General features: G+C 40.2%; 1 protein-coding gene across 1 annotated transcript; it reads right to left on the minus strand.

The window, feature by feature from the left end:
* Positions 1-224,824: 224,824 nt before the first annotated feature.
* LOC122808715 (retinol-binding protein 1-like) lies at positions 224,825-486,146 on the minus strand. Its single transcript, XM_044079704.1, has 4 exons — positions 485,996-486,146; positions 413,632-413,810; positions 297,370-297,471; positions 224,825-225,211 (listed from the first exon to the last, which is right to left on the minus strand). The coding sequence occupies exons 1-4, from the start codon at positions 486,069-486,071 to the stop codon at positions 225,158-225,160; spliced, it is 411 nt and encodes a 136-aa protein (XP_043935639.1). The 5' UTR covers positions 486,072-486,146; the 3' UTR covers positions 224,825-225,157.
* Positions 486,147-496,026: the final 9,880 nt, after the last annotated feature.

Genomic DNA, 496,026 nt, shown 5'->3' on the forward strand with positions numbered 1-496,026 from the left:
CTCCAGGTTCAGGACTTACATTGTAAAAGCAGCAGTTGTCAGTTACCAGGGCCAACTGTGGGGAACTCAGCCCAGTGGAGACAAAGGTATGTGTAGCACTTAGAATCTTAGCTACAGATAACTTTCAGAGACCAACAGGGGACATGCTGGAGGTATCACAGGCATCAGCATCTAGGATCCTCCATTAATTCCTGAATGTTATGCTCCAACATGCCAATGACCACATACATTTCCCCATACACCTGAGGAGAGGCCAGAAATATGTAGGAGTTCTAACCTGCATCATACTATCCTGAAGTATTGGGTGAAATAGATTGCACACATATAGAAATTAAGGCACCAGGAAACAGGGTAGGCTCTACATAAACAGAAAGGGCTTCTACTCTATTAACTGCCAATTTGTGTGTAATTCCAAGGAAACATCTTGAATGTGTGTGTTGGCAACCCTGGCAGCTACCACAATGCACATATTTGACACACCTCTCAACTGTATCAGATGTACACTGGGGGGGATATACCACAGAGTAATTTACTAGGGGATACAGGTTATGCACTAGAACCATGGCTGATGGCCCCTAGATAAATCTGGGGGAGCCTAGCAGTGCAATCCATGGACATGTACAGAAATTGTCATTGTCTGTGCCATGCTATATAACATCATTCTGAAAAAACAGCTTCAGCAGGATCAGCAAGGGGAAGGATCACACATCCTACCACCAAGGTCAAGGTCACCATAGCCACATGCAGGTGAGGAGTCAGAGGGGGAAACACCAGTTGCTGTGGGTGTAGCAGATGTGGGCATGTTTTGTATGCCCTTGCCATACCTCTTAACTGTCCAGATTTTTACAGAATGTCCATATGTTTGGCTTATATTTTTGGTCTGTTCCTCATAAAATTTGTGATTTTCCGTCAAATCACTGGGATGATCTGAGGACTGAACTCACTAAATAATGACATACATTTGAGTTTCAGACTTCAAATCCTTCAGAAAATGTATGTTAAAAAAACCATGTGCTCTGACAACTTTCTAAATTTATAAGATCCATATGTTTGGGTCTTTGTCCCCCCATTTGGTTGGGCTTTGTCCAGAGTTCTTGCACTAAGAGGTTGAGAGTTATGTCCCTCACATTGGCGAAGAGACAACACATTGCACACTCACTCACTACCTAAGGGCCTAAATCCTTCCTCCTACACACACACACACACACACACACACAAATATATATAGTAAAATTAATGCCAGGCAACTCTGATAAGCTTTACCTCTCCATGCATTAGCTGTGTATTGCTTACATCAGACAGACTCAGTCCTGAACTGAAGTTATTGCAACTTCTGGATTTTCAAGGTAAGTATTGAACCTGGAGTGTATTGTGTAATAATATGAATGACTGGCATATTCTTGTATTTTGTTACTCGGTAGTATAAGCAACTAAAAGGAGGGAAATTTGTACAGAAATGACCTTAACATGTGATAGCAGACAATTATTTGACTTATGTGTCCATTATTATGTAGTAGGCCTCAGGCATCAAACATTCACATAGTCATACATCTCAAAAGTAGTGACGGTCACTGCATGGCCTCAGTTTAGTACCATATGTTTGTACTGGAAAATCATCAGGGGTGGCTCATGCTATAGGACTGCAGGACTGCAGCCCCCCCCCCCAACCTGTAGAAAAATAAAAGGAAAAGAATAAAAATTAAAAACAGTCCCCCCACCATAGAAAGAAAACAAACAAAAATAAGTCATGAGTCCCAGAACTCCACGTATGCGTGCTTGGAGTTCCTGCTACTCAGAACTCCAAGCACACATGCATGCCTGGTGCTCAGAACACACAGACTGCTCAGTTAGGCAGTCTGGACAGGGATCTCTGCCCTGCCAGCCCAGAAGTCTGTGTGGTAATGACTGCACAGACCGGAAGGTCACCTGCAGCCTGGAGGTTCCAGCCTACTTCTGTGACTTCAAGCAGGCTGCTACAGAGGATGACCAGAGTTGCTGGGGCAGGGAAACAGTTACCAGGCTGCTATGGAGGACAAGCAGAGTTGCTGGGGCTGCTACGGATGGAGTTTGATCTGATCTATGGAGGGAGAACAAACGGATTTGCTGCTATGGAGGTAGGGTGCTAAGAACAAATGGATGTGTGTGTGTGTGTAATGCCCCAGTTGCTACATACTGGTGGTTAGCGAGAACACATGGTGGTGAGTAGAGAATACTCAGGCTTGAACCCTGTTCCATGGGTGCAGGTAGTAAGGGCCTGAATTCCCTACCCACCACCATCTGTAAAAAATGTGCAGATTTTGCACCATATTTGTTCTGTTCCTCATAAAAATCTGTGGTTTCTGTATGTTTGTTGTTACTATCAAAGTCAGTAGGCAGTGGTGCACTGGCAGCATTAGCATTGTTGCCTGACAGCTACAGGTTCTCTGGTTTGATTCTCGGCTGGGGTGCTTTCTGTGTGGAGTCTGCATGTCTTCCCATCTTACAAAGACATCTGTCTGGAGTGTTTCTCCCTGCTCTGCTGAAAATTGGCTTTTGTTCCAAGTCAGACTTTCCTGGTTAACAAATGTTAAATAAAAATAACAGGCATTTGAATTTCAGACTTCATATTCTTCAGAAAGTACATAAGTTTATAACATGGATAGTTGAAATTTGTCCTTATTTTTGGGACTGTATTCCCCCATTATTGGCTTCGTCCAGGTTTTTTGTGCTAAGGTTGAGAGCTATGGTGAGAACTGAATTCACTAAATATGTTTGGGGATGTATTCCCCCATTATTGGCTTTGTTCAGGTGTTTTGTGCTAAGAGGTTGACAGCTATGGTGAGAACTGAATTCACTAAATGGTCGTCATTTAAGTTTCAGTCTTCCTCTCTTTCACAAAACAGCTGGTTTGGCATAGTGGTTAGTTGCTCTGACTGTTTTGCACAGGGTTCCCCTGGGTTTAAGACTTGGCAGTGAAATGTATGGTGGTAACGCAACATTTTATTGTAGCAACTTTCCATTATACAAGCAATGTTTAAAATGTGTCCCCGGTTTTTGGGCTTTTGCCCCCCCCCCCAATAAATGTTGGCTTTTTCCAGATTTCTTGTGCTGCAAAGTTCAAAGATACAGTGGAATGTCGAGTAGATTTTACAAGGATCTGAGAGCTGCAGGGAAACAAAAGTTTAGTACTGCTTATGGTAATTCTACTTGCATTGTTAATAGCACAACAGGTAGTATACTTGTTCTTGATACAGAAGGCCGTGGGTTCTACTCCCAGAGTAGGTAGATGCATTGCTAATACTGTACTGTGTTGTAAATGGGGTGGATGCTGCAGTCCTTTTTGGCAAAGATACCTAGCAACTATGAACCTGTCAGTTAGCCATCCATTCCCTACTGCGATATTACTAGCTTATTTTTTTTAACGCAAAAAAAAAAAAATGAAAAGCTAGTAATATCGCAGTAGGGAATGGATGGCTAACTTCTATCTACTGTGATATTACTAGCTTATCATTTTTTTTTTTTTTGCATTAGTGAGAGTAGGGACCAGGTTGACGAGACCCCGGAGAGGTGGAGATATGCTTTAGAGAAGAGAGGAATGAAGGTCAGCAGGGCTAAAACAGAATATATGTGTGCAAATGAGAGGGAGGGTAGAGGAATGGTGAGGATGCAGGGAGTAGAGTTGGTAAAGGTGGATAAGTTTAAGTACTTAGGATCAACAGTTCAGAGTAATGGTTAGTGTGGAAGAGAGGTGAAGAAGAGAGTACAGGCAGGGTGGAATGGGTGGAGAAGAGTGTCAGGAGTGATTTGTGACAGACGGGTACCAGTAAGAGTGAAAGGGAAGGTCTACAAGAGAGTAGTGAGACTAGCTATGTTATATGGGTTGGAGACGGTAGCATTGACGAAAAGGCAGGAGTCAGAGCTGGATGTGGCAGAGTTATAGATGTTAAGATTTGCACTGGGTGTGACTAGGATGGACAGGATTAGGAATCAGTATATTAGAGGGCCAGCTCAGGTTGGACAGTTTGGAGACAAAGCAAGAGAGGCAAGATTGCGTTGGTTTGGACATGTGCTAAGGAGGGATGCTGGGTATATTGGGAAATTGCTGCTAAGGATGGAGCTGCCAGGTAAGAGGAAAAGAGGAAGGCCTAAGATAAGGTTTATGGATGTGGTGAGAGAGGACATGCAGGTGGTTGGTGTGAAAGAGCATGATGCAGAGGACAGGAAGAAATGGAAACGGATGATCCACTGTGGTGACTCCTAACGGGAACAGCCGAAAGAAGATGATGGTCATCATTTTTTTAATGCAACATGGGCAATTTATTCCTCAAGGGCAACAACCACTTTATTTGTAGATGAAACAATGACATATAAAGTTGTTTGCTAGCAGCAACCTCTTCATTAGTTACAGATTTCTTTAATATGGAATTTAGATGACTTTTATCTTCAGAGATTGTGCATATTTACTGATACTGGTGGACTGTAGAAGTTTGAGTAGACTTTTATGATGGAAATGTTCTGAATTGGGCAGTTTTGTCATTATTGGTGCGTGCATTTTGTTTCATTGTTTACTGGAAAAATGTTCAAAACAATACATTTAAAATGCCCTCTAACAACTGTACTGTATTGTACAAGGAATATAATTTAATAAAATCAGGAAGGTGTATCAAAGAGCATGTGTATGTTTCATGTTCATGAGGTCCATGATTTGAAAACAGCCCAAAGTTAATCTTTATCTGCCACTGGCAAAATGTATTTTCTTTGAATGTGGGTTTCAATGTTGTTTCAATGAATGTGAGTTTCAAGGGCAGACAAGTTTTAATGCTAAGTCTATTTTCATTCTAAGACTTCATTGCTTTGTTTAGCAGATATCTATTAGGGTCTGTGCTGTAAAATGCAAAATAAAATATTCAAATGAAATCCAAATCATTGCAGAAGTAAAGCAGTATGCACATTACAGTGTTTATGGTAAATGGGGCGAAATAACCAAGGAATGGGACATTGGAATGGCTGCAAGGGGGAGGCTCCATTCGACGTTGATTTTGTGAGGGGGGAAGGGCAGCAAACTCAGACAGCCCCAGCTGAACTATACCTCTCAAATGTCCAGATTTTTGCAGAATGAATAGGTTTTTGTTTCTTATGTTTGGTTTGTTCCTCATAAAATTTGTGGTTTTCTGGCATATTATGTAGGAATGAAGTCACTAAATAATGACAGACATTGAGTTTCAGACATTATAACCTTCAGAAAAATGCATGCTAAAGCAAGACCTGTTTATCAACTGTCTTAAGTTTATACAAGAGCAATTTTTAGTACTGTTTGTATGTTCCCCCAATATATTTATTTGGCCTTGTCCAGATTTCCTACATTAAGAGGTTGAGAGGTACGTGCAGATACATTGCTTTATAGAATTAGGAATATCCAAACCTCTCAACTGTCCCCAATTTTGGCATAAAATGTTGCTATCCCCCTAATAATTCCTCCGCAAAATGGGAATTTTGGAAGAAAACGTGGAGGGTTTACAATTATAAATAACTGTAATGATCAGAGTTATAGATTACTTTTATTTCAGAAATGCATGTAGATGCTATTATTTTGTCAGCTGCTCAAGTTAACAGTACTAATATTAAAAAGGTGCCCCTTCTTTGACAGGTTCCCAGCTGTATTGTGTGACAATATTATATTTTTGCATCACATTTTTGGTCTGTTTTTCATAAAATTGTGGTTTTCTGCCAAATTAGTGGCAAATCATTAAAGATTAAAGTTAGAAAATAATGGCAGACATTTGAGTTTCAGATTTTATACCCTTCAGAAATTTCATACTAATGCAAGACCTACTACTATTCTATTATCTTTCTAAGTTTATAAGAGCAATATTTAAAAATTGTCCTTATTTTGGGCCTGTGTCTCAGTTCTGTGTATGGCTTTGTCCAGATTTCTTGCTCTGAGGTTGAGAGGTATAAGTGTCAGAGCCATCACCATCAGCCAGAGACATTTCAAATTGTGACATACTTGTTGCACCCCACTACCCCATGTTGTGACTCTGGATATGTCCAAGCAAGGCAAGGAGCAATTATGCAGTGTAAGTGTGCAGAGTATTCCCCCATCCAAGGTAAACACAAGTACGACAGTGGCTTTTCATCTGTCCTTGATTTTGCAGAATGTTCTGGTTTTCTGTCATATTTTTATACTGTTGATTTATGCTTCTTATTATTCAGAAAATGCATGCTGTCGCAGTGCCCTGTTGCTTTGTGTTTAAGTAGCAATGCTTTAATTACCATCGGGTAAGCTTGTCTGAGATTGTAAGATGCAAGTAACCTTTAATAAGCATACTGTTAATAATTACCAACACCGAAAGTCTTTTTGTTGTTGCCATGCAGAGAATATTTACATAACTAGATAATGTACAAGCCTTAGGTATTGAAATGCATATGACAGCATTTGTAATAAAGGACAGGATTACGGTATTTTCAGAAGCTCATTACATTTGTTGGAGATTTGCAGTCATCTTTCCAGGCTTTCCCCATAAACTAAACAAAATGCCAATCTATCATGTGTGGTCCATAACCTGTGCAGTAATCCTTTAAGCAATTTATCTTGAGCTTGTATCTTGTTTGCTGTTCATTTTTTACTTTGATCATGTCTTCCCATGAAACAAGTAGATAGTTGTTGTCAGGCAGCAGGTCTTTTTTGGATAAGAAACATTTTTACAAGTGGGGGTATCACAGAGATTTCTACTTTCAGCATGTTACTTAGTACTTTTATAAAGCTGAATATAAGTTATAATTAGAACTGCAGTGCAAGAAGCTTGTTTTTTTTATACTTGATTTTGACTTGTATTCCAATAATGTATTTAAAAAGTAATTTATTCTTTCATGCCTCACAACCCTTTTCTTTCCATCTAGATATTAAGTAAGCTGTCATGTAGCCAATGCATTGAATATTTTTTTTCTTCTACACTTCATTTTGTCTTGATTGGACTCTTGTAATGATGGTTTGGCACACAGGGAAGCATATTTAATTAAAGTTCCAGTTGTGTTTTTGAGCATAGCTCCTCACCTTTCTAGTTGGACACACCTCTTCCCATTGGCCCCACCAATTCAGCTGTCTCCTGCAGCCCCCCCCCCTTTAATTTGAAGTCACCAGCCACCACTGAAAATCATTAAATAGAGAAGTTAGAAAGTAATACTACACATTGTAGTTTCAGACTTCACAACCCTCACAAGATCATTAACAATTAAGATGGAAACATTTTGATGCTATCAACAGTCTAACTTTCTAAACCAATATAAGTCAAAGGTACAATTACCAATTCAACATCACAAATGCAGAAATACTAAGCACTAAATCAGCTATGCACCCTGAGCATCAGACACAAAGCTTATGTATCCCTGAATCCAAAAGATACAAAACAGGGATATGACACAGTTATTATCATTTTCATAGGGTGTTCTGTGTGTGTGTGTGTGTGTGTGTGTGTGTGTGTGTGGGGGAGGCAGGAAGCCAAGGGTGGTGAGTGTGTGTGAGTAAGAAAGAGAAGCAGGAAGACATTTAGATAAAGCATCAAATGGCCAGTGAAATAAAATGAGTTTTAAGCTTCATGGCTGAGCCATGTAACTGCTGTGTGGGTCCTCAAGGTGAAATTGGTGTGTGAGTGTCTGCATGAACACAGCCAAGTTCTGTGCTACCTTTACATCTTGGTATGTTGGACAGGTGTGAGCCATGCATGGTAGAGGTGGCAGTTTACTGTTGTCATACCTGACCACAAGAACTGGCTTTGCCAGGAGTTGAACTGGCATGCTCTGCTGCTACTTGAACATGACTGATGCCTGCTAGATGAGCTTCCCTCACAAGGATGCCCAGGACAATAACCCCATGGACTGCCATGCCTGGGTCTTGAAAGCTCAACCACTGACAGAACAGTGGAAGTACTGCCACTATGGGAGCATGATCAGGCATGGCCACTTTGGCTAATAGCAGGTGATGGGGCTGACCTATGCCCAAGAGGATGTCATCCCCCTCCCAGTACATGTTCCATCACAAAAACTGCCCGTTCTGACATGTCATTCATCTGGTCCATTGAATCGGCAACACAGTAGAGGCAGTCACACAGGTAAGCCTGTGCCACACTACAATCCTAAGCATTTCTCTGAAACACCTATGGGAACTTGCCTGTTCCTCCATTACAGCCAAAAGCATGTGGTGAGTGGCATGGGAAGAGACACTGGATCAGGTGGAGGATGGACAGCAGGCCTCCTCCAAGCATGCCTAACAACTCTCCTGCATGAGACCTCACCCACACTTTGGCTACAGCCAAAGTCAACAGGCAATGAAACCACAGTAACCACACTTCCCAGATTGACTGTCTCACCCTCCACCTGTCCAATATCTGAGTGCTCACTGGAATGGGTAGGTGTAGGCCTAATGGCTGTATCCAATGCAATTTCAGGGGATGGTTATATGTCAACATCAGTGTCAGATTCAACCTCTGCCCCCACCAGCTGTGCCTCTTTTTTGCCACCATCATCATCAGAGTTGGCTGATACTCTGACATCTTGTGGTAGAAGTCCCACACTTCCACTGTCAGGATCCCCTGTGATAATAAGCAACAAACATAAAAACAATTAATATCTATACTACTGTAATCCAATATATGCTAACAAGATAACAGTGGTGCCACAATTAGACACACGATAGTCTTAACATCAACATCACACAATAAAATATTTCTTTGAATTGCTCATCAGTACTGATATAAAAATGTGTGGCTTACCATTTGCAGATGATGACATGCTCTGTATGACAGGTGGTCCTGGAAGAAGTTAAGCAAAAGGTAAGGATAACATCATCACAATTAACAGTAACACAGGGGGTAATACTTTAGCCCCTTTATATACACATTAACTATAGTTTCAACAAGAACTTGGAGGACAAGTCCAATCTAAGCCCATTTGTAGTCAATCAGAATGTGTTAACTGTAGCAAACTTCAATCCTCACCCCGCCAAAAAAAATTCTTGTGAAACAGAACAAACGTACTGATTTAAATTGTTTTACTATACAACAGTATTTAACAACTGAGATACAAAAGCCTACCTGAAAGCTCCTCCTGGGACATGCTTGCTGTCCCTGAAACAGTAGAACAAGTGTCAAGGACATGCTGTTATGCACTTTCCTGGGAGCTGTCTGGATCCCTGACAGTGGCCAGGAACTCTTCATTTGCTGTAAATGGTGGCTCTGTAGCAGGTCCCCAGTACCCATCCGATTACAAGCCACTGCAGCTTCCCTCCTCCATGCAGATGAGATCATGTCAATGACCCTATGGCGCATCTGATATGTCCTGCTGTGACTTCCCATTGCATTAACATTGGCAACAATCTGCTGCTAAATTTGTATTCTGCCTGACATATCTCCACATCCCCTCTCCAGCAGGAAGCACCATGTCACCTAAAAGTTTCCACAATTACCTGATTCTCAGGGTGAGTGAAGGGTGGTTTCCAAGGATTGAGATGCTTCAGTGCCATAGACCTATGTGTCCTAAAAGACAACAGAAGGATAATACACGTAAGTATCGCTTAACTACAAAATAATTGTTCCCAGATTAAAACAGTAAAGGTAGCCTGTCAGTATTACCCACTAGAAAAACATAAAACATTCTAGAGATTTCAATATGAGCAACAGGCTGGAAGAGAAAAAGGAGAGTAACAATAACAACATATTACACCTTCTCAAGTTCAGTAATCCTCTGTGCAGATATATCCCAAAGTAATAGCCTCTTTTCTGTGCTCTCCACATAAACAAGTCTCCTCACCTTCAGTTTTCCTAGCTACATGGTTGCCTTTTTATTGTGTAGATTCGGCTGTCAGCATAATGAAGATGCAAATGAAGTGTGAACTTATTAGAACTGCTGAATCTCAAATACTTAGCTTCATGTATCAGATATAAATATAGTACACATACTTCCTCATTGTTTCATTTTAATGGATTGGAACTGTGAATGATTACTGGTAGGGATCAGGAAAACACAACAGCAATGCAGACTGCCCTACATTCAGTGGGTATATCAGGTTAGACTTACAAAGTGTTAGATGTAATTTTGTCAAGGTTGGTAATATAAGTAAGCACCACATAATTCACAGGTTCTGTTCTTTAACATCCAACCTCCCCTTCATTTGTTAGCAACTGCATATTATATTATTGTCATTTAATATCCTCACACATTTTAAGGACAATGATATAGAATGGGTTACAGACTGCATGTCTCAGATTATTGGTCAGATATGAGAAGAATGAACAACAAACACAGACAGGTAAGACAAAGCTGCATATTTGCAAGCAATACTCATAACTGGTTGTGTGATCACTTACTACACTACATCCAAAATTAATGTACAAAAAACACTTATATGGTTTCATATTACTGTAGATGATGTTGAAGTTGTTTGCATGCAAAAGGATTTCAGATCCTTGCTGCAAAGGTGTTTGAGTGGAAAAGAGGGATAAGACCCCTGACAGTGTTTTAAAGTTTCACTGGAGTGAGAGTTGAAAACAAGACCTATGTAGAAATATCTCACATGTACTAACATTTGTAGTATGTATGTCATAGATTGCTATTCCACTTTCAACTACTTTTCCCATTTCTTTTCTTTTTCTTCTTTCTTTTTTTTTTGTTTTTTGGTGCCAGTGTTTGCACAATATGTGGCTTAGTGCAAACACAGGAAACAGAGGAAATGAATGTCAGGCTTGGCTGCGCTTATCTCATTTGTGCAAAGCATGGCAGTGCACAAACTGAACTACTGACCCACCCAGGAAGCAGACAGTACACCTGCAGAACACCTGCAAACAGGGTATCTGTAAAAGGGCAAAGGTCATAAACAATACATTGTTAAAATTTTTGTGTTTCATCACACAACTGCATTTAGTGGTGTGCTGAGGTTAGCAAGGTTCCTCAGCAGCTGCAGCCATCAAACATCTGCAGACAGGACACAGACAGCCAATAAGTGAAACCAGATACATTCAATTAATTCTGTTGGGCACTGAATAAACATGCTAATTGGCATTGTGCATCAGTTAGCACAGAGACTTTAAGAATGATTAGGAAATTAGAAAATGTCATGTAACTAGTCCTGTGGCAGCAGGTGTAAGTGTAAGGTTGGAGTACAGATGGTTATGGGTTCTAGTACTGAGTGTGCAACCTATATCTACTGTTGTGACAATGCACTTTATAGCAAAGAGCTGAAAAATAGACAAGTATTATTTCAACATTCCTGTGGCAGCAGCTATAAGTGTAAGACAGCCATACACATGGTCCTGGGTTCTAATACAGGATATTCCATACACTTTTACTGTTGTTCCACTTCCCATTATATTCACTCTCACTTATAACACTTTAGATAGTAGAGCTAATATGAATTATATGTATGAGGGATGAGACACCTTTATTGTGTTTTCAGATGTATGACTGAGGGTATACTGTCTACTATATTTCTGTAAGTATAATTCTGACATCTGGACTTGCATGGGCTTCACAATTACATAAGACACATACACAACTGGATCTATATCCAATAGCCTTGACAGGTCACACACATACTTGTGCAACAGCTCAAACTTTCACTTGTATTTATGTATGAATATAGACTATGTCTGTGCAGCAATTCCTCTGTGTCAAAGATGGAAAATCAATGATGTGGAAAAAATGTTTTGTCCCTTATACCTAAGTTTGAATACCACAGTGTAAAAATCTGTTTTCCTCAGTGTATAAAGGAAAAACAAATGTGTCAGGTTAGTACATTTATGCTCCCAGTGCATGTCTGCAAACGTAACTCATCTAACAGTAACCTTCCAATTTCCAAGATATATATTTCCAGGCTGCATCAATAGACACCCCTCAAACTAAGTTGAAGTATCAGATTAAGCTTCCTATTTCAAATATTATGTCATCCCTGCTTGGCACTGCTGTGCTCTGCTCAACATTGTACAAACACGGTTGGCATCTTTGCTTGGGTTTGCACACTACCAGTAAACATGATAAATGGAATTGTCAGGAAAGCATCAGTTTTCATTGCTTTAGTTCAGCTGGTAGACATGGCTGATATTAGAGAGGAAGGTGCTAAGTTTAGGGCATAGAGGTGGGGTATCCAGAAGTCCAGGATATTTATTAGATGCCATACAGCCAAAGGCTTCTGCAGGGAGACTATTCTGGCTCCCAGTATGTCTGTGGCATGGAATAGTGTGACCCAGGTGTTATAAACCACCACTGGTATCCCACTCACTGGAAAGCAATGTAGGCATCATTTTAATGACCTACACAGGAGAAAAAGGGATACTCTTAACTGTTGGTTGAATGAATTGGAGACTGCAGACATCCCACAGCTGTATAAGTAAGACAATAACAGAGTACTTGTAAGACTTATAAAGTTAAATATAGGAAAGACTGGTATGCATAACACTCTTTGGTTCTTTTCTGTTCTTTCCTCAGCTGCCATCGAACTTGAGTTCAATTGACAGGCTCGTGTTGCTAGATTGGAGAGACTGAGGGAAGCAAGTAGTGTGTATGCAGCAGAAGAAAAGTGTTATTGTAGCTTTAACAGTGAAATATAGCTTTTTTATCTTTTATAGAGTTGTATCAAATTGAGCATGCATATCCTAACTGTAAAAGCAAGTATACATGCATTAGTCTGTAGCACAAACCAATTGTAGTAGTACAATATTAGACTGTAGCCAGATGTTGTGGGTTCAAATAACACGGCTCACAACTATACAGTGCAGTTATTTCTGCAATAATATTTACATTAGATTAAAAACTCTATACCAGTGGCACAAAAGTCCTGCTGTGAACTGTAATCTGTATAACTGGAACATGCATATGTGCAATATATGTACATTTCAAGGATAACTTCCAGCAATCTCTAGTATAGTGTGTATCTGTTAGAATGTATACTAAAATGTGATACTTCAGATAAAATAGTTCTATAATTGTCTTAATGCATTATATGTCACATATGATGGTACTAATTTTATCTCTTTTTTTCCCTCTCAACCCAGCCTTTATCTCTCTTTTTTATTTTCTATTAATCTGTTGTCAAAATGTCTCCATGTCATCCATGTCTACCAGATCAATAAATGCTACACAGCACAGTGAGGTAGGCCAGCCCCAGTGGATCAGCCTCCCCTGTTCCACCGACGCCAGCACCAATGCCCAGCATGTCTGGGATACAACCTGGCAGCATTGCCTCTGCTGCCTTTCACTACCTGTGCTCTCAGGTAGTACATCACCAGCAGCTGGTGTGGTGGTACCCTCCAGGAGCAGTAGCAGAGGTGGGGATTTCATCACCCACTGGGAGATGCCAGAGTTGATGCATAAGGTCATGCACCACACCACTGGTGTATACCTATGCCAGATGGAGAGGCTGATCACCCTCATGGTGCATAGGAGGAGAAGATGTCACTGTCCCCTTACTCTGCTGGCAGCTGGAGAAAATATCAAGCACTCTGGCTGTCAGCAGAGTAAGGGGATAGTGATGACAGTTCAGTGGATGAGAACTCAGCTCTCACTGTCTCCAAGTTTGATGGACATGAGCCTGGGCTGTCCCCTCCCTCACCCCAGTCATGATATTCCCCAACCTTTTGTGTCCCTCACTGCCCCTGTTTTGTTTGTCTTGTTTGTTTGAATTTACTTCCTCACCTACCCAACTTCTCTGACCCACACATACCTACGTCCTTACCTAGCAGTCATCTCTTACTAAATTAAAAAAAAAATGGGCACCTGTCCCAGAAAAAAAAAAATAATAATTACCTCATACAGAGCTCTTCAGTTCGCACTCGTGTCTTCTTGACACACTTTATTCAGTCCAATTGGCTATACAATATGATTACATTGTTGTCAACCCTCTGTCTGGAGGTGACAGTCCAAATTCAGCTAATATTCTACACATATAATCAATTTTTACTGTTGAAGAAATAGATAGCTATGGCTCTTTCCTACCTCCCTCATACACATTCCTGTATTGCTTTCCCTTTGTTCTCCCACCTGCTTGCTTCCCATTTCACCACTTTTGACTCTACCCCATTTTAACACCTATAATCTGGTCAAAAAATAGACACACACACAACACACATAAGTAGCAGAAAAAGCAATGGATCCCTTCACTTTTTGGCCTCTGTGCTTCACGGTGTTTTGCATCATGCAGCAATGCCAAGTGATGGCAAGTGACAGTAAAATGCTGCAGTTAACTCTGTGCAATGTCGCTTAAATCCACTGTGTTACATCAATACACAGCAGCACATGTACAATAAGGAATTAATGTGATTGTGTTATCACTGTTTACTTAAAAGTATTTAAAAGTATTAGATGCACCTGGATTTGAACCCCGTATTATATCGGATCAAAAAGAAATGTGTCAGTGAATTTACACCTGCTGCCCCAGAGTCAGTTAAGCAGCTGCTGTTTTTCATAGACTCAGTACTAACTCTCAGACTTTAGCAGTGTGGCTTGTGTTTGTGCACTGCTTAACTATGAGTAAACAGCGATAGTATTGGAAATGTGTATCTGGCATGTGCAAACACTTTGCCAACCATCATGCAAACCCGCTACTTGCCGCACAATGGAAAAGTAAATATTATTATGTACTACTGCATACTGTTCATTTCCTGTTTCTGACATATAATTACATGTGGAAACATAACAAACTGAAGGCCCTGTCTAACAATATGTCACACATTTAGAATACAGCCATGTGTTGTCCCCCCCCCAAGCATCGCAACCCTGGTTTTTCAGTATTTTTTTCACACATATATCACCTACACTATAGACAATAATATCAAATGTCATGTAATATGCAATGCACATCAATCTGTTAACATGCAGAACTAGAACTATTGAGCCATAAACCTAAAAAGCCTTATCTGCAAGGCTATGAAAGGAATTATCATGGACCTTATCCAGGGGGAGATAGGTGACCTTCAAACACACTTGACCTGACCCATGTTGTTTTTTTCAAGGGGTAGGTCTTGCTTTTTAAACCTAGTGGACTTCTTTGATAATTACCCTCAAAGACCTGGATGATGGGTAACAGGGCATACCGTCTATACTGAGTTATCCAAAGCCTTGGGCACTATCCCCCATTCAGGTATCATAGGGAAATCTCCCATCAGGGATTAACCCATACATTACTAGATGGATAGCCAACTGGCTCACCAACAGAACACATACCATCAAAGTGGGGACTGCACCTCCACCACAAGACCACTTACTAGTGGAATACCATGAAAATCTGTGCTGGGCGCTCAACTGCTTGGAAACTAATTCTGTGAAGTCCACGCAGAGACAAATGTCCTGTGGCTTACCAAGTTTGCAGATTACTGTCAAGTGGATGCAGTCATATAGAGTTCCCCCAATGAAGTTAACATACTGCAGAAGGGGTTGATACAGAAAAAATGATTGGTATCTAACTCACGGACTGAAACTTAAAACAAAAAAAAGCCTCATTGTCCCTTTTGGTAATGAAGTACCCCTGCTAATTGTGATATACATAGGAACCCTCCAAGGTCAAACACAGTGTTGCGAGATTTGAGAACACGTTGATAGCAATCTACACTACACTCTCTATGTGTACACAGTGGTGACACACACATTCTACATTTTGCACCTCATAAATAAGACCATCACATCCAAGACTAGGGAGGTCAAAGCTCTGTTGCACTCTACTTTTATCTGACCACAAAATGAACACAATGTTCCCTTCTGTCTGTATCTAACTAGATACCTGCAGCATCTGGAGAAAAGACAGAGGTTTGTGACCGGGAAAGTCCAGGCATTCCAAAACTTGACATACATGGAAAGACTGAAAGACCTGCCACTGTACTCATTATCATACAAGCTGCTGAGAGGTGACCTATGCCTGGCCTACAGAGCAGTCTCAGACTTGCTTTGAATGCTGATAAAGAACCTAGGTTGAACTCAGCAGTTAGTATTAAATCACTGTTAAAAAAGAAACAAGTGAATTTATAGATGTGTACCTGGTTGCAGCATATATTTGTATTTTTGTATTTTTATTTTGTATTAATAGCTGCACCATAATTTTAATACTGACCTGTCACATCTCCCCCACCACTCCTTATCACAAACTGCAAGGCAAAACACCTAACCACGTTGTCAAAGTCCACTCTAAAGTCAAACACTTCCAACCTTACCTTCAGCTGCACACATATCACATGATAACAATCTCTGTTTACACCTGATATTGCATTCAAACACACAAATACCTCTTTTACTATTTTTAAACCCACTATCACAGTTGACATGCTCCTCCTAACCTGTCTTGCCTCTTTACTCTAAATTTTCAACCTTGCTACAGCTATATCCTTGCCTATCCGCCACGCACCAATACACATCAACAACCTCCTCCAACCCTTTCCCCAATAAACAACACAACTTCTCACATATCCCCTCCCAGCTTTTCCCCTATAACGTCCCATATTATTCAAGCCACAAATTGGCCTTTTTACCTCCTATGAAACCACACTTGACACCAGTACCATCATCTACGAATAAAAACACTTCCCATGGTACCCATTCCTCATTACCTATCTGTTCAAATGTGGAGGTATACACCCTAACCCTGGCCCACCCTCTATTACTAACCACAAGAGTAACCCCAAAGATTTAAACATACTTACACTGAACCTTAGAAGTATATGTAATAAAATAGCTCCACTGCATGCCTGGATTGATCAAAATAAACCTGACATACTAGCCCTTACTGAAACATGACTACACCCCAACATAAAAGGCTCAGAAATAATACCTCCAAACTTTGCAATAACCAGAAGAGATAGCGCTAAAGAAAAAGGGGGAGGGATAGCACTTATATATCACTCTACACTCACCATCACACCCTACACCAGTAATATACCCATCTTTTACAATACTGAGGTACTAATCTCTTTTTTGAACCTCAACATATCAAAAAGATTTACATAATAGTAATATATATCCCACCAGGTAACAATATACCAGTGTTGTAAATATTTTATCCTGGATATCCCAAACAATAAACCTCGAAACAATACTCTTAGGAGACGTAAATATAGATTGGCAAACCATAGCTTCCAACTCTCCCACAAATAGTATAAATCTGTATGTTTTTCCTCAGCTTATCAATACTCCAACAAGATAGGAAAGACAGGAAAGTAAATAATGTGGGAAGAAATAGCCAGGGAATTGTTATGGCTAGGCTTGTATAGGCCATAGGGCTGATAGCCTAGTACCAAGCTATGAACCTATGAAGATACAGCAAAGATCTTACCTGCCAATCCACCCTAGACTGGATCCTAGTATCCCACCCTGCCAATTACCCTTCTTCTGTTACACTATCTAGCTCCCTTAGTGGTCATCTACTAGTGTATTCCCTTAGAACAAACCCCCAACACCTAAGAGTGCACAGTATAAAATCAGTTAAGAACTCAACTAATTTTTGTCAGCATAAATTTAACAATTTCCTACATGAAATAGATAGGACACCCCTTAAACAACTACCCCTTAATGATGCCATACTATACTTTAATAACACCTTCCTTCACATACTTGATACACTAGCTTCCATTCATATGAAAAGAATCAAAAAGAACTCAACACCGTGGCTCTCTAAGGAATGTAAACACCTGATGAAGCAAAGGGACCTGGCTTGGTCAATCTGGACACAAAACAAAAATGAACACAATCATGTTAATTTTAAAATGCTACATAACAAAGAGACAAAACTATTCAACAGAGATAAGAAGTCATATTATTCCCAGCTTCAACTCCAGGATAAAATCAACCCCAGTAAATTTTGCCACTCCATATCTTCCCTACTTAACCCTGGAAGAAATGGAGAACACACCCTATCACCTGATACCCCTCCATCACAAATAGCTGAAAACTTTAACAAGCACTTCATAAAATCAATTTCGGACCTACTAAGACCACTAATGCTGGACCCCCCCCCCCCGACTCTTCAACCTATTCAGACACCAACCCCAGACCATCAACTACTTAAACCCTGCCATTAATAACCCCCTACTCAACAAAACATCATACAAACCCCATTCTCATTTCATCCCACACCCACTGACATTATTAAGAAACTGCTACAAAAACTAAAACCCTGCTCTACCTCAGCTGACAATCTTCCCTCGCACTACCTCAAACTGGCTGCTAACTCAGTCACCTACCCAATCAGTATCCTTATAAATAGGTCTTTGTCTGAATCAGAAGTGCCTACCATATGGAAACAATCTCACATCACCCCCATCCACAAAGAAGGCAACTCTTTTGATCCATCCAATTTCTGTCCTTTATCCATCTTGTCATCCATATCCAAAATTCTCGAGAGAGGTATCTATCAGCAGGTAATGCAATATCTATTGCAAAACAACCTTTTAACCAAAATCCAACATGGCTTCTGACCTAGCCACAGCACAGCTACAGCCCTATTATCTTTTACAGACACCGTGAACAAAGCCAGAGATGCAGGATGCTATACAGCCTCAGTATTCCTTGATCTCTCCAAGCCCTTTGATACAGTGTCTCACCCCCCCCCCCTTACTTTTGAACACATTGTCTAACTTAGGCTTCTCACATAACACAGTAAAATGTTTTCAGAGCTACCTCAAGGATTGTAAACAAGCAGTGAAATGGTCCAATAAATTCTCACCCTTTCTCCACAACCCTACTGGAGTCCCTCAAGGCTCAGTCTTAGGTTCCTACTCTTTTTAAAATTTTAACAAACAGCCTTCACACTGCCTCTCATTCTGGGACCCTCATTCAATATGCTGATGATTCCACCATAATCTGTACTGTTCAATCACTACCAGAACTATTTTCAAAAACTCAACAGTCCTTTACTGCAATCGAATCCTGTTTAAGAAATGCCCAACTCTTTCTTAATCCAAAGAAGATGAAACTAGTGCTCTTTCATCCCCAAAACACCTCCACTGTCACTGATTATTTCAATATCCTTGAATCTTACAACACTGTCATAGAAATGGTGCAGGAAACCAAACTTATAGGCATTATCATTGACAATAAACTTTCATTTGATCCCCATATACAGCAAAATATAAAGAAAACTCATCAAAAACTGGGACTCTTATATAGAAACAAACATTTCTTTACTGCAGCAACCAAAATTACCCTTGTAAAAAAATTTTTACTCTTCTCCCTTCTGTATGGTGCCCCTATCCTAACTAACTTACAAACTTCGACCTTAAGCAGGATGGAACAGTGCTACAACAAAGTTATGAAGTTTGCCACAAACTCTAAATATAACAAACACCAGTGTAAACCACTCCTAGAATTAAACTAGCTTGACCTACCCAACCAATTTGCCTTTATTCAGCTATCTACTTTGCACAGCCTTATTTTCAAGCCTACTGCCTGCCCTGCACTAGCTAATCTAGTCACACCTTACACACCAAATCGATCCCTATGATCAGAAGACAAAAATCTCTTAGCTATCTCAAAACCCACAAGAAAACCAGGTCAATCTCTGTATTCATAGTCTGTCTCTATACTCTGGAATTCATTACATGTAGCTGCCAGATCTATGCCTGGCATAACCCATTTCAAAGCCTCTTGAAAAATCATCTCAAAAATACATGGCTCTGCTCCTGCATAAAGCCTGCCTAATGCTCAGCTCTTCCTCTTCTTCCACACTAGCCTCATCACCCTGTTCTGTCACATTTCAAGTCCCTCACAGACTGCAAGATCATAAGGCTCTTCTAACTCTTGCTGTGTTTCTATACCATATCTTTAAGCTCTACTCAGGCTTTATTGCTTCTGTTCTTCTTAACTCACTCTGTCTGTTTGGATTACTAACTTTCTGGCTGCTGTTTTCCTAACTGAAACTAACATTCTATTTTTCATGTACTATAACAGTCAATGTCACACATTGCAATACCTACATACTATTTTTTGGACACTATCTACATCATGTATGGTGAGAGTGACTATTATTGTCTATAATGTTTTAACTCTACAGAATTGACTAGATGTGTAGTAATGTATTACAACATCTTGTATCAGTTTGTTCTTTCAATTTATTTTTGTATAGTATTTCTAACGTAATTTGTATTGAATTGGATTATACTGTATTTGTATTGTAGTGTATGTGGAGCTTTTCTCCCCGGGCCTCTGCTGAAAACAGGTTCTGTAAACACAGTCAGACCATCCCGGTAAACAAATGTCAAATAAATAAATAAATAGTTAACATTTCAAAGGTTTTTATTAGTGTTTATAAAGAGACAGTATATCTTTAAATAGGATGTCTTTTATCATGTGACCTTGATTAATGTATTTAAGGGTGATGTGATTTAATTGTGATCTATGCATTGAGAAAGGGTATTTTACCTGAAATCTTTGATTTCAGACTTTTAAACAGCTGCAGTGTCAGAGATTTCGTTTTCAGCCATATTTGGAGATGGGAGTAGTTCCACAAGGTTTAAGAATTTTAAGAATGCCAACATATGGAAATACATACCCTATTTTGCTAAAACAATAACAGGAACTTAATTTAAAATTGAGTTCCAGTTATATGACTTTAATTAATTCTTTTTTATGGGCATTGAAACAGAGTTAGCAAATGAGACTGCTATTTTGGAGAATATCTTTCATCTATGCCTTTTTTGAGAAGCATTTTTCATTGTATTGTGAAATGCTGGAATGGCTGGTAACATTTGAAAAGAAACTTGAACAAACAATAAAAAGTAAATTGAATAAGGATATACTTGATTTTAAGAAAGGGCATATTTTCTAATGGCCAAAAGGTAGTGAAGAGAAAGAAAAAAATATCTATAGTTCATGTAGGTGGTTCAATGTATGATTTAGATACAACTGAACCACCACAGTCATTCTTGAATTTATAGGTGTATACCTGGCTGCACCATATATTTGTATTTTTGTATTTTTATTTTTATTTCCTATTAATAGTTAGTATTTCAAATGTTTTATAAGTGTTTATAAAGAGAGACTATATTTTTAAATAGGGATGTCTTTTATCATGTGGCCTTGATTAATGTATTTAAGACTTGATGTGATTTAATTGTGATGTATGCATTGAGAAAGGGTGATTTGCTTTTTAAAGTTAGTATTTGTTTGAATAAATATGTTATGCTGGTGTTCATAAGCTCAAACATTTGATTTTTGTGCTTTATTACTGCTAGTATTATTTTGATATTGTCCATGATAGTGCTTGCTTCTTTTAATGTTGCCCATGAGCCTTTACCTGTGTTGTACTTGCTGGAGACCTCTGCTGAGATTACACTCATATTCAGGCAAATCAGTTTGCACAGCTTCACAATAAGCGCTCTACCCCAATTGTATGTAATATCCCTGATAGATGCCCTCTGCATTATTCATGTAAGGATGCTTATCTCATAAAAACATCATCCCCATTGTTATGTCACCTTGTGTGACAGTCACATAATACAAATTTTCACTGTGCAGTGCCTACCATACCAGACTGATATGTGACTGGTGTTGCTGCTACAACCATCTTCCATTGACATGCCCTCATCAGTTGTACGTTAGGTTGTTTCACCTGTCCCATTTCCCTCTCTTCATTCCTACAATTCATCTGCGTTTTCCTATTCAATACACACTTCCCAAGTGTTTATTTTATATGGCAGTCCATGTACCCTTACAAACCATTTACACAACTTCAGTAAAGAATGCCAGGAATGGGATTTCACAATAGTCCACACTGTAAATATACTGTCCAGTATTGTGTTTGGATCATATACTTAACAACCATACCTCTTAACTGTCCAGATTTTCATAGCATGTCCAGATTTTTGCCATATACATATATATATATATATATATATATATATATATATATATATATATATATATATCTTTTGGTGTGTTCCTTATCAAATTTTTGGTTTTCTGCCATATCACTGGGATGATCTCAAGACTGATATGACGAAATAATTACATCCATTTGAGTTTCATACTTCAAATCCTTCAGAAAATGTATCTTAACACAAATCCCTGGATATTCTAGCATAATTCTAAAGAGCAAATATGTCAAATATGTTCCTATTTCTGAGTCATTGTACTCCCATTATGTTGGCCTTTGTGCAGATGTCTTCCACTATCTGTTAATCCCTGGTGATCATTGTGGCATTCCACACAAAACCGTGGACCTTCAGTGTTCTGACATAAATAGGATTGCTCTCCGTGTTTTCTTACACAGTTTCCTGGCTGACAACACTTACCAGCCAGAAAACCTTGTTTATTTACGTTTAATCTTGGTGTGCGGCATGAATATGCAATGAGCACTGCTGCTCACCATTCATTACACACATGTAAACTCCATGTAGGCTTTGCTCAAAGTATACACAGAGTTTACTGAATCCCAGTGACAATGCTAATAAACTTTTAGAGAGTAGAACTGGTCCTAAACTCTAGAAATGTTCTCACATTATCCCAGTTCATAAAAAACAATAAGAAAAATGAAATGAAAAAAACTACATACCTATAAGTTTAATATCTATAGCATCAAATGTTGTGAAAGATGTTTAATAGTACTCATTGATGAAACTAGTACTAGTTTATCAATTACTGATATAGAACAGCATGTTTTCATTAAAGGGAGAGTCACACTGATTAATAAGATTCGATGAACGGTTTCCAGTAGCCTTAGTTCTAGGATTGTGTACAAGAGGCATATATCTAGACCTCGCTAAAGCTGTTGATTACTTATCATTTTCTATAATTCATAATGTTTAATTAAATATGATACAAACTATTATCAGTTGTATTATGGAATGGCTAATCAATATAAGCAATGCATTAAGATTAAAAATACTCTGGTTCATAGGTAAATATCAGCCTGCAGACTATTAGAAGCCTAGCCAATAACCAGAGTAGAATCAAAACCTGTACCTTGCGTCTGTGAGTTAAAGACTTTAACTATTATGCAAAACCCTCCACCTTAAAGTTTGACTATTACAGAACTCAAACCTGCAATCTTCTGATCCAAAGTCAAATGCATTATCCATTAGTCCACATGGCCAGCTACTATTAGTTTTGGTTTGTCTTAATGATCAGTTTTGGTCCAATACTTTTTAACATAATTGAAATGTGTACATGAAGTCACTGGGTTAAAGGATTAGACCTGATAAGTGTAACATCATGTCCTTCTGTAAACAAATATTTAAACAATTATGTATATTTAACATCAGTACCACTTACAGAAGTTAATCCATATAAATGTCTGGGGATTTTGATGTCATTTGTTTTATCCTTTGGTACTCAAGCCAATGTGATTAGTACTAAATCCATTAAACAAATATGTTACTTGCTGAGAAACCTTTGGACTAGGGATGAAGGATGTTGTACATTAGTATATAAAACTTACATTAGACCCATCCTAGAACATAATAATATGTTTCTGTGTATACCCAGGGACAGTTAAACACTTTAGGAGGTATACAAAGAAAGCTAACTAAAAAGAACTACACCAATAAAGGATCTTGATTATAAAAATAGATGTAAACATTGATACCTTCATTCTGTTTGCTATAAATTTGGAAAACTAATACTTTCCCTAAAACGTTTCAAGATCCTGAACTACAAATTGTATTTAATATAGAAATATATAGCTGTAATAAAATGAATTGACATAAGAACATGAGATTTCATATAAAATCATGTAAAACAAAATTCTGGCATTCATATATAACAAATAAAATGGCAACACTTTGGAATAGCAAACCTATTAAGGTTAGACATTTTTTAAAGAATCTTAAACCACTGGGTAGGTGATCAAGTTTATGACATATATATTATAGAATCAGTGTTCCCACATGGCTATTTGGCCTGAGCACTGTCAAGAACTTCTGACTTAGGGAACACAGTTCCCATTCAAACACAATCAAATGCCAACAAAGACATTCCTAAGTATTTGCTAAGCATCATGATGAATAAAACAGCAACTGCTAAAAGGCCAGGCAGGCTAAAATAACCTGCTGATCACGACACTGATCTACATATGATCATTAAATATGTAAGGGATGGGTGGGCTTATTTCATGGACACCAACGATGCCTTTGATGTACAAATGCTAAATTGTTAGAGCACAATTGTCTGAACACAAATGTTTGCTATAGCACCAAAACAAAATCATTACAACATTCCAAGATGCTTTAAAAAGATTCATGAACAGCATCAGGGGCAGACTAAGTGTCACAAAAGTGCCAAAATGAGAGTATAGTAACCGGTTACTAAAACTGCAAAGCTTGTATCCCATTGCAGAGAAGAGTAGCAGTGCTACTGTCTCCATTACTACAAGAGCCATGGCTGGGAATAGCTTGAAAGAATGCACTGTTTTCAAGTACTGGACTGTTACTCTTGAGATATAGAAATACCACAGGTACCAACAAGGACTAGCCAAAACATATTCCCAGATTCCCAGGTATAAGGCAATACTTGCCAGAATTAACAGGCCAACCTTATTAATCATAGCTGATGCTACAAGGTTTGTATCCACAGAGCTCTACCAGTTTGCTGAGGATTACCTCACCAGACATATTGTGATAAATCGTCATTACTCATAATCTAATGGACATGCTTAAAGAGCAGTCCAAATGGCCAAACAATCTTCTGCAGCCTGACCCTCACAAAGTTCTTATGTGCTATCATGGTACTCCACACACTGTTACTGGAGGAACTCCCTCACAGCTGATGGTTGGTAGACAAATCATGACTACTATACAGATGTTGAAATCCAAGCAAATATCAAAGAATATTCTTTTTAAGACTGTCAAGAAAAGTAACCAAAAAGCAAATGATACTTACAATGACTTTTCTTTGTCAGGTGATATTACACCAAATGTGTGCCTGTCCTTCAACTAGGCCATCCACTGTACCTAATGCTGAAGGAGGAGAAAAGATGAAAAACAGCAGGTATTACAGTAGAAAAGTGAATAAACCATTATTCTGCATTGTACAAATGTATGGTGGTGCCATTGTCAGACATAACTGCAGACATATCCAGGCCATCCCTGAGATGTCACAACCCGAAAGCTTCATATCAGAGTGCTATACCCACATGTTCAAGCACATGACCATGCAGTCTTTAGCTAATTAAAGAATACTAACTTGTCAGAAGTACTGACACAGCCAAGCTACCCAGAGTCCCTTGAAACATGATGCCACTGATCCAAATACTACTCAAAAAAGGTTCATATAGAAACATTAAAAGCTCTAACATTTATCCATCATCATTATAAATGTCATCACCATCACCATCATCATCATTATCATCATCATCATCATCGCCATCATCGTCATCACCATCATCATTATCATCATCACCATCGTCATCATCATCGTCATCATCATCATCATCATTGTCATCGTCATCATCATCATTATCATCATCGTCATCATCATCATCGTCATCAGTAGGTCAAAGCTATAATCCAAAGGGCTACGACCAATTGACAAAGAGTGTCAGGGGTGGTGTGTAACAGAAGAATGACAAAGAAGTTGGAAAGCAAGGTATAGAAAACAGTGGTACAACAACTACTTCTGTATGATACAGAAACCTGGGCAGTTAAGGCAGAGCAGTTGAGGAAGCTAGAGGTGATGGAGATGAAATGCCTGAGATGGGTGGCAGGATGGCAGGATGCACAGTGTAAGATGGCTAATCAAGAAATCAGGACATCAGAACAGAAGCCAAAGTAGCGCCAGTTGCAGGGAAGGTCAAAGAGAGCAGATTATGATGGTTTGGGTACATATGTACAAAATCAGAAGACAATATGTTGATTAAGATTTAGGAGAAACAGGAAGAAAGCAAGAGGAAATAAGGATGTCCAACAATGAGATGGATGGATTATGTTTGAGAGACTTGTGAAAGTCAGGCATGGCAATCAGCGAGAGTGTTATTGAATTCAGAAAGATGGTGACAGTTAATGTGACACCCCAACTCCATGTAGAAAGTAGGAAAAAGGGGTTGTTAATAATGATCAAGAAATAGTACAGTGACCATGGGTGGGTGGGTGTTAGTGATCAGCTAACATTGACTTACCCACCCCCGAGGGTGCAGCCTAGGCTCACTGCAATATATGGCAGCATTAAGAGCTTGACAAGCTTCATGCTGGGAGTGACTACACCATTTACTTGGAGGTTGCTCATGCATTCTAGCACACATGCACCTTCCTATGTGTCAGTAATACAGAGCTTAAAAGAACTGTTGTGGGGATGTAGTGGGGATTAGGCTACACTCCTCTGTAGTTATTTGAAACTGCACTGGCCTCCTTGGCCTCCTCACTGGCCCCAGATGTAGGGTTAAGTTGGGCTCTGGGGATCGGTTAAGGTGGTTCTGGTATACCCGCTGAACAAGGACAGCTATTGGTGGCAGTTGTTGGATAGGTACAGGGGGGAATGGTACAGTGAAATGGTGATTGTTTTTCAATTGAAAATTATATGACTCTCCTTACAAGCTGCCTTTTGAAAAGTACTAGTTAAGTTATGTACAAGGTTTAAAATCTTTTCTAAAGTTTCTGTATAGCATATAAGACTTGTGTTTATATGCATCAAACATTATGCAAATTGTAATACAAGCCAATTAAGGAGACCCTCTCTCTCTCTCTCTCTCTCTCTTTGTCCCTGGGAGAGATGTAATGACAATAATTCTGAGCAAAGCTTTCCAATGTAAATATGTGCATATTTGTAAATGTTCTTAAACCATTAAGAATGCGTAACACTTATAATGCATGCTCAAGAAAAAACTAGCAAAGCTAGGGTTTGCACTGTATGATACCTTAAACCTCCTGTAACAGAGACCCATATGATATATGCAAATGTCCCCTTAAGGACATCAAGTATTTCAGTTATATGGCTACTGGATATACTTTCTCTTTTCAATTTTGCAGATGCATTCAATCCAATAAAACCAAACCCCAATAGCTGCAGACATGCATGTTTCAGCCTTCTTATGACCTTAGCAGCACAGCATAAGTGAACTGCTCACCTCTGCTTCACAAACACAGAATCTTTAAAGCCAGCTGATGTCCATAACAATTAAGATGCCTATAAAATATCTCAATTAAGAGCAACCAACATCCAAACCGAAAAGTAAAAAGGTCACACAGACAAACAAATTAGTAAAAATAAAAGAAAAAAGTAGCAAAGCTGGAGTTTTCACTATGTAATACCTTACCTCTTATACTAGAGGCCCATGGGATATATGCAAATGACCCTTTAAGAACATGAAGTGTTTCAGCTATATGGCTTCTGAATATCCATGACTTTTTACTTTACTTTTTCTTTTTAAGTCTTTGTGGATGCATTCAGGCCATTAAAGCCAAACCACAGCTAGTGGGGTTTGGCTTTATTTGCCTGAATGCACCCACAAAGACTTAAAAAGAAAAGTCAACGGCCAAGGATATTCAGAAGCCATATAGCTGAAACACTTGATATCCTTAAGGGGTCATTTGCATATATCCCATGGGCCTCTAGTACAGGAGGTAAGGTATCACACAGTGAAAACTCTAGCTTTGCTAGTTTTTTCTTGTAGTTTTTGCTAATTGATTTGTTTGTGTGAGTTTTTTTTTTACTTTTTGGTTTGGAATTAAAAATTTGTCATAACCTTGAAATCATGAGCCTAATACCATTACTGGAAAATCACAGCTCCAGGTCTGGTACAATAAGCAGACAGTATGACATATATTTCTCTTTATTATATTGGTTTGGAAACATCATCCTTTGTATTGTTTAATGAGGGAAAATATATAGGAAAACAATCTTGATTATTTAAGCGATATAGTTTTATCTGTGCTGCTTAGCATGCAATTAGTACAGACTAGAGCTGTGTGTTCATAACAGACTGACATTATAGTGTTGACTAGAAAGCTATATTGTGTGTAGTAAACAGGCAGGGGATATAAAACTTATTTTACCCATATAAACGACATGAGTATTACACTTTATTTTACATGCTTGAAAACATCATGTGATGCACTATGTAATGGAAAAACAGCATGATTATTTTAGAAGCATTATTTTGTCTATGGTGTGTGCCGTACAATCAATATGGTTCACATAATTTATATTGTGTGTGTGTTGAATTGTTACAGATGGACAATAGGAAACAGAGGAGCCAAAGCATTTTGCTTCCCAGTATTTGATCACAGGAAGCAACATGGAGCTTTTTAAAATGATCATGGAAAATCCTCATTCAGCAGTATACTGATGAATATAAAAAAGATGGGATGATGGGATAGTGATCCACCGAGGAAGAAAATGGTGCTGGGTTTAAATTCATTGTGTAAGGCAAATCACATATTAGCACCAGTAATGAAATGGCAGTTGTCTCCATGGTGGGCTAGAACCCTTACTATAGCTCAAGTAGTGATGGTTTGATTAGTGGCACCAATTCTGAAAGCATAGACTAGAGAGAGAGAGAGAATGGATTAAAGGGAGAATACCAGATTGTATATATTAGGGAGACTGATGGGAGAATGTGCTTGAAAAACGTGCCATGTTTGATGGTGGAAAAAACAGAGATCATGGATAAAACACACATTCAGTTGGTGTGTGTGAAGCCACAGACAAGTTACTTCATCACCATGGAGGCAGGGAAATCATGTCATAGTGTACCATTAAATGTTCACTCATAGAGCTTATGAGAACAGCATGTTTGGGGAATTATGGGCTATCAAGGAAAAATCTAGACAACAGCAATATAATGGCCTAGTTAACTCTGCTACCCTTCCAAATTGAGAGGATATACCAAGCCTGATTTCTGAGAAATATTCCTATCTGGAGGGAATGGACCCATCTTGTGAATAGATATATCTGGGTTCCCCTCTGACATGAGTAACCCCAAGAAAGGATGGAACTATGGAAGATATCTGGGGTATGAAGTCACTTATAGCTGGCTAAGATACACAAAACAAAAAATAAATAATAGATAGATAGATAGATAGATAGATAGATAGATAGATAGATAGATAGATAGATAGATAGAAATATACATACATACATGCAAATACATATTAATATTGACATTTCTTACCAATAGTCCATCATTTTGAAGATGCATTCAGTTGTATTCTTGCTTTGATTTGATTTTTGCTGACTAACTAAGAAGTATTCTTCTTCATGTGGATAGCTCTGTAGAAGCACCTTTGTGCCTGAAGCAATGTGCTTTAAATCTGCATGCATGCAAACCAACAAAAAAATGTGCTGACGACAACTAAATATAGCATGTCATGGACACTAAATACAATGTGTTGTGGAATTCTGCAGTAATGAAATGTGACTATTCAATCATTAACAAAATCATATGTGTGTGTATTTTTATAAGCATATGTGTGTGTGTGTGTGTGTGTGTGTGTGTGTGTGTGTGTGTGTGTGTGTGTGTGTGTGTGTGTGTGTGTTTATGTATGTGCATATGTGGCTGATTCACTCAGACTAAAAAAAGCAGTATAATCAGAGAGACAGTTTGTTTTCTAATTATTTCTTTTTTTTTTTGCTTGCAACTACTATTCATTTTTATTTATATGTTTTCTTGTATGGGAAGACCATTTTCCAAAGTCACTAATGCAATCCAGTGTAGATATGATGAATTATGTCCTGATAAGGATATGACCAAGTACCTCATGCCTTAGAAGTCAGCTGAATGTATTCTTACCAGAACATATCCCACACCTCAATGCATGTTACGTGCACAATGTTTTAGCTGGATATGGAGAACTAGAATCCCTGCTATTCTTGACTCAAAAATTCTGCATTTGATTCCCAAACATGTTTCAATATTTAAAAAAATGCTACATATGTTCCTTTTTCTCCTACACAATCTTAAATGATGGTTGCATAAGGGTACACATCCCTCTTTAGTGAATGTTTTCATTTTCAGAACTAATAAATAATACTTGTACCTCAGTGTCCGCCACAGAAAAGTTATTGTCCATCAAGTACTGTCATTTTCTTTGAGTATCTGCCGAGAACTCAAGGGAACACAGCATTTGTTGTCCATGTATTCAAAATGTTTCTGTTCCTTAGCAACATTAAAGAGACAATTTATCAGTAGTGGAGTTCGAGGTCGCAATTACCTTCAAACTCAATTGCAAGTGATTTACTGTAAGTCTATCAGGAATGCTATTCAGCTTTTGTTCCTTCTGCTAGCTTCCCAGCAGACCAGAAATTAATGAAAACATTTCATTTTTTCATGGGCTGCTATCAATATTAACACAAGAGAAGCTGTGACATTTTTTTATTATTTTCTATATAAGTTTTTTGAAGAAATGTTTACTTTACTTGCAAAACTGGTTTAAACTGAATTTAGCTTTCATTACAAATTATGTTTTAGACATAAATCTTGCCTGAAGGGCACAAAGAAAGAAAAGATAGACAGGGAATGCATACACCACAGTCATGCCTCTTCTGTCATGAGTCCTGACAGCACAATTAACAACAAGCACGCCCTAATTTGTTACCATCAATATGCGATAGATTACTTATCTAAATTAAACAGCTGTTTTCCATCTTAAATAAGTAAGGCATACTAGATTTACAGACCAGATTTATCTCTGCAAAACTTGGGAGAAGTGTCCCAGGGTATTGTAACTGATACAACAAATATATGTTTTCACCTTCTCATGCATGCTTATTTTAGGTGAAGAAACTGCAAATTATTTTGTATATATATATATATATATATATATATATATATATATATATATATATATATATATATGCAAAGTGTTGGCCAAATTAATAGAAATCTGTGTTTTTATTGTTTTGCCATATAACTCAATATGAATATGAAATGGCAAACAATATCATTCATGTTATATGATAAAATATTCTAATACAATATTCTAATATTTTGTGAATGACCCTTTAGCCATTATCAAGGATTTAACTTGTTGAGGCATAGAACGAACAAGTTCATGGCAAGGTTTAGTCATAGAAGCATTGCGTGCCCCAGCTGAAATGAGTTCTTCAGTCAGTTGCTGATTGTTTGTTATGGTCTTTTTCTTCATGTTTGACTTCAGAATAGCCCACAAGTTCTCTATTGGATTCATATCTGAGCTATTTGGCCATGGTAACACTTCAATACCATGGACCTAAAGGAAACTTGTCAATTCTTGACCTTTGTGACATGGGGCACCATCGTGCATGAAGATGAAGTTCCCTGTCTCAGTAAATCCCTTCTTCTTTGTCCAGTCATACAGCTGAGGGAGCAGACATTGCTGTAGAATGGTTCAGTACTGTTCCTGCTTCATGTTTCCCTGAACAATGTAGAGCCGACATGTTCCGAAGATGCTCATAACACTCCACACCATCACATGAATGAGGTGCATGACACGCTGAATGATACAGTCGTCCCTCATCTGCTCTCCAGATTGTCATCTGACATATTGTACTTGCTGATCCAAACAGTGTAGTATGCTCTTGTTTTGAACATTTTTCCAGTAAACAATGCTCTTGTCACTGAAAACAACCTGACCCTAATCTTCTTCTGACCAGTTTTGAAACTCTTTCACCCAGTGCAGTCTTTTTGCCTTCACTTGGTTGAACAATTTCTGTTTTTTTAGAGGTCTGCAAGCTCGAAGCCCAGCATCCAGAAGTCTCCTTCAAACATTTTTAAAACTCACTGTAACACCCCCTTTGTTCCAGCATCCCTAGCAGATCTCAACTGGATGTCTTGCTATTCTTATGGCATTCTCTGATCAGACACAAATCATCCCGAGGAGTTGTGGACCTTCTGTGACCACATCCGCCAGAATGTCTGGGTGACAACCCTTCACCGGTATTCAATTCCTTCCAAATTTGGGTGGCAGATAGCTGACTAACTTTGACTTTCTTGGCAATTTCTGATCCAGTAACACTTTCTTTGAGCAGAATCTCAACTTTTGCACACTTTTGTGCCATTAACTCAGCCAATTTATCAATTTTTATCATCATTATGACATAATTTCTCTTTAAGTTGGTAAGTAACATGTAGTAATTTCATGTTAAAACAACGTTTTCTTAAAGAATTAGCAAACCAAAATGATTTTGTGAATTTCTGAAAAAGCCAGACTGAAAATCACTAATGAAACTAAGAAATTTCCATTATTTATCAATATTTCGATTAATTTGGCAAAACTGTATATATATATATATATATATATATATATATATATATATATATATATATATATATATATATGGGTCTACTTCAGATAGTCGAATGGCCATAATGTTGACATGCATATGACCAATACAAAAACATCAGTTTTTCACACCATCGAACCCTAAATAAAAATTTTTTTTGCTGCAGCAGAGGACCCCCTTGCACCCCCCACATGGGGGGCTGCACACCTCACACCCCCTTCTACTTAAATCTACCATCTCCAAGATCATACTTACATTGAAATGAATGGGAATTTTTCCCTACGGCGATCTCCATGCAAAGGGTTCGTTGTTGTGACGAAATAATGTTTTCATGTCAGTCGTATGTGGTTCAACATTATGGCTGTTTGACAATCTGAAGGGAACCCATATATATATATATATATATATATATATATATATATATATATATATATATATATATGTATACACACACACACACACACACACACACACACACACACACACACACACATATACACACACATACAAAAATACAGTAATACTTAAATTCAAAATGTTAACATTGCATTTCTTGACACATAATGATCAACATTCACAATGTCAAAATGACACTATGCATGCTCTGAGCATAAACCTGCAGCATGCTAAGCAGTATTTTTTTCCAGGGGGGTCCAGCTGCCCTGCACCAACCAAGTGAGACCCTAGGAACTGCCAGTCTTGCATGCCTGTTGACCATTTGTTTTTGTACACAAATGTGTGTCAAGAAAACAGATGATGACGTTTGGGAAATTTGCTAATTTTAAGTGCTTTTATATATTCATAGGTTCATAGGTAGGTACTAGGCTATTGGCCCTAGGGTCTATACAAGCCTAGCCAGAAATGTACCCTGGCTTTCGCCACCCAAGAAAATATATATATAGCCATCCTCAACCCCTTGACAATCACCTTGTGACAAGGTTTACACTGCTGGGTGGCTAGTCCTGCCATAGTAGTTCATCCATACCACTCACTTGCATAGACACTCACACCTATGGTCAATTTAGAGTGTCCAGTCCACCTACTGCATATCTTTGGAATGTGGGTGGAAATTGGAGCACCCAGAGGAAACCCACATAACTGCAGGGAGGACATGCAGACTCTGCACAGCAGGGAACCCAGATGAGAATCAAACCAGAGAACCTCTTGCTGTGTATATATACACACACTAAGCATGTTTTTCAGTGTTTTCCTATGCACTATGTCTCACCACAGTGCACCTACAAAATTATATAGTAGCAGTCTTCAGGTGGGCACAGTATGACATGAGGCAATAGTTTGCACATAGCTTCAGTCCATAATAAATCATATACACTACAGTAAAAGTGATGCATTCAAACCCCACACCAGGTTGTGTTTACCCATGCACAGACCTGTGCATATCCATGCAGAGGCTGGGCAAACAAGGAAATCAAAATCAAGTTACTGTTTTTACATTGTGGTTTTAGTTCTACACCACACATATATTAATGCTCACAGTAATGTATTTCATCTGCAACACATAATGAGCAACATGCCTTTCCAATACTCAAAAATCCATAGTATGTTAATTGGGGTGGTGAGACTTTACGGATTAAGTTCATCACGATATGATACAAGGTATTTCAATTCCAGGAAAATATCCAGAAGGGCATCCTTTGCAGCAAATTAAAACACAAAATGACATACTTTTTTGCATCACAAAAATGTAACATTTGATACTCAGTTTATTTAACTGCATTTATTTAATGGTCTTTCTTTGTATTTTTCTGTGATCAACTCTCATCTCTCATCCCAGAAAATGCAGTGCCGTGTGTCATATCATAATGAACTTAATGCATAAAATCTCACCACCTCACAAAAGTGATAAATCATGTAATCTGATTAAGATTTACATATTGCATCCTATTCTGCATTTACAGGCTTTAAATAAGCAAACTTCTGGCACAGTCTATATGAAGTTCAATGTGACCAACACATCTTAATAGTCAGTTTGTCAGTTTAAAATGTTTACTCGGTATCTGACATACATTTCAGTTCATTATTCAGTTAAAGTAGAAACTTTATTTTTATGTCATTTTCTGCTCCAAATATTTATTAGTTTTTATTTTTTGGAGTTATTTTGTAGATTAAGTTTTCATCTGACCTGTTTTTCAGCACACCATTGAGTTTTCATTTTCTGTTTGTCTTTCTACTCACATTTAAAAAAATATCAGTGCATGTGATATCTAAATTGAAATCACATAAAAAGCAATGCTAAAATACATGATCACCAGCTTGAAATTATAATGAAAGGGCATTGTCTTGCTGGCAGCACATTATAGTTTCATTTCTTTTCTCATTTTCATAAGCAGTTTCTTCCTGTGTGTATGTAGAAATAAATTTGTATTTCACTCATTCAGCATGAGTCCATTTATTCAGCTAAATAGTTATTTATTTAGTTTTTATATGTAGAAATAAACTTGTTTTGTTTGGAACATTATAACATAAAATGTGACACATACAAATGTATCTTTTTTCACTTGATAGGCTTTGCTGCTCCTTATTAATATATAAATTATAATTCCCAACAGGGATTCAGAATCCTTAAAATTACTGAATAAAAAAATCGCTTAAGTAATGCTAACATTCATTACTTTTTCAGTCTTTTAGTTACTACAGCTGTTTATACCCCTCAACTGTCCAGAATTTCACAGAATGGCCTGATTTTTGCTTTATATTTTTGGTATGTTCCTTATAAAATTTGTGTTTTTCTGGATTTTTGTGACAAATCGATGAGGATTGAATTCACTACAGAGTATCAGGCATTTGAGTTTCAGACGCCATATCCTTCAGAAAATGCATGGTAACACAAAACCTTTTATCTAGCAATTTTCTAAGTTTACAAGAGCAATGTTTAAAAATTGTCCCTGTTATGGAGCTTTGTCCCCCCATTATTTTTGGCTTTGTAGAGATTTTTTGTGCTAAGATGTTGAGAGGTATGCAGCTGTTTTAGTGGAGTATTTTAGAGCCCATTTTACAAATTATAAACAAAGAAATGTCTCTAAAATTCAGAATTAAAAGTAGCACATAACTTCTTTTTAGATACAGGTCGCTCGATTGACAGCAGTTCCATCAAGTGCTGGACAATCAATAGAAAAGAGCCTAAAAAGTTTTGCTGGACCTTGGAGATATATATTTTTTTCAGGGGACTAGCCCCTGCACCCTCCCCATATGAGGAATGCTCTCCACACCACCAGAATTTAAATAAAATAAAATTAATTTTAGGTTGCAAAAAAATAAAACTCCACTGTCATCAAAACTTGTTTCATTCTTTTTCTGTTGATAGAACATCACTTGATGAAAATGCTATTGATTGAACAACAGGAACCCCTTCATATCATTTGGTAATTTATCCACCAATGCATTTTTTCAAATGTCTAAAAATATACAATCCCTTTTTATTTAGTTTATTGTTTGTTAAACAGGCAAGTGAAGTAACCCAAGGAGGACCGCCACTTTGTAAGTTAGCAGGAAGATTTAAAATATAGGCAGCTGTTAGATTATAGCAAATTAGTTGATGCAATGGAGAAGCTCTCACTGAATTGATAATAGAGTTGTGTGTGATACAGGGAATCACAGAAACAATACAAAAAAAACCCAGCAATTAAATACAGTTAAACAAGAATTTTTATTGCAGGCCAACAGGTATAGGGTCTTATATAATAATTAACATTAAAATTTAAACTAGCATCTCACCGTCTTTTTTCTTACAGGAAACAATGGTACTTGTAGACTACAAGAAGGAGGAAGATACAATCACATGCTGGCAGGTGAATATAAAAACTGCTAAGAAAAAGGCTAACAATAAAGAATATCTAATGCAAAAAAGGTAGGTTGCAAGAAGAAAAAAGTGGTCCATTGTATGACTTTAGTGGTACAAGTATGGAGAAAAATAATTAAGAAAAGACCAGGATAAAATGCAGTGTCTTAAGAAAACAAGGCAAATCTGAAGAGTTAGTCTGGACAGAAGGAAAAAATAACAGCTGTTCCTTCACTGTATATAAATATTATTGATACAAAAACAATTTCACCATAAAAAAGTAATCAATTATACAAGAAAAGCATGCAAAAAAAAGGGAAGAGACAGAGCCTTAAGAAAGGCCTTACTGTAGAATCAGGCATTCATAGTATGACAGAGCACATGGAAATGTATGAGAAATAGCTAAGGGTGCACCAAATAATTTTATGCAGACAAAAACAGAAACAAATATAACAAGGTAATGAATAGTGAAATATTTATGAGCATGGCATAGAAGAAGAAAACAGAACAAAGTAATAAGGGTGACGCCATGAGCACTTTTCTTAACAGGTGTGAAACAGAGATAAGTCACCATCTATTGGTCATCCACCACTGAAGCATCTGTCCATAGGAGCAATGACATCTGTGCTCAACTTTTGAAAGAGGAATGTTTAGCAGAGGTAAAGAAGAATTGAAACAGGGAGAGAAATATGCGACAATAGAGTAATGACAAAGAATGTACGGCTTAGGGTCACATTGCATCAAGAAACAAAATAGTTCAAAGCAAGAATGAGGGAAGAAAGAAAGAAATTAAAGGGGCCGATCTTGTAGCTGAAAGAAAGCACAGACAGGCAATGGTGTATACCTGTTGTGAGGATGGATTAAATTATACGGAATTAAACTAATATCTACAGTTCAATCTAAGAGCAAAGTTTTTGTCACAAATAATTCTTTAAAGAATGTTAAGCAGCACATCTAGATATGGATATGAGCAGTGGCGACTGGTGACTTCAAATCAAAGGGAGGAGACAGCTGAATGAGTGGGGCCAATGGGAAGGGGTGCAGCAAACTAGAAAGGGGAGGAGCTATGCTCAAAACCACAAAAACTGGAACTTTAATTAAATATGCTGCCCTGGGTGCCAAACCGTCATTATGAGAGTCCAATCAAGACAAAATTAAGTGTAGAAGAAAAAAAATATTTCAGTGCATTGGCTGCATGACAACTTACTTAATATCTAGATGGAAACAAAAAGGTTGTGAGGCATGAAAAAATAAATTACTTTTTAAATACATTACTGGAATGCCAATCAAAGTCAAGTATAAAAAAAAACAAGCAGCACTAAACCCAAACCACTTTTCCTTGAATTGCAGGTCTAATTATAATTTATATTCAGCTTTATAAAAGTACCAAGTAACATGCTGAAAGTAGCAATATCTGTGATACCCCCACTTGTAAAAATGTCTCTTATCCAAAAAAGACCTGCTGCCTGACAACAACTATCTACTTGTTTTATGGGGAAAACATGATCAAAGCAAAAAATGAACAGCAAGCAAGAAACAAGCTCAAGATAAATTGCTTAAAGGATTACTGCACAGGTTATGAACCACACATGATAGATTGGCATTCTGTTTAGTTTACGGATAAAGCCTGCAAAGATGACTGCAAGTCTCCAACAAAGGTAATGAGCTTCATAAAATACTGTAATCCTGTCCTTTATTACAAATACTGTCATATGCATTTCAACATTATCTAGTTATGTAAGTATTTTCTGCATGGCAACAACAAAAAGGCTTTCAATGTTGGTAATTCTTTAACAGTATGCATATTAAAACTTACTTGTATCGTACAATCTCAGACAAGCTTATCTGATGGTCATGAAAGCATTGCTACTTAAACACAGAGCAACTGGCACTTTCTGAATAATAAGAAGCATACATCAACAGTATAAAAATATGACAGAAAACCAGAACATTCTGCAAAATCAAGCAAGGACAGATGAAAAGCCACTGTAGTACTTGTGTCTACCTTGGATGGGGGGATACTCTGCACACTTACACTGCATAACTGCTCCTTGCCTTGCTTGGACACATCCAGAGTCACTACATGGGGGATTGGGGTGCAACAAGTATGTCACAATTTGAAATGTCTCTGGCTGACTGTGATGGCCCTGACATATTTGTCATAACTCTCAACTCAGAGCAATAAATCTGGACAAAAACATACGTAGAAGTGGGACAAAGGCCCCAAAAGAAGGACAATATTTAAATATTGCTCCTATAAACTTTCTAATAGAGTAGTAGGTCTTGCATTAGTATGAATTTTCTGAAGAGTATTAAATCTGAAACTCAAATGTCTGTCATTATTTTCTAACTTCAATCTTTAATGATTTGCCACTAATTTGCCAGAAAACCACAATTTTATGAAAAATGGACCAAAAATGTGATATAAAAATATAACATAGTCACACAATACAGCTGGGAGCCTATCAAAGAAAGAACACTTTTTTAATATTAGTACTGTTAACTTGAGCAGCTGACAAAATAAACAAATCTATATGCATTTCTGAAATAAAAGTAGTCTATAACTCTGATTATTACAGTTATTTATTAATTGCAAACCCTCCACATTTTCTTCCAAAATTGCCATTTTGTGGAGGGATTATTAGAGGGAGAGCATTTTGAGCCAAAATCGAGGACAGTTGAGAGGTTTGGATATGCCTAATTCTATAAAGCAATTTATTTGCACGTACCTCTCAAACTGTTAATGCAGGAAATCTGGACGAGGCCAAATATATTGAAGGAACATACAAACAGTACTGAAAATTGCTGTTGTATAAACTTAGTTGATAGAATAACAGGTCTTGCTTTAGCGTGCATTTTTCTGAAGGTTATAAAGTCTGAAACTCAATGTCTGTCGTTATTTAGTGACTTATTTCCTAAATGATTGGCCAGAAAACCACAAATTTTATGAGGAACAAACCAAAAATAAGAAGCAAAAATCTATTCAGTCTGTGAAAATCTGGACAGTTGAGAGGTATAGTTCAGCCAGAGCTGTCTTTGAGTTTGCCACCCTTCCCCCTCACAAAATCATGGTCGAATGGAGACTCCCCCCTGCAGCCATTCCAATGTCCCATTAGTTGGCTATTTCACCCCATTTACCATAAACACTGTAATGTGCATACTGCTTTACCTCTACGATGATTTGGATTTCATTTGAAAGTTTTATTTTGCATTTTACAGCACAAACACTAAGACATCTGCTAAACAATGCAATGCAGTCTCACAATGAAAACAGACTTAGCATTAAAAATTCTCTGCCCTTGAAACTCACATTCATTGAAACAGCATTGAAATCCGCATTCAAAGAAAATAGATTTGGCTAGTATAAAGATTAACTTTGGGCTGTTTTCAAATGATAGGCCCCTTGCACACAAGACATACATGTGTTGTGTGATACACCTTCCTGATTGTATTAAATTATATTCCTTGTATAATACAGTACAATTGTTAGAGGGTGTTTTAAATTTATTGTTTTGAACATTTTTCCAGTAAACAATGAAACAAAATACATGCGCCAATAATAACAAAACTGCCCAATTGAGAACATTTCCATCATAAAAGTCTTTTCAAACTTCTACAATCCACCAGTATCAGTAAATATGCACAATCTCTGCAGAAGTAAAAGTCATCTAAATAATTCCACATTAAAGAGATCTCTAACTAATGAAAAGGTTGCTGCTAGCAAAAACTTTATATTTCATTGTTTCATCTACAAATAAAGTGCCTGTATATTCACCAAAGAGAACATTCTTAATACGGCAGCATCCACCCTCTGTGGGAGTAGAACCCACAGCCTTCTGCATCAAAAGCAAGTATATTAACTGTTGTGCTATTAATAATGCGAGCAAACTTCATATAAGCAGCACTAAACTTCTCTTCCCCTGCAGCTCTCAACTCCTTGTAAAATCTACTCGACACTCAACTGTATCTCTCAACTTCGCAGCACAAGAAATCTGGAAAAAGCATTTTAAACACTGCTTGTATAATCTTGGAAATTTGCTAATATAAAATGCTGTGTTATTTGAACCCAGGGCCCTGTGCTAAAGTCAGAGCAACATACCACTATGCCAAATCAGCTGTTTTATGAAAGAGAGGAAGACTGAAACTTAAATGGCTACCATTTAGTGAATTCAGTTCTCACCATAGCTGTCACCCTCTTAGCACAAAACACCTGGACAAAGCAAGAAATGGGGGAATACAGCCCTCAATCATATTCAGTGAATTCAGTTCTCACCATAGCTCTCAACCTTAACACAAAAAACCTGGACGAAGCCAATAATGGGGGAATATAGTCTCAAACATAGGGACAAATTTGAAATATTCATCTTATAAAATTAAAAAAAATTGCTAGAATAAAAGGTTTTGTGTTACTATGTACTTTCTGAAGAATATGAAGTCTGAAATTCAAATTCTTGTCAATTTTATTTATTTAACATTTGTTAACCAGGAAAGTCTGACTTGGAACAAAAGCCAGTTTTCAGCAGAGGCCAAGGGAGAAATACCACAGATACATGTCTTTGTAACATGGGAGGACACCAGAGCAAACCCAGACACAAACACAGAGAGGACATGCAGACGCCACACAGAAGGACCCCAGCCAAGAATCAAAACAGAGATCCTCTACCTATGAAGCAACAATGCTACCACTGCACTATCAACTATTTAAGGACTTACAAATTCAGAAACCACAGATTTTATGAGGAACAGAACAGAACAAAATGTAAGGCAAAAATCTGTAAAAGTTTCACAAATGGTGGTGGGTAGGGAATTCCGACTATTGTTACCTGCACCCAGGGTACAGGGTTCAAGCCTAAGGTATTCTCTAACCACCACCAGCAGGTATTCTGAGTTCTCTCTATAGCCAACAGTACACACACACACCCTGTTCACTTCATTCATCCCATCAATGATGATAATAAATTCACAGCTTCACTCATTTGTGCTCACGCCAGAATGCACACTTCCAGTTTCCCAGTTGTGAACTTCCCAAGATTGCTGACCTTACAGTCTAATCCTCTTCCAGTCGATGTGGTTAGCACTGCATAGACTTCTGGGGCATCAGCAGTCTGCTGCCTTCTTCCTGAATCCAGACTGGTAAGGCAGCAGTCCAGATTCACTTTCTATGTGAGGGAGAAGTTATTGGATTGTACCATTGTGGTTCACAGCTGGGGGGGGGGGCTGCAGTCCTGCAGTCTGATATCATGAGCCACCACTGGATATGAGCCTTTAAGTGCAATATTTTTATGCTCTGAACTGGCCAGAGAGGGAGAGGGTATTTATAAAAAAAAGACTCAAAATGATTTAAAAATAACTGCAGTCAATAGAAAAGGAGAGGGTTAGATATTTGGAGAAATAGGCACAGGAGACAATGTTGGTTTACCATTTTTAAGGAACTTATAGGTCAAGAAATTGAGCAAGGCAAATTATTGATATAAGTTAAAATCATAGATGAGTTTACAGAATATGACACAGAGTAAACTGACTGTCTCACCTTCTTTATATAGTAATTTGAATGAAGAAGTGTGCTGGCAGGTTAAAACAAGATTTATACAAAAAGCAGGAAGATTTGATATGGCCAAGAAAGTTAAATCTCAAAAGATGACAGACATAGTAATACAATCCATGGCAAGAAAAAGAGCAAAAATGGAAAGACAGGGAAAGGTATGATAGCATACTTTCAAAGCAGTATGCAGAGGAGAGCTCTTGAAAAGATGTGGCATGTGGAAGGAGAGATAAGAAGAGAACTTAAATGGGAGTGAAGGCTGTAGAAAGAGTTACTGATAGGGGCACGGTGCAAACTAGGGAAGTTATAGAAAAGTTGAAACTAGACAGTGTAGAGGAAGAGGTTAGTGCTGTTGAGAAAGAATTAATGAAAAGAAAGGATTTTCAGTAGCCCCATGAACAGAGAGATAAAGCCCTGCCTGAATCCCAAATGACCCATGTTCAGTTAGCAACATGGAGTGGCTACAGGTGAAGTATAAGAGTAAGGGACTCATGTTGTCTTGCCCATCCTGGGGGGAGGGAGGCAGCCTAAAAGCTCGCTGCAATATGTAGCATTAGGGCACAGCCAGCTCCATGCTACATGATTGGTGACCTGCTCAGTTTGAAACGTGTGCACCTACCAAAGCAGCTATTTGTAGATAACTGCCAGCTGTAGTAGTGGTAAAGCAAAGTCCATTAAAGGTGTTAATCACTGCAATCTTATATTATGACATACAGCTTTCTTTCCATATTTCCAGGAGGTTTTAAGCAATACCATTATAGGAATTAAGTGCATGCAATTGAAAAGTGTCCTAAGTGTACACATTTTATTTACTTTATTTAATAACTTATTTCCATCAAGTTAAACACTGACATGTCTGTGTGAAGGCCAAGGTGTAAATAACAGAAATGACACACTTGAATCACATTCACAGTGGGTCAGATGAGTCATGCATATCTCCTAAAGGTAGGCTAGGTGATGGTGCAAGTGATTTTGAATTGGGGTTGTCATGTGAGCTGAATGGAGAGTTGGTCCATTGTTGTGACCTACTTGATTTAGGTGATCCTGCAGACACTGATCTGACATGCTGCAGGACCAGGACCTCAAATGAGAGGTTTTGCCAGGTGTAGGTGAATGCTGACATGTCCTGCATGAAATATGTTGTGCTGGTTCTCCCTTACTAATTATAGTAATTTCTTGAGCAGCACTTGTAGTCTCATGTGATCTACCTCCCCCCACATGTGCAGACAGTACCCCGTCCTCTTCCCCTTCCAAGATTGACTGTTACTAGAGTCTGTTAATCCTAATTAGTGTATGAATGCAAAAGGCCACAGGTGCTTGGTCTGCCATCATACAATGGCCACAGGTGCTTGGTCTGCCAATATATGCACATCATTATCCCTGCTGTCTGTCATTTCTGTGTAGTGCTAGAAGTCCTCACATATACTCTGGAGAACTGTATAGCTGACCCTCTGTTGCAGCGCTCTGAGACCTAGCCATGTCATGGTACATTGCTGCTGGCCAGACAATGCTTTACATCTATCCTGGAGTAGCTGTGACAATTTCCTGTATTTTTAACCCCTTTGTAAAGGCATCACTGTGGACACTGTTACCTGGATTTCTGATATCCTAAAGGTGTGTTCATCTTGGTGTTGAGATCCTGGTTTAGAGGTATATTTGTTTCCCCCTGTACAAGCTGGAGTGTAATATCAGCATGTAATTGACTTTGCGATGCACTGTCACTTTCTGGAGAGTTACTAACATACTGTGGGGGTGTGACATCCTGCCTTTAAATTTTTGGACTGCTTGCCACTTTCCTTAGGCTCTGTCATAAATTTAATTGTTGCCATAATTATTATTATGAACCAGTAGAATAGCTAGAGTGGGGCAAGAAGAGTAATTGCCCTGGGTAAAAAGTGTTGGGGGGGTGTGATCAGCCAATCCAGATCTTTCTTTAATGCAATACCAGCTTTTGAAAGCAGGTATTGCATTTGTGGTCAAACCTGAGTGCTGTAGTACTCCGTGTGTGGACTAAACTGTAGCAACTGCTTGCCACATTGTAGCAGGCAGTTTGCTACAATTCAAAGGAAAAAAAAAATATTTATTTATTTATTTTTTTTTTTGTATCTAAAACCTGAGAGCTGTAGCACATCATACAGACAGGCTATAAACTGTAGCACTTGTTTGCCACATTTGCAGTAAGTATTTTACTACAGTTTAAAAAGGAAAAATGCTTTATTTTTCTTTTTTTTTAACTTAAGCATGAGTACTGTAGTGCTCTGTGCAGGCAGGGTATGTTGAAAGAGGGTTGGGGGCAGGGACACAGAAATGGGGCCTGAATGGCTGGAGCAGGAAGGGGGGGGGTCATGCATCTGGTCACCATGCTGGTGTGCCTAGAAAAGGAATGTCCCTTTTTTTTCTGTCTTCAATACAAGAGCAGGGGGGCATAGATCTAACTGTAATAAGCTGAATGCTTATTGTTTGGCTTATTACAGTGAATGAAGTGATTTTGTTTTGTGCTCCGCCTGAAGAAGTATGCCGATGGGGCGCTGGTTTAACCACACTTCTGTCACAAACATATATTCTGCTACTGCTATCTTCCAAATGTATTAGTATAGTGGAACTGTTTACTTCCACTGCTGACCCTAAACAACTAATAAACAAGTAGCATGCACTACTGTATACTGAGCAAGGAGGTGTGGGGGACAATTACCATGAACTGTGCCTTCATTGTCATTATGTGCAGAAGTGCAGGGTTCACCTGTTATTCATAGCTGCCGCATGTTAAAAGTAATCATTTCATGTCAGCATTTAGTTCTCTATATACATATATGTTATAATTTCTTAACCTAACCTTCCTGAGCAGATGTATGTTCCTGCTCCAGACATTGGTAATAACCGGCTCCCACACCACTTTTGATTATTCCAGTCCAATTATCTTTGTCTAACAGTCACCCCCATGAATGCAGGGGAGGTATTCCTCATCTAGTGCACACCTTTTGCAAAAAGACATTTGCCACATGTCCTAAGGGTTACTATGAGGATGTGACTCTTCTCACTGATACAATTATCCTTTGTCTGCCTTGATCCATGGTTTTGCATCATTACTGCATCTAAAACAATATGTCACAGTCATACACAAAAAAAATTGATGTAGTCGTCAGTCAAACAACACAACAAAGTATACCTGCTATCATTACGGAAAAAAAAAAAAAAAGCAGAGGTTAGGTGACACAAAACCCATAATTTTGTACATATGCAGCCTCTCAGTCCAGCCAGTTTTCATAACTATGAACACATGCATAGTAGCAGTTTATTAAAAGATTCACCCTTTCCCTACCATTTTCTTGTATTCATAATACTGTCATTTTTTCATTCAGCAGCGACACTCAAATTTCTATCACAGTAAAGATGTGTGTATGTTGTGCTGACAAAACATCCTTGACTCTTCAATACTTAACAATTAATTCACTGCATTTCTACAACATGTGGAAAATTAAAAATAACAGCAAAACAAACTTATCTTTTTCAGTTATCACTATGCATCTCCACTGCTACTCTAATTAATTTCCATTTAGAAATGACAGTTTTAAAGTATTCACACAAACCATCCAAATCTGGTCATTGTATAAGTAAAGGGGCATTTCCTCATGTAAACAAGTCATCTAACATAATTTTGAAGTGTTTTATATTAATTTGCAAAATTTCCAATATTTGACTTATTTTAAATACTCCAGTGTTTCCTAAGCCGTCTGCCTCCTAACTTGAGTAACCACAAATAAATGTGGTGGTATTAAGCTTATTTGCATACGTTCAATTTCATTTACACACTGTGCATTTAATTTAGGCCCTTTTCCACTTATTTCTATGAATCACGGTAATACAGGAATATGTAAGGCTGCATTATCAGGCCTCATGCACGTGTGAATGTACTGGGGACAGCAGCAGAGTTCAAAGTGGTCACCAGCAGTCTCCAGAAGCCCACAGGAACAGCGGATAACCTCAGTTATTTTCTAAGGTGACAATATTTAGAAGAGGGAAATGCATGTCAGTTTGCACAGCCATAAAGCATAACCTGCTCATCCAGCACTTTGTGGCACATCTTATCATGTCAAGTCAATGAACATTTATTAAAAAAGTTGATACTGGCATGCACAGTAGGATTTATTTCTGCAAAAATAAACAAAAGCAAATATAATAATAATAATAATAATATGCTACACTGCAGAAAGAATGTATAAAGAATTTAGCTCTTCCTGATATTCAGGTTAGGGTTACCACCTGTCCCACTTTGCGAGGAACAGTCCCTCTTTGGGCAGTTGTGTCCTGACAAAAAATTGTAAAAATGGCAAATGTCCTGAGATTTTAGGACAAAATTATTTCCTATATTTTATGTAATAGTTGCATAAAACAGTTATTCTGTATGTAAAATACCTAACTGTTATAAGAAACAGAATAAGCAACTAAAATGCTACAAGAATAAGCTTTTAGTTAGGCAAAAAACTTCTAACCTTTGTACTGACTGTGGGTATGTGTTGGCCTGTAAAATCTGATGTTTGTACCAAAAATGTCCCACTTTGGCCATTTGAAAAGGTGGCAACCCTAATTCAGGTGCAATGTTTCACAGAAGTAGCATGTCAAACCCCAAAAGGAGAGGGTGTAACCTTTGAACCACAGCTCTACTCATACTTTCTTTATTCTGGTACTGGCACCTCTAGTGATGGCAGCACCATTGCAGGCATGAGGTCACACTCCCAGCTGGTCTGACAAGGAGACCACAATTATGGTCTTCCCGGATAAGATCACGTCCTGTATTCATGGTTTGGACTGCAATAAAATTGACAAGTGGCAGGAGTTAGATGAGAACCTGTCAACCCCGACAGAGATTACTTACTTTTGACACCCGTGCCAGCATAGGTACAATTACCTATAGACACATAGGGCTGACATGTTACATACATGAAGGTATATTCTAGAAGAAATTATGTTTAACTGGATATATGTACCTATTGTGAAGTTATTATTTATGCATACAAAAGCCTAAACATATCTGTATACAGGAATGCTTCTGTATACAAATATGGAATGTTTGTATGACAACATAATTTTGTCGATAAATACAACTGTATACATTTATGAGAAAAGAAATGTATGTAAGCACGTATATATATATATATATATATATATATATATATATATATATATATATCAACAAAGAAGTGGGATGCAAGTCCAACCAATGGCTTCAACAGAGATACTATTTATTCGACAAAGATCAGAGAATAAAATGTAAGCGCTTTCGCAGTGTGTCCCACTGCTTCCTCAGACGTGTATGAACTCAGTCAGGCACCACACCCTATCCAGACTGGAGGTTAGGGGAAGAGGGGTTAGAGTATCAAGTGAATGACCAGCAAATAATTCAGTGAGAAATCACCAGTTCTATTGCTTCTGTACACTATTCTACACAATCCCCTTACATGCGCACACTTATTAAGAAGGAAATTATCAAAGCACACATTATTGTAACATAAGGTTGATGTGGAAGGAAGTTAAAATTTATTTTCAATTCCATCCATCCATCCACAACCGCTTTTTCCCATTTTTGCACATGGGATCAGGGTGTCACTTCAACAGTAACATCTTTCAATTGTTATATTTTTATGTGCATGTACAGCTTCTACCTATGTCTAAAGAAAACTCACAGTGTATTACATAAAGCTGCAACTTATTCATGCAAACCTTAACAGTTGAAAGAAGAACCTACACTGAAAGCGTATGATAAAGTTCCAGACAGCACTTATCCCGCAAGCAGACAAGCTGTGCCCACATATAAAAGTGCAACAGTTTTAAGGAAGATGCACTCCTACTATTTCAGCTTGCATTAAATGAAATATTAGCACAGTACGACAATCTGTGTTTTATAGCTCAGACATAAATGAATGTTCAAAGAAATAAGCGTGTCTATATTGCAACATCGAACACTTAAAACAGCAAATGATGTTACATCGACACATTTTCAGTGAAAGCTGAAAATGTCGAATCCAAAGAACAGCGATTTCTTTCCTAGGGAAAGAAATCAAATCGCTGTTCCAACCCCATAAAAAAAAAAAAAAAACATTACACACTTCCAAACACATACACACATACCCAATCCTAATTATACCCCCCACAATAACCAGTAAACAACTAAATACACATATGCACATAACCTAAACATACATTTAACGAAAAAAAAACAGTAAACATTTTAAACCATATGCAGTTACCTTAACCCGCACCCTAACCCTAAGGTCAGTAACTCTCGCACATTTACATAAACAGCTCCAAACACATACACACTTACCTTAACCCTAATTCTAGCCCCCCAAAACAAAAGTAAACAACTGAAAACACATACACACGTAACTCAACCATACATTTAGCACAAAATATAAAACAGTAAACACTTTCATACATATGCACTTACCTTAACCCGCACCCTAACCCTAAGGTCAGTAACTGTTTCACAATCACGCTTGGGAGCTATACTGGACAAGGGACCACACTACACTTTAGAACACGGCAAAACAACGAAGTGGTCAAGCGACTTCTTTCCCAGGGAAAGAATTCGTTGAACAGCCACTTCGCTGTTTTGCTTGTTCGCTCTACATGTGCCTACGAAAACGCATTAGACATAATGTGTTTTCTTTGTACTCATAGGAACCCAAAATAAGCACATAAACTAAGCGAATGTAGCAGTAGTAACTGTGATGCCTGGAATAGTAGTACTAGTCATGTCAGCAGTATTAAGGAACAAAAAAGTCAGAGGTAGTTAACCATGATGTTATGTGCTCTCTATGAGCTGAAGAGGAGATGGTTTATAATTCCAGCCATCAGAACAGGAGAATGGCTCAACTGACAGAGGGTGCTGGTAAGTATAAATAAAAAACTTACCATTTAAAAAAAGAACTGTCAAGTAATAAATGCTGCTTCTGTCTTTAACTGAGTCTGTCTCTATATATAATTGCAAGACTATTTATATACAAAGATAATAGAAGGAATAAAGTGTTTTTAGCACAGTACAGTATTGTTGTCAAATCCATATTAGGCAGAAATGTCAAAAGTTTTACCATTTCTTATGTTAAGCCAGCATAAGCTGTTAGTATCAGTAGACTGCAAATATAAAAACCACCAAGACTTGATAGCAATACACTGATTATTTATTATTTTATTTATTTGCAGTTTGTTTGCCAGGATGGTCCATTGGGCCAAGAAGAACCCGTTTTCAATAGAGTCCTGGGGAGAAAAGCTCCACAATAACAAAAGCTATAAACAAGTAATTGTAAATTACTTCCCATGCCAAAGCTAACTTTCGGCTCCTAAAAACAGAGGTGGCTAACTTCACGGCACCCATGCAAATGGAGAATAGTTGCATGACCACCGAATCATACAGGAATGCACTGTATGAACATGTACACAAATGCATGGATCGCACCATACCCAATAGAACCAAGATGTTCTCCAAAAAAAGAAGCCAATCTGGTGGTCTCCTACCATAAATAGACTCTACAACAGAATGAGGAAACTGATTCAGAATAAAATGAAGTCCCAAGACTGGAAAAACTTCCTTATCAGCCTCAACAAAAAGTTGAGATCCCTCATCAAATCCTCTAAAGCTAGCTATGAAAACAGAATTGCAGCCGATAGTAAAGACAACCACAGGGCCTTCTATAGTTATGTAAAGAATCAACATAGCAGTACCCAGATTTGCTCTGAGTTAATCACAATGGTACCTCCTATACTGAGCCAACAGATATTGCCAATATACTGGCCGACAGATTCAGTGCCAACTTTACATCTCTCTCCCCACCAAAGGACCAATCACAATACCAGTAGATTGCCAGGCACCCTGTATTACTGCTGCACAGGTTAAAACAGCACTGTCCAAGGCCAAGAATACAGCTTCTATGGGACCTGACAATGTCCCTGGCTGTGTTCTACATGAACTACTAAGTGAACTGGCACCTCACCTGTGTGGCCTGTTCAATCTCAGCCTCACCTCAGGCTTTGTCCCTACCAAATGGCACACTGCTACAGTCATCCCTCTCCACAAAGGAGGAGCGACTACAGACCCTGGGAACTATTGCCCCATTAGCCTGATGAGTCTGATATGCAAAGCTATGGAATGTATCATTGTGGACCTAATAAACAAGGATATACGGAATCCCCAAACTCTGGACCCCACATAGTTTAGTTTTGTGAAGGGTAGATCATGCCTACTCAACCTGGTTGACTTCTTTGAATCAGTCAACAGAGCTGTGGATGAAAGCAAGGTGGTTCATACAGCCTACCTTGATATAGCCAAGGCCTTTGATACCATTCCCTACTCAGGAATCATAGAAAAACTCACTAAGCTAGGCATCAACCCCTATATCATTAGGTGGGTTACAAACTGGCTTACAGATGGAACCCACAGTGTGAAAGTAGCTCACTCCAAGTCAGACTGCTGACCTGTCACGAGTAGAGTCCCACAAGGTTTGGTCCTGGGTCCTCTCCTGTTTGGTATCTACTTCTATGAAGTCCAGGCCAACATGAAGGGACTCTGGCTGGCAAAGTTCATAGATGATTGCAAGTTGGGAGCTATTATTAATTCCCCAAGTAATGCTGACATCCTACAGAAAGGCCTCACTGAGACCAATGACTGGTAACAGAACCATGGCCTTAATCTCAGTGCCAAAAAATGTGTCGTCATCCCCTTTGGGAAAAACCTGGTTCCCATGAATTACCACATCGATGGTAGTCCACTGAACACAGAAGGAGTTATAAGAGATCTGGGAACAGAGGTTGACAGCAACCTCCCTTTTGACCAACACATTGCCACTGTGGTCAGAAAGTCCTTCTATGTGGCACATCTCATTACTAAGGGTTTTGCATCCAAGAAGAAAGAGGTCATTGCCTTCCTCTACTCTTCCCTTATTAGATCAATCATCGAGTACAATGCCCCATTTGGCATGTACCTCACTACACACCTGCAACAACCGGAGAGGCTGCAAAAGTACCTCACAAAGAGGATCCTAGGCCTTAAACACTTGTCCTACATGAACAGGCTGAAAAAACTCCAACTATTCTCTGTCTCATATCCCCTACTTTGAGGCAATCTCTGCTTGACTTATAAATCCATGTCTGATCCAGCTCTGTTAGAAATGCTACATCTAAAGAAATGCCAATCCCTATGCACCACACGGTCCAGAGACCTCAACTTCAATACCACAATCAACAGAACAAGCTGGAGGGACAGGTTCATAACCCAGATACTGCCCATGCTATGGAACAGACTTCCCTTACATGAAAAACAGAGCACCTCACTGGTCCTCTTCAAGAGCAATCTTGATGAGTGGATGGGAAATAGAAAATTCACCCTGGGGATCACTCCAGTGGCTCTACTCGACAGTGGCACTGGGAACTAAGCTTGGGTGGCACAATGCAAGGGTAATCCTATAGGCTAGGATTGTGAAGGCTTGAGGGCCATTAGCCTAGTACACACCTATGAACCTATGAGCCTATGTATGCATAAGCATTTCTCAGACATTTTATTTTAGTTAAAATAAAGATTTCATAAAAATAAGATTCACTGCTAATAATGACTGCAATAATGTGTAACGTTTTGTGTGAATTTCTCTGTATTTCTTCTTTGTCTCTCCCCCTTCTCTCTCTCTTTTTAGTTTAATTATGCATTCTTTTCTTCTTTTTTATTTTTTTCTCTGCCAATTCTATTCATGTTTATACAGCTCCTGAATCCTTTGGAGAAGTCCAGCTGTGTGCTTCCCTAGTTGAAGAACGTTCACCCTCTGTCCATCCAGGGGCATCCTCACTGGGTCGGGGAAGTGGCACCAGTCCTGTAGTCACACTGACATGTGACAGCCTTGCAAGCCTTAATGAACATGGTTTCCTGGACATGGCTTCAGATGTGGTGGAGCAGGTAGTGGACAGATGCCTTCAGCCAGTCCAGGTTTCTCTTCAGTGAGTAGAAGACTTGCTGCCCTGATTGGTATCAAAGATAGTTCCACTTTAGGCCCTGTTCCTTCAGCATCAGGGTCATCCACTAAAATACCATCAGGCAGTATAAACATTGATGTCCTGTGGAGCAGGGATTCTTGTTAGGCTGGACTACTTCCCTTATCCTCTTTTCAACACCCTGTTACAACCTTCACACCCAAACTACCCTTTTGTATATAAAAAAGATGAAAAATAGGAGTATCTATCCATGATAAACACAGCACCCCTCCCTTCCCACCACCTCCAGCATTACCCTCTTGATGTTTTCCTTCTCTGTTTTCCTTTTTGTTACATCTTCCCTTTTTTAATCGTTGCTATCTCCCCTTTCCATTCTTTAAAGCAATCATCAGGGTACCTCATAAGGATACCACATATAAAAATATTAACCCTCTTTATTTGTTTCAATATTATTATTATTATTATTATTATTATCTATTATTATTATTATTAATAATAATAATAATAATAATAATAGTAATAATAATAATACAAGTTCTGCCATTTACCTTAAGTCTTTCAAGAGTGACTGCACTATACATCTCAACTGTCCACATGTTTGCAGAATGTCCATATTTTGCCTCATATTTTGGTCTGTTTCACATAAAATTTGTGCTTTCAGGCAAATTACTGAGAACTGAAGTCACTAAATATTGACATACATTTGAGTTTCATACTTGTTTCACACTTCATATCCTTCCGAAAATGCATCATAACGTAAATCTAAGTATTCTAGCAAAGTTCTAAGTTTATAAGAACAATATTTAAAAACTGTCCCTAGTTTTGGACTTTTGCAGTAAGAGGTTGCAAGGTATAGTCAATGCACAGTCTCATTTGTCCTGTGAGTATCTATAAAATCTTATGGAGCCTAAGGTTTTCATGTAGTCCTTCACAAGTACATAAGGACTAACTTCAGGTACTTTGCACATTGGACATACATGGGAGTGATTCTTAAAACGTCTTTGCATTTACCTAGCATGAATATCTTGCACTTACTGTATTTGCATATAGGTATAGCAGTGCTCTTCTCGAATAACCACTACACAGGTGTGAAACTCCAGACTATGAATACCACCCAAGGAAGTACAAGTAGCTATAAAAGATGCAGAACAGGGAATGAATAAAAAGGCAAACAGTGCAAAGTCACAAAGTTATAGGGAAAGAGGTGTCAGGGATTGAAGGGCAGAGGATGAGCTAGAGGTACAGTGGAAAATATAAAATGAAGTTCATAGGTTCATAGGTTGGTACTAGGCTATCGGCCCTAGGGCCTATACAAGCCTAGCCATAACAATTCCCTGGCTATTTCTTCCAACACTATTTACTTCCTTGGACCCCTGTCTAGCAGGGCAACTTACGTGATCCGGAGGGTGAATTTCCTTTCTCTCTTAGTACCAGGACCAAGACAAGGTCATAGAATGTCTAAGAAGAAAGGGAGGTAGTACCAGGGCAAAGACAGGGACAGAGAATGACCAAGGGACAAAGGAGGTAGTACCAGGGCTAAGACAGGGACAGAGAATGACTAAGGGACAAAGGAGGTAGTTCCAGGGCTAAGACAGGGACAGAGAATGACTAAGGGACAAAGGAGGTAGTTCCAGGGCTAAGACAGGGACAGAGAATGACTAAGGGACAAAGGAGGTAGTTCCAGGGCTAAGACAGGAACTGAGAATGACTAAGGGTCAAAGGATGTAGTTCCAGGGCTAAGATAGGGACAGAGAATGACTAAGGGACAAAGGAGGTAGTACCAGGGCTAAGACAGGGACAGAGAATGACTAAGGGTCAAAGGGTGTAGTTCCAGGGCTAAGACAGGAACAGAGAATGACTAAGGGACAAAGGAGGTAGTTCCAGGGCTAAGACAGGGACAGAGAATGACTAAGGGACAAAGGAGGTAGTTCCAGGGCTAAGACATGGACAGAGAATGACTAAGGGACAAAGGAGGTAGTTCCAGGGCTAAGACAGGGACAGAGAATAACTAAGGGTCAAAGGATGTAGTTCCAGGGCTAAGATAGGGACAGAGAATGACTAAGGGACAAAGGAGGTAGTTCCAGGACTAAGACAGGGACAGAAAATGACTAAGGGACAAAGGAGGTAGTTCCAGGGCTAAGACAGGGACAGAGAATGACTAAGGGACAAAGGAGGTAGTTCCAGGGCTAAGACAGGGACAGAGAATAACTAAGGGTCAAAGGATGTAGTTCCAGGGCTAAGATAGGGACAGAGAATGACTAAGGGACAAAGGAGGTAGTTCCAGGGCTAAGACAGGGACAGAAAATGACTAAGGGACAAAGGAGGTAGTTCCAGGGCTAAGACAGGGACAGAGAATGACTAAGGGACAAAGGAGGTAGTTCCAGGGCTAAGACAGGGACAGAGAATGACTAAGGAGCAAGGGAGGTAATCTACTTAGGAAGTCAGCCATTAAGGACTAGAGTTTGCACTGAGGATTACCTGTTGTAAACTGATGCTTATGTTTTTATTTTTTTATTTGTACATTTGCTTGTTTGCTCTTTACTTGGTTGGCATTACTACAATCTCTTATTCTCAGAAGGGGGAGGTAGCATTCATACCAGCTATGGGAAATTTCGGCAGTACCCCATTGAACCAGTCCTTCTCTTTGTTAAGTGGGAAAAGAGAAACTCTTGTGTACCAATAAAGAGGAAGTAAATTCAACTGAGGTACCGAAAAACATGCAGAAAGTTACTGATGAAAATGAAGTCTTCTTAGATAAGTTATCTGAAGGAGGTTTTAATACTGATATGTTGCTTATGCTAATGATTGAAGAGAAGCCAGAAGGTGAACTGGCATTTTTCTTAGAGAAACGGTGGGAACATGTTGACCTCACAAAACAAGAAATGAATGCAGATAAAGTGCACTTTAGCAACATGCAGCTTCAGAATCCACAATCCATATTCTTAAGTGAAAGCTGCAAAAGATTATGGATGTCCTCAAAATAAATAATATTATGTCATAAATGCAGAGGTGAGGGAGAATTCTGGGAAGTCATCAAAAACATATACAGCAGCAGTGGCTACTAAACAAGTGTATAATAAGACTTTGAAACCAAGAAATAAACCCGATTTATGTATATAAATAAAAAGAGAATGTGCTATAGACAGATTTAGTGTGGGGGACAAGTTGATATGGCTGTCAGGCTTTAACTGTGAAAATGTTTTTTCAGTTACTTACCTTGGCAAAGAAAATTGTTGTAACATCACACACGAAAAATTGTGCATGATAAAAAGTTTATCCCTGGGATTCATTAATTGTCATGTAGGCTTTGTAGGATGACCAGCCCGCTCATTGAATAGGCAAGCTGCTAATCGCATGTACACAATTCCAAACACAATTTCATGGCTGTCAGCACAGTTGGTGGCCATGAAATGGTGCTGGGAGCATGATCACACAAAGTAAACAAAGGTACTTGCTTGTAGGTAAACATATTATGTGAGCATGCATGGACAGCTTAAATGAAGGCAAGTGGCTTTTAAGCATGTACATGCAAGGGATGCGAAATCTGGCTAATTTACACAGAAAACAATGTAAACAATGCAGAGATAATTATGACAGCAGGTTAAATAGAAACATTTGCTCAGTTAAAGTATTCAAATGTGATGATGCCAGTAAAAAACATTCTTCAAAAAAAGCTATCCTGTTTCCAACCATTTATCTATGTGCATAACTTAAAAATGGACATGCTAATAAGGTATGTGAAAGGGACACAAAGAAAAATTTTAAGAAAGGTGAGTAAATGTGGTATTAATGTTGATAACATGGCGAGTTCAGATAATTATTAGCAATGACATTGAATACATTATTGGCCATTCACACAGAGTACCGTTACTGAATATGACATGTATATATAGGAAATGTATGTGTGATAACTGACTATAGAGTTTTATCCCCCATTTCACCCTGTATAAACAAGGCATGGTACAGCTTCTGTGGACACATTTTAACATTACAAGCATATTTAGGGGGTATATTATAGTGACACGTCTTAGATACCATGTGTTTTATATGCATTTTGTGTCTTTCGGCTTTTCCTGGTTAGGGGTTGCCACAGCGGAACTCCAGTCCGCTAATGATTGGTAGTGGATTTTTACGTACCGGGTTACCAGCCCTGATGCACAACCTTCAACGAAGGCACGCCCCATTCACGTATGCCTCCACACAGAAGACGCTCTAGCTGAGAATCGAACGGGACAATGTCTTGCTATGAGGCGACAATGCTACCGCAGTAATTAAAATGCACAAGTGACAAATAACAATACAGATCTGATAACATTGCAGTAGTTCGAGGTCTCTGTAAATGGCATGCATCTAATACAGGATTATACTGTGCATGCTCATAAGACATTACAGTGAACACTGCCATAAGAGCATGTAATAAACACAAACACATATATTATCTGCATTAATAATAAAAACTGAGAAAAAATAACTTAATGCGGTGTTGTTTGTGTAATATCAGCACATTCATAGAATGTTACCCTTGGCTGGAATTGACAGCAAGCTATTTAAGTTCACTGACTACAAACATGTGTATGAATCATATGAGCCACAGTCGAAGTCTTAACAAAGCTGTGAGATTCCGCCTATGTGAAGTCATTACATGACATGACTGTGTTGGAATCTGTATGAGATAAATGGGATGGGGGAGGTATCTCCCACTGTAATTGCACACATTATAATGCTTGTGGAAGTCATTCATGCATAACAGCATTAGGATGTTCAATGCTTACATGTGGGTTTTGAACACCTGGCTATGTGATGACAGAAGGTACATGATATTGTGATGAATAAATGCACCAAGGTGAGATTGCCACACATTTTGGTCTCTGAAGCTGTGACATCATATTACTGCTGCATGGGAGATGTGTGCCTGTCATCTTTTTAAAATGGTGTTGCTATATGTGCTTTTCTCACACAACATTGCCTGCTGCTAGGTATACCTGGATACAGGTGATGCGCAATACAGTCATCGCTGTGACAGGGGAATGGCAATCAGGTACAATGTGTGGATAATCTTGGATGTGAGCACTTGCCTTACAAGACACCAGCATACAGAACATAGTATTGTGTTTTCGCACCACAGGAAAAGCCTTAGTAGTTCTCATGGGAAAGCCAAATGTTATCCCTTGGCATCATCATTATCAAATAAAATATTTATTTGTAAAAAATTAGCAGAAATTATTGTAATATGAATCCACGACCATACATGGACACAGCAGATAGCTGGGTGACAACATTGTTACCTATCTGCACATCCAGTCATACTAGCACAAGTGAGCCTAAGGAGTAATGGCTGGATTGGAACAGACGTCATACGATCACTTGATACAAAACACTGCCTGAATCACATGCACCACAGGAGAGGTTCTTCTACAATTGTGGCAGTGCGCATTTGTATGGATGACATCACTATTCTTTCACATGTTGATATTCTTCTAAAAAGGTTTGAAGGTGGCTGAAATACACAGTAACACTCACAACTGCATGCATTAGAAGACTTCTCTAGCTAGCACAACAAACAAACATCCACAGACAGTAGTCAATCATTGCTGGATTCAAACCTCCTTCCTCTGTACTTACAAAGTCTAGAGACCACAGTATCAACAGCCAGTGCTACAGGGTAACTCATATGAGCACTTTGATGTGGTTCATTTTTGATAGGTTGATGCAAGCATTGTGTTTCCAAAACTGTTTATTGCATAACAGTAATACAAATCTACAGGGTAATCTCTGCTAGGGAAAATACATCTCCTAAGTGGAAGTTTACATAAGGAGTGTCATCATAGACACAATTATACATGAGAGTACTCACACTGACATTAGATACCCAATGTTGGATTCAAACCTCCTACCTATTTACACAATCTGTCTAACAAAGAACTAACCTCAAGTGTCATAGAAGAAGTTTGCATTTTGACATGCTAATCTCATCAGTGGAATGGAGAGAAGACGTTTGTGATAAAAGTGAGATTGAGAGTTAAATTAAATTCCCCTACCTATCTAGTTACAGAATCTACACAATATAGAATTAGCCACATGAGGGACAGGAGAAGTCTGAGTTATAAGGACACAGGGCAGGATTCACAATGGCTTGCACGGAGTCTAAGAGCCGTGTAAGACTCCATGCAGCCATCGCAATCCAGGAACAGCCTGAAATCCCATGTAAGAGAAAGCTAAAACTACTCTTACACGGGCAGGGCGTGGATATGCTAATCACCCCACTTGCAGCCGAAAGGCATGCAAATGAGGTAGATTAGCGATCCACGAAGCTGAAACCAGCCCGTGTAAGAGTCGTGTTAGTTGCAGAAATGTACTCAGTTGACAACTGAGTATGTTACTGCAAATAACACAACGGAGCCATGACATCTCCAAATAAAGTGTGCAAATGTTACAGACAGCATGCCAATGGCCAAATATGTGGCCACTGGCATGATAAACCGATGCTAACATGAAAAAAAAAATTTTTTTTCCCCGGAGATCGGCGATGTTTAAACGCAGCGCAGCCCCACGCAAATGGGCTGCGCTATATAAAACTGAAAAATGAAGGATTGAAACCCACAAATGTGGGTTTTATGTAATGCATGGACCAAAAACAACATGGCCACCATCTAGTGGTTGCTAAGGGGGGAAGCTGAGACATGTAACTAAGCATTAGTAGGCAATCCTATGTAAATGAATAGTAGGATAGTGAATCACACTGTCACATAGAAAATGAGCACAGTCCGTGTAGTGTAAGAGTTAGATAAGGGGGAGTAACAGAGTAGGAGGTAGGTGACATCACAGGGGGGAATGTCAGGAAGAAGGCAAGCTCATTGGAGCAAAGTGGTATGTGAAACATATCAATCTCACAGCAGAAAAAGAGGAGTGTCAACAGATAAGCATGGGAAAGTCAAGAAATGGAAGGTGTACACTGTGGCCAACACCAAAGTTTCTTGCTGTATGTGTATGCGTGCGTGTGCGCGCTGGGAGGCGCGAGTAATACAGAGTGCACGCGTGTAAGGCAGAGTAAGCATGTAGGAGCCTGTTTAAAGGTCTGTAAACCTGTTTGCGCTGGTGTGCGCGTGTTTTAACCCGAATAAGCAGATTCTAGTCCGTGTAAGCATGTGTGCGCTCGTGGTAGTCACTGTGAGCGTGTTTTCGCTGGTATGCGCGCTGCTCCCCTCTGAGGAAACAGAGAGGAAAAAGAAGCAGGAGAAATAGTAGGAAACTAGCAGGGAATACCTGTAGAGGTAGCTGGTGAAAACAATTAGAAGCAGGCAATTACACAGGCAGAATACAAGCCCAGCCCAGCACTTAAAACACTGCAAACAGCATTGCAGTATGTTTCTCTCAAGAGATACTGCAAGGCAGGATTAAGCTAGTAGAAGTGAAAACTGAAAAAGCTGCACTCAGGCCAAACATGCTAGGGGCTACCATAGCTGTCATAAGGAGACATAGGAGACTTGCTGTGGGTGGTGACAATGGAAATACTGCCAGACAACCCACAGTGAGGAGACGGAGAAGAGTGTACAGGCCCAGGGTCACCTACCAGGGGTTACATGAGCTGGAGATAGTGGAGCACTATAGAGTGGACAGAGACCTCCTGCAGCAAATTGTCAAGCTGTGCAGGCCACGCCTCACACACAGAACCAACAGAGGGGAACCCATCCCAGTGGAAACCAAGGTATGTGTTGGCCTAAGAATACTAGCAACAGGTACCTTCCAGAGACCAACTGGTGATATGATGGAGATATCACAGGCATCAGCCTCCAGGGTACTGCACCAGTTCCTGGATACCATGTCAGCACATGTCGGTGATCATGTATATTTCCCCAATGCCTGTGAGGTATTGGCCAGCAATATGCGTCTCTTCCAGCAAATAGCGGAATACCCTGAGGTAGTGGGTGCAATAGACTGCACGCACATATGCATCAAAGCACAAGCCAGTGAGCGGGGTAGGGCCTATATCAACCACAAGGGCTTCCCCTCCATCAACTGCCAGGTCATGTGTGATGCCCAGGGCATAATAATGAATGTGTGTGCTGGCTGCCCTGGGAGCTACCATGATTCCAATATCTGGCATTTGACGCAGCTGTACTAGACATTTGCCAATGGGGACATCCCACATGGACACCTAGTGGGGGATGCAGGTTATGCACTGGAGCCGTGGCTGATGACACCCATCAGAAACGTGCACACACCTGAACAGGAACGCCATAATGAGGCACACGCACACACACGTAATGTAATAGAGCGTGTGTTTGGGCTGCTCAAGTCACGGTTCTGGTGTCTGGACACATCTGGTGGAGCCTTGCAGTACTCACCAACTACATGTACCCAAATTGTCATGGTATGTGCTATGCTACATAATATGATCCTGTGAAAACAGCTGCAGCAGGACCAGCATAGGGCCGGGCCAAATAGCCCCCCACCATTGCCAAGGCCATCACAGGCAGAGCGTGACTCGGAGGAGGAACAACCTGATCCTGCCCCAGTAGGCAGAAGGAGGTGTGCCCAGTATGCCCTGGCCTTGGCAAAGAGGCAATACATAGCACATACACTGGCTCAGTAGGAACCCTGGGAATGATACCCCTCTCTGACTCACTCATATAGCAACAGGGATGCCTAAAATGACATAACCTGCTCTCAAACATGTACAGGGAGTGTAGTATGTGCATCCGACAGAGGCAGCCCTGCAGCACCACCTGAGGCATGATTGCCATGTGTTAAGCAATGTAACACCATCTAGTATATGCAAATATGAAGACCCAACCTAATATCTCACCCTCACCAAGCATGATGCCACACTATGAAGACAACAAGATCAAGTACAATAATTGGCTGAGGTATTGCTGTTAGCAAGGGGGAACACATGGCTGACAGCCTGGGCTGACATGCCGAGCAAGACATGATGCCCCACCTGCTAGGGATGGCACGCACCCAGCACACCTGGCTGTGTAGATACTGGCAAAGGCTGCTGCCACCCCCACTGTGCCTGGAATAGGTAAGTCTGGAAACGCAAACCCACCAACATAGGTAGCACAAGGGATAATAACCTGGACATAATGCTACCCAATGCCAGAAGTCTAACCTGCAAGGTGCATGCAGACCAAACCCACCACAGCATGGAGAATGGTAATATGTGTTCTGTAACAGAAACCTGGGCAAGGCCCTGAAGAGCACCCTAATACCACCAGGTTATGCCTCATACCATGCTCTACAGCTCCAAAACATGGAACATGCGACAATAGGAGTGTGGCTACCAGTAATTATCAAGAATAACCACACCCTCAGGTTGGTACCACAGCAAGAAGCAGCATGGACTATCCACAGGCGAGTAACACTGTCTCAAACTGTGTACCTGTTTGAAGCCTGCTACAGACCCCACACACAAACCTAGGTACCCCAGCCAGCCTTCCTGAAGACATGTCAGAGTATGAATGTCCCAACAAATACCAAACAAGGCACACACAAAGTATGACATAGGTGGCAATCCACTATGTATGGAAGAAGTAGTCATGGACCTAGGGACACAAGTGGACGGTAACCTGTCATGTGACACACACATTGCCAAGGTGGCCAGGAAGACCTGCTATATTTCCAACCTTAATATGAAAGGATGCACATGTAGAGCTACAGAGGTCACTGTGCCCCCATACCCTTCCCTTATCAGGCCCATACGTGACAACTATGCTCCAGTCCGCATGTACCTTAACTTACACATGCAGTAGTCAGAAAGACCCCCAAATGTACCCCACCAACAGGATAAAGGGTCCAAACATTGGACATCAGCAGCCTGGCTGAAGAAACCACAGCCCAATTCAGAAGCATACTGCACAGTCAGAGGTGATGTATGCCTGATGTACAAGGCCATGGCCAATCCAGAATGAATGGACATGCTCCACTGCAGAAACCCCAAATCCAGCAGACACACTGCAGTGAGATATCTGAACCTCTACACATAGATTAATAGGATGTGCTGGAGGGACAGATCCATAACCCAGAGGCTCAGGACACTCTGGAACAGAATCCCAGTCCATGATAGGCTGAGCTCCACACACAAACTCAACAAGAGAAATCCGTTGAAGTGCATGGGAGATAGCAGGTGTACACTGGGGGCCATCCCTGTGTCACATCTAGGAAAGTAAACCCTATGTGGGCATGATATGCACATTGCAAGGGGTGTTGAGACCCACACACAGTCTGTCCATGCTCAAACAAGGCCAGGGCAGATAGCCTAGTATGAACCTATGAACCTATGATGATACACATTGTGGAGGACACAAAGGATTATTACACAGCTGTCCTACCTGATGGTAGGAACCATGGTGGTAATCCACAGATATGCTCTGCAGCACTCTAATATCACAAACAATACACCAAACCCACACACATTGCCAACATCCTACCTAACAGATTTTTTGCAAACTCCCCACCAGCACCTAACTGCCAAATATCTATCCCAGGAAAGTGCTGGCCCCCCGACTTTGCAGATGCTGAGGTAACAGCCAGCATCCACAAAGCACAGCACACAGCATCAATGGTACCAGATGGTGTCCTGGATTGTGTCCAACAAGTACTGTAAGAAGAATGGAACAGCAAATAGCATTACTGTGCACTATCAGTCCTATCACAGGATATGTACCCAAAGAGCGGTGTACAGCAACAGTGGTCCCACACCGCAAAGGGGGTGCCTGAGTGGATACTGCAAACTATCACCCCTCAACCCCGAATATCTAGGTTGGCAAAGTAATGTAGAGGATGATCATGGATCCCATGAATAACGAGATTGGGTACCTACAGACATTGGACCCTACCCAGTGTGGCTGTCATAGGGCAGATCCTGACCAGTACACATGTCTGACTCATGTGAAACATGCACCAAGCCCAGTGATGTGGGGAATGTCGATCACACAGCCTATGTGGACCTTGCTAAACCCTTCCATACAATACCCTAGTTGGCGGTACAGATAAGCTCACCAGCCTAACTATAAACCCCTATGCAAGTAGATGGGTTGCAAACCAGCTCAAGGACAGAACTGACCTGGCAGACATGCTGTAGCCATGGCAGACTGCAAACCAGGTACAACTGGCATCCCACAAGGCATGGTCCTGGGAACCCTCTTGTATGCTATATATGTCACATAGGTACAGGCCAACATGGAAGGACTCTGTCTGAACAGGTTTGCAGAGGACGACAAACTGGCCACCATATCGGACCCTCCAGCTGACACAAGCAACCTACAAAAGGCACACATAGAAACACACAAGTGGTGCCACAGCCATGTCAACAAGCTAAATGCAGAATAGGGTATAGTCAACCCCTGTGGAAACACAGTACATGGCCAGAAATTACCACATAGGTGTTAACCCAGTAAGTACATCAGGAGCAATAAGAGACCTGGAGACACAAGGTGACACATATACTGCATGTGACAACCATGTGTCTGTAGTGGTTACAGAAACATACCATATACCCACCTAGTCATGAAGGTAAGCACAGCTTGGTTAGGGTAGGTCAATGTGCCTCTCCAGTCATCCATCAGCAGCCTCACAATTGTGTACAATGGCCCTTCAGGGATGTACCGTAGCAGACACCTGCAGCAACTGGAATGACCACACAAATACCCCACCAGGAGGATTGCAGAGCTGTAACAGATGCCATGTGTCGCCTGAGTAAAGTAACTGCAGCTCCACACAGTGCCATACTGCCTGGCTGGAGGTGAACTGTGCCTGATGTATAGAGCCATGACCAGCCTGGTATCAATGGACATTTGGCACCATGTAAACACTGAATGCCGGTGACCTATGCAGCTGACAGGCCTGAACCCCAGCACAGACATAAACAGGACATGCTGTACTGATTGGTCCACAACCCAGAAGCTCACTCCACTCACGACTAAACTCCCACTACAGGATATCCAGGGAGTCCCTCAGTGACTGTCATCCAGAGGAATCATGATGACTGGATGGGTGATGGCAGGTGTACCCTGGATATCACCTGTATGTCATGGGTAGACAGAGGCACAGCACATTAACCGTGACATATGTCATGGCAAACACCAGTAAATGTGTGTTGAAGGACAAACACTCTCTGACTAGCATTACAAATGGACTAGGGCACATGGCCATTGTTTGTCACTGTCCACACAAGTTGTGGAATACATTAACAATGTCGGACAATCATGTACTAAGCTGTCCATATCTGAACAAAATGCAACATGGTCATATCTGCACAACTCGCCCTCAACCAGTCTGGTGTGCTCACTATAAACATTACAAGCAGTGATAGGACTGAAACCGATTATACTGTCCACCACAGTGAAAGTTTTGCACCAGTACACTATACAACAATACAACTGTTTGGTCAGGAAAATGAGTGAATGACTTGTTCAAAATCTGCCTGGAGAATAAAGCCAACTTGGATTTGAAGGCTTTCACGTTTGTGTACATGTCATGCACAAACTGCTCCTACACCTGCAGTTTCACGTTGAGCTCATTCAAGTGTGAAAATACGTCCGTAGCAAACGCAAAGTCACACATCCAGCTCTTGTTGCTCAGCTCAGGAAATTCATCAGTCTTCCCCTGCCACTCCAAAAACACGCCAATCTCCTCTTTGAGCTCCCACACTCATTGAAACACTTTGCCCAAACTCAACCAGCGGACACGGGAGTGATAAAGCAGGTCCTGGTGATCCGCATCAGTTTCCTCCAGGAACGCAATGAACTGATGGTGCTGAAGTCCCCGTGCACGTATGAAGTTGACGAGTTTCACCACAGGATTCACAACATGATTCAGCTGTAACACCGATTTACATAGAGATTCCTGGTGGATGATGCAGTGGAGGAAAATTACATCCTGGTCAGGGTTTTCATCTTTCACTTTATTCTGGATTCTCCTCAGCAGGCCAATGTTTTTTCACGTTAAATTCGGAGATCCATCTGTGGTGATGTTAACAAGCTTACTCCAGGGAAGCTTCATGTTTTTGATGGCAGCAGACACCCGTTCAAACAAGTCCTCCCCCCGTGTTTGTCCTTTCAGAGACTCCATTGTCAAAAACTCCTCCGTTATTTCAAAAGTTTCGTTGATTCCTCAGATAAAAATGAGGAGCTGAGCAGTGTCTTTGACATCGTTGCTTTCATCCAGTGCTAAAGAATAAAAAGTGAATGACTTTGCCTTTTTGTTTAATCTGCTGGTGATATATTCATCTATTAGTTCCACACGGCGAGTCACTGTCCGCCATGATAAACTGATTTTCTCAAATTTGTCTTTGGTCTCCGGGCACAAAATACCTGCTGTCTCTACCATACATTCTTTTAAAAACTCGCCCTCAGACAGTGGTTTGCTGGCCTTTGCTATTTTGAATGAAAGCATAAAACTGGCCTTGGTACTTGACTCTTGAATGGCAGTTTGATGGTGAAAAAAACTTTGCTGAGCCTTCAAATTAGCTGCCACCTTCTCAGCAGCAGCTTCCCATTCTTTTGTTGAGAGCTTGCTAGCATAATTAGCATGCTTTGTGGCAAAGTGATGGCTAATATTATACTCTTTAAAAACTGCCACAGTTTCTTGGCATATCAGGCAAACAGCAGATGATCAGTGTTCAGTGAAAAAATATTTAGTTGTCCACTCCTTATTGAACACTCGACATTCTCTGTCCACTTTCCTTTTCTTGGGTCCGCTCATCTTCATAGAGGGGTGGTGGGTCAAAGGGTAAAGTGCAAACGTGGAGTAATAGGCCTACGCTTCACCTCAACAAAGCCAATATATCTAGAGTGCACCATCTAGTGAGGAAACATCAGAATTGCAGGGGAAATAAAACTTTAACAAGGTTAATTTATTAAATTTTTTCAAGTTTGGCGGGCTGAATCAAAACGTTTAACGGGCCACATGTGGCCCCCGGGCCGTAGTTTGCCCATGCCTGGTCTGGAGCATATAGTCCACATGTTGGTGATGAACAGGTGCAGCATGTTGTCACCACTTGTGGGAGTGGTAACAAGTTGTTCCATAGCAATGCAGGGAATGAATGATAAGACACCTTCAGATAGGGTCTTGCAGCTAGAATAATGCTCACACTGTATGTTTGGGTAGTTGCAGTACAACCATATAATGGTGTGTGTAGAGACCGTCATATTCCCAGTGTTGTCAGGAAGGCCAAGTGGGTTTCCTGGGTATGGGAATGTGGTGTGTGCCAGGCTATGAACCTGATGGCAGTCTAACCCACTGTGTGTTGCACATGGAGAGGCTCTGATGCTTTGTGCAGTGCCACCAACCTGGGGGTGTGTGTATCTGAGGTGCCTTTGGATACATCCCCCCTGTTCTGTTTTTGTGCATGTGTAGGGGATGACAAGCATGGTATCAGAAATGACCTGGCACTGATGGTGTGCACCTGGGAGCCTTGTACCAGGAGTCTGTTACTGCACGGATATTGCTGTACACCATGCTAAGGACAGTTTCCACTGCATGCATCTTGAGGTTTACACTGCTGCTGTTGAGTAGCATTGCTATTAGTGTCGCATCCCGTGTGCTACCTGTGTAGGTGGCTATGTAATGTCAGCCTTGCATACAAAGGCAGTATGTGTGTAGCAACAGCCTCTGCCAATATACAACGGCCCATGGGTGACAGGTGCAAGCTGTCCCAAGCAAAGCAATGTGGCATGTCAAGCATGTAATCCCACACTAACAGGCATTGGATCCCCTTTGGATGTCACTGAAAGATACGTTAAGTGCAGAAACCGATTATCCTGTCTACATATTGTGGCAGCATTCATGGTGAGGGTGAGATGTTACCCAAAGCCAGGGTCATACCAGCCTGTGCCACACCCTCAGAGAGCCCCTCCGTGTCCCCTAACATGTAGTCCAGGGAGGTGCGTCAGAGGTCATACACACTGGCACAGACAATGACTGAGTCATCTGCTACATGCCTTGGAGTGACTGCTTTGCTTGTGTTATGTGGTGGATCATAGTGCCCGATGGGCAGCTCAGCGTGACCGTCACCTTGTTCAGCCTGGGAGCAGGACCACCATGTACATGTCAGTAGAGGTACCTCATACAACAATAGCAGGTGTGTTTTCTAGCCATATGGCCTGACACTGTTTGGCAGACAGGCTTTGTGAGCTATGTGTCGCATGTGCTCTGCTCTGGCGTAATGTTTGCTTGTGGGTCTGCTTAGCAGGTGTCCACTGCTCAGGCAGGATGCTATTCTGAGAGCCCAATAATGCACCTGTGTGTGTCTGTGTTTGGATTGTGGTCATGGCAGGTCTATGGGAGACTGGTACTATATTCACTGTAGTATCCCACTCCACCTGACAGAGAATGCCAGTGCTGTGTAAACAGAGCTTAGCCCCCAGTTTGGCTATGTGGTTGCATCTCTCATATGTGTTGTACAAGTATGGGAAGGGGAGAGGGTTGTCTGTGTACATGAGGCAGCTGTAACATTGCCACATGACTCACAGATTCACCAACTGGACCTGAGAGTAGATCAACAGGTGACCTGTGCACATGCTACCATAGCATTGTGACTCCCATACTAAGTAACGACACATAGGGCAAATGGGGAACAAGGTACTCAAGGTGACTATGTGAGGGTGTAGTGCTCTTGAATTGTTAGTGCTGGCATATATGAATGCTGTCTTGAGCAAATGTGAGGTACGTCATATGCAATGTGTTACAGGCAAGCTACATGCAAACAGGACAAACAGTGACGTTCTGTCAAGTGACACATGGACATCAGTACAGTAAGCAGCACAGATATCACTAGGGATCCACAGAGGCACTCTATATCTGCACCGCAGGTGGAATCAGTGTTTCAGGAACATAACAGGCAAACATGCATACAAACAAAGCTACAGTGAGCAGGCCTGTATGTAGACTATGCTACAACAAACAAGGTGTACGACTTCCAGTATGTAACAGTGCATATTTGCAGGCACTCTAAGCCAGTACCCAGACATTCCCAGGTCAGACGGGCTGGGTCCAGCCGCAACCCCCACAAGTGTAATGTTGAATAACTGGCCTGATACCCAAGTGCTCATACCTGTAATAATACACATGTCAAATAACAGACACTGAGCCCTCACTCAGCAGTTCCAGACGTAGTATGATGTATGCTACCTGTCCTGGCACCACAGTATCCTTGACATCTATGCACACTCTCCCTCCTGTCATAGTTAGTTCTGTGTTTTGGTGCTGTTATGCATGGTATGAGGTGTGACCTTGTAGTGCTAGTGTGCTCTTGTGAGCCCTGAACCTGCTGTGTAGTACTGCACAGATATCAACATCCTGAAACATCTGCATTGCAGAGTCGTGTGTGGACAGCATGCAACTCGCAGTTGACATAACCATCATTGAGTATCAATATGTACATTGTTGTATCCCCTGTGCTACCTATGTAGGTGGCCATCCCTTCACAGCCTCACCACCAGTATGCAAAGATGTGCAGACAGAACACTGTGGTAATTAGTATGGGTGTACAAAACAATACAATGACATTCATACTGTAACTGCATCAGGCATGCTGGTATATACCCACAATGCTATAATTACACTGTACTGCTGTCAACATCATACTATTACAATATGTCTATGTAGTCACCCTGTGCATCAGCACCATGTTAACCTGCTCCTGCACTGATCTTACAGATTGCAGGAGGTGGCACAGTTTCATCATATTCACAGAGTGTGTACCTGGTATGCCTGAGTCTGCCACTGATACAACCAATTGACATGTCTGTGTGTGTGTGTTGGTGAGGGACAGCAGTAGAAGATGGGGCAATGTTGATGCAGTGTGTGCGTGTATGCGGTAGCCCTAGGTGTTATCACTTTGCATTTGTGTATGAATGCACACAGTCCCACCTCATGGCTGCCATATACAGGTGTTTGTGGATAGCCGCAGACTGTACCTGCCAGGACATACAGATCACTGTCTGTGGCCACAGACATGGTACCTGTGCCTGGCAGGGGTGCTATGGACCATATCAGGTACCAATCCAGACTGGGTACTGTCATCAGAAGCAGGTGTTCATTGACTGGAGACAGGTCCCTGTTGGGACTGTCCAGCACCATGTGCACGTGGTCTCCTGGGGTGGTCCGATGACAGCACAGACCCAGCATTGCTGGGGTTGCTGCTGGCACTATGTGAGCAGCCGCGGCCCTGTTCTCATCCATGACGGCTGCCAGCTGCTGCTGCTGCTGGCATACGGCCACGTCGACGCACCAACCGTCCACCATTGCCCTGGCTCATGGACATATAGTTGTGGAACAGATCTAATGTGTCCCCCCAACGTCTGCCAATGACCTCTGTGAAGTTGCGGATGGCAGCCGCAACATCACGCATACTGTCACTCATGGCTGTGCGACATGCTCTCAGCTCCCTCAGACCCTGTCTGGTGTACCGTTCCATACATGACTGTGCCTGCATTACAGCCCGAAACATAGCTGGGGTTGAAAGACCTCTTGTGGGCACGTCTGACAGGGGCGGTACGCCCACGGATGCTCCCACGAGAACTCATGGACGTCTGCCTGTGCGGTACCATGTCAGGGCCCTGGCCATGGCTGCAGTGTGGGGATGCATGTGCCACCGGTACCACATTACCCTGGTCAATGCCCACTGTATCCTGTCCATCACCTTGGGACATTGGTGACAAAGGATGTATTGGCAGGATGACTGTGCGCATTGATGGGGTTGACAGCTGTGTAGTGTCAATTGGCTGACCAATGACGGACCCTGGCACACCTACCTGTGCCATTACACAGGTATCATCATCACTATCCACAGCTGCATGACACCAGAGCAGCACCAGAACCTGTGGGAGTAGGACAGGAAACACAGTTTACAATGTGTACACAATGCCACCACTGATGCACACATGCACACATGCACACATGGGCAAATGCACACATGCGCACATGCACACATGGGCACATGCACACATGCACACATGGGCACATGCACACATGGGCACATGCACACATGCACACATGGGCACATGCACACATGCACACATGCATCCATGGGCACATGCACACATGCACACATGCACACACCTCAGTATATGAGATATCAACCCACAGACACAAACACACCTGCAATCAAACACATAGCACTACTGCTTCAGCCTATTATTATTACTATTAGTATACAGAGTAGTGAAGGTAATGGTATTACACACTCACCAGCATGGATAGGCTGCCTTGCTGTTACACCAGAGGGACCTACGGAAAAGAGACATTTATCGTCAGTGGGCACAACTGTGCCATTGATACTGTGGCATGTTAAAGTTCAGTAGTGCAACAGTTAGCTTCCACAGGTATACTGCAGATAATGAGGTTATCACTAATGCACAATAATTACCAAGATAACAGCTACAAATCGAGGACACACCCCACACATGCATAACATAGTGTACACAATGGTCATTATACACATGGCATGTTACCTGCATGCTCTGTGTCCTGCTGCTGTGTGGCTCCAGCCTCCATCTTTACACATGTATGCTGTTGTTGTTGCTGCTGTGCTGGAGCCACAACACTCAGGAGTAGTCCCTCCAGTCTGGTGAGGGGGGGATGTCTAGCCACCGCACCACCTGTGGCAAGATGCTGCCTGTGGATATCCGACGCATGTTGATGGACATATGTCCGGTTATGTGTGCATATGTCATTTACCCAATGAACCAGGTCTTGCCACAGTGCAGCCCTCTCCTGCTGGTTCTGGCTGGTGCGGGAAAAGAGTACAGTGAAATCCCGCACCAGGCTCTGGAGTATCTCCTCCTCTTCTGCAGCGCAGTAGACTGGGTTCCACTGGTGAACCATGTCCCTGAAAAGGAGAAGGGAAATATGTCAGCAATATCTGTCAGCAGACTATAGCACACATAATACACATTATACTTGACTGCAGTGATATAACTTAGGCACCATATATAGCATCTGTCTGTCTATTGGGGGATACACATGTACATGACCAGATATCAGTGCTCATCTGACAACTGTGCAACAATACCTGGCACACTCCATACAACAGACTAGTATACTGCAGCAGTCAACGCACTGTTTCAGGTACAATACACAACCTCACACTGGGGGTTTCAATCAAGGTACTGTATGGGGAACATTATCAGCCCATGCACTGCACAAAATGCACGTTACATATTTCACTGGTACTGCACACTACTCTTACTTGCCATAACCCTACCTATACCACAGTGACATACAGGGTAACACAGCACAACATATGGCAATGTAGTATGTGTTGATCGCAATACCCCAAACACCTGTCTCTGGCCTCACATCAAGGACACACACTACCATGACAGACAGACAGTCATGGTGAGCAATCACACCAGTACACAACATGCACCCAGTCACTAGCACACTCATTCCACCTCACATATTCCGTTTGCAATGTGTTAATGGGTGTGCATTGCATCCTAGGTAGGTAGTGTGCTTTTGGCCCTAGGCCTACAGCAGCATACTGTTATGCTACCCTGGCCCTTGTGACACATATGTTATGATCGTACCTGCTCCTTACAAACGGTTACACAGGGTGACTCATATGGCATATTACCTATCAGCATAACATTCAGCAGGGGTATGTCTGACATCTACTCATGGGGAGGCTTGCTTCTTAATTCTGTGTGGTCTACTACAGGGTATGTCATATCTGTGGGTAGGTTCCCGTACCTCCACCATGTGCTCTATACTACAGTGACAAGGACGACAGATGTAGGTAATTTGTGTTGTGGATGTTGGAGGTGTTGCCATGGTTGGGAGACAACTGTCATGGGTGTGACCGAACTATGTATATCCAGCAGTGGTAACCTCTAGGTAGGTAGTCTGTGTGCACTTTGTGGTGTTTGAGTGCATTGACACAGTTACTTGCATATGTCTGTGTCCTTCACCATATCTGTAGCTGTCATGGGAGGTACATACCGTGTAGGACATTGTGGGGTGTGGAGGGGTACAGTGACCTACATGTCCATAGCTGACACACCATGTCCGCTGACACATTCCATGTACAGGTATTACAGGACTAGTGTGCCACTGTGTGTATCGATGTGGAGCCTATTGTACACTTGTTGACCCTGTTCCCCCGTGACACATGCAGTGGTGGGCAGGCATGTACATATGTGGTGGTTACTGGTGTCAGTGTTTTTGAATGGGGTATGGTACTCCAGTATCCACACTGGTGTTTACTCCATGCCTGTGACACCAGGCACCTGTAGCAAAACATCTGCACACTTGTGCCTCACACAGTCTATATATGTATATATATATATATATATATATATATATATATATATATATATATATATATATATATTGATATATTTATATCTGTATATGGATATATATCTGTTTGTATATATGTATATATCATATGTATATATAGATGTAGATATATACATATAGATGTGGGGAGAGAGGGGGAGAGAGTGAGAGAGAGACACAGGGTGAGTGTGAGTGTGAGGGGGTGGGACAGAGAGTGAGAGATAGTCATATACAGACATATCTGTTGTCAGTCAAATCTATCTGTATATGTGTAAGTCTCTACAGATATCTATATATGTATGTGTGTATTACATATATCTGTACATACATATTCCACCAGTCTCAATGTCTGTGCAGTAAGTGAGAACCTGGTTCAAGGCTCCTGAGAGCACACCAGCGGTAACAGGCTATACCCCGTATCATGCATTTTGGCCCCAGGACTCGGGACAAAACAAAAATGGAGGGGGTGTGTCCATATTCATGGAGGACACACACACCTCCAGGTTACTGGCAACACATGAAGCATCACAGACCATCTAGGTGCAGATAATTGTAGGCAAACCTGCTATACAACTGGTAGCATGTTACAGACCACCCTCCAGATCTCAGGGACTACAGTCAGCCTTCCTGTACACATTGGTGGATATGAATGTCCCACCACACACCATCATATTGGGATAGTGCGACTACCCTAACATACACTGGGTGCATTATTCTACCCCAAACACCCTAGCCCAAAGGTTACCGGAATTCACTATGTCAAATACAATGGAACAGCTAGTCACCTCTCCCACAACAGGAGATAATATACTAGACCTGATCATCACAAACATGGGGACAATGTGCTACACACTGGAAGTATACCCCTCACTTGTCACATCTGACCACAGACTAATCACCCTGGATATACATATCCCACCTCCCACACAATACAACAGACTACAGTGGGAAACCTCTCACATGCCGACTTTACACGTCTTATAACTGAGTTGGTATCCTTAATGCCCACTGGGCCAGTGTAATCCACTTCCCACAATGCAGACACCCTCACATATGCTTCTACAGACATCTCCAAGAATGCATGGATCATGCAATCACAAATGGAACCATGACCCTCTCCACCAAGGGCAGGCATCCTGTCTGGTGGATCCCAGCATTGAACAACTTGTATAACAACAGATGGTAGCTACTGCATGGCAGAGCATACTTCCACAGAGCTACGGCATCTCTCATCAGCAGTAGTAGAAAGATAGGTTTTGTCGTACAAACATGCAAGGCCAACAATGAAAGGGACATCTCTATGGTCACTACAGATAACCACAAGGCCTTCGTATGCTATATTACACATCTGGGTGGTTACCCTCAGTTGTGTTCACAATTAGTTCACAGTGACATACGCTACACTGAACACACAGATAATGCCAACAGTCTGGCAGACAGGTTCAGTGCAGGTTTCTACACTCCCTCACCCACACATGTGGAATTACTTATCCCAGATGACTGTAACCTCCCTGTCATCTCAGATGTCCAGCTGGGAACCACCCTCAGTGGAGCTGTAAACACAGCAGCAATGGGACCCAACAGTATTGCAGGTTGCTTGCTACGTGAACTGCAAGAGGAGCTACACATGCACATTACATGCTATTCAGCCGTAGCCTTACTACAGCATATGTACCTGGACACTGGCATACAGCAACAGTAGTCCCACTCCACACAGGTGGCACCTCTACAGACCCTGGTAAATACCACCCCATAAGCTTAACCAGCCTGGTCTGCAACACTATGGAAAGGATCATTATGGTACCCATACACACAGACATTGGGGACTTAGACACTTGATCCCACCCGGTTTGGCTTTGTAGAGGGCAGATCCTGCCTTATGAACCTGGTTGACCTTTTCAAATCAGTCACTATAGCCATTGCTGAGGGCATAGCAGTCCATACAGCCTACCTGGACTTGCCTACAGCATTCGACACAATACCGCACTCTGCCATCATAGACATGATCAACAGCTAACATGTAAATCCATGTCACATGATGGGTTGCAAACCAGCTAACGGATAGAAACCCTATAGTCAATCTCACTGGTGCCATGTCAGACTCAGAGCCAGTCACATGTGGTGTCCCACAGGGCTCTGTCCTGGGACTACTCATGTTCGGCATATCATTCTCAGATGTGGAAGCAGACATGGGAGGGTAGTGGCTGACAATGTTCAAAGATGACTGCATACTAGGTGCCATAGGCAATACACCTGCTGACACATACATCTTACTGACAGGCCTCACGGACACCAACAACTGGTGGCGGAGTCATGGCCTGACACTGCATGCCACGTAATGTATACTCATACCCTTTTGGACGGACAAGGTACCTACATATTATCACATAGACAATAACCCACTGAGTACAGACAAAGTAATCGGAGACCTGGTGACACTGTGCAATGCTGACCTCTCATTTGACACCCACGTTGCCAAAGTGGTTGGATGGACTTCCTACCTTGCCCACCTTATCATGAAGGGATTCACATCCACATCAAAAGGGGTCATTGTACCCCTGTACTCCTCCCTTATCAGGCCCATGACTGTGTACTATGCCCCATTTGGTATGTACCTCACCTGGCACTTGCAACAGCTAGGGGGACCCCATGAGTACATCACCAGGTGGATCAAGGGTCTGCAACAACTGTCATATGCTGCCAGACTAACGTAACTCATGCTCTATGCCATAGCATACTGCCTACGTAGGGGTGATCTGTGCCTGATGTAGTAGGCCATGTCCATTCTGGTAGTGATGGACATGTTCCACCTCATACAATCCAAATCCATCAGAAGCACGACAGCTACGGATTTAAACCTCAGCACACATATGAATAGGACATAATGTAGGGACAGATCCATCACTAAAAGGCTTCCCATACTGTGGAACAGGATCCCAGTTCATGTTAGGCAGAGACCCTCACTGACACTCTTCATGTGCATTCTTGACAAGTGGATGGGAGATCATAGGTTTGCAGCAGGGGTCTTCTCTGTGTCACTACTAGACAGAGGCACAGTACACTAATGCTATTATGCAGGGGGGTCTTCACTGTGTCACTACTATACAGAGGCACAGGTTTCTAAATCTATTCTATACACTGTCTGCAGATAGCCTAGTACTAAACTATGTCACTGTGAAACTATATCTGTCTATGTATTTCTACATCCCTCTCTATCTATGTATACACATATGCATATTATATGTATATATATATATATATATATATATATATATATATATATATATATATTTATATATACATATCTCAATATACATACGTATACACATGTGATATATATATATATATATATATATATATATATATATATATATATATGTATACTCCTTTTTAGGACCACATATGTATACACACAGTAACGTACTGCTGAACACCCATTACTGTACCACCTACTTGTACATTGCACTACAACCTACATTGCTATGTGCACATAGCTACCATCACATACATATGTATGTGGAGCCTTCAGTGACAGTTTCAGTATGTCCCCGTCCCTATGCACATCCTCATATACATAGATACAGACCAATAACACATCTGGAGGGTTCACAGTATGTAGAGTATTATAGTAGTACTTTACATTACCTGTGTTTGTTGCAGCTGTTTGTGTAGGCTTGCAATTGCTTGGCCTGCTGGCTGCCTCTTTGCCTTGATGTTTCAGGTTTGTTATTTCTTTCTCTTTCTTTCTTTCTTTCTGTCTTTCTTTCTTTTTTTTTTTTTGTTTTCTCTCTCTCTCTCTCTCTCTACCTCCAGCGGGTGCAATGACAGTATTGCATGTGTGAACTGGGAGTACAGGATGCTTTTGTAGGTATCTGCACATGTCCATGTGATGGCCTCTGCACCAATTGTTAGCCAGCATTTACTAATTGCATGCAGCCTGTTGTGTAGTGATTGCAGTTCTCACTGTGATTACAGGCCTGTGCTATAAAAAGGTCTGTTAGGTAGGCGTAGACCTTTCAGATTATCAGGGTGGGGACCATGCTGGTTTTCTGTGGACACTGTTCTGTGAGTGTAAGGGTTGGTATGTCTCTCATATTTCATGCTGTGTTGTAGACACTGCAACGCATGTTGTTCTGTAAGCTACTGTTAGTACATTTGGCAGGGTGTCAGTGGGGCACAGTTGACATTTGTTTTCACATCAGGGACATCCATGTAACTCAGTCACAGTTGCTATGTCTGAACTCTTCACTATTCAACTATGGCTGTGTTTATCCTGCTCTGAGTATGTGTGTGGCTTGCCAGATGCTACTGTGACATTATTACCTAGTAGCTACCAACTAGCATGACTGTTTCTCAGCACACAATACTATTTTACAAATCCCCTAGATTTGACAGTAAATATACATGACATGCTTTGTGTACTAGACTTGTATATTCCCATAAAATTAATTCCTACTATTTTATGATATATTTCTTTCAGCACAATGTTCTTGTATAGCACTCATGGCTTAGTGGTAAGTCATGCAGACTAGTGTTTCCTGGGTTCGAGACTGAGGGAGGTATTTTATTTTGCTGCTGAGAAAACTACAGGCCTTGTCATTCAGAGTGACTAAGGCACTTTTAAGCAGTTGTAAGCGGGTTGGTGCTGGTTTGTGTGGAGGTCACGTATGCGCACTGCCACTTAGCTTTGCGCACACCCACTTACTACTGCTTAAAAGTGCTTACTCTCAAGACACCAGCTATTTTCTTTGAAAGAAAAGAAAATGGGGAGATAGGAAAGTGGTGAAAAAGGGGTCACAAAGAGGGTAGGACAGTAGGGAAACAAGCTCGGGTTTTGCAGGAGGGATGTAGGTAAGGCCCATAGCTGCCCATTTCTTCGTCAGCAACAGCTGTGCATATGTTTATAATTTGGTGTGATATTTGAAACCTTCCACCCCTGAGAGAGGTGTAAGGACAACAATAATACTTGTTGTACAGCCAATTGTAATTTCCAGTTTACATGTCCAGCAGACATGTGTGCAAAATGGGCAGCTATGTATGGGGCGTCATTTTTTTGTGGGTACAGAGCGCCCTTTTTTTTTTCAGGTGAGAGTGGTATGTCAGGTACAGGAAGTCGGTATAGCTGGGGAGGTAGGTTGGGGAGGTTAACAGACAAGACAAATAAGACGCATACAGGGGCGGTGTATGACACATGTGGGGGGGTTACACAATTGACGGGGACGGATGTTTGGATATCTCGAGCCCATGAGCCCACAGATGGCAACAGTGGAACTGAGATCCACACCCATGGGCAGTTGCCACTGTGCCTTCACTGCCCAGGATGGGGCTGTGCTGGGGGCTGTGTAGGCTGGGCAGCAGGCACACCCGTGAGTTGTGCCACCCGTGCCTCAGGCTGGCGTAGGGGCCCAAGCACAGCATGCCAGATCTCCCTACGCACCACAGTCCGGACACTACAGAGGGTGAGTGGATGCTCTCCTCCGGCCATGCTTGCAGAGGGGGTCGAGCCCCATCCCCTGCAGCGCTTCCACCCGCAGGTGGCACAGGGCCACCGGAGGAGGGTCCAGCCTGGGCACTACTGCCAGTAAGCACTTTTAAGCAGTAGTAAGTGGGTGTGCGTGAAGCTAAGTGGCAGTGCGCATACGTGACCTCCGCGCAAACCAGCACCAACCCGCTTACAACTGCTTAAAAGTGCCTTAGTCACTCTGAATGACAAGGCCTGTAGTTTTCTCAGCAGCAAAATAAAATACCTCCCTCAGTCTCGAACCCAGGAAACACTAGTCTGCATGACTTACCACTAAGCCATGAGTGCTATACAAGAACATTGTGCTGAAAGAAATATATCATAAAATAGTAGGAATTAATTTTATGGGAATATACAAGTCTAGTAAACAAAGCATGTCATGTATATTTACTGTCAAATCTAGGGGATTTGTAAAATAGTATTGTGTGCTGAGAAACAGTCATGCTAGTTGGTAGCTACTAGGTAATAATGTCACAGTAGCATCTGGCAAGCCACACACATACTCGCCAGCTGAGGTGGGAGAGGTGGGTCCACTGGAACCCGCCTTCCCTGTCGTCCTATGTTTTGCATTATGTTATGACAGTTTGGGTTAGTAACGTACAATACCATTCACAATTAGTTGTAACAGCATGCATTAGTATTCCCATTAACCAAACACCCATAAATTCAAGCCATTGAACAGCAAGCATAACACATGCATAATTTGAATAGCAATGCACAATCCAACAACATGCAGGGTTGATTGGTGGCAACAGGCCATCAGGTTTGGATGTATGAACATGGCAGATGCATCAACGTACATGCAAATATGTATGAACCAACAGGACAAATGTCCAGGGGTGTTAATTGTGATTGCACATACCAATTTCACGTGGAATGGATTATTTGTGGTTATAGGGTAGGGTGAAGAAATATTTCATTAACAACTTCAAATACCAATAAATATGCTGTACATTTCTACTAGCTGCAGATATATACACACTACAGTTCTGCCTACAGTTTCCTATGTGATAACTACTTCAGGTTGGTGATAGGAATGTTACTGCTACATCAATATACATTTCATATTTATTCATACACATTCATATCTGGCTCTGTTCAGCTACATCATCCTGCTACATTTGCTTTATATAGCTATAGACAACTGTGGATGTTTGGTATTTCAGACAACCATACTATCTGCATATTGCAGACTGAGAGCAACATATTGAGATTTTGGGACACACATTCCAACTGCAGTACTGTTTTCAACACATGTTGCTGTTTGGTTCTGCCTGTCACATTCATTTCATTCTGTACTGACTGCAGTATACTTTATTCAGGAGTTATTACTACTTTATTGGTGGATTCATACCTCTTTCTCACACTCTCTCACTTGTTTTATTTTTACAATTCAGGATGGTACTTAATTCTAGCCTTTATTGACATGTTTTACCTTTAGTTATAGCACTCCTTTCCAACAGTCTCACTTATGTTTCTGAATTTCAACAGGGATATATTTCACACATGTGTCTTACTCAGCTTCTGCTGCTGTACTTTTCAGCCTGCTGCAGGTTATGTACTATTATATTACAGGTGGGACATCTTTATTTCAGACTTGTTTCATTTTTATGTTTGGATTACAGGCTGCATCACACTTTTGCAATCAAGCAATACTTGCAAACCCTCTTACACTGTTACTTGCACATTTTATTAATTAGTGACTACATTGCACTCTTTTGCTGACTGTCATACTTATATATTTATTTACAGTTACAGGGAGAGAATTACTGACCTGCCTGGTGGCGCAACCGCACTAGCCTATCGCCATAGGCTCGACGGTTCGCAGAATGGACACCTGCAGCTGTAATATAAATAAAGTAATATTGGAATACACATCTCCATAATATCAGCTAGGTTAATTTCTTACATAAATAATTACATGTAACTTACTCAGTAGTGGGGTGTTGGGCATTTGCCAGACCTCCTGGATCTAACGGTTCAGTTGGTCCTGCTTCCGTCTCTTCAGGTCCGCATGGTGGTGACGGACCTGCTCACCAGTCCTTGGTATTCCTGTGGCACTGGTGAGATCATGTGCCAACCGGTCCCACACCTCAGCCCTATATGCTCCCCACAGGACCTGGCCCTGCATGAGTTGGGCCTCATGATTATGGACGAGGAGCCAAACCATATATTTGGACTCCTCAATGCCCCACCTCTGTGCGCGGAAGCAACTACCCTCTCCTACATCTGACATCCTGGCTGCAAGTCGGTTCTACAATCGGTTATGCTGTGTATTCCCGCCTATGGGGCTTATATATGCCGTTTTTCCCACACTTATCTGTGATTGGCCATTTTGGAATTGTATCAGCTTCACAAAACCTGCTTTGTCATGCTCCTTTTTCTATTCATTCCTATATATATGCTATTACTGCATTTCTAAGTGCAACTGTCATGGCTTAGTGGTTCAGTACTTTGACTATGGTGCATGGTATCCTGGGTTCGAACCTGGCCATTGCTTTTTATATTTTATGACTGTCTACACAGGCTAGGAGGTGTGTCTGTGTAAAGGCAGTTTTGATACAGCTTGCTCAACGTTGCCCATCGGTTAGCTTGTTGGCACGGTGCGCAGCTCCGCGCAAACGGATAACGCTGATTTACGCGTGGTTTGGCTGTCAGCACGCATATTACGCTCAACTCAGCTATGGGCACACAGTTTCAGCGTGTTAAAATGCTGCTCAACCCCGGGCACTCATTTTACACCTATTAAACCACTGCTCACCTACGAGAACTCATTTTACACCTGATGTAACACTGCTCACCTACGGGCACTCATTTTAAACCTGTTAAAACACTGCTCACCTACAGACAGATATACTCAACTTGTTAGACTGTAGCTCAGCTATAGGCACATCTGATATTTTATTTTTTTTTTTTATTATCTCACATTTCTTCAAAATACATGGCCCATTTCATTACATTTTACATAAAATATAATTTTATATGTGTACATATATGTCAGGGACTTGTTTCGTGCTTATTTCACTAAAAATAAAAATTGATGTTGTGGGGGCTCGAACCATGACTGCCTCCTCTTCAGCCGACGTCTCTACCGCTACACTATTGCTTCTTGACTTACTTTGCATATTTAGTTCTTATATGCTTTTCCACTGACTGCTAACTGTGGCTAAGCGACGGGCATGCCCGCGCAAATGAGCGCACTCACGGGCAAACATTTTTACAACTTATAAAAAAAAAATATAAGATGTTCATTTATACATTTTATGTTCATAGTCTGTGGGGGCATGTGTTGTGTTGTGTTTATTCACATTACCACGGACTCTGTCGTGGGCGTTTACTTTTGGGACTTTTACTCTTCTGGGGGCATGTCCGTTTGCAGGGCTCGCCCTATGGACACGCCCCCTACTGTCTTACATGGACCGTGTTAGCCTTACGTGTGATTCAGCATGCCCTCATGCATATGCATGACATGCTGACGTCACACCATTTAACTGCAGCTGCCGTGTAAGCCTTGTAACTCTTACACGGAGGCTTTGTGAATCCTGCCCACAGTGTATAGTTTTGACATGCTGACATCATGAGTAGGATGGGGAGAAGATGTTAGTGGTAAAAGTGAGATGAGGGGATGGACGCATCCTCTCTCATGTTAAAATCTTCTGCTAACTGGAAGTTGATACAGTACATCTGTTCAGGAAGTGATATGTAATTGACATTGAAGCCAGACATACACATTACCCGCTGTGAGATTTGAACCTCCCACATCTGTAATTATACAATCTAGAAAGCACAGTATTATTTACATGCACCACAGGATGAGTCTGACTCAACGGGAGAGAGTTTACTTTCCACAGGATGACCTCATCAGTGTGATGAAGATAAAAAAGTTTGTATTAAAATTGGGTAAACTTCAGGGGGGGGGGATATATCCAAAGTTAATCTTTACTCTGAGTAGAAGTTGATACAGCATATCTGTTGTTAAAGCTTACTTTCTATAGCACTACAACCACACAGACTCCCATGTTCACAACTGTCATATCTGAACCACCTACCTAACTAGTTACGCAATCTAGAGAACAAAATATTAACTACAAGTGCCACAGGAAATGTCTGACTCTTACTGTGGGAGATTGTACTTTTAACATGATGATCTCATCATTGTATTGCAGATAAGATGTTTGTGGTAAAACTGGGATAAGAGGATGGTAGAATACTCACCCAGGTGATTTTTTTCCTATGATTGGAAGTTAATACAGCACACCTGTTCGGGAAGCTATGGGTATCTGATATTGCAGACACAAGCACAAGTTCATCAAGGTTAGAATTGACCCTCCTACCTATCTAGTTACACAGTCTAGAGAACAGAATATTAGTCATTAGTGCAACAAGAGAAATGTGACTCTTAATGAGGGTGAGTGCAATTCTGACAGAATGACCTTATTTCTGTGTTACAGAGAATATGTTTGTGGTAAAACTGGGATAAGGGGAGGGTAAAATACATGTTAATTTTTTCCCCTGAGTGGAAGTTGATACAACATGTCTGTTCAGAACATACACAGAAGTTCCCCAAACTGAGAAGTAAACTGCTTACCCATGTATTTACACAATCTAGAGAGCACAGTATTAGTTACAAGTGCCACAAGCAAAGTCTGACTCTAAAGGGGAGTGAGTGGACTTTTGACAGGATGACCTCATCAGTGTGTTGCAGAGAGGATGTTCCTGTTAAAGGTGGGATAAAGGGAAGAGGGAGATTGTCCAAGTTAAATATATTACCCTCCGTGGAAGTCGACACGGTACATTCAACATTCAGGCATAACTTATCTGTTATTAGACTGCCACTGCCCTCCCACAGCATATTTGACATTGGGGCATAACTTATTTGTCACTAAGCTGCCCCCCCCAAGTTCCCCACTGTGAGAAATGAATCTCCAACCTATCTAGTTAGGCAGTCTAGACAGCACAGTATTAATTGCAAATTCCACAGGAGAAATTTGATTCTTAATGAAAGAGAGTGGACTTTTGACAGGATGACATCATCAGTGTATTGAAGGGATGATGCTTATGTTAAAAGTAGGGTAAACTGCAAAAGGAGTAGTTGTGTCCAAAGTTAAATGTATTCCCCCCAGTGGAAGTGGACACAGCACATTTGAAACTGTGGCATAACTTACTTGTCAGTAGACTCCCTAAAATACATACACAATCTACAGAGGACACTATTAGTTGTAAACACCATAGGAGACATCTTGAGTTTAATGATGTCAAAAAACACATTTGTAATTAATAGAGTCAATGCCCAGGATTCAATAAACTATGTGCAGGCTTCATACAAAGCCTACATGGAGTTTACATGTGTGTGTGTGGCGGTGTGTGGTGAGCAGCAGTGTACAATGCATATTCATGCTGCACACCTTGTTTAGTGATGTTGGCCAGGAAACCATGAAGCAAACACAAATAGCACACCTGTTGAATCTGGAGAACCAACATGTCTGCAGTTTTGCATGGAATGCCACAATGATCACCAGGGCTCAAAGACAGCTCACAATCTCTTAGTGCAAGACATCCCTAATGTAACGTGGTAAAATGACCCAAAAAGGGGGGCATATTTGACATATATACCTTACAGAAATGTGCTAGAATTACCAGGGGCTTGTGTTAAGATACATGTTCTGAAGGATTTGAAGTATGAAACACAAGCATACCTCTCAACCTCTTAGAACAAGAATTTTGGACAAAGCCATACATAATGGGGGGACAAGAGCCCAACAATAGGGACATTTTAGAAATATTGCTATTACAAACTTAGACAGTTGATAGAATAATAGGTTTCACATTAGCAGTCATTTTCTGAAGAATATGAAGTTTGAAAGTCAAATGTCTGTCATTATTTTTTACTTCAATCCACAATGACAAGAGGGCATGCCAATGGAATATAGTTGCAGCAGCAACACCTATCACATATTTATATGGTACAGTAGGGATTGTACAGTGATGACTGTCACACAAGGTGACATTATAATGGGCAGGATGTCTGTGTGAGATAAGCATCCTTACATGAATAATGCAGAGGACATTGATCAGGGAGATAACATACAACTGGGGTAGGTTGTGTGATGTCCAGATAATATCCCACTGAACTACCACTAGATGAAGTGACATCCGGACAATATCCAGCCAGACTACCAACAATAAGTGATGTCTCCTACTATCCTGGGTCAGTAACTAAGGAGCTTCAGTCCTCACTACTGACTCCAATATGGGACTGTCACTTAAACAGGAGTAATATCTCACAATTTTCCCCTAAGAGCACAGCAGGAACATGCTCTATAACCTGGGATGGGACTGTATACTTCTGTCCACCCCGAATGTAACTCCTTATTGCACACTTCAGAGCAATGTGTCCCAGTTTAAGATCTCTGATACACTCATACTTAAATAAATTAAATCTCACACATCCAAATACTTCTGGGAAAGCCTGACACAGATTTCCAGCTGTGTCCCTTCCCCAAAATAATATGGTAATGCCGGCACCAATCAGTGTATCTTCATGTCCTTTTAAAGGGCTATCCAATTATGAAAATTATTTTATTTATTATTTACATTTGTTTACTGGGAAGTTCTGACTGGACACTGGTCTTTTTTCGGCGGAGGCCCAGGAAGGAAAGCTCCACAGAAAGAAATCGAAAAAATACAAATAATAGTGATAGTACAAGCAATTACACACATAAAAAATGCACAAGTTGCAAGCAGAGCTATTGATAACATAAATAGCCAATGATACAATCTATAGCATTTAGTATACAAATAAAAATGACATATAACTGTTGTTGCTAATACTTCAGCTGGGTGCTAGATGCTGTTGAGGCAGATTAGTAACAAATTCATTGAGCTGACAGATTAGCCTGTGATCTGAAACAGTATGTAAAAAAGAATGTTAATCCAGATGGTGGAAAGAGCTGAGAAGAGTTAAGCGTTAGTCTGGATGAAGGTAGGAGTAGAGAGATAGCAATGTTCTGACAGTGGAAGACAGGGGTGGTTAGAGGAGGGAAGAGATGTAACGAGGGGAAACCATAGGTCAGAATGTTTAGTCGGGATGCATGTATTGACATAACCAGTGTCCTTTGAGGTGGGTTTTTTAGAGCAGTTTTGAAGAAAGTGCCTGGCATTAGTGTAGTTATGGAGGGGGGAGGTTGTTCCATAACCAAGCTATTTTTCAGGAGAAAAGAGCTTCTCCAGCAGAGTTCTTGGATTTGGTTACAAAAAGTTGTTTTTTATTGCTGGAGCATAGAGTTCTGACGGTATGGTAGGGCTGGAGAAGATGTTGAAGGGATGGTACACTGAAGAGGATGGTTTACAATATTGTGGGCTAGAGCAAGTTGATTCAGGTGTAGAAGTTGAGGCAGTGTGAGCCAGTCAAGTTCTCTAAGTGATTTACAGTAGTGGTTGCAGTAAAACGCTCCTCTGGCAAATTTAGCAATTTTATTGTAACAACCCTGCAGCTTGTTTAGGTCTGTTTGCCTGAGGTTGGTAAGTATAGGAGAGGCATAAAGATAATAGGAGATGAGGTGAGAATTGGCCACAGGAATTCTGGCAGTTTTTGTGAGGAATTGTTTGTTTCTATAAAGGGCTCCTAGTTTTTTGTGCACTTTTTATGGTTAGTCAAATGTGAATGTCGAATCTGAGATGATTATCAATCTCAACACCAAGTAGTTTGGTGTGTTCTGTTGGGGGGGTGATGGTATTGTCATTGGCTAGGACATTGAAGTGAGGGTTGGGAAGGTTTGATTTTGTGAGTTGAAAGATGAGGGGTTTGGGACTGTTAGGGTTGAGTATTAGCTGGCATCAGATAGCTAAGTTTCTACTGAAGAAAAGGATTATTGGGTGATCTTATGAAGTTCTGGTATTGTAGGGGCAGAACAGATGAGGGTGGAGTTGGCTGTATACTGTATGAGGGAGGCCTGCTCGGTGGCTGAGAAGAGATTATTGGTGAAGAGAAAGAATAGTAGTGGTCCAAGGATGGATCCCTGGGGAACACCGAGTGTGACAGGAAGTCAAAGGGATAGTTCATTAAGCCAGTTACAGATTGTTGGTGGTCAGTCAGGTAGCTGTTAAACCAGTCTGTAGCTGATTGGGAAATGGATAGGTTAGTGAGAAAAGAGATTAGCTGTTTGTGGGTGACCATGTCAAAAGCCTTAGATAGATCCAGGAAAATGGCAGAGGAGTAAAATCCATCATTTATGTGTTGAAGGATAGCGTTAATGAAAGAGTGCAAGGTAGATGTAGTGCTGTGGAATGGTCTGAAGCCATGTTGGGTGCTGGACAGGAGGTTATTAGTTAGGAGGTGGTCCTGGACTTGGGTGTGGATGCATCTCTCAACTATTTTTGATAGAGGGAAGAGGATGGCTATAGGATGGTAGTTGGAGAGTTCAGTGGAGGAGCCACCTTTATGTTGGGAAATTGTGTAGGATATTTTCCACAGTGTAGGGACATAGCATTCTGTTAAGGATCTGTTAATCAAGATGGAGACTGAGTAGGCTAGGGCTTTGGCTGCAGTTTTTAGGTATTTGCAGGGGAGATTGTCAGCATTTTCGTTTGGTAGGCTTAAGTTTAGTAGAAGGTTTTTGATGTAAGAAGTAGGTACTGGAGTAAATTAAAAGATGGTAGACAGAGTATTTGGAGTTGGTGAGGGGATGGTGGGGAGGGGGTAGTGTTGCCTGCCCAGAGCTAGTATGGTTTCAGTGAAGTGTTTGTTGAATGCAGTGGCAATGTTGTTGGAGGATGGGGGAGAGGTAGGTGGGGAGGGTGTCAACTTTATCTGGGTGGAGAATGAAGTTAATGGCAGACCAGAACTGTCTGGGGTTGTGATGGGAAGAGTTTAGGGCAGATTGATAGTATTTTGTTTTATCTTCTTTTATTTGCTTTTTCACCTTATTTCACCATTCTAGGGATGACTGTCTAGAAGAGGGTTTTTTTGTTAGGTGCCAATGCTCCTAGGCTTTGTCCCTGAGTTTCATTTGTGACCTGGTGCTTTTTTGTAACCAGGAGGAGTATTGTGACTTAACCCTAGCATTCTTATGGGGGCATGAGAATTAGATATTAAAGCAAATGATAGCAAATGAATTAAGCAGCCAGGCTTTCAGAGTTGCCCGGGAAGCTATCAAAGCAAGAATAAGCACTCTCAAATTACTAAAAAAAAAAAAATAAAGATTGACCAGCCACAATGCAAGTTAGTAAAAATATTTAATAATAAGCAAAATAATTAAGAATATAAAATAGTAATTTCCAACAAACAATGACATAACCAGTGTCCTTTGAGGAGGGATTTTAGAGCAGTTTTGAAGAGAGTGACTGATGTTAGTGTAGTTATGGAGGGAGGAGGGTGTTCCATAACCTGGCTATTTTGCAGGAGAAAAGAGCTTTTCCAGCAGAGTTTTTGGATTTGGTTACAAGAAGTTGTTTTTCATTGCTGGAGCGTAGAGGTCTGGTGGTATGGTAGGGCTGGAGAAGGTTTTGAAGGGATGGGACTTTGAAGAGAATGATTTACAATCTTGTGGGCTAGAGCAAGTTGATTCAGATGTAGAAGTTGAGGCAGTTCAAGCCAGTTAAGTTCTCTAAGTGATTTACAGTGGTTGCTGCTGTAAGATACTACACTGGCAAATTTAGCAATTGTATTGTAACAACCCTGCAGCTTGTTTAGGTCTGTTTTCCTGAGGTTGGTAAGTATAGGAGAGGCATAAAGAAAAGAGATGAGGTGAGAATTGGCCACAGGAATTCTGACAGTTTTCCTGAGGAATTGTTTGTTTCTATAAAGGGCTCCTAGCTTTTTTGTGCATGTTTTTATGGTTAGTCAAATGTGAATGTTGATTTTGAGATGATTATCAATCTCAACACCAAGCAGTTTGGTGTGTTCTGTTGGGGAAATGATGGTATTGTCATTGGCTAGGATATTGATGTGAGGGTTGGGAAGGTTAGATTTTGTGGGTTGAAAGATGAGGAGTTTGGTACTGTTAGGGTTGAGCATTAGCTGTTATCAGATAGCCAAGTTTGTACTGAAGAAAAGGATTCTTGGGTGACCTTATGAAGTTCTGATATCCTAGGTGCAGAGGAGATGAGGGTGGAGTTCTCTGTATACTGTATGAGGGAGGCCTGCTTGGTGGCTGTGAAGAGATTATTGGTGGAGAGCGAATAGTAGTGGTCCAAGGATGGATCCCTGGGGAACACCGAGTCTGACAGGAGGTCAAAGGGATAGTTCATTAAGCCAAATAAATTGTTGGTGTTCAGTTTGGTAGCTGTTAAACCAGTCTGTAGCTGATTGGGAAAAGGATAGTTTAGTGAGAACGGAGATTAATTGTTTGTGGGCGACCATGTCAAAAGCCATACATAGATCCAGGAAAATGGCAGAGGAATAAAAGCCGTCATTTATGTGTTGAAGGATAGTGTTAGTGAAACAGAGCAAGGTAGATGTAGTGCTGTGGAATGGTCTGAAGCCATGTTGGGTGCTGGACAGGAGGTTAGTTAGGAGGTGGTCCTGGACTTGGGTGTGGATGCATCTCTCCAGTATCTTGGAGAGAGGGAAGAGGATGGCAATAGGATGGTAGTTGGACAGTTCAGTGGTGGAGCCACCTTTACATAGGGGAATTATGTAGGATATTTTCTACAGTGTAGGGACATAGCATTCTGTTAAGGATGTGTTAATCAAGATGGAAACTGAGTAGGCTATGGCTTTTGCTGCAGTTTTAGGTATTCATATGGGAGATTGTCAGCAGGTAGTTTGGTAGGCTTAAGTTTTAGTAGAAGTTTTTTGATGTAGGAAGTAGGTACTGAAGTAAATGAAAAGATGCTGGACAGACTATTTGGAGTTGGTGAGGGGAGGGTGGGGAGGGGGTTGTGTTGCCTGCCCAAAGCAAGTATGGTTTCAGTGAAGTGTTTGTTGAATGCAGTGGCAATATTGTTGGAGGATGGGGGAGAGGTAGGTGGGGGGATGTCAACTTTACCTGGGTGGAGAATGGAGTTAATGGCAGACCAGAACTGTCTGTGATTGTGATGGGAAGAGTTTAGGGCAGATTGATAGTATTTTGTTTTATCCTCTTTTATTTGCTTTTTCACCTTATTTCACCATTCTAGGAATGACTGTCTAGAGGAGGGGGGTTTGGTAGAGTGACAATGCTCCCAGGCTTTGTCCCTGCATTTAATTTGTGACCTGGTGCTTTTTTGTATCCAGGGGGAGTATTGCGCCTTAACCCTGGCATTCTTGGGTCTATATTATAACATCAAAGGCTAACAACTTTGAATATTATAATATCGAATGCAGTAGAGCGAACACTGGAAATAGCGAAGCTGCAGTACACCGAATACTTTCCTAGGGAAAGTATTCACTGGGCCATTTCTGCAGCTTCGCTATTTCCTCAACCGTGGAGCAAAGTTTACGGACCGGGTTAAGGTGAGTGTGCGATTGGGCATGGGTTAGGTGAGTTAAGTTTAGGGCACAGGTCAGGGAAGTGCGTGATTGTGTGGACGTGTGGGTTAGTGTGGGGTAGGTGAGTTAGGGTTAGGGAGTGGGTAAGGTGAGTGTGTGCGATAGTGATGGACCTTAGGGTTAGGGTTGGGTTAAGGTAAGTGGATAGCTAGTGGTGTAGGTATGGTTTAGTGTAGGGTTTTGTGAAGTGTGTGTGTGTGTGTGTGTGTGTGTGTGTGTGTGTGTGTGTGTGTGTGTGTGTGTGTGTGTGTGTGTGTGTATTATTTATTTTGTTTTGCTTGTGTTGTGTGTATGTTTGTCGGAACAGCAAATTATTTCCCTGGGAAAACATTCGCTATTCTGACTGTTTGGTGTTCTGGTGTTTCGCTCTACTGGGGTTGATATTATAACATTCGAAGTTATAAGACCTTGATGTTATGATATAAACCCGGCATTCTTATGTGGGTTCATAGGTTCATAGGTAGGTACTAGGCTATCGGCTCTAGGGCCCATACAAGCCTAGCCAAAAAATGTACCCTGGCTTTCGCCACCCAAGAAAATTATTTTCCTGTGCCCCTGTCGAGCAGAGCCACAGAAGTGATCCCCGGGGTGAATTTCCCATTTCCCATCCAGGGCATGATAATTAGATATTAAAGCAAATTATAGCAAATGACCTAAGCAACCAGGCTTTCAGAGTGGCCCGGGAAACTATCAAAGCAAGAATAAGCACTCTTAAATCACTAAAAACACCGATTGACCAGCCACAATGCAAGTTAGTAAAAAAATATTTAATAATAAGCAAAATGGTTATTTATTTTTTTATTTATTTATTTTATTTTATATTTGTTGACTGGGATAGTCTGATTATTTCCAATAAACAAACAGAACTCAGTCACCAGAAAAATGAAATCAATACTGAAGGATAGAAATCCAACATTTAGAAAAACTCAAACTGATCTGATTAGTTGTAATTTCCTACCTGACTAAAGAACATTGTCCCTGATCTAAACTAAATTACTACAACAGAGCAAACACAGGCTTGCAGCTCTTGGTGAGTCATTTTGGGTATCCACTGCACAGTACATCTGTGAACAACTCAGAACTGGCTGTTGTAACTGGCAAGTGACAACTGACAACTGTAATGTAACTAACTTCAACTTTCTTTAGCAGGCTCTTTTATAGATTAGCCTGACTGTTACAGCTGTTCCAGTTCTAATTTTCATTTCATATTTTGAAAATCAACCAACAGCAGTTTTCTAAAGTTCCTTCCTGTCTTTCAGCTTGTGACAGTATCACATAGCAACTGTCAACATTCTGATGACATTCTCTACACATCAGCTGAATCTGAGACAGTTTATCTTTAGAATCCTTTTTCACAAACATGCACAGCAAGAAATGTAAAAGGACACTGTTCAAGTCTTTAAAACATTATGTACAAACAGATTATAAATCAACTTGTAAGAACTGATATACAATATCATAGCTACCCATGCTGACATATGATACACAGTACACAGGTTAATCTGAAATTATGTACAAAAACTTCAGCCAGGCATGCTAGCACAGATGACAGTGTCTAACATCTTCACAGGGTGCATATTGTGAAGCTGTGCAAACTGATTTGCCTGAAAATGAGTGTAATTTCAGCAGAGGTCCCCTGCAGCAGAGGTCCCCTGCAACTGGGACACAGGCAATTTTTCATAGATAGTATTAAAAGAAGTAACCACAATTATAGACAATATCAGAATAATATTACCAGTAATCCCATCCCTCTGACATAACGTGATATAGAGTGATAAAAGATGATTCTGCACAAACACACTTGTACAACTATTATGATACATCCACACTCTATGAGGGTAATCACACACACAGTCCTGGCACTGTAACATCTATTGGAAGTGATAGGAGGGACACAGCTATACCCGTATATGACATTATGAGCAACACAGGCTAGCCGACTGGTGTTCTACACATATTCATATTCACATTCATATTTATGCCATAAAAATAATACCTAGGTATCACTCATCCCTCTTTAACATAGATGACAAGCAGAAGGGGTAGTTTGTTTATATGCTTTATTACTTAGAAAGACATCAGGATGGATAGCAGTAACATCAAATATAAATGAACTGATTAACAGACAGCATACCTGCTTACATCTCAACAGCTTACTACAAAATGTCAGTCAGGCTCTCATGTGCTCAGTATTTATACACTTGTGCAAGCCCTTAAATAGCTTCTTTAAGGTACATAGATACACATTGATCTACATCCTCCTTCTTAAAAAGATTGCTGTTAGTAGAAAATAACATTGTAGTTAGACATGCATTATTATAGACATTAGAAACAAACAAAATGTTCATGTCCAAGTTGCCTAATCTATAACATGGTCTGGAGATGTGACCAGATCTTGTAACATAACAATCTGGACTGGGCTTAGCAACAGGGACAGTCTTCAGTGATCAGCTTGTATCAGGAATTTCTGGATTCATCACAGGAATGGGAATACATTCTGGAACTTTTCATAAGGATACCATGGTCAGACAAAATCTCATCTCTGTTTGGAAAATAAGGTTGCACTTCTTGAGGTGAACTAGATTGCTTTGACAGCCATCCTTGATTGATAAAGTGGTTGAGCCTCTATAAAACTGGATCTATGGCTGTGTGATCTTTCAGCTCATCAAAATGTGTGGAAGAAATATTTCTCACTTCCATGTCTTCAAAATCAAGGTTCTCATTCTCATGTTGTACTGTTATGTTTCTGAGTGATCTGGATAATGTATCAGCAAGATAAAGAAGTTTGCTTTTTTTCTTGTAAGCAAAAGTGAAATCTTACTTTTGCAATCTAAAATCATATGTTGCAATCTGGCAGGAGCTGAAGCCATAGGCTTTCACAAAATAGTTACTAGAGGTTGGTGGTCTGTTTCGATCTGGATAGGTCTACCATAAACATATTCATGGAACTTTGAACATGAAAACACAATTGCCAAAAGCTCTTTCTCTATCTGAGCATAGTGCATCTCAGTTTGGGTAAGAGTTCTTGATGCATAGGCAACAGGTTGACCTTCTTGTAGAATAACTGGACCTAGACCAAATTTCGGGGCATCACATGAAAGAGAAAATGGTTTGTGAACATCACAGTGTATGAGAGTTGGTGGACTAGCAATTCTCTGTTTCAGGACACCAAATGCTCTTTGGTTCTGTTCTAACCAAGACAAGGATACATCTCTACATGTCAGCTCTCTAAGCAGTGCTGAATGTTAGCTGAAGTCTGGAATGAACTTGCCTAGATAGTTAACCATGCCAAGAAAACGTTGCAGGGCTTGAACGTTGTCTGTAGCTGGCATCTCGAGAATGGCTGTTTTCTTTAAAAGGGTCTGGTTATAGGCCTGAACTGGTAAATTAATGACCAACATAAGTAAAAGAATGTGTGCCTTTTGATTTACAAATCCTCTTGAAATGATTCCACTTATTCCATTTGTGGTATTTACTGACCAAAAGCTAAATACTTTTCCCTTTTAGACTTATGATTTCCACCAAATTATGATAGCTGGCAATGAAACTAGGTTGGGGCACATGCTTTGAGTTTGCTGGGTCACTCTTATGCTTCACTGAGATTGTGCAAACTCTGTAATTTGCTAAAAAGCTCTGGGGTTTACCAGAGGGTGCTGCAGGGGCTATAGTTGCAGTCATGTGCTTGGGCCTGTTTCTTTTAACCACGTGCTGCATACTATCAATATGAACTCTAGAAGTTATTAGAAGCATGCATCTCTCATTTGTAAGCATATTAGTGTGCTTTTCCATAAGCTCATATATATGACAAATCGCAATGGCCTTATTCAAAGTTAAATCATTGTCATGAAGCAAAATCTTTCTCACAGTATCATCTTTAATATTACACACGTCTGTCTTTAATCAACTCATCCCTTAAATCATGAAATCTGCACGTTTTAGCCTTACTTCTCAAATCAGTTATATATGCTGCAAAAGTTTCACCAGGCTTTTGATCCCTTGTATAAAATAAGTGCCTTTCCATTGTAACATTTGTCTGGAGGGTTACACATTTCTCTAAATTTACATTTCAAGCACTCAGGGTCCTCTCTCGACTCGGCTGATACAACAATATGACAGTATACCCCCTGTCCTGCAAAGATAGCAGGTGCATACACAAATGAATGTTCCCTTTCAGTGGCTTCTGACCCAGCTAAATTAAGAATAAATGCCTTGGTATGGTCATCTTTATCAGAAAATCCAGACTGTATGAAAATATTGTACTGTTGCTCAAACTCTGTCCAGTTCTCTGCAATATTATTGTCAAACACAAGTGCATTGGGTTTTTGAAATCCATCTGCCATGCCCACAAAGTATGCATAAACACACACTGAACATATGGCCCTTGTAATTATGCATTAACAAACCACAGCCAACTTGTAATAATATTCAAATGCACAATAAACTCTTTGAAATACTGTACTTTGCAAAATATACTCTGAAATGGCTGTATTTTGTGAAGTAACTTTACTGTAATACTGTACAAACATGCAAACATTTTATACACATGATGACTTGGATATCTTTAATTAATACGAAAATGCAGTTGTTTCCTCTAATTTTATTTGTTTTATCTAAATTGGACTTTATTTCAAACATTTTCTGTAGTAATTCAAATATTTTTATCAATATTGGACATATCAGTTTAATTGAATATCATCTAGAGCATTCTGTACACTTTATTTCATATTTTGTGAATAAGAAATAGTTTGAGCAAGTTTTAACATCTGAAATTAAATTCGGACCTGTTTTACGAATTATACGTGCAGTAGGGATAATCCACTCCTTTATATTCCTCCAATACCTACTGGATGCCTCTCAGACTTAATGTGGAGAAACTGGAACTCTTTCTGGTAACAAGTCATTTTTGCCATGTTTCCTTTGACACCATGCCACTCGTCCCTCTCTAACATAGATGACAAGCAGGTGGGGTAGTTTGTTTAGCTGCTTTATTACCTAGAAACACATCAGGATGAATAGCAGCATCATAACATATAAACAAACTGATTAACAGAGAGATCTTACATACATACATACATACATACATACATACATACATACATACATACGTACATACATCTCAACAGCTTACTACAAAATGGCAGTCAGGCTCACACATGCTCAGTATTTATACACTTGTGCAAGCCTTTGAATAGCTTCTTAAAGTTACATACACACACATTGATCTACACTAGGTATGGCCAGTAATATTGTGTGACAGCTCACTGTGACAAAGGTGTTACACTTCAGTTACACATCAGTGGAAGATGTGTAGGGAGGTACATGAAAAAGGGTGCATTGTACTCAGTTATTGGTGTGATAAAGGCTGGGAACTATGGAGGTAGTATAGCCTCTGATGTGGATGTCCTTCACATACTCAGTACTTGTGTCACATACAAGGGAGTAGTCTGACGTTCCACTTACCATCTACCCCAGGACACAGGTGACATACCTATTGGTCTGATTATAGGGTATGAAGCCCATGTTATACTTGGGTCATGTGTTTGTTTTCCTTGACATAACAAATCCCCCCATGTTTTCTTGTCATTGTAAGTGTTGTCATGGTTGTGGCAGCAATCTTTGGTATATGTTGATGCTGTCTGTATTATACTAATATCACAGTTGAAGTCAATGATTTCCCACAATCTGTAGTCCTTTAGGCAGTTGTTTGGCCACATGAATGTCATCTGTGATGTCCATCACTTAACTAATGGACAGGAAAGGGCCTAGCAGACAATCCTGATGTATGGACCTGATCACTGGACCTGAGATATAGATTACTTCAAACATTTCAACATAGTGAGATGCCACGTATGTGATATACTGGGTTTACCTTTACATGTGCGTATTGCACAAGGGCAAACAGCTATTTTCCGAAAGGCAGTTTGCAAAGTTTGCAAATGCTAAACGGAAAAAGGTTCAAATGTGCAGTGAGCGAATGCACAGTGAGATTCACTCATTGCACATCCGCCATTCCGGGGCCGATTGCACTATAGTGGGGATCGGGAAATGGTTCGTTTCCCCACTGTAGTGCGATCTCGGAGTTAGAATAATGAAGTGGAGAGTGTGGGGTGCAGGGGGGCTCCCCCCCATGCATTATACTTTATCTAATTATTTTTTCGACATTAATGTTCGAAAATCAGCTAATCGGATTTTGATATGCTGATTTTCGAACATGTACAACTGTCGCTGTTTTAAGTTTTGTGGTTACGATTCGCTCATGTGAGCAATCGCACCACTATGTTTCACTGTTATGAAGGTAAACCGATATACCTCCTTGGTGATATAGCTGTTTATGGCCACATCTGACAGTGTAGATTGAATACCTCAGTGTGGATTTGTGTCAGAAGCCTTGACCTGGTCAAGTTCCACAAGATGATAGTGTTGTCCTTATACAGGCCCTCAATGACCTCTTTGAGGACATCTATCAGATATAACAGACATGATGTACCATTAATAACTCATACAGGTCTGTTGCACACAGCCGGGATATTACTAGTGTCCATGAAGAAAAGGTCCATGATGTCATTGTTAGTGTACCTCACAACTGAGGACAGTCAGGATGAGTCTATACATGCATGCATCAGGTGCTGTCCCTCCAGTTCAGATGGATGCATGTTGGTTTACACCCTTCTATGGAAACATAGCCCATGTGGTGGGTGTATTGAAGTGTGTATTCCACCATATCAGGAAGGTGTATGTGCTCAGTCACACCATAGGTGAGCTGTGATGTTCTCAGAGCCCATTGATTCTGTGTGATGAGCCTCGATTAAGGTAAGACAGTGTATATTGCCTATCGTAATCTGGCCTATGGTTTTTACACAATTCCCCATGCAGATATCATTGCAAAACTCTCCCATCCTGGGATTTACCCTTACATCACTAGATGGGTGACCAATTGGCTCACTGACAGAGAAAATGCTCTTTACTGTGAAAGCTGGTGAATCATCCTGTACCAATACAGCTGTCATCATTGGTGTACACCAGTGATCTGTGATTGGCTCTTTACTGTTTAGACTCTATTTCTAGACCATTCAGGCTAAAGTATATGGCCTTTGGCTTACCATGTTTGCTGTTTATTGCATATTGGATGCAATCATTGAGTCCACCAATGATGATAATATATCACAGGAGGAGCTAACACAGACAAATGATTGGTAACAAAGCCACACGATCTACAAATAAATGCAGAAATGTGCATTTATGTTGTCCTTATGAAAAGTGGAATTCCATGCTATTTGCAGCACTGACAACAGTCCTGCTATGCTGAAACCCAGTGATGCAAGCAATGGGAACACATGTAGATTGCAATCTGAACTCCAACCACCAAGTGTCCACACTGGTATTGAAAGCCTATGTTGTACACATCATAAGTCACTCCATCATATTCAGATTGTAGGATTTCATGACAGCACTGTATCTGAACCTCATCAGAACACTAATAGAGTATAATTTACATTTTAAATGTATCTCACCAGCCACATGCATCAGCTGGAGAGATGACAGGCCTTTCTCATCAAGAAAATTAAAACACAGGACCTACAAACCACGCCATGACTAAATGCCATGTCACTGTAATCATATCATATGAAGTGATTTCATTCTGGCCTCTAGGCCAGTCTCTGAGCCTGCCCTGGTAGAAATAGTGCATAGCTACAAATCAGATATAGCTGATGACATCAGCAGCGTCTGTTGAGGAGAATATGTTAATAACAGTGTCCCACATGCTGGTGTAAAAGGCTGTCTATAATATTAAGCGAGAGCACAAACACACACAAACACACACACACGCGCACACACACACACACACACACACACACACAAATGATTGCACAAACACTAAAAATATGTCTCTTGTAATTATGTACAAACAGTTTTGTGAGCTTGTAATACCATTCAAATGCACAATAAAGTTCTTCGAAATACTGTACTTTGTGAAACATGCTCTGAAATGGTGGTATTCTGCAAAATAACTTTACTGTAATACTGCACAAACATGTGAACACTTTATACACATCTAATAACTCAGTTATCTTTGATTAATACAAAAAATATGTGCTTAGCAAAAATGCAGTTGTTTCCTATTATTTTATTTATGTAAAAAATGTAGATCCCACTATCAAGGGTGCAGCAAACAGAAAATAACAGTAGATAAAATCAAGCTACACCTCCACAGCTGAAGTGAAATATAAACATAAAACCAAACTTTAATATGGTACTAAAACCGTTATTTTATTTGTCTTATGCAATTCGGACTTTATTTCAAACATTTTCCGTAGTAATTCAAATATTTTTATTAACATCAGACATACCAGTTTATGTGATTATCATTTAGAGCATTCTGTATGCCTCATTTCATATTTTGAGAATAAAAATAGTGCCGAGCAAATTTTAACATCTGAAATTTGTTTTTGACCTGTTTTGTGAAGTATACATGCAGTAGGTATGATTCACTGCTCTATATTCCTCCAGTTTCATCTGAGTGCCTCTCAGTCTCAAATTGAAGAATTTTGATTCCATCCTTGCCTCAAGTCCTTTTAGGCATGCCACTTCTGACACCATGTCACTCATCTTTCTCTAACATAGATAACAAGCAGGTGGGGTATTTTGTTTAGATGCTTTAATACATAGAAACACATCAGGATAGATAACAGCTTCAAATGAACTGGCTAACAGACAGATCTTACATACATATATGCTTACATCTCAACAGCATACTACAAAATGGCAGTCAGGCTCACACATGCTCAGTATTTATAGACTTGTGCAAGCCCATGGATAGGTTCTTAAAGGTACATACACACACTGACCTCCACTCGTGATCTGCCTACCTTGCCTCTTCTGGGCGTGGCACCGGGTCACAGCAATCTGGATCCCAGCCTGGTGGTGGTCAGTCTGCTGTCTCTGCACTATCTGTGGTGTCAGGTAGTACTGCCCTATGGGACAGAGATGGCCCCCCCTGGTAGAGAGGGAGTTATCAGCTGTGATGAACTGCCAGGTTTGGTACTCCTTCAGGCTTAGGCCGAGACGTCAGAGAGAGAAGTTCGCAATAAATTAGTTTTGGTGGATCCAACTTTGTTGTTTTTCCTTTTGGTGTGCTACTGGTTGTGCCATTGGTGCATGGGATTGTCTACTGTGAGTTTGGACCATGCCTGCATTGGATGGAGAGCATGCTGGCCTGCCTGGTGGGGCAGGGTCACCCCGGAGCCCAGCCTCCACCACTGCTACCCTTGGAGCAGTGACAGAACAGTGCTAACAGTCTTATGGGTGGGGATGTGCTGCTACCTTGTGGAGGCACATTGGACTGAGATTCCACAACCCCCTCCCCATCTAAGGTGTTCATCCCACTCTTGTGTCACACACCACCCTGATTGCTGTGTTGTCTGTCTGCAAAAGCTTCCTCACCTACCCAACTTACCTCCCCCATGCATACCTATGTCCCTTCCTCAACATTCCACACTCACCTTAAAAAAAAATGGGCACCTGTCCCAAAAAAAAAAATGTCCATTTCGTACACGTCCACTGAACACACATAATTTGGTCCAATTGGCTTAACAACACAGTTATGTTGTCCTCACCCCTATCTCTGAGTGTGAGAGTCCAAAATCATCTACAAATTCTGTCAAAGTGGAAAATTGTTGCTGTACAAGAAATGGATAGCTATGGTTCTTTCCTACACCTTTCCTGCACATAGCTACCCATCTTTCACTATGTTTTCCTCCTGTTTGCACCTCATTTCATCACTTTCCTATCTTCACATTTTTTTTCTTTATATATGTTTAGCATGTCACACAGCTTTATTAAGCTCAGCTAAATACAGCTATATTGATATATGTGTTTTAAATAATAAACATGTACAAAATAAACACCTGTCCCATTGCACCTGTAGACCACTACATTAACCTGCCATACTACACAGCTGTTAATTAAAACAGGTGGTTTGAACAAAAATTGTAATTGCAAGTTACATTCATTAAGCATGTTTAAGAAGAGCTGTGCATCACATCACTTCGCACAAACTTGCTTAAGGAGTAATGGAAAAATTGGCCGCCGGATTCTGCAAGCCTTGCATGGCGTGCAGGATTAGTGCAGGAGCTCTAGCAGGCAAGATGTCTTCTGTGTGATCCAGGAGTAGCCTGCAGGGGCATGCACAAGGGCTCCTGCACTAGTCCTACATGAACTAAGCCCCTGTATGCAAATCACCCCATTTGCAGGAGAAATCCATGCAAATGAGGTAAATTTGCGATCCAGGAAGCTTGAAACCGGCCGTGCTGGACTAGTGTAATCTGTAGAAATGCACTCGGTTACTAATTGAGTACATTTTTGCAAAATCCAAATCGGAGCCATGATAGCTCCAAATAAAGGCTGCATATCAGTCAAGAAGCATGCCAATGGCCAAGTATAAGACCATTGGCACTGCAAACAGCTTAAAAAATAAAAAAAATCAACTTCTATTTTTTTTTAGCCGATCTCGGCTGTTTGAGAGTAGGGCAGCAGCATCCAAATGGGATCAGGGGAAAATAAGAAAATAAACCTAAAAGAAGCATTCTAACTAAAATCACTATTCTGCCATTAAAGCCAATGGCAGGCAGAAGACAACATAGCCAGTGAGTAGTGGTTGCTAAGGGGGGAGGCTCAGTGTGAGACATGTAACTATGCATTAGCAGGCAATCCTATGCATATGAGGGGAATGATAATGAATCCCAGTTTTCCCCAGCATGCTAGTCAGGTCCCAACAGTGTAAAAGCAGGAATAGCTTGATGCAAGCCTAGGAGTTAGCTGACATCATGGGGGGGGGGTGTCAGACATACTGTAAGTGGATTGGAGCCCTGTGGCTCAGATTTGCTTCAAGCTAAGCACCGCTAAGCAAGAGGGAGTGTCTGAGTCTGCCTAGCACTCTTTACATTGCCTAAGCAGGTGTACACGCCGCACACTGGGTTTTAAAGGAAAAAAAAGTTAGACCTGGAAATAGCAGCTCTGTGTACATTTGAGCACTCTGTGCGGCACGCCCCCAGGCTTAAACAGGAAAGCAATGGGAAGGTAAAACAGCAGTAGGAAGGTAATCAAGGAGAACTAGCAAAGTTGGCAGGTGAACTGTATCAGAATCAGCCAATTACACAGGCAGCAGACCAGCGCAGCCCAGAACACTACTATAAACTATGAAAACACCTTCCCCTCTGGTTTTTCCCATACTCTACACCACTCGTGTACACAAGCAGGGAACTTTTAACAAACAAAACTACACAATGATAGGGGCTGCAGCAGGCAACATAGAACAACACGTGCAAGAGGCTGAGGGTGGTGAGGATGGGAATGCTGCCGATCAACCCACAGTGAGGAGGCTTAGAAGAGTGTACAGACCCAGGGTACCTACCACAGGCAACATGAGCTGGAGACAGTGGAGCAATATAGGGTGGACATGGACCTCCTACAGCAAATCGTTGAGCTGTGCTGGCCACGCCTGACACACCGAACTGACTGAGGGGAACCCATCCCAGTGAATACCATGGTATGTGTAGGCCTAGGAATACTAGCCACAGGTACATCCCAAAGCTCAACTAGGAATATCATTGAGATCTCACAGGCATCAGCATCCAGAGTATTCCACCAGTTCCTGGATACCATGTCAGCACATGCCAGTGAGCACGTATATTTCCTCAACACCTGTGAGGTGTTAACCAGCAATAGCAGAGTACCCTGAGGTAGTGGGTGCTATAGACTGCCTGCACATATGCATCAAAGCACCACCCGGTAATCAGGGTAGGACCTACTTCAACTGCAGAGGCCTCCCCTCCATCAACTGCCAGGTCATGTGTGATGCCCAGGGCATTATAATGAATGTGTATGATGGCTGCCCTGGAAGCTATCATGATTCCCACATTTGGTATCTGATGCAGCTGTACCAGTGATTTGCCATTGGGGTCATCCCCTATGGTCACCTAGTGGGAGATGCTGGTTACACACTGGAGCCATGGCTGGTGACACTCATCAGAAATGCACACACACCTGAACAAGAATGCCATAATGATCACACACACAGACCATACTTATAATAGAGCATGTGTCTGGGATGCTCAAGTCATGGTTCCAGTGTCTGGACACATCCGGTGAAGCCTTGCAGTACTCACCAGCTACATGTACTTAAATTGTTATGGTATGTGCCATGCTACACAATATGATCCTGTGGAATCAGCTGCAACAGGAACAGCATGGGGCTGGTCCACACAGCCCCCCACCAATGCCAAGGCCTGCACAGGCACAGAGTGACTCCGAGGAGGAACAACCTGAGCCTACCCCAATAGACAGATGGAGACGTGCCCAGTATGCCTTGGCCTTGGCAAAGAGGCAATGCATAGCACATACACTGACACAGTAGGGACCCGGGGAATGACACCTCTCTCTGACTAGCACATACAGTAAAAGGGATGCCAAACATGACACTACCTGTGCTCAACCATGTATAGGGAGTGAACTATGTGCATCCAACATTGGCAACCTTCCAGCACCATCCTCAATCTTGGCACACCCACAAGGTAAGTCAATCAATCTACAAATTGCCAAATGGAGTAGAATGTGTCATTACCTGTATCTATGGTATGGATGTGAGCATGCAAGGGAGTTGGGTGGCTGAATGTTATGGCAGCAGATAGTAGACATCCATAGTGGCACCATGACATCTGTAACACATACTGGACTCACCACAGTAGCCAGTACTACACAGGGTGACAAAACCCACTGCAAGAAATGTGCTGGGTGACATGTGTGTCCATATGACTCACACATGCCAGTCAGGGAGGTTCACATACCCAACAACAGTCTCAAACAGCAGGACAGGTATAGACAAACCCAAACAGAGCCTGTGCTATGGCCTCTGAATGATGCCTATGGGTAACCTCCCCCAGGCCTACACAGACAGACTACAGCAGGTCAGGCAGTGGGATGTTAGTTCTGAAGGGTAGGACGTCAGACACTAATATGTAGGGCAACCAAAGCTAAGACCTGTAGTACACTGATATGCCTCTAGTCAGTATGATAGGTTGGAATACAGAATGAAATGGAGTACCTGACATACCAGTACAGTCATAGCAAATGTGTGCAAGTGCCAGGTGTGCCTCCTCAGTCTATGTAGACATGTAGAAACAGTAAGGTGTGCCTCCCCAATCATGTGTAGAAATGTAGAAACAGTCAGGTGTGCCCCCTCAATCCTGTATTTAAATGTAAAAACAGTAAGTTGTGTCCCCCCACAACCCTATGTAGACATGTAGAAACAGTCAGATGTGCCCCCCAATCCTGTGTAGGAATGTAGTAATAGTCATGTGTGCCCCCCTAATCCTGTGTAGAAATGTAAAAACAGTCAGGTGTGCCCCCCCCACAACCCTATGTAGAAATGTAGTAACAGTCAGGTGTGCCCCCCACTCCCATGTAGACATGTAGAAACAGTCAGGTGTGCCCCTACCCCCAATCCAGCGTAGAAATGTAGTAACAGTCAGGTGTGCCCCCCAATTCAGTGTAGAAATGTAGAAACAGTCAGATATGTCCCCCTACAATCATATGTAAAAATGTAGCAACAGTCAGGTGTGCCCCCCCCCCACACCTAAGTAGACATGTAGAAACAGACAGGTCTGCTCCTTCCCCTAATCCAGTGTAGAAATGTAGTGACACTCAGGTGTGCCCCCCCCCCATCCTGTGTAGAAATGTAGTAACATGTATGAGTAGGTATAATACGAGTGGAGCAATGATGCCCAGAGCTGGTCAAGGTAGCAGGATAGGATGTAGCATTTGCACAATATGCAGGTCTGTGTGTGTTAGGATGGTGTGTGTTTCATAATGTGTGGGAGTGGTCAGTTTGTATGCATGTTGAGGTAAGACATGGTGGCCATTGCCCACTAATGCTGATGACAGGGACAAGCCCTTATGACTGCAGTGCCAAAGGCAATCCCCACCAGTATAACATATGTTAACAGTAAGCCATTGTAAATGTATGGTGGTAATATGTGTCACCATCCAAAAGACTGACATGGCATGCCTGTTGGGATAGATATACAAGCAGTGCACAGGGGAAATTACCCCAGACATACAGTATATATTGTGTCACTGTGAAATGGAGACACCCTTGGATTTGTACATATAGGTATGCATCACAGTAAATGGACCTGTAGCAGGGGATACCAGGGATGTCTGCCTGAACACCTGCAGATCACAAAGGAGGTAGGACTGATTTATTGGGAATCAGCTGATGTACCTGCACATGCCAGCATAACTGTAATGCCCCATGCATATCTGTGTGTCAGATGCAAGTAGTGTCTATAGCACACATGCACCCAACCACACAAACACCACCCGCAGGCACCTCTCTGGCAATATCCCTGCTGTGGGGAATGGGTACAGTAAGACCCCACCTGTATATGGTAATAGCTTAAGACTGCAGCATGCAGTGCAGGTGTCCCATGCAGGTGTGTCCCTAGCTGTAGGTAGTGCCCTGCCAGCATCCACACCACCTGATCAAGACCGATAGAAGGTATTGGCATGAACAACTATCACACCTACCCTGTCACCTCAGAGGAATATACTGTATGGTGGTCTGGGACTGTAGGACTGACAGAATGCAATGGCCTGCCATGTCTGGCCTGCACCAACATCTAATGCCTGTGTCTCACACATACTGCCAATGCATGTTATGCCATGGACACCCAAATAGCAGCAAAATACACTCCACATAACCCATATGCAAGGCCATGTGGACAAACCACAGTAACATGTCCGCCATGTCCCACTGCATGAACTGTGGACCAACACTAACACACACCTGCGATGTGGTGAAACCCTTAGGGAAAGTATCAGAGAATGTATGCATAATATATGGAAGAGGTTAGAATAACAGAGGGGGGTATAGGAGCATGGGCAGCATGGAATGTGCAGGGTCCGATACCAAGCTGTGTGCACACACTATCCCTGGCTGCAAACACATAAATGGGTGGCTACACACCTGCCTGTATACCACAATAGGGTAAATTTCCTGACCCATGGCCCCTGCCTCTGGCTAACCTGTGCAAATCTGTACAGCTTTGAGGCATTGCCACAGCAAGATAAGGCCATACTGTCATGTTGATAGGCAGACAAGTATGGGATCCTCTGCCAGCACTGTACCAAGGTGCTGAAGTGGATACACAAACCCAGCACCAAGTGTCTGCATCTCCCCCTCCATTATGGCTTTACTTACCATGAATTCGTAGGTGTCGGCCCACGATCCCAGACACAGCTGCTGTCACCCTTGTCCCCCAAGTCATCACTGTGAACAAGAATGTCCACCTGACAGTACATGAGGACAGAAACATCACTGTGTATAACAGTACACATGTCTGAATATCTCTGCTAACAGCAATACCATGCAGCTGAAGCAGCACAAACACAATCACCTACAGTACACAGTACCCCTACACAGTTTGTCCCCATATTGCCAAATGATCAATGGATACCCTGCAGAAACAGTATGCTACATGTAGGTGTAGAACACAAAGGTCTGCAATGCAGTACAAACTACCTGGAATGGATCCACACATTCAGTACAGAAGGGCATACTGGGCATGCTTACACACTTAGAGAAATGAAGGCAATGTCAGCCAACAACATACCAAAAGGTCATACTGGGCATGCTCACACACACAAACAAATGAAGGTCATGTCTGCAAACAACAGCAGACCAGACATCTGGCAGTTCCAGATGTTAGTGCAGACACTCCTCAGAATGCAGCACTCATGCTTTGCACACACACTGGATAGGAATACAGGCATATATCCAAGGACTGGAATTCATAAACTCCAATGCCCTGGATCAACTTATCCACACCCCCACCAGGGGCAACAATATCCTAGATCTAGTCATTACCAACATGAGTGACCGGTGTTCCACACCTGAAGTCAACGCATCATTGGTCTGATCCAACCATAAGCTAATTACCCTAGATATCCACATCCTGCCCCCACCCCCCCCATTAAGGAAACCATGGTAAAAATTTTCTCCAAAGCCACCTTCATGCTTCTTAAGACAGAAGTGGTGAACTTCATGACACCCATGCAGATGGACAATACAGTTACGACTACTGAATCCTACACAATTGCACTTTATAAGCACTTACATGAGTGTATGGATCATGCTATCCCAAACAGAACCAAGACGCTATCTTCCAAAAAAAGGAAGCCAATCTGGTGGTCCCCTGCCATAAACAAACTGTACAACAGAAGGAAGAAACCGTTGCAAAAGAGAGTAAAATCCCATGAATGGAGGAGCTCCCTGGTCAGCCTCAGTAAGAAGCTGCGATCCCTGATAAAATCCTCCAAAGCTAGTTATGAAAACAAAATCACCACTGATTCTAAAGACAACTGCAAAGCATTCTATAGCTATGTCAAGAATCTCAATGCCAACAGTCAGACCTGCTCTGAGTTACAGCACAATGGCACTAAATATACAGACCCAACTGATATTGCCAACATCCTGGCAGATAGGTTGAGTGCTAACTTTACCCTCCTCTCACCCCCTAAAGAGCCCATCTCTATACTGGAAGAATGTAAAGTTCCTGTAATCACGGCTGCACAGGTAAAAACCACACTCTCCAAAGCCAAGAACACAGCATCCATAGGACCAGACAACATCCCAGGCTGTGTTCTATATGAACTACAGAATGAACTGGCACCCCACCTAAGTACCATGTTCAATCATAGCCTCACTTCAGGCTTTGTGCCTGCTGCATGGTGCACAGCAATGGTTATCCTACTCCACAAGGGGGGGGCCACCACCGGGCCCCAGGAACTACAGCCCCATTAGCCTGATGAGCCTGGTCTGCAAGGACATGGAATGTATCATCATGGAACTTATAAACAAAGACATTGGTAATCTCCAAACTCTGGACCTCACCCAGTTCAGGTTTGTAAAAGGCAGATCATGTCTCCTAAACCTGATAGACTTATTTGAAGCAATCACCAAAGCCATAGACAAGGGTAAGGTGGTTCACACAGCCTATCTAGATCTTGCCAAGCCTTTCAACACCATCCCCCACTCTGGAATTATAGATAAACTCACTAAACTAGGTACAAATCCCTATGTCACAAGATGGGTTGCCAACTGGCTCACTGACAGAACCTACACTGTGAAAGTAGCAGACTCCAAATCCGACTTCAGACCAGTGACAAGTGGAGTACCACAGGGTTCAGTCCTGGGTCCTCTCCTGTTTGGTATCTACTTCTCTGAAGTACAGGCTAACACAGAAGGTTTTTTGACTAACAAAGGTCGCAGATGACTGCAAACTAGGAGCCATAATCAAAACTCCTAATGATGTGGACATCCTACAAAAGGGCCTCACTGAGACAGATGCCTGGCGTCAAAGCCATGGCCTCAAGCTCAATGCCAAAAAGTGCATTGTCATCCCCTTTGGTAAAAACTCTGTACCCATGAACTACAACATAGGCGGTAGTATACTTAACACTGAAAGTGTGATAAGAGACCTTGGGACACAGGTGGACAGTAATCTCTCCTTTGATAATCACATCACCACAGTAGTCAGGAAATCCTTCTAAGTGGCACACCTCATCACAAAAGGTTTCTCATCCAGAAAAAAAGAGGTCATTGTTTCCCTCTACTCATCACTCATTAGACCCATTATAGAGTACAATTCCCCTTTTGGTATGTACCTCACAAGACATCTACAACAACTGGAAAGGCTGCAGAAATACCTCACAAAGAGGATTACTGGCCTCAAACAGATGCCTTACGTAGACTGTCTCAAAAAACTCCAGCTTTACTCCGTTGCATATCGCCTAATCAGTGGTGATCTCTGCCTAACATACAAAGCTATGTCAAACCTAGAGCTGTTGGACATACTCCACTTAAAGAAATCCCAATCCCTCCGAGCTACACGCTCTAGGGACCTAAACCTTGTCACCACAATAAACAGAACATGCCGGAGGGATAGATTCCTGTCCCAAAGACTTCCCATACTCTGGAATAAACTACCTATCTATATCAAACAAAGCTCCTCATTAGCACTCTTCAAGAAAAATCTTGATGATTGAATGGGAAATAGGAAATTCACCCCGGGAATCACATCTGTGGCTCTGCTCGACAGGGGCACAGTAAAATAAATTTCTTGGGTGGCAAAAGCCAGGGTACCTTTTTGGCTGTGCTTGTATAGGCCCCAGGGCCGATAGCCTAGTACCTACCTATGAACCTATGAACAACACACTATAATAAGCCAAAAGTAGACCTACACAGATGAGTAGAAGAGAGTGGCTGTCACAAGGGGCCATCCATTATGAGGCCTGTCCTACCCAGCACACAGCCAAATGGCTACAACCACATGAGGTACTGATGTTACTCACTGTAGACCTTAGCCACTGGTATATGTCAGCATTATGGACTATGTGGTGCAAGTGTTAGCTGTGCAACATGACTGTACAAGGAAGTAGTCATCTAGCAGCTGTATACATGTACCTGTAGAATATAACCCTGCATGTGCCCACATGTGGTGTGTCAACCTCTAGAAGAATGGGCTATGGCCCATGCACACACACTGCCCTCCCCATAGCCGTACTATGACAAGCCTGCTGAGGTTATCCACCTTGAAATACACCCTTGTGAAAGGTGTAGCCCAGTAATCTCCATGGCACTTCCTATAACTGGGTACTGCTGTAGTGTGATAAACTAGTCAGGTAGGAGTTCTAATCCCAGACATGGAAACTGTGTGTGTGTCTCTGTCTGTGTAGTAAGCAATGCTTTTTAGGCTAGTCACACTCACTACAATCCAAATGCCCTACTTTGTCAAGGCTGCTGATATCATACACTGTGAAATGCACATTTCGAAAAGTTGTAGCCCAGTAATCTCCGTGGCATGTCTTATAACTTCATACTGTTGTAGTGTGATAAGTTAGTTAGGTAGGAGTTCTAATCTCAGACATGGCAACTGTGTGTGTGTGTGTGTGTGTGTGTGTGTGTGTGTGTGTGTGTGTGTGTGTGTGTGTGTGTGTGTGTGTGTGTGTGTGTGAGTGTGTGTGTGTGTGTGTGTGTGTGTGTGTGTGTGTGAGTGTGTGTGTGAGTGTGTGTGTGTGTGTGTGTGAGTGTGTGTGAGTGAGTGTGTGTGTGTGTGAGTATGTGTGAGTGAGTGTGTGTGAGTGTGTGTGTGTGTGTGTGTGTGTGTGTGTGTGTGTGTGTGTGTGTGTGAGTGTGTGTGAGTGTGTGTGAGTGAGTGTGTGTGAGTGTGTGTATGTGAGTGTGTGTGAGTGAGTGTGTGTGTGTGTGTGAGTGTGTGAGTGTGTGTGTTTGTGTCACCATCTGTGTAGAGAGCAATGCTTTTTAGGCTAGTCACACTCAATGCAATTCAATTGCCCTACTTTGTTAAGGCTGCTGATGTCATACACTGTGAAATACACTTTTCAGAAAGCTGTAGCCCAGTAATTTCCATGGCATGTCCTATAACTGCATACTGCTGTAGTGTGATGAACTACTTAGGTAGAAGTTCTAATGCCAGACATGGCAACTGTGTGCGTCTCTGTCTGTGTAGGCAGCAATGCATTTTAGCCTAGCCACACTCACTACAATTCAAATGCCCTACTTTGGCAATCCTGCTGATGCCATTCATTGTGAAAGACACCTTTGGGAAGGAGTACTCCAGTAATCCCTGTGGTATGCCCTATAACAGCTTCATGCTGTAGTGTGATATAGAACTCTGGTAGGGGTTGTATTCCCACACATGGCAGTTGTGGATGTTTTGTGTGTGTGTTTCAATGTCTGTGTAGGGAGCAATGCATTTTAGCCTAGCTACTCTCACTACAATTCAAATGCCCTACTTTGGCAATCCTGCTGATGTCATTCATTGTGAAATACACCTTTGGGGAATTAGTACTCCAGTAATCTCCATGGCACATCCTATAACTGCGTAGTGCTGTAGTGTAATAAACTAGTTGGGTAGGAGTTCTAATCCCAGAGATGACAGGTGTGTGTGTGTGTGTGTGTGTGTGTGTGTGTGTGTGTGTGTGTGTGTGTGTGTGTGTGTGTGTGTGTGTGTGTGTGTGTGTGTGTCTGTGTTTGTAACTCTCATCCTGTGTGGAGGTGGTTGTGAGTGTGTAACAACTGGGCTCAATGTGGAGTGGGTTTTGCAAATTTCTTATATGGTGGCCCTAGGATATATCACAATGTCCACCATACAGGGATAACATATGTGAAATAGCTGAGAGGCTGGGGTGAAAATCCACACCCCTACATGTGATATCATGGCCAGGCAAACAAAGTTAGCAACCCTAGTATTACCCAGAGAACACTCTCAACCCATGTCTCATACACACACACACTTGCCTAGGCAACAGCCGCTATGTTGGTAGTGCCCTGCATATTACTTACTAATAGTAACCATGGTGTGATTGTAGTGGGCTACAGAGGGCATGGCACTCTGTCCATCTGTCCAATGGGCATGTATATGCTTACAGTGCATTTTCTCCATGTTCCCTACTGGACACCTGCAACACCTGTGGTGCCATCAAATGTGACCCACAAAGGACATACCATGCCTGAAAACATGCCCTGTATGGACAGATGCCACTGACACCAAGGAATGCTGGTATCATGCTATCAATGTAGGTGCAGGGTAAACCTGCTGTCCTTTACCAGTTCCCACCACATGAGGCCAGAACTGGCACATCTGATGATAATCTGTGTACACAACATGGGTCAGACGTCTCTGTACATGCATGTGGGAGGTGTGCACATCCCAGACACTGTCCATGTCATGGACTAAGGAACACATACATGGCAAGCAATGCACAGCATTTGCCACACACAATAGTCACCCTGGTGACTGGATGGTGAATACAATACCCTCCTGTGTGGGAAAATCCAGAAACTACACCCCTGAGCCACAATGCAGACCATTGTCATGTGGGTTGATACAGCATTGCCTAACAGTACACACACACACACACACACACACACACACACACACACACACACACACACACACATACATGCACACACACACTCACGAACACAGACACACACACACAGACAGACACACACACACACACACACACACACACACACACACACACACACACACACACACACACGCACACACGCACACACACACACACCTCCGTAATACCTACCTGTCCATGTCTTTACAGACAGTCCCATGTATATGTCCATGTGTTACCCCATCTTGCATCACACTTGTTAACATACACACATTGATACCACTCATTAACATATCAGTCCTCTAAATGCCTACACAATCGGCCACAACACAAGGCCTGCTGCTATTTTACCTGCCTGACCTGTGTGTAATGGTTTGACATAGCCTCACTGCTGTCATTTGGTATGTACCCTCTGTAAGTCCGGACATGGTGTGCATTGCCCCTATATGTGTGGGCTACTATGTTGTATCCATAATATAATGCACTGGTGTGCCATGTGTATGTAATGCTCAGTACATGCCAGATATGCTGCACCTTCAGCCTATCATGTGACAACTGTAATATTTGGATACAATCCCTGGTGTTGACTAGTACTACCCCAATGCATCTGTAGTGCTGCATACATGGGTTGTAGGTGACCTCTCTGATGAATGCGATATTAAGGGAGTACCTGGTATCTACCTTCCCTCTGGATGCCTGTTACATGCTACAGAGCATATTATACTATTTGCTGTCCTGTGATTACACACTTGACAGGTATTCCTGGTGTGTAAAGTGGCAGTCCATGTCCATGTACTGCATGGTCCCAAAGGGAGGTACAGCTGTATGAACCCCCCACAATCTCACATGTGCATACATGGCCACCCACACAAACACACACATGCACACACGCATCCTACATGCATCTATCTCCATCCACTTCACCAGAGTGACCCTGCAGACAAACGAAATAACCACCCAGACACACACACACACACACACACACACACACACACACACACACACACACACACACATACAGGTGAGGTTGCACAATGATAGTACACACAGTCCTCCTATTACCCATCTGTCAACATGCAGAACATATGGTACAGAACAGCATTCAGTTCAGCTATAGTCAATCCATGCTAGCAACAGTATACATGTGTGTGATGCATGTGCTGTGTCACTAGGTGATGCCCCTTCCCATGGATATCACTGCACTCATGTAGACAGTATTGCTTTGCCCCTGTTCTACACCCTGCCATGTACTGTGCACCACAGATCCATACCACAGATGTACAACCCATTGTGTAATGTGTAGTACTGTGTCAGTTATATCAGCTTTACTGCTCACAGTCCCTATGCTTTTTAGCAACACATACCTGGGATGATATGTGGACAGTTGTCATTAATGAATGCCTGATGCGTGATTTACAGCTGTCAACATCAACAGGCCATGTATGACCAATCCAATACTCTTACACTGACAACCATCACAGCATACCATAGCTATGGGGGGTGTACACACCTTTATTGATTTGACGCACCCATCCTTGATCTGCCATGGGACCACATCACCACATATCTTAGCAGTACACGAGCCTGATATGTGAAATATGTCCTGTACTTTCACATGCAGTGTCTACAGATTGTGTTATGTGTGTGGCTGCCAGCCATGATGCATACACACCATGTGGGCATATGTGTGCACACCCTTATCATGATGTTTTTTTGCACCTCTTATTGTGTGTACTATAGCAGTCACTATTCCTGGCAGGGATATACCAGCATGGGCCATCTGCATTTGCCACTGTATGTTCAGTCTGCCATACACATGTCCCCCTATTCTGCATGATTGCAAGGTCTACTCATGTGCACATCCCATGGTGTTCATACACTGCCGTCACTATTGCTGTGGGGATAAGGTTATGGCTGACACAAGTCCTGAACCTGACTATGTGCAGATAGAGCCATTACTAGCATCCTTAGCATCCCTGTTGCAGTGCACTGGTGTGTCATGCTGAACCCCCCCCTTCAGCCTTTATGCAGATGCATGACAAGTAAGCCCTACAGGTGTGTCACTCTGCAGTGCCCCATACACTGAACACCACATATTGCAGCCTAGACCCAGCTGATAATGTGGACTACTGTAATGCCTTATGCCATAGTGTATCTCTGTAACAGTCACCATTGTCCTACAGGTATATACTCTGGTGTTGCACTGTGTATGAGTGTTGTTCCGAACATGTCCCTACTGTAGGCCATGTCTATCACCATTATGTTACTCCCTGTGGACACATTCCACAATAACAGGATGCTAGTTATCATGCAGGTGTCTTACATACCCTTCTAATATCCCATCATGGTCACCCCTGTGACACCGTGCATTTCACAGCAACAATACATGCACATGTACAGTATGTATTCAGGGAAGGTGTGTTAGATGTGTGCATGGAATATACCATCGCCATTACATGCCCAGTGTGTTGGCAAGCATCTACTTAAACCATACTTACCAGCTACAGGCTGCTGCCTTGGTGGTATCCCGGAGGGACCTACATAAGAGGGTGAGAGATGGAATATCAGTGGCTACACCTGTGGCAGTGCTACAGGGTGGGTGCAATATTACAATACATCAATGGTACTTTTCCATGATACTTCCACATCTGGACATTTGTTTATCACTACAATGCAGCAACACAATATATCTATGACATGTCAGATATGCATGATCTACCTGTACCAATGCAGATGTATACACAACAGTGGTCTACTGATGTGCCATATATCCTTACCTGCATGCTCCTCGGCCAATGTGTGGGTGCCACCCACCTCCACAAAGGTGTCCAGTGGTTGGTGGCTGGCCAGATGGGCAGGTGCCACGAGTCTGGCCAGGAGCTCCTCCACACATGTCAGGGGGATGGATGGCATGGACCCCCCTGTGGTGAGGTGATCCCCCTGGACTGCAGCAGCATGCCGACGGGCATTGTGAAGCAGGTCAGTACAATGATGCCAGACCTGCTCATAACTGTGGTTGTGCAGTCTGACATTACTGACCCTGTGGACTAGGTCATTCCACAGGGTGGTCCACTCCTGCTGTTCAGGGGCAGCCCTGCCAAACAGCCCTGGGTAGTGCTGGATCAGGTGTGATATAAGCACATCATTCTCCACTGTTGAATAGGTGGGCGAGCGTGCATGTGACATCTTGGCTGAAAGACATAAAGATGGAAACAGGTCTGAGAAACTCATGCAGCAAGGTTACCACAGTTCATAATACACATCTCTGTCACCTCCCCACCATATCAGCGTCAACAAATTGTACACACAACTCATTAAGTATGGCTACAGCTTACCTACTAGTGGGACAGATATTGTATTGTACCACACTTTCTTCTATGTGATTGTAGCCATGTCCCCTGTGTGAACACTATAATTGCTGGCCTGTTACAGCCTATTCACCTGCATGCAATTGTCAGGGCCACTATGGTTCCATATATGCCAGTGGTATGGCTGCTTTGGGATTGCTGCACATCTGACATTCTGTGTTATTGGGGATAGCTATGCATGCTGTTGGACATGTTCCGGGATTGTGTAGACTATTACTACCAACATATGTTCTACAACAGTGGCACAATAACATGTATATGTTCTATTGGCCAACAGAACCACCTTTTCAAACACATCTGCCCATGATACCTGGCCACATCACATGTGTGTCCTAACCTGGGGCCTCCTCATGTACTGGTCCAGCAATACCATAAGGTGGAAACAACCCAGGGGATGTTATCCCCCCAGGGTTGCACACAGACATGTTCCTGTCCCCTGAGGTCAGATCTAGGGTCTGTTCTATACCGGGCTCCACAGACACATGCAGGATGCGCTACATCAGTCTGGGGCACCCAATACACATTCACAGGGCCGACATGCTCCTCCGGCTCAGCCTCCAGGCCAGGCACCTTCAGGACGTGGACTGCTGTTGTGAGTAGCAGTGGGTAGGAGGCTTGTTCCCATTGTGCCTATATTGGGGCCCATGGGGCGTCCACATCACAGACCACACACACACCATCCAGGGTGTTTACCCACCACATGTGTCACATACCACCCCTGTAGACTGTTCTCTATATCTACCAACCCTGACCACCTCCACAAGTATACCTGCCATACTTCCTCATATTCCCGATGCATACTTCACAGACAGGGGCAATGTGGTCTCAACAAGGGGCTAACATATGACATCTCCATCCATGTTGCACACATTGCCAGCTGTAGATATTTGTGCATATTGCTATGTGTGCTGGTGCCTTGCACATAGCATGCATCACTGGGGTAGTAATATAGGGGACATGTCTTTAAATACATATATGTCTGTGTGTGTGTTTGTATATATGTATATATGTGCATATAGGTATATATCTATATATGTGTAGATATATGTGATGTATGTATGTGCTCATATATATGTCTACACATGGGTATCTGTATATTTGTGGACATACATGCTGATATATATCTTTATATATTATATATGTGACATATGTACACATATGCATACCTGTATGTGGGGTACATTCAGACATCAGGTCCACAATCTCGCACCTTCCTGCACAGTTGCACTGTTCTGCCTTGCTACATCACAGACAGGTGTCACATATGGATACGGCCTGATATTAGGGGGGTATATGTAGGACCCATTTGCAGGTAATCGTATTACACACCTATGGTATTCCTGCATGCTACATTACAGATTAACCTGAGTATCCTGCTGGTGGTGGGTCATGAGTGCCACGTGCCCATCATAATGGCATTACTTCCACCACCAGCTACTGGCCATGTAATATACATACTTCCCATTACACAACACACACTATGATGGCTTTCATCTTGTCAGTCAGTACTGACCTGCACAGTTGACGGTTATGGCCCACTACCCACAGGGACAGACACTATTGTCCATAGCAGTTGTTCAGTTGAACATCATCACAACAATACCTGATGGCACATATAAATCATTCCACATCATCTCTCCCATTATCATGGACCAGGTACTACATTCTATTACATGTATATATGCTTCACATTCCTGTTGTGGGAATGATGTCTTGATGAATGAATGATGAATGATGGTTTGCTCTTCCTTTGGCTTTTAATATGCCTTTGCCTTAGGCGTTTTGTTTTGGAAAAGTTTTTTTTTCTTTCTTTCTCTTTCTCTTTTTCTCTCCCTCTGTCTCTCTCCAGTAAATGGAATGAGCTGCTTTGACCAGATTGCAGTATGGCTTTAGTAGGTGATGCACATGATCAGGTGATGGCCTCTGCACCAATCAGTGTCCTCCACTTGCTAACTGCATACATCTTGCTGTGCAGTACTTACAATTACCACTGTCATGGCAACCACCTACTATAAATCCCTACATCATGTGGGCATGGTCCCATTACCTTTCCTGTGTGGTGGACATCCTTCCTGTGTGTGGGCATCAGTGTTATAGACAGCAGGTAGCAATACCTCTCACAGGAGAACCTGCACACTCAGGCCAGCTACATATTTGTAGGAGGTTCCAGAACTACAGACAGAGTGTGAGTAGAGTTATGCTTTGTATAGTACTGGTGTTACAGGATTTGTGTGTACATACTAGTTTACATAGCTCTCAACTGTGGGCCTAACCTCTTGATGGCCAGAGGTGTGCCTATCATGTTTTGTCTGTCCAACACACAGGTCCTGTGTCAGATATTTTACTGGCAGTGTGTGTGTTGAGTGCTATCAGTACATGGCTACATCCATTTATGTTTCTAACCTCAAATTCCTGACTAAGGGTATGTTGCAGACTATCCTGTAACACCAGTGACTTGCTTAGTGTATGACAACAGTTTTACACATATGGGCCTATGTTCCAGCCTCTGTCCTCCACCTACATACCAAGCTTTGCACATAAGATATGCTGTCAGGTGTTGTTCTGTAGTGGGCTGTGAGTATATCATGCTGCCATTCCTTCCATCAGTCTACTGCTGTTGTATCCTCCACACATATGGTTGGGCTAGGGCCATATAAGTGTGGGCTTCACCTACACAGTACATATGTGCCCTCATGCACTCCAGAGGCCACTGTATGTAACAGTGGTATGTGGCCCTGTATTATTGAGTCTAGGGGGGATGGACCATAAATAACCTAGGCTGTTACAACATGTGGGGGTATCAGGGGTTAGCTGCCTTAAGGTATCTGGATGTACATTACCATACAATTCACCTATATTTAAATTAATTACATAAATTGGGTTAATGCAGGCCTACGGCCTCCTGCCATACAGACTGTTCTGTTTGTCAGTGTGCTTGTGATGGTGTCAGTTATGGCTTGTTATGTAACAGTTACATCCCATTGTGTCAACTGAGGTCTTTACCACCTAGTGATTGTGTAGAGTGTAGATAGAGGCTGCTGAACTATACACCTGTATTACTTACTGTTTATTGTTTGGTATCCTGTGACCCAGTCTGTCTTTACTATTGTACTATTTGAAGGTCTCGGCCTGGAGAGCAACATTTGTAAACCTTTCCAGACGACTGTATTAGTATAACTGTTTCACAGTTGCCTTACTCTGTTTATATTGATGTCAGTGTCTGAACAGCTATATGACATGGCATTTACAACTGTAATAGTACACAAATAAAGATTTTCCATTTATGCAAAACTATGTGTGGTGTTATATCCTATGACCTCTCTGTGGGTATATGTTGCAGGCAACGATTGTCATTTCTATGGGTGGTTCATACACTGTCCAGTTGTTAAGATGTTAACTGTAGGTATAGTGGCTGTTCCATATTGTGTGCACCTTCTACATATGTATCTTACTATACATATCTCTGCGTGTGTATGTGTAGTCACATATATATGTATATATGTATATCTATATCTGCATATATGTGTCTATGTATATATAGCCTACGGATGTTGATAGCTTCCACATTGTACATTACCTGTGGGAGCCAGACTGTACTGCATGATATGTTACCGATACCAGCCTGACATCATACAGGTGGGTTGGAGTACTGTTAACATCTTGTGCCCATGTCATGTCAGGTCCTGGTTATAGGATCAGCAACACTTGGTAGTGTATTGCAGTGCAGACGTTTTTGGCTTTGGGGGGGTATACCTATTCGTACAAGATGCTTATTGTTTGGGGCCTCTCAACCTCATTAATGGTGCATGTGGACACATATATGTTTTTGTTATTTTCCCATTGTTATCTACAGATGTATGTCCATATATACCTATATAGATATATATATACACACACACACACACATATATATATATATATATATATATATATATATATATATATATATATATATATATATATAGATATATATATATATATATATATATATATATAGATATAGATATATATATATAGATATATATATGTATATATATATATATATCTGCTTACATAAATATAACTATGTCCGTATATAACTACATATATATATATATATATATATATATATATATATATATATATATATATATATATATATATATATATATATATATATATATATATATATATATATATATATATATATATATATATATATATATATATATCTACATATATAGATATGTTGTATCTGTTTAGATATTAACATATTTACACACACACATACATCTACATGTTGGAATACATTCTCTGTACTGTTGAATGACTGGGCTGGATGATATGTTTGTGAATACATTAGGATGATATATATCTGATGGTTTAGTGGTAAATTGCTTTGTCTATGCTATGCAGGGTCTTGGGTTTGAGCCTTGCAGAGGTTGTTTATTTTGTTTCTGGGCAGAACAAGGGCCGTTGGATACAGAGTGATTAAGGCACTTTTGAGCAGTTGTAAGCGGGTTTGCGTGAGTTTGCACGAAGGTAAGCACCGCTAACTTTTGGTTACAGTTACTTATACTCAGTTAGCTTCTAATTTGCTTAACCAGTGTAGACATTGCTTACTCCTGCACAAACAGGCTTAAACCCACTTACTGCTGCTTAAAAGTGAATACTCCTGCGCTAATTTCTTTAAAAGAAAAGAAAAAGGGGTTGATAGGAAAGTGGTGAAAAAAGGGGCACAAAGAGGAAAAGACAGTAGGAAAAATAGCCAAGGATGTGCAGGGAGGGTGTAGGCAAGGTCCATAGCTGCCCATTTCTTCTACAGCAACAGCTGTGTATATACACTGAATTTGGAGGTAGATTTGGACACTCAAACCCTTGGGAGGGGCTGAGGACAACAATAATCTGGATTACATGTGTCGGGAAACAGATTGCCCTTTTTTTTTAGGTGAGAGTGGGATGTTGGGGAGGGGTAGTAGGTATATTTGGGGAGGTAGGTTAACAGACAAGACATACAGGGGGCGGTATTTGACACGTGGGGTAAACACCTTGATGGGGAGGGGTGTTGGGAAATCAAAAGCCCATGAGCCCCCTAGTGGAAACAGTTGGGACTGAGGTCCCCACCCATGGGCATTGGGACTGAGGTCCCCACCCATGGGCAGTCATCTGTGCTGGGGGCTGAGTTGCAGAGCCAGACTGACCCTCTAGTTGCGACACATGGCCCTCGAGCTGGTGTAGAAGATCACCAAGCTGCTGGTTGATCTCTCTATGCACCACACCCCCAACCTGGTGACAGGTACCTTTCCACGCCCAGGGGGGCAAGCCCCGTCCCCTGAGGTGGTTCCACCCAAAGGTGGTACAGGACCAACGGACAGGGAGGTTCTGGGATGGGCCCCAGACATGCTGATGCCTGGTGCCACAGCCAGCTGAAGTGGGACAGGTGGGTCCACTGGGACTGGCCTTACCAAACGTGTTATAGTGTTTAGATTTCATCATCATATGTTCATAGGTTAGTAATAAGCTAACTGCCCTTGTGAGCCATTTTAAGCCTAGCCAATCATCCCTTGTGAGACTCAACCCCTACACCTTGCGTTTATAAGGCAAACACCTTAACTATTAGGCCACCCTCTTGGGTTAGTAATAGTCACATTCCAGGATTAGGTATAACAGCATGCATAGATATTCCCATTAACCCAGACACCAGATATGGAACAGTTGCATAGCAAACAGAACACATGCATATATGGGACCATAGTGGTAATAACAACAGCATGCAGGTACATTTATGGCACCATGTCATCAATGTTGGAATACTTCAATATAGCACATGCATGGGAACAATTAAAATATTTATCAAACAATTGGACATTATCAGAGCATAGGTGTCATTACATACCAGTTGGGGTGGGTATGTTGATTATTGCTGGAGATATGGTGGGGGGTGTCAATTAACAACTAGTATATTCCTGTAGTCCACATTACTTTCCAAGTCAGTGCTGTTATCTGTACCTTACAAGTCTTACTACACTACCCTATAGCCTTAGTTTGGACAGTGATATGGCTGTCATCATCGTTACACATGAACTGGTTTTACCTGCAGTATACACCTCTTACCTGGTATACCTGTGGAGGGAATGTTTAACACTAACTAACTGTTTCTACACATACTCCCAGATTCCAGGCTGATGTTGTGCACATATCTATCCAACTTTTTCTGCACATACTCTGGCCATGTGTTGACCACATGCAGGTGTGTCGGGACATATCTAGAATATTCCTCTCTGCAACCTTTGGTGACCTGACACACACATATACATGCTTTCCTACAAAGGTATATTATGTAGCACAGTGTGGGCGACAGTGATCACTGATACTTTATTATTCAGAGAAACTGCAACACTATAATTCCCTATGATACCAGAGTGAACAGTACCAGTACAGGTTATAATGGTCTTTATTTCTCAGCACAGTGTTCTTATCCGACATATCTGTGGGAGCAATGTTTGTTGGCACTACCTGACTGTTGCCACACAAACATCCAGATTACACATTAGTATTATGCACATACATCTCACTCTGTTACTGTACACACTCTGGTCACAGCTTGACAACATGAGGGTGTAGATAAGACATACTAGGCATATTACTCTCCTAACAGTTTTGGGGGTTGCTACAGTGACAGGTTTATTCTCAAAGATGTTTGACAATCACTTGTATTCCCTGTTTGCTGGCTAAACATATGGGATCATCCCATAGACATAGCAGGGGGAGAGGGGTACAGGCAGCAGATATGGCCCCATATACTGGACATTCTGGCCTCATCTGTACAGTTGTGGGGTATGATTATGTATGATTATGTATGCAGCCTACATCCACTCCCAGGATTCAGACCATGGCTGTGTCTGCTACAACTTAAACACTGCCCATCAAAGTTGTGTTTTCTATATAGATATTGCTGTATATCTCCTATCTGCTTTATGTCTTATTAATCCCCTGTGCTTTTGCATTCTGACCTTGTATTACAACACTCTTATACAGATCACCTAGACAGTAATATTTTGTAGGACAGTGTGAGTGACAGTGATGTGTAGTAACTCATTATTCAGAGAAACTGCATCAGTCGCAATGCCATACAATACCAATGTAAACAGTACCAGTACAGGGTATCATTCTTGTATTTCTGGGCACAGTGTTGGTATCTGGCAGACCTGTGGGACAAATGTTTGTTAGCACTACCTGAATGTTCTCACACACAGTACCAAATTCCACATTACTATTATGCACATACATCTCACTCTGTTACGGTACACACTCTGGCCACAGCTTGACAAGTTGGGGTGTAAATGGGACATACTTGGCTTCTTAGTCTCATAAGGTTTGGGGGAGTTGCTAGTGTGCCAGCTTTGTTCTCATAGATGTGTGTCAATCAGTTGTACTTCCTGTTTGCTGCCTATATGTCTGGGATCATCCCACTGATTTCCCGCAACAGATATGGGCCACTTTACCGGACATTCTGGACATATCTGTACAGTTGTGGGGTATGATTCTGTACGCAGACTACTACCACTGGCAGGATTTGAACCATGTCTGTGTGTGCTAAAAAAACAACAGTGCACATCTCAGTTGCATGTGCTATTTGGGTTTTGTTGTTTGCATTTTCCATGTTTTCTATGTGTCTCTCAGTTGTACTAAATGGCCTCTGGGGATTACACCAGTCATATACAGGCATTCCTACACATTCAATTTATGGTGCACGGTGTGGGTAACAGTGCTTAATTCAACAGTACTATTACATGATTGCAAATCTACATTACCATATGATACCAGAGTATACACATGCAATCCAGCAGTTAGACCTTTATTGTCAGGCTGTTACCCTTTTATTTATATACAAACTATATGAGACTTTTCCTGCCATATTCTCAGGTGTATGCAGTACTTGCCTTGAACAATACAGGTTTTATACAGGCAATTGATTTACTACTACTTTTAGTTTTATTTCCTATGACAGTAAATGCATGAGTATTACTGACCTGCTTCATGTCGCGACCTTGCCAGGCGACTGACGTGGGCCTCCTGGTTTGTGGCCCGCTCCATTGCAGCTATGGGGATATAAGAGGAATATTTTGTCATACTTATCCATAATATTATATATTATATCATAATATATATGAGCTGGTGACTGTTACACACATAGTGGGGTGATACTTACACACAACTGGAACATCCCCTGCCGCTCTAGCCTCTTGGATCCACTGCTCCAAGAGGTCCCCTTTATGCCGCTTCAGGTCGGCACAGTAATACCTGACCTGCTCACTAGTTCGTTGTATGGCAGTGACACTGGTGAGGTCACAGGCGAGATGGTCCCAGGCCTCCATTTTTTATTGGAAGCCCTGGTACTGGCCCTGCAGCAGTCTCTGATCATGGTCTTTGACAAGGAGTCTTGCCATGACTCTGGACTCCTGGATGCATCAGCACTGTGCCTGAAAGTGCACACCTTCTCCCCTTCCTGACATGGTGCCTGCAAGGTGAAGCTACAACCGGTTATGAGATATATTCCCGCCTCTTGGGTTTAAGTAGTACAGATTTCCTGCACTTTTCCATTATTGGCTGGATGTGAAAAGGCTAGGCTATGGGCAAACCTGCTTACCTAGGGTTAGCATTGTTTAAAGGGGTATACCTCGGCACACTGAGTTAGCTAGCCTACACATTGCTTACATCTCCTAAGCTGGCCTGTGCAAAGCTTAGCATTCCATACATTAGACTTTGCATTATAATTCCTTTTTGGCATTGATTTATTATTCATTACACTTATATGTATGCCTGATATCCATGATTCATGTGTACTTACACTGTATGGAGTCCTTGTGTTTTATTGGGGACTTCAACACTCTGATACAATTACACCTGACTTCTGGGCTTACAACTGTACTCCAGTTCACATATTTATATTATGTAGTAGGTTAATGCACATATGTCTGTATGCTGATTCCTTTCACAGGTTCAGTTTGATTTTACTATGGTGAAGACTTGTTTGCTGATACCTCATTCTTCTGCACTTCTGTGATGGCTTGGTGGTTAACTACTGTGACTATGGTGTACAGGGTCCTGGGTTCAAGACCTGCATGGCTGTTTATTTTGTTTATGGGCAGAATAAGGGCCATTGTATACAGAGTGATTAAGGCACTTTTGAACAGTTGTAAGCGGGTTTGCATGAGGGTAAGCAATGCTAACCTCCGGTTACATATGCTTACAGAGAGTTAGCTTCATAATTGCTTAACCTGTGGGTGCATTGCTTTCCCCCGTGCAAAAGGGCTCAAACCCACTTACTAGTGCTTAAATATGCTTACTACTGCTTATTGGTGTTTAAACCTGCTTACTAGTGCTTTATTCATTATGATACTGACACCTTACATGTGCATTTACTGCAGTACTCCCGTTCATAAATATATGTTATTTAGTGGGTTATGCAACATAGATATTAGTCATAACATGCTTTGCCATGGAAAATTGAATGTGCTGCAGTGGGACTTGAATCGGGAATGCCTGCTTGTAAGGTGAATGCTCTGCCGACTACACTATTGCTATACTGCTTCACTTGCATATATTTTCCTTGTTATCTTCTTCAGCCATTTAAGCTGCATTAACCATAGCTAAGCGATGGGCACACATGCGCACCTACTGTTAGGTATAATCAGATTTTTAAGAAAAAGAAACGGGTTTGTTAATTTTATTTCTGTATACTTTTGCTGTTGTACATGAGGGGGACTGTTGGTGGGGATATGCGGACACCTATGAGTGGTCTCACTCATTTCTTACCCCTTTCTGCTGTTCTTCATTGCAGGGGAGTGTATATTCTGAGAACTCTGCTCTCAGACACGCCCCCTGGCCTCTTACATGCTCCGTGTAAGATTAGTATCTCAGGCAGTGTGCCTCACTACTATGCATGGCGCACTGCCGTCCTGCTCCTAAATGGCCGTCTTTGTGCAGGGATAAGCTAGTCCTGCATGGAGGAATAGTAAATCTGGGGGTGGGAGTGCACCTTGGAGTCTGGTGCAAAACTACACCACTAGAAAGACAAACACAGAATAATGGATGTAAGTAAGGTTTCTAATAGCAGGTAAATGTCCCGTTTTATCAGCAACATTCACAAATACACCTGCTAAGGCATTACTGCCACAATACATGTTCAACTGGGACCCTGGTGCAGAAATAGATCCATATAAAGCCATGCACATAATGATGGCTGTAAAAACAGTATGTCACAGCCTGTATGTGTGTACTTTTATCTTGTATATACACCTGCTGTGACAGTGATTCAGTAGCTCAGTCTGTTAAATGCCTTTACAAACAGTACATTTTGCCAGACAGAGTCCCGGGTTGAAATCCAGTAGTGCGTAGCATTTAAATTACATTATTGTGAAGCCAGCAATAAATGACGGAGTTATGCACTCTTTATCCACACAATGCATTTCAAATAAAATGTCTGGTTTGCACTGGTGGAAGTCACAACCCTGCAGATAGGGACACACTTCACATATCCCTATAGCAAAACTATAAGTGCATAATGTGTCACATCATCCATTAATGTGCATTCACAGAGGATTTTAACTCAGGTAATGCAAATGAGGCCTACTGACATCAGAGTGCAGTACACAATCCTTTCAAACTCACAATGCAGTAGCTGCACAACTAACATACACATATGAAGCCCCTGCTTGTAACAAGGACTAGGAGCATGCATGTTCCAAATGCGTACTAGACTGTAACAGATGGCCTGACAATTGCCTAGATGGTGGACATAATGTTATATTTATCCCATGTTGCTCAAGGACACACAACAAACAAACAAACATGTTGCCTACTACTCTGTTAATGATACAGTTGCCTAACATACTTGCCTTAAACACATGCCTTAATTGGAGTGGAATGGGTACCCTCACTCTGGCTCTGCTTCTACAACAAGGTTGACACAGCTCCCACAGTTGCTCTTACAGCTTGTTGTCCTCCAAAGTCTTCACACTCTCTGCCTATGCCTTATACCTGTAGCAGTAGCTGCAGCCTGTAACACCCACATCTCTATGTAAACATACCTGCTACAGACCTACCCTCTGTGATGATGTAGTATCCTCACCCCAGTAATGTCTAGCACAACATATCATAAAGGGCTTTAAATCTACATGAAGGCCTTATATCTTGTACAGTGGTTGAATACCATTGGCTGATGATAGTGCAAATCAGCTGTGTTGGCTGCAATTAGCATTTCAGAGCCACATATTTGTTAAAAGTCAATCATTTGCTAAAGAGAAGCATGTTAAAAGGTAAACATGCTGGCTATGGGGAACCATTCTCTATGAGATGTTCTGTACACAGAACATGCATTTGCAAAACTACATATCAACAGAGGAGTTTTGCACTCCAGCAGATATGCAACCTTTTTGTTTACAGCAGGATGCAGATGGGTGAATATACTCACAGGGAATAGGGATTATAGCATTAAGCCTTTCTTAGAACTGTGATAATGTCATTGATCTCTAGATTTGTTACATCTACAGAGAATGTACAATACATCAAGAGTGGAATGTTTTTTGTCAATTTGGCACACTGGTCTCGTGTGACTGTCCCTTTACAGTGGTTGTAATAGCATAGTGCTATTTGTTCGACAATGTTGCTTTGAATTATTATCAGTGGGGCTGCCCATAGGGGACACACTACAGTAGACTCCAGTGTCTGTACTAAGCACAGACGGAGACAGTGGTAAGGGCAGCAAATTGGGGAAATAAAAAAGAGCTGAGAATTGAGATTAAAAGGGAAGATAGTAGAACAAGTAAACAAGTATCTGGGAGGGGTGGTTGAGGAGAAGGGAAGTCTAAATGAAGAGGTCAAAGCTAGAATCAGAGGGGCTGCAGCCAACTGGCATGGGATGTCAGGTGTGGTATATGACAGAAGAATGTCAAAAAAGCTATGCCTTATACCTGTAGCAGTAGCTGCAGCCTGTAACACCCACATCTCTATGTAAACATACCTGCTACAGACCTACCCTCTGTGATGATGTAGTATCCTCACCCCAGTAATGTCTAGCACAACATATCATAAAGGGCTTTAAATCTACTTGCAAGGTGTACAAGACAGTGGTGCAACAGTATTACTGTATGGCACAGAAACGAACAGCTGAAGATACTAGAGGTGATGGAAATGAAGTGCCTGAGAAGGGTGGTAGGGTGCACACTTTGGGACAGATGAAGAAATGATGACATAACAGCAGAAGCCAAAGTAACTCCAATTGCAGAAAAAAAATTAAGAGAATAGATTACAGTGGTTTGGACACATGCAGAAAAACAGAAGAGAATCTGGTAAGGAAGATTTGGGACAGACAGGAAGAAGGTAAGAGGAAGCAAGAACATCTAGCAAAGAGGTGGATGGATTGCATGAAAGAAGATCTGTGACAGTCAGCCATGAATGTTGAAAAAAGCAGTAGTGTGGCATTGAATCAAGAGAGATGGTGACAGTTAACATGATACCCTGACCCCATGTAGAAAATGGGAAAAAAGAGGGCTAATGATGTTGATGATGATAATGATGATGATGTTGGATGTATGATCATATGGCAGTATCTGTCATGGCACATACATGAAATGCTGACTATCGCTAGTATCTTAGTTGTATCCTCACGCTTAGTATGTCTGGGCACTGTGGAATATGTCATGTGTGATCAAGCAGTGGATACTGCCAGCCATTCTGTTCTTGCTGTATCTCTACATAGTGTATTTCCATGTATTTGATCCTGACGTGTTTCCATTCTGTTATCTTTCAGGAAACATGTACCCAAGATGCCGTGCACCTTTCACAGATGCAGAGAATGATATTATACTTGAAGGCCTCCAGCAACACCATGAACTCCTGCTGTGTTGGGGGAGGCAAAATAGGGAACAGTGGGAAGCATTGTGTGCTGACCTTGTCCACGATGTGAATGCCACAGGTCATCAGAACAGGACATATGAGCAGGTTTGACACTGGGCAATGGACATGATCAATGCTCCATGCAGAAGAGCAGCAGATGTAGCCAGGGATCGTGGCATCACTGGTGGAGGGCCTGCAATGGAACAACCATTCTCAGCCACCGAGGAATTCCTGGCAAACCTAGGCACACATGACAGCTCTCAGGAATCCATTATACCATGCATCATGGATGTGGGTGCTACAGTTTCCATGGTAGGAAAGGAGGGGGAGCATGCAGGTAAGCTTAGTTTGATCACCATTCCAATACTGTAGTATTCAGTGCGTTAGAGTGTACATACTTTTATGTGGGTGTCAAGTCTGTGTTCTTTGGGGGGTGTCTTTAACTGTAGTTTGACTCTCATGCTCAGATGTAGCCCGATATAACAATTAACACAGTAGGTACTGTAAATGTGAGATATATGGACATATTACTTTGTTGTTGTGGTGCAACATGCGGTTTTACTGACATTACCTCTCTCTCAACTTTTCACAGGTCCGTCAGGTATGAGACAAGGCCACAGTCCTGCTCCTGGTAAGCATGGCACTGTTTTGTTATAGATGTAGGTTTACAGCAATGAAATCCCTAAAGTGTCATCCCAAGCCTGCTGCCTGGACTGGTGTACTGTCGGCATGATTGCCAACTGCACAGATATTTTCTGACAGTACAAATGTTAGAGTCATACATATGCCTTGTAGGTGTGACCATACTGATAGATGTGACAGTATTGTCAGGATATTGCAGATTGTCCTATGTGTCAACTATGCAGAGTCTTCACAAATGTCAACAGTGTACCTCATTGTTGTTGATGAGATTGCTGTGTAAAGAGCTATTATTTTCAAGTAACTACAACTGTTTGTGGGAAAAGTAATGTCCTCTTGTCCTGCTTTATGAGGTTCTGGTTTCAACACGTCTGTAATAGTGCCAACAGTGTATAGAGCTCTACATATATTGCAACATAGTACTGCAGAGTATAACAGTGTAGGTATTAATGCGCTGTTTTTTTCTTTCTTATCACAGGTGTCCGGGGTGGTTGGTCTCTGTCCCCTACATAACCCAGTGTCAGTGTCTCTTCAGACTCTGATGATTATGGTGGCCACAGTGAGGCACAGGTAGGGGTGTCAGGGGCTGAATTTGTCCCAGAGGTTGACATCACTCTTCTGTTCTCATTGTCACCTCACACAGTCAGTATGCCTATACATATCCAGTCCCAGGATGCCACAGATGTAGGAGAGTCAGAGGGTAGAGACACTGAACAGGAAAGTGTGGCAACTATGGCTCCAATGGGTGTAGACACTGGTCATAACCAGAGAGCTGGCAAGGTTCCATATGGGCAGATTGATAGGGGTGCTCACAGGAAGCCTGCTGTCCTTCCACCACCTGTTGCAGGTGTCACATCACAGTTCACTCGGCGTATGTTTAGGGCCATCATGGAGACACAGGAATTTTCTGAAAGGAACTCCAGATGTATGCTCAGGGTTATGGATGCAGCACACTCTGATATCCGTGACTGCCTTCACCACATTCGTGACACCCTGGATCAGTTCACTGATGCAGTGGAAAGCAGGTGGTCTGATACAGATCGCAGAATATCTATCCTGGAATGATGCACATTGCCTGTGTTGGAATGCCTGGCTGGAGTTGAGCATCAGACTTGTGGAAGTAAGTCTGCAACTTCATCTTCTGAGAGTACATGTGGCCATGCACAATCACACTCCCATAGTGGTATTACATTCAGCATTACAGAGAGGAGTGTGTTATCCTCACCAAGACATCGCAGGCCATGGGCTTATGGTCCTGGGTGTTCCCATGGAGGACACGGTCCCAGCATACAGCAGTCAATGTCAGGTACTAGCACTGCTCCTGACCTTGGGCATGGAGGTGCCAGTACAGCTCTTGGCAGAACCATTTCCCATGTTTGGGGTCAGAAATGGTGAACTGTCAGCTCTACCATACACATTTCAAAGTTGTCCAACATACAAACATGTAGGGCTAGCACTGAGCTTGATTGTGTACACACACACACACACACACACACACACACACACACACACACACACACACACACACACACACACACACACACACACCACTGTCAAATGCAGGCCACCTACAGACACACATGGAATTTCCATGGTCCAGCCTGCCTGCTTCTCTTCCTGATTTACACACATGTTGTCAACCTTTTATGTCAGCCAAGGCCTCTTGCACCTCCATACAACAGCCTATGCAAGTGATGATACCTGTGGCATTTCCCTCATCATCGATGCAGGGAAATTATTCTATGTGTCTGATGCACAGGCTGACTATATAAATCAGTTTGTCCTTGTGTAATGCGTTGTTGTTTCTCCATGCCACTTGTAGTAGTTACTGACTGATACTGTATGCTGACATTTGTCATGGACCTGTTTATGTTTTTGTTTCAGCATTCTTTTGGGGACACCTATGGATACACAGCAGCAATGAAGCCACAGCACAGGAAAGAATGTCAGCACAGAAGAAATATGTATACAGCAAGGTACAGCAGTATAGATGCATGGCTCCATGTGTATAACAGGCTAATAAGAACAATGGCATCATTCAGCCTACTCATGCAGCCCTAATCTGTGAAAAGGTCTGATACCCTTGATAAGTGTCACCAGGGTTTTTTTAACACATGTACAAGCTGAGGTGCTGGAGATGACCCATCTACAAATGTCCTGTGTCCAGTACAGACATTTGCCAACAAAAGCTATGATTGTCTTTTTCTGGATCCCATTGTGTAACCGGAACATGATGTGTGTCACAACAGATCTGTGCTTCACATGCATGGGGGGCCTGTTACATATAGGGTGTACTGTCTCTGTTACATACCTGTCTCTCCAGAATATATTATTTATACCACAGTGACTGTGTAGGTGTGTAGAACAGGTAAGACGTGTTAGTCCTGTCATAGATAGTGGGAGGTACACAGTGGGATCTCACTCCTCCGTGTATGGCAGCCATACACATCCCCTCCAAAGCATTTATGAGACAGACTACACTTGTACAGTCTGTACAAAGACTCCATGGCACGTTATCTGCAATGTGTATTACTGTACCATGGAAATCCGAAAAAAGGTTCCAGGCAACGAGAACTCTTCTTAACCAATTTTATTAAGCGCTTTTCGTCATACAAAGTTGAATGACTTCTTCAGATAAATTATACAACACTAGTGTAAGCTTTATATACAATGTCTTCCCCTTCTAGCTCAATAACTATCAATTAAATTAATTAAATAATTAAGTCATAGCTATGTTTAAAGGGGTACTTCACAATTTGTTATAGCCCTAACTCACAGCTCTTAAAAAGTGTGTATACATACACTTATATGTTACTTTAATTATCTCATAGAGACATTCTATAGCTTTTATATTTTTATTTTTAATTCTCTACTAATTAAAATATGTAGAATATGAAAAAATGTAAAAACATCATTTAGAAAGTAAAAATTATGTCTAAAAGGTTAATAAAACACTATAATATTATATTTTTCAATATTCTCCTTACAAAAATAGTTTGTTAATCTAGAATCATCTCTTTAAGCTTCTAAGCTTCAAGAGACATGAAATATTACAATGGTCATTAAGACCTGGTTCCATAAAGGCATTGGTTCTAAGTTGCCAGGATAATTCTCGTTCTTCAAGCAGTAGGTTAAAGGGGCCTCTTCTGCTATCAATTTGTATCTGATCTAAACCTACAAATTTGAAAGTATGATTAGGGAAGGATAAGATGTGTTTAACTAAAGCATTGTCAGCTTTCATTCTAGTAATCGCATTAATATGTTCATATATTCTATCTCACCATCTCTTCTCTGTCTTCCCTATATAGAAGCATGTGCAGTTAGAGCACAATGCTCCATACACCACTAGCTTGGAGTTACAATTTAGTTTGTGGTCTAATACGTATGTCCTATTATTAATTAAATGTTTACAACCTATCTTAATGTATTTACAATAGTTACAATTTCCACAACCAGAAGAACCTTTTCTATTACCTATCTCTTTTATAGGTTTACTTTCTAATAGGGTCTTTAGGTTCTTGCCTTTCCTATATGTTACCTCAGGAACTATGTCAAAAATTGTAGAGCATTTTCTATCATAAAGGTGTATAGCCCAGTTTTTATATAAGATATCTCTTATTGTGTTACTTTCTATACTGAAAGTCATTATGTAACTAGTACTTCTATTTTTAGGTGTAGTCCCCTTGTTATAGTCCCCCTCGATGTTCACCTCACTGTTTGGTCCCAAACTTATCTCAGTATGTGTAACCTCTTCTACACTATTATTAGCTTCCTTGATACTCAACAAAGGTAGAATAACCCCGTTCTCTCTCTTAATACTAACTTCGTCCAATATGTTTGTTAGGAATGTCTTAGGGTAGCCTCTATGGGTAAACATTTCTTCTAATAGTTTACATTCCTGTATAAAGTCCTCGTCCCGTGTAACCATACGAGCTGCTCTAATTACCTGTCCCTTTACAATTGCTTTTTTCTGTGTATTGGGATGGCTGCTCGTATAGTACAGGAAAGAGTTACAGTATGTCTCTTTTCTGTGTATCTTCTCGTAGAATTGTTTATTCACTTTGTCTTTAGTCATAGTGATATCTAAGTAATTTATGTTGTTCTCATGGAACTCAAATGTAAATTTAAGGAAACTGGTAGTATTATTCAAATGTTTCACCAAGTCTAACCCTATACTCCTATCACCCTGGAGACAAATAAAAATATCATCCAGGTAGCGTGTGTAATACACTATATTGGATACGAGTTGTTCCATATTTAGAAGGAAATTGCCCTCCCAGTAAGCCATGACTATATTTGCAAAACTGGCACCTACTGGGGACCCCATAGCCACTCCACATTTTTGCAAGTATAACTCGTTGTTGAATAGGAAGTAATTGTTAGACAGAATTATGTCTAACAAGGTTGTTACTAGGTAGACCTCATTACTAGTGGCTCCTTTCTTAACTAAGAAAATATTCACCCATTCCAATCCTATGTCATGTGGGATTGAAGTATATAAGTCTACCACATCTATTGTTAAAAAATTATAATCTTCCTTAAATTCTAGTTCGTTCACTTTTCTTAGAAAAGTCCACGAGTCCTTGCAAATTTGAGTTTCGTTCACCAGGTATTTTTTTAAGATATTGTCTACTACTTTTGCACTACCATATGTGATGGAATTCCTTCCATCAATAAGTGGTCTAAAAGGGGGATTAGACAAGTTTTTATGGATTTTAGGTGTAGCGAAGAAGACAGGGATTTTTGGCCATTCTGTCTTTATATAGTTATACATATCTATATCAATGTATCCTTCTATAAAAAGGTCACTGAAGTACCCTTTAATTTGCTTGTACGCTGTATTCACTTCATTAATACTTGATTTTATGTATGCTTCTTTATCTAGAATAGCAGAGACCCTGTTAATATAATCGCAGTGGTCAAATAAAGTAAGCCCCCCTCCCTTATCAGGTTTCATCGCTCTAACATTTAATTTTTTAAAGAGTTTAAGGAAGGCTTTTTCATCCGGGGTAATATTCGATGGTCTATTAGTCCACTAGCTTGGAGTTACAATTTAGTTTGTGGTCTAATACGTATGTCCTATTATTAATTAAATGTTTACAACCTATCTTAATGTATTTACAATAGTTACAGTCCAACAAGCAGCTGTAATACGGAAACGGATATTACACCAGCTCAGCGCCCGCATGGTTCTGCTACAGAAAAGGAAAGCGAATACAACGCTAATCGGGCGAGTAATGGACTAGGCTTTAATCCTAACTTTCTAAATGACTCTAATCATAGGGGAAGCAGAACCATGACCACGATAGAAGGAGAAGGCGTCGGAGAGCTTATGGAAACTCCCGGCTTCGAAACTTGGTTATCTGATACCAGCAAATTAAAATTGGAGCACCGGAACAACACGGGATTTTCGGCAGATGACGCCAATGGAACTCAGGTTAGTTCAGTTAGTTTAACAAACAAATTAAAACTACTGGACAACAAACTGGTGAAAATTAAAAAGTTACAACTGGAGATTAATTACCTGAACGAGTGCATTAATGAGAACTTAGTACCAAAGGGATTGCGCTACTATGTATATCCCACAGGCTTAATAGTTAACTCTCTCTTTCATAAAGAACTGTTGGCTTGGTTTTGCTGTTAAGCTTTTTTACTTACTGTACCATGGAACCTGTGTGGCTGCAGGTTGCAAGATATGCCTGTGTAGTGACATAGCAAGGGTGCTATTGTACACAATGATACAGTGGATATAAAAAGTTTACACACCGCTTTTAAAATGCCAGTTTTTTGTGATATAAAAAATGAGACAACAATAAATCATTTCAAAACTTGTCCCGCCTTTAATGTGACCTGTTAGGGGAAAAATATAAAAAATAAAAAACATACAATATGCTGGTTGCATAAGTGTGCACACCCTTAAACTAATACTTTGTTGAAGCACCTTTTGATTTAATTACAGAATTCAGTCTTCTTGGGTAGAAGTCTATCAGCATGGCACATCTTGACTTGGCAATATTTGCCCACTCTCCCTTGCAACAGTGCTCCAAATCTAGATCACCCCACAAATTTTCTATTGGATTTAGGTCTTGGCTCTGCCTGGGCCATTCCAAAATTATAATTTTCTTCTGGTGAAGGTATTCCTTTGTTGATTTGGATGTATAATTCGGGTCATTGTCATGTTGAAAGGTGAAATTTCTCTTCATCTTCAGCTTTCTAGTAGATGCCTGCAGGTTTTGAGACAAAAGTGACTGGTATTTGAAACTGTTCATAATTCCCTCTACCTTGACTAAAGCCCCAGTTCCAGCTAAAGAAAAGCAACCCAAAAGCATGATACTGCCACCACCATACTTCACCATGGGGATGGTGTTCTTTTGGTGATGTGAAGTGTTGTTTTTGCGACAAACGTATATTTTGGAATTGTGGCCAAAAAGTTCAAACTTGGTCTCATCAGACCATAACACATTTTCCCACATGCTATTGGGAGACTTGATGTATTGTTTTGCAAATTTTAGCTGGACCTGGATGTTTTTCTGTATAAGAAGAGGCTTCCATCTTGCAACCCTACCCCATAGTCCAGACATATGGAGAATACAAAAAATTGTTGTCACATGTAGTACATAAACCAGTTCTTGCCAGAAATTCCTGCAGCTCCTTCAGTGTTGCTGTAGGTCTCTTGGCAGCCTCTCTGACCAGTTTTCCTTGTCTTTTCATCAATTTTGGAGGGACGTCCAGTTATTTGCAATGTCACTGTTGTCCCATATTTTCTCCACTTTTTAATGACTGCCTTCACTGTTTTCCATGGTATATGCAATGCTGTGGAATTTTTTTTGCAACCTTCTCCTGACTGATAACTTTCAACAATGAGATCCCCTTGATGCTTTGTAAGCTCTCTGCGAACCATGGCTTTTGCTGTAACAGGCAATTGAGTAAATGTCAGGAAAATCCTACTAGGACAGCTGAACTTTATTTGGGGTTAATCAGAGTCTTTTTAATTGATGGCAGGTGTGTATCCAAGAAGACCGAATGCTGTAATTAAATCAAAATGTGCTTCAACAAAGTATTAGTTTAAGGGTGTGCACACACAACAAAGTATTAGTTTCTGGGTGTGCACACTTATGCAACCAGCGTATATTATGAAAGGTGGGAAAAGTTTTGAAATTATTTATTCTGGTCTCATTTTTTTATATCACAAAAACCTGGCATTTTAATAGGGGTGCGTAAACTTTTTATATCAACTGTAGGTGTGATGAGTGCCACATTCAGTATAGCAATGACAGTCTGGGAGTTACATCACAGACCTTTCTGCTTAGGTTGTTCCACATTTAATGCATCCGCACATCTTAATGACTAGTGAAAACAAAGGCTACATTACTCTCTATGTCCATAGGTCCATGAGTAATGGCTCAACTGTGTGTGGTGTGCGGACACTACTATATTTCCCAGAGATGGATGACTTTCCAAAGGATAGTATTATGCAGTCATTGACATTTGGTATTTATCAGTGGCTCAGACAACAACTAAATGTCTGTCTCAGGCCATCCTGGATAACTGCTAGTTCTGTGTGGGATTCAGTGACAACTCCTGATATGCAATCTACTGCTAATGTTGTCAGTCAGTGGGCACTCACAGTGGCTGTGACTGCAGAGAGGGAATGGCTAGAAGGGGTACACAATTAATAATGTCTGGGGGAATCCACTGGTGACTGGCATCATTGCAGCATAGGTCTCCCAATGCTATCTTCACAGATTATGACTGTCAGACACTTGCCTGCCCACTACCTGACATAACATTCTGTAGATAACCTACACAGTTTCCAGCAAGGCTTGCTGATTTAATGTTGTCAAACACCTTGTCAGGCCATGGTAGGTATAGTGAGTAATATTCCTGTCATCTATTGCATAGTATAACACTCAATGGGGCCACTAGCTAGAGTCAGTAGGCATGATTTGGCCTTGTGCATAACAAACAGTGTGTGGTCCAGTGTCAGTAGGTGTATGACAATGTTACTGCCCGTATCCATGCTAACTCCTTTCATGGCATTTCATGTCACATGACTCAGAGATCTGGGGGCACTGCTTGGCACTACATGCTAATTGTCCTTTGTGCAACTAAGTATTGCATTTACTTCCAGCACATCTCAACAAGAGAGTCATCCAAGGTGTCTGTACAGAGCTCAGAGAAACACGTTAGGGAAGTGCAATATGTATACCCTGTGAAGGTAAGGTGGGGTTTTTACACAGGTATTCTGTAGTTAGACACAACTCAAGTGGTGTGTACTGGGAGGACACAATTACCTTGTGAAAATTGAATTAAGCATGGGAGTCCAAGGAATTGCCGGTGGCTGGCAACTACTACTGCTGGTCTTACCAACACCACTCTTTCATAGGAAACATGCTCCAATGCATTTTCTATCATCACACACAAAACATTTCTATGAAGCCCATGATGACAAGTAGGACACAGCCTCTTTGTCCACCCACATAGCTGTCCCACATCATGAAAAGCTCTGTAGGTTCCACATACCGCTTTCCAGGTAGATGCCTTGAGTTTCATCCTGGGCACTCAGTTGGCTTTTGCATGTGTTATGCCATCTGTTCCAGGGTTGGTGCTATGTCAATAGGGAACTGACAAGAGGGGGATTAGTAGAACTGCTGTAGTGCCACAATATAATGTACAATGTCCATTGACATACATGTCAAGTCTTGCAGCAACAATCAGCAAACTGGTGATGATCCATCATAGGTGAAAATTTCACAGCTAGTCATGCATCCTGCCCTTCAACAGATTACTGGTGGATATAGGTTCATAGGTAGATACTAGGCTATTGACCCTAGGGCTATTTAAGCCTAGCCAAAAAAGGTACCCTGGCTTTCACCACCCAAGAAAATTATTTTCCTGTGCCCCTGTCAAGCAGAGCCACAGAAGTGATCCCCGGGGTGAATTTTCTATTTCCCATCGAGTCATCAAGATTTTTCTTGAAGACTGCTAATGAGGAGCTTTGTTTGATATAGATAGTTAGTTTGTTCCAGAGTTTGGGAAATCTCTGGGACAGGAATCTATCCCTCTAGCATGTTCTGTTTATTGTGGTGACAAGGTATATGTCCCTAGAGCGTGTAGCTCAGAGGGATTGGGATTTCTTTAAGTGGAGCATGTCCAACAGCTCTGGGTTTGACATAGCTTTGTATGTTAGGCAGAGATTGCCTCTGAGTAGGTGATATGCAATGGAGTAAAGCTGGAGATTTTTGAGAGGGTCTGCGTAGGGCATCTATTTGAGGTCAGTAATCCTCTTTGTGAGGTATTTCTGCAGCCTTTCCAGTTGTTGTAGATGTCTTGTGAGGTACATACTAAAAGGGGCATTGTACTCTATAATGGGTCTAATAAGCGATGAGTAGAGGGGAAGAATGACCTCTTTTTTCCTGGATGAGAAACCTTTTGTGATGAGGTGTGCCACATAGAAGGATTTCCTGACTACTGTGGCGATGTGATTATCAAAGGAGAGACTACTGTCCACCTGTGTCCCAAGGTCTCTTATCATACTTTCAGTGTTAAGTAGACTTCCGCCTACATGGTAGTTCATGGGTACAGAGTTTTTACCAAAGGGGATGACAATACACTTTTTGGCATTGAGCTTGAGGCCTTGGCTTTGACACCAGGCATCCGTTTCAGGGAGGCCCTTTTGTAGGATGTCCACATTGTTAGGAATTTCAATTATGGCTCCTAGTTTGCAGTCGTCTGCAAACCTCATTAGCCAAAGACCTTTTGTGTTAGCCTGTACTTCAGAGAAGTAGATACCAAACAGGAGACGACCCTGGACTGAACCCTGTGGTACTCCATTTGTTATTGCTCTGAAGTTGGATTTGGAGTCTGCTACTTTCACAGCATGAGTTCTGTCAATGAGCCAGTTGACATAGGATTTATACCTAGTTTAGTGAGTTTATCTATAATTCCAGAGTGGGGGATGGTGTTGAAAGCCTTGGCAAGATCTAGATAGGCTGTGTGAACCACCTTGCCCTCGTCTACAGCTTTGGTGACTGCTTCAAAGAAGTCTATCAGGTTTAGGAGACATGATGTGCCTTTTACAAACCCGAACTGGGTGGGGTCCAGAGTTTGGAGATTACCAATGTCTTTGTTTATAAGTTCCATGATGATACGTTCCATGGCCTTGCAGACCAGGCTCATCAGGCTAATGGGGCGGTAGTTCCTGGGGTCCGTGGTGGCTCCCCCCTTTGTAGACTGGGATAACCATCGCTGTGCACCAGTCAGTAGGCACAAAGCCTGAAGTGAGGCTATGATTGAACATGTTACTTAGGTGGGGTGCCAGTCCGTTCTGTAGTTCGTGTAGAATGCAGCCTGGGATGTTGTCATGTCCCATGGATGCTATGTTCTTGAGTTTGGAGACTTTGTTTTTTACCTGTGCAGCCGTGATTACAGGAACTTTGTATTCTTCCAGTATAGAGATGGGCCCTTTAGGGGGTGAGAGGGGGGTGAAGTTAGCACTGAATCTATCTGCCAGGATGTTGGCAAGATCAGTTGGTTCTGTATATTTAGTGCCATTGTGCTGTAACTCAGAGCAGATCTGAGTGTTGCCATTGAGATTCTTGACATAGCTACAGAATGCTTTCTGGTTGTCTTTAGAATCGGTGGAGATTCTGTTTTTGTAACTAGCTTTGGAGGATTGTATGAGGGATATTTATTTTTATTTTTTATTTTATTTTATTTTACATTTGTTGACCGGGCTAGTCTAGCTGGATATATGTCCATTTCAGTGGAGGCCCAGGGAGATAAACTCCAAAGTTCAATTACAGTACATATCTACAGAAGTACATATATGAGATTGACTACATTAATAATAACTAAAGCAGTATTAGCTAAAAAGTGGTTACAGGTATATAGAGTATATAACACAAAATATTGACTAAACATAATACAATTTATCATGAGGCTGCAATTTAACTGTTCAGAAAGATTGATAGTAAAACACATAATATAATTCTAGATATAAGAAGGGGAAAAAAGGAAAGTAAGACTGGAATAGAAGTTGAGTAAGAAAGTTCTAATCGTGAAGACTGGAACTTTTATGAGAGTATACTAATAGGTAAGGCTAGGTAGTACAGGTAGAATGGTAGTTGAATTCTGATGTGTTTGTTACTGAGCTGAGACAGTGAGGTAGAAACAGGTAGCTAGAGCATATAAGGTGGGGTTGAAACAAGTAGTGAGAGCATGTAGGTTAGTCAGGTTTAGTACAGGGGCACATCCAATGTGTTTTAAGGAAGAGCTTAAGTTTATTTTTGAACAAGGAAATAGAGGGAAGTGTTGAAAGTTCAGTGGGGAGTAAGTTCCAGATTTTCCCGACAGTGTTAGTGAAGAGAGAGTCTCCAGCTCTATTGTTTGATTTGATAACATTTATGAGGAATTTTTGTGAGGGATTTCAGGTTATTGTAGAGATGAATAAGGTTAGATAGTATGGGTGTCTTAGCAGGTTGATAAAGAATTTTATGGGCAATGGTCAGTTGATTATATTTTAGCTGTTGCTGTAATTCAAGCCACCCTAGGTATTTTAGATTAATACAGTGGTGTGTTTTAAAAGGGTTACCAGTGGCAAATCTGGCTATGTTGTTGTAGGAGTTTTCTAGTTTTTTTAAGGTTATTTTTTGACAGGTTAGTGAAAATGGGAGAGGCATAGAGTAGGGTAGAGATTAGATGGGTGCGGGCGATAGTTATTCTAGTTGCAGGAGTGAGGAAGGGTTTGATCCTATATAGAGAGCCTATTTTTCTGTTAGTTGTTTTCAAGATATTATACATATGAGTGTCAAAGTTAAGGTTGTTGTCTATGGTGATACCTAGCAGTTTGGTAGTAAGATCCTGGGATATAACAGTGCTATTATTGGAAGCTATAGTGAAGTCAATTGGTGGAGATTTATTGGTAAGTGTAAATAGTAGAAGTTTAGTTTTTTGGGGATTTAGTATGAGACAGCGTTTTGTAAACCATAGTTCTACTGAGCTAAATAAGTTCTGTGTAAGGAAGTGAAGTTCAGATTCAGATGTGGCTGAGCATATAAGTGTCGAATCATCTGCGTATTGTATGCATGTAGCTTGGGGAACTGCTTCATGAAGGTCATTGATGAATAAGGAAAATAGGAGTGGGCCTAGTATGGACCCTTGAGGGACACCATTATTAATAGGTAGTTGGGTAGAAAGAGTGGTATTCCAGAGCACAGCTTGATGTCTGTTATTTAAGTAGGATAGGAACCATTTTATAGCTAGTGCATCAAGTGACATAGATTTCAGAATGTTTATGAGTATATTGTGATTTACCATGTCGAAAGTTTTGGATAGGTCAATGAAAAGTGCAGAGGAGAGCATGTTAAGGCTGCAGTTTTTGTTGATGGTGTTCCTGAAGGAGAGGAGGGCAGTAGTAGTGCTGTGGGAAGGTCTGAAGCCATGTTGGGAGTTGGAGAGCAGGTTATTATGGAGAAGGTGGTCTAATAATTGCCTATGGATGCACTTTTCCATAACCTTAGATAAAGGGGAGAGTAGGGCTATGGGACGATAGTTGGAAAGGTCAGTGGAGTCTCCCCCTTTATGAAGGGGAATAATATGTGAGACTTTCCAAAGATTGGGGACATATCCTTCAGTAATGCTTCTATTGATGAGAATGGAGATGGGGTAGGCAGTAGATTTGGCTGCTAACTGTAAGTATTCTGCAGGTAGTTGGTCAGCAGAGGGAGTGCAAGGTTTAAGTTTTTGTAAAAGGGTGAGAATAAAAGCTGTAGGGACAGGTTAGAAGTGAAATGGAGGAGGTGGGTTGGATTCAGACTTAGATGAGGTTGAATTTTGTGGAGAGAGTTGACTGGCTAGAGTTTGAATAGTTTTGGTGAAAAAGGTATTAAAGGCATTGGCAATTTGTTTGGGGTTGTTGTGGTCAGAGCCTTGTGGGTTTGGTGTAATAGATTGACCGGTGTGTAATAGTTCATTAATGCTTGCCCAGAATTTTTGTGGTTTATTATGGTGGGATTGCTGCGAATGTAGATAGTAGTTTTGTTTATCAGACATTATGGCTTTTTTTGTTTCATTTCTCAATTGTTTAAAGTTTTGGAGGTCAATGGGGTTCTTAGTTAAGCATGATCTGTGCCAGTATTTATTTCTGAGATGGAGTTTTTGTTTAGTTTCCTTAGAAAGCCATGGAGCAGGTTTGGTTTTTATCCTAATAGAGCGGGTAGGAGCATGTTGGTTAAGGATGGCTAGGAAATTAGCATTGAAGTAGTCGACAGCTTCATCAAGGGAAAGTTTTTTAATGGGGACCAATTACAAGCTTTAAGTTCAGTTAAGAATAAATCGAGATTGAAGTTTTTCTTGGTTCTAATTGTTCTAAATATTGGTTTGGAATGTGGGTTGGTTTTAAGCCTAATAGCATAGGTTGGAAAGTGGTCACTTATATTATCTGGGAGGGTTCCAGAATTGCAGGTCTGGGGTTGATTATTGATTAGTATCCAGCCTAAGGTACTTTCTTTCTTATTGGTTTTGTTAATTCTAGTGGGTGAGGTGATTATTTGTGTAAACCCATAGAGATTAATATGGGTAGTGGGGTAGTTATTGTTGCATCTTTGTATGACATGGCTGTGAGGCCTACTGCAGTGGACTGGCCACCTTTGGCCAATGTGTGTCCACCTGCCACATGTCCTAGGCATGGTATACTGCACAGTTATGTACTCAACACATGTCTGTGTTCTCACACAATGTCAAACAATAACCAGAGTGCTGTCTAGCAAAGTTGAACAAGTCCTCTATGCATGCACAGGCATCCACGTCTTCACTGCAAGGTGTGCCTACAAACACTATATATTAGGCTGTCAACCCCAGGGGTGTGGCAGCATGACCCTACCTTTGCAGGACCTGCTACTGAGATGTTGGGAGTGTCCCCACCCCTCTACTCCTAAGTGTGACAGATGTGACTGCATTTCAAACCTTGCTGCCATGTTGTCACCAACAGCTGTCATTACATATGGTAATAAGCATTATGCCAACGTGCGCAGCTCACATCCTGCACCACCTATGCCCACATCACACACACCTCCATGTTTTCAGCTGTGTAGCTCCTTACTAGACACACTGCCAAACAGACAACTCAGAAAATTCCGCCTCTGGAATTCACAGTACACATAATACTGCATGCACCACTCTCTCACCAGTCAAACACACAAGGAAAACACAAAATCATACCTCTTAGTCAGAGGTGATTACATCGTGAGACACATTGATGTCTGTGTCAAGTAGCTACATATGGAAAAGATCACAGATAGCTGTCTGTGGGTAGACACAATAGGCCTTACCACACAATGCCGCAAATCAAGGAATATCATTTAACATAATGTTGACATCATAGTTCCTGCAAGTGGGTATAACTAAGGACATACGTCACCAGCCTGTATGCAGACACATGAATGTGCTTAGCCAGTCTGTGTCTCTTGAGGGTATATGCATAGTTTTCGGCTGCAGTTGGCCCTCACCCAGGATGATGGCTCCATACACACAGAAATTAACGGAAATCAATAATTGACTTAGAGTGCGATGTTATTGTCAGGGGATCTACTACATTTCTGCCTGGAATGACTTGCTCAACAGACATCAATGCTTCACCAGTAATGGTGTTCATCTCTCACCCCTGAGATCTGGAGTACTGACCAAGGCTACTAACATCCCCACAATGCATCTTTGATGCACTGTTCAGGGAAAAGTTGGCAATGAGAACACCATCTTTATACAACATCATGGTTATGCTGCTACACAGTGGGTATGGCAATACTAAACCCTACTCCTCTGTGGAATGTTTTCCCACCCTGGATTATGCAGATGTGTGCAGTCAAGGACATCTGGCTCTAGGCTGTGGACAGCACTACAGCCATATCAGACTACATGTCCATCCACATCTTCACACCTCAAAATGACAGTTTTCAAGTTAATGCAGGTGGTATATACATACTCATTAAGAATAGATACACATTCAGATTTTATGAAACACTGTAATTTCCCGGAGACACTGCAGGTGCCATTCAGTACTGGAAGGGCACATAATCAAGCAATAGCCAGCTACAGGAGCAGCTCCATGAATCCAGACATGCATTGTGTGTATTTGCATGTATGTGTGTCTATCAAGATATATCATTATACCATGGTGTGGGGTGGAATTAAGTGACCATCAACTGTGCTGCTTAGTTATGCTACAGCTCATTTGCCCAAAGGTTAGTCTATGTCCTTAAATACAATGCCCTGGAGCAGTGCCATGACACCCCATCAGGGGAACCAATGTATTGCATCATGTGTTTACCAATATGGGTGACCACTGCAGCCCCCCAATGTGTGGTCCTCCCTGGTGAGATCTGACCACAGATCAGTGTCATTAAAACTATCAACACTAACTCCCCTGACAGACAATGCAGACATATGTTTCAACAAACACATGTATTACCTCCTGTGGGATGGTTTACATAGCTTGACTGCACCTCCTCCCTCTGATGGGAGAGGCACGTATGCAGAGCTCTACACCCATGAATTATGCCAGGAGCATTGCAACTGCATGAACTTGGCTGTACCTGACAGGAAGAACACAGGCTCCCCATGTAACAGCAGACATGTCTGGTGGACAATTGCCATTATCAAGCTGTACAATAAGAGGTAGACATTGCTGTGTGACAGTTGGTGCACACTCCCTAATGGAGGCACAACCTCCTCAGCTAAAGCAAGCACCTAGTGTTGTCGTGATGTTGTGTAGACACAGTAAGTGACAAAATTATCCTCACACGCAAAGCAGAACTACAATGCACAGTGTAGTTACATGCGTAAACTCAAAGGAGAGGCCTAGATTGTCAGTGAACTCATACTTAATGATGCCAAATATAATGGGTCTGTACTCATAGCTAATCTGTAGTCCCACAGGTTAGTCTATGTCCTTAAATACAATGCCCTGGAGCAGTGCCATGACACCCCCCAGGGGAACCATTGTATTGCATCATGTGTTTACCAATATGGGTGACCACTGCAGCACCCCAATGTGTAGTCCTCCCTCGTGAGATCTGACCACAGATCAGTGTCATTAAAACTACCAACACTAACTCCCCTGACAGACAATGCAGACATATGTTTCAACAAACACATGTATTACCTCCTGTGGGATGGTTTACATAGCTTGACTGCACCTCCTCCCTCTGATGGGACAGGCAAGTATGCGGAGCTCTACACCCATGGATTATGCCAGCAGCATTACAACTGCATGAACTTGGCTGTACCTGACAGGAGGAACACAGGCTCCTCATAGAACAGTAAACCTGCCTGGTGGACAATTGCCATTATCAAGCTGTACAATAAGAGGTGAACATTGCTGTGTGACAGTTGGTGCACACTCCCTAAAATGGAGGCACAACCTCCTCAGCTAAAACAAGCACCTAGTGTTGTTGTGATGTTGTGTAGACACAGTAAGTGACAAAATTATCCTTTCACGCAAAGCAGAACTACAATGCACAGTGTAGTTACATGTGTAAACTCAAAGGAGACGCCTAGATTATCAGTGAACTCATACTTAATGATTCCAAATATAATGGGTCTGTACTCATAGCTAATCTGTAGTCCCACAGGTTCTGCATGATCTTCACTCCCCTGCCCCCCACATGTGACAAATGACATTCCTACAACCTGTCCCATAACTTCCATATCTACAGAGCATGCAGTAAATGGCCTCTCTATGGAGGATACACAGCATCTATTGGACATGCTAACATCCCAGGCTGAATCCTACATGGGATCTGTCAAGGATTACTAACACCATTGAGAACACCTTGTAATCATTCTGAAACCACTGGCTGGACCCCAACTGACTGGACAACGCAACTGTTATACCTTTCCGCAGAGATGGTGCATGCACTGACCACCAGAAGTATAGACCTCTTTGCCTGAATATCCATATCTGTATGGTTGTAGCGGCAATTATCATGGAGCTGATCAGTACACATATATGTGATCTACACACAGTTGACTGTACACAGTTTGCATGTCTGCCACGGGGATCATGACTGTTAAATGTGGTGAATATTTATGAGGCAGTCACCAAGGACCTGGGTGAGGGGACATTAGGGCATATGACACCCTGGACTGAGCCAAGCCATCTAACTATATCCCCGACTCAGGCATCATTTACAAAGCACCCACTTAGGCATCCATGGTATTATCATTGTAGGGGTCACTAAGTGGCCCATTAACGGCACACATACTCAACATAGGGACATCCACCTCCAATATCTGATCTGTAAGCAGCAGTGCTCAACAGGGCTCAGTCCTGGATCCTCTACTACTTTGAATCCATTCAACCACAATACAAGTGAATACTGACTGTCTGTGGCTAACAATGTTGGCTGATACCTGCAAACTGTGAGCAGTCATGGAGTCTGTGAGTTATGTCAATATCCTACAAGAGGGTATTGATGAACAAATGCCTGTTGATATAGTAATGGCTATAAACTCCATGAAAATATATATGTAGTATCATTTCCATCACTAACACCTATGTACATGGTAAACAGCACATCAGTCACAATATTTGATGTACATACTCAGGGTGAAAGAACTGGGTACACAGACCTGGCCACACAGGTTTACACCTAATGTGCCTGAGATCACCATGTCTCCCCAGTGGTATGGCGGGAATCAGATGTGGTAGTTGCTGGCACCTGTAATTGACATACTCATAACCTCTGTGTACTCTTCCCTCAGGATGCCAATATCTGTGTGCAATGGCCATTTGGTAATGTACCTTTCCAAGCAGTACTGGCACTTACACACAACAGTATGGTCCCCCACAAGGGAACTTCACATCTTCAGCGTGTGTTCAATGGAGATTGTCTGAAATTAATGTCATTGTAGCCTGTGACATATAGACTACTCAGAAGTGATCTCTGCCTTGCATACAGGACAATGTGTGACCAGGCTTGATTGTAAATGCTGCATATCTGTAGGAGGCATAGTACATGGATTAATCACTGTAAGGACATTAACCGTGTATGTGATGTTAGCAATACATGCTGGTGGGAGTGATTTATCTAGCAGATTTTAGCTCACCTTTGAAACAGAACCCTTGCTAACAGCAAGCAGAGCAGCTCAGTGCACCTCAGCACATGCCATCTGTATAACTGGCTGGGCGACCATCATTTCACCACAGGGCTTCTGCCTGTGTCCCTCTTGGACTGGGACAATATGTGCTGATCTTGTAAATAAGGGTACACAGTTGTCTACAATTGTGATGGCTGTATGGCCATTATGCTAGTGAAGTTCAAACATCCTATGGTTCTATAAGCTGATGTAAACTGCTGTAACAGCCATGCACACAAACATGGCTTCATTGAGAATAGCACCACTTTGAATTACTGCTTTCAGGACATGACACGGCACACACATAGTGCAAGTTGGCTGTATGTAGATTAGAACACTTACCTATGTAATAGTACACACTACAGATCATGGTACATGATGCTCACAACACACCTCATGTCTTCTAGTACTATTGGTTTAGGACATATTATGCTTGATCTCATCAGCAGGCCTAGTTGTGGTCAGGCATTTGAAGGGCCATATTACTTGCTACAAATACAATTCTGCAAAACCCTCTAAGTTACTGAGATGACCATTTTTATGACATATGTACCAAATGGCCTACAGTGAGACTAGAGCCCCTACCTATCTAGTATTACGCACTATAGATCACAACACTTATCGCATGCCCCACGGCTTACATCTAACATTACAATGGTAGCTGGTAATCTTAAGGTAGATAACATCATCAGCCCTTGTAGAAGAGGACAGTTTGGAAGTCAGCAGCAACTTACAGGGCCAAAATATGCAGAACCATTGCAGTTTGATAGCCATTGAAGGATTCTGAGTTGTTTATCAGAGGGATACACACACACACACACACACACACACACACACACACACACACACACACACACACACACACACACACACACACAGTGGCCTGCAGTGAGATTAGAACCCCTACCTATCTGAGCTTATATACTATAGATCATAGTCCTTATCACATGCACCATATCTTAACTCAGATGTTACAATGGCAGCTGGTAGTCTTAAGGTAGATGACATCAGCAGGCCTTTTAGTAAAGGGCACTTTGGAAGCCAGCAGAAACTTACAGCTCCAAAAAGTGCAGAACCATTGCAGTTTGATAGCCAATGAAGGATTCTCAGTTGTTTGGTAGAGGGATACACACACACACACACACACACACACACACACACACACACACACACACACACACACACGCACATATATATATATATATATATATATATATATATATATATATATATATATATATATAGGTATATATCTATTTGAAAATACATAGAGATAGATATATTATGTATGTGAGAGAGATAGTGACAGGTGGATATGTATACACATATGTATGTATGTATAGACATATCTATACATAACAGATCGTTTTGATTAAGAAGCAACAGGACTGCACTCAGTTTAACTAAGTGTATAGGCATGCCCAGTGGAACTGTCAATACTTATAAAGTGACTCTAGGGCACACCTACCTGCACTCTGGACCAAGATTTTGTGTATTATAGACACTGACATCTGTCCTTGTTTCTGCAGTATTGCACTTCACTCAAAATATCCATGGAATTTTCCAGATGTCTGATGTAATTAATATGTGACACAGATTCATAATGTTATGCCACATACAGACTGACAGTCTGTGAAAACACCAACATAATGATACCTCACATGCAAAGGATATGGATACTTCCAGATATGAACCATCAACAGCATCACCTGTGTTAACTTCCCTAGTCCACTGAGCCACACAAGCTGCCAGCCAGGGAGTAGTTATCCATCACATAATCAACATCATACATATGCAAGTTGTTATTCCTGTGTTAAGTATGACATACAGTGTGTGACTGATTTCTATGTTACGGCCCTGAGATTGCCTGTACTGCTGATATACCATTGATGACCTATTGTCATTGCAATTATATGGGAAAACTGCTGTGGTAGGTGTGGGGGGAGAACACCATATGTTCTGCTGGGATACTCAGTAGTTCAAATATCATGTGACCCCACTGTTTAACATCTCCCATGCATATTCCAACCATGTGGTTTAGTGAATCTTAAGGAACACAAACTAGTGAACTAGGTAACTGTAGTCCAACGTGGCTGTTACTTGAGTCCAAATATCTCACTATCTTTCCTTGCATAAATGCAGAAGATCCACACATATAATACCATATTATAGTAATCCTTACAAGTAGTGTGTAGATTAGGGACTTACCTTGTGAATGCAGCAGTTGACAGAACTGAAGTTCAGGGATTGGTAGAGATTGTGTGTGTTGTCTGGCATCAATTTTAATATATGTATGTGAATAGGAGTAAGGTGTCAATCTCTAGGACCTCGGTTGCTAGTGAATGTGCTATGTGTTGTCTCTTAACCAAGGCCAGGGCATAATGAGCATGTCTACATCTGCCTACAGGGACATCATCACGGGGTTCCTCCTCCAAGTCCTCCTGTGACTGTGGCTGTGGTGACATAGGCACTGGTGGTGGGCTATGTATCACTTCCCTTTGCTACTGCAGCTGTTTCTGCAGGATCATACTGTGTAGCATAGCACATACTGTGAACATATGTGCACATATGGCTGGAGAGTACTGCAGGGCTCCACCAAATATATCAAGGCACCGGAACCATGACTTCAGAAGCCCAAACACACACTCTGTGATGTTCCTAGTTTGTGCATGTGCGTCATTATGGCATTGTTCTGTGGGTATGTGTGCATATCTGATGAGTGCCATCATCCACGGTTCCAGGGCATAGCCAGCATCCCCCAGTAAATGGCCGTATGGGATGTCCTGCCAGCAAACATCTGATACAGCTGTGATGCGTGCCAGATATGGGAAGAGTGGTGATAACTGCCAGGGCTGCCAGCACATACATTCATGATAATTCCATGGGCATTGCACATAACTTGGCAGTTGATGGAGTGGTACCCCTTGCGGATGACATATATTCTACCCTAAAAAAAAAAAAAAAAAAAAACAGCAAGGCAAACAGACTGATAAAACAAATCCCTGGGCAACGAAGTAAGGAAGGCACAGACAAAGTGAAATAGTTAAGCGCTTTTCATTTATGTATAACACAAACTTCTTCAGACCACTCACAAATTAAAATAGTCCAGTTAAATACAAATGAATACCTTCAGTTTAACCAATCAAATAAATTTTAGAACAAACAGTGACACCCATTTTTAAAAACACATTACTCAAATCTTTATATAAAAAACAGTAAACAATGTTTAAATTAATACAAACGTCAAACATAAACACATGTGTGTGTATAAAAACTATGGGAAATCTGTATTTATGAACTAAGTGTGTAGACCCTCACTCATTTGGTAATGAACTAATTCAAGATTGTCTATAGATAATACTAAACAAGTTTAGCGAACTAGACTTTTAAGTTTTAGTATACTACTAATAGTACACCCTTCATTTAGCCCTGGCTGAGTATAGGCATTCAATCTAATTTGCCATGTTAACTCTAGTTCTTCCAGTCTAAATTCTACTGGCCCTCCCCGTAATCTGGTATTAGCTTGATCTATCACAATAAACTTAAAGGAGTGGTCAGGAAATTGTTCCGCATGTTTTGCTAATGCATTTTCAAGTTTTTGTTTCTTGATTGCATATAAATGCTCATAAATACGATTACGTAACTTTCTTTCAGTCTTGCCTACATAATAAGCAGGGCAGGACTGACATAAAGCAAGGTACACTATCATAGTGGAATATATTCTACCCTCCTCACCGTGTGATGCCTTGATGTGTACATGAGTGCAATCTATGGCACCCGGTACTTCAGGGTAGTGTGCTACACAGTAGAAGTGTTACATATTGCTGGCCCTCACCTCAGCAGTGAGGGGAAAAGAAATGTGCTCACCAGCATGTGGTAGCATGGCATCCAGGAACTGGTAAAGTACCCTGGATGTTGATGCCTGGGAGACCCCCATCATGTCCCCAGTTGGTCTTTGGAAAGTACCTGTGGCTAGTATCCTAAGGACTACACATACAATGAACAAAGCAAGGTGCCAACGAAAATGCAAACCACAAACGACCAAAGTGGAGGTGTAAATTCAAGTAGAAATCCAAGAAATAGCGTATTAAAATTTTATTTATCCGCTTTCGTCCACAGACTTCATCTGATGAAGTCTGTGGACGAAAGCGGATAAATAAATTTTTAATACGCTATTTCTTGGATTTCTACTTGAATTTACACCTCCACTTTGGTTGTTTGTGGACTACACATACAATTGTTTCCACTGGAATGGGCTCCACTCTGTTGGTTCTGGGTCTGAGTTGAAGTCGGCAGAGCACAGTGAGTTCTTGTAGTATGTCCCTGTCCACCCTGTAGCACTCTACAATCTCCAGCTCATGTAGCTCCTGGAAGGTTACCCTGGGCCTGAACACTCTTCTCCTTTTCTGTCTAGGCCTATTGTCAGCAGCAGCATTGACTAAACCATCTAGCACATACAGATGTAGCAGACCTGCAGCAGCCCCTAGCATTCTCAAAGTTAAAATTCCCAAGTCTGCACACCAATGGTCCAAAGTATTGGGGAAAAAACAGAATGTAGGGCATATGTATACTTTATAGAGCTCTGCCGTAGGTGCAGAATGTGTGATTGGGTAACTATGATGGATTCCACCTGCCTACAATATAATTAACATCATTTAATGACCCTTTTTTAGCCTAAACAAGGGCTAAAAGTGATTAAATATGTTTTTTCAGACACGCTCAGCAACAGTGGTACTCTGCGCAAACAGGGTCACGGAAGGTAAACAAAGCTTAAACGTTAGTGGACACACACCCCTGAAGGGACACGCTCAACCAGGGGGTGCACTGCTCAAACATGCAAACTTAAGCTGAAATGAGCTTAGAAGTCAGTAGACATACCCCCCCCCAAGTGTCAGCTACAGCCTGTGTCAATAGCAACTGGGCTCTAAGCCTACATGAAAGGGATATGCGGCCATGATTACTCCTTTCTGTTATTCAGTAACTTCACCTCATTTGCATAGCTATCCATGCTCACAGCCTAGAAATTACATGCTTCATAGCCCAACCATGTTAGCAACAGCATCAATGCACTATTGTAGGGATTCCATGCATGGTCCTTTAATACATTTCTGTCACATAATATTAATTTTTTTTTTATATTTTTCTATAAAGCATGTTTGCGCACTGCAGCTTGCCATGCAAACATGCCCAGATTATTAAAAAAAATTGAATTTAACTTATTTCCTTTAATTTTTCTGACATACAGGATAATAGCCTCACTCATATATATCTCCATTTTTATAACCTCTTTTGTCTGTCTACACTCCTGTACACAGATTTTTTTCCACATAAAATACAGACACTGACACAGGGTCTAAACAGATGCCTATCTGCTTTCTGGATTGCTTTACCTGCCTCATTTGCAAGAGATTCACCTGCTTATGAGATGATTTGTATGCCACAGAAGTTTTTGTGTAAGGGCATGCATACGCACTGCTCAGCAGTGCTCACTGGATCTAAAAATGTTTGTACCCATGTAAACAGCATGACTGAATGCCTACATGGAAAAAAATGTGTAGACTGTATTAAATTCCCTCCATTGTTAAATCTCATAGTATTTTCTTTAATTTTAACTGGAAAATTAGTCCCTGCAGCTTTTAAGTCTAAATCCTTATCTTAACTTGAGAAAAATCTTATGATGGCTGACATTGGTGAAGGTGTTTTTTTTTAAGATGAGTTAGAAAGTGATCTATGTACCCTTTCCATGCCAAAGGAAAAAGCTTCAGGCAGGTTCAAAATTTAAGTCAGCCAGGTATTAAGGAATTAAATCATACTGTTTCCCTCTTCTTTTTCAGGAATCTCGTAAATCCTGTTGTTATTCAGTCTTCTATTTTTCCCCTGAATAAGTTGTTTTGTTTCAGAAGGAATTCAGTGTTTTTCTCATTTTCAAGTAGTCTCCCATCAAAATCAGACATTGCCTCTTCTATATTTGAGATTTGTGATGATTGCTGTTTATTCACTCAGCACTTCAATTTGTTTTTACATTCCTCTTTAAAATTGCCCATTTTGCTTCCTAATTTATCTGTCTTTACAGATAACTCACTGATGATACTTAGTATAGCCTGTATGTTTTTTTTTTCATTGTACTGTTCTGTACAATGGGCGTAGAGTGGCTCATTGTGAAACAATTAGTTCTTTGTAGTTTTCCTGACAGGAAAAAGCAATTAAAAGAGTTTCAAAATTGTTATTCTTTTGTAGTAAATCTTTCAGCAGATGTTCAACTATAAACCCGTCAAGTTTTGAAATTTCTGTTTGAGTTTTTTAGTAAAAATCCTGTCGATGTTACAATGAAGCAGAGCTAAAAAACAGTGCTGTTAACTGCTCACCATCTTGGCCACACCCCTCCGGTGGCCATATCATTTTGCACTATTTTTCTATGCTATAAAAGTAAAAAATAGACTGGATAACTATATATCCTAGGGGTCAAAAACTCAGTAACAAAATTAATTCAAACTAATTTCAATAAAATATACCAAACTTTCTGAAGAAAAGATGGCTTGCACTTGTCACCCCTGGGCTTCCGGATATTGGCCAAGGCTCTTGCCACCACCATAGTGCCTTTTTTAGGCAAGGCTCAAATGACAAACCTACCTCCCTAGAAAACACAAGTGGAAAAAAACTAAGGGTAATGCTGCTCAATGCCAGAAGTCTAAACCTCAAGATGCACGCCCTCGAAGCTCTCCTCAGTATGGAGAACATCGATGTCTGTGCGGTGACTGAAACCTGGTTCAAGGCTCCTGAGATCACCCCAACACTATCAGGTTTTACCTCATATCATGCTTTCCGGCCCCAAAACTTGGACCGAACCACAAAAGGAGGGGGAGTATCCATTTTCATCAAAGATACCCACACCTCCAGGTTAGTGGCAAGGCACGAAGCATCGGAGACTATCCAGGTGCAACTAACCATAGGCAAAACTGCCTTACAGTTTGTAGCATGCTACAGACCACCCTCTCAAACTCAGGAACCCCACACAGCCTTCCTGAAGACACTGGAGAGTATGAATGTCTCTCCAAATACCATCATTTTGGGAGACTTCAACTACCCAAACATAGACTGGGAACATTACTCAAGCCCCAACACCCTAGCCCTAAGGTTCCTAGAATTCATAAACTCAAATGCAATGGAACAACTAGTCACCATTCCCACAAGAGGAGACAATATACTAGACCTGATCATCACAAACATGGGGACAAAATGCTCCACACCGGAAGTATATCCCTCTTTGGTAAGATCAGACCATAAATTAATCTCACTGGAAATCCACATCCCGCCCCCACCCCCTGCACAAAAGACCACAGTGAAGAACTTCTCAAAAGCAAACTTCACACTTCTTAAGACTGAAGTGGTATCCTTCAAGGCCCTTGGGTCAGTGGAAACCACAACCCACACTGCTGAATCCTTTGCAAATGCCTTCTATGGGCACCTTCAAGAATGCATGGATCATGCAATCCCAAATAAAACCAAGACCCATTCCCCCAAAGGCAGGCGCCCGGTCTGGTGGACCCCATCCATAAACAAACTTTACAACAGGAGGAGGAAGCTACTACATGACAGAGCAAAATCCCTAAAAGGGAAGGCGTCTCTGATCAGTACTAGCAAAAAACTACGATCACTCATAAAATCATCCAAGGCCAACTTTGAGAGAAAAATCGCAAAAGACACAAAAGACAATCACAAGGCCTTCTTTAGCTATGTTAGAAACCTGGGTGGAAACTCCCAGATATGCTCAGAGTTAGTCCAAAATGACACAAAATACACTGAACCCACTGACATTGCCAACATTCTGGCAGACAGGTTCAGTGCAAATTTCTCCCCTTCCCCAAAAGGAGAAATAACTATCCCAGCAGAGTGTAGCGAGCCTAACATCGCAGATGGCCAGGTGAGAGCCGCCCTCTCTAGAGCTGAAAACACAGCAGCAATGGGACCGGATGGTGTCCCGGGCTGTGTGCTACATGAACTCCAAGAGGAAGTAAACCCACACATAAGGCTGCTGTTTAATCTTAGTCTTACTACAGGATACGTACCCAAAGAGTGGCGACGGCAACAGTGGTCCCACTTCACAAAGGCGGTGCTTCTACGGACCCTGAAATTACCGCCCCATAAGCTTGACGAGCCTGGTCTGCAAAGCTATGGAGAGGATCATTATGGAACTCATAAACAAAGACATTGGGGACCTACAGACATTGGATCCTACCCAATTTGGCTTTGTCAAGGGCAGATCCTGCCTTTTGAACTTGGTCGACCTTTTTGAAACAGTCATTAAGGCCATTGATGAGGGTAAGGCAGTTCACACAGCCTACCTTGACCTTGCAAAAGCCTTTGACACAATACCCCACTCGGGCATCATAGACAAACTCACCAGCTTAAATGTAAACCCATATGTCACAAGATGGGTTGCAAACTGGCTCAAGGACAGAACCCACAGGGTCAGAGTTGCTGGAGCTATGTCAGACTCTAAGCCAGTCACAAGCGGTGTCCCACAGGGCTCAGTCCTGGGACCCCTCTTGTTCGGCATTTATTTTTCCGAGGTACAGGCAAACATAGGAGGATTGTGGCTGACAAAGTTCGCAGATGACTGCAAACTGGGCGCCATAATTGATACTCCAGCGGACACAAACATCCTTCAGAGAGGCCTCATAGAAATGGATAATTGGTGCCAGAGCCATGGCCTTAAGCTGAACGCCAAAAGTGTATAGTCATACCCTTTGGGAAAAACAAGGTACCGACAAATTACCACATAGGCGGTAATCCATTAAGCACGGAAGAGGTAATCAGGGACCTAGGGACCCAGGTTGACAGTAACCTCTCATTTGACACTCACATTGCCAAAGTGGTTAGGAAGACCTTCTATATTGCCCACCTTATCATGAAGGGTTTCACATCTAGATCAAGAGAGGTCATTGTGCCCTGTACTCTTCTCTTATCAGGCCAATGATTGAGTACAATGCCCCATTTGGGATGTATCTCACCCGGCACCTGCAGCAGTTGGAAAGACCCCAAAAGTTCCTCACCAAGAGGATAAAGGGTCTTAAACATATGTCATATGCCCGACTGAAAAAACTCCAGCTCTATTCAGTCGCATACCGCCTACTCAGAGGTGATCTGTGCCTGACGTACAAGGCCATGTCCAATCCTGAATTAATGGACATGCTCCACCTCAGAAAATCCAAATCCATCAGAGCCACAAGAACAAGTGACTTAAACCTCAACACAGAAATAAATAGGACGTGCTGGAGGGACAGATTCATAACCCAGAGGCTCCCTACACTCTGGAACAGAATCCCAGTCCATGTTAGGCAGAGCCCCTCACTGACTCTATTCAAGAGAAATCTCGACGAGTGGATGGGAGATCGTAGGTTTACCCCGGGGGTCATCTCTGTGTCACTACTAGACAGAGGCATAGTAAACTAAACCCTAAAAGGGCGTAGTATTCTCATCCTAAGGGGTGGTGTAAGCCACATACACTCTGGTTAGGCTTATAAATGCCTTAGGGCAGATAGCCTAGTACGAACCTATGAACCTATGAACCTAATATATTTAAAACCGTTGCAGTAGTAATGACATAATTTTACTGTCTGTCAATATAGTGGACTTAGGAAAGGGTACATAAATTATAAGTACAAAACAAAAGAGGAAATCATAAAACATAGCTATTATTAAAATTCTAGGAACAATGATAGACAACAATTTAAATGTTAACACTGCATATCTACCAGTAAAAACAACATTGTGCAGCCCATCTAATTCCAATGATTATGTCTTGTAATTTGAGGGAGATCATTGTAAGGCTTTATTTCTTACTGATCCTACTCATTACTGAATATGATGCTGCATTTTGTAGTCTAGGAATAAGCAGACCTCTCAACCTCTAATCACAAAAAAGTCTGGTCAGAGCCAAAAATAATAGGGGACAAAGGCCCAAAATCAGGGACAAATTTTAAATATTGTTATTAATAACTTAGACAGTTGTTAGAATAACAGGTTTTGCATTAACATGCATTTTCTGAATAGTAGGAAGTCTGAAACTCAAATGTTTGTCATTATTTAGTAACTTCAGTCCTCATTGATTTTCAGAAAACCATACAATTTATGACAAGCACAACAAAAACATGAGACAGAAGATCTGGACATTCTGCAAAAATGTGGACCGCTGAGAGGTGTGGGAACAAATCACCTAAAACAACTCAAAAAAGATACAATTCCAAGCCAGAGAACTCATTTGGTTGATAAGCCTAAACAACTCAAAAAAAGGCATAATAATTGTATACTAGAAAAAAATCATAAGGTTGGAAATCTTGAGCTGTTTAGAAAGGTTTCAGAAATGGTTTGGCAGTTTAGCACAGATCATTAAGGATATGAGTTCCTTCTTATGGTCAGGGGTACAAAGCTGAACTCCTTCCTTCTCCATGCGCCTTCTTTATGACCCTGAACAAGTCATTTAAAAAAACAGTGGTTTTGGGTCATCCCCGAAAAGGGACCTATCCACTGGGATTACCTGGTTAATAAATGCATTAAATGCATAAAAAATATTGTCATTATATTCTGGTAATTATAGGTGACTTCTGCTTAGTCTGTAAAGTCTAATATATTTTTGCTTGAAAGTCTGTCTTGAATGTATTACTGGACAAGGTAATACCAGATCAGGAAATCTAATACTGAAATTCAATATCAGCAATAGAAAAATACATGCATATTGGGTCATATTCCAAAAGAGCTGCTCTCAATGTAAGTCTGCACTGATTCTGAAAGACTTGCTGTCAGTGTAAATGACTTACTTCAGTGTAAGGCCTATCTATAAACAACTTTATACCAGTAGCCTGATTCCAAAAGACCTGCTGTCTGGTTAAGTGTTCACTTAAACTGAGAGCAAGTCTTTTGAAATCGGGACCATTAGGCTGAACTTCTTGAAGACCACTGTGTTATAAACTTGATAACTGAGCCTATGCTTTTATGAACATGTTGTTCAAAATATTATCTCTAAAGCCATTAAATCCCCATTTATTTTAACATCATGATCAGAATTCAGAACAATGGAAGCCTGAAAACATTTAGTATATGGAAACAGAACAACATTTTCCGTAGTATTTTACTATAGAAACAATGACATGAAAATATGACCTCTGTATCATGACACGCCTCAGCACTGCAGAAATAATGTTAGTGGTATCAGCTTGACAAACAATGAGGCTTACGTCTCAGCACTGCAGAAATAATGTTAGTGGTATCAGCTTGACAAACAATGAGGCTTACGTCTCAGCACTACAGAAATAATGTTAGTGGTATCAACTTGATAAACAATGAGGCATAAGTTAAAGTGTGGGACTTCTCCTCCCAACCCCCTATGTGGGGGGCTACGCCCCTCACAACCCCCCTACTTAAATATGCCAACTCTGAGATCACACTACAGTGGAGTAAACGGCACAACCTGGCCAGTCGGCCCAGTGATTTCTTTTCCTGGGAAAAAATTCACTGTTCCATCCGTTCGCTATTTTGCTGGTTCGACAATTAGTGTTCGACCTAACAGCGTTCGATCATCTGATCATTTGATGAACTAAAGTAGACCCTTTTGTAACTATTTCAGCTTACTAAAGATGAATATATTTGATGTTATAGCACAGAATAACATGTCTGGAATCATGCTGTGATGGCTTGCCACACAGCAAAACAACCGTGGCCTGTATCTTGGAGAGAAAAGGCACAAAAAAGATCAATGACTGTGTTGGTGACTGTGGTGGCACAAAGAAGCAGTACAGCATGTGCAAACCACTATGCACATGTTGATCAGTGAGGCAGAACAGTGTCATGGTACAACCAAAGATTAAAGAAAATAGCAGAGCCCTGTATGGAATAACAGCAAAAAGGATATCAGGGGCATTATAACATAAAGTAATAAGTAAGCATTTAATTACTGCATCATGTTGAGTTATAGAGTGCTTAGTACAATCCGTACATGACTTTAGTCACAAGCCATAGTAATGGGCAAAGAGACACATGAAAATCAGTGTGTATAATATATTCTCCTCTGTACTCTGGCATATGTGTTATGTGATGCACCTTTGTAACTGTTATTCTCCTGTGAAATGCCTGTTGTCTCATGTCACCATGACTTGTGCAGTGTACAGTTGTTAGAGATTAATTTTATTTATTTATTTATTTACATTTGTTTAGTGGGAAATTCCAACTAGACACAGGTAATTTTTCAGTGGAGGCCCGGGGAGAAAAGCTCCTCAGAACAATAAATGAGCAGCAGAGTACATGAAAAACAATTGAATATACATACAATAGCAAATAATACATACTGCAGCAAACATTAGCTATGCATACAATATGAAATATAGTAATGAACAGATATACCAATATCTAGCTGAAAGCTAGGAATGAAGTTAGAATGTATATACAGTTAGTACTAAGCTCAAACAGAAACTGTTCTAAACTGATGGCAAAGCTGTCCTCTCAAGCAGTAAATGTATTTTGGGGGATGTGCTTCATTCACTATCTCTGCTCCCTTAGTGTTATAGTACTATATTTCCCCGGTCAACCACTGTCATGGCCCTCAATATTCTTTGTTTAGTGCTGTGACATAATCCACTGCGATGTAACAAAAATCACAACAAGGCTGTTAGCTGTTTCTAAACTTCATCGTCTACTCCAGGGTTTGATTTTGAAGTTTCCACATATATACTGCAAGAATCTGAATAAGTCATATATCAAGATCATTGTCTGTGTCATTTGTGAAGAGTAACACTTATCAATTGTCACATATCAAGATCATTTTCTGCGTCATTTATGAAGAGTAACACATTTGTCACATATCATGATCATTGTCTTTGTTATTTGCGAAGAGTAACACATCATTTGTCACATATGATCATTGTCTGTGTCATTTATGAAGAGTAACACATCATTTGTCACATATCATGATCATTGCCTGTGTCATTTATGAAGAGTAACACATTTGTCAAATATCATGATCATTGTCTGTGTCATTTGTGGAGTAACACTTATTTGTTACATATCATGATCATTGTCTTTGTCATTTGCGAAGAGTAACACATCATTTGTCACATATGATCATTGTCTGTGTCATTTATGAAGAGTAACACATCATTTGTCACATATCATGATCACTGTGTGTCATTTGTGAAGAGTAGAACTTGTGACTAATGAATTTTATATAGCTATCAATTGAATAGAATTCAATAGCAGCTAGACTTGGTTTAAAAAAAGTCAGGAAATAAGCTACAGAATGTGTAAAGGTGATATCTATCATGAATGGATTAAAGACAAAGCAGAAAGGCATAATCCAAGTAACCATTCTGAAGACTTGAAGTCTGTATTGACGTTAGTACAGGTAGCCAAAAGTGTGAATCTGCTGACCATACTGGCTGCTAGCTGCTGACTGTTTTTTTTTTTTCTCATGAAAGGTGAATAGGCAATTTTGATTTGGATGCAATTTGTAGTTACATTTTCTTGGTCTTCTACCTTTAAACATATGCCTTCCTGGTTAGCATGCCACTTGTAGAATAATTAGTTTGTGGATACTTGGCATGGGAGGAGATGATTTCTGAATGCATGGTTTTGAGAGTGCTGCTATATCAAGTTGGGTTTTGCTGACTACAACAGTTTAGTGGATAATCAATTTTCACAGTGATTGAGTGATTGTGGAGCATTTGTGTATGTATAAATATATGCGCATGGATATGGATATGCAAGCTAGGTAGGCATGGGAGGGTAGATCCCTCACATGAGGAGTATGGGAGGAGAAGTCCCCTATTGTGAAGCATGTTGAGTTGTGTTGTTTGTGTTCATCATATTTGGGGATGTGTGTTACTTGTATGAATGGTTTGGTTTCTGGTGTGACCAATCAACAGCGTAAGATAGGTGACTCTTTTTGCAGTAGATTGAAAGTCACAAAGTTGCTTCAACAATTAGTTGTGCAGTCAAAATTTTGGCATCAGTGAAAGGAGAACTTTCATATAGGGAAATCAATGGCCAATGATATATCCAACTTGCTAATGTGACAGCATGTGATCTAAAGAACATGCAATCACTTGCATTTGTCTATACAATTACATGTGTGTGTGTGTGTGTGTGTGTGTGTGTGTGTGTGTGTGTGTGTGTGTGTGTGTGTGTGTGTGTGTTTGTATGTTTATGTGTGCACTGGTGTATATCTCAGTGTGTGTGTGCAAATAAATTTAAATTACGAACATGTAAATATATGTGCATGTTGTTCACAAACACATTTCACAACTGTGATCAGAACAATGAATTACAAAGTTCCTGTTAGCACCTTGTGCAGGATTCACCATAAGTGAGGGCTGGCTTATTTCACACTGCAAAAATGTCTCCAGTTAAGTTGCTGTATCTTGCTAGCCTTATTAAGAGAGTGGAGGTACATGATTATTTGAATGAGGACATCAGGGGTGCAAGATGGGTCACTATGATATCCAGGGAGGCAGGGTGGACTTTCATACCTTGCAGTGAGGCATCAGTGCAGCCATATTTTACTTGCTCAGATCAGAAAGGTATCACGATTCTCCACTAATGTATGCTTTTTGAGTCAAGCTTAGGAACCCCACAAGACGTCAGGCATGATGTGATCAAATAATAGAAAGGAACAAGGTCTGTATATACTGCATCACCATCATATGCATATCTACTTTGCAGTCATGTTTATTACTGAACAAAGTAGAAGCCAAAATACTATAATATGTATTGTACCCAAGGACTTCATCTTGTTAGCATTCACAAGTCCCATAAAGGTGATACTGTCCAAGCACTGGTCATGAGTCACACTGTGCAACCTTTCTTGTTGGTATATGTCCTGTCAATTATTTAGGCATAAAGTTTAGTTATACGAAGACTTGAGTTACTGCACTTGTGCAGTTTCAAGCTCTGAGCCCTTTCTTATTTGCAATGGTGATGGACAGGTTGACAGATGAGATTAGACAGGAGTCCCCATGGACTATGATGTTTGTGGATGACATTGTGATTTGGAGTGAGAGTAGGGAATGGGTTGAGGAGACCCTGGAGAGGGGGAAGATATGCTTTAGAGAGGAGAGGAATGAAAATCAGCAGGACTAAGACAGAATATATTTGTGTGAATGAGAGGGAGGGTAGAGGAATGGTGAGGATGCAGGGAGTAGAGCTGTCGAAGGTGGATGAGTTTAAATACATGGGATCAACAGTTCAGAGTAATGGTGAGTGTGGAAGAGAGGTAAAGAAGAGAGTGCAGGGAGGGTGGAGTGGATGGAGAAGTGTGTCAGTAGTGATTTGTGAAAGACAGGTACCAGTTAAGAGTGAAAGGGAAAGTCTACAAGATGGTAGTGAGACCAGCTTTGTTATATGGGTTGGAGATGGTGGCATTGAAGAAAAGACAGGAGTCAGAGTTGGAGGTAGTAGAGTTAAAGATGTTAAGACTTACTTTGGATGTGACGAGGATGGACAGGATTAGAAATGAGTATATTAGAGGGTCAGTTTAGGTTGGATGGTTTGGAGACAAAGCCAGAGAGATGAGATTGCATTGGTTTGGACATGTGCAGAAGTGGGATGCTGACTATGGTTTGTGGATGTGGTGAGAGAGGACATGCAGGTGGTTGGTGTGACAGAGCAAGATACAGAGGGCAGGAAGAAATGGAAACAGATGATCCGATGTGGCAACCCCTAACAGGAGCAGCCAAAAGAAATAGAAAAATAAGTCACTGCATTTGTGCGTGACTTACTCCAGTAGTTAACACACAGTAACAGTTTCTATTTCACTTCTGGTACAAATACATGTCTATTATGCATGTATATATATATATATATATAGTTCTATTTCATATCATTGAAAGCTCATTTAATCGAATTTCAAAACAGCGAGACCAAATCGTCAAAAACTCAAATCATCAAAAACTCATAACATCGAATCTCAAATAATTGAAAATACAAAGTAACTAGAAATAACATCCCACAGAGTTTTTACTATGTTTATGCAGGGGGGTAAGCGCCCCTGCACTGCCCCCGTACATTCAATATACCAACTCCAAGGTCGCACTACAATGGGGAAAAAGGGTAATTTCCTAACCCCACTGTAGTGCAACCTTGGAGTTGGTATATTTAATTCTGGGGGGTGTGGGGGGTGCAGGGGGCTTTCCCCCTCCATAAACATAGTAAACAGTGTGTTATTTCTAGTTGCTTTGTAGTTTTCAATGATTTGAGATTCAATGTTATGAGTTTTCGATGATTTGAGTTTTCGACGATTTGGTCTCGCTGTTTGAAATGCGATGGCATGAGCTTTCGATGATATGAAGTGAAATCATATATATATATATATATATATATATATATATATATATATATATATATATATATATATTACTCAAAAAACCAAACACAACTCGCACCGAGCCCAAGAAATGAATGAACAAATCCCAATGAGGAAGGCAAGACACAATGCTGTAGAGATGGCAATATAATCCAAAGGAAGTTGCAGCTCAAAAAGATCTTACATAAAATACTTTTATTGTGCAAAAAGTGAGCGCTTTCCCGATGTTGTCCACACCGCTTCATCAGACAAAACTAAGCACAACTCTTGAGTTTATATAAGAGAGTTCAAAGCAAGTAAAACAATTATCCAATTAACTCACAGGAAATAAGGATTTTAAAGGCATAATGCTTTAAAATGCAAGTCACTGTTTCATTTAATAATACTTGCATGCAATATATATTTATTAAATGTTCATGCATACAAGAAACATAAAATCATTATAAAAAATCAGTTTAAAAATATATAAAAAACTCCTGTATAACCTAAGATTATGAACTACACTGTGTGAATGTTAGTTGTGTAATCCCAACATATCGAATAAAACTGAGTATATTGCAAGTTCCTACAGCAACTGAAAAAGGGTGTGACTGGTAAAACAGCAAGCTCTTGGTTGCAAAATATGACAACTTGTTCCAGAGACACCATATGAATGTAGAACTATGGAACGGATGTAAACCCAACTGAAGACCTAACAGGATCTGACAAGAAATCTAACAAAATAAGTAAATGTGAATGTATAAGAAAACAGAACAACTAGTAAAATAGTGATGGCAGTCACTGAAACAAAATATAATATCAAGTTATGTAGGCTTGTGTCTACACTTCCTAGAAGCAAGATGTGGCTTAATCGATACATGCTCATTCATACCCCTCCCCCTATGGGATGCTAATCTAAATATCCAGTTCATTTCTGCCTCTTCTGTACGGTTAACTATGTTTCCCAAACGGATATTCTCATGTTCAACATGTAGAACCTGAAACTGGAAAGTATGTTCAGGTTTGATATGTTGGGATTACATAATTAACATTTACACAGTGTAGTTCATAATCTTAGGTTATACAGGAGTTTTTTTATATATTTTTAAACTGATTTTTTATAATGATTTTATGTTTCTTGTATGCATGAACATTTAATAAATATATATTGCATGCAAGTATTATTAAATGAAACAGTGATTTGCATTTTAAAGCATTATGCCTTTAAAATCCTTATTTCCTGTGAGTTAATTGGATAATTGTTTTACTTGCTTTGAACTCTCTTATATAAGCTCAAGAGTTGTGCTTAGTTTTGTCTGATGAAGCGGTGTGGACAACATCGCGAAAGCGCTCACTTTTTGTACAATAAAAGTATTTTATGTAAGATCTTTTTGAGCTGCAACTTCCTTTGGATTATATTGCCATCTCTACAGCATTGTGTCTTGCCTTTCTCATTGGGATTTGTATAGATATATATATATATATATATATATATATATATATATATATATATATATATGTTTACCTTTAAAACCTCGAATCACACTTGCGCGAGTGGTCATATCCTCGCATCATAAAAACAAAACTGGAAAAAGCGACAGTTTCTAATCTTTGAAAAGCAGCAAATCGAACAGCCAATTCGCTGTTTTTCGAACATGAATGTCGACAACAGAAGTATATGCCATGTAATGCATGGGGGCAAGCCCCACTGCACCCCCCACACCCCCCCTCTTTATTATTGTAACTCCGAGATCGCACTACAGTGGGGAATGAAACCATTTCCAACTTCCCACTATAGTGCGCTCTGCCCCTAAATGTCGAATGTGCAATGAGCGACTCTCACTGTGCATTCACTCATTGCACATTCGAACCTTCTTCCGTTCGAAGTTTTCAGAACTTGAAAACTGTCTTTCGAACATTTGACGGTCGCCCGTGTGCAATACGCATATGTAAAGGTAAACCTATATATATATATATATATATATATATATATATATATATATATATATATATATATATATATATAAATATATATATATATATATATATATCAAGGTCTGTTTACTTGTGATTTTCAATTTAATATCATTATTTACATATCCATTATTAGTTCTGATCTTAGTCGTTTGGTACATTCCAACCACCCCTGGGATTTTTTTCTGTTCCATACAGTAGCTTCATCATTCATTCCTTCTGTACCCCTGTCACTCATCTTGCAAACAGTATTTCACATATTCATTACCCTGAATTTCTGCATTTTTTTTATATCAATAAAATATTTTCACTCAAGCTGGGTTTAGTATATTTTTGTTTATAAGTTTGTCTGCAGAATTTTTGAATGTGTACATCTTTCGGTGTGACTTTTATGTATGGATACTGATGAGATTATGCATTCTGATTAAGTATTACAAAAAATATTTTCAGGAATGTAATGTAGATATATGAAATTCTCACACTCCAATAAATAAATAGGGAAGAAGAAGTAAGTGCCTTGGCTGAGACTTGAATGCTTGTCACCCATACATAATTCTTTTCTGGTTGCGCTACTCAGTGTCACCCAACAGAAACTGGATCATTTCCAGCACAATTATTTATTTCTAGAGTGCACACACTAGGGGTACATAAATACAATTTCATTTCCAGGAGTGCTTTCATTTTAAACATGCATTCCTAGCATCTCTGCACTCATTTTCCTAAAAAGGCCAGTGAGGAGATTCTGCCAAGTCCGATTGCTGTGCCATTCACTCTGCAAAAGAAGTGAAGCATACGCAGGAAACATGGGAATCAAATTTCCATAGCACTGAAAATGCCAATCATAATCAGCATAATGAAAACAAAAGTATTGATCTCAACTGCAAACAAGCTGATGAAGAGAGTGGATGAAAACAAGATTGTGCTGAGGAATCAGAGCAGAACAATATTCCAGAGATTTCTGATCATTATTTTTTCTTTCATTAGTTTTTCTTTCATAATTAAGGTAGAATTGCAACCGTTAAGTTAATGTCATGCAGAAGCATACAAAATCAGCAGCAAATGTGTTCCTCTTGAGACTATCTTACTGCTATTAATAAAAGCCAATTATCAAGTATGCTGCATGGAAATTGCAAATTATTATTCAGCAAAACAAACCAGTGCCTTGTTCAGTCACAGTCTGATGAGAGGGGGTTATTTATAGACTTCACTGTGATCCAGTCACTGATAATTTATACACCTTTGGGGTGAGTACCATTCAGGTATTAACCCCATATTCACATTTAATAATGCAAAACGAGTATGCACTTTTTGTTTTAAAACTGAAATTAGAGAGACTACAGCATTACAATTATTTTTTATATAATGGAGAATGGCAGATGTGCATCTCAGACTCTATTTTCTTTTCTGCTAGCAAGCCATTTCCTTTTATTTCTTATTCACACACATCTCCATCTAAACTAAATTAAACAAAAACGGGTAATCTTGCTAGAGAAGGTAAAGCAATAAAATGAGAACAACTCTTATTTCTGATCTTCAGTACAAAGAAAGGATCAGGTGATAAGACCTTTATCTCTGGGGCTGACCTATAAATACTACCTGCTGAAATTATAACCATTATGTCCTACAATATGTTTAAAAGTGTACAAAAGAATAACACATTCTATAATAGAAATTTCTTATTCTTCTCTGTCTCCCTCTTACATCCCATGTATGTCTCCTATAAAACTGCATGGGTAGGCTATACCTATAAACGAATCAAATAACCTGCTATATAACCACATTGAGACTCTGCATGTGGCTAGTGTTTATAAAGTGCTAAGCTGTCTTAGTTTTCCAAAATATTAGTGGATAGAGTTTGGCAACTAAATTAACTTTATAAGGGGCAGAGATTTTAATAGCATTAATATTTTAGTACTAGTATCTTGTATAGCAATTGAATGGACAACATGTGCAATGTTTTCTGTATTTAGCTAACTTTATCTTCCTAGATTGCTTAGTCTGAATTAGTCAACAAACAAACATTATTCAAATAAAGCATGGCCAAATACAGATTATCAATACAAAGGAACATAGGATTTTATAAATAAAGAAGTAAATAATTTTGAATCCTTCATAACAGTATTGACATACTTCATTTTCTTCAGTCCTTTAAGGAATTAGGCTCATATGCTCATAGGAGGTTACTAGGCTAATGGTCCTAGGGCCCTTACAAGCCTAGCCAAGTTCAACCCTTGTTCATTTAAGGGTCTAGAGATATGGTCTATGTTATTAGCAAATCTAAATGAACACAACTGCCCCTATTCAAGAGGGACACAGGTGAAACCCTTGTAGTGAATTTGAAGTTTTTCATCCAATCATCCAAGTTGCACTTAAAAAGGGTTAACGAAGGGCTCTGTTTAACCTGCATTGGAAGTTTATTCCAGAGTTGAGGCAACCTCTGGGAGATGCATCTATCTAAAAAAAAAAAAACACAGACTGGAACCTGTGTAAGTGTAGTCTTCAGCAGTAAAACAGACATTTACAAAAAAGCCGGACAACACATTGTCAACAAAATTCTTATAAAATGCGGTATGTTGACCATATTTATTTGTAGTATCATAAATAAAATTGTTCCCGAGATTCAATGTCAAGCTGGCATAAATATTTGTGGCTGAGGTTCCCATTGCAACACCAGATTTTTGGGAATAAAGTTCTTTCACAAATAAAAATACCTTATTGGTAAGCGCAACATCTAACAAAGAGCAAATAGTTTCAATCTCTCTTGCAGTATACTCACTTGCAGAACATAGGAACTCTCTAATTGCATCAATGCCAAACTCATTGGGTATTACAGTAAACAATGAAGTAATGTCCAGTGCAGCAAAGTAAACATCTGAAAATGTATTCACATCATACCATTTTAACAATTTGTCAAGAAAGTCACCAGTATCATTTAAATAGCTTGAACTTGACTCTAAATACAGAGATACAGGTTCAGTCACCCATTCCTTTCTGGAAAGAATGGGCCTCATTGGTGGCCTATGTATGCCCTTATGTATTTTTGGTAGTCCATATAGGAATAGAGTTCTTGGGTGCGACACCTTTAAATAATTAAAAATATCAAGTGTTATATCATTAGATAGCTGTAATTTGTAGATGTAGCCATTCACTCTATGTATAATGGAGTGTAGAGTAATAAAATGTATCCTCTCAAAAGTGTTTTCATCAATTAAAAATTCTTGCATGCAACTTATATAGGTAGCTTTATTAAGAATAATGATAGGACCGCCCTTATCTGCCTGCTTAATAGTTATTTCTTGATTATTCTGTAATTTAACCAAAACAAGCCAATGAAGAGACAATAGTTTCTGAAGTAGTTAACTCAGCTAGCAGCTCCTTTTGTATATCAGCAAAGAATTGATTTGTCAGAATCATGTAATCGGAGCTCAGTTTCAGATTTAACTGCTGACATTTCTTTCAATAGAACAGGATAAATGTTTCAATATGTCAGCATCTTCAGGATTCTGAGTCCCCTCGGGTCGACCCCTAATTCGAGGTACACCTGAAAATGGAATCTTTGCCATTGCAAGCATTTGAATGCTTGAACTTTCTTCTCAAGAATAGTTAATTGTTAACAAAAATAGTTGTTGGCAGAGTTGACACCATTACTCACATTGTCGGATACCAACGTAGAAACATCCTGTCATAAAGGGTTCAAGTGCAAGGCCAACACTTCTAAAGATTGACTTAATCTCCCCATCGACAGCACTTCAGCTTGTGTCTCAGGAACCAAAAAAGTGGTTGGCTGTGTCAAGCTTCAGTTCAATAAATGATAGTCCAGTCCTGGCACATGGTTCCTTTCTAAGAAAGCTAAATGTCCAAAAAAAAAAAAAAACACAGGGCAGAAAAAAAGAAAAAAGAAAAGAAATTCACAAAAAAGCCAGACAACGAAACCAAGAACAAGACCAATAATTTATTTAGCAAGTCCTGTTGATGTCACATGCTAGGTTAAGTCCCTAGAGTGAGTGAATCATGCACTATTTGACTTATGAATGTGCAGCATTTCCATTAAGGCAGGATGAGAGGTTGCTCAGGCTGCCTATGAGTATTCACAGGCTGCCTCTGAGTATTCACAGGCTGCCTGTGAGTATTCGCAGGCTGCCTATGAGTATTCACAGGCTGCCTATGAGTATTCACAGGCTGCCTATGAGTATTCTATATGATACAGAGTACAATGACAGTGATTTCAGTCTGTCCATGTAAGACATGTGCTAACGACTCTGAATTTTCTTTGTGAGGAACCTTTGAAGTCTCTCCAGTTGCTGCAGGCTCCTGTTTAGGTACATACCAAAGGGAATATTGTACTCTATTATTGGCCTGATGAAGGTAGAGTACAGGAGGGATATAACCTCTTTTGTTCTAGAAGCTATACCTTTGCTTATGAGGTGAGTAACTTAGAAGGCTTTCCTTACCACCATGCAGACGTGCTGATCAAAAATAAGGCTGTGGTCAACCTGTGCACCCAAATACCTCACAACTGATTTAGAGCTCAGGGTGTTGTTATTAATATGGAAATCTCCAGGGACATTGCCTTTTCCAAAGGGGATGATAATGCATTTTTTTGCATTAAGTTTAGTTTGTGTAAATCCTTCTTGTAGAATGTTGACATCATTTGGGGCTTAATGACTACTCCCAGTTTGCAGTCATCAGCAAACATTGTCAGTCACAGACCTTTTGTTTTCACTTGTATTTCTGAGTAGATTCCAAACAATAGGAGCACCAGCACCAATCTCTGTAGAACACTACTGGTAATGGGTCTGCTGGTGGAGGTGGAGTACCTTGTTTTGACTGCATGTGTTCTGTTAGGGAGCCAGTCTGCAGCCCAGCTGATAGTATATAGGTTGACTTCCAGCTGGGTAAGTTTTTCAATGATGCCTGAGTGGGAGATTGTGTCAAAGGCCTTGGCCAGGTCTAGCTAGGCCATATGCACAGATTTGCCTTCATGTAGGGCTTTGGTGATTGTCTCAGAGAAGTCCACAGGTTCAACAGGCAGGATCTTCCTTAAACAAAACCAAGCTGGTTTGGTTCAAGTGTTTGAAGGTCTCCTATATCCTTGTTGATAAGGTCCATGATGATTCTCGCCGTGGCCTTGCAGATAAGGCTGATTAGACTAATGGGTCTGTAGTTCCCAGGGTTGGTGGATTGCACCCCCCTTGTGCAAGCGGATGACAGTAGCTGTTTTCCATTTAGCAGGGCTAAATCCAGTGCTTAGGTTGTGGTTGAAAAGAGTACCCAATCATGTTGCTAACTACTGTTTTAAACCATTGAGAATGCAGCGTGAGATGTTATCAGGTCCCATAGAGGCTGTGTTTTTGGCCTTGGAGAGAGTGGTTAAAACCTGCTCTTTAGAGTTACTAGGTGGAGAATAGGTGGTAGGAATGTTTGGGGGTATATGTGGCTGTGACAAAGGGGAGCAGTTTTCACTGAAACTGTCTGCTACCATGTTGGCTATTTCCACTGGTTCAGTATATGTGGTATATTCACTACCAGTTCAGCACAAATTTAGGCTTTTCCTTTTAGGTTTTGGATGTAGCTAAAGAAGGTCTTATGGTTATCCTTAGCTAGGGATGCTAGTCTAGATTTGTAGTTAGCTACAGAGGACTTCACAATATGTCTTATTTGCTTGTTCTAGCTGAGAAGGGTGCATTTCCAATTATATGACTGTTTTTTTCCTGCTCATAGACAGCAATGTCTTCCACTTATATAAAGTGTTTATGGCAGATTTCCACCAGGTAGGCTTATTTTTTCTTGAGGATCTTGCTTTGGTCTTAATCGGAATGGCTGATTCAATACATTTGTTTAGATATTTATACAATGCATTGGTTTATTGGGTGTATATTACGTTATCGAACTTTTAAAAGTTTGAACGTCATATGGTCGTAGCCATATTACTGAACTTTTAAAAGTTCGAAAAGCAAAAATAAAATAAAATAAACAACAGAAAAAAACCTACCTGACCATTTTAAGAGGGGGGGGGCAAGCACCCCTGCACCCCTACACCCCCTGCTCTTTAAATATACCAACTCCAAGATCACGCTACAGTGCAGGAAAGGGAAATCTTCCCATTCTGCACTGTATGGAGATCTCCGTTGAAACATTCGAACTTTTAAATGTTGGATCATATGGTGTCGACCATATGGCATTCAAACTTTTAAAAGTTCGATAAAATAATATGTACCTGGTTTATATCCCTGTATTGACATCCTTGCCGTCAGTGGGGACAGGAGCTTTGAAGCTATTAATGCCTTCGCGTAAGAGGCTGTAGTTGGCTTTGGAGAAGCTTTTTAGCCTAATTTCTCCTGGGGGGTCTGATGCTACTGTTACTTCAAAGAGACTGATTTATGATCAGACTTCACCAGGGAGGTCTACACACTTGTGGTGGTGCACCATTCTACCATGTTGGTGAGTACCAAGTCTAGAATGTTTGGGCCCCTTGTGGGGGTGCCAATTTTCTGCTCCAGGGCATTTGAGTTAATGAAGTCCAAGAACCGTTGGGCAAGTGTGTTTGTACACGTATAATTTACCCAATCTATGGACTGGTAGTTAAAGCTACCCATAACCAGGGTGTTTGGTTGTTTTTTGAGCAACTCAAGTAGATTTAAGTAGGCAATATGGATATCATGGTTCATGGAGGGGGATATATAGCTGATGATAACTTGCATAGATGATAACTTGCAGAGGGTTGTTTTCTATAGTTATTTGCACATGGAGAAATTCTAGGGAATCAATCTGTTCAACCAGTCTGGAGGTGTATTTATCTTTGATGAACATTGATACTCTTCCTCCTTTAGTTTTCATGCGTTCATTTTGTAGTCTGTATATGTGGAAGGCATTATATCCTGGTACAGCTGGGGTGCTGTCTGCAGTACTGAACCAGCTCTCTATGACTGCACAGATGTCTGCATCTTCCAAGGTGAGGAGTGCTTCCATTGAGTGCAGTTTCAGATTTAGACACCTAGTGTTTAGCAGCATAACCTTAAGGTAGTTTTTGAGGATATTTTTATGTTGGGAATTTTGTTTTTATGGCATTGTCTAAAAAGAAAGTATGGGGAAGGCAAGAGTCTTAGCCAGTAGCCAAAAGCCCAGAGGTGACAGATGGAGACCATCTCTGGCAAAGCATCATGGTCTATCAACCATATCATCCCAGGCTGACAGGCATTAGATCCCCATAGAATGACACCAGAAACTGCGTCAATTGTTGAAGTAAATCATTTTTTTGTCTGTATTGAGGCATCAATCTAGGTGAAAGTAGAATGCTGCTTAAGGCTAGGGCATATCAGACTGGAACACATAATCAGACAGCTCAGTCAAGTCTCTCCTCATATATTCCAGTGGGGTACATTTCAAGTTGTTCACACCAGCATGGACATTGACAGAGTCGTAACAGTGCCTGTTGTTAAGAGACTTGAGTGTATATGTGATGTGGCAAATCCTGACACCTGACAAACAGCTGACCATGACATTTTCCTTATCCAGCCTGGTGAGTGAGACATCTGTATGTCTCACAATGGAGTCACCTATGACTACAACATTTGATTTTGAATTTTGCTTTAGGGGCATGTTTGGTGAGACACCGGTGCATGCATTTTTTATGTGTACGGTGATTTGCTAGGAATGTATTAAGTGAAATGTTTTTATGTTTGGGAGGTCTCTGATCTTTAGGTAGACTTCTAGTGAGAACCTCTGCATATGTAGGTTTAGGTGTTGTATGTATGGATAGTATAGGATTTGAAGGGTGTGAGCTGACAACCTGTTTAATATCTGATATACTGATTTGTGAGTGACAGAGCCTAGATTCTAGATTCTTAATATAGATGCATCTCTCACATATTGAATTTGGGTGAATTAGGAGAAGTGAGATGTCAGTATACATGAGACAATTGCTACATTGCCTCAGGATGCCCATGTGGATCAGGTTGGCTGAAGAAATGTTGGGAAATTGCCCATTCTTAATGCTAGGTGAAGTAATGCAGTCAGTAAGAGGGAGGGGACTAGAAGAACCAGGTATGGCTCAGGGACAAGAAAAGTTCTAAACTGCGAAGGGCTTAATGGGTAAGACTTGTGGAGGAACCTCAGATGCTCAGCTAAGTGTCTATCTGGGCAATGAAGCACAAAAGAAAGAAACCTATGAAGAAGCACAAGCAGTTGACTAATGAAAAATTATCTAGCTAAGAGTTTGTATCTATAACCGTCAATGGTATTCTCCACTGCACGGTAATGCATGGCTATGCGGATGCTGTGCACCACGCAAACCCGAGCTAATGCGGGCAACAAGTAGCAACAAAATTAAATGGATTTCAAACACTCTAACCAATAGTAGCAGAGTAGACTGGGCCCTGGGCCAATAATCACCACTCAAATAGGTCCTTAGCTACACTCCACTTTCACTAGTGTGTAGGGGAGGTGCTGTTTTGTGAAGGAAAGCTGGATTAGTGCTCAGAAACTGTAAAAACAGACTGGGTCCTGAAAATCTGAGCCAAGTCTTTGTTAGGCTAAAAGTGCAGGAAACAGCAAAATACAGTAAAATACAGTTAAAAAATAACAGCACACAGTAAAATACAATGCAAGAAGTGCAGATCAAGTAAAAATGATGCATATTTTTAGTAGCAGGCAGTGGGTGCTTCAGATAACACAGGAGATAGATTGCTTGGACTTATTCTCTTTTTTTGTAAACCAATTTCTTTCATTTTGCACCTCAGCCAGGACAATACCAACCAAATAGGTTCTTCCTCACATCTTCTGCCACCACCCCTAGTTTATTTCTACCAATTCACAGCAGGGTAATTGAGGACTGAACCCTGAGGGCATAAATGGTGTGGTGGAATTACAGGGTCAAGTCAGAAACTACTGCCAAAGCTGTGGGGCTTATCTGCGTTCAGATACCCCTATAGAGAAAGCATATTTTTGTACAAAGAGAATGACTGCAGAAACAGAATACAAGCTCTCTTGGTTTACATGAGCACCAGGACCATTGTCAAGGTCTTCCAGTCACCCTTATCCCAAGCTGTCTCTAGGGAATTGCACTGCAGTGATTAATACCTTATTTCTACCCTGTCTGACAGATTTAACCTGAAGCTACTCAGCCCTTTTTCTTTTGGCCATTATTCAAATGCCCGGATGTCTGGTCATACCTGCCCCCACTGGCAAAATAGCTAGGAATAAACCTCCCTGTAATTGAATTCCATAATAGAATAGTTTGATTATGCAACCAAGAGATTGTTTTCAAGACCTGATTTTCAAAACACAATGGAGCAAGCAAAAGCATATATTTTTTTTGTTAGCTTAAACAATGTTTACATTCGGTATGTGGTTATAAGAAAAGAGAAGACAAACTTTATTTAATTATATTTTTACTGTTTTTTTATTTATTGTTTCTGATGAATAAGATCCTTTACCATATGAATTCAAGGAGTAGCCTATGCTTACTTTCCTAGACAGCTGTCTTGATGCTGCCATCTTATTCGTCACTGCACTTTTCAGCAGGTGTTAGATCCATTTTGGTTTGCAATACAGCGAAATACAATAGGTCTGCAGAAGTACTGTTTGGCTGTCAGAAATGGTATCATTTGATGTTTCTGAAATCCACTTCTTAGAAGCTGGCAGAGTAGGGAGGATGCCAACAAATTCTTAATATACATTCTAGCATGGAAAGCCTTTGGGATGTAACAGTATTGTACTGGACTCTTAAATACCTCCCCTGCTATAAGCATTGAACACGTATGGAAAACTGTTAATAAATCAGCAGCACCTTCCCAGCTTGATCCTCATTTGCATAATAAGTTAAAAGCTGGGAACATATCCCACTGGTCATTTTCTTTCTATTAACCTTCATTCACTGACCACTAGAAACTATTTTATACCCAGAGGTGTGTAATCCTCATTTCCAGAATTATCTGAATTACTAAATCTTGGCTGCCATGTAATATCTAGGGGACATATTTAAATCCAATAACACAAATCCAGATAGCAAAGCATTTGAAAAGAGTAGAAAGAATAGAAATTTAAATAGCACTATTTGCCAGTATCCACTGATATCTGATACCACTATTTGTGAGTGTATTCTACTGAAAACTAAATACCCATTGTTGAAACTTTGCTTCTAATCTAGTAAATTGCCATTCTTCCCCTTGATATGTAATGTGTTTAGAAAACGATAGTCATTCCAACATATTATACTACAACTCCAGCCTTCAAGAGGTCTGACATATGCATGCAGGATAGTGAACCTCCACAAAATTAAGTAATGACACTCCATTCACTAACTATGTATGTGCAACTGGATCAGGTTTTATTATTTTTATTATCATTATTATTATTTTTATTATTATTACAAAGTGCGTGAGGGGCAACAATGATCAGGCGAGCTTACAACCTTATTCCAGGAATGCACAATTGCCACTGTACAGGGTGAACTGAAGGAATCAATGTGAACAGAGAAGGTGACTGTTAATAAACATTGTAGTATAATTTATCAGTCTTCCCATGATTTTAATATTTATAAATACAATTCATTTAATTTTACTTGTGCACATGCAGAGCTGTTTTGCAGTGGTCATTCCTTTTTACCTGCAAAAAGAGTGGATTTGGCTAAAATTATTAGTGAACTGAAATTATATACCAGAAAATTGCATTTACAATTGTTTGTCTGATACAACACCTAATCCTGATTGTAGTACATTATGTACACCTAGCATGTTTAATCCAAACCTGCATCCAACCTTAAAACCTTCTGAGCAAGTCTTTGTTTGTGTCTTTCGGCTTTTCCCGGTTAGGGGTCGCCACAGCGGAACTCCCGTCCGCTAATGATTGGCAGTAGATTTTTACGTGCTGGCTTGCCGGGCCTAACGCACAACCTTCAATGAAGGAACTCCCATTCATGCATGTCGCCATGCAGAAGATGCTCTAACTGAGAATCGAACGGGCAACGTCTAACTGTGAGGCAACAACGCTACCACAGCACCACCACCGAGCAAGTCTGTGAGCTGGATTTATGGCACTTGTGAACATTGCATCCTATGTCCCCCTGGGAAAATGTGACTAGGAAACAGCAAGACCTCTTGACTGAATTGAAGTAAGAAAATAACTTGCATTTATGTGACCTGATAAAGGTGGCAGCCTTATGGTTATGGACTATATTGACTATGAGCAGAGTATGTTTCATTTGTTGTAGGAAGACACATATACTGAACTTTCTGTCAATGAGATTTTTGTGTCCCATCAGAAAATAGATGTTTTATTATATAAAATGTTTGTGCAGGGTGAATTTAATGCAGAAGAGTAAAGATTTATGACAGTTCAGGAACCTAGGATACAGATGATATCTGGCATGCCAAAAATCCATAAAAAATGTGAATGTCCCCCATTCCAGGCTGTTGTGGATGCTGACACATAAAAAACTAGCTTTATAGCTAGAAATTGTTGATCATCTTTTGAACAGAGAAGTTTATAACATCTAGCACATTTGCAAGGAGTCGTGGGACTTTTTGGTAAGAGTTAACCAACCGGTGAATACCTCCAATATTACTTTTATTACTGTTAATGTGCAGGACTTATTAACCTGTATTCCCGACAGAATAGGTTTAGACTGGTTTGCTGAATATTTGGCTTATTCTGTACATATACTCCAAAATAGGATCAATACTTTGAGTGCTTTAATTGATATTGTATTACAAAATAATTTTCTTTTATTTGAAGGTCACGACTTCCATCAGCAGAAAGGAATTACTATTGGAGAAGCATGTGGCCCTTTATATGCTAATATCATTGTGGCCACGTGGAAAAATCAATTTATATTCAAAAGTCCATTTAATACATCATGGAGTATGTACATACATTTCCTTGGTGACAGTTTCATTGTGTGGACTGATGCGACTGCTAAGACTGATGATTTTATTTCCTACATTAGCAATACGACAACTTTTCTTAGGTTTATACATAATGTAGGCGCTGAGTCAATTGCTTATTTAGATGTGAAATTAAATAAGGATTATGTCAACTTACAGCTTACTTATCAGTTCTATAGGAAACCTATATATTACAATTCATTTCTGCAGTATAGTAGTAGCCGTACCCATATCAAAACCACACTGTGGTAAAGGGGCAGCTGGTGAGAGCTGCACTCATGGTATCTAAATTTAGTGAGTTTCTTAATGAATGTAATTTTTTGCATAAAATATTCTTGAATAGAGGTTATCCAGAGGCAATTTTGAAGTCCATAAGGGATGAAGTAATTATTTAAAGACTTAATGGTACTTATGTACCTTTGTTACAGGAGAAGCAAATCATAGAGGTGGTTAATGGTAGTACACCTTTAAGTTTTTTGAGTTCCAATCAAGATAATAACATTATGGGAACTGCCAACAACAATAATTATCAGGTCAGTCTTCAGCATTCTTTTATCACAACATATTCTACTGATAGTCCCAAAGTTACTAATATACTTAGGAAGAACGGGCAGTTCATTACCAATGACCGGACCCTCAGCAAAGAATTAGGTTCAGCACCTAAGCTTGTTTATAAAAATGGAGCGAGTTTTAAAAATATTTATGATAACATGGCCCGTTCTCAAGAGAAAAATAATGTGAAGGAGAATATGAGTTAATGTGAAGCATGTTCACAACATCCATACAGTCGGACTGGTGATACGTTATTGATTAGAGACAGGGTGATCAGCATTGTAGGTAAATATAACTGTAATACTACGAGGATCATATATGCAGCTACATGTCAAGTGTGTAAATGCTTTTATATAGGCAAGTCTGAATAGAGACTGAAGGACCACATTTATGAACATAGCTATGACATCAAAAGGGCAAAAACAGCAAATGCATTCTTTAAGCACATTTCTGAGTTTCCTACTCATCAATTTCTTTTCAATGTTATAGAAAAATTGATAAGAGCCCTAGAGGTAGTCCTTAGAAAGTACACATTGAGGAATAGGAATTGTGCTGGAAAATTATTTTAAATGCCACTGTTCCACTGGGCCTCAATGATATAGTTTCTATTCAGTGCTAACTTAAAAGAAAGGCATATGAAAAGTAAAATACCATTAATATTACATGTTTTTTTTATAAGGATTTTATTAAGTTATTTGACATTTTATGATAAATTATTCTTTGGTTTTAAATGGTTGACGTCATATGGAGGTGTGTCAATCATGTGATTCACTTAGTATTAAATGGTGGGGATTTTTGTATGCAATTATCTGATGAAGACTAAGTAAAATATGGATGAAAATGTTTATCCTTTGTACTTGTGGTTTTACTGTGAATAAACTTCTTGGAATGTTTTTTGTGGTGTGTTTACCATGTTGGATACATTTTTGCATTTTTGGAGTAGTTTGGGGTATCTGCTTGTTTGGTGGTTACTAAGATGATTAACAAAGGATAAATACATAAATATTTTTTTTTGAGACAAGATTTTAAAAACTAAAAAAGTTCTATTAAGCTAATCAATTGAATTCTACCTTTTTTGCAGTTACAAAGATGTCTCTCTCCAGGTAAACCCATAGTTTTGAGTGTGGGTTGTTTTTAATATAATGGGGGTTTATTAGATTCAGTTTTGAAATCATTCATCAGTAAGAATCCTTCTTAGGTTCAAGATTTTCCGGAGGCACTAGATGAAGTTACTAAAGATGATTGGCAACCGGAATGTGTTGGGCTGTTTAGGTGCCAACAATCTATTTTTGTCCATTCTACATGTAACAGGCATTCAGATTTTAGCAGTCATTATGGGATGGACCTCAGTCTTTTTTATACTGCCTCTTCATCATTTTTGCTTTACCTTAATACATTTAAGTTCAGTAACAGGCATTGTCATCAGAACAGAGGAGCAGTAAGTGGAAACATTTACCTCATTATATGCTCCACATACAAAAGAAATTTAAATACAATCACATTTTCTACATACATAGAGAGATAACTTTAAAAACGACAATCTTATATATTTCTAGCTAGAATAACAAAGGTAGTATACATTACATACAAAATATACAAAGTACAATATATCATCAGCTTTGGATACCGTAGAGTGAAGACAGCAAGAGATAGTTGCATAACTGTTAAGCAGAGGGGAATATCTCTTTTAAATTATACCCCCAGATGCCTATAATTTTTCATAGGGTACTATTCCATATATGGAATGTACTGTTTACCATACAGTACATAAGAAGGAATTTTTCATATGTTCATATATGTTCATATATTCAGATACAGTGTTTAGGCCATTCAGCCATTAAAGAACACTGATTTCCCAATACATGGTATATGAACCTTATCACCTGCCCAACTATCCAAGTTCCTTTGAAAGTACCAAAACTATTTAAATTATGTAAAGTTATAGAGAGACTGCCTCAAAGTTTTGTAATTTGATCAGTGATAAACTGCTTTCTGATCTTAAGATTTCTCTTTTTTGGTACAAATGTCATATTCTTATGTCTGTATATATTTTCATACATCTGTTAATCTTGTTGCTCTGCATAATTTGTAATATAGGGTTATGAAAGATCTAATATGGTAACAACTTTCCACATATATACCTATAACAGAGACTACACACATTTAACAACTTACACCAAAGGCCACAACCCATAAATTTATATTTCTCTACTCTTTTTGTAAATCTCTTTGCACTCCTTCATGTTTTTTTCAAATGCCCCTGAGTATAAATACAAAAGTGTTACTGCACTCCAATAATGGTCTTATATAAGTTTAAAATACCAAAATCAACACATTTTTCATCCTTAGTAGATAAACTCCTTACCTGGTCACAATATACTTAATTACCGGTATAAAAATTTGATTTGCATGCAAGTTAAATGACAACTTATATGTAATAAGCATACACAAGTCATATTTCTGTACCTCATTTAATGGGGAAGACACCAAATATACAAGAAGCCTTGGGCATCTATTTTAAAAGTACATTATCCTACAGTTCATTAGACTAAATGTTAATCTGTTTCCAGTGTCAACAGCTTAGAGACTGTAAAAATTATTTAACTAATTTCCATCAGAGGTGAAGTCACCCACTTTGACAGCATGTGTTCTGTTGGTGAGCCATTTGGCTACGTACCTGTTAATTTATTTATTTTATTTATTTTACTTTATTTTACATTTGATTACCATGAAAGTCTGATTGGACGCAATTCCTTTTTCAGCAGAGATTGGATGCAATTCCTTTTTCAGCAGAGGCCCTGGCAGAAAAGCTCCACGTTTAGTAAGCATAACAATGTACGTTAGGATAGTGATAAACATTTTGTACTACACACATTTTTGTACAAAGTAAAGATACATGACATATATAACAAATATGTTTACAGAAATACAATATGACCAAGTATTAAGAGAAGATGTAGGAGATAATCTAATTTTTAGTATTTCAGAGAGATGTAGAGCAAATTCAGTGTAGGGGGTTAATTTTCCAATTGGGAGAGTTTCTGTATAATACCTAAGTGGGGATTATGTTAAATGCCTTGGCTAGGTTAAGATCCACAGTATTCACTGTCTTTCCCTCATCCAGGGCCACTGTGATTTTCTCAAAAAAGTCAACCATGTCTAACAGACATGATCTACCTTTAAAGAATCCCAGTTGGTTTGGGTCCAGAGTTTGGAGATTACCTATGTCCTAATTAATAAGGTCCATAATGATTGTTTCCATGGCCTTGTATAAGAGGCTAGTCAAGCTTATGGGCCTATAATTCCCAGGGCCAGTTTATGGTCCCCTTTTATGCAGAGGGATTACTGTTGCTGTCCTCCATTATGCGAGAACATAGCCAGTTCTCAGACTGTGGTTAAGCAGAGATCCAAGTGGATCTGCTAGGTCATGTTTTAAGTTGTTTAAAGGGCAACCTGGGATGTTGTCTGGTCCCATTTGTGCCTTGTCCCTGGCCTTGGAGAGCACCAAGATGACCTGCTCTCTTGAGATAATAGGTTGGGGAATGGTGGCAGGTATACTTTGGAGGATGACTGGAGGGGACAGGGAGGTGGTGTTTTCTCCAAACCTGTCAGCTAGCAGGTTGGCTATTACCTCTAGTTGAGTATGGCTGTTGCCATCCTCAACGAGTTCAGTGCATACTTGGGTATTCTGTTTTAGATTTTGGACATAGTTAAAAAATACCTTGTGATTATCCTTACCTAGAGCAGCTATGTTTGCTTCATAATTAGCTTTGGAGAACTCAACAAGGTCTCTAATTTGTTTGTTTAAGCTGGAGAGGGATTTCTTCTTCTACTGAGCCAGTTCCCTCTTGTTCACGGACATTAGTTTCTTTCTCTTGTATAGCCTGTTTATATTAGGGGTACCAGGCTGGCTTGTTTTATGGCAGAAACCGGTTTTAATCCAGTCTGGTATAACCTATTCTATATGACTGCTTAAATGGTTATACAGGGCATTTGTGTACACCTCTGCATAGGACTCTATATTATCTGCATTTGAGGGGGCTTTGAAACTTCTTATACCATCACTTAGTAGGAGGTAACTTGGCTTAAAAAACTTCTTAAGCATTTTTGAGCTTGATGGGGTATATGCTCTTATAATTACATCAAACAAGACTGATTTACAGTCCGATCTAACCAGGGAGGATATCACATGGGTGGGAGTGCAGTGCTCTCCGATGTTACTGAGTACTATGTCCAGGACATTTAAGCCTCTTGTGGGTGAGCTGACTAGCTGTTCCAGAACATTTGCATTAACAAAGTCCAAGAACATCTGAGCCCGAATTTTTGTGGTCGTGTATGCTTCCCAGGTCTATGTCATTTCTGCAAATGGCCACATTGTTGAATGGCACTGCATCAAAAAGGCAGTGTGTCAAACCCCCCATCACCCCCTGCTAATTATATATACCAACTCTGAGACTGCACTACAGTGGGGAAAAGGGCAAATTTCCTGATCCCTTCATAATGAGAGCTTAGTCGAAATAGTTTACTGGATTGCAGTTTTGATGCAGTGCCATTCAACAATGTGGCCATTTGCAGAAATGACAGAGACCCATGTTTCCCAGTTAACGGCAGGATAATTACAATCATCCATGAGTAAGGTGTTGGGCTGTGTGGCAACTGACTCCAGTAAGTCCAGGTATGCTGTATGCTTTTCCTGTTTCATGGTGAGAGCGCTATAGCTAGCTATAATGTGGTAGATGGTTTTGCCTGTAGCTAATCGTACATGGAGTATCTCAAATGAGTCATACTGTTTAACCAGTCTTGAGGTGTACTTATCCTTAATGAAGATGGCTACATCTCCACCTTTGGTTCTTCCATGCTCAGTTAGTGGTCTAAATGTATGGAAGGAATTGTAACCCTGCACAGCTAGGGTGCTTTCCACACCTTTGAACCATCTCTCAGTAACTGCACATATGTCAGCATCTTCCAAAGTGAAGAGTGCTTGCAGGGAGTGCAGTTTCTTGTTTATTCTCCTAGCATAAAGCAGCAGTACCTTAAGATTATTTAAAGAGGGTTTTATTATGTTTGGATGTTGTTTATTTTGACACTGCCTAAGAAATTGCACAATACATGTGGTTAATGCCGTTGCCATTATCCAAAAGCTTGGAGGAGACAGGTGCAGATCATCTCTGGCAAAGCAGCTTGGCCTGTCAGCTATGTCTTCCCAGGCTGACAGATATTGGATTCCCTTGGACTGACACCAGAAGCTAGTCCAATTGTTACAGTGAATCATTTTTGTTTGTATTGTGGCATCATCCTTGGAGAAGGTAGAATGCTACTTAAGGCTAGTCTTGTACCTGCCATTGACACATAATCTGAGAGCTCAGTCATGTATATCTTCATATAGTCCAGTGGGGTATGTCTCAAATCATTCACCCCCTCATGTACTATAACAAAGTCATACCGGTACTTGTGGATGAGTGACTTGAGTGCTTGAGTGACTTGATGGTTCCTGGTACCTGACAAGCAGCTAAACATAACATGTTCCTTATCCAGCCTGGTGACGGGAACATCCATGTGTCTCACAATGGAGTCACCTATGACTATTACATTAGGGTTTGTGGTGTTACACCTTATGAACCTATTTGTTGAGACACTGGTGTGTGTGTGTGTGTGTGTGTGTGTGTGTGTGTGTGTGTGTGTGTGTGTGTGTGTGTGTGTTGTGGTTGTTTTTTGCATTAAGTGTGTAAGTGTTTTTTTTTTGGGAGGCCTCTGATCTTTTGTTAAGTTATTAGTGAGTACCTCTGAATATGTGAGTGTATGTGTCTTGTCCTTATTTAGTGTGGGAAGTGTGTGTGTGTGCTGACAACCTGTTTAGCATTCAATTTGTCCTTATGTGAGAGTCTTGTCTCCAATTTCATAGTGTAACTACATCTCTCACATAAAGTATTTGGTTGTTTCAGGAGTATGTGGTAGTCAGTATACTGGAGACAATTTTTACATTGCATCAGGATACCCATGTCTATCAGCCTAGCCAGAGAGATGATGAGAAACTGTCCATCCATGATAGCAGGCTCTTACTGCATGTTTTATTAGGGAAGGGAATCTGTTAATTTGACAGGGACTATGCTGGTAATACCAGACTGCAAGAGGAACCTATATTTTGTGTAGGCTAAGGTTGGTCAATATGGCAACACTGCTCAGTGTGAAAATGAGTTGCTCCTAGAGCAGCAGAAAAGCTTGGAAGGATTTCCCTGACAGCTGTTTAGGCAAAAACAAACCTTCTAGGCTATTATGTCTATACAAGGGCACTGATAACTGCCTGTGCTTGAAGAGCAGCACTACACAAACACAAAGCTTAAATATGAGCAAAGACAAACAAGTTTTATGCTAACTACCAACCAGGAAAGGACACAATAAGCCTTCCACCAGCAATCCCCAACTCAGACAAGTGTACAGGAAAACACTTTCTTATTATAGAATAGTTGGTTTGGAGCCCACGTGTAACTAGACCACATAAAGTATATACAACAGCCCTACAACTAACAGATACAGTGTAATACACTGCAATTAACTGCTTTAAGCAACAGCAGCATATACTGCATTATGTTCTGAAACTGCTAAAATACAGTCACAGTTTATAAGAGAAGTACAAAAACCTTTTGTGTGCTTTTCAGCTCAGACAGACCAGGTAAACTCCTACAGCCACTAGATGAAAAATCCCAGTCCTCCTAATGTAAACCACAGTAAAGGAGTGTCTGGAATGAAATCCTACTTCAAAGTTAAAAGGTATGACATAATACCACAAACAAACATAAAGATAGGGATACATCAGTGTACTTTAAACAGCTTATAAAAGTGTGATTATTCAATAAAGGTCTTCTCTTTGTATAAATGTGCCATGAGCCACTCAACTGTACAGAATTTATAAAGGCACTAAAAACAAGATAAGCTGATTGATAAGCCCACCAGCTAATAAAACTACATGCAAAAATCTCAAGTGTTCCCCCAACTTAAACAGACCAGGCTACCTCCCAGTTCACTAAATGGAAAATCCACTGACCTCTTGATGTAAAAACAAGTACTTGCAAGAGTGTAACAATACACTGCTTTATCAAACAGGTACCGTAATAATGAATTCAAACCAAGTAAATCATTAGAACAGACAATGAAAGGCAAATTAACTTTTTCAATATAAGCAGAAGGAAAGGCAAATAAATAATTCAAGATATCAACAGAAGTATTGAAAGGGAGGAGCTTGGTTTACAGTAGAGTCAGGTAGCATAAAATCACCATGTTTAAAAAGCAGATTAATGAAGGAGGTAGTGGGTGGTAAAATCTAGTAGGAAATCACCAGCAGTTTTTTAGTTTATGCAGGCTTGAAATCTTTTCAGAAAAAAGACAAAGGCCCATATATTTAAGTATCATTCAAACATTTTAACCAGTGAATAAACATATGAAATGTGCCTCCTAGCTAATTTAAGTGTCTATCTCTCTCACAGAACTAAAACACCAGGCCAAGCAGACTTTTTAAAAGAGAAAACTAAATAAAGCAGGTAAAGCAAAAAGCGGCTTTAGCATGCAAAAACAAGAAAATATAAAATGGAGTTGTTTTTCTTTTGATTTACGACAATAGTAAATCCCTCCTGAGTAAGCTTCTCCAAAACATTATTTCCAAAGCAACTATCTGAGCTAGCAACTGTAGTCATCCATAAACATTTCACATAATACTCAGCAAAACATTTTAAATCTAACTTCCCATACTCATACTCATATGTTTTAAATGTGTAGTTCCAATTAATAAATTATCAATAAGATCTGATGACTCTAATGATGGGTGTATCTTTATGGACTGAATTTTAATTGGCACATTAGTCAGTATAATGTCCAAGATGTTTTTCCCCTGGCATTGCATTTTATCCATTGAGTCATTCCATGGTATGAAACAAGATTAAAAAATTCTTGAACAACGAAAGAGCTAGAGCATAGTGACTCCAAACATATTCCAGGGTAATTTAAATCACCCAGTATAGTATGTCACCTTTACAATTCAGGTAGTCATCTGAATTATGTAAATATTTCCTATGCAAAGCATTGCTCATATCTGATATACAGTATGATAGTACTATACTATATAATTCTAAACCAATTATAAAATGCATGGGTTTCCAGATATTGGCAAAGGCTCTTGCCACCCCCATAGTGCCTTTTTTAGACAAGGCTCAAATTCTAAACCCACCTCCCTAGAAAACAATAATGGAAAAAAACTAAGGGTAATGCTGCTCAATGCCAGAAGTCTAAATCTCAAGATGCACGCCCTCGAAGCCCTCCTCAGTATGGAGAACATCGATGTCTGTGCTGTGACTGAAACCTGGTTCAAGGCTCCTGAGAGCACCCCGGCACTATCAGGTTTTACCTCATATCATGCGTTCCGGCCCCAAAACCTGGACTGTACCACAAAAGGAGGGGGTGTATCCATATTCATTAAGGATACCCACACCTCCAGGCTGGTGGCAACTCACGAAGCATCAGAGACCATTCAGGTGCAATTAACCATAGGTAAAACTGATCTACAGTTTGTAGCATGTTACAGGCCACCCTCTCAAACTCAGGAACCCCACACAGCCTTCCTGAAGACACTGGAGAGTATAAATGTTTCTCCAAACACCATCATATTGGGTGACTTCAACTACCCAAACATAGACTGGGAACATTACTCAAGCCCCAATACCCTAGCCCAAAGGTTCCTGGAGTTCATAAACTCAAATGCTATGGAACAACTTGTCACCATTCCCACAAGAGGTGAAAATATACTAGACCTGATCATCACAAACATGGGGACAAAATGCTCCACACCGGAAGTATATCCCTCATTGGTGAGATCAGACCATAAACTAATCTCACTGGAGATCCACATACCGCCCCCACCCCCAACAAAAAAGACCACAGTGAAGAACTTCTCAAAAGCCAACTTCACACTTCTTAAGACTGGTGTGGTATCCTTCAAGGCTCCTGAGCCATTGGAAACCACAACCCACGCTGCTGAATCCCTTACAAATGCTTTCTACGAGCACCTCCAGGATTGCATGGATCAAGCAATCCCAAATAAAATCAAGACCCTTTCCACCAAAGGCAAGCGACCGATCTGGTGGACCCCAGCCATAAACAAACTTTACAACAAGAGGAGAAAGCTACTACAAGATAGAGCAAAATCCCTAAAAGGGAAGACATCTCTGATCAATACTAGTAAAAAACTACGATCACTCATAAAATCATCCAAGGCCAACTTTGAGAGAAAAATCACCAAGGACTCAAAAGACAATCATAAGGCCTTCTTTAGCTATGTTAGAAATCTGGGCGGAAACTCCCAGATATGCTCAAAATTAGTCCAAAATGATACAAAAATCACTGAACCCACAGACATTGCAAACATACTGGCAGACAGGTTCAGTGAAAATTTCTCCCCCCCCCCCCAAAAGGAGAAATATCTATCCCAGCAGAGTATAGCCTCCCAATCATCTCAAATGCCCAGGTGAGAGCTGCTCTCTCTAAAGCTAAAAACACAGCATCAATGGGACCGGATGGTGTCCCGGCTGTGTGCTACACGAACTCAATGAGGAACTAAACCCACACATAAGGCTGCTGTTTAATCTTAGCCTTACCACAGGATACGTACCCAAAGAGTGGCGTACGGCAACTGTGGTCCCACTCCACAAAGGCGGTGCTTCTACGGACCCTGGTAATTACCGCCCCATAAGCTTAACAAGCCTGGTCTGCAAAGCTATGGAGAGGATCATAATGGAACTCATAAATAAAGACATAGGGGACCTACAGACATTGGATCCTACCCAATTCGACTTTGTCAAGGGCAGATCATGCCTCTTGAACTTGGTCGACTTTTGAAACAGTCACCAAGGCCATTGATGAGGGTAAGGCAGTTCACACAGCCTACCTTGACCTTGCAAAAGCTTTCGACACAATACCCCACTCGGGTATCATAGAAAAGCTCACCAGCTTAAATGTAAACCCATATGTCACAAGATGGGTTGCAAACTGGCTCAAGGACAGAACCCACAGGGTTAGAGTTGCTGGTGCCAGGTCAGACTCAAGCCGGTCACAAGCGGTGTCCCACAGGGCTCAGTCCTGGGCCCCTCTTGTTCGGCATCTACTTTTCAGAAGTGCAGGCAAACATAGGAGGATTGTGGCTGACAAAGTTTGCAGATGACTGCAAACTGGGCGCCATAGTTGAAAATCCATCAGACACAGATATCCTTCAGAGAGGTCTCATATAAATGGATAACTGGTGCCAGAGCCATGGCCTTAAGCTAAACACCAAAAAATGTATAGTCATACCCTTTGGTAAAAACAAGGTAACCCCAAGTTACCACATAGGTGGCAATCCATTAAGCACAGAAGAGGTTATCAGGGACCTGGGGACCCAAGTTGACAGTAACCTTTCTTTTGACACTCACATTGCAAAAGTGGTTAGGAGGACCTTCTACATTGCCCACCTGATTATGAAGGGATTCACATCCAGATCAAGGGAGGTCATTGTTCCCCTATACTCTTCACTTATCAGACCAATGATTGAGTACAATGCCCCATTCAGAATGTATCTTACCCGACACCTGCAGCAATTGGAAAGACCCCAAAAGTTCCTCACCAAAAGGATAAAGGGGCTCAAAAATATGCCATATGCTGCCCGACTGAAGAAACTCCAGCTCTGTTCAGTCGCATACCATCTGCTCAGAGGTGACCTGTGCCTGACATACAAGGCCATGTCCAACCCGGAATTAATGGACATGCTCCACCTCAAAAAATCCAAATCCACCAGAGCCACAAGAGCAAGAGACTTAAACCTCAACCCGGATATAAATAGGACGTGCTGGAGGGACAGATTCATCACCCAGAGACTCCCTATGCTGTGGAACAGAATCCCAGTCCATGTGAGACAGAGCACCTCACTGGCTCTGTTCAAGAGGAATCTTGACCAGTGGATGGGAGATCGTAGGTTTACCCCGGGGATCATCTCTGTATCACTGCTGGACAGAGGCACGGCAAACTAATGGGTATAGTATTCTTCAACCTAAGGGGTGGTGAAAGCCACACAACTCTGGCTAGGCTTATAAATGCCCTAGGGCAGATAGCCTAGTATGAACCTATGAACCTATACATAGCTGCCTAGTTGTGCCTCTATGAATCTGAACAGTCACTGTCACATGCATAGGGATATTCTTAAATAGGGATGATCTGCTAGAGCTATGCACCCATAAAACCACCCCACCACCTTTAGAACCTTCCCTTAAGCATTCAGATTTAATTAAATCTTTTAAGTGAAAAAGAGAAGAATCTCAAACTTCTGTTATTGCTATGATTGTATATTGTTCTGCAGCCATTACACAGCTTAATTGTGTAAACTTATTTAAAAACATTTTACTGGTTCCTCTGTAACTTTACATTCCCTTTTTGATGTAGTACTAAAAATAGACACAACTGGTCAATAATTTTACTAGCCACAAAGCTTGCCCCCTAGGTATTTAGATGAAAATTGTCTTGAGAAACTAGGCTATAAACTGTCTTTTCAGTATTTTATTAATTGTACATTAAACATCAAGGAAGTTTTTCTAAACCAATTATAAAATGCATGAGCCTTAGTGTATATAAGTAATCTGTCCAAGAAAAGGATGGAAAAATCTCACTCAGTATATAATTGACATTAATCTTTTTTATATATTCTATTATACTCAAAAATGGAGTTCATCATATGCTCCAGGGTTGTGTGTTTTAAATCATTAGTCCCCACATGTATTACATATAGATTATATGCTTGTTTCACTAGCCTCAACTTTTACAAAAGAGTAAGAGTTTCCACTAATCTCAATGCCCAAGAAAGCAGATACAGTAAAAAAGGACTTATCCAATTTTTATAGTTCTTCAATAATAGGTTCCAGGATTCAGTCCCCCAAAGTTAACACTTCATGTGATTCAATTACTACTTGAGTTGTTATCTTTTTACTTTCTTTAACATCAGCATAATATAATGTATCATGACGTTCTGTCTGATATATTTTAATATGTATCCTGATAGTAATATTCTTATTAAATGCATCTGATTCAGGTTGCAATAAAACAGAACGAGAATTCTGTATAATCATACAGTATAAAGTTACAATGCAATTATTACTAACTTCACCTAAAGCCTTTGTATCATTACATCTTCTTCCATTCTTAGGTACAATTACTTTCAGGTATAGACACACAGGCCTATGTTGTTATACAAATGAACTTGAATCAGTGCTATGGATGAAGACATGTAACTCATCTGAACTGAGGCTAGCTACAGAATTATTTTATCCATTTTCCATTTCAACAACTCCATCAATATTACTTAAATCCAATTAGAGTTCAGCAGTAACACCCACAGCGTGCTTCTCTGTACTGTCACATCCAGTATTTTACTCTTTTTTTGTAAAGCAATGTCTTGTCCCCTCTTCCTTTTCTTATCCATAGCTTCTTTCTTTGTTGGAGAATCTGACTTATCTAAACTGATATTCACACTGTTATCCAGAAGTGATTTCTGATTAGTATTCTGTGTATGGCAATCCAAACATTCATAAGTCAATTGCCAACCACATATTCAGAAATCATAGTAAATGCCTTTCTAAAATGACACATACAAGAATCTTTATTATTATCTCTCAACGACTTGCTATCAATGACCTTCAAAAGTTCCAGTAGTTTAGTAAAATTTAAACAAATATTTGCTCCACCTTGCTTATAATACACTTTACGATGCACACATTCTTTGATATAATTTGATTTTATAAGGTCTTCCAAAACATACAAATTTAGTGAATCATATTTTACTAAATATTTAACAAATAAAATATATACTGAAATTCCTTGTACAAGTAACCATGTATAACAAACTATGCAAACCTATACTGCTGACACTCTTTCCTGAAAAAAAAGTATGTTGGTATGTCCAAACCCTCCAGCCAGGATTCAGTTGCTGGGGAGTACTATCTATGTAAAAGTGCAATAATGGTCTAAACAAATATGAATTCCTAAGCAGCTGTGATTATAGGTTCCTGCATAGCTGCAGCATCACAACTTTCCTATGGATGTTAATGAAATTATTAATGTCTTTTTAATTCCTCCAACTGTAATACTGTTCAGAAATGGACCCTCATTTTTGAGTCAGGGGTTAATTAGAGTTCAAGAAATTAGCATTGCTTCACTCTTTGACATTTGACAAGTGTGCTCTTCTCAGTTCTCAGCACCCACAATGTATCCAAAAATTGCCTCATTCTGCAGTTCATACATGGTTACATGCACTGGTAGCATTTTAAGTACACTTGAAAATTTTTTTTTCAGTAGCCCTATTGCTCTTACACTATTGGAACTATCTGGTTGTCTTCTTCCATATTGTTCTAGTTTCTGCTCACAAACCACAGTATGTTAACTAAAGCCGTTTTGGAAGAGCTAATGGGAACAATTACTTGGTCAATGATACTATGTTCTTAAAAGCTCTACAGAGTTTATACTTTGCTGCAGCAGGTTGGCACAGTTAACTACTACATGAAAAACAGGTTATTCAGGGTGAAAGATAAAACTATATTATCCTTATGAATAAACAACTACTAGGAATAAAAATAATAAAAAGACCAAATTTAAGTGACTCAAAATTCTGTTTTGGAAATTTATTAAAATACCTCTAGCACCTCAGCAAAAATGCCTTCAAATGAGTTAAAAACTTCACACAATTTCAAACATCGTATATACCCTCCTTTAAATACTTAATCACCTCTCTTCCAAAACTTGTTTTTTTTCCCTTTCTTATCATCACCATTCCACATACCTTTGTATTTTCAAATAAAAAAAAATCATAGTATTGTTTTTTTTTCAGACACATTTCTAAACACCCCCAAATAAATTTCCTGATACTAAGAAAACTGGATTTATTAAATTCAACCCTCTCTTTTTTTACATTATAAACAATCCTTCTTTTGATTGGATTCAACCTTGGTCCCCACAGAAAATCAAAAAAAGATATCCAACAATTCAGTTTCCACACAGCTTGGACACATCTATACACCACCTAAATATGCTAGCTTTCCTAAAATATATGCACTTAACATATATACCCTCTTTATTAGAGACACCTGTAACATCCTCCACTAATCTGTCAACTTTCATATTTTTTTAGAACTTCCCTACATTGTTCTATTACTACTTGTTCCCTTCCAAGCTTAACCCCTAAACTCTGCCATTCCTACCACATCTTCAAACCCCTTACCTTTTGGCTTATTTAACTGTAATCCTACTGTACCTAAAATTTGCTCTGTTCTGTAAATGACTTCTTTCAAACAATGCTTTCTCTTGACTACTAAGAGTAAGTCATCTGCATAGGTTATCATTAATCCCTTCCTTAGCTTCCCACCCTCTAACTTTGATCAACATATTACTATAACTCCATTCATTAGCATCAGAAATAGCCACATGCTCAATGGGCAACCTTGCTTTACCAGTCTTCCCCATCCTATCTTTTTTCCTACCCATCCACAGACACACAAGAAATTTCACAAATTGTCCTCATGATCCTTATTATTTTTTCTCCTACCTCATTTTCTTTTAAATTGTTCAACATTTCCAAATGATAAATACTATCAAATGCCTTAGCCACATCACTTACTGTGACTTTTCCTTTTCCTGCCCCCTTATTGATAGACTCAACCACCTCTTCAACCATAATTAGCATCTCCTTTCCTATTTTACCTTTAACACCATACACTCCTTCATTTAATTATTTAATGACAGCCATAATTAGTTTCTAAAAGATCATTCTTTCTGATCCTCATGTAGAGTTGCCACCTTTTCAAATGCCCAGAGTGAGACATTTTTTGTAGAAATGTGAGATTTTGCAGAACAACACATATCCACGGCCAGTGCAAAGGACAAAAGTTCATTTTTTTGCCAAAATAAATTATTATTTCTGTAGCATTTGAGTTGCTTATGCTATTTCATTTAATATTTTTGTGTTCCATATACAAAATAACAGTTTTATGCAACTATTAAAGAAAATTTAAGAAATATATTTTGTCTTAAAATTTGCCATTTTTGAGTTTTTTTCCTCAGGGCACAACTGCCCATAGTGGGACTGTCCCTCGCAAAGAGGGACAGGTGGTAACCCTATCCTCATCCCACTTCTCTTCAACTCTGCTAATGGACTACATCCTCTTACTACAACTTCTCTCTTATTGCACTGGACTGCATCATCTTACTACAACTTCTCTCTGGTTTCACTATCAAATCTTGGCTCATATAAACCACTACTCTAAATGGTGTTTGACACCACTGGGAATATGCTGTACTCATAACTGTACACTACTGGACTCTATAATTTCAAGCCTGTAGATATAAGAGTTCCCTTTACTATCCCAGTGGCTAGATAGATTGAGTCATAACCTATAGTGTAGTAGATGTCGGGTTTGAGTTCTGAGCAGTAATGCTTTTTACTTATATTGCTGTGAAAATGTATCAGGTGAATGAAACATTGGTTTAGTTTAAATTAAAACATTGTTACATTCAGAAAAGCTGTGCAATGTTAAACAGATTTTAAATGTGGTCAATGGTCTATTTCAGTTTGCGTGATGCTAAGATCTGCTTAAATAAGGGTTGTGCGAGTTTGCGAGATGCTAAGCGCTGCGGTGCTTTTAATGAAAAGTACAGTATGACATGCAAGGGTAGGAATGCAGCCTATTTAAAGGCCAGTAGGTGGAAATTTCACATCATTTTTTGAAGTCTTACCTTGGCTATGACTATGGCTGATGCTGTAGGTGAGGGAGTGAACTTTCATGTACAGAAGTGGAGAGTGCAGGAGCCCATAGCTTTTGTTGGACTCCTGGTAGACCAATATGGACCTTGGCTGCTGCAGGGCTACTACTAGGGCTCAGAGTGTAAGTCTGAGGCCTAGGATCATTTAGCCATAGCCAAACCAGTGCTACTGTTATCCCCCACACTGATGAGCAGTGTTGTCACCACTGTAATGGCCTGACACATAGGAAGAGGGGAACCTTGGACATCTGGGGCCAAGAGGCTAGGACTGGGCACACCCATCAGATATGTAAGTATGTTTTCCAATAATGTTTAAATATACAAGCTGAATCTGTGTAAAACTAGTATGCATTATGATTTGCTTCTCTTATTACAGCTGGAGAAGAGAGTGCTCGCAATGTCCAGTCTCATGCAGGGCAATTGGCCAGGATGAGGCAAGCATGTGGTAAGTAGGAAAATCATCAAAGTAATAACTTAAGGCATAACTTAATAATACTATAAATAATGATTTTGCAGTCTTAACAGTCAGGTATGGCATACCTCGAACATCTTACATTTTTATTAATGTGTCACTGCCTATCTAAAATGTTAAAGGAAGTTAAAGCAAGTAAGCATGTAGCACTGTATAACATAGCTTCCAACCATCAGTTAATGTTGTGGCCTACACAGAATAGGAGTCACTGTTCTGGTCTGCTTACTGTCTGAAATATGCAGTAATTTGCACTCATTAACTGAACAAGGTATATGAGTAAGTTAACAGAATTCCTAGACAGTGTGTAAATGCCAAATGTCATGCAAAGTTAATCAATAAAGGTTAAAAGGAGATGTTGCTTTGATAATTATTTTTTTCAAATAAAGTGTTCAGTATTCCTTTAGTCACTGCTTGTGGGTTCTAATCCAACACCAGACAAATGATAAATGTGAACTACTAAATAATGTGCCAACATATATCATACATAACTGTAGTGTAGTACCCAAATTAAGGGACAAGCTTGTGTTCTGGTCTTTTTGTCTGAAATATGCTGTAAGCTGCGGTTAATAAATGAATAAGGAAAATGTGGAAGGCAATGCAGCTCCTACACAGCTATGCATGTGTGTAAAGCAAGATTTGAAACAACATACATCAATAAAGTGTAAATAGAGATATTGCTCTGACTTAAGGTTTTCAAATAAAATGTACAATATTGCTGTAGTCACTGCTTGTGTGTTGTAATCTGACACCAGTCAAGTGATAAAAGTGAAGTAGTAAATAATGTGCCAAAATATGCCAGAAATAAATGCAGTGCAATAACCAGATTAAGGTGCAAACCTGTGTTCTGCTCATGTAAATTACACTCAGTAAATAAACAGGGTATATGGGTAAGCTAACAGAAGCCCTAGACAGCTATCCATGTGTGTAAATGCCAGATTTGAAGTGACATTAACCAATAAAGTATAAGAAGGTAGCGCTTTGATAATTGCTTTTTTCAAAGACAGTGTTCAGTTTTCCTGTACTGACTGATTGTGGGGTCTAATCCAACACCAGACACAGCTATGCATGGGTGTAAAATCGTCATTTGACACAACAGGAATCAGTAAAAGTTTTAAAGGAGATGGTGGTCTGAAAAAAGTATTTTTTTAAATAAAATGGTTAGTCTTCCTATGATCACTAATCCCATTGCAGTCAACTGAGAAATCTCCAGCTGTCTAGTGTGATTATTCTACAGGAACATACCTCTCAATTGTCATAATTTTTGCAGAATGTAATGCCTCCTACCCCATATGGCTGGTCCTTTGATTTGCAGATATATGACATTACACAGAATGTGATTTAATGGTAAATGTGTTATTACAACACCTTGCTACTAATATATGAGCACACTATGTAAAAATGTTCCCTATGAATGTGTCTTTGTACCACCATTTTGTATGGCTTAGCCCATAATGTCCCATTCTAACTGGAGAGAGCTATATACATGCAACATCAGATATACAATATAAGCAGTCACTGTCCTCACAATAATAGTAGTTTGTGTAGTTATATTATTTGTGAAGTTGTTAATGTTCTTTTTTCTCATACCTCACCCATTATCTTCTTTTATTTATTACATTTATTATTACCATTTGATATTATCATATTATTTGCAATTATCTCTTATGTTGGCCTTATGTATAATTTAATAATTCTTTGCTGTTAAAAAACTTTCATTTACATTATTTATTGTTCTGTTCCTCATAATATTTTCCATTTCTTTCCATTACTCATTACTCCTTTCTCTTGTGTTATTGACTAAATTATTTTGGTTATGTTTATTTTTCCTCATGTTTATATTTAATTTACCACAGAGCAACAAGATAGGACAGTTCTTGGTGATCCACCTACCTTGGCTCCCCAGCCAAGGCATCGAGGCCCAGCACACCTGAGCCCCAGTCTGGTGGCACCCCCTCTGTTGCCCCTGTACTACCTGTTCCATTGGGTAGTTCTGCCCCTCAGGCTGGGGGTGGTCCTCCCTCTGGGAGTGGAAGTAAAGGGGGTGATTATGTCACCCACAATGAACTGCCAGGCATGTGCGTAGCATGCTGCTCCAAACCGTTGGTGCACACCTATGCCGGATGGAGAGCCTGCTGTTTATCCTGGTGGGGCAGCCTTGCCCCAGGTGCCAGCATCAACTAGTGCCTCCACAGGAGCAGTGAAGGTGCAGTGCTGACAGTCCCATGGGTGAGGACTTGAGTCACACTGCTACCGTGTCTGATGTCCATGGGACTGGGATTCCACAACACCCTCCCAAACCAAGGTGTTCACCCCCTCTTGTGTCACACACTAATCTTGTCTGCTGTCTTGTCTGCATTGTCTGTCTGCAAAAGCTTCTTCACCTTCCCAAACTACCTCCCCCACACATACTTATGTCCCTTCCCCAATATTCCACTCTCACCTTAAAAAAAATCCCACAAAATAAATCTCCTATACATAGCCCTCCATTTCTCACGTGTCCACTGAACACACTTAATTTGGTCCAACTGGCTTGACAATGCACTTATGTTGTTGTCACTTCTTTCTCTTGGGGTGACAGTCCAAATGCAGCTAAAAACCTGTTCAAGCGCAGCTGCTGCTGTTGAAGAAAAATGGATAGTTATGGTTCTGTCCTACATCCTTCCTGCACATCCCTACCTGCCTTTCACTATGCTTTTCCCCCTGCTTGCACCCCATTTCACCACTGTCCTATCTCAGCATTTTTCTTTTCTTTAAAGATTTTTTGCATGATGCTGTGCACCGCGCATCATTGCTTAGCTACACTAAATGGCGGTATATTGATATATTTAGTTGAAAACAAAGTAATTATGTTGAAAAATTTCACCTCCATTCAATTTCAAACCCAGGACCATTGCAACTGAAGAACAGTGCATCAACCCTCCCAGCTACACAGCCAGGTAATTAACATGAGTGTTTTAAGCAAAAGATAATACTTGTCATTTACCCATCATTAAGTGTGTTTAAGCAAGGCGACACATTGCACCACATCCTGCAAATCTGCTAAAAGATTAATGGAAAAATGAGAGTGCAATTGGGATTCTGGTATAGAAATACATTGCTATACAGCCAGACACATAATAATACATGTAAATGAGTTATGTAATAGCATGTAAGTGTGCAATTACATCTACAACATTTAACAATACACCTGCTGTAACAGTGACTTAGTAGCTCAGCATTTAAATGCTTTCAAAACAATTTTTGGTCCGCATGGACCTGGGTTCAAATCCAGTGTTGTCTAGCATATAAAATACATGTATGTGTACATCACAATTATGAATTCTGTTATGTACGACTGTCTCATCACCGATGTATCCACCCAAAGTCGCACAGATGGAATGTCTGTTTTTCAATGATGGAAGTCAAAGGCCTACAGGAACACAGTTAACTTATTCCTACTACAACACCAGAAAGTGCATAAAATGTCACGTCATGCATTATTATGCATTCGGAGAATTGTGAAGTATGTAATTCAAATGTGGCCCAGTAATATCAGACTGCAGCACACAGTGATTTGCTACTGATATTACCCAAATGTTTACTAGGAGAACAACTCAAGTACAAACTTCCTTGCCCAACATTTCCTAGAATTTATAAACTCAAATGCCCTGGATCAACTGGTCAGCACTTCCATCAGAGGTGACAACATATTGGACCTGGTCATCACCAACATGGGACCAGTGTTCCACACCAGATGTCAACCCCTCGTTGGTTAGATCTGACCATAAACTAATCACTCTGGATATCCACATTCCGCCACCACCCCCGGTCAAAGAAACCACCGTGAAAAACTTTTCAAAAGCAAACTTCACGTTACTTAAGACCAAGGTGGGAAGTTTCAAAGCCCCCATGCTAAAGGATAACCCTGTCCAAGCTGCAAAATCCTTTACTAATGCACTCTACGGGCACCTACAAGAATGCATGGATCATGCTATCCCAAACAAAAGCAAGACTCACTCCTCCAAGAAAAGGAAACCAATTTGAGGGACCCCTGCCATAAACAAGCTATACAACAGAAGAAGGAAACTAGTACAGAAAAGAGTAGAATCCCAAGAAGGGAAGACATCCCTGATCAGTATCAGCAAGAAACTATGTTCCCTCATAAAATTATCCAAGGATAGCTTCGAAAGAAAAATTGCCATGGACTCCAAAGATAACCACAAGGCATTCTTATCTATGTCAAGAATCTAAGTGGCAATTCTCACATCTGTTTAGAGTTAGTGCAGAATGGTACAAAATACACTGAACTGACCAATATAGCCAACATCCTGGCAGACAGGTTCAGTGCAAACTTCACCCCACACCCCCAAAAGAGCCCATAACTATACCAGAAGAATGTAGTGCCCCTGAAATCACAGACACTCAGGTTAAAACAGCCCTCTGCAAAGCCAAAAACACAGCATCAATGGGACCAGATGGTGTCCCAGGCTGCGTCCTACACAAGCTCAAAGATGAACCAACCCCTCACCTAAACACACTGTTTAAACTCAGCCTCTCCACAGGCTATGTGCCCACAGAGTGGCACACAGCAACGGTTATTCTGCTCCAGAAAGGTGGAGCCACAACAGACCCCGGAACTATTGCCCTATAAGCCTGACTAGCTTGGTCTGCAAAGCTATGGAGCACATCATCATGGATCTCATTAACAGAGACATTGGGAACCTCCAAATACTGGACCCTACCCAGTTCGGCTTTGTTAAGGGCAGATCATGCCTTCTAAACCTGGTGGACTTCTTTGAGACAGTTACCAAGGCTATAGACAAGGGAAAGTTGGTCCACACAGCCTACCTAGACCTCGCAAAGGCCTTTGACACCATTCCCCACTCAGGTATTATAGACAAGCTCACCAACCTGAACATAAACTCCTATGTCATGAGATGGGTTGCCAAATGGCTCACGGACAGAACTCACATGGTAAGAGTTGCTGGAGCTAGGTCTGACTCTAAACCGGTTACAAGTGACATTCCCCAGGGCTCAGTCCTAGGATCCCTCCTGTTCAGCATATACTTCTCACATGGTAAGAGTTGCTGGAGCTAGGTCTGACTCTAAACCGGTTACAAGTGACATTCCCCAGGGCTCAGTCCTAGGATCCCTCCTGTTCAGCATATACTTCTCAGAGGTACAGGAAAGCACAGGAGGACTATGGCTGACCAAGTTCACAGAAACTGCAAACTAGGCGCTATAATTGACTGTCCGGCTGACACAGATATCCTCCAAAAGGGTCTCACTGAGACAGATACCTGGTGTCAAAACCATGGCCTCAAGCTAAATGCCAAAAAGCGCATAGTCATCCCCTTTGGAAAAAACAAAGTACAAGTTCTAGGACACAACAACCATGTTGCCTTTTAATCTGTTAATGATACCTTTGGCTAACCTACTTACCCGAAACACATTCCTCAATTTTACCTGTGGGATGGATCCCTTCAATCAGGCTCTGGCTGTACACCAGAGTTGCTACAGGTCACATTGTTACAGAAAAGTGTTGTTGCCTCCACATTCTGCAACCTCTCTGACTATGCTTATTGCCTGCAGCAACAGCATCAGCTGCAGCCTGTAGCACACATATCTGTGTGTAATAAGTAGCTGCTGCAAACATTCTCTCTGTGCTGGTGTAGTATCTTCCACCCTAACATATGAGAAAGGGAAAGGATTTTACATTGAGGCCTTATATCTTGCTGAATGGTTGCATGGCATTGGCTAATTATACTGCAAATCAGCTGTGTATGCTGCAATTACTATTACTGATCCACTTACTCGTTCAGAGTCAATCATTTGCTAATGAGAACCATCTCAAAAAGGCAAACTCATAGCTAGAACCATTGTGTAGAAGAGTTACTTTCTATGGTGAATTTGTCACAACACATATATCTGTATCTTTCAACATAGGAGTATTGTACTCCATCAGGTATGTAACCATTTTAATTCCAACATGATGCATATGTTTGAATATATTTAGGGGGAATGGAGATTATATAAGTAAGCTTTCCTTAGAACTGTACAGATGACATGCCATTGATCTGCATCTGTGTAACTCCTACAGAGGATGTAGAGTACAGCAAGGCTATACTTTTGTCTGTTAACTAGGTACACAGGTCTCCTGGATATTTTCTTTGTTAGCATTTGTAATACTACACTCCTATTTGTTTGGTATGGTATTTTATATGTATGTTAGGGGAGAGGTTCCTGCTATGGGCCACACTATAAGTGGACTCCTGTGTTAGGTGTGTTATCATATGTGAGTATCTGTCATGGCACAAACAGGAATAGGCCACTATTGCTACTATCCTAGGTGGTTCCACACCCTTTTTTATGCTTGGCACACTGTTGCATATGAGATGTGTAATCAAGCAGGGAATACTGATAGCCTTCCATTATTGCTGTATCTGCACATATTGTACACCTCTGCATGTGATCCTGACATGTGTTCTCTTTTTTGTATTTCTGGTGATATTATGCATGCGAGACACTGCCCACCTTTCTCTATGGCAGAAAACGACTTCATAACTGAGGTCTTAAGACACCACTACCATGTCCTGCAAGAGCGACAAGACTGTTGGACGAACTGGTATATAACATAAATGATGTGGGTCACCAGAATTGCACATATGAGCAGGTGCAACACCATGCCACAGATATGATCCACAGATGGGCAGCGAATGTGGCTAGGGATCGTCTGGTCACTGGTGGTGTGCCTGCAGCAGAACAATCTCTGTCAGCCACTGAAGAATTCCTGGCAAACCTTCCAACACTGGACAGCTCCCAGGCATCCATCACACACAGTATGTCATGGATATGGGTGCCACTGTTTCCACTCAAGAGGAGTGTCCAGATATGCTCAGTTGGATCAGCATTAGAATACTGTTGCATTTACCATGTCAGGGTGTAGATAGTTTTACATGGGTGTCAAGTGTTTAATGGGGGGGCTAGATGGAGTTTTAAGCTCTTGTAGAGACTGTGACCCACATACCTGTTAACACACCAGTTACTGTAAATGTGAGATATTTGTATGTATTACCCTTGTTATACTCTAACATGTAGTGCTATACATTACCTCTCCCTCAAATGTTTTAGGACTGTCAGGAATAGGAAGAAGCTGTGCTCCAGCTGCCGGTAAGCACAAAACATTTTTGTCAGAGAGAACATTTAAGTTCAAGGTATTAGCTAAAGTGTCATCCCAGGCCTGGTGGCAGGATTGATGTACTGTCTGCATGATTGACAAATGTACAGATATGTTCTGACTGTACAGACTTTATGGTCATACCTAGGTCTTGCAGCTGTGACCACAGTGAATGATTTCACAGTATTGTCAGGAATTTTCAGATGGCCATACCAGTAAACTGTGCAGAGTTGTGCAGAATGTCAACAGTGTACATAATTTATGTCTTGCTGATGAGATTCTAGTTTAAAAAATTATTTTCAAATACTTACAGATTTGGGTTAGAAAATAATGTCCTCATGTCCTATTATATCAGATTGTGGGTTATACAAGTCTGAATTAGTGACAGCAGTGTATACAGCTTAACATATCTTGCAACATAGTACTGCAGAGCATAGTAGTGCAGCTATTAATGAGGTTCCTATTAAGTCAGTGAATGCTTGAAATTGTGAACGCTGCTTAATCGAACTTGTTTCAGCAAAATGGAGAAATTCCTAAAGCACGGAACAGCAATTTTTTCCTAGGGAAAAAAATCACTGGGCCGTTTTTGGGACTTTGCCATTTCCTCCACTGTGGTGCAATCTCAGAGTTGGTATATTTAAGTAGGGGGAGGGAGCACAGCCCCCCAACTTTATTTTGTGTGTTTTTTTAAATGGATCAGCAATTTTTTTCCCTGGGAAAAAAATTGCTGATCTGTTTGTTGGTTATTTTGTCTTTTCGTGGAATTTGGGTTGATTATATAGGGTGTTAATTGATTTGGGACTATTTATATGATGTGCTTCCTGTTGTGTTTTCATCTTGATAAAGTCACTGAATTGACAGACATGAAAGCGCTTATGTATATGTTCCAATAAAAACCTTCATTTATTGTTTGGCAGTTCCTTAAGTGACTGTGAATTCATACTGCATTATATTATTTTTGCGGTTTCCTGGTGGCTACTTGGATTCAGGTTTTTTATGGCTTCTGATTATATAGCATTCACAATGTTGAGCATTTGTTTATATAATATAGACCCTATTAATGTAATGCTTTTTCATTTTTATCACAGGTGACCAGGGAGATTGGTCTTTGTCCCCTTCACAACCTGATATCAGTGTCTCTTCAGACTCTGATGATGATGGTGGCCATAGTGAGGCACAGTTGGGAGTTGCAGGGGCTGAATCTGTCACAGAGGTTTACAGCCCTCATCTGTCCTCATTATCACCATACACAGCCAGTATGCCTATGCATACCCAGTCCCCTGAGTCCACAGATATTGGACATTCAGAAGGTGGAGACATTGAGCAGGGAAGTGTGGCTACTATGGCTGCAGTGACTGTTGACACTGGCCATAGCCAAACAGTTGGCGAGGTTCTACACAGGCAGATTGATAAGGGGTGCTCGTAGAAAGCCTGCTGTCTCTCCACCACCTGTTGCAGGTGTCTCATTACATGTCATTCTGCATATGTCTAGGGCCATTATGGAGGTCCAGGCATGTTCCGAAAAGAACTCCAGATAAATCCCCAGGGTTATGGCTTCATCACAGTCTGACATCGGTGACAACCTCCACTGCAGATACCCTGGATCGGTTGACTGACACAGTGGAAAAACATTGGTCTGAGACAGATCGCACACTATCTGCCTTGGAACACACATTGTCTGTGATGGAATGTCTGGTTGGAGTTGAGAGTCGGACTCATGGACATAGGTCAGCAACTAGATCTGCTAATAGAACACGTGGCCATGCACAATCACCCTCCTGTAGTGGCAGTACATCCAGTGCTCCAGAGGGGAGTGTGTTGTCCACACCAAGACATGGCAGGCCATGGGCTCATTATCCTGGGTGTTCCAGTGGAGGACACAGTCCAAGCAGACAGCAGTCACCCTCAGGTAGTAGCCCAGCATCTGACCGTGGGCATGAAGGTGCCAGTGCAACTCCTGGTAGAGCCAGTTCTCATGTTCAGGGGCAGAGACAAGCTGTCAGCTCTACCATGCATGGCTCAAAGCTGTCCAACATACAGACACATAGAGCTAGCACAGAACTTGGCTGTGTTCATGTAGACTCTCACATACCATTGCCACTTTCAGGTCTCCTATAGACACACACATCATATTTACATGGTCCATTGTAACTGCTTCCCTTCCTGACTCACACACATGCTTGCCAACTTATTGGGTCAGCCTAGGCCTCCTGCACCCTCACACAACAACCTGTGCATGTGATGACACCTGTGCCACACCCGTCATCCTTCTCATTGATGCAGAAAAATGAAACCATGTGTTTGATGCACAGGGTGATTATCAAAATTAATATGTACTTATTCCATCCATTGTTGCCTTTGACATGCTGTTTGTACTCATCAGTTACAAATATTGTACACTGCCATTTGTAATGAGTTTTTTGTCTTTCGGCTTTTTCCCGGTAAGGGGTCACCACAGTGGAACTCCTGTCCGCTAATGATTGGCAGTAAATTTTTTTACGAAACGCTGAGGTGCCAGCTCGACACCCAACCTTCAATGAAGGCACGCCCATTTACGCACGCATGCCTTTCGAACGCTACCCAAGTGTGGGGAGGATATGCAGACTCTACACAGAAAGCACTCCCAAGCCAAGCCGAGAATTGAATGGGAGAACCTCTTGCTGTGAGGTAACAATGCTACTGCCGTACCACCACGGCCAATGAGTATACCACATTATTTTGCGTATGTTATGTTGAATGCTGTTGTAATGGCTGTGTACACAATGAAAGGTCTCCCATGGAAATGTTTACGTTTCACTTTGTGGATTTTGTAGGACACACCTATGGGTACACAGTTACAATAAGCCCATCAATGTCAGAGCACATGATGGAATGTCAACACAGAATAAAAATGTCTTCAGAAAAGTAAAACAGTATAGATGCATGGCTTCATAGCTTCATATGTGTACAAAAGGCTAACAAAAACAAGGGCTTCTTTCAGCCTGGCCATGCATCCCTAAACTCTGACAAGATCTAATACCCTTGATAAGTGTAAGTAGGGTTTAGAGAGCTGAGACATCTACAAACTAAGCCATGGGAAATGTACCATCTACAGTTTCCCTGTGTCCATTATAGACATTTGTCCTAAACCAGTTATGATTGTTTTGTTCCCCATCCTATTGTGTAACTTGCACATGATGTGTGTTAAGGCAGAACTCTGCTTCACATGGATGGGGAGCCTGTTACATATAAGGTGCTGTATGTCCTATTTATACCACAGGCAAGGTGTACGTGTGTAGAACAGGTAATTCTCAGGCTAGTACTTTCTTAGATATGTAGGAGGTACATAGTGGGGTCTGACACCTCCATGTATGGCAGGCATATACCTCCCCTCCAAAGCATGTAGGAGACAGAATACACAGTTATGGCCTTGATGCAATCTGCAGAGGACATGTTATGTACACTGTGTATTGGTTTGCTGTGGAACCTCTGTGGATGTTACAGTTGTCAGATATGCCTGGTTAGTTACATACCTAAGGTGGCATTGCACACACTGATAGTTGTGATGAATGCCAAACACAGTAGAACAATAACTTTTTTGGACTTACATGCCATACTTGTTTACAGGTTGTACAACATAGAATGAATCCCCAAATATTACCAACCAGTGACAGTTAAAGGTTAGATCACTATCTATGTGTCCATAAGCCCCTGACTACTGGGCCAACTGTCGGAGGTGTGCGGTCAAAATGATTACCAGGGTGGATGACTTCCCAAAGGATAGTATTGTACATTTCTTGACATTTTCTGGTAGTCCATGGCTCTGACAACAACTGAATGTCTGTGAGTTCATCTTGGATAACTGTTGTGTCAGTGTGGGATTCAGTGACAGCTCCTAATTTGCAATATATGCAAATTTAGTAAGCCAGAGGCCACTGACAGTGGCTTCAGAGATGTAAATGCCTAGAAGAAGCAGTCCCAGGAATGATTTGTGAGGGAGTTCACTGGTAACTGGCCTCATTGTAGTGGTAGGGTCCTCAATGGTATCATCCTGGATAATGTCTGTCAGCCATCTGGCTATCCACTGGCTGACATACTAGTTAGTACCTAACCTCTACAATCTGCCAACAATGCCTGATGGTGTAATAGTATCAAATGTCTTGTCAGTCCATGGTAGGTAGAGTGATTCATTTTTCCCTCATCCATTGCTTTGTTTTCCACTCAATGAGGTCCACCAGGTAGGGCAGGCGTGATCTGTCCTTGGCAAAACCAGACTGGGTTTGGTCCAGTATCTGCAGATGTACTACATCATTATTGATCATTTCCATGATAATTCTTTTCATGGCTTTAAATATCAGACTACTGGGGTCAGTATTTGTCATTGAATGCTGGTTGTCATGTGTGCAACTTGGTACTGCAGTTAATTCCATCATAGTTTCCAAGAAAATTGTTACCCAAGGTGTCCAACTCTGTATAGAGCACAGGCAAAGACTGGAGTGAAATGTAATACATATACTCTGTGAAGGTAAGGATGTAGTATTTACAGTTATTCTGCAGTTAGCCACTAATCAAGCAGTGCATACTGAAAACAAATAATTAGCTTGTGAAAAGTGCTAAAAAGAGGGGAGTCTCCTGAATTGCTGGTGCCTGGTTACTACTACTGCTGGTCTCACCACAGCCACACTCTGCTGGGATACCAAGCTCCTCATAGGTTCATAGGTTAGTACTAAGCTAACTGCCCTTGCAAGCAATTTTAAGCCTAGCCAGTCATCCCTTGTGAGACTCAAACCCCACACCTTGTGTTTGTAAGGCAAACATCTTAACCATTAGGCCACCCTCCCAACTCCTATTCTTTTTCTTTCACCAAAAGCAAAACATTACTACCAACTTCAAGATAAGAAGCAAGCCACAACCTGTTTGTTGATACACACACTTGTCCCACATGATGCAAGGCTCTGTAGGCTTGACGTACCCTTTTTCAGGTAGATGCCTTGATTAGCAACCAGATCAATCATTTGACTTTTGCATGTATTATGCCTTAAGTTCTGAGGCTCGTAGGATTTGACTAGGGCACTGACCTGATGGTGATTAGAAGCACAGCTGCTGCATCACAATATAATGTTCAATGTCAGTTGACATAGATATCCAAGGTTGCTTGAGCAAGCTCCACAGCAGTAGTGATCCATGTTAGATGACAATTTCACAGCAATTCATGCAGCCTGCTCTTCAAGAGTGCAATGGTGGACATCTGCATGACATGGATATAAGGCCTACTGCAGAGGAATGGCCACCTTTGACCAACGTGTTTCTTCCTCCCACATGTCATAGGTATGAATTGTATATATATGTTACCAGAACATAATTCTGTGCTCCCACATCATTTCACACAACATCCATTTTTTTGTCTGGTTGCTTGACAGGCATTGTAGACTTGCAAGGCCAAAGTAATGACTGCAAAGTTGAACAAGTTTTATGTGCATGTACGGACATCCACATCTTCATTGTAAAGAGTGCCTACAGACAGTGTGTTTGAGGCTGTGAACCCCAAGGGTGTAGCAGCATGACCCTTACTTTGCTGGAGTTGTACATTGTCACATTTGTAGGCATGCTATTGTGACCCTGCCTAATAAAAGGATTATGGTTAATGCAAGTGCCACATGCCTGGGAAAGCATCATAATCATCTTTCATGTTATGCCACACTGTCAGGTACTATTTTGCCTTAGGATGACAATATAAAGGTGATAAATTGGTACGTTTAAGCATCTGTCAGGCCACTGCCTAACCATGGCCTGTTTTTACATATACACAAGCAAGAATCTATTGCATATAGCAGTATCACTGACTGCTGACGACATGTGGCAAGTGTTCCCAACCCTCTATTCCTACTACAAACAAACACAATGTATGAGAGATGTGACTATATTAAAACCTTGAATCCATGCTCTCTCACACACCAGTCAGTACATATGACAATGAGCAGATTGCCAACATGCACACCTCCCCTTCAACTCCACCCAAACCCACATCACACATACCTGCATGTGCAGAGCTCCTTACCAAACACATGCATAAACACCTCAGAAACCCAAACACAAGCTCACCACACATAATCATACCTCTGCAGAACACAGTACACATATTAGCTCAGGCAGCACTGTCAAACCAGTCAAACACCTAAGGCAAAACACTAAATCAAACATATTACTCATAGGTGATTACATCATGATGTCTCTCTCACCAGGCTACATAAGGGAAAGGTCATGGTCAGCTGCCTGTAAGGTGTCAGGATATACTTGTAAAAATGTAAACACTGCAAGAAATTCCAAAAACGCCAAAGCAGTGCAAGTCAAATTGCCCAAAACACGACCTCTTTCCACACAGATGCTGCATCTGTGTGGAAAGAGGTTGTGTTTTGGGTGATTTGACTTGCATTGCTTAGGTGTTAGGATATGCCATATCACACATGCACTCAGGTATGTCAATATCAGGTACTGTAATGACTATGTAATAGTTCCTGTTGGTGTGTACAACTTGAGACATACCTATCTGGACTGTATGCAGAGACAATTTATGGACTGTGTGTCTATGGTAAGTATGCCCTTGGCCTTCAGCTGCATTTTACCATCACCTAAGATGATGGCTCAATACAAAAGGAAAATGATTGGCTTCAATAATTGCCTTATTGTGTGGTGTCATTTTTTAAGGGATCCACTATCTGTCAGCCTGAGATGACTTGCTCAACAGACCTCAATGCTTTATCTAAGATGGTTTTCATCTATTACCCCTGGGATTTTGGCTACTGGCTAAGGCTGTTGATACCCCCATAGTGCAGCTTTTAGGCAGTGCCTCAAAGAAAAATTTTCCAATGAGAAAACTCCATCTACAAACATCACAGTTATGCTGCTATGCGCTAGGAATGTTAACACAAAACTCCACTCACTGGAAGGTGTCCCCACCTTGGAAGATGCAAACATTTGTGCAGTCACAGACACCTGTTTCAAGGCAATAGAGAGCACCACAGCCATACCAGGCTACACCCACTTCCACATGTTCAGACCTCAAACTTAAAGCATGCAAAGTAATGCAGGTGGTGTACACATATTCATTAAGGATAGCTACACATCCGGATTAGTTAAACAATATGATTCCCTTTAGAAACTGCAGGTGCTATTAACTGCTTGTAGGGCTCCTAATTAAGCCATTGCCAGCTACAGGAGCAACTCTTTGAATCAGAACACCCCCACTGTGCTTATTTGGATCTACTTGAGTCTATCAAGATACATCAAAACAACATGGTTTTGGGTGACTTTAACTACCCACCAACTGGGTAGAGTACTCGTGATCAAACTCACTTGCCCAAAGGTTAGTCGACTTCCTTAACTATAATACCTTAGACCAGCATGTTGACATCTCCATAAGGGGAGCCAACACACTGGATCAGGTGCTTACCAATATGGGTGACCACTGTAGCACTTCCACTGTGAGGTCCTCCCTGGTGAGATATGACCACAAATCGGTCTCATTCAAAATAAGTATTACACCTGACACCCCCTACCCCTTGCAGCAAATAAAATAATAAACTTAAACAAAGCAGATTATAACTTCCTATGGGATGGTATAAAAAGCTTGACAGCAGCTCCCCATCAGATGTAACAGGAAACTATGTCGAGCTCTACACCAATGCTTTATACAAGCACCTGTGCAACTGCATTGACTTGGCTGTACCTGACAGGAGCAAAACAAGCTCCTCATGGCACAGCAAACCTGTCTGGTGGACAATTGCCATTAGCAGGCTTTACAATAAGAAGTAGCCATTGTTGTCTAACAGTAGGAGGAAGGGAATCCCTCTGAAATGGAAGCATTCCACTCTCAGCGTAAACAAGAATATAAGTGTTGTTGTGAAGTCCTGTAATACAAAGTATGGGACAAAATTAGCCTCCTCCACAAAGGACAAACACAAAACATTATGTGGCTACATTTGTAACCTAAAAGGAATGGTCCAGATTGTTGCTGAACTCATAGTTAATGATACCACATATAATGAGCCTGTAGACATAGCTAATCTGTTGGCTGACAGGTTCTGTGACAACTTTACTCCCCTGTCCCCCCACATGTACCTTATGACATCCCTACAACCTGTCACATACTTTGTATCTCTAAAGAGCAGGTCATAAATGGCCTCTCTAAGGAGAAAAACACAGTATCTATCAGACCTGCTAACATCCCGGGCTGCGCCCTACATGGGATCCAACATGGATTACTAACACCATTGGGAGCTCTTTGCAATCATAGTGTAACCACCAGCTGCATCTCAGCTGACTGGGAAATGGTCACTGTTATTCCCTTGCAGAGAGGTGGTGCATCCACCTATTAGCCTGACTAGCCATATCTGTGAGCCCATGGGGCAAATCATCATGGACCTTATCAACAAAGCTATAGGTAATCTATAAACACTTGACCCTACACAGTTTGGATTTGTGAAAGGGAGATCATGCCTGTTAAACCTGCTGGACATCTATGAGGCAGTCACCAAGGACCTGGATGAGGGGACATTTGTGCATACAGTCACCTAAGTTAGCCAAGCCATTTGACACTATACCCAACTCAGGAATCATTGACAAACTCACCCAACTAGGCATCAACACTAATATCATTAGAGGGGTCACTAACTGGCTCAATGACAGAACTTATATAATCAAAATAGGGGAATCCACCATCAATAGCAGAGCTGCAACAAGTGGTGTTCCACAGGGTTCAATCCTGGGTCCTCTACTGGTTGGAATCCATTTATCCAAAGTACAAACACAAAGTGAATGTTTGTGGCTGCCAAGGTTTGCTGATGCCTGCAAACTGGGAGTGGTCATAGACTCTCCAAATTATGGCAACATCCTACAAAATTATCACATTAATAACGTTCTAAGCATGCAGTCAGTCATGAGGGATTTGGGCACCCAGATTGATAGCAACCTGACTTTTGGCCACCATGTTGCTTCCATTGTACAGAAAGCTTTCTACATGGCCCACCTCATAAGAAAGGGCATCTCATCCAGGGATAAGGAGGTCATAATATCCCTGTATTCTTCCTTATAAGGCCCATTATTGAGTACAACATCCCATTTTGCAGGTACCTCAGAAAGCACATGCAGCAGCTAGAGAGACCACAGAGGTTCCTCACCAGGAGAATCCAGGGCCTCAAAAATCTACCATACACAGACAGGCTAAAAGCCCTATCCTTCTACTCTGTTTTATACAGACTCCTCAGAAGTGACCTCTATCTGACATACAAGATGATCTTAGACCCCACCTTGATGGGGCTGCTGCATATCCAAAAGTCAAGCTCCACTTGAGTAACCCACACACATGGCCTCAACCTGGTCTGTGACATCAATAGGACTTGTTGGCAGGACAGATTTGTGCCCAAGAGACTCCCCCATCTGTGGAAAATACTCCCTCTCCACGTCAAGCCAAGTACCTCTTTACTCCTTTTTAATGCAACCTGGATAACTGGATGGAAAAGAGAAAATACATCCCTGGAAGTCCACCTGTGTCTCTGCTGGACAGGGGCACCGGGTGCCGATTTGTCTATACATGGGCTAAACTCTTGGGTAGGCTTATAAGGGCCTCAGGTCCAATAGCCTATTCATTTCTTATGATCCTGTGAAGACCATCTTATATGAATAAATGACTGTTGCCACAGTCATGGCCTTAAACTCCATGCAAGTATATGTAGTATCATTCCTTTTGGTAATAGCAATGTTCCTGCTAAGTAGCGCATCAATAGCAACAGTTTAAGTACATACTCAGGGGTGAGAAACCTGGGCACACAGATTTGGGCACACAGGTTTACACCTACCTTACCTTAGATTACCATGTCTCCACAGTGGTAAGAATGGCATTATATCTTGCTCATGTCATCAGTGAGGACACTGTCACCCAAAAAGTAGTTATAACCACCATGTCCTCTTCCTTCATCAGGCCAATAATTGAGTGCAATGGCTATTTTATGTCTTTCCAAGCATTTGCAGGAATTGCAGACCCCACAAAGGTTCCTTACAAGAAACATTCAAGTCTTCAGTGCCTGTCCTATGGGATCATCTGAAATCACTGTCACTTTAGTCTGTGTCATACAGACTACTCAGAGGTGATCTCTGCCATGCATATGAGGCAATCTCTGACTCTGCTCTATTGGAAATGCTGCATATCCATAAGTCATATGGTACATGGACTGTAAAGATCTTAACCTGGTAAGTGACATTAATAAAACATGCTGGAAGGAGAGATTTGTCTAACAAATCTTAACAAACTTTTGGAACAGACTCCCATTTAATGTCAAGCAAAGCAACTCACTGGCCCTCTTCAGATGCAATCTGTGCAATTGGATGGGTGACCGCAATTTCACTACAGGGGTTCTGCCTGTGTCTCACTTGGACAGGGGCAATAGGTGCTGATTATGTAAATAGGGTTAAGAACTTGGCTAGGATTGTAAGGGCCTTAGGGCCATTAGCCTAGTAGATTCCAATGATCCTTTGATCCCATAGGCTTATATAAAATGCTCTAACATCCACACACACCAATTTGGCTACAGTGAGAATAGCACCACTACCAATTTATGTTACAGAATACTACACACACACACACACACACACACACACACACACACCAAGTTGGCTGCAATGAGATAAGAACCCCTACCTATCTAGTCTTACACACTACATATCACAGTACTTAATACACTGGCAATGGCTCAAGTCTGACATTAATATGTTTTTATGTACTCTTATGCTACATGACACTGGCAGGCCTCATGGATGCCAGGAATTTGGAGGCCTGCATACCCTCCTATGCCCAAAATAGTGCAAACCCCTGCCTATTTGTAAGTCAGTGTGGTAATCATATTTGTTCTGTAGGAAGATGAACATGCACACAGAGATGCACCAAGTGGGATGCAGTGACATTAGAACCTCTACCTATTTAGTTTTACACACTACAGACCACTGTACTTAATGCACATGCCACGGCTTAATTCTCACACTAAGATGGCTGTACGTAGTCTTATGGTAGATGACATCAGCAGGCCTTGTAGTGGACAATAGCTTGGAGGTCTGCATCAACTGCAAGGGCCAGAAAGTGCAGGACCCTTGCAGTTTGGAAGTCACACTTGTTTTGTAGGGAGTTGCACATACACATCAAATGATCTAAAGTGAGATTAGAACCCCTACCTATCTAGTCATACATACTGCAGATCACAATACTTAATGCATGCACCATGGCTCAAGTCTGCTTAAAATTACTGCAAGCAAACTACTTGTAGAGGACATAAACAAGCTCTGTGTTGAACAGCATGTGAGGCCTGCAGAATGACACTGCTTTTTACTGTCTTCTGCATCTAGGAGTCAGATAGCTGTTTTTTATCCTATCTATGTGGCAACAGTATTTTGGCCATATTTGTGTCTGTTTGCATTTGGATGGGCAAGCCTGTTGCCAAAAAAAAATTGCCCTGTTAATGAGTAAGTGCACAATATTATACATTATACAACTTGTTCACTTGTGGATGTATGTGTGGTGACATCCATCAGGCACAGGAGGCTGTAAGTGCCTTATCTACTGTTGAGCCCTTCCTTTTTGTCATTTGACCAACATTATATATCTGTCATAGTGCAGCTTTACTCACCATAATCTGGGTATATAGGGCAATACACACACACACACACACACACACACATATATATATATACACATATATTTACGTATATAACAGGGATATATATATACATATATATATCTACACAGACATATACATGTGTGTGTATATGTATTATCTAGATAGATGGACAGAGATGTGGTGTGTGTGTGTGTGTGTGTGTATATATATATATATATATATATATATATATATATATATATATATATATATATATATATATATAGACACACACACACACACAGGTAGAGAGATAATGAGAGACAGACATATATAAATGTATGTATTTACAGAGATATATAGATATGTATATCTAACATTTTAAAATTAATTGCTTGAGCAGCTACAGATTTGCGGTCTGCTTAATTAAGTGTGTGAGTATGCCCAGTCAGATTTTTGGCTAGTTATAAACTGACTACATATGACACATAGCTGTACTCCAGTCTGGGATTTTGTGTGTTACACAATATGACATCTGTCCCCGTTTTTGCACTGCTGCGCTTCACTCCAATTGGCTAAGATTTTCTAAAGTTATCTTATGTAATTATTATGTGAAAGAGGTCAATAACAGTACAATACACTTAGAATGACAGTATGTAAAGCTCAACCATTTAATACCTCACATCTAAAAATAGTGGATACTTTCAGATTAGAAGCATGAACACCATCACACAAGGTAATTGCCTTAATCCAGTGAGCCACAGAAGCTGCTTGACAGAGAAGGGGTCATTCATCACACAACCACCTGCATAAATAAGTAACTGTTAGCCCTCCGTTACCTAAGACATACAATGTAAGATCAGTTTCTATATCACTGTCCTGACACTGTGTGAAATGCTCACATACCATTGATGAGTTACTGTTATAGCAGTTACAATGAGATACTGCTGTGTTGGGGGTGGGGGAGCAGCACCATATGTTCTGCTGGGATACATAGTAGTGTGACTATCATTTAACCCCACTCTGTAACATCAACCTTGACTGATGTACCAGTAATCTGTTGCAGTAGGACTGCATGAATATTCCATGCATGAGGCCCTCTGAATATAAATGGAAACATGATAGTGGAATGGGTATCTGTATTCCCATGTGGATGTTATTTCTGTCCAACTAGCCCACTATCATTACTTGCATAATGTACCAGGTCCATAAATACAGTGACATACTATAATAATCCTTTTGACTACTGCGTAGGTTACAGACTTACCTTGCAAATGCAGACGTTGACAACCATAGTCCAGGGCTGACTCTGTCTGATGCAAGCATTACACAGCCAATACATGGATAGGTACTGGATATGTGAGTTGGTTGGCATCAGTTTTAATGCATGCATGTGAATAGGAGTAAGGTTTCAGTCCCTAGGTCTTTAACTTGTCAGTGAATGTACTATGCATTGTCTCTTAGCCAAAGCCAAGGTATACTGAGCATGCATACATCTGCCTACAGGGACATCAGCAGGGGGTTCCTCCTCTGAGTCCTGTGACTGTGGTTGTGGTGACCTAAGCACTGGTGGTGGGCTGTGTATCCCTTCTCTTTGCTGATCCCACTGCAGCTGTTTCTGCAGGATCAGATTGTGTTGCATAGCACATATTATGAATATTTGTGCACATGTGGCTGGAGTATACTGCAGTTCTTCACCAGATACACTGAGCACCAGAGCTGTGACTTCAGAAGCCCAAACACATGCTCTAGGATGTTCTTAGTTTGTGTTTGCCTCATTATAGCATTCTTCCATGGGTGTGTGTGCATTTCTGATGGGTGTCGTCATCCACAGCTCCAGAGCATAGCCAGAATCCCCCAGTAAATTGCTCTGTGGGATGTCACCCTAGCAATTATCTGATACAGCTGTGATGTGTGCCAGATATGGGAGTCATAATAACTGCTAGGCCTGCCAGCACACTCATTCAGGATAAGCCCCTTGGCATAGCACACAACCCGGCAGTTGATGGAATGGTACCCCTTGCAGTTAACATAGATTGTATCTTGCTCACCAGGTGTTTTTTTGATGTGTACATGAGTCCAGTCTATGGCACCCAGTACTTCAGGGTAGTGTGCTACATGGTAGAAGTGTTGCATATTGCTGGCCCTTGCCTCAAGGGAGAGGGGAAAAGATATGTGCTCCCTGGCATGTGGAAGTAAAGAATCCAGGAACTGGTGCAGTATCCTAGATGCAGATGCCTGTAACACCCCCATCATGTCCCCAGTTGGCCTTTGAAAAGTACCTGTAGCTATTCCACTGGGATGGGTTCCCCTCTCTTAGGTCTGGCTCTGAGCTGAGAACGGCAGAGCTCAGTGAGTTTTTGTAATATGTCCCTATTCATCTCCAGCTCATGTAGCTCCTAAAAGGTTACCCTGGGCCTGAACACTCTTCCCTTCTCAGCCTAGGCATATTGCCAGCAGCATTGACTTCCGCATCTAGCACATACATATGTAGCATAGCCGAAGCAGCCCTTAGCATTATCTCAGTTAAAATTCCCAAGTCTCTACTCCAATGCTCCAGATTATTGAAGGAAAATCAGAATGTAGTGCACATGCATACTTTATACACTTCTGCTATAGGTCCACCATGTGCGATTGGCTAATTATGATGCAGTTCACCTGCATAGAATGCAACTATCATGATTTAAAGGCACTACTTTAGTGCATGACATGGCACTATTCTCGCAACATGAAGCATAGTTTATACAACAGTCATAAATATTCATTTAACATATCCTGTTTAAAATGATTGCTGCCTATATCATCAGTTTCACATGGGTAGTCTGCTCACATGAACTTATTAAACTATGCACAGCACCGTGCAACATAGCTTATGCAAAAGTCAAAATTATTAATTGAATATATCCGGTTTTAATTACTTGCTGCCTACATCAGCACTATGACCTGGGTAGTCTGTCCACACAAACATGGTAAGCTATGCGGTGTGCCATGCAAATAAGTGCACTGGGAACTAAAAAATCCTAAAAGTAACTGGACCCCCCCCCGATGTCAGCCACATCCAGAGGGAATTATCAACATTGTGTAGGAGCCTACATGAAGTGGATATGGGGAGACAGTTGCTCCTTTTAGCTATTCAAAAAATCCACCTAATTTGCATATATATCCATGCTGACAGTATGGAAACTGCATGGTTTATAGCCATATGAGCTGTGTAACAGCATGAATGCACCATTGTATGGACCTGACACACAGACCTATTGTACATTTGTGAAAAATGCATTATAAATGTTTTATTTTCTTTTTTTTTTCTACTAAGTATGTTTGTGCAATGCAGCACATAATACATACATGCCGAGATTATTAAAAAAATAATTTTGCATATTCCTTCCTCTTTCAGACATCTAGAATGTACCTTTTGCACATATATGTATGTGATGTAACATTTTCAGGTTTTACATCCCATTCTCTCTGTGTAAAAATTAAGTGTACTCTACAGACACTGATATGGAGTCTACACAGATGCCTTTTTGCTTGTTGGATTGCTCCACCTAGCTCATTTGCATAAGATTCACCTGCTTATGAGGAAAACTGCATTCCATGTATGTTTCCCTGTTTGCATGTGCTTGCTCGCCACTAAGCGACACTTACTGAATATAAAAATGTTTGAGCTAACTTACACATCACGGCGCAATGCGTACATGAAAAAAATCATGTAGGCTTTATTGAACTCCTCTCAAACTACACTAGTGTGAGCTTCCTTCCTCATGGTCTCCCCTGAAAAGAGGTCACTAGCCTAGTGGGACTAACCCGGTCAACAAAAAAGTATGCATATATTAAATAAAATAATGGTTGCTACTATGTCTCAGTTAATTTCATTATATCTTTGCATTATGACTAATTTTAATGCATCAGAATTATTAAGTGGTTATTGTGGTTTTGGTTATTGTGTTTTTTCCCCAGAATCTACTTCAAGCCCCCTTTATGTGAGTTATGCTAAACATAAGGAAATCATTTTTTTAAACATCCATACACATAGAAAGGCAGTAGTGTGAGTTAGAGGCAACTATCCTCAAGGAAAAACAAACCTGTCTGGTAGACAACTGCCATTAATAGGCTATACAATAGGAGAAAGAAATTGCTGTCTGAGAGCAGGAAGGAATGGCTTCTAAACTGCAAACACTCCCTCCTCAACTTAAACAAGAAAATAAGACTCCTAGTGAAGTCCTTCAAACCTAACTATTAATCCAAATTAGCTTCCTAACAAAGGATAACCACAAGGTGTTCTTTAGTTACATACATAACCTCAAAGGTAAGGCCCAGATTTGCGCTAAACTCATAGCTAATAGTACTATATATATAGAACCTGTGGATATAGCAAGCCTGCTGGCTGACAGGTTCAGTGAAAACTTCACTCCCCTGCCCCCACAACATATACCCCAAAGCATCCCAAACACCTGTCTCCTGCTTAGTATCTCCAAGCAGCAGGTCTTAAATGCCCTCTCCAAAGCCAAAAACACAGCCTCTATGGGACCAGACAACATCACAGGCTGTGTTCTGCTTGGGTTAAAACAGAAATTAGCATCACCACTGAGCATGCTTTTCCATCACAGCCTAAGCACTGGCTTCATCCCAGTGGACTGGAAAACAGCTACCATCATCCCTTTGAACAAAAGGGGTGCATCCACGGACCCTGGGAACTATAGCCCTATTAGCCCGAACAGCCTTATCTGTAAGGCTTTGGAACAAATCATCATCAACCTTTCTAACAAAGATATAGGAAATTTCCAAATGCTCAATTCCACCCAGTTTGACTTTGTCAAGGGGAGATCATGCCTGTTAAACTTGGTGAATTTCTTTGAGATAAAGCCCTAGACAAGGGCAAATCTGTGCGTACAGCCTACCTAGACTTAGCCAAGGTCTTTGATATCATCCCCCACTCAGGCATCATTGATAAACTCACCCAGCTGGGTATCAACCCATATATTGTCAGGTGGGTTGCAAAATGGCTCACTGATAGAGCTCATACAGTCAAAATAGGGGACTCCACCTCCTTCAGTAGACCCGTAAACAGTGGTGTTCCACAGACATTAGTTATGGGAACCCTACTGTTCAGAATCTACTTCTCTGATGTACTGACTAAAACTAAAGGATTGTAGCTGACAAAGTTTGCTGATGACTGAAAAGTGGGAGCGATCATTGAAACCCCAAGTGATGTCAACATCTTGCAAGAAGGTCTTAAGCAGACTAACGACTGGTGCCAAAGTCATGGTGTTAATGCATTTATTTTGCATTAAGTTTATCATCCCCTTCAGCAAGGGTGATGTTTCTGCAAACTACCACATCAATAGCATACCCTAAGCACACAGTCAGTGGTGAGAGATCTGGGCACAAAGGTTGGCAGCAACCTTAATTTCAAACACCATGTCTACACAGCAGTAAGAAGGGCATTTTATATTGCTCATCTCATAAGTAAGGGCATTGCCTTCACAAAAAAGCGGTCATAACCCTCCTGTACTCTTCCCTCATCAGGTCAATAATAGAGTACAACGCTTCCTTTGGTATGTTCCTTTCCAAACACCTGCAGCAATTGGAGAAACCACAAAGGCTCCTTACAAAGAAAATTCTGGGTCTTCAAATCTGTCTTATGTGGACAGACCTTACACTGTGTCATACAGACTGCACAGATGCAACCTGTGTCTTTAATATAGAGCAATCTCTGATCCAGACCTGAACAGAACTTGCTGGAGAGACAGATTGTCTCACAGAGGTTGCCCTACCTTTGGAACAAGCTTCCTATTTATGTTAAACAAAGCCCCTCACTGGCCCTACTCAAGCGCAGTTTGGATGACTGGATGGGTAACCAGAAATTCACTCCAAGTGTTCCACCTGTGTTCCTGAAGAGGTGTTGATTTTAGTGCCTGCTTCAACCAGACAACCTTGGGAACATGGATTGAACTTGGCTAGGCTTGTAAGGGCCCTGAGGCCGTTACCCTAGCAACGTCATATGATCCTATTATCCTGTTTTCATTTTCTCGAACTCCAACTTATGTTCTCAAAGCAGCTTTTACCCCTTTAACAGTACTAGTAAATACTAAACAAAATAAACAAGCTTAACTGCATGTTTTAATGCTTCCCATGTTGAAAACAGGGGCTGACAGACCCTCTCCCACATTCTTCCTGAGGTGTCAAACTATCACTGTAATCCAGTAGCTATTAGCTGACCTCTCCTGCTTCTACTTCAAATAACTTTTAACAGACATTTAAACTACTTTGCTGTTCAACAGTGTCTGCAGTGTTTAATACTGGCAAAATGTGCTGCATTTGTTTTAAAAATATTTCCTTACTATGCAACACTGAACAAAAGTCTTTCTGTTTTTGAATTTGCATTAGTGATAATTTTTCACTATTTAGTGAGATGCAAATGTGTTAGCACATGACCTCTGTTGGTTGCTACACTCCTGACTTGTTACACTGTCACATACCAACACTTCATCTAGAACCATAATCCTTGAGCATGAAAAATTAATAGGTTTTTCTGTGTTGTTAACATTGCCAAGATTTGTAAGATTATAGCATTCACATTTTTGTAGAGATGTGATCTTTCAATTTTAAAATTGGATTATAGGTGAGTTGTTACCATGTATCTTATATTCTACACTCTATTGGTTGGGTGTATTTTTTCATATGCTCTATGTGCCCCACCTGCTAGCTACTGTGCCCCTGTTGTGCCCTAGCAAGTAAAAGAACCTAGAACCATCACTACTGGGCACAGTAACTTGACACTAACAGAGAGGCCACTGGATTGACTGACTGACTGCCTGCAGAAGGGATTTGGCTTGGCAGGATGTTTTTACAACTAACAGTATGGCAGCTTCACCTCGCAAAGGGCAACTCCAGAAAAACTCAATTAAAGTAGATGTGAAAGTTAGGGACTACAAAAGTGCCTCATTGAATTTGTTACCCTCAAACCGTGGAGGGCCCTCATACTTTAGCAGCATGTTCTTCATCTTTCCATACTCCTCCTCTTTGGATTGCTATATTAAAGTCTTTTTTTCCTTCAAGGTATTTATTGTGTATCTAGTGGGCACAATGGATGTCTTAGGTGAGGCATGGTACTCTGGTTGAGATTTTACTCACCACTTGACTGACTTCTGATTGAATCAAGCACAATGTCTGGTATAGTTTCCAGACAAAAGAAACATTTGTAGTGTATGTCTTTATGAGGTGTCTGCTTCATTAAATAATGCAGATATCTATTTTCTCTTTAATATCTGACATATAGAAACCCTATTGCCCAACAGCTCCTGTATATAAATGTGTAAAAATAGACAAAACAGATAAAATAAGAACTTCCTCAATACTGTTTTTATCTGCCAAATCTGAAAGACAGGCTGAATGAACAGATGAACAAAAACTTGTACATACCAATCTTCATCAAACTCTGGCAAGAAAGATCTGAAGATGGTGTGGGCCAACATCCCACTGATGCCACCCAGATATCTTGATGTACAGGTGGAAGGACATCTACTCAGTGCAGGGAAGGCTACAAAGCTCCATTTGCTGGGCTCAAACAATGGGTCTTCTGTGGCAGACATTTCTACAGTTATTACTACAATGAGAAGTAGAATATACATATTAACCCTAAAATAATTACCATTATCTTTACTGTGCGGTTACATCTGCAAAAGCTGTTCTCTATACTTGTACAGGGAGCACATAAAAATGCAGCTATCAGTGGTGTTTAATGGTCTGCAGTCTGCCTGCATTGTAATGTGGTGGTTGTTTCAGCACAGCGTTGAAGACTGGGTTTAATGCTATGAACTCTTAATAAGTTTCACCAATTAGTGCAGGCTTTGATTCCTTCAGCATCAATCTACTTACTGTGGGACTCGGACTAAGTCTGTTAAGCACTCGGTGATCCCACACGGTGTGTGGTAAAGGTCCATATAGATGAATTATAAAAGCCTGCTACCTCCAGCATGACAGTCTGTCACTGCTTGCTATCCTAAATGTTGCTCTGCTTGTTTCCTGAAATGATGAAATTGAAAAAGGAATGTGCATGTATGTGTGTGTGTGTGTGTGTGTATATATATGTATGTATGTATATGTGTATACTCACACACACACACACACACATATATATATATTACACACATAAAAAGACATACATATACTCACACACACTCTCACATGCATATGTGTATGTATAAATATGGGAACACTTTATAAGCTTGAAATACTGAAATGTCGAAATTCAGTATCTCAAGTTCATAAAGTGGAAGGATTGGAAGATCGTAACCCCAGAAGAGCGAAATTCAAAATCTCGAATGCAGGAGATTTTGAATTAGCGGTTCTGGTGTTGCGCTGTGTTTGTGGATTCAAGTAAGTGTTTATGTTTAAGGTTGTTGGGTAAGGCTGTGATGTGTGTTAGTGTGTGGTGTTACTGTGATGTGTGTGTGTGAGAGGAATGTAGTTTGTGTCATGGTGGTGTTTTGTGTGCGTGTGTGTGTATGTAGTGTGACCTTGGAGTTAGAATATTTAAGTAGGGGGAATGCGGGGGGTGCAGGGGGGCTGCATCTCATAAGTGTAGTTGTGTGTGCTTATTTAGTTGTGTGCATATGTGTTGTAATGGTGTTTGAAAGTGTTGGGAGTTTGAATTTCGCGGTTTTGCAGTTTCGGGATTGGATTTTCTACTTTATAGGCTCGAGATTCTGTAATTCGAGATTTCAGTATTTCGAGCTTATAAAGTGAAGCCGTATAAATATATAGATATATATATACATAAATACATATGTACACTCACACACACACACGTGTGTGTGTGTGTGTGTGTGTATATATATATATATATATATATATATATATATATATACTAAAAACATTGTGACTATCTTTTGTTATACTGTTAACTCTTCTCTGCAATGGTTTTCTGCATGTAAGACTCTGTAAAAAAGCATAACAATCTACAATAAGCATCTGTTTGTTCCAAGACCCTTTAAACAACATTTGAATTTGCATTTGTTCTTATCTACTGTATATTCCTTGAATATTTTTTGTTTGCTTTTGTTTCTGTGCTTGCGGGTCCTTCCTGAAAAGGGTCTTCAAACCAGAACACCCTCCCATTCATTTATCAATCAGTAAACAAGTAAACCAAAGTTCCTCTTTAGGTTAACAAATACAAATAAATAGATATGTTACCATTCTTCGGCAAGCAGTTCTCAGTTACAACTGCTAAGTAAGAAAATAAACAAATGTATGTGCATAATTTGAAATTTACACAAAGTCTGTGCATTCCAATCAATGCTATTCATCACAATTTTCTTTTTTTCACTTAGTCTGTTCTTTACATCATAGATGCTTATTATATTTTCAGAAGATTCTGTACGGTATGGCAGAGTATAACAAAAGTAATTTTCTAACTTCACGTCTCAGCACGCCTCTGCTTACCACTGTTAAAGCAGTACATAAATAGAATCAGTGTTTCAGGTATGAAAATTCCCTGCTGAAAATCTAAATCACTGCTAAGATCTTCTAGTTCTTCAGTACCTACAGTCAATACTTCATCAAGTAGAGATTAATAAAAAACATTCTGAACTACATCACATTTTATTTTCTTAATAAATGAGTCAAGTGTTTGTTCAACTGACAAAATTAAACAACACATTCAAGGACATTAGGATACATAACTGAGCACTTAGAAAGAAATTAGTCATAAGTTATTTCATCTTTGCATTTGATTGCAATAAAAGACAACAAAACTGACAAAGTGACTATATAAAGCGTTGCATCACATCAGGTATAAATATTTTGACAAATATTTTATGCAATACAGCATCACCACTTATGGGGATGCAATCAGCCTCCCCGCTGCTGAGATTTGTCAATCTGCAGGAATACTAGCAGTGCAGTGCTGTTCATATCTATGCTGGCTGAGTCTCCTGGACAAATATGCAGGACTTGTTCCACGATCTGTGATGGACTGCCAGTAAGCCTCATTCTTTCTTAAATTCAGCTTCTGTTCCCACACAGTTTTAATCAGAGTAACACCACATGGCACAGGTGCTTTTCACCCGATTATTGTACTATTACAACTCTTTGATGATTGATATGTTGCCCACTCAGGTTTTAAGAATTTACCATGTCATGATATCAAACTATTAGGGAAAATAATGGAGTCTCCATAGACATATTTAACATTCTGCATTGAAAACATAAATCTAATTATATAATGAAAAATAGGTATTTATAGTAAATTAATAAACTGTTTCACACAGGATAAGCCCACTTTATCCCTCATACAATCCTTAAGGTTGCCATGACTGGGTAAAAGAAAAATATTTGTTTTGCAGAGAAAAAAGTATTTGCCTTTCTGTTTTTCTTTAATGACCTTGGAAAAAAGTACCATTTTCAAAACTCAGTGCTCAAATTTCAAAGAACTAATAACTGTATTTTCACAGATCTCACAGTTCTCATGTAAATGGTCATTAAGTGGAACTGATGTGCTTGTCATGTAATATGATCTATAACATGGCTTTAAGCATGTTAATTCTGAATGCAGGCATATTCTTTCATTATACTTAAACCATACCTTGTTTTCCATACAGATATACTTACCTCTGCCCCTAAGCATTTTATTCATCATTGCTGCTCGTATATTACATTGTGGTTACTAATGCTTTATGTATACAAGGTATTCTGCTTTGCAGGGTGTCCCTCCCATATTAGTAATGTAGGAGTTTACAATACAGCACTTACCTCATTCACCTACTCACCTGGCCATTTATCCGTCACTACATACCGTATCAGTAGCTATAAACAACAGTACTCAGTGTGCTCAGGTGCATTTCCTGTCATACACTCCCTTTACATACCACACCTGTCCATCATACACATGCTAACACAACCATCACTAACAGCAGTACTATAAAAAATACAAAATGAGATCCATATATAGATAGACAGAGATATAGATATATAAACAAAGCCATTCACTTCACATTATCTAAATAATCTCTGCTGAGCACAAGTGAAATAAAATGACATTAATACAAGTGAATCCAACCACATTTTTTGCCACAGTATTTCCAGGCACAACATAGACATGTTTTTTTAATCTCTCCTTCATGCCATTTACTGCATATGCCGGTGCTATCAGTCATACCTACGCCAGTCATGGCTCAAATAAGAAACATAACTGCATGCATGCATACACATGGTTTCTGTGTGTGAACTGGACTGGATCAGAAGAAATGAACACAGTAAGAACCATTCTGTGAATATTAAAGCTCAAAAATGGATGGCAGAAAGCAGAGCCTGGGGAAGGAAAAAGTCTGAACGGAAAAGTAAAGGGAAACTGTGTAAAGGGCTCCAAGAACAAACACGATCCTTTAGTTAATAGATGCTGTAATTTGCTTATATGTATTATTCCTTATTATACAATGACTGGCCATAAACATTCTAAAACGAGAATGCTGATTGGCCAGCCCAACCATCATGCCAGTTGTAAATCCGAGAATATACCAGCGGAAAAAGGTCCTGTCACCCAGACTTTTTTCTGTTGGTATATTCTTTAATTTTAGCTTTTTTCAGCAAAAATAAAAACAAAATCTGTAGTCTGGAGGACAACAGACATACGAGAGAGACGCCATGCAGAAATTACAAGGGAAATCAGGTACGTTATTTAAAACTAAAGACACGTACTTGATTTCCCTTGTATTTCCTCCATTCTCTCTCTCTCTCCTACCCTAAACTTCCGACGAACCTTTTTTTTTTTGATTAAAAGAAAAAAAGGAAAAGTGGAGCAACTGAGATCTTCTTTTCTCTATTGCTTAGTTTCCTGAGTACTGATGTACTGGGTATGCGTGGGAACGCAAGTCCCATACGCATGTGCAGTACATCAACACAAGGAAGCAGTATTCCACTAGCTGTGGAAGAACAGTAATGCGCCGTTATACAAAGGCATTATTTAAGAAAAGTAAGCATGCAGTATAGTATGAAATTTACCCACAGCTGGCTTTATTTAATAACTCGAGCTTCACCCTCGTGATTAAACCACGCCAACCATAATCTTCAATATAGCACACCAATGTTGTCAATTATTGCTAAATTTTTCTACTGGTGTATCAGTCTTCTTATAATTGTGGGTGAGACAAAACCATCATACAGGCATGCTTAGCTGGAACATGTGCCTGTGGGGCAGCATGTTCTCTGTAATGAATATAACATATCTGTGCATACATTTGTGAGTGTGTGTGCATGTGTGTGTGCACATGCATATACATAGTTTACACTGGGATAAGATCTTCTTTGAAACAGTACTCTATGACATGTTCATGAACAGACCATGCTGTTTTAAACCTGGTGTTAGGAGTCTTTATTTCAAGTAAATATGATTTCTGTTGTTAAATTATAAAAAAAAAGACTGCTTATGGAAAAAAAAAAGTCTGAAGAGGATGGGGTAAAATTTAGTTTGCAGTACTGACCATAAAGTCATCTTGCATAATGCTTGCCATTAGTTTATATTCCCTTATCAGACAGGGTCATTTTTTAAATCCAGATGAAGAAAATAAATCTGAATTTTAAATACACTGAGAAGTGACATTAACATTGTACATGTAAGAGAGTAACTTAGCAAATATCCCTAGAGAGCTGCTCATTTGTGAGGTGCATTTCTCTATAATAACAGCACATTTGAATGGCACAGTTAAATAAGCTCTAAATTGCATGACAAAATATAATTTCAAACTAGTAATGGCAATTTAGAAAATTTTATAGGCTATATTATAGTTTTTAGTTATTTGGTGAAGTCTTGTGGCACACTGCAGGGTAACAATCAAACCATATTTTTTATACTGAATGCTTGTGTTCAATTTGTTTCTAAACATATCATTTTAAGCACTGTAGCATGAAAGGTTACCAGAACCCCTATTGTGATAACAGCTTTCTTGTAATACTTTGCTTAGAAAATGAAGGATGTAATCATGAAAACAAATCACATGACCATTTACTAGAATTTGCTTTAAAAAGGGTTACTGAGCGCTAACATTTGTAATCATTTTGTAACTACAAATTGCATTGCAAGGTCATTCCTGTGTTATATTGCAGTTATCTATCCCAAATATTTTGCAGATGTGGTTCAAATTTTGACTTAAGCTTCAGAATGAAGCACAGCAAAATGGTGGATCAAGTTTCTGGGGGCATTTTCCCTTTATCGCAATTAACTTCAGCTAGTTCTTATTATAGAACTTAATCCATAAACTCACAAAATGGGTCCAAGAATGCAAAGATATGCAATAATAAAAAAAAATAAAACCATATTACAAAAATGAGATACTATGCAATATGCAAGCACTACTAAATAGTGTTTAAGATTAAGATTTCAGAGTAACATTGTCAGTCTACAGTGCAGCTGCTAACACTGAATATATTACTTTTCAAGAAGCCTCAAGAAGTAGACCAGTACTAACAGCAGATGTCGGTCATTAGTTGGGCAGACACTTTATGCTGCTGCATAGGTTCCAGAATAGTGCCTTTGGGATGAAGCAGTTTCATCTATAGCCTGTGGATACATTTCCCATTACTACCAGGTTTGTACTAGGTTTGAGTTGATATTAGACCATAGAAGTATATGTATGGCATATGTTACACAATATGCATGCTGAGAGTGCAGCAGAACCGCAAAGGTTCATTTAAGATAGGGGCTACATCCCAGATACTATGTGATACACAGACAGCTGTCCTAATTCTCACATAGGGAATGTTAATGTAGAATGTTTACCAAATTCAGACAAATAAACATGAATTCTGTAAATCCAATCACTACAGCAAAGGACCAAGAGTAAGTTACAGACTATCCCAGTCCAAAACAGCCAAGATCCATGTGAATGATGCTGGCAAATCACACTGGTGATATACATGAAGACTGGTAGATGTACGGGGGTCTATATCACATAGTCAAAGTTCCATAACTCCGAACACCTAATGAACGAACCATTATGTTCAAAGTTACAAAACTTCAACTATGGAAAAACAGACAAAATAAATTGTAAGTAGGGGGCAAGCCCCCCTGCACCCCCCCCCCACACCCCCTGCCACTTAAATATACCAACTTCGAGATTGCACCACATTGAACAAAATGGAAACCTCAGCTTATGGAGATTTTCATTCAAACACTCAAACTTTTACAAATTCTAACTTATGGTTTTGACCATATGTGGTTCTAATATGTAAATATTCGACTACGTGACAAGAACCCGATGTATTGGGGTGCTTTTGCATAAATAAAAATAAACATATTAGAAAACATGATTTATTCTAAAAACATTTATCAGTAAATTCACAATAATACATAACAATTATCTTCAACATTATTTTCTGTAAAAAATCCTTTTATGAATGCAATGAGCAATTCTAACTTGGGCAGCAAAGACTAGAAAGCCAGTCATCAATGGCTTCACATCCATTTGGAATGTACTGTATATGTGTGAGACAGAACATCCAGTTCTAAAATATTGCTTCAGCTGTTGGGTCCAACAACAGCCAGACTTGGGTGCTCTTGGTGACACTACAGTAGTGCTCAGCTGTCCAGGTGACAATCCTTCATATGTTCCTTCTCCATGTTCTTGGTTACTTCACTTTCCTGAACACCTGCTTAGCTGCAGCTCCTTCCGCAGTCATCTCCTAGGACAGGCACACAGAAATACAAAAAGTAAATAAAATCATGTTTAGCAAAATTGTAAAGTAACTAAAATGTGTAACTTCAGAAATGATACCAGAGCAGTTTACTTTTATATCATTTAAGATATGTTTCTTGCAACAAAATCATCTCTCTTGTTCTTACAAGCTTCTAGTAATTGTTGCTACAGCAGAATTTAAATGTCACTTAGTATACTAGAAAATGTCATTTGTCAAGAGAGTTTTATATCAGAAAAATAATAAAAGTGAATAGTGAATTGGTCCAAAAGGAATACAAATTACTTAATAATGGCAAAGACTAAGCACAGAGCAATAATGAAGAGGCAATGTAAAAACCACAAAGGACCACCACGTAATTTGGTAGTTTTATAGATATCACTATGAGAAAAGGACACCGAGAACATAATGGATCAACTTACAGGTTATTATCAAGTGCTGTGTGGCCACGGACTTTGGAGGAACCCTGAAGACTAGATAAACCTATCGGTTTTCTTCAGCCATTTAATCAGAAAAAGAACAGTGTGAGGCTCCAAAAGGTATCTACAGGAGGGATAAACTATATAAACAAGTATATAAAAGTAAAAGAACAAAGGTACTAACGTACTGGGAAGTGCTCCAGAGTAGGGACCGAGATGCTTATGACTCTACAGGCACTGTACTGTTTGGATCTGTGAACTGTACAAAGCAAACATGGAAAAGCTCACATTATCTGCTGCATTTTCTGTTGTCAAGCATACTATACAGTGTGCAAGTTTCTTAAAAAAGAAATCAGTGCTGTTTCTATCATGCTTTATTTTTATTTTATATCTGTCAGCTGTGTAGTTGAACTGTCTCAAAGACACTTTTCATGCATGATCTAGGATATAGCTTCCCTACAGCTGTTTGAGACGAAATTGTTAGAGTGTTAGTAGCCTGTAGAAAAAAAAAAGATGAAAGGCATAATGCAAAAATGCTGTTCCTCATAGGAAATCATTGCAGGTGAAGTTTCTGTGTGTGTACAAGTAATGATTCACTTGTTTAGGGAGATTTCTCAAAACACAAATAACAAAGACAAACCTGGGGCATCATATCTTTCAGTAAAATAAACAGAATTATATACACAGGCATGAAGAGTGCACAATATTTATGCAATGAGATATAAAAACAAAGAGTAACTGAAGTAAGCTAAAATTATCTTAATATCTAAAACTGTGGCTTATGAGTGATTGAATTAACAAACTGACTTCTCAGTGGAAGTAGGTTGAAAGAGAAAATGTGCACAAAAATTGCTAGCCTTACACCACCCCAGTTTGCATATCCCTACTGACCTATGAGGCCAAGAAAATGCTAACATTATTAATTCTCATATAAATACACAAAGTAAGAAACACATTAAATCTGCAGCATACCATTTCACACAAGCACTTTGCATAAATGTCTCTTTTGTGCTCATCAGGTCTTATATCAGGAATGCTTATTTAAAATAACATATTTAATATTCATGAACATGAAGTCATGCTTACACGGTGTGAACATGACTATCGTGGCTTGCAGGAAGTGACGAAAGCAGAAAGGTTCCACCAACTTCTCTAGCAATGCCTCAGTGGATGAATGTCTGCATAGCTTACATACATGATTTCCTCCAGCAAAAGTCCAAACATTTGGTGTGTTTTTTTGGGTCTATATTAGTTCATCAAAAGTTCATGTCAGCGAACCTCCTCCATTCATCAAACAAAAACATTGAACGTTCACTTCAGCAAATGTTGACTTGACTGAATGTGCTACACAGGGAAATAACTACTTGCCCAACACTTCCCAGTAACATACACTGGAGTATTTTAAACCCACCCAGGTGGGGGGGCTGTGCCGCCTACACCCCGTAAGGTGGGGGGGCTGCACTCCCCACCCCCTAACTACATATACCAACTCTGAGATTGCACTACAGTGGGGAAAAGGGCAAATTTCCTTATGTTGGCCAACTAGTTCTTTTCCCTGTGTAAATCTTTCGCTGAAGTGAATGTTCGCAGAAGGGAACATTCAGTGTTTTTTGTTGAAGTGAACCTCTGATGAGCTAACATCGACCTGTTTATCCAGGCAGAATTTCAGCTCAGTTGTACCCTAAAAATGAGAATGAATTAGCCATTTAAAATACAGTCAAGCTGTTCATTATAGGCCTTGTCTAGGTAAAGCAGTATAGCAATATTTTAGCACAGTCGGGGAATACAGTTTACATGGATTTATTTCTAATTATTGCTGCCATATGTACGTCTGGTTCCACAAAAGGAGTTTGTGTATTTTCAGTTAAATTTACCAATCTATAATTTGGCAATGATCCAGCAATTCTGATTTCAGTTTGTAAGGAAAGAAAATATCAATACGTGCAGCTCACAGCAGATGTAGTAGCATCACAAACAGAGGTTTTCCGTGATGCCCCACCATGAACTATACCACTGAACCTTTCGGGCAGAATGGTACTAATTTCTCTAGTCTGTGATCTGCCACAGTGTGAGTTAGAATTTCCTGTTGGAAATTAACTGACTGAAGTCAAAGGCATTGAAGAACAGAAAACAGCCAGACATATGCCATAATTTAGTGGTCTCTATTGTGTATTCACACAACTGCAAAATCCTTTATAAGTATAGTTCTCTTCAACAGTGTTTACCAATATCAAGGAAGTGTGACTGCAGGAAAAATTAGTAGCAATACCTATCAGAGCATATCCACAACTCATCCCCTGTGTAGCGTCTTCCACGGTTATCCCAGTACAAGTCAGACCCTTCATCACTCTTCATCAGCTACCACCAACTAAAATTAATGTTTATTTTTTATTCCTTGTGTAATGCTGCCTGCATTCTGTTGGACTGACTTCTAGATGTGCAGCCACTTCGTTGCATAACAGGCAAAATAAATCCTAGTCAGAATGACTATAATAATCTAAAGCTTGTTAGGGCATTTCATAGACAATAGTGCACACAGTTTCAACCCAGTCCATAAAAAAATGTTTCTCACCTGGCACATAGTCGAATATGTGATGATAGTAGGTACTGCCAGCCATGCCAGGAGAAGTAGGGCAGTGGATCTGAAGTGCCAGCACAGCTAGCTGGAATTTTATAATTATACATCATTTGTATATCACACTGATTTATAGAGATGCTTGTGCTGAAAATGTATCTGTGAGGTTTGCCTGTGCTAAAATGTATCAACAGGGTGCCATAAAGATGCTATCCCACAGTTTTGAATGGAGTCAGAGACACAATATCTATGTTAGAGAATAGGTTGTAGCTCCTGTAGAAAGAGTGGAATGGTTTTATTGTTTTATGACCACCAATAGCTGCACCACATCTGAGCAAAGCTCTGTGTATATGGTAACACATAGGTGCTAAAATCCTGTCAGCTTCTAGTGCTGGTGATAGCATGGGAAACAGAAGTCAGATGACCAGATGTATGTGATGTCATTCTGCTGTCAGCTTCTAGTGCTGGTGATAGCATGGGAAACAGAAGTCAGATGACCAGATGTATGTGATGTCATTCTGTACAGAAATAATGTTTTAATATTAGAGGAGACTGAAGTCTCAGGAGCATTCTGCATTCTTTCTTGGATCTGACAACAAGTACCACTCACCCCCACATAATCTTGCATTGCTCTATTCAGTAAATAGGAATAGTCATTATTTTAGTAATTTGGGAATAGATAGTGAGACTCGCTAAATACTGTTTTCTACAACTGTGAAACTTTACATCAGTGTTATTTTTAATATCTACTGTTACTGAAACTCTGTTTACTGTAATTAGATATTGACTATTTCTTGTTCTTTTATTATTTATTATTAAATATATTTAAACTTTTCATTCCTTTTTAGAAAATATTTAAGCTTTGAGAGTATTTGTATATTTATTTGGTGATAACTGTGGCCACCCCTGAAAGTCTTGCTGTTTGGTCATCATTACCATTTGTATTAATATTAATTCACTCAGCATAATTAGGTACCCTTTTAAGAGCCTTAAAGCAGCTGGCAGGGATTCTGGTGGGAGTGATAACTACCTTATAGTCTGGGCAGAAGGGGCCACAGCAGGTGGATCTGAGCCAGCCTTTCCCAGGTGTGTGTGTGTGTGTGTGTGTGTGTGTGTGTGTGTGTGTGTGTGTGTGTGTGTGTGTGTGTGTGTGTGTGTGTGTGTGTGTGTGTGTGTGTGTGTGTGTGTGTGTGTGCGCATGCGCATGTGCATGTGTGTGTGTGTGTATGTGTGTGTGTGCGCGCAAATCAAATCTCAAAAGATGTGTGCCAGATGCTTGGAGCAGGGACACAAAGTACTGGTTTCACAGACAGGGTGTTGGAGGACTTAGCTTGGAAACCCAGCTAAGGACTCAACTCTAAGCTGTACCAGTGGGAGTCTTATTGGTTGACTGGATGAATATAGAGAGGAACCAGCCCCTGAACTGAGTGTGTTCCCTGGGTGCTGTTAAGGGAAATTGTGATTGATGCAGAGAGGTCTGCATCTGGAAATACTGAGTGTACCCATTTGTATTCCAAGTAAATATTCACCTCCAGTGTCAGTGTGAGGATTCAGGCTCCTTGATTACTGGCCCAGAGCGGGGACCTCACAGCATATATGAGAGGTCCAGCAAAGCTAGACTCTTCATTGTGTAATACCTTAAGCCTCCTGTGGTGGAGGCCCACAGGGTATATGCAAATTAACCCTGAAGAACACGCTTATGGTTCAGCAGCTACATGGCGTTTGAATGCCCATGATTTTTTACTTCTACTTTTTTTTTTAAGTCTTTACTGGTACATTCAAGCCAGGAAAGCCAAACCTTTCTAGCTGTAAACATGCCATGTTTCTCCCTTTTTCTGATGTCATTAGTACAGCATAAGTAGATGTCTTGGCCATACTTTAGAACACAGAGCTTAAAAACAAGCCATTTTTCCATAACATAACAGCCGGATTCATAAAGGTTACCACAAGTGGATTCATAAAGATTATCACAAGGATATACTATGTAAACGTACACTTTCTGAATTCAAGAACAGTTGTACCACAATGCGCGTGCTGTCTATTCACTCAAAAAGATGAACCTTGTGGTAACATTTATGAATCTGGCCTAATATGTTATAAACATTTTTATATACATTTCTATTCATGCTGGATGTTTTGGTGCATTTGTATTTATACATTACTGTGTCGTACGTCAGCTCTACTGTCTGCTATCGCATCCTCATACTGCGGATTTACTCTCCTGCTCTCATTATTTTGATGCTTTCCTTCAATTGTTCAAATCAGCTTGTAGCACTGACAAATTATATTTTTATGTTTATGATCAGTTTTGCAAAAAGATCACGTGCAGTAGGTGTGATTCTGACTGAGGTACACTGCTCTATAATATGAGCTTACACTTGGTGGAAAGTGCTATGATTTATGTTGTTTAAACTCAGTATATGTATGACATCCGTTTTTAGTGTTTTGAGTTTCAATGTTTTGAATTTCAATGTTTTGAGTGTCAGTGTTTTGAGTTTTCAAGATTTTGAAGTTTCAGTGTTTTTGTTTCAGTGTTTTGATATTTCTGTGTTATGAATTGAATCCATATATATATATATATATATATATATATATATATATATATAGTTTTTTTTCTGAGTGTACCACTGAAGTATTTTTTGGATTTTATTAGCTGACTTAATAATATTATCTCCTTTCTACATTTTAAATGAATAAATGTACAGACAGTGTAACATTCCTGCGTGCTAATGTTAAACAAAGAGTAAACTGCATCTTGGATACATCTATTTTTAGGAAGGAGGTGAAACAGAAGACATATTTACATTGCAACAGTATGCATTTGCACTTTATAATTAGCAACATTATGTGCAGCCAAATGTTAAGAGCTCCATGCCTCACTACAGATGAGGGTAGAAAAACAAATGAATTATGTTCATTAGCAGAACAATTTGTATAAAAAGGTTATAGGAAAAGAAGATGCCCAAAGTTATTTGTTCACAATGCTTAATGAATGTAATAGGACTGACTACATTTCAGCATATAAAAGTAACCATTAAGACTGCTAATCTGCAAGAAAATAACATTCTGAAATTTCCCATTACGTTTCATACAATAATGGTATCTGTTGAGATGAACACTCCCACACTGTCTTTAAAATAGCGAGAGACCATAAGTAACATTTACATTACAGATAAATTGCTTTATCTACCAATAAATAATAGACAATGGACTGGTACGTTTCCCTGTTCTAAGTGTTCCTCTTGTTTATATTTACATAATTTGATGTTCACACTCCACAATGGCAGCAAAGCATTTATTTTTAAACTATTGCAGACTGCCATTCATCGAACATTATTTATTGAGACATTTGTAAACTCCGGGCTTTGCAATCTGTCTTGGTAAAAGCAAAAGGGGATTTAAGGATCCCACTAACAAATTCAGATATTATACAGTAAGGAAACCAATGGCACTCTTTTCAAGTGCATAAATTAATGTGATGATTACTTTTATTTACAAATAAGGGAGACAGTAACAGTAAACAAAAGTGGTGGAGACTTTATTGCATACAATGAATAAAAAAAGGAGTTGGATCATCTCTTTAAGAGCTAGCAGTCCATCCAACTTGAATAAACAATATACTATCAAACCAGTAAATAAAATTAAGGTATAAAATGTTAATATACCAAGCTGCCTCTATATATAATACAGCTTATATTTACATATGAAAATAGTGGTTCTTATCCTCACATTTACTTTTATTTTTATTTTTTTTGACTGCAACATAAATGTTACATAAATACTTTTAACATTCATTTGCCTGATTGCATTAGGACTGTTACAAGCACTTGAGCAAGTGATCAGTGTAGCGTGAAAGCTTGTGCACACAATCTTATTTTTAAAAACAATCTCCCCACTTAAACTTTTGAGCTGAAGTGCTTTTATTTCCATGAAATTACAATTATAGTATGATCAGACATTCAACTCATGCAGTAAATGTTTATAAGTTTCTCAAGGACTCTGGACAAAAGCAAAAATAGAGCAAAGTGGAGGAAGCTTAAAAAAGTATAATGAGCCAACTGGAAATCAAAGTAAGGAAATACATTGCAAACTATAATATACATCTAAACATATAAGATACTGCAGAAGTGATATGGATACAGTGAAGAACAGAATAACAGAATGGGCACTTAGCGGAATTAACTGAAATAATAAAATGAAGTTACTTATTCATTTTAGTTTTGCTTAGTAGTTATTCCGACTAAGCCTAATGTATATTTTCAGGGAAATGCAAAGATGTATTCATATTAAACAAAGGACATTTTTCCATGCCAGAAGAGAACATTCCCTTCATCGTTTTAGAGGAAGCTGCTAAAAAGTGTTTCCTGTAGGAGTAATGGGAGGGATTTGTCCAACAGATGTCCCAGAGCAGAATTTCTGTTACAAATTAATAAATTGCTGTTAGAAATTAATAAATTGCAATCATCATCATCAAAAAAGAACAGATAGGGCTGCCACAGTGGTGCAGCAGTTAGCGTTGCCTCCTCACAGCAAGAGGTTCTCCAGTTCGATCCTCAGCTGGGGTTGCCTTCTGTGTGTAGTCTGCATGTCCTCCCTGTGGATGCGTGGGTTTCATCCGGGTGCTCCAGATTCCTCCCACATACCAAAGACATGCTGTAGGTGGATTGGACACTCTAAATTGGCCCTAGGTGTGAGTGCATGAATGTGTGTGCCTTCTGTGGAAGGTTGGGCGCCGGGCTGGCACCTTGACACCGTAAAACTCCACTGCCAATCATGAGCGGACAGGTGATCCACTGTGGTGACCCCTAACTGGGAAAAGTGGAAAGAAGAAGAAGATCAAAAAGAACAGATAAGAAATTATAACTTTGTAGAAGAGAATCCTATGTGATGATAAGAGATAGAACAATTATCAGGATAAGAAATGCTGTTATTTGATGAGGAGGATAATGTAGTTCCAGTAGAATCAAACAAAAAAAGGTGCAGCACACAGAGAATGATTGTCCGTGATGCAAGTGACAACTGAAGATGATTCGGCCAGCACTAAAATATGATGACATCAATGTGGGACAATGAAGTGGTGTGACAGGATGCTGAAAAGAAGGTTATTCAATGGTCAGTAGAGTGACTATTGCAAAGAAGGACTTTTGCTTCCATGATGGCACAAGTTGTAGAAAAACAAAGCAGTAGTTGTCCAGCAAATGTGCTCAGTTATACGACTGCAAGGAAGGTTACAGTACAAAGATAAAGGGATTTCAAAATTTGATACTTACTTCACACAGGGCCTTGTGATGAACTTGTATGCTGTTTGACAAGGGATATTTGCATTAATACATAATTGGGTAAAGGAGTTTTACACAAAACATTTGTAATCACATGACTGGGCAGAGAAGTTGAAGGTAAATGCAACAGATAACAAAATGTTATTCCCTGGAAGAACTGTAATATTCAGAATTTCAGTTATGTCTGCAAGAAAGAAAGAAAGCAGTCATACAGTTCAGAACTGAAGAAACCAAAATTACAGATTTAAAATATATTTGGAAAGTTGTTGTGAAAAAGTGTGTAATATATAAAAACGATAACTATGGATGAGATCATTATTTACAATGTGTTAATAATGATCTTGTGCATTTGTTTAACAAACACGTATTTGTATTATGTGGGACAATGAATCTGTGTTATTTTTTGTTGAGGAATTAGGCATCTGGTAAGTCAATGTGATGAGAAAAGCAGGGGCAGCTCCTCCCAGCTGTAAACAACACAGAAAAAATAGGAAAAAATAAATAAACGCAAGTCCCAAAACTTCTGGAGCATGCACACAGAATCCAGACTGCTGGTGAGATAGTCCAGATTAGGAAGACAGCGTGCAACAGCAGAGATCCCAGAAGTCTATGTAGTTACAACTTCATAGACTGAAAGGGGATCAGACTGCAACATCTGCAGGCTGGGTAGCACTCTCACAAGAAGGACGGGACTTTGCTCTTGCAGATTTTGTACTGTGCTTCTAGACCTTTTCTATTGCTGATGGACAGCTTTGTAACTGGGCAATGCATTGGGTAGGACTGGTGTGTGTGTAATGCCCCAGTTAAAGCTACCCGGTGCCTAGACTCAAACCCTGTACCTTGAGAGCAGGTAGCAAGAGCTTGAATTCCCTACCACCACCACTTGTGAAATTTTTGCCTCGTGTTTTTGTTCTGTTCCTCATAAAATCTGTGGTTTTCCTGTTGGATTTTTAATTCACTAAATAATGGCAGACATTTACATTTCAGACTTAATATTCTTCAGAAAGTACATAGTACCACAAAACCTTTTATTCTAGCATTTTTCTATTTATAAGATCAATATTTGAAATGCGTCCCTGTTTTGGGGGTTTATTCCCCCATTATTGGCTTTGTCCAGATTTTTTGTGCTAAGAGGTTGAGAGCTATGGTGAGAACTGAATTCACTGAATATGCCTGGGGGCTGTATTTCCCCCATTATTGGCTTTATTTAGGTGTTTTGTGCAAAGTGGTTGAGAGCTATGGTGAGAACAGAATTCACTACATGATAGCCATTTAAGTTTCAGACTACATGTCTTTCAAGAAACAGCTAATTTGGCATAGTGGTATGTTGCTCTGAGTGTAGTGCATAGGGTCCGAGGTTCAAGACTTGGCAGTGAAATGCATGGTGGTAACACAGCATTTATTCCAGCAACTTTCCAAGATTATATAAGCAATGTTTAAAATGTGTCCCTAGATTTAGGGCCTTTGTCCTTCTCCTGAATACATTTTGGCTTTTTCCGGATTTCTTGTGCTTCAAAGTTGAGAGATGCACTTGAGTGTCGAGTGAATTTTACAAGGAACTGAGAGCTTGAAGAGAAGTTTAGTGCTGCTTATGCAGAATCTGCTTGTATTGTTAATAGCACAACAGGTAGTGTACTTGATTTTGATGTAGAAGGCTGTGGATTCTACTCCCACAGTGTATAGATGCATTGCTGATACTGTACTGTGTTGTACTTTTAAAGGGGGTGGATGCTGCAGTCCTGAGAATGTCCTCTTTGGGGCAGATACCTAGTAATGATGAACATGTTATCAGTTTGCCATCCATTCCCTATTGCAGTAGTACTAGCTTATTATTTTTTAATGTAACATAGGCAATTTATTCCTCAAGGACAACAGGCACTTTACTTGTAGATGAAACAATGAAATATAAAGTTGTTTGCTAGCAGCAACCTCTTCATTAGTTACATATCTCTTTAATGTGGAATTATTTAGATGACTTTTACTTCTGCAGAGATTGTGCATATTTACTGATACTGGTGAATTGTAGAAGTTTGAATAGACTTTTATGATGGAAATGTTCTGAAATGGGCAGTTTTGTCATTATTGGTGCATGCATTTTATTTCACTGTTTACTGGAAAAATTTTCAAAATAATAAATGTAAAATGCCATCTAACAACTGTACTGTATTATATAAGGAATATAATTTAATATAATCAGGAAGGTGTATCAAATAACACATGTATGTTTCCTGTGCAAGGGGCCTATGATTTGAAAACAGCCCAAAGTTAATCTTTAACTGCCACTGACCAGATGTAATGTCTTTGAATGTGGGTTTCAATGCTGTTTCAATGAATGTGAGCTTCAAGGGCAGAAAAGTTTTAATACTAAGTCTATTTTCATTGTGAGACTGCATTGCTTTGTTTTGCAGATGTCCGTTAGTGTTTGTGCTGTCAAATGTAAAATAAAACTTTTAAATGAAATCCAAATCATCGTAGAAGTAAAGCTGTATGCACATTACAGTGTTTACGGTAAATAGGGCAAAATAGCCAAGTAATGGGACAATGGAATAGCTGCAAGGGGGGAGGCCCCATTCAACCATGATTTTGTGAGGGGGGAAGGGCGGAAAACTCAGACAGCCCCAGTTGAACTATACTTCTTAACTGTCCAGATTTTTGCAAAATGAATAGATTTTTGCTTCTTATTTTTGGTTTGTTCTTCATAAAATTTGTGGCTTTCTGGCAAATCATTTAGGAATGAAGTCACTAAATAATGACATACTGAGTTTCAGACTTCATACTCTTCAGAAAAATGCATGCTGAAGCAAGACCTGTTATTCTGTCAACTGTCTAAGTTTATACAAGGGCAATGTTTAGTACTGTTTGCATGTTCCCCCAATTTGGCCTTGCCCAGATTTCCTGCATTAAGAGGTTGAGAGGTAGGCAGAAATAAATCTCTTTATAAAATTAGATATATCCAAACCTCTCAACTGTCCCCAATTTTGGCTCAAAATGTTGCTCTCCCCCCTAATAATCCTTCCACAAAATGGCAAATTTGGAAGAAAATGTGGAGAGTTTACAATTAATAAATAATTGTAATGATCAGCGTTATATATGCCTTTTAATTTCAGAAATGCATGTAGATTCTCTTATGTTGTCAGCTGCTCAAGTTAACAGTACTGATATTAAAAAAGTGTCCCTTCTTTGACAGGTTCCCAGCTGTATTTTGTGGCTATTTTATATTTTTGCAGCACATTTTTGGTCCATTTTTCAAAAAAATGTGGTTTTCTGATAAATTAGTGGCAAATAATTAAAGATTGAAGTTAGAAAATAATGACATTTGAGTTTCAGATCTCATATCTTCAGAAAAATCATACTAATGCGAGACCTACTATTCTATTATCTTTTTAAGTTTATAAGAGCAATATTTAAGCCACGGTGGTGCAATGGTTAGCATTGCCGCCTCACAGCAAGAGGTTCTCCAGTTCAATTTTCAGCTGGGGTACCTTCTGTGCGGAGTCTGCATGTCCTCCCTGTGGTCGCGTGGGTTTCATCCGGGTTCTCCGGTTTCCTCCCACATCCCAAAGACATGCTGTAGGTGGATTGGACACTCTAAATTGGCCCTAGGTGTGAGTGCATGCATGTGTGTGCCTTCTTTGGAAGGTTGGGCACCGGGCTGGCAACTTGACACTGTAAAACTCCACTGCCAATCATGAGAGGACAGGTGATCCGCTGTGGTGACCCCTAACCAGGAAAAGCTGAAAGAAGAAGAAGAGCAATATTTAAAAATTGTCCTTATTTATGGGGCCTTTGTCCCACTTCTGTTTATGGCTTTGTCCAGATTTCTTGCTCTGAGGCTGAGAGGTATGACAAATATGTCAGGGCCATCACAGTCAGCTAGAGACATTTCAAATTGTGATATACTTGTTGCACCCCACTCCCCCACATAATGACTCTGGATGTGTCCAAGCAAGGCAAGGAGCAATTATGCAGTGTTAATGTGCAGAGCATCCTCTGTCCAAGGTAGACACAAGTACTACAGTGGATTTTCATCTGTCCTTGATTTTGCAGTATGTGTTGGTGTTCTGTCATATTTTTATACTGTTGATTTATTCAGAAAATGCATGCTGTTGCAGTGCCTGTTACTCTGTGTTTAAATAGCAATGCTTTAATAGACCATCATGTAAGCTTATCTGAGACTGTAAGATGCAAGTAAGCTTTAATAAGCATACTGTTAAAGAATTACCAACATTGAAAACCTTTTTGTTGTTGCCATGAAGAGAATATTTACATAACTAGAAAGCGTATAAGTCTTAGGTATTGAAATGCATATGACAGTATTTGTAATGAAGGACAGGGTTACAGTATTTTCAGAAGCTCATTACATTTGTTGGAGACTTGCAGTCATCTTTGAAGGCTTTACCTGTAAACTAAACAGAATGCCAATCTATCATGTGTGGTCCATAACCCGTGCAGTAATCCTTTAAGCAATTTATCTTGACCTTATTTCTTGTTTGCTGTTCATTTTTTACTTTGATTATGTTTTCCCCATGAAACAAGAGGATAGTTGTTGTCAGCCTGCTTTTTTTGGATAAGAAACATTTTTACAAGTGTGGTATCACAGAGATTGCTACTTTCAGCATGTTACTTGGTACTTTTATAAAGCTGAATATAAATTATAATTAGAACTGCAGTGCAAGGAGAAGTGGTTTGAGTTGAGTGCTGCTTGTTTTTTATACTTGATTTTGACTGGCATTCCAGTAATATATTTAAATAGTAATTTATTTTTCATGCCTCACAACCTTTTTGTTTCCATCTAGTTAAATTAAGTAAGCTGTCATGTCGCCAAATGCATTGAAATAATTTTTCTTCTACAATTCATTTTGTCTTGATTGGACTCTCATAATGACAGTTTGTCACCCAGAGCTGCTTATTTAATTAAAGTCCCAATTTTTGTGTTTTTTAGCATAGCTCCACCCCCTCTCTAATTGGCCATACCCCTGCCCATTGGCCCCACCCATTCAGCTGTCTCCTGCAGCCCCCCCCACTTTGATTTTGATGTCACCAGCCATCACTGGAGAAAAGATCTGAACTATTTGGGGAAATATGGTGCTTCTGAAGAAACCGTGTGCCTTTCAATACACAGCACTGGAAAGATTATAACAAGCATCAAAAGAAGCAGAAAGCTGGTGAGAGAGGGGAAATTACTTCTGAAAATGTGAATGTAGATCAACAGTTTGCAGAAAATGAAGTAGTAGGGGAAAGTGCATTAATGAATGAAGATATCAGGCAATGTATAACTGAAAAACAAAAATAAAATGAAGCAGATGATGAATGTTTTGTTCCAAAAATGTATAAAATGCAACTATAAGAAAGTGGTCTCAAATTGCAACAAAGTAATAAGTAGAAATTAAGAGTCTGATGATGAAAATGAAGAAGCAGATGTAATGTTTGGTTAAAATGATATAAATGGGGTTGATAGTATTGGTGAAACAGTGTGTAAAGGAAGAGAAGGAAAATAAAACAAGTTTAGGCAGGCAATATATTTCTACGTTGTCTTAATATAAATACTATGAAAATTATTTAAACAGACAAGTTATTTTATTTAAGTGCTTAAAACAAAGATATGGCATTATATTTTAACCAGACAGAAAATATATACATAAAACTAAATGACATTTTGAAACCAGAGAGGGATGTGTTATTTCATTAAATGAGTTGGTATAATGGTTAAGGTGCTAACCTCGCAGTCAGAAAGAACATGGTTTGATTTCACACCTTTGAAAAGAAAATTGGCTGGGTATAAAATGGCCTGCAAGAACAACTAACCTAGTACATACCTATGCTCATATAAGATGAATGCTTGGGTGTAGCTGTTTTAATTAGAAAATAAGCTATTTCAAAGATATTATTGTAGTTGAAACAGGTACAGCAGTTATTTTAAACCAAGAAGAAATCTACATTGTAGTAGGCATCTATGCATAAACTAATATTGCAGGGAGGAAGGAATTACTTCAGAATATTTTCTTATGTAACATAAAGTATGAGGAAGGGAAGGGAAAATGTGAAACACTATCATGAAATGTAGAATAATATGACTACAGGGAAATTAAAGTCAAAGTAAATTTTATTGTCAATCTGTTGTACCTAGCAGTGCCAGCTGAGTGAAATGTCATTGGTCCCAGTGCAAGACATAACATAATATATAATTAGTGGGACAGTAAGAGAGATTCACATACAGTAATAATTAGGATACTTGCCGATGCATAAATTTACCGCATATTGGACAATAAATCCAGAAAAAATCCCCTGCAAGTACAGCAGTGCATGCTTAAAGAGACAGTCTCCCAAAAAAACAAAAGCCAGCACAAGGTGTGTAGAGAATAACTTTATTATAAAGTTATCACAGACTGGTTTCAGCATACATTTCAAGCCTTCCTCAGTGTAGCCAAAACAAAGCATCCACACTCCTTATATACCCTCCCATCCATAAGAAAAAAATGCCCACTGGCTGCTCACAAAACTTCATTTAGCCCATGTGAAATTAAAGCACCCAGCTTTATAATCCATCTTTTTTCTTTGTTTAATATGTTGTGGCAGCCAATTTTGTTTGTTCTGTCCCCCGTTTGTCCCACATAAAAGGCCGAGCATGAACAAGTAGCTAAATATATTACCCAGTCAGATGACCAACTGACAAAAAATTTGATGTCATAAACCTGACTGGTATTACGACTGGTAAACATTTGGTCTGATTTAATCTGTTACAGTGAACACAATGACCACAACTGTAACACTGAAGTACATTACCCATAAGAGTTGACTGTATATTGGGAGCAGCTGCCCGGGTTGCCAACTTGTAATGATTAAAGTGAGATGATAATGTCCTATCCCTCCTAAATCCAAATCTGCATCTGTCATGAATCAAGGCCCTAACTTTTTCATCTGCCTGTAAGATATTCCAATTTTGTTGTTCAACATCACAGAAAATGCCTGTGTTACACCCGTATGTAGTAATTAATCCATTGGGGGAAGTCTCATTACCCTTACATTTATATTCCTGTCTGGCCATACCACTGACCTCCCTGCAGGCCATTGTAATCACACCTGGTTTGTATCCCTGTTCTTTACATCTCTGGACCATGTCCATTTTATGATGTTCATATCTGTCACTGCCAGAACAGATGTGTTTAATTCTCATAAACTGAGACTTGGGTATATTCTGAATGACATGTGGCAGATGATGACTAGAGGCATGTAGGAGGGAATTGCATTCAGAAAATTTGCAGAATACCTGTGTTTCCAAGGTACCATCCATGTTTTTGGTAATTAAAATATACAAAAATGTGATTTGATTTAAATCATGCATACAAGTGAATTCAATCCCCCATTTGTTTTCATTCAGGTATTCCACCAATTCTTGAAGACATGCTAAATCTGACTTCCAAATGAGCCAACAATCATCCAGATAATGTCGCCAGATGCCAATTTCTGGCAAAAACAGATTGTGTGAGGGGTCATATATAATATGTTGTTCTACATAGGCCATGAATAAATCAGCATAAATGGGGGCAAAGGATATCCCCATGGCCGTACCCCTAGTTTGCCAAATGCATCTGTCCTGATAGTAAAAAACATTTTTGGTCAAGACGTGTTCCGTCATGAGAAGTAACAAGGTGTTAAAGCCTGGAGGATATATTTCAGCCACACCCAACCAATACTCTATGGCCACAAGGCCAGCCCAATGTGGAATGCTTGTATATAGGGAGATCACATCCAAACTACAGAAATACCAATGGGGTTCAACCTGGGCATCTGTTAATATTTGTAAAAATTCAGTGGTATCCTGTATTCTTGATCTCCCCAAGGGCAACAGTGGTTTTAAATATTGTGTAAGGAAGACTGCCAAGGATTCTGTTAATGATCCCCTCCCCAAAACAATGGGTCTTCCTGGGGGGGTTAGTTAATGATTTGTGGATTTTGGGAAGCAAGTATAAATTTTGCCTTTTAGTATTGGCAACCATAAGATGTTTAGCAGTATTCTTAGATATGATCCCTTCATCCACCGCTAACTTAAGAAAGTCATCAATCTGATGTTTAAGCATATTGGTGGGATCCAATGGCATAACCATATAAAACATACGGTTGTCCAGTTGTCTGAAGACTTCATTATTATAAGTATCAAAATCCATCACCACAATAGCACCCCCTTTATCAGCCGGGGCAATCTATTAGTATTGGATTTAAGTTCTATGAGCTCCCTTTTGTTGAGTCTTTGAGAGATTATGTGATTTAATCCGGGTTTCCCCATGGTAAGTGTGTAAATCTTTGAGAACATTGTGTAGAAATAATTGATGCATAGGTGGCACAAAATTAAATCTCTGAAAATAAAAAACATGATCAGTAGTACAAGTTTCATTATTAGCATCAAAAAATAATTTCATATTCGATGTCCTTCCAAAGGAATATAAATCTGCCACAAAAAAAGCTGGTACAAAAGTTAGGCCTTTATTGAGTAAAACCAATAAGGACATTGTTGGATCCTATTTGTTGCTCATGATTTGGAGCAGAGGCTCCACATTTGTTATGTTTCTTGTGTTTATGTACCCACCATGTTTGGGTTTCATAAAAGGAAATCCATACTAGTATTGTTACATTTTGGTGTGGGTGAGGTTGTCCCTGGTGCTGTTTCTGAGTCTGTATAAGAGGAGGACTCACTCCCTGATGTACCCATGGATGTAAAACTGGTTTTCCTTAATATAGATCTTGGGCGTTTCCTTTTATTGAACCTTGACCCAACATTCGAAAATTTTACACTTTTAAATGGGCCAAATGGTCTCCCTTTTTTCATAATCCATAAGGTCCCTGTTGAATTTATGTACCTTGTGTTCTTTAAGCTGTTTTTCTAGGGATGATTAATCATCCTTTAGCATCTTTCAGATTCACCATTATTAATATACAGAACAAACAAAATTGGCTGGCACAACATATTAAATAATAAAGAAAAAATATGGATTATAAAGCTAGGTGCTTTAATTTCATCTGGGCTAAATGAAGTTTTGTGAGCAGCCAATAGGCATTTCTTTCTTATGGATGGGAAGGTATATAAGGAGTGTGGATGCTTTGTTTTAGTTACACTGAGGAAGGCTTGAAATGTATGCTGAAACCGGTCTGTGATAACTTATACTCTACACACCTTGTGCTGGCTTTTGTTTTTTTGGGGAACATATTGGAAAATAAGACATTAGACAATATTATACTAGTTAGTATTGTAGAGACTAAGAATTCCCACTGTGATCTGCTTAGAATATTGCACATCCACATTAGTAGTGTGATAAACTGTGTTCATATTGCACATATATGGAGTGATGACTCACTCCGGCTATTGCACTAATAGTAATAGAAGAGATCGACTAACTGTTCCAGTCATTAAGCAATTGCCAAATAGTTACTATAGACAGTCTTCCACAACTTGTGGCATACTGATCCTGTTATCTACTGTCATGCTTGACATTTGAGTTCAGCAGCTTTATGGATAGAGGGAAGAAAGTCCTGTTCAATCTACATGTTTTGTGTAATCTGTGATATCATCTACCTGAGGAGATGTGGAAGAACATGCCATGCTCAGGGTGGGTGGAGTCATTTATTATTTTCCTAGTTCTTCCCACACATCGAGTCTCATGCAGCCCATCCATGGATGGGACCGAGGAACCAATGATTTTTTCCGCTGCCTTCATTACCCTCTGGAGAGCCTTGCGGTCAGATGCTTTGCAGTTTCTGTACCATACAATGATGTTTTTAGTGAGGATACTCTCAATGGTCCCCCTACAGAAGGCTTTGAGGATGGTTTGTGGTCTTTACCAGGTTTGCCTTCCTCAGTTTCCATAGGAAGTACAGATGTTGTTGTGCCTTCTTCACTGTGTGATTAATGTGAGTCATGCAGCATAAGTCATCGGAGGTATGCACCCCCAGGATCTTGGTATTTTGACTCTTTCCACTGACACTCCCTTAATATCCAGATGTTGAAGTATGTCCTGTGTCCTCCTGAAGTCCACTATAAATTTTTTGGTCTTGCTTACATTTAAGGCCAGAATGTTGCTATTGCACAAGCTAATCAGATCTTTCCTGTAGGCTGTTTCGTCTCCATTCCTGACAAGACCTACAACAGTGGTACCATCCGTGAACCTGATGATTTTGTTGGATTCCTGCTTGGCCATGCAGTCATGCATTAGCAAGGTGAATAGCAGAGGACTCAGGATGCAGCCTTGTGGGACACCTGCGCTCAGCGTGATACTTTTTGAACTGTTATTTCCCGCACATACGTTTTGGTGTCTGTTGATGAAAAAGTCCAGCATCCAGTTACATAGGGGGTGTTGATGCCCAGCTGGATCAGCTTCATTATCAGTTTCTGCTCTGGATATCAGATTAATAATAGTTATGAAAAAAATTCTACATAAGGGAAGGGTTTAGTCTGGACAGACAGAAGGTTGTTTTTTCTATTTTTTTAAAGTTTAAAAAAACTGGGATTGTGCAAAAGTGTCACTAGGTTTTCTTACCACATTGCTATATTGTTTTTGGGGGAAGAATAATGAGAAATGATGCACTAGTAAGGGATATAAAATATAATACATCATTTAAAAGTCTAAAATAATGTGTTTGGTAGCTCAAGATTTATTGGACATCTTGAATTGAGAATTGCATACGATACCTTGATGATACCTGAATGGAGTGCTGGTTGGAGTTTAAATTTTGTCAGGAGCAAGAACTTATACAAATGGTGTTGTATAAAGTGAAAAATCAAAAAAATCTAAATTTTCTTTGGCAACATACAACCGCGCCCTCAGACTCAAAAAACATATTAATTTCATCATGGTTTGATGTTTCCTACATTTTAATAGCACTCTGAGACTATTTTGAGCTTTTTAGATATTTTTAGATGCAATTTCTGACTCTGACCACATGGGGTCTGGCATATTGAAAAAATTCAGACTGTTTACTCTGCCTCAAATAATGCATTCTGGGATACTTAGTCTCCAAAAAATTGCATCAGATCTGCCACGTTTTGCCTTAAGCTGCTGTCACTTCATTGACTTAACAGGCATTCACTGCAGTCTTAAAATCCCCTACTTTTGGTTAAAATGTTATCCTTTTTGAATGACCACTTAAAACACAAGCAGTGCAAATGCTACAGAACAGAACTGAAAGGTGCATTTTCTAGCCCTTTCATCTTAGAAATGCTAAATTGCTTTCTTTTGTGAAGGCTGAAATCTAGCTCTTCAAGGAATCTCCCCTCCCACTTCACACCTACCTTCCCTAGCTGTCAAAGAGCCAAGGGTAATTTGACCCATTATCTGCATGTGATTGACAGCTCGTCACAGCAGGTGACCAGAGTAATGTACTGTTTGCTTGTCAGCCTTTTCTTCCTTACAGTGGGAGACTTTTTTGTTGCACTACTCCTGTCAAATTTAAAACCAAGCTACATAGCACTGGCAATAATCCCTGCTTTGCAAAGCAGTCTGCCACTTATTTTCCCTTCCTGTTTAAATAGCTAACAAATGATGCACTATAAACTTGAAATATTTTAGACTTGCATGACAGCACCCACATGCTTTTTTGAGTCAATATTTAAAAAACTTATGGTAGTGCATACATACACGCAGACACACGCACGCAGACACACACACTGCTTTACTTCTACAATGATTTAGATTTTTACATTTTATAGCAGTGTACTAACCAAGCAGAGAAATCTGGTTCAAAAGCAAGGATAAATTGATCCTGAAATACCTATGAACCTCAGCGCAAGAAATTAGGACAAAGCCATACATAGAAGTGGGACAAAGGCACAAACGGAAAAGCGCAGTCTGGGTCTGAACTGTCTGCAAACAGCTACAGTTAACTTTGAGTATGTGTCTACCTGTTTGAGCCAATATTCATTTTCCCCTGGAGAGCACTCTGCTTTGGCTTGTAAGCAGCGCACCACACACACACACACACACACACATTCCACTTTCTCTTATTCCCTTCTGTTAGCAAATAGTATCCGCCATAACTCATCAAGCATTAAACATAACTGGGGAAATATAAACCCTGGATCAAAATGAAAATAAGTAGGCTAAGCTAAAAATGCAGCTGCGAAAGGGAAGCACGTGGAACACTTACAAGCAGAAAAAGATTAACTCCACTAATGTGCAATTAAAAACTTGGGAGGACACAATATCAGGGCTAGGGAGGCATAGAAACAGGGACAAATTACATTTAGGATACACTATTAAGAAGTAATAAGACTTACCTTACTTATGAAGTAGCAAAACGCTGGTGAAGAAGAAGTGCTTCACATGAATAGAGTCGACCAGATTTGCTAACACAGAAAAGGAGTTTCACACAACACCTAGTCCATTTATTAGGTTAACAGTGTGCTGGGAAAGGCAGTGTTGACATCACAATGTGGGAGGATCACAGGGATTCTGTACAGCATGCAAATAAGGCAGTGTTTACGTCACTTTGGGGGAGGATACCTCCCAGGATCTTCAGCAAGAGCTATGGCAGATGTGACATCATTATTTAAGAGACGACTAGACAGTTTTCATCTTGGTTTTAAAACTGAAAGTCAAACAGTATGGAAAAGTATGAAGCCTAAGCAGTAAAAGAGAATAGTGAATTTTTTTTTAAAGCTGCGGTTATGTTTTTTTGAGGCTGTATCACATAACAGGATTTTAGGGAGACATCAGGTAGAGATATTTGATTTGATATCCCGTTGTTTTCCTTTAACAGATTTGTTTGTTTTTCAATTGAATTGTACAGGTTATAGGTTACATTAAAGGTGGGAAAAGTTTTGAAATGATTTATTGTGGTCTAATATTTTTATATCACGAAAAATGTCATTTTAACAGGGGTGTGTACACTTTTGATAGAATCACATTTGGTAGAAATACCTTTTCATACTTAAATTTTTCTGCACTTCTGCCTAGTAGATCAGTAACCATGATTAGAGAATGGGCTTACTGTACATCACTACCCTGATTGGAGAACAAATGTTCTCCAGAAGGGTATTCATGTACAAGTAATGTCAACCGAAAAACGAGTCTGCCACTTCACGACAGCATATCAAGCTGCTTTGGAGCTCAGACTCAGAAAACAAAATGGCCACCATTATTTTACACTCACTTTTGCTGTTTAGCAAGTGTAAAATGTCAAAAAAAAGACAACAAAAAATAAGTGTGTGTGTGTGTGTGTGTGTGTGTGTGTGTGTGTGTGTGTGTATGTATCCATGCATGTTAGTAAAAGTGAGAGTGAGCTGTTATTTTATACTCGCTAAGTAGTGCTTTGGCTGTTTAGTGAGTGTAAAATAAAAAATAAAAAAAAATAAAGTGTGTGTGAGAGACAGTATGCATGTGTGAGAGTAAGAGAGAGAGAGAGCAATTAATCAAGTGTGTGTGTGTTTCTGTCTGCATGTGTGAGTGAATGAGTGCATGAAAACAGACTGTGTGTGTGTGTGTGTGTGTGTGTGTGTGTGTGTGTGTGTGTGTGTGTGTGTGAGAGTGTGAGTGAGTGAGTGAGTGAGTGAGTGAGTGAGTGAGTGAGTGAGTGAGTGAGTGAGTGAGTGAGTGAGTGACGTGTGAATGTGAACCAATGATCCCCTGGTAGAATGTGAGAGAGACAGTGAAGAGAGAATTGGTGACTCTATGGTGAGTTACACTAATGCCTGCTTCACCAGAGTGAGTAAGGAGAGATTCTTAGTTAGCCACTTTCTGGGGCTAGGATCCATCATGTTACACAGCCAGTTAAGGTTACTGAACCACAGGTAGCAGTATGACTGTATCGTAGTCCATGTGGGCGTTAATGACCTAAGATGTACTTCCCTTAACTATATGAAGTGAGCCATGATCAAGTTAATTGATTATATGCCTCAGGCAGGTATGAGCCTAGCACTGAGTGGCACTATATTATCTAAGGATGATGCCATTTTACCAACAAAAAATGATTGATTTCAACAACTGACTTAGCTTCTGATGTCAGTCCAAGGGGGTACAATATTTGACAGCCTGGGCGGCCATGGCTGACAGACCACACTGCTCTGCCAGAGATGGTCTGCACTTATCCCCTCTATGGTCTGCACTTATCCCCTCTAAGTTTTTGGATATTGGCAAACACCTTTTCCACCCCCTGAGTGGATTTTTTAGTCAATGCCAAACTGATAAACCTCTCGACTTAACTGAACCTATGAAGGAATATCTGAAGGTGGTACTGCTTAATGCCAGAAGTCTTAAAAAGAAACTCCACTCCCTGCAAGCCTTCCTCTCCCTGGAGAGTGCAGACATCTATGTATTAATGGAGACCTGGTTTAAAATCACAGACAGTACCCTAGCAGTGCAAAGTTATGTCTTTCACACCTTCAGACCAGCTACTGCACAGGAGGGAACTAAATGTGGAGGAGACTCAGTTTATATTAAAACCAGCCTCATATCCAGACCAGTTAAAGTGTATGACCCACTTGAGCTCATACATGTGCAACTCATCATAAACAGGGTATTGTACCATATTCTTGCAAACTATAGGTCTCCATCCATGTCCCAGGAAACACATACTGCTTATCTCAATGTAGTTGTGTCTTTCACTGTTCAACCAAATATGATATTCATGGGGAATCTTGACTACCTCTCTACAGATTGGGTATCCTGTACCACTTCTAATGCAGAAGCCCAGTGATTCCAACATCCTGGTACAGTTGGTATGTTCTCCTACTAGGGGTGCAAAAATCCTTGACCTTGTACTTACAAACATGGGGGAGGGATTTAATGTCTTTGTTCACCAGATCTGACCATAAATCTGAAGATCCATTGAAATCAAAAACCTTTAGGAATTATTCCAAGGCTAACTTCTCTCTGCTGACACCTTGTCTAAATTCCAAGCACCCCCCAAACCCAGTAAAACTGTAATATATGCTGAGGTATTTACAAAATCTCTGTACAGCCATATTGATAGCTGTCCAGAGTGAGCTGTGCCCACTCGCATTAAGAATAAGACAAACTCAAAAGATGAGCCACCCTGGTGGAATCACAGCATCATTCGGTTATACAACAACAAAAAAATCTTGGCCAAGTGTAGGAGGAACAAAACCATACATATTAAAAGCCCCATGACCAATCTAAACAGGCAGCTAAGGGGATTAATAAATACTTCAATGGCTAAAAATAGCTTTTTGGGCACATTTCAGCCACAAAGCTTTCTACAGCTATGTCCATTTCCTCAGGGGAAATATGCAACAATATGCAGAACTTATTGTAAATGGCATTACCCATACTGAACCGGAGGCCACTGCCTACCTTTTGGTTGACAGGTTCAGCTCAAAGTTCTCCCCCCACTTCCCCCCAATAATCCAAAGAAAATACCCTATATCACGATCCCCCCAACCATTACTATGGAACGGGTCATCAATGTTCTTTTCAAGGCTAAAAACATTGCATTGATGGGCCCCGATAGCATAATAAATAGCATGAAACATGACCTCTCTGGTCCACTTGAATCACATTCCACTCCACAAAGTAGGTTCAAACACTGATCCAGGTAACTACAGGCCCATAAGTCTGACTAGCCTCATTTGTAGGGCCAGGGAAAGCATCATCATGGACATGATAAATGAGGATACAGGCAACGTGCAAATGCTGGACCTATCACAGTTTGGCTTTGTTAAAGGAAGGTCATGTCTATTAAAATCAGTGTACTTTTTTGACAGGGTCACCATACCTCTCAACCTCTTAGCATAAGAAATCTGAACAAAGCCTGATATAATAGGGTACAAAGGCCCACAGATAGGGACAAATTTAATTATTGCTCTTATAAACTTAGAAAGTTGCTGCAATAATAGAATGTGTGTTAGAATACATTTTCTGAAGGATATGAAGTCTGAAAATCAAATGCATTTCATTATTTAATGACTTTAATTCTTTGACCATCCCAGTAATTTGACAAAAAAATCCCACAATTTTTATGAGGAACAGACCAAACATATGAGGTATAAATCTGTACATTCTGCAAAAATCTGTACAGTTGAGAGGTATAAAGATTAGCAAAGCACTGAATGAAGACAAGACTTGTGCACACAGTTTACCTTGACCTGGCCAAGGCTTTTGATACAATATCCTCAGTCAAGCATATAGACAAGGTCACTAATTTAGGTACAAACTTTTTACTCATCCACTGGATAGCCAATTGGCTCACTTATAGGACCCATGAAGTCAAAATAGGTGAGGTCACCTCCAGCAAGAGGGCAGTCAGTAGAAGAGTTCCCCAGTGCTTAGTACTGGACCCGCTCCTGTTTTCGCATCTGTTTCTCTGAAATGGAAGCAAATGCTGTAGGGTTTATGGCTGAGTAAGTTTGTAGATGTACAATAAAAATGGCTCACAAAACAGCTCCGAAAAAAAAAAAAATAACTATTATATATCATAACCGGTAAGCGTTTTCGGTCAAAATGAACTTCATCAGACCTGATTGCAAAAACAAACCAGCACCAAATGTTGTGTCTTTCAGCTTTTCCTGGTTAGGGGTCACCACAGCTGAACTCTGGTCCACTAATGATTGGCAGTAGATTTTTACGTACCGAGTTGCCAGCTCTGATGCACAACCTTCAACGAAGGTACACCCATTCATGCATGTCAACACACAGAAGACGCTTTAGCTGAGAATCGAACAGGACAATGTCTTACTGTGAGGTGACAACGCTTCCGCAGCACCACCACCGCAGTACCAACTAAATACTTAAAATCACATTACCAATTACATCAATGCTTTAACTCTTTCCTGTTCAAAACTACTTTAAAACTTTCTCTATCATTAATTCCTGGATAGACACATGCATTTAAACTAACCTGCCAACAATACTCTTTCCAGCCTAAGTTCTCTTCAGCATCCCACCTAGAAAGATAATTTTTAACTTGGTCAATGACTGAAAAATGATAAAACACCTTTTTGTTAAGATGGCATAAAAATGCATGCTTTGCCAAAGCATTAATAAAGCTCTTGTCTTTCTACTGCTCTTAGGTGCTCATAAATTCGAAAGAAAAATCCACGAGTATTTCTTCACTACAATAATTACAATTATTACATTTGAACATTCTTTTATTGGCAATATGTTCTTTATCATAATTTCTATTCCTATAAAAATATTCTTTCAAGTTTTTCTCCATTCTGTTACAAAAATAGGAGCTTCTCCTACTATCTTACTGGTGGTCTGAAAATTCCTTAAAAATTTCTAATTATTAATAATTATTCCCCTAATACTTCTCTAACCTACAGAATTTTCTAACAAACAGGCTAAAGTAAAAACTTTAGTTAAATTAACACCTCTTTGCTCCACATTACTAGTACTACCCTCAGATGTAATAACCTTCCTTTTGATAAAAATATTTTCCAAAGCCTCATCTACCATTCTAGGTGGATTATCATTATTGCAAATATATTACTGAAGGGCAAAGGATAGTAGTGACAGCTAGAAATTATGAAATTCATTTATTAAGCAGATTTAATTGCAAGTATAAATATGTAGTCTATATAGCTTTATGTGGACTTTGTTCAGCATTTTATATAGGAAGAACATGGATTTTACTTGAGAATTTATGAGCACCTAAGAGCAGGAGAAAGACAAGAGCTTATTAATGCTTTGCCCAAGCATGCATTTTTATGCCATCTTAACAAAAAGGTGTTTTATCATTTTTCAGTCATTGACCGAGTTAAAAATTATCTTTTTAGCTGGGCAGCTGAAGAGGACTTAGATTGCAAAGACTATTGTTGACAGGTTAGGGCTGCGGTAGTGTTGTCACCTCACAGTAAGACGTTGTCCTGTTCGATTCTCAGCTAGAGCGTCTTCTGTGTGGAGACATGCATGAATGGGCGTACCTTCGTAGAAGGTTGTGCATCAGAGCTGGCAACTCGGCACATAAAAATCTAATGTCAATCATTAGCAGACCAGAGTTCCACTGTGGCAACCCCTAACTGGGAAAAGCGAAAGACACAACATTGTTGACAGGTTAGGTTAAATGCATGTGTGCATCCAGGAATTAATGATAGAAAACATTTTTAAGTAGTTTTGAACAGGAAAGGGTTAAAACATTGATGTAATTGGTCATGTGATTTAATTTGGTCATTTGATTTAATTAAGTATTTATTTGGTGCTGGTTTGTTTTTGCAATAAGGTGCGATGAAGTTCATTTTTAATTAAAGCGCTTACCTGTTGGGATATATAATAATGTTTTTTTTTTTAGCTATTTTGTGAGCCATTTGTATTGTATATTATTTTATAATATGTTTTTTCTTTGGTCTTTTATAGTGTTACGTTTGCAGATGATTGCAAGCTGGAGGTTATCACTGACTCCCCTGCAGACACTACCATTCTTCAAGAAAGCCGATCTCTGACTAACAAACGGTATGAAAGCCATGGTCTTAAACTCATTGCTAAGAAATGCTTAATTGTATCCTTTGGGAAGTCAACCAGGCCAACTAATTACCATGTTGATAATACACTGCTAAGAGTTGACCCAGTGGTCAGGGATCTGGTTATGCACATAGACAGCAACCTTACTTTAGACCACCATGTGGCCACTGTGGTGAGGAAATCCTTATATGTTGTGCAACTCATAAATAACGGCATGACATCTAGTTCCAGAGAGGTCATTATTCCACTGTACTCTGCCTTTATCAGACCAGTCATAGAGTACAATAAGCCATTTGGTAGGTACCTGACTAGGCATATGCAGCAACTACAGAGATGTCAGAGGTTCCTTAAAAAAAGAATATAAAGAGTTAACACATCTGCTTTATGCAGAGCACCTTAAAGCCTTTCCCTCTACTACTGAATGCTCAAGGGTGATCTCAACAACTGGCTAAGCTTCTGGTGTCATTCAAAGGGGATCTAGTATCTGTCTGCCTGGGACGACATGATCAACAAACCATGATGCTTTGCCAGAGATGGTCTGCACCTGTCATCCCTGGGATTCAGGTTACAGGCTAAAGCTCTTTGCCACCCCTATAGTACCTTTTTTAGGCAATGTTCAGAGGACAAAACCACCACCGTAACAGATACAAGCATGCAAAATCAGAAGGTAATGCTACAAGTCTAAACCTCAAAATGCACTCTCTCGAGGCATTCCTAAAAATAGAGAACATCGATATCTGTGCAGTAACTGAGACCTGGCTCAAGGATACAGAGAGCACTCCTGCAATACCAGGCTACAACTCTTACCACACTTTTCGGCCACCAAACCAAGACCGAAACACTAAAGGTGGAGGAGTATCCATATTCACCAAGGATATTCACACCTCCAGACTAGTTGCCCAACACAATGCATCTGAAATTCCCCAGGTGCAACTAACACTAGGTAAGACTGCAATCCAATTTGTAGATTGCTACAGATCCCCCACCATGCCCCAAAATTCTTACTACACCTTTCTAAACATACTGGAAAATATTAAGATACAACCAAACACCCTAATACTGGGTGATTTTAACTACCCTGCCATTAACTGGGAAAACTACTCGGGTACCAACAACTTTTCCCAATAGCTCTTGGAATTCATAAGATCAACTAATCCGTTGTCCCACCAGGGGCTTCAATTTCCTAGACCTGGTCATTACCAACATGGGAGATAGATGCTCCACACCAGTGGTCAACCCCTCATTGGTCAGGTCTGACCATAAGCAAATCAGCCTCGATATCCACATACCACCCCACCCCCCAGTAAGGAAACCTCTGTAAAAAACTTCTCCAAAGCCAACTTCATGCTACTCAAGTCAGACGTGAAAAACATCATGGCACCCATGCAGATGGGAGCTGAAAGTGAATAGTGCCATCCCAAATGAAACCAAGATGCTCTCCTGCAAAAAAGGGAAGCTAATCTGTTGGTCCCCTGCCATAAACAAACTATACAACAGAATGAAGAAACTGTTGCAGAAAAGAAGAAAAATCCCAGGATGCAAAAAACTCCATTACCAGCCTCAGTAAGAAGCTGAGATCCCTCATAAAATCCTCCAAAGCTAGTTACAAAAATAAAATTGCCAAACATTCCAAATACAACCACAACGCATTCTATAGTTATGTCAAGAATCTAAATGGCAATGCTCAGATCTGCTCTGAGCTACAATAGAATGGCATTAAATATACTGATCCCAAAGATATTGCCAATATCCTGGCAGATCGATTTAGTACCAACTTCACCCCCCTCTCACCCCCTAAATGGCCCATCGCAATACCAAAAGATTGCCAAATTCTGGTAATCACGGCCACAACACAGGTAGATACCACACTCTCCAAAGCTAAGAATACAGCAGCATCCATGGGACCAGATGACATCCCGGGCTGTGTACTACATGAACTACAAAATGAACCGGCACCTCACCTAAGTGTCATGTTTAATCACAGCCTCACCTCCGGCTTCGTGCCCACTGAGTGGAGCACAGCTACAGTTATCCCAGTCCACAAGGAAGGATCCACCTTGAATCTCGGGAACTACCATCCCATCAGTCTGACGAGCCTGATCTGCAAGGGCATGGAATGCATTATCAAGAAACTTTTAAAAAAAGACATTGGCAACCTTCAAACACTGGACCCTACCCAGTTTGGGTTCATGAAGGGCCGATCTTGTCTCCTGAACCTGACTGACTTCTTCAAATCAGTCTCCAGAGCTGTAGACAAGGGTAAGGCAGTCCACACAGCCTATCGGGACCTCGCCAAGGCCTTTAACACCATCCCCCACTCTGGAATCATAGATAAACCTACCAAGCTGGGCATAAATCCCTTCGTCACTTGATGGGTTGCCAACTGGCTTACTGACAAAACCAAGACTGTAAAAGTAGCCGACTCCAAATCCAGCTCCAGACAAGTGACAGGTAGAGTACCTCAGGGTTCAGTCCTGGGACTGCCCTTGTTGGGCAGCTATGTCTGTGAAGTACAGGACAACACTAAGGGACTCTGGCTAACAAAGTTCGCCGATGACTGCAAACTGGGAGCCATTACTGAATCCCCAAATGATGTGGATATTCTACAAAAGAGCCTTACAGAAACAGATGCTTGGTGCCAGAATCATGGGCTCAAGCTTAATGCCAAGAAATGTATAGTTATTCCCTTTGGGAAAAAAACATGTACCCATGAATTACCACATAGTTGGCAGTACACTAAACACTGAAATTGTGATGACAGACTTAGGGACACAGGTGGACAGTGGTCTCACCTTCGATAACCACATCACCACAACAGTCAGGAAATCCTTCTATGTGGCACACATCACCACTAAGGGCTTTTCATCCAGAAAAAAGGGAGGTCATTGTCCCACTGTACTCATTCCTCATTAGACCCATTACAGAGTACAACGCCCTGTTTGGTATGTACCTCACAAGACATCTGCAACAGCTGGAAAGGCCACAGAAATACCTCACTAAAAGAATCACAGGCCTAAAGCAGATGCCCTATTGTTGACCATCTAAAATAACTCCAGTTATACTCTGTGGCATATCATCTACTCAGAGGCGATCTCTGCTTAACATACAAGGCCATGTCAAACCCTGAGCTGTTGGACATGCTCCACTTAAAGAAATCCCAATCCCTCAGAGCCAAATGCTCCAGGGATCTAAACCTTGTCATCACAATGAACAAAACATGCTGGAGGGATAGGTTCCTGACCCAGAGACTCCCCATACTCTGGAATAGACTGCCCATACATGTCAAGCAGAATGCCTCCTTGGCCCTCTTCAAAAGGAACCTTGATGATTGGATGGGAGATAGAAAATTCACCCTGGGGATCATGTCAGTCACCCTGCTAGACAGGGGTCCATGGAAATAAATATTTTGGGAAGAAATATCCAGGGAATCATTATTGCTAGGCTTGTATAGGCCCTAGGGCCAATAGCCTAGTTCCAACCTATGAACAAGACATCCATAAATCCCACACTTATGAATCTCCTTGCATATTTGTAAGTCAAACAGCACCAGAAATACAAGGTCTAGGGACCTGAATTTTGTCTGTGACACAGAGTATACTGAAGAGACAGAAATGTGTCCCAGAGACTGCCCCTCCTATGGAATAGTCTTCCCATCCATGTGAAGCTGAGTTTGTCTATTACCCAGTTTAAGTGCAACCTAGACCTATGGATAGAGAACAAGACATTTACATCAAGCCTGGCACCCATGTCCCTTATAGACAGAGATATTGTATTAATGCCTGGCCCTCAATGTCCTATACAGATACAGCGCATCATTATTTTTGGGGAAAACTTGGCTAGGCTAAGACCCCCTGAGTCATTAGCCTACTAACAATCTATGAATTTTGTATTGGATGTATTTTGAGAAGTGGTTTAGTTCACTGATTTTTGCTGAATGTGTGTTGTGGTTTTTCCTGATATTAAGTTGCTTTTAACACAAATGTAGAAATGTATATGTGTTTAATAAAATAAAGTTTTAATAACATCTATGCATTTCAGTAGCATTATTTTAGGATTACCTGGTAATATTAGTTATGAAAATTAGAAGTGAAAGAAAGAGAAAAAAATAATTTAGATATTCCATATCTCTATTTAATACGATGAAGGACAAGGGACTTGGATAATAGTGCAGTCAATACAAAATATGCAGTGAAGAATTAGTGATGCATCTGGGTGTCTCAAAATTGCATCTGCATGTGCTCCCTTAAGCAAAGGAGCACATCACTACAAATACTAAATATTAATTGAATTCTGAAAGGAGTGTGGTATTGTCTACCACTTATGCAGTCTGGGAAGTTTAACATCAGGTGAAATCCAAGGAAGTGCTACTTAAAACAGAAAAGACAGAGTAATGAAAAATGCAAGCCCATTCAACTGAAATGGAGCATTCAGAGGAAACTGGGTACAAGATGAAGACGTGATATACACAAAAATTACACATAGCAATGTAGTTCCAGTAGGCTGGACATTTCACACAACAAAAAAAACTTTATTAATCAGCAGACATGTAATACTTAATGAAGACAATAAAAAATGAAAAGGGTCTGATAAAGCAAAGTAAAAAAAGAAAGAAGAACTATCTAAATGCAAAGTTTAGCAAAAATGTTCCCTGGAGCATGTTTCATTGTTATAAAGAAAGCCCTTTATCAGAAATAATTGTAGTTTGGGTGAATGTAATAGATCGCATGGCAATTATCGGAAAAAAAAAGAAAGAAGGTAAGGATTTTCTCTAGTACCCTGGTCAAATTTCTCTTTGTTAGTGTCTGAAGACAGGCCAATAGCCTGTTGGGACTAAACCAGTCAACAAAACATAAAAATAACTGACATTTTCTAACTATGTATCCTTTTACTTTCTATTCTTTTATACCATATTCATGCTGTCAATAGTGGCATGGCAGCATGACAGAATAAAAGTTATAGCAATTATACAGACATTATTTATTCACTTGTGTTCAGTGGGTTACTCCAACAAAGCCTGAGGCCTGCTTTCAGGTGAGACCTGAAGTGGTATTTATACACAAGTTTGTCTATTTGATAAAGACACTATAATGTAATACAATAAAATGCAATATCATACAATAACATCATCTTAATGAATGTCTGATTGTTTGCAAGCAACTGACCCTGTTAAGTACAATCACAATGCAGTGCAAACGCTCAACAGAAAACAAATGTTCATGGTTACAGAAGTTACCAAAATTATTTTGGAAGATAGCAAGCCACTCTTCACCCACCAACATGGGAGGCTACACATCCAATACCTTTACTGCGTATACATACTAAATCTTAAATTGCTGTATCTCGGGGTGAAATGAAATGCCAGGGATATCAAAAGGTTGATTTTTAATTGCAAATCCTGGTATTCACTTCTTAGTTGTCTCACATAACAGGGCAATAAATACCATGTTGAATTTAAGCCTGGCACTAACAATATACAATATAATATAGTATAGTGTAATATGATATAGTATAATGTAATATAATATAAAATTTAAGTTTTAACAAAGATGTTATAACTCTACTCATTAATAATAAGTTACTATAAGAAATAGCAAAATGGACTCAGTTTTAACAACATAGATGTAGAAGATAAATTCCAGGGATGAGAAACAAAGCACCACAGATAGCTCATGAGTTTCAGGCTCAAGGGCACAGGTGCAAGAGGATGGGCTTAAGCTGCTAATGCTAGCACACTGATTGTGAGGGGAGGTGGAGTTTAGGCTCACCATGTTACCATTATTGACCGGTGAGTGGGTGATTGCTAGTGAAAGAGTTTGGACAGGCTTACATTGCTGAAACAGTGCCAAGTCATACAGGTAGACATGTGGGAGAAGACATATCTCTTCTAAACCAGGCTGCCACGTATGCGTACAAGCCACATACTGTGCAGGGGTTAGGTAGGCTGACTAGAAGACAGACCTCTATGGGACTATCACTTAGAGTGCACCATAATACCTGGATCTCAGCTTCCAGGAGAGCTAATTGACAAAAAAGGCTCCTCAAACTGAAACAAATGGGCCACCGTCATCTTGGCCAATCCAGGTGTGCCTGACTCTCACCCCTGGAAGGAAGGAATAAGCAAAAGGGGTAGAGGAAGGAGAAGCACTGGCAGTTCCCATACAGGCCAACTAAATTATCATCCTAATAGGGTCTTCAGGCACTCTGTTAGGAATTGAGTATATTTTCTGATGCAAGATATGTTGCATAAATTCTTAAGCATTTGATTTCTGAACCAGCAAACTAAAGAAGGAAGGGAAAGCAAAGTTTGTAATTCTTTCATTTAAATAATTTTAAATAAACAGCTACTTTCTAGTTCATGCATTTTTTTCTTCTTTGGGGTGGATCTCTTAACGCACAATACACATGACTTTTCCTGGCATTGTATCTTTGTGGAAGTTAACTAAGTCCTTTTTTTAAGACACTTTATTACCTCCACCCACGACTTACATTTATTTTCATGCACTGAAGTTTCAAAGGATTAATATAAATGACCAGCAATGTTTTACAAATACATTTCTGTAAATGGTCAGCAATGTTTGCAGAATGGTTGTGCTGTTATCGAAGAAGAAATATATATTTTTTATTTCTTTCAAAAGTGTACCTTCACACATGGGGGGGGGCGGAGAACAGCATGATCAAAACAGAATGTTGCCCATCTGTATTCCATCAAGAAATATAGAAAACATTACAATGCAGCATGGCAATTTTTTTTCTTGAAAAATATTACTAGAAATTGGAGGGGAAAAAGTCTGAAAAAAGCAAAGTTTGCTGTTTTGTAACAGAATTTTCTGTATGTCATTTTTTATATTACTGCATTTCTGTTAATACTAGACTTCTACTAGGGTTCTATATAGAGAATTATGATTGGTCACCCATCATAGTCAGTTTGTTATGTGTCTGAGAAATTGATTTCAATAAATACACATTGAGAGTAAAGCCTATGAGAACAAACAAACTACAGGTTTGATCAGCAATTTGGTCATAATTCCACTCCTCTCAACCTCTTAGAGCAAAAAATCTGGACAAAGCCTAAAACGATGGGGGGACAAATAGGGACAGATTTTAAATATTGCTCTTACAAACTTAGAAAGTTGATAGAATAATAGGCTTTGCATTAGCATGACATTTCTGAAGGACGTGGAGTCAAACTCAAATGTTTGTCATTATTTAAAGACTTCAGTCCTCAGCTATTTGCCAGAAAAGTACAGATTTTAGGAGGAAAGCACAAAAAATATGAGGCAAAAATCTGGAAATTCTGCAAAAATCTGTACAGTTGAGAGGTATTGATTTATCAAATGCACCATTTGAAGTGGATGAAAATCTTTTGCCACTATTCATTTGAACTTAGATTTCTGTATGTTTCTACTGACAAATAAGGAAAAGAGGAACCCAAGGCAGTAGTTCAAAAAAAGTGGTACAAAAACAGCTATTATATAAAAAGGAATGCCCTTACCATAGCTAGCAATATGTAGTTTCTACCTTATTCAACAAACTGTAAAAGAATGTTTAATTTCTTTCAGACAAAAAGATTTTTCCAGAACAGAAGGGTACCATACCCAAAACTACCAGCAGTCCTAGTAGATATAGCCTGGAGCTTCCCTGCACTTTTTGGCCTCAGCTTTGACTTAAGAAAATATTCTCCTTTTGGTTAACCTAGCATGAGTACCTCAACCTGCTGACAGCTGTTAAACATATAAAGAAGGTAGTCTATATTACGAGACTGTCTTGCCATTTTGTAGTCATTTTTGTGAGCATTGTTGGACCTTGCTATTGCAAGTTGTTTCTTATCAATGTCATTATAACATCACTGTTACTGCAATAGTCTTACATAACAACCTTCTTTTCACGCTGTGCTACTGAAAGGTTCTTACATAATGATCTTGCTTTAAGAAGAATATTATAAAAAGTCAAAGAAAAGTCAAAGTAAACTTGATTGTCATACAGATCAACACAGAGGAAAAAGTGTGTATCACTGCACGAAATTTCGATACTCAGGCTTGTACCATAAGAATGACAGCTTACAGAATGAAGATAGATTAAATTAATAAAATATTTCAATTAAATTAAATAAAAATAAAAATAAATAAAAAGATACAGAAAAGTAAATAGAATAAAAACATTTGAAACACAACAAATACAACAGCAGGAATAGACTCAGTAGAAATATAAGGATATGCAAAAATCAGCACTACAATAAAGAACAGAGGCACACATGTAAACTTACCCACCACCAATATATATCATAAACGTACTGTTCACAGGTTTCCTATTGCAGATAGGAATGTATAAAATGAGCTATTCAGAGAGTTTATGTAAACAACAATGATATATTGCACACAAATAATGTTTTACCCATGTAGCGTGTTAGGCTATGGGTTTGTTATTCAGCAGTCTGATAGCATGTGGGAAGAAGCTATTATGGAATCTGGATGACCTGCATCTAATGCTCCTACAGTGCTTCCAAGTCTGAACAGTCCATGAGCTGGATGGTGTATATCTTTCAATAGCTTTTGGTCTCTGACATAACATCTGTTTGAATATATGTCATGTAGGGGTTGAAGGTTGGAGCCAATGATTTTTGTGGCCTAGTGCCTTCTGTGACAAAAGGACATACTGCCACCACAGCTAGCTGGAATTTTGTAAATAATTATATGTTATTTGTGAATATCAACATGATTTATATAGAAGTGTGACAAAGGGAAACATTGCTAGCACAGCTGTCTGGAAGTTTGGTCATTGGTGAATACTGAAATATTTATACAAGATGCTTGTGTTACAACTGTATTAAAACTGTATGCCATGTGTATATCACACTGCTGGTACAGAAGTGGGTGTTGAAAAGGTTTTTACAAAGTGCTGTTTAAAATGAATCCACAGTGTGCCCTGCTGGAAAAGAACAGAAATGTACATGCACTATTGTAACTGTTTAGATGCATGATTTTAACAGTGGATGCTGGGATACAGGAGGTTAACCTCAGCCTAGTAAATTTAAGAAGAATAGCTGAAATTAAATCACTTTATGGCAGCAAGGAGACACAATGTCTGTATTGAGAGGTTTTTTCCATTGTTTTGGTACGCGTTTTATTGTTTTATGACTTCCAGCATTTGCAAAAGATCTGAAGAAAAGCCCTCGTATATGTATTTTTACAGGTAGATGCTAAATGCGACCAGCTGCATTTAATGGTTGTTTTGGCTTGGAGACTGGAAGTCAGATGACAAGAAATGATGTAATTCTGCAAGCTAGCCCAACAGTAATATTTGAGATATTAATTTGAGAGGTGTCTTAGAGAGGCACAGCATTCTGTATTCTGTCTTTGACCTGATAACAACTAAAGAAGATCAATTCACTACATCTGCCTTGCTCTATAAGTAAGTTTCTAGGGAATAGTAACTTTTCTTCATTTATTTGAGACTGTCCTGCAATGTTGCTTTAAATATTTCCTGTGATTTTGAACTCTGATGTCACTGTAAATATTTAGTATTGTCTTGTTCTTTTATTCTTTATTATTAAATATATTTAAACATTTCATTGTGGCTGATCTGTCTAGAGATATTTACATTCCGAGAATACTCGCATATTTATTTGGTGATACTGTGGGCCACTGCTAATAGCCTTGTCTTGGTCAAACTACCATTTGTATTAATAGTAACATTACACAGTAAGATTGGAACCCTTTGTTAATGGCTTTAAAGTTGCTAATAAGGAACTGGCTGGTGGCAGTGACAACTACCTTATAGTCTGTGCAAAGGGGGCATAGCTAGTAAACCTGTGCCAGTCTTTCCCAAGTGTGTGTGTGTGTGTGTGTGTGTGTGTGTGTGGGTGGGTGCTGGAGGCCTTGGCTTGACCCACTTAGCTTAACTCTATAGATATGCCAGTGGGGAGTCTTATTGGGGATCTGGAGAAAGAGGGTAAAACCAGCCCCTTACTGACTGTGGTCTCTGTGTGCCTTTAAGGGAAATTGCAGTTGATGCAGAGAGCTACATCTGGTAATACTGTGTGTGTACCTTGTCATCCTCTCAGTGTATGTCCCCACTGGTGCCAGTGGTGAGGATTGAGGCTCCTTGATTACTGGTTCAGTGGAGGTTCGTCACACCTTCCGATCAGCTTGAGAGCAATATCAGCATCAGACAATAATGCTGTTCATCAGTACACTCTCAATTTTCAAAACTGTATTTAATAGATTTCTGATTATAATACGGACACACTATGTATTACAATGTTGTTGCATGATATACTGAAAGAAGAGGTTATAATAATACAAACTAGGATGGTCAGGCTATTTAACATGGAAGAATGAGGCTAAGAACTATCAATGAGCTTCATTCTATAATCATAAATATGATTTTCTTAATCTGAGGTGCAAGTTTCAGCAAGTCCCTTTACCAGACAGAGTTCCCAGACCACCCTTTAATTTTGTGTGCCTAATAGGTTTTAGCAGATAATAAATGAAAAACATACACACATACATAACATGCACATACATACCTAAATAAATAAATACAATTGTTGAGGTGTACTTTAATGAATGGAACTGGTAAGGACTGAGCAGAAAGGCTATTTAGCAGAATATGGACTTTTTGGACCAAACAATGGCAGAATATTTAAGTAAACTAACAAAAAAGAATTGATTTCCATTCATAATGTTGCACCTTTGAATGAGTCGTTTATAGAACTGTGCGCAAGGGAGTAGAGCCAATGTTTATAAAATAGACTTCACTTTAGTGACCGGACTATTGTTTCTTTTGTTGTAAAATGTACATTTTGGGAAACACGTTGTTTCAACTAACTTTAGAGCACTACTACTTTTAATATCTAAGAATCTATCTGTACCTCTTATCTGAAGTGTCACTGGCACAACATCTAAATACTATGGTAAATGCTATTTGGCAGCTCAAGCAGACAAAGATCTAAAAGATAATATTGTTTGACAGATTCTAGATTGTGTAGTATAAAATAAACAACAGGCTACTGATCCAAAAGGTTTTATTATACAAAAATTTAGTGCCTCGGCCCAACAGCCTTCAAGAAGTCTAGATAGTGTCTGAAAAAAGAAACCAGCAAGTGCTATGCAAGTCATGACCCAAACAAAGACATACGCATTTCCTTGAAATTACATTATGTTACATTTTCACAATGGCAGAAGGAGACAGTAAACCTCTCTGTTCTGCTCATTTACATCTATTTAACATTCCATCTCCCCTCCATCTCTACCACTCTCCTAACCCCCTTTTCCACCTGTCCATTTCCTCTTGAATGCCTCTGTATATTTTCTCTCCAAACCCATTTGGAATACAACCCTCTCTGTGGAAAATGTAATTCTGCAGAACAAGGGAGTAAATAGTTGCAGGAATCTGCTATTTGTATATCTCTGTCCCTTCTGTTGTTACTCTTCTAAAAAACTCCACATGCCCCAGACTTAATTTTGACCAGCAATATTGCTTTACCTTTGTCTTTTCTGGTCTTAAATGAAAAGATCTCTAGCTGTTAAAGACTCTTCATAGTCCTTTTCCTTTATCCAGCAAATCTCTCTGGTAACTTCCATCTGGATTTCAACTAGAAGCCTGCTTTTCTTCGATTTCATACAATACTCAATGTGTGATCAGACCATGGACTTGTACGGGGGGCAATACTCAATGTGTGATCTGACCATGGACTTACACATGGGCATTACTCAATGTGTGATCTGACCATGCACTATACATGGGGCAATACTTGATGTGTGATCTGACCATGGACTTACATGGGGGCAATACTCAATGTATGGTCTGACCATGGATTTATACGGGGGGGGGGGGGCATTACCTCTTTGCTTCTGGAATTTATTTCACTGATGATGCACCCAAGTTTATATTTACTGCCACTATTCACCCCTCACTCTGCTTTCAAAGGTCCAGTCTAGATGTGATCAACACCCACAAATTTCCTTTTGCAATCCCTCCTTTACCTCAGCTTTTATTTCACATCTGGGTTGTTGTGCATCACTTTGTGCTCATTAGCACTGAACCACAGCTGACACCTTTCGATGGCTTGTTCAGTCTTTCATTAACCAGCCTCTTCACCAGCCCCCAGTTTCTTTGTGTCATCTGCAGATTTTCACCCCATTCCCTATTTCCTTAGATATGCCTCAGAAAAAACATAATGAAGCAGGACTGACCTCTGCAGTACTCCACTAGTCACTTCCTTAATCATATCGCTCAACTGTACATATTTTCGCAGAATGTCCAGATTTTTCCTCATATTTTTGGTCTGTTTTTCATAAAATTGTGTTTTTCTGGAAAATTAGTGGCAAATCATTAAAGATTGAAGTTAGAAAATAATGACAGACATTTGAGTTTCAGACTTCATACCCTTCAGAAAAGTAATGATAAGATAAAACCTGTTATTCTATTGACCTTCTAAGTTTGCAAGAGCAATATTTAAAAATGTCCCTATTTTTGGATCTTTGTCCTACTTTTATTTATGGCTTTGTCCAGATTTCTTGCTCTAAGAGGTTGAGAGTTATGCCTTAACTCCTAAATTATCCTTCTCACCACAACCCTCTGCGACTTACCATTCAACAATGAAGGGATCTAGTGCCTCACTTTTGGTCTTACCCTCACACTTGTAGTCTTCTTTCTTGTCTTCTGCACAGGAATGAGTCACAAGACTTGCCAAAGAACATATCCTACTGTAACTTGGTCAAAAAACAGGATCAGGTTTGAATGATTTCTCCTTCAGACCATGGCCACATGTTTGTTGCTGTCATGGTGATTGTTGTCCTAAAGAAAAGCTACCACCCATCCCTTCTGGATTCTCTCTATGACTTTACCTACCGCAGTTATTAAGCTAACACAGTTCCCCAGATTTGTTTCTATTTTCTGTCCTACAAGGGTGCCACGCAAGTTATCTTCCAGTCTTCAGGCACTTGTGTACTACAAGCCAGTGATCTGTTAAGGGTCTGCAGCAGGGGTCTGTAATCTCACTGGTCACATTTCTGAGGTCTCTGAGAGGTATCACAAATGTCTGAGGAGTCTGAGAGGTATCTCATCTGGTTCTTATGCTTTATCTTCCCTCCAGGCAGACAGTTCCTCTGCATCTACTCCTTTTCTTTCCCAATGTTTTACACAGCTCCAGGCAGACAGTTCCTCTGCATCTACTCCTTTTCTATCCCAATGTCTTACACAGCTCCAGGCAGACAGTTCCTCTGCATCTACTCCTTTTCTATCCCAATGTCTTACACAGCTCCAGGCAGACAGTTCCTCTGCATCTACTCCTTTTCTATCCCAATGTCTTACACAGCGCTTCTCATTATGTCCTATCCCTCTCAATTCTGCTTTAAATAAGAATAACCACTACAGAACGTACTAATCAGAAGACATAAGCATTATACTATCTTATTCATTCATTTATTTATTTATTTTTGCTGACCAGGAACACTTCATGAAACAGTGGTTTGTTTACAATGCGGGCTTTGGACTAAAGCTTCACTTTTACCAGGCAGTCTAAAACAATAAAGAAAATGTAAGGCACAAACAATTACAGGTGCATGAGCTGAAATTAGGCAGTATTAAGACTGAAAAAGTACACAATATACTAAATTTTGGGGCACAGTTTGAAGAACTCCATGAAAAAATGTCCAGAGAGAGAGATTTTTTTTTACTTGGAGAGGGTGAATGGATAGATAATGTGAGACACTGAAGGCTCGCTGGTTTTATGCAGTGGAGTTAAGAAAAAATAAGGTATTTAGAGAAGCAATATGTTAGAACTGGTACAGAGAAAACACTGCTTGGAGGTAATGGTAACACCAGGAAAAAATGGGTGAGGTGTTGTAGTGGTGATGGGTGAGGTGTTGTAGTGGTGATGGGTAAGGCATTGCAGTGGTGATGGGTAAGGTGTTGCGGCGGTGATGGGAAAGGTGTTGCAGTGGTGATGGGTATGTTGTTGCAGTGGTGATGGGTAAGTTGTTGCAGTGTGATGGGTAAGTTGCTGTAGTGGTGATGGGCAAGGTGATGGAGCAGTGATGGGTAAGGTGTTACAGCGGTGATGGGTAAGGTGTTGCAGCGGTGATGGGTAAGATGTTGCAGCGGTGATGGGTAAGTTGTTGCAGTGGTGATGGGTAAGTTTTTGCAGTGGTGATGGGTAAGGTGTTGCAGTGGTGATGGGTAAGGGGTTGGAGCGGTGAAGGCTAATGTGTTGGACCGGTGATGGCTAAGATGTTGCAGCAATGATGGGTAAGGTGTTGTAGTGGTGATGGGTAAGGTGTAGTGGTGATGGGTAAGGTGCTGCAGCGGTGATGGGTAAAGTTTTGCAACGGTGATGGGTAAGGTGTTGTAGTGGTGATGGGTAAGGTGTTGTAGTGGTGATGGGTAAGGTGTTGTAGTGGTGATGGGTAAGGTGTAGTGGTGATGGGTAAGGTGTTGCAGCAGTGATGGGTAAGGTGTTGCAGCAGTGATGGGTAAGGTGTTGCAGCAGTGATGGGTAAGGTGTTGCACTGATGATGAATAAGGTGTTGCAGCAGTGATGGGTAAGGTGTTGCAGCAGTGATGGGTAAGGTGTTGCACTGATGATGAATAAGGTGTGGCAGCAGTGATGGGTAAGGTGTTGCAATGATGATGAATAAGGTGTTGCAGCAGTGATGGGTAAGGTGTTGCAGTAGTGATGGGTAAGGTGTTGCACTGATGATGAATAAGGTGTTGCAGCAGTGATGGGTAAGGTGTTGCACTGATGATGAATAAGGTGTTGCAGCGGTGATGGGTAAGGTGTTGCAGCAGTGATGGGTAAGGTGTTGCAGCAGTGATGGGTAAGGTGTTGCACTGATGATGAATAAGGTGTGGCAGCAGTGATGGGTAAGGTGTTGCAGCAGTGATGGGTAAGGTGTTGCAGCAGTGATGGGTAAGGTGTTGCAGTGGTGATGAATAAGGTGTTGCAGCGGTGATGGGTAAGATATTGCAGTAGTATACATATCTATCTTAGTAAGAAGAGTAAATGTTAACAAGATCAAAAGAAACTCAAATGCAAGTAGAAAACTGAGTCCAGTTTATGAGTCAATGTAGCAAAGCGATGAGATTTAGGCAGAATGCACAGTAGGAAGAAAGCCATCTTAGCAGGGAACAACAGAAGAAGGTTATAGACAGTAAAACAGAAGATGAAACTAAATAGGGAACTGAAATGCTGGGTTTAGTAGGCACAGTAAAGTGGGAAATAGGTCAAAGGCTAAATAGCACAGGATGGAACAGGATACAGGAGGTATAACTGGAGGAGCTTTTAGATGAAGAAAGAAAGGGCTGTACTGAAAAGTACTGAGAAAAAAGTAACATCAGGGAGCCCATCTATAAGTGGCACAGCATCACTTGGGCAAAACTGAAACATCTGAATGATGTTATACATTATCCTAGTGTTGTAAAGAACTTCTGAATTTTAGAAGTTGTGCCAGACTAATGACTGCATTTTTGAGAATCCCTATTGTAAATGGTTACTACATGAATGTAGTGGTCTAGCTGGGCAATACCGGTCAATTCTGGCAAAAATGGAGAGGAAGAGGAGCTAAGAAATGTTTATCATCCATTGTTCAGTTTTTAACCAGGTCAAAGTTTTCATATGATACCATGGGGTGTCCTGCATTATGTAGTACTGGTTGTAAACCGTGCAAATTTACTACAGAAAAAAAAAAAACACTCCTCAGTCTTTTGGCTAGGATCAAGTGCAAAGGTCTAACCCAGTAAACATGTGAGAATGTCTTGTCAGAAGTACAAAATCAATACAGATGCCAGTGAATCAACATGGATAAACAGTGCTGATACGACATACTTCAGTCACTAAAATTTCTTTCTACAGAGTTTCCAAACAAGTTGATTAGTTGTACATACAAAAGATCTATGTGTTAAGCAAATGTTCCAATGGGTGTCAGCACCAGGGCTTTAACTTTTAAAGTTGCTTGGATTATATAACAAAGGGAGCCATTATCCAGAACTGGCATTAGATGAAGAGAGATTCTCTGCAAGTCTGAGCTCATTATTATTACTATTTTTATTATTGTACAACATGACAAGAATGAACATCTGATGAATGCAACAAATAGAACAGTGACCATGCAGTGACAAGTTCTTCTTAAAGCACCACACTGCACTCAAATTCAATGAGAAACCTCGTCAGCAGGTGAGAAATTTAGCAGTTCGTATAAAAGTACCATAAATTACTTATTGGTTTTGGCATTCTTCATATATGAAGTGTTTGTAAAAACATGCAGCATTTTAGCACTGAGCAGAAGAAGGTTTAATGTGCTCAGAACAAAAAAGTACCAAGTTACTGTATACATACATGCATACTTACATATCATACTTGTCAGTAATGAATAGAGGTGAATAATTTGATTTTTATGCAGAACAAATTAATTTCTTGCATTCTATTAATTCAAATCAACTATGAGTGCAGCATATAAGCTACACAGGAACCTGGAAAAGAATGTCAATTTCTGCAGTCTGCATTGCTCAGATTTGGGTTTCTGTTGATTAACTGACAACAGGTTCAATAAATGTAAAAGGTTTGTGGGAAGTTACCCAAAACTACTTTTTATGATAACTAAAGCTTTCACCCTTGCCACTGTTATGCGATCTCATAACTGGTTTACATATGTCTGGGTGAAGGCGGACTGAGGGGTGTGCCCAATATGGAGGATTGCCACACTGTAAAAAAGGAATTCCGCAGAGGTTTTTTCATTTGCTGAAACTGCTTTTAATAGACTGAGAAACATCTCAGATCTTCATCTATTTTGGTTTCTCTACCAGTCCTTTAACATAATTTCCATTTATAATCGCTTTATATTTCCTCAGTACTATCATTTGTTTAAGTTGTATTTTTAGTGTAGTTTTGTCTTGTAATGTATCTGAAGGTGGCATGAACTTGGAGTAAAGTGAAACATATGTTAATTTGTTTAGTAATATCACTCTTTCTCTAAAGTGACGTAAATTTGAAGTAAGAATAATCAAGTGCTGGATTAATGGACAAGGCCTTTCCCTGTCTTCTATCAGACAAGAATTTTATGTCTACTTAATCTGTACAATGACTGAATTTTATAGAGTTAACACAATTAAATAGCTTGAAGAGAAGAATTTTGCCTGCTGCTGCGCATTCTTAAAAAAAAAAAAAAAGAAAACCATCTAGATTCCTGCCCTGCCAACCCTCCAGGCCTGATGTTAGTTGCCATCTCTCTCAAATTGGCTGGCTTATTCATAAAGCTTTGTCTTGAGCTCCTAAAGCCAGCCCTTCCAACCAATAGAAACTCCTCTCCCAATCCTTTATGGCCCTGTATCACCCACTTTAATAAATGTACTTCCCAATGCCAGGACTGTTAGATAACATTATCTTCTCTAACCCTTTTATCTATGAATTCCTCGTCTGGTCCTTAATTTCCTGTGACACCAGGGAAATACTGCCAAGTCCAGCTAGCTGAAATTTTGTAAATAATCATATGTCATTTATGAATAGTAATATGATTCATATGCTTGTCCTATAGATGTAAAAGAACTGTATGTTATGTACTGAGCATCAAGAATGTAATGACAGTGTACCCTACTGGAAAAGAACAGAAATGTATATAAACTATTTACCTGTATAAATGTATGTTTTAATAGTAGAAGCTGGAACATACAGAGTTAACTTGCAAAACATCAAGAAAATAAGTTGAAATTAAAAGTGCTTTACGATGTGCTATAAAAAGTAGTTTAGTGCAGCAAGCAGACACAATGTCTACAGCTAGAAGTTTCTTTCTATTGTCTTGGAGAGAAGTAATTGCTAGGCCTAAAATGAAAAAGTATTTAACTGTTTTATGCAGTACCCTGTGTGCATGCAGTCAGGCTTGGAGATAAGCATATCAGTCTGGTAGATTGGGGAAGACCCAGACAGACCACACACTTGCAGCCAGGACTGTTGAGGTGGTTACTTCAGGGAGGGAGTTACCCTGTAGCAGTGAAACTGAAGGTGAGCCACAGCTGCTTCTGGGTACTGATGTTCCCTTGGACAGAGTAACTGCAAGGGCAGAGGTGAGTAGTAGTACCCAGGATGATAGTGAGGCACTGCTGTCAGAGGATGCCAGACTTCCTATGGAAGGGGAGCTGGGAGGGGTTACAAAGAGAGAGTTGAGACAGGCTCAGCTCTCAGACCCTACATTACAAGGCTTGATGGAGGTAGCTAGTGAGGCAGCTGATTCTCAAGGGAAGGGGGAATCTGTATATTTGGACAAAGGGTTACTGTATAGAGAGTGGACCCCTAAGGGAGGGCTAGAGGGTAATAGAATACAGCAGTTGGTAGTGCCCAGAATCTACCATCTGGCACTTCTAGCCATAGCCCATGATAATACCTTTGCAGGTCATATGGGCATAAAACATACAAAGAGACGTATTATGCAGAACTTCTATTGGCCTGGGATTTCTAGAGATTTACTAGGGTTCTGCAGGACCTGTGAGCAGTGCCAAAAAATAGGCAAGGCAGGAGACAAGGTGAAAGCTCCTTTGATGCCTTTGCCTGTGTTTGAGCTGCCATTTCAGGGGGTAGCTATAGATATTGTGGGGGTCTAGACGTACCTCCCTGGACTACATGAAAAGAGACATAGAGGAGCTCTCCGAGTATGTAGCCCAGGCTGGCATCTTGCCCTCACCAAGAATGATACCACAATACAAAGACAAGATGATCAGCTTTAACAATTGGCTCAAGTACTGGTGTCATTCTAAGGGGATCAAATGTCTGTCTGCCTGGGATGATATGTTGGACAAGCCATGCTGCTTCGCAAGGGATGGCTTACACCTGTCACCACTGGGCTTCCGGATATTGGCTAAGGCTCTTGCCACCCCCATAGTGCCTTGCCACCCCCATAGTGCCTTTTTTAGGCAAGGCTCAAAAGACAAACCCACCTCCTTAGAAAACAAAAATGGAAAAAAACTAAGGGTAATGCTGCTCAATGCCAGAAGTCTAAATCTCAAGATGCAGGCACTTGATGCACTCCTCAGCATGGAGAACATCAACATCTGTGCAGTAACTGAAACCTGGTTCAAGGCACCTGAGAGCACCCCAGCGCTACCAGGCTATACCTCGTATCATGCTTTTCGGCCCCAAAACCTGGGCCGAACCACAAAGGGAGGGGAGTGTCCATATTCATAAAGGACACCCACACCTCCAGGTTAGTAGCAACACATGAAGCATCAGAGACCATACAGGTGCAACTAACCATAGGCAAAACTGCTATACAACTGGTAGCATGTTACAGACCACCCTCCCAATCTCAAGAACCCCACTCAGCCTTCCTGAAGACATTGGAGGATATGAATGTATCACAAAATACCATCATACTGGGAGACTTCAACTACCCAAACATAGATTGGGTACATTATTCTAGCCCTAATACCCTAGCCCAAAGGTTCCTGGAATTCATAAATTCAAATGCACTGGAACAACTAGTCACCTCTCCCACTAGGGGAGATAATATACTAGACCTGATCATCACAAACATGGGGACAAAATGCTCCACACCGAAGTATACCCCTCACTAGTGAGATCTGACCACAAACTAATCACCCTGGATATACATATCCCACCTCCACTCCCAGCACAAAAGACCACAGTGAAAAACTTCTCAAAAGCAGACTTCACTCTTCTTAAGACTGAGATGGTATCCTTTAAGCCCACTGTGCCAGTGGATCCCACATCCCACAATGCCGAATCCTTCACAAATGCTTTCTATGGACATCTCCAAGAATGCATGGATCATGCAATCCCAAACAAATCCAAGTCCCTCTCCACCAAATGTAAGCGTCCTGTCTGGTGGACCTCAGCCATAAACAAATTGTATAATAAAAGAAGGAAGCTACTGCACGTCAGAGCGAAATCCCATGAAGGGAAGACATCTCAGATCAACATTAGCAGAAAATTACGTTCTCTCATAAAAACATCCAAGGCAGACTTTGAGAGAAAAATCGCTAAGGATACTAAAGATAACCACAAAGCCTTATTCAGCTATGTTAGAAACCTGGGCAGAAACCCTCAGATATGCTCAGAGTTGGTTCACAACAACAAACAATACACTGAACCCACAGATATTGCTAACATTCTGGCTGACAGGTTCAGTGCAAATTTCTCGCCTCCTTCACCCCCAAAAGAAGATATACTTATCCCAGCTGAATGTAATCTCCCTGTCATCTCAGATGTCCAAGTGAGAACCGCCCTAAACAAAGCAAAAAACACAGCATCAATGGGACCTGACGGTATCCCGGGGTGCGTGTTACGTGAACTCCAAGAGGAGTTAAACCCACACATAAAAATGCCATTTAACCTTAGCCTTACTTCAGGATATGTACCTGAACACTGGCATACAGCAACAGTGGTCCCACTCCACAAGGGGGGGTGCCTCGACAGACCCTGGAAACTACTGCCCCATAAGCTTGACTAGCCTGGTCTGCAAAGCTATGGAAAGAATCATTATGGAACTCATAAACGGAGACATAGGGGACCTACAGACGCTTGACCCCACCCAGTTCGGCTTTGTAAAGGGCAGATCCTGCCTTTTAAACCTGGTTGACTTTTTCGAAACAGTCACTAGAGCCATTGATGAGGGCAAAGCAGTCCATACAGCATACCTGGACTTAGCTAAGGCCTTCGACACAATACCCCACTCAGGCATCATAGATAAGCTAAACAGCTTAAAAGTAAACCCTTATGTCACTAGATGGGTTGCAAACTGGCTAAAGGACAGAACCCATAAAGTTAAAATCACTGGCGCAATGTCAGACTCAAAGCCAGTCACAAGTGGTGTCCCACAGAGATCTGTCCTGGGACCCCTCTTGTTTCACATTTATTTCTCAGATGTTAAAGCAAACATGGGAGGGCTGTGGCTGACAAAGTTCGCAGATGACTGCAAACTAGGTGCCATAGTCGATACACCAGCAGATACCACACATCCTACAAAAAGGCCTCACTGAAACGGACAACTGGTGCCGTAGTCACGGCCTTAAACTAAATGCCAAAAGATGTATAGTCATCCCTTTTGGAAAAAACAAAGTACCCACAAATTATCACATAGACAGCAACCCACTGAGTATGGAAAAAGTAATCAGAGACCTAGGGACCCCAAGTAGACAGCGACCTCTCATTTGACACCCACGTTGCCAAAGTGGTTAGAAAAACATTCTACCTTGCACACCTCATCATGAAGGATTTCACATCCAGATCCAAGGATGTCATTGTAACCCTATATTCCTCCCTCCCTCATCAGACCCATGATTGAGTACAATGCCTCATTTGGTATGTACCTCACCCGGCACTTGCAACAGCTGGAGAGACCACAAAAGTACCTCACCAAAAGGATCAAGGGTCTCCAACATATGTCTTATTCTGCCAGACTAAAGAAACTTCAGCTCTATTCAGTAGCATACCGCCTGCTCAAAGGTGATCTCTGCCTGATGTACAAGGCCATGTCCAGTCAGGATCTGATGGACATGCTCCACCTCAAAAAATCCAAATCCATCAGAACCACGAGAGCTAAAGACTTAAACCTCGGCACAAGTATGAATAGGACATGCTGGAGGGATAGATTCATAACCTAGAGGCTTCCCATGCTTTGCAACAGGATCCCAGTTCATATTAGGCAGAGCCCCTCACTGACTGTCTTCAAGAGAAATCTTGATGAGTGGATGGGAGATCGTAAGTTTACCCCAGGGGTCACATCTGTGTCACTGCTAGACAGGGGCACAGTAAACTAATTCTATTATATAAGGGGACCTTCACTGCGTCACTACTAGACAGAGGCACAGTATTCTAGATTTATTCTGTACATTTTTGTACAATTTCATGGGGTGGCAAAAGCCACATCACTATGGCTAGGCTTACAAACGCCCCAGGGCAGATAGCCTAGTACTATACTATGAAACTATGAAACTATAAGATAAACAAAAGTTTATCTAATCGAACGCTCACATGAGCAAAAAATGTGGAACTCGAAACCACAATTGTGAGATTGCGGTACAGTGAAGATGAGAATATTTGCCCTTTCCTCACTGTAGTGCAATTTCGGAGTTGGAATATATATTTAGCAGGGAGTGTGGGGGGTGAAGCCCCCCACAATTGCAGTTTCAAGTTCCTGGATTTTTGCTTATGTGAGCGTTCAGTTAGATAAACTTTCATTTATCTAATATAGACCCTATTGTGGGGCCTCTGAATACCCCAATGTCCACAGGGAAAAAGTATATCCCAGTGGTAGCATATTATGCTAACAGATACTCTGAGGCAATGGCCCTGTTCTCAACTGAGGCAGGAAAGGTGGCAAATGATTTGTTAGAGTTTCTTAGCAGGGTAGGTTTCCCAAAAGAAATACTGATTGACAGAGATGCAATTTCATGTCACACCTGCTGGCTTGCCTGTGGACACACTGAGGGGTGAGTTACCTAATGACCACCCCCTACCATCCTCAGACTAATAGTCTTGTTGAGAGGTTAAACTCTACACTCAAGACAATGCTAGGGGTATTTGCAGACCAGCTTAAGAGGGACTGGGAAAAATATTTGGCCCATCTTTTGTTTGCTTACAGAGACTTTCCCCAGGAGTCCACAGGATTATCACCCTTTGAGTTGCTGTATGGGCATAGGGTGAGGGGACCTCTAGATTTAATTCAAGATGAGTGGGAGGGTGAGTGTGAATTCCACAAGGAGTCTGTTGTGGCATATGTCCTAAACCTCAGGACAAGGCTCAGGGAACTCATGGACCTGGCCCAGGAGAACCTGGCAGAGGCCCAACAGCAGAAAAAGGTCTGGCATGACAGGAATGCTCGAGCTACTGAGTATGCTCTAGGGCAGCAGGCAATGGTTCTCATTCCTGTCAGACACAACAAGCTGCAGACAGCATGGATAGGACCTCCAAGGTGGTAAGGTAGGTCAGTGATGTTAACTACATGGTAGAAAGTACAGTTGTGTACACTTACCATAAATGTAGATGTTTGAGTGTATTCACTGTTGCAGTCATCACACTTGGGTTATCTGCCTGCAGGTAGCCCTCCGTCGGCCTGAATACCAGAGACTTAGTATTTCTGCGTCAGATGCTCTCACTTCTTCCATGACGTCAGGTTGTCAGGGTTATAAAAACAAGCAGCTGATGCCATTACATCAGGGTTTTTTGCCCCAAATGTCAGGAGCCCCCAATAGGAAGCTAGGCTATGGTGTGGGAACACCACCAGTAAAAAAATAAATACCAGTATCAGTAGGAATAGCCATAGAGGGGAAAGATAAAAGATAGAGAAAACAAGGAGGCTGGAGGGAGGCAAATCAGGACTGCAACTCGAACATCTACATTTATGGTAAGTATACACAACTGTACTATGTTCTCCATGTTTCACTGTTGCAGTCATCAGACTTGGGTTGATTCCCAAAGCTGAGGAATGGTGGAGGCAGTCAAGAAGAGTTAGGGCTGGCTGGTAGGCCTTGCAAGATACCTGTAGCAAATCCTGCCTTGGATTTTGAAAGATAGGCAGGTGGTAATGCTTGTTGAAGGTGTGTACAGAACACCAGGTAGCAGCTTCCAGTATGTCCCTGGTAGGGACTCCACTGAGAAATGCTGTAGAGGTAGATGTAGCCCTAGTGGAATGTATTCTGACCCCCTGTGAGGTTGGTTCTCCATGGTGCTTGTAGCAGAAATGGATCAGTGTGCTATCCATTTGGAAATGGTTTGTTTTGAAATGGCCTTGCCCTCTGCCCCTGTTGCAAAGCTGACTAGCAGCTGGTTAGACTTTCTAAAAGGCTTAATCCTATCAAGATAGAACCTGAGCTGTCTCTGCACGTCCAAAGAGTGCATGATCCTTTCCCCTTTTTTTGAGGATTAGGGAAGAAAGTAGGAAAATGGATGGATTGGTTGACAGCCAAACTGGACACTTTTAGGCATAAAGGATGAGCTAGTCATTAGGGAAACCCTATCAGCATGAAAAATAATGTTGTCAGGTTTTGCAGGAGTGGGTACCAGTGCTGGTGTGGGCAATCAGAATTGTCCTTGGCATGTCTTGTTTTATCTTGAGTAATACTCTTGAGAGAAAAGGCAGAGGTGGAAAGGCATAGATTGAGAGGTTTTCCCACTGAAAGGATTGGGCATCCACCTTCCAGGCTCTGCTGTGAGGGTTCCTGGTGCAGAATCTGCTTAACTGGTGGTTGTCAGGGGAGGCAAAGAGATCCACCTCTGTGGTCCCCCATTTCTGGATCAGAACATTGAAGGTGCTGTGCTCCAATTTCCACTCAGTGTCTGGGTTAACACTGGATTCCATGAAAACATCATCCACTACCTCCAGGACAGGGGGAATAGTTAAAGGCCTGTGCTGAGGCAACTGTAAACATTCTCTGTGACTCTTTTTGGACTGAGGATAGTCTTGGCATTCCCACAGGAAATGCTCTCTTAAAGTGTGCAAGGTTTCCCCAAAAGAAAAATCCCCTGGAGGAGAGGCAGAGGGAATGGATTCCTCTGCATCAGAATCCTCATAGGTCGATAAGGGCACGTCTTCATAGTTAGAAAAATCAGAGTCATCTGACTCTTGGTCTGTCGAACCTGAAGAGAACTCGGTTCTTTGTCTCTTAGCAGGGGAAGACTGTCTTCCACTAATCATGGCAATGAGGTCTTCAGTCATTCTGAGCATTTGTTTTTGTGGCATGCATGCCTGAGAATGCACTTTGGTCGTCAGTTTTCTAGGCATAGTGCGTACTCTGGGCCTTGGTTGAAGAAGAAGTCCTCAGTAGGACTCGAACATTGGTTGGACAAAAATCTCCCTCAGAAGCTGGTGCCTCCACAGCGGCTCTGGACCTATCCAAGGTCGAGACATCCACAGGTTCCATAGTTGAAGAAGCATCTTATGGCATACTGGACTCTGAAAGGGTCTCAGCAGAGGCCTGCGAATCCACAGAAGTGGGTATCAGGGGCTGCAAAGATGCCTCACTGAGTACCAGCATACTGGTGACTAGCTTAGTGAAAGCGTCATCGGCAGTTTTGGACCTATGCGGCGGTCTGTCTCTGTATTTATCCTTACACTTTTAAGAAAGATCGGTAGTCGGTTGGCTTACCGAAGCCATATCCGAGTACGGAGATTGAGAGCAAAAGAAATTAGTGACAAAGATAGCCCAATGAAAAATGGTTCAGGCATTAAACAAGGCACAAAACCGACAGCGAGGACTGGGCCTATACAGGTGACACAGTAAGAATGAAAATCTCTGTGAGGTATTTGCTTTCCACAGGCAAGACAATTGTTAACTTTTTCTGACAACGGTTAGAGCAAGAAAAAAGGATCCATAATGGGGTACTTAGCTTTAGAAGACTTCAGGATTATTCAACTGGAACATGAAAATTCAGGTAGTGGCTGACCGGCACTTGAGAACTGCTTCTGCTTCAGGCTCCCGTGGCAAGAAAGACTGATGTAATGGCGTTGGCTGCCTGTTTTTATACCCCAGATGACCTGACGTCATGGAAGAAGTGACAGCATCTGACACAGAAATACTAAGTCTCTGGTATTCGGGCTGACGGAGGGCTACCTGCAGGCAGATAACCCAAGTGTGATGACTGCAACAGTGAAACATGAAGAACATCTGCTACGCAGGAGGCAGTGGCACAAATTGTACCAGGTTAACATGATGAAACCTTACCATGACAGGGAGGACCTTGTGCTAAGTATTTGCTGTACAAGGCAGGAAGAGTCTGACTGTGATCTGTGGCTACAGGGAGCCAGCCAGGAAAATCCCAAATTACTATGGTGGAGCCTAGGGTTGCAGGCATATGATGGGGCAGTGCAGCATGGTACTAGGGTCAGCAATGCCAGGGCAGCTGGAATCTCAAGACATGGAATGGAGTAAGGTATTCCCAGATAGGCTCAACCCTATCAAGCAACGTTTCTCAAGGGCCACACTTGAAAAACTTGCTTGAGTTTTTGTGGAAGAGAGAAATGTTTACACCAAGGAAATACTGCCAAGTCCAGCTATCTGGAATTTTGTAAATTATATGTCACTTGAAAATATTAATATGATTTATACGGAAATGTGACACTGCCATCCCAGCTATCTGGAATTTTGTAAATAATCATATGTCATTTGTGAATAGTAATATGATTCATATGCTTGTCCTACAAATGTAAAAGAACTGTATGTTATGTACTGAGCTTCAAGAATGTAACCACAGTGTATCCTACTGAAAAAGAACAGAAATGTATATAAACTGTATACCTGTGCAAATGTATGTTTTAATAATAGAAGCTGGAACATAGAGTTAATTTGAAAAACTTCAAGAAAATAAGTTGAAATTAAAAGTGCTTTACGATGTGCTATAAAATGTAGTTTCAGTGCAGCAAGCAGACACAATGTCTACAGGTAGAATTTTATTTCTATTGTCTTGGAGAGATGCAATTAATAGGTCTAAAATGTAAAAGTATTTAAAAGTATTTAATTGTTTTACAACTTTCAGTTCTGAGCAAACATCTAAGAGATATGTATTTTTCACAGAGAAATGTTAAATTTTGTTAAGTTTATGTTAGCCTGGGAACTGAAGGCAGGTGACAAAGAGTGATGTCATCCAGGCTAACCCAGCAGTAATGTTCTGATATTAATTAAGGCCTCTCTCAGAGAGGGAAAGTGTGCATTTTATACCTCGTCTTTGGCCTAGAAACATCCATTCAGCACTTCTCATCTGCATTTGCCTTGCTCTGTAAGTTATTTAGAGCACAGTATCTTTTAGATCTAGATAGGAATATAGTAAAGATTAGTTTACATGTTTTCTATATTTATTTGAGACTGTCCTGCAATGTTGTTTTAAAATATTTCCTTTGATTCTGAACTCTAACTGTATTGTTTGGGTATTGTCTTGTTCTTTTACTATTTATTATTAAATATATATTAAACATTTTAATTGTGGCTGGTTTGTTTAGAGATATTTAAGTTCTTAGGGTACTTGCATATGTGTTTGGTGACACTGTACAGGCTACTCCTAAATAGACTTGAAAGTCTTGGTCACACTTACCATTTGGATAATAGTAACATTACACAGTAGGCTTGGACACCCTTTGGTAAGGGCCTTATATGAGCTGATAAGTAAAATGGCTGGTGGCAGCTGGTACTACCTTATAGTCTGGGCAGAAGGGGCATAGCTAATAATCCTGTGCCAGCCTTTCCCAGGTGTGTGTGTGTGTGTGTGTGTGTGTGTGTGTGTGTGTGTGTGTGTGTGTGTGTGTGTGTGTGTGTGTGTATCAATCAAATCTCAAAGTGTGTGTGAGTCAGCTACTTGAGCAGAGAGACAAAGCACTGGTTGGATAGAGAGGGTGCTGGAGGTCTTAGCTTGGCCACTCGGCTGAGATCTTAACCCTAAGTTGTGTCAGGGGGCATTCTTACTGGGATCTCAAGAAAGAGGGAGAAACCAGCCCCAGACTGACTGTGATCTCTGTGTGGTCCTAAGGGAAACTGTATTTTAATGTGTGTACTTGTCATCCTCCCAATGTGTATATCCCACACTGGTGCTAGTGGTGAGGACTGAGGCTCCTTTATTACTGGGTTAGTGCAGGGGCATCACATTTCCACATCAACATTTGTCTTTCCATCTGTCCTTTCATCCACCATTTAGTTCCTCTCCTAGTCACCTCAGTCTCATTCAATGCATTGATTTTTTGTAATGTATTTAAACCCGGTATTGGATTTTATTTCCAGTTTTAGCAAGCTAAGTGATTTTTGAATAATTCTAGCACTTTATGATGTGTCCACATTTCTCTGTTTTAAGTAGATCACAAACAGTTGCTTACTCATATAGACACTGGTTGTATTTTTTAGAGGGCTGCCTCTTGCTAGGCAGGTCTAACTCTCATGAAACTCTTTCACTAACTTAAAGAAACTCATCACGTCCCTGCTCAATACTATTTGTTTTTCTTCTTCTTAACAATATCACAGCAATTCCTCTTCCTGTTTCTAGAATAAACAGGGCCACCTAATTTACTTTCCATGTATTTTTCTCCTGCATCTGTTATCTCTTTTAATTGTAGTTAATTGTGGGACTATTGGCCTGGTCAAGTGAATGTATTTTAATGTAATTAAATTGGATGCAATTCAATTTACCATGCCAGTGGGAATATGATCTTTTTGTTGTTTATACTATGCTGATGTTACTGAGTAGAGAAATTGTTGTTTACAACGTTCATCGGAGTTTTGTAACATTGTTGAACTCATTCTGAAGAGCCCTTGTATTAGGCTTGAAGGGATCAAAAAGAATTGACACAGTAGTTGTCAGGGTGGTTATACCAATAGTCTATATGGTACCTTCCAAATCCTTGGTAGTCACAAATTTAAAGACAATGATTTACTCCAACATTCATTTTCTACAGATGGTTCAGCAGCATTTGGGAGCTGCATCATTGTAATTGAATGCTTTACAGTTTGTTAATCCTTCTCTGTTATACTTGTCCACATTTAAACTGGAATACCCTACAAGACAGACCCACACATTTGCTAGATTTGACTTTCATACACTGATTTATGTTGAATTAGCTAAAATGGAGTAGAAAACAGAAATGGCAATCAAGGCAGAGAAAGTGACAGCGTATTTTAAAACCTGCAGCCCTCTACATCCAAACATGCCAAAATCTAACGCTTCCACCCTTATCAGTTAACTCAGAAAAGAATGCCTGGTCATTCGCAAGACCATATCGTTACCAAAATGATGCAAGAGCCCTACAGGTTCCCCTCATGACTGCTCTGGAGCCTGCTGTCTTGAAACACATTTTTCAGTAATTTCTTGCTGCATTCAGGCATGTTGAAGTTCACCTCAGTAGTGGTGCTATCACTTATGTTAGAAACTGTTTGAGACTTATAACAGGTCTGAAAGTGTTTTTCAAGACACAAGGCTATAATATAGACCTGATTACAACACTGAGTGAGCAAACATAAAAGAAACCAAACCTAATTTGTCTTGCTTTTCTTCCAAATGTTACAAAGGGAATGAAATGAGAAAAGTGACATGTTTGTACTGTATGTAACATTAGCTATTAGAAAAATACGCTGAAGTAGCTAATCCCCCTCAGTTTCCCTGCTGCTATGTGTCATGTTACAGCTATCCTTTTGTTTCTCTTCCTCTATATTTGTATTCACTGCCAGGTTCAGGGGTCATGTTATTTACATTACCTCTGTACACATTTCAGCTTCAAACATTTGTGAATTTGTGCATAGCTCCAAAAAATAACAAAAGGTTTAGTGTACATACTGCTTAGACTGGTATGCTGTATTTTACTGTAACACATTTAGCACAGTTCTGAAATGTTGCTCAGTTATGAAACATGTGAGGTTCTCAGTTTATTTAAATTCAGTCGGTCTCTTTATTACCTCCTTCTTAGGTCAATGCTCTGTCAGCAGCATAGCTCTCAACCTCCTAGTGCAAGGAATCTGGACAAAACTGAAAATAACGGGGGGACAAAAGCCCAGAAATAAGGACAGATTTTAAATACTGCTCTTACAAATTTAGAAAGTTGCTAGAATAAAAGGTTTTGTGTTAGCATGCATTTTATGCAGGCTGTGAAGTCTGCAATTCAAATGTCTGTCATTATTTAGTGACTTCAGTTCTCAGTGATTTGCCAGAAAATCACAGATTTTATGAAGAACAGACAAAAAGTAAAAAAGTATCAGGGCAAAATCTGGACATTCTGTGAAAATCTGAACGGTTGAGAGGTATGGTCAGCAGACAAGACATTACGATTTTAGTTTCGAAATAAAAAAATCATTGACAAAGTTATTTCTTAGCTGAAATTCTTTATACAACTTTCCACATGCCTTGGAAGTGTTGCATAGTATATTCTTGGCTGGACTTTCTAAAACCTTAATGATGTGAATATGATACCTGAAACTTAAATTACTCCTGCAACTGCTTGCAGATTAGGAAACAGTGGAGCCCCCTTGATTGCTCCCATACTCAAGACCATGGGTTCAAATTAAGTTCAAGCATTCTGGCTTCCCTGTATTGCATCATGTTCAAACTGGATGAGGTTCCAGCTGGTGAGGCCAGCTCACATTGATGTTGAACACTCTGATCACTGCTTTGTGTAGGAAATAATTACTAGCACAGTTTCTAAGCATATGCTGGCAGTGATCCAAACTGGAGGCATCTTCTGAGAGTTCCCTTTTCTTAATGTTGGTGTAATTGTGAAGTTGGTATATGAATGTTTGATGAGTAGGGGTACTTTGGAAATGTCCCTTGCAAAAAATGCCTAAAACTGCACTGCACAGTCAAGAAAATTTCCTATCATTATATTATGACATAAATTCGGAAATGGAAGAAGAAGCTGCCCTGCACTCTCATGAAGGCAAACTCACCCTTTTGCACCCTTACCTATATATTCTAACTCCATGGTTGCACAACATCAAGCAAAAGAGAAAACATCTATCAAGGATGAAATATAGCTTGTACAATCAAAACAATGTTAAAAAGCTAAGTGATTGGTTATTACAGTTATTTTACAAACAGAAGGTCCTGAGTTCAGTCTCCAGAAAATACATTATGGGGGTTGTATAATAGTTAAGATGTTTTCTTCACCTTTGAAATGGAAATTGGCTAGGCTTACAATGGCCCACTTGACTGCTAGCCTAGTACTTACCAATAAACCTATAAAGCATTCTGGCAGCTACCACCACAGGGAATCTGTCTTGGCAACTAAGTTTATAGGGGATCTGCATTTGAACGCATAGCTCACCCTAAAAGTTTACTCTGCTGTTGTAAGACCTATTGCAAGTGTGTTAAGAATTATTTGGTTATTTTTATATCAGGTGCCTCCTTATTTTTGAGATCAGTGGGTTCACTGCTACATATGCATTTGTTTTGATTGCAATCACAAACTACCTTTTTAGCTTCATAATAATTCATTACATTTTGAAAAAAGGAGACTATAAGGTACAAGTACCATTACAGAGAAAATGTGTAAAAAACCCTATTATTTTAAATATATATCAGACTTAGATGCACAGAAATTTAAGTAAATGCTTAAATTCATTCTCTGTTCTTTGCAGCAATTCTTTCAGTCACTTTACTTGTTTCAACAAAAAATAAACTTTACTTGTATCAGCTTTTTATGTATTCCTTCCTTATCAGATTGTTTTCAATCACTTGTGACCATCAACAACAGATTTCTTTCCCTTGTAGTTGCAATAACCAAATGATGGTTTCCTAACTAGCTGGATTTACTAGTAATATTCTTTGGTAAGTGGTGCAGCGGTTAGCATTGCCACTTCACAGCAAGAGGTTCTCCGGTTCAATTCTTGGTTGGGATGCCTTCTGTGCAGAGTCTGCATTTCCTCCCTGTGGTCACGTGCATTTCCTCCAGGTGCTCCAGTTTCCATCCACATCCCAAACACATGCTGTAGGTGAACTGGACACACTAAATTGGCCTTAGGTGAAAGTGCGTGTGCCTTCTGTGGAAGGTTGGGAGCTGGGCTGGGAACTCAACACCGTAAAACTCCACTGCCAATCGTTCTGCAGACTGTTGTTCTGCTGTGGCAACACAAATGGGAACAAGTTGGAAGGAGATGAAGAAGAAAATTATTTTTATTTTTATTTTATACATCTGTCTTCCAGTCTATTACATTTCCCACAAGATTTTATGGCATTTAAACTCCCACAATAAAAAGGTTAAGCAAATGACCATAAGTGTACAGGAAGAGATTTCAACAAAAGAGACATTTCTACTAAGTAGCAAATATTAAGGCAGGTAGTGACAACAAAGTGCCCAAAAAATGCAAAAGAATTGTCTTTAGTGGTCAATTTGTAATACAAGCTACAGTGTGTTTGTGGATTTAGTAGAAAATGTAGTAGAAAGTAGGATGCAAGTTGAAGAGCACCAGAAACTAGGAAGTGAAGGAGCATGGAAAACAGTAGTTGTTTCTCATTGTAAAACGTGAGAGGTTAGTTTAGACAGCATAATGGGAGGAAAGGAGGAAGTAGAAAGAAAGGTGAGGAAAGGAGGAGATAATGGAGGAGAGGGGGGGGGGGGTTCAAGTCAGGTGATTGCAATGACAGGTCCAAGGGTTGTATAGGTATGTTTTGAGAATTTTCTTGAATTTATAGATGTGGTAATAATTTTGAGGGTTGCTTGAAGCTTATTCCATGAAAGAGCTAAAAAGTAGGTGTACAGGTTTTGCCCAGTAGATTTTTTAGTTGCATTAATCTGCAAGAGAAATTGGTCTGAGCTTCTGGGGGGTTACAGAAGTAGACAAGAGGGGATATGTTAGGCAGGATGATGGCTTGTTCAGGATAGAGTGGATGATGAGAAGTTGGGTAAATAAGAGTTGGTTAGGAAACTCTAGCCAGCTGAGTGTTTGGAGAGCATGACAGTGATGCGATTTTGTAGGCAGATTAGCTGCAAATCTAGACACTTTGTTGTAGGTGGTTTTGAGTTTGGAAAGCAGAGAGGACTGTATGTTAGTTAAGATTTGAGCGCTATAAAAGAGGTTAGGGAGAAGATAAGTTTGGGGAAGTGAGATTCTGGAGTTGGCTGAGAGAAACATTTTGTTTCTATATAGTAGGCCAGGATTTTGGTGGGTTTAATTGATACAGTCACGTACATGGAGATTGAATTTAAGGGGTCTATATTATATGCTCGAAGTTTTAAAACTTCAACACTCATATGATCAACACCATATGAGCGAAGTTTTAAAACACTGAACATATAATAATAATAATAATAAAAAACAAAAAAAAAAACTACCTGAACATTCTGAAAGCCCCCCTGCAACCCTCACACCCCCCGCTACTTAAATATACTAACTCCGAGATCACACTACAGTGAAGTAAAGAGAAATATTCCCAATGGTGATCTCCACTGAAACTTTCGAACTTTCAGAAGTTCGCTCATATGATGTTGATCATATGGGACTTGAACTTTTGAAAGTTCGAGCTTATGATATAAACTCAATTTAAGTTGGTCATCTATGATTGTTCTAAGGAGCTTAATGTGGGGATTCAGGTGAGATAGTAGAGTTGCTGAGGGAAGAGACGTTGAATCAGGTTTTTAGATGGTAGAGAGATTTGGGTAGGAAGAGAAGACGTCTTTTTTGAGTATGAATTGGCTGTTAGTAAGCCATGTTTCATTGAGGTTAAAGGATGTTTCTGTTAGGGTGAGCACGTCAGAGGAATTGTCACCAATGGTGAAGTTAGTGGTGTCATCAATGTAATAATGAGAAATGACTGAGGACAGAATGAGTGAAGTTAGTAAAAATGTTAAAAAGAAGGGGGACTAGAAATGAGCCTTGTGGGCGCCCATTTTGTTTCCCCTCAATTTCTCTCAAATGTTCTTTGTATTACCAGATGTCTTGCTACTACAGGCAGTTATAGATTGTTTTCAGCTAAGAACAGAGCTTTATGGGGAAGCCTAAAGACTATCAATCCTGCTTCTGCTTGTATATTGTTATATCAGAATACACACTGTTTGCTCTTTTGTTTCAGAAATCCATCTCCTGTGGTGACTCCTGTTTGGATCTGCTACTACTATTTTTTCCACGTTTTTCCACGAGGAGTCTTTGCTTTCCTGCAACAGTTCGTTGGTTTTTTGTCTGCTTTTTTTGCTGCCTGCAGGTTTGACTCATGGAGCAGATTGACATTGAGTTGGATTTTCATCCAGAGACGAGGACTACTACTTTACCGGCTTGGGACTCACTCAAGCATTGCACAGAGAATCCTTTATTGACTCTGGAATTGACGAACCATGCAACTATTTTACCATCAACTCCTAATGGTGAGAGTGTCACTGAGTTCAACAGACTTTGCAAACTGTTCCAGGATGATTTATATCAGTTACAAAGGTATGCATGGCAAAGATTGCATTTAGAGGCATGTATTCATTTTAAAATAGTGCCTAGAGGCATGCATATTTTTTGTATGCCTTCTTATGGGGATAGTCATCCCACTTTATTGAGAAAATGGCAAGACCTTAACATACAACTTGGCTTTAGTTATATCAAACTTCTACTTGAATATTTTGCACCCATTGAAACTAACTTAAGAAATAAAATTGATTTACAACATAAAGTCATTTCAGAATGCTTTAAGACAGAGTACTTTACTAAAAGGTTGGACAATATATGGACTCAGGTTCATTCTTTCAGTGAACGACTGAAACAAGTAAAGCACAAAAAACTTGTAAGGGATGCTAATGACTTTGCTCTTGGTCATGTCTTCTTATGGCCCAGGACTGAAAATGCACGTACACAGGCCACATCTAATACAGAAAATCAAATAAATGCCTCAAGCTCTTCTACCTTTACACATGGAACTTCTAATACTGATATTAATATAGTTCCTTCTTCTACATCTATAACTAGCAAGCTGGCGAATAGTGAATTGATGCCTAACAGTTATACTTCCAACCCTCTAAATGATGCAAATTTTGCTAGTGACTCACCCCCCCCCAACCAACAAGCAGCTAAAGCATTTCTTTTAGCAGGTGCTAAACCTAAAGATACAGCCCCTGCTACTAACTGTTTTTTACCGTTTCCGGTGAAGCAACAACCAGGATGGAGAGGCCGGTCAAACAGCAGGGGGCCACGAAAAAGAAAGGGATCCGAAGAAAAGTATACAACCACAAGGAAACAAAGAAATTGAACTCTTTAGTGCATAACATCTCTGACTATGCCTTGTCTGAATCAGATATTTCTCTATTAGATAAAGGTATCAATTTCATCCCCTCCCAAATTAGCTATTTGAATGATGTTTTAATTGATTTAAGATTATTTTGTCGTAATGTGTCTTTGAAAATCTTATTTAAAAATAATAGTGCTTTAGATACAAAAGCTTTAAAAAACTTTTTTAGAGTTAAAAGTAGTTTTATACCTTTTATGCCACATAACGTAGAAAGCTTTTTGAAAATGTGTGAGAAGGACTTTTATGAATGGTTTGCTTTGAATAAGAAAAGATGTAGTTTTTTTAACGTTACTAAAGCAGAACAAGAATCCATCCATGCCTTAAAAAGTAACACCAACGTTATCATTAAGCCAGCTGACAAAGGTGGGGCTGTGGTTATTATGAATTCTTCAGACTATGACAATACTATGAACAGTCTTTTATCAGATGATACTGTCTATGAAATGGTTACTCTAGAGAGAGTTAAAATAATTATTAAAACAGTACAAACTGATCTATATGACCTTTTGATATGTGGCCAGATAAGTTGTGAACTATATGAATATTTCCTCATAGAATTCCCCACAATCCCCATAATCAAAGGCCTACCTAAGATACACAAGGATATTAATCCTGTACCGATGAGACCTATAGTCTCCAGTGAACGTTGGATAACTTCCACTATCTCTTCCTTTGTGGAAAGCCTTCTCAGACCATTGGTAGATAACATCCCTAACATCCTCAGAGACTCATACCAACTGATAGAATTCTTAAGAGAACTTGAATTGGATAGGTTGGACACAGAGTTACTATTACTTACCATGGATGTCAAAAACCTTTTCACTTGTATTCCAAATGATCTAGGGCTTCAAGCCATTAGAGAGATATTAGTTTCCTTGTCCGATTATAGTAATAACAGACAAATTTTTATTAACTACTTATTAGAATTAATACTTAATAACAATGTTTTTTTATATCAGAATCAACTTTATTTGCAAAAATGGGGGGTTGCCATGGGCACCCCCTGTGCAAATAGTTACGCTAATCTTGTAGTTCATAACTGGGAGCGTAACCATTTATTTAAACATGCAGAATTTAGTAGAATAAAAGTATACAAGAGATTTGTGGATGACGTTCTTTTTGTCTGGGAAGGCACAGAGGCAGATTGTATTAACTTTATTAAAGAACTAGATACCACTACTTCTTTCCTAAGGTTCACAGCTGAGACATCTCATTGTCAGGTACACTATTTAGATTTGACACTGGAGTTTATTGGAAATAAGATTGTTACTTCATTATATAGGAAACCCACCTGGAGGAATACATTACTCCGCTTTGAAAGCATGCTTCCCAGATTCACTTTTAAGGGGATAATATCCAGCCAAATGTATAGAATGTCTAGGATATGTAGTGATAGTAATAATTTACAATCAGAATTCAATGAACTTGAGGTCTTGTTTAGAGAGAGAGGCTACCCCACCAAGTTAATTACTGAATGTAAGCAGGAAATTAATAGAAAAATGAATACTACCCATGACTCAGATGTCTATGAAAGGAACGTCTCTAAACAGAATATAAAAAATAGAGGGAAATTCACTGACACGTTGAGTTATGTTACTAAATACACTAGTGATGTTACCAATCTTAAAAAAATTATCACTAGGAATTGGAATGTTTTAATAACGGACCCATTTACTAAAACAATAGTGGGCGACCATCCTAGGTTTAGTTACAGGACTTGCAATAATTTAAAACAGCTACTTTGTCTAGAGAGGATTCCTCAACATAATAATGGAGCAAGTGATGTACAGGGTACATTTCCATGTGGCCATTGTCATATGTGCCCATATATATCTAAGAGTGTTAGTTTCCTACATCCAGAAGGGTTTTTTACTTTTATACCAAGGTTTTATAGTGATTGCAACAGTGTTAATTTAATTTATTTAGCTACTTGTGACAAATGTGAAGTATTTTATGTGGGCCTAACCAAGAGGAGACTTCGTGACAGAATTTATAATCACTGTTACGACATTAAGAAAGGGCATGAATGCAACGCCCTAGCTAAGCATATTATTGAGTATAAAACTCGCATGTTTAGTTTTAAGGTTCTGGAGATAATGGCTATAAACCACAGAGAAGGCGACAATACCAATCAGTTATTAAAGAACTCAAATGGATTTTTACTCTGAAAGCCCACATTTATCCTGGTATTAATCAGTTTGTATCCGTTAAACCCATTCTAAATAGTAGGAAATTATAATAAATATTTTTATAGGTTTTAGGTTTAGATGCCCATTCAGTATTTTTAGGCTGATTATTTAGTTTTCTCTTGTTGGTTCTTTCATCAGATATTTTCATCTTTTTGACCTAGTAGGCTATTAGCCCTCTTTTATGTACTCTTGTTATAATGGAAGTCCATTTATTTCACAGAGAAAATGCATTCATTTATGAAACATATATATACATACTGTGAATGAGAGAGAATAAAAATATATATGTGTTTTCATTTCATATATACATACACAGATGTACATATTTCATACATGTATTTTTCCTCTATTTTGTTTTTTATATATAATTTTTTTTTATATACATATTTTTTATATACTTAATATATTTATATATAAATAGGTTAATACTAGTAATGAATTCATATACGTCTTCTGTACATATTTTGTATATATATTTCATCATATATCTATAGCCTCTAACATTATATTAATGTAATTCATTTTTACAATCCATTATATTATATTATATATGAGCACATAGACTTATGCTCCTTTTGTTTAATAGATGTTTTAAGAGAGTTAGTCCCCAAGTTTTACGTGTTTCCTAGAAAAAATTTTTAACAAAAAAAATTTTTAAGAAACAACTATTTAAATTTTTAAATTTTCATTTTTAAATTTTCATATTTATTCACATACTTGTTTTCATAACTAACTTGAACTTATTATGATTAATACATATCTTTGTGTGAAACTTATGATTACTTTTGGGACCTTGATATCAACATGTGTAGTTGCACAACGAGATCATGGCATTTCCTGTACCTTGTTCTGGTCTTAGTTTGGCCAGTCCATCTATCTTCTTTTGCATCCCGGTTTGGATACACATAATCATTGTGTTTAGCCACACATCAACAGCGGTATTTGTAGCTTTTTACTGCAGTGTCCTGCAGCTATGTAGTTTCTATTCTTAGTGAACCTGCCGCTTCTTCTTTCATATATTTTTATATTTTTAAATAAATTTCTGCATTATGCATTATTTTTATATCAATTAATCTCTTACACTTTGCACTATTAAAGCATAATATTTTTATTAGATACGTTATGCACAATGATACTTTCTTACATTTCGTCTTGTATTTTGATTTGTACTTTGACATGGACTTCTGTTAGCAAATAGATCATTTAAATGTCTACGCAAACACGATCGTAACCTTATGGCTCATACATCTTGAATGAAAAACAGTCACTAGGAACCATCTTGCCCTTACTAATTTATTTGGTTTTTATAATGGAAACTTTGAGTTATAGCTTTTAGTTATGCATTTTATTAAACGTTGGGACATGTTGATTGGTTCTATCAAATATATTGACATATAGCTTTAAAACCTTGTCTCAATTAGAATTTCTCTAACAAGTTGTTGTTTAGCTTTATTAGAACCCTCGATCATCCAAGATGGTACAGGTCCATCAGATGTTCATTTGAGTTGTTTAAATATATATTATTAGTTTTTTGAGATGTTCAATAGTATTTCTTAATTGACTTGAACTACACCTTTTGAAACATCGGCATTACATTTTTTATATACAAGAGCTACGGTTTGCATTATGCCAAGTGTAATCATAGTGTTATTTCATCAAATATTGAACATTTAACACATTGGTTTAAATAAGAATAGACAAGTTGTTTTTCCCACTGAATTTATGTTGTGTTTTTTTACGTTTTGAGATCTGTTTATGACATGGACGTGTCAGCAATCATACTGAGTTTATACGATGGATCGGAACATGATTTGATTTTGTTTTATTTTATATCATTGTTGTTTTTTCAAAGAAGTCTTCATGATAGTTTTCTTAGTATATTATAATTTCTTTTAGCTAATATCGCACTACAGGGATACGGCTTGGAAATGTGTTTAATTTTATTGGCATTTGCAGCCATGTTTAACTGCTCCGTATACACTTTTTCCTTAACAACTGAAATGTGAGCACAATTAAAAAATTAGGCAGTGACTATCATTGATTTATTTCTTTGGCTTGCGCGCCAAAATGTTCTATATATAAGAATACAGTTTTCATAGTTTAAATACACCTGAAGAAGCGTAGTTTAACTACGTGAAAGCGGTTGTGTTTTGTACTTTAATAAAGAGATATTACGTTTTATCTAATCCATCTCCTATGGTGACTCCTGTTTGGATCTGCTACTACCATTGTTTCAGAAAGTACAATTGTGTAAAATCTTACCATAATAGTAGATATTCAAGTTTCTTCACAATAGGGATTCTCTGCCAAGGGCAGCCTGACATCCATCCAGTATACCAGCACCTTTTGGTTGTAAAGGGTACACCGTATGTCATATATATGCTCCCTGTTCACAGTGTACGGCATAAAGGTGACATCCGGATGTATCATCCTCAGAACAGGAAAACCCCAGTAGAAATGACAGTATAATGTCTAAGGGTAGAGGTAGGTAACAAGCACATCCAGAAGGAAAAAAGGACCAGGTGGAGGAGGGAGGGAGCAAATACTACAACAGAGAAGAGAAGGACATCTACTGTCATGGTAAGATTTTACACAAATGTAATACGTCCTTCCATATCACTGTTGCAATATAACTTATAATAGGGAGAGTGCAAAAGCTCATGAAGAAGGCTGGGAGGAGGAAGGGCCAGCCGAGCACTGTAGGAAGCCATGGAGAACGGCCCTTGCAAAACCATCTCTGGTCCTAGAAATCACATCAAACTTATAGTGCAGGGTACAGGTACTGTATGCACAGAAGACTGGGTTTCTGCTTAAAAAATAGAATTAGTATCCAAACCCTTGAAAAAAGCATCAGAAGAAGCCACAGACAGAGTAGAATGAGCCTTATCAAAATAAGGATTGCTGTTCCCATGAAAAGAATAGCAAAAAGGAATGGTTTTAGATATCCAGGAAGAAATAGTTTGCTTGGAAGCAGCCAAACCTAAAGACCTAGATTAAAAAGAAACAAAAAGCTGTTCAGATTTACAAAAAGCTTTAGTTGTATCCAAATAATACCAGTGTTGTCTATGCAAATCCAAGGTGTGCAAAACCTTCTCACTGGCAGACTGTGGATAAGGGAAAAAAGTGGGCAAATGAATAGACTGATTAAGAGACAACTCATTAACCACCTTGGGCATAAAAGAAGGATTAGTATGAAGAGACACCCTGTCCTTATGGAAAACTAAAAAAGGTGGAACAGCCATAAGGGCTTGCATTTCAGACCCCCATCTGACAGAGGTAAGGGCCAAAAGAAGAACAATCTTCCAAGAACAATGCTGTAAGGAAGCTGAAGCAGCAGGCTCAAAAGGAGACTAAGTCAATTTTTTTAAAGCAAAATTAAGCTCCCAGGAAGCAGGGATAGTCTTCCTGGGAGGCCTGATGAAGGATGACTTTAAGAAATTGTTTGTCCTCAAATCTAGAGGCTAAGGGGGGGGGAGTCAAAGGCAAACAAACAGAGATAGCTGGCAGGTGGCCTTAACAAATGAATATGCCAACTCAGCATTTACCAATTCATACAAATAACAGAACCAAAGGAACAGCCACAGTAAGTGGATTCAGGTTACAAGAAAGACACCAAACAGAATGATTAAGTAAGATTTCCTAGTACTGGGTTTTCTGGTCTCCTGCAGGACCTAAAGCACTTCCTTTGAAAATAGTGTCTGTAGGGGATCAAAATAGGGTTGCCACCTTTTCACATGCCCAAAGTGGGACATTTTTGGTACAAACATCAGATTTTGCAGGCCAAAACATATCCACAGCCAGTGCAAAGGACAGAACTTCACTTTTTTGCCTAAATAAAAGCTTATTTTTGTAGCAATTTAGTTGCTTATTGTGCTTCTTATAACATTTAGGTCTTTTAGATAAGAATAACTGTTTTATGCAACTATTACATAAAATATAGGACATAATTTTGCCCTAAAATCTCAGGACATTTGCCATTTCTACAATTTTTTTTGCAGGACACAACTGCCCAAAGGGGATGCACAATGCAAAATCCTCGCAAAGTGAGACAGGTGGTAACCTAACTCAAAACCCTATCACCTATAATGTAAGCTGGATAGTGGATAGGTAGAGATGGATGAGAAATCTCTTGTCTTGTGTGACTAGGTCTACCCTGTGAGGAAACTTGTGATGATTGCCCTTGGCAAGATGCAGAAGAAGAAGGAACCAGTGCACTCCGGGCCAAAAGAGAGTCACCCACAAGATTTTGGGAGCATTATGTTTTATCTTGAACAGTGCTTTTGGAAAGAGAGGAAGGAGATGGGAAGGAAAGCATAAAGAAACATCACCTTCCAAAAAAAAGAGATGATGTCAACCTACCAGGCCAGAGGCATGGGACTCTGGCACAAAATAGAGGAAGTTGTCTGTTCAGAGGGGAGGCAAATAGGTCTACTTGAGGAGTATCCCACTGGTAGACAATGTCCAGAAATACATCCATGTGAAGCATCCACTCATGGGATAGTGTTATGGATCTGCTCAGACAACCTGCCACTATATTCTGATCTGAAGGAATGTAAACTGCCTGTAGGGCAACTGACACTGGATAGCTAGATCCCAAACCTGAAGATCTAACCTGCATAGGAGATAAGACTTCATCCTCCCATCATTGTGGTATTGTCTGTCAGACTCTTGAGAGGCTGAACACTGCTCACACACAAAAAAACTTTGTAAAAAAGAAATGAGCTCGCTTCAGGAACACAAACCACTATTTATTGCTGTTTACTGATGTCTGAAGAAGTCGGAGTATTTACTCTTACGAAAGCGTTCACAGTAAACAGCAATAAATAGTGGTTTGTGTTCCTGAAGCCGGCTCATTTCTTTTTTTACAGACTCTTGAGAGGCCCTGGAAGAGAGAGAATGAAAAGCCTAAAGATACAGCAAAAGAGCTCTAATCTCATTGACACCAATGTGCTTTTTATTTTGTTGAAGTGACAAAAGGCCCTGTACCTTCAGAGGGCTGAAGGTGGCCACCCCCCACCCAGGTCCAAGGCATCTATGAAAAGTTCCTGAGAGGGAGTAGGAGGTTGGATAGGAAGCCCTGGATTGAGGGACAGCAGATGACTCCATCACTGAAGTTCCAGCTTGAGGCATGGAAGCAGGGGGATTCGAAATTCTAAAAGATGAGAATGTTGAAGCCAAACTGACTTTAAAAACCACTGACATTTTCTCATGTGGAGTTTGGCTAGATGGAGCATAGCAATGGTGGAAGCCATGCTGCCCAGAGCCCTCAGAAATTTTCTGGATGTGATTGAAGCCAGAGGAAGAAGAGATTGGAAGAAAGCTATGAGTTAAGGCCTTGGGATGAACCAGGGATGCCAGCATTGGAACAGACTAGATTCTGTAACCCAGAAAAATATGATCCTGAGAAGGAGTCAGAAAATAACTTCTGGAAATATATCATAAACCCCTGGCCTTGCAGAAGAAAAATAGTAGTGTAGATCCTCAAGTAAGATATCTTGAGAGGAGGGCTGAATAAGCAGGCTGTCCAGGTAGGGAAAACCCTGAATCCTCTTGAGTCTGCAGTAAACAATCACAGGAGTGAGGCATTTGGTGAAGACCCTTGGGGCAGTAGAGAGGCCAATGCCAAGAAGCAACAGAGAAATGTAAAAACCTCCTGAAAAGGGGAAGAATATGAATATGTTGATAGGCAACCTTGATATCCAAGGAAACTAGAAAAGCCTGAGGAAGTAGCAGAAGAAATAAGGTTTGAAATGATAGATCTGGAAGGAAGGAAGGAAGGGAGACTTTCAAAAAGGTGTTTAGCTGAGAGATCTAGAATGGGTCTCCTGGTGCCTTCTTTCCTGGGTACCAAAAGCATTCTGGAGTAAAACCCCTTCCCCCTCTGAGGAGTTGGAACTTATTGAACTGTTCCATGAGCCAACAGACCCTGAATCATCTCTGGAAAAAAGGGCAGTTGTTCCTGAGGAGGCTGAGGAATGCCCAAAAATGGAGGCAGAGATTTCCAAACCATGAAATAACCCTGGTGAATTATGGAAAGAACTCAGGAATCTTGGTGACCTTTACCCAAATTAGAAGAGACAGGGAAAGACTTAGAGAAAGAGAAATGTGACTGAGAAGAACAGGATAGTCAGACAGCATCTGGTTTGTCAGGAAAAGTAAACTGCTGAGTAGAAGCAGTGTGGGCAGCCTTAGCAGGGAAGCCCTTCTATCACCCTTCTTACATTTGAGGGGGGGGGTGAGACTGTTTACAAACAAAAGCAGGCTTATTACAATACTTCCTCTGAAACTTGGGCACTGGGGAAACAAAAATATATTTCAGTTCCTGTAAGGCTTTGCCTTTTTCTTTCAAGGACTTAACCAACTCCCCAGCAGCGGCACCAAACAAATGCTTATTGCCCAGAGGAGCATCCATCAGTTTAGCCTTGACATTATCAGGTAAAGCCTGAAGTCTGAACAAGGAATACCTTCTCAAAATAGATCCAAAAGCAGAAGCACTAGATGAAGCATCACCTGTATCATAGCTGCATTTAATAGAATGGTGGGTCAATTGGGAGGATGTCCATAGCACATGCAATGGCAGAGGCCTTCTCCTCAGAATCAGGAAGATAAGAAATAGCCTGACGGGCTTGAGGGAGAAGACCTAAAGCATATCTAGTCATATGTGCCTGACAGTTAAACAGCTCTAAAGTCTAGGGTAACAGAAGTATACACCTTCGTACCTAGCCTCTCCATGCTTCTGCTATCCTTATCAGATGGCAGCAATTTAGTGGAAGGCAATAATTTGGAAGGCAATAATTTGGAAGGCTTGTTGGAAGCCACAGACACCACGCTTATACAGAAACTTGCAGTCCTTGGGCACTTTATAAAGCCTATCAGGTTTTTTTGGGAGCAGCGGATTGAGAATCAGGAGCCTGAGAAGCAGTAGAAAAAGCATCCAGCAAGGCAGCAAGAACCAGAGGAACAGCTGAGGGCCTAGGAGACTCTATTTGAAAAAGCTCATAGTATTTCTTCTGAACATCAGACTCCTGAGCACAGTCCCATTTGAAAAACTCCAGCATTCTGGAAACAGTGTCACCAAATGAAATCTCATCAAATGGAGAGTCAGGACTGACAGACTTTTCTTCCTCAGAAACATAGTCAAGAGGTGAAGAAGTGTAGGAGGAATAAGTCAGGGACTCTTTATTAGAAATTAATCAGAATCAGCAGCATCCTTCTCAGAAGAATCCTGCTCCCTAGGCCTCTTAAGAGGGGTAGAAGACCATGGGAGAGCAGGAACACAAAGACTCCTTAGAGGCTTGAGAGCTATAAGGGCATTAAACAAGCCTTGAGTGAAGTTCTAACATTCACTCTGAGGATCTTTGGGAGCAGGCGAAACATGTTTAGTTTTCCGCTTCTTTTTGAGTGAGACATCAGTCTTGAAAATTTTTGTATGTTCTGACCCTGATGGCAGTCAATAATGGCAGTTGGGATCTTTTCTCTATCTAAAATTTGAGGAAAACCCCTAGGCCCTTCAGTAATAACCAGCCTGGGTTCCCTCTGTATATCCGAGGTGGACATATGTAAAACCTCCATGGATTTGGAGTTGGGTCCATGGCAGCCTCCAAAGTGGTCACAGCACAGGAATCCTCCAGGAGACATACAGTGGAGGCAGTACAGCAGAAGAATCAGACCTAACATTCTTAGCCTTTTTCTTCGTAGAAGGCTGGCCCTCGGGCTGGAAAGATTCTTCCATGGTATGCTTAGCCAACAATTTAAGACATTGGCTCTCAAGATAAATCTGTAGGGAAGATAGCCAACTCCAAAATCTTAGGGACAAAGGACTGACAAATCTCGCAAGGTGTATAATTGTGTGAAGTGTCTAAACAGAACAAACACTGCTCATGATGATCTTTATGGGGAATTTGTCTCCTGCTTTGGCATTTCCCCTTTCTGTATGACATAAAGTCCAACAACTAGAATACAAGGCAAATGGAAGATAAATAAAATCAAAAACCCCAATGGGGCACTTATCTGAAAGCAGTAGAACCAGCAGATGAAGGGTGTTCAGACCGACAATCGAAGATAATGTTCAGACTGGCGGCAAAGAAATTCTGAGGATGGTATGTTCAGACATCACCTTTACGCCTACGCCATGCATGGAGGGCTTTGGTATACTGGCCATGCATCATGTTCCTTTGGTAGGGAATCCCTGTTGTAATGAATACTACAACAGTGATATGGAAAGACATCACTGATATACCTTAAAACGTTATTTTATCATTTTGCAGAAATAAATTCCTTTTGCTCAAGAGGTGTTCTCATACCCTTAAGTATATGTTGGCACACAACAATATGTACTTTATCTCTCTTTTGTGGTCTGTATTGATGTGTTTAATGCAGTACCGCAAACTAGGGCAAGTGCTTTGAATACTGTAATACTGTACTGTTAACTGAAACCATCTTTTGGTTGACATTTATAAAGTAAATGAACTTTGTTTTATATTCCTACTTATTTTATCTCTACAGGAAGATACAATTCAGGCTGATGAAAAAGGATCAGCTGTCCAATTCACCCACCCACTCATCAAATTGAAAACACAAAAGCATTTAGAGTAGGAAATGTCCTTACCAAATGCAGCAAGTCTCCCACGATCCAGTGTTTCCAACCTCGGTTCTGTTTTTCACCCTTTTGCACACAGATAAGTTCATCACCTTCCCAAGCAACTGTAGTCTGCAGCATAAAAGAGAAAAATGTATAAACATCAGTATGCAGAACTTTAAAATTATACCTTTAGATCTCTCATAATATTTTTCTCTCTTCATTCTTCAGTTTCTTCTGTCCTCACAACACCCTCTATATCTGCTATTATGCTCTGTATAGTATTCTATTTCCTTTCACATTTATTCCTTGCTTGCTTTTTTATGTCAATCCCATTGTATTTTCTGAGATATGCAGCTGGAATTCAGTGATACTTATTTTTACCTCACTCATTTGCTCTCAAAATAAACTAAGCAGGCTTAACATCTTGTCCCAGGAGGTGCTTCAGAAGCACTGGCCCAGATGAGTGATTTGCTTAGTTACAACATTTACCAGAGACATACTAAGAAAATCGAATTCAGGATGCAAGAAGGAATGTTTTAGCAGCTCACATCTTTAACCATCTATGCCACACTGAAATCTCTGGCAGGAGTAGCTGCTATCTGATCAGGTAATGCAAAGTTTTGACTCACTACAAAGCCTAAAGTAATCATATAAAAAGGACAAGATTCTTACAGGTCCCTAAACATAACCGTAAATTGATTTATTTAAATGATACTAATGTGATCAGTCAACATTGTAACACACATCTCTCAGTCTTAAGATATATTTCATTTTCTGGTTCTCAATAACCCTTTTTTTTCCTCCTCAAAGACTAGATGGTGACCCGATGAGCTCAGTTCCACTTATCTGTTCCAAATGGACACTGCAGTTTATTGGCCAGTAAACTGTCGTCCATTTCCTATACACAGTCCATGAGGTATCGAAGTGCTTGAGCTGATGCTCTTCTCAGACAGGTTTCTGGCTAATCATAATGATAGATAATTTCTTCCAAAACTAAATAGACTATATGAAACACATTCCCTGTAAGTTGTAAGTACCACTGTGAAACACTTATGCCCACAAACATATGAGTATTGTATCGATGTAGCTGATTGCACCTGTTTCAAAGGCATTGGCTAACCATGTACTACTTCCACCAGAGTCACCAATCCCCACATTTGCCTTTAATGTATTCTATCTTCCATCTCTTTTTTCTCTCTGTACCTCCAGTTTCTCTTCCAGCAGGTTTAAGATGGATCCGAAGAGATCAAAATGTACTAACCATTATATTTTTCTAGCCTTTCATCATACTCTGCCATATTTGTAATGCTTCATATACACAAACACTTATATTCACTTTACTGAAGCTGAAACATAAAACCGATGTTTTATTACAGTGAAGGAGAAAGTCATAAGTTATCTCCATGTTATGCAGTCTCATACAGAGTACAATTTTAGTTATGAAATGGATCTGTTTAAATTCTTGGCCCAGCTATATTGTGCTGACTGAGACTTGTGTGATATCTTTGCTACAAGGCTCAGACGGCAGGTAACAGCGCATCTGTGGGGAAAAACTAGGAGTGGCATTGTGACCTTATTTTAAGACCTAAAATAAGAAAAGTTCCTTATTCCTTCTGCACTTATTGTCACATGTTGATTTCTGCAATTGTAATGTTATTTATTCAAGTTTTGCTCATTTTATTTTGTTTTTCCTTGCTGAAATTGAAGGGCTGTGTTTGTACCAAACTCGTTAATTTCTGTGTTGCTTTCTTGTGCTATGTTTTCCCTCCATTTTAACTGTTTCAGCCATTTGTAGTAGCATTTATGCCACTAATTACTATATTGTTTCCTGTGTTTAATGTACTGTTTCCCATCCATTTTTTTTTGTATTTATAACTTACTTACTGTTATACTAGTGTGTGGGTAGTCTGGGAGAGTGAGTGGTAATTATTCTGTGTGAGAGGATAAACTGCTGCAGTCTTTAGCAAGCTAGCACTATCGGCTGGAGAGCTAAAAGCTGTTCATACATTGGTCTGTTTAAATTCCTGTCTCAGCTATATTGCTTTGAGTAGCATTTCATGCATTAGTACACAAACCTAAACTTGATAGATGTAGGCACTTCAGTTTAAGTTTTACTCCTAACAAGATTTGGAGTCTGCTACTTTCACAGTGTGGCTTCTGTCAGTGAGCCAGTTGGCAACCCATCATGTGACTTAGGGATTTATACCTAGTTTAGTGAGTTTATCTATAATTCCAGAGTGGGGGATGGTGTCAAAAGCCTTGGTGAGATCTAGATAGGCTGTGTGAACCACCTTACACTCATCTATGGCTTTGTTGACCGCTTCAAAGAAGTCTATCAGGTTTAGGAGACATGATCTGCCTTTTACAAACCCAAACTGGGTGGGGTCCAGAATTTGGAGATTACCAGTGTCATTGTTTATAAGTTCCATGATGATACGTTCCATAGCCTTGCAGACCAGGCTCATCAGGCTAATGGGGTGGTAGTTCCCAGGGTCCATGGTGGCTCCCCCTTTGTGGAATGGGATAACCATTGCTGTGTGCCATTCAGTGGGCACAAAGCCTGAGGTGAGGCTATGACTGGACATGGTACTTAGTGGAGTGCCAGTTCATTCTGTACTTTGTTCCTCCAATCATGGGATTTTTTTTTTTTTGCAACAGTTTCTTTCTTCTTTTGTAGAGTTTTTTATGGCAGGGGACCACCAGATTGGCTTCCTTTTTTAGAGGATATCATCTTGGTTCTGTTAGGGATTGCATGATCCATGCAATCGTGTAAGTGCTTATAAAGTGTATTTGTGTAGGATTCAGCAGTTGTACCTCTATTGTCCATCAGCATGGGTGTCGTGAATTTTGACACTTCTGTCTTAAGAAGTGTGAAGTTGGCTTTGGAGAAATTTTTTTATGGTGGTTTCCCTAATGGGGGGTTGGGGCGGGATGTGGACATATAGGGTGATTTAGCTTGTGGTTGGATCTGACCAACGAGGAACTGACCTCTGGTGTGGAACACCGGATGCCCATGTTGGTAATGACCAGGTCTAGGATACTGCTGCCCCTTGTGGGGTGTGGATAAGTTGATCCAACGCATTGGAATTTATGAATTCCAGAAAACATTGAGAACAAGAGGTGGTGCATGAGTAGTTTTCCCAGTTAATGGTGGGGTAGTTGAAATCACCCATTATTAAGGTGTTAGGTTGTACCCTAATATTTTCCAGTGTATCAAGAAATGAGGAGTGGGAATCCTGGGGCATGGTGGGGGATCTGTAGCAAGCTACAATTTGGATTGCGGTCTCGCCCAGAGTTAGTTGCACTTGGATAATCTCGGATGCATTATGCTGAGCAACTAGCCTGGAGGTGTGGATATCCTTAATGAATATGGACACCTCCACCTTTAGTGTTTTGGTCCAGGTTAGGTGGTCAAAAGGTGTGGTATGAATTATCGCCTGGTAATGCAGGGGTGCTCTCTGGAGCCTTGAAGCAGGTCTCTGTCACTGCACAGATGTTGATGTTCTCCATTTTAAGGATTGCCTCGAGTGAGTGCATTTTGAGGTTTAGACTACTAGCATTGAGTAGCATTACCCTCAGATTTTGCTTGTTTGTACCTGTTATGGTGGTGCATTTGTCATTTGAACCTTGCCTAAAAATGGCAGGAGCCTTAGCCAGCATCCGGAATCACAAGGGTGACAGGTGCAGGCCATCTCTGGCAAAGCATCATGGTTTGTTGATCATGTCATCCCAGGCAGACAGATACTGGATCCCCTTAGAATGACACCAGAAGCTTAGCCAATTGTTGAAGTCAATCATTTTGTCCTTGTACTGTGGTATCATTCTGGATGAGATGATGGCAGGATGCTACTCAGGGCTAGGGTCATACCTGCCTGGGCTACATCGGACAGCTCCTCCATGTCTCTTTTCATGTAGTCCAGGGAGGTACATCTCAGGTCATTCACACCAACATGGACAATGACAGAGTCATACTTGTATTTTCTGTGGAGTGACCTGAGTGCGTGCATTATGTGGCGGATCCTGGCACCCGACAGGCAGCTGACAGTAACTTTCTCCTTGTTTAGCCTGGTGAGTGAAACATCAGTGTGCCTGACTATAGAGGCATCTATGAGTAGAGTGTTGGGTATGTTGTTATGCCGTATGGGATGTGGTTGAGTGGCACACTGAGTTTGTGGGCTATGTGTCATTTGGGTTGTGTTGGGGGGTGGATGTTACTTGCGTTTCTGCTTTGGAGGTCCATGTTGCCTGGGCAGATTTTTATTGAGAGCCTCCATGAGTGTAGGTGTGTGTTTTGTGTTTCTATGTGTGTATTTTGGTGGTGTAGGTTTTGAGGGACTATGTGATGAGTGTGGTGTGGTGCAAGTGTTTACCTTCTCCTCTTGACTGTCTAGTCCAGTCTTGGGTGAAGAGAGCTTTGCTTCCAATTTGGCTATATAAGTGTATCTCTCATAGGTTGTAGTGTTGGGTGGTAGGAGGAGGGGGTTGTCTGTGTACATGAGCCAGTTGCTGCATTGCCCCAAGATGTCCAGATTCATCAGGTAGACAGGAAAAAACACTGGGAGCTGACCCATAGACATGCCTGGATAGGTGCTTATTTATTAAGTACTAAAAACGGTTTTCCTCTAGACAAGTGAGGAAAGTTGAGTGCTGTAGTAATTTGTAGCTTATTTAGTGCTTACAATGAGTTCTGAACAAGTACTGAGTTCAAATAAACAGATTTGACTGCTGAAACTAAAAAAACTGGCTAGTTCTAATAAACAAAATTAAGCTAGAAGGCTTCCCTCCAACACAGAAAGGTTTGGGGGCTCAGAAGCTTACAAACAGTCCTGGATAAAGCAAATCTGTATCTGGACTAGACTACTTACAGGAAAGGCAGGAAATAAGCTTAGACATTTTTTTTTTGATCAGCATTTATTGTATGCTTCCTCTGTAAATCAAATGTCAACTGAACGTGCTGCGAATACATGCCAATATTAGGTTGAAACTTATGTCCAATTTGACATACACTGTAGCATGCACAGTATTTTTCTATACAATGCATTTAATTACTTACACATATTTCAATAACAGGTTTTGTAGTGTTACATAATACTGTTCTGGGTGAGTGATGGCTTGATCAGCACCTCCCTACAAAATATATATATATTATGTTAAGCTGTAAGCTTAAAAAAGCTCACTGGAAAGTATACTCAACTACTTGCCTCTAGAACTAGGGACACATCCAAAAATAATTAGGGACAAGCAGGGATACTTCCAAAATATTAATGCTCTTAAATGGAGGCATTCACAGAATAAGAGAATGTGGTTTTACGTGAATTTTCTGACATAAGAGAAGTCTATAATGCTAATTTGTATCATGGTTTATTAAGTGTAATCCATCATCGTTTCTCCCAAATCACCAGTTTTAGGATGAGTTAGGAGGGATAGAGCTAAATTTTGAGACAAAATCAGGGACATTCCTGAAAAATAGGGGCAGTTGAGAGATATGATGAAAAGTCCTCTGCCTACCACATTAACTTTTAGCTAGGACTGTCAAGGACAAAAATTTGATGGCCATCCACCCTCTTACCGTTGCTGAGGCAAAGACACTTGCTGTAGTCTTCAAAATAATTTTCCTCACGTAGAATCTTTCTTGTGACTATTGGAATCACTAGAACAAGATGGTCATTGCTAAGGTGTGAGCCAGAAGTAAAAACGGGGAGGTGTACCTGATAAATTATACATAATTATAATTGTGGAGCTGATCTGTTCTGAAAAATGAGGCTCTAGGTTTTCTATTTGTTGGCTTTCTAAAATTATGTTGCAAAGATTGTTTTTGAATTGCACCTTAATTAAGTGGACTCTGCCAGAACACGTCCTGGCTTGTACATATTTATTATTTGCCTAAAAATACTTACCTATCTGTTCAATATTTCAGAACCATGTAAATATTTACCTTAACATGCTGTCAATGTATAGGAATCTGCTCAGCCATCTCCAAAAGTCCCTGCATGGTTTGTCACTTACCTCAAGTCACCTTACATTAACTATATAGAAACTGAAGATGGAGAAATCAACAATTTCAAGTTCATTTTCCTTTCTGCAGAACAAAGACGAACTACAAAAGAAAACATCAAGCAGGAAAAACAAAGCTATATGAAATTTCAAAATAATTTCATAAGAGGCTGTCACAAAAACTGGGTATTCAAGAAAAATAAATAGACATTTTAATAAAAAGTTGTAGCACATACACAGGGTTGCCAGATTTCCAACAAGCCAGGTAGTGACAAAAAAAAAAGGTCTTTCACGGCAAGTGAAGACCAAAAAAAAAAAAAAAAGGTCTTTAACATTAAAGACCAGTAGCACTGCACTAAACACGGAGTTTCTTGTGTTTAATGCATTGCAGTTCCGCATTCAACACAAGTAGCTCTGTGTTTAGTGATTTTTGATTGGCCTGTATACCGGCATACAGGCCAATCAAAAATCGCTAAACACGGAGCTTCTCGTGTTTAATGCGGAACACAAGAAGCTCCGTGTTTAGTGATTTTTGATTGGCCCTTATGCCAGGTATACGAGCCAATCAAAGAAAAAAAAACAAAGCGGAGGCTGGCCGGGAATTAAACTGGCAGGGAGGGACTCGGGATCAGGCTGCTGATCTCGGGACAGTCCCGCCCAAATAGGGACGTCTGGCAACCCTGCACATACATAAGAAAAACGTCTGTAGAGATTGCCATCTTGTGTACACTGGATATAGACTGAGATATGCATATTTTATGCTCAGGTTAGAACTTCTTGTTGTTTAGTCAAGCCTGACTTTATGTGACTTCAGGGACTTTAAAACGGTTGATCTGTCAAAAACTGTTCCTTTTAGTTCTTGCAAATTTATACTCTTTGCTTCAGTAATGCTGTCTGTCCATCTTAACTCTGTCTCCCCCTTCTTCCTTCCATCTTTTCTGGCATCAGTGTTTTCTCTAGAGAACCTTTTAGCGCATTATGTGTCCAAAGTATGCAAGCTTTATCTACAAGGCTTTCCAGTGAACAGTCTGGGTTTATTTCCTTTAGTACTGACTGAATTGATAGTCTTGCAGCCCAAAAAAATCTTGTTTTTCAAGCAGCATAGTTCTAGAGCATCATATTTCCAGTCTACAGCCTTAAGTATAGTCTAACTCTCAAAGCCATATGGTATTACTGGAAATTCTCACAGAAATATTACTTTTTTTTGACCTTTACACTTAAAAATCTTACCCAAAGTTGCCACAATTTTGCTTCCAAAACGCTACTATTACCATTTCCAGAGATGTTTGAGTCAAGGGAAATGAAATATCTCACTGCCTTCACTCTTTCCTCATCTATAGTCAAAGACCTGATAGGACTAGATAATTTTTATTTGTCTTGATGTTGAGAAATAAGCCAACTATTGCACTTAATATTTCTACCTTCATTATCAGCTTTTCCTCATTTTTAGCCATCAAACTGATATCATCAGCATACCTAAAGGTCATTAATATTTCTTCCAGCAATGATGACTCCCGCATTTGATTCATCTAACTCAGCACTTTGCACAACATATTCAGCATATACATTGAATAAATAGGGTGACAATATACAGCCTTGTTGTTCTCCTTTCACAGTGCTGAACCAGTCAGTTGTCCCATAGCCAGTTTTAACTGTTGCCTCTTGTTCTGCATGCAGAATCCCGAGGAAGCAAATAATGTGATTTAGTATACCCATTTTTTTAATAGCTTACCACTTGTTATTGTTGACACAGCCAAGGGTTAAAAGTATCAATAAAGCAGTATTCTCTTGCTGTTTCTGTTATCCAGCAGGTGCTGGTGATGTCATCTCTCGTGCCCCTTCTACTTCTACAAACACCCTGCGCATCTGGCATTTTTTGTTTCACATATTGCTGGAGTCTTACTTTTAGGATCTCAAACATATTCTTCTTGAACATAGCTCTTCTGCATATTCCTGCCATCAGGGTGTGCAAGGAAATAATAGGCCACAGAAATACCTCACAAAGAGGATTGCTGGCCTCAAACAGATGCCCTACGCAGACTGTCTCAAAAAACTCCAGCTTTACTCTGTCGTATATCGCCTACTCAGAGGTGATCTCTGCCTAACATACAAAGCTATGTCAAACCCAGAGCTGTTGGACATGGATCCCCTTAAAGAAATCCCAATCCCTCTGAGCTACATGCTCTAGGGACCTAAACCTTGTCACCACAATAAACAGAACATGCTGGAGGGATAGATTCATGCCCCAGAGACTCCCCATACTCTGGAAAAGACTACCTATCTATGTCAAACAGATCTCCTCATTAGCACTCTTCAAGAAAAATCTTGATGATTGTATGGGAAATAGGAAATTCACCCCAGGGATCACTTCTGTAGCTCTGCTCGACAGGGGCACAGGAAAATAATTTTCTTGGGTGGCGAAAGCCAGGGTACCCTTTTGGCTAGGCTTATATAGGCCCTAGGGCTAATAGCCTAGTACCTACCCATGAACCTATGAACATCACTAGCATGTAAAACAAGTGAGATTGTTCGATAAGATCACAATTTTAAGCATTTCCCTTTTTGAAAAGGCACATAAATTGACCTTTTCCAATCCAATGGCCACTGTCCTTTTTTCTGAATTTGCTGGCAAATTCCATACAGCTCTGTAACAACATAATTTTGTAGGATTTAAAAAAAAAATTCAATATGAATTCCATCATTTCCTGCAGCCTTGTTATTAGTGTTGCTCTGTAGGTCCATTCAACTTACTCTGAAGGATCTAGATCAGACATCACACCATATGTGTTAATGATGTTGTGGTAAAGCTTGTACCTTGTGTAGTTCTTCTGCATATTCCTGCCATCAGGGTGTGTAAGGAAACTAAGCATTTGGAGACATTAAAGCAGCAAAGACAATATCCCAAAACTGTGTCCATAGTTCAAGAGGTACTCTGTTCAAGTTAAAGAAGTCGTGAGCAAGATTCAACAATTATGTAACAATTCCAAGTATTTTAAATGAAAAAAAAAGTTTTATGCACAGCAAAAACAGCAGCAAACCAACTATGGGAGATATAGGAAGCAGAAGGAAGAAATGTTAGTTACAAGATGAATGAGACAACCTAAATGGCTGTTTTGATACTTTGTATACAGATGACTTTATGTAGTTGTATTACACCAGCACAATTGCACAATCAAATCTCCTGTAATCATGGCTGCACAGGTAAAAAAAAACACTCTCCAAAGCCAAGAACACAGCATCCATGGGACCTGACAACATCACAGGCTGCATTCTACATGAACTACAGAACGAACTGGTGCCCCACCCTAAGCACCATGTTCAATCATAGCCTCACCTCAGACTTTCTGCCCATTGAATGGCACACAGCGATGGTTATCCCACTCCACAAAAGACCCCGGGAAATACTGCCCCATTAGCCTGATGAGCCTGGACTGCAAGACTATGGAATGTATCATCATGGAACTTATAAACAATGACATTGATAACTTCCAAACTCTAGACCCCACCCAGTTTGGGTTTGTAAAAGGCAGATCATGTCTCCTAAACCTGATAGACTTCTTAGAAGCGGTCACCAAAGCCGTAGATGAGGGTAAGGCAGTTCACAAAGCCTATTTAGATCTTGCCAAGGCTTTCAACACCATCCCCCACTCTGGAATTATAGATAAACTCACTAAACTAGGTATAAATCCCTAAGTCACAAGATGGGTTGCCAACTGGCTCACTGAAAGAACCCACACTGTGAAAGTAGCAGACTCCAAATTCAACTTCAGACAAGTGACAAGTGGAGTACCACAGGATTTAGTCCTGGTTCCTCTCCTGTTTAGTATCTACTTCTCTGAAGTACAGGATAACACAGAGGGTCTTTGGCTAAGGAAGTTCGCAGATGACTGCAAACTAGGAGCCATAATCAAAACTCCTTAATGATGCGGACATCCTACAAAATGGCCTCACTGAGACAGATGCCTGCTGTCAAAGCCATGGCCTCAAGCTCAATGCCAAAAAGTGCATTGTCATCCCTTTTGGTAAAAAACTCTGTACCCATGAACTACCACATAGGCGGTAGTCTACTTAACAGTGAAAATGTGATAAGGGACCTTGGGACACAGGTGGACAGTAGTCTCCCCTTTGATAATCACATCGCCACAGTAGTCAGAAAATCCTTCTATGTGGCACACCTCATCAAAAAATATTTCTCAGCCAGGAAAAAAAGAGGTAATTGGTCCCCTCAACTCATCACTCATTAGACCCATTACAGAGTATGACAGCCATTTTGGTATGAACCTCACAAGATATCTACAAATGGAAAGGCTGCAGAAATACCTCACAAAGGATTACCAGCCTCAACTGTACACAGACTGTATCAAAAAACTCCAGTTTTACTCCATCGCATATTGCCTACTAAGAGGCGATCTCTGCCTAACATACAAAGCTATGTCAAACCCAGAGCTGTTGGACATGCTCCACTTAAAGAAATCCCAATCCCTCTGAGCTACATGCTCTAGGGACCTAAACCTTGTCACCACATTAAACAGAACATGCTGGAGGGATAGATTCCTGTTCCAGAGACTTCCCATACTCTGGAACAAACTACCTATCTATATCAAACAAAGCTCCTCATTAGCACTCTTCAAGAAAAATCTTGATGATTGTATGGGAGATAGGAAATTCACCCCGGGGATCACTTCTGTGGCTCTGCTTGACAGGGGCACAGGAAAATAGTTTTCTTGGGTGGCAAAAGCCAGGGTACCTTTTGGCTAGGCTTACATAGGCATGTCCAACAACTCTGGGTTTGACATAGCTTTGTATGTTAGGCAGTGATCGCCTCCGAGTAGGCGATATATGACTGAATAAAGCTGGAGTTTTTTGAGATGGTCTGCGTAGGGCAACTGTTTGAAGCCAGTAATCCTCTTTGTGAGGTATTTCTGTGGCCTTTCCAGTTGTTGTAGATGTCCTGTGAGGTACATACAAAAAAGGGGCATTGTACTCTATAATGGGTCTAATGAGTGACGAGTAGAGGGGAACAATGACCTCTTTTTTCCTGGATGAGAATCCTTTTGAGATGACTTGTGCCATGTAAAAGGATTTTCTGACTACTGTGGCGATGTGATTATCAAAGGACAGACTACTGTCCACCAGTGTCCCATCACACTTTCGGTGTTAAGTAGACTACCACCTACGTGGTAGTTCATGGTTACAGAGTTTTTACTAAAAAGGATGACAATGCACTTTTTGGCATTGAGCTTGAGGTCATGGCTTTAACACCAGGCATTTGTCTCAGTGAGGCCCTTTTGTAGGATGTCCACATCGTTAGAAGTTTTGATTATGGCTCCTAGTCATTTGCGAACTTTGTTGGCCACTGTCCTTTTTTTAAATTTGCTGGCAAATTCCATACAGCTCTGTAACAGCATAATTTTGTAGGATTTAAAAAAAATTCAACATGAATTCCATCGTTTCCTGCAGCCTTGTTATTACTGTTGCTCTGTAGGTCCATTCAACTTACTCTGAAGGATCTAGATCAGACAACACACCATATGTGTTAATGATGTTGTGGTAAAGCTTGTACCTTGTGTAGTTCTTCTGCATATTCCTGCCATCAGGGTGTGTAAGGAAACTAGGCATTTGGAGACATTAAAGCAGCAAAGACAATATTCCAAAGCTGTGTCCATAGTTCAAGAGGTACTCTGTTCAAGTTAAAGAAGTCGTGAGCAAGATTCAACAATTATGTAACAAATCCAAGTATTTTAAATGAAAAAATAAGTTTAATGTACAGCAAAAACAGCAACAAACCAACTATGGAACATATAGGAAGCAGAAGGAAGAAATGTTAAGTTACAAGATGAATGAGACAACCTAAACGGCTGTTTTGATACTTTGCATACAGATTACTTTATGCAGTCGTATTGCACCAGCACAATTGCACAACCAAAACTCAGAATTTATTGATATTAACAAAGAAAACAAAATCTGTATACTGTCTTGTGTCAGTGCAAGGGTATGGTACTGTCTGATCTTGAACTGAACATAGAAAAGATTTTAGACATTTCCTGGTCCATTTATTTATCTGAAAACCAAGTAAAGAAGATAAGATGAAAAAAAAATGCAAAACAGAAAGCAAAAGAGAAATATATAATAATGAAAAACAAAGTAAATTAATGGACACAGTAGGTAAAAAAATGTGCAAGTACTAAAGTTAGTAGAAACAGTTGTAAGTAATGATGCAGGTATAATGAAGGGCAGTATCCTCAACGGACTGTGTCTAGCCCAGGCTAAGGTATGATAAGAGTGCACTAGATAGACAGATAGATAGATAGATAGACAGATAGATAGATAGATAGACAGATAGATAGATAGATACACAGATAAATTACATACATACACATGCAAAAGAAAACCTCAAATGACAAGAGATGAAGCAAAGATTACTGAAGAGTGAAAGAGAGGTAGAAAGACTTAATGAGGCCAAACAGAAGATCATATATAAAGATTACAGCATATGCCAATATATATAAAAAAAGCAGAAAGGAAATACAGTGGTTATAAAAATGACATCTGTTAGCGTATAAAACTTAAATGAGGAAGAGAAAGTACAGTTTTGCACCTACCATAAATGTAGATGTTAGAGTGTTCACCCTGCTGCAGTCATCACACTTGGGTTATCCTCTGTCAGGTGGTCCCGCAGTCAGCCCGAATTCCAAAGTCTTGGTCCGGCGTCGGTTGCTGTCGCTTCTTCCCTGACGTCAGTGCACCAGGGGTATATAAGAGGCATCCAACGCCATTTTCTTCAGTTTTTCTTGTCCCAGATAGTAGGCAATATATATATATCTATATATATATATATATATATATATATATATATATATATATATATATATATATATATATATACACATATGGCTATATAAAAATAAAACAAAACCCTTAGGTACAAGCAAATACACCACAGAGGTAGAATAGGATAAAGTGGTAGAGATAAGTTCAGCTAGTTCAGAGGGGATGGAGGGAGGGTAACCTGGACTGCAGCAGGGTGAACTTTTGAACATCTACATGTATGGTAGGTACAAAACTGTACTATGTTCATCGTGTTACCCTGCTGCAGTCATCACACTTGGGTTGAATCCCAAAGCTAAGGAGGGGAGGTGGAGTCAAAGAGGGTTAGAAGAAGCTAGTAGGCCCTGCAAAACTGCAGTGGCAAAACCAGCTCTAGTCTTAGAGTAAAGAGGTAAGTGATAGTGTTTGGTGAAGGTGTGCACTGAACTCCAAGTAGCAGCTTCCAGAATATCCTTGGTTGGCACTCCCCTAAAGAAAGGCTGCTGATGTAGCTGTAGCCCTGGTGGAGTGGGACCTAATGTTAGCAGGTACTGGTTTCCCATGATGTGTGTAGCAGAAACATATGCAATGTCCTATCCATTTAGAAATGGTCTGTTTTGAGATGGCTTTTCCTTGTGATCCTGTAGCAGAGGCTACAAAGAGCTGGTCAGTTTTTCTGAAAGCCTTAGTTTTATCCAAGTAATAACGTAATTGCCTGTGAATGTCCAAAGAGTGCAGGAGTCTTTCTCCTTTGTTCTGGGGATTTGGTAAGAAGGTGGGCAAGTGAATGGTTTGGTATAGGACCACACTGGATACCACCATTGGCATAAAGGAAGGATTAGTTCATAGAGAAACTCTGTCTTGATGAAAAATGATGAAAGGTTCCACTGCCATTGGTGCCTGTAGCTCTGAGACTCTTCTAGCTGAGGTTATTGCTAGTAGTAGGGCAGTTTTCCATGAAAGAAATTTTAAATCAACTGAAAAAGCTAGTTCAAAGGGCGGCAGTGTGTAAGCATTTCCAGAACAAAGTTGAGATCCCAAGTAGGTGTTGGAGCTCTCCTTGGTGGTCTTAAGTTCGTAGCCCCTCTGAGGTACTGTCTTAGGAGTGGATGTGAAAATAAAGGAGGATCCGTGCTGTAATGAGCTGAAATTGCTGAGGTGTGGATCTTAATAGATGAAAAGGAAAGTCCTTTGTGTAACATCTCAGTTAAATATTGTAGAATCTGAGGAATGTTTGGCTCCAGGGGATTTAGGCCTTTAGTCTGGTTCCAGGTGCAAAATCTTTTCCATTTGTCTGAGTAGGCTTTCCTGGTGCTGGACCTCCTGGCCTTCAGAATGACATCCATAACAGCTTTGGATAAAGGTGTTGGCTGGTTTTTTAGGTAATTTGCCATGCAGCCAGGTTTAAAGTCTTGAGCTGGCTGTGTAGAATCAGATTGTCTCGCTGGGTGAGCAGGTGAGGAATTTGTGGCAAAATCCATGGTGGGCTCTGGGCCATGTTCCTTAAAATTGGATACCAATGTTGGCATGGCCAGTCTGGTGCAACGAGAATCATTTGTGGTCTCTCTAATCTGACTTTCAGCAGTACTTTGCTAGAAGAGGCAGTGGAGGGTAGGCATACACTGTTAATGTTTTCCAACTGAATGAGAGGGTGCCCATTTTCCAAGCTAGTGGATGGAAGGTCCTTGTGCAAAATTTTTGAAGTTGGTGGTTTTGAGCTATCATTGCAAATACTTGTGGATCTAGTTTCCATTCATGTGGATCCATTATGTTTCTGCTTAGGTTGTCTGCCAATGTGTTTTTCTTTCCTGGCAGGAATTGTGCTTGTAATTGAACCTGGTAAGACAGTGCAGTGTTCCACAAGGTCATTTCTTGCCTGCATAGAGGGTAGGAATGTGTGCCCCCTTGCTTGTTTATGTACCACATAACTGTGGTGTTGTCTGTCCTTATTAGTAGTTGTCCTGGATGTAGAAGGTCCTTTAAAGCTGTTAGGGCATTCTGCACTGCTAGCATTTCTTTTTGATTGATATGCAGGTGTCTCTGATCTGTAGTCCATTTGCCCTGAATGCACTGTCCTGCCATGTGTGCTCCCCAGGCATGGTCCGATGCATCTGTTGTCATAGTTTGCCTGGCTTTGGGTAAGGTGAAAGGCTGACCCTTGTTGAGGTGACATGCCTGTGCCCACCACAGAAAGTCCTGTTGAAGGCAGGGAATGAGTGGAATCATTGTTTCCAAGCTGTGGCTGTGCTGAGTCCATACACTTTTCAGGTACCATTGTAATTTCCTCATATGCAGTTTTGAAAATGGTATTAGTAGTATGCAAGGTGCCATGAATCCCAAGGCCTGCAGAATTTTTCTTGCAGGGAGTTGGGTCTTTGTTGCCATTATTTTGAAATATTGAAACAGCTGTTGTTGTTTGTCTGGCATGAGATAAGCCACCTGGGCCATTGTATTCAAGCTGGCACCCAGGAATATTATGTTTTGTGAGGGCACTAGTTTTGATTTCTTTTAGTTTACTGTGTACCCTAGGCAACTTAGAAGGTGTTTGACAAATGCCAGATGCTGTAAAAGAATGTCCTTGCTTTCTGCTTGAATAAGACAGTCGTCCAGGTATGGGTATATTTGAATTCCTCTTTGTCTGCGGTATGCAATTACTGGTGCCAGGCATTTTGTGAAGACCCTGGGCGCAGTAGATAAGCCAAAGGGCAGTGCAGAGAATTGATAATGCATTGAACCTGCAATGAAGCGGAGGTATCTTCTGCAATTTTTTCTGATAGGGACATGCAGGTATGCCTCCTTGAGGTCCACAGTGACTAGCCAATCATTCTTGCCCAGCATGGGAAGAAGCTGCTGTAGTGTTAGCATCTTGAATTTTGGCACTTGCAGGTAGGTGTTCAGAATTGAAAGATCCAGAATGGGTCTCCATGCTTTGTCCTTTCTTGGAACTAGGAAGAGTCTTGAGTAAAATCCTTGTCCTTGCTTTTGTGTAGGTACCTGTTGAATGGCTCTCATGTTCATGAAAGCTGTAATTTGTTTTTGTGCCTCTGCCCATTGATTTGGTGGCAGGTTTGGCATTCCTTTGATCCTTTGTAAGGTATGAAAGTGGAATCTGTATCCTTGAGAGACAATGTTTAGAACCCATTTGTCTTTTGTGATGATGTGCCAGTTGTCTGCAAAAAATGCTAGTTTTCCTCCCAAGGGTGTTGCCAGGAGAGATTTGCTTGGTAGTTTGAGAATAGAGTCATTGTGTCTGCCTTCTGCTAGCTTGGGGCCTGTCTTCTCCTCCTTTCTGGGTAGCAGAACCCCATTGGCGAAGTTTGTAAGGGCCCTGTGACTGCCCTCTGCCCCTTGGGTGTCTGTATTTGCCCCTCTGTGATCTGTCTGAAGCTGGAAAGGACCAATTTTTTGTTGGCCAATTTCTGCTGAAGCGAGGGGGTTGTACCTGCAAGAAATCCTTGACCGTTTGCATAGATTTTGCCTTATCCTCCGGTGCATCTAATAATTTTGCTTTAACATGGTCAGGGAGGGTTTGCTCTTTTAACCACGCATGTCTACAAATGACAGAGCCAGTAACAGCTGCTCTACAGGAAGCCTCCAATGAATCAAATCCGCATTGTAAAGTATACTTGCCCACTTGTACAGCTGCATGCAACAGATCCTGCATTTCCTTGAATTCAGGCTGTTCTGAATGTGTGCTCATTTTTTGTTTTAAATGAGACATCAGGAATTGTTGATATTTCAACATGTGAAACTAGCAATTTAATGCTCTCATAGCCAGAGTTGCATAGGTGTATATTTTCTTTCACCATCTATCTAGGGCTCTGGAATCTCTTTCAGAGGGCACAGGATTTTTAGCCATAGAAGCTTTTGCTCCCTTAGGACCCTGGGATATGGTTTCTGGGTCAGTTACAGGGCTTTTATAAAGGAATTTGTGTGAGTCAGGTACTCTGTAGTATCTGTCTGGTTTGGCTGGAGCAGGAGGTAGAGAGTCTGGATTTAAACTAGACTCCAAGTAGACATCATCCACAATATCTAAAACAGGAGGGATAGCAAGAGGTCTGTGCTGGGGTAATAAAAGGAACTCTCTGAGCCTTTTCTTAGAATCTGAGTAATCCTGGCCTTCCCAGTGGTAATGTTCCCTCATGGTATGTAATGTTTCCCCAAAGGAGTAGTCTTCAGGGGGAGATGCTGAGGGAATAGAGTTTTCAGCATCAGAATCCTGATAGGATGTAAAAGTGTGATCCTGTTCCTCAGAAGAATCTGAGGAGAGAGAAACCTAGTCAGAGGATGCATAATCCTCCTCTTATCTTGGTCTTTTATCAGGAGGGGGATGGGAACCCCTGATAAGGGTAATTAAATCTTCAGCCATCTTAAGCATCTGTTTCTTAGGCATGGGGCCTTGACCTGTAGACTGATGAACAGTTTTCTTAGGTTTTAAAGGAGTTTTAAGCTTAACATAAGATTTAATGGTGAGTGTAGTTGGTCTGAAGACACCTTCTGCAACCGAAGGTGTTTCCTCTGCACCGGTGTCTAATTCTGCTCTGGTGTCGGTAGATGGCTGTGTCGGCCTAGTAGACTCTGCTTGGGAGTCGGCAGCTGTCTGGAGTTCCAGCTCTGCGGTAGTCAGGGGCTGCGTAGGCGCCTCACTGAAAACCGGAGAACCGGCAACAGGCCCAGCTGAGGCCTCAGGGTCTGGCTTATTCCTAGGCTGCCTTTCCTTATCCTTGCGATTTTTATGAATTGCGGTCGTCGGCTGTTCCGACGGCATGATATAATTAAATTTTCTACCAAAGTAATGCTGTGCGAAGTCAAAACGGCATTTGATAGTGCGTTTATTAAACATAGCGCAAAACTGACAACCTGTGACGTCGTGGTCTGGGCCTAGGCAAGGAATACAATAGGAATGAAAGTCCTTATGAGGTATTTGCTTCCCACTAGAAGTGCAATTGTTAACTTTTTCTGACATCGGACTGAGGCAAGAAAATGTTCCCCAACGGGGTACTTAGCTTTATTGAAGACTTCGGACTGAAATTCAAATAAAAAATCACAGGTGTCGGCCGACCGGCATTAGCGAACTGCTTCTTCTTCGGGCACCGCACGGCAAAAAAGACTGAAGAAAATGGCGTTGGATGCCTCTTATATACCCCTGGCGCATTGACGTCAGGGAAGAAGCGACAGCAACCGATGTCGGACCAAGACTTTGGAATTCAGGCCGACTGCGGGACCACCTGACAGCAGGATAACCCAAGTGTGATGACTGCAGCAGGGTAACATGATGGACATCACAAAGAACCCAGGAACTGCAGGAAGGATACTGAGGCAAGAGATAAAAATGCTTATAAACACAAAAGCCTTAATGAAATACTGTATGTCACAGGAGGGATGTGTTAAGGTGAAGCCAAAGTTGAGGCAAATGAAGCCTAGTATGAGAGAATAAGCCCATTTCAAAAATGTTACTGTCAGATGTATATGAGGTGTACACCTCATGGCATCCATTCCTGATTCAGGGACATTCCTGCCTTGTTGTTGTAACATGAAGATATGCAGCACTGTGGTGTGCTGCCTCTGTAGTTATGCTAAATTAGTGGCTATGCTAAATTATAATGAGGCATTCCGGTGGTGATGCATATCCTAATTAGTCATGTGATGTCCCTTAGAACTGCCTCTGTAATTTTATACAGCCAATCCTGGCCTCACATGCTAATGAACACTGCCAAAAGCTTGTATTCCACCACTGAAGTAGAAGTAATTTCTGGGTAGTTTACTAAACAGATAGTATTCATGGTTATGTGCATGTGTGGGCCTGCATGTGTGAGTGTGTATCTACCTGGAAAATAGCAGTGGGGGGAGGGGCAGTGAGGGGTTATGGTAGGTCTGTGTTCATGTATGTATGTGCGCATGTGTATGGACTGAATGCGTGCATGTGTGGGTCTCATACCGCCGCACTCCAGTAGACTATAAAACACAATTTATAACACATGGATCAGTGGAACAACTCAGCCCAGGGATAACTTTTTCATCTTGTGTCTTAACACTTAGAGTCAGGGGAACACTAGACACTTGAGATAAATATATGCTATTCTTCCTTAATGACATTTATATTAGATATTGTTGGTGGGGTAAACACTAGCCAACAAGGATAACTGGTTGTGCCTGAAGGGTACTTAACGATGTCGGTTGAGGGAGGTAACACTAACCACCAGGTATGACTAACAACATGCCTTAAGGGCACTTATACAAATAAAGGACAATGATGTGGGTTGGAAAGACCAATAGATACCAGGTTTACTCTAAATGGTATGCCTTAAAGGCACTAAAAAGGAGTCAAACCCTGCACAACCCCCATCTCCCACGGAAGATATTAGTCTTCTACATCACCACCACCACCATCACTAGATACCAGGGGGAATACATATAAAAGTATAAAGATTAGAAGGGAGAAGGAAAATGGCTTCAAACCCTGCACCCTTGAAACCAGAAACAGCAGTCTAAGTCCAACAAGGCCAACTATGAGGTCTAGATAGCCTTGCAGGCTAAGGACAATCAGAAGGCTGCCTTCTGCTAAGTCTAGAACCTTAGAAGTAACCCACAACAGTGTGCTGAACTGGGGGTGAATGGTACCATCTATACTTATCAGGGTGACATAGCAAATCTACTAGCAAATAAACTCAGGTCAAACATCACATCCCACTTCTCCAGGTAACCCCCCCCCCCCCCCACGCATACTTTCCTCAGCTATTACCAAGGACCAGGTGCTGGTAGCACTTGCTAAAGCCAAGAACACCACCTCCATTGGTCCCGACAACATCTACGGTTGCCTCCTGAACAGTCTAAAACATGACCTATCAGGACCACTTGAGGTACTCTTCAACTACAGCTTTGAAAATGCTACTTTCTAAGTGAAAGGAAGACCACAACAGTCATTCCTCTCCATAAGGGTGTACCATCAAATGACCCAGGGAACTACAAACTCATCAGTCTAACAAGGTTAATATGCAAAGCCATGGGATCAGTTATCATGGACTTAATAAACAAGGACACTGGCAACCAACAGACACTGGATCCATCCCAGTTTGGCTTTAAGTGAAGGTCATACCTACTTAATCTGGTAGACTTTTTCGAGAGGGTCACTACAACAATGGGCAAGGTTAAAACAGTGCATAATGTGTATCTTGACCTGGCTAAGGCATTTGATACAATACTCCATTCAGACATTGCTGAAAAGCTCTCTGAGCTTGGTATAAACCCTTACATAACTCACTGAATTGCCAGCTTGTCACAGACAGGACCCAAAAAGTCAGGAGTAGTGACCCTATGTAAACTAAGACACTGTTCACCAGTGGTGTATCCCAGGGCTCCATGCTGGGCCTGCTCCTGTTTAACATCTGTGTCTGAGAAGTTAAGGCTAATGTTAAAAGCCTCTAGCTCACTACGTTCACAGACAATTAAATTGGGAGCTATTATAGAGCGCCCCCAAGATAAAAATATTTTGTAAGTGGGCTTATCACATACAAATGGCTGGTGCCAAAGCCATGGCCTAAAACTCAATGCTAAAAAATGCATTACAAAGACCTTTGAGAAACTGTCAATGCAAGTTATTTACTCCATCAATAAAATGCCATCCAGTCTTTGATCAACACATAGCTAAGATAATAAGAAAATCATTCTCGGTCACCCAATTTATAGGTAATCGTATGACATCCAGTTGCAAAGAAGTTATAATACCATTTTACTTGGCCTTTATCAGACCTATCATTGAAAACAATGTCCCCTTTGGCATGTATCTAGCCAGACACTTGCAACAGTTGGAATACCCACAAGACTTTCTCACCAGGAGAATTCATGGCATGAACACCCTGTCCTACACTGATCACCTAAAAGCTCTGTCTCTATATTCAGTCTCCTACAGGCTGCTGAGAGGAGACCTTTGCCTGGCTTACAGGGCTTCCTCAGACCCAACTCTGATGTAACTGTTACACATGCATAAAACAAACAGCACCAGAAACACTAGCTCTAGGGATCTGAACTTTGATTGAGACATGCTGGAGAGTCAGGTGTGTCCCAAAGGATTTCTGCACCATTGAAAAGGTTCCTCATCCATTTAAAACATGGGTAAAACAGAGTTCATCCCTGGCCCTATTTAAATAAAACCTTGACAGCTCTATGGGAAATTGTAAATTTGCCCCAGGTCTGCCCCCCATGTCCATTATGTACAGAAGCCATTAGTAAGAAAAACATTATCCTAAATAACCCCCCCCCCATAAAACCCTTAACTAACTGTCTGCTAAGAGGTCCACCTCTGTATGATATTTGGGGCCCAAACGGTTTCAGGTGCATGGCTATGCTTATAAGGGCCCAAGTGGTCGTTAACCTAGTAAAAAACCTATGAAACTGTGATAACTAATAACATATCAGTTAGCATAGCAGGTTACGTGTTCACTGATAAGCGATAGCATAATGAGGATCTCATGCTTTATTCAAGGTCTGCAATAGCTGGAGAGGGACAGGACACAAAGCATAACTGTCTACCACAAAGCAAAGCCAAAACTAACGGATGACAAAGACACACAATTAGGAACAGGCTTTTATTACTCCTCCTATAAACTTAGCATGTCACTAAAATAACAGATTTTGCATTAGCATACAGTTGCTGAATAACAAAGTCTGAAACTCATAATATTTGGCATTAATAACTAACTGTAATCATTTGTGAATTATGGGGGCAGGAAAAAAGGAGACATTGAAGATGTTCTGACAACTCAGAGACAGGTATAGGTCTGTGAGTGTGAGTGTGTGTGATTGAATGAGGAGGCGTGCCTGTGCCCACACAATGCATGGTCTTTCCCCATTGCAGATAATGTGTCTTTGAATTGCAAACTATTGCATTATGGAAAAATCCCTCTTTTTACAGAAGCCCTTACAGTGACCGGTGGGGCTGTTTCTGACTCCTTAACAATGTCTGCTTACTGGTCAACCAAACCAATAAAAGACTTTTTGACTAGAGAAGTGAAAGAAAAGGAAATGATGATAAAAGTAATTTCAGTTTTTGAATCTGTCAAGTAACTCAACAGTAAAAGTATTATGCCCAGTAAAGACGGTAGACCAAATGACCGAGACTTTGAACACAAAAGTTTATTTAATGGTATGGGAAAATTAAGAGACTTGGAGTGCAGACTCATATGACAATCCACTTCTGCTGAAGAAAACTGTTGAGGAAGAGTTAGATAAGCACAATGAACTGCATATAATAGTGTCTCAATCCCACACTATGAGTTCTGTCCATCATGTAAATAAATCTAGGAGTCCAAGCAGAATCTATATGGAAATGGGAGCTGCAAAGAACACCTGTGGAGGATAACATCATAAATCAGATTAACAGAGCAAAGACATTGAGTAAGTTATTATTCAGGTCAGGCCATCATCAGCTTGAACTTCAGTCCAGCAATAGCAACAATCCTCTGTCCACATAGGCTTGACCAGGTATAAAAGACTAATATCCCTTGTCAACTTTGACTATGAAATCTTTCACCATGCATGTACAAATGAAAGTTATGTTCTCAGCATTACACCAGATTTGAAAGACAAGATGCATTACTCATTGATGGGAAATCTCCAGGCTACAGAGTCCTCTACTATGGCAATTCTGCTTTGGTGTTTTTTTTCAGATGTCTTATCTTCCTCATTTGGGTAGAGCTTACAGCAACTACCTTCCAAAAAAACTGTCCGCCTCCTTGAGACTAAGGAAGGGAAAAAGAAGGGTGGAATTGTCAACAAGGAAAAACTCGGTCCCTCAGAGTTTGCATTGCAGAATGTGCCTATTTTTATATATATGAAATAATTAGATACATCTTCACTGGCAGGCAGGACACAATCCCTAGTTAACCCTCTTGGGTGGAACCTTATGGGAAAATAGCCCTAACAACTACAGCCCAGGCATAATAAGGCTACCAGAGACCATTACTCATTTGTAAGCTCTTAAGTATATTAAAAGAGATCCAAGTGATAAGAGGGGCAAGCAAAGCGATGTAGGGACAGGAAAGGAGTGTATAGCCTGGGAAAGTTTTCTGAGCCAAGCTTCTAGGTCCCAAGAGACCTTATCTTGCCTGTCAAAGGAGGACAGACCTGATAACTTCCAACTATATAATACTGAGGATGAAGAATAAAAGAGCTTTGGTAATACCATTGTAATCTGCAGCAGGGATGAAAGAGAATATGATGGCATTTTTAGAAAGGGGTCACAAAAATGAAAAGATAATAGACCTACACCAGATAATGAAAAAAACTGAATGTGACCAATACAAACTTGAGACATGTGAATTAATATCTTACATAAGTGACAATGTTACAGGAACCCAGAGAAGATAAAAATAAATAATACGATATCACAACCCAAGGCAAAATAAGTCAGAAATACTCTGTATAAAGCTATTTTTTATACACATATGTATGTATACATACACACACTCATACATATACAGCAAAGGGTAAAGAGGTCATACAGACAAACCATTCATTAAAAACTGCAAGAAAGACCCAGCCAAGCTACAGTCTTCACTGTATAATACCTTAAACCTCCTGTAGTGAAGGGCCCATGGGATACATGTAAATTGCCCATTAAGGACATACCAGTGTTCCTCTTTTATGGCTTCTGAGACCCAATGACTTTTTATATCTTCATCAGTACGCATGCCATGTTTCAGTTTTTTTTTACCTTGTCAGTATAGCATAAGTAGATTGATTGGCTATACTTTAGAACTCCAGGACATAAACTAAGTCTGATAACCATAAAATTTAAGGTGTCTGCAAAATATCCCAAACCACATCCAAGCAAATGGTAAAAAGGTTACAAAGGCAAGACATTCAGTAAAACTGCAACAGAAACTCAACCAAACTAGAGTCTTCATTATGTAATACCATAAACCTCCTGTTGTGGAGGCCAATGATATATGTTTATATACATATTTATCTGTATGCAAATGACCCCTTAAGGACATACCAGTTTTTCAACTGTATGGTTTCTTGAGTGCCTGTGACTTTTTACGTTTAAGTCTTTATATATGTGTGTGTGTGTATACACACACATTATATATATATATATATATATATATATATATATATATATATATATATATATATATATATATATATAGTATATCTAGAGAGACAGAGAGATACACACACACATGCTCACTTTAAAACAGCTGCAGGCCAATGAGGAAACTAATTTAGAAAGGATTTCCATTTATCTTGGCTAAAATAAAAGCATCAAGATGCATTAGAAATATTAAAAAAGGGTGGTGCAGTCTAACAGAACAGTATCAGATTTTGATACAAATGGTCTTACATTATTAGAAGTGAATGCATGTAGTTTTAATCTAGATGTTAGATGGGAATCACAAGCAAGCAAATCTCTGTTTAACTGTATCATTTGTCATCATCAAACTTAAAAGGAAAGTCTACACAGTTGTCAACATATTCATATGTACATTTTTGGAAACAACATCACAAACCATTCAAAGCCTATTATCAGTGTTCATGGCATAGAGGGCTATAGCCCTTATCAATGGCCCAGACAGCCCGACTTTGATTAGCACCTTGGTCACTTGACAGCACAGGTGGAAGGTGGGGGTGGGTCCCAGCTAGCTCATGCAGTCACAATTGCCCTGACCACTGCAGGTGTCCAAGGATAGAAATCCTATGATAAGAGTCGGTGTGGAGATGATGTGGCTGTGACTGCCCAGGTCTGTGTTAGTAGTGCCCATCAGCTGTATGAAGGAAGTAGTGTCTGCTGACAGAAGAGTATAGGTGATCCCTACAGTTATAGAAGTGGCCATGTCATGACACAAGGGGAGGTGTTATGCCACACATACAAAGTGATTTCATTGAGTTTGCTGGCAGGAGCAGCAAACGCCCTGGTGTCTGCTTGGGTAATATTCCTGGAGACCTTTCAGCTTTGAGGATCTGAGGGGAAAATCTTCTGGCCCTCCAGAATGAATACAGTTGAGTTTAATGGGAAGGCATGATGGTTGGCAAGGTAGCTGGGGGGAAAAATGACATAGGAAAAAAGAGAAACAGTATAAATTAGTCTGAGCAGAGTGACATCTTTAAATTTATTTTAAGAAACTAATGAGATTCTTTTCATGTGGTGTGGATGACATTTCTTTAACTACCTGATAGCACAACTAGCTCAACGAAACAAAATGATAAAAGACGGACTGAAGGCTGTAAGCTTTCTGAAACAACAGGGATTAGGTAATGAATTACCCATGTGATAACAGCTTTTAGGGGTTGACATGCTCTGGTTTATGAACCAAACAAACAGGAACCAGCTTCATTCTTTGTAAAGCAAAATCCTTAGATGTGTCATGAAGGATTTTAAAAGAAGACCTAAAATAAAGTATTTATCAGCATACAAGCATAATCTGATATTATTTTACTGTTTGTTGTAGACTTGCCTTTGGTACGGACACTAATGCATTTCATAACACTTGTTGTTGCTGTTGTTTGTCTTTTGGCTTTTCCCGGTTAGGGGTCGCCACAGCGGAACTCCGGTCCGCTAATGATTTTTTTATGGTATCGAGTTGCCAGCTCGATGCCCAACCTTCAAAGAAGGCATGCCCATTCAACGCAGGTCTTTCAAACACCCACTCGACCGTGGGGAGGACATGCAGACTCCATACAGGAGGCACTTCCAACCCAAGCCGAGAATCGAACGGGAGAACCTATTGCTGTGAGGCAACAACGCTACCACTGCACCACATGTATTCACATTAATAAACTCTAATTTTCAGTTACAATCATCATTCTCACTGAATAAGCAGTAAGGCAGACAACTGCCAGCACCTGATTTTGTGTAGTAGTTCTACATGCCTTTTTTCTACCCTAGGCTGAATAGTCATGAGCACTTCAGTGCAACCACTTAACCACAAAAGTGTTTGTGACTCTAGATTATGCTTTTATGGTAAACTAATAACCAAAGGCACAAGAAGATCCTTCTGGGGAACCACTAAATTATGTTTCACATTATTGCTAAATATTCATCTAAACCCCAGAAGGTAAACCTCTATAGCCTAATAAGTGATTATCTGTCATTTTAATAATATAGTCTATGATAAATTAATAAAGCAATTATACTGTTACTGAATAACATTTTATGATGGCATTCTTTTTGAAAATAAAATCAGTTTCCTGGTTCGCTGGGGTGGGGGTGGGGGGGGCTGGAATCTTCATCATTGATGCTGACACTAGAACATTCGGATTTCTTTTTAATTATTTTTAATGGATGGCGAATGGATGAAAAGGGCACACAGTCAATTTAAATTTTCATAGCATTGTTAAGACAGCAGAGGTTTTTGGGAAGAGTATTCTGCATGAAAATAATTTATCCAGTGTGATACATATAGTTGAACTCTGCTTGCTTTATTTTACTTAATCATCATTAGGATGATAAATGAATGTTATATAACTGTAAAAAAAAAACATTTAACACAGTGCAATACTTTCATCAGAGAAAACTACTGCACATAATTAGGTTTTAAGTTTGTTTCCCCGTGTGTAGTACGGCGGATGGAAACTGACTTTTAGTACACATTCACTTTTTTAATCCTTGTACTGAATACCACCCTGTTGAAGAAATGTTTAAGCTTCCCCCCAAAAACAGACATTTGACAATACTGACTGTGTTGCCCTACTCTGGAAATAAACTGCAGCAATATGACAAATGTACAGAAAACCTCAGAATTACAGTAATTAGTAAGGGTGTAGCTAGGCATACTCAAGTGTACTCAAATAAGCATGCATTTTTCTCAGCATCTCTTGGAAGCTTTATTATGAAACCATGACAGAGTATTAGGAACTGTCAAAACTAATGTTTATATTACAGTTTTACATAAAACATGCTTATGTGAGAGGAATGTGCCTCCAGAAATAGCCAGTTTATGGTTATAAGGGCACATTTGGAAACAATATGCTTTACTCTTATGTGCCTAAAGGCACTATTTTAAGGGTTGAGTACATTCTTTAAAGGATAAGTGTTTAGAGGGGGGTAGCAACATTAGGTATTAATACAAAATATACATTTCTGACAGCAGCCCTGGAAATCAGCATACATTATATAAAATCAATGAGGAAAAAATAATTGTGAGGAGTAATGTTGCACCTGGCTAAGGGATGCATTAGCTTTATCTAGATTGGATTGTCCATATATATCCTGTTTGTTGCTAAAAATATTTTTCCTCTGATGGTGAAAATAACTATCCTACTTAATGAGGCCATGCATTGTTAATGAATGTTACATAAAGTATCATTTAAAATACATATAGGGAAAACATAATTGAAATTCATGCAGCACTGGAACCGAACAGTTTATTACTCCTCACCACTGTTTTTACACCCATGCTGCCTTATAATTCCGTCTGTTCTCCCTCCTTTCTTCATTAAGTCCACTAGATATGCGTGCTTTTTCATAGGGGCGACCCAGGAACACTATTCTAAGAAGAAACATTTTTACACAACCTTCAGTAATGCTTTTCAGAATCCCCCCCCCAGACTTACTAGAGCAGCATACGTACTTTAAGCAACCAACAAAACATCAACTGAATTCTAATGTAAAAGATGAGACTGCAGTTTCTCTTAATCTCTTTCATGTGTCTTGAAATACCCAGAATAAGAACTTTATGACACTTTATATGAAGTGCCTTGAATGATTCTGTATTATGATCAACTTAAACTAGAAGCATGCAGCACATTTCAAATCATGGCAATGGCATTTTCACCCGCAGTGGAGCTGAAAGAAAATGGTCAGATTCTGAAATAATTAATGCGTATAATTTTAAGTATTTGTCTAGGAAGACATTTTTATTTTTTTATATTTCATTTTGCAACAGAACACTATTGCAAATCCCATAGTCTTTTGTTTGAAACTGCTCATCTAATAGTCAAGTTATGCAGACCAGGGGGTTAGTGTCAACATTTCAACACCTGGTCTTATACGCATCTTCTCTGACAATATTCTAGCTACTGTCTTAATCTCAAATATGCTACTGAACCAGTAATGATATGCATCAATCTAGTGATACAAGTGGCAAAGCAAGTTAATATAAGTAGCCATAGTGAGTATGATAAAATAATTGAAATCTGGATAGAGTATTTAATGTACCAAGAGTTATGAGGTAATAAAGAAAAATAGTAATAAACTAGAACAAGTCCAGAATTAAGTTTTGTCATGACAAACAGAAGAATAAGTAAAGGGGAAAAGAGAAGTGTTTGAAGGAAAAGTGTAACTGGATAACCAAGTGAGTGGTGAGCACCTACAAAACAACTAAATAAGCAAACAGAAAAATAGTTTTATTATGGGAAAAGTTCCAAATACACAGGGGATAACTGTTGAAATATTGTCCTCAAAATTGCATTTCAGAATGACTTTATATATTTTTTTATCCACACAGACAATTAGACATTTTAAGAGTCTGCACTTGAAAGACCCTTTCCTAAACTTGAGAAGCCATCCTACAAACAACAAGATGGGACATTAGACATGAGTGGAAGGGGTAAGGGACAGCCAGTTTATAAAGTATACCAAATAAATAAATAAATCAGGAGGATACAATGAGGTAATAATACTCTGTAAAATGAAGACAAGCACAAAACTGCAATAGTTACTTGATAAGGACCAGGACAACCCTCCTGACTTTAGGGTTTGGTTCTGACTGCTGGCATCAGGGTCACAAATATATGGGAGAATACTGTCAATATACAAGAAAGGAACTACTGAAGATAACCCTGTGGGTAAGTAGGTTGTATGCCTTGATACACTCACATGGTCATCATTAGACTTCAGGATGGTTTTATACTACCAATCCAACCACGGAATACTTGAGCAGTTCAAACACTGGAACTCACACAATTCTTCAAAAGCACTAACATGTTTATTGCACTAAAACAGTAACACTAAAATGAGTTAACCTAGGTTTCGTCCTACATTCACGGACTTCATCTGATGAAGTCCGTGAATGTAGGACGAAACCTAGGTTAACAAACGTGTTAGTGCTTTTGAAGAATTGTGTGAGTTCCAGTGTTTGGACTGCTCAAGTATTCCGTGGTTGGATTTGTGGTTACCAAGTCTGTTTTGAGTTGGTTTTATTCTACCCACAGACTGACCTGCATACAACAGAAGCCAAATGGTGCACTGGTTAACCCCAAAATACATGTATACTATCTCTCATCCCATCACTGAATGCATGCATCCTTCAACAATAAGCTGAAAATCAACAAGAGTTAATAATCATGTATATATATCCTTTGACAACCATCTAAAAGCCAAAAGAGTTAATAATTATGTGGCATATATAAATGAGCTATGGGAAGGACAATCTCAGCCTTTGGCTGACAGACAGTACCCGAGAGCAAGTACTGAGGGGCTCCACAATGACAGACTTTTATTTTTTCTCCTCCTAATGTGAATGTTTAAAATGTCTATGAAGTCATACCATTTGCCACCTACTGTCCTGGTAACCAGCTAGCTAATGGTTTTGGAGGAAATAACATAATGTAGCTTCAGAATAAGTGTGACCTACAAATTATGCACAAAACTATGCTAAATATATAACATTTCCCTCTGGCCCAATACTGATTCTTTGTACCAAGCTAAAATTTTTATAAAATGAAGACAAAGAATGATGTAATAATTTCAGATGGATTTTTGTAATATAGTTGAAAGTTATAATATTCTTTATTTCAGCGAACAAAAATGCCTCATGCTGAGTAAGCTATCCATGGCCTCTGTGTTATTAAGTGTAAGGAAAAAAATGGAGTTCTATTGGGTGGTGCTCCATTACATGTATTCCAATCTCTGATCTTGATCTTAAGAATTAGTTAACCATTATTTGCTCTAAATGAAGAGTCCCTCTACATGACAACATGAAACCTGATGGCAAAGCAAATAAGGTGAAATGGTGACAAGAATAAATGTCTAATGGAGTCTTGACTATTATCTAGATAACTACCAAAGAGCTACTAGGTATCGGGTGGGGAAAATCTAACTGAAACAAAATGACTACTTTGTAACAAGAACCTTTCATTTTACTGCTTTAACCAGCTGATGGTTAATTTACTTGCTACTAAAAGAACGGGAACAACAAGAAGGTACTTCAGTTACGAAGCAACAAAAACGTGACATTTCAGAGCATTTTCACAAATATCAAATTGAGTGCCCGAGATAATAAGACACAAAAAAGTGATGTAGTGACAAATTTAAAAGTGAACCATACATTACGAAAAATATGCATATAGAGCCCCTCAGCCTGTTTGCATTTAAAATAAACTGGTGATATTTGAATAAAAAGAAAACAAAATTCAATAAATAATTATGAAACTGTACCAAATATTTCTAGACAGGATGACTAAAAGATTTGCCCCTTACCCACAGTTGGTAAACAGGATTCTGGTATACATGGATCATCAGTAAGATCAAATGACAGTTTGAAAGATTTGAAAATCAGACTGAACATACACTTTGAGCCAAAGAAATATGCAGAATGTGAGAGACACATGCTTAGGAGAATAAAGTAAAAGGAAATGAGTGTACACGGGTCAGCTTAATGGCATTTTCAAGGACCTGTGAGTTTACCAGTATTATTAAAGAAATTATGCAATCTTCCACCAGTTAAAGCATAACAATAAAAGTTATAGATGAGGCAGAAAGGAATACAAACTACTGCACTTAGCATCCCCGAATATACTTTATGCAATTATTTAATTTATTAACCAGATAGGAAAGCTTTGAGCTATGACAAAAGTTAAAATGACAATAGTAACTGCAATATATACGGACAATTTAATGCAGTCAAAAAAATATGCCTCTCTCTCTCTCTCTATATATATATATATATATATATATATATATATGTGTGTGTGTGTGTGTGTGTGTGTGTGTGTGTGTGTGTGTGTGTGTGTGTGTGTGTGTGTCTGTGAGGGGATGCTCAAACTATAATCCTTTAATTTAAAGAAGTTGTTTAAAGGGTGTGGGATAAAAACAAAAATGGACAATCAATAAACATGTAAAGGCCTTCTACACAGCTTACACCATAGAAAATATATACTTGGGATACCAAGTAGTATAATAAATATCCTCATGTCTGATATCATAAAACCATACTCCATCCCATACAACACCAATTAAATAACCTATTAACACAAAGGTAACCTTAAGGTATATAAGGCTTGTCATGTTATAATACTGCTAAATGATATCTCAAATTCATATGGCATATGAAAAAAGAAGAACAAAACTTTTAAAAGCAGTTGGAAAGGGAACTGAGTTGTTGGACAGGTGGAACTAGCTGATCTTATACTACTGCAAAAATACCAACGTGGTATATGACAAAAAAAGGCAGAACTCCAACTTTTAAGAGAACGGAGGGAAAGGGTGTCTCAAAATCTCAAAAAAAGTAAAAGAAAATCACCAAATCCCTAACATAGCAAACATAATGGCAGACTGAACACAAAAAGGTTATTCGAGACTTCCTTCGAGAACAACAGAGAACACAAAATACATTTCGCATTATACCTATATACTAAAACCACTAATGGGACTAGCAAAAACAATTAATGAATTGAATTAATTAATTTAAAGTGTACTATCTTAAATTGTGTATCATTAGTTCTGGTACATTTCTCAAGTCTAAAACAACTAATGAGCATACAAAAAACATCAAAACAAATAAAATAAATAAAACAAAATTCCAACCAGCAATAAAAACAAAGAAGTACAATGAAAAAACACAATAATAACATATAATACTAATTTATAACTATTTTGCTAAAATAAAAAATAACAAAATAGTACATTCAATAAATGAATATAATAATATATAATATATATAAAAAAAAAAAATAAAATAATAATAAAATATATATATAAATGAAAAATTAAAAAAATAAAAAATATAATGTGTGTGTGTATATATATATATATATATATATATATATATATATATATATATATATATATACATATATATGCATATTATATTATATAATTTTAATATATATTCTTATATATATTTATTTCATTAACACATGAACTATACAGTATTTATATTTTTAGTAAAACAGTTATAAATTAGTATTATGTGCTATTCATGTTTTTGTTGTACTTCATTGGGCTAGTTGATTTTTATTGTACTAACAGAACTTTGTTTACTATTTTTAGTGTGGTTGAAAGTTGTTTTAAGCAACAGTAATATCGTTGACTTACAACCACTGTTAAATTGTGATACACACTTTAAGAGGAATTTGAATCAATTAATTAATTATTCAATTATGTTATTTGCCAGCCCACTAGTGGTTTTAGTATATAAGAAATGTATTTTGGCCAATTTAACTGTCTCTGAAGAAGTCTCCGAAGGGAGACGAAAGCGCTCAGTCATTTGTTGTTTGTGCTATCGTATTGTCGTATGTTTTGGATATAACCTTTTGGATCAATAAATTTCATTTTTGCTGCATTGGAATTACTTCGGCTGATTACCCTCTTTTTTGTGCATGGACTGCCTTTATTGTTCTCGGAGCAGGTATTTGGTGATTTGCTTTGTGACTTTCCAACTTTGCTGGTGGAATTTGTGTTACTAAGTAAAGAAAAGATTGAAATACAATGCAGAAATGCACATGTATACATATATAAAATGTTTATTTATGTGTATACATATTATATAAATATATTGGTACTAACCCCCTTTCACCCATTTTGGACACTGGATCAGGGTGTCACACTAACCATACCCACCACCTAGATCCAATATCTGCATATCTGGAAATATGAGAAAAAAGAAAAAGAGAAAGGTGTCTATATACACACACACACACACACACACACACACACACACACACACACACACACACACACACACACACACACACAGAAATGCACACAGACATGCACACACACACACACACACACACACACACACACACACACACACACACACACACACACACACACACACTTTAAGATGCCTCTACTTCAGAACCATTGTCCAACTCTTCCTGTCCTATTTTTATTACGTTAAATGGAGTTCAGTTTAAATGTATAAGGCTAGCTCTCCAAAATGTTATATGTAGCAACATATAAAACAGCGCAACGTTTTCTAACGGAATAATATAGTGGAATAAGAATAATACTGATTGTATTTTTGCAATGTAGTTTTACAGCATGGAAAAACAACAATATTCTTAATGAAAAAAATGATTAAACATAAGTCAACAGTCCTTCCTCTCAAACAATTCCAGTACACAATGTTTTGTTGGAGGTTATGGTGTGATGTAGTCATGACTGCTGTATTGAATCCTTTGAGCTTTACCCATATGGTGAGCCCCTGCAGTGTGAGCAAATCTCAGTGTAACCCATACCAAAACACGACATACTGCCACAGTGCCATTACTTTTTTCATTTACTTTTAGTTTTATTTTATTTTATTTAACATTTGTTGACCGGGAAAGTCCGACTAGGTTCCACAAATCCTGTTTTCAGCGGAGGCCCGGGCAGAAACGCTCCAGACGCATGTCTTTAGAATTTACTGTCTTTACTTTCATTAACCTATGGCATAGTTCAGGAATGAAGTCCTTTGTAGACCATAGGTTCATGGGTTCATTTCAGATAACTATTAGCAGCCTGGCCACAATATCCCAATCTGTAGGTACCCATTGACATGACTAATTTATACCTAGTGTTAGCCCTTTCAAGGAGGGCTTGAGGGACCAGAACCACTGCATATTTGTGACTGCCAATCCATTTGTCAAGGTTATGCTTAAAGAAGGTCGGGGAGATAAAGCAAAGTAGCTATCTTGCTAGTAGATCCTATTTACATTTCAGTGGAAGTTTGGCTCTTAAGTGAATGTGTAGGGTGTTGTTAGTTTTGCAGATGGCAGGGGGTTACGCAGGACTGGATCCTCTAGGGCTCTGTAGGGTAAACAGAGGCCATTCCTCAAGAGTCTGTCAGAAACACAAAAGAGAGCATGTTAGGGATGACTGAGTAGCTCAGGGAAGACACATCCTTGATTATCTTAGTGATGAAATGCTGTGGTCTCAAGCAGGGTCATATGCTTAGACAAGTACATACTTACACTGTATTATAGGACTGATAAGGGAGGAGTAGACAGGAGTAATAACTTCCTTGGATCTGAAAGAAATACCCTTGGTGATTAGACTGGAAAAGTAAAAGGTTTTCCTGTCAACAGTTGATACATGGCAATCAAAGGACAGTTTACTGTCAGTGAAAGTGCCCAGGTCCGTAATTGCTGTGTCATCTTTCAAAAAGGCATCACCTATACGGCAAGTACATGGGTCCTCAGTTTTGCCAAAGGACACAATGTTACATTTCTTGGCATTTAGTTTAAGGCCATAATTAAACAGATTAATTAAATAGTAATTAAATTAAATAAGTTAAATTAATTAAATAGTTTAATTACGAAGAACAAATGAAATACAGCATCCAGATTCACACAGTGTCACAAAGGAGCTTTTGGTTTGAATGTTTTTGTTCTAAAGGAAAGAACTTCTTCACAAATATATCACAAGAAACAAGACACAAATAAATAAATAAAAAGTGCAACAAAAACAGGGTAGAGACAAAAAAAGCTAATGGGGAAGCTTATTGGCTTTCATCCTTAAAATTGGAGTTATACATAATTGGTCATTTAGGCCCAGTGGAGTTATTACTATTTAAAGTGATCTGCCAGAACAATTTACCGTACAGCAGAACAATCACCACCCCAAACATCTTGAATTACCTTTTCTAATATAAACAAGTGAATTTCTAAAAACTTGGTGCAGCATATAGAATGCTTGAAAAATGTTCAAAAATTATTTTTTGTAGGGGATGTTCAGTTTTTCCACCATAAAATGAGGGGTAGGTGCTGCAGATCACAATAAAAACAACACCTGCTGTGACATCATTTAGGCAATTTGAATAAGGTAGGGGTTGCTACCTCTCAGAGTTTTAAAAGCTAAGAAAATGGAAGTTTAGGCACAGACTGCTTTTCCAGTCCTCCTATTTCCTCCCCCACCCGAGAGTGCTGGTCTGCCAATACAAACATGACTGCCAAGTGAAAGGTGAGTTAGTGGATAGCCTCAGTCAGCTGCAGGAGACTGAGGTGTCAGCCTGGATTATGAAAGAAGCAGGCATAGAATGATAACAGTGAGTACTGGGTGTATAAAAGAGTAACCATAAGACTAGTTAAAACTCAAACTACATAGTTAAGGTCCTTATACTTAACATAAGCAGAAAGCAACAACTCAAAGTGGAAAGAGCTGATGATGAGGCAGAAAGGAAATTTAACAAATAAGGAGAGAGTGGGATTTTGGATGCACATCTTTAAGAAAGATAACAACAAACAGAATATTATATTCATAAAGTAGCAGAAAGTATTCTAAGAGCTAAGCCAATACAAGAATGGAGAGAGAAGATTCTGCAGATAGGGGAGACTGCAATTAGGGGTACAGAGAATAGGCAAGAGGGGGGTGGAATTTACTGGTGGAAATTGTCAAAGGAATCAAAAAGTGATGGGAACAAATAATTAGAGGGAAAGGTGACAGAATGGGAAGCAGCCAAGAAGACATTTGGACTGCAGAAAAGAGGACTGTCTTCCCTATCAGGGATCAGTATCACAATATAGGGAAACAGTAAGGGATATGAGAATCCTAAGTTAAAGATCCAGTCTAGTAGAGCTTTTAGCTGACTCTAGAAGAGAGGCTGCTGTTAAAAATGGATGATTAGTAGGGCATACAAGCTATTACAAATAACTACAGTAACCAATCAGAGGAAATAAGAAAAGGTTGGGAAGAGATTGGATAAGCAATTCACAAACAATGGGAAAACATTATATATGACTCCCAAATTTGCAACAAGTCTAGAAAATTCGGGATTTTTGCTTGGAGGTGTTTGCATAGGCATTTTTATTTACCACAAGCACTGTAAACTAAAGAATTTTTCCTCATATAGATGGCAAATGTTGGAGGTGTGACAGTTAAGAGAGAGGCAATTGGAAACATTTTTGGTGAATGTAATGTGCTGACAGAATACTGTGTCAGAAATACTGGGAAAATTAATAGATATAACTAGGAAATATTTTTTTTGAGCTGGGATACAAGATCTGAATTATCTAGTATAGTAATGCCTTGTTAAGTTTAATTCTGGTGGTTGCCAAAAACAAAACTATTAGAAAATAGAAATCAGAGTCTAAACCAACAGTATTTGAAATAGTGAATATTGTAACAAATAAGAGAACTGGAAATGTGATCTTTAGAAAAGGGTATGAACTAATTGCATAGAAAAAATGGAAATTGTGGGAATAATACATGCAGAAAATGTTTTGGAGGAGGAATGAGGTTTAAGGGAAGACAAGAATTTATCAATTTATGTAATGCTGGATAGATTATGTTCCAAAAAAGAATATTTGATGTATAATGTTTGTAACTGTGAACAAGTTAACATGGTTTATTTTCTTTTATATAAGTGTAAAGTTGTGAATGTCACAAGAGAGTTTTCAATAAAGGTTTAAAAAAAGATTAATCAAGCTTCCAAAAAAAAAAAAAAAAACAGTACAACAAGCAGTGTGTTGTTTTATCCATGGCAAGTAAGGCATAGACTTGGTGAGGTAAGGCTTACATAGCGTTACTAAACACCACCATGCGCTGGGTCTGACGGCTGATAAATTGTAGACTCCTCGAGCACTGAAATGCAGGAAATCAGTTCAAAACAGTTCAAAACACGATCACCAACTGTAGTATAAAATCCAAGCAGTTTATTGGTATAAAACTGTTAGCGCTTTCACCCTTAGGCTTCTTCAGACAGTTACAAAAGAAAAGCATGCCTATTCCAATTTAAATACTGGAGCACTGTTGGTGATAGGTTAAACCCAAGCACATGTCAAACACTAATTACTATGCATCTAAAAGACTGCTCAATATACAAATAAAGACACAGTACTTCAAATTCAACAAGGCTAACGAGCGCTAAATATTAAAAACAAAAAATAAGAAATAAAAAATAAAAACATCTAAAAACTGTCACATAGACAGCATTTACATATATCATCATCAAAGACATCAAAAACATCATCAAAAACATTATGGTCTAAAACATCTCCTTTTCCTTAACACAGGGGTTATATTGACCTTGTCATTGAGTCCTGGGAACTTATCTGCCCTACATCTGATGATCCATTGCATCTCTCTCTCTAAAGTATGATTAATAATGTCCCCCCCTCTCTTACTAAGACGTACTACCTCTATAACACAAAATGAGAAAGTATGCTGTGGGCTAGTGACTTTAACATGTCTGGCTAAGGCATTCGTGGTGTTAGCTGTCCTAATCTGATATATATGTTCTCTCACCCGCTCCCTCAAAGTCCTATTGGTTTTACCTATATAGAACGAGGTGCAGGCGGAGCACCTAGCCAAATAGACTACATTAGAATCTAAGCAATTGGTACCTGTAGAGAACTTAAACTCATAATTAGTAACAGGATGGATGAATGAAACCCTAGTATCTATAAACCCACACTGGTTACAACTACCACATGGGTGTGTATTCAATGTTGATCCATTCATACGTCCTAAAACTGGTGAAACAGGCCTATGACATAGCATACTCTTGAGGTTGGGTTTATTCTTATAGCTGATGGAAGGTTTCAAACCCACAATTCCCTTGACCACAGGATCCAGAGTCAAGATCTCCCATCTATCTTCCATAAACCTCCTAATAGACCTAGCATCCTTAGTATAAAAAAGGGGGGCTCTAACAATACCTTGTGGGAGCCCGTTACCTATAGATTCAGCATCATCGGCTACCCCTAGATCTGAAAAATAGGGTCTGGCCACAGTACTACGTAACAAATCCACCTCTGTTTTCATCCTACTGAAAGTACCTGAGTCATAACCTCGGGACAGGAACATCTCTCCCATTCTCTTTAACTCTCGGGAGTAACCCATATCAGAGGGATTCAACCTTGAAGCCCTCATGATTTGTCCTTTCATGACATTTTCAAATACATAGGTAGGATGCATACTACTCCTATGAAGGAGTGCATTCCGATAGCATGGTTTCCTATGTATAGAAGTATTGATCAGTCCACCTGGCAGTCTACAAATATCCACATCTAAAAAAGAGATAGCATCCTCTGAATAACCAAGTGTAAACTTCAAAAATCCAGTAGAGTGGTTAACATTATGAACAACATTATGAACAAACAGCAACAGTTCCTCTAGAGAACCACCCCAAACGAGGAAGAGGTCATCTACAAACCTCCTATAAAACTTCACATGGTCTCTAAAACCACTAGAACCAAACAAATACTGATCCTCCCACTCTGCCATAACTATGTTGGCGTAGCTATTGGCACATGAAGTGCCCATAGCTACGCCATCATTCTGCAGATACATATCCTCACCAAACATAAACACATTATTGGTGAGTACAGTCTCCAAAAACAAAGATAGTAGGTCTATAAACCTGTTTGTGTAACTAGAGTTCTTGTGTAGGTGGTTAAGATAGAACTGGACCCCTGCCTCATTGGGTATAACGGTAAACAGACTCACCACATCGAGCGTTACCATTAGAAACTTACTATTAGGTTCCACATCCTTCATAAATTCATACAAATCTATCAGAAACTGTTTGCTATCTTTAAGAATATGGACACACTTGTCTACCAGTGGTCTAGAGTAGTATTCTATGTAAATGGACATCGGTTCGGTTAACCATCCCTTCCCTGAGACAATAGGTCTCATTGGAGGTGGATCCATAGACTTATGTACCTTGGGTAGCCCTTGTATTATAGGTATACGTGGATTCTTCACCTTCAAATAATTATAAAGTTCATCTGTGATGTCATAGTTCAAAACCATGTCATCCAGCATCCCATAAACTGTGAACACCTTCTCTGTCACCAACATCATATCAACCTTCGTATAAAATGAATTTGTGGTCAATAGTGTTTGCATACAATACACGTATGCCTCTGTATCCATCAATACAATAGGACCACCCTTATCTGCCGGTCTAATAACAATTTCAGGGTCATGCTTTAAATACTCTAGGGCTTGTCACTGCTTCATACTCAAATTAGACGAATACCTACAGCGTCTGTTAGTAGTAAAGTATTGATAAATATCATTCTCAACCAGACGTGAGTAGGTGTCTAACAAAGGGTGTAACTGTGGTTGATACACACTATTCTCTTTAAATCCCACTTCTCTCACCTCCTCATGGGTTGATTGGAAATCTACTTTAAGTTGTACATTCCTTACAAAAGTTTTCAAATCTACTATTGCTTCAACTAAATCACCACATTTGGTGGGTATAAAATTGAGGCCCCTATTCAGTACCTCATACTCAAACTGTGTTAACACTCTACTGGCTAAGTTAATTACTAGCGTGCTGTGTTCTTTTCCCACATCTTTTTTAATGTGGGACCCAGTACTTCGTTCACTGACCCTTTCCTCTTGTGCCGACCACGGCTCAGGGACCTCCCCCTCCCTAGTCGGCGATCTTGTGCTATGGGGAGAGGGTGAAAAGTGGATTCAGTATTATTCTCTATACTAAGAGAATTCACCATATTAGGAGCTCTCCTCCTGACCACTACATCATTATTCTGGGACTGTTCAATAACCCCAACCATTTGCACCGCTACTTTCTCAGTACTACTATCAACTGCAGCATCTAACGGTGCTGTTGTAACATCCACAGCTATAGGAGAAACTGAGGTATTAACAAAAACATTAGCACTAGAGGTGCCTGAAACCGGCGCCTCAGTGACAACAGGTACTTCGAGAGCAACATTTGGTCTAATAGTATTACTTAACACATTCCCATCATTCCTATTCCTATTAAAAGAAGTAGCATTCCCCCTGCTAACAGGTCGTTCATTAGCAACAGTTCGTTCATTGGCAACAGTTCTAGGCCAAGTAAAAACATGATTACTGTGGAAGTCCTTTAGATCCCTAAGGATTTTGCCTTTCTTCAATTCTAAAAGGCGTCTTTCAAACATGCTAACATTGTCTATAACATTCTCCAATAGCTTGATAATAGTCCCATCACAGTCCTTGGATTTAATCTTATGATAAAGTTCATTAACAGTTCGTACTAGCGCCTCTTCCTCTGGCTTATGAAACTCTATAAGAAGTTTCATATAATTGTTACTCAATTCTATATTTAAACGCTGCCATTTACATAGCAGCTCAGGAAACAAGTTACCTGAAGTAGGCATCTTAAGGATGCGCAGACCACGTGGAATAATCCGTTTTGCCAGGCACGCCTCAAAATGCTGGCGTTGTAGTTGCAACCTTTTAAGTTTGATAAAATCCTTCTCAAACTTGTCCAAATCATCCATGACAGAGAGCACAGACCCTCCATCAATGTCCCGGTTATCCTCGGAAATGCGCGGTTCATACAAAAGCAGCAAGTTAGTTCCACCTCTCACATAATCTTGGAAGTTTGTTGGACCACAATTGGACACTTCTACTCTCCTTAGTGAATACGGTAATTCAATGTTAGTCACATCCACATCCGCCATCCTCCTAGTCCGGTGCAAGTAGACTAATATTAAGTATATAGCAAAAACAAACACCACACCGGTACTATGGAAACTAGACCCAGCTATCGCAATGGATAAAAAATAAATGCAAATAAACACCACCATGCGCTGGGTCTGACGGCTGATAAATTGTAGACTCCTCGAGCACTAAAATGCAGGAAATCAGTTCAAAACAGTTCAAAACACGATCACCAACTGTAAAAGACTGCTCAATATACAAATAAAGACACAGTTTTTGATGAGGTTTTTGATGTCTTTGATGATGATATATGTAAATGCTGTCTATGTGACAGTTTTTAGATGTTTTTATTTTTTATTTCTTATTTTTTGTTTTTAATATTTAGCGCTTGTTAGCCTTGTTGATTTTGAAGTACTGTGTCTTTATTTGTATATTGAGCAGTCTTTTAGATGCATAGTAATTAGTGTTTGACATGTGCTTGGGTTTAACCTATCACCAACAGTGCTCCAGTATTTAAATTGGAATAGGCATGCTTTTCTTTTGTAACTGTCTGAAGAAGCCTAAGGGTGAAAGCGCTAACAGTTTTATACCAATAAACTGCTTGGATTTTATACTACAGTTGGTGATCGTGTTTTGAACTGTTTTGAACTGATTTCCTGCATTTCAGTGCTCGAGGAGTCTACAATTTATCAGCCGTCAGACTCAGCGCATGGTGGTGTTTATTTGCATTTATTTTTTATCCATTGCGATAGCTGGGTCTAGTTTCCATAGTACCGGTGTGGTGTTTGTTTTTGCTATTTACATAAAGTTACTGTCAATGAAGACTGGATTGCCTTTAGATTATCAAAAATTTAAACTGGATGGGTAATAGAAATAAGAGTTATGGTTACGGTGAAAGAAGTAATTTCTAAAACTAGTGATATACCATGAATACTTTGAAGCAGAGTTGCAGTTAATAAAGACATCTTGATGGATGTAAGGCTTTATGTCCATCCTTGGGTCATTTGGATGCTCTGGGTTCAGCTGCCATAGAAAGATGTCTCACTGGATAATGTGCTAATGGTGCATGACATTTGTGAATAGCTTAGCTTGTGTAAAAGAGGCACTGGAACAGGAATCACGACAATATATATTTTGATAAAATGAATAAAAATAAATGGTTCCATGAAATAAATGCGTACAATGTTTATATATGAATCCACACTTTTTATGTGGGTATATGAACACAACAAATATGGTAAAGTGATATTGTAGTTATCAGGACAAGGGGTGAAGTATTGGGAGATTGTTACATATGGGTTAATTAAATAACCTGCATAAGTAGCTGCATGTAGACGTACAAAAATGTGAGCAAACAAAAAAAGTATCTAAATGTACAACAAGCAAGAATATGTCTGTGGGCTTGAAATGTGGTTCATTTGTGAATTTAGTAGAGATTCAAACTCTGCTAGAATATAAGAATGAGAAATGTAGATAATAAAATAAGAAATGCCATGATTTTAAGCAGTGAATTTGTGCTTTAATCTAAAGAAACAGCAAGTAATTGTTTAATCTTAGTGTTTAAATTATCAAAATGTGGCTAAGAATACTGTGCAATAGTTTAAGAAGTGTTTTTCTTGTTTAAAAGTTAGAAAATGTTTTGGTATGGCATACATGCAGTCCACTGCCATGCTGGTCTCTACAATCAAGAATGTTAAAGATGAAGCAGCCATTTTGAAATTTAGATGAAAAACATCTTGGCAGACACACACTGAATAGGAAAAGCTTTTAGGGCTGTGCAGACGGGCTCACTGGAAATAAGTGGGACCTAGTATCCACCTGCCATCTTGTGAAGGATAATTACAAATGGAATTTAAAAGTCTGTGAATTTTAATACAAAGAAAGTGCTACACTTGGGTTTTATAAGTAAGGGAAAGATTATACCTGGCTAAATCCCCAACCTAGTTTGGTTTTGTCAAGGGCAGATCATGCCTACTCAACCTGCTGGACTTCTTTGAGAAGGTCACCAAAGCAATGGATGAGGGCAAAATGGTTCATACTGCCTACCTTGACCTGGGCAAGCATTTGACACAATATCCCACTCCGGCATTGTTGACAATCTCAAGATGTTAGCTACAAACTTGTATGTCACCCAGTGGATAGCCAACTTGCTCACAGACAGGACCCAGGAAGTTAGAATTGGGGAGTTCACCTCTACAAAGAGGCCAGTCACAAGTGGAGTCCCTCAAGGATCAGTCCTTGGGTGACTCCTTTCTGGCATTTTCTTCTCTTAAATCAAGGCCAATGTCAGTGGTCTCTGGCTGACTAAATTTGCATACGATTACAAATTAGGAGCTGTTGTTGAATCCCACACTGACACAAATGTTCTCCAGGAGGGGCTGACACAGAAAAATGACTGGTGTCAGAGCCATGGACTAAAACTAAATGCCAAGAAATACATAATAATATCCTTTGGGAAGTCATCCACACCTGGTAATATATATTGACAACACACCCCTTAGAGTTGACCCAGTAGTCAGGGACTTAGGGACACACATAGATAGTAATCTAGCCTTTGACCATCACATGTCTGCAGTAGTTAGGAAATCATTCTATGTTGCACAACTTATAAACAAAAGTACAGCATCTAAGTCCAAGGAAGTTACTGTTCCACTATAATCAGCATTCATCAGACCTATCATTGAGTACAATGCCCCCTTCGATATATACCTTACCAGGCATATCCAACAACTGGAACATCCACAGAGGTTCCTCACTAAAAGAATACAGAGTGTAAGTAAAATGTCCTATGCAGACTGCCTCAAGGCTCTATCCCTGTATTCTGTCTCCTACAGAGTTTTGAGGGGAGATCTATGCCTGGCATACAGGGCATTGTCAGACCCCACTCTGACGGACCTCCTACATATCTGCAAAACAAACAGCACCAGAATTGCCCATTCTAAGGACTTGAACATTGCCTGTGATATAAATAGGACCTGCTTAAGAGACAGGTATGCATCCCAGCGATTAGCGCCTCACTGGAACAGGCTCCCTATCCATGTGAAATAGACTCCCTCCCTAAACCAATTCAAGTGCAACTTGAACAATTGGATGGGAAACAGGGAATTCATCCCTGGTTTGGCACTTATATCTCTAATGGATACAGGCAATCTGTAAATAGTTAATCTCTCAGGCCCCTGCTTGTAAATGTTTCATCTCCCAAGCCCTTGCTTACACTTATCAAGGGTATCAGAACTTGTCAGATATTTGGGATGCATAGCTAGGCTTAAAAAGGCCCTTGTGTTCATTAATCTGGTAAATACCAATGAACATATGAACCTATAAATGGACAATATATACATGGCAGAATGCAGAAAAAAAATAAGGCTCATCAGTAGGTGTTGGCATAATGATTAAGAGGTTAAGACAAACATAGATGGCCTTTGGCTGAACAATATCGCAGATGACTGCAAATTGAGGGCACTCATTGAATCCTTGAATGATACTGATATACTGCAGAAAGGATTAACTCAGACATAAGACTTGTGCCAGAGCCATAGACAGAAAATAATGCAAAAAATGTATAATTATTTCCTTTTGAAAAGCAAGTACTCCAGCTAATTACAATATAAACAGTATCCCTAAGAGTACACTCAGTGGTATGTGATTTGGATACTCATACTGATAGTAATCTGAACTTCAACCACCATGTGTCCACAGTAGTGAGGAAGACCTTCTATGTGGCACAACTCATAAGTAAGGGCATGGCATACAGATCAAAGGATGCTATAATTCCACTGTACTCAGCCCTCATCAGACCAGTTATTGAGTACAATGTACCCTTTTGCATGTACCTTACCAGACATCTGCAATAGCTGGAGAGACCCCAGAGCTCTCTCACCAGGAAAATACAGGGTATATATAAAAAAAAAAAAAAAAAAAGTCTTACACAAAAATATTGAAAGCCTTCTCACTGTGTTCTGTCTCCTACAGACTACTAAGGGGTGATCTGTGTCTGGACTGCAGGGCAGTGTCCAATCCAGCCCTGATGGAAATGCTACACATTTGTAAATCAAAATGCACAAGTGTCACTCACTCCAGGGATCTTAGCCTTGCCTTTGATATGAATAAATCATGTTGGAGAGATGGATACATCGCTCAAAGACCACCCCTTCTCTGGAAAAAGCTTAACATTTATGTGGAGAAAAGCTCTTCCCTTACCCTCTTCGAGTGAAACCTAGATCAATCAATGGGTAATTGTAGATTTACTCCTGGGGTGGCACCCATGTCCCTCATGGACAGAGGCAATCAGTATTAGATACCGCAGTGCAGGCTCATACCACTCAACTTCGTTCACCTAGCTATTGAAAATTGGTAAACTTGGGTAAATATGACTAGGCTATAAGGGCTCCTGGGCCATTAGCCTTGTAATCTCCTATGAACCTATAAGCCAGTGACATTTTTGCTAAAGGGCAAATTGGCCTTGCAAAGAAAATTAAGCCTCAGGTTTGGTCATTAGAGGTCGTCTTGCTCTCCATCTTTTGTTTTCCTTGCAATGCACAAGCAGAAATGTCTTTCCTTCTATTTCCTCTCCCATTCTTCTTTTTTTGCCACACAGCCACCCTACCCCTAAATATACTTATAGCATGACTTATGATTTTTAACACATTAGCATACAGAGATAAAAAAGGGAATATGGAAGATCTTCAATAAAGTAAATACTTGTCAGAATTTTGTAAACTGCTATCTTTGAGCAGGCACAGTTACCCCAGATTAGTTTCTGAAACAAGCTAATAAACTGTTGGAAGAGGAAAAGCAGTGCACATTCAGAAACAGAGCAGAGGTAGGATGAAAAAGGAGAAATGGCAGTAGTAGTCAATCAGGTGGAGGTCACATTCAGCTACAAAGAACATAAGTACAGCAGAACAAAGTGATCAAAGGCACACATAAAATAATCAGGTGAATACACCCAGCAGACTAGACAGGTAATATGGACAATGATGAACTGTGTGCTGCTGGTTGAAATGAATATCTGAATTTATTTCTGGATTCTTTGGGGTGAGAAGGCTGACAACGTTGAATGATAATGTGGGGCCAGCACTAGCACCAAATGTGGGGAAGAGGACTGGAGGGTGACACAAAGGGAAAATGGATAGAGGCATTACCTGAGGATATTCTGTGGCTGGTAGTTTATAATTTATAATGAATTGGCTACATGGTGAACTGAGGGAACGGAAGTTCCCTAAGGGACTCACATAACCACACCCCTCTGGGTACAAGCAACAGAAGCAGTTCATATTATCTCACATTAAACAGACTGTAAATGTAAAAATTTGAAAAAGAGATTTTGTTAATCTGTTTGATTTGTTGGACCAAGAAGGGATGTGTAAGGTTACTGAATTCAACCAGCATGGGACAAAAGATATCATGGCAGCTTTGCTGGCTCTGAATAAATACTAAACATTTGCTGGCTCTGAATAAATACTAATCAAATATGTATCGAGACTGGACATAGGATAACAGTGCCCTGAGTTATCTATATCTGATGTTGGTTATGATAGAGAAAATAAATACTTCAGTTAGCATGACCTATATTGCCTTAATATTGCATCATTAGCAATGCTTAGTGGATGAGAGGTGATCAAGTATGCTTGTTAGATGATGAAAAGTTTAGGAAATTGCTGGCAACATAGCCACTAATAAAATCATCAGATGGAAATTGCAGCACAAAGGTATATAACTAACAGTTGTGACTTATGAAGGTTTACATCCACAAGGAGTGAAGAACAACCAAGCTGGTCATTTGTTGCTTCCTGACATACTGGCTCAGATGAAAATTTACCCACTCAGAATATGTTTTAGGAGGGAAGCATTTGGGCTAGGAAGTTCAACAGCAGCAAAGAGTAGCTCAGAATAGCCCCAAGGAAATTCATTTTGAAATAATATGAACCAGGAGACAGAGACCTCTTCAGGGTGACATGGGGTATTTTCATAAGGCCTAAAGCATACAATTTGAGAAATGCAAACAAGAGTTAAATGGGATATTTTGCAGGCATATTTTGAGATGTAACTTGCCAGACGTTTCAAATGCTTTAGCAATAGGGTAGAAAAGTGAGTGTTCCCCTTGCAAACTGATTATTCAATCACTGGAACTTCATAGAAATACTTAACATCAGTATACAGAGGGGAAGACAGTTATAGCACTGTTGAACAAGGAACTGGTGGATGAAAGTCCATCAGGACTACTAGAGGAACCCCACCATTTATACTTTCAAGATTTCACCCTTTAGTCGGTATCAAAAAGCCACCGTAGAGGCTGTTGTCTCACTGGAGTACTTGTGTGATGAACTGGGGTCACTATTAGCAGACAGTAAGTTGGAGAGACCTGCAAGGGAGTTCATTTTTTCTGAGATTAGAAGTGGGTATTTTGCTCAGGTTTGCCATTTACTGGTGGACAAATTGGAAGCTTAGAATGACAAGAATGACATTTTCTTTTCTGGAAAAAATACAGGGTGCTGGATGCCATGTCACTTCTGGGGCTAAAGTCTGCAATGCAGAGAAACTGATACAGGCAGGACCTTCACCACTTCATTGGTGAAATTCTGAAAGGAAAAAATCAAGGGGCTAGGAAGACTTCAAATTTTGGAAAGAATTCTTGGCAGTTTCAATGACACCTCTTTTTGGCAGGATAACTGTGCAGGCATAAATGACAAACTGTACACTGATACAGCAAGAGCTGTTGGTGAAGGAGGCTTCTGTAATGGCAAATGGTCTGCAACCCCTCAGCTAGAGGATGGAAGCAGGGCATACATCCTAGAGTTGATGCAGAAATGGGTGGTAAAGCCAGTGTGGGTCCAGAACTGGTAAACAAAAGAATAAATATGTTTCAAACCAAGAAGTGTCGCATGTCCAGAATATGAACATTTCTAAATCAAAGTATAATTAGAAGAGTGGTATTACAGTGTCTGTAATCTAACATAACTTTTTTCTGTTGAATATTTTCCTGGTAAACTGAACTCCATCCCAGACAGCATTTCTCCTTTGCAGCTGTTCAGATTTTGAAGGCTATCACCCATGGTGGAAATTCAGCAGACTGCTGAAGTTTGGGATATTGAAAGCATATGCACAGTGGCTGATAAAGTCCTGAGCACCAATTACCTGTAATGAGACATACATTGTGTTTGCAGGGTTCTTACCTTTCTCAGAGCATCAGAGAAGGTGGCATTCAGTACAAGTATTGTCAAGATATTTAGTACACAGGTGGCAAGAAGGATTTGCAGCAAGAACCATTAGGAAGTATCTGGCAGTGTTGTGCTTCACCTCCAGGGCACAGGAGTTGTGGATGTTAAAAAGATGAGCTAGGCTTCAGAGTAGGCAGTGTTATGAGAATCTCGTCTTGTTACTTATATGCAGATGCTAAAACACTGGGCTAGACTTCAGGATAGACAATAGCATTGTCTTCTGGTTGCTGGTTCTTTACCCCTATGAATGCAATTATTCAACTTATACAATAATGGCTTCTGCAGCAGTCCTTATACATTGGGAGAGCATTTTGCATTATAGGACTCTTAGTTAATGGGGCATTACAAGTGGATCATCCCTTAGCCTCGGGGAAGACAGGAGGTCATTTTGCAAGGTTAAACTGATATGCCCTGTCAATTGGGAAACCACACTGAAGAGGCAGAGCAGGAGGGTAAATGGGAATGACCCAAGTATTTCTATATTCCAGTACAACACTGGGAATGGAAGGTGAACAGGGGTCCGAGTTATGCAAGTATTATTATGGCTTTATTTTCAACACATTGTCTAAGGACTGAATGGCAATTGTTCTAGGAGACTAATGAGTATCAATTGATGACAAAATAATGGACAGGTGACAGAATTTCATGTTAAACTAAAAAAAAAATATATTTCCACAGAAAGATTCAGGGAGTCTCTTATGCTTTGGAAGGCGTGTATTAACGATCTTTGCATTCTTTCAGGCCAGAAGCTGTGGTACATGAGATTTCTTTTTATACTAGTCATAGAGGCCAACCCAATAATTGGTGGAGAACAGGTCAGGAATGGATTTGATATGAGTTTGTGGTGGCATGCAAAGAGAGCAATAATATGATGGCTATTGTTGCCAACAATACAGCATATGACCAGAGAATCATGAACACTTTGGCTGCCTCTTTATACATCTGGCTGGAAATTACTTGGTGTCGACTACTAACAAGGTGTTTTTGAGAATGTTGAACAGCATATTTTATTTGAAACATTCTTCCGGATAGTATGATTGTATGATAAAATATCATTCCTTTAAAAGTTTAGAAAATCATTAATCACAAGGACATGATGTCAGCTAGAAAGTAATTCCTGTGGTCTAGTGGTCCTGGGTTTGAGCCCCTCGCCCTCCATTACCAAACTTTGTGACTCAGGCAGCAGTCCCAGGCTAAGTCAGAAAAATGTCCATGGAGATCAATTCTCTGCCCTGGTCAACAATACAAGCAAAATATTTCTAGATCAGTGCCTAAAGAATAACAGATCAGGAAATGGGGGGATTTGTCCCCTTTACTGGAGATCCTCACCAGACTGTTTCATACACTGCTGTAAGGGAAAGGTTAGTTTATTTTGCTTTATGCTGCTTTCTTGTAAATTGTATTGCTTAATACTTTCTTCTATTTTACACATTGTACTGTATTTTCATAACAATTGTTTTAATGGTATTCTGCTTTCTATTGCATATTTAAACTAGGAAATAAACCAGAGCAATCTCTGATGAGTCTCACAGAAACAACGGTTTCTCTAGTTGCCACCTCTTATGTTAATTTGAGCACATAATTACTTCCCTTTCCTCTTTCATTGGCTACTGTCAGTAAGCACAAAAATCATTATTTTCTAAAATCACTCTCCATTCAGCTATTTAAATTAATTGGTCCTCCCACTGCACTCCACAGAGTCAGAATATTAGTTTCCCATTCCCTTCTAATCTCTCTTGCTCTTTTAAAATCAGTGTCTCTCACCTTAGACTGTTAAAGCTTGAATTACCCCTTTCATATCTGTTTAATGAACACTAACTCTTGGGATATTAACCCATTTTTAGCATTTTGCCTTTAACATTTGCAACATCTGGTTCAAGAAGACCAATCATTTCAGAAAGCGTTATCTTGAGATTAGTGCCTCCCTTTTACTCCTGAAGAGAGAAGGCACATAGGAACATTATTTCCTGGAGACTGATGCTCACCAGACAGGCTGATAACTGCTTCATACATGCCAGCATGGAATGTGTGCAATTGTTTTCTTCCTAGTGAGAGAAGGAGCAGAAGGCATTGATTCTTGACAGTCTCTGATTCGTCAGTGAGTGTGTTGGAATCTTCCTGATTGGTCTGGTTGCTATTGAAGGTATCTACCAGGAAAAGGCTACAACAAGCCTACAGACCCCAGCATCATCTGGGACAAGACTATTGATCACCAAAGAACTTGTGGCCTGCTTCTCATCTTGGGATTGCTACTGTTTTGCTTCTGGTGAGAGAAAAAGCTAGGGGCACTGTATTTCAGCAGCATGAAGCTGTGGTGAGACCAGCAGTCATAGTAGCCAATGAGGTGAATTTGCACTATTCGTCATTCTTGATGATGCTATTCTTCATTTTTTCTCTTCAGTAGGTACTGCTTGATTAGCTATTGTCTAATCTAAATTCAGAATATCTCCCTAAATACATCATCTATAAATCATCAGTAGTTTCCATTCAAGTGTTTGGCAGTATCCTGTATAGGTGCAGGCAACTTGAATTGACATTTTTCCTGTAAAAGCACCCTTGAAATTTCACCAGTCCCTATTTGCATACTTTGCAACTAGTTTCCAGTGACAAGCACTGCCCCCCCTGAGTTGCAAACCAGATACTCCTGACTACTCTATATTGACACTGCAACAAGTCTGATGAACAAAAAGGGCCTGTTACCATGGATATGAACTTTACAACCATCTTAGTTACCAGCTTGGTGAATATGGTCATCCAGAAGCTATGTAGAAATTGCCTCATGTTTAATGACAACCAGCTAATTCACAAACAAACTGATAAGGTATGTGAGAGATGTATTTCTACAATGTCACTGGAGGAAAAGATCTCACATAAAAGCATTACTAATGTCAATCAGGTTGTCAGTAGTATACAAGCTGCAGCCATCATACACAGCATGAAGCAGACACATAAACCCACATATGTTAAGTCACTTAAATGTAATCTTCCTAATGTACAAAGGCCTCATAGAGGAAACACACAACAAATGCTCTCATCAGCCCCATACATAATCATTCAAAACAACACTCATATCAGCACATGCAGCCTCATCTCATGCAGCCTCCATTTCTAAGCCCGTAAGGCAAACCAAACCACCACCCAACATTCTGGTCATTGGAGTCTCCATTGTGAGACACCCTAATATCCCTCTCACCAGGCTGAGTAAGGTAAAACTCATAGTCAGTTGCTTATCAAGGGCCTTGGACCACAAGTACGAGTATGATTCAGTCATAGTCCATGAGGGTGTAAATGACCTCAGACATACCTCTTTAGTCTATATGAAGAGAGACATCATGGAGCTCTAGGAAAGATTAGTTGTGTAAAATCTTACCATAACCATAGATGTCCTTCTCTTCCATGTTGCAATATTCATTACATGAGGGATTCCTTGCCATCAAAGCTTGTAGTTCAGACACCCTATGGCTTAAGTAGAAGCACAGTCTTCCAAGTACAATACTGCAGGGTAGGTATTGCTGCAGGCTCAAAAGAAGGCACAGTGAGCTTTTCCAAAACAAAATTAAGGTCACAGGGAGGTGGAACAGGTTTCCGCGGGGTCTAATGTGAAGGACGCCTTTAAGAAAAGTTTAACCACCAAACTGGAGACCAAAGGGGGAGACAGAAGCAGACATACAAAAATAGCTGAAAGGCAAACTTTCACAGAAGAATAACCCAACCCAACCTTCAAAGCCTCACACAAGTAACTTAACACCAAAGGAATCTCCACATTTAGTAGGTCTAGGTTACAAAAAAGACACTATATGGAAAACCTCATCCATTTGGATATGTAGGATTTACTACTATTGGGTTTCCTTGCCTCCTGTGGCACCCTAAGCATGTCCACAGAGAAAAGGTGTCTAAAAAGTATCAGAAGTTTATCACCCACAGTACGAGTTGCAGAGTTGACAAATGAGGGTGAACGAGTGATCCCCTTGTCTTGTATGAGGAGATCCATCCTGTGAGGTAACTTGTGATGACTGCCCTTAGCTAAATGCAGAAGAAGAGGAAACCAATGTTGTTTTGGCCAAAAGGGAGTCACCAGCAAGATTTTGATTTGTCCTGTTGAATCTTCAGCAAAACTTTCTGAATAAGAGGGAATGGGGGGATGCATAGAGAAACATCCACTTCCAAGAGATTGATAGGGCATCCACCTTCCATACCAGAGGGCCTAGAATTCTGGCACAAAACATTGGAAGCTGTCTGTTTAAAGGGAATGAAAAAAGATCTATTCAAGGTGTACCCCACCAGTGGAGAATGTCCACAAACACATCCCTGTGAAGCATCCATTCATGGTATTGAGTCATGAACCTGTTCAAAGTGTCTGCCACAACATTTTGGTTGGAAGAGATGTACACTGCCGGCAGACTGACTTGGTACTGAGTTGCTATTTTGCATGCCAAAAGAACTAGCCTGCACAGAAAGTATGATTTGCCCCTCCCCCGTTGGTTCACATACCCTCAAATTGTGGTGGTGTCTGTAAATAGTTTGAGGTCTTAGATGAAGAAGAGTATGAAATGCCCCAAGAGTTACCAGAAGAGCCCTCATCTCTTTTATGTTTGTATTCCTTCTTTTGCAAAGGAGGCCACAGGCCTTGTACCTTCATGGACACAAAGGATGCCCCCCAACCCATGTTTGAGGTATCTATAAACAACTCTTGCATTGGTAGGGGAGAATGTAAAAGCATGACGGGATTCTGGGTAATCTGCTGAATCCACCAGAGAAGCTCCCTCATTAGGCAGGGAAGTAGGGGGACAACAAACACCAGTGGGTGAGCCTGATGCAGCCAAACTGATTTCAGGTTCCACTGAAAGTTTCTCATGAGGAATTTGGCAAGGGATAACATGGGAATAGTAGAAGCCATGAAGCCTAGAAGCTTGAGAAACTCTCTGCTGTCAAAGACGGCAGAGGAAGAAGGTCTTAGAAATAAATGACTAGAGAGAGAATTTTTTGTGCAGGAAGAGAGGCCAGTATGAGATTTGTCCAAATTCTGCACCCTAGGAAGACATGGTCCTTTGAAGGGGTGAGCATGGATTTTTTTGAAGTTGACCATGAATCTCTATCTTTGCAGAAGAGAAATAGTAAACCTGGAGATTGTGAATCAAGGTCTTGGAGAGGGGTGTCCGGTCATCCAGACAGGGAAAGAGCTGTATGCCCTGGAATCTGCAGAAAGCAATCACAGGAGCTAAGGATTTTGTATGTACCCTCAGTACCATAGAGAGAGCAAAGGACAAAGCACAAAACTGTAAATGTGAGGAAGCAACAGAAAAATGTAAAAACTTTCTGGAAAGGGGATGAATGGGAACATGTAGGTAATCCTCCTTGATATCCAGGGAGGCCAAATAGGCCTGTGAAAGAATGAGAAGAAACAGAGCTTGGAGGGGAAAGAATAAGAAAGGTTGGGACCTTTAGGAAGGTGTTGAGGTGAGAAAGGTCCAGAATGGGCCTCCATGGGCCATCTTTCCTGGGAACCAGGAACATCCTTGAGGAGAACTCTCTTCACCTTTGTGACAGTGGAACATTTTGGATAGGTTCCTGGGATATCAACTCTTGGAGCACCTCTTGGAAGAAAAGAAGTTGTTCTTGTAGTCACTGGGGAATTCTCATGAAAGGATGAAGAGCTTTTTAAGCCATGAAATATCCTTTGTGGATAATAGGCAGACCAATGAATCATGAGTGATGTGTTCTCAGACTGTAAAGGACAAAGTAAGGCCCTGACAGAGAGGAATGAGACCAGAGGCAGCCAGGTAATCACAGACTACCTGGCTTGTTTGGAAAACAATGCTTTTGAGAAGAAGAAGGTTGAGAGGGTTTGGAAGGTCTCCTGACACCCCCTTTACCTCTGGATGAGGAAATTCGAGATTGTTTCCTGACAAAAGCAGTCTTAACTGAGTAGTTCCTTTGGCATTTGGGAACTGAAGACACAAAGATGTGTTGCATATCCTGCAGTTTTTTACCTTTCTCCTGCAGGGACTTGAACAAGGTAGCAGCTGCAGTACCAAACAAGACATTATTATCTAATGATGCATCCATTAGCTTGGCCTTGAAGTCTTCAGGAAGAGGTTGTAGCCTCAACCATGAGTATCCCCTTAACAGAGAAGCAGAGGCAGCAGTCATGGCAGATGCCTCAGCAGCATCATAACTGCATCTAATAGAGTGGCGTACCACTTGGGAAGATGCCATCAAAACAGAGGAAAGTTGACACTTAACATCCAAATCTGGGAGGTCAGAGAGAAGCTGAGCGGTCAGACAAAGAAGAGCCAAAGCATACTTATTCATATTGGTTTGATAGTTAATTGCCCTAAAGGCAAGAGTAGCTAAAGTATATACTTTTTCCCCAGCCTTTCCATGATTTTACTCTCCTTGTGTGAATGAGGAAGAGAAGTGGAAGGCAAAAGTCTGGATGGTTTATCAGTAGCTACAAAAACAACCACTGGGTCTGCAGCAGAGCATTTATAAAGGAATTTGCACTCCTCTGGAGCTTTATAGAACCTATGTGGCCATTTGAGGGCAGGAGGCTGAGAGTCTGTACTCTTATAGGTTCATAGGTTCATACTAGGCTATCTGCCCTAGGGTATTTATAAGCCTAGCCAGAGTTGTGTGGCTTTCACCACCCCTTAGGTTGAAGAATACTATACCCATTAGTTTGCCGTGCCTCTGTCCAGCAGTGATACAGAGATGATCCCCGGGGTAAACCTACGATCTCCCATCCACTGATCAAGATTCCTCCTGAACAGAGCCAGCGAGGTGCTCTGTCTCACATGGACCGGGATTCTGTTCCACAGCATAGGGAGTCTCTGGGTGATGAATCTGTCCCTCCAGCATGTCCTATTTATATCCGTGTTGAGGTTTAAGTCTCTTGCTCTTGTGACTCTGGTGGATTTGGATTTTTTGAGGTGGAGCATGCCCATTAATTCCGGTTGGACATGGCCTTGTATGTCAGGCACAGGTCACCTCTGAGCAGACGGTATGCGATTGAATAGAGCTGGAGTTTCTTCAGTCGGGCAGCATATGGCATATTTTTGAGTCCCTTTACCCTTTTGGTGAGGAACTTTTGGGGTCTTTCCAATTGCTGCAGGTGTCAGGTAAGATACATTCCGAATGGGGCATTGTACTCAATCATTGGTCTGATAAGTGAAGAGTACAGGGGAACAATGACCTCCCTTGATCTGGATGTGAATCCCTTCATAATCAGGTGGGCAATGTAGAAGGTCCTACTAACCACAATGTGAGTGTCAAAAGAAAGGTTACTGTCAACTTGGGTCCCCAGGTCCCTGATAACCTCTTCTGTGCTTAATGGATTTCCACCTATGTGGTAACTTGGGGTTACCTTGTTTTTACCAAAGGGTATGACTATACATTTTTTGGCGTTTAGCTTAAGGCCATGGCTCTGGCACCAGTTAATTGTTTCTATGAGACCTCTCTGAAGGATATCTGTGTCTGATGGATTTTCAACTATGGCGCCCAGTTTGCAGTCATCTGCAAACTTTGTCAGCCACAATCCTCCAATGTTTGCCTGCACTTCTGAAAAGTAGATGCCGAACAAGAGGGGGCCCAGGATTGAGCCCTGTGGGACACCGCTTGTGACCGGCTTGGAGTCTGACATGGCACCAGCAACTCTAACCCTGTGGGTTCTGTCCTTGAGCCAGTTTGCAACCCATCTTGTGACATATGGGTTTACATTTAAGCTGGTGAGCTTTTCTATGATACCCGAGTGGGGTATTGTGTCGAAAGCTTTTGCAAGGTCAAGGTAGGCTGTGTGAACTGCCTTACCCTCATCAATGGCCTTGGTGACTGTCTCAAAAAAGTCGACCAAGTTCAAGAGGCATGATCTGCCCTTGACAAAGCTGAATTGGGTAGGATCCAATGTCTGTAGGTCCCCTATGTCTTTATTTATGAGTTCCATTATGATCCTCTCCATAGCTTTGCAGACCAGGCTTGTTAAGCTTATGGGGTGGTAATTACCAGGGTCCGTAGAAGCACCGCCTTTGTGGAGTGGGACCACAGTTGCCATACGCCACTCTTTGGGTATGTATCCTGTGGTAAGGCTAAGATTAAACAGCAGCCTTATGTGTGGGTTTAGTTCCTCATTGAGTTCGTATAGCACACAGCCAGGGACACCATCCGGTCCCATTGATGCTGTGTTTTTAGCTTTAGAGAGAGCAGCTCTCACCTGGGCATTTGAGATGATTGGGAGGCTACACTCTGCTGGGATAGATATTTCTCCTTTTGGGGGGGAGGGAGAAATTTTCACTGAACCTGTCTGCCAGTATGTTTGCAATGTCTGTGGGTTCAGTGATTTTTGTATCATTTTGGACTAATTCTGAGCATATCCGGGAGTTTCCACCCAGATTTCTAACATAGCTAAAGAAGGCCTTATGATTGTCTTTTGAGTCCTTGGCAATTTTTCTCTCAAAGTTGGCCTTGGATGATTTTATCAGTGATCGTAGTTTTTTACTAGTATTGATCAGAGATGTCTTCCCTTTTAGGGATTTTGCTCTATCTTGTAGTAGCTTTCTCCTCTTGTTGTAAAGTTTGTTTATGGCTGGGGTCCACCAGATTGGGCGCTTGCCTTTGGTGGAAAGGGTCTTGATTTTATTTGGGATTGCTTGATCCATGCAATCCTGGAGGTGCTCGTAGAAAGCATTTGTAAGGAATTCAGCAGCGTGGGTTGTGGTTTACAATGGCTCAGGGGCCTTGAAAGATACCACACCAGTCTTAAGAAGTGTGAAGTTGGCTTTTGAGAAGTTCTTCACTGTGGTCTTTTTTGTTGGGGGTGGGGGCGGGATGCGGATCTCCAGTGAGATTAGTTTATGGTCTGATCTCACCAATGAGGGATATACTTCCGGTGTGGAGCATTTTGGCCCCGTGTTTATGATGATCAGGTCTAGTATATTTTCACCTCTTGTGGGAATGGTGACAAGTTGTTCCATAGAATTTGAGTTTATGAACTCCAGGAACCTTTGGGCTAGGGTATTGGGGCTTGAGTAATGTTCCCAGTCTATGTTTGGGTAGTTGAAGTCACCCAATATGATGGTGTTTGGAGAGACATTTATACTCTCCAGTGTCTTCAGGAAGGCTGTGTGGGGTTCCTGAGTTTGAGAGGGTGGCCTGTAACATGCTACAAACTGTAGAGCAGTTTTGCCTATGGTTAATTGCACCTGAATGGTCTCTGATGCTTCGTGAGTTGCCACCAGCCTGGAGGTGTGGGTATCCTTGATGAATATGGATACACCCCCTCCTTTTGTGGTACGGTCCAGGTTTTGGGGCCGGAACGCATTATATGAGGTAAAACCTGATAGTGCCGGGGTGCTCTCAGGAACCTTGAACCAGGTTTCAGTCACAGCACAGACATCGATGTTCTCCATACTGAGGAGGGCTTCGAGGGCATGCATCTTGAGATTTAGACTTCTGGCATTGAGCAGCATTACCCTTAGTTTTTTCCATTATTGTTTTCTAGGGCGGTGGGTTTAGAATTTGAGCCTTGTCTAAAAAAGGCACTATGGGGGTGGCAAGAGCCTTTGCCAATATCCAGAAACCCAGGGGTGACAGGTGCAAGCCGTCCCTTGTGAAGCAGCGTGGCTTGTCAAGCATGTCATTCCAGGCAGACAGACATTGGATCCTTAGAATGACACCAGAAATTAAGCCAATTATTAAAACTGATCATTTTGTCTCTGTATTGTGGCATCATTCTTGGTGAAGGTAGGATACTGCTCAGGGTCAGGGTCATACCAGCCTGGGCTACATAATCTGACAGCTCCTTTATGTCTCTTTTCATGTAGTCCAGGAGGTGCGTCTCAGGTCATTCACACCGGCATGGACAATGACTGAGTCATACTTGTACTTGCTGTGGAGTGACCTGAGTGCTTGTGTTATGTGGCGGATTCTAGCGCCCGACAGGCAGCTTACTGTGACCCTCTCCTGCAGTCTGGTGAGTGGGACGTCAGTGTGTCTGACAATGGAGTCACCTATGACAAGTGTGTCTGGCATTGTGTTTGGCCTTAAGGGCTGTGACTGATTTGCACACTGACTTTGTGATCTATGTGTTGCTTGTGTTATGTCATGAGGTGGCAGTTGTTTGGGTGTCTGCTTTGGAGGCCTCTGCTGTTTTGGTAGATTTTTGATCAGTGCCTCAGAGTATGTCTTTGTGTGTTTATGTGTTTGATTTGTAGTTGTGATAGTTCTATGTGAGACTGGGTTTATGGTGTGTGTGGTTACCTTCTCCTCCTGTCTGGTTTTGCCAGTCCTGAGTTGAGAGAGCTCAGCCTCCAGTTTGGCTATATAGTTGCATCTCTCGCATGTATTTGTGTTTTGTGGGAGGAGGAGAGGGTTGTCTGTGTACATGAGGCAATTGTAACACTGCCTCAATATTCCCAGATTCACCAGCTGAGCAGGAGAGGATGCTAGCAACTGACCCTTTGACATGCTAGAAGAAATGAAAAAGTTTGCTGTGTAACTGAGTCAGAAAGGACCTATAGGGAAGCGGGTACTCAAGGGGGTTTTAAGCTAGTGAAGTACTTTGTATAATATAGAAGTGCTTTACCTGACTAAAAAATGCTTTAGGAACAAGTGCTGAGCTTTACAGATAGAGAATAGACTGTTTAGATTACAAGCAGAGCAGTTCTAAGGGAAAAAATGAAGAGCAGACTTTACGGAGCCAGAAATAGTTTAACCTTGTTTAACCGGCACTGCCCGATGGTGCTCTAGTGGCAACTCCATGCTAAATGCAGAAAAGGCAATAAGTCAGTAGTACAGGCTAGCACACTTTAGTGGGCAGCCAAACAATTAAATTAAACAGCAAACAAACACTTTTCAACTTGAATTAGACTAATTTCGACTAAAATGGACTTTTAAGTGCAGATAATAAAAAATGCAGTAAATAACTATGAAAACAGTTAAAGCTTGCTCTAGGTAAGCAGTAGAAGGTAAAACAAATATAAAAAACAGCAGGATACTTAATCAGGAAAGCAGTCGCTTTTTTTCAGGTCTCTGTAGCCAGGAAGACTCAACAGGACCACGTGGAGCTGTGTCTGAGCAATATGGCTTCAAAAAAATGCCAGAAGCAGATTTTAACCAGGGAACTTCAAAAGAGCTAGAAATGGTCCAAAATGACCAATTACTACAGCTTCTTGTACTGAGGTCACCTCCCTCAAGGACAGGTAGGCTATTCAAGGCTCCCCACTCCCACTGTTGAGCTAAGAAACTTCCTTCTATACAAGTAAGGCAATGGACAACACAGGAACTACAACACAGCCCAGGATACAGCAAGGCCTGTAAACTGGTCTAACTAGTTCAGGAGAGGCAGGAAAACAAGGAATATTTTTTTGTTTTTTTTGGTTTTAAATAGAAACACACAGAAATGCAGAAAAGGCAATAAGTCAGTAGTACAGGCTAGCACACTTTAGTGGGCAGCCAAACAATTAAATTAAACAGCAAACAAACACTTTTCGACTTGAATTAGACTAATTTCGACTAAAATGTACTTTTAAGTGCAGATAATAAAAAATGCAGTAAATAACTATGAAAACAGTTAAAGCTTGCTCTAGGTAAGCAGTAGAAGGTAAAACAAATATAAAAAACAGCAGGATACTTAATCAGGAAAGCAGTCGCTTTTTTTCAGTTCTCTGTAGCCAGGAAGACTCAACAGGACCACGTGGAGCTGTGTCTGAGCAATATTTGACTCTTAGAAGCAGAAGTCAGAGTCCAGAAAGGCTGATAGAACTGGTGGCACAGCAGTGGGACAGGGTTAATCCATTTGTCATAAATTTTAGTATCTCCTCTGTAGTAGTCTCCCCAAAGGTGATGTCTTCATCAGGAGACTCAATTCCATTGGACTTCTCAGGCAGACTATGCCAAAGATTTACCCTTTGTGGAATCCTCATCCTCAGATAAAACTTGCTCCCTAAACGTTTTCTGAGGAGAAGTAGTAGAAGGTGGGCTAAGAAGGGAAACACCAATGGGAGGCTTTAAAGCCATAAAGGCATTAAATAATCCCTCTGTGAAGGCCTGCCACTCAGGCGGAGGTTCCTGAGAAACTGGAAGATGTTTGTTTTTGTTTCTTTTTAAGGGGCACTGCAGCCTTATAGAAGGTGGAGGGACCCAACGTAGGCCTGCATTCTATAGCAGTCATCCGCACTTCCTCCCAAACCAAGGTCTGTGAAATACCCAATGGGCTTCCGATACGATGAGCCTAGGTTCTGCATGCTCACCTGAAATGGACATCTGCAACACCTCCAAGGACATGCTAGTGGCTGACTCCCTGATGGCTTCTACTCCGGTTCCCGCAGAGGAATCCAAGCCAAATTCCAAACAGGCCTCAAGAGGGATGTTCAGAATGGGAGGTGCAGGTGAATCTTCAGGCATGACCTTCTTGGCCTTCATCACAGGCTCAGCAGAAGGGCCTGACGTATCCTCCATAAAGTCATGTGCTAAATGCTTGAATATTTGATTCTCTAGGAAAATATTTAGAGAGTGAAGGTGGCTACACAGAGTTTTGGGAACAAATGCCTGGCATACAAAGCAAGACTTATGATCATGGTTATGACCTAAACAAGACAGACACTGGTCATGGGAATCTTTACGTAGAATTTGTCATCCACAAAAGCACTTGTCTTTCCTGGATGACATGTAACCTCAGACAGAAAATCAGTAGCAAAACTAAATGGAAAACCCCCCAATGGGGCACTTTTCTGAACATGTAGAGCACTTATCTGAACATACCTGTACAGCAAACAGCAACTCCAGCGAGCAGGCAGATGGTCGAAAACAGCATTCAGACTGGTGGCAGAGGAGTTCTAAGGATGGTATGTGAGGATGTCACTTTTATGGCCGACACCTGGCTTGGGCCTCCATGCGATGTTCCACTTGGCTAGCAGTGGTAAAAGGCTTTTTTATACTGGCTGGACTTTGGGATCACTTATGGCAGGGAATCCCTCATGTAATGAATACTGCAACATAGGAGTAGAAGGACATTAGGTGTTCCAGGCTGGTACGAGACTAGCAATGTGTAGCATTCTACCTTCTCCAAAGATTATGCCACAATACAAACAAAAGATGACTGACTTTAATAACTGTCTTAGTTACTGGTATTATTTTAAGGGAGTGAAATATCTGTAAGCATGACATGAGATAGTCAACAGACCACTCTGCTTTGCCAGGGATGGTCTTCACCTCTTCTCTTTAGGCTCTTGAATATTAGCAAAAATATTGCCCTTCCCCATAGTGCCTTTTTAGGCAATGCCAAATCCAAAATACCTTCTACGTAGCAAATGAAAAAACAAGAAAATCTGAAGGTAACACTGATCAATGCTAGGAATCTGAATAAAGAAACTCCACTCCCTATAAGCTCTTCTTTCCCTGGAGACTGCAAGCATTTATGCAATCATTAAGACATGGTTTAAAGCCATGGAGAGCATCCCAGCCATGCAAGGCTTAATGCCTTCAACACATTTAGACCAGCTATTACACAGGCAGGGACTAAAAGGTGAAGGTGTCTCAATTTATATAAAAAATAATACACCTCAAGGCTGGGCACACAGGATAATGCACTTGAGCTTCTCCACGTCCAACTCCCATAGGCAAAATCCCATATCATTTGCTTGCAAGTTATAGGTCCCTCCCTCTGACCTAGGAAACCCATAACACATGTTTAAGCCTACTTGAAACACTCACCAACCTAATACTATATTCATGGGTGACTTTAATTATCTGCCTATTAACAGGAAATCATATACAGGAATCAAATGCGCAGGTACAAAGATTCTTAGATTTTGTAAACACAAACTTCCTGGACCAGATTGTCAAAATGCCGACTAGGGGCCCAAAGTTACTGGATCTGGTCCTCACTAATATGGGGAGTGCTGCACAACCTCTAGTGCAATGTCCTTTCTAGTGAGGTCAGATCATAAAACAGTGCCCTTTGAATTAAAAATAAAATGTGGAATCCTAGAAGTACTCTAAGGCTAGGCTCCTACTATTAAGTGATAACATGGCAAAATTTCAAGCCCCCTAAACCTCAAGAACACTGCTGCCTGTGTGGAACTGTTCAGAGAAACCTCAGACAATCATATTAATAGCTGCAGAGAAGCAGCTGTGTCCACTATGAATAAGTACATAACTAACTCAAAAAACAAACCACTCTGGTGGAATCACAACATCAATAGGCTGTATAACAGAATGAAGAAAACCATGGCAAAAATTTGGAGGTGTAGCAACCAGCAGGATAAAAGTGCACTCATCCAGAAGGATAAAAGTGCTCTCATCCAACTAAACAAACAACTCAGAGGATAAATAAAGTCTACTAAAATTAAATGTTAGATAAACTTGGCCTTCCAGAAAAAGGACAACCACATGATGTTCATTAGCCATGTCTGCAGCATCAAAGGCAATGCATAATTGTATACAGAGCTTTCCCTTAAGAGCATACAGAGATCACAGTCAGTCTGTGGCTGGTTTCTCCCTTTCTCTACAGGTCCCCAATAAGACTCCCCACTGGCACAGCTATAGGGTCCAGATCTCAGCCTAGTGGGCAAGCTAAAATCTCCAACACCCTCTCTGTCCAACCAGTGCCTCATGTCCCTGACCAAGTAGCTGACACACATACACTTTGATATAAGAGTTATAGACAACCACAAACATACCTTTCAACCTGGAAACATCAAAAATCTGGACAAGGCCCATGAAAAATAGGTACAAATCTGTATGCTGATTAACATCTAATTTGCATACATAATTATGTAACCCCACCCATTCCAATGGAATTGTGGGATACCAACTTTACGCAAACTGAAGAACAGACAACCGAAATATGGCACTAGAGTCCCCCTGCAGCCATTCCAATGTCCCATTACCTGGCTATTTCACCCCATTTACCATAAACACTAATGTGTGCATGCTGCTTTACTTCTACAATGATTATTTGGATTTTATGTTTACATTTTCCAGCACAACAATGCATAAACACTAATAGACATCTGCTAAACAAAGCAATATTGTCTCACAATGAAAATAGACTTGGCATTAAAACGTCTCTGCCCTTGAAACTCACATTCATTGAAACCGGATTGAAACCCACACCACAGCCAAAGAAAATGCATCTGGCCAGTGGTGGATAAAGGTTACCTTTGGACTGTTTTCAAATCATAGGTCCCACTGGGGGATGGTTTTCTATGTGTATTTCTGAGAATTTGTGCATGGACAGATATGCATATACATTCAGTGTTAATAACCTGAAATTCTGTCCGAGTACTATGCAGGTTGAAAAAACGGTTATAAAATCATCTTTCTTCTCGACAGCGTTTATCTCTCATGCTTGCAAGTTTATCACAGACCTTCATAAGAGGATGGACCTATTTATGTTTATAACTCCAGCAGTTATTAGTCCATGAAGCCAGTATTATTACACAGTTAAGAGCTGTAAAGTGTGGATGAAGCTAATTTACTATGGCTGAACTTGTCATGCTAATACTTGAGCAGGAGAAGGCTAAAATGGAGCTTGTATAATGTCTACCTACATTTAATTCAGTTTGTACTATCATAAACATAGTCTATTTTTGGCTATGTTTATGCCTGTCTTTTGTTATACCACATATCTATTCTATCAAGCTGCAGTGCATTCTTGTTTTGGAATTGAGCAAGTTTTACTTGAAACCAAGAGTGGGTAAATACTAAAAAATGTTACAGCTCTGTAATCAGAAAACATCTCACTTCATAGGGATCACCTTGCAATGCCATTTTATGGATTATTTATACCTGACCTTTTCACAAACACATTAATTCAATGAAAAACCTCATAGAAATTAAAAAAAAAGATTGTATACAGTATTTATCGACCAGGTGTACCCACTGGTGGCATATTCTTTGTTTTTCAGGGAAGGCACAGATGAAGAAACATAAAGTAAAATTAGTGCAACTGCCAAAAAGGCTTACTACTTCAAAATGAGCATGAAGAGTACAGTTTAAACCAAGATGCAGTAAACCTAATAAAAATGGCTCATTGTTAATGGAACCACCTATACTAAGCCAGAAGATACAACAAACCAAGTAGCTGATAAATTCAGCTCTAACTTTACAACTCCCCCAACCTACTTTCAGGAAATACTGTCAAATATAAATTCCCCCTACTATCAATAAGGAACAGGCCCTCAATGCTCTAAGGCTAAGAGCACTCTATTGATGGGCCCTGACAACATCCCAGGCTGCCCTCTAAATAGCACAAAACATGACCTATCATGTCCTCTGGAATCAGTATTTAACTGTAGCCTCCAAATAGGCTTCATGCCTCATGAATGGAGAACAGCAACCATCATCCCTCTGCCCAAAGACAAGCCATACACAGACCCTGGAAACTACAGACCCATAAGTCTCACCAGTCTCATGTGCAAAGCCATGGAAAGAATTACCAAGGAAATGATCAATAATGACACAACAAAACCTCCAGATACAGGACCCAGCCTAGTGTGGTTTTGTCAAGGGCAGGTCATGCCTAGTCAGTCCGGTAGACTTCTTTAAGAATGTCACCAAAGTAATGGACAAGGGCAAAATGGTTCACACTGCCGACCTTGAAATGGCCAAGGCAATCGACACAATACTTGGCTTGGGCATTGTTTACAAACTCAAGAGGTTAGGTATCAACCTTTAGGCCACCCAGTAGATAGCCAGATGGCTCACAGACAGGACCCAGAAAATTAGAACTGGGAAGTTCACCTGTGAAAGGGGCCAGTCACTTGCAGAGTGCTTTAGGGATTAGTCTTGGGGGTACAATCTTTTTGGTATCTACTTCTCTGAAGTCAAGGCCAAAGCCAAGGGTCTCCAGCTGAGCAGTCATTGAATCTCCCACCAACACTGATGTTCACCATGAAGGGCTGACACATACAATAACTACTGTTATAGCCATGGACTAAAATACATAATAGCATCCTTTAGGAATCAGCTACCCAAGGAAACTATTTATTTATTTGTGCTCTGTTGACTGGAATAGTCCTACTAGACTAGTAGCCTCATTTTAGGGAGACCTGATCATATTGACATCATACTCCAAGAGTCAACTCAGTAGTCAGGGACACGGGGACATGCATAGACAGTAATCTATTCTTTGGCCATCCTGTATCCATGATAGTGAAGAAATCACTGTATGTTGTCAACATATAAACAAAACTATAGAATCTAGTTCCAAGAAGGGCATTGTTCCACTGCATTTAGCATTCATCAGACCAAACAGTGAATACACCAGTAGTAAACCAATAGTTTCCTACAGGTTGTTCAGGGGAGATATATGTCTGGCTTAGAAGGCATTGTCAGACCCCACTGTTATGGGCCTTCTGCATATCCACAAAACAAACAGCACCAGAGTTAACTATTCTAAATTCACCCCGGGGATCATGTCAGTCACCCTGCTAGACAGGGGCCCAGAGAAGTAAATACTGTGGGAAGAAATATCCAGGGAATTGTTATGGCTAGGCTTGCATAGGCCTTAAAGCCGATAGCCTAGTACCAACCTATGAACCTAAAGACCTATGTTTTGCCTGTGATATAATAGTACCTGCTGGAAAGACAGATATGTATCCCAGAGATTTCCCATTCTTTGGAGTAGGCTCCCCATCCATGTGAAACAGAGTTCCTTATTAACCCAACTCAAGTGCAACTTGGGCAATTGGATTGGGAATAGGAAATTCATCCATGGTTTGGCACCTATGTATCTAATGGACAAAGGCAGCTTATAAATGTTTGATCTCCCAAGCCCCTGCTTACAGTTATAGTACCAGAACTTATCAGGGATTTGGGATTCATGGCTAGGCTTAAAAAGTCTCTGTGGTTATTAGACTAATATACACAAATGACTGTATGAATCTTCTGATATTGTATATAGACTAGACGAACTACATCTAACAGACCTAGATCTTTTAAATTTATACATTCATATGGTGTTGCATGATATCTTTTAAAAGATATATACATGTGTGCTTGTGTGCAAGTATATGAATACACAGACACACACACTCACACAAATGCACACAACAGAAGGTAGGTTAGGTGTGGGTTGGGTAAGGATGTTGGCAGAACTGGTCCAGGAAGAGCAGAAGATGGTCTGGTGTGCAAAAGACAATCTCTGGGTTAGAGTGCAGAGCTAATCATCCTAGGAAAGGGCAAGATGACAAAAGAAGAAGTGGTTATGTAATTGAAAGATGGTGGACTAATGGCTCTACTGGAGAACTCACTAAGAGCTAAGTAGGGCAGGTGATGCCTTACCAAATAATTTGAAAAGCATGAGGTACACTTAGCCTAGTACCTACCTATGAACCTACTGTCCCAAGGGCCTACGTAAGCCTGTCCAACAAAGTTCCCTGGCTTACGCCACCCAAGAAAGTTATTTTCTTGTGCCACTGTCGAGCAGAAACACAGAAGTGATCCCCGGGGTGTATTTCCTATTTCCCATCCACTCATCAAGATTTTTCTTAAAAAGTGCTAATGAAGAACTTTGCTTGACATAGATGGGTAGCCTGTTCCAGAGTATGGGAAGTCTCTGGGACAGAAATCTACCCCTCCAGCATGTCCTGTTTATTGTGGTGACAAGGTTTAGGTCTCCAGATCATGTAGTTCAGAGGGATTGGGATTTCTTTAGGTGTAGCATTTCCAACAGCTCTGGGTTTGACATAGCTTTATATGTTAGGCAGAGATCACCTCGAAGTAGGCGATATGCTACGGAATAAAGCTGGACTTTTTTGAGACGGTCAGTGTAGGGCATTTGTTTGAGGCCAGTAATCCTCTTTGTGAGGTACTTCTGTGGCCTTTCCAGCTGCTGCAAATGTCTTGTGAGGTACATTCCAAAAGGGGTGTTGTACTCTATAATGGGTCTAATGAGTGTCGAGTAGAGGGGAACAATTACCTCTTTTTTCCTGGATGAGAACCCTTTTATGATGAGGTGTGCCGCACAGAAGAACATCCTGACTATTGTGGTGATGTGAGTATCAAAGGAGAAACTACTGTCCACCTGGGTCCCAAGGACTCTTATCACACATTCCGTGTTAAGTAGATTGCTGCCTATGTGGTAGTTCATGGGTACAGAGTTTTTACCAAAGGGGATGACACTGCACCTTTTGGCATTGAGCTTGAGGCCATGGCTCTGACACCAGGCATATGTCTCAGCGAGGCCCTTCTGTAGTATGTCTACATCATTTGGGGACTTGACTATGGCTCCTAGTTTGCAGTCATCTGTGAACTTTGTTAGCCAGAGGCCATCTGCAGAATGCCATGTTACTGTTCACTGTCTTGCTTATTATTGCAGTCAGATGTGAAGTAACAGTATATATATATATATATATATATATATATATATATATATATATATATATATATATATATATATATTCACAAAGAGCGACATTTTGGGTAGAAGTTCAAAAAGGGTAGAACACACACATACACATTATTACAGTGCCATACTATTTCTCTGTAGGTGGGCACCATAATCCACTGTACTGGTTATGCAGGTTGTACACAAACACAATAGTTGGAATAGGTTTAGCAAGAATAGTCCCACTGACTAAACAACATGATGTGAACACCTAATGCCTTTGCATTATGCCAGGTAATACGCAATTCCAAACTACTAATGATAGGGACAAATGCCTAGGACAAAGTGGTTGAGTGTTGCAGGTCAGCACTGTTACAGCCAGTCTAGTCTTAGGAGACTTTAGCCAATAAAGGTATATGCTTCAGGGAAAGGAGAAACATAGTACTCAAGGAAATTAAATGAAGGTTAATGAATGTTAAATGGAACTAAATGAAAGTAAATAAAGGAATATTGAATGGCATAGATAGCTAAAGTGTGCAACTTGCCGCCAATTTGTAAATATATTAGTCGTACCACTTTTGGTATGGATCTTCGGCAAGGGGAAGTCTTAGGATAATATAAATTAGGCACATCAGTTATTTTATCTGTATGTTCAGAAAACCATCCTAAACTTAAGTAGAAACTGTGGATTCCATGTGTTTTAATATGTGTGTGTGTTATGACTCAGCTGATCAGTTTCAGATCTAAGCTAGAAATTATGGATTGTAACTGAAAGTCTAGTTCTGAGCAAAAGCACAAGATAGGCTAAGAAGGACCATAAAATGCTGTTTAAAACATGAAAACTAAAACAAATTGAAGGATGTCATTGCAAAAGGAAAAAAAAAATATATATATATATATATATATATATATATATATATATATATATATATATATGTTTTTTTTTGTTTGTTTGTTTCTGCAAGAGACATATAAAACATAAGGAATCTTACTGATCATACTATAAATCACTGGAGGAAAAGGACCACAGTAAATTTCTTTTTACTATAGTGATCTCTCTTTCCCAACAAAAGTGCATCATGAAGGCAAAAACTTCCAGTGGAAAAATGAGTAATGGCAACCCGAGAAGACCATTTTAAAGCAAAACAAATCGGAAAATAACTATTTAGTTGTGAAGCAGTGATAGTAATATATCAAAATATCAGAGAGTGATGAAAAAACTGGTTCCCTATTGAAATATCAGCACTTGAAATGCCGAGAGCCAAAAAGCCAAAAAATAACCAAAAACTAGGAGAACAGTGAATCTCAAAAATTGCTATTGTTCTTAAAACTGTTTTTTCAGGAAAAAAGCCACACACACACACACACACACAGACACGCAGACACGCACACACACACAGACACGCACACACACACAGACACGCACGCACACACACACACACACACACACACACACACACACACACACACACACACACACACACACACACACACACACACACACACACACACACACCACCTCCTAAACATATATATGCAAGCTCTGAGATTGCCATACCTTGGAGAAAAGGGAATATTCTGAGAAATGGCATCTGAGACTTGATATATGCAAGTCCATTCTTTTGGCCATTGAGTCTCCACATTTTAGGACTCACTCTAGCAGGTCCCGACATTTCAAATGGTTACCAAAAAGATGCCTTCATGGTGTTGCTCTACATTAAAACTAAACAGACAAACAGTGATCGCTGCCTAACATACAAAGCTATGTCAAACCCAGAGCTGTTGGACATGCTCCACTTAAAGAAATCCCAATCCCTCAGAGCTACACACTCTAGGGACCTAAACCTTGTCACCACAATAAGCAGAACATGCCCGAGGGATAGATTCCTGTCCCAGAGACATCCTATACTCTGGAACAAACTACCTATCTATATCAAACAAAGCTCCTCATCAGCACTCTTCAAGAAAAATCTTGATGATTGGATGGGAGATAGGAAATTCCCCCTGGGGATCACCTCTGTGGCAATCCTCGACAGTGGCACAGGAAAATAATTTTCTTGGGTGACAAAATCCAGGGTACCTTTTTGGTTGGGCTTGTATAGGCCCCAGGGCCAACAGCCTAGTACCTACCTATGAACCTAGATGTTTTCCACTCTTCACTCTAGCCTCAGTTGATATTTTACCACTACAATCAGTCCAGGATAAGGCGGAACTCCTGTTTTCATTCTGGGCCATTTCATCAAGAAAAAGCATGACATTGGTCAGCAACTGGTAGATATCAGAATCAAAAAACAGTTTGCAGCCCAGCCAGAATATAAACATCTCTTACAGATATGGAGAATCTTTGCAGCAAATTTTAAAAATGAATCCAGAAATATAGGCCACACTCTTTGACCTGGCAGCCACCGGCTGCAATGTCAAGAATGCGACTTTGCAATTGTCTGACCAGTTACAGACATTGCAGGAACACAATATCAGTAACACCTGCATTGAGACTAGAAAAGGTGCTTATAGCTCACTGCCGAACCTCTGCTTAAGAAACACAATTAAATGATGCCATTATTGCCCCCCTTTCAGTTAATACCATATTGCATTTATGACAATGTGGTTTTCTGCAGGTCACAGCTATTGTACATCTCAGTCTGGTGTTATCCCGTGAAGGACTATATAAAAATGACCTTAGCCCTTAGGCCAAATAAATCTGATAAGGCTTATTAATCTGCTGTTGTTTAAAAGCTTTAAAAGGAGGCATCAGAATATCACAGAGGGGGAGCATTTTTCAGATGTCAACTAAAAGGCATTTATTTTTGTTATTTGTTAACCTAAGTAGTCTGGTTCTCACAATTTGAAATGGACCTGTAAGTATGGCACTAATAAACTCTTGCCCTTGACAGTGTATTGCAGATAACTTATCATTATATAATGTTGTCTGCCTATATTTACTTATTGGTGACCTGTTAGCGAATTTTCATTGTCACTCCATATAAACCACCTGACTGTTACCTGCTTGCCATCTCTTTTCCAGATTTGCTATGTCATTTGTGTAACATTGTGCAGCCCCCCCCCCCCCCCCCATGTCAGGGAATGTATGACATTCCATGTTCAATCATTACAACCATTTCTATACAGCAGCCTTTTTTGTCTTGACAATCAATAGTTTGTGTCTGTCATTATTACATAAGTATTCCTTCTGCTCATATATTAACTTTACCCCTGGGATTCATTAACGCCTATACTACGTGTACATTGTTCTGAGTCAACAGCCAACACAGGCATAACTCACACCTTCTTCTTCCTCCTAGTTTTACTTTTCCAACTGATTTTCTTGCAGCCTTAAATACTGAAGGGTATTTATAAAGGTTAGCACAAAAGTGAAGAAAATATGTGCACTTTGTGTAATCTTTCTGAGTAACTAGAAAGCACAAAAAATGTGTAAAGGGTGTTCTTGAATACAGATTGTGTATACTTAGTGTAGGTGTTAATGAATCTGGCCCCATATCTTTATACAGCTTTGTCTGATCTATTGTGTACGCTAGATCTTTATACTACACATTTATTATAAATGTAAACTTTAGATTTTTACTCCTATTTAAAAGTTTAAACTGGTTTACTGAATAAGATTAATTAAAAGTTTGTTGCACACTGTATCTAGCCATTTAATCCCTAAATATAGGAAAGTTATAGCCAATAATACTTGTTATGGACTATCAATAACTATCCATAACACCAGACAGAATACACAACTAATTCAAACTACCACTACTAAAACCTGTAGTTTTATGATGACAGCCCAGTAGCATGAACAGCACTGCCTTACTCAGCAGTACGTCAGGTGATTACTTTTTCTTCAGTTTTATTAAGGTGTTTCATCATTACCTGCCCTTGCGTGTGCATGATTCTTATTGTCAACTCTTAATTTGAAACACCTCGATAACAGGTGCCCCACCCCACTAAGGCACATCTTAGAACATATGAAAAGGCACAGAGCAGCTTCTACCTCTACAAAGACTACAGTTTTTACAAGCCATGGAAAAAAAAAAGACTTTGTTGATTGATTTATTTATTAATATTTGTTTACCAGTGTAGTGCCCTGATCAATACTGACCAATCTCAGACTCAGCCCAGGAGAAATACAAAACATTTCACAAACAAAAAAAAATACATAAATGCAAGAAATAACAGAATGCTTCAAATTAATTACATAGAAAAAAATACTACTATATATACATTTCAGTGAACAAGCGTAGTGCAATATACGAGCAGAGTATAATGTACACATAGCTCTCAATAATCAGGGACAAATCTTAACAGAACCAGGGACAAATTCAGAAATAATCAGGGACAATCAGGGGCACTTTTAAAACATTAGCACTATTAATTTGATACATTGACAAAATAAGAGAATGTGAATTAAAATACATTTTCTGAACTAAAAGAAGTCTATAACTCTAATTACTTTCATCATTTATTAAGTACAATTCATCATCTTTTCTCTAACACTCACCAGTTTTAAGCGGGATTAAGAGGGACAGACCTAAAATTTGAGTCAAAATCAGGGATGTCCCTGAAGATCAGGGGAAGTTGGGAGGTATGAATGTACAATATATACATTAGTTTCTTAAGTGGGTCAGTCTTCAGTGAATCTTGAAAGATTAGAAGAGACTTGGAAAAGATACAAGTTAGGTGACATGTCATTCAAGTAGGAGCATTAAACTTGGATGAAGAAATGCTTTCTGAGTTGCATTCTGAATTTAATAAGTGCTGATTTCCTTAATGTCAATGGGAGGAGCTTGCCAAAGAGTAGGTTCCTGAGAGGACAAAGTATTTGCAGTGCTCTGGGGTTTGGTTCTAGGGGTATGGGAGTTGGTGTGACAGAGCATGTGCAGTGCTGTGGAGTTTGGTTCCAGGGGTATGGGAGTTGGTGCGACAGAGCATGTGCAGTGCTCTGGGGTTTGGTTCTAGGGGTATGGGAGTTGGTGGAGCTTATTTGCAGTGTCCAAGGTTGTATGAGGAGTTTTTTTGTGAAGTCTAGCTGCAAGGGGAATAAATGTTTGGAGATGGAGTAGTTTATAGAGTTGAAATCCTAAAAGTAGGTTAGATAATTGTTTTATGGGTATCCAAGTAGGTTAGAGCTCTGTTTTATGGGTAGCCATTTTTCTAGGGTGATTCAGTGATGCTCACAGACAGGTGAGTTTGTATTGAATTGGCAGATGCTGTTAGAGTTAGGCTGGAGTATGGCAATGTTTTTCTTGAAAACAGAAACAAAAATCGGGAGTCCATATTCATTTTGAGAAAGGAGAACTCCTTTGCTAATGGCTGCTTTGGCTGGTTGGGATAGAAAAGGGAAGATCATTTTGGCCCAGAAGATGAAGGAGTTTATTTTGGATTTCCCTTTCTCTATGTGGAAATGGAAGCTTAGTGACTGATCATGCCACAGTCCTGGGTATTTGAAGGTAGAGGCTGTCACAATGGAATGGTTGTATAGGTTAAAGATGTGCTTGGTGAACTTTCTGTGGAGATTCTAAAAACATATTTTTGGTCTTGGTGAGGTTGAGAAGTAGATTACAGTTTCTGAGCCACTGCTGAGGTTCATGTAAGCTCAACCGGAGATGTCATTGAATGTTGGTTGTAGAGTGATCTCACTGGTAAATGATCATGTCATCAGCATAGAGGATAAATGGGAGATAGGGAGGTCACAAGGAAGGTTGTTAATGGATACAGAGAAGAGGTGGGTAAGCTTGGATCCTTGTGGCACACCTTTGGTAACAGATGCAGATTTTGATTGGCAGGATCCTATTTTAACTCTGAACTGTCTATCAGTGAAGCAGTTTTTAAACCAGGGAGCAACATCTGGACTGATACCAATTTCAGTTAGTTTGTTTTGGAGAACAGAGTGGACAAAGAGATCAAATGTCTTTGAAAGGTCTACAAATAGGGCACTTATAAGGTGGCCACTATCATAGTTTAGCTGGATGTTATCAGTTAGGGACCAAAGTGCTGTCACAGTTCTTCATTCAGGCCAGAATCCATGTTGTTTGGAGGACAGCAGATGATACTGCTGGATATAGAGGGGCAGTGGGGTGTAGACTATCTTTTTAAGAAGTTTGCTCAGATATGGGAGGATGGACATTGGACAGAAGTGAGAAGTATCTTTTGGGTTGGTTTGCTTTTTGGTGGAGTTTAAATCGAGCAGTTTTCCAAATCTGTGGCATGACGTTTTGTGTGAGACACAGATTATATATGTGGATAAGAGGTAGACATAGCTGCTCTTTGCTTCGATATATGAATCAGGAGTTTATCTTGTCAGATCCAGGAAGGGTGTCAATTGAAATATTTTCAAGTAGAATAGAGATTTGTTTGGGATGTATGCACTAGAAGTAGAAGAGAGTGATTAATGGTGGTGGAGTGGGCAATATATGATCTCTGGGAAGTGTGTAATTTATTGATAAGAACTTTAGAAAACTTGTTGCAGTGTCCCAAAATCACCATCTACCAAACATTAGAAATTAAACTAAATAATTTTATTTTAGGATGAAACTATCTAAAAGTTGCCTACTACTGGAGCTGCTTCAAAGATAATGCACCATACACATCCTCTCTATTGTTCCAAACACAAGCCTTAGTTATAGTGTTACAAATGACTATCAGATGCTCCTAACATTCACACAAACATCTCCACCATGTAAATATCCTTGAGGCAACAGACGTTTTTGGTTTAATGTGTGTACATTTCTTGCAGTAATAAAACAAAAACCTCTTTACCTTACAATCTGTTTCAACTCCTGCATAAGCTCAAACACTGCTCTACCTCCACAGATAACCTTCCTCTTATCTTCCCCAAACTAGCAGCCAAATCCATAGCCTACCCTGTATGCCTTCTAATCAATTGATAAATTCAAGAAGCCACAGTCCCTGACATTTGTAAATCTTTCTTCACAATCCCTTTGCATAAAGGGGTAATTCTACTGACCCATCCAACTACAGACCCATAACCATCCTTTCTCCCTCTCTAAAATACTTCAAAATGCATTAATACTTAGCTGCTCAACTTTCTCCTCCAGGAAAACCTTCTAACATCAACCCAGTATGGATTTCAGCCAAACCACAGTGCTGCAACCATACTTTTATCATTTACTCAATACAGTAGCTGAGGCCAGAGAGATTGTATCTTGTCTTTACCTTGACCTCTCCAACAGGGATGTAGCCAGAAATCTTCCTTTTCTACTAAAACCTAATGTTGCTACCCCCAACACCTACCTACAATTTTAAAAATGTACTCAACCTTTAAAGTGCTACCCCCAGATATACAGGAAAGGGAAGCGTTATTTTCAACTGTTACCATTTATACCCATAAAAATCTATTTGTAGAGGTGTTTTCCTTTCACATAAGCATTCTTTCTATACCTCTAGACTGCAAACATTTGTTTACGCAGTTCTAAACTGTGTTTTTTGTGTTGAAGATTTCAAGAGATGCTCAGAAAAAAATGTACTCATTTGAGTACACTGAGTATGCCTAGCTAGACCCTTGCTCTCCAAAGCCTTTGACACTGTCTGTCATCCTATTTTTTTTTATCTAAACTTGCTAATCTCAATCTCTCTACTCCCTCCCTTAGCTGGTTCTCTAGTTACCTCTCCAATAGGCAACAATCTGTCAGATGGCTCACCTCCTGCTTTCCCTCTCTTCACATAGATTCATAGGTGTGTACTAGGCTAATGGCCCTAGGGCCTTTTCAAGCCTAGCCATAGGATTACCCTGGCATAGTGCCACCCAACCTTAGTTCCCAGTGCCTCTGTTGAGTACAGCCACTGGTGTTCTCCCTGGGGTAAATTTTCTGTTTCCCATCCACTCATCAAGATTTCTCTTGAAGAGAGTCAGCAAGGTGCTCTGCTTGACATGTATGGGAAGTCTGCTCTCTGGGTTATGAACCTGTCCCTCCAGCATGTTCTGTTGATTGTGGTAATGAGGCTGCGGTCTCTGCAGCATGTGTTATGGAGGTATTGGGATTTTTATAGATGTAGCATTTCTAACAGAGCAGGGTCAGACATGGCTTTGTAAGCCAAGCAGAGATCGCCTCTAAGTAGGCGATATGAGACCGAGAATAGTTGGAGTTTTTTGAGTCTGTCGATATAGGACAAGTGTTTAAGGCCTAGGATGCTCTTTGTGAGGTACCTTTGCAGCCTCCACAGTTGTTGTATGTGTCTAGTGAGGTACATGCCAAATGGGGCATTGTACTCGATGATTGGCTTAACGAGTGAATAGTAGAGGGAGACAATGACCTCTTTCTTCCTGGATGCAAAGCCCTTAGTAATGAGATGTGCCACATAGAAGGACTTTCTGACCACAGTGGCAATGTGGTGATCAAAAGAGAAGTTGCTGTCAACCTGTGTAACCAGATCTCTTATAACGTCTTCTGTGTTCAGTGGACTACCATCAATGTGGTAATTCATGGGAGCTGGATTTTTCCCAAAGGGGATGACGACACATTTTTTGGCATGCAGCTTAAAGGCCATGCTTCTGACACCAGTCGTTGGTCACAGTGAGGCCATTCTGTAGGATGTCAACTTCACTTGGGGTGTTAATAATAGCTCCCAACTTGCAATCATTTGCAAACTTTGTCAGTCAGTCCCTTCGTGTTGGCCTGGACTTCACAGAAGTAGATACCAAACAGGAGAGGAACCAGGACCGAACCCTGTGGGATTCCACTCGTGACTAATCGGCAGTCTGACTTGGAGTCAGCTACTTTCACACTGTGGGTTCTATCTGTGAGCCAGTTTGCAACCCACCTAGTGATATAGGGGTTGATGCCAAGCTTAATGAATTTTTCTATGATTCCTGAGGGGAATGGTATCAAAAGCCTTGGCCAGATCAAGGTAGGCTGCATGAATCACCTTGTCTTCATCCACAGCTCTGGTGACTGACTCAAAGAAGTTGACCAAGTTGAGCAGGTATGATCCTCCCTTATTCAGTATGCTGATAACTCCATGCTCATCTCCATTTCCAGCAATATCTCAGACCTCCATACTCATACCCAAGACTCCATTTTATCCATAGAAAAATAACTTTCTGATAAAACTAAACTCCTGCTTTTTCTCCCTCATTCTCTCTCTAATCATAAATCAACCTTTGTTATCATAGCCTCAGACAAGACCACCATCCAGCTTTGATCCCACACTAAGCTCCTAGGTACCATCATAGACGATGAACTAAAATGTAACTTGCATATCCTTCATACTATTAAAAAAAAAAAAAAAACACCAAAAACTGGGACTACTTTACCGAAATAGAACATTTCTTACTTCAAATGCTAGACTCCATAGCACAGGATCTCCTCCTCCCCTCCCTCCTCTATGCTGCCTCAGTCCTAACCAACATACAGACTACTACCTTATCTAAACTCCAACAAACATACTATGAATTAACTAGATTCACCACCAGTGCCCCTTACAACTCTCATCACTGCCTTGCACTCAGCCCTCTTCAATGGATGGAATTCCCTCAACTGCTCCTACTATCACAGTTTCAAATCACACACACTGTGCAACACCACCCATTGACCTACCAATCCCTCTCCTCCCTTGTATCCCCTTACACCTCCACTCATCCTCTCTGCACATCCAACCAGCAACTCCTAGATATTTATCAACCTAAAAAAATGTTGTTAAACTACTTTATAAATGCACTGTAGCCCAAGCCTGGAATAAATTCCCTTTACATACAAGATCTATTCTCCACCTGAAACACTTCATAAAAACTTAGACTACACCTATTTGACACCAAGTCTTGCTCCTGTCAGGACCCTACCTAACCCGCTACACTATTGTATTATCCCTCTTACTACATACACATATCACGCCACCATATCTTAGCTTTGTCTCTCTTTACACACACACTTCCTTATATGATTTACTCTCTATATTAGAATTATATCTTTTAATGCATCAATGAATTAGAAAAGTTTTATTACTGTATGATCTATATGCAACCCACTGTTTCATTCTTGTACTAAAAAAAGAATGTCTATACTTCTATACTCTAATGTACTGTACGTTATGTACTGTAATTTTGCTCATACATTGTAATTGTTGGTGTACTAGAGCTTTTCTCCTTGAGTCTCCACCGAAAATGGGCTCCTGGCTCAGTTGGACGAACACGGTTAACAATGTCAAATAAATAAATACAATTATTACCTTTACTTATCAATACACTGCTCCACAGTTACCTGAAGTAATGTAGTTATGCTTCTATTGTATGCTTTAATGGCTAATTACACTTCACTTTCCTCCCCCACCTTCCAACCCCTGATTCTTGTCCAGGACAAAGTTTTATTCTCATTCTTAATGCATGGTCAAGTAAAGGACACGTTGCCCGTATGTTAATATGTCTTATTATCCCATTTGTCAGTCATTGCATTACCTAATTGCTCTACTCTGTACAAAGTACAGATTTTTTAAAGGGGGATTAGAAATCACTGTAATCAATATAATTTTCTGCTAATGTACTAACCACTAAAGTAGTTTTCCTTTTGTTATTACACATTAATATATTTAGCTCTCAAACTCAGAGTAAGAAATCTGGACAAAGCCAAATATAATGAGGGGACAAAGGTCCTAAATCAGGGAAAGGTTTTTTCATTTTTGCCATTAGAAACTCTTCAAATTGGTAGAACAACAAATGTTGCATCAGCATGCATTTTCAGAAGGATATGAAGCCTGAGACTCAAATGTCTGTCATTATTTTTTGACTTCAAATAATGAAGTGGCTGAAAAAATATGATGCGCAAATCTAGACATTCTCTGTATATCTAGACAGTTGAGAGGTACATTGCCAGTACTACAATAGATGTTCACAATAACTGTGACATTTCATGCAAAAAACTTTTCCTGCCTACCTCATACAATATGTTTGATACCACTGTAGTAAAACTAATTACAATGACTGTGTAAATAGCTACTATATTACTCACTATGAAACATTCTAACTATTTAATGTTATCACTGCCTAAATTGTAAATAATAAGATTTAAAACCTACAACTGTCAATATTCTACAAATTGAAGGTAGAAGCTGCTAAATCTGCAAGATGAAAATGTATGACATGTTGGAACGGAATTGATTGCTAAAAATAGTCAATGCCGTAACTCATATCTACTATATTTTATGTGAACTAATGTCAGAAATGTAACTGTCTTTATGTTAAACCAAAGTCGCTGTTTATGTCATATCAAAATCATTCTACTGCCTTCAAGCCTGGAAAAGGTTTTAGAGTGAGACCACCTACAGTCAGAAATCAAATAAATACATAAAACAGAATTCATAACATGCAATTTTAATTTTTCATATTTTTTGTATAATCAAATTCATGTTGTTTACACTTTATTTTATTCATTTTCATTGCAATTGCTTTTTTTAATGGAACTCTCCAATTAAAACATGAATTAATAGTTGTATGTCTATACTGTCATGCTTAACTGCTGCAACACAGGTACCTCTACACTTATAGCCCAGCTCATCAGTGTGTTATACTACCATGCCACACTGATGTATCAGTCATGATAAAGTTTAAACCTTCACTGCTTCTATATGCAATTACCTTATTATTCTGGAAAAGGTAGTAATTAAATAACTCATTTTTGTTTGCAGTTGCAACCATTTATCCTGCATGGACTTGTTCAACATATATTAGTTGAAATTTAAATTTTCTGCCACAGCAAAGGTGAAGAAGAATTTGTAATGAAATGCAATGTCTTTTAAAGGAACCCACTCATTCAAAAATGTAGTTACATTTTAATTAACAATGCATTTTCCAGATTTTATGAGAGATGTCTCTGTGGCAATTTTATTCTTCAAACTACAGCACAAATGATTTAAGTCAATGAGACTAGAATACCGTCATCTGGCACTAAACGTATTAAAGTGGGAGGCCTTGGTGAAAAAAATCATCAGGGTGTTTCAGAGAGATACACTGTTACAAGCATTCTGTTTACATGTGATACATTACCTGTCAACACTAGTACATTGATCCACATGGTCAGCCCATCACATTTAATTAAACATTAGACATCTTCAACAACTTTTTCCCTTTAAAAGTTGATACAATAATTTAAAGTTTTGTAAAACAAATCATTTGTGGGACAAGAATAGGTTATGATGCCTCAATCTTTTAAATATTACTATCAATCTTAAAAAATGTAAAAATGCATTTATGTTTTTTTTTTCTTTGACTTAGTTATGAGTGTGGCATGTTAGCTTCCCAAAAGATAAAACCAGGCAGGAGAACAAGGGTGCCTTTCAGCATTTCCCCTCTGTACAATGTCTCATGGCAAAGAGGAGATACTCAATTTACTAGCTGCTGTCTTTAAATTACTTTTTAGTCAGAAGTCATGGAATTCTGGTTATTCATAGCATTAAGTCTGCCTTTCATGTCTGCTGTTAATAATCTTGTAGTGTAGTACTTTATAGTCTCAAACTGTCTGCCAGAACAGTTGCATTATTTTAAAAAAAGATTTACAAGAACCACATGAAAGCAGAATAGACTTCCCAAGTGTCATTCGACCTATTTACCCCGCACTTCCCTTGGTTACCATGGGAATGTGAACTCGGTTTGATCTTTGCCTTGGTATCAAAGGTTCATTCCATTAATTAATGGGGAAATAGAACATATCACTATTGTTGCTCAGGCAGTTTGGAAATAAATAGAGGAAGGACAAAGATAGGCTGACCACTAAGTCATGCCCTTGTCTTGACAGTATTTATAAACACATATCATGAAGCACACTGAAACATTTACTCAGCAGTAGTGATGCATGTTTCACACTTAATTAGCCAATGGCACTGCACTTCGATTTATGACCTACATCTATTTTCCTTGTTGAGAGAGAATAAATACTGTATTCTTTATCTTTTCTACAGACCATCTGGCTGTATAATTGTATACACTAGCTGTGTAATGCACATTTGTGGCATTTAGCCATTTCTGTTCCACCCTTGCATATTGTAGATTTTATGACTATTAATATGAAAGATAAGATGTACTGTATGCAAGACCATAAACTATTAGACCTGCTCTCTCACCCTATGGTAGCCTTTTCTATCACTCATCTTAAGGGATACTGATCGATGCCAGTCAGATATAAAGCACGTTTGCACTGCAGAAGGTTTCATCTTCCATGGCTTTCATTAGTATTGTTAATTTCCAGAGATCATTAGAAAGGCAAACATTTTTTTTATTTTTATGCAGTATTATAATTTCAGATGAAAAAATATTCAATGCAGCTAGCAATACAGTTTTTTTTTAGAATGCCAGATAGTCATTTAAACTGAATTTAGTTTCATGATACATGTTTGTATTTCACTTCATTGAATAAAACATGCAGAGGGATAAGGCTGTGAGTGGTAGTTCCTGTGTTACAAAGATCAATTCCCCCAACCCTCATTTGCCTATAGAAAACAACTGATTTATTGCTTGCCAGAAGTCCAACACTTAACAAAGGCACTCTTTAGAAGACTTAACTGGGGGGGGGGGGGGCATGCATGTACTTCCGAAAACAATTATATAATTGCTCTAGTTGTGCTGACTGTTTGCCTGTACAGTTTGAGATGGTGTGACTTTATATTAATTATGTATTTACATAGTTGGGACCATTGTTCATTAGATTGTGTAATATACGTGTCATGTTTCACTTGGGTATGTTTTATTTGTGTGTTTGTTAACTGAATAGATAGACTGTTGGGGTGGGTGATCCTTTACAGCCATGATGTGAGCCAAAACGCACAGTAAAACAGGGAACAGTTCATTCTGAATCACAATCTACAAATTGCACGGAATGAAAGTGGTTGAAACTGGTCAGTAGTGAAGCCTGGGGGGACAGGTGATCTTTTATCAAAATGAGAGAGGGCAGCAGAAGCTTAGAAAGGAGCAAGTTCTATAGTAACTACACACAGAGTGCAAGAGGAAGTTAGCATTAAATGTACACAGGGTCTAGTAAAAATTGGTGAGCACCATTCCAAGGATTCCATTTGTGAAAATGTATCATCGCAAGCAGGAAAGTCAACAAACCATGCTATGATTACCTGCTACCACTAAAGCAATTAAATTTACAGGTATCAGGTTGGTAGTCCAGCAACTTTGTCCAAAATTCCCATTTCTAACTTTAGAAGGGAATGTATTCCAAGAAGCTGGGTCACTTTGTCAAAGACATTTACATAGTGAAACAAATCAATGGCTTTTTGACACTTAAGGCACCTTGGTCCAGTGACACCAATGGATATCTATGACTGCCAGCTTTGGTGAGGCACTAAGTAGTAGTGTGGCTCGAACTATCATAGGTATCCAGGTGACCTTTCAAACAGATCATCCAGTGTAATAACACATTTTCCTGTGGGTCATGTGTAATACATTAGTAGACTGAGAAGAGTTTAGAACAGTGAGACTAAGTGTACACATCAGCCTAGACATGAGCGCATGTATGTTTACCAGTCTCTGTGCTTCATTCTTAAGGTTATTAGACTAAGCTTGATGTGCGTTACCACTTTATCTACACAAAATTTAACATGATTTTTAAATGTTAATATGAAAGCCAACCACATGTTCCTAAATAAAATCTAATTTCTCACACAAATCTAACTGGACAGAACAGCTTTCCTTAGTGTATAAGCAAAATAAATTTAAAATGGGTGGCGAAAGCCAAACACATTCTGGCTAGGCTTTTACATGCCCTAGGGCAGATAGCCTAGTATGAACCTATGAAACTATATTAAACCTAATTAAATCAAATTTGTTGTGAAAGCAGATGTTATACAGATAAAAATGGTAAAAGAAAAAAAAACAAGCCCCTGAAAAATTAATGGCATTGTTATATCATGATAGCTACAATTTACCATAGTTATTTCAATAAGAAAAAAAATAATAATTTTTGAATTCAATGATAAACCGAGAATAGTTTTGGCAAAAGATACATACATACACACACACACACACACACACACACACACATATATATATATATATATATATATATACATATATACATATATACATATACATATACACACCCACATATATATATATATATATATATATATATATATATACATAAAAGAAAGAAAGAAAATTCTACTGGGAAGGAACCATTAAATCATTAATATGAAACAATATGTGCCATTTAGAGTGGACACAGTTGCCATGTTGAGAATATGGGACAATCATTTGCAGACATACATGAAATGGTACTATTATATTACTGGATATTGTAAGACTAAATATCTCTTGAATGGTACAACCTTCACTGACCCAGAGGGTAACCTTAATATACTTATCTCAAATTATAGAGCCTATTCCGACCCAGAGACTATTCCTAATGTACCTAATGTCTACCCCCTCCAAATTTCTATCTTTGCTCCACATCCCCTCACTATCATTTCTGAATACATTCTAAATGGTCTCTCCATAAACAAAAATATATCAAGTCTGTTTGTCCTGGCAACATATAAGGTTGTCTGCTAGCATTAAACATACCCTTCCCAATTAACTTCTAAACATACTCAGTATTAGCCTCTATGCCAGAGAAGTGTATGAGAACAGCTACTCTGGTGCTCCTACAAAGGGTGGCCCTACAACAGACCCTGGAAATTATAGACAAATTAATAATAATACTTGTAATACTAAAGCAATACAACATACTATAATGGAATTCACAAATATTGACTGGTAGCCTGTGGTCCGTCATTGCAAATCGCTGTGGTTTTATAAAGAGTAGGCTGTCTCTACTGAATCTGGTGGACTTTTTTAAAAGACTGGCTGAAGAATTATGTTTGATACAATTCCCTATACTGATATCGCTGAAAATTCACCCACCTAAATATTAAACCTTATGAAACACACTGGAAAGCAAAATAGCGCAGGGATAGAACCAAGGTAGTAAAGGTTAGTGGTACACTTTATTCTAAAAGACTTGTCACTTTTGGTATCCACCCTGACTTCACATTGTATTTCCTTCTCTTTGGCATATATATTTTCTGATGTACAAGCTGATATCAAGGGTTTATGGCTGACATAGTTTGCTGATGACTGCAAACTCTGTGCTGTTTTTAACTCTTCAAGTGATAATCACTAATCCAGAATAGTATTTGGTGTAGCAACCATGGGACTGATCTCAGTGTTACAAAAATAGGGTGTAGCCACTGGAGTAGTATATATGAATAATGTCTTGACTACAGCCCAGCCAACCCAGACTCATTTAGCAGCTCTGAGGGATGGGTGTGCCCATACCAGATAGGAAAGTTGGCTACATGGACATTCCTTATGATATCCCTGGCAGAGGCTGGGGAGGGTGTGTGTGTGTGTGTGTGTGTGTGGGGGGGGGGGGCAGTATATTCTTAGAAACAATTGGGGTGGGAACATGTCTAACTTCTGTGAAGGAAGGGCAAGACATTGTGTTTTCCCATTTCATACCAAACCCTCATAAGTTAAAGAGAACCCTCTCCAGCAGATGCTAGACTGCACTGCCCCCCGCCCCCAAGGTGACCTTAGTTTCCAAGTCAATCCTAGTCATAATGATGTAAAAGTCTAGGGATAGAAATCAGAGTGACTGGTAGACTCAGCAATGGATATGGGGCACTGGGGATGGCAATCAGGGTGAAGCAGAGGAGCTTTGCATGCTCAAAAAATGTAATATACTAGTCTTTGTGAATCAAGAATATCTTACACCTGCTATATAAATGATACCCAATACTGACACCATCATTTGGTAACTAGGCACATTAGTAGACAACGAACTCTCTTTGACAACCATGTGCTACTGTTAAAAATTATTCTACCTGGCCAAACTAATTGCAATGGGCATATGCCCCAGATCCAAGGATGTTATTGTCCCCCTCTACTTATACATAATCAGGTCCATAATACAATACATTGCTCACTTTGGTATATACATATAACTCATTTTCCAACTTGAAATACCACGATGCTTCCTAAGTAAAAAAATAATCTCAGTTAATTGGTCTTTAATTCTACAGACTGACTAACAGTCATTTTGCTCCACTTTCTTGTGTCTTTTGCAGTGACTTCTTCTTGACCTGCTGGGATATGAAAGACCACATTTTGCTTAACCACTACTTGCACATCTGAAAACTGGAAATGCCATCAATTACCTACAATAAGAACATAAGCCTACACTGCAGTATGACATATCTCTCCCAAAAGGATCCCCTATCTATGGAACAAGCTCTTACACAACACCAAACATAGCTGATCTGTAGTTTTGCATAAAAACAGTCTTGATTAGTGGATGGGATCTATAACTTCATCTCTGAACTATCTACTCAGATCCTTATAGATACTGAAAGCAAACAGTATTGCTCTACATTGGCTAGGCTCTTAACGGTATATTGTACCAAATGCCTAGTAATAACCTATCAACCTATATTTCTACATACAAGTTAGTTATTAAATGAGTACTCGGTAATAGCTCCAAAAGGTAAAAATATTACAGCATTAATATAACGAACACAAATATTTCAAATAATGCCATTGCAAGTTACAAGTTCTATCAGAAAGTAAGCGAAGAAGCTATACATCAAGAAAGAATGGTTTATGCAATGTAAGAAATTTGCAGTCAGTCAGTGTAACCAATCAGTAAATACACCAGAATACTTATTTGCTGAGTTTATATACCTTTATTCCTTTTTCCGCAGATGAACAACATCAACTAAAAGTACTAAAAGTAATGACATATTGCTCTAGTATAAGCAACATCATATACAAAGGAATGTTCACGATTTCACGAGTCGTCATGCAGGTAATTATGAAAAATTATTACTAAACAAGGAGTAGGAATGCCTTCTTATACTACTTATCATAATGGAAAAAATTTTAGTTTCCATACAAAATATGGTTGTGTTATTTTAAAATGGACAAATGTGTACTTATGGTCACTGTTGATATGGCACACTGAACCCAAGTACAAAAATGGGAAAAAGAACATCGACGCTGAAGCTGATCTGGGTTCCAAAAACATCAAACCATGACAATTACTTAACCTGACCACTTAAAACATGCAGTTCTTTGATTAATTATGACCAGCAAAACTAATTTTACTTGTCTTTAGATTAAAATAGTAATAATAAAGCAATCTAAATAAATAACTTCATACCCAGATGATCTATTACATGTGATGCTGGCTAAAGTAATAAAGCAACAATTTAATATAATGTATCATAGAGTCATAGGTGAAATACATTTTTAAACGTGCACACAGTAACTACTACTGACAACCAAAATTCCCATTTGAAAATGATGATGATGATGAGGACGATGATATTTATTTACTTATTTATTGACATTTGGATTACTGGGCAGCCGCGGTGGTGCAGCGGTTAGCATTGCCACCGCACAGCAAGAGGTTCTTCGGTTCGAATCTCAGCTGAGGTGCCTTCTTTGTGTTGTCTGTATGTCCTCCCTGTGGTCACGTGGATTTCCTCCAGGTGCTCTGGTTTCCTCCCACATCCCAAAGACGTGCTGTAGGTGGATTGGACACGCTAAATTGGCCCAAGGTGTGAGTGTGTGCATGTGTGTGCCTTCTGTGGAAGGTTGGCCACTGGGCTGGCAGCTCGACACTGTAAAACTCCACTGCCAATCATGAGCAGACAGGTGATCCGCTGTGGCAATCCCTAACCAGGAAAAGCCGGAAAGAAGAAGAAGACTGCCATTTGGATTACTGGGAAAGTTCAACTCGAGCTTTTCTCCCAGGGCCTCCACTGAAAATGGACTCCTATCAAAAGTATTACAAAACATTTTAAGAACAATAACTTTACAGTCTGTAAAAATAATACAAAAATCAAATACAGTTTCAATAATTATATCAAATTAGACATATTATGAAAACATTAGTTAAGACTACATACAAGTTATATGACTATTTAATAGAGAATTTTTAGCCAGTTTATACAGAAATTAAAAGTAAGTTAATATAATACAAACAGGAATTGTAACACAAAGTGAGAGAAAAGCAGGAACATGGTATATTTGGAGAGGAAGCCAATGCAGAAAATGGATAGAAATAAGAAAGTGAGTGAAGAAGAGAGACTAAGGAGATGTAAGACAACAACAGCAGCAACATAATGTTTTAAAATTTGTTATACTGGAGAGAACAAGAAATAAAATACACAAAATAACTTGTATGAAGATTTGCAGTAGATGTAATTAGACCTAGATAACAGTTTGCATGGGCTTTTCCTATATGAGCTATTAGAGAATTTATGACCTGGGATTGAAAAAAGCATAGCACAATGAGGGAGCCATATCATGGAAAGGTTTTACATTGCACCAAGCCTTTCAAACTCTTAAACTGCTCACCCGTTCAGGTTTTCATCTCAAATGGGCCTTGGCATGGACGATGAAGCTGAATGCTAATATGGGATCTCAGGGAGGGACTAATTTAACCATGTGCTCTCTCCCCTGGAATAGTTTGCATTTCCTGAATTATTTGGCCAAGGTTTTCACAGAATTGCTTTCCCGAGTAAAAGTCTATTCTAAAAGGAAAAAGTGAGTTGTGTAAAAATACTATAGTCACCTATTCATTCTTATGGGAGCAGTCATGCCTAAATTAAGTACTTATGTGTGTGGACATGTATGTGCATATCTGTATATGCATGAATGTGGCTGAACGAATGTGTTTGTACATATCTGCACTCCAGAGGTAGGTGGGGAATGCTGCATCTGTGTGAGTGTGTGTGTGTGTGTGTGTGTGTGTGTGTGTGTGTGTGTGTGTGTGTGTGTGTGTGTGTGTGTGTGTGTGTCTAAGTGTATATGTATATGTGTGTATTGTAGCACATGTGAATCTATGAGTGGTTGGATGAGTCAGTGCATCTATCAATGTGAGAGTGTGGAGGCATTTGTTTGTGGATGAGTGGATGTCTGTGTATGTGTAGAAATGTCTGCAAATGTGTGTTTGTATGTATGTGTGTGTGTGTATATCTAAACAGGTGGAAGCTTTTGCTAATGTGATACATGGTCTGCTAAAAAGAACACTAACACAGTCAGTTCTGACAGTATTCAATTCATAAATTCGGTAAAGAATCACTAATGAAGTCTTTCTCATTGCTGCTATACAATATATCTGAACTGGAATATCTTACCCACTGCTGGTTGGTCAGTTAGCATGAAGGAATTTATGGGAGTTTGAAAGAAATTCTTTGAATTCTAAAGCTATTATTGGAACATTTTTCCTACAATCAGCTACTACACTTTAAAACAATAAAAAGATTGTGTAAAAAAAAAAGTTTTTAAAATTTTACAGCATGTTGTAGTTAACACCTGCATCTCTCACTGCAGGTACTCCTTAAGGACATCAGGTGTTTCAGCTATATGACAATTCTGAATGCCCAAGACTTTTAAGTCTGTTATGGACAAATTCAGGCCAATAAAGACAAACTCCACTAGCTGTGCCGATATTTGTCTATAACAGAGTTAGAAAAAGTCTTGGGCATTCAGGACTGAAACACCTGATGTCCTTAAGGGGTCATTTGCATACATCCCATGTTACCTCTAATGCAAGAGGTTTTAAGGAATCACACAGTGGAAAAATCTAGCTTGTCTGGGTTTTTCTTTTAGTTTTTACTGACTGTTTTTTTTTCTGTGTGACCTTGTTACTCATTGTTTTAGGTTGTTATGTGTTGGAAAAATGGATGTCAAGAAATTCACCCTGAGGGCAAAGTGTGAGAAGCGAAACTTGACAACTATTTCAAGAATATGCAACTTTGTGGATTATAATCAGAAAGACCGCCATCAAAAGTCTTTGCAGTGCATGGAGCTTAATTAGCTCATATGTATTTTAAAGTTCTAACTACATATCAGTGGTAAGTGTTTTAAAGCTTAAAAATCCATAACACACTTATCATTGTCACATAAAGAATGGCTATCCAAGAAGAGCATCATGGAAGCTAGTAAACACTTCATTCGGATTTAAAAAAAATGGAAATGAAGCAATTAAGCTGATTTAATAGCTTCCAGATGCAGCATTGCTGTGGCTGCTGAGCATTGTTAAACATGACACTAGTTCTTAACAGCACAGAAGGTGTGTGCAACAATTGTTAAGCAACATTCTGATGCCAAAAAAGTGCTTAACAAGCCTAACTCTTCATTAGTTTCTGAGGGCAATTACTACATTGCACACTGCTTATGTTCGAAAACTGGCAAACTGATAAGCTTGTTAGGGACCTCTCTGATCTGAGAGAGACCTTTCAGAGCTGTTAGGTCTAGTCTTGTACTGCAGTCACCACAGATTACCAGAAAGCTGCAACAGATTGAAAAGCTGTAATATACATTACCCTTCCATGCACAAAAGCAAACTGCCACTCTGCTGCTCTTTCAGAGGTACACTCTACCTCCCTGCGCTAAGGGGGATACAGCTTTAAAAGCTGTAAACACTTCACCTTCAAAACCTTTTTATCTGTAATGTGTAATACATCAGAACACAAAATATTCTATGTACCACAATGAGTCATGACTGAGTTTCTTTGATCATATACTACCTGTTCAGTGGCAAATAATTGCAAAACTGGCTATCACATGCCATATACGGTACATGAAAGAAATTACCTGTGTCAGCAGAAGTTGAATGCATACATCATAACTCAGTTTTATCTGTACTAAAGATAAACAAGTTCACACTATACTTATATAGAGTGTACTTACATGGACTATAGCAAAAAAAAAAAGCTCAGTTTGTTGTAAATTTCTGCAGCTCTTCATCTAAATATTATATTTAATGCAGATCCACCCCCCATACATCCATATGCTTTGAGTAGATGTCTTGCTTAATCTAATCCATAGATTACAAGGCTATCACAATAAATGCAAACATGCTCATTTGCGACACACAGCAGTACACTTTTCATTGTTTCCCAACTTGTACATAACACTTCATTCATAAATTCTCATCCTTTTACTCATTTTCCACCCATTGTAACCTACATTAAACAGTAGACTTGTTTGTTACTTAAACCACATTCATTTAATAAACAGATCTAACTAATAAAATGTAATTTTTTAAATCTGTGAGTTTCAGAGAGGTTATCTGTGTCACTGAAGTTAATTAATCTAGGTACATTCATTCGAGAGTCTAGAAACTAGCTTCATAAAGAAATTAATACCAATCAGTTTCACAGGTAAGTACTAGGCTAACTAACCTAGTGGTCCATTTAAGCCTAACCAAGTTTTGTCAAGGGTGAGACTCAAACTCTGTACGTTGAGTCTTTGCGATAAGCACCTTAACCATTATGCTAACCATCATATCACCCATGTTAATTCCCAGCTATCTCTTGGAAGAGGTCCAAATGTTTACCAAAATTCTCCAGTTTCAACAACAGTAACTATTGGTGTCAGTTTTAATTTGTATTATTTTACACAAGAGTGAAATGTCTGAAATCCGAAGAAACAAATGGAAGTGGATAAATTCCTTAAATCACAAACATCAAATTATTTAATAGATGCACATGTTTTTCCACCCTCCAATGTCTTTGTCTGCTTTTAGCCACTATTCAAAAATGCACCGCACAAAACTGAGACTTTATATTCCATCCTTTCCTAATAATGAAAAAATGCAAAGTCACATTCAGTATCCTTTCATATATTCATGTTATACCAGTGAATTCAAGTTTCATACAGCTACACTCTTACAGTACAGACAATTATTCCTACATTTTACAAACTACTATCATTTAGACAACAATTAGTGGAATGTTGCAAGAACCTGAAGTACACTAAGCCTCAAATGCCTTTACTCATGTTTTCTGCATTCTCTGGACTCCTTAGAACTCATTAAAGCTAAGATGGTTTGTCCACCAATAAAAAATTACGATAAGAATGACATCAGTTAAAAGCCTGCCTTAATATAGCTACTCTTTAAATATAAGGACTTTCTATATACATTTTGACTGGGAATTCAAACCATAGTTAACATCAAAACTATGCGCAGCCCTTGACAGAACAAAACTATCATATTACTCCAAATTTGAGGCACAAAATGATAAAGACCTGATTATGATATAATCAGAGAGAGAGATCAGGTAGTTGATGAAGGCTTGGGAAGCGCATGTAGAAGAAGTTGGGATCCAATTGTAGATTTTAACTACTCCATCCTTGGAAGGAGGGAGGCAGTTTACACCACTAAAATGTTGTCAATCACTGTTGGAGAGCTCTGTGGCATGCAACACATGGATTAGGGAAGCACACATGACTGATCGTGCATTTATGCTATAGTCTTCATGGAGAGTCTCTGTGAATATGTAGGCTGGAAAGCAGAGAGGACCTCATGCATGCCAGTCACTGAATGAGGGCTAGGATTATTCAAGAAAAAAAATCTTGATAACCGGGTCTCATCCTGTAGAGGGAAAGTAGAGTTGTGCATCTACCATAAATGTAGATGTTCGAGTGTATTCACTGTTGCAGTCATTACACTTGGGTTATTCTGTTGGCAGGCTACCCGCAGTCGGTCTGAATTCCAAAGTCCTGGTCCAGTGTCAGTTGCTGTCGCCTCTTCCCTGACGTCAGTGCGCCAGGGGTATAAAAGATGCAGCCAACGCCATTTTCTTCAGTTTTTCTTGCCCCAGATGACAGGTGCCCCCAAAAGGGTAGGCTAAAAAACATTGCTAATAAAAGCATGCAGTAAAATAAACAATACCTTCATCTACAAGCAAATACACCACATGTGTTGTATAGGATAGAGAAGTGCAGATAAGTCCCAGCAAAGAAAGGGGGATGGTGGGTGGGCCAACCCAGATTGCTACAGTGAATACACTCGAACATCTACATTTATGGTAGGTACACAACTGTACTATGTTCTTCGTGTTTCACTGTTGCAGTCATTACACTTGGGTTGAATCCCAAAGCTGAGGTTGGGTCGCTGTGTCTAAATAGAATTAGGAGTGGCTATGAGGCCCTGCAGAACTGCAGTGGCAAAGCCTGCTCTGGATTTAGAGTAAAAAGGTAAGTGGTAGTGCTTAGTAAAAGTGTGCACTGAAGTCCAAGTTGCAGCCTCCAAAATATCCTTGGTTGGTACTCCTCTGAGGAAGGCTGCTGCCCTGGTAGAATGTGGTCTAATGCCCTTAGACACTGATTTACCATGTTGTGAATAGCAGAAATGAATGCAGTGTCCCATCCATTTTGAAATAGTCTGCTTTGAGATAGCCTTTCCTTGTGATCCTGCAGCATATGCCACTAAAAGTTACTCAATCTTTCTGAAAGCTTTAGTTTTGTCCAAGTAGAAGCGTAGCTGTCTGTGTATGTCCAAAGAATGCAGAAGTCTCTCCCCTTTATTCTGTGGGTTTGGGAAAAAAGTAGGCAAATGAACTTTAGGCATAAATGTTGGGTTTGTCCTTAGAGAAACCCTGTCAGGATGGAAGATAATAAAAGGTTCCACAGCCATTAATGCCTGTAACTCTGAGACTCTTCTTGCTGAAGTTATTTCTAGGAGCAGAGCTGTTTTCCATGATATGAATTTTATCTCAGCTGTATTGGCTGGCTCAAAAGCAGGCTGTGTGAGTTTTTCCAAGACAAAATTGAGGTCCCATGCAGGTATTGGTGCTCTCCTTGGAGGTCTTATATTTTTGGCCCCCCTGAGGAGCTGCCTAAGCAATGGATGTGAAAAAATAGGTGGGTCTGCATTGTAATGAGCTGAAATGGCAGAGGCATGGCTCTTAATTGATGAGAAAGATAGGCCTTTGTCCAGCATCTCAGTTAGATATTGTAAAATCTGAGGTATATTTGAGACAAGCGTGTCAATTCCTTGTGCCTGGTTCCAGGCACAGAATCTCTTCCATTTTTCTGCATAAGATTTTCTGGTACTGGGCCTCCTGGCCTTCAAAATAACATTCATAACCGCTTTAGAGAGAGGTGTATTCTGAATGGTTACACTATCCACCATGCAGCTAGATTTAGGGTTCTGAGTTGGCTGTGCAGGATCTGATTGTTTTGTTGGGTCAGTAAATGAGGAATTTGAGGCAATGTCTAGGCTGGGCCTTGGGACAAGCTCCTTAGGATTGGGTACCAGTGTTGGCATGGCCAGTCTGGGGCAGTTAGTATCATTTGTGGCTTCTCTTGTCTGACCGTTAGGAGTACCTTGGGAAGGAGAGGCAGTGGAGGAAAGGCATATACTGTAAGATTGTTCCAGCTGAATGACAAGGCAACCACTTTCCATGCTTGTTTGTGATAAGTCCTTGTGCAGAATCTCTGAAGTTGGTAGTTGTGAGGGCAGGCAAAAAGATCTATGTCTGGGCATCCCCATTTCCTTGTTATCATGATGAAGATTTGTGGATCTAGTTTCCACTTGTGAGGATCCATGAGGTTTCTGCTTAGTTCGTCTGCCAGAGTGTTTGTTTTTCCTGGCAGGAATTGTGCTTGCAGGTGTACTTGGTAGGTCCATGCTGTGTTCCACAAAATCATGGCTTGTCTGCAGAGGGGGTAGGAATGTGTGCCCCCCTGCTTGTTTAGGTACCACATAACTGTGGTGTTGTTCGTCTTTATCAGCAGCTGTCCTAGATGAAGTAGGTCCTTGAAGGCTGTCAGGGCATTTTGTATAGCTAGCATCTCTTTTTGATTGAAGTGAAGATACCTTTGGCTTGGGGGCCATGTGCCCTGAATACATTTTCCTGTCATGTGGGCCTCCCAGGCATAATCTGGCACATCTGTTGTTAGTGTTTGCCTGACTGTGGGTAAAGTAAATGGCTGTCCCTTGTTGTGGTGACAGGCCTGTGCCCACCATTGAAACTCTTGTTGTAGGCAGGGAATGAGTGAAATTAATGATTCCAGGCTGTGGCAATGTTGAGTCCAAACACTTTTTAGATACCATTGTAGTTTCCTCATATGCAGTCTTGCATATGGAATTAGCAGAATGCAGGAGGCCATGTAGCCCAGAGCCTGCAGAATATTTCTTGCAGATAACTGGGTCTTTGTTGTCATGCTTTTGAAGTAAGAAGTCAGTTGCCTTTGTTTGTCTGGCATGAGATAAGCCATCTGGGCAGTTGTATTTAAGCCTGCACCCAGGAATATTATCTCTTGAGAGGGTACTAGTTTTGATTTCTTTTCATTTACTGTGTACCCTAGGCAAATTAGTAATCTTTTTACAAACGCCAGATGCCTTAGTAGAATGTCTTTGGTCTCTGCTTGAATAAGGCAGTCATCCAAGTAGGGATATATCTGAATTCCTCTTTGACTGCAAAATGCAATTACTGGTGCCAGGCATTTTGTGAAGACCCTAGGCACAGTAGACAAGCCAAAGGGCAGTGCAGAGAATTGGTAGTGCATTGAGCCAGCTATGAATCTGAGGTATCTTCTGCAAGATTGTCTGATTAGGACATACATGTATGCCTCTTTGAGGTCCAAAGTTACAAGCCAAGCCTTCTTGCCCAGCATGGGCAGTAGCTGTTTTAGAGTCAACATTTTGAATTTTGGAACGTCCAGAAAAGTATTTAGAATAGACAGGTCCAGAATTGGTCTCCATGCTTTGTCCTTTCTTGGTACTAAGAAAAGTCTTGAGTAAAATCCTTGTCCCTGTTCTTGTTGTGGAACTGGCTGAATGGCCCTCATGTCCATGAGCGAGGAAACTTGTTTTTGTGCCTCTGCCCATTGATTGTGTGGCAGGTCTGGCATACCTTTTGCCTTTGGAAGGGTGTGTAAGTGGAACCTGTAGCCCTGAGAGACTATATTTAGGACCCATTTGTCCTGGGTGATCGTGTGCCAATTTTGTGAAAAAAGTGCTAGCTTTCCCCCTAAGGGTGCTGCCAAGAGATAAGTACTTGGCATTGGCAGAGGGAAGTCACTGGGACTGTTTCCTATATGGCTGTGATTTATCTTCTCTGCTTTTGGAGGTAGAAGCACCCCATTGTTTAGGCCTGTATGATCCCTGGGGCTGTTGTTTGCCTCTAGGGCATCTGTATCTGCCACTTTGTGGCCTGCCTGACACGGGAAAGGACCAATTCTTAGAAGACTAGTTCCTGCTAAATCTGTGTGGCTGTACCTGTAAGAAATCCTTCACTGTCTGCATAGATTTAGCTTTATCCTCCATTTTCTTCAACACCTCTTCTGCCTTAACACCAAAGAAAGTATCATGCTGTAATGGAGCATCCAATAATTTTGCTTTAACATGATCAGGCAGAGTCTGTTCCTTTAACCAAGCATGCCTTCTAATAACAGAACCTGTTACAGCGGCCCTGCAAGAGGCCTCCAGCGAATCATAACCACATTGCAAAGTATGTTTTCCCACTTGTTCAGCTGCATGCAATAAATCCTGCAATTCCTTGGTCTCAGAACATTCAGAATTTGTCAACATTTTCTGTTTTAACAGAGACATTAAGTATTGCTGATATTTAAGTATATGAAACTGACAATTTAAAGCCCTTACAGCCAAGGTAGCAGAAGTGTAAACTTTTTTCCCCCATCTGTCCATTGCCCTAGAATCTCTATCTGCAGGGACAGGGTTTTTTGCAGTAGCAGCCTTGACCCCTTTGGGACCCTGAGAAATAGTTTCTGGGTTAGCAGTGCGGTTTTTATATAGGAATTTATGAGAATCTGGGGCCCTGTAGTATCTGTCAGGCTTAGCAGATGCAAGAAGTAGAGAGAGTCAGGGGACAGGCCTGACTCTGAAAATACATCATCTACAATGCCTAGAACAGGTGGAATAGCAAGAGGTCTATGTGAGGTAGTAGAAGAAAGTCTCTGAGCCTTTTCTTAGAATCTGAATAAGCTTGGCTCTCCCAGTGGAAATGCTCCCTCATGGTATGCAGGGTTTCCCCAAATGAGTAATCCTCAGGAGGAGAAGCTGAAGGAATAGATTCTTCAGCATCAGAATCCTCATAGGAAGGAATAGAGTATCCCTGTTCTGAAGAGGAATCAGAGGAAATGGAAACCTGATCAGAGGAATTATGTTCAGTATCTTGCCTAGGCCTCTTATCAGGAGGAGGATGGGAACCCCTGATCAAAGTAATTAGGTCTTCGGCCATTTTGAGCATCTGTTTCTTAGGCATGGAAGTCTGTCCTGGAGAATGCTGTACTTGTTTCCTTGTCTTTAAAACTGTTTTAGTCTTTGTCTTGGATGCTGAAGATGGCTTGATGTAAAGCTGTGTAGGTCTGAAAACACCCTCAGAAGCCGATGCCTGCTCAGCGGCTCCGGACCCATCTGAGGGATTAGTTTCCAAAGGCCCAATACCTTGAGTATCCAAATGCCTAGCTGTCTCCACATGGGAGTTGGAGGCAGCCCTTGGCTCTGAGGTAGTGGGTGTCAGGGGCTGCAAAAGCGCCTCACTGAGAACCAGTGAACCAGCAACTGGCCTAGAAGAGGTTTCGTCATCAGTTTTGGACCTCAGATGCCTTTCCTTTTCTTTTTCCTTGCGCTTTTCATGAATTCCGGTCATTGGTAGTTCCAACGGCATTATATAGTTAAACCTTCGGCCAAAGTAATGAAAAGCAAAATCGTACAGACGCTTAATAGTGCGTTGGTTAAATCTAGCACAAAACCGACAACTAGCTATGTCGTGGTCAGGGCCTAGGCAAGGAATACAGTAAGAATGAAAATACTTATCAGGTATTTGCTTCCCACAAGAAATACAATTGTTAACTTTTTCTGACATTGGTCTGGAGCAAGAAAAAAGTTTCCCCAATGGGGTACTTAGCTTTATAGAAGACTTTGGATCCGTAATCCAATTTCAAAAATCTCAGGAGTCGGCCGACCAGCACCTGTGAACTGCTTTTGCTTCAGGCACTACGCAGCAAGAAAGACTGAAGAAAATGGCGTTGGCTGCATCTTTTATACCCTTGATGCATTGACATCAGGGAAGAGGCGACAGCAACCGACACCAGACCAGGACTTTGGAATTCAGGCCGACTGTGGGTAGCCTGCCAGCAGGATAAACTAAGTGTAATGACTGCAACAGTGAAACACGATGAACATCAAATGGATTGACCAAATGTGGGATGGCTAATGGTTGGCAAAAAACCCAATCAGAAAATAATCTTATTATTTTATAACTCATCCTCCAAGCCTAGAAAAAAATGGCAAAAAGGACAGGAATTTAAACATGCCTCCTGAAACTGCAGAACAAAAACATATTTTTCCATGAAATAAAAAAAGAAAAAGATGAAGCCCTCAAATGACTTCCCATTTTCAATCTCACTATACTAAATCATGCTTTACACACAGCACCAAATGATCTGATTCTTATTAATTTACATTTAACCTTCTGACTCTAACAACTGCTGGACAAAAATATTAAGAAGTCAACCCAGCCACCATCACAAAAACATGCGCATGCAGTCAACCAGTTAAGATGGCTAGAACAGATGGATTTCTAGCTGAACTATGCAAGTGTCTACCTCTTGACTGTAAATATATCTAATGAAATTTTCTATCAAAGATCCGTCTAAAACCTAGCAATTTCTACTGAAAGTCATCTCTTAAATGATCAAAAATCAATAAATGAAAAATAAAGATCCCAATCTTTAGCCTTCCTACAGACCAGTCTCTCTCTCTCTCTCTGTATTTCTGACTGGAGTATCTTCATGTCCATCATAACTATGAGAATAAAATCATTTCATACCTTGCCTGATGCACTTGAAATTATGTAGGTTCAATAACAAACACCAAACATATTACAAAAACAAGCATTTTTTTTTTTGTCATGAAACAATAATGTAGCTTTATAATCACAACCACAATGAGCCCGAAAGAGATACTGACCACAGCTACCAATCAACATCATCAACCCCTTTTGTTCTACATGAGGTTGGGATGTTCTGTACCAAACACTCACTGCACATGTACATGTTTGGTGGGCTTTATCTTTTAAAAAGACTGTAAAATAAAACATAAGGTTTACCTAAAATTGTATGTATCACAGAGGACATTAACAGATTGAGCCTTGACTATGACCTTGCAGATCACAATTTAATAACTGGATCAGGAATTTGATGGCACTTGCATGGGGAAGAGAGGAGTTGCATGGCTTAGCCATGTCATCTCTGTTCAAGGGAGTTGTGGGTCATGTCCAGGGCACAGTTCCACATTAAAGTGGTTGGGGGCCACTGGCAATGTGGGAGTGCGTACTTCCAGAGGGACAGGACAGAACTGAGGGGATTAAGTCACTCAAAGTGAGTGGTAAACCCTTGCTATCATGCCTTGCATGCCTAATGCTGAGAAATTTGCAGGACATGCATGGTGGGGAGAGGACTTAAATTAAAAAAAAAATCCATGTAGATGATTGTTGCCACTCTCAGTCTACTCATCCCTCATTCCCAAGAACAGATGAACTATTCTTACTAAGGGAGAATGAATTTGTCAAGTAGGGTGGACAGGAGGCAGAATTATATGGTTAGAGAAGGAGAAGAGACAAAAAAAAAACTAAGAAAAATGTGATGCAAACTACAACAAAAATTCTTCCTATCGGTAACAAAATACTTATAAAGTTTCTTATGGTACCACATACTCCTAGAAGCCACATAAAGCACCACATAAGACCTGCTAGCAACTGAAGTCTGACTTTTTCTAATTTTTTTTTTTTTTTTTTTTTGTAAGAGCAGTCTTGTGACAGAGATGGTTAAAGCCCTAGCTGCTACCAAGGTGACCCATGTTTGATTAGCATTACTTGCTCTGGGGGGAGTGGGCTGCAAAGGGTGGAGTGAGTGGCTGATCACCCCACCCATCACCCATCCTAGGGCATGGAAGGCAGCCTAAGCTTAGTGAAATAAACAGCACATGAGACTAGCGATCTCAGTGCTGGGTAAGTCACTAAGTCAGACATTAAGCATGCACTGAAGCATGCATGCACCTACCAACATTTGGTTTTAGTGGAGACTACAGAGCCACCAAGGGGTAGGAGGGGTTGTCATACTTTCCCAGGTAGTGATAGGATACTGTGTCATTATTTTCGATCTCCTCACTACTCCTGGATGTGGTTGAGGTTGAATTTTGAAGTTGGCTAAGACGTATTTAGTAGGCTAGTGTTGAGGAGAGAAACTAGTGGCAACTAGTGAACTACTGGTTCAGCTACAGGAGGGGCGTGGATTTTCTTTTCTGCAAAAATCAGCATTATTACAAACAATCTCATAATTGTTAGGTCTAAACTATATAGCTTCCTCAAAAATGTGCATGCTTTTACTATTTCAGACATACTTAATTCTAAACTGCCAATAAATTTTAATTCCAATGCATTTTCATCAAAACATGTACTTCTCAACCTGTTAACAATTACCATAACAACGACAGCCAAATATACCATATTAGCCTTCCCAGCTATTAAATGCAGCTTATTTTATTCCTCAATAACAGTACAAAGAATTCAAAATGTATTGTAAATCTTGGGAAAATAAATTAATACTTGTCTGTATAGTCTGCATTGACTATACAGAGGAGAACACATTACTACCTGTAGAAAAACTTGCACAATAACATTAGATCCCAATACAACACTGGTTACAATTACAGAAAATATGATATTATGGGTTCCATACACTAGATCGAATTTTCACTAATTCGAAATAGTGCATGGAATGCTCACTGCAGCGAAAATGTGCACTTAATCAAAAGTGCACTTACGCAAAGTTCAATACAACAAACGGGTGTTGTACTGAACTTCTCTGCAGTACTCACGGACCTTAGGTTTAGGGCACGGGTCATAGTAAGGGGATAGCCCATAGGGCTATCCCCTTACCATGACCCGTGCCCTATCCCTAAGGTCCATGAAGACTGCAGCGCAGCGAAGGACATAGCAATGTCCTCCACTATGGTGCAATAGTCACGAACCTTAGGGTTAGGGCATGGGTTAGGATAAGGGGATAGCTTTACTAACTATCCCCTTACCCTAACCTGTGCCCTAACCCTAAAGTTCGTGACTATCACACCATAGTGGTGGACATAGCTTGTTTTTTTATGTCATCCACTGTGCTGCAGTGTTTTCGGTGAAGTGCACTTACGCAAAAGTTCACTTTCGTTAAAGTGAACTTTCGCAGAAGTGAGGTTTCCTATTACAAGATCGAAGTAGTGAACTTTCGTTCTTGTAATAGGAATCCGATATTACACAACATGGAAAACTACTTTTCTTCCAAGTTCACCACACTAGATCATCGAACCAATCTCCTCACCACAGTGACCCATTCAATTCCACTGCTTTTTAGCTGGACAAAATGACTGGTGCTGGGGTGAGGTTTAGAGATGAATGATAGTTAACGGTTGTCCTCAGAGGATTGTAATGTTTCTGTATGTACAGACCTATGTTTGTATGTATATTTTCAGCTGTGGATTTAAAGGATGACATGTATTAGTACAAAGGAAAGCATCACAAGTTTTATGTGGGTGACGCAGCAGCCCTGCCAGGAAGTCCTCAGGTTTCCTCCTGGGACTTCATAATACAGTGACACACACACACACACACACACACACACACACACACACACACACACACACACACACAAACACACACAAACACACACAAACACACACCCACACACCCACACACACACACACACACACACACACACACACACACACACACACACACACACACACACTGCTGGGTCAGAATCTGGACTCTACCCCTATATGCCATTCCAAAGGCTTATGCCACCACCATTCTGAACCTTGGCTCAGTGATCACAGAAATATAAAGTAAAATCTATCATGCCACAATTCAGACCTCTCAAACTCTTAACGCAAGAAATCTGGACAAAGCCTGACATGATGGGGGATGAAGACACAATAATAGGGACGGACTTTAAATATTTCTCTAATAATCTTAGAAATTGCTAGAGTAACAGGATTTGTCTTAGCATGCATTTTTCTGAAGAATAAGAAATCTGAAATGTAAATATATGTCATTATTTAGTGACTTCAACCTCAGATCATCCCACTGATTTGCCAGAAAGCCACAGATTTTATGAAAAACAGACCAAAAATATGAGGCAAAACCTGGACATTCTGTGAAAATTTGGACAGTTGAGATGTATCCCACAATTTGTTTAAATTATTTTAAACAATCTTTTACTATTTTCATCAACTCTTACTTACTATGTCTACAAGATCTGCTGGGCAAACTTATAGGAAATATCCACACAAACATACTCTGACAAGGTAAACCTGCTGTAAAACTGCTCCACTCTTACACTTCCCAGTTCACTATTTCAGGAGCATTCCAGTGGAAATTCATTCATAAAGCCTTTCACATGCATTATAGACCACATCTAATGTACAAAACTACTACCCAGCCTGCTGAAGATGTTCTAAAGGATTCATGGGTTCTGAGGCATATATTCTGTGAATGTTCACTTTCTTTAAGGAAATTATTCAGGTTATCTGGACCAACACTCCTCATAGACAACAGTGTTCCCTTTACTTACATAACTCAGGGTTTGTAATGGCCTATGGGTACATGCTTGTTTGCTCAATAAGCTGTTTCATCACATTTGTTTTATCAACATATGTTGCAGCAATGTGTGTGCTCATAATACAGTAATTTCTCATGGTACCAAAATCACAGTATCTTAATGAACAGTTGAGGCCTTTTATGTGTTTTAAATTATCATTCCTTCTCCAGCTGGAGTGACCATAGAGGGAAAGTAATAAAATAATCAGTATGAGCAATACCGGCTGGCCTTGTAATAAAGTGCTGTCATTACTTTTATAGTGTTTGAAATCTAAGAATATGACTTACTCATGAGTACATGTGTTCAGATCACATATGCAACCAACTAAACCGTACATGCAAACTGAGTTCAGCAATTGTGCTTATAAACTTGATATGAAGCCTAAATAAACAGCTATTTTTACTTAAAATTCAAATACTAGGCTGCATTTCTCATTCCTATGAACTAAAAGAGTTTCATTTCACCTCATTTTTACAAATGGGAACAACTAAAAGCCCACACAGTCCCCATGTAAAAGCAATCTAACAAAGCATATAAATGGATGGGTAAAACAAACACCTGCATTAAAAGTCAAGTTAAATATGACAACAGTGTCTTTTTAATCTAGCAGATTTCCATCTGAATATGAATTTTACATTTGTAAATGTTATTTGATATATAACAGGTTCAGCATTCTACTGTAGTTATGTATTGCTGTAACACTTGGGTTGTCTGTTATTTTTATTCTGTTTTCTGCTTGGATTATCAAACTATAAGGCCTGCATACAGCTTTTCCACTATTTCATGTCTCACAGTTTTGATTTCTATAACTTAATATTGTACTTTTAAAACTACAACTTTGTGATGTAACATGTAAATTTAACTTTAAAATTTGTTAAGGATGTTGCTCAAACATTTCCTTGCATTTAATGCTTTAGTTTATTGTTAATACAAGTTTGCACATTATCTGGAAATTAGTAAAAATATTTAAACTGACTGTTGTGACAAGGAGAACCTGGCAGAAGCCCAACAGCAGAAAAAGGTCTGGTATGCCAGGAATGCTGGAGCTAGAGAGTATGCTGTACAACAGCAGGTAATGGTTCTCATTCCTGTCAGACACAACAAGCTACAGGTAGCTTGGGAGGGACCCTACAAGATGGTAAGGAAGTTCAGTGATGTTAACTACATGGTAGAACTACTAGGCAGGAGGCAGGGGCACAAATTCTACCATGTTAACATGATGAAACCATACCATGATAGGGAGGCCCTTGTACTGAGTATCTGCAGTGGATGGCAGGAGGAGCCTGAGGAGGATCTGGTGAGTGATCTCAGTGAGGTTTGGACTAACACCTCAGTGGAAGGGGTAGCAATGTCCCAGCAGCTATCCGCTAGCCAAGTTCCAGAAATCTGAGCAGTGCTACAGGAGTTTGGGGGCATGTTCACTGGGAAACCAGGGTGCACCCACCTGGTGCAGCACCATGTAGATAAGGACCTCAAAGGCCTATTAAGCAGGCCCCTTATAGGGTGCCTGAGAGAGTCAAATAGACTCTGAGGGAGGAATTACTGGAAATGTTGGAACTAGGGGTAATTCAGGAGTGCAGCAGTCCCTGGGCCTCTCCAGTGGTGCTAGTACCAAAGAAGGATAGCACTACAGGGTTCTGTGTGGATTTTGTGTGAAAATTAAATAGTCACACAGAGTCAGATGTTTACCCCATGCCTAGGACAGATGAAGCCCTAGGGCAGTTGGGTGGTAAGTATCTTACCATTATTAAACTTATTAAGGGCTACTGGCAGGTGTCCTTGACTCCCAATGCTAGAGAGAGGTCAGCCTTTATGACTCATTTTGGCTTGTGAGAGTTCACAAATATGCCTTTGAGGATGAAAAATGCTCCACCGACTTTCCAGAGGCTGGTAGATTGTATTCTAGCGGGAGCAGGACATTTTGCCCTTGCCTACCTAGATGATATTGCCAGCCATTCCTGGCAAGAGTACCTTCAGCATGTCAGGGAGGTGCTGGGCAGACTACAGAGGGCATGGATGTCAGGTGGGTATGGCAGAGGTCTCCTACCTGGGAAATAGAGTGGGGAGTAGTAAGATCAGGCCAGAACCTGCCAAAGTGGAAGCTATTCAGCCATGGCCTGCCCCTGTTACCAAAAAGCATGTGAGAGCATTTTTAGGGACAGCAGGGTACTACAGAAAGTTCATCTGCAGATCTGACAAGGAAAAACAGGCCAGATAAGGTAGTGTGGACCCCAGTATATAAGCAGATATTCCAGAAGTTTAAAGGAGCTTTGTGAGGACCCTCTGTACCTGCCAATCCAGATTACAGCAAATAATTTGTTATGCAGGTGGATGCTTCAAACCATGGGGTGGGGGCTGTACTTAGCCAGGTTTTTTCAGAGGGAGAAGAGCACGCAGTGGTTTATCTCAGCCATAGGCTCCAACCCATGGAGGAATGCTATGCAGCTGTAGAAAAGGAATGCCTAGCCATAGTGTGGGCACTTCAGAAACTTCAGCCTCATCTGTATGGAAGGAAATTCACTGTAGTTACAGACCACAATCCCTTAACATGGCTACATTGAGCCAGCAAGCAAAATGCCATGTTACTAAGGTGGAGCCTAGGGTTGCAAGCTTATGACATGACAGTGCATGCAGCACTGCAGTGGGGCTAGCAATGCCAATGTAGATGGGCTCTCAAGATGGGGAAGGGTAAGGTATTCCCAGATAAGCTCAACCCTCTCAAACAATGTTTCTCAACGGTCACTTGAAAAACGAGCTTGTGTTTTCGGTGGCGGGGGGGGGGGGGTTGTGAGGCTGCCAGCCCAGCTATCTGGAATTTTGTAAATAATCATATGTCATTTGTGAATATTAATATGATTTATATGCTTGTCTTACAAATGTAAGAGAACTGCATGTTATGTGTATATTAAACTACTTGTGCAGAAGTGTGTGTTGAACTGTATATTCTGTACTAAGCTTCAAGAATGTAACCACAGTGTACCCTACTGGAAAAGAACAGAGTTAACTTGCAAACTCTAAGAAAATACGTGAACTGTTTTCCGACTGTGTTTATCTCACAGTTTCACTGAAGGAGACAGGATGTCTACACCTAGAGGTTTCTTTCTATTGTCTTGAAACAGAATTAATTACTAGGTTTAAAATGTAAGAGAGAGTGTAACTGTTTCACGACTTCCAGGTCTAGGCAAACTTCTGAGAGATATAATCAACTAATGATCTATTCCTAACATTTAGTCAACTGACAAAAAACAAACTCAGCAACCACAGTCCAAAAAAGAAAACAATGTTATTAGATGCAGACCCACCTACCCAGTACAGGAGTATTTCTCATTCATATACCTCAGCAGCAAGAACACTGGAAGAGTCAAAGGCTTCAATACAGAAGGAACAAGGAGGTTTAGAATAAAGTGGTGCTGCCCAAATCATTTTGTAATAATGCACAATTCTACATCTTCATAGTGCAGCAGAATGTGAACAATGCACCAACATGAAACTATAGAAAATATCAAATGTTTTCCCAGTGATCAGAGGGACTTTTCAAGGTACTGTTGTCATGAAATGCTACTTGCACACTACACAAATTAGTTTATTTCATGTGTTTGGTAGTTTTCATTTTAAACTTCGTTATATTGGCACATGAAGCAGTGACACTGATATCAGCAAGCTAAGCAGCTATACATTTCATATAATTAAATTATAGTTATAATGGTAATAATGAAATGCTTTTAAAGGCATGACCTTATTGTGTCATAGGGATCACAGACAGATTAGGAAAGTCTTTCTAAGCATCTTAATTCCTATCCTGTGAATTAAATCCCAGGTCACCCTGTCTTGATGTGTGGACAACATTGCTGTATCATCAAATTTACAGCTTTTCCATGCTGAAGTGTTAATGCTTCATCTCAGCTCAGCTCTTTACTACAGGAGAGAATTGCACTTGCAAATACTGTTGATAATGTTATTACAGGGAACATTAAGGTTAAGCCTAAACAAATGCAAATGCTGTTCTCAAAGTTAATACATTTGTCCTTTGTATCTCACTTGTTAATATAATGGAAAGAGCAATTGACTGACAATAATTCATTTTGTAATAAACAAGCATTACACAAGTTTAACATACATGTCATATACATTAAAGTACAATACAATTGCTTGTTGCTAAGATATCTGTCTTACAGTTCAGGAGTCCAGGGTTCAATCCTGACTTCATATTGTTTGTGTGGAGTTTGCATGGTCATTCTTTGAGTTTCCTCATACCTGCCAAAAATATAACCGATCAACTACAAAAAGCTTTCTACAAAATGTTCTTGCCCTTGTGGCCCAGATTGCACTGGTAAAAAAAAAAAAAAAAAAAAGAGTCCAAGAAAGATCAATTCACTTATTTGGATAACAAATAAATAAATAAAAAATAAATAAAAGGGGGTCCACAACAGAATGAGTTCTAGCAAACTAGGAATGATCAATTCACTTATCTGGTTAACAAATAAAATGAAATAACATAAAATAAAATAAAAGAATCATAATGTGAGTTCTATTAATGTATTAAATTGATAAACTATTACTGAATCTATTTTTGCCACGTAATCATAAACATTGCTAGACAGCAAAACAGTGGGGGGAGCATAAAGGATAAATTTAGAAAAACAAGTCAGACCTGAACTAAAATATTACTGCAGGTAATACACGGAGGCAAAAATGCATGTACATATTACATTAAGTAAATACTGCTAAGAAAACATACTGCATATCATTTTAATAGTTGTAGATTAACAATCACCACTGACAGTCAATAGAAAAATGTGTCGCTGCCACACTACCTTACTAACAATTATCACTGAAAGTAATGGGAAAAATCTGTTGCAGTTATACTACCTTACTAACAATCACTACTGACATTAAATATTTTACTTTTAATTATTTAACATTTGTTTATCAGGAAAGTCCGACTTGGAACAAAGCCAATTTTCAGAGGAGGCCTGGGGGGGAAATGCTCCAGACACATGTATTTGTAACATGGGAGGAAACCCACACAAACGCAGGGAGGACATGCAGACTCCACACAGAATGCACTCCAGCCACAAATCAAACTGGAGAACCTCCTGCTGTGAGGCGATAATGCTACCGCTGCACCACTGTGCTGTAAAAATGTGAAAAAAAATAGAAAAATGTGTCGCTGTCAAACTACCATACAAACAATAACCACTGACTGTCAATAGAAAAATGTATCAGTGTCACACTACCTTGCTAACAAATCTATCAAACAATATACTACAGATCTACTTAATTATTCAATATTTGTTAGCATCAATGGCAAAGTATTGCTTAGAAGTTGTATTGGTTTTCTTAGGATATCATCACATTTTCAAAACAAGGTAAAAGCAAAGAAGTAAAATGATTTCCCTGAGTTTTTGTAATTTATCCAGAAATTCTGAGAAATAATACTTAGCAATACAGAAAATCATTAGTAAGGTAACCATATGTATGTCAGCAGTAGCTACAACTCTTCCCCATGGCACTTCATTTAATAGGACATAAATCAGCAAATTAATTTAGCTCTCCCTTCCTTATGCCTCTCTCATCCATTATGACCTAATAATTTATTCTTCAAAGTAATCCTTGTCATATTCATGTTAACACGTTACCCGCGGTGGTGGTGCTGCATTCTCAGCTACAGCGTCTTCTGCGTGCAGACATGCGTGAATGGGCATACCTTCGTTGAAGGTTGTGCGTCAGAGCTGGTAACTCGGCACGTAAAAATCAACTATCAATCATTAGCGGACCGGAGTTCCGCTGTGGCGACCACTAACTGGGAAAAGCCGAAAGGCACAAATAAACAATTCATGTTAACATGTTGCATATCATTATAAGGATAAAGTCCTAACTATGGTCCAGCTGACATGGATTTCATCAGCAGCTCGGGTTACTGATGAAGTGGCATGGTGTGATGGGAGTGCCTCTCCTGGGGGGAGGGCACTCATTACAGACACTTCCTCAGGGGAGGCATGGCCCAAAGAGTGTAGTCATTGGACATAACCAATGAGTGTGGGGCTGGAGAAAGGTAAAGTTGGTAGTGCATATAATAAAATACCAGACAGAAGCACAGGTAGCCAAGCTTCTTGGACACCCTTAAGATCCACTATTGTCTCTGGTGTTGCTGGGGTTTCATGGTATGGATGTGGGGCACTGGGGTCTGGGCCAGTAATAATGAGACCAAAGTAGACAAAAAAACAAAACCCAAACATACTGCCTATCATATGAACAACTGCAGTATAAAAATAAATATCCATAAAGCAACTCAGTGAATGGAGTAATAACATGCTGTAATTTAATGAACTGTTAATTAAAAGAAAATAAGTTCATCCTTAACACCCCTAGTCTGGGTATCTATATCCCTATACTCCCACATCTTTAAATATACTAATTCTACAATTCGTCACCTTAGGTTACCTCATATGAAGTCCATATTACCAAGGACGAAGGTGCTAAATGGTTGAGTAAAAACATTTTTACTGCTACTCTACAGTGTCCTGTCCATTTCCTTCCAGTATGCTGGTATATGTAACATTTATGATGCAGCATTATATTTTTGGCAGTAAGGCATGGGGGGGGGGGGGGGGGGCAGCTAACAATTCTTTGACAGGATCCCAAAGAAATCCATTAAGAAATATGTGTAATGAAGAGCTCATGTTACATACCGTTGCCGATAACATTTAATATGATGTTTAAAAGATGCAGAGTTTATATCATAAGTTGTTGTTTGTCTTTTTCCCCGATAAGGGGTCGCCACAGCGGAACTCCGGTCCACTAATGATTGGCAGTAGATTTTTTTATGAAACGCAGAGGTGCCAGCTTGATGCACAACCTTCAATGAAGGCACGCCCATTTACGCAAGCATGTCTTTCGAACGCTACTCAACCGTGGGGAGGACATGCAGACTCCACACAGAAGGAACTCCCAAGGCAAGCTGAGAATCGAACGGGAGAACCTCTTGCTGTGAGGTAACAACGCTACCGCTGCACCACCGCTGAATACAGAGTTTATATCATAAGACAAGTCAATAAGAGAAAAGAAATAATTTGCCATTTCCATGTGTTTTTTTTTTTTATTTAGAAACATAGTTATTTAAAGACAGATTAATTTTATTCAAACAAGCTAATGTATTTTGTTTTTATCCACAGGTATACATACTTTGGCATGTCAGTTTCATAATATACTCCTATATTAACACTGTGATTACAATAACATATGTAATGTTTTGATTGTTTTATTACATTTCGTTATGGCAAAACTCTATTTATGTATTCATTGTTTTGATTACTAGATTGCCCAGTTTGGTTGCTTTCCATTACAGTGGAGACCCATGGAGAAAAGCTCCAATACTTAATAGTATTAACATATTACATATTATCATAAACAAATCAAATGGATTAGTAAAGCACAAACACAATAAGTAGTGACATAATGATATGTCAATCAAAGTATATCAGGAACAAGTACAAATAAGGATATATAGTAAACATCACTGCAGCATATCAAAAATGTGATAGGCAGCAGTGATGTAACATAACAAAAGATGACTCACTGGAACTCATAATGAGTGGCAGCCACAGTTATAAGGTTAGTTTTTCTGTAGTTACTGATAATTCATGGCAGGATCAGCACAGTGCACATGGCAGGGGTATTAAAAGACATTGGTAACTGACATTTAAACTGTGCAGGAGTAACAGAGAAGTAATATATACTGGTATTTCCACTGTTCAAGGGATCACAGGAATTACAAGGCAGGTAAGTCAAAACGCTTATGGTCTCATGACAATACTCACCCCTATAGGAGGTTACTGGTCAATTGACACAAAGGTCTTTTTAAGTCTAGCCGTGTGTACCCAATATAATTAGAGATACCCAATATAAAGGATCTTGCCAAACTTGAGATCTTACTTAACAACCACTGCCCATATCTAGAAGGGTCATAGGTGAAATCCCTGGCAGGAATTTATGGTTTCCCATTCAATCATCCAGGCTACACTAAAACAGGGTCATAGAGGGGCTCCGCTTGATGTGAACTGGTAGCCTATTCCAGAGAAGTGGCACCCTCTGAGAGATATATCTGTATCTCCAACAAGTCCTATTTATATCTCACTCCCTGGAGTGGGTGACCTTTGTATCATTTAATTAGTAAAGCAGGTCAGGGCTGGAATGAATTTGTGGGTGCCAATGCCATAACCAGAGTTTATTCTGAAAGAAGGGTGGCTGCTGCTCTGCTTTCCATACAAAAATTTGTATTCCAGAGATCAGGTAAATGTTGGATAATATACCTGCTCCTGCAGCATGTTTTCTTTATATGTTGGTGTTCCTATCAAAACAAGGTAGGATTCTGCAACTGCATTTGACCTGCATTACCAAGTAAGCGTTCATCCTTTTTTAAAAGGAAAAATATTCAAGATGCTTGTGATAACTGGCAGCAATTTGTTCTTTATCTGACTGATATAATTTTTGCCTGCTGTGTTGAGTCTCAGAACACCCTTAGGCATGTATAATTTTAAACAATAATGTGCACCCTGTTGGGCATTATTTATTGCTTACCGACTGACTGGAGGAGAAAGGCTTAATTTGAATGCATCTATTAAGCAGCAATCTTCGATTAGGTGTTGCAAACTGTAAAAAGTGTACTTTTTGTTTTTATGTAAAATCTGAATGATACAGAACTGGCTAGGAATGGAGTTAAGGTTGAAGTGCAAAGAAAACTAAAGCAAAGTAAAGAAAAACACTAAACCACAGTGAAGAAAAACAAACCATTCCAAATAACTTCTAAGCAGAAAACAAAATTAGGCCAGCCTCTCTCAGTGAGTGATTAATGAGAGGCATCCATTTTGTGTTTTTGCCTTGGTTGTGCAGTAACATATCAATTACAGCAGGAACCGGTAAACCTGCAGTTAGGTGTACACACTGAAAAAAGGGAAGCGTAACGAACACCATTCCAGAACCTTTCGATCAAAACAACATTTATTCACTCAATATTTCTATCCAATCTATGAGATCTGCAAAGGTAGAACAGGAAATGTCAGATTCCTTTTGTATATTAGAAATGTGGAGTAAATTTGATTTTTTACACAGAGTTCCCTTGTCCGTTATATTAAAGAAGACTTTCTTCTAGATGGAGTTTTACCTTGCAGTCCTGCTTATTGTTTTTAAAGTGCATGGTCTATGAACATAATGCAGACCACTACAGTGAATGATGAAAAGTGAAAAGCTAGGGTAATATGCAATCCCCTATACAAGTGCTGGTGGGCATAAAGAGAGAAACTCACTATATTAAGGAACATTTTCTTTCAGAGGTATTTTTTTTTGTTTACAGTCTTGTTCTTAAAGTGTTCACTGATTTTTTTTTATACAAGAAATCTTTTTTGAATAACATATGACATAGGCAATCATACATTTTTATAAATGAAAATAAACCATATTGACATTTTTCAGCTGCAAATATTATACATCAAATATAATATTCTATACAGTCATTGTCATTCAAAAATGTATAGGTCATTCAATTCCTGCCCTCCCTTAAACCTCATTCCTCCTCAAAAACATTACTCTGTAGGTATTGTTCCCACAATTCCTATTTTTCTATGCAATATGCTCATACCCTTTTCTAAAGATCCCACGTCCAATTATTTTATGGCTATTAATATTTTCAATACTTCTAGTACAGTTGGTTTAGACTTTGACTTCCATTTTCTAGTAATTGCTTTTTTGGCAGCCACCAGAATTAAACTCAGCAAGGCCTTACCATGTCTAGGCTATTCCAATCCTGTATCATAGCTCAAAGAAATAATTTCCTTAGTTATACCAATTTGCTCACTTGGTATTTCTGAAACAGTGGTCTGCAGGGAATTTTTAAAATCTGCCAACTATTACACTCTCAAAAATATGTACTCAATTACCTCTTTCTTCCCCATCACACCGCTAACATTTGCAATTTACTTGAGGAAAAATTCATTGGCATCTGCTTGGATTATAAAAATACCTATGCAACACTTCCAAGGAAAAATTCTAAATCTTCTAGACTTAGTTCCACATCTGGGAACCGAATGTTGACCACTACAATGAAATCATGAAATCCAGCAAGCTGCAGTGATATACACCTTCTTGTGGAGCCTTGTGAGGGAAGTCTTAAAAACGAAGCCTGTTACTTGAACGCTTTATACCTACCGTTGGTTTTAGAGAAGAATTATTTGATGCTAAACAATATAGCTAAGACAGCATCAGATGACATAATTCATATGGAAATGGCAAAACTGTTGATACAGACTAGGCTACTTTTACTTTGCCTTCTATTCACTTGAACCTTTATATTCACCTGAACCTTATATATCAGCATTTAAGTATGTTCTGACTGGATCATCAAAGAGTAAAACACACCTGCCTCTACAGGAACTCAAGAAAGGTACAACTATTGCTTATGGTGTACAGACTACCCCCCCCCCCCTTTTTGAACAGAATATTTCAGAAAAATTCTACAATAAAGAATCTTGAAAATACAGACAAAAATCTGAGTGGAAAGACAGCTAGAGTTTAGGGATCCTGCAAAGGTTAAAGAAAAACATTGTGGGCTGAACTATTTCACCATCACTGAATAAGGGATTATAACCACAAATTCCTGAAATAAAAAGAGGGTACCATAAAACACAATGACCTTATATAAGGCTTTCAGTCTTTAAATATATTAAAAAAAACAAGTGGGATATAATTATGCCACGCTTTTAGATATTGTTATACGGTGTGGAAAATGCTTAAAAAACATACAAATTGTAACAAATGCATGCACACACTAATCAAAGCTAAACATACATAACAACAGACTTCTCCCCCTTATGCAAGCCAGACTTCACCTGGATAACTAAGGCTTGTCAAATGATAGAATGTTCACTAGGTAGCTTCACTCTTTTCAGTATTAGAAGAAACAAATAAAGCAATGATTCCAAAAAAAAAAAAAAAAAAGAAAGAAAAGAAGAAAACGACTGGGTTTCCCTGAGGACCATATGGCCAGGAGAATAAATCATGGCACAGGGCAGTAAACTGAAAAATGTAAAATACTAAAATGTGTTACAACCAAACCAGAGTCGTTTTTTTAAATAAAACATTTTTTTTTAAAGAAAAGGTAGAAAAATATGCAAATTGTCATTGTACAACTAAAAACAACAACTACAAAGTGATGCATATTTCTAAGAACTCTTCAATTTTTCTTTTCAAGAAGCTGACATGATTTATATCTGACAAAAAGCTAAGCATTATGTGATTTCAGAAGACCCTGCCCCAAGTCACCAGATCAGATCACAAGAAGAAAGGAAAAAGGGAAGGAAAAGGGAAGGTAAGGCATTGTCCCTGAACTGCCATCTGCTAGTGGATGGACAAGGGGGCAGCATGTTTAATAGAGTGGAATCCACTTTCTAAATTTCTGCAAGTCTTTTGGGTTTCTAATACCATGACGAGAATGGACCCCATTCCTAAGTCAAAGTATGATTAAAGTTCATGAAATTAATATTGTTTCAGTCTTTCTGTAATTCGCATGAGGTTACATGTATGTAACATATCCAAGTATGACTGTAAATTATTTTTATATGACCCATTGCTCCTGCTACTATTGGAACTGTCTGGGTATCCTTCTTACACACTGGCCTCATTTCTGCCTCCAAGTCCTGGCATTTTATGACTTTGTGTCTCTCTGTACGCAAGACACTTTAGTCACTGGGTGTAGCAATTTTAATGATCAATGCTACTTTTGTCTTCTTTTCATGGACTACTATATCTGATTTTCTTGCACCTATTTTTTGAACTGTTGGTAATGGGTGCTTCCATAGGATAATTATAGACCATCATTTTCTATAATGCTTTGTGGCTGATGTTTCAAATGTTTTACAGCTGCTTCAATATTCTATTATTTGCACAATCCACAAAGCAACAGTCTTGGCACATTATTATGCCTTTTGGTATAAAGTACTTCTGCCACTGGTATATCACAACCACCAAGATGTGTGACTGTTTTCAATTCCATTTTACAAAATCTACATTTTTCTCTCACATGTTCAATAGACTTTGCAAACCAACATGTATGCAGTCTTCGGCTGCCGATATTAACCTTTCATCTTTTGGTTTAAATTCACCTTTCCTTAACCATTCCTGCCTTCGATCCTAATCAACATGAGGTTGTTCCAAGAGTTTTCTATACTTGCAACTATATGCATTTTCCACATTTCTTGCCTTCTCGTCTGATCCTTCACCTTATATTCTTTCTTTTGTTTTTTGTCACATTCATGTGTTTCCTGATTTTTATCTACTTCTGGTTTGATTTCCATTCCTGCTTGATGCTGATATGCTCCTACTAAATTAAGCAGTGAAGTCATCTTAGACTTATTCTCCTCATGTTTCAAAACTTTCACAGCATTTAGGTCTTGTGAGGTCAGCAGGCATGTATGCAGTCCCACAACTGCATCTGTATACTGGAAAATCAATTTTGAAGAGGCCCATACCTCCTTCAGAATGGGAAATATATAATCTTGGTATGGACTGATCTTTATAAATCATTTGTTGAGCATGAAGCATCCTTCTTGTTTTCCTATACAACCTATCCAACACCTTTTGGGGCCAAGTCAATCACTCCAAAACTGTAAGTTAGGACAGGAGGAGCAAATTGGTTTATAGCTTGGAATTTGTTCCTAGATGTCAACACTGTTTTCAATATTAATTTAAGTCTTCTAAAATATCCCTTACTAAGTTTTATTCACATTTGTTCATGTGTTATTGTTGATCCTTCATCAGTTCCCAAAATAAACTTCCTCTTGCTCATGTTCTTTTATACCACATTCTTGTCCCATTCTTGGTTCTGCAGCGTTCCTGCTTTAAAGGTTGCTTTTGCACATTTATCAAGACCAAATGACATTCCTATATCATCTGAAAAATTTTTGACAACTTGCAGTTGTGCTTTCACTTCCTCATCTGATGAGCTATATAGTTTTAAATCATCTACAAAAAGATGAGAAGTGTTTACACGTTGTTGTTTTCTGGGAGCCAATTTGTAGCCCTGACCTAATCTGTTAAGTAGATAGCTTAATGAGTTAAGGGCAAAACAAAAGAGCAGTGGTGACAAAGTGTCACCTGGAATATCCCCCTTTGAGTTTTTATCCTTGGAATAATAATTTGTCCTTTACCACGGCTTAACCTGCAAAGTAGTTTGCCACTGTTTCATGGTTGCTGTAATATAATTGATCAGTGTAGGGTGTTTCTTATACCTTTTTAAACACTGTTTTATCCATGAATTTGGACTGTCAAATGCATTTTTGTTGTCTGTCCATACCATACTTAGATTATTTCCCTTTTTACAGTTCTCCATTATGACTTTATTTAGCAACATCTAATCCTTCATTCCATATGACTTTCTTTTACAACACTTTTGTTATATTGCCATAACTGAATTTTCTTCTAAATGATTATAAACTCTGTTGGCATCAATTTCAGTATATAGTTTATACATTTTCAAAAGGTAAATTATTGGTATGTTATTTTTTTAGGATACTTGCAGGTTCACTGTTAAGCAGAAGTATTGTTTTTCCTGTTGTTAACGGGGCTGGTGTCTGTTCAGGTTGTGCATATAAATAGTTCTTACTCATCACTAAATCTTCATGCAAAGATATTAATAATTTTCGTCAAAACTTAAGTACTGCACCTGGGCCTGGGGTTTTCCACTTAAGAGCTTTTCTCAACTTTGTTTCAGTCTCTCTGGCCGTTACTTCATCCCATTTCATATCTTGTACATTTCAACTTCTTATTCTTTCTTTTTCTTCTTCTATCCATTTAGCATCTTTGTTATGTTCCACAGGATCTTCCTAGATATTTCTCCAAAATGTGTACAGTTCTTTTTTGGTGGTATTTCAGTTCCTTTTGTCTTGTTTCCTAATTCTCTATAAAACATTTTTGGGTCATCAATAAATTGGTTACTTTGTACTTTTTCTTTATATTTGTCTACATATCCTAAGTGTTTTTTCTGTCTGTGCTGATATTTTTAGTTTACTATTTGAGATAGTGCACAATAGATCCTAATCAATTATATTACTGCATGTTGCTTCTATCACATCTATCTTTCTGAGTATTGTTGATCTGCTCCCTCTTTTATACTCATAACAGTGACACTTCTTGTCTTTATTGCTTTATAGTTTTCTCAATTTGATACTTTCATGATGGCATTCAATTTCTCCCCTTCCTTTCACTTACTACCCTGTGTTTGCTGTGGCAAGACTTTATCTGTTATTAATTTAGCTGCACAGTAATATATCCTGTTTACTTCTGCTATATTGCATGAATCTCTACGGACAGTCCTAATTACTGTGTTCATTTGTTTTATCAAACTTCTAAATTTTGGGGATTTATTCACCTTCTGTAGTCTATTTCTTTCACTGATCATAACGTGTCTGTCCATCTCTATTAAATCAAGCAGCTCCTCTCTTAGATCATTTTCTTCTAAAATGAGGGCACATTCTGTGTTCTCCAGTTTCTGTGGGCATTCTATACAATGTTCCGGAGTATTTTACTGTGCCATATTCTCTTCAGTTTCATTCTGCGTCATCCACTGCCCTTTCATATGGGAACTCACTGGCTTATCACTCCACAACACTGACTGCAGAGTTGCCACAGCTTCCTGTTCCTTCCCTTGCTGTCCAACTCCAGCTGAACACTTGCACTGATTTCCTATTGAAGGCTCCAATGTATCTTCATATGGCAACTGATCAGATGTTTCCCACTCCACTGCTTTCTCCTTAATCTGGGAATGCACTGCTCTACCCTGCTGTGATGTTACTCGAGTTAAAATTTCTGCACCAAATCCTTCACTTCGCAGGTAATCCATACCCTCAGTTTCTGTTTCTTTAACTTCTCCATTATGAATCCTCTTCTCTACTTTTCCTCAGTTTTCTTTTTTGTATTGTACAATTTCCCATACCTGGATGCCTGTATTTCTCTTCAAATATCTTTGGCAATGCTCTTTTTATATCAACTTTACTAATTTTCTGTTCTATGTTACCGTTTTGAGATTTTATTTTTTTTATGGTGAAATTTTCTATATCTGGATGCCTTTGCCTGTATTTCTATTTGAATATATTTGGGGCTACCTTTTTGTGTTGATTAATTTGGCTTTCTCCTTTGCATAAATATTATACCATATCAGATCTCTCTTTCTCATGTCCATATTTCTTTTTTATACCTTCAAAAGTCTCTAGATTTTGTTCTTTTTATTTTTGTACTTTCTCGCTTGTTTTTTCCAAATGGTCCAGGGTGTTTTTCATGGATCTGTTGTATTACTGAACACAAATTTGCATTTGAAGCTCACCAGTTTTTCTAATTATTTTTATTTCCTCTAATTTCGCTCAATCTTTTTGTACATCTTCTGTCTGAAAATTCTAAGCTTCTTGCATAATAGTAACAATACATAATTTCTCACTAATCCTCAATAATCCACTCTATTGTCTGTAACTTCCTTCTAAAACAGGGGGGCCATCTTCCCCCTGGGCTTGGCCTAGTCCCATTGTGGGAATGTTTCTGTGTCTTGAGTATTCTACACTTTTCCTATACTTCATTACGAGCACTTCATTGATAAACACCAATGGCCACATAGCAACTGCAGTTCAAATAAGGAAAAAAATCCATCAATATTAAATAATAAATAGGATATTAATAATGAAAAAGTAAATCTTGAAAAATAGATTTAATGAAAGACAAATCATAGCATTCATCTCAGCTGGACAATAACACCTGATATTAAATATTCAATTTGGGTTCCAGCCAAACAGAACATAAGTAAACAGCATGCACCCCAGAATGAGAATGTAAAACATGTCCTCGAGAAAACTTACATTGAGAAAAACTCTTTTAAAACGCTATTTACAAGTACCTTAAAATGGAACAAAATGGTAGAAAATATTTCAATGCAGTAAAGCAAGCAGTAACAGCTAACCTGACACTTGCGTCCATCTACTGGTCCCAAATCTTCCTCAAACTCTTTGCCAAGTTCAAAATCCATGTTAAAATTCCGGAATGTGGTCAGTGTCTTGATGATCATGTGATTTCCATTCTGGATAATCTCCTTGTCTGGGTGCAGAAGGCAGACAATCTTACGCAATGCAATATTAATATCTTAAGGAAAATTTAAAAAGAAGAATATTACATATACAGGTGAATATTTGAGAAACAGTTGAATACAGAGTTCTCATTAGTCTTTTGAAGAAGAGTTCCTCAAAGGAGGAGGCAGATTGGGATCATAAATACATGGAGACATATGAATTACCAACAGACCATGAGACAATATTGCTGCATCAGAGTACTGTAGTTCTCTCAACTATGGTAGAAATTGTCTTAGAGAAATATTTTAATGATCATGGTCTTAAACTTAATGCCAAAAAACTGCAGTGCAACTGTCTTTGGGAAACAAGTCTGTCTTACTGATCATCACAAAAATGGGACCTGACTTAAGGCAGATACAGTTATCACAGATTTAGAAACTTCAACTGACAAGAAGTTATGTACTCACCATAATGTTCGCTGTATGTAGTCTATCTCGCCTCACATTCTTACCCGTGGGTTCGGAGCCGAATATCGGCTCCGACTCGACCTATTCTACTAGCTCAAAAGTCTCTGATTGGCTGGACTAAGAGGGTATCCCATGGTACCCTGCTTCGTATCCCCAGATCTAGTTTGCTGCTAACCACATAATTACTGCATGCATACCACGCATCCATACAAACTATTCAAAGGAACTCTGCAGGATACAATCTAACTTCCAAATCCTCCAGGCGGGGGGAAGGCGGGAGGGTAAGAAAGAATGTGAGGTGAGATGGACTACATACATCGAACGTCATGGTGAGTACATAACTTCTTCATGTTATGTAGTCCTATCTCGCCTACATTCTTACCCGTGGGACAGCGCCCCTAGCACCTGCATCCTGGGTGGCTCATAGGAAAATACTCCTGAGAACTGTGGAACCAAATAAAGATCTGCCCCTGGAAACCACGTCCAATTTGTAATGAGAAACAAAGGTGTGAGGAGAAGCCCAAGTGGCCGCAGCACATATATCATCCATTGACAATCTAGCTTGATAGGCTGTGGATGTGGACACTGCTCTTGTGGAGTGGGCTTTAGCTGGAAAAGGCAAATTTCTACCTGCTATCTAATAGATGAAGGAAATACAGCTGGCTATCCATCTAGAGAGTGTGACCTTGGATACCGGAGAACCAGACCGGTTCTCCGAAAAGGAGACAAAGAGTTGGTCAGATTTCTGGATATCTTTCGTCCGGTGAAGATAGAAGCGTAACTGTCTATTTACATCCAATTGGTGAAATCTAAATTCTGCCTTGTTAGAAAAATTGGGGAAGAAAACTGGCAGCTCAATAGACTGATTCATATTAGACACAGAAGCCACTTTGGGCAGGAATGATGGGTTTGTTCTAAGAGAGACTCTATCTTTATGGAAGATCAAATTTGGGGGTTTGATGGAGAGGGCTTGAATCTCAGAGACCCGCCTCACTGAAGTGACTGCTGTTAAAAATGCTGTTTTCCATGACAAGAATTTTAACTCGCAGGTAGCTGCAGGCTCGAATGGTGGAAGAGTGAGGGCTTGAAGAACAAAATTGAGGTCCCAAGGCATGACAGGTTGGGATAATGGGGGACGAAGTAATAGAGTACCTTTAAGCAATACTTTACATAGTCTGTGTGCCATAAGGCTAGGCTCATTGGCCACGTGGAAGTTTGATATAGCTGCCAGCTGAACTTTGATGGTGGCTGATGCGGACCCTTGATAGAACAGCATAGACAAAAACTCCAGAACCGAATCAATTGGAGCCGTGTATGGATCAATGCCTCTAGAATGAGCCCAGATAGAGAACCTTTTCCATTTGCTACAGTAGATTTTTCTAGTGGATGGTTTATGAGAGGACGATAGTATATGGACTACTTCCGGTGAAAAATTGTGACATCTGACTAACGATGGAAGTGGAGTAGCCAGGCTGTCAACCGGAGTGTCCTCAGAGAGGGGTGGAACTGTCCCGACATGTGCGTCAGTAAATCTGGAAGGGGTTCCAGAATCCAAGGTGTATCCACAATGTAAGGTTGAAGGAAGGGGAACCATACCTGATGAGGCCAGTGTGGGACAATCAGAATCATTCTGCTTCCCAAAGATTGTGATTTCTGAATCATCCTTGAGAGAAGGGGAAACGGAGGGAAAGCATAAAGCAGACTGGAGGGCCAATTGTGAGCCAGAGCATCCCCGGGTGATTCCCCCGGTGGGGGGATCAGCGAGAAGTAGTTGCTGCATTTTGCATTGAGAGGGCTGGCAAAAAGGTCGCAGCAAGGTTGACCCCATCTGCTGAAGATTCGCTCTGCAACCAGGCAATTCAGGGACCACTCGTAGGGCATAAGGATCACCCTGCTTAGCTTGCCCGCTATTATATTGGTCTTCCCCGGAATGTGCGTTACCAATAGAAACCGTTGGGAAGCTATTGCCCAATGCCACACATGCTTGGTCTCTCTGCATAGTGGGTAGGATCGGGTTCCCCCTTGTATGTTGAGATACCACACTACTGACATGTTGTCTGAGTGTATTGCAATAGTCCCTAGAGGAAGAACGTCTTGAAGTGCCTGCAATGCAAGAAGCATTGCTCTCATCTCCAGGACATTTATGTGCAAATGTATCTCATGTTCCTGCCACGTGCCTTGGACCATCCTGCCGAGATAATGCCCCCCCCACCCATCTGGGAGGCGTCAGTGGTCACCGTGGCAACAGGAACAGGTAAAACAAAGGGCTTTCCCCCATTCAAGTTGTTGGTGCATAGCCACCAATGGAGGTCCTGTTTGCATCTGTCTGTCATTAAGATTGGATGGGATAGCGGAAGTCTTTGGAGAGACCACTGGACAAAGAGGAGCCATTGAAGAAGTCTCATGTGTAATCTTGCTAGAGGAACCAACATGATAGTCACCACCATGGTACCTAGGAGTTGTAGAATCAGTCTTGCCTTCATATGTCTCAGGGGCATCAGCGTGAGAATTTGTTGTTGCAACCCTGTAATCCTTTCTGTGGTAAGAATGCTCGCATCTGAATGGTGTCCAACTCTGCTCCTATAAAGGTAACATGGTGTAAGGGCAATAAGGCAGATTTTTTTCCAGTTTATTGTGATGCCTAGTTGGTGACATAGACTGATGGTAGCGTCCATGGTCTGAATTAGTTGATGTCTGGTGGGGGCGGGGAGGAGCCAGTTGTCCAGGTACAGAAACACCTGGAATCCTTGACGTCAAAAGTGAGCCGTCACCACTGCCATACACTTGGTGAACACCCTGGGGGCTGTGGTGAGACCAAAGGGCAGAGCTTGAAACTGGAAGTGACTGGCTCCCAGCCGGAAGCATAAGTTTCACCTGGATGCCCTGTCCATTTTGACATGGTAGTAAGCATCCTTGAGGTCGATGGAGCACATCCATACTTCCTCTCCCAACAATGGGAGAATGGATTGTAGAGTGACCATATGGAATTTGGACTTGTGTATGTACTTGTTGAGTTGACTGAGATCTAGTATGGGTCTCAGGTCCCCTGTTCTTTTCGGCACCAAAAAGAATCTTGAGTAAGTCTCTAATCCGATTTGGTCTGAGAGGACTGGTTGGATGGCTCTTTTCTCTAGCAGCTGAGATATCTCTGAGGCTGCATGATCCTTTTGACTGGGTGGAACGTCCGGGATTTTTCTTATTGGAGGGGGTACTGAGGAGAATGGAATGAGGTAACCTCCGGAAATTATCCTTAATACCCATCAGTCCTAGGTGATGTTTTCCCAGGCTTCTGGATACAAGGAAATTTGACCCCCGACTGGCTCCGGATATGCACAGTCGGGCACACCCTCAGGAAAGAGAGTATGGGGAGCCGTGAAAGGAGTCGCGATCTCTGGAATTGCGGGGGCCCCCTCTGCCTCTGGGGTGACGTCTCCCTGAATAATTCCCCCTCCCCTGCCTCTGGAGGGGGGGGTTCACCTTGTGCGGCAGGAAAAAACCTATGTGATTTCTTGAACCACATCTTACCCCCCCCCCCACTGGGCCTTGGGATAAGGCCTAGACAGAAGGGAAAAATGGACCCCTACGGCAGACAGGGTCTTTCTCTCTTGCTCGCACCTGGTGAGGGTGTCTTTCACTTTGGTCCCAAACAAGGAGGAACCATCAAAAGGGGCATCTGTGAAGGAAGACTTGAAGGCCTCCGCGAAGTGACACAGGTGCAGCCAGGCTTGCCTTCTAAGGGCTACCCCTGAGCTTGCCGCCCTACTCGCTCCCTCGGCTGCATACAATATGAGTCGCATGGATGAGTTTGCGATGGAGTTGAGGGTAGAAACCTGTGCGTTAACTGTCTGAGCTACCGCCTCAGGTATTTTAACTGCAAGAGTATCTCCCAGTTCTTTAAGGAGATGTCTCTGGAGCCAAGTGAAATGAGACAAGTAATTCAGCGACCGTAAAGTGAAGGTGGCTGAAGACAGGGTACGCTTCCTGTACCGGTCCATAGTCCTAGACTCCCTGTTAGGAGGATGGATCGATGAGGAAGACTCTGCAACTTCCTTCTGGGTGGCTGCCGCCACCACCATGGCATCTACAGGGACTCCCTTTGACAGAAACTTTTTTCCCTGAGGGGTGGAGAGAAATTTGTTGGGGCGCCTGGGTACAGGCTCCACAGAATCAGGTATTTCCCATGCCTTTGACAAATAAGGTCAAGAAGCTCATCGAAGAGTAGAGACACCCAGGAGGCAGAGAGTTGAGTGCCAAAAGCCTTAAGGAATACTGACTCATCCTTGGAAGGGGCTTTGGAAGGCCAGTCTCCTCTTTGTTTCAGTATCTCCAGGATTTCGGAGAAGGAAACATCATCAGAGGAAGACTTGGGGGATCCTTCCAATTCCTTGAGGTCAGTATCGGAAGAGAGAGACTCGTCCTGGGAGTCTATGTGCTTCCTCTTGCACAACTTCTTTCTGGGAGGTTCCTCAGGCACTGGCTCAGAGACCTTCAGAAAGTGGAGGACCGCTCGTGAGGGTGTCCTTAGGGCCTGGCGCTCTACTGTCCAATGATAGGTGAGTGTCAGAAGCTCTCGCAGGAGTGGTAGGGGGTGGAATGACTGACCCGAGTGATGTAGCTGATGATCTGGCCAGTGCACGCTCCGCATGGCTTGAAGGCAGGTCCCCCCAAGTCAGAGGACCGACCGACCTCTAAGCCCACGACCGGGGTCCCCCGAGCAGATGCACTGAGTGGGAGACTCTGAACTGAAAGATGTCCCGAAGTATCCCCTTCGGGCCTGACCGAGGAAACCCGAGTCTCGAAACCTGTGGACGGGAATGACATGGTCGGAGCCTAGGTCGGCACCAATAAACCCAAGGGGGTTATCGGAGCAGGCACAAGAACATCACTGGGAGCGGAACATACCGGCTCCAACAACAAGGATGTGCTCGGAGGAGGAATCATCGAAACAGCCATAGGAACTGGCTCTGGAGCCGACTGGGTCAGAGCCAAAAACAATTTAGCCAACACGAGTGACTGTAGGAGCCTCTGCACTACCCTATCCAAATCCAAATCAGAAATCCTGGAGGATTTGGAGGAGATGGATGGGGATTGAGATCTCTTATCTGGTGAACCATGCCTCACACTAGGCGACCGCCTCCGAATGGAAGCTGATTCACTTAACACAGATACCTCCTGCAACCCCGAAGACAGTGGAGCCAAGGAAGCAGAGTCCAGTATAGTAATCTTCTCCAGAGGCTCCGAAGATGCAGATGGAGCCGGAGACCTTTTCTTGGACTTGGAGGCTTTAGATTTCAACTGAGAGCTGGAAGCTGAATCTATAGCTTCCTCAAAAGACGGTTTAAGCAGTCCCTTTAGAATCAATTTGTTTTCCTCTCTTGGTGCACCCGAGGACTGAAGGAGTGGCAAAAGCTACACGACTCCTGTAAATGGATGGCTCCAAGGCAGTAGACATATACAGAGTGTCCATCTGTGATGGACATTTTATATCTGCATCTCAAACACTTTTTAAAGTCAGAAGGTTATGTTCTTTCTGATCCTTAGACATTATCTATTACTGTAGAGAAACAGCTAACAAACTTCCAAAACGTCCACTACAATTAACAAACTTCCAAATGGGCGGGAAAGCCCACAACGTTCACTACAAATGGTACCAACAGACTGAATGAAGCCCTAAACAAACTATTAGCAACAAAAGACACCACTAAAAAAACCTCTAATTAAAACGGTTCTTAAACAATACAGAAACAAACACGCACAACTGACTAAGGGAGGACTAGGTCCTCTAACTAAAGTGGGCCTAGCCTGTGGGAACAGTTAGGGATACCACAAAAACACCAAGAAACACACAATCACAGCGATAGCAGCAAGATGTAGCTATTAAAATAGCTTTTGAGTTTAAAGCAACCAATTTCTGAAGAGAAATAAGTCAAAAGAGGTACTTAACCACAGCCAAGCGAGACCACGTCCGAGCTCTACAAGCGGCAAATGAGATCTGGGGATACGAAGCAGGGTACCATGGGATACCCTCTTAGCCCAGCCAATCAGAGACTTTTGAGCTAGTAGAATAGGCAGAGTCGGAGCCGATATTTGGCTCCGAACCCATAGGTAAGAATGTAGGCGAGATGGGATTACATAACATCTATTGATTCTTCAATCATTATGTTATCATTCATAGTTAGGAAACCCTTCTTCCTTGATCAATTACCAAGCTTAAATCCTCCAGATCTACAGATATCCTAACCCCCTATATTATTCTGTTATCAGGGCAGTCATAGAATATAATACACCATTTAAAGTGTACTGCTACAAACATCTTACTTGGGTAGAAATACCCTATTTCCTAACTAAAATAATAAAAGGGCAAATGTTCACTTGTCTACATATAAAGACTTAAAACCCTGTTTCATACTAGCTGACATGTGATGATTTCTGCCTCAGCTTCCCAGCTATGAAAACACCTCAGAAACTACTCACTCCAGAGACTTCAGTTTTCATCACAACATAAGAAAGACCTATTGGAGAGATAAGTTACTCAACCAAAGAATCCATTACCTGTAGAACAAGCTTCCCCTACATTTCAAACAATGTTACACGCTGGCTTCAAGTTCTGTGTTGGCAACTGGATGGCCCTCACTGAGTGGAATGATAAACCCACCTAATAGTCTCTGGCATGTATGGCTAGGCTTAATATGTAAAGCAGAATGAGTGTCTGTTACAATCCTATGAACATATAAGTGAGACATGCTACTCAATTAAACTAACATGATTCAATGCACAGTACAAGCAACAATGGAAGTGTTGAATCCTGAGGAATCTGCACAGGCCAAGCAAATAAAAAATAGGAAAGGAATGACTAAGAAAAACAAAAATATATTTTGTAGTCTCAAAAGAGGAATTGTTATTTCACCTACACAAAAAATGTTATGGTAAAGGAGAGTTCATTTTAGTTAATGGTGCTAATTAAAAATGGAGGCAAAGAGTGCACACTGTCAAATGAGCTTTGATTGCTTGTACTTGCTTCAAAATTAAGAAAACTTGCATTTGTTATTCCAGTCTCCAAAACTTAGACATTTTAAAACACATACATCATATTGAAAGTATTCTGTAGTTTCAGTTGCCAACAGATTAGAGCAACTGCCTAGTGTGTGTCAAAACAGCAATGTGACTATTTTACCACATAATTGTGCTTCATTAACATAACTATACGTTTATTTGCTGAAAGTTGTTGGTTTCAATGTGCCTTGTTGAGGATTGTGTGTGTGTGTGTGTGTGTGTGTGTGTGTGTATGTTTCTGAGTTACTGATCTGTGTCCTAGTAATGTTAACAGTATTGCAATGCAGTGACAGTTTTCTAAGACTTGGCATCACATTTAATAATACTACCTGACATGCTAACAAACTCATTCACCCTAAATTCCTTCATTTTTTAAATATCTTTGACTCATGTATTAGAAAACACTAGTTATATCTTGCAGTAAATACCCAACATTCAGTTAATAATTGACATACTGTGTTGACTTTTAATAAGAATATGCCTCTATTTGTTGAAAAATATTTTTATTCATTTTAAAAATATATATAATATTTACGGATTCCGGCGTGTAGCTCGCGAGACATTTGCCTGCGAGCTACATCGCCGAAACCAAACGGCTGCATCAGCACTTTGCCGTAGTGCAAAGTGCCTGAACAGCACAGCCGCTGCCACTATAATCTATGGACGAGCAGCTGCAGCCGTACGGGCTGTGTAACGCATTCCTTCCCATGCAAGGAATGCATTTATTTAATTATTTATTTATTGTGTTGTCAGTCTGACATCACAATAAATAAATAATTAAATAAATGCATTTCTTGCACGGGAAGAAGGAATGCGTTACACAGCCCGTACGGCTGCAGCTGCTCGTCCATAGATTATAGTGGCAGCGGCTGTGCTGTTCAGGCACTTTGCACTACGGCAAAGTGCTGATGCAGCCGTTTGGTTTCGGCGATGTAGCTCGCAGGCAAATGTCTCACGAGCTACACGCCGGAATCCGAAGTTTCCTCATATGCAGTCTTGCATATGGAATTAGCAGAATGCATGAAGCCATGAACCCTAGGGCTTGCAGTATTTTCCTTGCAGATAGCTGGGTTTTGGTGGCCATTAGTTTGAAATAGTTTGTAAAATGGACCTGCTTTTCTGGAGTGAGGAATGCCATCTAGGAAGTTGTCTTTAAGCTTGCTCCCAGGAATATAATTTGTTGGCTAGGACCTGCTTTTCTGGAGTGAGGAATGCCATCTAGGAAGTTGTCTTTAAGCTTGCTCCCAGGAATATAATTTGTTGGCTAGGCACCAGTTGTGATTTATTTTCGTTGATGATGTATCCCAGTGAAGTTAGAAGTCTTTTTAAGAATGCCAGGCACTGAAGTAGCAATTCCTGACTGTCCACCTAAATCAGGCAATCATCCAAGTATGGGTAAATTTGAATATTTCTCTGCCTGCAGTATGCAATGGCTGGAGCCAGGCACTTTGTGAAAACTCTGGGCACAGTAGATAAGCCAAAGGGAAGTGCAGAGAACTGATAGTGCATAGAGCCTGCCCTGAAACATAGATATTTCCTGCAAGACTCCCTTATGGGAATGTGCAGATAAGCTTCTTTTAAATCTAGGGTGACTAACCAGGCACCCTTGGCTAGCATAGGAAGAAGCTGTTGCAGTGTAAGTATTTTGAATTTTGGGACCACCAGAAAGGTGTTGAGAATTGGTAGATCCAGGATAGGTCACCAAGAGCTCTCTTTTCTGGGCACCAGGAACAGTCTGGAGTGGAAACCCTGTCCCCTTTGTTCTACTGGAACAAGTTGAATAGCCCTGATATGTAGAAGGGAAAGTACTTGCTTTTGAGCCTCTGCCCACTGGTTTGGAGGGAGGTCTGGCAACCTGCTTGGCGTTGGCAGTGAGTGGAAGTAAAACCTGTATCCCTGGGATACAATGTTTAGAACCCATTTGTCCTGAGTAATGGACATCCAGTTTTTTGCATGTAGGGTGAGTTTTCCTCCTAGGGGTGCAAGTACTTGGGCATGGCTGGGAAGGATAATTGGAAAGTCATTGTGAACTTTTTCCATAAGGGAGTGGCTTACCACTCCCTGTTTTAGAAGTGGGAACACTCCATTGTTTAGATCTCTGCATACCCTGAGACTGTAGTCTTGGGGGTCTGTTTCCCCTGGGTTTGGACTGAGAAGGCCTGGGAGGGACTAGAAAGGACCAGTTTTTCTGAAGGCCAATGCCTACTGAATCTAGGTGGCTGCACCTGTAAGACATCTTTGACAGTTTGCATAGATTTAGCTTTTTCTTCCACCTGTTTAAGAAGTACTTCTGCTTTTGTGCCAAACAAATGATCCTGATTTAATGCAGCATCTAGTAATTTTGCTTTGACATGGTCTGGCAAAACTTGCTCCTTCAGCTAAGCATGCCTTCTCAGTACAGACCCAGGTTGCAGGATTCAGGCAGTGCCAGTGCTAGCATCCCTACCTCCTCCAAATGCTTTAACTCTCATTTCTTACTTTCAAACTCTTCTTCCTCTGGCAGCCATTACAGCCAGAAAGTTTCTGAGAGCTCTGGGCTGACAGCATCCATCATTTCAATGCTCTCTCTGGTGCCTTTTAACTAGTTCTCCTAAGACAGCTGCCTTATGTTCACTCATATAAAACGTATACTCAGCATCCATCATTTCAATGCTCTCTCTGGTGCCTTTTAACTAGTTCTCCTAAGACAGCTGCCTTATGTTCACTCATATAAAACGTATACTCAGCATCCATCATTTCAATGCTCTCTCTGGTGCCTTTTAACTAGTTCTCCTAAGACAGCTGCCTTATGTTCACTCATATAAAACGTATACTCAGCATCCATCATTTCAATGCTCTCTCTGGTGCCTTTTAACTAGTTCTCCTAAGACAGCTGCCTTATGTTCACTCATATAAAACGTATACTCAGCATCCATCATTTCAATGCTCTCTCTGGTGCCTTTTAACTAGTTCTCCTAAGACAGCTGCCTTATGTTCACTCATATAAAACGTATACTCAGCATCCATCATTTCAATGCTCTCTCTGGTGCCTTTTAACTAGTTCTCCTAAGACAGCTGCCTTATGTTCACTCATATAAAACGTATACTCAGCATCCATCATTTCAATGCTCTCTCTGGTGCCTTTTAACTAGTTCTCCTAAGACAGCTGCCTTATGTTCACTCATATAAAACGTATACTCAGCATCCATCATTTCAATGCTCTCTCTGGTGCCTTTAACTAGTTCTCCTAAGACAGCTGCCTTATGTTCACTCATATAAAACGTATACTCAGCATCCATCATTTCAATGCTCTCTCTGGTGCCTTTTAACTAGTTCTCCTAAGACAGCTGCCTTATGTTCACTCATATAAAACGTATACTCAGCATCCATCATTTCAATGCTCTCTCTGGTGCCTTTTAACTAGTTCTCCTAAGACAGCTGCCTTATGTTCACTCATATAAAACGTATACTCAGCACTAATAACTCCATTTGTAAGATGTGTAAATACCTAATTAATCTGGGGGCTACCCTGTCACCTATGAATTTACACTGTGAGCTTCATGTACCTCCAGCCTCCAAAGATCCTTCTCTAATCACACCAAAATGTCTTATGCTGAGTCTGTAAATCAATCACTTCCAGAACCTCCTAGAAATAAAGAGATCAACTCTCAACAAATATCAGGTCGCTCATCCACCTTATGCATACCTCCCATAACCAGTCAACCTGCACAAACACACTCCAAATACATCACTTTGAACCATAGCAGCAGTAAAAATATTTTATGGATAGGTGACTGTTGTGAGTCACACTGATCACTCAGGACTGGGTAAGTAAGGAGAGGCTTACAGAGCATTACTACTCCTTTTCAAGGATCACTCAGGACTGGGTAAGTAAGGAGAGGCTTACAGAGCATTAGTACTCCCTTTCAAGAATCACTCAGGACTGGGTAAGTAAGGAGAGGCTTACAGAGTGTTACTACTCCCTTTCAAGCACCTGGATCTCTGGCATTACAAGGGCCCTAAGGACTCTAACTCCTGGCAAATATGACTATGATAGGGTGCTGGTATATGTGCATGAGTAAACAGCCCAAAAAAGAACAACCCTGTCATATATGCAAAGACATGTCAGAATTTTCCATGCAAGTTACAAAAGCAGGTAAGACATTTGTCTAGAGTGCAATTCTTCTTTCACTTTGAATGATGCCTACATACAAAGAGAAGATAAATGGCTTCAATGACTGGTTGACTGATGTCGTTCCACAGAGATAGTATGTATCAACAGAGTAGCTTGCTTCAGTAAGGATGGCTTGCACCTCTTGTTTTGAGACTTTTGCATTCTGACTGAAGCCCTTCCGGCCCTCCTAGTGCCTTTTTAGCTGGAGTCCAGTTGATGAATATTCATATCAGTCCTGAAATTGGATCATATTAAGGTGGCTCTCCTTAATGCTAGAAATCTAAACAACAAATTGCTTGACCTTGAGGCACACCAGCATTTATTCATTTCTGTGTAGTTGCTGAAATTTGGTTTAACTCCCTGTATACCAGGGTTTTGCACTGTTTGTACCTTCAGGCCCAGTGGCAACTCTGGCAGAATCTCGACATTTGTCTAGCAACATATTATGTCCAGGCAAATCCCTACAGACTCTATGTAAATTTAAACTACACGTCACTGTAGGTAGAACTGATCATTAATTAATAGCTTGTTAAAGAGCACCTTTTTTGTCCCCTGATAACCACATAAGATTCCTCAGTGTTCTAAATGATCTCTCTGTTAGTAAAAACTCCCCTATTTTGGTTGACTTTAATTACCTTCCAATAAACTGAGACGCCAATACCTACAATATAAGATACGTCTAAAACTGCTAGACTTAATACATACAAATTCACTTGTGCAGCTGGCAAATAAACTTAGTAGATGGCACAGAATTCTTGACTGCAAATATGACCGCCTGTTGCAGTCTTCCTCGGGTATCTTCTTTAACAGTGAAGTCTAACCATATAACTATGACCATCTTCAAACTTGCAAAAGTTCATACAGTAAAACTCAATGAATTTAAAGACTATAAGCATGCCAACCTCAACCTACTATGTGACGAAATATAAAAATTCACTTATGGCTTCACCTCCCCTGATTTTAACACAGTAAGCTTCACTAAGTAATTCTATACCCATTTAGAAATGCAAAAATCAGTCCCCAGCATAACCAAGTATCATGGAAAATTCAAAAACAAGTCACCCTGATGGTCCACCACCATAAACTATACAACAAAAGAAAGAAATGTGTTATTATTTAGTAGACCCAAAACCCATCTTCTCAAGGACAATATCAGAACTTGCAGACTTTGGATCCAACCCAGTTTGGCTTTGTCAAAGGTAGATCATGCCTTTTAAACTTGGTTGACTTTTTCGAAACAGTCACCAAGGCCATTGATGAGGGAAAGGCAGTCCACACAGCCTACCTCGACCTGGCAAAGGCTTTCGACACAATACCCCACTCAGGTATCATTGAAAAACTCATCAGCTTAAATGTAAACCCATACGTCACAAGATGGGTTGCAAACTGGCTAAGTGACAGAACCCACAGGGTCAGAGTTGCTGGCGCCATGTCAGACTCAAAGCCTGTCACAAGTGGTGTCCCACAGGGCTCAGTCCTGGGCCCACTCTTGTTCGGCATCTACTTTTCAGAAGTACAAGCAAACACAGGAGGGTTATGGCTGGCAAAGTTTGCAGATGACTGCAAACTGGGCGCCATAGTTGAGAACACATCTGACACAGATATCCTTCAGAAGGGTCTTATAGAAACGGATAACTGGTGCCAGAGCCATGGCCTAAAGTCACCAAAAAATGCATAGTCATACCCTTCGGGAAAAACAAGGTTACCCCTAGCTACCATATAGGTGGCAATCCACTAAGCACAGAAGAGGTTATCAGGGATCTGGGGACCCAGGTTGACAGTAACCTTTCGTTTGACACTCACGTTGCCAAAGTAGTTAGGAAGACCTTCTACATTGTCCACCTGATCATGAAGGGATTCACATCTAGATCAAGGGAGGTCATCGTCCCCCTGTACTCATCACACCAATGATTGAGTACAATGCCCCATTCAGAATGTATCTGACCAGACACCTGCAGCAACTGGAAAGGCCCCAAAAGTTCCTCACCAAAAGGATAAAGGGTCTCAAAAATATATCTTATGCTGCCCGACTGAAGGAACTCCAGCTCTATTCAGTCGCTTATCGTCTGCTCAGAGGTGACCTGTGCCTGACATACAAGGCCATGTCCAACCCGGAATTGATGAACATGCTTCACCTCAAAAAATCTAGATCCCTCAGAACTACAAGGGCGGGAGACTTAAACCTTGACACGGTTATTAATAGGACGTGCTGGAGGGACAGATTCATCACCCAGAGACTCCCTATGCTGTGGAACAAAATCCTGGTACATGCGAGGCAGAGCACCTCGCTGGCTTTGTTCAAGAGAAATCTTGACCAATGGGTGGGAGATCGCAGATATACCCCAGGGATTATCTCAGTGTCACTGCTTGACAGAGGCACAGCAAAATAATGGGCATAGTATCCTTCAAACTAAAGGGGTGGCGAAAGCCACAAAACTCTGGGCTAGGCTTATAAATGCCCTTGGGCAGATAGCCTAGTATGAACCTATGAACCTATGAACCTATAAGAAGCATTACAAAAAAAATAAAGAAAGAACATCATTAGGTCCACTAATGGATCCCATGAACTTATGCTGGCCTCTGAAACCAAACATCCTTCTTCAGCTACATTAGAAAATTTAAAATATTACCCTACATTGCCTAAGAACTTATTCATAATAGGACCTCATATTCTGACCCAAGTGACAATGCCAACATCCTTGTAAAATAATTTAGTGCCAGCTTCACCCCTCAAGTCTTCTGTTTAAAACACCAAAATATCTGAAGCCCATACCCCCCCAATTATCTCTAAAGAACATTGACTGAAAAGTGTTGACTAAAACTACTTCCACAATGGGATGTGACAATATACCTGGTTCCTTACTTAATAGTGTTAAATGTGCACTTGCAGACAGACTGTTTAACCTGGTGAGTGGCACATACCAGTAGTGATACCTCTTCATAACAGTGGCCTTACAACCAACCCAGGTAATTACAGACCCACCAGCCTTACAAGCCTCATTTGCGAAGCTATGGAATGTATTATAACAGACCTCATCAATTGCTATATCAAGAATCCTACTACACTTGTCCCATGACAGTAGAGTAGAGCCTATCAATTTAACCATGTAAATTTCTTTGAAAAGGGTTATGCAGGCTGTAGATGGTAGCCATGCAGTGCCTGTGGAGTGTCTTGACCTGGTCAAAACCCTCACCACCATTCCCCATGATAGCATCATATAAGACCTAAATGCTTAAAAAAATCAACCCATATGTAATAAGATGGACAGCAAACTGATCTAAAGACAGAACATACACAGTGCAAGTTTGGAAAGTATGAAAGTGACCAGTGGTGTCCCTCTGGGTTCAGTACTGGGACTGTATGCTTTTAGTATTTACTGCTCAGATCTCCAAGGAGGGAGTCAAGATCTCTGGCTAACAGTTTGCAGATAATTGCAAACTGAAGGTTGCTAATGCAAATCTGTTAAACCCAAACCCTCCAGAATGAACTCCCACTAGTAAATTCTTGGTTTACTAAAAATGAGATCAAAATAAATGCTAAAAAGTGTAGTGTTATCACCTCTGGTAGACATCCCTTCTCCTCAACATGCTGTTTTGTCAACATATCTCTAGATAATGAAAAAGGTAATGAGAGACCTAGGCTCTTAGATTAATAGCTCTATCTCTTTTGACCATCATTTGAAAACGGTTGTAAGGAAATTATTTTATTTAGCCTGGCTAACTACCAAAGGAATATTGTCAAGGTCTAAAGAGGTAATCACTTCCACTATACTCAACATTGATGAGGCCAAGTATCAAGTACGATACCCACTTTGATAGGTTTAGCGAAATGCATCACAAACAATTAGAAAGACCCCAAAGATTTCTCACCAAAAAGATCACAGGCCGAAAGTCTATGAACTAGCAATAAAGGCAATAAGCACTATCCCTTCATTAAGTGTCTTAATAGAATTCTGAGGTGAAATTTTTATTTTTTATTTATTTGCATTTGGTGACTGGGAAAGTCTGACTGGATGCATGTCCATTTTCAGCGGAGGCCCGGGGACAAAAGCTGCACAAAATCAATTACAAACAAGGAAATATAGCAGCAGCAATCATACTTACATAGTCAGTACATAAGCATGAAAATTTAAAATTAGATACATAGAAGAAAAAAGTTAGCATCTTTTACAATTTTTTACAGTTACAATGAGTCAGTACTTAAGCATGAAAAAATTCAAAATTAAATACATAGAAGAGAAAGTTAGCATCTTTGGCAATTTTATACCATTAGAGTGACAAGTTTGACAGAGTCAGATTTATTGTAGTTGGCATAACAACACAGTTGAACAGTAAGATATATACACCAAATTTAACAGCAAATCCAAAGGGGAAAAAACACTTCTGCAGTGTGCCTAGCAATGTCTTAATGCCAATACATGCATAGATACAAACTGATGGGCCAAATCTCAAAGTGACACTGAGGAAGCTGGAAATTAGAGGAAGCAGTAGTTACTTTTAGTGGTATAGTTCTGAATCAGACACTAGAAGATTAGGAAAGAGGGCGGGTATGTTTGGGGGGTTAACCAGACGGTGAAAATGAACATATCCGTATGTGTTTTAGATGTTCTTTGAGTAGTCTTTTAAATGTAACCTTTGAGTCTGTTGAGGTAATAGCTGAAGGTAGGGAGTTCCAAATTTTGCCTATAAAATTACGGAAGAGGCAGTCCCCTGCCATGTTTTTGCTCATGATAACCTTGATTACTGTTTTATCACTAGAACATAGTTGTCTAGGGTTAGTTTGCAACTGAAGTAGGTTGGCCAGTGCTGGAGTTTTATCTGGAAGTAGTAGTAGTCTGTGTGCAAAGGTAAGCTGATGAAAGATTAGGAGATTAAGAAATCCTAGCCAGTCAAGTTGTTTTAGGATATGGCCGTGGTGGGATCGGTAGGGGGCACAGGTAGCAAATTTGACAATTTGATTGTAACAGGTGTTGAGCTTGGCCATTTCTGTTTTGGGTAATTTGGTGAAAATGGGTGAGGCATGGACTAGGGTAGAGAGGAAGTGAGTTTGAGCAATTGTTGTTCTGACTATTGGGTTACAAATGGTTTATTTGTATATAGCCTGCCCAGTTTTTGTGGTTGTTTTTAATGGTTTGATTTATGTGGAGATCAAATTTGAGAGATTATCAATGATCACTCCTAGCAGTTTAGTATGAGTACCTAGGAAGATAATAGTTCCATCCCTGGACACAATATTAAATGGGCTGGACATTATGGATGATTTCTTTGGACTAAATGAAGAAGTTTGGGCTTTTTGGGATTTAGTATTAGGTTTTTGTTAAGATACCAGGTTTTGAAGGTTTGGAAGATGTTTTGGGTGATGTAGTGGAGTTCCTGAGGAGCTGTGGCTGTACCGATTAGTGCTGAGTCATCAGCGTATTGTATAACAGTTGCATCTTGACAGATGCTGTGGAGGTTATTGGTGAAAATGGAGAAAAGGAAGGGTCCTAGAATAAGACACTTATGGGAGTCCTGTAATGACAGGCAGTAGTGAGGATAGGTTGTTGTCCAATATAACTGCTTGCTGTCTTCCTTCTAGGTAATTCTGAAACCATGCTAATGCACAGTTGTTAAGGCCCAGGTCAGTAAGGGTTTGAAGTAGTTTAGGATGGTTAACCATATTGATGGCCTTTGACAGATCCAAAGATAAGTTAGATTGCCTGTGTGTTTGTTTTGGTTGATAAGGTTTGTGAAAAGAATAGGGCAGTGGTGTTGCTATGAGCAGGCTGAAATCCATGTTGGGTGGGAGAGAGAAGTTGGTTGTTGAGTAGGTATGGCATGAGTTGGTGATGTATACATGTTTCCAGTATTTTAGCTAGTGGAGACAGGATGGCAATGGGGCAATAGTAAGACAGGTCGGTGGAGGTACCACCTTTGTGGAGGGGGATGATATAGGAGGTCTTCCAGATAGGTGGAATAGTAGTTTTAGAAATAAATCTGTTTAGAAGGATGGATTCTGGGAAGGCAAGTCTGTTGGCAGCCAATTGGAGGTATTCAGCAGGGATGCCATCAACTGCTAGTGTAGTAGGTTTAAGTTTGGTTAGCAGCCTTTGGATATAGTCAGTAGGTATGGGTTGAAATTGGAAGGTGTTTTCTGTCTTTGTATAGGTTCAGAGTTATTTGTGGTGGATACGGGCAGTTTTTGAGCAAGGCTGGAGATTGTTTCTATAAAGCATTTGTTGAAGGTATCTGATATATTTGTGATTTCACTAGTTGAGGTAGGAAATGAGTTAGAGGGTTTGTCAGGGTGGAATAGTTTATTTATTCTTGCCACAAATTTTTTGGGATTGTTTTGGTGCCTGTTTTGTAGCTGTATGAAGTAATTCTTTTCATCTAGGACGACTGTTTTTTTGTATAGTTTCTAAGTTTTTGGAATTGTTCCGTAGCTGCTGCAGTTTTAGTAGCTCTCCAAAGATTCCAGGATTTGTTCCTTACTGCTATTTTATTTTTAGTCTCTTTGGTAATCCAGGGGGCTGTTTTCACTTTTAGTTTTGTAATATGGGCTGGAGCATGGGTATTTAGGATTTTTAGGAAAGTATTATTGAAGTGAGTCACAGCTTCTTCTAGGGGTAGTAATCTTCTTATGTTCCAGTTATAGAGTCTCGGCCTTGCTTACCTCACCATTAGAGATTTGGTTGTCTTTAACTGCTGTTTCTCCACAAGCCCAATATCTCTACTAACACTAGAACCAGGGCTTTAAATCTTCACCAAAAGATAAATAAAACAAGGTGGTATGTTGTCTTACTTCCAGGGATTCCTGATACTACAGGAGTACTATCTTTTTCTGTAAACCATTTACTACTGCACTTGTGCTCAATACCAGTTGGTTTTACATTAACAGTGCTTTATTCTGCACTCTGGTGAGAGCAGAGGGCTGATTTAACCCATCCGAGTTGGGAACTACTGGTGGAAGGCTTATTGTGTATTTACCTGATTGGCCTGAGAGCTTCACCATGTAAAGTCTTTCATCCCACTGGTAGAAGAGTCTCATGTTTGAACAAGACCAATCCTCCAAAGGCAGGCATCCTGTCTGGTGGACCCCAGCCATAAACAAGCTATACAATAGAAGGAAGAAGCTACTACATGATGGAGCAAAATCCCAAAAAAGGAAGGCATCTCTGATCAGTATTAGCAATAAACTACGGGCACTCATAAAATTGTCTAAGGCCAGCTTTGAGAGAAAAATTGCACAGGACACTAAGGATAATCACAAGGCTTTCTTTAGTTATGTTAGGAACCAGGGTGGGAATTCCCAGATATGCTCAGAATTAGTCCAAACTGACAAAAAATATACTGAACCCACAGACATTGCCAACATCCTAGCTGACAGGTTCAGTGCAAACTTCTCCTCCCCTCCCCACCAAAAGGGCAAATATCTATCCCAGCAGAGTGCTGCCCCCCTGACATCTCAGATGCTCAGGTAAGAGCCACCCTCTCCAAAGCAAAAAACACAACATCAATGGGACCAGACAGTGTCCCGGGCTGTGTCCTACATGAACTCCAAGAAAAGCTAAACCCAAACATAAAACTACTGTTCAATCTCAGCCTTACTACAGGATATGTACCCAAAGAGTGGCGTACAGCAACAGTGGTCCCTCTCCACAAAGGTGGTGCCTCACTGGATCCTGGAAACTATTGCCCCATAAGCCTGACTAGCTTGGTCAGCAAAGCTATGGAAAGGATCATCATGGACCTCATAAATAAAAATATTGGGGACCTACAGACACTGGATCCTACCCAGTTCGGCTTTGTTAAGGGCAGATCCTGCCTCTTAAACCTGGTCGATTTCTTTGAAACAGTCACCAAGGCCATTGACGAGGGGAAGGTGGTCCACACAGCCTACCTGGACCTCGCAAAAGCCTTCGATACAATACCCCACTCGGGCATTATAGATAAGCTCACCAGCTTAAATTTAAACCCATATGTCACTAGATGAGTTGCAAACTGGCTCAAGGACAGAACCCACATGGTTAGAATTGCTGGAGCCATGTCAGACTCCAAACCAGATACAAGTGGCATCCCACAAGGCTCAGTCCTGGGACCTCTCTTGTTCAGTATATATTTCTCAGAGGTACAAGCTAACACAGAAGGACTGTGGCTGACCAAGTTTGCAGATGACTGCAAACTAGGCGCCATAATCGACTCTCCAGCCAACACAAGCATCCTACAAAACAGCCTCATAGAAACAGATAACTGGTGCCAGAGCCATGGCCTCAAGCTAAATGCCAAAAAGTGTATAGTCATCCCCTTTGGCAAAAACAAAGTGCCCACAAATTACCACATATGTGGTAATTCATTAAGTACGGAAGTAGTAATTAGGGACCTGGGGACCCAAGTTGATAGCAATCTCTCATTTGAAAACCATGTGGCTAAAGTGGTTAGAAAAACATTTTATATAGCCCACCTAATCATGAAGGGATTCACATCTAGATCAGGGGAGGTCATCGTGCGTCTTTACTCATCCCTCATCAGGCCCATAATTGAGTATAATGCCCCTTTTGGGATGTACTTTACCAGACACCTGCAGCAACTGGAAAGACCCCAAAAGTACTTCACCAAGAGGATCAAAGGGCTCAAACAGATGCCATATGCTGCCCGGTTAAAGAAATTCCAGCTCTACTCAGTGGCATACCGCCTGCTCAGAGGTGACCTGTGCCTGACGTATAAAGCCATGTCCAACCTGGAATTAATGGACATGCTGCACCTCAGAAAATCCAAATCCCATTGAGCTACACGCTCGAGAGACTTGAACCTCAGCACTGAAATAAATAGGACATGCTGGAGGGACAGATTCATAAACCAGAGGCTCCCTTCACTCTGGAATAAAATCCCAGTCCAGGTTAGGCAGAGCCCCTCATTGACTCTCTTCAAGAGGAATCTTGATGAGTGGTTGGGAGATCATAGGTTTACCTCGGGTATCACTTCTGTGTCACTGTTAGATAGAGGCACAGTATACTAACCTCGAAAAAGGGCATAGCAAAATTCATTTAAAATGGGTGGCTTAAGCCAAATACACTCTGGCTAGGCTTATAAATGCCCTAGGGCAGATAGCCTAGTATGAACCTATGAAGCTATGAACATACCCATGCCATTTATATAAGCAAACCTCTCCAGTTTAAAATTCTCTACAGAAAATGCTCTCCATTGTCTCCCACTGTTCATAGCTGCTTTAAGAGCTGCCAGTTTGTGCAAAGGACAGCACCACTGCAGGTGATCTTACAGTTTACTACTAAACACTCTCACTTAGACCTATAAGTGATGCTCCCCTACTCATTCCCATCTACTAAGGATCTAGTATACTGGATAGGTGCTTCCCTGTCATCTCCTTTTCTCATCTGCTGAGTATGGGCATCCCAAGGCAGTGCAGTAACTGCCTCATGTTTACTGACAACCATTTAATTTTTGAACAGACAAACACAGTGTGTGAGAGATGTAGACAATGTTATTGGAGGCAAAGCTCTCATATACACACAGGAAAAATACAAACCAGGTTGTAAGTGTTACACCCAGAACACTCACTACTGACACTAAGGAAAAACACACAGACCTACATATGCTGAGGCATTTACATGTAATCTACCCAAACCTACATGGCCTCCTAAAATCATCTCTCAGTGGCCCTGCACACACTCAAAAAAGACAAAACCTCACACAACACGACTCTGAAAATCATAGCAGCCCAGCTTCCAAACCCATAAGGAAACACACCACACAGCCACACATTCTAGTTATTGGGTATTCCATTATATGACATACTGATGTTCCCTTTACCAGGCTAAAGAGAAAGATCACAGTGACCTGTCTGGAGCCAGGATCCACCAGATCACACACACACTTAGGTCTTTAAACCACAAGTACCAGTATGACAAGGTCATAGTCAATGTGGACATAAATTATTTAAAATGTACCTCAATGGACTATATGAAGAAAGACATGATGGAGCTCTTTGAATGTGTCCCAGGTGGGTATGAATCTAGCCTCGAGTACCATCCTTACTTTACTAATGATGATGCCACAGTACCAGCAAAAAATGATTGACTTTAACAATTGGCTTAATCTGAATAGTGCCAAGTTGTTAAACCCTCCAACATAACAAAAATCACTTGCTACTACCTAAAGGTACTGTTGCTCAGTGCTAGGAGTTTAAATAAAAAACTGCACTCCCTGGAAGCACTTCTCAGCCTAGAGAACACAGACCTACGTGCAGTCATGGTAACATGGTTCACAGCCATGGTAACATGGTTCACAGCCATGGAAAGCATCCCAGCTATGAAAGGCTACAATGCCATTCATACATTTCAACCCCCCTCAGCTCAGGCTAAAACAAAGGGAGGAGGTGTCTCAGTGTTTATAAATGACAGGCACATTGCTAGACTGGTCCAACAACATAACTTACTTGAACAAAACAACAGCCAGCAAAAGAACAAAATTTTAATAAGTCTTTTGTCATCATCTGTAGTTCTTCCCATTCCTGCAATATACATCAGACCACCTTAAATAAGTCAACTAATTCATCAAGAGGTGTGTCTTTTGCATCGGATGTATCGTCTGCATCTATTGAAGTGGAAAATAATGGAGAACAGTTTCCATCTTTACCTGCGGCTCAAGATCCGAACAGATTGCATAAAGACTTTCAGAGGGGAGAAAGAACAGTGATGGACAACGTGAATGAACAAAAACGGGGTCGTTTTCAACCAGACGCGACCCATGGAAGGGATTATATGAGGCAGTACAAGAAGTCTAAATGGTACTGATTTTGTGGCCTCTAATGTGGTGAATATGTCAAATTATGTTTTATCTAAATGTCAAGAGAAAGTGCTTAATTATGGATTTAAATTTATTCCAACTGTAATGCCCCGCTTACATGTATTAAAATGTGAAGTGTTTAGATTAAGCCATAAATTGCACTTGTTACATCATTTTAATGTGAATAATATGGAAGTAAATGAGGGGACAGCGTGCAATAATTCTGATAGTAGTTTGGAGGATAGCTTTTGTTCTTGCAATACTAGTTTTCTATATGAAATACAGGAAAGTGATGACTTTAATGCATATAGTTTATTTAATACTGAGGATATTGTTTGTAAAAGTGATTTCATTCCACCATATAGACATGATGGTATCAAACAGTTTTTGCAAATGCTTAATTATGCTGTGGAATGTGAATTTAATGTATTTATGAGCAATAATAATAATAATAATAATAAGATGTATAACCTCTCACTGCAGGAATGGGAAGAACTACAGATGCTGACAAAAGACTTATTAAAATTTTGTACTTTTGCTGGCTGTTGTTTTGTGGATTTAAGCTTTATTTTTTTTGTGGTTCCTGATTCTAACATGACTTACTTGAGCTGCTCCATGCCCAACTAACCATAGGTGCAGATTCCCTAACACGAGTCTGGAAAACCAAAACTCCTCACTAAACCTACTGGAATCTCACTACCCTTTTGTAAAGTGGGAGACTTGCACAGCCCATAATTCACTTGCTCACAGGTTTTTGGACTTTGTCAATGCAAACACCATGGAGTAAATAGTTAGCTCCCCAGCTAGAGGTACAAATATCCTAGACCTAGTACTCATGGGGAGATGCTGCTCCTTCCTGTGCATTAACTCCTCATTGGTAAGATTTGACCTCAATTTCATCTCTTTCAGTATTAAAACTAACATAGAACCCCCATCAAACTCCAAACCTGTTAAGAACATTTCTAAGACCAATTACCTCAAACTTAGTGACAGCTTATTAAACTTTGAAGCCCCTCTGAACCAGAATGACACTGAGGCCTACTCTGAGCTGTACACAAAAGTACTGTACAACCACATTCACAACTGCATATAGAAGGCAGTACCTGTCCAAATCAAACCTATGACTGTTGGCAAAAATAAATCTCCCTGGTAGACCTCTAGCATAAATAGGCTACTCAACAACGGGGAAAAGAATCCTCTGCAAAGTCAAGAAGGAACAGACAAAACAGTGCAAAAGATAATCACAAGCCTAAACAAACAAATCAGAGAACTGATCAAATTTGCCAAAACAAACTAGTAGGAAAAGATAGCCTTGCTGGTAAAAAATAACCATAAGGCTTTTTTAAATTATGTACATAACCTCAAGGGAAATGCTCAGCAATGTGTTGATTTAATCATGAAAGGCAACAATTACACCCAGCTTGAAACTACAGCAAACCTGCTGATCGACAAGTTCAGTTTAAACTTCCCATCACCTCCTACCACACCAACAGAAATACCCACAACCATCCTCCTATTAATCATTAATTATTTATTAATCATTAAAAGGGAACAGATCTTTACTGCACTTACTAAAGCCAAACACACAACCTCCACGAGTCCAGACAACATTCCAGGATGCTTCTTAAACAGCTTAAAACAGATTCTATCAGGGCCACTAAAAAACCTCTTTAATCACAGCCTCCAGATTGGCTTTGTTCCAAAGGAATGGAGGACTGCAACAGTTGTCCCTTTGCTCAAGGGGGGCATCAGCTGACCCAGGGAAATATAGACCCATAAGCTTGACCAGTCTTATCTGCAAGGCCATAATGAGAATTACAATGGACCTGATCAAAAATGACAACAAGACCATACCCAATTTGGCTCTGTCAAAGGGAGGCCTTGCCTGCTGAATCTAGTGGACGTCTTCCTTCAAGAAAGTCACAAGGGCCATGGATGAGGGAAAAATGATACACACTGCTTATCTAGACCTGGCCAAGTCTCTCAACACAATCCTCTACCCAGGGATCATAGATAAACTTACTGATTTAGGCATAAACCCCTACATAAATCAGATGGATAGCAAACTGGTTCACTGACAGGACACATTGTCTGTATAGGTAAAATCCACTACAAATAAGAAACCCGTTACTAATGGTATCCCACAGACCTCACAGCTGGGACCCATCCTGTTTGCTATATACCTCTGAAGTGAAGGCCAATGTTGAGGGCCTCTGGCTCACCAAGTTCATAAATGACTGTAAGAAGACAGGAATCATTGAATCCCCAAACAATGTTTACATCCTACAAACAGATCTAAAAATGACAAGCAACTGGTACCAAAACCATGGTCTGAGATTAAATGCTAAAAATATGTAATCATACCCTTTAGTAAATCAGATACATCTTCAAATTATAATATTGATAGCACACCCTCAAAAGTAGACCCAGTGGTGTTGGAACTAGGAACAGAGATAGACAGTAACCTAAACTTTGACCAGTAGGTAGCTACAGTAGTGAGGAAATCCTTCTGTGTAGCTCAACTTGTATGTAAAGGCATGGCATCAAGTTCAAAAGAAGTCATAGTGCCATTGTACTTGGCCGTCATCAGGCCAATAATCGAGTACAGTGTTCCCTTTTGTAAGTATCTAACCAGGGACTTACACCAGTTGGAGTAGCCTTAGAGGTTTCTCACAAAAAAATTACAAAGCATAAGGCACATGTCTTATGCAAATAGACTAAAGGCCCAATCCCTTTACTCTGTCTCACAGTTTATTGAGAGGTGACTTATGCCTAACCTACAAGGCATTCCCTAATCCAGCCCTGATTAACATGTTACATATTTTCAAGAAAAATTATATGAGGCTACTCTTTCCATGGACCTGAACCTTATTTGAGACTCTGACAGAACTTCCGGGAGAAACTACAGACCCATAAGTCTCACTAGTCTCCTATGCAAAACCATGGAAAGAATTATCATGGAAATGATCAATAATGACATGGGAAACCTCCAGACACTAGACCCAACCTAATGTGGTTTCATCAAGAGCTTGTCATGCCTACTCAACTTGGTGGACTTCTTTAAGAAGGTCACCAAAGCAATGGATGAGAGAAAATGGTTCACACTGCCTATCTTGACCTTACCAAGGTACCTTGACACAATCCTCCACTCGGGCTTTGTTGACAAAGAGGTTAGGTACAAACACTTTTGTAATCAAATGTATAGCAAGCTGGCTCACAGAGAAGACTCAGGAAGTTGGAATTTGGTGTCCACTTCTACAAAGAGGCCAGTCACAAGCTGAGTCCTTCAGAGATCAGTCCTGGGGCTGCTCCTTCTTGGCATTTAATTCTCTGAAGTCAAAGCCCATGTCAATGGCCTCTGGCTGACTAAATTTGCAGTGGATTGCAAATTTGGTGCTGTTATAGAATTACCCACCAACACAAATGTTCTACAGGAAGGACCGTCATAGAATTGCCCAACATGAATGTTCTCTAGGAAGGGATGACATAGACTAACAACTGGTGACAGAGCCATGGACTAAGACTAAATGCAAAGAAATGCATATTATCATCCTTTGAGAAGTCATCCACCCCAAGTAACAATCATATTGACAACACACCCCTAAGAACTGACCCATTAGTCAGGGACCTGGGGACACACACAGACAGCAACTAGCCTTTGACTATCAAGTGTCTACAGTAGTAAGGAAATCAGTCTATGCTGTGTAAAATATTAACAAAGGTATAGCATCAAAGTCCAAGGAAGTCATTGTTCCACTATATTCATTCACCAGACCTATCATTGAGTAAAATGCCCCATTTGGTATGTACCTAACCAAGCATATCAAATGACCAGAATGCTCACACAGGTTTCTCACTAAAAGAATCCAGGGCATGAGTAACATGTCCCATGCAGACCACCTCAAGGCCATATCCCTGTATTCTGTCTCCTACAAGCTGTTGAGAGGATATTTATGTCTGGTATACAAGGCATTGTCATACCTCATTCTGATGGACCTCCTACATATCCACAAAACAAACAGCACCAGAATTTCCTGTTCTAAAGACTTATGTATCTTGGAGACTCCCTGGTTTAGCACCTATGTCTCTAATGGACACAGGCAGCCTGTAAATGGTTCATCTTCTCGCCCCCTGTTTGTAAATGTTTTACCTCTCAAGCATCCCAAGCCCCTACTTAGACTTATCAAGGCAACCAAAATTTGTCAGAGATTTGGGATGCATGGCTAGGCTTAAAAAGGCCCTTGTGGTGGTTATATAGTAAAAACCTAGGAGCCTATAAGACAGATTCATATCCCAAAGGTTATTTCATCTATAGAATAAACTTCCCATCTTAGTAAAAAAAAAAAGCCCGTTCCTCACTCTCTTCAAAAGATTTTGGATAAATTGATGGGGAACCATAAATTCACTCCTGGGATACTGTCAATGTCCATTACAGACAGTGGCAGTCTGTAAATGGACTCACGGCTCAAACACCCAAAGACATACTACTCTGACACTACACAAACCCCATATCTTAAGATACAATATTGCCATATCCTGGGTATTATTGGCTAGGCTTGTATGCCAGTACCCTAGTCATTACTTATGAACCTATGAAATGATTTATAACACAGCACATCCAAAACATCTGGAATAAGCTTCCTCTTCATTTTATACAGTATGACTCATTATCTTCCTTTAAACATAAACTAGATGACTGGATGGGTATATACAAATTTAACAATAAAAATGAATGAGTAGAAAAACGCTCACTTTATTAACAAAAATAATCTTTAAGTCGCCTTGTATAATTGAACACAAGTCTGAGATAAGGAGAGGTGCCATGTCTAATGCCCTGACTAAACGTAAAATTGATATAGTAGGGATGTCTCATAATTTTAATTTCAAGGTTTTAGAGGTAATATATAAACGTTTAAGACACGGTGACATAAACAATAAGCTGGAGATGGCGGAATACAAATGGATTGTTAGACTTGAAGCGGATAGGGCACCAGGAATAAATAATATGATAACTGTCAAACCTGTCTTAATAGCAAGACAGAAGCAATATAAATGATAATTCATAAGTTTATGATGAACATTAAAAGTTAAATAGCAATGTATACAAATCTGAATCTTAATGTTAATTACTTCTGAAATTCCATTGGTGGCTGTGTCATGTGATATTTTATATAAAATTGGTGGTTTTTAGTGTAATGTTTGAATACTGAAGAAGAGTTATCTCCCGAAAGCTTTATTACTTTTGTTAGTAAAGCGAGCGTTTTTCTACTCATTCGTTTGTATTGCTGAGTTACAGTTACAACATCTGATATAATCAACCACAGGTGATCTGCTTTTTTGTATATACAAATTTAATCCAGGATTGAGCACTATGCCCCCAACCTTCAATAAAGGAGGTGTGGCCTGAGGGAGGGTACTTGCAAGATGAGAATAGCCATAGGTTAACACTAGAGTATTGAACTAGTGGACCATTCAAAATCCCACTTGTAAGTACCTATCAATATCAATAATTAATACCAAGTTTTGACCCCTTTCAATGAGGGATTGAGAGGTCATACCTGAAATATGTTTAGGGTTGTCTATCCATTCAACCAGGTTATGCTTAAAGAGGGTCAGGGTGCAATTTTCCTTTACATTCAAAGGAAGTCTGTCCATTATTTGGCACAGAAGGCTGTAGGTTCTATTCCCACACCAAACAAATGGGTTGCCAACACTGCAGTGCAGCATAAATGAGATGTTGTACTCCTGAGTGTGTCATCATTCATATGAGACATTAAAATGAAGTTGCATCTGCCTGAGCTGTTTGTAGCTCAATAGATATAAAATATACCATGGTGGCACCGATCAAAAAGTTACAAGATGTCCTGTGCAAAGTTTCCCTAATAGTATAAATACTATCTTGGGTCTCTCCTGAAGAGAGGCCACTAGATTAGTTGGACTAAGATGGTCAACAAAGGATGAATGGATCGAGAGATAGACAGACAGATCTCACCATCAAGTTCTGTTAATGTTTCAGTGGAAGTTTAAATCCCTTCAATGGGTGTTTAGGATATACTCTGTGTGTCTGTGTGTGTGCAGGAGGTTGCATATGATTGGATCCTCCAAGACTTTCCAGGCTGTACAGAGGTCCCCTTTCAATGATCTGTATAAAATAGAAGAGAGAGAAAGAAAGCACTTTAAGTGGTCTTTGTAGCACAAGGCATACCATTATTTGTGTTATTGAGGAAGCGCTATGATGTGTAAGGCTGGATATGCTTAGACAAGTACAAACGAACAGGGGCACTATACTCTGTTATTGGCCTCTCAGCCCTGACATCAGAAAAGTACCCAAAGAAGTGGTCCTAGGTCCGATCCTTGGAGGCATCTCTTGTAACTACTATTTTCAATAAGAGTATGCTTCCAACACTAATAAATTGGCTTACTGACAGAGTACAATTTATTCAGTGGGTAACAATGGTTTGCATTTAGTTTGATTAGGTTACTGATGATGCCAGAATGTGGCATGGTATCAAAGGTCTTGTCCAGGTCCAAGAAGATAGTGCAAAGCAATTTGTCTGCCTCCAATGCATCACTTACTTGTTCAAAGAAGTCCAATAGATTCAGGAGGCAGAATTTACCTTTAACAGACTCAAATTAACCTAGTTTCGGGCTTGTAAACTGTTGATGTCCTTGCTCACAAAGTCAATAATGATGCATTCTATTGCTGTATTGATAAGGCTGGTAAGGCTTATAGGTCTATAATTTTCAGGATTAGTAGTGGACCCTCCCTTGTGGAGCGGGTTGACCACAACAGTTCTCCATGCCTCTGGTATGAATCCAGTGGAGAGACTTTGACTGAATAGGCTTAGTATGGAGTTTACAAAACAGTGGCTGGTGTTGACAAGAAGGCAGCCTGGTACATACTCAGGACCCATGGAGCTAGTGGTTTTGGCCTTGGAGAGATCACTCAGATCCTACAAAGAAGTGATCAAAGGAAGTGATGTAGGTATGCTTATATGTTGGGGAGTTGCTAGGAGATAAGCTGAATTTATTTGCTAATATGATTGCTAGGTCCTCTGCGGATGAGCTTGTGATATTGCTGCATCACAATTTGCTTACGTATGGCTTCAGTAAAGTGTCTAAGGCCCTGTTTGATCATGGTTTTGTTTATATGACCTTATAGGTTAAGGTGTGTGGCTCAAGTTCTCCTCCTGAAATTACACCACAAGGCTCATTTTAGGGTTGCTATACTTACATCCTCTTTTCAGTTCATTTATCTCTTACCTTCTGTTTAGTAAAATTGCATGCTATCTTATGGTCTGACATCCCTGTCTACCAGTTAATCACCACTGATACTCCTCAAATAATTTCACAAGCAAATCCCACAATACAGATACTTTAGTGTTTTGTTTGACCTTGTTGCAGACTTTTCAACATATGCTGATCATATCATTAGGAAACGGACAAGCCAAATTATCATGGTATGTCATGTAACTACCTCTCCTGCTCTTCAGACAAGGAATGATAAAAGTTCATCCCTTCGCCATAATATGCTCTCCTCTTCAATCTCTCTCCAAGTTTGAGTACACTATTAAGCAAATCCAAATTGCTATAAACCAAAATGTGTAGGTTTAGCAACTATTCTCACAGGTTTGAACATCATTGTACTAGATTTACTAGAGATGGTGGTTGCTTAGTAAAAGTCCTGCTAGTTTTTTTTTTACAAAATTGCTACACTCAAAAGCCATTGTTTAACTTGTCTTGTCCTACTTTAGCTAGAAACCTAGGATAAATAACTTTGCCAAACACTACATTATAACGGAATGCTAAAAAGGAATGATATTACCATCTAATATCACCAGCTAACCTTCTGTTGCTGATGCTGAATTATTTACCCTTGCTTCTAAATGCTACAGGCCCTCTTCAAATTTCCTTATTCTCAAATGCTGAAACCAGCCTCTGTGAGAAGGGCTTAGTCTGTTTTAGGGAAGGCCAAAGCAAATCTGAAACTGTGTACTTGTAATATTAGTTACATGTTAATATTTCACGTGGGATTAACCTAGATGCAGAATTATGGTGAATGAATATATATACTTGATTGCAGAATCAGTATTAAAAATAAACTAAGAAAAATATTGACTATTTTGAATATGCACATTGATGGATGGGTGTCAAAGTTGCCTCTGTTCAGTGCAGCTTATGCTTCTTTGTATGGGAAGACCCAAAATACTTTTACGAACATGTAGGGTGGCCCCCAAATTCTTCAATAGTTTGAAAAAGGCTTTCTATGAAGGAGTCCAAGAATTTGTCTTATGAACATTTCAGTCTTTAAGCTCTTTACAGGTATTATCCAGCATGTGTATATGCACTTTTTATTTGTGTATTTGTAATGTCATGTTGTCTATTGCTAGCCTTTACAACTGAATAATAAATACAATTTATTCTGTACTAATTTTATGGTATACTTCAGCTAAATCTTGCATAAAGCTGTGGAACATTTGTATCATCCTTCCAAGCAATGTATTTATTGTTTCTGTATTAAGACTAGCAATTCACTTCTGTCATTTATCGTATATAGCATGGAACAAACAAATCATTTTGAACGGTCTTGATGTGGTCCTTGTATGCCTTTGTTTTTATTACCTTGCCTAAAAGTACCTAGACTGCATTAATTTAAACAGTTTTACTGCCTTATATTCACATCATCGCTGGAAAGCTCCAATGTGCCTGTCCACCCACCCTGTTAACTAGCAAATAAGCACATAAGTAAATCTTGATCATCTTAACGTTTCAAGAAACGGTAAACAAATCAACTGAAATACAATGACGTTGCTACAAAATCTGTAGCCAGAGAAAGTATATGAAAATATTGCTCCAGTCAATACCAAGACTCATAATGCTTTAAGCATCAGTCAAATGGGAGCAATTATCACAAATAAAGCACTTAAATGCTGATGCACAAAAGCACTCTTGTTCAAATAGTTCTTTCAGTGCATTCACATGCAAATGATCTGTGTGTTAATCAATATCAAGACCATTTCATCTTTGTTCTTTTACTCTGAGGTTGCTTAAGAATTGGCAGGGTTGTGGCTTGATTTAAATTTGAAACAAACAACAACTGCAACAAATGTGTTAAGTCCAGAGGTAATAGTTACTAAGCATGCAGAGGATCATAGGAGATTACTAGGCTAATGGCTCTGGAGCCCAAGCCTAGCCGAGAGTGTATCCCCAAAAAAGAAACCTCAATCAGCACCTGTTGCTCCTGTCAATGAGAGACACAGGTGAAATCCTGGGACAAATTTGTGGCTGTCCATCCACTCATCAAGGTTGTGCTTGAAGAGGGTCAGTGATGTACTTTGTTTGACGTGTATGGGGAGTCTACTCTAGAGACGAGGCAGCCTCTGGGAGACAAACCTGTCTCTCCAGCAGGTTTTGTTTATGTCACATATTAGATTTAAGCCTTTCAATCGGGTACTGCGCAAGGAGTTAGCCTTATGGATATGGAGCATCTATAGTAGTGCAGGGTCTGAGATTGCAATGTAGGCAAGATACAAATCATGTCTGAGAAATCTGTATGATACAGAGTAGAGTGATAGTGATTTGAGCCTGTACACATAGGACAGGTGTTGAAGGCCATGGATTCTCTTTCTGAGGTACTTCTGTGGCCTTTCCAGTTGGTGCAGGTGTTTGTAGAGGTACATATCAAATGGGACGTTGTACTCAATTGTTGACTTAATGAGGGAGGAGTACAGAAAGGCAATAACCTCTTTTTTTCTGGATGCAATCCCTTTACTTATGAGATGAACCAAGTAAATGCTTTTCTAACCACTGCTGCTACATCATGGTCAGATGTGAGATTGTTGTCAACTTGTGTACCTCAGTCTCTTACCACAGGTTGTGTGTTAAGAAGGTTGCTGCTAATGTGGTAATCAGTAGGGGCCGTGTTTTTGCCGAATGGTATGATAATACATTTTTTTGCATTTAACTTAAGGCCATGACTCTGGCACCAGTCATTTGTTTCTGAGAGACCCTCAAAGTATTTTAACATTATTCGGGGAGTCAATGACAGCACCCAACTTACAGTCGTCCACAAACTTGGCAGCCACAGGCTTTTTGTCTTTGTCTGGACCTCTGAGAAGTAGATGCCAAACAATAAGGGTCCCAGGACAGATCCCTGGGGAATACAACTAGTGACAGGTCTGCTGTCTGAAGTAGTGATACTATTTTGACCTTGTGGGCCCTATCAGTGAACCAGATGGCCACCCACCTGATGAGATAGGGATTTATGCCAAGCTCTGTTAGCTTTTTGATTATGCCCGAATGGGGGACTGTGTCAAAGGCATTGGCCAAGTCAAGGTAAGCTGTATGTACTGAATTTCCCTCATCCAGTGCCTTGGTGACAGTCTCAAAAAAAAAAAAAAAATCAACCAGGTTCAACAGGCAAGATCTGCTCTTGATGAATCAGTCCAGAAGTCTTATTCCAAACAAGCAATACACATGCCTACTGTTCTCCTGACAGATTAAATGTCATCTTCATCAACATCATTATTTTTTTCAATGCTTCAAAACAAAATCACTTTTGAAATTTAGATATGTGGGTCCTGCTGCACATGGCCATATCAGTATTCCAAAGGCAACTTTGCAATATGGCTTCAAAACTTAATGTGCTGTCTTTTGCATGAAATATTACACTGAGGCCGCATGTGTCAGACTGGTAGCTCAGGTGGATGTAAAATACTCCATCAGCTCTCACCAATAACAGCAGGGGAAGGTTTTCAGTGCCCTGGCCAGATCTTCTCAAGTCAGTTTGAATACCACCTCAGGTCTCTCCTAAAAAGTGTCAGTTGACCCAATTTGTCTAACCTGGTCACCAAAGTGTAAATATATACAGTCCGCACAGAGTCTCACAGACTTTGCTCCAAAATGTCAGTCTCACACAGATATTTCTCATTTGTACCTTCTTTGCAGGAATAATTCCTCAGGTAAGGAAGACTTCCTGAAACACTGGGAAGGCAAACTCCACAGGTACAACAGTTATTATCCAACTTTACACTGCTGTGCCACCCTTCTCCAGAAATTTCTCTTGGGTAAGATGTAAACTAAAACAGTAAATATATTGAGCTTAGGTCTAAAATACAACAATTTTTTTTCTGGTCTGGATTCCTTTTTCCTGTCTGTAAAGCTTGTGTCTGTTGTTAATGACACACCCTTTAGTGTATCACATCTTAAGTTAGGCTTTACTACCTTCTCCAAAAAGTGATAAAGCAGCCACACTGCACTGTATTATTACACTGTAGACTGCCACTGTATTATTACACTATGTATGCTACCTTATTATTACACTGCACTTCAATGTATATGCCTTACTTTTAACAACATTTTTCAAGTGATTTCACATTTGACTGGGCTATCACAGGATTATACTACCGTATCAAACTCCTACCACAAAACATAGTATATATATATATATATATATATATATATATATATATATATATATATAGAGAGAGAGAGAGAGCACTTGCATACATGAGAAAGCTATTGTGCTATACAGACTTTCCTCCTCAGATAGAAGGCAATGTGTTATGGGACTGGGATAACCTTTTTGGCATCCCTGGGGGTTCGGACAGTCCTATCCTGAATGGTGGAAAGAAATGGTTGTAGTCACAAAGCCAACTTATACAAGCTGGTGTTTACATCCAGTTCCTTGTACAACTGCTGCATGGATGCATGCTCCATTACCAAAGTGATCCTACACCCCATTAGATAATACTGTCAAGACATTACTGACCACTTATAACGAGACATTTTCATTCTATGGCAGAGTATAAATATTGCATCCTTTTTTAGCTTCCTACTTAGTTATCAGAATTGGTGTTCATTATCCCCTACTTCCTGAGATAACATCGCTCCTAACCTAACTCCAGATGTATCGTACTTAATAGAGTTTAGTAAAATCAGGGTCATCCGTGACTGGTTATGAACATAACAGTGAGCAGCTGATAAAAAGCTTCATATGCTTCTACAGTCTACCTTAACTGGAAAGGTGCCTTACCTTTCCTTAGGTCTGTCAAAGGATTGGCTATGGTAGCAAAGTTGGATACACATTTTTTGTACTAGCCTACTGTACCAAGGAATAGAATGCTTTCACTCAATGTGTGATATAAGCTACAGTCTAGATGACAGATTTTTTTTTCTGCCTGAGATGTAAATTACCCCTCGCCCAATTACATATCCCAACTATTTAACTACTTTCATACAAAGCTTACTTTTGGCAGCATTACCTGCCCTACCTGTTTTAAGGAGTCTAGCATGGCTTGCACTTTGGTTAAAAGACCCTCAATATTCTGTATAAAAACATATTTCATCAAGGGATTCTGTGAACACCTGGCATGAGGCTGCAGAATTTTCATCCATGAGTATTTGAAAAGTGGCAAGAGTTTTGCAAAGTCCAAAGGATAAGACAACATAATGAAAGTGACCTTCATGGGTAGACAATGTAGTCTTCTGCTTGGCTTCAGGGATGAGGTGAATCTCCCAGTACAACTTTATTACATTTAGAACAGTCATTAAACTTGTCATTCTAAAGCTTTTTCTGTGGTTTTCTACAAGCTGGGTGGCATTTAACTTGCAAAGGCTAGCAGAACTTAATAATTTAGGTCTAGGGCTGCTGAACTGCTGCTTGTAGAGCACTAAATGTTTGAACACTGTCTCTGGCCTAGCACTCAAGTGTGGGGTCATTTACTGCACTGTTCTAACTTGTTGATACTTGTCACCTCTGCTTTCCTTAAAAAAAAACAAAAAAACAAAAAAATCTTGCTTTTTTCCTACTTTTCCCAAATTAATTAATTATTCTTTAATACTGGTATACACATTTTTTCTACCACATCAAGGGGTCCTTGTCATCTTACTAAAAATTTACTTTCACCTGTCATCCTCTACTGAAAGGGTTTTTAGCAAGAAGTTAATACTAACAATTTCTCCCATGTTTTAAACTTGCCATACCTGCCATATTTATTATATACCTTATTACATACCTTCTCCTGAAACTCTATGTTCCCTAATTACCAACATGTCAGTTTTAACCTATCTTGTGAGCAACGTATGACATACTTTTAAATGGTTTCCTCCTTCCAAATCTCCTTTGCTATGTCAAGTTACAGGGACGTTCATCATATAGTAACTCAAACAGGGTAAAATCTGTTGAAGCTTACAGGGGAAAAAAGATGAAGGTAAGCACCTGATCCTAAATTCTTCCCATCCTGTCCTGTGGTCTTCTTTAACTGACACTCCACTAATCACTAAATCACCTGGTTGAGAATGATGCACCCATGTACTTAACTGGTTTAACACTGGTCAAAGATGATGAATCCCTCCGATGTGGATGTGGTTCTTGGTCATGGGAGTTACACGTTGAATAAGCCAAGAAGACATTTAGATCTTGCCAGTACCTGCCCTTAAGCCTAATCTCCTCTTTCAAGGAGATAAGACGCCAGTCATACCAGGTGCAAATTTTTGAATAACAATCCAGTTATCCAGTTTCTCATTAAAGGCAAGCATTGTGTCACAATGCTTAATTCAAAGCAGAAGTTTGTTACAGAGAAGAGGTAGGTGCTGCCTGACCATCTAACCCACTGGCTTGTCTTATTCATTTCTTTGACTAGATTTAGATTTCTGGCCCCTATGTTAGTAGGGTTGTTTAATTTTTAAAGGCATAAGAGTTCATGGACCACTGGATCTCTTACAACCCTATAGGCAAAGCACAGATCACCTCGGAGTTTATATCATGCTATGCACAGGAAATAGGTTACAGTCTCTCCTAGTAGCTCAGGTCTTTTAAGACCTTTATCTTTTTAGTTAGAACTTCTGGGGTCTTTTCAGTTGCTTGATATGCTTAGTAAGGTACAACTCAAAAGGGCATTGTACTCTATGATTGGTGGAATTAGTGCATAATACTAGGAGGTGAGGACTTATATTGATCTGGAGGATATACCTTTTTCTATGAGCTGTGCAAGGTACAAGGATTTTTTAACCAATGTTGCAACATGGTAGTCAAATGTGAGGGAGCTATCAACCCAGATGCCCAGGTCTCTCACCACTTTCTCACTTTGAAGTGGTGCATTTTCTATACTGAGCTGGATGGATGGGTTGTTCACCAAATGCAACTCTGTTGCATTTTTTTAGCATTATGTTTTAGCATATTTATTGTACACCAGTTATTGACAAGAGCAAGTTCCTGCTGGAGTGCAAGCATGTCAGAGAGAGACTTACAGATGAATCCCAACTTACAATCATCTGTGAACTTTGATAACCAAAGATCTTCATTTGAGATCTGGAGATCTGAGAAGCAGATGCCAAACAGGAGAGGGCTGAACACAGATCCCAGAGGGACTCTACTGGTTAATATCCTGCTGTTGGATGATGCACCTCCAACCCTTACTGTATGCATTATGTTCCTAGTCAAGTTTGCTATCTTAAGTATGGACTGCTCAGTTTGGAGCTTATTTAACTTGTTTGTTTTACTTACATGTGGCATGGTATCAAATGCCTTGGGAAGGGCTAGGTATGCTGACCAACTTGCACATTGTCTATGGCCCAAGCCATTCTCTCAAAGATACTAACAAGAAACAACACATAGGATCTACCTCTGACAAAGCCAAACTGCTGGGTGTCAAGTCGGATACGATTTTTGATGATATATAGGGTATCAGGTCAGTCACATGTTTCATAGCATTGTTTATAAAACTTGTCAGACTGAAGGGTCTATAATTCCCATGGTCAGTAGTGGGACCACCCTTGGGAAGTGGTATTAGAACAGTACCACATCATCATCAGTGTACTTTTCCCCGATTTTCTACATGGGGTCAGGGTGCCGTGTCAACTGTCACGATCTCTGTCAATTCACTGCCACTCTCTTGCCTTCTTCAATAGTCATGCCTGATTGCCACAGATCTTCTTTCACACAATTCAGCCATCTCTTTGCTGGATGCCCTCAGTTCCTTTTGCCTTCTTCCTGTCTGTTTTAAATAATTTTCATCAATTTGTCTTCTACTTTCCTTCACATGTGCTAGAACCACCATGTCTGTTCTCTTTTACCTTCTCTGCAATTGGAATTTCTTGAGCTTCTGCACAGATGTCATAATTTCTTCATCTGTCCCACAGTGTGAATCCTACCACCCATTTCAGGCACTTCATCTCTATGACCTTTTGGCTTCAACTGTTCTGCCTTCACTGCCCAGGTTTCTGTACCATACAGTAGTATTGACTGCACCACTGTTTTGTACACCGTACTTTTTGGCTTTTTTTTGGCATTCGTCTGCTACACACTACCCCTGACACTCTGAAAGTTGGCTGCAGCCCCTCTGATTCTAGCTTTGGCCTCCTCATTTACACTTCAATTCTCCACAACCACCCCTTTCAGTATTTGAACCTGCTAACCTGTTGTACTATTCTCATTTCTATCTCAATTTTCAGCTTCTTCCTTCCAATTTGCTCCCATTATAACCATCTTATCAGTTCTCAGTTTCCTCCCATGTACCTTTAGACTTGTATTCCATTCCCCTATCATCTGCCGAAGTTCTTATTCAGTCTGCTTGTAGTATGACATCATCTGCACACAGCAGTTTTGTTGATCTGTCCCCAATGACCTGTTTTCTAATGTAGTCCATCAACGATATGAACAGCAGTGAGCTCATAGCTGAACCGTGATGCACACCCAGTCCCACTTGAAACCCCTTTATGAGTCAGAACACCGATCACACTTGTGTCATTATTCCTTGTACTTAGCCTGTATTAATTCTAGCAATGTTTCTGCAATTTTGAACTTTCGCAGGACTGCCCAAAAATCATAATTCTTGGGGCCTTGTCATATACTTTCTCTAAGTCTAAGAATTCCCAGTTGAACTCTCTTGCCTCATCTCTGGCGTCTTCAATGATATTTCTTACGATAAACATGAGGCTGGTTGTGCTGCATCCTGATCTGAGTCTTAACTGAGACAAACCAAGATCCTCGCTGTAAAACTGGAAGACAGTATAACTCAGAAAGAAATCCAACGTCAAGAAAACTTCTTTATTTGCAGAGCAAAGCTTTCGGATCTACACCCTTCTTCAATACTAAAAAACACAATTAATATCAAAACAGTAAAATTTAAATATGAGCAAACTCAACCACATGACTACAGCCAGCCAGTCATGTGATAGTCAAGACATTATATTCCATATAAGCTGTGAAACAATAATTCTACCTATGAAATATATAAAAAACTATATATTAATATAATATCAGTGCTTTATATAAATACATTCTTACATTCAAAGGGAATTAAAACCAATATGAAAAGTATTTTAAAACTTTAAAATCTACTGTGTTGCAATCTTACTAAAATAGGTTTTAAGGTTATAGTAGTGTTAAGACCAGGTGGCGCATCTGCAGCTAATCGTAGTATCCACTCATACTCTAATCTCTAGTAAATTATTCAAATCACCACCCCCCCAATATATTTATAAACTACATCTACTACTCTAAACTTAAAACTTACGGCTACTGTCAGTGTTCATAATGTGTTTACTTAGTGCGTTTTTTTCATTATTCCTTCGTATATCCGATTTATGTTCTATAATTCATTCCTTTAATTTTCTTGTGGTTTTACCCACATAGAATGAAGGACATTTAATGCAAGTTGCCAAGTAAACCATATTGATGCTAGTACAGTTAGCTGTTACCTTAAAATTATAATTCATGCTAGTAGTGGGGTGTTGAAAAATTTCACTGCCTTTACCTAAAATATCAGTACAACATGCACAATCCATACAATTAAACGTACCAATTCTCATTTCCATTTAATTTAGTAAAATTGCAACACAGTAGATTTTAAAGTTTTAAAGTTTTAAAATACTTTTCATACTGATTTTAATTCCCTTTGAATGTAAGAATTTATTTATATATAGCACTGATATTATATTAATATAGGGTCTATATTAGAAAATTGAAATTTCACAACTTCAAATGCTCTAATATCGACCTCTGAAAATAGCTAAGCTGCCGAACACCAAATTTCTTCCTAGGGAAGGAATTTGGTTGGCCGTTCCTGTGGCTTCACTATGTTCATCACTGTGGTAGAAAGTTACGGGTTGGGATCAGGTAAGTGTGCAATTGTGTGGACGTGAGGGTTAGGGTGCAGGGTAGGTGAGTTAGGGTTAGGGCACAGGTCAGGAAAGTGTGCGATTGTGTGGACGTGAGGGTTAGGGCGTGGGTGAGGTGAGTGTGCGATAGTGACAGACCTTAGGGTTTGGGTTAAGGTAAGTGTATAGCTAGTGGTGTGTGTACAGTTTAGTGAAGGGTTAGATGTAGGATTTTAGGTGTATGCGTGTGGATTGCTGTTTGTTTGGTGCGTTTGTGTTGTATGTATGTGTGTCAGAACAGCACATTTTTTTCCCTGGGAAAAAAATGTGCTGTTCTGCATGTTCGATATTGTCAGCGTTCGCTGAATAGGGGTCGATATTAGAACATTCAGCATTTTAAAAAGTTGATGTTCTAATATAGACCAATTAATACAGAGTTTTTTTTATATATTTCAAAAGTAGAATTATTGTTTCACAACTTATATGGAATATAATGTCTTGACTATCACACGATTGGCTGGCTGTAGTCATGTGGTAGACATTGCTCTTATTTAATTTTTACTGTTTTGATGTTAATTGTGTTTTAGTATTGAAGAGGGGTGTAGACTTGAAAGCTTTGCTCTGTGAATAAAGAAGTTTTCTTGATGTTGGATTTCTTCCTGAACCTTAACTGCTCATCTCGCATCTTATATGTTACTACTCTTATGTTACTACTCTGTGTATTTGTTTATCAGCCAATCCCTCCAGAACTTTCATGCAGTGTGACAGGAGTTGGATACCTCTATACTGCCCGTAGTTGTGAATGCCTCCTTTGGTCTCATACATTGGCACAAGAATGGTTATTCTCCAGTCATCCGAGATGCATCTATCTCTCCATACTGCAATGAATACCCTCTGGAGCCATTTCTTTCCTAAATTAATCAACATCTTGATTATATCTGCCATGACCTCATCTAGGCCTGCTGCTTTCCCTGACTTCATTTTCCTTAGTGCTCTTCTTACTTTTTCTTGGGTGGGTTCCTCTTTTTCGTTCATTGTAGGCTATGTCTGGGGCAGTACAGCTTCTGTAAGGTTTTCTTCATTCAAAAGCTGTTAAAGATACTCCTCCTGTCTGCCTTTGTTGTCCTGTGGACTGGAGAGCAGGTTGTTGCTGGCATCCCTTATGAAGGTTGTCTGATGACTATCTTTTTTATTGTTCTGTCTTTGCCTTGCAATCTGACAGGTTTCCATTGTACCATCTACTCAGTCACTTTCCAGAAACTGGTAGAGTCCCTCCACTTTGTTATTCTTTGTTATTGTAAGTGTTCTCTTAATCTCTGTTAGCCAACCAGTATTCCTTCACTTAACCTGGTCCATCTTTCCTATATCACACTTTTTCCTGCACTCCTTTCTTTTGATGACTTACTGGACTTCTACTTTCTACTGCAGCTTTCCTTATGTACCTTATTTCCATACCTGTCTTGATGATATATCTGTCCCGCAGTCCTCACACATGCTGTTTTGAGGTGCTGCCATTCTTATTCAACTACATCTAGCTCGTCATCTTCCTGAGGTGCTAGAACCTTGAGTTATTCCTAGAACTTTTGTACTTTCTCTCCAGTCAACGTACAGGTATTCAGCGTGGTTTCTGTTGACCATAGCCTTCTCTGACCACTGGTTGCAGCAGTTTGTGACAACCAGAGGTTTAAGCTGTGGGCTGACTATTTTACTAGGGATCGCTAAAATTATGGATTCTATCTCAGTGCCCTTTCCTTACTAGGAGGAGGTCTACCAGAGTTGCATGTTGGCCACTCTTGGTTGCGACCTCTTGAATATCTCTCTTGCTGAACCATGTGTTGGTCACCATTAAGCCATATGCCAGACAGAAGACTAGAATGGCCTCTCCTTCTTTAATCCTGTTGCCCCACCCATGTGGGCCCAGAAAGTCCTCTTATCTTGTTCTGTCTGTCCTGTTATGCCCATTTAGGTCCTGCATTATCAACACCAAACTCATGTTGTCTTGTTTTATCTAGGTCCTGTAATTGCTGTCTGATTACACTCTCTTCCTCACTATCACAACTCCACACCTGTGGAACAAAGCCCATTGCTAAGCTCAGATTAAACATTTTAAGGACTGTGTTTCTGCCATTGCTATTTATTGTGAACCAAGTATGTTATCAGGCTCCATAGAAGATATATTTTTTGCTTTGGAGTGAACTTTTAGTACATTATTTTTGGTGACAGTTGGTGGCTTGAGTCCTTGGAGATATATGGGTTTGTAATAATTGCCTGGGGGATGAAATCTGCACCAATTTAATTTTCAGTATGTTGGCAATTTTCACTGAATTAGAATAGGTGGTACAGTAATGACTAATATTTGACCGATGTTGGATGTTACTACTTGTTTTTCTGACATAGCTATGTTTAGCTTTCATTTGTAATCTAAATGCATGGTATGTCAGTTTTCCAGATGGCATTTTTTCAGTTTCTTAGCTAATTGCTTAATATTCTCCCTCATTTTACTAGGGATCGCTAGCTACTGTTACCTCCTTTTCATCATGTCTTTAAAACCCCCATTCTTCTCCTTGTTACTAACTCTACTCCTTACCTTAACCTATCTCTACTACCTCACACAACCCAGTTATTCCCACACTCCCAAACCTTCCATATAACTAACCATCTTACCTCCTCACTACCACACTCAAACATCCCAATTTCCCCCCATCTTTGCCCTATAAAAAACCTTCTACTTTTTCCATTTAAACTTATTACCACTCAGAAACACTCAACACACATAATAGTCTCTAAATCCTACAAAAGCACAATAGAGCCTAATCTACTCTCTATACTGTCCAATTACTACTCCAACCCAGTTCTATATTCCATTACCAATCTATTATCTGGCGATATCCATATTATCTGGCGATATCCATCCTAACCCAGGCCCCTCCTCCTCAACAACCAAAGATAAGTCCACACTACTCACCGCCTTAAACTCTCAAAGTATAGCTAACAAAATCCCAAACCTCCATGCCTGGCTAACACAATATAAACCAGACATCTTATCCATCTCAGAAACATGGTTAAAATCCCATATAAAAGACTCTGAAATACTCCCACCAAACTATTCTATCATCACAAGAGACAGGTCTCACAAAAAAGGTGGAGGAGTAGCTCTCCTCTACTCAACCTCCTTGTCAGTTGCCCCCTATAACAAACCTACTCTTCAATTTAATAACGCTGAACTACTCATAACACTACTTCAAGTTAACAAACACAAACACATATGTATAGCTTCACTCTACATGCCCCCAGGGGATAATATTTCCACACTCGAAGACATCCTCTCCTGGCTTACCAACAACATTAGCTATGAAACAATAATCTTAGGTGACATAAATATTAATTGGGCATCCATTCAGTCTCCCTGAAACCCAATTAACATCAACCTACATAATTTTTCCCAACTAATCTCCTCTATAACATGCCCATCAAAAAATCTCTCCAGTGGCAGTATTCTGGACTGGATTTTATTCTCTCATCCCACTATTTCTCAGGCAGTGGAACTCTTCCCAGTCCCCTTGCTGACCACATACGCATCTTCACTCGCCGTCTCCCCTTACTCCTACATCGCACCCACAACTATATTACAATCCGTAATCAAAAAAACTTTAACTCGTCAACCTTTAATAACTCCCTAAAAACTATAAACTGGAATTGTCTAAAAACACTACCCTTAGATAACGCTGTTGCCCATTTCAATACTACATTCTTAAAACTACTAGACTTCCATGCTCCTCAAAGAACAAAGAGAATAAAAACTAAAACTGCCCCTTGGCTTACCAAAAATACACTAGCAACAATACGGCTAAGAGATAAAGTCTGGACAAAGTACCAGAAAGAAAAGACCCCCCCTCATCCATAATGAATATAAAACACTTAGAAACAGAGCAAAAAAGCTTATCATCTCTGATCGACAAAATTACTACACCATACAAAACAAATCCTCAAAAATTCTGGAAAGGCATCTCTACTCTACTTAATCCTAGTAAACCAGTCACTCCCACCCCAGACCCTAATGCCCCAGATATAGACTTAGCCACACAATTCAACTCCTTTTTCATTGAATCTATTTCCAAACTAACATCTTCATTCTCTAACAATATACTCTCCAACTCACTTCCATCCTCCTCCACCAACACTTCACCCAGCACAACTACCACTCCCCCACTCATATCTACTAACTCTCTTCCGTCCACCTCCTCTCCTACTCTCACTTCCTCATCATCTTCTTCACCCCCTAACACCCCCTCTCCACACTCCCCTCCATTCTCATTAAAACCTATACCCACTTCTACCATTCAAAAACTCCTTCAGAAACTAAAACCATGCACTAGCGCTCCTGACGACATCCCTTCCTACTTTCTTAGCATAGCTGCTGATGCAATTGCCTACCCCATTAGCATACTAATCAACCGCTCGATACAAGAAAGCACAGTTCTCCCTAATCTGGAAAAAGGCCTTCATCATACCTTTACATAAAGGTGGCAATAATAGCAATGTTACTAACTTCCGCCCCATAGCTATCCTCGCCCACATCTCTAAACTCCTTGAAAAGTGTATCCACCTTCAACTGCTACCATATCTCCTAGATAATCACCTATCTCCCACACAACATGGATTCAGACCTAATCACAGCACTATGACAGCACTCCTCTCTTTCCTTGAAACTGTAAATAAAGCCCGGGACTCTGGCCTTATTGTATCTACCCTTCTACTCGACCTCTCTAAAGCCTTTGATACTATATCACATAGGTTAAGTTTTGAGGGTTAGGTTAAGTTTTGAGAGTTTGTTTAGATGCAGGCTATCTCCCTCATCATTGAACTGGTTCTCCAGCTACTTATCCAATAGATATCAAGCAGTAAAATTCTTAACACCCCAACTGGAGTACCCCAAGGCTCCATATTAGGTCCCCTCCTCTTCAACATATTTATAAATGATTTCCACAGTGCTATTCCTCTCTCCAACATCATCCAATATGCAGATGATTCTACCATTATCTGCACTGCCACTACTATCCCTACACTCCTAAAGCTAACCCAGGATGCTTTTTCAACTACTGAGCAATGGATGAAAACAAATCACCTAGCACTCAACACCTCTAAAATCAAATTAATGATATTCACCCCCTCAAGTCTTTCAATATAAACACATTCTCTATTACCAGTCAAAATAACATTCCACTGGAACTGGTGACAGAGACCAAATTACTTGGAGTCCAAATTGATAACCAACTAAAATTCAACTCCCATCTACAACTAAACATCAAAAAAACCCATCAAAAACTAGGAATGCTCTATCGACAAAATCATTACCTTACAACTGCCACTAAAATCACTCTCTCTACTTCCTTTCTTATTCCCTACCTTACAACTGCCACTAAAATCACTCTCTCTACTTCCTTTCTTATTCCCTCCCTTCTCTATGGAGCTCCACTTCTAACTAATCTACAAACCTCCCTGAAAACACAACTTTCCTCTTGCTACAACAAAATCGCTAAGTTTGCTACCAGCCAAAAGTTCTCTACCCACCACTGTTTCTCTCTCCAACAATTAAAATGGCTGGAACTACCCAATCATCTCACCTATACTCAACTATCCCTCGCACATAAGCTTATTTTCAACCCCTCCCTCTGTTCCTCCCTGTCTTCTGTCTTTAAAATACACATACCTAATAGAATATTAAGGTCTAACAACCAAAATCTAAACCAGCCCGTCCCCCAGGCAAAACTCTTCTATCGCATGGCCTAGCACGCCTCTGGAACTCCCTACCTCCATCTACCCGTACCACCTCTAACCATTTTATTTTCAAAAAATCTCTTCATTCACATCTACTATCCCAGTGGGAATGCTCTTGCTCCCATCCCACATAACTAAAACTGGATATTTCCATTTCCTCTCCTTCTCCTGCTTACACCCTTGATTTCATTTCACTCTATGATTTCTCTTAATTCTTATTATTATTATTATGGTATCTGCAAGAATACTCTACACTCTACCTCTTAAGTGCAGGACTCTCAATAAGTAATGACCTCTTATTTTTAATTTTGTAAAATCCTTTTAATCTGTATCCGATATAAGTTTCAACTCTTGTTGAATTAATTGTAATTGTTTGTTTATTAATTGTATTTGTCTACTTGAATTATTTACAGTGTTTAATCATGTCTAATAACCTTCTGTAACCTCATTTGTCTGGAGCTTTTCTCCCCAGGACTCCATTGAAAACGGGATAATCTTGGCCCAATGGACTATCCTGGTAAACCAACTGCAAATAAATAAATAAATACATTTTAGGGTCTTTTGTTTTGCTATATGCATTAAGGAGTGCCTTTCCTTTATTGTATACTTTATGGTAGTGGACCACCATGCTGATTTACTCATAAAACTTTGTTTTTATCTAATTGGGACTGCCAGGTTAATACATTTGTCTACTTGTTTTTAGAATTTTACATTATCAGCATTTTTGTTAATATCTCAGTGCTCAAGTTTGGAGACTTCATCATAGAATTGAGGGAAATTTGTACATTTGAAGTCCTTGGAATTCTATGATGCTTGCATCTAATGTAGATTGTGAGAAAAAAGGTTAGCTGTCTGCGTTTGGACATGATGAATGAAGTGGACACTATAGGTTTTATACATACAGATGTTAGGTTTGTAAATATCAGGTCAAGTACATTCAGTCCTTCAACTTGTTGCTTAATCTGGTACAGGGAATTCATATTTAAGTAATCCAATAAACGCTGTGTATATCCAAGATTAGCAACATATTTCTTGGAAAATCCCTAATCTGGAGAAAAATAACACTCCTTTTCTGGCTGTTAACTTGTAGTTGAGTTTTCAGAGGTACCGGTGCAGGAAATTTAGTGGCATTGTCAATAATCAATAAAATGTACTGGTAGTCATTACTAGAGCTTTACCAGTACACTTTCAAGATCCATGGCTGCCTATTGGAATTGCATATGAAAATTAGGCATTGGTCTCAGCAGATTTCTGAACCCATCCCTAAATAGCCTTTCAGATTATGGCTACGTGCCATTTTCATCAGTTGAGCTGTGAAAAGTTTTTTGGAACTAATAGTTGGTGCTTTGAAATACTGCATATAATGACTCTGTGTCTGGATCACAGACCTGATTATCCACAAATCGATGCTTAAAGTGACAACCAAGGTCAGGGAATGTTCCGGATTCATGTCAGCAATGCTTATGTACACACTTCCCACCATACTGTAGGCAGTGTGGCTCACACATGCCATCTGTGGTTCATCCTTCTATGTGGTTTGGATGAGACATCCAATGCTACATAGAAGGGATGCTGGAGATTCATTTTGCCGCTCCACCATCATGTTAGCTATAGTGATATGTGTGTGTGTATACACACTCCATTTTCGGCACTTAACAGCAATGCTACCCTTGCCGCTACTCTATAACTAGTGCACCTAACATCCCATTTATGCAGGGGGGGCAAGCCCCCCACACCCCTCCTAACTATATATTCCAACTCCAAGATCACACTACAGTGAGGAAAGGATGTATTTCCCTAACCGCACTGTACTGCAATCCCTGTACATCCCTTCGAACGTGATAATTCGCAAATATTACTTTCGCTCATTTAACCTACACACATATGAAGTATTTGAACATCTGTAGTTCGAATACTTCATAGCCGTACAATGGGACGCAGACATTCTAATGGTAAACTATATATGGGTTCCATACACTAGATCGAATTTTCACTAATTTGAAATAGTGCATGGAATGCTCACTGCAGCAAAAGTGCACTTAATCGAAAGTGCACTTAGAACGGGTGTTGTACTGAACTTCTGTGCAGTACTCACAGACCTTAGGATTAGGGCACGGGTCATAGTAAGGGGATAGCCCGTAGGGCTATCCCCTTATCATGACCCGTGCCCTAACCCTAAGGTCCGTGATGACTGCAGCGCAGTGAAGGACATAGCAATGTCCTCCACTATGGTGTGATAGTTACGAACCTTAGGGTTAGGGCAAAGGGATAGCTTTACTAACTATCCCCTTACCCTAACCCATGCCTTAACCCTAAGGTCCGTGACAACTGCAGCGCAGTGAAGGACATAGCAATGTCCTCCACTATGGTGCGATAGTCACGAACCTTAGGGTTAGGGCAAGGGAATAGCTTTACTAACTATCCCCTTACCATAACCCGTGCCCTAACCCTAGGGTCTGTGACTATTGCACCATAGTGGAGGACATAGCTTGTTTTTTATGTCATCCACTGTGCTGCGGTGTTTTCGGTGAAGTGCACTTATGCAAAAGTTCACTTTCGTTAAAGTGAACTTTCGCTGAATTGAGACTTCCTATTACAAGTTTGAAGTAGTGAACTTTCATTCTTGTAATAGGAATCCATATATATATATATATATATATATATATATATATATATATATATATATATCTATATATACATATCTATATACATACATACATACATACACACACATATGTATATATATATATATATATATATATATATATACATATATATATATATATATATAGTATCCAGTGTTATTACTGCTGACAGTGCTAGTATCCAGTGTTATTACTGCTGACAGTGCCACTGTGTTGGACTGTGCCATGCCATGCAGCCATTATCAGCCACATGTGGCCTGCGAACATCAGAGCAGTACATGATCAATCTGTTACGCTGGAGACTGGAACCTGGAAAAGCTTACAGATAACATAGTTACAGCAGTGCTGGATCACAGGCATCCCATTCACCACCATATGGCACAGACTGCTACATGCCAATTATCTGCATAGCCTATGGGCACATATGCATGTTATAGCTGTAAGCCCAATGTCCCTGGAGAACATGTATGTGTGTTCTGATAACCACTGACAACAATGGTTCAGTCTACTACAATAACAGAACATGCAAGTATTAACCATGGATCTCTCCGAAAGATAACTGAGCAGTTGTTACTAGCCCAACTTCCACATTCAGACCACTACCAGGTATGAAGGTTCTCTCATCTTCCCTGGATAGGGACATCAAGAATTTCTCCACCCCTGTGAGACATGTCTGTTTGGGTGGTATCCCTCCTCTAGTCCACTTTTTACAAATTTCCTGCAGTTTGATCTTGGCATTCATTATCATATCATTGATCTGCAATGCACCTGTCCTATTATGCCCACCCACAGCACTAACGTCCTTCACCATTCCCTGCCACGATTGTTACATGAAGGTCATGTCTGTGTTACCCGTTATATGGATACACCTGCCATCCATGCCTTTGGCTGGAAGTAGCTCCCGTTTCTCTGCTGTAATGAACCTTTTCACCCACTGCTCTTCTCTCAGTCTCATGGCAAGATATAAACACCTGTGGGTTACATACAAGGACCAGCACACATGTGCGCATGTATATCTGCATGCATGATTGCACTTGCCAGTCAACAATGTCTCAGTACCATCTCCTGCCCCTGTTTGATGGCCATAGACATGCTGGCTACTATGCTGTCACCATCCATACATTGTGCTATAATGATAAGCAGTACAAACATGCCCATCACTGCTGTCAGGACAGTGTGACCTATGGACAGGAGGCCTCATAATCTTGGGAGCATGCCTTGTTTATTTGCTTATGTTATGCTGTAAACTCTACACAACCTGGTCCGATTTTGGTATTGATTTCTGTTCCCTGTCAGGGCAAGTCCTATCCCATAACAGGGCTACAACCTACCCCGACTTTGTACTGTATTTTCTGTCAAGGTGAGTTGCCTCCAGCATGACTGTAATACACTGACCCTACACTCTGTTTCCTATCAGACTGAGCCACCCACAGCAGGGGTGTAACCTGTCCTGACCCTGTACTCTGTTCCCTGTCAGTATAAGCCCCTCCCCATCAGCAGATCAATAACCTTTCTTGACACTTTACTCCTCCCTTTCTAGGTGATCACCTAACCAAAGCCATGACAATCCCGTCATGTCTTGTGCTTCATTTCTGCATACAAGTCTCTTATTATATCTGCCCCTGTTGTTTCTTGCACTTTTGTGCGCTCAGTATACAGTGCATTCCTGAGGACCATTACTGGATCTCTTATCTACTGTTAGATTACCGGTATGGCAGTATACACTTATCAAATACATTCCAATTCCCAACTGTCTTTGTCATAATGCATTTTCCGGCAATATAGCAACAGCATTTTTTGTTGGGTTAATATGGGTGCTGTAGCACAATAATTATATTAATGAGGTGACAGTGTTATTCTTTATGAATCATAGGCATAATGCGATCTACTATCTGCCACAATCAGTGCTACCATGCTCATTTCTACATGTATCTAGGCTGGGAGGTTAAGTGCAGAGTCTGTGTGTACATATCACTGAGGAACCTATATCACCACTTCTTTATGCTAGTGATACATTGCATTTTGCAACCATGCTGTCCGGTGCTGCACATCATGTAGTGTGCACTACATGTGGCCTTTCATGCTGAGCTACCGTTTTATTCCTCCTCTTGACTGCAGAGTGAACACGGCCACTACAGATGTTGATCTAAGCAAGGCTTCTACCTGGTGCATTCAGGAAGCAAAACTCTTCCTCTGCTGGACCAGTATGATGGCCTCCTGTTTAAGAATGATGGCTGGCACCAGTATGTTGAAAAATGCTACTGACATCAACTGCTTTGACAAGCAGTGCAGCTCTGCCCAAGTCATTTCTCCTGCTTCTGAGTCCACTGATCTATCTCTCTAAAGGGTGTTGAAGGTCACTTTGTGGTAGGTTACTTGCAGGGATTATTGATGGCCTCTGCATCTACTGGTCAAAAAATGAAGACTTCTCTGAGAATTGTCGAGGGATCCCTTCTGAGTCACCCAGCAGTAGCAAGTGTGACAGAGCATCTCTTTGTGTAGCTGAAATAGATGCACAGGCAGCAGGCCTAATCTAATAGGCCACCAGAGATTAATCATTCCCATGATGTCAGCCATGAAGGTAACTGGCATCAGGGTTGGACTACCCCACTTTGGGTTGGTCAGGCATGTCCCTATATCCAATACCATACTCTTATGTCACTCCAAATTCTGTTTGAACTCCAGTCCTTTCCATCACTAGCTGTCTACCTATTGTCAGTCCATCTCTATTCAAAGTCTCCCATCTTATTTCAATACCACCCAATCAACTACCCTCCTTATCATATGCACTTGTCCTTGTTATCTTCCCATATTAGCCTTCTTAATGAATGGAAATCAGTACCCGTCTCACAGAAAATGCCCTTTTTCCTCCCACTGTCACTTGACCATTTCTGGCCTTACTATTTTTACTTTCATCCTCACTTATAAAGAAATGATTCAGTACTTTGCTGTGATTGTATTGTATAGGCTACTGTTAGTAACCATGCTGCAAGGTAAGCAAGTGTGCAGACCATCATGCATTCCACATTGTTGGCACTTACTCTTTGGACATAAAAATAGCAGTAATCAAACTGCAAAAACAGTCCTAGCATGACCACAGTGTTTTAATATACAGTCCTGTCCCCTGCATGATATCACAATACCTGAACTCATGCATACCATATCAGCATCTCAAAGTGTCATATTACAGCCTCTGCTTTACTTACAGCAGAGTAGTGGCATTATGAAACTTTCTGAATATCACTTCCCCATACCTTAAGACACTAATCCCACAGCTCCACCTAAAACGCGGCTTTTCAGCGCTTCTGTGGATCCCTAGTGATATCTGCATTGCTTACTGTACTTATTTCCTTGTTTCACTTGAAAGAAAGTTACTGTTTGTCATTTTTGCATTTAAGTTACCTGGCACTTGCTCACTAAAGCAATTATATAAGTCAGCACTAAAAAATTAAAAGCACTACACCCTCACAAACTCCCCCTGAAGTACCTTGCTCCCCATTGGCCATTTTTTTCAATCATAAAGAAATTCACAATACTATTCTACCATGTCCAAAGGTCAGTTGTCAATCTCCTCTCCAGTCCAGCTGGTGAATTTGGGAATCTTGAGGCAATGTTACAACTGCCTCATGTACACAGACAACCCTCTCCTCCTCCCAACAAATTCCAACACATGTGAGAGATGCAACCACATAGCCAAACTGGAGGCTAAGCTCTCTCAACTCAGTACTGGCATAACCAGTCAGGAGGAGAAGGAAACTACACTCACTACAATTCCAGTCTCACATAGACCTACCACGACAGCAAACCAAACACATAAACACACAAAAACATACTTGGAGGCTCTAAATAAAAATCTGCCTAAGCAGCAGAGACCTCCAAAGCAGACACCCACGTGCAACACATAGCTCACAAAGCCAGTGTGCAGAACAGTCACAGCCCTTAAGGCTAAACAACACACCTGATACACTTGTAATAGGTGACTATCATCAGGCACACTGACGTCCCACTCACCAGGCTGAACAAGGAGAAGGTCAAGGTGAGCTGCCTGTCGGGCACTAGGGTCCACCACATAACACAAGCACTCAGGTCACTCCAAGGCAAGTACAAATATGACTCAGTCATTGTCCAAGCTGGTGTGAATGACCTGAGACGTACCTCCCTGGACTACATGAAAAGAGACATAGAGGAGCTCTCTGAGCATGTAGCCCAGGCCGGTATGAACCTGACCTTGAGTAGCATCTTACCCTCACCAAGAATGATGCCACAGTATGAAGACAAGATTATCAATTTCAACAATTGGCTTAAGTACTGGTGTCATTCAAAGGGGATCCAATGCCTGTCAGCCTGGGATGACATGCTCGACAAGCCACGATGCTTCGCTAGGGACGGCTTGCACCTGTCAGCCCTGGGCTTTCGGATATTGGCAAAGGCTCTTGCTACCCCCATAGTGCCTTTTTTAGGCAAGGCTCAAAAGACAAACCCACCTCCATAGGTATCACAAGGGATAAGAAACTAAGAGTAATGCTACTCAACGCCAGAAGTCTAAACCTCAAGATGCACGCACTCGAAACTCTCCTTAGCATGGAGAACATCGATATCTGTGCAGTAACAGAAACCTGGTTCAAGGCTCTCGAGAGCACCCCAGCACTACCAGGTTATACCTCATACCATGCTTTTCGGCCCCAAAACTTGGACCGAACCACAAAAGGAGGGGGAGTATCAATATTTGTCAAAGATACCCACACCCCCAGGTTGGTGGCACAGCACGAAGCATCAGAGACTATCCATGTGCAACTAACAGTGGGTAAAACTGCCTTCCAGTTTATAGCCTGCTACAGACCATCCTCCCAAACCCAGGAACCGCACTCGGCCTTCCTGAGAACACTGGAAAATATGAAGGTCTCTCCAAACACCATTATATTGGGTGACTTCAACTACCCAACCATAGACTGGGAGCATTACTCTAGCTCCAACACCCTAGCCCAAAGGTTCCTAGAATTTATAAACTCAAATGCTATGGAACAACTTGTTACCACTCCCACAAGAGGGGAAAACATACTGGACCTGATCATCACCAACATGGGGACTCTATGCTCCAGACCAGAAGTGTATTCCTCACTGGTAAGATCAGACCATAAACTAATCTCACTGGATCTTCACATCCCGACCCCACCCCCTTTATAAACGCATTCTATGAACACCTTCAGGAATGCATGGATCATGCAATCCCAAATAAAACCAAGACCCAATCCTCCAAAGGCAGATATCCTGTCTGGTGGACCCCAGCCATAAACAAACTATACAATAGAAGGAGGAAGCTACTACATGATAGAGCAAAATCCCAAAAAGGGAAGGCATCTCTGATCAGTATTAGCAAAACGGGCACTCATAAAATCGTCTAAGGCCAGCTTCGAGAGAAAAATTGCACAGGACACTAAGGATAATCACAAGGCTTTCTTTAGTTATGTTAGGAACCTGGGTGGGAATTCCCAGATATGCTCAGAATTAGTCCAAAATGACAAAAAAATACACCGAACCCACAGACATTGCCAACATCCTAGATGACAGGTTCAGCGCAACCCCCCCCCACCAAAAATGCTAATATCTATCCCAGCAGAGTGCCTCCCCCCCGACATCTCAGATGCTCAGGTAAGAGCTGCCCTCTCCAAAGCAAGAAACACAACATCAATGGGACCAGATGGTGTCCTGGGCTGCATCCTACATGAACTCCAAGAAGAGCTAAACCCAAACCTAAAACTACTGTTCAATCTCAGCCTTACTACAGGATATGTACCCAAAGAGTGGCGTACAGCAACAGTGGTCCCTCTCCACAAAGGTGGTGCCTCAACGGATCCTGGAAACTATCGCCCCATAAGTCTCACTTGCTTGGTCTGCAAAGCTATGGAAAGGATCATCATGGACCTTATAAATAAAGATATTGGGGACCTGCAGACACTGGATCCTACCTAGTTCAGCTTTGTTAAGGGCAGATCCTGCCTCTTGAACCTGGTCGATTTCTTTGAAACAGTCACCAAGGCCATTGACAAGGGGAAGGTGGTCCACACAGCCTACCTGGACCTCGCAAAAGCCTTTGATACAATACCCCACTCGGGCATTATAGATAAGCTCACCAGCTTAAATATAAACCCCTATGTCACTAGATGGGTTGCAAACTGGCTCAAGGACAGAACCCACATGGTTAGAATAGCTGGAGCCATGTCAGACTCCAAACCAGTTACAAGTGGCATCCCACAAGGCTCAGTCCTGGGACCTCTCTTGCTCGGTATATATTTCTCAGAGGTACAGGCCAACATGGAAGGACTATGGCTGACCAAGTTCGCAGATGACTGCAAACTGGGTGCCATAATAGACTCTCCAGCCGACACAAGCATCCTCCAAAAGGGCCTCATAGAAACAGACAACTGGTGCCAGAGCCATGGCCTCAAGCTAAACGCCAAAAAGTGTATAGTCATCCCCTTTGGCAAAAACAAAGTGCCCACAAATTACCACATAGGTGGTAATCCATTAAGTACAGAAGAAGTAATTAGGGACCTGGGGACCCAAGTTGATAGCAATCTCTCATTTGACAACCACGTGGCCAAAGTGGTTAGAAAAATATTTTATATAGCACACCTAATCATGAAGGGATTCACATCTAGATCAGGGGAGGTCATCGTGCCTCTTTACTCATCCCTCATCAGGCCCATAATTGAGTACAATGCCCCCTTTTGGGATGTACCTTACCAGACACCTGCAGCAACTGGAAAGACCCCAAAAGTACCTCACCAAGAGGATCAAGGGGCTCAAACAGATGCCGTATGCTGCCCGGTTAAAGAAACTCCAGCTCTACTCAGTGGCATACCGCCTGCTCAGAGGCGATCTGTGCCTGACGTATAAAGCCATGTCCAACCCGGAATTAATGGACATGCTGCACCTCAGAAAATCCAAATCCCATAGAGCTACGCGCTCGAGGGACTTGAACCTCAGCACTGAAATAAATAGGACATGCTGGAGGGACAGATTCATAACCCAGAGGCTCCCTTCACTCTGGAATAAAATCCCAGTCCAGGTTAGGCAGAGTCCCTCACTTACTCTCTTCAAGAGGAATCTTGATGAGTGGATGGGAGATCGTAGGTTTACCCCGGGTATCACTTCTGTGTCACTGTTAGACAGAGGCACAGTATACTAACCTTGAAAAAGGGCATAGCAAAATTAATTTAATATGGGTGGCGAAAGCCATACACACTCTGGCTAGGCTTATAAATGCCCTAGGGCAGATAGCCTAGTATGAACCTAAAGGACAGAACAACTCTTGCACAGACCTATTTTAGCCTAAAGCAGTCAAACATTTTGAAAATCATTTGCCCAGAACAAGCCACATTCCAAGAATTGGCAGGATTGTTATTTTTTTAAGGGAACAAATGTTAAAAAAATTAAATCCCTGTAGAAGTTGTCAACTGCAAACTAATACAAGAACTCATACAACATGTAAGGCAGTGGGTGTATTTGGAAAACTTAAGGGGATCAGATTCTGTCTATAGACACAAAAAGGATGCGCACCAACATGAACACACAAGAGCTGGTGATTAAACAACCATACCATTTTCTAGGATGGCAGAAAGTGCTGAAACTAGACAGTCAAATGACATCCCACTTGCACTTAAGAAATTTTAAGAATATACATACAAAAAGTAATGTCTTTCAGCTTTTCCCAGTTAAGGGTCGCCACAGCAGAACTCCGGTCTGCTAATAATTGGCAGTGGATTTTTTTTTATGGTGCTGAGTTGCCAGCCTGATGCCCAACCTTCAAAGAAGGCACACCCATTCATGTACCTACCTGCATGTCTTTAAGGTCACTCGACCACGGGGAGGACATGCGGACTCCACACAGAAGCTGTGAATCGAACGGGAGAACCGTACAAACATCTGTGGGTCAGGTACTGTATGTAATGAAGACTGACATTCATAAAGAGTTCCTCCAATATGCAGGAGATGTAATTCAGATGGCACACACGACAGTAACAGGAAAATACTTTCCTCATTTTAGGTGCACATTTCACAGGGACTCCTGGAGGTAGATGAATAAACAGGAAGTAAGTGCTTCCGCTTGCAGTGGGATGTCACCTGGGGGTACAAAGCTCAGGTTAGTGAGGAAGGGTAAATCAACTTTGAGGTAAAGCATCTTAAGTTTAGTCCAGCAAAATGAAAGGACTCTACAACTGCAGGATCTTGAAAATGTACAAACAGTTTATATAGGAGGCTAGATGGCACCCCTTGTCTACCTTAAATTGAAGCAACCAACAATTTAATTTATAGAATGATTCAAACACTTGAAGAAGTTGTCAAAAAGCTCTTGGTACCTCAGGCATATACAGTAAACTCTCAGTTAACCGGCACCCATGGGAACTGGTAGATGCCGGATAGCTGTAATTTCTGGTTGCTTGAGAGTTACTATTAAAAATAGTCATGACTAACACTGTACCCTATACTGCTTGTTTGGTTGGACTTATTCTCAGGTTAGGGAGAGAGGAAATTTATTCCTATCTTCCTTTTTAAAACTCTAAAAACATAAGGTGCATTTCTGTAGGGAGGAACAGAAAGTGCAAAATATGAAAATTGTACTATATTTCTTCAGTTTTTATTTGTCATTTGTTTGAGAGTGCTGGTTGCCTAAGTTCCAGTTAATTGACAGTTTACTGTACAAATATTGTATCAAAACTTGCACATAACAATATGCTGAAGGACTATCTTGGGGAGAAAAAGTCAAAGGAGAAGTTATTGGATACATTTTTAGACTGGGGGGTCCATGCAGAAGTATACACAGTGGTATGCCTTAGTCACAGAGGGTTGGAGGACTTCTCCACAGAAACCTACATGAACACTGCTTCCTACGTCTATAATAAACCCCCATCCATTCAACCTGAAACTCATTACTAGCCCTATAATGCAAGGTATGCTCTGCTGTCGGTTTCTTTTTATTTTCATTATAGTTGTATTAGCATGGAGGGAATTTGGCATTGTAGTTATTCTATCTTTATCCTAACTGCAGACATGCTCCGCATAAAGGATGAAAAAACATATCTGCCACACTGTATAGATAAAGGTTTGTTTACCTAGTCTCCTGAAACAGTCATCATTTATTTGCACTCTTGACACATTACCAAAGCTATTAAACCTCTACTAACCCACCATATTTAGCTTACTTGCTAAAGAAACTAACAAGTTTACACACTGAACACACAAAACATAGATACCACCACCATCAAAATACCCTAGCTAATCTAAATTAGCCCCCAGTCCCAAAACTGTATATAGTTCAATAGAAATATGTTTTTGCATATATTCAAAATAAAATATATATTTTCTATCCACGTTGACATTTTTGTGTGGAGCTTTTCTCCCTGTGCATCTTCTGAATTTTTGTGCCCAGTCAGTTTTTTCTGTTCAAACTTACACGTATGACCTTCTCCACAAAAAAGCAGATCTTCACACCTAAATCAGACCTCAAGATATGTAATTAATTCAAATTAGAATAACAAAAAGAAAACCATAAGGATCTGCAGCAGCAAACAGTCAGTCATCATCATCTGGGATAGTAATCCTAGCCTTCTCATTAGGTAAAGGGTTCACAAGCACAAAGCAATGTCCAGATGGTATTTATTGTAAGATTATTAAAGTATTAAACAAAGGACTGATAACGCGAGCAATTTACGTCTTAAATATATCCTGTTAGGAAGGTGCTTTTTGAATAACAGGAAGGGTACACATGAGATCTCTTTCACAAGAGCATGCCAGTATAGTCTCACTTCCATGAAAGTAAAGAAATACTGCTGACAGACAGATTTTTTTAATCAAGTTTTAGCATATTTGATAGCCTAAAAGGCACAGTATCCAGTGCAGAATGGATAGTTTATAACAAATAATTTTTAACAGGGTTGCTTGCTTAGCATCATAAAAGTGTGATGAAATTTGTTGACTCTGATTACTAAAAATTCAATAAAGCATGCAAGACACAGTATCACAAGAAATGTTTGTAAACATGTTAGGTTTTGGAAAGAGTCCTGGATGGGTAACATGGATGAAATACCAATTGGGCAGTACTACAGAGTGAGTTAAGGCAAGTAGAGCTCATCAGATGAATGTGATAACTAGAACAGGTGCATGGGGTCTGTACTGGGGCTATTTCTTTTCAGTGTCTTCATACATGATCCTGCAGAAGGCCAGAGGGGAGATTTGTGTCATTTTGCTGAGTTGATGCAATACAAGAAGAGATACATAAGGAATGTTGGCAAGACTGAATGAATGGGAAAAAAAATCACTATTCCACCACAAGTTGCCAAATAAAATATAAATTGAAAAACATACACCTTGGCAACTATATAACTGTTATTAAACTACACAGAAATTAGCATTTTGGCAAGCCTCCTTCAAAAGTTCTAACAGTTACAAAATCAATGTCTTTATTAAATATAACAAGTTATATCCATTAAACCAATAAATTAAAAACACCATTTGACACCAATTAAACAAAACTCTCCCAGCCCTAAGCCCTTGGGAACCTCTTACACACATATTATACCATTTCTAACATCTATATACAATAATATATATTCTCATCTTATAACTATACACAAATTACATAAGGGGAAATAAACTCACAATAAATATTTCATTAAAAGTGAAGGAACTGACGAAGACATACAGCTCAAAAATTCAATGCAAAAAATGCAGACAAAATAAAGGAAATAGAAACTTAGAAAATGAGTACGTCATGGCTACTTGTCTATGGGTGGATATTGTAAGTGTGGATGGATGATTAAGGAGATGTCATTAGACTGCTTAAAGGTAAAAAATCAGTACAAGAAACATCACAAAAGCACAGTGAAATACTATGATGCAAAGGAAGAAGCACAATCAATACAAAATTAGATATTATGACTTATGCAATCACTAAGATTGTTTTCTGGAATAGTTTTTGCACTTCTGGAGACTTAAGCAGATAAAGGCCCAAATGGAACAAAGACAGAAGGCAGTTCAGTCTTGTGCAAAAAAAAAATGCATGTCCAGTATCATACCTTTCAATTGTCTAGATTTTCACAGAATGTCTGTTTCTCATAAAATTTGTGGTTTTCTGGCAAATCAGTGGGATGAGCCGAGGAGTGAAGTCACTAAATAATGACAAACATTTGAATTTCAGACTTCAAATCCTTCAGAAAATGTTTAACACAAACACGGTTACTCTACCAACTTTCTAAGTTTATAAGAGCAATATTTAAAATGAAGGTGACGCACAAGAAAAAAGGGCCCAACTTGTAATTAAAAGTTTAACAATGCTCAAGAAATGCCAAGTATGATTTCACACAAGACAGGGAGACAATAAAAAAGTCACCCTGAAAAGGAAATAAGGGCATAGACACTTAGTGGACTGTACTGCACAAAATAGCAAGGAAAGCAGTGATGATTAGGGTAGAGGTGATTCACAGACACAAGTAACAAAACCATATTAGGGTAAAATAAGGTGGCATGCAGTGTACGCCAATAAATGCAATAAGATATGAAATGAGGCTCCCCATACCAATGAAGAACAGTGAATATATGACTTACAGCATCAAATGTGGCAGAGTGAATGTCAGCAATTAAGGGTATACAAGATGCTGGAATGCTTGCAACAGCAGCAGTTATAACACAGATACCCATGTTTACCACTCCCAGAGCCAGAGCCCACAATGTTACATGCTGCAACCCTCCACTCAACTGCAAACATTACCATCAGCACCTATTTTACTGACACTTGACATCCCAGCAGACTGTAAATTGGATTAAGATATCACAAAGAAACGTATCAAACCATATTGTTCACATGTAGAATCAAGACAGATGTGTGTACAACCATATCCCAGTGAATGTTGAAAGTGTGTGTCGCTTTAACTATACTAAGTACAGGAACCCCATGTCACTAGATGGTTTGCAAACTGGCTAAAGGACAGAACCCATAAAGTTAAAATCGCTGGAGCAATGTCAGACTCAAAGCCAGTCACAAGTGGTGTCCCACAGGGATCTGTCCTGGGATCCCTCTTGTTCGGCATTTATTTCTCAGATGTTAAAGCAAACAAGGGAGGGCTGTGGCTGACAAAGTTCACAGATGACTGCAAACTAGGCGCCATAGTCGATACACCAGCAGACACACATCCTACAAAAAGGCCTCACAGAAACGGACAACTGGTGCCGGAGTCACGGCCTTAAACTAAATGCCAAAAAATGTATAGTCATCCCCTTTGGGAAAAACAAAGTACCCACAAAGTATCACATAGACAGCAACCCACTGAGTACGGAAAAAGTAATCAGAGACCTAGGGACCCAAGTCGACAATGACCTCTCATTTGACACCCACATTGCCAAAGTGGTTAGAAAAACATTCTACCTTGCACACCTCATCATGAAGGGATTCACATCCAGATCCAAGGATGTTATTGTACCCCTATATTCCTCCCTCATCAGACCCATGATTGAGTACAATGCCCCATTTGGTATGTACCTCATTTGCAACAGCTGGAGAGACCACAAAAGTACCTCACCAAGAGGATCAAGGGTCTCCAACATATGTCTTATTCTGCCAGACTAAAGAAACTCCAGCTCTATTCAGTAGCATACCGCCTGCTCAGAGGTGATCTCTGCCTGACGTACAAGGCCATGTCCAATCAGGATCTGATGGACATGCTCCACCTCAAAAAGTCCAAATCCATCAGGACCACAAGAGCTAAAGACTTAAACCTCGGCACAAGTATGAATAGGACATGCTGGAGGGATAGATTCATAACCCAGAGGCTTCCCATGCTTTGGAACAAGATCCCAGTTCGTATTAGGCAGAGCCCCTCACTGACTCTCTTCAAGAGAAATCTTGATGAGTGGATGGGAGATTGTAAGTTTACCCCAGGGGTCACATCTGTGTCACTGCTAGACAGGGGCACAGTAAACTAATTCTATTATATAAGGGGACCTTCATTGTGTCACTACTAGACAGAGGCACAGTATTCTACATTTATTCTGTACATTTTTTGTACCATTTCATGGGGTGGCAAAAACCACATCACTATGGCTAGGCTTATAAATGCCCCAGGGCAGATAGCCTAGTACTATACTATGAAACTATGGAGAAATGCTACAAATTTTGTAAACATTCACCTCACATACACACCAGTTCCTTGACATTCTGTTGTAGAGGAGCATATATGGTTTCCAAAAACTACAAAGGAGAAATATAACAATTGGTCGTAGGAGTCATTGACTGCATACACACCGTCATCAAGGCCCAAATTGATTTACACAGTGTCAGATATAGCCCCAGGAAGGGTGCTTTACAATGCTAAAGGTATAATGTTTCCATGTGCTACTCAGGTATTTCCTATGATTCTTTAATTTGAAACCCATTCTATGTAGGCCATTGTTTCCTGCAAAGACAGCATATAATACTATGCAAACAGAAACATGGAATGTTGGTAAAACATTTTTGAGCAACTAATGCTTCCATTGCTTTGTTGTACCTAGTGTGGCACTGCAGTATTCACTGGAGACCTGCAGCCAAATGTTTGTAGTGTTGTGCACAATGTTGCATGTCATGTTTGTGAGAAAATTGTTACATCACCAGGGAAACCACACAACAGGGCTCACCATACCTGTTGGAGTAGGGCAGTAGGATAAGGCAGCATTGGTACCTCATGCAAAACAGAGGTGGGTGCAGCACATCATGACACTAGCAAACGGGATATCTGGGCAACAATTAGAGGCCATAATACAGAGAACAAAGAATAAAATGATGCATGCATTACCAAACCCAGGTTATGCAATTAAGTGGATGGAATAGACAGTGTGTATCAAGCATTACCTTTCCCAGAGAGGTAAAGGGTGAGCAGGGCAAAGTCATCATCGTTTGCACAGATCAGAGGGACACAGTGACAGCAATGTTATTATATGACTCAGAATCATAGAAGGTGGATACAGTATCCGCAAAGTCTTGCAGCAGATTGTGTGGAGACAAGAATCACATCTTGCTGTGGTGGGCTAGCAATATCATGTCACAAATGTGTACTGTGGTGGCCACTGGTCTAAGGGCTTGATGTGGGCCAAGGCAGGGATAAAACAGAACAAAAGGAATGTGTGCGTGCACCCTCAGAAGGTGCTGCATCTCAGGAGACAACAACTGTACAATGTCCATAACTGAGAGGTTGTCCATAAGTAAGCCTGGCACTCTCTGCCCACTGCGGTAGGAATACTGATCATGTAGATATAGCTATAGGAGAGAGAACCTTCAGGTTGGTGAGGTGTCCAGGAATGGTCTGGGTCATATGGATATGCCTGACATGTGATCAGACTCTTCAGAGCTAGACCTTTCTATAGCAGTGGATAGCAGGGCCTGCAGAGACAGACTGGAGAACGGTTACCCTTTGCTTTTTAGATGAACCAAAAGATACATCGTTAGCCACAAATGACTTTAGCATCACCATCTGCACATTGTCCCTATAGTCTATGTCACTGTGCTGTACCAGAAACCATCCTTCAGGCCTTCCAGGTGTTGCACATCTCTCTACATGCCATTCAGGACACTCACCATGTCCATAATAGTCTGGTAGTCTGTGCTTGGAACAACAATCTGCATATCCACTGATAAATGCAAAGTGTTGAAATCAATCAAGTCATAACTGAAGTCATTGGTTCATAGGTGTGTACTAGGCTAATTGCCCTGAAGCCTTTACAAGCCTAGCCCATGGAAGTACCCTGGCATAGTGCCGCCTGACGTTAGTTCCCAGTACCTCTATCAAGTACAGCCACTGGCGTGATCCCCTGGGTGAACTTTCTATTTCCCATCCACTCATCAAGATTTCCCTTGAATAGGGCCAGTGAGGTGCTCTGCTTGACATGTATGGGAAGTTTATTCCAGAGCACGGACAGTCTCTGTGTTATGAACCTGTCTGAATACCACCATATTTTTATGTTGTGAGGTTTATACTCAGAGACAGTGCAGCTCAAAAATGTCTATGCTGGGGACTCCTGTTTAGCTTGGGTGGAGATTCACAGTTACAAGATGTCTGCCAAACACAGGTGTGTCTGGAGATTCAGCCTGTTCCTGCACAGAGTCTTCATAAGTACGGTGTGTGTGTGTGTCCTTCAATATTAGTGTTGCTGCAAGTGCCACTGTTTCAACAGATTATACCACCACCATCAGTCATGTGGTGTCCTGTTGTATTAGGGTCTTCACCAACAGAACCCATGAAAGCATAAAAATATACCTGTGATAACACTCAAGTAAATGACCCTGCATAATAAGGATACTGGTAGAATTAAGTCAGCAAATACCATATGGAGAACCAAATACCTTGTTGTGCAGACTGTTGCAGTTGAAGTCAGTCAGCGAATACCATATGGAGACCCGTTTACCTTGTTGTGCAAGGTGTTGCAGTTGAAGCCTAGAGGTACTTGGAGGAAATATAGACAGAACCCTCTAGCTGAAAAACTCCTGCCTTACATACACTGTAGTCTACAATATGACAATATAAATGTTAATACTAATCAGGTACACCTGGTATATACACTATTGCAGTTGTCTTCAGCCAGCTTCCTCACCGAGGTCATGACCATGTGTGAGGGTCCACTTCCCCTCCCAGATGGACACCAGGAACTTATTTCAGCTCTGTGAGTTGGTTCTGTGTTGACAGTCCACCTTTCATGGTGGATACATCCTTTACACATCCCATGACTTGCTCTTTGACATGCAATATCATATCAGTTACCCTTTGCCAAGTATGATATAGAATGCTGTAATGAACAGCACTGATGTCCTGCAGTAATCCCCTGCCACATCTGCCTCCAAAAAGCTTTGTTCAGGTTACTTTTCTTCAAGGTATTCATACCACATATGTAGGGGCCTGCTGTAACACACCTCAATTTCCTGAATAGTAAACTTTTATATTTGTTACTTGTCCCATGGATCTATAACTTGAGGTGTACACATGTGGTTGCACAAGTTAATTAGTGTTTATGCTTGGCTGTGTGTGTGTGAATGCCTCTTATTACTGTATGCTGCCATCAACACCATATGGTGACTACTTATCTGTTCCCCTCCTTTCCTATACAAACTACAGCAATGGGAATTTTAACATGATGGCCTTTCCTTTATCAATGTATTAAATTCTAATAATACTCTGCACACCCTCCTTCCCCAACAGTATATATTGACACACCTCACCCTATATACAGGGTCCACCATATCCTGTGTGTTATGTGATGTCCTATGTAAGTGGTTCCCCAAAGTGTTCTCTACCAACAGCTGGACATGAAAGTATCATCTCAATGTGATGTATTATCACTTCCTCTGTTGCTTTCATCCACCATGGCTGTATAGCACAATGTGTGTGTGTGTGTGTGTGTGTGTGTGTGTGTCTATTATATATATATATATATATATATATATATATATATATATATATATATATATATACATACACATACACACACACACACACACACATACACATATATACATACACACACACACATTACCAATGTATTGTCTTTCTTTAGTATGCCTACTTAAAAGCCAGTGCCCTAAAGCAGTAGTCTACTAATTTCACAGCTACTTGTAATAGCATGGTGTCTTGCAATGTGGTATCCCTGCTTTATAATGCACTCATTCGGGCCTCATAGGATGTAGTTATGTTACTTATGGAACTATCACAGCAGTCTTTAAATTACTACCTTAAGCACTGCACTATGAGCACTAAGCAGAATTATGCTATATGCTCATGTAAGGCATGTGCGAAGTTCATAGCATTGTGGGTCTGCATTACAGAACTTTTTTTGAAGTGTCTCACTGCCATGCTGCAGTGTGGGTAACATGATTCCTGAACATGTATTTGGATGCAGAGGGCTACCATGATGGTACTTGAGCAGACCTGACTGAGTAAACATGGCTGCTTCTGGCACTGGAATGACAGGCTACTGTATGATGTCCAATGAAGAGAAGGATTTTCTTTCTTCCTCGTTAGCGACTTTCAGGAGCCCCTTCTAAGTAAAATCCAATGGCATCTTTGCACAAAGTGGATGAGCTTAGCAGTGCACTGTGGGATGCCACTGACATCGTTCTTTCTCATGAGCAGTGCATGCATCCTTATTGCAGCCTGCAGTGCCATCACCCTAACCTGCTGAGCTCTGTTTAGGGAAATAGTAAGAATCATTTCTTTTTTATTTCACAGGCCAACAACATATTAGGTTTATCCTGTTTTTTTTGCAGTGGCTGGCTGTGGAATGGCGTTATAACACAGAGTGATGGTGCAGGTGACATGGGCATCCTTTTTGTTGAGAGGGTGCATATGCATGTGCACTACTGCAGTTCACTGCTCTGATATTATGCATTATATGTGTGCATTGATGTGTCCTCTTTTTGCTTTAATTTCCTTTCTTTGGTCCATCTGTGGCAACAGAAGAGCAGCAGCTGTTGCCTCAGCCTGTTCCGGTCAGTGTCACAACAGCTGGCAACTAGTGGTTGTCATGCTTTCCCCCTTAGCAGAGGGACAGAGGTCTGTCTGTTGAAGGTGACCTGCAATGGTCAGTGGTGATCTCCCTTGCCAATGGTTTGGAGAGGAGCAGAAGCTACTCTTCTGATAGTGGCCCAGAAGGGGGTCCCCTGTAGTCTGTTAGTAACAGCTGTACAAGGACTTAATGTGGCCCAGAAGGGGGTCCCCTGTAGTCTGTTAGTAACAGCTGTACAAGGACCTAATGACTCAAGTGCAAACAGCATTCATTTTTACACTGGGGCTCCCAGTGGTTGTGGCTGCCCATCAGAATTTAGCTCTGAGCCCACTGCTGTGGACAACATTAACAAGCAGGGTGGAGGGGACAGGTCATGTGCAGATGATGGGGCATTACAGGCAGACGCTGAGCAAGAACATCAACAAAGGATAGGAGAATGGAATGCCAAACTGAAGGCACAATGGGATAAAACTGAGTATTAGACATTTGAAATGGTGGCAGAAGAAGATGGAAACAGAGATAGAGTAGAAACCAATGGAACATGTTAGCAGCTTCAGGTTTCTGAGAGGGGTGGTCGAGAAGAAAGGATGTCTGAATGAAGAAGTTGAAACTAGAATCAGAGGAGCTGCAGCCAACTGACAAAGAGTGTCAAGGATAGTGTATAACAGATGAAGAAATGAGAACATAAGAGCAGAATCCAAAGTAGCTCCAATTACAGAAAAAGTCCAAGGGAACAGATTACAGCATTTTGGACACATACAGGAAAGCAGAATACAATCTGGTGAAGAAGATTTGGCAGACAGAAAGAAAGCAAGAGGATATGAGGTCATCCAGCAAAGAGTTGGATGGATTATGTATGAGAAGACCTGTAACAGTCAGTCATGAGCGTCAAAGAACGTAGGACAGTGGCACTTATAGGGAGAGATAGCAACAACTGGTAACACCCCAACCCTATGTAGAAAAATGGACAAAAAGGGGTTGATGATGATGAGGCTGGTGTCACCTGACTTGTGCAGACAGCTGAGCATTTACTTCACAACTATAGCACTGCCTGGCATGGCTGGTTGAATGAAGTGACTGGCAGGCCTCAACTACTGGGACTCCAGACACACAATCTGCAGAAATTGTCAGCCAGAGAGGTCAGTGATATTTGTATGAGATGGCCTCTGAACTAGGGTGCCATCCATATTTTATTTTACATTTGTTAACCGGGAAGGTCCGACTGGATATATGTCTATTTTCAGCGGAGGCCCAGGGAGAAAAGCTCCATACAGTAGACATAAGACAGACAACATAATACACTATAAAATACAATAGAAAAATACAATCCAGAGAAATTTTTTACATATTTATATAATTAAACTATTCCACTACAAGAATAATTCAAGATAGAGGTTATACAATATATTTGTAGGTCATTTTCCAAGTTCCCAGCCCAACATTCAAGAGGTTCATACACATTTGTGGGTTTCTTTGTAGGTTACATAAAAACGTTCTAGATTTCACTTATATCTTGCCCATCTCCCATATATGTCTTTCCAAGCCTCATTTGTATATGTCTTCCCATGTCTCATTTGTCATTCAGTCCTCTCCATCACAAAGTGTCCACCCCCTGTGTTCATTCCCTGTTGTCCCCACTATTTGTCTCAGTTTTGTGCCTATCTGCATGTGTTTTAAGTTTGTCTGTGGGCCTCTATGACATTCCCTTCTCCCTCACAACTGTTCTTTACTACTTTCCTTATCTACTCTACCTCTTCTTATATGAAAAACAGGAGCCTTCTCAAAATATTCACTTTTTCTTCCACCTCTTATTCCTTGTGTGCTTTCCACTGCTTGCTTTTCTCTTCTTTTTAATTTTGCTACTCCCCTTCAACCCCATTTATATGGAGAACTGGACTGACTCTTTGCTAAACTGCCCTCTTTGGACTGTCTGCAACTGTGAGCATGGCAGCAGTGAGGCACTTTGTTTCATGCATGAGCGCAATGGCCACAAGCACACTTGGGCATGCTTGCTTGGCTTTTCGGTGACACAGACCACTTTGCTGACACACACTTTGTTAGCATGGCTCCTGCACTGCACACTTGGGCATGCTTGCTTGGCTTTTCGGCGACACAGACCACTTTGCTGACACACACACTTTGTTAGCATGGCTCCTGCACTGCACACTTGGGCATGCTTGCTTGGCTTTTCGGTGACGCAGATCACTTTGCTGACACACACTTTATTAGCATGATTCCTGCACTGATTTTGTCATTATTTATTCCTGTAACACAGTTCCATTGGTGTCCTATACACACTCAAGATTATTTCCATTATGCATTCTGTTTCATATGTAGGCAGCTACAGGCATACCTCTCAACTGTCCAGAATATCTGGATTTTTGCTGAATGTTTTTGTTTTTTTTCATCATAAAATTTGTGTTTTTCTGGCAAATCACTGATGAGTGAAGTCACTAAATGACTGGCTTCATATCCTTCAAAAAAAATGCATGCTAACATAGATTATGTTGTTATAGCAATGTTCCAAGTTTAAATGAGCAATAATTATAATCTTTCCTTATTTTTGGGCCTTTGTCACCTCATTATTTTAGGCTTTGTACAGATTGAGAGGTATGGCTTCATACCATGTTGCACCATAGGTTGCATGACTATCTATGCACATTGGCCTGTGTGTGACAAACAGATACCATAATTTAGAGGCTTTAATAGGTGTGTGCAAGCAGATATGATGCTGGGCAAGAAATGAATGGCCCTGTATTCTTACCTTATAAGGCCCATTATTGGGTACAACGCCCCATTCTGCATGTACCTCACAAAGCACATGCAGCAGCTGGAGAGACTACAGAGGTTCCTCACCAGGAGGATTTAGGGCCTCAAAAATCTACCATACACAGGCTAAAAGCCCTATTCTTCTACACTGTTTCACACAGACTACTCAGAGGTGACCACTGTCTGCCATGCAAGGTGATCTCGGTCCCCGCCATGATGAGACTGCTGCATATCTGCAAGTCAATCTCCACTCAAGTAACCTGCACACGTGGCCTCAACCTGGTCTGTGACACCAATAGGACTTGCTGGCGGAACAGATTTGTGTCTCAGAGACTCCCCATCTATGGAAGAGACTCCCTCTCCACATCAAACAGAGTACCTCTTTACCCCTTTTAAGCACAATCTGGATAACTGGATGGCAAATAGAAAATACATCCCGAGGATTCCACCTGTGTGTCCCTGCTGGACAGGGTCATTGGGTGCTGATTTGTCTATGCATGGGCTAAACTCTTGACTAGGTTTATAAGGGCCTCAGGGCCAATAGCCTAGTAACTTTCTATGATCCCAGATAGCTTTTTTGACATTGATATATATGTATAAGCTTGGTGATTAATGGGATGAATAAAGGTTGGATGGACATATTACAAATTTAGTAATCTAGCATTATTTGCATGCTGGTTACACTGCTCTCCTTGGTTAAGTACTGTACTTGAAAAAAAGAAAAAATAGGCATGAATTAACAGTCACAAGCTACCGAAGCTGTCACACAGTTATGGACATGCTCAGATGTCTGCCGATTACATGCAAATTATCTACACCCTGCGATTCCAGACTAATGGAGGAAAGTGGCAATGGGAAGGATGTACCTTTTCATTTTACAGTTTATTTACAGAGCTGTGACTGTTCTGTTCTAGTAGCGGAGTAGCAATGAAAAGATTGAACACAGATATATTTTCATTTTACAGTTTCTGTGCAGAGCTGTGGCCTCTCTGTACTAATAGGGAAAGTGACAATGGAAAGGCTGAAAAGATGCCTCACTTTTCATTTTACAGTTTCATTACAGGAAACAGAAAAAAGGTCATACACACTGGAACACATTTTTGCGATTAATAATTCCAAACATCAAGCTAGGAACTAGTGATTTAAATTTTCAAAGTTCTCAGACTGCTCAAGAAAAAAAAATGTGTGTTCACACCATATTTATTTAGAATGTTGCAATTTGATGATAATTAATAAAAGCAACGGAAAGCTGCTTGCCAAAAACATTACTCAGTGTTAAAGGAATTACTGTGTCCAGAACTGAAAAGGTTAAGAAACAACATGAAAATGCTTCAATGAAGGGGAAGTCTGGTGCCAAGAGTGTCATCATTATGAGTAATGGATGTTTATTTAATAAAAGCAGCCACTACTAGAACAATGATAAGACAAGAGTATTTGCTGGAAATAAAATTCTAACTGTAAGTGAGACGGGAAAGCAATAATCTCCAAAACTCTAACTCTCCAGGACTCCTACCCTTTTAAACAGCTTTAGTCATACACATCGCTTTCAAGGCTAAAAGAATGAATCATAGCTGAATCATTGTCCCAATGAACTTCTCAGCACTATTCATCTCAACAACAGGCTTGCCTTTCACTGTAACAGAGAGGCACATTTCTTATTTGCATTCACTGGAAGTTCAAAGAGACTCATCAATGAAACAAGTTTGCATCGCTGCAGGGAAGAAAAGTTTGCATCACCACAGGGAGAGGTGCAGCATGACAACACAGTGTTCAGATGTCATTAGAAAAACACAGTACCCATCTTCCTGCAGGAGCTTCCCATTTGGTCATGAAGAAATGGATGATTATTAGTTTAGCATACAGAGACACAATATGGTCAGTGCACAGTGCACACTCACACACTTCAGCTGAAAAAGACAGTTTTTTTTTTCATCTACATATATACTGTAATTCAACTCAAACCTAGGGGACCACTGCCTCTCCTATGTAAGCAGGATTGAAGCGGTGTCTACAGAAACAGCTGTAGTGCAAGAACCCCAAACCTGTAGACCTCAGCAAGCCTAACATTGCTCCAGCACGGAATCCATTGAGAAGTGATTAAAAGAGAAAAAAATGGGGTGCCTTGCATGCTTAAATGATTGAGTACAGTGCATATTACAACGCAGGTCTTTTCACATTACAACCTAATGGACAGAAACTATCTAACTGACATCCAGGCGTAATTGAAGTGTATTAACCCACCGTCGAGTTCGCGCGGGAATGGGCGTGTCCGCCGTGATTGACATGCCGTTGGGCGTGACTTGATAACGACAACTACCATGATTGATACAACGCGCTTACTGTTTATTACGTCACTATAGATTTCCATTGAATAATAATATAATATAATAAACTTACTGATGTACCTGAAGGTGTTACATCTAGTATTTATCGCTATCCATTGACACACAGTGCTAATACACTCAATTAAAGAAAGACAACTTAAAAAAAAAACTAAGTACTAACAACGCGGATGACATTGCTTTCAATTCAACTTTGTTTCAAAATTTTTTTAGTCATCTCAAAGAGTACCAGGATGCTGAAGCAGTCGATCTTGATGAAGGGTCTGACAAGGAAAACTGACTCCATTGAGTGCTTTGCTGTCTTTGAAATTGAAATAGAAGTAGTAGTAGTAGATTTGCCAAATAAAGATCTAAGTTTGATTTGAATGCAATGGCATCCACGTTATTATTACTTTGTTTTTTGGGTTTGTTAATTCTTTGTTTGCCTTTGGTTATTGAGCACTGTAGTTTGATTTGAAAGCAATGGCATCCGCGTTGTTAGTACTTAGTTTTTTGGGTTTGTTTGCTTTCGGTTATTGAGCGCTGCAGTTTGATTTGAAAGTAATGGCATCCGCGTTGTTGTTACTTAGTTTTTTGGGTTTGTTAATGATATGTCAAAGATATGAATGTATTGCAAGGCGGTGGGATTTTAAAGCAAAGATATGATTGCAAGGCGGTGGGCATGGCAATCTGCATGCTCGGAGCCGTGGGAGTAGTAAGCAACATGCTAGCAGGCGGGGTTTGGGAGGGGCTTGCTACTGCGCATCCGGTGGGTTAATACACTTCAATTACGCCCAACATCCATTATTTAGAAGGGTGGTATAGGCGTTTCCTTCTAGCCATTTATTAAAAGTTGCCTCAAATGGTTTGGCAGCAGTACTATGAAAAATTTCATCAAGGTAAAAACAGTTGAAACTGCCAGATCACAGCCAAGCAAAAGAACAGCTTAGGTTGGTAGGCAAATGTGACAAATAAATTTAACGTCCTAGCCTTGAGTGATTCTTTGTTCTTCAAGAAAAATACGTTATTGTACATATCCAAACCTCTCTGGATACTTGCACAGAACAGAATTTTTATTTTTTTATTTCACACAAGTACTTTACAGGTCATTGTCTAATTATCTGTTTAATGGACGGACACACTGAGTTTACAAACAGTGACCCTCCCACAAATGATACTTAAATGTCTTAACATTGTAGCATTAGATCTGTACTCTGAAATGTGTTTGAAAAATGTTAGAATGTAACACTAGGACTGCACTCTGAACCAAGTCTGCAAAAAAAAAAAAAAATCAGAATGCAACACTAGGCTGTACTCTTAACCAAGTCAGAAAACAATATCAGAATGCAAACCACTGCTTTCACGCAAATAAATATTTAGAAATGTTGGCAGTAATGTGTTTAATAAAAAGGATAGTCTGCATGCCTAGAAATTGTTACATGACATTGCGTGGAACATCAATACATTTTTCCAGGCCTGAAGTGCTAATTTAAATGTATAAACAACACATGGTTCTGCCTTACTTAAGCCATTTCGCATACTTTTACCTACTTCTTTACAGGAAACTAATGAGCATGATGGATTTTGTAACTTACAGTTGAAATTATGCCACCAATTTATCATTCATGGTTCTGCAAAATCACAAATTAACTATGTCAGCTTACCCAGTGCTTTGAGGTACTCATCCATGTTTTCTTGAGAGACAAAACTGTAATAACCACTTAAATTTTCCTTAGACATCTTTTTGCTTCTGTCTTGCCTCCTTCCTCTCCTAAATCAGACTGTAAAGCTGACACAGAAACCATTTAATTAATCCCAGCCTACAAATTTTCCTCTTTCAGTTTACTTGGTCATAGCCCTTCCCACTCTCCTCCCCCCAGGTCTCAGATACTCCTCTGTTTGTTAGTTGTTCAGTGTATCTGGTAAGCAAACGGGAGCAGCTTTAGTTAGCTTCTCATATGTTGCAAGATTGCTTCAGAATAAAAGTGAAAATGTTGAACGTATAACAACCAAAGACAGATTCATTGTGCCTGTCAGTAGGCTTGATTAGCTCAGCTATTTTATTTTGTTTTCTTTCATGTCATTTTATTTTATTTATCTTTGTTAATGGATCAGGTAGAACACTGATCGAAAAGACCTAGCTGAGGTTCAGCCAGCGGATGAAATACAAAACAAAAACAGCATAAATTGTAACTCTTAGATAAAAATATTTAACAAAAGAAAAAGTAAAGGAAATTATAAGTTTCGGCTGCAAACAGCAGTGGATACCTAATGCAAAATAAATTTGACTGAACTGCTCAGTTATTGCATTTCTTTCTTTAGTAAGTGTATTCTGCCCACCCCACCCCCCCAGGCCAAACCTGAAATTTACCAGTATTGATCAGTGGACTACATCGCTAAATAAACAGATATAAATAAATGGTGAGGTTAGTTATAACAATCTGAAATGGCCATCATATCTTACAACTATTACTTAGACATATATGCATTCTAATCATGAAATTGTAACAGCAACCTTGCAGAAACACAACACAAGCAATTTTAATTAAATACAGACATTTACAAGCTGTTGCTTATATGTATGAAGGGCTGGGAGATTTGGTTTGACTGATTAAGCATGGAATTACATGTATTGCTGTTGCATCATGTGCGAATAACAAAGACATTCAACAGTTCCTGGGGACCTGACAAAGTGAGAACAGATTCACACTGCAGAGCCTAAAGGTCTTTATAATGCAGCTGAAGGTATTGCAGAGAATAAGTTGTCAGTACTGCATGGTGTATATATGGACACCCATAAATGAGGCAGTATGGCTGACTTGTGGGTTTACCTGGCATGATGGTACTGAGGTTCCTGAAAAATCAGTAATAGTTCACATCATAATATGGTAACTGATATAGCAAAACATAACAGGTTTCACAAAAAAAAAACATGCTAAGTAAATAATAATAATGATAATATTTAATAATATTAATGTTTAAGCACTGTACGCAAATCATGAGGGTAAAAGAAGCAATGATACAAAAGAATAAAGAGAATAAAAAGTGCAATAGCAATTAAGCAATACATAGCAAAGATTGTCAGTCTGCAGGCAGAAAGGCCTTTAATTCTGGTACTCTAGAGACCCTGGTTCAAAAAGAGGCTTCGGTTTCTGCATGGTGTCCATAGACAGAAAAAAGGGGTTACTCTGTGGCTATCAGTTTCTAATAGCAGATCATCTAAAGAGATCTAAAGGTGGCTGACGTCCGGTGGGTATCAGACATGCTAAGGTATCAGCTCAGAGTAAATATGATGGAATGATGTCCAGTTATCCTTCTGCAGAGGGATATCTGGCAATAACTTCCCTGCACATCTGTGCCTATGAATTGTAGAGAGCAGTAGGAAAAGAAAATGATCATCTGACATCCTGTGTCCTAATGAAAGCTGTCAACATTCTGTCACAATGGCTTTGAGGTGGCCTGAATTAGCATTCACTCCATTGCCTGAGTGAACCATTTTATAGCCTGAACAGCAAGGGGTCTTTCAATGCTTGAAAGGTTGCTCTTCTTGAAGTGGCTGTGATGTAAATTTTTAAGAGGTAATGTATGTGGTCACAGTGACTTACTGCAGTGAGGGGTTAAGCTGTTACTGTACCCATTTTGTGCCTTGTGAACGTATGAGTTATTTTAAACATTAAAGCACAGTGGAGTAAGCTAGCTATGCATGCCTGTTAATTACTAATACAGTTATTCCATACTTAACTTATTAACACATATGTAGTGCAGAATGTCACAACTCTAGCAGCCTACAGAGCTTGCATTCTTAAGAATTTTCTGAAAAATAAAAAGCATAACATTGATAAATGTAAATATTTTGTGAATAGCAAAAGCTATTAAAACTACACAAATGTAATGTGTGATACCAGTCACTGTATTCATAGTCTTTCCATAAATACTATAATGTATTATAATGCACATGATCCCCAAATTATACTTTTATTATAGTTTCGCTAAAGTTTCACAAAAATCCCCTTCTGTCTTGAAAACAGTACAAGCTAGGCATATTATTTTAGAATATTTTTGTTACCCAGACATAAGCTTTCCCATGACAGCAAGAAATTCCTCGAGATATTTGCTGAAATATGAAAACATATGCTATAGAACTTGCTGGAGGGACAGGTTCATAACCCAGAGGCTCCCTTCGCTCTGGAATAGAATTCCAGTTCATGTGAGGCAGAGCACCTCACTGAATCGCTTCAAGAAGAATCTCGATAGGTGGATGGGGGATCGTAGGTTTGTCCCAGGGATTACTCCCGTGTCACTATTAGACAGAGGCACAGTAAACTAAACCTTAAAAAGGGCACAGTATACTCAAATCAAGGGGTGGCGTAAGCCATACAGAATCGAGCTAGGCTTATAATTGCCCCAGGGCAGATAGCCTAGTATGAACCTATGAACCTATGAACCTATAATTGTATAATTTTCAATATAAATAACATCGAATATCTATCAAAAGATGTGTATCTTACAGTGCAAATATCAAATATAGTTTTAATTCAGCAACATCTAAAGTTTCATCTGATGTCATGCAACAATTAATAAATCTCTTGTTTTCTGAAGTATTAAGTACATATGGAAATATTGTTTATTTTCAAAATTGCTAACAAACAACTGTCAGTGTATTAGGTACAGCATGATATATGACACTGACAATTAATTTTCTTGTCTCCCACCATGGCATATTGCCCCTTAATAACATGTAGGGCTATCAGTTATGAAAACATGAACATAGAATCATAGGAAATTACTAGGCTACTGACCCTGAGGCACATATAAGCCTAGCCAAGGGTTTAGCCCATGTTTAGACAAGTCAGCACCTGATGTTCCTGTCCAGCAGGGACATGGGTGGAATCCCAGGGATGTATTTTCTGTTTCCCCTCCAGTTATCCAGGTTGCACTTAAAAAGGGTAAAGAGGTACTCTGCTTGACGTGGAGAGGGAGTCTATTCCACAGATGGGGGAGTCTATGGGTCACAAATCTGTTCTGCCAACAAGTCCTATTGATGTCACAGACCAAGTTAGGCCACACGTATAGATTACTTAAGTAGAGCTTGACTTGTGGATCTGCAGCAGTCCCATCAAGGCAGGGTATGAGATCTCCTTGTATGCCAAACAGAGGTCACCTCTAAGGAGTCTGTATGAAACTGAGTAGAGGGATAGAGCTTTTAGCCTATCTGTGTATGGTAGATTTTTAAGGCCCTGGATTCTCTTGGTGAGGAACCTCTGTGGTCTCTCCAGCTGCGCATGTGCTTTGTGAGGTACATGCCAAGCGGGGTATTTTACTCAGTAATGAGCCTTATAAGAGAAGAATACAGGGATGTTACCCTTACTTATGAGGTGGGTCATGTAGAAAGCTTTCTGTACAATGGAAGCAACATGGTAGACAAAAGTCAAGTTACTATTAACCTGGGTGCCCAAATCCCTCATGACTGATTGCATGCTTAGAATGTTATTAATGTGATAATTTCAGGGAACATCACTTTCCCCAAAGGGGATGATGATGCATTTTTTGGTATTCAGCTTGAGGCCATATTTCTGGCACCAGTCATTTGTTTGGGTGAGACCCTCTTGGAGGATGTCCACATCACTAAGGGAATTGATGACAGCTCCCAGCTTGCAGATATCTGCAAACTTGGTCAGCCATAGCCCACTGGTTTTGGCCTGCACCTCAGGAAAGTATATCCTAAATAACAGAAGTCCCAAGACCGAACCCTGGGGTACACCACTCATTGTGGGTCTAATGCCTGAGGTGGCTTCTCCTATTTTGAATAGGTGGGTTCTATCAGTGAGCCAGTTAGCTACCCATCTGGTAACATACACACTGATGCCAAATTGAGAGAGTTTATCTATTATGCCCGAGCAGGGAATAGTGTCGAAGGCTTTGGCCAGGTCAAGGTAGATGGTATACATCGTGGCTTTGATGACTTTCTCAAAGAAGTAGACCAAATTTAACAGACATGACCTCCCCTTGATGAAGCCAAGCTGTGAAGGATAGAGTGTTTGGAGGTTGCCAAGGTCCTTGTTAATGAGGTCCATGATAATCCATTCCATGGCCTTGCAAATCAGACTAGCTAGGCTGATGGGGCCATAATTTCCCAGATCGGTAGATGCTCCACCTTTGTGCAAAGGAATGACAGTGGCTGTCCTCCAGTCAGCTGGGACAAAGTCAGTACTCAGGCTTTGGTTGAATAGTGTGCCTAATCTTGCTGCAAGTTTATGTGTCGTAGTTCATATAGGATGCAGCCTGGGATGTTATCTGGTCCCATGGAGGCTGTACTTTTTGTGTTTGAGAGAGCAGTGGTGACCTGATCCCTAGATATAAGGGAAAGGGGGCAGATACTGGGGTTGTACTGATTTACTGATGGAAGGACAGAAGGGTGAAGTTTTCACTGAATCTGACAGCCAGCAAGTTTGCTATATCTATGGCATTTGTGTATGTGGTATCCTTGACCACCATTTCTGAACAGATCTGGGTGCTTCCTTTGAGGTTATGGACATATGTGAAGAAGGCCTTATGACTGTCTCTAGTAGATGTGGCCATTTTGGACTCAAGGTTTGCTTTGGAGGACTTCACTAACGCTCTTATTTTCTTGTTCAGGCTAAGAAGAGATTTTTTTCCAGTTGGGTACCTGCTTCTTCTTGGTCCTGGACAGCAATTTTTTTCCTTTTTTTCCTTTTGTTATAGAGTTTATTTATTGGAGATGTCCACCAGACAGGTTTACTCTTCCTTGCGGAGGATGATTTAGTCCTGTTGGGTATTCTTGATCCCATTCAGCTATATAAATGCTTGTATGGTGCTTTGGTGTAGTCTTGAACACAGGTGCCAGCTCCTGAGGGGGGGGGGGGGTCTGTGAAGCTGTTTATACAATTTTTTCAGGAGGCTGTAATCAGCTTTGGAGAAGATTTTTTGTTTGACCCTAGCTACAGGGGGATTTGAGAAATGGTGACTTTGAAAATAACTGCTTTATGGTTGGATCTTACCAGGGAGGATGATACTGCATGGATGCTGCAGTGGTCACTCATGTTGGTTACTACCAAGTCCAAGATATTATCACCTCTTGTGGGAGTATTGACTAGCTGTTCCAAGACATTTGCATTGACAAAATCAAGGAATCTCTAGGCATTTGTGTTCTGGCATGAGCAGTTCTTTGAATCTATGTTTGGGTAGTTAAAGTCACCCAGGATCCAGGTAAAAGGATGAATCTCAATAGTTTCAAAGAGGTCCAGATAGGCGGATTGGGCATCTTGAGTCAGATTTGGGGGTTGGTATCATACTATGATTTGTATAGGGGTCTTGTCAATGGTTTCCTGTGTGTCATACTGTTCAACCAGCCTGGAGGTGTGTATTTCTTTAATATATATTGAAACTCCACCTTCTTTGGCTTTAATGCCCAGAGTTTGGGGTCTGAATGTATGATATGATGAGTAACCAGGTAAAGTTGGGGTGCTTTCCACAGCTTTGAACCAGTTTTTTTGTGACTGCACAGATGTTATCATTTTCCAGGGTTAAGAATGCTTGCAATGAGTGCAATTTCATTTTTGGAGTCCTAGCGTTTAGCAGCATGACCTTTAATTTGCATTGTTTTTTAATTTTTTATGTTGGTAGCTTTAACCTCATCACTTTTCCTAAAAAGGCACTATGAGGGAGGCAAGAGCCTTTGCCAGAAGCCTGAAGCCCAAGTGAGACAGATGCGGGCCATCACTGGCAAAGCAACGTGGCTGTCGATCATATCTTCCCAGGCTGTCAGGTACTGGATCCCCCTGGAATAACACCAGAAACTAAGCTAATTGTTAAAGTCAGTCATTTTCTGTTTGTATTGAGGCATCATTCTAGGTGATGGTAGAATGGGGTCTATATTAGAAGACTGAATGTTTAGGTGATCGAACACCTAAATATTGCTCTTCCAATATCGAAAGCAAAAACCGGTGAATGGCCGATTTAATGCAGGAAAAGATTTCCCTTGGCCGTTCACCAGATTTTGCCATTTTCTATACTGCAGAGTGATCTAGGAGTTGGTATATTTAGTTAGGGGGGGATATGAAGCCCCCTCACTTACTTTGTATGTAAAGTTTATTTTGTTTTAGCGGCCACAAGATGCGTTTGCCTGGGACGTTTGCTGTTTTCAGATTCGATATTAGAAGATCAATGTTTAGGTGATTGATCGCCTTAACATTCGATCTTCTAACATAGACCCGGTAGAATGCTGCTTAAGGCTAAGGACATACCTGCCTGAGACACATATTCAGTGAATTCAATCATGTCTGTCTTCATATAGTCCAGGGAGTTACATCTCAATTCATTCATACCAGCATGGACTATAACAGAGTCATAACAGTACCTGTTGTTGAGAGACTTGAGTCCATATGTGATATGGTGGATTCTGGCCCCTGACAGACAACTAACCGTGACTTTCTCCTTATCCAGCCTGGTGGGAGGCACATCTGTGTGTCTCACAATGGAGTCTTCTATGACTAATATGTTTGGTTTATGGCTAAGCCTTAGTGGTTGTGAGACAGACGTGTGTGAACTATGAGTGGTATGTGGTGTGGAGGGCTGAGGAGATCAGGTGTGTATTTGCCTCAGAGGTCACCCTTGTTTGGGCATGTTTTTGTTGAGAACATCCACATATATGGGTGTGTGTTGTGTAGGTGTGGGTGGTGTTTGAGGTGTAGTGATTGTGCTGACAACCTTCTCAGTGCCACATATACTGGCTTGTGAGGGAGAGAGCATAGACTCTAGGCTTCTAATGTAATTGCATCTCTCACAAATTGTATTCCTTGGTGCTGGTAGTAGATGGTTGTTCATGTACATGAGGCAGTTGCTACACTGTCTCAGGATGCCCATATCAACCAGACTGACAGGAGAAATTATAGGAAACTGTCCATCCATATTTGTCAGAATCTGAGGGAGAAAGGCCAGGGAGATCTAAGGGGTAGGCCTAAAGCACAAGTGCTTAAACCAAAACTAAGAGGCTTAGAATATCACTTACACTTTAAACAGGCTATAAACAAGCAGTAATAAATGCAGCAGAAAAGATGCAATTGGACACTTTAGAGAGCAAGCAGCAGAAAAAGCAAGATAAAGTAACAGAGTAGCAGGAAGAAACATAAATACAGTAAAAGCAGCTGAATAAAGTGTGTGTGTGTGTGTGTGTGTGTGTGTGTGTGTGTGTGTGTGTGTGTGTGTGTGTGTGTGTGTGTGTGTGTGTGTGTGTGCGTGCATGTGTGTGTTAGTGAAGTGGAAAGGGAGAGAGGAAGAACAGAAGATAATTCAAGGTTAAGGAACTAAGGGGTCTGGCCTTCCCAGATGAACTCTGTATTAGGTAGAATGGGCTAATGAGACTGGACTGGGAAGAATGTCCCAGATCAAATTAACAGTAGGGGCAGGCAACTGCAAAGCCACCAACTTTAACAACACAATAGCAATTGGGAGGCAGTGTGGAGGAAAAACAAAATTCAGCCAGAGGTCAGCAAATATATAAGTGCAGACACAGAAAAGTAAATAATTCAGTCAAGCAAATACATAAAAACAGTGCAGTACTGTTAGGAAACACTGAACAGTTAGATAAAGTGCAAAAATATACCTATGACAGCTCTGTAATTCCAGATTGTTTAAGAAACACTCTCAATCAGGCACAATGGAGCTTCTAGCAAGATAAGCAGAAATTCACACAAAGGTAATATTTTTATACCAGCAAGATAAAAGAATTTCAAAGCCATACTTTGAGGCAAATAGATAACACAGAAGCTGTGGTTCCACTCTGGAATGAGTTCACACAAACTCCCTACTGCCTCAGATTGCTGTAAAGGAGGGGGCGTGGCCAAGGATGAACACAGGATAGCAGCAGATTTCTTCAGCTCCATCAATTTCATTACACTGACAGGAATTAATTGCTTAAAAAATTAATTTTTGAAGTAATTTTCTTTCTAAATATGTTTGTTTTATATAGCTCTTGAACTATATCTAAAAAAGAAAGGAAATCTTAACAATATTCCTGTCAGAAATCACTTTGGAAATTTTCCTGTCAGTTTATCAGTCTGAAATGAGTTCCAGTAAGACAAATTCTCAAGACCCCAGCATCAAGAAAGAACTTCAGTCTCTGATAATTATAATCCAGCAACTTACTGCTTAGATGGATAAAATGGATACTAAAATAGACACCTTCATAGAAAAAACTACAAAACAAATAGACTTGTTACATATAGACCTGCAACAACAGAAGATCCAGATGACAGGCATAGAAGAAGCTGTGAATGACAGATACAAGAAGAGGAAATCAACATTGAGTTTCTGCTGAAACAAAATACACATTTACAAACAAAGCTGGATGACCTGGAAAATAGATCTAGGCGCAATAACATTAGGATTTTTGGACTGCCAGAAAATATTGAAGGTAACAATATCACTTCTTTTTTAACAACATGGCTCCCTAAAACTTTAGACTTACCAGAAGCGTTCTCTTTTGGTATCGAAAGAGCACATAGATCTATAGCTAATACTAACTCTAACAAAAACTATCCTAGATCAGTTATAGTTAGATTTCTATCATCTTTTGATAAAGAGATGGTTCTTAAATCTGCTTGGGCTAAAGCTCCTGTTAAGATTAATGAGACAACTGTGCGTTTTGACAATGACTATTCTTCCATGGTAATAGCTAAAAGAAAAGTTTTTCTGCCACTAATAAGGGAGCTTAAAAAAGCACAGTTTAAAACATACCTTCTGTTTCCTGCCAAGCTTAAAATCTTCCTTCCTGATGGTCCTAAAATTTTCGATTACTTAGACTCTGCCTTACTGTTTATCAAAAAAATAAGATTTTGGATAAAATAGAAGAAATGGAATGGGCTAGTCCTTCATTAAAGAGACTGGCAACTGAAACTTCGTGGAAGACTTAAGAGAAGAAGAAGAGACTAAAAAACAAATGATCTGTTCTATGTTTTTTTTTTCTCTCATCATTTTATTTCATTATTAATCTTTTTAAATATAGTGCCTGCATTTCCAAGAAGCAACAAATATTTTGAAAAAGATTTAATCAAAGTTATTCTCTGTGTGCAAAGAAATGTTTTGTTTCATAACTAGTCAAAATATCTGGAGATTTAATGGCAAGTTGTGATTCAACTTGTTTCTCTTTCTGAAAAGGAGAAGTAAGGTCAGTAATTTGTTACATTTTTTCTTTATCTTTTTTTTTTCTTCTCCTTTTCTTCTTTTCTTTGTTTAAAAATGACATTCTATTTAGATTATGTAGTGGGTAAAGGGTGGGGGAGGGCAGGGAGAGAAGAGTAATGAAAATATGATTAATAGAATAATAACATATTTATTCCTTGTAAAAAGTTTATATGTTCTTCAAATGCTATTCCTAATTATACTTTCTTGATTACACTGCTTATGCTTGTTTGTAAATAATCTGTCATGCTTTAACTAATAATAATTAGAACTAAATAATAGTAAATAATGTTTTATTTTTAACTCTATTAATATAAACAGCAAGTAATATTCCATTGTATATACTTCTTATAGCTTTCTCTTACATTTTTTTTATTTCTGCCTTACACCCTTTTACTTTCTACTCTCTTTTCTTTTCTTTATTAATATATAGAAATGCTTTTGATCATATAGACACAGTAAATAATAAGATTTGCATAAAAATTGAGTTGGGACA

The sequence above is a fragment of the Protopterus annectens genome, chromosome 8.part0, assembly GCF_019279795.1.
Source record: "Protopterus annectens isolate FY-2018-M chromosome 8.part0, PAN1.0, whole genome shotgun sequence".
NCBI classification, from domain to species: Eukaryota; Metazoa; Chordata; order Ceratodontiformes; family Protopteridae; genus Protopterus; species Protopterus annectens.

What these genes read in the sequence shown, in the direction of transcription:
- LOC122808715 (XM_044079704.1), bottom strand. Translation starts at nt 486,071, where the DNA reads ATGTCTAAGGAAAATTTAAGTGGTTATTACAGTTTTGTCTCTCAAGAA. An exon ending in TGAGTACCTCAAAGCACTGG is followed by an intron (nt 413,811 to 485,995) that starts GTAAGCTGACAT and finishes ATTTTCCTTAAG; the next exon opens with ATATTAATATTGCATTGCGT. An exon ending in TAGATGGACGCAAGTGTCAG is followed by an intron (nt 297,472 to 413,631) that starts GTTAGCTGTTAC and finishes TTTATGCTGCAG; the next exon opens with ACTACAGTTGCTTGGGAAGG.